Source organism: Ahaetulla prasina, chromosome 10, assembly GCF_028640845.1.
Source record: "Ahaetulla prasina isolate Xishuangbanna chromosome 10, ASM2864084v1, whole genome shotgun sequence".
Taxonomy (NCBI): domain Eukaryota; kingdom Metazoa; phylum Chordata; class Lepidosauria; order Squamata; family Colubridae; genus Ahaetulla; species Ahaetulla prasina.
The window spans coordinates 20,243,697-20,820,412 of NC_080548.1; the positions used below are offsets into that span (position 1 = coordinate 20,243,697).

A 576,716-nucleotide genomic window follows, 5' to 3' on the forward strand; every position below is an offset into this window, starting at 1 on the left:
CGTCTGACAGATGGTAGACCTGGAGATGTCCTTGGCCAGAGACCTGCTAATGGACAAATACAATGCAAACATTAGAGCACTGCAAACATCAAGATGCTCCAGGGACGGTCGGGAGACGATGTCTCGAAGCCCCTGTGAAATCAGGTTGGCAGCTTATGAAAGATGCAACTCCATTTGCACATGGGCCTCGCACACACACACACACACACACACACACACACACAAGCCAATCAATGAAGCATCCTATAGATACAGTAGGAATACTCTTTCTTTCTTCGCTTGCAAGCCAAATTTCCTTGCTTGTCTCTCTCTCTCTAGTCTAGCAGGATTCGGAAGGCAGCGTAACCCCAAAGTACACAAAAATACAGAGAGACACACACTGCATGCAGGAATGTTGTGTAAATTAGGCAATTGCCGGGTTCCAACAATAATTTAAAGTCCCAGCAGTCTCCTTGGAAGGTGTCCAGACATGCTTTAGGATTTACTCCCAGGAAATACAAGTAGGGCTGGCAAAGGAAGCTCTCGTCCATCCAAGTCCTCTCTCCCAGGTTTGCTTGTCATTCAGTCTCCTCTTCCCCATTTTTTCCCCCTGTTTTAGGTGTCCTGAAGTTGCATCTGCAATTTTATTGCAAGAGGGCATTTCTGATTTGTGTACAGGGCACAATCATAGGACAAGAAAGCAGAAAGCAGCCTACACTTCAGGTTTCCATATAAATAAATACCGGGCAGAACCTACACTTTAGGTTTCCATAAAAATAAATACCGGGCAGAACCTACACTTCAGGTTTCCAAACTCGATTGCAGAAAATATGACTTCAGTAACAGAGTGGTCAATGCCTGGAATCAGTGGTGGGATTTAAACAATTTAACAACCTGTTCTCTGCCCTAATTATTTCTTCCAACAACCAGTTCACCAAGCTGCTCAGAAAGTTAACAACCGGTTCTCCTGAAATGGTGCGAACTGGCTGAATACCACCACTGCCTGGAATGCACTACCTGACTCTGTAGTTTCTTCCCCAAACCCCCAAAACTTTAACCTAAGACTGTCTACTGTTGACCTCACCCCATTCCTAAGAGGTCTGTAAGTGGTGTGCATAACAGCACCAGCATGCCTACCGTCCCTGTCCTAATATTCCTTTTTACTTACTCTTTTCATGTATTCAAATTATGTTTATACTTGTTGTGCCTCGCCCGCCCTTCTCTCCTCAGCCGGGCCCCTCCCATCTCCTGCTATCTGAGCCAGAGACTGATAGTGAAGAAGAATGGCCTGGCATGCCTCCAGCCCCCAGCCCCCAGCCCTGGCACCATGCCCAGACAGACTGAGCAAACAAACCTCCCTACAGCGTGTGAGCACAAAGCCAGCCACGAGCTAGAATTACCGGCAGCTGAGGACGAAAAGACACAGTGGACAGATCCCCGCTTCCGGAGAATGGAGAGGCGACGTCAGCAAAAGGAAGGGAGGGGCAGGCCTGGATAAGTGCTGAGTCATGGAGCCACACCCCATGGCCTATATAAAGGATCTGCTTTCTGGCATTCCTTGAGTCAGGCAAAGTCTAATCTGGTTGCTGAAGTCACACCTTGGATTCCTGCCTGCCCTGAGAACTCTGACAGGAATTTGGCAAAGCTGCAGAGGCTTCGTGGCCACGCTTGATACAGACTTCCCAGACCCGGCCGTCAGAGGAGGAGTGGGACACGACAATACTTTTACCTGTTATGCTTGACAAATAAATAAAATAAATAAATATAAATATCAGCCAGAGCCCCAGCCTTGAGTAGAAAGAAGCTCATTTTCCCACTGATTCTCCAAAGGGTCACAGCATTGAGCACTTGCGAAACATTGTTGGCTAGATGAGAACTTGAAATGTTTGTCTCCTTTCCTGAAGTCATTGTGCATCAGGTCTGCCTTAGAGCAAAGCCAGGGGTGGGTTTTGAAAGAAGTTATAATAGTTTCCCCCCCACACACACTAATAAAGATTCAGGAGATTGTTGTATATAGACAATTGGTCAGCAAAATGCCAGTTCTCCAGTTAATAAAAAGCTATTGAATGAATGAATGAAGACAGATACTGTGGTGGGTTTCAAATTTTTTTACTACCGGTTCTGTGGGTGTGGCTTGGTGGGTGTGGCATGGCTTGGTGGGTGTGGCTTGGTGGGCGTGGCAGGGGAAGGTTACTGCAAAAATCACTATTTCCTCCCGATCAGCTGGGACTTGGGAGGCAAAGAATAAATTGGGGTGGGGCCAGTTAGAATTTTTACTACTGGTTCTCTGAACTACTCAAAAATTCCGCTACCGGTTCTCCAGAACCAGTCAGAACCTGCTGAATCCCACCTCTGATGGATTCCCATCTTGGCTGTCTAATCAACCTGGCTTAGGGAGCCAGAGAGGGAAATAAGCTATATCCTCACCAGGTGGACTTCCGAGATGCTTCACCTACATAGCAGCAATTTTGGAAACTGGAAACTTTTTTTCCCAGTCGTTTGTGAGTATTCACCTTGTGGTTTCAGGATGGATAGATAGATAGATAGATAGATAGATAGATAGATAGATAGATAGATAGATAGATAGATAGATAGATAGATAGATAGATAGATAGATAGATAGATAGATAGAATTCTTTATTGGCCAAGAATTCTGGGAGTTGAAGTCCACAAGTCTTAAAGTGACCAAGGTTGGAGACCCCTGCTCTAGAACAGGTCAGACCCTGTTGAATACCACCTCTGATTATATCTATAGTTTGGGGAAATACGGTACTGAAGCTACCCAGTCCAGCAGCAGCACTTGTAAAAGTAGTCCCAATTCAAGATCTTCCACCCAGCTCTATCTCCACCCAACTCTTGTCTCCATATAATAATAGGTTTCATTGGTCGTAATCATAACCGGTGATTCATAAATGATTCATGTATCTGGATAAGTCATGATAGCATCACATTTGAGCAGCTTTTTTACTAAGCCATAATGTGATTGCTTAGTTTCGGTTAGGCATGTTCTATAAACTTAACTGTTGTGATTAATTCAGTTAATCATAGTTTACAGCCATATGGGAACCCAGCCAGAGAATTATGCAGTGGGTTCGTCTCTCCGTGGCATTCGTGTTACTCAAAATGTGACTCTTCCCATTGATTTTTCATTGGGATCTGCTGCTACATTGACCCAAACTCATAAGGACAGAACAACTCATAGGTTGTTTTGTACAATGCTCTAAATCAGACTTCAATATGGCTGGCTAATTGGTTCAGGGCGTTTTAGGAAGGTCACCGTATGTGAGCCAGACTATCACACAAGTTGCTATATGATTGCTGGGGGCATAATACAGTACAGTACATGAAATGAATACAGAAATACAATTTAAACACAGTTTAGTGGCTTTGGGAGTTCTGTCAACCAAGTCTTGGCCAATAATTTTCCCAAACAGATGGAGATGGCAGGGTTTTTTTTTAAGCTTTTAAACCATCAATAAGACAAGTTTCTCAGTGAAAGGGAGTTCCAACCCTACCATTTATATTCCTTTTCTTTCTCCCAAGGGGCTCAGTATAGTCCTCCTGAAATATTATAACAATAACAATCCTGTGAAATAGATTGGGCTGAGAGAGACAAGAGGAATGGAGGAGAGAGAGGGAGGGAGGGAGGGAGGGGGAGAGAGAGGAAGGAGGAGGGAGGAGGGGAAGAGGGAGGGAGGGAGAGGAGAGGGAGGGAGAGAGAGGAGGAGGAGAGAGGGAGAGTGGGAGAGAGAGAGGGAGGGAGAGAGAGGGAGGGAGGGAAGGAGAGAGGGAGGGAGAGAGAGAGCTGGTGGGAGAGGGAGAGGGAGAGAGAGAAAGAATATTTACCAGCCAGTGGGGGCTAGTGTATCTCAGTTGCAAAAAATATGACTTGACCACAAATATGTCAGTCAAGAGTTCAGAGTTTTCTGATCAATAAGCTTCACAACCTAGTGGAGATTTGAATCTGGACCTTCCAGACAATCTAGTTCTAGCACTCACCAGAGCCAGAACCAGAACTCTTCCCCAGGGAAATTCAAGGAAATTGAAACAAGACCAGTTCACAAGGCAGCAGTCAGAAAATCAGAATGTCAGCGGAAACCCTTAAGTTCTAAATTTGAAATAGTTCAGTTGCTGCAATTTTTTGTAGCCTCATTCCCCCCCTTAATAAATCATAAAGATCTGCCTAGGTGATCTTACGGTGGTAGAATCTGCTTAATTCTGTTCTGATGGAATCCACGACCCCCACCCCCAAATGCGCATTCTCTATCTTGTTGCCATTGACTACTTATGTCCAGTAGTTGTTACACAGGGTGGGGTGGAATATAGGAGTCTGGCTTTTAAGCCTCTGTCTTCCATCTCCTGTGGCTCCCCCAGTCATTGCTCATCCAACTTTGATAAGAGTTTGGCTGCACATTGTCCTGACAATTGTGGCAACGCCGTGTTGAGTTAATGGAAAGAGGGCCTTGGTGGGTTCCCTCTAGATCTCTAGATCTCGAAAAGGGGTTATGGAATTTCCTGGCTCCTTTTAATTACTTCCTACTCACAGTCAAGTGGCAGGCGCTCATTTGCATATGTTTACTCCGTGCCGACTTGCAGAACAGGCAAAAAAATAAAATCTCTCTTGCAGGCATGGTAACCCAAATGGCCAGTTTCCCATCTCCAATATGAGCATTCTCTCTGGCCTATTTGGGGAGTGGGGATGGGTGGGAAAACCAGGATAATGAACCAGGTAGCCACTGCCAACCCTGTCCCAGGGATCCTGAAAATAATCCAGACAATGGATTATTTGGATTATATGCCACAGCCAAATGGCCCTCATTTTGGGAAGCGTGGCATCTAGAACTTCAGGCTCACCAACAGAACGGCTTCAGGATGCCTGGAAACAGGGTGGCCACATCTGTGGGATCATGGTCCTATTCCCGCTTTTTAATTTCTTTAAAAATAAAAATAGAAAAAAAAAGAAGAAAAAAGAGACAGGGTGGCGCAGTGGTTGGAGTGCAGCACTGGAGGCTGCTTCTGCTGACTGCTGGCTGCCTGCAATTTGGCAGTTCGAATCTCACCAGATTCAAGATTGACTCAGCCTTCCATCCTTCGGAGGTCAGTTAAATGAGGACCCAGATTGTTGGGGGCAACAGGCTGGCTCTGTAAACCGCTTAAGAGAGTGCTGTAAAGCCCTGTGAAGTGGTATATAAGTGTAAGTGCTATTGCTATTGCACTCCCTCCCTCCCTCCCTTCCTTCTCTCCCTCCCTCCCAGTGGTTAGAATGCAGTATTGCAGGCTAACTCTGCTTATTGCCAGCAGTTCGATCCTGACCAACTCAAGGTTGACTTATCCTTCCATCCTTCCAAGGTGGGTCAAATGGAGGACCCAGATTGTTGGGGGCAATAGCATAAGAGCACCATCATGCCTACCGTTCCTGGCCTATTGTTTCCTGTCGTTATATCCAATTAATATAGTTATTACATACCCATACATATATATATGTCTTTGGTTATTTGGGTTTTCTCCCAGAAATTGGAAGTGTCTTGGACGTTTCTGATCATTCATCATCTTCAGGCTTCAACCCGTGCTTCTGGGAGCAATGTGTGATTGCAGCTGTTTCTTCCTTTTTAACTGCTAGTGGGGGTTTGAACTGATTGGGTGGGAGCTGAAGAAACAGCTGCAATCACACATTGCTCCCAGAAGCACGAAGCTGAAGCCTGAAGATGACGAATGAGACTTCGTCGAAACGTCGCCGAGACACTTCCAATTTTACGCGGGAGAAAACCCGAATAACCAAAGACCTATGTTATGTATTCATGGTTGTACCTTTAAATATTTGAGCGGGAAATCAGCACGTTGCTGATTGGACGAAGCCTCCAGCAGAACTGTATAAAAGGAGAGGTTTTTCCCCCCAGCCTGTTGCTGGGTTCACCCTATATTAAAGAGCTGTTGTCACTACCCTGGTCTCCAGCCTCGTTACTTCCCGAACTTAACATTGGCGACGAGGATGGGATTTCGAGGCTAAAGGAGAACCAGAACCGAGCTGAAGCACGCTAGTTCCGAACCCAGCAAACTCAGGGCAGAAACGCGGAAATGGCAAACACGCCACCCGCACCGTACAACCCGGGCAAGGAGAAATGGGGAACATATATGACCCGTTTCGAAAGCTTTCTAGAAGCCAACGAACTACAGGATCCTGATAACCGCAAGCGGGCTTACTTCCTAAGCCATTGCGGGCCGGAGGTAATCGAGATTTGGAAGCCCTGGCAGAGCCAACGCCGATACATTCGGTATCGTGGCCGACTCTGCAGACTTTGCTGAAGAACCATTTCGCACCGCGCCGTCCAAATACGTGCAGCGGTTTGAATTGGAGAACGAGACAGATGGAGGCGAGTCCGCCGGTGACTACATGGCGCTAAGAAGAGCGCCAAGGACTGCGGATACCGAGACTTAGGCGAGTGCTACTCGAGCAACTCATCCGAGGTCAAGGACATCCGCCTCGGCGGCGACTGCTAGCCAGGAGCAACCTGACACTAGCCACCGCTCTGGGCGAGGCCAGAGCACGAAATGTCTACTAAGCAGCAGAGACTCTGCAAAGCCTCTTCAATCCAAGGCGAGCGCAAGGCCAACGCCAGTACACCAGGAGGAGATTCAGTCCGAATCCGAAGGTGAGGCGAGGATGAGGAAGGGGTCTGCCGGACCGAGAAACGCGACACGGAGGACCGTGGCGAGTGCGGAAGCTGCGGAGGGCAGCATCAGCGCCACGCTGCAGGTTTAAAGACGCAACATGCCGGCGGTGTGGGAAGAAAGGACACTTAGCTCAGGTTTGCAGGCGGCCCAACCTTCCGCCGAAAATTCAAATCGGCCAATCAAAGCGGAACCGGAAAGGCGGCCCGCGATTGGTTCAAACAAGAAAGGCGCAAGTCTAACCAAACGACTGTCATTATAGGCGCGCCTCAACCAAAGTGGAAAGAAGATTTTCACAAAGCCCAAGATCGAGGGAGTGCGGTGCAGGCTTGAAGTGGACACGGGATCAGCGATCACCATCATGTCCTGGGACACCCTGGTGAAGTCGCTGCCGTCCGTCGCGCCATCTGCAAGCACAGCGGCTACAGTGCCACGACTACCAGGGAATCGCATCCCTGTTCGAGGACCACCTCCGTCCGAGTCGAGCACGGCCTCACAAAAAGACCCTGCCCATCACGATCGTCGAAGGAACTCTGCCCAGTCTGTTGGGACTAGACTGGTTTCGTGCCCTGGGCATGGGAGTGACTGGCATCTACAGAAGTGACTGCAATTTGAAAGACATTCTCTTTAACGAGTTCAAGATGTCTTCAAGGACTGCCTGGGCAAGTACAAGGGGACCCCTATTTCCTTCAACTTAGACCCCAGGTAGCCCCCATTAGGCTTAAGGCGAGGAGAGTCCTTTTGCCCTAAAACCAAAATTGATAAGGAGCTGGACAAGCTCATAATCAGGGATTTTGGTGCCAGTCGATCACGCAAAGTGGGAGACGCCAATCGTCACCCCCAATAAACCGGACGGGTCAATTAGAATTTGCGCTGACTACAAGGCGACGCTTAACAAAGCCTTACAGAAAAGCGCACGGTTCCCGTGGTGCAACACTTATTGCACTCTTGGGGCAAGGGCAAGTCTTTGCAAAGTTAGACTTGGCCCAAGCCTACCAACAACTGCCAGACGCCCGCACAGCCAAGCCCAAACGATTGTAACGCACAGGGGGCATTCAAGTGCACCCGATTGCAATTTGGGGTTAGTGTGGCACCAGGGCTGTTCCAAAACCTGATGGAACGACTACTGCAGGGCTCCCAGGGTAGTTCCTACTGATGATGTCCTAATTTCAGGGAAAACATGGAGGAATTGGGGAGCGGTTAAGAAAGGTCTTGAGCATTTTCCGGACAGCCGGATTAAAAGTCAAGACAAACAATGCCAGATAGGGGTCGAATCGGTCGATTTCTTGGGCTACCGGATAGACAAGAAAGGAATTCACCCTACTGAGAGCAAGGTTAAGGCAATTAGGAAGGCTCCAGCGCCCAAAAACAAAGCAGAGCTGCAGGCATTCCTGGGATTGGTTAATTTTACGGTCTTTTAAAGAACAAAGCAACCGCTATGGAACCGCTGCATAGGCTCTTAGGAAAAATACTGTTTGGTCTTGGGAGGCAAAGAATAAATTGGGGTGGGGCCAGTTAGAATTTTTACTACTGGTTCTCTGAACTACTCAAAAATTCCGCTACCGGTTCTCCAGAACCGGTCAGAACCTGCTGAATCCCACCTCTGATGGATTCCCATCTTGGCTGTCTAATCAACCTGGCTTAGGGAGCCAGAGAGGGAAATAAGCTATATCCTCACCAGGTGGACTTCTGAGATGCTTCACCTACATAGCAGCAATTTTGGAAACTGGAAACTTTTTTTTCCAGTCGTTTGTGAGTATTCACCTTGTGGTTTCAGGATAGATAGATAGATAGATAGATAGATAGATAGATAGATAGATAGATAGATAGATAGATAGATAGATAGAATTCTTTATTGGCCAAGAATTCTGGGAGTTGAAGTCCACAAGTCTTAAAGTGACCAAGGTTGGAGACCCCTGCTCTAGAACAGGTCAGACCCTGTTGAATACCACCTCTGATTATATCTATTGTTTGGGGAAATATGGTACTGAAGCTACCCAGTCCAGCAGCAGCACTTGTAAAAGTAGTCCCAATTCAAGATCTTCCACCCAGCTCTATCTCCACCCAACTCTTGTCTCCATATAATAATAGGTTTCATTGGTCGTAATCATAACCGGTGATTCATAAATGATTCATGTATCTGGATAAGTCATGATAGCATCACATTTGAGCAGCTTTTTTTACTAAGCCATAATGTGATTGCTTAGTTTCGGTTAGGCATGTTCTATAAACTTAACTGTTGTGATTAATTCAGTTAATCATAGTTTACAGCCATATGGGAACCCAGCCAGAGAATTATGCAGTGGGTTCGTCTCTCCGTGGCATTCGTGTTACTCAAAATGTGACTCTTCCCATTGATTTTTCATTGGGATCTGCGGCTACATTGACCCAAACTCATAAGGACAGAGAACAACTCATAGGTTGTTTTGTACAATGCTCTAAATCAGACTTCAATATGGCTGGCTAATTGGTTCAGGGCGTTTTAGGAAGGTCACCGTATGTGAGCCAGACTATCACACAAGTTGCTGTATGATTGCTGGGGGCATAATACAGTACAGTACATGAAATGAATACAGAAATACAATTTAAACACAGTTTAGTGGCTTTGGGAGTTCTGTCAACCAAGTCTTGGCCAATAATTTTCCCAAACAGATGGAGATGGCAGGGTTTTTTTTAAGCTTTTAAACCATCAATAAGACAAGTTTCTCAGTGAAAGGGAGTTCCAACCCTACCATTTATATTCCTTTTCTTTCTCCCAAGGGGCTCAGTATAGTCCTCCTGAAATATTATAACAATAACAATCCTGTGAAATAGATTGGGCTGAGAGAGACAAGAGAAATGGAGGAGAGAGAGGGAGAGAGGGAGGGAGGGGGAGAGAGAGGGAGGGGGAGACGGGGGGAGAGAGAGTGGGAGGGAGAGAGAGAGGGAGGGAGGGAGAGAGAGAGAGGGGGAGAGGGAGATGGGAGGGAGAGAGAGGGAGGGAGAGAGAGGGAGGGAAGGAGAGAGCGGGTGGGAGAGGGAGAGGGAGAGAGAGAAAGAATATTTACCAGCCAGTGAGGGCTAGTGTATCTCAGTTGCAAAAAATATGACTTGACCACAAATATGTCAGTCAAGAGTTCAGAGTTTTCTGATCACTAAGCTTCACAACCTAGTGGAGATTTGAATCTGGACCTTCCAGACAATCTAGTTCTAGCACTCACCAGAGCCAGAACCAGAACTCTTCCCCAGGGAAATTCAAGGAAATTGAAACAAGACCAGTTCACAAGGCAGCAGTCAGAAAATCAGAATGTCAGCGGAAACCCTTAAGTTCTAAATTTGAAATAGTTCAGTTGCTGCAATTTTTTGTAGCCTCATTCCCCCCCTTAATAAATCATAAAGATCTGCCTAGGTCAGTGGTTCCCAACCTTTTCTTGTTTGAGGCACAACCTTTTCTTGTTTGAGGCACCCTTGGAAAGCCTTTCAAAAGTTCCCGGCACCCTTATAAGGAAATAGATATTTAAAATCTCCGTAGCTCAAAAGTTCCCGGCACCCTCAAAAGATCTCACGGCACCCCTTAGTGCCGCGGCACACTGGTTGGGAACCACTGGCCTAGGTAATCTTACGGTGGTAGAATCTGCTTAATTCTGTTCTGATGGAATCCACGACCCCCACCCCCAAATGGGCATTCTCTATCTTGTTGCCATTGACTACTTATGTCCAGTAGTTGTTACACAGGGTGGGGTGAAATATAGGAGTCTGGCTTTTAAGCCTCTGTCTTCCATCTCCTGTGGCTCCCCCAGTCATTGCTCATCCAACTTTGATAAGAGTTTGGCTGCACATTGTCCTGACAATTGTGGCAACGCCGTGTTGAGTTAATGGAAAGAGGGCCTTGGTGGGTTCCCTCTAGATCTCTAGATCTCGAAAAGGGGTTATGGAATTTCCTGGCTCCTTTTAATTACTTCCTACTCACAGTCAAGTGGCAGGCGCTCATTTGCATATGTTTACTCCGTGCCGACTTGCAGAACAGGCAAAAAAATAAAATCTCTCTCTTGCAGCCATGGTAACCCAAATGGCCAGTTTCCCATCTCCAATATGAGCATTCTCTCTGGCCTATTTGGGGAGTGGGGATGGGTGGGAAAACCAGGATAATGAACCAGGTAGCCACTGCCAACCCTGTCCCAGGGATCCTGAAAATAATCCAGACAATGGATTATTTGGATTATATGCCACAGCCAAATGGCCCTCATTTTGGGAAGCGTGGCATCTAGAACTTCAGGCTCACCAACAGAACGGCTTCAGGATGCCTGGAAACAGGGTGGCCACATCTGTGGGATCATGGTCCTATTCCCGCTTTTTAATTTCTTTAAAAATAAAAATAGAAAAAAAAGAAGAAAAAAGAGACAGGGTGGCGCAGTGGTTGGAGTGCAGCACTGCAGGCTGCTTCTGCTGACTGCCTGCAATTTGGCAGTTCGAATCTCACCAGATTCAAGGTTGACTCAGCCTTCCATCCTTCCGAGGTCAGTTAAATGAGGACCCAGATTGTTGGGGGCAACAGGCTGGCTCTGTAAACCGCTTAAGAGAGTGCTGTAAAGCCCTGTGAAGTGGTATATAAGTCTAAGTGCTATTGCTATTGCACTCCCTCCCTCCCTCCCTTCCTTCCTTCCTTCTCTCCCTCCCTCCCAGTGGTTAGAATGCAGTATTGCAGGCTAACTCTGCTTATTTTATTTATTTTTTTGCATTTATATCCCGCCCTTCTCCGAAGACTCAGGGCGGCTTACACTATGTCAAGCAATAGTCTTCATCCATTTGTATACTATATACAAAGTCAACTTATTGCCCCCCAACAATCTGGCTCCTCATTTTACCTACCTTATAAAGGATGGAAGGCTGAGTCAACCTTGGGCCTGGTGGGACTTGAACCTGCAATATTGCAAGCAGTTGCTGTTAATAATAGGCTGCATTAGCCTGTTGCGCCACCAGGTATTGCCAGCGGTTCGATCCTGACCAACTCAAGGTTGACTTATCCTTCGATCCTTCCGAGGTGGGTCAAATGAGGACCCAGATTGTTGGGGGCAATAGCATAAGAGCACCATCATGCCTACCGTTCCTGGCCTATTGTTTCCTGTCGTTATATCCAATTAATATAGTTATTACATACTCATACATATATATATATATGTCTTTGGTTATTCGGGGTTTCTCCCGCGTAAAATTGGAAGTGTCTTGGCGATGTTTCGACAAAGTCTCATTCGTCATCTTCAGGCTTCAGCTTCGTGCTTCTGGGAGCAATGTGTGATTGCAGCTGTTTCTTCCTTTTTAACTGCTAGTGGGGGTTTGAACTGATTGGGTGGGAGCTTGGCTGTGCTCTGATTGGATGGAGGGGTTTTTGTGCTCTGATTGGCTGGGGTGTGTCCTGTTTGGGTGGGGCGTGGTTGTGCGCAGATTAATCTGAGTTGCAGGGGGATTTGAGCTGGTTAGCTGCATTGCTGTTGTTTGGCTTCATGTTTGTGGTCGTGCTACATCTTCATAGTGGATGTCTGTCTGCTGTATGTATGGATTGGAGGGGTTTGAAATGGCTAATGTTGCAGCTGCGGTCTGGCTTCTGGTCCTTGGTCGTGCTTCCTGATCAGTGTGGGTTTGGGTCTGCTTTCTGGGTGGATGTGTAGTGGTGACATCCTGTGTGGACCTCGTGAGTGTGGGTCTGGTGGGTCTCGTGTTAGGGACTCGTTTGTCAATAAGGGCGGGTTTCCAAATGGCTGGTAGGCGGGAGGTATCATCTCGTTTGTTCATGTATGTATATATAAGCATGAACATATATATATATATGCTTATATATTGTATAGTTATTTCATACTTATGCTTATATATATATATATATACTGTGTGACAAAATAAATAAATAAAAAGAAATAAAAAGAAAGAAAGAAAGGGGAGACTAATTCTCTGCCAAATTTCTTTGCCATGAAAGATCAGCATCATTTGATATTTGCGTACAATCAGAAGCTCATCCGGCTTCCTTCCCCTCCCCCCTCCCCCCTCTCCAGATGATCTTGCCAAATTTCAGTAGTTCCACACATTTCTGAAACTCAGCAGCACGGTTTCCCATTTTTCTACAGTGGGAACCGATGAAGAAGACAATTGCTTAACACTCACAAGTATATTTAAGATTATTTTTTTAATGTCCCTTTGGTTCTGGGGCCGCTTATGTTTTCCCTCTATTGCAATAAATGCCATAATAGCGACCTCTTTTTATCCTTTCGCCAAGCTGGCTGTACTAATTAATTTCAAATCTATTTTTTCCCCTTTTAATCAAGATCGTAACCGATTATCCACAATACCCAAATGTTGCATTTCAGTCAACAGAAGCAAGAAATATTTAAAAGGTAGCTGAGTTTTAATTTGAACGGGTGGTAAGCTTTAAATAGAGGGTCAGTTTTCCTGACCATCTATTTCCTTAGGGTTTGGGACCCTGTTATCCGTTTCTTGCTCATTGCTGAATGTTTAAAAAATATATATATTACTATTTCAAAATGCAAGCCCCTCCCCTAAAAGAAAACAACAAAACAGAAAATCAAATCCAAACGTATTTGACCAAAACTCATTTAATTTGCATCACTGCATCGCTCCCAAAGATTACACAAAGCTGCAATTTCTGGCATAGCATGTTTTCTTTTACAGCACATAGTAGTTTCAGATTATTTCTTCGTAATAGCAAAGTGAAATTTTTAGTCCCGGTCCTGATGTGCTTTCTCCATTCCTTCCCGTGGTGGTTGAACAACAGGCCAATGACACTAAGATTAAAAAAAAAAAAAGTATGTTAAATGCAGTTACCCGTTCAGACAGAGTAAAATTCGGCATAAGCAGGCTGGTGGAAGCCTTGGAGGCTACGAAGGCAGGATTGTCTGCTGCAAAATAGGACAATCGATCAATCGATCGATCCACATTTATTTACAGTCTGGGAACAAACAAATGGGACGAGATATGACAAGCCTGCACACAACGATGGCCCTGCACAAGACCCTCTTTTGCATCCAGGTGTCATGACCCAGCTGTAAGGCAGGGCCTCCCTAGCAACTTCACTTCACATGCTTCAGATGCTACACCTCTTGTTCTTTTGCCTGCCAGCAAAAAAGCAACTGATATTTTTGGGGGAGCATTCTCAAACTTAATTCAGCCCGTTTTATTTAGGTATCTTATAGCAAGCCTTGGTCAGCTGCCCGTCAGGAATTAAAACAACATCAAAACCATATTAGAATTAGAATGAATGAGCCGAAAGAGACTGTGGAGGTCTTCTAGTCCAGCCCCCTGCTCAAGCAGGCGAACCTACACTATTTCAGCTAAGTGACTGCCTAGCCCTAAATTCTTCTTAAAAATATCTAGTGATGGCGTGCCCATGATTTCTGGAGGCAAGCACGAGTTAATTGTCCTCACTGTTAAAAAGTTTCTCTTTAATTACAGGTTGCTTCTCTCTTTGATTAAAACTAACTATAAAAACCCAACACATTCAAAACAAAAACCTGGTAGCAAGTCAGGTTTTCCAATAGGTAGTCACCTCAAGTAATCCCAGTGCTTGGGGGGGGGGGGGAGCTAAGGCTAAGGGAGTGGCACAGAGGTGGGTTTCAGCAGGTTCTGACCAGTTCTGGAGAAATGGTAGCGGAAACTTTGAGTAGTTCGGAGAATCGGTAGTGAAAATTCTGACTGGCCCTGCCCCCATCTATTCTCTGCCTCCTGAATCCCAGCTGATCAGGAGGAAATGGGGATTTTGCAGTATCCTTCCCCTGCCACGCCCACCAAGCCACGCCCACAGAACCAGTAGTAAAAAAATTTGAATCCCACCACTGGAGTGAAGGTTTATCAAACTTCAGGGGAGAGGGTGTGCCATAAGGCAGGGGCTGCTACAGAAAAGACACGTTTCCTAGCTCCCATCAGATGGCAATATTTCAGGAAAGGGACAAGGAGTGTGCTTCACCCTATCTGTCTCCCTCCCCCTCCCCCCTCTCTCTTTCCCTCCATCCCTCCCTCTCCCTCTCTTTCCTTCCCTCCCTTCCTCTCCCTCGCTCTCTCTTTCCCTCCCTCCCTCCCTCCCTCTCCTTCTCTGTCTCTCTCCCCTCTCCCCAATATCAAATCTGGGTGTCATCAAAACACTTTACATAATTTCTAATACTGTTGAGCTGGAAAGAACAGTAAAGAGGGCTTCCACATGATTACTTCTCTTGGGAGTTGTTGTTGTTGTTGTTGTTGTTTGCCCAGTAAATGCACTTTCCCTCTATCAAGGAAGGAAGGGCATCTTGGAGGTGAGGTGAGGATGCAAAAGATTCCAGTAATCGGTTGGCACGTGCATCCCACGTGGAAGGAAAAGTTGGCTCCTTTGGCCAGTGATGGAATCTGCCATGGAGAACAGCCAGAGAAAGTGAACAACCGAAGCCTCCTTTGCAGGAGAAAACTTCCAGGAAATCAAAAAGACATGTCCATGTGCTTCAGTTGCAATGGTTTGAGGCTGTGCTTGGAAAGCCACCTCCGCTCTTCACCTGGCTTTGAAGCCATCCTGGTTGATTAACAGGACTTGGGAGGGTTGCTGTCCTCCCGTCCCCATTCCTCCCCTTCCCCCTCTGCTTTGGCATAGCTCATTAACTATGGTCCGTACTGCAGTTTCTGTAGGGTTAAGGGCAGAGGTGGGTTTCAGCAGGTTCTGACCAGTTCTGGAGAACCGGTAGCGGAAACTTTGAGCAGTTTGGAGAACCGGTAATAAAAATTCTGACTGGCCCTGCCCCCATCTATTCTCTGCCTCCCGAGTCCCAGATGATTGGGAGGAAATGGGGATTTTTGCAGTAACCTTCCCCTGGAGTGGGGTGGGAATGGAGATTTTGCAGTATCCTTCCCCTGGAGTGTGGAGGGAATGGAGATTTTGCAGTATCCTTCCCCTGGAGTGGGGAGGGAATGGAGATTTTACAGTATCCTTCCCCTGCCACGCCCACCAAGGCACGCCCACCAAGCCATGCCAGGCCCACCAAGCCACACCCACAGAACCGGTAGTAAAAAAATTTGAAACCTACCACTGGTTAAGGGGTCATCTAAACCAAGGAGGGTTGTCATAGGACTAGCAGTAGTTTCAAAGTACAGTCATTTGACTTGGGAAAGGGAAAGGGAGGGGGAGGGAAAGGGAAAGGGAAAGACATAATCATAGCTCCAGGGTATTGCTTAAAATATTTTAAAAATTATTTGGAATCTCTTTTTTAAAAAAGCAAACTTACTTGTTTTGGCAGCACAATTGGTGGTTGCTCCAGGGGCAAAAAAAAAAAAAGTAGGGCTGGTAGAGCTGTAAATAGGCCATTGGGTCATTGATTGTTCCTTCTTAGCTAGAGATGTCATCTAGGTAGAGAGCAGGGATGAAATGCTCCCAGTTCGGACCGGATCGCCTGATCCAGTAGCGATGGTGGCGGGTGGTTGGGAGAAACAGTAGCAAAAATCCCTGCCGGCCCCCACCCCAGCTGAGCCGCGCAATCATCAGAGGCTTTTTTTTTTAATTTTTAAAAGCACTTTTTCTTCCGCAGAAAAAAATGCTTTTAAAAGTAAAAAAAAAAGCCTCTGATGATCGCCTGGCTCAGCTGGGATCATCAGAGGAGCCTTTTAAAAGCATTTTTCCTACAACCTCTTTGGCTGAAGAGGCAATCAGGCAATTTAGCTGGGATCGTCAGAACTCTTTAAAAGCTTTTTTTTCCCCCTCTGGCGATCCCAGCTGAGTTGCCTGATCATCAGAAGCCTTTAAAAGCGTGTTTCCTACAACCTCTTCGGCCAAAGAAGTTGTAGAAAAAATGCTTTTAAAAGTAAAAAAAAAAAAGTTGGCCATGCCCACCTAATCACATTAACCCCCCAAGCCATGCCCACAGAACCGGTAGTAACAAATTTTACATTTCGCCACTGGTAGAGAAGCTAAGTCAGAGTTCAAAGAGTCACTCTTTAATTAAGAAGAATGCAGCTGGAGTGGGAGGGTTATCCAGCAAAGGGATGTCCAATGGAGTTAAAGAGCAGAAGACGCCAGACCAACAGGGAAAATGCCTCACCACGTATGCAGTGTGGACCAGGAGAATTCACTACCGTAAAATGGGGTGATAGCAGTGGTGGAATTCAAATTTTTTTTACTACCGGTTCCGTGGGCGTGGCTTGGTGGGCGTGGCAGGGGAGGGATACTGCAAAATCCCCATTCCCACCCCACTCCTGGGGGAAGGGTATTGCAAAATCTCCATTCCCACCCCACTCCAGGGGAAGGATACTGCAAAATCCCCATTCCAACCCCACTCCTGGGGGAACTATATATTTCAAAATCTCCATTCCCACCTCACTCTGGGGCCAGCCAGAGGTGGTATTTGCCAGTTCTCCGAAACTGCTTAAAATTTCTGCTATCGGTTCTCCAGGAACCTGTCAGAACCTGCTGGATTTCACCCCTGGGTGATAGCCATTGACAGAGATCACTTTGAAATCATCTTCTCACCATAGGTAAAGGTAAAGGTTCCCCTCGCACATATATGCTAGTCGTTCCCAACTCTACGGGGCGGTGCTTATCTCTGTTTCAAAGCCGAAGAGCCAGCGCTGTCCAAAGATATCTCTGTGATCATGTGGCTGGCATGACTAAACGCCAAAGGCGCACGGAACACTGTTACCTTCCCACCAAAGGTGGTCCCTATTTTTCTACCTGCATTTTTTAGGTGTTTTCGAACTGCTAGGTTGGCAGAAGCTGGGACAAGTCACGGGAGTTCATCTCGTTACACGGCACTAGGGATTTAAACTGCTGAGCTGCCGACCTTTTGATCGACAAGCTCAGCATCTTAGCCACTGAGTCCCCCATCTCTCCATAGATGGTACCTCATATGGCCACTAATTGAGAGAGCCAGGTTTTTTTTAATCTGAAATTTTTTTATTGATTTTTAAACATAACAAAAGAAAACATCAAATCAATATCATTACAACGTGCTGCATGGGTGCTAACATATCTTCCTGTGCATTCACAAAATAAACATCCCTTTCATACATATATCTTATACTTATCTTTTCTAACATATCTTTCCATCTAACCAATTATAGAATAAGTCCCATATTTTATAGTACCGCTTTTTTTTTTATTTGCATTTATATCCCGCCCTTCTCCGAAGACTCAGGGCGGCTTACACTATGTCAAGCAATAGTCTTCATCCATTTGTATATTATATACAAAGTCAACTTATTGCCCCCAACAATCTGGGTCCTCATTTTACATACCTTATAAAGGATGGAAGGCTGAGTCAACCTTGGGCCTGGTGGGGCTTGAACCTGCAGTAATTGCAAGCAGGTGCTGTTAATAACAGACTGCCTTACCGGTCTGAGCCACAGAGGCCCCGCTTATCTTCTTGCTCTCTAATTTCAAGTGTCAACTTACTCATCTCTGCACATTCCAACATTTTTCTAATTATTTCATCTTGCGAAGGTAACTTTTCATTTTTCAGAGAGAGCCAATTTTGTCCAGTGATTACGGCACCAGGCTAGAAAGCAAGAGACCATGAGTTCAAGTACCACTTTAGCCATGAAAACCATCTAGGTGACTTTGGACCAGTCACTGTGTTGGATATGCTCACCACCTTGTGTTATTTGTAAAAATAATAATGGTGGGATATCAATCAATCAAAATTGTTCAGGTCTTTCCCTTTCTAAAGTGGCAAGTCAACAACAAGCGTATCTGCAAGTTAAGGTTTTAAAAAAATCAAGACAGTGGCAGTGACAGTGATCATGATGTCATCCAAGAGCAACACACTTACACACAAAACAAATGGCACTTTGATGAAACCATCACTGCCACCATTTGGCTGTGTTTTTTTTTTTGTCCATACTTTTAAGGTTCCTTCTGAAGCTGCCACATAACAAGAATTTCTCAACACAATAGGGAGAGTCTAGGTAGATCCCTGGGTAGATTTAATTTAGAGTGGAGCACGTCTTTAAGCAAATTATTCCTTCCAAACCACGCAGCTGTTTAAGAAAACAATTTTCTCTGTGCCAGAATTACATGTTGATGTAAATCCTTGGGGATTTCTTGGGCTGGTTTGTTTGTTTGTTTGTTTTTTTCCAGATGACAGCCAAGATAGTCTCTCTACTCCCAGGCTGCTCATATTGTTCCTCGCTTCTAAGTTTGAATAGGAGAATAAGAGAAATAGGGGGAAAAAATAGCACTGAAAAGAAAGGACAGGTTACTCCATCTTCTAAGGCAGGGGTCTCCAACCTTGGCAACTTCAAGCCTGGAGGACTTCAACTCCCAGAATTCTGGAATTCTGGAAGTTGAAGTCCTCCAGGCTTGAAGTTGCCAAGGTTGGAGACCCCTGTTCTAAGGAACTTGAGATCCCAGGAGGGCTTGATAAAAGAAATAGAGCTAAGAAATCCAACCAAGATTGCAGCGATCAGCAAAAGTGTCCGGGGTTGCATTTCTCCAGGCCTCATTCTGTTCCCCGCAATTGCCCCAGACTAGAATCGTTCATGACAAGCACAGGGTTCATGGACGTCTTGTGAAAACTGTATAGCTCACCTTGGAAACTGAAATAGAGCATTGCGCGTCTAAACATCTTTTGTTCCATCAGCACTCGTGGAAGTAGATTTTATTGGCATTCAAATCCATGGGTGCTTTGGACACAAAAATGTTTTAGCATCTAAAGGGAATCCCTAATGTATTCGTATGTTTTTGGTTTAGCCTTGGAGACAAACCTTTTCTTCTTTTTCACAACAGTATCTGGTTGGATGACAAAATCCTGAAAGCCTTGTCTGACCCTTCCTTCCTTCCTTCCTTTCTTCCTTCCTTCCTTCCTTCCCTCCTTCCTTTTATTTCCTTCCTTCCTTCCTTCCTTTCTTCCTTCCTTCCTTCCTTCCTTCCTTCCTTCCTTCCTTCCTTCCTTCCTTCCTTCTTTCCTTCCCTCCTTCCTTCCTTTCTTCCCCATTTTACACAGGATTTAAAATAAATATCTTCCTTCCTTCCTTCCTTCCTTCCTTCCTTCCTTCCTTCCTTCTCCTTCTCCTTCTCCTTCTCCTTCTTTTCCTTTCTTTCCTTCCTTCCCTCCTGATATGACATACACATTAAAAAGGGACTTTAAATACAGTACTAGAACTAATACAGTAATCATATTCAAAATAATATTCAAAATACATAATTTCTGGCTGTGGAAAAAAAAGAGGAATTTTTTTTCCCTGTGGTCCCAATTACTTTGTTTGCAAGACTGGCACTTTCTTGTTCCTAGTTTCTTTAACAAATGGCCTTTAAAATAAATCCGGAATGCAGCTGCTATGTATGGGATATGGGGTTGGACGGAGTCATTTGGGGAAGGGGGAAACTGCTAGGCTCGTATTATCAGTTCCTGCAGTATTTCTCAAGCTTGACAACTTTAAGAAGGGTGGACTAAAACTCCCAGAATTCCCCAGCCAGCAAACAACATCTTAAAGTTTACCAAGGTTGAGAAACACGGAGTTACTGTGTGTTGTACATTTTATTGCTGGTCACTTTTATGCAATATTCATTTCCTTCATAAGAAGGGCAACTCAGTGCAATATAGCATTATCTGATTACACCAACAGCAGGAGCAAAATTAGTTCTCACTCAAAGGACGTTTTCTACTTTAAAATACGGCTATCTGTCACATCCACATTGTGTTGGATTACAATTCCCATCCTCCTCACCCTGAGTGACTGCTGTGGCCCAATGCAGGCTTGGCAAGGCCCGGCATGGGACTGAGCCACGCTGAGCATCCTCCAACTCTCCTGCTTAAATGCAAATCGCTTAAGCAGAAGCTCCTTCTGCTGTTTAGCAGTTAATTACTCCAGCAGTCCCTGTCTGGGTGATTTAATTAATAAGATGCACACTGCCTGCATTTTATTGTTTGGCTGTTATGTTTTTATATTGGTTAATTACGTGGAAAGGCAGCTACCTTGCCAGGGCGCCCTAGCGAAAGGAGGAGCTGGCCTCTGAGGGTTTCGCTCGGGCAGCAAGGCTAATGAAACTGAATAAAGCTGCAGGCTGAGTTGGTCTTTCGGAGCCGACTGGGCCCTCTTTTTTGGAGTGGGTAAAAGGACTAGCATGGACAGTCCATCCAAATCATTTTTATTTTATTTATTTATTTATTTTATTTTATTTATTTATTTGTCGAGTACGTATTAGATAATATATATAAGTATAAGCATGAATTGAATACATAAAATGAATACAATTAAAGGGAACATTAGAACAGGGACGGTAGGCACGCTGGTGCTCTTATGCACGCCCCTTACAGACTCTTAGGAATGGGGTGAGGTCAACAGTAGCCAGTCTAAGGTTAAAATCTGGGGGGGTTTGGGATGAAACCACAGAGTCAGGTAGTGCATTCCAGGCATTGACTACTCTGTTGATGAAGTCATATTTTCTGCAATCAAGTTTACCTTAAATTTGTATCTGTTGTGTGCTCATGTATTGTTGTGGTTGAAGCTGAAGTAGTCATTGACAGGTAGGACATTGTAGCAGATGATTTTATGAGCTATGCTTAGGTCAGACCGAAGGCGGCGTAGTTCTAAATTTTCTAAGCTCAAAATTTGAAGTCTGGTGGCATAAGGTATTTTGTTGCGAGCGGAGGCATGGAGGACTCTTCTTGTGAAATATTTCTGGGCACATTCAATTATATCAATGTCTGATCTGCAGTGCGAATTCCAGACAGACGAGCTGTATTCGAGAACTGGTCTAGCAAATGTTTTGCACGCTCTGGTTAGCAGTGTAATATTACCAGAGAAGAAGCTACGCAAGATTAGGTTTACAACTTTTAATGAATTTTTGGCGATGTTGTTACAGTGGGTTTTGGCACTTAGATTTTCCTGAGGATAAGAAAGAGGGGGTTAGTAAACAACATCTTCCTGGTAAACAAAGATGGGGCGTTTCTTTCTTTTCCATTGCAGATCCCATTTAATCTGGCTCATTCAGGACAGGAAATTTGAGGCTTTTGGAGGCTTATTATTTTTAGCAAAAAAAAAAAGCAAGAAAGCAACATAAAAAGAAAAAAAACAGCAGAATTAAAAAAAAACAGATGGGAAGAAAGAGAAAGAACAAAAAGGGGTGTCAATCATCCTTACCAAAGGGCTGGGCAAAGAGCCACATCTTCAGAGCTCTTTGAAGTATAGGTAGGGTCCAGAGGTGAAATGTAAAATTTGTTACTACCGGTTCTGTGGGTGTGGCTTGGTGGTGGTGGGGTAATGTGACTGGGTGGGCGTGGCCAACTTTTTTTTCCTTTTAAAAGCATTTTTTCTACAAGCTCTTTGGCCTGATCGTCAGAGGCTTTTGTTTTCTTTTAAAATCATTTTTTTTTTTGCCTTTAAAAGAAAAGAAATCCTCTGACCATCAGGCAACTCAGCTGGGATTGTCAGAACCAGATTGTCGGCCGAAGAGATTGTAGAAAAAATGCTTTTAAAAGGCTCGAATGATCCCAGCTGAGCCACACGATCATCAGAGGCTTTTTTTTAACTCTTAAAAGCATTTTTTCCACCAAAGAAAAAATGCTTTTAAAAGCTAAAAAAAACAAAACTTTTTTTTGATTGCGCGGCTCAGTTGGGCATGGGCGGGGGAGGGGGCAGGGATTTTTGCTACTGGATCTCCGAACCACCCGCTGCCATTGCTACCAGATCGGGCTATCCGGTCCGAACCGGGAGCATTTCACCCCTGGTAAGGTCGTCTATGGAGATTCTCCGATTCAGATTGAAGAATCTTCTTGGATGGGAAGCGAAACGTCTTCAAAGAAAAACCAGAAAGCCCAGTTGCCTCTTGAAAATCATACATAGGGTAGCAACCTTTTGGATCTACGGGGGGATGGGGGTGAGGGAGACCTCATTCCAGAGAGTGGGTGCTGATACAGAGAAGGCACACTTCAGGGATCGAGATAGAAGGTACTCTTTGATCAAAGATTAGAAATTAAATCACAGCTGCCAGTTTTTTACTGTTGTTGGCCTTCATTCTTCTTCCCAAGAACTGGGAATCTAGGACAGTGGTAGAATTCACTTTTTTTTACTACCAGTTCTGTGGACGTGGCTTGGTGGGTGTGGCAGGGGAAGGATACTGCAAAATCCACATTCCCTCCCCACTCCTGGGGGAAGGATATTGCAAAATCCCCATTCCCTCTCCACTCCTGGAAAAAGGATACTGCAAAGTCTCCATTCCCTCCCCACTCCTGGAGAAAGGATACTGCAAAATCTCCATTCCCACCCCACTCTGGGGCCAGCCAGAGGTGGTATTTGCCGGTTCTCCAAACTACACAAAATTTCCGCTACCGGTTCTCCAGAACCTGTCAGAACCTGCTGAATACAACCCCTGATCTAGAATGTTGTAACTGATCAGCATAGCATATATGTGGATCCAGGATGTTTTTTTGTAACTGACAGATGGAAATGTTGTTAACGATTTTCTAAGCACGGTCAAAAATTTAAGCATTATTATCATTTGACTGTATTATCATATACAGCTGATTTTTTTTTTTAACTTCTGAAAGCCACATCTGCTCAGCTGCAAAAAAACAAGACAAAAACAAACAAACCTACGGGCTTGGTTTTCTCTCTTTTTAACGGAGCAAATGCTAAAACAATGCAGCTGTGGTGGATAAGACCCTGGACATGTTATCAGATCATGAGTTCTAGTTCTTCCTTAGGCAGGAAAGCGGGATGGGTGATTTTGGCCAGTCCCTCGCTCTCAGCCCAACCCACCTCAGTGGGGGGTTTTGGGGTGGGTGTGGGTAAAATGAGGTGGGAACATTATGTATGCTGCCTTGAGTTCTACAAAATAAAAGTTGGATATTAATGCAATCATAATTAAATATGCTAACATACAAAGAAGAGCAACAAAGATGATTAGGGGACTGGAGGCTAAAACTTATGAAGAACGGTTGCAGGAACTGGGTATGTCTAGTTTGATGAAAAGAAGAACTAGGGGAGACATGATAGCAGTCTTCCAATATCTCAGAGGCTGCCACAAAGAGGGAGTCATGCTATTCTCCAAAGCACCCGAGGGCAGGAAAGAAGCAATGGGTGGCAACTAATCAAGGAGAGAAGCAATTTAGAACTAAGGAGAAACTTCCTGACAGAACAATTGATCAGTGGAACAACTTGCCTGCAGAAGTTGTGAATGCTTCAACACTGGAAATTTTTAAGAAGATGTTGGATAACCATTTGTCGGAAGTGGTGTGGGGTGTCCTGCCTAAGTAAGGGGTTGGATTAGAAGACCTCCAAGGTCCCTTCCAACTCTGTTCTTCTATTCTATACTCTTTAAAATAACATTTCCAGCACTTTGGGTATGGTAATACAAAGCCTTTGGGCTTTTGCAGTTGAACTCCCGTGTGTTGTTCACTGCATTCCTCTGAAAAGAGCGGTCTTGTTAACTAATTGAGAGGCACATATTCAGCAGATGACTTGGACTATGGAAGAAACCCTGAGCTAATAATGGCACTCATTTTCTGAGCATTGTTCCTTACGGACTCAAAAGAGCATCATCCATCCTCAAAAAGAAAACTTGGGGAATCCTGAGATTTGCAAAATGCCAAAAGAGAGAAAAACCCTGAAGGGGGAAAAAAAAGTGGAAGCAATCAGTCCAAGATTAGAATATTTTTTTAAAAGTTTTTTTTTTAATTTTATAGACAAACAAACATACATCTTTCTTTGTATCATCTGAGTACAACTTTTGTGTCTTCTTCTTACTCCTCCAGTATTTATCATTTCTTAATATTATCATTTCATTAATTGTAACATTTCTCCCACATTTCTTGCTTTAATATTAATACATTTATGTATCTTCTTTCTCCTCTTCCTTCTTCACTTATTTTATATCCTTTCATTGTATCCCATACATTTTGGAGTGATGTATCCTCCTTTTTGTTCATTTTGAAAAAGAACTCTTAACTCTTTTTCTATAAATTGTTGAAATTCCTTTTCATTTAAAATTGTTTGGTTCAAAGTCCATCTAGGCTTTTTTCTTTTATCCTTTCCATGTTATTGTAATTGGGTTATGATCCGCCCAAATATTTTTTTCAATGTTTACTTCTTCTACATTGTCTATTAAGTCTATTGACATCCATATCATATCTATCCTAGACCATGACTTGTGTCTGTTTGAATAAAAGGTATATTGTTTTTCCTTCAAGTGTCTATTTCTCCATACATCTTGTATACTTAATTCCTCTATCATTATAAAGAAAGTCTTCAAAGTGTTTTTCTGGGTTTCTTATTTATTTTTGTCATTTTATAATTTAATTATAATTAAATAGATTAAAGATGGACATTATATGCTTACAAGAAGTACATATTAGAAAACACCACACAAAATTATTAGAATACTCAAAATTAGGAGTTTTATTTACCTCATTGATACAACAAAGCAAAAGAAGAGTAGCTTTATATATTAAAGAAAAATTAGAACCTAAGCCAATATTTGTGGATGAAGAAGGGAGGGTTTTGATGGTGGAAGTAAGGATGAACTTTAAACAAATACTTTTGGCAGCATTATACGCACCAAACAATAGTTGTCTCAGCCTTCCATCCTTTATTAAGGTAGGTAAAATGAGGACCCAGATTGTTGGGCGGGCAATAAGTTGACTTTGTAAATATACAAATAGAATGAGACTATTGCCTTACACACTGTTAAACCGCCCTGAGTCTTCGGAGAAGGTCGGGATATAAATGTAAATAAAAAAAATAAAATAAAATAAACAAGAATTCTCTGGGAAGTTATACAGAAAAATACTAGAACTGGAATATGAAAATATATGTATAATGGGTGACTTCAATGCTGTAACAGATGCTGATTTGGATTATAAAACAAGATTAGAATATTTAAAGCCCGTGTCAGGGATGGGAGATTGAAAATGAGAGTTGTTGGGGGGGAAAGTATAGTTAGTAGACTGGATGGCTGGAAATTTTGAGTTGAACCATTCGTGGGTGTAGTCAGTGTTTTGTTGTAGGCGCAGACTTGCTCCTTAGTGCTCCGAATGAACGGCTGGAAGCCTTCCTTTAAGTAATCACATCTCTGGGTTGCCCAAAGCCATCCAGCAGTCTGAAGAGATGAGCTTTTACTGCTCCCATTAGAATTATGCAGCGGTGGTTCTTCTCCACGCAAGAACGCTCCAAAACCGATGAGGTTTCCTGTGCTAACGTGGAACTTCATTGCTTACATGAAAAAGCTTCCAGGAAGCTGCAGTACTTTAGCCTGTCTAGGTGGCACTGTCATTTCTGATCACCGTCAAAGCAAATCCCCTGTCTCTTTCACTCATTTGTCTGGAGCGGCAAAGGACATTCCTCCCCCGCCCCACCGCTCCACCCCGGCACTGCTACTGAATGATTCACAAAGAGGCTCCTTCCCTACCTCCTTCCCTCCCTTAGAATGCTTTCTTATCGAGAAAAAAGGTAAGGGAAACGTCAGTGGGTGCCATGTAATTGAAAGGATATGATGCAATTCTTCCTTAAGAAACTAACATCTGTTCTTCGCAAGGAGCATTGACGGGGGAGCGGGTCGAAGCCCGCAGCATGTACCGGATTCAAAAAAAAAAGGCTTATCCATAATTTAAGAACCCACACAAACCCACTTCTGCTCTAGTCACAAACCCCAGGAGACCCACTCCTGCTCTTCAACAATCAATACAAACAGCAATTATCATCATCATCCATTTATCCGGCTTTTAATAGATCCAGCTTCCATACCTAGACAATGATTCTCTTCTATAACCTTCATTGGTCAAACCTCATTTTCAATGCTGCGTTTGATTCGGGACAGAGGTTTCACATAGATTTAGACAGGCTTTGAAAAAGGCAATGAGGCCACCTGAAAAATTACGCCTATAAAGTACAGAGGACTCTTGACATTTAGCACAGAGTTCCCCAACCTCTGGCTTTGCAGACCGGCGGGGGGTGGGGGGAATGGTTCAGCGTGAGTGGCTGGCAAGCCCGCGTGCAGCTCCATTTGCAATTCTGCCCTTATTTTTTAATAGGACAGATCAGTTATCGTATTTTTTGGAGTATAAGACATACTTCCCCCCCCCCCAAAAGAGGGTGTAAACGTTGGTGCATCTTATAAACCCAATAGAGCCATTTTTGGCCTCCCGAAACCCCGCCCCGTGCATCCCGTTTTCGTCAAAAGCAGCCCCATTTTTCACAAAAACAGGACGCGCAGAGGGTTTGGGAGGCCTGCAGAGTGGTCCTGGGAGCCGGGGAGGGCAAAAACTTTTTTTTTTCTTGTTTAGCTCTTTGAAATCTTGGTGCGTCTTATACTCCGGTACGTCTTATAGTCCAAAATATTTGCTATGCAGAAAACAGATGTATCTTTACAGTCTCAACAGAAGCGCAACTTGGTGTACTGAGAATATACTGTACATACACCCTGTACAGGTTTTGGGTGTGTGTTCTCTCAAGTAAGCTTTTCCTTTTCTAAATATATATATATATTTCAATACATTCTCAAAGAAATTTCCTACACTTACAGTACTGTAATGGAAAGAACAGACGCAATTTACTGAGAAAAAAAAAACAGACCACTTATGTGAACGAAGACATCCATAAACCCATATGATATGTCATTGTTATCAATTAATCATTTTCTGAATGGGTTATTTTGGGTGATACTCACTGTTGAGCAGACAAGTGATTCTGCAATTCAGTTTAGGCTATCCTTTTGAGTTAAAAAAAATCCAATAAAAACAATCTTAATTAGATCTGTATGAAATATTATACTAGCACACCACTACCCACTATAAGGATTATTTAATACAGTAACTTTGCTGTATCTAGCCCAGTCTTCTGCCCCTGGACTGTCATATATCGGCAAAAGACGTATATGTCAATAAATTCCACCTGCAATTTTTATACGGCATTTCATTTTTTTAATATAAAAACGACATACAAATCTTAGGGAAGCATGCAATATTAAATGCTACTTCCCCACTTTACCATGGTCAAAACAATTTCAAAAAAAGAGAGCGAGCATGTTTTAAAGGTAAACTTTTAAATTTTGATGTGCATCCATCAAAATTATGGAGCTGGACTGCCGTGTGTTTTAGACTTCTGTAAATGTGGTTAAAGAATTCAAGAAGAGATCTTTTAGGGGACAGAAGACAATTTAACGCTGCCTAGGAAACATGACAGTTGTAGTCTCTTCATGGACCGTTTTCCTCTTACTATTTCTTCTTTTCAAATTGGTTGGCAGCGATCGAGTTCCGCAAATCTTCCGAATTAATCCATGGTTCTCTTCTGCTCTTCCTCACTGGATCTCTCCCATATACAGTCTTTTGTCGCTAGACGCAGAAAGTACTGACGGAAAGGGAATGCAGAATTGGTTAAAGGTAAGTGAAAGGTCCCATGTGAATCATTCTGGGGACTTGTTTCATTTCATCAGCTTAAATGTTTGTGTTTTAAGGCATTTCTTTAAATATCTGTAACCTAAGCATCAAGGCAAACCTAACAGAGCAATGAACCAGCAAGGAAAAAAGGACTCCTTCAGGGTATGTTAACAAGATTATTAAAAAGGGATAATTTCACACATTGGCACTTACATTCAAGGTTGCTGGTCATGCCTAGGAAGGACTCACCTATTGGTTCTTCTGGATGAAATGCCACTTCATTTATTGAACCCGCATGGCCTGGAAGTTTGTAGAGGATTCTTCTAGAGGTTGTATCCCAAACATAAACAAACCTGTGTATGATGAACAGTGGTGAAATGTAAAATTTGTTACTACAGGTTCTTTGGGCATGGCTTGGGGGGGTAATGTGACTGGGTGGGAGTGGCCAACTTTTTTTTTTAATTTTTGAAAGCATTTTTTCTACAACCTCTTCGGCCAAAGAGGTTGTAAAAAAATGTTTTTAAAAGGCTCTGATGATCCCAGCTGAGCCGCACGATCATCAGAGGCTTTTTTTTTACTTTTAAAAGCATTTTTTCGGCCGAAGAAAAAATGCTTTTAAAAGTAAAAAAAACACACCCCTCTGATGATCGTGCGGCTCAGATGAGCATGGGGGGGGGGCAGGGATTTTTGCTATCGGTTCTCTGAACCACCCGCCGCCATTGCTACCGAATTGGGTGATCCGGCCCAAACCGGGAGCATTTCACCCCGATGATAACACACACATAAAGGCCTCCCTGCACAAGAGACCACAATTTCCTTCTAACGGACTCTCAAACAATATATAAACACAAAAGCTGTTGAACATATGTTGTTTCATCCACATTGAATACCACTAGAGAATCTTTTTTTTAAAAAAGTGCTTAGATTTGCATTTTAGTATTCATTTGTCGTGTTAGTAGAAAGTTAAAACGGTTTCTAGCATGGTTCTAATCTGCCAACCTCAGAAGCCAGCTTCAGACTGGTGAATTGCAGCTACTTAACACAACCCTGTATAATTGGAGTCAGAATCAATGAATCTGAATGCACTGCTGCACAACTGTGGCAGGTATGTGGTTTGTTATGCATTTTGGACCCTGCAGATCAAAACACAATTCTGTGTATTATAATTAAAAGGTACATACAAGACAAATGACTAGATAAAATAGAGTAAAATAAATAAGTAAAGGCGGCCAACACAACTGAGGCTAACCAAGACACTCTCTGGATCAACTTGGTTTTAAGCCTCATCATCATCATCATCATCATCATCATCATCAATAATTTATTTATTACTAAGATAAAGGGGGGGGGGCGGCTTTTAAATGTTAAAAAGTTAAACCAGCAGAATTTTTTACCTGTCTGCAGATCCAGCAGCTATTTTACTTCCATCTGGGGACCAGGAACATCGCAAAAGGTTCTAACAAACAAGAAAAGACGGTCCAATTCCAGGCATATTTCATGTTCTTTATTTTTATCCTGAAAGGAAATCTACCAGGGCTTGTGCGATATTAACAATACTTCAGGAATGGTTTTCCTCTGAAACCTTAGTCTGCAGTTCTGTACCAGATTTTATTGCCAGAACTACAAGCATCTTGTTTTCTTACTGTGAAATAGGTTGTGAAATGTCAAGATGGTTAATTTATAGACGGCGACTCAGACTGCATTGGGGGGGAAAGGGAGCGCTTTTGCAGCAGCTCTAATTGGAATTTTATCCCGCGCGTTAATTTCCAACACAGGCCTTGTTAAAGGGTTTGCAGCAATTCCGAATTTTAAAAGCCATTTATTCATCAATTAACTTTCAACTAGCAGCCATAAACAAGCAACGTTTCAGCCAACACTTCACTTACCTTCTCAAAATTATGCACATTCCCTTGGAGGATCTTCACACATCTTTCTTTGGGAGCAAAGGGCCGAACATCCCAGATGCGAACTAGGAACAAAATCAAAACCAGCATGTAGCATCCAGAGCTAATTATTTCGATATTGGCTCGTAATGCAGGTTTAATTGCCAGCCAGCTGCTAAAATGTAATTTTAATGCAATAATAACAACAATGACATCAAATAAAGTTGCAAGACGTCGAGCTATTATCATCTCAGCTCTCCCTGACAGCCGAGATTAAAGATCTCTGGGAGGACAGCTTGAAGCCAAATACTCAAAACCCAACACTAGTGCTGAATTGCACCCATTATTGTTCAAATCGAAAGAGGGTAATTTAAAATTATTTCTCACTCTGAACGAGGGAAGCGACATAACAACCCTTGTAGGATTCTCTCTTAATTGTTCTTTATCTTTTTGTTTCACCTCTTGGATTCCACCAGAAAGTTGTCGCTCAAGCCTATTTATTGTGGCCTGCCAGTGGCCAACGGAGCTGGCAGCAGAGTCGGACAGTGAGGAGGTTGGGGAGGAACATGGGCGCTGGGGAAAGATTGGACGAGGGCTCTGCGTCGGAGGCAGAGAGGGAGCTAGACAGCAGTGAGGCAGAGGAACAGCTGGAGCCCATTCCCAGTGTGCACATGCGCAGAGATGCCAGAAGACGAGAACTCAGAAAGCAGGGTCGACTTGGGAGTAAAGCCACACCTTGGAGGTGATTGGCCCCTCCCATAGGAAACAAAAGGGGAGTCAACAGGGAGGGGGCTTCTGCAGGAAACAATTCATTCGGTTGGTCGTTTCAAGAGTGGAAAGTTGTGTTTGTGACTAAGAAACTCTGTGCCAAGTTTTGCCTGTGTTTGAAAACTAGTTATCTGGCAGCTTTCCAAGCAAGATAAGGTTGGTGTTGATAACTATTCCTCTGAAAGACTGTTTGCCAAGCCTTGCTGACGATGAATGAAAGGAATTCACAGTCGTGTAAATAAAAGGGTTTTTTTGCCGGGACCAAGACTCTGTTTCATGCTTTTTAAGGAAGCCTAGGTCAGAACCTTCTCTTCTCTTCTCTCTCCCTTAGAATGCAGTATTGCAGGCTAATTCAGCTCATTGCCAGGAGTTCAATCTTGAATGGCTCAAGGTTGACTCACCCTTCCATCCTTCCGAGATGGGTAAAATGAGGACCCGGATTGTTGGGGGCGATAGGCTGACTCTGTAAACCGCTTAGAGAGGGCTGTCAAGCACTATGAATAGGCATACAAGTGTAAGTGCTATTGCTAGTCTGATTTGCTTGCCACTAATGAGCAACTGATGAGGATACCATACCTGGAGGTATGGAAAGAGAGTAAGGAGAAAGTGATTACCTGCATTGTCCATTGCATTGGAAAGCAAGTAAGAGCCCTCTGCACTTAGGCTGAGACCGGTGACAGAATCCGCATGCCCCCTCATTGTGTAAGTTAGCTTGTTCTGACGAAGGTCCCATACCTTTAAGAGATTTAACACAGGCCTGGCATTTTACATTTGAAAGACGTACCAGAAACTTAAGAAGTCATCATCATCTTCGACCCCATAATCCCTTGTGGGGTAGCGTCTGGCCAACTGAATGTTTGCAGAGTGTTTAATGGCTGGATGCCCTTCCTGTCACCAATGAGGAGTTTTGTTTAGCAGATATATTCTCAGTGTTCCCAGAGAGAGAAATATCTGCCTCTACCTAGGCTAGAACTCACAGCCTCCTGACTGTGAGGCGAGAGCTCCACCTCTAGGCCACCGGACCATTCCACTAGAAGCTAAGAAGTAATTACCATAAATAAAATGAGGCCCTAAAAGCATCACATTTAAGTTGTAGTAAAAAGACTTCTAGCCTACACCAATGTTCCAGGCACGAGGATTTCTTTCCAGCAATTGAGTCTATAGGTGGTCCTTGACCATTCATTTAGTGACCGTTCAAATTTACGATGACACTGAAAAAAGTGACTGATGACGGTTGCAGCATCCCCATGGCCCTGTGATTAAAATACAGGCAACTGAATTTGGCAACTGTCTCCTATACATGGCGGCTGCTATGCCCCAGAGTTGTATGATCCCCTTTTGTGACCTTCGGACAAGCAAAGTCAATGGGGAAGCCAGATTCATTAACCAGCCAGGTTACGAACTTAACAACCGCTGTTGATTCACTTAGCTGTGGCAAGAAAGGTGGTAAAATGGGTTAGAATTCACTTAACAGCTCTCTTCCTGAGCTATAGAAATGTTGGACAATTATGGTCGTAAGCTGAGGACTGCCTGTATTAAAAACAATGACATTTTAGGAGTAAAATCCAAAAGAGTTTTGAGACGTGTGGAAAGAGATGCCTCCCCCCCACCCACCCACAGCCCCACATTATTCATGGCCTACATATGGGGCATCTAGCCAAACCCATTTTCTATTCCTGTCCTTAGAAAAACCTGAAATATCAGCGCACGCTGCCTACTCACCCTCATGAAAGAATTTACATTTCAAATGCCAGAGGAAAATTTAGAAAACCTCCGTGCCAGCCATGCTTTTAACCCATTTTATCTGGGGCTGCCCGTTTTATTTTACAGCACTAAATGAAAGAGGAAAAAAGAATCAGTTTTAAAATAAATATGAAGCCTGACTTCCTGGACCAAGTCAACTGACCTTGATATCATTGTCGATACCGCCAGATATTATCTGATCACTGGTATCATTGAAGGTCACAGCTAATACTTGATAGGTGTTCTGAAAGGTCTGAACAGCTGCTTTCTTCCTGATGTCCCAGAGCTGAGAAGAAAAAAAATAGTGTTTTATTTTTTTATATATCTATGTATTACCCTCCCTCCCTCCTTCCCTCTCTAGCATCCATCCATCCATCTCTCTCTCTCTCTCTCTCTCTCTCTCTCTCTCTCTCTCTCTCTCTATCTCATCTATCAACAATCTATTTATCATCTATCTACCATCTATCATATTTCTCTCTCTCTCTCTCTAATCTATCTATCTATCTATCTATCTATCTATCTATCTATCTATCTATCTATCTATCTATCTATCTATCTATCTATCTATCTATCTTCTCTTAAACCTATTAATTATGAACAGAAATGTAGGGAAGACGCAATGAAAATACAGCTACTGTGTGTCACTCCCCAAGATTTACAGATTAAGCATGTATGGTTAAGAAGAGATATACATCTAGGGGGATTCCCCCCCAAAAAAACCTTTTTCATATGCATTATAAGAATGACAAACAGGGTAAAGAACCCATCTGTACATATTTTGGTGGTAAAACCACCAGCACATGCTGGCTGGGGAATTCTGGAAGTTGAAGTCCACAAGTCTTACAAGTTGCCAAAGTTGAACATCTCTGGCCTACAGAGCTTCTCCTAAAATTCCAAGTATTTCTCTAACTTGTAGGCTTGTTTTGGCATAGGTGACCAATCTATGTGTGCATCTATCAGGCGGCGGCAGGGGGAGGGGGGGAGATAGCAAATATCCCCTCAGGAGGCCCATTTTTGGATTTTTGTGTGACATTATGTCCAATTTGTTTTTTTCCCTGCCTTTTTTTGTTTTGTTCCAATACACACAAAGGGAATAAACATGTGTAAGGCAAAACATGTGTTACTGCAATACTTTTCTGTGAGAAATACTTGATTTTCTGGAAAAAATTCTGGGGTGCCAACACTTTCGGCCATGACTATATAAGCAGTATCACAATACCAAGTATTTTTAAAAAGGAGAAAAAAATGGCACCGCCTATTCGAAAGAGGCTGAAAGTCACTGACTTCTAACAGGCAACCAGAAAGACTGGCAATTAGAAAGACTAGCCTAAAGTCATCCTGTTGGCTTTTAAGCCGAAGGCAGGACTAGAACTCAGTCTCCAGGTTTCTTGCTCTGTAATTAGAACTACACCAAACCAGCCCTTCGTATAGTACAAATGCTGACCTTCACTGTCCCATCATCACTGCCTGTGCAAACCAACTGAGGTCCACGTCTTGCTGGGTAGCAGGAGTTGACAAATGAAGTGTGTCCTTTAAGTCTTTTCACTCTTTCTCCTGTCTCACTATCCCATACTGCTACTGTTTTATCCGTGGAGGCCGAGAACAGCATGCTGAGAAAAAAGGCAATGGCTATGAATCTTGTAAAGCTGGTACTTCTCAACATTTAAAAGTTATTTATCACATTAAAAATGGTCCATTAGAGAAGAGAAAGGTACTAGACAGGAACTCAAAACTCTGTGGGGGCTCACTTAATATTGCCTGTAGCATTAAAGGAAAAGGCCATAACGTTTGTTTTGCTACTATTAAAATTTTAGATAACTATGCAACAAGCAATACATGATGGGTAGGAATAAAGCCTAGCACTGAGGTGCAGTGGTCAGAGTGCAGTACTGCAGGCTACTTCTGCAATTTGGCAGTTCGAATCTCACCAGGCTCAAGGTTGATTCAGCCTTCCATCCTGCGAAGGTCGGTCAAAGGAGGACCCAGATTATTGGGGGCAATAGGCTGACTTGTAAACCACTTAGGAGGGCTATAAAGCACTGTGAAGTGGTATATAAGTCTAAGTGCTATTGCTAGCAACTGAAAACTTGGGGAATATCATCTATTATTCAGCACTCTTTTACTGTAAAAGGTAAAGGTAAAGGTAAAGGTTATACTTATGTGCTAGTTGTTCCCGACTCTAGGGGGCGGTGCTCATCTCCGTTTCAAAGCCGAAGAGCCAGCGCTGTCTGAAGATGTCTCCGTGGTCATGTAGCCAGCATGACTAAACACCAGAGGCGCATAGGACGCTGTTACCTTCCCACCAAAGGTAGTCCCTATTTTTCTACTTGCACTTTTTATGTGCTTTCGAACTGCTAGGTTGGCAGAAGCTGGAACAAGTTAAAGAGATCTCACCACGTTACGTGGCACTAGGTATTCAAACCGCTGAACTGCCGACCTTTCCATTGACAAGCTCAGTGACTTAGCCACCGAGCCACTGTAGGAGTTTCTAAGAGTGCATTTTGAGTTTTTCATGCTAAAGATGCAGCAACTTTGAGGAAATTTTGCCTCATATACTTTTGGCTGGCTTGCGAATTAAGCTGATATTTAATGCATTAATATAGTCTTGAGAGCAGAAATAAGATTTAGAGATTTTGAATTAAAACTTTGACATTTATTGCTCTATGAACAACTTTGAAGCTGGAGTTAGTCCAGCTTAAAATCCTGTATTGAAAAAATATGTACATCCTTTCCAGCCTTTGAACTGGCTGCTTATCGATCCAATGAAAACAGTGAAGAATCTGATTTGCTATGAGACTGGTTTATTTCTTGTTTAAAAACCGAGTCACTTATTTCAAAACATATAGGGTTTTTTTCTTGTAACATACATGTAAGTGCTTTTTGAGTTATACACACACACACATGCACCTGCCCACCTAGCAGTTCGAAAGCATGAAAATGTGGCTAGATAAATACCACTTTGGTGGGAAGATAACAGTGTTCTGTGCGCCTTTGACATATAGGCATGATGACTACATGACCACAGAAATTGTCTTCAGACAATGCTGGCTCCCTCAGCTAAGAAGAGGTGAGCACCGTGTCCTAGAATCAAACACGACTGGACAGGGAAACCTTTACCTTTTATATATACATACATACACATGCTTTTTTACCCATTTGAGGATTATAGTAACAAAGTAATTAAAAAAATAAATAAATTCAAGCATCCTTTTCAAAGAACACAGGAAAAGCAACAGCAAACCATTGAAACAATAAAACACAGCGTATGTGTATGATATGAAGCTAGTTTTCTGCATTCCTATTGAGGTTTTTTTGGTCAAATCACAGATCACTACTTGTTTTCAAAAGCGGAGAAATATTTTGGTAAATGTAAAAAAAAAAAAAATAAACACCAACCTGCCATCTGTGTTGTAATGTAATTCCATAACTGCGCCACTGTGGCCCTTCAAAGTGGCATAATTATCACAGTCACCATATACGTGCCATAGGACTGAAATGAGAGGGAGGATCAAGCCTAAGTATAGGGTTTTCCCTGAAAACTGGAATATATCAAACAACCATTTCAAATCAAAGGTGTCTTAATACACATAGTCTGCAATTAGGCAGGTGTCATTGCATGTAAGATTGCAAGTAGTGAAAGTGATGTTAATATTTTGACCTATATTTTCTGAAGCACAGAAAAAGTAAAATTCTGCCTACTCTAAAGGCTGAAAAAGGTAAAGCATTCTTTTGTGAATAGAATAGAATAGAATAGAATAGAATAGAATAGAATAGAATAGAATAGAATAGAATAGAATAGAATAGAATAGAATAGAATAGAATAGAATTCTTTTATTGGCCAAGTGTGATTGGAAAACACAAGGAATTTGTCTTAGGTGCAGATGCTCTCAGTGTACATAAGGAGAATAAAATACATTCATCAAGAATAAAAAGATACAACACTTAGTGATAGTCAAAGTTACTAATAAGCTATTAAATCGTACTAGGAAACAAAAACAATGTAATTGAAAGATACAAGCAACGTGGTTACAGTAATAAGTGGGAAGAGAGAGATACTAGTAAGGAAGAGAAGAATAGTAATACAGTCTTAGTAAATTATTTAACAGTGTTGTGGGAATTAGTTGTTAGCAGAGTGATGGCATTTGGGAAAAAACTGTCCTTGTGTCTTGTTGTTTTGGTGTGTAGAGCCCTATAGTGTCTTTTTGAGGGTAGAAGTTGAAACAATTTATGTCCAGGATTTGAGGGGTCTATAGATATTTTCACAGCCCACTTTTTGACGTGCAGTATACAGATCCTCAATGGAAGGAAGGTTTTTTTAAATGACAATAAAGTTCTGCTAAAAATTATTGAACAGTGCAAATCATTAAAGCAGTGGCCCCCAACCTTTTGGGCACCAGGGACTGTTCTATGGAGAGTTTTTTCTGAGGACCAGGGGTGAGGGGGATGTTTCATGTGCTGCCTGCATCCCGCTTTGCTTGTTTGGGCGGCCCAGTTTCTGGCATGCCGTGGCCTGGTGCTGGTCCACGAACCTGGTGTTGTGGATCCCTGCATTAGAGGTATGTCTCTATTTACCCTCACTCGAATGGAATGGATCTTCTGAAGATATCTTATCTGCAGCTTTAACTTAGCCTATCACGCTCAAAGAAAAATCACAGATTTTTTTGACTTACGTATCAACCTGTCAAACCCAGCTGAGGCTAAGGTGGCTCCATTAGGATGAAACTTGCAACAATAAACCTCTCCTTCATGACCAGAAAGTAACATTATGGGTGCTTGCAATGAGGAACATCTTGGTGGGCCCTAAAATAGAAAGGAAACGCAACATACTCAAGAAGATATAAATAAGCACAAAGCATTGGTAGAAAAAAAAATAAGTCAGAAAGAAAATTGATCTATATATTTTGAAAAGGCTCAGACACCTCTTACTTAATGCTAAGAAAACAGGATAAATATTGCAATCAGTGGAAAATGCAAACATACAGGTAAAATAGCAGAAACTGTAGGTCCAACTGCAGACAATGAATTAGGAAAGATTGCATTAAAAATCTCTAAATATTTATTCTATTAATACCAGCATTCGCAAAAAAAGAGATCAATAAGTTTCTTGTTATTTGTTCTGCATTTTTATGTTTGCTTATATTATCCATAGCGCTTTTAATGTGGGCATTAACATCCTAATAAATTGAACAAACAGCACATTCACTAAGCGACATTTGGGAAAATGAAGCAAATACATGTGTAAACCAGTCAACATGTTTAATAGAAAGTTTAATAATTTAATAGACAAAGAGAGGATAATCATTGTTCAGAGTCAAGCAGCATGCAAGTTTAATGGTTATGATGATGACCATGCGTTGCACATTTAGCCAGAAGTTCAGATTAGATTTAGAATTTTATCCACTATGAAGTCCTTCCTGAGACCTTGACAGGCAGATGTTGTCATAGAAGAGAATTTTTGTAGCTCAGGGTTGAAACGAGGGATCCTTGATGTTCTGTGAGCTTGGTTGTTTACTTGCAAACGTTTCATTTCCCAAGTAGTGTAACATCAGAGAGCAAAGCCCACTCCCTTCTAAAACTGATGATGTTACCTAGTTGGGTAATGAGATGTGTGCTGGAAAACAGCCAAGCTCAGAGTGTTTATGTAGATTCTCAGTCATCCAGGTCATGGCTGTCCCAAAAGTGCTTTTTTCAAGAGGCAACTGGACTATCTTTGTTTTTCCTTGAAGACGTTTTGCTTTTCATCCAAGAAGCTTCTTCAGCTCTGATTGGAGGGTGGGGAATTGAAGGATTTATATTCCTTGCAAACAGCTGGTCATTTGCATCCTTTTAGAGGGTCCTTGAAACACTTGGAGGTTTATCTGTCTTCAGGGTCACCTGAGTAGTGTAAATGGTTCCTGCAATTTTTCTCTGGAAATCCGTTCATACACCCACACCCTTCAAAGCTTAGAGAGCAACAACGACCCCATAGGCAGATATTGTTGTTTGATGGTGTTTTAAAGGGATTGTATTGTTATTGTTATTATTATTGATCATCGCACAGTGAGCCAGATGTTCAGACTAGGTTTGGCATTATTGTCTACGTATCGAGTCCTCACCAAGGACCTTGGCAGGCAAATCTGGATGTTTGACAGTGTTGTTGTTGTTATTACACTTTTATTCATTAAACATGAAACTCAAGTTAACTGAACATTTAAAAATGTATCACAAATACCATTGACTAGCGCTAATGGTTGATATGGGTTGCTGCCAGCATCTTAGGTATCAACCAAGTATCTTCTTAAGAAGTATGATGTTTATTTATTATAATTAAAAATAAAGAATAGAATAGAATAGAATAGAATAGAATAGAATAGAATTTTATTGGCCAAGTGTGATTGGACACACAAGGAATTTGTCTTGGTGCATATGCTCTCAGTGTACATAAAAGAAAAGATACGTTCATCAAGGTACAACATTTACAACACAATTGATGATCAATATATCAATATGAATCATAAGGATTGCCAGCAACAAGTTATAGTCATACAGTCATAAGTGGAAAGAGATTGGAATAAATAGATAAAGATAAAGAATAAAGAATAAAGAGATAAAGAAACCATTAGAGACCATTTCACCGAGGCAGCCTTCGGTGGCGCCATCTTGGATCAATAATAAGTTTGCACTACTATTAATCTTCTCATTGCTCCCATCACCCATCTCCTTCCACTTATGACTGTATGACTGTAACCTTGATGCTTGTAGCCTTACGATTTATATTGATATTGTTTCTTGATTGCATATTTGTACCCTATGACTATCATTAAATGTTCTTGATGAAGGTATCTTTTCTTTTATGTACACTGAGAGCATATGCACCAAGACAAATTCCTTGTGTCCAATCACACTTGGCCAATAAAAAATTATATTCTTTCTATTCTATTTTATCTCTTATTCATTAAACATGAAACTCAGTCAACTGAACATTTAAAAATGTGTCACAAATACAATTGACTGGTGCTAGTGGTTGATACAGGTTGCTGCCAGCGTCCTAGGTATCAACCAAGTATCGTCTTAAAATATATGATGTTCCAAGTAGCACAGTTTTTTGCAGTTCCGCTGGTATTATTACAGGAAGCTGCAATTTGTTGATGTATCTTATAAATTGGACATGGTACCAAGTGCCCCAATGACAATGGGTATCACTGTTACATGTTTCATCCATAGCCGCGTAGTTTCGATGGCCAGGTCGTGATATCTCATGATTTTTTCCAGTTCTTTTTCTTCGACTCTGGCATCTCCTGGTACCACGATGTCAATAAATTGTACGTTTCAGTTTTCCACAACTGTGATATCTGACATGTTGTGTTCCAAGAGACGATCCGTCTGTATTTGAAAGTTCCACAAGATCTTCACCTTCTCATTTTCTAGAACTTTTTCCACTTTGTTCCCATGACTTTTTGGATACAGGCAAGTTGTATTTTTTACATAATGACCAGTGGATTAATTCAGCAACTTGGCTGTGTCTAGCTTTGTAATCAGCTTGTGTGATTTTGCTGCATTCACATATTAAATGTGAAACAGTTTTGACCTTGTTATTGCAAAGTTGGCAGTTTGGATTGTCGGTGGATTATATTATTATTATAATGATTATTATGAATATGATTATTATTATTTATCTTTATTCATTAAACATGAACCTCAGTCAACTGAACATTCAAAAAGGCATCACAAATACCATTGACTGGTGCTAATGGTTGATACGGGTTGTTGTCAGGGTCTTAGGTATCAATCAAGTACCTTCTTAAGATATATGTTCCAAGTAGCGCATTTTTATGCAGTTCCGCTGGTGTTATTGCAGGAAGCTGTAATTTGTTGATGTATCTTATAAAATTCTTGGACATGGTACCAAGTGCCCCGATGGCAATGGGTATCAATCACTGTTACATGTTTCATCCATAGCCATGTAGTTTTGATGGCCAGGTCGCGATATTTCATGATTTTTTCCAGTTCTTCTATTACTACTACTAGAATAGAATAGAATAGAATAGAATAGAATAGAATAGAATAGAATAGAATAGAATAGAATTTATTGGCCAAGTGTGATTGGACACACAAGGAATTTGTCTTGGTGCATATGCTCTCAGTGTACATAAAAGAAAAGATACCTTCATCAAGGTACAACATTTACAACACAATTGATGGTCAATATATCAATATAAATCATAAGGATTGCCAGCAACAAGTTACAGTCATACAGTCATAAATGGATAAATACTACTACTACTACTACTACTATTATTATTATTATTCGTCATCTAAAAACATAGCAAGCGGGTAACCTAATGCAAAATAAAATTCTGAATCGGTTTAGCAGAAAGACGTGAGAATTAGGAAATGACGTTTTAATTAAACGATTCTGGGGGCCAAAGCCGCTGGTCACCTCCCCCAACATCCATTTCAAGGGAAAACTCAGCAGCTTCCCTCCCAGGAAGAGACTCACCGCCTGCAACAAGGCCCCCGGAGGCGGTTGCCCAGCTCCGGGACCCGGCCCCAAGATGAGCTCATGGCGGGGTTTCTTAGCAGCGGCTGCCGCCGCCACCAAAGCCATATCCGGCCCGGGAGCCTTCCGTTTCTGCGGGTCGATCATCGCGTTGACCCTCAACGCCGCCGTGGTGGTCCAAGAGTTGAAAGGCCACGCCCTCTTCTCCTCATTGGCGCTTTTACCCGGCCCTTCCCGACGCCGATTGGCTCAAGACGCTGGCGAAGAGGCGGGAGGACCAAGACGTAGGCGTCGAGGTCGCCACGCTTAACACGGAGGACGCCGAGTGGTCGAGACTCTCGCTCGACCCCGCGTTTATTCTGTCTCCCCATTGGCTGAAAAGTGAGGAGGGGGGGCAAAGAGAAGACTGCCTGCGCTCTGAGGGCGGCGGAGAACGAAGACGGTCGTTGGAGCGGATGACCTGGTCTGTATCCTGACGGCGGTAAGATGCCAGTCGGGCCAAGAAGGATCGGGGAAGGCAGTTTCAAGTTTTAAATTCTCTTCAGTTTGGCTCCTCCTTCTCAAGGGTGACAAGGCCTGTCACTTTCTCCTCACGGTTTTTCCTGTGAGGTAAATTAATGGTAGTTGTAGTTCAGCACTGGAGACGGCTCCCATCATCCACTGCCGGATGAGGTGGGGGGAGCAAGGTGTACACGCTGACTGGAATGTGGAGGCGGGGGGGGGGAGCTTGGATTCGCTTTACTGCGCTTTGCTGACTTAGGTTATTTGTAATGTGTCTCCTTTAACTTTGTTTCTTTTTCAGTGCAAGAGCTTTTTTTTTGTTAGCAGCCCAGGGGATAATATAGAACATAGAAAAGGAAACTTGACCAGAAGATTGTTATAAACTCCTTTTGTGGTAGTTGAAAGCGATGGATCAGCTTCCGGAACTCTATGCTGTTTTCCAAGGAGAGGTATGGTCCCTAAAGGGTTAATTTTCAGAGAGATAAGATTGAATACATCATAAAAATGTGTTTTCACAGTTAACAAGATTTTTAAGTTCAGATAGGTTAAATAGATAGTATGTATAATTTTAAAAAAAATTCAATCAACAGACGGTTTTTAAAAATATCCTTCGTATAAGTGACTAGGATGTCGCTAATCAATAGATTTAGGAACTAAGTTACTGGCTTTGGTAAAGTTTCTTGAATAACATCTTGGTGTGGAATTGTGCTATAGCAGTTGGTGGTTCGGTGCTGAATTTCTAATATCTACATTAATAATATGAATATATTCACAAGTTAGCCATGCCAGAGTGGCTAAGGTTTATTCCCAAATATACATAGAATTTTAGTTTAAGGAGACAATTTTTAAGATGGATAAGATTCAGTGAAAGAAATAGCACACCAGTAGACCCATATTTATGTAAGTATTCCCTCTGGTATTTCCAAACAGTTAAATCTCAAGAGGCTACCTGATCTTTGGCATCAAATAGACAGAACTAAGAATATTGTGTTAGCATCTGTTGTTACTGGGAGCAGGGTAAGGAGACAGTATGCTAATAAATGTTGCTTTGTTTGTGAGTGGTGGTGTATATATATATTTTTACAGGTTGCTTCTGTGACAGAATATGGAGCATTTATAAAAATCCCAGGAACCCAAAAACAAGGTTTGATTAATTATATGATGACTATTTGGTTGACATTATTTTGTTAATATAGTGTGTGGTGTTACTTTTCCACTTACAAGTGTTGAGCGTACCCATTCCCAAGTAACCTTGGTGGCTTACACCAAGCTTACATTGCTAGTCATTGACTTATGATCACTATTGAGCCCAAAATTTATGTTGCTAAGTGAGAGAATTGTTAAGTGAATTTTGCCCATTTTAAGACCTTTCTTGTCACAGTTGTTAAGTGAATTACTGCAGTTGTTAACTTAGTATCATAGCTGTTATGTGAATCTGGCTTCCACATTGATTTTGATTGTTAGAAGGTCACAAAAGGTGATCACAAGATCCTTGGGCATTGCAGCCGTCATAAATATGAACCAATTGCTAAGCATTCGAATTTTGATCATGTGACTGTGGGGATGCTACAACAGTTGTAAAACAAGTCACTTTTCAGAGCTGTTGTAACTTTGAACGGTCACTAAATGAACTGTTGTAAATTGATGATTACTTGTATTATGGGAAAATGAATAGAAAACAAAACTGAGTAGTTTCTTTGTAAAATGTGGGTTGTTTTAGAAAATTATGTTACTGATTTCTAGCAGAAAATCAAATATTTTCTCTCTTGTTATTGCTGTAGGCCTTGTTCACAAAAGCCAAATGTCAAACTGTAGAGTGGACAAACCTTCAGAGATGGTGGACGTTGGAGAAAAAGTATGGGTGAAACTTATAAGAAAAGAGGTAAATTTGTGGCTCTATTTTATGATTTCTACCAATAAAGATTTTATCTTTAACATTTACTGTACAAATACTTTTATTAAAGAAGAATGATATCACAGTCTTAACATTTACTGTGAAGTTCACAGGCAAAGCTACTGAAAAAGTATGCAATCTGAAAATCTAAATTCTCATAGAAAACATTAATTTTATTGGAATTTTAAATAAACATGGAATTGAATGAGATTGAGTTTTCTGAATGATGCGCTTACAAGACATCACAAATGAGTTCAAAAATTGATCCATTCTGTAAATTTATTGTAACCGTATGCAACTCAATCAAAGTTGTTTACATATTTCACAAAGTACCCAATCTGAAATATCCAGTCCAATTCTGCCTTAAAACATAGATACCCTGTTTCCCCCAAAATGAGACATCCCCTGATAATAAGCCCAATCAGGCTTTTGAGCACAATGCAATAAGGCCAAGCGTTTATTTCAGGGTTCAAAAAAATATAAGACAGGGTCTTATTTTCGGGAAAACATGGAAGGTTGATACTATCTGAAAGCTCATTATGAATAGCTAATGTATTTTATATTAATACATTTCAATGATTGAAGTATAATACCTTAAAGTGATTATTATAAGCTCAACATCAGTTTTTGCCTTGGGTATCTGGGAATGAAACAAAAATCAAAATGTATTGCCTTGTTTTTTCAGAAGACAGATGACAAACTGAAACTATCTCTTTCCATGAAAGTTGTTAACCAAGGAACAGGAAAGGACTTAGACCCCAATAATGTTGTCCTTGAGTAAGTGAAATCTTCATACCTCTAATATTTCTTCTCTATACCGAAGGTCTTTCTAGTATGACTTCTCATGGAGAAAGTGTAAAAATCCAACAGTTCTTTTGAGCTCAGTAGAAGAGACCACCAAGATAGGGGTCCCCAACCCCCAGGCTGTAGGACCAGTACCGATCTGTGGCATGTGTTAGGAACCGGGCCATACAGCTGGAGGTGGCCAAGTGAACCCTACTGTAAACAGCACATGCAAGGGATCTAGATGATGTGCTCCTTCCCCCTCCCCCACCTCTGATCTGTGGAAAAATTGTCTTCCACAAAACCTGGTGCCAAAAATGTTGGGGACTGATGAACCTGCCACAAAATGTGGTGTGGAGGATTTCTGTTCAGTATTTCATCCAGTCTTGTAAACCACTTCATTCCACTCTTTCTGTTGATTTTCTTATCGCCCATAGAATAGCCAGTCAACATTTTATGTTTAAGTGTGATTGTACTATGCCAAGGTGTTGGATTCTTCCCACACTTATATCCCACACTTTTTAACTATCCATCTCAGCTCTTTGTTGGCAAATGAGTTTCACTATTTCTGTTCTTTATTTATGCACAAACATGTATTTTCAAAGCAGTGAAAACCATTATGTTTGGCAGGCTTTTTGGGTAGACCTGTGTTTCTTAACCTTGGCAACTTAAAATGTGGCTGTTGAATTCTGTGGAATTCACAAGTATTGAAATCCATACTTGTGTAAACAGGTGGTCCTGGGCTGCATTTGTAATTTTTAGCGTGTTTTTATGAAATATATTTTTGTAGTATATAAACTGTCTTGAACTGTGACAGGTTGGATGATATAAAAAGGTTGCTAAAATAATTATATGATTGCATAGATTTCTGATTATGGACAATAAGTTAGAAAAAATCATAGTGACAATTCAGAAAGCTGTCTGAAAATTATGTCAATTTTATTGACATAACTTAGAATGTGTTCATTGTTCCAAGTAGAATCAGTTTTTTTCCATATTAATGATGTTTCTGTTTTTGAAAATTCTTGTGTTTTTATGCAGTCAAGAGGCACGGAAAAAATGCTCCTTTAGAGATTATACCAGTCAAAAGATCACTTTAGAAGCTGTTTTGAACACTGTGTGTAAGAAGTGTGGTTGTCCAGGTATGTGATTAATATTTTTTTTCATTTATTGTGCGTTTTCAGAGAGTTATAGAAGATAGGGGTTTGAAAAAAGTTGAGAAATGAAGAAAATATAACTTTATTTGTGGGCCTTTATTTGTGGGTATTTTTATTCCATACGGTGACAATATATGCCCTTTTCCTCAAAACTGGAGAACATAAATGTAATGGGACTTAAGCACTTAGGTATAAATAGCATCTAGAATTCTGTTTAAATCTTGAGGAAATAGAGAAGAATAATCTAAAAAGGTTGCCTTATTTTATGTATCTATATAATTCATTTGTTGTAGGTCATTTTGCCAAAGATTGCTTCATGCAGCCAGGAGGGACAAAATACACCCTTATACCAGAGGATGAACCTGTCCCTGCAGAAGATGAAAAGAAAGCTCACCACTCTATGAAGAAAAGGAAAAAGGTATATATGGACATTCTCAGTTATCCAGGTCATGATTGCCCAAAGATGCTTTTCCAAAAGGCAATTGGGCTTTCTTTGGTTTTCCTTGAAGATGTTTTGCTTCTCATCGGGGGTGCGTTCTATTTACCTTTACTACCGGTTTGCCACGGGACCATGCATGCTCGCTTCGCTCGCTCATGCACAGTTCTACACATACGCAGGAGCTTCTGCACATGCACAGAAACTTCCTGATGATGTCCGGGTCGGTGGGTGGAGCCTCCTGCCAGTTTTACTACCGGTTCTTGCGAACTGGTCTGAACCAAGGGCAGCGCACCACTGCTTCTCATCCAGGAAGCTTCTTCAATTCTGATTGAATTGTGGAGAATGGAAGGATTTATATTCCTTGCAGTCATCTGGTCTTTAGCACTCCCTCTGAAAGTTGTTGAGGCCACTTGGAGGTTTACCTGTGCCCTCAGGGTCACCTAAATAGTGCAAATGTGTGCGGAACCTTCTTGGAACTACTGAAAGGGCTTTGTTGTAAACAGGTGATGGTCTCTTTGACCCTCTTTCAAACTAGCGGTCCTCTCTGTCCAGAATGTGGACTTTGCTGTCTTCAAAAGAGTGGCCTTTGCCTTTCATTGAAAGGTACCACTTTCTTAAAGCTGCATGTCAAAGGTTACTGGAAAGAGCTCTGCTGTTAAATAGATAAGAATTGGTAGCAGTTCACAGAGCTGTGACATTAAAAGATACACAGTATCTACTGAAACTTCCCTGCACAAATTGAGCATGCTTAATTTATAATTAGATGCCAGTTTGCATGTATAGTTTAGTTTGTGTTCTAGGTAACAAATAATGGCTTCTATTTTTAGTCTGCTTTTTTTGGGTGGGCGGACCTTATTTCTGCAGAGAAGTAGCTCCATTGTAGAAGTACTCCTCAACTTACAACAGTTCATTTAGTGACTGTTCAAAGTTACGTCACTGAAAAAAGTGACTTAAGACTGTTTTTCACACTTATGAACATTGCAGCATTCCCACATGATAAAAAATTGGATGCTTGGCAACTGGTTCATATTTATGATGGTTGCCGTATCTCAGGGTCATGTGATCACCTTTTGCAACCCTCTGACAAGCAAAGTCAATGGGGAAGCCAGATTCATTTAACAACTGTGTTACTAACTTAACTGTGTTATTTCACTTAATGGTTGTTAAATGAAGTGATTCACTTAACAACTGTGACAAGAAGGATCATAAAATGGGAGAAAACTCAACAACAGACTCAGCAACAGAAATTTTGGTCTCAATTGTGGTCATAAGTCAAGGATTACCTGTATGTAGTAATATATACTCTGTCATACAAAATTCATCAGGACTTTTTTTTTTCTCCTGACCAGGATAAAAAGAAAAAAAGGAAACGTAAGAACACAGACTTGGAGGCTTCCGACAGCACCAATTCTGACAATGGGAATCAGCCAGCTCAGAAGAAGGCAAAACGCAAGGAAAAAAACAGTCCATCTCGGAAAAGGAAAAAGAAACATCATAAGAAAAAGCACAAGGAATGAGAATGAGAATCTGATTCTGGACTGCATGTGTTCTCAGTGCAAATTGTGGCTTCCATTCCCTCTGGTCATCAGTTGGAAAAAGAACAACTGAACCAGCAGGATGCGTTAGGATAAAATGGTTTTTCCTTCTTTGAAAATCACCTTAGTTTTTCAAGGATTATCATAAGGATAGCTATTCTCCTCCCATAAAGTAGAAAGGAAGGAGCAGCCTGCCACTGGGTGGTACCTTGTCCCAGTTGTTCATTCTTGTGAAATCTTAACTCCTTTCTTTCGTTTCTTCATGCTTGGATTTTAGCCAGTCTCTTTAGAGCAACTAAAGAGCCATCTTGCAGAAACTTGCATGGAGCTGGCAGTTGGCGCATTTCCTCATTTGGGAACAACTGTGTTGACTCAGCATCTGCCACTTATTGTCTGCCTACCAGCAGAAGGAACTGTGAAGGTATCCTCTCACCTGACAAGGACACATTGGTTGAAGAACAGATCATGCCACTGCATTCCTGTTATCCCATTTGTCCTGTAATACTGTAAGAGGAAGAAATCAGGTACAGGACCAGTTGTCTTAAAAACTGAGAAATGAGCTAAGTGTTCACCTTTGAACCATGAATAAAGTTTTGGTTCATGGGGTTCTTTTTATTGTAGATTTGGATTTGGAGAAGGGACAGAAATAAGAACCCTCCTAGTTGTCTCACTTTCCTATTGTGAGATGCTTTAAAAACCAGGGTGTCAGCATTTTTGTGTTGGAAGCTCACTTACATTATACTTTGTTGGTTTTGGAGGCTGCAGGAGTGCAGTCAGTGATTTGCAGTGGATGAGACTGCATTTTGGAGTTTATTTTTCCTAGACTGGCTTTAAGAGGTGAAATGAAGATTCCAGACCTCAGTGAACTTCATAGAGCTATTTTGCTCCCCTTGTCCAGAAGAGAATTGCCTGAGTGGGGCTCATATAAATGAAACTGAGCGTAATGTGCTGCTTTTACACTAACCATTATATTTAGGGCAGGGGTTCCCAACCCCCAATCCATGGACCGGCACCGGGCTATGTCATGCCAGCAACCAGGCTGCGCAAACAAGTGAATCCCCATCCATGGGATGCAAGCAGCATGCAAAACCACACTGTTGTGACCTAGGCTTCCCCAAAAAGCACGAAGCAGAATCCTGGTTCTGACAAAACCCCTTTTATTAAACAAACTGAATTCCTTTCATTCACCATTAGCAAAGTCTTTCAAGGGAGAATTTACAGTCACAGACCTTATCTGGCTTGGAGAGCTGCCAGGCCGATATCTTCAAAACTTGGCAAAGCGTCTCAGAGTCACTAACCAATTCACTCTTTTATTCCCTCGGGGAGGGGCCATTCATCGTCCACCTGTGGCCTTACTCCCAAATCGACCCATGTTCTTTAGCTGTTCCCTTTGTCTCACAACTCTGTGCATGCACACACTGGGAACAGGCTCCAGCTGTTGGTCTGCCTCACTGATGTCTGCCTCTGAAGGCAGCTGATAACTGGCATCCGGCCCTGGCCCCCTCTCTGCCTCCAACACAGAGCCCTCATCAGAGCCTTCCCCAGACTCCAGGACTGGCCCGTGTTCCTCCCCAACTTCCTCACTGTCCGAATCTGTTACCAGTTCTGCTGGCCACTGGCAGGCCACAGCACTCCCCCCCCTCCGGTCTGAGGAAAAATCTCTCCATGGAACTGGTCCCTGGTGCCCAAAAGGTTGAGGGCACTGCTTTAAGGCATTGTTATTTGGACAGGAAACTGTTGGTCAGTTCCAGGCTCTAGTCTAAATTGGGAAGTTGAAGAACAGCCTGGCAGAAGTCAGTGAAACCATAGTGACTTCTTGTTACCAAAAAAACCCCTACAGCACGTCCATGAAATGTCAAGAGCCGAATATAACTTGAAATAACTTTTCTCTCCATTATATTATTTTAGCTATTAAGAGTGCAGAGGTGCAGTCAGTGATATAACCGTTGGAGTGCCAGCTTTTCTGTATTATCCTGGCAACTTTGAAGCTTATGTCTTAGTTATATCCTGTATTTCTCTGCCTTTGGGAAATCTAAGGCAATTTACATAAGGTGTGTAACTAAATTCTCTTTGATCAGAGATTAGGTAAGTTAGCTGTCTTGCAGTTCATGCCTCTAGCATAGTACTATTTCTCAGAAATGTAACTGTCAATCACTCCAAGAACCATATTGGTAATTGCCAAAAAACACCCTTGTTTGTGCCTATATTACCTCTTCAAGGCAAACCACTGCTTGTGTATTATTGAATTTTCCTACTCTGATTGGCACAATGTACATTGATGACATAAGTGTCTGCATAGTGTAGTTTTATCAGCTCTTTGTGTTATAAGTTGCATGCTTAAAAGTTTTCAGCTTGGTTCATAAAGTTTTTAAACTGGGATCTGTAATAGAGCTGCTAAATTTTTTGAAGGCCCACTTTGCCGAATATAGGTTCGAGCAAAGTGCCTCTTGTGTAGTGCATGCCCAAGGACTAAAGATTACAAGATGCGCAAGAAATGATACGCAATAACAAAAATATACCCCTAAAAGGTCCACCAGTGAATGAAGACATAGAGTAACAAAATAGCCAAATTGTAACCCAACTAAGATGAAGACCCAAGGACTATCTGCTTTGAGCAATTGTAGGATGTAATCAGGGTTGGAGCCTGTCAGATGTCCACTTGGAAGCTGTTCCAAAGAACTGGTTCAGCTACACAGTGTCATAGAACTTTACCCCCACTCCCATTCCAAAGGGTGCGGCTAATATTTTTTCCTGAGTGTATCAAACTGCCTCCCATTCCAAAGGGTGCGGCTAATATTTTTTCCTGAGTGTATCAAACTGCCTAGACATATTCCAATGGGAGAATGCAGTCCTGCAAATAAGGGCCAAGTCTCATAGAGCTATATAAGTTAGCATTTTCAATTGCATCTGGAAGGCCAATGGCAATTAGTGCAAGACTCACATTACTGGTATAATATGATCCCACCAACAAAGACCAGTCAACACACAGGCTCCTGTAATTTGAACCAACTGAAAACTAAGTGATCCTCAAATGTAGTGTGTGTTGCGATAATCTAAGTAGGGAATGAGTCACAACAGTTAAGATAGGGTAGGACTGCAACTGGCATGCCAGCCAAAGCCACAGCCTCTTACTTTTCCAGCAAAAGCCAGGAGTACAGATGTATACCTAAGTCAGACACCTGTTCCCCCAGCAGCAGTGTGCAAAATAATTATTGACCAGATGTATTGGATGAATATGGGATGCAGTGGCTAAGAGGCTGAGCTTGTCGATGGAAAGTTGGCAGTTCAGTGGTTCGAACCCCTAGTGCCACGTAACGTGGTGAGCTCCCATTACTTGTCCCAGCTTCTGCCAACCTAGCAGTTCAAAAGCAGGTAAAAAATGGTGGGAAGGTAACAGCGTTCCATGAGCCTTTGGCATTTAGTCATGCCAGCCACATGACCACGGAGAGATCTTCGGACAGCGCTGGCTCTTCAACTTTGAAAAGGAGATAAGCACCACCCCCTAGAGTCAGGAACGAATAGCACATATGTGCAAGAGGAACCTTTACCTTTACCTACTGGATGAATAAAGGCATAAAGTAATACCCAGGACTGCTCCTCTCTCCAGTACGTGCCAGTTAATTTTTTTTATTTTGCAAAGATAAGAGGGAGCGGTTGATGAGTCAGGTAGATCTTCCCATGAATTGTCAACTGGGTATCTTCTGTTTAAGTTATCCTAACATTTGGAACAAGCCTCTTGTTTACACAGTGTAGAAACTAGCAGGAGAGTTGCATTAGCCCCCGGCAACCCAAAGTAAGCACTGATAATATTTTATTAAAAGGCATCAGTTGTTGAGCAGTAGCTACTTTGTCAAATGTAGAAATGTAACACTAACGTAATGCTTAAGAACACTTAGCTAGTGACATAAATTCAAAATACATAACTGGCATTTTTGCCTTCCTGGAGGGTACAACATTGATGTCAATAGTGCTGATATAAGCAGGGCTCAAGTACATTGCTGTTATTTTTGACTCACGTACTGATACTTCAGAAGGAAAGTATAAAATGTTTAAGTGTCCAGTGCAACTTAGATTGACACAAATCAGAAACAAACATATATTTTGTTATATAAAATTTGATGATTTGTCTCTATAAGAAACTCATTGGAAATACATGCAGATAACCAGTCACTCAGATAAAATGCTCTAGGACCATGTTTCTTAACCTTGGCAACTTTAAAGATGTGTGGACTTCAATTCCCAGAACTGAATGCTGCTTGGGAAATTCTGGGAGTTGAAGTCTGCACATCTTAAAATTTGCTGAGATTGAGCAATACCACTTTAGAAGATGGTGCTTTTTGCAAAGACAGCTATTGTTTTGGTGTGCTTCATTTAAAGTCACTGATAGGAGACTTATGTGCTCCTCCCTAAATACATACACTGGAGAATCACTAGAAACTGACTAAGCAATTGGAGCAAGAAATTTTGGTCAAAAATGATATAACCATCCCAGGAATGATGCAGTGCTTTCGAAATACTGTTGCTGACAGGAGAAAATAAAACTGGTTGGTACATATTTCCAAACTTATCTGTGTACTTTAAAAGTTGTTCACTCCACCCAGAGATTTGTGTCTGAGGGATTGCAGTATGCTCGCTGCTGCCTATATGATCCATTCTGGTTATTTGCTGTGCCTTCCTAAAACTGAATTGATAAATATTCATGTTTCTAGGGCCAATTTATATACAAACAAGCCAAATCAAGATACAGGACTATGATAGCCATTATAACAACATCTAAAACAGTCTATGCATGCTATGTAATGTTTAAAGTTACGGGCATCACATGCCACACTAGAAAAGGAATTTCATAATTCAGATCTTCAAGAGACCCCACTCTGATATCGAACAGCCTTGTATATAATGCAGGTAGTTCTCTATCTATCAGGTCACCCTGCAGCTAGCAGAGTAATGAGACAACTTGTAAATTTGCTAGCTGGGAGAATCTGTATTAATCTTGTTCCAGATCTTTAATAATACTTGTGATGGAAAAAACAATCTTGACTGATAAGCAGTGGAATATATAGTTTTGGAAAACCGTCTGAATGAGTCTAATGTAATATCAGTCTTACACATATTTTGTCTTGCAAAATGATAAGAATATGGTAGTTTTGTAGAAGGCAAGCATACCTCTGTAGAGCAGACTTTGTGGCTCAGTTGCCAATTACTAACAGGCAAGAGTGAAATCTAATGCTGACTTGTGTATTCATTTTCCTAAGAAGCGCTTCAGACAGGCAACAGCATGAACATAGCAACTGCCTCTGTCAGGTAGATAAATAGACACTAATTTTGATGAAAATGTGCGGTTTTAAATGAGGCACAGTCATAATCCTGATAAAAGCAGAACACTCAACTAGACTTTTTTTTTGGTAACAATTGTTTCACTTTATTATTGTTTTTTAAAAGATCTCTTCGATAGTAAAAATGTGTGGGCACACCCAAAACTCCATAAAGGTCAGGGTGACTGGCACTTATGAAGAGAGCTCAGGTTAGATACTGAAAGGTCTCCAAAATTTCAGTAAGTGTACAAAACACAAAGAAAGAAAAAACATCAGCAATTCGGCAGTGAAAAATAGTATTACGATAGGAAGGAGGTAGAAACTTTCTAGTTATCTTTCTGGTAGGTACGAGTGCAGATCACATCACCCATTTTCAGAGTCTGAAAGAGATGATGATACATAAGACAATTATCTTTTGTTCTGGAATGCTGAAGGACAATCTGCCTATGGGAAAGAAAGTTATCACTTTTATGGCACTAAATTATTACAGGCTTGGTTTGTCCAATTTACAAAGACATTAACCATCATTCTGCTAATCAAAAATGAGCCAGACTTGCCTTGCATATTAAATTGAATCAAAATAAACCAAATTATGATACTTTAGGTTGGGTCAGCCCTGTGGCTATATTTCTCTATGAATAAACAATTGTTCCCTACCTTTTTTTTAATAGAATAAAGACTGTCTTAGCCTAAACATGAAGAGTATTTACTCTAGTTTTTTGTCCGAGAAGTCTATATTCTCTTCCCCAAAGGAAAGAACTAAGGGTTGAGTTGATCAATTCTGTTAATCAGCAGTTGATCAATTCTATGCTCAAAAATGTTCCTCAAGGCTGAAGATATTTCTGGCAGGATTGCAAAAACATTTTCAAATCTGAAACACACTTTCTGAGTGCAAAAGTCCCAGATTCGATCACCAGGCTACTTTCAAAGGGTGCCAAGACACTTTCTAAAATGGGCCAAATAATCCACGTCTCACTCTAAACCACCTGTTTTGAATTTGAAGCATTTTGCACACTGAGTTTCTAAAATATCTGGAAATCAGATATTTCCAAGTAACTAAACCAGGGATGCTATAAACTGCATTATTTGGTTTTATGCTCCCTTTGATGGCTTATTCATTTGAAAGAAAAAATAATTCAGACTTCCCAATTAATACTAGTTAATTTTCATTGTCTAGAAGTGCTTTGGCATCACTCTATCTCAACAATTTCCAAGTGAATTTCTTCCTACAATAGAAGCCACCAATTGCCAAGGGAAAAAAATGTGTGTGTTGGTTCCCTTACCAATATCAGCTTGCCATCTTTTATTTCTCGAACGAGTGAGGTCTCCTTTCCATTCCATTTTTGTATGTGAACAAGCTTCCCTCCATCTAGTGTCACAATAGACTGTAGAAAGAAATAATCCTGCTCATTTCATAGCCAGACAGCTTGGGGATTATGAATGGAAAAAGGGATTAGGCAAGATTTTAAAAAGACAATTGAATGTACAGTTGTGACCTGCCCATTTTTTCTGCTTGTGTTTGCATTAGTCATGTATAGCAGTAGTCTTTCGAAGCAGAAGCCCAGAAACCTAGATTAGATAACTGCATGTTATGTGAAATGGTACGTAACTAGTTTTTCCTTTAAAAAACAACAACAACAGCCACAGAGCCTCCTGATTGGAATCACAATTATGTCTTTGGAAAGGACGATAAATATTTTTTTTTCTTTTACCATGGATAAATCTAAAAACCTTTCCCAACCTCTATAGCTCCCTAATCTTTCCTCCTTTCATCAATGGAAAATAGCGTAATTACCATAAAAAGGATTGCTGAAGATCCTTGAGCAATACACAAGAGAAAGGATTAGCTAAGTAAAATTTTCCATGAGTAGTTAAAGAATCCTTAGAGAAATTGAAGGATTGAGGGGAGGCATTCATGCGACAACCCCTATAACAAACCTAACTACAATCATCCTGCCAAGAAATTCCTTTTCACTCCAGCCGCTATTCCCACTCATGGCTAACTGCAGAGTACAAGGTCCTTTTGGAAGCCAGAGGACTGGAATCAGTGGTGAAATCCAATTTTTTTTTTACTACTGGTTCTGTGGGCATGGCGGGAGTGGCAGGGGAAGGATATTGCAAAATCCTCATTCCCTCCCCATTCCTGGGGGAATGATATTGCAAAATCTCCATTCCCACCCCACTCTGGGGCCAGCCAGAGGTAGTATTTGCCGGTTCTCCGAACTGTTCAAAATTTCTGCTACCGGTTCTCCAGAACCTGTCAGAACCTGCTGGATTTTCACCCCTGACTAGAATTATCCTTGATTGGATTTTATATTACGGCCACATCTCCCAGGGAACATATGCTTCTATAGTGTCACTCTAAGACCAGTGCTTCTCACACTTGACATGTGGACTTCAACTCCCAGAATTCCTCAGCTAGCTGAGGAATTTTGAGAATTGATGTCTACATGTCTTAATGATGCCAAGCTTCAGAAACTGCTCTGTTGGTTTTCTCTGGCTGGCTATTAGCCACATTCCCGGAGTTGCTCTGAAGGTCCACCAAGCACCACTTCTTATGGAAAGCCCACAAGATACTCATTCTCTCAGAACAGCTATCCAACACTTAAATTGTATTTTTAATTAATTAGCAATTGGTAATCACAATAAATAACAATGCACGTTAGCAAATCCTTGATATAGGTGTCTTTTCAGAAGAATGATACTAGCTAATGGAATTGTATGCAATTTAATTGTAAAAAGGCTACTACTCCAAAGAAATAACTGCTTTGAAACGATTTACTGACTTTCTTATCATGTTATGTTCTGTAGCCAAAGCAGACTGAAATCAGAAGCTTTATGGTTTCCTGCAGTCCTTAATTTTAAAAATTTAAATATCCTGGCAAGGCTGAACTCTAAGGAAGATTTCTTCTGTCAAGTCACAGCTATGGAGTAGTCAGGATAGGAATTTTATTATTAAATTTATTGGCCACCCATCTTACCCACAAACAGGGTAACTCTGGGCTTCTACTTTTAAGCTAGTAAAAATAATCATCACAAAGTTTTGTTCTGTCATTTACAACTACTTTAAAAAAAAAACCAGTAGCACAAGTTCCTTTTAAGGACCAGGAAGATGAAAGTCCTATGAATGGGCTTATTTTATCTAAGTTCTGATAAAGAGTTCAGTTTCATGAATAAGTATCCAAGTTAAGATTGGCTTCAGTGTTTATTTAGGAATAAACTCTCAATCGAAGGGAGTGTGGGTGTGATACTCTGGGACATTCACATAAAATACACGAAGGGCTTTAACTTCAGACTTTGTCAACAGACATTGTATCCTTTGAATGTTCTTCCAGCTACAGATCAATGGAAAGAAGCCCTATATGTAAACCTTAACAACACAATACAACGCAAACTCTCACAGCTATCCATGTAAGATTTCAAAAAGGCTGATTAGAACTCTGAACAGGCTAGAAGTTTATCTAAACTTTCGATTTTAGCACCAGCCAACCTGAGGGCCATAAGAAAATAGTGACGGATGAGATTTTACCATTGTGTTGCGGTACTTCTATTTTAAAAAAAAAGAAACTACCATAGAGAAGCATTGTTCCTCCATGAATTTGGTTTACCTCCTTCTTTTAAAAGAGAGAAGGACAAATTGACCCTGTTCAATCTTCCAACTATCATCAAAGTCATTTTGGATACGGCATTCCAGGTGTCATTTTGGATATGACATTCCATTACAGGACACATGAAATATAGTATTCAATATGACCCTGGATGATAAATGGACAAAGGATAACCAAGGAGAATCTTCACAGCTGTGCTTCGAAAGCTCATATCCAGGGAGATTTGCCCAATGACAATTTCCATCTATCAGCAAGGATCTTATTTTGCCCCAAAATTGTATTATGCATTTTAGGCACATAATGACAAAATGATAAAACAGAAATATATACCATATACTGCATAGTATTCTAATTTATTTTTGAGCTCTCTTGAGGTGCTGTGGGAGAGGGAATTAATTTAGTATATAGACCTACACTTCTTGTAGGTATGGCAATATTCCACAGGAGAAATTAAGCAATTAATCAGTTAACTTTTTTGTAATTACTACATGAACATCACTAATCGGAGCAGTAAGTGCTAATTTAGAAGGACCAAAAAACCCTTCTTTTGGTGAGTAGATCCTAAAGGGAATGGCCAGGATCACCGCTCAAACCGTAGAGATCAGATCTTTACCTTCACATTCCTGCCATCTGCTGTTGTCTCATCAAATTCTTCTCCCACTTTGAAATTGATCTCCGTGTTCTTGAAAGTGCTGTGAGTTTTGATGGTGATTGCATCACCGTTCACCTCAATAATGGTGGTAGGTTTGGTCAAATTAGCAATTTGTCTCGTGGCAAAGTTCACATCTACAAGAAAGGGGGGGTGGGGAGAAAAGAGTCCAAAACTAAAAAAACCAAGTATTTAGCAGCCTAAAAACATGGGAAACATTTTTCGGTACTGCAAATTAATCAGAGATTGCTCAATTCTACTTTAGATTAGAGTGTCCCTTCCTATTCTATAATGTTGATTTTTTTTAAAAAAAAAAGGAATCAGACTGGTCTGCCTAGCCCTAGAAGAACTTTCTGTAACTGGTTGCCTTCATGTATCACACCCAGCCATAATTTTGTTAACTATAATTTGACTAAACTATAAATAATAATTGTAGAATGTAGGAGTTGGACTCTTATATTGCACTAAGCCATAATTATTTGACTTATGTGTTAAACTCTAGGACGGTTTGTTTGGGTTTGGCTGGTAAATTTGCCATTTTAGATTATCCGGCTGTATTTAAAAAGAAACCATCTCTTAGCATGTGCAAAACAGCCAATCCTAATCTTAACTTTTCAGTAAGGGATCTATAAAGTCAAAGGCAGCTTCTTGAAACAACATTGAAAGATCCTAAAAAGTTGGGGTGGGGGGGAGACGGGACCCATTTCCCTCTCTCAAAAGCAAAAAGTCTTTGTTTACCAGAATCCAAGCAGAACTGAACTGAAGATGGAGGGTTTTATCAGACAGCAGAAAGGGGTTCACCGGAAGAATGTGAACTGCCTTTTCAACTGCCAAGCCATTTAATTTTATTTTTTGGCCTGGCACAGGACCATTTAATGGAGAGGACTTCAAAGAACTGTCTGTGTGTGCGTATAATTGCCAGATGGATGCTCTTTGAACAAGATGTGTGATCTAGAGAGCCTCTTGGATGAATGTAAAGGCTCTTTTATACTACTTAGCATTCCTCTGGTGTGAACTTGCTCTTTTGCATTTTGCTGCCTGATCTAATGGACTTTATTCAGCAGGAAACAGCTGTTCTTTCGTGCTGCTCCTTTTATTATTTATTTATTAAATTATATGCTGTCCTTTCACGCCCCTATCCAATTTATAAAGCAGCCCATCTCATGTACGTGACCCTACCCATCACAGATAAAGGCTCTCTATTCCAACCGCCATAAGAGTTTGCATTTACACACCAACCTCTCTGGGCCATGAAGTAGCAAGGGGCAAGTAGTTCAAGAGCCTGACTCGACCGGGGAGATCCAAGTTCAAATTCCCACTATCCCCCCCGCCCCCCAAGAAGGCTACTCTGACCTCCACTTGTTGTGAACACAGAAAGACCGCTTGGTGCCACTTCAAAGGAGAAGTAAGGGAACAAATGAGGCAAATTAGGGAAAGAAATTAGCTGTGAGCAGGAGGGGGACTGACATCAGGGGGAGAAACCCAGGGGTGAAATGCTCCCGGTTCAGACCGGATCATCCGATCCGGTAGCGACGGTGGTGGGTGGTTCGGAGAATCAGTAGCAAAAATCCCTGCCCCCCACCCCGGCCATGCCCAGCTGAGCTGAGCGTTCATCAGAGGGTTTTTTTTTTACTTTTAAAAGCATTTTGTTTGCCTTTAAAAGAAAAAAAAGCCTCTGATGATCGTGTGGCTCAGCTGGGATCATCAGAACCCTTAAAAGCATTTTTTCTACCACCTCTTGGGCTGAAGAGGTTGTAAAAAAAATGCTTTTAAAAGGTACTGATAATCCCAGCTGAGTTGCCTGATCGTCAGAGGCTTTTTTTTCTTTTAAAGGAAAAAAAAATGCTTTTAAAAGTAAAAAGTTGGCCATGCCCACCCAGTCACATTACCCCCCTCCCCCACCAAGCCATGCCCACGGAACCGGTAGTAACAAATTTTACATTTCATCACTGAAGAAACCATCTTTGCTGGGGTGGGGGGTTCAGTCGTTATTAAAATTGGAGTTTCCTTAGGCAGAGAATTGGAGAGCTAAACGAAGGAGTGAAGCTAAGGAGAAGGACTCTTGCTTTACAGGCCCAAAGCCCCAGAGTCATTCCCTTGCATGTCTACTTAAAATAATTCGGGAAGGGAAGGGATCCTTTGACAGAGATTAATCAACAACGAAAGTGGGGGGGGGGAACAGGGCTAAGTGACTCAAGGTGATACCCTCAAGGTCCCAACATGTCTTCTTGATGTCCTTTTTGGCCCTTCAAGCCAAAAAGAACATCCAAACGTTTTTGAGTGAGCGAGGGAACAGAAGCAGCCCAGAAACGTAATTCCGTACAGCTTGTAGCAGCTTGCCCTTCCCCTGACTTTCTCACGAGAAAAAAGTTTTAAGTTTAATCCAGCTTTCTCCTACTGGGGACTTCCAGTTCTCAAATTATACCCCGCTTAGCCAAAGATCGTAAGTTGTCTCATCCTGCTGCTCCATGCGGTCCGATTTTTTGGTACCGCTGACTTAACAATGCTAGCGTTCCACGGTTTGGGGCAGGAGTTTCCACAGCTGTACCTGGCGATCCAGAGGACTGAACCTAGAATCTTTGGCATGCTCTGCTATTGAGCAATATCCCTTCCCAAAGCTGCTCTTGAGCAATGAGATCCAACAATCTGGAGAAGGCACGAGATAGGGACGCCCAGGCTACCTCTGGAGATAAGGAAGTATGCCTATAAAGTCTACACAAATTGCTCACCAAGGAGGATGGCTGATCTCCTCTTTCAGGTTCTGGCTAATTCAGGGTCACCATATCTGGGCTCCAAATATTAAACAGTCATCAGATTCCCACCCCCCTTGCTTCTTTGACCATGTCGCTTTATTTAAGGGGATTCACATTCAAGAGAGTTGAAAATATGCCTATGTAAATATGGACTTCTGGACTTCTTTGCCGATAGCAAGGAAACACTATAAAGACAAAACTGTGGCATTTCTTTCGAAGCGCTATCAGCACAGATTCCCATCTCCACGGTTGCAAATGTAGGGAGAAGACAATGCCAATTTTTTGACTTTTCCCTGCACTGGGCAGTTGGAGAAAGTAGCACTCAACTCACTCGCTGTGTCGTCTTTGGGTTTGACACATACATTGGTGTTGGAACTGCTTGGAAATCAAAAACTAGAAAACCCCAGATTCAAGCAACCTCTCTACCATTCCCCCAGTTTAAACTACAGTTTATCAAGGTTATTATGGTTCATAAAAAAAATGAGAGCATCCGCTTCCTCGTCACTGCACCTAAGAATTCTTTTTTAAACAATTGTGCTACCTATATAATGGAATAACTGCTTAGTAAATGTTCCCTTTAAAGCTTTAGATTCATAGTGATTTGAAAAGAGTCGAAGGAATGAAAACTGCCATAAAAATCCTGAAAAATTTTTTTCTGTGCAGATGCAGATAGGTTGCAAATACCTCCCCATCATAAATCATTCTCATTGCTGCATTCATGAACTCTACTCTAACCCTGGCGATTTCTGGCACATGCCTAGGGTTCTACTCAGCAGAATTTAATGGAAAAAATCCCGTTATATTATGGCAGTAGGTTTGATTTCCTTTTTTTTTTTAAATTAAAAAAAATATGCACAATCAGCTAAAAGCTTCTCCCCTCTCCGTGTAAATGCAGAATCTTAAATGAGTTAACTGTATCAGTGGGGGGCGGGTGGGGCTAATGGAGCTACTCAAAGCAGAGTAGTAAGATTTATGTTTCAGTTACAGGTGGTCCTCAATTTAGGACAATAAGTTATAACCACTGCAATTGGCCATAAATGCAGTGAGTTGCCGAGCACCTAAAATGCAATCTCATAACCCCCAAGGAAACAAAAGTGCGTATAGTCAAGGCTATGGTTTCCCCAGTTGCAATGTATGGCTGTGAAGGTTGGACCATAAGAAAGGCTGAGCGCCAAAGAATTGAGGCCTTTGAACTCTGGTGCTGGAGAAGACTCCTGCGAGTCCCTTGGACTGCAAGGCGAACAAACAAGTCAGTCCTGGAGGAGATCAACCCTGACTGCTCTTTAGAAGGCCAGATTCTGGAGATGAAACTGAAATACTTTGGCCACCTAATGAGAAGGAAGGACTCCCTGGAGAAGAGCCCAATGCTGGGAAAGATTGAGGGCAAAAGAAGAAGGGGACATCAGAGAATGAGGTGGCTGGATGGAGTTACTGAAGCAGTAGGCATGAGTTTAAATGGACTCCAGAGGATGGTAGAGGACAGGAAGGCCTGGAAGAATGTTGTCCATGGGATCACGATGGGTCGGACACGACTTCGCAACTAACAACAAACCCCCAAGGAAGGGGTCTGGCCAGCGGTGGGTTTCCAATATTCTTACCACTGGTTCAATGCATGCACGTGTGCTTTGCGTGCCTTCCGCACTTGCGCTTTGCTCACTCACATGCCTTCTGCGCATGCGCCCGGCCTCGAAAACTTGCCTAAATAGGACGGCATAGAGCCGGGGCGGGTGGGTAGGACCATCCACAATTTCTGCTACCAGTTCACCTGAACCAATATGAACCGGTTGAATGCCACCTCTGGGATCTGGCTATCAGAACTTCAGCGATAGCCCTGGAGAAGTCGATTGTAACTTCAAATAGTCACCAAGCATTAAACGTCAAGGACCGCCGGCATAAAAAAATGGAGTGGTCAAGATTCAGTTTCCACTCCGCCATCAGCCATAGAAGTTCCCTGAGGGTGTTTTGACCAATCACTCTCCCTGCCCCGCCCATTTCCACAGGAGTTTCATCAGGGAAAATTAAAATTAAGAAACACTCGGTTTCCTCCCTGGGGCTGCTGAACAAAAGACAGGATACATATGCGATATAGAGAATCGGAGATGAACGCAAAATGTTTCCTCTGCCACCATCCTATCTTTTGTTTTGGGTAGAAACAAGGTCTGCTTAACCACAGTGGGATCACCTGGTTAATGACCCTTACTCAACGCACGAGAAAACTGGGCGATGCCGGAATTTTTAATCCTTGCTATCTGCAAAAGCAATTAAAAACCACACCCAACGAAGCGAGGCAAGAGCTGTGCAAAGCTGGCTTAAAGCCAAGCTTTTTCACAGGAGTTAAGAGGTCAGGGAAGTCTTGCGTCTGGCAGAATCAGGCCCAGAAAAGTTGGGGGGGGGAGAGTTTGTACAAAGAGCCCAGTTTGTACCAGCCAGCTGAATGAGCAAATACCCCCATGGCTCCCACACCTTCTTTCCTTACAAACACATATTGAGTGTGCATCCGTTCCCTAAAGCCCTTAAATTGCCGGAAAGCCCGCCAGGGTTCCAGGCTTACTCATGAGAAGCAGCAGCAGCAGCAGTCTTGCCCCATCAGAGCAGCTTCTGGCAGAAAAGGACACATCACATGAACAATCACCCCACCTCTACACACACACACACCCTCTCATTCAGTGAAATACACGCTTTTGCTCTCACTCAGCTCCTCTTGCAGAAATTGCTACCAGATGCCGAGTTGGGTGGGAAGGGGAGGAAAAGCCAAGGATTTCCCTAGGCACATGGCCGGCCAAAAGAGAGCTCCAATTAAATCTACCACACAGCGGTGAGTTTACACAAGGAGCAGCTCAGGTAATGCCAAGTCCTAAAATCCCACCCTGCAAACACGTCTCTTTGCTGCTATCTCCCTTGAGCAATGGAAAAATCTCAAGGTATCATTTGGCGTGGTAGCCACATGCCTCAAATGACACCAAGGACAGTCGGTCACTCATGCCTTTGTCATAGGACACGGTTTGTTCTCATTTACCGGGACTGCCTCGAAGACCACACTGGAACAAAGGGGGAGGGGAGGGGGGCAATATACAACTGACTTTGGGCCAACTGGCCAGGTTCATTACTACCACGTTACACCCCAGCCGTTGCATTGCTGCAAGTGCTACTCAAGGTGCTGGATAATGATGGGCGGCATCTACTGAAGGTCTCCCTCTCTCCCATTTTGAAAAGATGACGGAGGAACCTGCTGCTAGTGGGGGCTCTTTCTCTGGGTCACTCTGCTCCCTTCCTACCAGGTGCCTCCCCATTCTCACGGCTCCCCAGGACCCAGCTTTTGCAGCCCGTCCTTTGCGGGAGGAAAGGTTGGCTTTCTGCGTTGCCCCCAACGCCAGGAGCACACCCGTGTGTCTCGTTTGTACGAATTGCAGTCAGCCCAATTTACCGGGTCAGCAAGGATTTCCTCTACCATTGGAACCTGCCCCATCCCCGGGGCTCAAGACCACCCCCCTAAATAATGAAATAATGAGTTGGGCTTTGGGGGGGGCAGGTGGGAGACCCCATTTCCAAACCACCACCCCCCCTTTTTTTTTTTATAGGGCCACGACGGACGGAGACCGCTTCCCCGTGGAAACCTAACCACAACTACGCCACCATAAGACCCCAAAACCTCTTCTAGCCCGCCGCGGACGACCCCTGCCGCTCCACGAATTCAACCTTCCTTCTCCGAGGCGAACGCCTCTTCCACCACCACCCCTCCATGCCGCCCATCTCTGCCCGCCTTACGGTACCGAGCGCTTTCATGTAGTTGTCGAAACCGACGCTCTCTTCCAGTTTCCAGACGCCGGCAAACATCTCCGCCATGGCGAGCCTGAAATTTGCTTTTTTTCCCCTTCTCCGAAATACAACCGCAGTCGGGCCGGCAAACACGCGCTCCCTCCGTCTCTAGCACGCGCGCGCTTTCCGACGGGGCTCGCCTTTTATTTCTTCCTCCTCCTCTTCCTCCTCCCCTCCTCCACCCCTCCCACCGGCCGGCGACCTCCTCCTCCTCCTCTTCTCCAGGCGCGGCCGGTCTCTTTAAATAGAAGGATGTGGGAATCTTGCCGCATTGCTTCGCCTAGCTCCCGGGATGCGAGCGCTCTTCTTTGCCAAGCCCGGCGGCGCCTCCGCGAGGATCGTGCCTGCCCTGCCCTGCCCTTGCCAAAGCCGCAGCCGCGCCTCTCTTAATCGCGTCTTTTTTTTGGTCTTTCTTTCAAAAAGTCGCCAGCGCAATCCTGCCTGTTTCACGGCTGCAAGACAGGCTAGGATTCCGCGGGAGGGGAGGGAGGCCCGGGGACTGGCTGCAGCGGGAGGGTGGGGTTTTTTTGGGGGGGAGAGGGAAAGGGGGGATCAGGGGTGAGAAACATCAGAGTTTATGGCTATGCTGGTTTGGGCTGCTGGGAACTGGGCGGTGAAATCTGGAGACCTCCCACCCCCGGTTCCCTTCCCAGGGCGCGATATTACTGCTTCTGCCGAATCAATTGCATTGTACGAAGCGCGGCGCTCTGCGGAGGGTTAAGCTTCACAGGTATACTGGCTTTGATCTTTATCCGGGTTTACTTTGAACAGCAACGGAGGTGGGATCTGCTGGCACAATGCCCATGCCTCATGGTAACCTCCAGAGGCGCCCGCTGCAGTTTTTACGGGTTTTTTTATTCGTAACTTGGAAGCCTCTTAAGAGGTTTTGCCTAAATAAATTGGGATTTATGGTTCGGGATGTTTCCACAGGAGAGATAATATAGAAAGAAAAATAATAGGATGTAACTTTAGAGAGAGAAGGATTAAAACACGTTTGGTTAAAAATGTATTCGTATTTTAAAATTGCTGTGAAGACTTTTGGAAAACCGCCTTGTATCTTCTTTTCTATTTTTCTGGCTCATTTTTTGCTTTTTTACCTTTTTGCTTTATTTTTGTTTTTATTTTGTTTCAATAAAAATTATATTCTCCCCACAGAACAAAGTCACCTTCGATGCACTTCAGATGGCTTAATGCTTAGAATGTGAGGCTGACTCTAAACATTTAGTTGAGTGGACCGAAGAGTAGTCAGAAAAGCCAAACGGTAGCCACCATCATTGTACAATCCAAATACTACGTTTTTCTCCTCGACAGACAGCCGAGAAAGTCAGCTTACATCCCAACCAACTTCTAGATGTTTTTCTTTATAAGGAATTCTTACTTTGCCTGTTATGGAATCTTGCCTCATTTTCAGGTGGGACAGTCTGGTTTAATTGAACACTCTATTTTGAAAAACTGGAGCTAACTTTTGGACTGAAACGCTTACTGGGCTCACGAAAAGGACACTGGTTCAAAATTTCTTGCTTTCTTGCTTCTACAATGAAGAAAAAAACCTCTATTACTTGGAGCTACTCCAGCTTTATGAAAATAGCATTCGAATAGAATTCTTTATTGGCCAAGTGTAGTTGGACACACAAGGAATTTGTCTTTGGTGCATATGTTCTCAGTGTATATAAAAAGACAAGATACATTCGTCAAGAATGATAAGGTATAACACTTAATGATAGTCATAGGGTACAAATAAGCAATCAAATCATACTAGGAACCAATCAATATAAATCATAAGGATAAAGCAAAAAGATACAGTCATAAGTGGGAGGAGATGGGTGATGGGACCGATGAGAAGATTAATAGTAATGCAGACTTAGTGAATAGTTTGACAATGTTGAGGGAATTATTTGTTTAGCAGAGTAATGGCATTCGGGGGAAAAACTGTCTTTGTGTCTAGTTGTTCTGGTGTGCAATACTCTATAGCATCGTTTTGAGGGTAGGAGTTGAAACAATTTATGTCCAGGATGCGAGGGGTCTGTAAATATTTCCACAGCCCTCTTTTTGACTCGTGCAGTCAAAAAATTCAGGGCACCCTCATTGCAAAAAAAGAGACTCCATAAAACCTTGATCCTACACAGCTAAGACTTGCACTCCAAAAGCAAGAATATAGTTTTAAATGCAAACCAGCATGCTGAGTCAGATGAATATGGGCCCCAAGAACAAAAACAGCAAAAAAAAAATATTTCTGCAGCTAGTTAGTGTGGAACAGTTAAAGGCCATTGCTGGGGAAGGAATTAGAAGAGGCCACCTGACTTCTCGTGCCATCTCTGGCCTGGAGCCCATCCTGGGAAAGCAGCCCAAGGAGAGGTCAGTGGTACAAAGTGACCTTCTTGGGAAAGACATGTGTGCCCTCGAATCTCTGCCGTCACAAATAGCCCAGCGATGTTGCAGGAAACATTGAGAGAAATATATCTGGAGGACACCACCTTGAGAAAGGTTTCTGTCATGGCTGGAGTGAGTTTGCAAGTCCAGTTTTTTTTTAATTTCCTCCCCACTGGCTCCTTAACTACTACTGCTTCTTCCAGCATAGTTACTTTTTAACACACTTCAACTGAACAAGCTGATTACACAATGTTGCTTCCCCGAACATTAATTTGAGCAGCAGCTAACATGGTAATTGGAGAGGTGGGGAGGGAAGACTCAAAAGGCCTTTGGGTCACAACACTTCATTGAAAAAGCCGGTTTGTGGTTTAATGTTCCTTGATGTCTGTTTAAATGTTAAGCCTCTGTAATGGGTTAATGAGCACACACGGGGCGATATCTTACATTCCACCTCACCTATTGCTCTTTAACAAACCATATGCTGTTTCCCAGGCAGGCACATTTACTAGCAAAGAGATTGCAGCTGTTATCTCTGCAGATTCATAGCCCGGGTTTCTAGACTTAAAGTCAAGCAAAAAAAAAAAAGATAATTTTTAGAATAGAATAACAGAATTGGAAGGGACCTTGGAGGTCTTCTAGTCCCCTATACCCATGATGGTGAACCTATGGTACACGTGCCACAAGTGGCATGCAGGGCCTTCTCTGTGGCCACACCAGCAATGCCCCAGCCCAGCTCCACCATGCATGTGTGCATGCCTCCCTCTGGCCAGCAGGTCTTCGGGTCACTGCTGCGCATTCACGGCGCAGGCGGGGGATGCAAATGTGCATGCGCGGGGGTTGCAGGTTGGTGCAGGAGGCTTTCCAGGCCCAAAATGGGGTGCATGTCCCGTTTTTGGATCTGGAAAACCTCCTGCACCAAACTGGAAGCCAAAATGGGGCAGGGGGACGTGTGCACATGCGGGGGGGCACATGTGTAGGGCGCTCACATCACATTTTGTGGGTTCTGGCATGCGTGCATGCATTTGCATGTGTGCGCACTCACTTTGGGCACTTGGCACCAAAAAGGTTAACCATCACTGCCCTGTACCATTTCAGACAAATGGTAGTCCAATCTCTTTTTAAAAACTTCCAGTGTTGGAACATTTACAACTTCTGGAGGCCAGTTGTTCCACAGATTAATTGTTCTGTCAGGAAATTTCTTCTTAGTTCTAAGTTGCTTCTCTCCTTGATTAGTTTCCACCCACTGCTTCTTATCCTGCCCTCAGGTGCTTTGGAGGATAGCTTGACTCCCTCTTCTTTGTGGCAGCCCCTGAGAGATTGGAACACTGCTATCATGTCTCCCCTAGTCCTTCTTTTCATTAAACTAATGACATACCCAATTCCAGCAACTGTTCTCTATATGTTTTAACCTCCAGTCCCCTAATCATGTTCGTTGCTCTTCTCTTCACTCTTTCTAGAGTCTCCACATCTTTTTTACATCATGGCAAACAAAACAAAAATTTTGTGTGCAAGCAACCCTCAGCAATACCGCGACTCTAAAGCAACCAAAGCTGGGTCACTCAAATTCCCCTCCCCCAAAATGGGATTATAGAAGCTTTGATTACAATTGTTATCCACTGGCCACTTCAGTAACAATAGCCCAGAAAGGTTAAGGTCACTTTACCATTTGTACTTAACTAGAGTGACCAGTTTTTTCCTGCTGCATCCCTGTGCCATGGCTTTCATCTTATCCCCAGTCCAGGAATTTGATACATTTAAGTCACTCAAGGTATCAGTCTAGAAACCAGGAAATTAGGAGTTCTGGTCCCATTTTAGGCATGACAGTCAGATGGGCGACTTCGGGCCAGATGCTTTTAGCCCACTCCTCCTCACAGGGTAGGTTGTCATGGGGTGGGGGGGGGAAATAAAAAGAGGAAGGAGTATTAGGTATATTTGCTGCCTTCTGTGATTCATAAAAATAATACAGGCAGGATATAAATAAATAAGTCACCCTTAGCTATATCCGTGTCACAGTAGCTCCTCCCACAGCGTAACTACCCTTATTCCAAGGGCAGCCACAAATGTAGGTCAAACTAATTTGGCTTGGTTACCTTTTACCTGAAAGAGAACTCGGGTGATTGTCTTGACTCAAAACAGTAGCTATGGAGACAGAATAAGCAACAAGAAATGTTATGCTGGTCAAATTTTCTGCTGGTTCAAGGATAAATAGAGCACTGAAGCTCAATGGTGGGGAAAAACCAGGGGTGAAATCCAGCAGGTTCTGCAGAACCAGTAGCGGAAATTTTGAGTAGTTCGGAGAACTGGCAAATGCCACCTCTGGCTGGCCCCAGAATGGGGTGGAATGGAGATTTTGCAATATCCTTCCCCCAGGAGTGGGGACGGAATGGGGATTTTGCAGTATCCTTCCCCTGCCATGCCGACCAAGCCACACCCACGCCGACCAAGCCACACTCACGCCGACCAAGCCACGGCCACAGAACAGGTAGTAAAAAAAAATGGATTTCACCACTGGGAAAAACCCCTAAGAGATTTGCTTAAAGAGGTTGGAAGGAGAGGAAAATGTGTGCTAGACATTTTGGCTTAATTTGTTGTGCAGTTACAGTCAGCAAATGAGCTCAGACTAGGCCATATTGACCTAATGTTCACATAATTATCCTTCATTATTAATTACAGTCTTGGCTTCGTATGTAGGGAAAACCTAGATTATGCAGCATGCAAAACATAGAACATGGTTTAGTGTGTGACCTGAACCCCGTCCCTTTTATCTAACGCAGGAGTGTCAAACTCAAGGCCTGGGGGCTGGATGCAGCCCAAGGGATACTTAGATCTGGCCCGTGGGGCCACACTGGAAAAAGCAAAGGACTGGCTTATGGCTGCCACTGAGAACCATTTTCACTGGCAGAGGATTGCAGGAGGCCATCATAGCCAAAAATGAAGCTCGTTTAGCGGGCAGAACACTTGGGCCACCATAGGCACCTCCGACATGAGTGATGTTGAACTGGCCACACACACCCTGTCTCCCCTCCCCCCCCCCGCCCAAGTCAAACACAACCCTGATGCGGCCCTCAATGTAATGGAGTTTGACATCCCTGATCTAATGGAATGAAATTTTATTAAACAGGATACAAGCATACGTTAACCAGAAATTATGGGAACTGGCAGTCCCACCCATATCTGAAAATCAACAATCTTTAAGCAATGGCAAAGTCAATATGAAATACAGTATCCAAAATAGTAAAAATCTAATTTGGCTTGATTTTTTTTCAAGAAAAGCAACCAAGGTTGTGAACTTTGTCAAAGTCATCGGAAAGTATTTGAGGAGCAGCACCATCTATTGGTTAGCCTGTGTTATCATATTTCTGTCCTCAGCTATTTGGAAGGGGATAAAAAACAAACACCTTAGATCAGTGATGGAGAATCTATGACATGCGTGTCAAAGGTGACATGCCACAATATTTTGAGTGCATGTCAGCATTCACCAACAACTTGCAGCAACTGTTCCTGAAAGCACATCCTGTTCTCGTATGTTTTCTTTCATTCATCATTCATTCATTCATTCATTCTCCCCATCTCGGTCAATGACTCTTTTTTCAGAGGCGGCCCAAAAATTGGTTGTTCTTTCTTGTGGCCTCCAGAAATCGTGCCGCCTGCAGAGCCTCCCAAAATCACGAGGAAATGGGGATGTACTTTGGGGTGATTTTCTGAGGCTGCAGTTGCCTGGAAGAGCATTCTCTGAAGCCACTTTAGGAACGAAGGCCTTGTCTACCCAGAGCCCACCTCAGGTAGACTATCAACAGAAGGAGGAACTGCCTGAAGCAGGGGTCTCCAACCTTGACAACTTTAAGACTTGTGGACTTCAACTCCCAGAATTCCTCAGCCAGCTTTGCTGGCTGAGGTATTCTGGGAGTTGAAGTCCATAAGTCTTAAAGTTGCCAAGGTTGGAGACCCCTGGCCTGAAGGGAAGTAGCACATGGCAAATCCTGGGGCATCCTGGGCCATGGGGGCAATCGCCCCATTTCCCAAAGCTCACACACTTGGGAAAATGGCAAGAGGTGGCCTCTTTGAATGGCAGCTGTGGCATTAGGGCTGAAGCTGAGGGCTAACTTTTATGTCAGGCCCACTACCACTATTCAAGGTGAGCTATTTGGGGAGGGGGAGGGGAAGAAGATAGAGAATGGTTTCCCTTTTTTTCAGGGCCACTATTAATTTTATTATATTTATTTGTATCCGGCCGTTATTATTTTTACTATAACTCAAGGCAGCGAACATATCTAACACAACTTCCTCCTCCTTTTTTCTGACGACAACCTGTGAGGTGGGTTGATCTGAGAGAGAGAGAGAGAGAGAGAGAGAGAGAGAGAGAGAGAGAGAGAGAGAGATTGGCCCAGAGTTATCCATCTGGCTTTTGTGGCAAAGGCAGGACTTGAACTCACGGTCCCTCATTTCCTATTTTGGGGCCTTCACCACTGGACTAAATTGGATCAATGACGCACCTGCAGAGTCCGGTAAGGCATTTTTCAAATGTTTTTGACATGCTCAGGCCAAAAGGCTGGCCATTGCTACACTAGGTTCTGCTTTTCCAACTTGACATCCCCAGCTGGGGGTTCCCGGAGGTTTTTTTCAAAATCCAATATATCTGAACAGGGGCAGATACATATTAGATAACATATTTTAAGACATCTCCCTCTAAGTTAAATATATATCCAAAAGGAAAAAAAATTGCTGTAGAAAAACCCTCAGGAAACACTTGCTGCAGAAAATTGCTCCGATTGAGCCAAGCAACGCTTCACCCTGAATTTGCAGGAAAAGGTGACAGTAACAGAGTTGGATGGGACCTTGGAGGTCATCTAGTCCAACCCCCTGCTGACGCAGGAGACCTATACGAGGGATTCGCACTGCCGAACTGCCGACCTTTCTGATCGACAAGCTCAGTGGATTTACTTCCAACAATGAAAAGATGAGCCCTGCAAAAAAAACCACACGAGATCTTGCCTTGTACAAAAGATTCATATTGGAACTGAGACAAGAAAAGCAAAGGATGGGTCTCAATGGTAGAAATTTAATAAGTTTTGCACAAACAGATTCTCACTAGACACAGTTTTTCACTCCAGAAAAATGGGCAAATGTGCATTTTCCCTCCTCCCCAAAATGTTACATTTGTATTTTTGAATACGTTTGACTTTTTCAGGATTTTTTCCCCCCCTCGTGTTTATTTTCTATGATGAACGGAACATATTAAATATATCCTGCCTTAATGTGATAATTATAAATGCCACTTTCTTTAGAGACAACAGCTATAAAATAAATTGGGACTATACAATCTCTGTGCTTCGTTTATCTTCAACTTCCGAAAATGTTTTGCACCCGCTCATCAGTTCCATTCTTAATGATTTTTTTTTTACCTATGAATATTCACACACAAATGATCAATATGATTTGAGGTTCTTCTGGGATAATTGCTTGCTTGCTTATGGGCCATCAAGTTGGTGTCAACTTTTAGCAACCACAGTTGGGACCAGAATTTCTGGTTGCCAAGCACCCAAATTTTGATCATAGAACCATGGATGCTGTAAGAGTTGTAAGTGCAAGGATTGGTTGTAACTTTAGAGATAGATTTTCTCCTTTATGATCTGTCCCCAACTGGCTTCTTCAGATCTTTCAATAGTACACCTATAATTTTTTGGAGAAGGGGTATCTGTAATTGATTTTTTTGGGAGAGTTACTGGATATTAAAGAACATTTTTAATCCTGTTTCTACATATTGGAGAGGAAGCCATTCAGTCACTTGGGACTAGAAATTTCAATAGGTAAAGGTAAAGTTTCCCCTTGCACATATGTGCTAGTTATTCCAGACTCTAGGGGGTGGTGCTCATCTCTGTTTCAAAGCTGAAGAGCCAGCGCTGTCCGAAGATGCCTCCGTGGTCCTGTAGCCAGCATGACTCAATGCCAAAGGTGCACGGAACACTGTTACCTTCCCACCAAAGGTGGTCCCTATTTTTCTACTTGCATTTTTTACGTGCTTTCAAACTGCTATGTTGGCAGAACCCGCGATAAGTAACGGAAGGTCACTCCTTTACACTGCACTAAGGATTTGAACCGCTGAACTGCCGATCTTTTGATCGACAAGCTCAGTGTCATAGCCATTGAGTCACTGCGTCCCATTGAAGCCTCAATAAATAAATATAAAAAATAAATAGCAAGGGGTTGGATTTCATTATGTGTCTCTTTTGACTGACTGATTTTTGATTCCTAGCGACCACATGGATAGCTTTCTTCCATGTTGGTCTATCCCTAACGGGGCCTTACAGGTCTTCCGATGGTGCCTGGTTTTTAGCAAAAGCTATTTTATCCACATGTGTCCTTCCTTACTGATTTCTAAAAAACAGAAACTCAGAACAGGACCACAAAAAGCCAGATGGAAGATCTTTCTTCTCCATCTATTAACCGAAAACTTTGTTCATCAAGAAGGACCACTTGGGACTCCACTTCAAGGCAAGGGTGAAATCTAGCAGGTTCTGGAGATCCGGTAGCGGAAATTTTGAGCATTTCGGAGAACCGGTAGCAGAAATGTTGAGTAGTTTGGAGAACCAGCAAATACCACTTCTGGCTGGCCCCCAGAGTGGGTTGGGAATGAAGATTTTGCAATATCCTTCCCCTGGAGTGGGGAGGGAATGGGAATTTTGCAGTATCCTTCCCCTGCCACACCCACCAAGCCACACCTCGCCCACCAAGCCACACCCACAGAACCGGTAGTAAAAAAATGTGGATTTCGCCACTGCTTCAAGGGCACTTCATCCAAAGCGTGAAAGTCAATCTTCTACTTCTAGTGAGAATTAAGGGACCTCTAAAATGACGCTAAATGGTTTGTCCAATCGTTATGTACTGACCTGAAAATCTCATAGGTAAGGACAACCACCTTTGGTAATAAGCAGCCATATTGATTTCTTGTAGGTGAGATGCTCTTCATCTTGTTCCACAAGCCAGGACACTTTCCAAAATAGGCAGATTACTTTGGAAAGAGCTTCCCCCTTGAGAGGAATTCAACCAGGGCAGAAGAGAAGGAGCTGACCTCTCACCTGAAACGGTGCCTCTAAAAATATTTTGTAGAGAGGACCGTAGACCTGGTGGTGAAACCAACACACAAATCTCCCCCCCACAAAAAAGGGAAGGCTTTGCTTCCAAACATCACAGCGACAGATGCGTACTGTGAAAATTGTTTAAACAGACATTGTTTTAAAAAAAAAAATAACAACACCTCATGGATCTTGGAATAACATTTTGGACCCACAAATATATGGCAGATGCACCGTTAAGGATGAAGTTCAGCGGAACAGCCTTTGTAGCTGGTTCCCATGCCAAGTTCTCGGTATCTCCAGATGAGCTTCAAGAAGGCCCCTGGCTGAAGCTCTGGGAACCTGCAGCTTTCAACCAAGACAATCCTGAACTAGATGATTCCAAAGCAACTTGACGGGACTTTCTGTTCATGGTTGCTCCCTGCACCAGAGCTGTGGAAACAAACTTAACTCTGTAGCAACCCCTTCCATTCTGTCTTGCAGTTCTTCAAGTGCCCTCTGAAGAAGGAGTCCCTAAAGGTCCCACTCAGGTCTTTATAAAATGTGCGGTGGCTTATTTTTTCCATCCTCCTGTGTCTCTCCTTCATACCACAGGATGTTAAGACAAGTTTCGCCAGGTAGCCCCAGCAAACTGCAGGCAAACTTCTTTGGATGTCAGGAAGCTCCTCCTTCTTCAGTTGACCTCCAGGAGGAAGGGTTAAGAGGTATCTTTCAACTCTGGGCTTTGGGGTGCTGGTGGAGGCACCTCTGTGGCTGGTGACTGCATTTCTTGTGATCTGTCTGGGGAAAGAAAAGCAGAGAAATATAAGGAAAGTATTTGTCAGTGGTGACTATGAGACAATCGCATGAGATCCACGTATTGTGCTAAGCCGTGTCTTGTTTAATTGTGATTTATTGACCAATAAATTGTGAAGTTGTGAAGTTCTCACAAAACACTCTGTGTTCTGTCCCCCTCGCCTCAGTCCGAGCGATGGCTTAATTAGCCGGCACTATCAGCTCTGGCAGCAAACTAGGGAGCGTCTGCCAAGTGTCTCTGTTATCTTCCTTGATGCCGATGAGTCAACAAACAGTACTTCAGCTCTAGTCAAGCAGTTGATTTGCCTGTTACGAAGAGACATAGCAGCTCTCGCTGCCTTTTATATTCTGTGGGGTGTGGCTCCATGACTCAGCACTTCCTAGGCCTGCCCCACCCCTGCTTCTGTTGTTCCCGCCTCTCCTGCCTACGAAACCTAGGGTCCAGCTAGGCCTGATTGCCATCGGCTGGGTCTGGAGGCGTGGCCTGGGGGTGGGGAAGAGTCAGGGGATGGAGGCCTCGTTATCTCCTCCACCTGGCCTGCCTCTGGCTCCTGGAGCTGAGCCAGGGAAGCAGGTGCTCCTGAGGTAAGTCCTGATGGCCCTTCCCCCTCACTTTCCAAGTCACTTTCTGGCAGGGGGCCCGGCTCGGTGGGCACAGACACAACACTCTGCCATGGAGCCCTTGGCCATAAACCTCAGCTTTGAGGTCCTAAATATAGGATGGGACAGGGCAGAGGTCTGCAAACTTGGCTCTTTTAAGACTTGTGGACTTCAACTCCCAGAGTTCTGGGAGAACTCTTAGAGAAGCCAACACTGTGTGGGCAGGGGTGGGATTCAAGTAATTTAACAACCGGTTCTCTACCATAATGATTTCTTCCAACAACCATTTCACCAAACTGCTCAGAAAGTTAACAACCGGTTCTCCCGAAGTGGTGCGAACTGGCTGAATCGCACCACTGCGTGTGGGTCTCTGCATTCTGCACTAGTTGTAATTTCTGGGTGGCTAGAAGGGGGGATCCCAGGGGTAAAATGCTCCTGGTTCAGACCAGATTGGCTGATCCAGTACCAATGGCAGGTGGTGGTTCGGAGAACCGGTAGCAAAAGTCCCTGCCCCCCCACCCATGCCCCCCATCGCCAGTTCACCCGCTTGTCCACTTGCTGCTTCTTTTAAAAAAGGCTTATAAAAGGTAAAAAAAGAGGCTCTGAAGATCCCAGCTGAGCTGCCTGATCGTCAAAGCCTCTTTTTTACTTTTAAAAGCATTTTTTAATAACCTATTGACTGAATAGGTTGTAAAAAAATGCTTTTAAAAGGTTAAAAAAAAGGCTCTGACAATCCCAGCTTAGCTGCCTGATCGTCAGAGCCTCTTTTTTTTTTTACTTTTAAAAGCATTTTTTAACAACCTATTTGGCTGAAAAAAATGCTTTTAAAAGTAAAAAAAACAATCGCACACCACAGCTGATCACCTCCCTGCGCACTGTTCTACTTACCCCATGCCTCCTTTTGGTGTGCACTGTGCATGCCCGTGTGCCCACCTCACATTTGGTGCATGGTGCACACTGCGCATGCGTGCAACCAGCGCACATGCGCAGCCAGCGAACCAGTAGTAAACCAATTCAGATTTCAGCGCTGGGGCATCCCTATGTAGAGCGCATTGCAATTATCCAAACAGGAAGTGATCAAGGCATGAATGGCCATAAGCAAACCCTCCCGATCCAGGACAAAGGACACAAAGAAAGAAGGAACTACTCCATTGGCAAAGAGCTCCAACCATACAAGAAATGAGGATGTCTACCTGAGGTGATAGACATTTCTGCCAGTTTCAGGGGCAAGTCGGTGGGGCTGACGCCAGCTGGTGAACCCAGGATATCCGGCAAGGCGTTTCTTCGGCCAGTGCGCCCTGATGATGCAAAATCCAGGACGGGCTCCACCTCAGTCATACTTCCCCTGAAATGACACCAGAAACGCTAGATTGGCCAACCATCTCAACTAAGGTAGGTGGAAATTTTTCCCCTTCAAACAAGCTTCCATTCAGCCAAATCCAGGGGTGAAATCCAGCAGGTTTTGACAGGTTCTGGCGAACTGGTAGCGGAAATTTTGAGTAGTTCGGAGAGTTGGCAAATACCACCTCTGGCTGGAACCAGAGTGGGGTGGGAATGGAGGTTTTGTAATATCCTTCCCCCAGGAGTGGGGAGGGAATGGGGATTTTGCCGTATCCTTCCCCTGCCATGCCCACCAAGCCACGCCCACCAAGCCATCTCATGCCCACCAAGCCACGCCCACAGAACAGGTAGTAAAAAAATTTGATTTTCACCATTGGCCAAATCATAACACATCCAGTATGTGCCCATTAGAGTTGGTCAGCTCTTGTTAAAGGTACAGTTTCTCCTAAATTAATTTGTAGTTTGTTCAGTGTTAGCTTAGCTTGTTTTATTAAGTCAGGCGATGTTAATTTAGTTCAAAAGCCAGGACAGCATAAAGCTTTTTTTCAGGGACATTTATTGGGAAAGGAATTTGATCAGATTGAATCAACATTCTGATATCAATTGATGATTTGGTTTATTTAATCAAATGACTTACGAAGAGAGTTGATATGAACTGAATTAATTTTATGAAATGAAGCTGGCTATTTTATTTGGATTGGACCCGGCTTCGGCATCCTAGTAGTAAAACTTGATAAGCAAACTATGACTTCTTATAATGGATGCTTATTTATTTATTTATTTATTTATTAAATTTTTATACCGCCCTTCTCCCGAAGGACTCAGGGCGGTGTACAGCCAAAAGATAAAAAACACAGAAATGTACAATTAAAACGACAATTTAAAACCGAGCATATTTAGAAAAAAATGGCCACATTTAAAAGTTTAAAATTTAAAATTATAAACCATATAATAATAAAACCCCAGTTAAAATTGCCTCTCCATGTTTCTCCTTGCCCTTAGTTCTGGGCAACCCTGGATTTTAATGAAAACAAGATCTTTCTATTCTGGAACCTATCCATCCATGATCTAACTGACCTCTTTCTTTTCTTCTAAGGGCAGCAACATCCCAAATAAAACTGAAAAAGTGTTGTGGTCCACCAGCAGCCCATGGAGCTGGCAGTAGAGTCAGACAGTGAGGAGGCTGGGGAAGACCATGAGCCAGTCCTGGACTATGGGGAAGGCCCGGATGAGGGCTCTGTGTCGGAGGCAGAGATGGGGTCAGGGCCATCTGGGAGTGATGCACGGACTTCAGAGCCTCCAGAAGCAGACAGCAGAGAGGCAGAGGAACAGGAGGAACCTGCTCCTAGTGCACACATGTGCAGAGCTGCCAGAAGGCAACAGCAGCTAAAGCAAAAAGGATGACTCTGAAATAAGGCCAGGAGATGATTGGCCCCTCCCATAAGGCTTAAAAGAACAGCAATGGTTTTTGGGCTCTTTATAGGAAAGCAATGTTGCTACAATTGTTTCTAGTCGGGGTCTCTTGTTTCTGAACTTCGTGGGATTCTTGCCAAGAAAAGCCTTTACCAGGGTGCCAAAGAGGACAAAGGTTTGTGATAAGGCCGAAGGACTTTTTCTGAAGGACTTTGTTTTGGACTTAATTTGGACTTAGCTGAGAATGAAGTAATTCTCAGCGGTTCTAATAAAATACATTTCTTTAGGACTGATTGTGTCTGGTAATAACTACTTGGGCCTAGGTCACAATGAAAACACCCAGTCTTCTGAACCCACTTGATGTGGTGAAAGTAGGAGTCAATAATACTTGGAGACCCAAGAGTTTCTCAACCTTTATGTAGATCAGGTTATCCAACCTAGAAAACTTTGAGGTCTGGCTTCAATTCCTAGAATTCTTAATAATGGCCATGCTGGTTGGGTGGGGGTTGAAATCCACACATCAGAGAGTGGGCCAGGTTGGGGGAACTTGGATCTAGATGATGAAGGCATAGATAGACCCAGAAAATGATACAGAATGGGAGCTTTTTGCGATACAGGTGTATTAACTATGTCCCTTGGTGTACGCACACATCTGTGTGGATGCATGCTGGGATCCTTATTTTTTTTTTGTCACAACATTATATACAGGAACATATATTGAAAGGAAACAATAGGACAGGAACGGTAGGCACTTTTGTGCACTTATGCACGTCCCTTTTAGTCCTCTTAAGAATGGGGTGAGGTCAATGGTAGACAGTTTTTGGGTAAAGCTTTTAGGAGTTGGAGAGGAGACCACAGAGTCAGGCAGTGTATTCCAAGCATTAACAACTCTGTTACTGAAGTCATATTTTCTGCAATCAAGATTGAAGTGGTTGACATTAAGTTTAAATCTATTGTTTGCTCTTGTATTGTTGCGATTGAAGCTGAAGAAGTCTTTAACAGGAAGGACATTGCAATAGATGATTCTGTGTGTTAAACACAGGAGTCAGCGGAGTTCTAAATTCTCTAATCCCAGGATTTTCAAATCTGGTGGAATAAGGTATTTTGTTGCTATTTCCAGACTAGATAATTGGTATAATAAGGTATTTTATTTTATTTTATTTTATTTTAATTTATTTTATTTTATTCTATTCTATTCTATTGCTATTCCCAGACTAGATAATTGGGGTAGTCAGCTGAAGGGAAAACCTTGAAGGATCACTCTTGACAGCTGCTGCCACCCACCACTTCAGAGAAGATCCTGCTCAGTTGCTCGTTCCTCAGACAGTCTTACAGATGCTCGCCCCCCGACACACCCATCCCTCTTCTCTAGGCACTTTACCATCTGCTTTGGACATGCTGTTAAAGCCCTGCTAGCAGCTGTAGTCTGCAAACACATGTTCTAAGGAAAGTTGCTCTTTTCCCCTCAGTGAAGGAAGTGTACCTGTAACATCTGCACGAAAAGTGACTGTGCCAGAGGAGGGCAAAGCCAATAGATTAATGACCACTGGTGACTTTGACTTTTCTGAGATTTTTCCAATCCATGTCAAAAGTTAATATTCACTTTCCCAATATATAGTTATTTTTAAGAAATCTTTTTTTAAAAAAATCAAAACTATTTGAGATCCCGGCCAAAGTTCACATCAGCATTTTTGGTTTACCCAGGTACCTCTGAAGCAGGGGTGAAATCCAGCAGCTTCTGACAGGTTCTGGAGAACCGGTAGCGGAAATTTTGAGCAGTTCGGAGAACCAGCAAATACCACCTCTGGCTGACCACAGAGTAGGGTGGGAATGGAGATTTTGCAATATCCTTCTCCCAGGAGTGGGGAGGGAATGGGGATCCTTCCCTTGCCACGCCCACCAAGCCAAGCCATGCCCACCAAGCCACACCCACAGAACTGGTAGTAAAAAAAATTGGATTTCACCACTGCTCTGAAGTTCTCATGTTTGAACAGGGCCTGCTTCTGCTGGAGTTTCTTTCGGATCCTTGCACTTATAGAAGTTACCAGTTAAGAAAATGCTCCTGACTTCATCCAACCTTCTGAGCACTGTGGGAAATAGAAGTGAATGTTTGTAACTCGGGATTGAATACATCTTGAACGCTGTATCCAATTTTGGTCACCACACTGTAAAAAAGATGTTGAAACTCTAGAAAAAGTGCAGAGGAGAGCAACCAGGATGATTAGGGGACTGGAGACTAAAACATATGAAGAACGGTTGCAGGAACTGGGCATGTCTAATCTAGTGAAGAGAAGTCCCAGGGGAGATATGATAGCAGTCTTCCAATATCTGAGGGGCTGCCACAGAGAGGAAGGGGTCAAACTATTTTCCAAAGCACCTGAAGGTCAGACAAAGAATAATGGATGGAAACTGACCAAGGAGAGATTCAACCTAGAAATGAGGAGGAACTTTCTGACAGTGAGAACAATAAACCAATGGAACAGCTTTGCCTTTGAAGTTGTGGGAGCTTCATCACTTGAGACTTTCAAGAAAAGATTGGACTGCGATATGTCAGAAATGGTGTAGGGTCTCCTGCTTGTAGGTGGGTTGGACTAGATGATCTATAAAGTCCCTTCTGTTGTGACCTAGGCTTACTGAGTCATTACAAGACGCAATTAGTCCCAAATAAACCTATTTTATTGTAACAGCTGAAAATTGCATTCATTCTCAGCTGAGTCCCAATTAGTTGCAAAACAAGTCCTTCGGAAGAAGTCGTTTGGGATAATTACCAACCGTTATCTTCTTTGACACCCTGCCAAAGGCCTTACTTGGCAAGGCCCCACAAAGTTCAGAAACAAACAAGAGACATCAACTGGAAACAGAGTTAGCAACGTTGCTTTCCTGCAAAAAGGCCCAAGTGCCTTTGTTTCTCTTTTAAGCCTTATGGGAGGGGCCAATCATCTCCTGGCCTTACTCCAGAGTCGTCCCTTTTGCTTTAGCTGCTCTTGCCTTCTGGCAGCTCTGCGCATGCATGCACTGGGAACAGGCTCCTATTCCTCTGCCTCTCTGCTGTCCGACTCTGGGGGCTCCAGAGTCCGCACATCACTCCCAGATGGCCCTGGCACCATCTCTGCCTCTGATGCAGAGCCCTTGTCCGGGCCTTCCCCAGACTCCAGGACTGGCCCATGTTCCTCCCCAATCTCCTCACTGTCTGACTCTGCTGCCAGTTCCGCAGGCTGCTGGCGGACCACAACACTTTCCAGCTGTGTTCATCTGTTAAAGTAATGAAGGTGAGATGACGTTCTTGGTGGTCTCTGAGCTTGGGTTGTTTGCTTGCAGATGTTCCATGGCCCAAACCAGGTAACATCAGCAGCGCAAGGTGATGGTGTTACCTAGTTGGGCAATGAAATGTCTGCAGAAGGTATAATCAAGCTCAGAAGGCATCAAGTTTTCACAAGTTTCCCGATTCAGTCAGCTGCAGCCGCGGCTGACTGTTGGAGGCGAGTTATTGGCCCCAAAGGATAGGGTGCGCAACTTAGGTGTCCTCCTGGATGATCGGCTGTCGTTTGAAGATCATTTGACGGCCGTCTCCAGGGGGGCCTTCCACCAGGTTCGCCTGGTTCGGCAGTTGCGCCCCTTCCTTGATCGGGATGCCTTGTGCACAGTCACTCACGTGCTCGTTACCTCTCGCTTGGATTATTGTAATGCTCTCTACATGGGGCTCCCCTTGAAGTGCACTCGGAGGCTTCAGTTAGTCCAGAATGCAGCTGCGCAGGTGATAGAGGGAGCTCCGCGTAGCTCCCATATAACACCGCTCCTGCGCAGACTGCACTGGCTGCCTGTGGCCTTTCGAGTGCACTTTAAAGTGCTGGTTACGACCTTTAAAGCGCTCCATGGCTTAGGGCCTGGGTACTTACGGGACCGCCTGCTGTTACCACATGCCTCCCACTGACCTGTACGCTCTCACAGAGAGGGACTTCTCAGGGTGCCGTCCGCCAAGCAGTGTCGGCTGGCGGCCCCCAGGGGAAGGTCCTTCTCTGTGGGGGCTCCCACACTCTGGAACGAACTTCCCCCGGGTTTACGCCAAATACCTGACCTTCGGACATTCCGTCGCGAACTGAAGACACATCTTTTTATTCGCGCGGGGCTGTCTTAAATTGAATTTTATCAAATTTTTAAAATTCTTATTAACTAATTTTAAATGGGGTTTTTAGCTCACTGTATATTTTAATTTTCAGGCCAATTTTAAAATAAGTTTTTTAATTGCATTTTAAATTATATATTGCACTGTTTGTTTTATTTTTGCCTGTACACCGCCCTGAGTCCTTCGGGAGAAGGGCGGTATAGAAATCAAATAAATAAATAAATAAATAAATAAAATAAACTATAGGAAATATAAGATGGACTTGCTTATTCTCTTCATGAATGCAGTCTACATGTTGTTCTTCTTCCCTTAATTTTGGCCCAGGAAGTAATTGTGGCAGTAAAGAGAAATAGATACCATCACCCATTTGATTGCCAGTTGACTGGGGAAAGTGGAAAGAATAAATGACAATCAATACCTACTTCTAGGTTACATCTGGCGGAAGAATATGGTCAGGTTTTCCCCTCTCTTCCAGGCCATAGGGCAGTGATGGCTAACCTTTTTGCTGTCGCGTGCCAAAAACTGGGGTCACGCGGGGGTGGTGGTCACATGTGCAAGTAGCCACACCCATAATGTAATATGCCCTGCCCCCCAGGCATACACGTGTGACTCCCCCGTGCTCCGCCTGCTTTTGGCATGTGATGTCTTGGTGGGCCCGGTAGGGCCGCTTTTTGCCCTCCCCAGGCTCCAGAAGCTTTTTTGGGGTGGGTGGGACCGGAAGTCAGAAAATGGGCTGTTTCCGGCCTCCAGAGGGCCTCCGGGGAGGTGGGGAAGGCCATTTTCACCCTCCCCAAGTTCCTAGAAAGCCTCTGGAGCCTGGGGAGAGCAAAAAATGGGCCTTCCCCTCCCCCCCACACACGGAGGCCCTCCAGAGACCGGAAACAGCCCAGAAGGTGCAAAAATCAGCTGGCCAAAGGGCACATGCACACCTGAGCTGAGCTGAGCGCTCGCGAGCTGAGCGCTTGCACACACCTGAGCGCTCGCGTGCCCACTGATATGGCTCCGTGTGCCCACCTGTGGCACGCGTGCCATAGGTTCACCATCACGGCCATAGGATTTTCTCCCCATACTTCAGATCAGCCTTATTGGCTTTTTCTGAACTTACTCTGATTTCTCTACATCCTTTACAGTGAGTGAGCAAGACAGCTGAGACGAAGATGTATTGATGGATCTTTCACATGACGTGGTGTCGATGGAAAGAACTCACACTTTGGGTGAAGTGTTGTTGAAATGTTGACTAATCACAAGCCCTATATGCCTTCTTCACTTCAAACAGCAAGAAACACGATATATAGACCAAACATCAGGGAAGGGATTCCCAGGACATAAGTAGAGAATAAACGGCTGGCATCACATTTTATACTAAGCCATAACGTTTGCTTTTAACCTTGTTTTGCTGAAAAAAAAAGGGACTTGATTTACATGTACTACTAAAGCCTGAAAGCCTGTTTGGCGTAGCGGTTGAGACACCAAACTAGGAGACCATGAGTTCTAGTTCCACCTTAGATATGAAAGCCAGTTGGATTGACCTTGAGCCAGTTGCTTTCTCTCAGCCCTAAGAAGGAGGCAACGGCAAATTATTTCTGAAAAATCTTGCCAAGAAAACGGCATGGACTAGTCCAGACAGTCACCGGGAGTTAAAAACTCCCCCTCCCTGCCCCCACCCTCAAACTCCTAAAACAGGGGTGTCAAACTCAAGTTCATTGAGGGCCACATCAAGGTTGTGTTTGACCTCAGGGGGGGGAGGGCGGGGGGAGGCGTGGCCAGCTCCCTGTCACTCATGGAGCTGGCCAACAGGTGTCGGGGACACCTGTTGCAACCCTAGCGCTCTGCCAGCAAAAACGGGCTGCCAAGGTCCATTTTTACTGGCAGAGGTACCGTAGGCCAATCCTTTGCTGTTCCCAGAGTGGCCCTGCAGGCCAGATCTAAACCACCCATGGGCCAGATCCAGCCCCCGGGTCCTGAGTTTGACACCCCTGCCCTAAAATATAATCTATGGTCCCAAGCCACTATAGCTGGCTTAACCCAACCAGCTAAGCCAAAGATAAAAGAAAATCCAGAGTCACATAAGGCTTCGTGCAATCTGTCAACTCAATCACTCTTTTGTGGGTTTTCCTTCTTGAAAGATTACGGGCCAGGTGTTATACCAGATGCTGTAGCCACCTCATTTCTTACCTCAGCAGGGAGCTGAGCCAAGTAGCTTTTGCATTAACAAGTTCTTTCAGAGCCCTGTTCAATGTGCCAATGAAACTGTGCATCCTTTGTCAGCAAGATGAGTGAGAAATCACCTTTTTCCATACAGGAAAAAGTGTCTTCAAATTGAGCTTGACTCTTGTCGATTTTTAACAGGGACACGGTGGCTCAGTAAGACACTGAGCTCGTCGATCAAAAGGTCGGCAGTTCAGCGGTTCGAATCCCTAGTGAAGTGTAACGGGGTGAGCTCCCGTTACTTGTCCCAGCTTCTGCCAACCTAGCAGTTCGAAAGCATGTAAAAAATGCAAGTAGAAAAAAAGGGACCACCTTTGGTGGGAAGGTAGCAGTGTTCCGTGTGCCTTTGGTGTTTAGTCATGCCAGCCACATGACCACGGAGACATCTTCGGACAGTGCTGACTCTTCAGCTTTGAAATGGAGATGAGCACCGCCCCCTAGAGTCAGGAACGACTAGCACATATGTTTGAGGGGAACCTTTACCTTTACCTTACATTGTTGATTTACTTGGGTACATTGTGCTTTCTTAGCAATATTACAAAAGTGGTTTGTCACTCTCTTCTCTCAGGATATTCTCCTCCCCACCCGAACTTTCTAATCTAATCTATAATTGAGGGATTTCCTAGTGGTCTCTTCTTCAAATACTTCCCCAGACAAATATTAACCAGATCCAATCCATTTCGTTTTCTAAAAAAGCCAAAGGTACTGCTACCTTCCTGTGCTGTATAGGCCCTTTTAGCCAAAGCTGGTAGAGGAACAGACAGATCATACCCCTTTCTATGTCAGTCAGCACCCTGGTTGTGGACCTCAGTCCTGGAAGAAAATTACCTTGGAAGGTGTAATTTTAGCTCATTTTGGTTTAAGAGGGCTGCAAACATTGCTTGTGTTTTCCTACTGTGCCAGCAATCAAAATTGGATTGGGAATGCTGTTTCCATCTTTCTCTTTTGAATTTGACTTTTCTGATAAGGATAACAAAATAAAAAAAAGGGGGGGGGAGAAGAAGTGACGGAAATGCAAAAGGGCACAATGGGAAACGCGACATCATCTGGCACGCTTGTAAACTTCTGTGAACAAAGCAGGATATTTCATTTTTATTAGCTATTGTTTGAGTCTGCTGTCTGAACCAGCCCTGAACTGACTGATTTTAAAGTTGCATATTGATATAAGGTTCTGGGGTGGGGGTGGGGACAGCAAAATGCTTACAGTTCATGCAAACAGACTTTTTTAAAAAAAATCATATCCTGCCTGCATATTAAAAACTAATCTGCCAGAGATGAAACCTATTACCTACAGTATGACCCAGGCGGTACCTTCATATATTGGGATTATGTAATTCAGGTGGCAGGCTTTAATACCAAGAAGTTTAAGAGCGGAAGAACGAGCAAATCCCTTTGCAGAAGCTGAGACTTGGCTATGTCAGCACCATTCTAAGGATTGCAACTGAAGCTTCCCTCCAGATCCAGAGCAGAAAAGCTGGAAGATGAGAGGAAGAAATTGGAAGCGCTTAAATAGGGCACGAGTGGGTGGAAGATGGATTTCTGGCATCCACATTTATAGTAGGAAAGGAGCTGGCTGTCGGATCATTTGAGCCCTCTTAAGAGGCTGGTAAGGGACACAGTGGCTCAGGGGCTAGGACGTTGAGCTTGTCGATCAAAAGGTCGGCAGCTCAGCGGTTCGAATCCCTAGTGCTGCCGTGTAACGGGGTGAGCTCCCGTTACTTGTCCCAGCTTCTGCCAGCCTAGCAGTTTCGAAAGCACGTAAAAATGCAAGTAGAAAAAATAGGGACCACCTGTGGTGGGAAGGTAACAGTGTTCCGTGCGCCTTTGGCGTTGAGTCATGCCGGCCACATGATCACGGAAATGTCTTCGGACAGCGCTGGCTCTTCGGCTTTAAAACAGAGATGAGCACTGCCCCCTAGAGTCGGCAATGACTAGCACGTATGTGCAAGGGGAACCTTTACCTTTACCTTTAAGAGGCTGGTTGTTGGTAAAAAAGAACAAGAGACGGTGGTTGAGATCACACAACAGGCTAAGCCAAGAATGCACGAGCTTACTCCAAAGTGTAAATTCACCCTGCATGGTGTATGCATGTGAAACAATTGGGATTTAAAGGAGAAGTGGGTTTTTTTGGGTTTTTTTGTGGGTTGGCTGCATTACCGGGTTTTTTTTTTTTACATATTGTCACACAAAATATCCTGGACTTAATATAATCCAATTCTGCTACCTGCCTAATTTTTGGTACTGGCACAACGGTCTCTCTCTTTCTCAATATGCCCTGACCTCCCAACCTTTGGTTAACTTCAAGCACCCACATGCATAAAAGCCCATCGAAGTGAAGCCGTAGCACCTGCAGGCAGGGGGCACGTTTTCCACATCAACCCATCCAAGGTACCTGCAATGGTCAGCCAAGCATATCTCAGCCTTGCTTAAGGTGATGCTCTTAATCCATCCTCATGGTGCTAGAAAGGGTTAGCCTTTAAGGGTAAGGAGGGGTGGGGAGGGTGTTACAAGAACCCTTCTGTAACAGCAACAGATGAGCATTGCTAATCCTGGACTCCCCACCGCACCCAAACCCTCCAACCCCACCTTCTCATCCTCGAGTAGAGGTTTCAAGGCTCTGCAGCCCTTCCCTGCTTCCCGTTGGGAATTGCAACAGGCTTGCAAGGAATCTTAGCAAGAATGGTCATTAAACCTCCTGATAATGCACCCAGAGATGGAAACAGCTGGGTGGGTCAAATGCTGCGTCCGCGGAAAGTTTCATCACCTTGGGCTTACACACACCCATGCTCTTCCAGAGGAGCCTTCCCTATTCTTCCCCACTTTGCCTCATCATCTCCTTTTGTTCTTCAAACCTTAAGGAAGCTGGGATACTAACCAAGGGGCTCATCAACAGATCGGTTCCTCCGTGCATCCAGCCAACCAGATGAATAATGTCGATGGTTACCTGTAACCTACCCTGCTGCCCTAGTCCTCCCTCCCTCCCTCCCTCCCCCCCTCTTGAAAGTGCAACCCCACCTCCTTCTACTCCAGCCAAAGGAGCAAGCAAGCTGACATACTTACCAAGGGAGCTGTGGAAAAATGGAAGGGCTGATCTCCAAGGGGGACTGTCAGGCAAGGTCGGGGAGCAGAATAAAAAAATAAAAAAAACACCAACGGATCAATCATGGAATCTGCCTCGAAGCATGTTGCAACCGCTGTTCCTAATCCGTCTCCATGGTCTCCTGGAGCATCCCTCTTCCTCAATTTGCAAGCTGCTTTTGGGTATCAGCAGACTGTGAGTTGCTTGCCTGGAACGCCTGCCGGATCTACCAATTGCTTCCAAGGGGGTGCAGGAGGTAGGCTCGCCTACATTCGGCGGCTCTCCTTGGCCAGGTAAGCTGGCGTAGCCCCCCCTCTGCCTTTCTCCGTCTCTCCTAATTCAGAGGAAGAAAGCTTGAATTCCTTGTTTCCCATCAGCCTTGCATAAATCTCCCCCTTTTCTCCTCTCTCGGCTTCCTCCTGCCCCGCCTCTCAGTTGGCACAACTCTGGGAGTCTGCCTCTGCTACACATGGTTGTTTTCAGCTGCTGGGGAAGGGTTTATTTTTTTTTCCTGATAGATTCGCCTCCCTGCCGAGCAAGACTGTGTTTGGTTCGCTTCTCTCCCCAGCATTCCCACGCTCTGCTCCCCCCCCCACAATTGTCATGTCTGAGCAACAGGTTATCTATTTTTTTTTTTTTTAAATGCACATCCCTGTTCTTTTCACACAGGCGCCCCACCGCAGCAGCTGTAGGATGGCCCCATGGCCACTCCAAAATTGCTCTAGGGTGGAGCAGAAACGAATATTTCCTAAGGGAGAAAGGGAATTTCCTGGAAGGATACCAGTGGCCTTTCCAGGTTCCAAGGTTTAATCTTTGCAATCAGGTTTGGAGAACCTGTCCTTGCTTTTAGCTTTAAACAAATGAAAACACATAAACGAGAAGTGGGGGGATGAAAAGGAGCATGGATTGGCATTGAAGTTAATGGGTTTCTAAGAGAGGCAGTCTGACTGGGCTCTTAAACCAGACGCTAAATCAAAAGGACAGGTAGGCTGGCTACCAGTCTAACTTCATTCTTCAGAGTTAGAGGAATGGGTGACAATCCAATCCAAGAAAAAAGCTACCTGGATTTTTTAAAAAAAAATTACAAGGAGGTTTTGGCTGTAAAGTGAAGGAATCCCAAGCGGTATATTCAATAAAATAGCATTCCTGAGAGTTCGGTTTAAGGGAAGGGTTTGCTTCTTATACCTTCCTGGTAATATGCTAAGGCTGGGTTGTTTAGTGCATTAAATGTAGTTTTTCAAAACCACTGGTATCTTATCTAATCCACAACAGATGGATTTGCCTGCAGAAGCTGTGAATGCTCCAACACTGGAAATTTTTATGAAAATGTTGGATAACCATTTGTCTGAAATGGTGTAGGGTTTCCTGCCTGGGCAGGGGGTTGGACTAGAAGAACCCCAAGGTCCCTTCCAACTCTGTTATTATTAATGATTTACAGAACATACTTAGCCAAACCTAAAGACCGTAATAGCTCAGGCTGTTAGAGCCTGTTATTAGAACACAGTAGCCTGCAATTACTGCAGGTTCAAGCCCGGCCCAAGGTTGACTCAGCCTTCCATCCTTTATAAGGTAGGTAAAATGAGGACCCAGATTGTTGGGGGGGCAATAAGTTGACTTTGTAAAAATATACAAATAGAATGAGACCTATTGCCTTATACACTGTAAGCCGCCCTGAGTCTTCGGAGAAAGGCGGGGTATAAATGTAAACAAACAAAAAAAAAAGAACCACAATATGGCTTTCCAGATATGTTCCAACTAAGCCACCACCACAGTCAATTCATTGTGTTTAATCACAGGTATCAAAATCTTGCACCAAAAGTCTTCAAGCCAACCATGCGACAAGGATTAACAGACTTTTTCCATCCCCGCTCACTAACTGACAAATGCACTGTCTTCATCAGACTTGGATCCCAGGAAACCTTGACTTAAATCACGGATGATGTTAGCTAGTTTGGGTAATGAAACGTCTGCAAGAAAATGTGCACGCTCAGAAAGCACCAAGGTCCCCGCATGTCAACCATGAGCTGCAAATATTCTCCTTTATTAGAATCTTGACTTCAGTTGGAAAACTTAAAGTTGCAATATTTGTTTCAAAGTCTTCTAGCTTGCCCAGGGGGGTCTTCTGCATATCCTGCAAAGTGCTCCTGGCCTTTAACAGACAGTATAGACTTTTAGGCAGAGGATGCATAATCTTTGACAGACAGTGTGGTGTAGCAAAGGAGAGCCAGGGTCAAGTTCATCCTCAATCACAGAAACTCACAGGGTGACTCTAGTCCAGATGCTCTCTCTCAGCCACCTGACAGGGTTTCCATAGGGGAAAAATAGGAGGAGAAAGCATAATGTGTGCACCCTTTGATGAAATAGGTAATATCAATTAAATAAATGAATAAAACAGGACTTGCCATGACAGGCTTTTGCACGACAGGCTTTTGCTTTTGTCATTTGCACCTCTATAACTGTCTGGTTCGGTTCTGCAACCCAACAAGAAAAACACAGACTTCAGAGGATAATTAGAACTGCAGAAAAAATAATTGCTACCAACTTGCCTTCCATTGAGGACCTGTATACTGCACGAATCAAGAAGAGGGCCGTGAAAATATTTGCAGATCCCTCGCATCCTGGACATAAACTGTTTCAACTCCTACCCTCAAAACGACGCTATAGAGCACTGCACACCAGAACAACTAGACACAAGAACAGTTTTTTCCCAAAGGCCATCACTCTGCTAAACAAATAATTCCATCAACACTGTCAGACTATTTACTGAATCTGCACTACTATTAATCGTTTCATAGTTCCCATCACCAATCTCTTTCCACTTATGACTGTATGACTATAACTTGTTGCTGGCAATCCTTATGATTTATATTGATATATTGATCATCAATTGTGTTGTAAATTTTGTACCTTGATGAACGTATCTTTTCTTTTATATACACTGAGAGCATATGCACCAAGACAAATTCCTTGTGTGTCCAATCACACTTGGCCAATAAAAAAAAAAATCTATTCTAAATGAATAAAACAGGACTTGCCATGTCAGGCTTTTGGGGGAGGGGATCCTGATTTAGAAAGACAGAGGCCAACAGAGAAATTTTACTTGCACTAGACATGGGCCCTGAGACCAGAGATCTTGATGTCCAAGGCTATGGGCTAGAACCAGCAGGAAGTCCGTACAATCAAAGGGTTCCTTGCCTATGACCCACTCACCATGACTTCCTGAGCCTAAATGAAGTTAGGCAGTGTCATTTGTCAGCCAAGCAGCATTCAGCCAAGTAGCATTTCTACCTTCTTAAAGAGGGCTAAAGTATCTACATGAAAGGAACAGGCCCTGAAGGGACAATCAAACTGACCATTTGGTAAATCTAGTTATTGCTTTGATGGGACTGTCCAAGGTCCTGAAGGAAAATTTTAGAAGAAGGGCAGACGGTCTCAATATTTTCTGGACCACAGCTTCCGACAATTCTTTGCATTTTGGCCCTTCTAGCTGTGGTTGATGTATGTACCTGCATTTCTCAGTTCACACATGATGCTATATTGTCACATGGTTTGTTTGGTTTTGGCTTAGCAACTTGTGTGAACCCAGCTTTGTGATTTGTAAAGTGCGGTTTATAGATCGCAATAGTTTATTCAACAAATGAAGACTAAACTCAGCTATAGCCAAGTAATATGTGCAAATCTAATGAAGTTTCCCAGGTGTGGTCCTTTCCTGATATGGTGGTGGGGAGACTGTAATATGCAAAATTTGCAGCCAGCAGAAACATCTGGATGAATGGATAGATAGATAGATAGATAGATAGATAGATAGATAGTTAGATAGATAGATAGATAGATGATAGATAGAATTATTGGTCATGTATTATTGTATTTTGTATTATGTATAGTTGTTGGACACACAAGGAATTTGTCTTTGGTGCATTAGCTCTCAGTGTACATATAAGCAACAAGTGATAAATCATAATCATAAAAATAAAATAAAATAAAAATTCATCATAAATCATAAGATACAACACTTAGTGAGAGTCATAGGATACTAAATAAGTAATCAGCATAAATCATACTAGGATGCTAATAGATAGATAGCTTTATTGATTAGCCTATAGGCCATATCAAAGCACAAAGTTCAAACACATACCACCAATAAAATCCTATATAAACAATTTAAAATAAGAGTAGTATAAAATACAATAGTTATAGGATAAGATACAATATAATTTAATACATAAATAAATAAATATATAAAATAGATTAAAATGACATAAAATTATATTTCGGTGTCACCCTTACAAGCTACCCCAATCAGTTCCATGTATGCCAGATCTGAACCATTTTGTTTTTTGTGAGTATTGTGCGGTGTTAAATGTTGTTTTCAGATTCTGGCCTAGGATACTATATAAAACAATATAAATCGTAAGATACAAGCAACAAAGTTATAGTCATAAGAAGGTAAGGAAATAGGTAATAGGCAAGATGAGAAGAATAATAGTAATACGGCCCTTCTAGATAGTTTGACAGTGTTCTGGGAATTAGTTGTTGTGCAGAGTGATGGCATGTGGAAAAAATGTCCTTGTGTCTAGTTCTTTTAGCGTGCAATGTCTTATAGCGTTGTCTTGAGGGAAGAAATTGGAACAGTTTATGTTCAGGATGTGAGGGATCTGTAGATACCCAGATACTGCTGAAGTCTGATGTACACCATATTCAAGACACAAAAGTATTAGTGCAGTAATTGAATAATACTGAAGATTATCATACTTTTCAGCTATTGGCTTCTTAATATCCTGGCAGTCTTTAGTAAAATGTAAAAGCTACTTTTTTGTTCTTGGCCTTTCTGGGTATTTTTACGCATGGATTCACACTAGCTATAAATAGTTCTGCCAGTGAGAAAGGCTATCCTATTATTATTTCCAAAAATGTGAGCATTAAATGTTTAAACCTGTTTTAAAATCTTTTTTTTTAAACCCTAACATCAAAAGGAGCCTGATAGCATCTTTCCAGACTAATAAATTTTATTGAGAGGCATAAGCTTTGGGGAGTGTGACTTTTAATGGAATTTGTTAATCTGAAAAGAAGCTTCCAGACTCATGATTTTTTTGGCAACTATAGTCTTACACGACTTTCCTCCAGCAAATATTTTAAAAAACTCCTTGTAGGGTTTAAGAAAAAGTGACAGGTTAAAAAATGGTTTTCCTAAATCTACATTGGTGCAGATCTGTTTTTCCCATTAGCTGTGCATTCTGCAAGTAGTCTTCAACTTATCACCATAGATAGGAACGGATCCTTTGTCACTAAGCAGTGCAGTTAAGTGAGCTGTGACCAATTTTATGACTTTTTTGGGCCAGAATCATTAAGCGAATTTGGTCTTCCCCATTGAATTTGCTTGTGGGAAGTCCTTTGGGATGGTCACAAATGGAAACCACGTGACCCTGGGAAGCTGCAACCGTACATGCCAGTGGCCAAGCACCCAAATCACAATTGTGGCCTCGGGGATGCTGATGGTTGTAAGTTAGGACCAATCGTAAGTTCTTTTTTCAGATCTATTATAACTCTGAATAGAATAGAATAGAATAGAATAGAATAGAATAGAATAGAATAGAATAGAATAGAATAGAATAGAATTTATTGGCCAAGTGTGATTGGACACATAAGGAATTTGTTTTGGTGCAGATGCTCCCAGTGTACATAAAAGAAAAGGAAAAAAAATACCTTCATCAAAGATACAACATTTACAACACAAATGATGGTCATAGGTTGCAATTTAACCCTTAATGATAGCAACAAAAAGTTACAGTCATACAGTCATAAGTGGAAAGAGATTGGTGATGAAAACGATGAGAAGATTAATAATAGTAATGCAGACTTAGTAAATAGTTTGACAGTGTTGAGGGAATTATTTGTTTAGCAGAGTGATGGCCATCGGGAAAAAACTGTTCTTGTGTTTAGTTGTTCTGGTGTGCACTGCTCTGTAGTGTCGTTTTGATGGTAGGAGTTGAAACAGTTTATGTCCAGGAAGTGAGGGATCTGTAAATATTTTCACAGCCCTCTTCTTGATTAGTGCAGTATACAGATCTTCAATGGAAGGCAGGTTGGTAGCAATTATTTTTTCTGCAGTTCTAATTATCCTCTGAAGTCTGTGTCTTTCTTGTTGGGTTGCAGAACCAAACCAGACAGTTATAGAGGTGCAAATGACAGACTCAATAATCAATAATAACAATAATAATAACAGACTCAATAATCAATAATTAATTATAACTCTGAATGGTTGTTAAATGAATGACCACCGGTCGGGGACGACCTCACCTTCTCCATGACCCATCCAGACACGCCTTTTCACCCTCATTTTGAAGAAGTCAACCCCACTGCCCATTCTTCTAGTCCAGGTTGCAGTTTTGCAGGGCACAACAACGTCCTCCTTGACAACCCCAGCTCATTCCGAAGGATTTACTTAAAGCTCTCGGTTATTTTTCCATCCCTGACTGCTGTTATATTGACATCCACTTTAGATACTGTGCTGGCTCCAGGCAACTCACTAACCCCTTTCATAGGACTCTAAATATAGTCCCAGCAGCTAAGCAGAATTCACTTAGCAGCCTGGCGTATGGGTGGCTGTGTACCAGGAGCCCTGGAACAGATCTTGGGGGCAGTTTGCAAGAGAGAGAAAATAACTTGCATCTGAGGTTGATCAACCCCACCCCCCTCTGCACCAGTTCTATTCCAGGTTTATTTCTGGTGCAGCCTGATTTCAGTTTCAGCAACTTAGGTTGCTCATGAAATTCTTGCTTGCTCCCTGCCTCCCCCCTCCCCCTCCCCCCCCCAGCCTGACATTTCTTCTTCTTATAGGAATGTTGCTCTTTCCGGTTGAATCTTCAGTTGCTCATTCTGACTGCAACTGATTTTTGCATACTTCTTTGTTGGGTTTAACAGCAAACAGCTTGCAATTAAATTCACACAATATGCTAAGAATAATCCTTGCTCTTCAAATCCATACAAGGGCTTGTTTCGCGAACGGTACAAAACCCGCCTGCATTATGGCTTTGAACCATAAATGCTCTACCTTTTATGCTATACTATTATGGGGTTTGTTTGGTTTTGGCTCTGTGCTATATACAAACTGAGCCTTTTTGTTTTTGCCAACTGGGTTGAGCAATCTGTGTGCATTCGGGACTTGTCCAACAAATTATGTAGCGAACTTTTCCTTTTAGGATTAATGGATAAACGGTTAGGGGGAAAAAAAGCAACAGGAGATTAATTCAATATATGATCACAGCAGTGAGATTACTGTATGCACAGGGATGGGAAAGATTTGAGACTATCCACTCCGGAGGGATGGTTGATGAAGTTGACAGATTTTACTGAAATGAATACACCGATTTCTTTGATTAGAGAATTTATTGGTAACTGGAAGCCTTTTACGATTTTGTGTGTGTGTAAAAATAAAGAATGAACTTTTGACTTATGGTTCTGATGATTAGAAAGGATAGATTATGGAAAGAAGAGAGTCAGGATTTAACTTGAGAAAGAGAGGTCAAAACACACTTGTATTTATAACTGCTGTGACGGAAGCCACTTTATACTTTCTTTTCCTATATTCTTAATCTTTTTATTTATTTATTTTTGCACTATTTTCTTTTTTTACTTTCTATTCATTTTTCCATTAGCTTTTATCTTCTTGTTTGAAATTGTTTTAATTATACACAAGCACACAGAGACGAATGGTTTGTAAAATTCTGAAAGCAAGTGAACCCAGCCCAAGAATAGATGGGTATATAGGATCTATTTTGAGAACAATTTTCAGGTTTAAACATTCCTATTGGAATATGGAGAAAGGTGCCCCTCTCTCTTGTAGCAGGAGAGTTTGTACTTGTTCACTCCTTAGTTATTGTTTTCTTTTGGTTCTTTTAAGTCAGGGTTAACACTCTTGGGGATTGCCTGCACTGATCCCTGCAGTTTCCTTGACAAGGTTCTTTAGAAGTTGCTTCCCATTTCTGAGGGCTGAGAGAGACTGACTCAAGGTCACCCAGTTGGATTTGTATATAAAGTCGGATTAGAACTAATAGTCTCCTGGTTTCTAGTCTGCTGTCTTCACCACACCAAACTGGCTCTTTATGTAAAAACCATATATATATACACAGTATATTAAGTGGGTTTTCTATCTAAGCAACCTGGTCTACCCCAATATGGGAGGGAGCATACTGCTTCCCTTTCGCCTTTCAGCTCCAATCCAGGAGCCCTCAAGCAGTCACATTCACAACAAACCATTTTATACCAAATTAATATTTGCTGATAATTTATTTCTTTATAATGTATTCTTTTATTTCTTTATCAACAAATATAAATTTAATATATATGTGTGTGTGTGTGTAAAAATCATATACATACATACACACTGCACTGAAATACAGTGAAATACTGTATTTCATACTATATAGTGTGTATATATATATATGTGTGTGTGTGTATATATATATATGTATGTGTGTGTGTGTACAGCTGACAAAGCGAGGAGAACCTGTGGCTTAGAGGTTAATACATCTGCCTAATATGCAAGCAAGCCCAAGTTCGAATCCCAGAAGGGTATGGCTAGCTGATGAGAACTAAATAGCTTGAAATAGAGCTATACTAGTCTCCCTTTATTTCTTTGTCAGTAAATATAAATTTAACACAAAATAGCTTGTCATGAAAACGACTGCCTGTGAGGGCTCCTGGATTGGGGCTGAAAGGCGAAAGGGAAGCAGTATGCTCCCTCCCATATTGGGGTAGACCAGGTTGCTTCGATAGGAAAAAATACCCACTATATATATACCATGTGTGTGTGTGTGTGTGTGTGTACACACATACACACCACACACACATTGAAATACAGTGGTTTGGACTAGATGACCTCCGAGATCCCTTCCAACTCTGTTACTATTATATGTAGGGTTTTTCTGTATCCTGAAATGTAACATCATGTTAACATGATGTGTGAACCTGCCAGTCTGCAACAGAAGTTTGAGCACAGTCAAACCCACTTTTCCACTTCCAAAATATCATTGCAATTTCATTACTTTTATAAGACATTTATCCTATTTCTGCGGGATAAAATAGCACTTGCATCCTTCCTCATTTCGATCTGCAGTAAAACGGGACAGGAAGACATCACCCCAGGATCTGTGTCCTGTATCTGCAGGTATCCTATTCTACACCACCTGCTCACGCAAGTCTTTAAAAAGCACGACTTCAAGACCCATGGTGTTAAAGGTATATGTGTGGGGGGAAATAAATCCCGACGTGCTGGCGAAGGGCGTCAGTCCTGGTTATGGCTCTCTTAAGCCAGAGGTCTATACCAGGGGTTTGCAACCTTGGCAACTTTAAGCCAGGGGCCGGTTTAGCTCACGCTGGTAAAAGCCTGTTATTAAGAACACAGTAGCCTGCAATTACTGCAGGTTCGAGCCCGGCCCAAGGTTGACTCAGCCTTCCATCCTTTATAAGGTAGGTAAAATGAGGACCCAGATTGTTGGGGGGGCAATAAGTTGACTTTGTAAAAAAAATATACAAATAGAATGAGACTATTGCCTTATACACTGTAAGCCTCCCTGAGTCTTCGGAGAAGGGCGGGGTATAAATGTAAACAAAAAAAAAAAAGCCTGGAGGACTTCAACTCCCAGAATTCCCCAGCCAGCAAAGCTGGGGAATTCTGGGAGTTGAAGTCCTCCAGGCTTAAAGTTGCCAAGGTTGCAGACCCCTGGTCTATACCAGATCGCCTCTACCCCGCCCCTACAAGGCAGGCGACTCAACTGACGTCACGCCTCCCACGTCTCTCGGACTGACAGGTCCAGATCAAACAGGCGAACCTTTCGCTCCCCGCCTTGCCGCCACCCCCTCGTCACGTGACCCGCAACTCGCGTCATCACGCGCCCCGCCCCTGGAAACCAGGTGTGCCGGACTCCTTACCCAGCCGCCCCTCCCTCCCCGCCAGCCAGAGCCGAAGGGGGCGTGGCCAGAGAGTCTGAGGGAAAAGCAGCCGGGGGGGGGGGGAGAGGGAGGAATCCGAGCAGAGGGGAGGCGAAAGCAGCCGAAAGTTGCCGAGCGGGCTTCGGCAGGTCGCTCTTTGGGAGCCGAGCCGCGGAGTGGATCGCTTTTCGGGAACTGCCGCCGGACTGAGCTTGACTTTGCCAGGCGGGCTGGGGGCGGCGACATGGGAGCGTGCCTGGGGGTCTGCTCTTTGCTGAGCTGCGTGAGTGTCTCGTTTCCCGCGTGGGGTGGGGGTGGGTGGGAGTGGGAGTGGGTGGGGGAAGCCTGACTTTCCCGAAGCTTTTTGTTTCCCCGACTTGTCATGGTGGGGATTGGCCCGCAGGGGAGGGAAGGGGAAGGAGGAATCCGGGACCTGAGACCGACGTCATTCTCCTCACCCCCTGCCTTCCTCTCCCCTCTCCCGTTATTGAGTCACCCGCTTCTTTGGGAACCTGCTCCGATCCTCCGTTTACTCGGAAGCAGGCGAAAAGTCGAGACTCTCTGGCTTGGGTTGGTTTCCCCGTGGAAATCGCTCTTTGCCCCCACCCGCAATGTTTCGTACTCCCCCCCCCGGGCTTTTCGTTCACGCCCTACTGAGAAAAAAGGTTGCGGGCTCCTTTTAGAACTATTTACCTGTCCGTGGACGACTTCAGGAGCACGCAACTCAAGGGAAACCGCTCCAAATTCGGTTGCAGAAAATAGGACTGCGGCAACCAGAGTGGTCAATGCCTGGAATACACTACCTGAGTCTGTGGTTTCTTCCCCAAACCCCTAAAACTTTCACCTTAGATCAGGGGTCTCCAACTTTGGCAACTTTAAGCCTGGTGGACTTCAACTCCCACAAGCTGGCTGGGGGATTCTGGGAGTTGAAGTCCACCAGGCTTAAAGTTGCCAAGGTTGGAGACCCTTGCCTTAGACTGTCTACTGTTGACCTCACCCCGTTCCTAAGAGGTCTGTAAGGGGGTGTGCATAAGCGCACCAGCGTGCTTACCCTCCCTGTCCTACTGTCCCCATGTATTCGCATCCTTATCCTTATGTATTCGTAATTATGTTTATACTTATATTTGTAATCATATATATGTTTGACAAATAAAATAAACTATTCGGGCAACCCAAAGGAGGAAATTCAACAGGTGTTGCTCTTATACAAAGAGACGTTCCCCCGCCTCCCAGCCACCGCTTGTCTGTGTTCCGTGGGCGGTAAGAAAAAGTCTTGGGATCCGAGCAATACTTCCTGGTTCCTTCCTTGAGTTTCAGGTTTTAGGTTGGGGAAACTGGAAGGTTGTTCCCTCGTGGTTCAACCGGGAGTTCTCAGTCTCTCCAACGCTGGTGGACAGCTCCTTAGTTTCTTCTTTTCCTTCTTTTTATTTTTTTGGGGGGTGGGGAAAGGATGGCGAAAGGCTAGGTAGGTTCTCAGACCAGTCTCAACCAGGGTTGGCTTCATTGTAGTTTATTGAACCGAACCACAGTTGTAGGTTTATATACAGTCCTGTTCAACTCTTATCAAACATTTTAGAACTCAGGTGGTCAGATGGAAAGGAAATCCATTCCTTTAGTTGTGGTTGTGACAGAATAGAATAGAATAAAATAGAGAATAGAATAGAATAGAATAGAATAGAATTTTTTTTTATTGGCCAAGTGTGATTGGACACACAAGGAATTTGTCTTGGTGCATATGCTCTCAGTGTACATAAAAGAAAAGATACTTTCATCAAGGTACAACACAACACTTAATAATAGTCATAATCATATCATTAAATTGATAACAATTTAATATTAATATTTCACTGTTTTGGACGGCTCCTTTGAAGCCAAAGTTGCCTTGGCTGTCTCATTTTCTCAGTCCTCTTTGCTGTGGTTGAGTTTTAAATTTAATGAGCTTCAGGGAGATGTTAAGGATGGGCTACTTGCCACTACAATATTATATATTCCAAGCAAGCTGAAGATATTCAACGAACCTTTGAGAAAGTTGGTGTACAAGGAAGTGACACAGTCATCTTTTTCCTTTGGGTCAATAAGAGATGCCTAGCAGCGTTCTATTTTTATGCAATGAGTCTTTCGCAGATGTTTTGTGTTTTACTTCTTTAAAATTGGGATCCACAGACACAGGAAAGCTGCCACTTTTCACATCCTTCTGAAACACCTCCACCCCCACCAATGTATGGTACAAGAATGCCCTAATAATTGGTGTCTGAGAAATGAAGTTTATGTCAACAGTAATCTTTGCAGTGATGTTGCTGGAAGATTTTTTTTTGCAGGGTGTTGTCTGTGCCCTGGAAGCCATAACTGAGAGTGGAATTGGGAAGATGGGTGTGAGGCAACACAAGGAGGTGGCTGGTCACACTTAGGGTATGACTTCACAGAAAGTCATCTGGGAGTGAACCAAATTGCAGTCAGTGGGATGGACCTCTGAATAAATGTGCTATTGGCATTAAACTTTAAAAAGATTTAATTGGCGGATGTTCCAAAGCTTTCAGCAGAAGCCCTTTTAAAGAAAACACAGCTGTTGCCAAGAATCTGGACTATTAAAACTTAATGAGATAGAATCTCTCTGAGTGGCATTATATTTATATACATATGTGAGACTATTGGTGGTTGATTATCATTGCAGTGATAGTTTCAATTGATTATTAGGAAGATTCAAGTTTGTAGATTGTAAAATAGCATTGAGCTTGTGTCCATTTAGTTTTTAAATTTATACAGTGCACTTAAAAAAAAAATAGCAGATAGGTTTTTTTAAAAAAAATCACACTTGTTCTTCCAAATCTTTTCTCCACAACAATTTTTTTTTTAATTTGCATTTCTATCCCGCCCTTCTCCGAAGATTCAGGGCGGCTTACACTATGTTAGCAATAGTCTTCATTCTATTTGTATATTTATATACAAAGTCAATTTATTGCCCCCAACAATCTGGGTCCTCATTTTACCTACCTTATAAAGGATGGAAGGCTGAGTCAACCTTGGGCCTGGTGGGACTAGAACCTGCAGTAATTGCAGGCAGCTGCTGTTAATAACAGACTGCATTAGCAGCCTGAGCCACAATCTTGTAAGGTAGGCTCGGTTGATAGAAAGTTTCAGGAGTTGAGAGTGGAACCTTTCCTTGAATCCTCTGGGAAGCAAAGAAATTCAAACCTTTCATTCTATGGATCCAGAATGAAGCAGTAAGTCTCAATGAAGTGGGAGGGAACTATTTTATGTCCTCCTATTAAAATCAATGGAGCTTTGTGAAAAGTTCTTAGGATTTATTCATTTTTTTGGGTGCCTTTGAGACAAGGTTGACTCCTGGCAACTGCCTGGATAAAAACCCTCCAGTTTTCTTGGCCAGATTTTCAGCAGTAAAATTGCCATTGTCTCCTTCCTAGGGCTGAGAGAAAGGCTGCTAGACCAAGATGGATGTTGTGTCTGAAGCAGGACTATAATTCATGGTCTCCTGGTTTTGAGCCTGATGCCTTAACCACTACACCAAACTCGCTCAGCATATCTGTTAGCATTGCCCAATTCAGAGACAGCAATGTATTGGGTGATTTGAAAGCCTGGTGTGTTGCATAAAAATTGTGATGTGTAATGCGGTTAGTTAGGAAATGTAGGAAACTGTAAAGTTTCTATAAACGGTAACCCTGGACAGGGTTATTCCTTGAACCAATCAGGATGTTGCATGTTTCCCTGGGTTAAGAAATACACTAAATTATGAATAAGACAGTTGCATTGAAAGAGTTCGAAAAAGGAAAGGCAAGAAAAGGATATTGTTGCATGCCTATTACTATTTTCTGGACCTACCGTATGGAAACTTCAGGAAAGGAAACACATTGTTTCTAATTCTTGGAACACCAAGACAAAAACAATTTGCTGTTAAGTAGCAATGAAGTGGAATGCCACAACTTGGAGAACTTTTGAGAGCCAACTAAAGCATTTTTATCCACACTATTATTTAACAAGCTCTAGCCAATATTAAAAAAAACCTTTACAATTTGGAAAAACAAAAAATGTATACAAAAGTATGAAATAAAACATTTAGTTCATTTAAACCCAGAATCTCCAACCCCCGGTCCATGAACTAGCACTAGACCACAGCATGCCAGCAATCAGGCTGTGCAAACAAGCAAAGCCCGTCTGTGGGATACAGGCACACACAAAACCACACTCCTTCCAGTCCATGGAAAAAGCTCTCTCCATGGAACCAGTCCCTGGTGCCTACCCTGTTTTCCCGAAAATACGACCCAACTGGAAAATAAGTCCTAGCATGATCTTTTAGGATGCTTGTAATATAAGCCCTACCTCCAAAATAAGCCCCAGTTAAGATTGTTGTCCAGATCGGTGCATTTAGTACCGTATTTGTCATCCAGATCAGTGCATTTAGTACCTGAGGGTAGAACAAGACGCAATGGGTGGAAACTAATCAAGGAGAGAAGCAACTGAGAACTAAGGAGAAATTTCCTGACAGTTAGAACAATTAATAAGTGGAACAACTTGCCTGCAGAAGTTGTAAGTGCCCCAACACGGGAAGTTTTTTAGAAGAGATTGAATAACTGATTGTTTGAAGTGATGGAGGGTTTCCGCCTAAGCAGGGGGTTGGACTAGAAGACCTCCAAGGTCCCTTCCAACTCTGCTATTCTATTCTATTTCCATTCCATTCCATTCTGTTCTCTTGGGAATATGCAAGGTAGAATGAGCACAGTGAGGAAGCTTTAACTTTTAGGGACATTAACAAGATGTTTGTGTCTTGTATGCCTTTACCATTCCAGACTAAAGCCTTTGACTGCTTCTAAAGATTCTGCCCCTATCTGGAATTAGGAATAGTTGTATATGTGTTGTGGTCCGCCAGCAGCCTGCAGAGCTGGAAGCAGAGTCAGACAGTGAAGAGGTTGGGGAAGAACATGGGTCAGTCCTAGAGTCTGGGGAAGGCTCAGACGAGGGCTCTACATCCGAGGTAGAGAAAGGGCCATCTGGGAGTTATGTGCTGCCTCCAGAGTCGAATCTCAGTGAGGCAGAGGAACAGGGGGATCCTGTTCCCAGTGCGTGCATACTTAGAGCTGCCATAAGGCAAGAACAGTTAAAACAAAAGGGATGACTCGGGAGTAGGGTTTGGAGATGATTGGCCCCTCCCATAAGACTTAAAAGAGGAGCAAAGGCATGTGGGCCTTTGCAGGAAGCAACATTGTTCGTTCTGGTCTGTTTAAATTCTGAAGCTCTGTTTGATTCTAGACTCCGTCTGGCTTTGCCAATTAAGTCTTTGGCAGCGTGTCAAGGGAGATAAAGGTGGGTGATTATCCTCCTTATCCCAAAGGACTCTTTACAACTATTTAGGACTCATCTGTGAATGAACAGAATTCACAGCCATTGAAATTAAAGTGGTTTTTGGGACTACTTGTGTGTTTTACTGACTCAGGAAGCCTAGGTCAGAACAATGTATATTATTTTCATCCCATCTAAGAACATAACAGGCAACAAATCTAAATAAAAATAAGGTTTTTTTCACAGTGCTTGATTTATTTCACAGTGCTTTATTTATTTAGCTTTATTTATGTGACTTACCCTGTGGAGTTACTGTTTAACCTGACTTATCTAGGGAGCATAGCTATGTACGCATTCTCTGGCACTCCATGTACTTTTGATGCTAGTGAAACAGTTCCTGCACTGAATGTGAGCAAAAGAGCCAAGGGGGGCTTCCCAGACTGACCTTGTGACCCCCTTCATCAATTGTTGATGGGGGGGCAATAAGTTGACTTTGTAAATATACAAATAGAATGAGACTATTGCCTTATACACTGTAAGCCGCCCTGAGTCTTCGGAGAAGGGCGGGATATAAATGTAAACAAAAAAATAAATCTCACTCGTACAAGTGGCAGTGATCCTGTGATTGTTAGATACCTCTGTAGCAGTGGTAGGATTTAATATTTTTTTAGTACTGGTTCTGTGGGTGTGGCTTGGTGGGTGTGGCATGGCTTGGTGGCGTGGCGTGGCAGGGGAAGGATACTGCAAAATCTCCATTCCCTCCCGATCAGCTGGGACTCGGGAGGCAGAGAATAGATGGGGGCGGGGCCAGCCAGAGGTGGTATTTACCGGTTCTCCGAACTACTCAAAATTTCCACTACCAGTTCTCCAGAACTGGTCAGGACCTGCTGAATACCACCTCTGCTCTGTAGGCCTCAGCCTACATCCTCAAAGGTGCCATTCAAGTCTACATTGGCTCATAATGCATGAAGAAGACAATCAAATACCAAGTCATTTCTGAGCAGGTTGCCTACTGCAAGGTTTGGGGCAGAGTCCCAACAGGCGTGTGATGTTTGCATTGTCCTTCATCCAAGACTTTCCTGCTGAGCATGGATGCTGCCATTTTGGTTTCATGATGAATGTCATTTGGTGAACTCGGTGTGCAGTTACTGTATCTGCCTTCTTTTATCCTGGGACCTACCCCACGTGCTGAGTTCCAGTCATGTCTTGCTCTAGAGCAGGGGTAGTCAACCTTTTTATACCTACCGCCCACTTTTGTATCTCTGTTAGTAGTAAAATTTTCTAACCGCCCACTGGTTCCACAGTAATGCGCCATGTATCATCGTCTGTGCATGCCTCTCGTGCATCATGGATTGGGGGGGGGTGTCAGCTACCAGCTCTGCTTCTCTGTTACAGCTGGGTGGTGTGGGGGGAGATGCGTGAGCTATTCTGGGACGAGGCTCTTTTGTTTGCGGTTGCACTATAACGCCATCTAGTTTCACTTACGTAACATGAACTAAACATATGTGCGGGCGATACAAATAGTATATTTTCAAAAATTTAAATTGTCATGGGGAATTTTATGAAAACCTAATGAAAATGTTTTTAAATAATGCTATGATTTTTTTTAAAAAGTCAATTAAATTTAAAAAAAGGAAAGTGCTTCAGTATCGGACAAAACCCCTACCGCCCACCATGAAAGCTGGGCAGTAGGGACCAGGTTGACTACCACTGCTCTAGAGAGAGTTTTTATATAAAATGTAATTTCACCCATCTGATGAGCACGCAGGCGGGAGAAATGGGTAATGGGCACTCAGGAAATACATCTGGAAGTACGTAGAGAGAAAATGGCCGTTGCAGACTCTTAGCCTTGTGCAAAGCAATGTAGGTTGCTTTGGTTTTAGCATAATACACTAAGTCAGACTCACCATTGCAGTTTATGAACCACTGGCTGTTCTTAGAATCATTGTTAGCCCATTCAGTGGTTTATTCAGTAAGGCAGGAACAACCAGTTCTGCATAAGAAAAGCTCAGTTGGCTACTTTATTGCTCCTGCCTATTTTACCGGATGTTTCATAGGCAGATGGTTTGCACCTGGGTCAGGCTAGATAAGGTCCAACTGCATTCAAGCGGGGGTTGGATTTTGCCTTTTGATGCTTACGTAAAGATTCCAGACTAATACCCCGCTTGACTCCACACCTTGACTCAGCCAGTCTCTCTCCAACATAAGTTAAAAGGCAAGTAGTCATCGACTTAATGATTTAATTGTGTGTTGGAATAATGGGCTGAAGGAGAGAGGGCCTTTCTACGGGAAATAAAAAGACATTCTAGCTTGGATTCGGTTTGGGAGAGGGAAATGTCTGAGGTCAAACTTTTAAGTCTCCATCTGCTATTTCCCAAGGGAAGATAGGCCACCTGGCGACATTCTTGTAATACAGGTGACCAGCAATAAAGCAATAATACTTGCGTCTATTCATGGAATGATTTTGGTGGTTTGAGTTACTTGTGTCTGACAATCCACTTAATGACTAAAATTACGATGGTATTGGGTAAAAAATTAGCTTACAACCAATTTTTGCACTTGTTATCATCCCGGCATTCCCATGATCACATGATCATAATTCGGGCACCTGGCAAGCGGCTTGTATTTGTGACTATTGCGGAGCCCCGGGATCATTTGATAATCATTTGTGACCTTCCCAGGGGGATTCCAACAAGCAAAATCGAGCAGCGAAGCTGTTTAATATTTAATTTGTTTAATGACCACAGAGAAAAAGATGGTAAAAGTTGGATTAAATAATCACATCGCTTAGCAACAGAAGTTCTGGGCCTAGCTGTGGTCATAAGCCAAGGATTATTTGTGTGGTTTAAAGTGGTATCCAAAACAAGTCTACACACTCGTAATCTCACGAAGAGCAGATAGGATCAAGATGCATCAAGATGTTGAAGGATGAGTCACGCAAAGACCATTCCAGAAACTTGCTTAACTGGACTTTCCCCCTTGATTTTTCCCTTAGCTCCATGGGGACATTATCACCAACTGGAAAAGAGAATAGATTTTTGTTTCTAAATTATATTCTAGGCATTTTTATTTATAATAACATTTATTCCTTAACGGTAGTTTTGGGTAGTTTGTTAGTTTGTTTTTAAAAACAACAACAGATATGTGGTCATGAAAAATAAATAATTTTGAAAAGGGACTCCACAGTTACTTAGTTTTTGTTTCTAGGATAACAAATTATCCTAGAAACAAAAACTATGTAACACTGACAATTTCCATGTGGAGTCCCTTTTCAAAGTTATTTATTTTTCATGAACACATATCTGGCTTTTTAAAAAATTTTGGAACATTTAAAAAGTTTACTTTAAAACGTTTAAGAAACAAAACGAACGACCACATACAAGGGGGGTGGGGAATGAAAATGTACATAGTAAAAATGAAAAGTTCTAGTAAAGAAAATGTACGGTCGTCATAAAGTTTAAAATTCATTTTCACTGATGAAACCATGAACATATGGGGGCAATTTTATTCAATGGATAAAGATTGAATATGGGCAAGAAGCAAAATAAAATTTAAGAAATTAAGAAAGAATAAGTTGTAACAAACCATATTAAAATGTAAAAGCAGAGATGTATAGGTATCAAGAAAATGGTGGTAAACGTTGACTATGATGACACAAAATTTTGCATTCAGATGACACACTGATTGAATGATGTACCACTTGTTTAAAAATAAAAAAAAACTTTTTTTATTTCATTTTGTCACAACAGTATACACAAACATTGTCATAAATAAAACAACATATCATGAAGAATATATATATATATATATATATATATATATATATATATATATATATATATATATATATATATGTAAAAAAATATGCATCAGCTATATTAATTTGATATAATGAAGGGAACAATAGGACAGGAACGGTAGGCACTTTTGTGCTCTTATGCACGCCCCTTATAGTCCTCTTAGGAATGGGGTGAGGTCAATAGTAGACAGTTTTTGGTTGAAGATTTTGGGATTTTGAGTAGAGACTATGGAGTCAGGTAATGAGTTCCAAGCATTAACAACTCTGTTACAGAAGTCATATTTTCTGCAATCGAGTTTGAAGCGGTTGACATTAAGCTTGAATCTATTTTTTGCTCTTGTAATATTGCGATTGAAGCTGAAGTAGTCTTTTATAGGAAGGATGATTTTGTGTGTTATAAATTGTAAATTTTCTAATCCCAGGATTTCAAGCCTGGTGGCATAAGGTATTTTGTTGTTTTTGGAGGAGCGAAGAACTCTTCTAGTAAAATATTTCTGGACGCGTTCGATTGTATTTATGTCAGAGATGTGGTATCAAGAAAATGGTGGTAAACGTTGACTATGATGACACAAAATTTTGCATTCAGATGACACACTGATTGAATGATGTACCACTTGTTTAAAAATAACAACAGATATGTGGTCATGAAAAATAAATAATTTTGAAAGGACTCCACAGTTACTTAGTTTTTGTTTCTAAATTATATTCTAGGCATTTTTATTTATAATAACATTTATTCCTTAACGGTAGTTTTGGGTAGTTTGTTAGTTTGTTTTTAAAAACAACAACAGATATGTGGTCATGAAAAATAAATAATTTTGAAAAGGGACTCCACAGTTACTTAGTTTTTGTTTCTTGGATAACAAAATATCCTAGAAACAAAAACTATGTAACACTGACAATTTCCATGTGGAGACCCTTTTCAAAGTTATTTATTTTTCATGAACACATATCTGGCTTTTTAAAAAAATTTGGAACATTTAAAAAGTTTACTTTAAAACGTTTAAGAAACAAAACTATGTAACACTGACAATTTCCATGTGGAGTCCCTTTTCAAAGTTATTTATTTTTCATGAACATATGGGGCAATTTTATTCAATGGATAAAGATTGAATATGGGCAAGAAGCAAAATAAAATACTTTCTCTGAGAACCAAGGACATTCTCATACCTGGTCAGAGGAAGGAGGAGTGATGTCACCAGGCAACCAGACAGAGCCGTGATTGGACCGTGTGACTGATCATTTTGAGAAAGTGAAAAACTTTTTACTTTTAATTAGGTGAAAACCGCGGGAACCTTCAGAGTCGGTTTTCACCAGATCTGTGCCAATATGATATATCCAATAAAGCTGTTCTTTGAGGAATACACCTGCCTCGGAGTTTTGCTTGCTATGGGTCTATTACTTCGAACGCTAACAAGTAATTTTAGCAATTATAGTCATTGTTAGGGGCGCAAAGAGAAACTATCTGCTGTGAACTCCACATAGGCATCAGGAAGGGCATCTGGCCGGTAAATGCTCAATTCCATTCAGTTGCCCCAACTCCATCCTGTTAAAAGGGGTTATAGTAAAGAAAAAAATATTATTTGTCTTCTCACACGGCTGTTGCTTTTTCCTCTCGACAGGCATCATGTCTTTGTGGTTCAGCTTCTTGTCTATTGTGTGGCTGTTGTCCCTCTACCAAGAATTCGACTGTAACACGCCTCAGCTTCACCTTGTTTCTCTTCCTGGGGACATTAGTGTCCATCATAATGATAATTCCAGGAGTGGAAGAAAAGCTGCACAAAGTAAGTAACCAGCGGTGGGATTCAAATAATTTAACAACCGGTTCTCTGCCCTAATGACCAAGTCAGCCTTCTGCACCCCCTTGGGAGCAAAAATGGGCTGTGTGGGGGCCATTTTGGGCCTAGTAGACCTCCCTGCACTTACCTAGGAGCCAAAATGGGGCACATGGGAACTCCTGGAAGGGGCGGGGAGGGGAGAGGCCAGACAGCAATTTAACCAACTGGTTTGCTTGAACTGGTCCAAACTGGCTGAATCCCACCACTGTGAGTAATACACTGGTGAGGTGCTTCCCCCTTCTCCCTGGGCTTTGAAATGAGGCCAAAGGTGCGTCAGAATCTCAAGTGAGCTGATAGTACTATAAGTAATGTCAACCCTGAAGCCGACCTGACCAAAGCCATCTTGGAGCCACACTGTGTTGCCACACTGGAGCTGAGGGATAAGGGAAGGGGGATTTGAGATAGTTGAGACTTTGTAGCCAAAATAAAATACTTTCTCTGAGAACCAAGGACATTCTCATACCTGGTCAGAGGAAGGAGGAGTGATGTCACCAGGCAACCAGACAGAGCCGTGATTGGACCGTGTGACTGATCATTTTGAGAAAGTGAAAAACTTTTTACTTTTAATTAGGTGAAAACCGCGGGAACCTTCAGAGTCGGTTTTCACCAGATCTGTGCCAATATGATATATCCAATAAAGCTGTTCTTTGAGGAATACACCTGCCTCGGAGTTTTGCTTGCTATGGGTCTATTACTTCGAACGCTAACAAGTAATTTTAGCAATTATAGTCATTGTTAGGGGCGCAAAGAGAAACTATCTGCTGTGAACTCCACATAGGCATCAGGAAGGGCATCTGGCCGGTAAATGCTCAATTCCATTCAGTTGCCCCAACTCCATCCTGTTAAAAGGGGTTATAGTAAAAGAAAAAAAAAGGTTATCTTTTTCTTCATAAAAAAGAAGAAAAATAAAAGGGAGAGAAAATGAGGTTACAAAAATTTCAGCAACTGGATTGTTTTCCTTCTTTGGAATTCAGTTTAGCTCATAGATTCATAAGATGGAGGTTTTTCTCAATATCTGCTTATATGAATGGGTAAAGAGGTTCTCCTCTTAATTTGATTAACTTTAATTTTCTCTTAAATTGAGGAGTGAGTGGCTGTTTAGAATGTGAATCTCTTTCCAAACATGCCATTGTATGGTCCATACACAATGTGGGGAATTTCACCAACATTATAATGAAGACATATTTGTTCATCCGTGCAGGGCTGGCATAGGGTTTTAGTTTTTATTTGGTTTTAATTCGAGTGGGTTTTATTGATATTTTATTGATATTTTAATATGGGCCAAATTGAATCAGTTTTTTAGCTTGTATTTTATTCTGTATTTATTTTGTTTGGTGTTTTTATCTGGCTGTAAACCGCCCTGAGTCCTTCGGGAGAAGGGCGGTATAAAAATTTGATTAATAAGATAAATAAATAAAATAATGTTGTTGTTTGGAAATTATTGTATCAGTAGTTTTTTTTCCCTTTGAAATTGAAAAATAATGCTGAGAAACAGGCAGGGAAATAATCAGTAATTGTTGCATTAAAGATTCGGGCTTTTCTAAAGCTGTCTTTTTCCTTTGACTAGCTTCCTGGATTCTGCGAAGGAAGCAGTTCGCCTGTCGGCATCAAGGTTGACTGTAAGGCCTTCCTGGGACTCAAATCGGTATACCGCATGTGTTTTGCCACAGCTTCGTTCTTCTTCTTCTTTGCCTTGCTGATGCTGTGTGTCAGGAGTAGCAAGGATCCCCGAGCTTCAATACAGAATGGGTGAGGCCTTTCATTCAGCTGCTGCTATTCATGCTCGTGTTTTATCCTGTCCCAGAGCAGCAAAAACTAGATTCAGGGAATCTGGGAGTTAATGCTTCCTTTGATTCAACTTGCAGTTTCACTTGGTGTGTTTGTGCATCTGTGACTAAAGGCAAATGAAGCTGCAGAACCAAATATTGATTTTGACTGATTTAAGGCCTTTTTCCCCTTCCTTTTTTCCCCATCTCCGGCATAATTTCAAAGCTAGTTTTTTCCATAGCTTCCATCCCAGGACATTAAGCTGAACTCGATAGGATCGTCGTGTGTGTAAACACAAACATGTTTCACCTCAGGATCTAAAACATTGGTTGTTGTTTTTTAATTCCTGGCTTCTTTCTTGCATGCCCTCTTTCCCCATCGATCTGTTCCTTCCAAGCTTCTCATATATATGTATATATATTTAAAACCAAACTTTTATGAAGTATAGTTCCCTTCTAGATGTTGCCAAGATAATCTCTGGCAGAATTCCAGTCAAAACAAAAAACGAGAGATCTAAGGAATAGATGAAAACGTTGAAACTGACCTTGCCTGTACAGACAATTGGGTCAATTTTTATTGTGTATTGTCAAATTCAATTAAAAACCCTAAGCAGGGCAAAATAAACTGCCCTTGAAAAACAATAGGATCAATGGACTAATATTTATTTTAAAGCCTTCACACACACACATACACCCATTGGAATTCAGGATTGAAAGGCGCTTCTAACAGTTTATTTCTCCTTGATTTTTTTAAAGTGTTCCAATGACTTGTTGAAATCCAGTTTCTCCCCATTAGTTTCCATATTTTACATCACTGTTTGTTGACGTAAAGGCTCTGAGGTGAATCTAGAGTCCAAGGCTTGTAGGAAGGGGGTATTAAATATCTTCATGCCTTCCCTGAGACAGGACCATGCAAGCTTTATAAATAAATCCTCTCTTAAAATAAAAGTAACCTTGCTCCATCACTGACCTGGTTTAGAATACTAGTTTAGAATGCTATAGTTAGCTGGCTAGCTAACTAGTTTAGAATGCTATACTAGTTTAGAATGCTATAGTTAGTTAGCTAGCATGGCTAGCTAGCATGGCTTAGGACCGGGGTATTTGCGAGACCGGCTTCTGCCACCGATTGCCTCCCAACGACCTGTGCGCTCCCACAGAGTGGGCCTCCTCAGAGTGCCGTCGACCAAACAATGTAGGTTGGCGGCCCCCAGGGGGAGGGCCTTCTCTGTGGCGGCACCAGCCCTATGGAACGAGCTACCTCCGGAGTTACGCCAACTCCCCGACCTCCGGGCCTTCAAACGTGAACTGAAGACTTTATTATTTCACCGAGTGGGACTAGCCTAAGACATATTTTAGCAAAATTTTAATGGGTTTTAATCGGTTTCTGACCGTTTTAATGATTCGGCCAGTAAATATTTGTTTTTAATTGTTTTTAATATTGTTATTTATCATATTTATATTGTATTGATGTGTGTATTTTTAATATTGGCTGTAAACCGCCCTGAGTCCTTCGGGAGATGGTGCAGGATAGAAATGTAATTATAAATAAATAAATAAATAAAAAGTATACTAACCCATACTATAGTTCAGCTTAGTTTCTGAATTGAACCTGTTCCTTGGCAAAGTCTTTAGCCATGTTTTCTTACAGCTGATCTTAAATATAGTCAGGTATGTCATGGAATCTGAACTACAGGTTGATTTACAACCATTTGTTTAATGACCCTTTGAAGTTACAAAGGCACTGAAAAAAGTGACTTATAACCATTTTTCACACTTGTGACCGTTGCAGCATCCCCACGAGCACATACCGTATTTTTAGGAGTATAAGACGCACTGGAGTATAAGATGCACCTTAGTTTTTGGGAGGAAAATAAGAAAAAAGCTGATTGGCAGGTGGATTGGCCTCCTGGAATACCCCCAATCAGCTGTTCCCAGAGGTGAATTTTAGCAATAGGTTCCTTGGTTGTGAGCTCTGTGCCTTGCTTTTTTTTGGCTTTTTTTTCTGCCTCTGAAACTTCTGGAACTCTGTTTCAGAAAAAACTTTCTGCCTCTGAAAGCCTCTGAAACAGCTTCAGAAAAAAAGCCTCTGAAGCTCTGTTTGAGGTTTTTTTTTCCTGAAGCTCTGTTTGGAGGCTTTTTTTCTGAAGCTCTGTTTGGAGGCTTTTTTTCTGAAGCTCTGTTTGGAGGCTTTTTTTCTGAAGCTCTGTTTGGAGGCTTTTTTTCTGAAGCTCTGTTTGGGGGCTTCTTTTCTGAAGCTTCTTTTCTGATGCTTTTTTCAGCCTCTGAAGCCTCCATTTGAGAAGCTGGGTGGGGCTACATTCAGAGTATAAGACACACCCACATTTTCACCCTCTTTTTTGGGGGAAAAAGGTGCGTCTTATACTTCAAAAAATACAGTAATCAATATTCGGATCCTTGTCAACTGACCTTTTGTGATCTTCTGAGAAGCAAAGTCAATGGGGAAGCCAGATTCACTTAACAACTGTGTTTACGGACTTAACAGCTGCTGTGATTTACTTAACAACTGTGGCAAGAAAGGTCACAAATTGGGGAGAACTCCCTTAACAAATGTCTCACTCAGCAACAGAAATTTTGGGCTCAGTTGTGGTCATAAGTCAAGGACTGTCCGTAATGTAGGTTGTTGTAGGTTAGCTTCACTTGACTCAGTTCATCCCCATGGTCTGAACCTGAAGTAATGATTAACTTATCACAAAGTCATAATTAGTCCTTCAGGAAAATGATACTGTTAGAATGTCTGCAAAACAAGGATTGCTTTTGTGGTCATTTCTGGCACTTCCTGGTTTATTTCCCCCCCCCCCACAGTTTGGCAGAATGAAAGGACAGCTATAAAAATGCTGGAGAATAGATTAGTCTTTGCCCACCTAACATGCAATCGCTCCCCCCCAAAAAAATCTAATAATATTTATTTGGGGTTGGAGGGTAGATGCCGTTCATTGCTGGAACGTGAAAAATAAATAGGGAATATTAGGGAGGACAAAGGATGCTGAGAACCTGGTCAAATCACAAAGCCAGCGATAGTTTTGTGTCCTACAGGACATGATTGCTGGTGCGGGATACCTTTAACTGTAGTTGAATTACCTCTTCTACAACTCTAAAGAGAAATTTCTTGTTGCCAACTGCAGGTTTTGGTTCTTCAAGCTCCTGATGCTGATTGGAATAACCGTGGGTGCCTTCTATATTCCAGATGGAACATTCACATCTGGTAAAAGAAATCCTTTCCATGTATTAAAATGAATCTGTGATGCAAAATTTTGTTCATGTGGATGCAGCCATTGCTTTAATTAAAGGGAGTGTCTCAGGGCTGAAGAATAGAATAGAAATAGAAATAGAATAGAATAGAATAGAATAGAATAGAATAGAATAGAATAGAGGAATGAATTTAGAATAGAATAGAATAGAATAGAATAGAATAGAATAGAATAGAATAGAGGAGTGAATTTAGAATAGAATAGAATAGAATAGAATAGAATAGAACAGAACAGAGGAATGAATATAGAATAGAATAGAATAGAATAGAATAGAAGAATAGAAGAATGAATTTAGAATAGAATAAGAATAGATTAGAGAATAGAATAGAATAGAACAATACAAAATACAATACAATACACAACAAACAACACAATACACAATACACATTGCACACTATAATACACTACACAATACAATACAATACACTATATAATAAAATACACAATACAAAATACAATACAATATAGAATACAAAATACAAAACGACAAAATACAAAATAATACAAGACAAAATACAAGACAAGACAAAATACAAAATAATACAAGACAAAATACAAGACAAGACAAAATACAATATAATACAATAATAGCCAAGTGTGATTGGACACACAAGAAATTTGTCGTTGGTGCATAGGCTCTCAGAGTACATAAAAAAAAAAGTTCATCAAGAATCATAAGATACAACACTTAGTGATGGTGCTTAAGGTTAGCTTTGGATTTTAAGAAAAGGGACAAAGTTATCAGCGTTTTAATTTATTTTTATTTTGTTAAATTTATTTAATGCCTGTCTCACTGTGGGGCCACTCTAGGCAGCTTACAATAATAAAAAAGGAAGAAAAGGAAAGGAATGCAAACAGAACAGAAGTAAAATAATAGAACAATGAAATAAACAATGACAAAGGAGTCCAGAGAGAGTAATACATCAATCTGATAACAAAAAGGATGGGTGGGTGGAGAGCAGAGAGCAAGGCGGAGAAAGGTGAAGTCTGCCATCAATTTAGTAGCCACTTCCAGGGAGGTGAGCTAATGTGAGGACTAATTCTTGGATAGTCTGCCTACAAAAATATAGAACCTCTGAGGCAGATAAGGCTACTTGTTGGCCCATGTGTTGTGCAGGCCTAATGTATGCCAAATTTGGGAACAGGGAGAAATTAAGGCTGAGAAAAATCGTAATCCATTTAAGGCTGACACATTGCTTCCAAACTGTTTTTAAAGCTAACACATCCTCCAGGCCTCTGTGATATACTGTATTTAAATTTCCTCCTGGGCTTTGTTGTCTCATTCATGGATGGTAGCGTGAAAGAAAGTTGAGAGTTGACTATCTTGCGTCTCTTGTGTGTTTTCTCCCCAATGAAGTCTGGTTCTACTTTGGCGTGGTTGGTTCCTTCCTCTTTGTCCTCATTCAGCTCATCCTCTTGATTGATTTTGCTCATTCCTGGAGTCAAATTTGGCTGCGCAATGCGGATGAAGGCAACAGCAAGTCCTGGTATGCAGGTCTGTATGAAACACACCTGTTCATTTGGGATTGGAATTTGGTGCTCCAAGTATGGATGGATGGATGAAAGAATGAATCTCTTTCCCCATCAAGATGCTCCAGATCTGATGGGACTGGTGCAGAGGTGGGTTTCAGCAGGTTCTGACCAGTTCTGGAGAACCGGTAGCGGAAATTTTGAGTAGTTTGGAGAACCGGTAGTAAAAATTCTGATTGGCCCCGCCCCCATCTATTCTCTGCCTCCCGAGTCCCAGCTGATCGGGAGAAAATGGGGATTTTGCAGTAACCTTCCCCTGGATTGGGGAGAGAATGGAGATTTTGCAGTATCCTTCCCCTGCCACGCCCACCAAACCATGCCCACCAAGCCACACCCACAGAACCGGTAGTAAAAAAGTTTGAAACCCACCATTGATGTTCCTCAAATACTCAGCTAATACACATAGTCCTCGACTTGTGACCACAATTGAACCCAAAATTTCTGTTCCTAAGTGAGACGTTTGTTGAGTTCTGTCCCATTTTATGACCTTCCTTGCCACAATCGTTAAATGCATCCCTGTAGTTAAGTTAGTCAATCTAAATTAAGTGAACCTGGCTTCCCCATTAACGTTGGCTAACACAGAATAGCAGGGTCATGTTTAGGGTAAAACTAAGGTCATAGGATATTGTTGCACTTGTGTCATTTTATCCCAAGTGCCCAATAAGTGAAATATAATGTCCTTACTGTTAGCATGAAATGCTACATGTGTACTACTGTGTTTCCCTGAAAATAATCCCTGGTTTTATATTAATTTTTGTTCCAAAAGACGTGTTGGGGCTTATTTTCCAGTTAGGTCTTATTTTTGGGGAAAATACACCAAATACACCAGTCTGGCTGACAATCTTACCTCGGGCTTATTTTAAGGGTATGGCTTATATTACGAGCATCCTGAAAAAGTATGCTAGGGCTTATTTTCTGGTTGGGTTTTATTTTTGGGGAAACACAGTAGATGCAGCTAAGACTAGAACAAACTCTACATCTTTCCATATTACTAAACAATATCGTGTAAAAGCACTGATTTAATATTAATAAGCACTTAGACATATATACCACTTCACAGTGCTTTTACAGCCCTCTTTAAGCAGTTTACAGAGTCAGCCTATGGCCCCCAACAATCTGGGTCCTCATTTTACTGTCCTCGGAAGGATGGAAGGCTGAGTCAGCCTTCAGCCAGTGAGATTCGAACTGCCAAATTGCTGGCAGCCGGCAATCAGCAGAAGTAGCCCGCAGTACTGCATTCTAACCACTGCGCCACCATGGCTCATTTAATCTAATGCTATTAATCTGGCTGCTTTCCTTGTATTCAGTCACCTTATCCCTTCTACCTCATTAAATATTACAGGCAATTTTGGTAGGGCCTCCACATCCAAGGTTTGAATGGGCCACCTGGAGCTGGGGCTTTGGTTGTAAACCCCTTACTGAGCCTGAATTCAGATGTACAAACCATGATGGTGGCATTCATGCAATCCATGAAGCTAAAAGCATAAAGTAAACTATAGTAAACTAACTCAAAGCAAATAAACGACTAATATGAGGGCGTAATCTGGCAATTTTGAGCTAAGGGGTGTATCAGGCAAATCTTCAGCGTGTTGAAGCAAATACCTCATAAATTCTACATTCTTGAATCTGATGGGCCTTTCCCTCTTCCTCTTCCATAGCTCTGTTTTTCTTCACCTTTCTGTTCTACGCTGTCTCCATTGCTGCCATTGTGCTACTCTACGTCTATTACACCAAATCAGATGGCTGTACCGAAAGCAAGATCTTCATCAGCCTCAATCTCATCTTCTGCATTGTGGTCTCTGTGGTTTCTGTACTGCCCAAGGTCCAGGTAAGTACTTCAGGGGTGGGGCTTCTGGGGGTTCTCAAGGGTTCGAGAGAACCTCTAGCTAAGGTTCTGTGCAGTTCAGAGAACCCCCAAATCCCACTCCTGGCTGGCCCTGCCCACGCCGCACCCCCCCCCAGGAATCCCCACGTGGCCAGTTTTGGATGCAGGTAAGTGTAGGGCGTGCGTGGAGGTTCAGGGAGGGCGAAAAATGGGCCTACCGGAAGATCTGGAATTTTTAAAGCCTTTGGAGCCCAGGCAGAGCAAAAACGCCACCACTGTGGTGCAGGAGGCCGACTAGGCCACGCCCGCCATGGCCACGCCCACCCAGCAATGGGCAGAGAACCCCTTGCTAAAATTTTTGAAGCCCACCCCGGAAGTAATTGTGCTCAGGGTGTATTGCGAACCCATTTATTTATATCTTTCCCCATCACCTTCATCTTAGGTAGAGTGAGGGTAGACAATGTAATGTGTATTATTTATTGTCATTGTTTTATCATTAAAATAATACGGCAGATTTAGGACCTGGGAGCTCCTTCGTAGCTACCGAGGGCCTTCTAAAAACCAGTTTTGTCAGCTTAAGGAAAAGCCTGAGAATGGAATGCCATCCTTGCAACAGAGAGGAGGCTGTTCCATAGGAAAGGGCATCACAACATTGAGCTTCTTTCCATGTAGGTGGGGATCCTTCTGATTGTTATTCGCCAGCAACTAGAGCAGGGGTGTGAAACTCAAGGCCTGTGGTGCTTAGATTTGGCCTGTGGTGCTGCCCTGGAAATAGCAAAGGACCGGCCTGAGGTGCCTCTGCCAGTGAAAACGGAGCTTGGGAGGGCCGTGGGTGGCCCTTCTGAGCTCCATTTTCACTGGCAAAGGGTTGTGGGAGGCCATCGCAGCTGAAAACGGAGCTTGGGAGCCCGTTTTCTCTGGCAGAGCGCTCAGGCACCTCTGACACGAGTGATGTCAAGCTGGCCACGCCCACCCTGGCCACGCCCCCTGACCCTCCCAAAGTCAGACACAACCCTGATGCAGCTCTCAATGAAGTGTTAGCACCACTTTATAATGCCTTGGTAAGGCCACACTTGGAATATTGCATCCAGTTTTGGTTGCCACGATGTAAAAAGATGTTGAGACTCTAGAAAGAGTGCAGAGAAGAGCAACAAAGATGATTAGGGGACTGGAGGATAAAACATATGAAGAACGGTTGCAGGAACTGGGTATGTCTAGTTTAACAAAAAGAAGGACTAGGGGAGACATGATAGCTGTGTTCCAATATCTCAGGGGCTGCCACAAAGAAGAGGGAGTTGGGCTGTACTCCAAAGCACCTGAGGGTAAAACAAGAAGCAATGGGTGGAAACTGATCAAAGAAAGAAGCAACTTAGAACTAAGGAGAAATTTCCTGACAGTTAGAACAATTAATAAGTGGAACGACTTGCCTTCAGAAGTTGTGAATGCTCCAACACTGGAAATTTTTAAGAAAATGTTGGATAACCATCTGACTGAGATGGTGTAGGGTTTCCTGCCTGGGCAGGGGGTTGGACTAGAAGGCCTCCAAGGTCCCTTCCAACTCTGATGTTATGTTATGTTATGTTAATGAAACTGAGTTTGACACCCCTGAACTAGAGCAATAATATCTAGAGCAGGGGTGTCAAACTCGCGTCGTCACGTCGTCGTCACGTGACCTATCAGGACTTTGCTAAACCGGGAGGGGGCAGGGCCAGCAAGTGACGCATCTGGTCCACGAGCCGTGAGTTTGACATCCCTGATTTAGAGCAATTAGTGAATATGATCATGGTAGCATAGTGCAAAGGAACCCCCATTATTGTACCTGGTTTGCCCTGAATCTGTTTTTTTTTGCTCCTAGTAACAACCGTTTTTGCTTCTCTACAGGATGCTCAGCCTCATTCTGGCCTTCTCCAAGCCTCCATCATTACCCTCTACACCATGTATGTCACCTGGTCAGCTTTGGCCAACGTACCAGGTAAGCCGTGTTATTCTTGTTCTTTTTCGAAGGCTTTGTGCCTTTAAAAAAAAAAAAAAGGAACCTGCTTCTTAAAAAGAAATGTCCAACATTGTACACGATCAAGCCAAGAGAAATTCTGTGGGTGTGGCTTGGTGGGTGTGGCATAGCTTGGCGGGCGTGGCTTGGTGGGCCTGGCAGGGGAAGGATACTGTAAAATCCACATTTCCTCCCGATCAGCTGGGACTCGGGAGGCAGAGAATAGATGGGGGGTGGGACCAGTCGGAATTTTTACTACCGGTTCTCCGAACTACTCAAAATTTCCACTAACGGTTCTCCAGAACCTGCTGAAACCCACCTCTGCTGTGGTGGCCTGAGTGCTCTGCCAGTGAAAACTGAGCTCGGGAGGGCTGCCCGAAGCCCTCCGCAAACTCTGTTTTCACTGACAGAGGCACCACGAACCAGTCCTTCACTGTTTCCAGGGTGGCCCCGTGGGCCAGATCTAAGCACTCCAAGGGCTGGATCCAGCCCCCGGGCCTTGAGTTTGACACCCCTGCTCTAAGAGACATCCCTGGATTCTTGGACTTTTACACATCATCCATTACTTTTTTTGTCAGTTTTCTCTACCAACTCAGGCGTAGTGCCCTCTTCTGGAGAAACAAAACTTCCTCACAAAGGGTCATGATTCATGCTGGACAGAGAGAAACTTCTTCCTGGTGCTGTGGGCGGGTGAACATTTCTACCTCGCTCTCTAAGAGGACCTGACCGATCAGCAAACCTGGGAGAGTTTGAGGAGCAGGCAATGGTCTTACTTGAAATGAAATGTGCGTATCATTTCTCTTTTCTTTTCCCCCTAGAGAAACACTGCAATCCAACACTCCTGATAAGAACGGCAGGGAACAGCACAACAGCTCTGCCTGAGAATGGCCAAGCAACTCAATGGTGGGATGCCCCAAGCATTGTAGGCCTAATCATATTTGTCTTCTGCACCCTCTTCATAAGGTGAGATTCCTGACCTGCACGAATTTAAGCCTTGGTTTGCTTAAGCATTGTTGTTATAATGCGACAACATGGATTAGGTTTACAGAAAGGTGCTAATCCATCAACTGGTTTGCAAATCAGTACGTCTGCATCCTAAGCCAAAACCAAACAAATCACGTTGTGGCTCAGTGCGATATTGTTCGGGGGTCCCAACAATGCTTTGTTGAGACGTTTTCTGTACGCTGAGTATCTCCGTTTCAGCTGCAGGACTCCCTCTGCTGGTTATGAGATTCAAATTGCTCTTCATTTATAAATAAAATGCTCTTAATTGATTAGACTTAGAATAACTGTATTGTCACTTTAAATGTACACTAATCGGCGTACATTAAAATGAAATTTCATTGCGTACAGCTCTCGAAGGGCCAGCACCTCTAATATACACTATATAAACATGACAAAAATATAAATAAATAAAAATATTATGCATATACCCACATGCCCACATATATTATATGACACAGAGAAACAACACAGTCTAGTTCGGATGTATAAATTTACATGCCTAGAAATTGAATATATGCCATTAGTTTGGTGTTGATTTGGAGCCACCAATGGAGATGTTGACGTTCTCCAGGATGAACTGGCCCCAGTCTTGCACCTTCGGTTTTTCAATGTTGTTGCATCTGTATCACATGAAGTGCTTATTGATAAGGGAGCAAAATCAGACTACTGTATATACCATGTTTTCCAAAAACAAGATCCTGTCTTATATTTTTTTGAACCCTGAAATAAGCGCTTGGCCTTATTTATGGGGAGGTCTTATTATTTTGGGACATGTGGAGCAATACTGGGCTCCTCTTGCCATCTTACCTGATTTCCAGCTCTGTCTCCCTAACCCTAACCAGAGAAAATGGCGGGGACCTGCTGCGCATGTGCTTAAATATTTTCAGGGAGGACTTATTTTTGGGGTAGGGCTTATTTTCAGTGAGGGCTTATTTTCGGGAGAGGGCTTATTTTTGGGGGATGTCTGATTTTTGGAGAAACACGGTAGGATTTGTGCTCTTTCCCCATATGGTTCCTGTACTCAGGGTAGATGGTCATCCTCCCTTCTCTTGGGTGTGCCAGATATGCAGATACTACACTGACAGTCACATTGTCATATCAGGGATGTGCCAGATTCCATGACCCATCTGCTTGCCATGTGTTATTAGATACATTTAATGAGACGTAATGAAATGGGAAGTTGGCATGCTGCACATTCAAAATACAAAATAAGAGTTGGAAGGGACCTTGGAGGTCTTCTAATCTAACCCCATGCTCAAGCAGGAGACCTTATATCATTCTGGACAAATAGCTGTCCAATCTCTTCTTGAAAACCTCCAGTGTTGGAGCACCCACAACTTCTGGACGTAACCCATCCAATGGATTAATTGTTCTCACTGCCAGGAAATTTCTCCTTAGTTCTAGGTTGTTTCTCTCCTTGGTAACTTTCCATCCATTGCTTCTTGTCTTGTGCTTTGGAAGATAAGGCCAACCCTTTCCATTGCCTTTACTGACAAGAATGCCTGTGGACCTTGCATGGTCCCTGTAGGCATTCTTTGGAAATAGCAAAGGTGGGCTAAACATGTCAACCTGTCAAGGAGAAACAAAGGCAAATTAAATTTGAGGTGATTATGATATGGAATTATCAGGAGCAGGACTTGAGGATTAAAGTGATGATTAGTCTTATTTGTGGGGATAAATAATATTCACAGACCCTGAAACAGAACATCCTACAGAAGCTTGGAGTGCTCTGATTCTCCTTCATGCTACACGGAATCTCCTCCAGACCTAGCCATTCCAGGAATGGTTGTCTAAGTAAATCCTGCACACTATTAGAGGTGATTTAGTGTCCTGTTTTGGGGTTGATTATCCCTAGTACCGTAATGGTGAACCTATAGCACACATGCCACAGGTGGCACACAAGAGTCTTCTCTGCGGGCATGCCAGCCATCGCCCTAGTCCAGCTCCACCATGCATACGTGCAGGTCTCCTGCCGGCCAGCTTGTCTTCGGGTCTCTGCTGCACATGCATGGGGAGCAGGGCGTATGTGTGTGGGGTGATTGCATTGCATTTGGGGGGTTCACACGTGTGTGTGTGCCCCTCCCTATTTTGAACCTGGAAGGCCTCCTGCACCAACCTGGAAGCCAAAAATGGGCGAGGGGGGGGGTCAGGGTGCATGCACGGGGAGTGTGTGCATGCGCGGGGCATGTGCAGGGGTGCTCCATTGCATTTTGGGGTGCGAACACGCACACACATTCACGCGCATTCATGTGTGTTTTGGGCACTCAGCACCAAAAAGGTTTGCCATCACTGCCCTAATACATAACAAAAAGCTTCTGATTTGGAGGATTAACTTCCAGAAACTAGCCAATCACTTTTAGAGGGGCATGATCTAGACCAGGGGTCTCCAACCTTGGCAATTTTAAGACTTGTGGACTTCAACTCCCAGAATACCTCAGCCAGCTTTGCTCGCTGAGGAGCTCTGGGAGTTGAAGTCCACAAGTCTTAAAGTTGCCAAGGTTGGAGACCCCTGGTCTAGAAAGGAAATGGAACATCCCCAAGATCTCCAGAATGTTCTGTTCTCAATTCTGAGAGACTTTTCACATCCTTATTCATGTATGTTTGCTTTATGGTAAATAGAGGTTTGGTCACTGGTTGGATCGACTTTGGCAGCAATTTTAAAAGAACCGCCACGATCTATTTTCAAAATGTCATATATCTCTACCAGCCCCAAAGGATTTGCTTCCAAAACAGGAAGTTGGAGGTGATTTTTTTTAATTCTTCATTTACCCTATGATACCCTCTTGATAAAACTGGAATAGAATAGGAATAGAAATAGAAATGAATAGGAATAGGAATAAATAGGAATAGGAATAGGAATAGAATAGAATAGAATAGAATTTTTTATTGGCCAATTGTGATTGGACACACAAGGAATTTGTCTTTGGTGCATATGCTCTCAGTGTACGTAAAAAGAAAAGATATGTTCATCAAGAATTCTAAGGTACAACACTTAAAAAGACAAGATATATTCGTCAAGAATCATAAGGTACAACACTTAATGATAGTCATAGGGTACAAATAAGCAATCAGGAAACAATATCAATATAAATCATAAGGATACAAGCAACATAGTTACAGTCATGCAGTCATAAGTAGAAGGAGATGGGAACAATGAGAAGGTTAATAGTAATAATAACACAGACCTAGTGAATAGTTTGACAGTGTTGAGGGAATTATTTGTTTAGTATTTTGGGAAAAAACTGTTCTTGTGTTTAGTTGTTCTGGTGTGCAGTGCCCTATAGCGTCGTTTTGAGGGTAGGAGTTGAAACAGTTTATGTCCAGGATGCGAGGGGTCTGTAGATATTTTCACAGCCCTCTTTTTGACTCGTGCAGTATACAGGTCCTCAATGGAAGGCAGGTTAAACTAGATTTAAAAGATGCTTTAAAATTTTTTAAATAAGCTTTAAAAAAATGGATCCAAAGAGTTTCTCCATTGGTAAGTGAATAATGGATTGTGAGTATGGAGGATGGGCAGGAGGGAGAGTGATACTGATTGCAGATAAACCTACTAAGCCTCATTTGTTTTGATTCTAGCATCCGTTCCTCGGACCATACTCAAGTGAACAAGATGATGCTCACAGAAGAAAGCCCAGCTATGCTAGGGGGTGGAAACACTAACCTTGAAGATGGGGTACACTGGGCTTATGACAATGAAGAGGATGGAGTGACTTACAACTACACCTTTTTCCATATCTGCCTCTTCCTGGCCTCCCTCTACATCATGATGACACTTACCAATTGGTATAGGTGTGTACAACCGGCACTGCCCTTCTTCCCCTGCTCCAGTTCCATCTGTTTCAAGTCATGTTCATGTTTCATTCACTTGAGTTGTGTTTAAGGAATGGGGTGGCTACCTGAAGGCTGTTTGGAAAACGTCAACTGGCCCAGAACTTTATGCTCCTGAGATTTTAACCTTTCGAGCATTTATTAGCTAGTTTCAACCTTTGTGGACTTCTAATGTGGATTTGGATGAGGCCCCAATGGTGGGTATCCATGTTTTACTTTCCTGTATGAACGTGTCTGTTTTTAAGGTAAAGACAGGCTGATGTCCTTGAGATGGTGTTCCTTCCTTTTTCAAGTGCAAACTCTTTCAAGGCTGATATTTGGACATTTCCTATAAACAGTAGAATAACGTAGAACAGGGGTCCCCAATCTTCGCAACTTTAAGCCTGGTGGACTTCAACTCCCAGAATTGCCCAACCAACAAAGCTGGCTGGGGTATTCTGGGAGTTGAAGTCCTCCAGGCTTAAAGTTGCTGACGTAGAAGATGCAGAGTAGGTGGCATGGTGTATATCAGTGGTGGGTTGCTACCGGTTCGCACTGGATTAGGCGAACTGGTAGCAGCAGCGGTGGCGGCGGGCTCTGCCCACCTTCCCGGACGCTTCTGCACATGCGCAGAAGTGTCATGCACACGCGTGCGAACTGGTAGCAACGGGATTTGGAACCCGCCCCTGGTGTATATCCTCAGTCCTTGCCTTCCTGCATCTAGAACCTTCTAGAGGCAATTGTTTCTGGAGTCGGCCCTGACTGAAATGGTTCCTATTTACAATAAACAAATCAATAAACAGAACCCAAATTGAATGGGATTTCTTAAGCTTAGGAAGAAGGGTGTATAGAAAAGAACGGTACCAAGAAGATAGGAATAGAATAGAATAGAATAGAATAGAATAGAATAGAATAGAATAGAATAGAATAGAATAGATTTTTTTATTGGCCAAGTGTGATTGGACACATAAGGAATTTGTCTTGGTGCATATGCTCTCAGTGTACATAAAAAGACAAGATACATTCATCAAGAATTCTAAGGTACAACACTTAATGATAGTCATAGAGTACAAATAAGCAATCAGGAAACAATATCAATATAAATCATAAGGATACAAGCAACAAAGTTACAGTCATACAGTCATAAGTGGGAGAAGATGGGTGATGGGAACGATAAGAAGATTAATAGTAGTGCCAATTTAGTCAATAGTTTGACAGTGTTGAGGGAATTTTTTGTTTAGCAAAGTGATGGCCTTCGGGAAGAAACTGTTCTTGTGTCTAGTTGTTCTGGTGTGCAGTGCTCTATAGCGTCGTTTTGAGGGTAGGAGTTGAAACAGTTTATGTCCAGGATGTGAGGGGTCTGTAAATATTTTCACAGCCCTCTTTTTGACTCGCGAAAATCTGTTTGATTAAACCATAATCTGCCTTGATTGGGCTTCATGTGAGGTACAAACAACCCTCATAACATAATTGAGCGTGCTGGCTGAAGCAACCTGCTATGGCTTACTCAATCACAGGGTTTGGGGTTTTTTTCTTAAGAAAAAAAAATTCTCAGCTTCTCAGGATGCTCTATGCTTCTTCAGGTTTCTAGTGTTCCTGCTTCACCCTCTTCCCGTTGCCTAGGAAACCAGCATGATTTGTCAGCTTGGCGCAAGTCAAGCTTTGGGAAGAAGAAAAAAAAAAATGCTTTCGCCTCAGATGAACTCGACGTTGGCTGGGGGAGCAGAAGCAGGTGCTGCTTACAAGCTGGCAAGCCGTGCCTAGAATGGAGCATTTGGGGTGAGGGACCGGGGGTGGGTGGAGGTGGGTGGGAGGGGAAGAGAATGCAGAGGAGGTGAGACCGTGGTTGCAAACGGCATTGCCTCATCCCGAAGACCACTATAGATTCGTTTGCACAGAATGTTATCGCCGAGTCCTTCGGTTATTTTTAGCGCATGACTTTCTGTCACGTCCCCCAGACCTGCAGACGGTGCCAAGTCGCGCTGCAGTGGGCTGGCACTGGCCATACATTGCCTCAGCAGGATTGACACGTGGAGTGTGTGTGTGTTTGTGTGTGTGTGTGTGTGTGTGTGTAGAATGGAAGATGGTCCGGTCCGTGACACTGCTCTGACCAAAAATCCAGGCTGCCCTGCCAAATTCTTGGCTGCCGCTGCCCCTTTCCGAATGAAAACAAACCAGAGAAGGGTTTGCATGCTAAATTGGGGTTGGGTTCTTGATCTTGTTTTTCCCTTGGATAGGAGGATGTACAAGGTCAGGCTGAGTGCGTAACTGCAAGAGCCAGGCTGAAAAAAAACAAGGAAAAGGCCAGGAAAGGACCTATAATGCAGCAAATAAATTCTCTTCTTCTTCTCCCCCAGGCAGGCAGGCAGGCAGGCAGGCAGGCTGGCTTTGCTACCGCATTGATGGCACTGGGAGAATCCAGCCCTGCCCCACACATTAGTGATGTGTGTATGTGTGTCAACAAGGCCCTACAGTAGTATTGCTCGATCTTGGCAGCTTTTAAGATGTGGGGATGTCAACTCCAGAATTTCCCAGCCAGCATGAATTGTGAAATCCACACAATTTAAACCTGTCATGGTTGTGGAATAGTGCCCAACAGGTTGCCTGGAGGTCTTTCTGCTCCCCTCCCTCACCAGTGGATTGGAGTTTCTTTGGGAAGAAGGCAGGAAAAAGTCATCTGGGAGGCAGTTACTCATTTACAAAGGCTTTGGCAGGTTTCCCACCTTGCCCTAAATTGCGGGCATGTTTAACTGAAGTTTATTGAATCAGTTACACTCGACCGGGTTTACGTGCCAGACCCTGGTTTGCAAGCCACGGTGGCTGAGTTTGCAGCAGAAGCTCGATCAGAACCAAACAAACCACAGTATGGTTTAGCCCGGTGCTTCCCAAGTCTAAATAAATTACCCAAACTGGGATAAAAATGGTTTTTCTTTAGGTAACAACACACGAACCCGTTACCCATCACAACATGGATGTTTAAAGTTTACTAAAATAGACTTGAAATGTTCCCAAGACAAAAATTTGAATAATTTCATCCATTATTCATGGTAACTTGTTCAAATGACATAAAGATCATTCAGTGATAACTGTTTTTTATAATAGAGGTAGTCCTCAAGTTATGACCATTTGTTCAGTGACCATTCAAAGTTACGATGATGCTAAAGGAAGGGGCTTATAATCAGTTCTCGAGATTTATTAAAACTTTCTGATAAGTGGTTTTGGGTAATGAAGGAAAAAGTTTGGATAACACTAGTTTAATAATAAGAGAAGCACAGTGTTAGAAGGGACCTTGTAGGTCATCTAGTCCAACCCCTGCTCAAGCAGGAGACCCCATACTATTTCTGATAAGTGGATGTGTAGCTTCTTGAAAGCGTCCAGTGATGAAGCACCACAACTTTTGAAGGCAAGATGTTCCACTGATTGATTGTTCTCACTGTCAGAAAATTTCTCCTTATTTCTAGGTTGAATCTCTCCTTCAACCGTTTCCATCCATTGTTCCGTGTCTGGCCTTCGGGTGCTTTGGAAAATAGGTTATCCCCCTCCTTTTCTGTGACAGCCCCTCAAATACTGCTATCATGTCGGCCCTGATCCTTCTCTTCACTAGACAAACCATGCCAAAATCCTGCAACTGTTCTTCATATGTTTTAGCTTCCAGGTTTCACATGGTGTGCTCTATCTAGTCTAGTCTTACTGATAGGGGTTTGCAAAAATGTCCCAAGGTTTTGACAGTAGACCTTTGCCCTTAAAACTATCAGGAGATTTTGTCCACATAAACGGGTGTTCTACAGTCTGAGCAACAGTTCTGCTCTTGCACTCATTTCTCCTCTTTGTTGGACTTTCACAAGGCCTTTGAGGACACAGGCTGTGTTCCATCGGTTGGAGTTGCCTGGATGTTTGATTTGGAACCGTGAGTTTGGAGGCGTGTCGCAATTCCAGGCCTCATAGTTTCCCTTGAATGGTCTTTTCTTTCTCTTCTAACGGAGCTGGAAGCCAGCCTCGTTTGGAGTGACCTGCTCAGGGATTTTGGAATTATTTTTAGGATTAATAAATGCTGAATGTGTCGAGCATATCTGCATCTATCCTGACGGAGTGAAATGGGATGTACAGATAGTCCTGTGGGAAGAAAGTCTGATTTACTGACAATCCACACTTAGGAACCCTGAAGCTTCACAATGTTTTCATGAATTGTTAAAAAGAGCTTCACGCAGCTTCAGCAGCTCATAAAAACATTAGGTGGCTTCTGCATTTCATCAGCTTCAGGAAGGAATCCTCATTCACCCATTTTACTAATAGGCAACCCATTCATAAGCCTAGCCTAGCCTAGCCTAGCCTAGCCTAGCCTAGCCTAGCCTAGCCTAGCCTAGCCTAGCCTAGAATAGAATAGAATAGAATAGAATAGAATAGAATAGAATTTTTTATTGGCCAAATGTGATTGGACACACAAGGAATTTGTCTTGGTGCATATGCTCTCAGTGTACATAAAAGAAAAGATATGTTCATCAAGAATCATAAGGTACAAGAATCATAAGGTACAACACCTATTGATAGTCACAGGGTACAAATAAGCAATCAGGAAACAATATCAATATAAACTGTAAGCATACAAGCAACAAAGTTACAGTCATACAGTCATAAGTGGGAGGAGATGGGTGATAGGAACGATGAGAAGATTAATAGTAATACAGACTTAGTAACTAGTTTGACAGTGTTGAGGGAATTATTTGTTTAGCAGAGTAATGGGAAAAAACTGTTCTTGTGTCTAGTTGTTCTGGTGTGCAGTGCTCTGTAGTGTCTTTTTGAGAGTAGGAGTTAAAACAGTTTATGTCCAGGATGTGAGAGGTCTGTAAATATTTTCATAGCCCTCTTTTTGACTCATGCAGTATACAGGTCCTCAATGGAAGGCAGGTTGGTAGCCATTGTTTTTTCTGCAGATCCTCTGAAGTCTGTGTCTGTCTTGTTGGGTTGCAGAACCAAACCAGACAGTTATGGAGGTGCAGATGGCACACTCAACAATTCCTCTGCAGAACTGTATCAGCAGCATGAGTTCCGTTCAACTTCATGGTAAAAACAGCTAGGAGTAGAACTTGTTTTTAACCTTGGGAATGCCTGTGTTAAAATAGGGGTGTGGGGGTGAGCAGTGGGATGGAGGGAATTGTAAAATATCTCGTGGATTTGAATAGGGTTTTTTCCCCCTGTAAATTTATTTATTTTTATTTATTTATTTATTTAATTTTGTCATAACAATATATGTAGGTATCGTACAAAAAGATTATATAATATATAAACACATATATGAGTAAATATAAGGAGGTATAAGCATATATATATATATATATATATATATATATATATATATATAGGAAGAAGAAAAGAAAAACAATAGGACAGGAACGGTAGGCACGTTATGGTCCTCTTAGGAATGGGGTGAGGTCAATAGTAGAAAGTTTTTGGCTAAAGCTTTTAGGATTATGGGAAGAGACCCCAGAGTCAGGTAAAGTATTCCAAGCACTGATGATTCTGTTACAGAAGTCATATTTTCTGCAATCTAGATTAAAGCGATTGCCATTAAGTTTAAATCTATTGGTTGCTCTAGTATTATTGCAATTGAAGCTGAAGTAGTCTTTAACAGGAAGGACATTACAATAGATGATTCTGTGAGTTAAACTTAGGTCTTGTCGATTTCTCTTAGATAACATTCAAGCTGACCTAAAATGATCTCTAAAAAACAACCCAACCCAAAACGGAATTAGAGTTGGCCTTAGTTGGGTTTGAGATGCAACTCCACCCGGTTATATCTCAGGTCTGTTTTTGATGGCAGTTATGCAGTTGCTACTGTGAAGGCCTAGTTCAGTGGTAGTCAACCTGGTCCCTACCGTCCACTAGTGGGCGTTCCAGCTTTCAGGGTGGGCGATAGGAATTTTGTCCGATACTGAAGCACTTCCCTTTTTTTTTAATTTAATTGACTTTTTTAAAAAAATTCATAGCATTATTTAAAAACATTTTCATTAGATTTTCATAAAATTCCCCGTGACAATTTAAATTGCTGAAAATATACTATTTGTATCGCCCACGCATAAGTTTAGTTCATGTTGCGTACGTGAAACTAAATGGCGCTATAGTGCGACCGCAAACAAAAGAGTCTCGTCCCAGAATAGCTTGTGCATCTCCCCCCACACCACTCAGCTGTAACAGAGAAGCAGAGCTGGTAGCCGGTGCACCCCCCGCCCCCACAAACCCAATCCACAATGCGTGAGAAGCATGTGTAGATGATGATACACGGCGCATTACTGTGGAACCGGTGGGCGGTTAGAAAATTTTACTACTAACGGATACAAAAGTGGGCGGTAGGTATAAAAAGGTTGACTACCCCTGGCCTACTTTAATAAATCAGCAAATCGAAAAGAGCATCCTGCTGAATATACTTGGTAGTATAGCATTTGACGGAGATGAAATGGGATTAGAACTAGTGTGGTATTAGTCCAATGCAGTGTTTTATCAACCTTTAAGATATGTGGACTTCCAAACAGCTAAAGTTGTTAAGACCCAAAGGTGCTTTTTCAAGGGGCAACTGGACTTTCTTGGGTTTTTTTTTTTTTTCAAAGATTTCTCAACTAAGAAGCTTCTACGGAGAATCTCCATAGACATAAATCAGAGGTGAGATTCAGCTGGTTCTGTCGGCGAACCGGTAGTGGCGATTGCGGGAGGCTCGTAATGCCCTCCTATTTAGCCACATTTTCGAGCCCTTGTACATGCGAGGAAGGTTGTGCCCATGCGTGGAAGAGGCTGATATTTGCGAACCGGTAGGGAAGGTAAGTGAATCCCACCTCTGCATAAAGTCACTAAGGTTGAGGAACACTGGTCTACCGTGACTGTAAAATAGAATTTCAGTTGATTAATTTTTGGTACAATTTTTTTTATATTTTTTTATAAACATAATAATAATAATAAAATTTATTGCGAACAGGTTGTCAGGTACATCCTTAAACATATTTCAAATTTCAGCCCCCCCATTGTATTCTATACAATATATTTTCTTCTCCTTCTTAAAATTGTTATTTGCACATATCTAATAAAAAATTCTATTCCATCCCATTCTGAAATCAATGTTTAAATGAAGTCTCGTCCCCCTTTTTTTAATTCCCCAAAACATCATTAATAATACTTGTTGAATTTCACAAATCTAAACATATTTCTATATTGCTTTTAATCAGAGGTCAGACCATCTAAAATCCCTTTCTTAAAGCTGCCTTGCAATCACATAGACATTTCCATCTTTCTTAGGAGTAGTCCTGAAATCACAAAGACTATTCCTTCTTGTTATCTTCATCTGCCTCTAAATAACTCTAAAAAGTTTCCATATAATCAGTTCTCAATAAAAAATAACAAAATAATAAAATATAAAAAACCTAAAATTAAAAGGGGTAATTACTTCTTTCTCCCAATAATTTCCCTCATTATATTCATTCAGTTGATTAATTTGTTGTACTGTATTTGGAATGGTGAAATTTCCGAAGTTTCTAAACTGGTGTTTCTCAAACTTGCCCACTCGATGCTGGCAGGAGAAATTCTGGAACTAGAAGTCCTCATGTCTTCAAGTTACCAAATGAGAAACACTATTCTAAATGGTACTCCGTATAATCGTGTTAGTGAAGGCATTAGAGAATGACGTAGAAGAAGGTCTGAGCTGAACGTGAAGGTTACAGCTGATGCATGTGTTGTCTCCATTACAAGTTTCCATTTCATTTGGTAGGCCTGAGAATCTGATTAGCAATAGTGCGTCAACTCTGTGTTGCAGTTGCTCTCCAGCTGTGTACAGATGCTGAAACAAATAGGTGTACAGGCTGGAACAAATCCGTGTACAGATACTGGAACAAATAAGTTTCTGTTTTCGTTGCACCGTAGAAGAACACAACAGATAATCTGACGTGAAGAATGTGGTTTTCTCTAGCACACTTGGTTGCAGGCAGCTGAAGATGGCTTCATTCGTGCTTGGTGCATGAAACTACACCTTTGAATATGCTTTGTCTGTGCATAGAGTCCTTTTCCTTAGGAACTTTGAAAATTCTTTGGTTGGCGTACCAGTGCACGGCTGTTCAGCTTCAGGGTGAGCTTGAACGTTTAGGAATGATGGTTTCTTAGAATGGATAGATGTGTCATTTTTCGGAGACAGGAGTGGCATGGTTTTAGGAGTGGCATCAGCTTTCCTAGAGTCAGACTTTCTCCCACTTCATAGGATGACTGTGATTAAACACCAGGAGAATCATGTAGGTCACCCTGAGGAATATCTATAATTGAAAAATTTATTTTATTTATTTTTATTTATTTAATTTTGTCATAACAATATACACAAGCATAACACAAAAGATTATATAATATATAAAGATATATATGAGGAGAAACAAGGAAGTATAAGCATATATATATATATATATATATAGGAAAAGAAACAATAGGACAGGAACGGTAGGCACGTTTGTGCTCTTATGCCCCCCCCTTAGAGTCCTCTTAGGAATGGGGTGAGGTCAACAGTGGATAGATTTTGAATAAAGCTTTTGGGGTTATGAGAAGAGACCACAGAGTCAGGTAATGCATTCCAAGCACAGATAATTCTGTTACAGAAATTGTGTTTTCTGCAATCCAAACTGGAGCAGTTGACATTAAGTTTAAATCTGTTGGTAGCTGTTGTGTTATTGTAGTTGAAACTGAAGTAGTCATTGGTAGGAAGGACATTACAACGGATGATTCTATGAGCTAAACCCAGATGGTTGGATATGACGAGCAGGAATTTTTTAAACTGAATGTTTGATATTCCTCTATATTTCTTTCCTCCAGGCCTAATGAAAGCCGCCAAGAGCTGACTAGCCCCTGGACTGCTGTCTGGGTGAAGATTTCATCCAGCTGGGTTGGGCTTCTCCTATATCTCTGGACTCTGATTGCCCCACTCGCACTTCCAGACCGTGACTTCAGCTGAAAACTTTCAAAGAGTGCCAACTTCCCAAGGGAAAAAAGTTACACAGTGCCATGAGAAAAAAGCAGGCGGGATCAATACTTATGGTTTGAATGTTAGGTATGGGCTCTCAAGCTTATGAAGGCAGAAGTGACCGATCCTCCCCTTTCCTCTGTTTAACATTCAGACAAATCTACCACGTTTTGTGCCTTTGCTTCTTAAAAAAATTCTTTAAAAACCAGTTAAGCTGGCTTAAACCATTTATAGTGTGCAAGACTAGACACACATTTCTGGTGGAGGATGTGTGCACAACTTCTCCCCCCCCCCTTACGCTAATGGCCTTCCAAGTATATTGTAAAATGCCTGAGTAACTTACATGGTGCTGCTCAACTTTTTTTTTTTTAATGATATTTGGCATAGGAATAACTATGTGTTCCTTTTTAAATTGTGGTTTAAAGGAATTTTTCACCACTTTGCCTTGTTACATGAAGCCTTTTAAATAAACTCTCAGTTATTTTTTATATGGAACTTGGTGGTAATGAAATAAAAACCATTGTATTAGGTGGATGAATGTTAAGTATAGAAACAGACTGTCATCATAGTGCCTGGGTAAGCTTGGTTTAGGGCAGCCTTCTGGAAGTCTTAATTTTAAAGTAGTGTTCTGTACCAACCCAGTCAATTATAGTTTACTTAGTAAACCATGGCTATTATATCATGGTGTAGCACATTCTAGGAAACGTGTCTCATTCTGGCATTTAGAGACGCGTAAGAAATGATTGTGGGAAGACATTCCATAAATGGTAGGATTGATTGAATGCAGTAGAAAAATAACATCAATAACCTAGAATAGTTTAGGCTACGTCTCTCTTTGTGAGACCCCGGTTGTGATTGATCACAATGACAAACAAGTGTCATTTCCCAGCTAACAAATTTTATGCAAAACTTTCCAACTAACAAATTTTATTCAGAAGCATAAGCTTTCGTGAACCGAGCTCGTATCTTTGAATAAAGGGTCTACATTACAAAAGATGCTACTGGATCCTTCTGAATTTTTGCTACCATCGATTAACACTGTTCTTCTTCTACAAAGTTTGCAGTTGTGATTAAAAAGTAGCGTGGAGCTCTGCTGACGCATGTCTAGCAAAACCTTGCTTTCTTTTTTTGTAGCATCCAACAGAGGGCAACACTTTTGGGATCTTGTTTATACAGTAGAAGAAGTAGAACATTGTATTTACCCTTTTTGCTAAGATTGCTGCTGTTTTGAAATTTGTCCTGCGTTTTGTTCCCTTTTCTCATTTTACGGACAAGCAGTGGGTTTCCTCTTCTTAGGAAGAAGAATATTTTGGTAAGATACTTTGGGATGGTACATGGAGTTACATGGAGTTAAGCCATGGGTAGGCTGCTGGGGGTTTTCAGGGGTTCGGGAGAACCTCTAGCTAAGATTCTGTCCAGTTTGGAGAACCCCCAAATCCCACTCCTGGCTGGCCCCACCCACCCCTCCCCTCCCAGGAGTCTCCACACGACCCATTTTGTATGCAGGTAAGTGCAGGTTGCAGAGGCTTGAGGAGGGTGAAAAACGAGTCTACCAGAAGTTTGGGAAATCCAGAAATAGGCCTGTTTCCAGCCTCCAGAGGGCCTCCGGAGCCTGGGGAGGCCATTTTCACCCTTCTGGAGGCTTGAGGAAAGCCTCTGGAGCAGTGGTTCTCAACCTTTATAGTGCTGCGACCCCTTTAATACAATTCCCCATGATGTGGCGACCCCTTTAATACAATTCCCCACGATGTGGCGACCCCCAACCATAAAATTATTTTTGTTTTGAATTTATCACGCCTGAAGCCATATTGGCTACCGATCTGAACTGCTTGCGATTGCCTTGAGGACGGAGGCATTAACGCGGAGACTCCTCCCCTATTAAGTTTATCGCGCCTGAAGCCAGATTAGGCTAGCGATTGGGAGTGATTGCAGCTGGTTTGAAAGGGAGACATCAGAGCAAAGATTTCTCTCTTTTTTAATTCATCGCGCCTGAAGCCGAATTCGGCTAGTGATTTGAAGAGCCTGCAGCTGGCTTGTGGAGTCAACCATTGGAGCGCGATTCTTCGACTCGCAAGTATACTTCCCATATTTCCGATGGTCTTAGGCGACCCCTGGCAAATCGTCATTCGACCCCCAATGGGGTCCCGACCCACAGGTTGAGAACCGCTGCTCTAGAACCCGGGGAGGGAAAAAATACCCCACCCCACTGCTGTGGTGCAGGAGACCAACTAGGCCATGCCCATCATAGCCATACCCACCCAGCAACCAGGCAGAGAACCCCTTGCTAAAATTTTTGAAGCCCACCCCTCTGTGTAAGGTCCAAAGGAGAAAAAAAAACCCCATCTTTTTTCTTCTCAAGAAAACTTGAGGGTAGCAACATAGAAACAGGCAGTGAGAATATTTGCTAATTCACTGATAATTGCAATTGCAGCATGATAATTCATTGGAGCTTAATCCCACCATGGCTAGATTCATAGATTGTGCTAAAAAGAAAGCAAGTCACGACTCGGCAGTGCATTGCCTTGAGTCAGCCAGTGAAAGATCTCTCATGCCAGCAGCCATCATGTGGGGGGGGGGTCATAAAAGTCAAAATGATAACTCCCAATCATGAGATCAAAGGACCCATCTCTTTGCGTGTGTATGTGTGTGTATAAAAGAGGGCTTTGATAGAATGGGTGACTACCATTTTGAAAGGTTGACCTCCCTTGCAGATGTACCTGCCTTTTCATCCTTTTTAATGCTGATGATGGAAGACATATCCATCTGGTTCAGTTCCAAGCTGGGAGAAAGGCACTGGAGACAAAATGGTGGCTGGACGCTGATTGGAAAGATGGTTTAATGATGAAGCAGAACCATGTGGGTTCTTGACCACGTGGAGTTGAGAGTGGGGGGTTATTTATACCTTCTCTTGGGCTGTGTACTTGAGCTTCCTGTTCCTGTGCAAGAACATGTATTCTATTGGCTGTTGTCAGACTCCCATGGGGCCATGTACAAATCCCAGGTGTTTGTCTGAGCTACAGTTTTTTTTTTATTTATTTACATTTATATCCCGCCCTTTTCCGAAGACTCAGGGCGGCTTACAGTGTATAAGGCAATAGTCTCATTCTATTTGTATATTTACAAAGTCAACTTATTGCGCCCCCAACAATCTGGGTCCTCATTTTGCCTATCTTATAAAGGATGGAAGGCTGAGTCAACCTTGGGCCGGGCTTGAACCTGCAGTAATTGCAGGCTACTGTGTTCTAATAACAGGCTCCTAACAGCCTGAGCTACCCACGGCCCAGTTTGGTTGAAGTTTGAGGGTGATGTAATGAAAGGGGCTTGTGTTCTGAAAGGATGTTGTGTAATTCCTATTGTGGCTGAATGCCTTTGGCCTGAAGGATAATCCCATCATCCTGGAGCTGAAGGTCTTTTGTTTTGTAAATAGGCTGGCCCAATCTTTCCTAATGGTCACAAAATATCTGCTGGCGCTATTAAGAAAGTGAGGGTTGCTTTAAAAAAAAACCACATTTCTCCATTTCTCCTTTTGGGAAATATAATATACTGCCTTTTTTTTTAAAAAAAATCCTCAAAATATTTCATTCTTCTAGGAGAGGGGTGGGTGCTGACTTTCTACACTGGTTAAAGAGATATATGCCAGTGGATAACCAAGCTCGGCATACATGGAGCATGAATTCCATAAGTAATCAGTGTTTCAGTAGATTCCTTTGTTAGCTTGCTTATCCTGAATCTACTACAGGTCTTTTCTTTGAGGACCCCAAATACTGCAGATCACAGCTAGTCCTTGATTTACAACTATTCATACAACAGCACTGAAATTTTTTTGTAGCCTTCCCGTGGTCACATGATCAAAATCCAGAGGCTCGGCAACTGCCATGTATGTATTTATTTATTTATTTATTTATTTGCATTTATATCCCGCCCTTGCCCGGAGACTCAGGGCGGCTTACAGTGTATAAGGCAATAGTCTCATTCTATTTGTATATTTACAAAGTCAACTTATTGCGCCCCCAACAATCTGGGTCCTCATTTTGCCTATCTTATAAAGGATGGAAGGCTGAGTCAACCTTGGGCCGGGCTTGAACCTGCAGTAATTGCAGGCTACTGTGTTCTAATAACAGGCTCCTAACAGCCTGAGCTACCCACGGCCCAGTTTGGTTGAAGTTTGAGGGTGATGTAATGAAAGGGGCTTGTGTTCTGAAAGGATGTTGTGTAATTCCTATTGTGGCTGAATGCCTTTGGCCTGAAGGATAATCCCATCATCCTGGAGCTGAAGGTCTTTTGTTTTGTAAATAGGCTGGCCCAATCTTTCCTAATGGTCACAAAATATCTGCTGGCGCTATTAAGAAAGTGAGGGTTGCTTTAAAAAAAAACCACATTTCTCCATTTCTCCTTTTGGGAAATATAATATACTGCCTTTTTTTTTAAAAAAAATCCTCAAAATATTTCATTCTTCTAGGAGAGGGGTGGGTGCTGACTTTCTACACTGGTTAAAGAGATATATGCCAGTGGATAACCAAGCTCGGCATACATGGAGCATGAATTCCATAAATAATCAGTGTTTCAGTAGATTCCTTTGTTAGCTTGCTTATCCTGAATCTACTACAGGTCTTTTCTTTGAGGACCCCAAATACTGCAGATCACAGCTAGTCCTTGATTTACAACTATTCATACAACAGCACTGAAATTTTTTTGTAGCCTTCCCGTGGTCACATGATCAAAATCCAGAGGCTCGGCAACTGCCATGTATGTATTTATTTATTTATTTATTTATTTGCATTTATATCCCGCCCTTCCCCGGAGACTCAGGGCGGCTTACATTGTGTAAGGCAATAGTCTTCATTCTATTTGTATATTTATATACAAAGTCAACTTATTGCCCCCCCAACAATCTGGGTCCTCATTTTACCTACCTTATAAAGGATGGAAGGCTGAGTCAACCTTGGGCCTGGTGGGACTAGAACCTGCAGTAATTGCAGGCAGCTGCTGTTAATAACAGACTGCATTAGCAGCCTGAGCCACAGAGGCCCCTTATGAGGGTTGCATTGTCCCAGAGCGATGTGATGACCTTTTGTGGACCTTCTGACAAGCAAAGACCATGGGGAGGCCAGGTTCACTTAGCAGCCATGCTACCAACTTAACAACTGCAGTGATTCACTGAACAACTGTGGCAATGAAGTTCGTGAGATGGTTCAAAGCTCACTTAACAACAGCGGTGGGATTCAAATGATTTTTTTTTTTTTATTCAAAAAGTTTTACAAAATTTTTTCCCCCTTTCCCCCCCTCCTCTCCCCTCCCTTCACAACCCCCCTCCCCCCCCCCGACTTCCCGGAACGGGCACAAGGTATAGTTAAAAATAAAACAAACATATGCTAAAAAATTTTCATCCCAACTTAATTATACCCCTACAATCATCAATTCCTAACTTCCCCCAAAAACAATCAAGAATAATACATCATAATCATTCAAAAACAGTCTGATAACTCTTAGTCTGATATCTACGTTGAATATAGTCAATCCATTTTTTCCATTCCTTTAAGTATCTTTCTTGCGTATTGTCTTTCAAAAAGGCTGATATCTTCGCCATCTCAGCCAAATTGGCAACCTTCAATATCCATTCTTCTATTGTAGGTACTTTTTTTTTCTTCCAGTATTGTCCTATTAGTAATCTTGCTGCTGTTATTAGGTTGGATTCAAATGATTTAACAACCGGTTCTCTTCCCTAGTGACCGGCCGGGTGGGCGTGGCTGGGTGGGCGTGGCCAGGGTGGGCGTGACAGCGCTCAGCCTCCTGCAGCACTCTACCAGCCAAAAACAGGGCATGGGGGTTAATTAAAAAATGTGGGCTTTGCTTTGTGACATCCAGATCCAGCGAGCGAGGGGTGTGAACCAGGGGTGGTTTTTACTTACCTTTACTACCGGTTTGCATCGTGCCCGCACACATGTGCAGATCACTTTTGCTGACGTTTGGGTCAGTGGGCGGAGTCTCCCACCGGTTTTACTACCGGTTCTATAGAACCGGTCTGAACTGGGGGCAACCCACCACTGGTGTGAACTGCACAGAAAACACACTTTTGTTTGGTTACAGAGAAATATCCCCAAAGTCAAATGTACACTAAATGTAGACTGACTTTTAGCTACACACCTCCCCAGCAAACAGCAAATTTTGAAGCTCCAACTAAAGAGGATTCATTTTAGGATGGGTAACCACAATTTGCATGTTGGAGGTTCCTAAAGGAATGCTGGAAAACTCTGTATTTTGAAGCACATTTGAGGGAGGGGTGCAGAATAGCCCAACTGTCTTGCTTAGCAACAGAAATGTACTAAGTTGTGGTTATTATGTGGTTATCTGTAATTGCGGGAGTTGGTGCGTTACTATAAATCTCCTTTTAGCTGGAGCAGAAGACAGTTCACCATATCTGAAAAGGAAGAAGTTTGCAGAAGCACTGTCTGCTAACGTCTAGTGCTTTGATTATTATTCTGAACGTATTTCAGAGTTACGACCTGAGATCTACCTTTAAATTGCCCCTCTGAGAGACTGGGAGCTAAATAAATCAAACAGTTTAAGAATAAGGTAGAGAAATACGTGCTTTTTAAAAAAAAATTGGAAGCAAACATGGGGAAATTTGGGAAATAAAATAAATACGTGGTGCTCTTAAAAATGATATAGAAGGCTGAGTTAACCTCTGCTTCTCTAGCCTTTGCTGAGTTAAGGCTGTTTGACTCCTTCACAGCTATTTTGAAACAAGACTGTCAGGATTTAATTGCATTCCTATTGACTTTGCTGCAATTGCTGTGTTCACCCATCAGTCTAAGCCACAATGCGTTTGGCAATGGCTTAGAATAATGTGGGAATTAGGGCTGTTGGTCTGTGCTGCAAGAATCCCAGATGCCCACCAGAGGGCAATTTAAGAGCTGCAGAAAACCTCTGGATTTGCGCAGCCCACTTCTTGTAACCCTACGGTGAACCCATCTATTATTGCTATTATAAATGGTAGTTTATGGCTTGGCACACTGAAATAGCTAAGAGTGGTTTATGCAACAAACCGTGGCCCATCGGGCCTTAGTGTGATGTGTGGTTACAGTGTTAACTGTTCACACCTTATAGGATGGCTTATTTTTTTTTCTTGTTCATTGTTTTGTTTTGTATTTAGCTTTTAAAAATGTGTAGCTGTTCTGCAGACTCAAGCCCATCAGTATGATCCTAGTCCAGGGGTCTGCAAACTTGGCTTTTTTAAGACTTGTGGACTCTTTTAAGACTTGTGGACTCAGCAAAGCTGGCTGAGGAATTCTGGGAGTTGAAGTCCACAAGTCTTAAAAGACCCAAATTTGCAGACCCCTGGACTAGTCCATTAAACTGCTTATTTAAAAAAAAAAACCACTCAATAATAAAATCACATTTCCAGTCAAGGAACAAATAGGGCAGCTCAGATAATTAAAATCAAATTAACATTAACTCATTTATTGATTAAAATGCTTAGGAGGAAACCAATGTCATTGTCTAGCTATGTAAAGATACTGAAGAAGACACCATGGGAAAGACATTCTAGAGTTGGGAGGGGGGAAGGGGTGGCTTTAAAGAGGCTAGTTGGTTGGTCACTTGCTATCCTTTAGACTTGGATCCTCTGCTTGCTTGAGATGACTTAATTGCTTGAGATGGTTAATTGAGAACAATTAACCAGAGGAATGGCTTGCCTTCAGAAGATGGAGTAGGTGCTCCATCACCGGAGGCTTTTAAGAAGAGGCTGGACAGCCATTTGTCTGGAATAATATAGGGTACCCTGCTTGAGAAGACCTCCAAGGTCCCTTCCAACTCATCACCCACGTCATGGTTGTCCCAAAGATGCTTTTTTCAGGGGGCAACTGGACTTTCTTGTTTTCTCTTTGAAGATGTTTCGCTTCTCATCCAAGAAGCTTCTTCAGCTCTGCCTGGATGGTGGGGAATGGGAGGATTTATATTCCTTGAAGATCATTTGCATCATTCTTGGGTGTCAGGGCATTTGTTATGGCTTCCACTTTAGAGGGTGCCGGGTGAATTCCCTGAGAATCCACCAGGAATCCTAAAAATTCTACCCGGGGAACCCCAATGTGGCACTTTTCTTTCTTGAGCCTCAGCCCTGCATCCCGGAAACGGCTAAGGACAGCCCGCAGCCGTCCGACGAGTTCTGACCGGTCAATGGCCGAGATCAGAACATCGTCGAAGTAGGGGGTTTCCCAATTTGAATGGTCAATAGGCTCTAGGACCCCTTGGGCAAAAGCGGGTCCAAGGCTTGGTCGTAATAAGAACTTTATTTAACTCATAACTAACATTAATAACTAACGGTTAGACTCTGCTGAATCACCTCAGCGAGACTTCGCTTGACAGTTGCTTAAATAGCTAGCTGTCAAGCCGGAACAACCAATCAGAACTGCTGCTGGCTCCCGCTTCTTCTGCTAGCCAATCAGCGGCGGCTAGCAACAGGCGAGTGTAGCTCGGGTCGTAACGGCGAGGATTTAACAATTTTAGAGGATTGTTGAAGCACTTGGAGATTTAGCTGTGTCCTTAGGGTCCTTGAATGGTGTGGGAATAGGAGTGGATTTCCAGAGGGGGAAAAAAATTGCAGACTACAGGAACCAGGAGCACTACTCAGGTGACTTCTTGGATGAGAAGTGAAATGTCTTCAAAGAAAAAACAAAGTCTAGTGGCTCTTTAAAAAATACCTTTGGGACAAACCATGACCTGGATGACTGAGAATCTCTACAGACTTTTAGCTAAACAATTTGGGATGAGTACCCTTTGAATGGTGTGGGAGTAGGAATGGATTTCCAGAGGGGGGGGGGAAATTGCAGACTACAGGAACCATTTGTACTACTTAGGTGACCCTGAGGACACAGATAAACATCCAAGTGCTTCAAGAACCCTCTAAAAGGATACAAATGACCAGTTGTCTGCAAGGAATATAAATCCTTCCATTCCCTACTATCCTGTCAGAGCTGAAGAAGCTTCTTGGATGAGAAGTGAAATGCCTTCAGAGAAAAAAACAAAGTCCAGTTGCCTTTGGAAAAAGCACCCAACTCTGTTATTCTGTAAAAAAAAAAAAGAAGACACAATCTTGGTCTTCCCACTCAGGAAGTGAGCCCTGAGTGATGCCTTCTATCTCTCTTGCCTCTTCATGTGGAGATGCTGCTCAGAAGAATTAAAGTGCTCCCAGGTCAAGGGTCGGCAACCTTAAACACTCAAAGAGCCACAAAGGTCCTAACCGAGAGCCCCTAGTTCAATTCTGGAGCTGACTGGAAGTCCAGTTCCCCCACCATAGAGTCTCCTCCTAGTGTGTCATCCTTTTTTCCTCTGCCGACCAGAAGTCCGGTTTCCCCACCATAGAGTCTCCTCCTAGCGTGGCGTCCTTTTTCCTCTACCTGTCCTAACCGAAAGCCCTATCAATTGCGGAGCCGACAGGTGACAGGGAGCCGCAGCAGAGGGATGAAAGAGCCACATGCAGCTCCAGAGTTGGCTGATGACTTCTGGAGCACCAGAAGTTATGATGTATTTTTCCTGATTTGGCAGCTGAGTCAAAGGTACTAAGTGGATTATTGCTTCTACTGCACAAGTGGATTATTGCTTCTACTGCACAAGGAGGCAGCCTGGATGACTTCATGGGTATTAGCTGCTAACCAGATTTCCTTTCTTCCTCCTTCTCTCTCTCTTTCAAAGACAACAACAACAACAACAAAGAGGAGGAGGAGGAGGAGGAAGAGGATGAGTCATTCCTGGGTGACTTTGGGCCAGATAAGCCCAGTTTATCTTACTGGGAAGTTGTTGAGCTAAAATTAGGGAAGACCTTCATGCAGGCTGTCCTCAACTCTCAGTTAAAATAGAAATACCATGAATAAATAATAGTGCTGGTAAATTCCCAAGCACACTTGCCATGGGCACCAGCTTTTTATTTTATTTTTTAAAAAACTTATAGACACTGAATTTCTGCGAGAAAGGGTCTGCTTTTCCTTCAAATAACTCCATTCTGGCTATAAAAGTTTCCACTGGTGGACTTTGTCCATTTTTTTTAATTTTATAAATGTTGTCATATAATTTTGGGAACGCAGGTTCTGCAGAGATTATTATGGTCAAGCTTAGGAAAAATAGGAGAATTTACTTTTCAAGGTTGCAGCCATGACTCAGAGTTAGAACAGCGATACAATACTACAGTTCAAAAACCAGGTGGTTTTTTAAAGGTTTCTTTTGACTGGAGGCATCACATTTGTTAATTAATTACACCTAGATTAATTACACCTAATTCAATTGGTGGCTTAAGTATGGTCCAATCTATTATGTTTTCTTTCTTTCTCTCTCCCTCTCTCCCTCCCTCTTTTCCTTTTTCTGCTCAATCCAAAACATCCTTCATTAGCTTACCAAAGTGAACAAAAATTGGTTTTGGAATGATTTAGCAATAACAAGCCTGCTCCTTTGACAAATGCAGAGAGAACCTAAGTGGCCCAGAACAAAGGTGGAGCTGGCTACTAACCTTGTGTGCACCCTTCTTCAAACTTCTAACACATTTGCTGCATCCAATGGTTTCTCTAGTGCAGGGATGTCAAAGTCGACTTCATTGAGGGCCACATCAGGGCTGTGTTTGAACTTGGGGGGCCATGGTGGGTGTGACCAGTTCAACGTCACTCATGCTGGGGGCACAGGTGGTAGCCCGAGCGCTCTACGAACAAAAATAGGCTCTTGAGCTTCATTTTTGGCTGCGACGGCTTCCTGCAACCCTCTGCCAGTGAAAACGGAGCTCAGGAGGGCTGCACGTGACCCTCCCAAGCTCCGTTTTCACTGGCAGAGGCACTGTGAGCTGGTTCTTTGCTGTTTCCAGGGTTGCCCCTGCGGGCCAGCTCTAAGCATCCTGTGGGCCAGATCCGGGCCCCAAGCCTCGAGTTTGATACCCCTGCTCTAATGTCTTTGCTTTAGAAATTCTTGTTCTTGAAAAAAAGCTATGAATATGTTGCATGTTGTTGGGGTTGCAAGCAAGACAGTCAAACTGAGGAAGTTGGAAGCAACCAACCAAAACTCTTGTTAGATGGCACCCCAGGTTTGCCTGGAGTTGCACAGCCCTTGATGAAAATGCGTTCTGAGGCATGTATGTACTCTTTTCTCATGGGGTGCAAGACAACCGACACTCCTGGTGTTTTCATCTGTCACAAATACTTCGATTTTCATTTTGTAATTTTTTTAAATCTAATTTAGGCTTGTTGGATAGGTATCTGCTGTTTAGAGTGGCCTAAAAGCCCCGTAAATAAATATTCTTAGGAAACCCTACGGTATGTTGAAGTTAAAGCCACATATTGAGAGAATGAATAAAGGATTTGACCTCCTCACTAAAACCCAAAAGAAAACCCAAAAGAAAACACCAAAAAAAGTAAAAGAAAGTGCAAAAGGAAACCCAAAAGGAAACCGAAAAGAAAATGCAAAAGACAGCCTATTGAAACACTATTATGGGCTTCCAGAGAAGGCAATCCAGTGAATCACTCATCACAGATGTGGGTTTTATTGGCGATCTTCTTGGCCTCTCAGGACAAACCAGTCAAACGAGACAACCAGATGAACTCATTCTACTTTATGGTAAAGCTACATCGACAGAATTTTGCAACTTTGAAAATACAAATTTCACCCCCTCCCATTTCCTTTTCAGAAACTTGGGAGGGTCTCTTCTGAACCTCTTGGTCCACCCATTGTCCATCTGTGGGATAAGCTGTTCTCATATCTGACCATTTCTTTGGCAGCATCTCTTAGTCTACCAAGGTCTTTCTCATATATTACTACTATATCCTTACTCTGAACTCTGTCTGGATCCTCCCCCTCCCCCTCCCCCTCCCCCTCCCCCTCCAATTGTCTGGAAAAGTCACCGTTCTGTTCCTGAAATGGGAGCGAAATCACTGTTCTGTTTGCTTAAACCAGGGGTCTCCAACCTTGGCAACTTCACGACTTTTGGACTTGCTGGCTGAGGAATTCTGGGAGTTGAAGTCCACAAGTCGTAAAGTTGCCACGATTGGAGGAGACCTCTGTCTTAAACAAGAACATGTTTTTGAAGAGGCCCAACAGCCATTATCAAACCAGGAAGCAAAGAGGCAGAGAAGTCATTAGAGCTGCCTTCTTTTGAAGGCAAGTACGAGCATCATTTGAAACTTTTGGCATCAAGAAAGTTGGGAAATCGAAATGTGTTCCTTTGCAAATTACAGACACACTATTCATGTGGTCGCTTGGCAAGTGCAAAAGTGTGCATTTGTGTATTCCCAGGGTTGGTTGTTTTTTTTGTTTTTTTTACAAAACATGTAAATGCTTTGTAAAAGGAATGAAGGTAAGGGTTTGGGTAAATTATTATATTTAGTAACAAGCACCAGAGATTTTTTTTTTAAAGAGGTGTTTAAAGGTACTGCTGATAATGGATATTTTAAAATATAGGCTTAAATAAAATATTTTGCCACTCTTTCCTCTCAGTGCAAGGTCTTGGTTGAAAGAGAAGAAACAAACTGCTGCCAATTTTTTTTCCCCTCCTGTTTTTGGAGCTTTGGACAAATCCCATTGCTTGCATGGGCATCGGTCCAAAATGCAGACAACCACAGTAACTTTGGATTTCCAAAACGTCTCTCTCTCTCTCCATTCTCTAACTGACTTTCTCATCAAATGTGCAGGCGAGATCAATGTTACTGATTATTCTCTAATCCCCAAGGCTGATTCCTGGTTTCTCTGCCCATCATATTCTCACTTGTACATTCAGTGTGGGATTCAAATAACTTAACAACTGGTTCTCTGCCCTAATGACCGGCTGGGTGGGTGTGGCCATGGTGGGCATGGCCAGTGGGTGTGACAGGCAGCACTCAGCCTCCTGCACCCCCCTGGGACCCCCCCCCCAGGCCATGGGGTACGGGATGGACAAACACTGCCTTCCCCCACGCCCTGCTTTGGGCCTAGTAGGCTTCCCTGCAGCCTCCTCAGAGCAAAAACAGGTCACAGGAGCCCCATTTTGGGCCTAGGAGGCCTTCCTGAAGGTTCCTGGGAGCAAAAATGCCTCTCGTGGCTCAGCAGACTAAGTCTGTCTGTTATTAACACAGCTGCTTGCAATTACTGCAAGTTCAAGTCCCACCTGGCCCAAGGTTGACTCAGCCTTCCATCCTTTATAAGGTAGGTAAAATGAGGACCCAGATTGTTGGGGGCAATAAAAAAAAATGACTTTATATATAATATACAAATGGATGAAGACTATTGCTTAACACAGTGTAAGCCGCCCTGAGTCTTCGGAGAAGGGCGGGATATAAATTCAAATAAAAAAAAAAAGGGGTGCATGGGAACTCCTGGAAGGGGCGGGGAGGGGTGGGGCAAATCAGCAATTTAACTACCGGTTTGCTCGAACCGGCTTGAACCGGCTGAATCCCACCACTGATTTGAGCCCCTTCTCAGATCTGTTCCATTTCTGCGCGATGCTTTGTGCTAACTGTTGACTGAATTAGTGAATCAACTCACGACCATCTCAGTGCAGTGCAGGAGAAAGACGATTCAGAAGACGGCTTTCAAGGAGAAAGGCTGGAGCTTGGCACCTGGAAATGGGCTGGATGAGGACAAACCTAGATTGGGAGTCACAATCTTTACTAGTTTCAAGAAATGATAGGAAAAGCATTTTATCATATGTGGTGGACTTGTGCTAAAACAAAACAAAAAAAATTGGTGCAAAGATACACAGGTGGCTAGAAAAGATGATAGGGAAACATGTAGATTTTAAACTTGAGCTGTTTTTAATTAGGTATAATATCAGAAAAATTAGATAAGAAAAGCGTGTATTTAATATTACATGTTGTAACAGCAGCGAGGATTATATTTGCACAATATTGGAAAAATGGAGAAACACCGCGAGATGAAGAGATAATTACGAAGATACTAGACTGTGCAGAAATGGATAGATTGACATTGAAAATGAAGCCGAAAGAAGACATAATACTATCAAATATGGAATCTATTTTACCAGTAGTTGGAAAAAAGGGGTTGTCGTGTCCCACCCCCCACTCTGACGAACGAGTCAAGGAAGTCCGTGGCAAACTTGGCAACGAAGCCTCTGCAGCTTGCCAAGTCCCTTCAAGGTTTATCAGGGCAGGCAGGAGTCCAAGTTGTGACTTCAGCGATAGGGTCCGGTATCAGCAAACTCAATAAGACTTTGCTTGACTCAAGGTTGGAATGCCAAAAGCAGGTCCTTTATATAGGTTGTGGGGTGTGGCTCCATGACTCAGCACCTATCCAGGCCTGCCCCACCCCTCCTTCTGCTGGCGTTGCCTCTCAGATCTCCGGAAGCGAGGGTCCTCCCACTTTCAATTGTCTTCAGCTGGATCTGCTGTCACAAATCCCAGCACCTGGCTGCCTTCCTGCTCACACGCTGTACGAGTGAAGTTTATCGGGCTTGTCCGTTCACTCCTGGAATCCTCTCCGGCCATGGGGCCAGGGCCGGGGGCTGGAGGCATGACAGGCCGTTCATCTTCATTATCAGAGTCGGAGTCTGATCAAAGGCCCGGTTGGAGATGGGAGGGGCCTGGCTGAGGAGGGGAGGGAGGACGAGTCACAACAAGGGTGGAGATTAAGAATATACCATAATTACAATTGTTAAGCAAATTAAATACCCAGATAACACGATGTTTATTAAGCGCTAAGAAATGTAATTAATAAAAGTCATAGTCATGTGATCAAAATTCAGCTGCTTGGCAACTGGTCCATATATACGACAGTTGTGGTGTCCTAGGGTCATGTGATCAACTTTTGCGACCTTCTGATAAGCAAAGTCAATGGGGAAAGCCAGATTCACTTAACAACCGGGTTGCTAACTTAATAATTGCAGTGATTCACTTAACAACGGCAGCAAGAAAAGTCATAAAATGGGGCAAAACTCACTGAACTGTCTCGCAGCAGAAATTTTGGGTTCAATTGTGCTCCTAAGTCAAGGACTACCTGTATTGTAGTTTTGAATATTTAATCTAAACTTTACAATTTCTCGAACTGACTTTTATGTTGTATTTTTAGACGCTGATCGGTCATCCTCGTGAATCTTATTTCAAGGGAGGAATAAAAAGGAATGAAGTTGAAAACTACATGAACTATTCTATAAAGCAGTTATAAATCACCCAAAATTATTTGCAGGCAAGGCGTTTCCTGAAAATGGTTTGTTTGCCAATTTCAGTAAACAAATTGGGACCTTGGATTTCATGCTCCAGGCTTATTTTAGAATGTCTTCTGCCAAACAGCTGGACCTCACATCTGCCTCCACCTGAGTGAAAGGCCAGGCAGAAAGAATTTGTTTGGGGGAAATCCCATTAAAGTAAGGGGAAATTATGTCTGGGTAGGTACATATGTACCTTGCATCCTGGACATAAGCTGTTTCAACCCCTACCCTCAAAACTATGCTATAGAGCACTGCACACCAGAACAACTAGATACAAAAACAGTTTTTCCCCGAATGCTATCACTCTGCTAAACAAATAATTTCCTCAAACTAGTTATTAAGTCTGCATTACTATTAATCTTCTCATCGTTCCTATCACCCATCTCTTCCCACTTATGACTGTATGACTGTAACCTTGTTGCTGGTATCCTTAAGATTTATATTGACTGTTTCCTAGTATGATTTGATTGCTTATTTGTACCCTATGAGTATCATTAAGTGCTGCACCTTATGATTCTTGACAAACGTATTTTTTCTTTTATGTATTCTGAGAGCATCTGCACCAAAGACAGATTCCTTGTGTGTCCAATCATATTTGGCCAATAAAGAATTCTATTCTATTCTATTCTATTCTATTCTACTCTACTCTACTCTACTCTATTCTATATTTAGATACATGTACACACACGTACATTAGGGGTGCTATTCAGCAGGTTCTGACAGGTTCTGGAGAACTGGTAGCAGGAATTTTGAGTAGTTCAGAGAACTGGCAAATACCATCTCTGGCTGGCCCCAGAGTTGGGTGGGAATGAAGATTTTGCAGTATCCTTGCCCTGGAGTGGGGTGGGAATGGAGATTTTGCACTATCCTTGCCCTGGAGTGGGGTGGGAATGTAGATTTTCCAATATCCTTCCCCTGCCACAGCCACCAAGCCATGCCCACCAAGCCATACCCACAGAACTGGTTGTAAAAAAAAATTGAATTCCATCACTGACACACACATACTGTATATAACTAATTTGATGTGGGAAGTTGTGATATACCTAAGCTCTCTGTTGTTGCAGTCTCTTTGCATATTTGACAAGTAAAATATTGTTTGTCCAAGGATACATAATATATCAGGAAGAATGAGAGCATCTAATGTTTGTCCTAATTGTCTCCCCTATGCCTTTTTCTGTTGCAAACTTTTTGTTTGCTTGTTTTGATAATTGGAGAAACATTCAAAATAGGCATCCTGGCTGTTAGAGCCCAAAGGAGGACTATATTATTTTCTGTCTGTCTCTTCCATAGTAATGGGGGTCTGCACCAGTGGTGGGTTTCAATTTTTTTTACTACCGGTTCTATGGGTGTGGCTTGGTGGGCGTGGCAAGGGAAGGATACTGTAAAATCTCCATTCCCTCCCCAATACAGGGGAAGGATACTGTAAAATCTCCATTCCTTCCCCACTCCAGGGGAAGGATACTGTAAAATCTCCATTCCCTCCCCAATACAGGGGAAGGATACTGTAAAATCTCCATTCCTTCCCCACTCCAGGGGATGGATACTGTAAAATCTCCATTCCCTCCCCAATACAGGGGAAGGATACTATAAAATCTCCATTCCCTCCCCAATACAGGGGAAGGATACTGTAAAATCTCCATTCCCTCCCCACTCCAGGGGAAGGATACTGTAAAATCTCCATTCTCTCCACAATACAGGGGAAGGATACTGTAAAATCTCCATTCCCTCCGACTCCAGGGGAAGGATACTGTAAAATCTCCATTCCCTCCCCAATCCAGGGGAAGGATACTGTAAAATCTCCATTCCCTTTCCAATCCAGGAGAATGACACTGTAAAATATCCATTCCCTCCCCACTCCAGGGGAAGGATACTGTAAAATCCCCATTTCCTCCCAATCAGCTGGGACTCAGGAGGCAGAGAATAGATGGGGGCAGGGCCAGTCAGAATTTTTATTATCGGTTCTCTGAACTACTCAAAGTTTCCGCTACCGGTTCTCCAGAACTGGTCAGAACTTCCTGAAACCCACCTCTGATCTGCACTGAACATTTAAGATGTTAGACGCAGGAGATCTGTGCGTTGTTACCATTTTGTCTTCTGACAGCCAACTGATGTTAAGTACCAGTGGAGTATAACTTTTTCCCCTTGGCATTTGTTTGCAAAACTTGATACCAGTGTTGGAGTACTGGCTAGGTGTTTTGAACTGTAATTTTAATACACTTGATCTGTAATTTTTGTTATTTTAACTTTGCTTGCCAAGTCTTGGCAGTCACCCAGCCCACAACTGCCATTAAAATAAAATACTTCGAAATGTTACCCAAGTTAGAATGTTCTTTTTCTGCCATGAAACTCTTAACTCCTCAACAAATAGGTTTCAAAGTCAAACTGGCCAAAGATACAAGACAGTGTTGATCGTTGGTTTTCTTTTTTTGCAGCTGCTAGAATTTTCTTCCTGGTGTTTTTCCACAACTGCAAGGTGTAGTTTCCCATCCCCACCCCAAGTGAGTGTTGATCGATTGGTTGCAACAGGAATTGACCAACTGGCCCAAATTCACCCAACTGGCTTTCATGCCTGAGGCAGTCCTAGAACTCTAATTCTCTTGCTTTCTAGCTTGAAGTATTAAGCTACTAGGCTAGACCAAACTGGCTCTAGATTTGCAGCTGCTAGTATGATAGCTCTGATTTGATCAGAGCTTGAAATGGGTTCTCTGAATCCTTTGATCCTGACCATTTTCCAGGTTGCAGCTCTCCTAGGTGCTTTTGTGTTTGCGGTAATATTAAAATGAAACCTTTCTTTCATTTTTTTTCCAGGGTAACATTCCGCTGTAAGAGAGGCTTCAGTTTTCTCAAGCTTGCTTTCAGGATGTTTGAGAATTTCTTCCAAAATTTCTTTAGTTTTGCTTTTATTGTATTGTTATATACACAGTATATAACTGTGTATATAACGGGTGGCTCAGTGGCTTAATAGCTCAAATGCTGAACTTGTCGACTGAAAGATCGGCAGTTCCGCGGTTCGAATCCCAAATGCTGCCGTGTAACGGGGTGAGCTCCCGTGACTTGTCCCAGCTTCTGCCAACCTAGCAGTTTGAAAGCACGTAAAAATGCACGTAGAAAAAATAGGGACCACCTTTGGTGGGAAGGTAACAGCATTCCGTGCGCCTTTGGCGTTGAGTCATGCCGGCCACATGACCACGGAGACATCTTTGGACAGTGCTGGCTCTTCGGCTTTGAAACGGAGATGAGCATTGCCCCCTAGAGTTGGGAACAACTAGCACATATGTGTGAGGGGAACCTTTACCTTTACCTATATATACAGTACTGCTTTAGGATCTGAATGAGTCCTTTGGGATAGGTTTCTTCTTTTATGTCTTCCTTTGAAACGAAATTGAAAGCAGCCACAAACTACAATGAAAAATAGGAAGTGCACAATTGTCATTAAATCATATCCAGTGGTGGGATTCAGCTGGTTCGGGCCGGGCCGGGTGACCTAGTAGTTAAATTGCTGGCTGGCTCCGCCCCTTCCAGGTGTCCCCATGCGCCCCATTTTGGCTCCCAAGTAAGTGCAGGGAAGCCTTCTAGGCCCAAAACGGGGCACGGGGGGGGTGCAATGCGCTCCCCCGCGGCCCATTTTTGCTTCTAGGAGGCTTCTTGCAGGCCTACTAGGTCCAAAGCGGGGTGCAGGGGTGCAACGCGTCCCCCCCCACAGCCCGTTTTTGCTCCCAGGAGGTTGAGTGCTGTCTGTCACACCCCCTGGCCACGCCCACCATGGCCACGCCCACCCCAATCGGTCACTAGGGCAGAGAACTGGTTGTTAAATTATTTGAATCCCACCACTGGGATTGCGTCTGTGAAAATGACACTGAAATTGTCTCCTCTATTGAAAGACATTTCAAAAGGACTTTTTTTTTTTGGTCAAATTGAGTTAAGTATTGTCAGAAAAAAGTGCCGGAGAGATTTACTTACTACCTTCAATAAGGTACTAATTTGTAGCGCCGAAGATACATCAATACCTATTGACTTACAAGGGGGAAAAAAAACATTGTGCATAAGAGAAAAAGTAACCCACAAAAATGACAGCCACTCTTTTTTTCTTCTCCTATTGCTGCAGTAAATTTTATCATAGATCCTGAAGGGTACTTTGGATCACATACACTTTTTATTGATTAAACCAGAGGTTCCCAATCTTTTTCGGTTTGCGGCTCCCATAACACTTCGGATTTTTTCCGCGGCTCCCTTAATAGGTACATCCGATTTTTTTTTTAATTTTTGTCTTTTTTTCTGAATTTTTTTCTGAAAGCTGAAATCTTTTCTGTTAACTTTAAAATGTGCATATTGCCTCCTTGTAAAGAGAGATTCAACACATTCAACTTTTCAAAGATATCACATAGGTATGTGAGTTTAATCAAAAAGTCTGTTTCTACAAAGTGTTTGGCATACTCATGTTTTGCTGATGGACGCGCCGTCTCCTTTGATGGGAGCGGCCTCTGTGGAACTTTCCCAGGCGTGGGGTCCCTGCTTCGTCTCGGAGTTTGGCCTCGCGATCCCCTTGTTCCTCGGGTCTCCGCCTTGTGGAGGAGGTGGCTGTTCTCGCCCAGCCTGGCTCACCTGGGAGGAACTAACGGGTGGTTTTGCTATTTTCGCGCAGCCCTCTTTCCCGATGCCGCCGAGCGTGGTGGCCGCGCCGTGTTGGGCAGCGTGTCGGGTGGTCTGGGAGGCCAGTGGCGCCGCGGGCAGACTGGAGGAGGTGCGCTGTTGCTTCGCCAGGCGGCGGGTCTGGGCGGGCGCTGTGGTTCAGGCGGGCGGGCGGGCCGGAGCTCGCGCTTCTCCTTTGGTCCGTCGTCGGCGTCTGCCGTCTTCCTGCCTGCTGTGGCCTGCCCCGCGGGGGGTGTGGGTGCGGCTGCGCGGGGGTCCCTTGGCTTTTGGAGTTGTCCCGAGTTGCGGTGTGCGAGTCCCGGTCGCTGCGGCCGTGTCCGGCTTTGTGCGTCTGGGATCTCGCAGCACCGCGTGTGGAGCGGACGCTGCTTCTTCGCGGCTCCCTTGTGGCGGTGGCGCGGCCCCCTGGGGAGCCGCGGCTCACAGTTTGGGAATCACTGGATTAAACCAAAAAGACATTACAGTTTAGTCAGTATGTTTTGGTTTACTGAATTCTGGGAGCTGAAGTGCACACGTACAGTAGTGGCCAAAATTGTGGAAACCTTTTGGGAAAAAATGTACTTTTGAGGGTTTGATGGCTAATAACACCACTTTTTTTTTTTTTTGGAGTTTCAAGATCCTCCTATTCCACTGCTGGAATGGCCTGGAAATAGCCATTTCTGAAGCTCTGTTTGGGAGCTTCTTTTCGGGCTTTTTTTCTGAAGCTTCGTTTGGGGCTTTTTTTCTGAAGCTTCATTTCTGATGCTTTTTTCAGTCTCTGAAACCTCCGTTTGAGAAGCTGGGCGGGGCTACATTCGGAGTATAAGACGCATCCACATTTTCATCCTCTTTTTTTTGGGAGGGGGGGGAAAGGTGCGTCTTATACTCCAAAAAATACGGTATGTTAAGATTGTCATATTTATGAGAAGACAGAAACGGTGGGACTCTTGACTTGTCTTTGCCTCTTTGGGCTTTCCACCAATATCCTTCCAGATTTGTTGGGTCTCCCATCCCAGCAGCATCCAATTTGGAAGTTAAGTTTTTGGATTTCTTCCTCTTCTTCATTTATAACAGATTTTGTTTTAAGGCTGCTCCTATTTAGAGGCTGGGAGAATTAACCTCCAGTTAACTTTCTTTTTCTTCCCCTGGCTGCAGATAATTCCAGGAAGCTAGGTAAGGTGAATTATCCCATAATTAATCTTAGTACTCAGGGGATTTGGAGGGGGTAATGCCTGAGGGTCTGAGTTTGCAGGATGTACTAGGATTATCCTTGACTCAGTCATGCATCTTGTACAAATCAGGTCTCTGCTTCTAAACCGAGTGAGTAGCTATATATATAATCTAGCCGTATCTAATCTTCTTCTGCTTCATGAACCTGTCGAATCAGCTTACAAAACACTCCAACTTGGTAGTTATCATCAACCAACTACAATATCACTCTTCGCTAGCTAACACCTCCTTCCTCTTCAGGGCCCCAAATCCATGTCTTTTCTGATTTCTGACTGGGGGCTGATTCCATGACCTGCTTAAGCCAATTCCAAGGGTTTAGCATACCATTCTACCTCTCCGCTGAATTAATTGAACAAGTTGGTTCACCTCAAAGAAATAGACGTAGACGTTGCCTCAAATAGATCTGACTCTTCTTGAAACTAAACAAACTCTGCCAACTGCCCATTGCTGATCAAGAAGAAGACCCCACAAAAAGCCCCACAAAAACAAGATCACCCTTGACATAGCTTTCCCATGGTCATTTTAACCCTTCTGTCGCCGTATCCCACAGCCTTTGATTGTATATAAAAATTCTTCTTTTGATTGTATATAAAAATTCTTCTTTTGCCCTCAATCTTTCCCAGCATTAGGCTCTTCTCCACTGAGTCCTTCCTTCTCATTAGGTGGCCAAAGTATTTGAGTTTCATCTTCAGGATCTGGCCTTCTAAAGAGCAGTCAGGGTTGATCTCCTCTAGGACTGACCGGTTTGATCGCCTTGCAGTGCAAGGGACTCACAGGAGTCTTCTCCAGCACCAGAGTTCAAAGGCCTCAATTATTTAAAATAAAGCAAAAGGAGATGTTTGAAAAGGGAACAAAAAAAAAGTTGAATCCCATTTTTGTCACTCAAAATACACCTTTAAACAAAGAAGAGGCCACTAGAAAATCATAATGTGATTTTCCTATTTAGCATATTGGATGTAGTAGGCAATTATTTTGGGATATCATGGTTTGCCGTAGAGACCCTTAATTTCAGGCATGTGGCCCTCAAAAACCTTGGATACAACCCCTCAGAGTCACTTCCATAATCGTTATCGAAGTGCAAATCTTCATGTCATCCAAAGAGGACATGAACATATCCGTTGTATTCAGTTGATTACATTTAGTTTTAATTCAATATGAATTGTCAGCGGAAACTGATTTACCTTTTCCTATCATCCCTTTTTGAACCATCATCCAGTGTCTTTCCTGTCTGAAAAGAAACTTGAGCGCCTCTGGTTTAGGACTAGCCATTCCTGTGTGAACTTACCTAATTGCATGTGGTATTGTTCGGGGGTCTCCAACCTTGGGAACTTTAAGACTTGAGGACTTCAACTTGCTGAGGAATTCTGGGAGTTGAAGTCTACAAGTCTTAAAGTTGTCAAGGTTAAAGACCCCTGGTATAATTAACAAACCTAGCTCCAGCATGATACTTACCTAGGATAGTGAGTTACTGTTCAGTAAAGGAATTTCCTGGGTCAAGAGCAGGCTGCATGGTGCAGGATGTTTTTAAATACCAGTTGCTGGAGAGCAAATACTCCCAAGTAGATGATGACTTTCACATCCTGCTTTTGGGTTTTCTCTGGCCACTGTGTGAAACAGGATGCTGGAGAGGAGAAGTCTTTGGCCTGACTCAGCTGGGTTCCTCTTCTTGTGTCTTATTTCTTATTTGGATGTATGTGGAACTCACATCTGCAGCTCCCGATCCAGCCAAAAGATTGCATGAGGGTGGAATAGGAGTGAGTTTTGATTTGGAAAAAAAAGAAGAAGAAAAAAAGAGGAAATGATAAAAGAGGAAAATATATGTACTTCTACTACTTCCAGCTTTGATTTCTCTCTCGCTCCCTCTCCCCCTGCCTCACTTCTCTCTTTGCAAGTATGGCCCAGAGATAAAGCCAAATAATACGACTTTAGAAAGCAGGAATGTCAAACGCAGATGCCAAAGGCTTATTTTGCATTCTACAAGCAAAACACCCCATTCAGGGGTTTCTGCGGGAAAATCCCACAAGGCTGTTTCAAATGCAGGAAGGGAAAATGGGATTCCCACGCCAAGCCGTGTTTGGTCTTTCTTTGCTCTGTGCTGGAGTCCTGCCCTTTGGTGCGGGTGGGTGAGGGAGACAAAAGGAAAAGAACATGCACCCTCTTTGAAATACGCCAAAGGAAGGACTTGGGCCAGCTATTCTGGAGGTGTTTCCAGACTGGGGTCTCCTGGGCCTTCCAATCCAAATACGTGCAAAAGTTTTGGCATTCCCTTTCTAGTCGCTGTCTTTTCTTGGAGAAAGGGAGAAGAAGGGGAGGAAAAAAAGCAAGAAGCAGGGAGATTACAGTTGCAATACCATATTCATCCTGTGTAAGATTCTTTTGAATAAAAGAGGGGCAATGAAACCTCACATGCAGTAGTGGGATTCAGCCGGTTCAGGCGAACCAGTAATTAAATTGCTGGCTGGCCCCTCCTCTCCCCACCCCGCCCAATCCAGGAGTCCACACATGCCCTATTTCGGCACCCAGGTAAGTGCAGGGAGGCCTACTAGGCCCAAAACAGGGTGCAGAGACACGGTACAGCCCATTTTTGCTCCCAGGATGCTGCAGGGAGACCTACTAGGCCCGAAACAGAGCGCAGGAGGCCGAGTGCTGCCTGTCACACACCCCTGGCCACGCCCACCATGGCCACGCCCACCCAGCCGGTCATTAGGGCAGAGAACCGGTTGTTAAATTATTTGAATCCCACCAGTGCTCACATGGAAGCTTTGAATTATCTGTATACACCTCATCTCATCTCTCTGGGTCGAATTATGGAAAAGAGCTTCACTTCTGGGTGACTGCTACATGATCATCACAGAATTTGTGACACCCTTACATCAGGGGTGGGGCTGCTGGGGGTTCGCAGGGGTTCGGGAGAACCTCTAGCTAAGATTCTGTGCAATTCAGAGAACCCCCAAATCCCACTCCTGGCTGGCCCCGCCCACTCCTCCCCTCCCAGAATTCACGTGGCCCGTTGTGGATGCAGGTAAGTACAGGGCGCGTGCGGAGGCTCGGGGAGGGCGAAAAACAGGTCTACCAGAAGTTTGAGGCCGTTTTCACTCTCCCGGAGGCTCAAAAAAAGCCTCCGGAGTCCAGGGAAGGCAAACCACCTCTGCCATGCTGCAGGAGGCCGACTAGGCCACGCCCACCATGGCCACGCCCCCCCAGCAACCGGACAGAGAATCCCTTGCTAAAATATTTGAAGCCCACCCCTGCCTTAGATGACTAAAACTAAAATCCCCATTCACTAAACTGCAGCTTGCTATTTATCTTGCACTAATTTATAATTTAGCTCCTTTAGTTTGATCTTAGCTTTTGGCCACTAACGTGGCTATATGGGTTTTGGCTTCATGTAGGGCATGAATCTATACATCAAACCAACTTTAACGGTTTGGTTTATGGTGAAAACCCAGCCAGCTGTGTTCAATGTGAAAAGCTACAGCTTAATGCAAGATACGATCTCAAGTATTTTATCCCTTCAGCACCAGCCGTCTTTACCCCAAGTTATACTGCTGAATTGAAGAAGGCTGATGGCAACAGAAATATATTTTTATATGGAATGACTGGAAGATGAATTTTTGTTTGTGTGTTATAGATGTATATATGTGGAAAGATACATGCTTGGCCTTAGAAGACAAGCTAGAAAGACCTCCACATGGATTAGAGAACAAACAAAAATATACAATATCTTCAAGAGAAGAATATAATTGAAATAGAAATGGGCTGGTCACATAGCAAGAACTGGTGGCATTCTATGCCAAAGGCAGTCACAGAATGGATCCCACTTGATAAAAAGGGTCCATGAAAGAGACTTAAAACAAGATGGATTGCTGACATCAGCAAATTTTGTGGGCCCAATTGGCAAAAGAAAGCTCAGGACCGTTTTGGTTGGAAACATGCGGACGAGGCCTTCATCCTGCAGTGGATGGCCAAAATGTATATAAATGATATGTATATTTGTGTGTTTGTGTGCATGCTTATATGTATGTATGAATCCCAAAGGTGCTTATTCAGGAGGCAACCAAACTTTCTTGTTTTTGTTTTTTGAAGACATTTCGCATCTCATCCAAGAAGCTTCTTCAGCTTTAACAAGATAGTTGGGAATGGAAGGATTTATATTCATGGTTGTCCCAAAGATGATTCTCTATAGACTTTTAGCTATATAATTTGGGACGAATACCCTTTGAATGGGGTGGGAGTAGGAATGGATTTCCAGAGGAAAAATTGCAGACTACATGAACCAGGAGCACCACTCAGGTGACCCTGAGGACACAGATAAACCTCCAGGTGACCTTAACAACCCTCTAAAAGGATGCAAATGACCAGCTGTCTGCAAGGAATATAAATCCTTCCATTCCCCACCGACCAGTCAGAGCTGAAGAAGCTTCTTGAATGACAAGTGAAACGTCTTCAAAGAAAAACCAAAAAGTCCAGTTGCCTCCTAAAAAAGCACCTTTAGTTCAACCATGACCTGGATGACTGAGAATCTCTACAGTATGTATGTATCGTACTCTTTAAAAAAAAATAGTCTGAAGGCACACCAGAATATTGCACATTTCTTCAGAAATCAGTATGGCTCTATGAAAACCATTTTAGCCCCAAATATATTTTACCATCTTTATATTACAGGGAAGGAAGGGTAACATTTTCCCTTCATTATATCATACTATTTTTTCCCCCTAAATTCATTTGAATTTCTTTTGGTTTATAAGTTTTGAAACTTCCTACCCTTAGCAACATCCTTTCCTGATTTAAATTTAAATAATAAATTTTTAAATTTAAATAATAATAAATAAATAAATTTGATACATCTGACACACTTCTTAAAGCTGAAATGTTCTCCTTGAGACTTCCTAAGTATTGCCATAAGAAAATGAGAATGCGGTCGCTCAGATCTCCTAGTGGAAAATCTAACAAACGGTTTCTATATTCTATAATAACATTTTATTTCTAGCTTGATCCAGCTTGTGCCCTGTACTATTTAATCACAATGCCTTATTGCCTCCCTGGGTGCTAAAGTCGTTTTGCTTTTAATTTTTAGCGTTGTTTTTCTCGTAAATGATTACAGGCCTTGAACCACTTGCTTGTTATAGCTCAGTTGCAAACACGAACCCCAGAGTGTGTCAGGGGGACGAAGTTCCATGGTGAATTATTGTGGTTAAATTGCATCCTAGCGGCTTGAGATTTTGCAGGCTTCAGAGAGGAGTTTGAAAAGATCCCTACCGTTATGTTGAACAAACTTTCTTTAGTGGGTGGTACCCAGGGGAGGAAAGTGGCAACTCTTTGTTAAATTTAATCTCAGTAATTACCTACTTTTGGCAATTTTGGAAGAATCAAAAAAGAATTAGACCATTTACACCTACCCAGGTCTGCTGAGTGTTGGCACTTTTCAGACCAAGTTCCTATTAAACGGAAAGAAGCTTCAGTGTCAACTTTCTTTCTTTTTTAAATAAAGTTTTATTAATTTTCTACTATTATCAACGGATAATTAGAACTGCAGAAAAAACAATGGCTACCAACCTGCCTTCCATTGAGGATCTGTACACTGCACGAGTCAAAAAAAAGGGCTGTGAAAATATCTACAGATCCCTCGCATCCTGGACATAAACTGTTTCAACTCCTACCCTCAAAACGACACTACAGAGCACTGCACACCAGAACAACTAGACACAAGGACAGTTTTTCCCCGAATGCCATCACTCTGCTTAACAACTAATTCCTACAATACTCTCAAATAATTTACCAAGACTGTATTACTATTATTCTTCTCTTCCTTATTAGTATCTCTCTCTTCCCACTTATTACTGTAACCATGTTGCTTGTATCTTTCAATTACATTGTTTTTGTTTCCTAGTAAGATTTAATAGCTTATTAGTAACTTTAACTATCACTAAGTGTTGTATCTTTTTATTCTTCTTGAATGTATTTTATTTTCCTTATGTACACTGAGAGCATATACACCTAAGACAAATTCCTTGTGTGTCCAATTACACTTGGCCAAGAAAAAATTCTCTTCTCTTCTCTTCTCTTCTCTTCTCTTCTCTTCTCTTCTCTTCTCTTCTCTTCTCTTCTCTTCTCTTCTCTTCTCCCTTCCCTTCCCTTCCCTTCCCTTCCCTTCCCTTTAGTTAGTGCTTAATAAACATAATGTTATCTGGGTTATTATTACTATTATTATTACTATTATTATTATTATTATTATTTGCTTAACAATGCAAATTATATTAATCTTTATCCCTTTTTTCCAGCCATTGATAAAATCAATCCCATGTTTGGTAGTATTCTGTATCTTCTTTCTGTTTAATCTTCAATGTAAGTCTGTCCATTTCTGCACAGTCCAATATCTTCTTAATTATCTCCTCATCTAGTGGTATTCCTTCATTTTTCCAATGCTGCGCAAATACAATCCTCGCTGCTTGTTAGTACATGCAATATCAAATATACATTTTGTTTATCAAAGTTTTCACATACTGTACCTAATTTTAAAAATGTTTTATAGATGGCATTTACCACTTGCTAGGATAGCCAAAATATTCAAAAATATGTCTAGTAAATGTTGGAAATGTAACCAAAAACCTTGGCACATATTATCATCTATGGTGGACTTGTGCTAAAGCAAAAAACATTTGGGCAAAAATAACCATGTGGCTAGAAAAGATGTCAGGAAAACATATTGATCTTAAACCTAGAAGCTTCAGTTTCAACTTTCAGCTACCCTTTTAATATACAGGTAGTCCTTGAATTGTGACCATTCATTTAGTGACCAAAGTTACAACAGCACTGAAAAAAAATCACTTGGGTCCAGCTTTTACACTTACGACCATTGTAGCATGGTTAAAATTCAAGTGCTTGGGCAACTGGCATTTATTTATTTATTTATTTATTTATTTATTTATTTATTTATTTTATTTGCATTTATATCCCGCCCTTCTCCGAAGACTCAGGGCAGCTTACACTATGTCAAGCAATAGTCTTCATCCATTTGTATATTATATACAAAGTCAACTTATTGCCCCCAACAATCTGGGTCCTCATTTTACCTACCTTATAAAGGATGGAAGGCTGAGTCAACCTTGGGCCTCGTGGGATTTGAACCTGCAGTAATTGCAAGCAGCTGCTGTTAATAACAGACTGCATTAGTCTGTTGAGCCACCAGAGGCCCATTTATGACAATTGCACTATCCTGGAGTCACGTGACCACCATTTGTAACCTTCCCAGCCAGTTTCGCACAAGCAAAGTTAATGGGGAATCCAGATTCACTCACTGATTACTTGATTCATGCAACATCTATAATGATCAGCTTAACAGCTATGGCAAAAAAAGATCCTGTAATGGGGAAAAACTCAGTGAACAAACTGCCTTGCTTAACAACAGAAAATTTGGGCTCAAGTATGGTCACAGGTTGAAGGCTACCTGAATTGGCTGGGTTCATTCAACTGATTATGCTGAATCAGAGCATATTAATTCATGGATAGGAGTTCTGCAACCCAACAAGACAGACACAGACTTCAGAGGATAATTAGAACTGCGGAAAAAAACAATGGCTACCAACCTGCCTTCCATTGAGGACCTGTATACTGCATGAGTCAAAAAGAGGGCTTTGAAAATATTTGCAGACCCCTCACATCCTGGACATAAACTGTTTCAACTCCTACCCTCAAAATGACGCTACAGAGCACTGCACACCAGAACAACTAGACACAAGAACAGTTTCTTCCCGAATGCCATCACTCTGCTTAATAACTAATTCCCTCAACACTGTCAAACTATTTACTAAATCTGCACTACTGTTAAATCTTCTCATTGTTCCCATCACCCATCTCCTTCCACTTATGACTGCATGACTATAACTTTGTTGCTTGTATCCTTACGATTTATATTGATATTGTTTCCTGATTGCTTATTTGTATCCTATGACTATCATTAAGTGTTGTACCTTATGATTCTTGATGAATGTATCTTTTCTTTTATGTACACTGAGAGCATATGCACCAAAGATAAATTCCTTGTGTGTCCAATCACATTTGGCCAATAAAGAATTCTATTCTATTCTAAGAGCCACAGGTTCCTGGCAAAAGCATGTAAGAGACAGACCTGAAACATGTACTTTCTTTTTGGCTTGGGGCAGGGTGGGTGGATTTCAAACAGTGGATCATGTGAACAAAAGCAGTCAAGGGATCAGATGATCAGCAGCTGTTTGCAGAAAGCTCTGACTTCCTGGGAAGGCAGATTTGTTTGCAGATGTAAACACTCCCAAGCACAAACCTTGGTACTTCCAGGTAAAGGATCTCTGGCAGTTGCTTTGTCGATTGCGAAGAGAAGCTCGCAGCTGAGACCAATAAACTAAATGTGTTGACATTTATCAAGCAGCTTCTTGTAGTTGTGGAATCTGATAACGTCTAGCTGGCAAGGCAGAGAGTATTCTTTTTGACCTCTGCTCTAAATAGCTGAAACTCCTGGATAAACTGCTCACTGCCCTGGCCTTACATCAGAGGTGGGTTTCAGCAGGTTCTAACCAGTTCTGGAGAACCCATAGTGGAAATTTTGAGTAGTTCAGAGAACCGGCAAATACCACTTCTGACTGGCCCCTCCCCCATCTATTCTCTGCCTCCCGAGTCTCAGCTGAATGGGAGGAAATGGGGATTTTGCAGCAACCTTCCCCTGGAGTGGGGAGGGAATGGAGATTTTACTGTATCCTTCCCCTGCCATGCCCACCAAGCCACACCCACAGAATCAGTAGTAAAAATTTTTGAATCCCACCACGGCCTTACATGTCATCTCCCAAGTGTTTGTGCTTTGTTAATCAAGCATCCAAAAACTCAGGAAATGGGAGTGTGTGTGTGTGTGCAGGCACACAGACTTTAGGGAATGCATTTCCATGTACGATGTTGGATTGTGTCCACCCAAAATACTGGAATTGTCCAAGGACTACTTCATAGGTAACCTTTCAGAACAATAAAACTCTGATGGATTCATAGCATTTCTTCCAGAAACTATCTGGAATTAGCTACCAGCTCCTGGAATTTCTGCTCACCTGGCTAAGTTTTGTTGGAAGAAATGTTCATCTGGGTTCAATTCCAAGTGGGGAAAAAGACACTGGAAACATGGAGACTGCTTGGAAAGATGGTTTAATGGAGGACAGGTTCACGTGGTTTGAGTTCCTGAACAGAAAAGAGACAAGATACTGAGCGTACCTTGGTTTTATGCCCTCTCTGAGCTTTGAACTTCCTGGGGCACAGGAAGAGTATCCTGATTGGTTGTCAGACTCCCAGGGGGTGGGGGTCTTAGCTAGACTTGCTGGCTGATGTAATCTTCCCAGGTGCCATGTGGTGAGTTTCTATTGCTAGATGGGTCCTATTGTGTTGCAGATGATGGTCCATTGACAAAGGTGGGGAGAATGAGTTTCTGCCTCTGGCCCATTGACAAAGGTGCGGGGAGGCAGGAAACTGCAGGGAGCTGCTTTGTCCTTAAAACATGTTTCTCCATTTCTCATCCAGGGAAATATAATATTCTGCCCTTTTTAATATTTTCTAAAATATTTCATTCTTCTAGGAGAGGGGTGGGTGCTAACTTCCTACAGTTTTATCCAAATTGTTTCTAAATCTGGCTAATGTCTTAGTAGCATGTATGAATCCATCTGTATTGGCTTGAAGTCAATTAGGCATTGTTAAAAGCAACCCAAAATTCTAGCTTAGCACAAAGTGGTATAAACAAACCAGTGCAACAAGTAAAATAAAAATAGTAAATAAAAATATCTATTAGATGGAAAAAAGAGTAACACATAATGGGAATTCCATTCTTGGCACCGGCAGCATTGCAAGATTTAGACCACAAAGTCTTCTGGAAAACCAAGTTTTTTTCAAGCTTCTGGAAGGCTTTGATAGGGATGGCCAGCTCAAGCTTTGTGGTTTCTTTAATTTAAACAAGCTTCAGTGCCCCTAATTATGAAACAGCTCTGTGGAAGAGAAAGAAAATGTAGAACTAAACATGGGAAGAAACTATTGAAAAACCTAGATGCTTGTATACATCCTGACAATGCATCTTGCTTAAAGATAAAGGCAAAGGTTCCCCTCGCACATATGTGGTAGTTGTTCCCGACTCTAGGGGGCAGTGCTCATCTCAGTTTCAAAGCTGAAGAGCCAGCGCTATCCGAAGACATTTCCATGGTCATGTGGCTGGCATGGCTAAATGCCAAAGGTGCACAGAACACTGTTATCTTCCCACCAAAGGTGGTCCTTATTTTTCTACTTGCATTTTTTACGTGCTTTCGAACTGCTAGGTTGGCAGAAGCTGGGACAAGTAATGGGAGCTCACCCCATTACGCAGCACTAGGGATTCGAACCGCTAACTTATCGATCGACAAGCTCAGCGTCTTAGCCACCTAGCCACCTTGCATTTTGCTTAGAGACCATAAAACTAGCAAAACTACTGGATGTGTGCAGTCATGTAACATCCTAAACTACGTTACTGTTGGCCACGTGGGGTAAACTAGATAGGAATAACAATTAGATGAGCTATTTCTACTTTATTATAAAGCTATATTGACAGAATTTTGCAAATCTGAAAGTACAATGCTTCCCCTCCCCCATCTCCTTTACAGCCCAAAAAACTAAGGAAGTTTCTTACGAGCTTCTTGTCCTTCCCATTATGCAGCTGAAAGCTACACTGTCTCTTATCTGACCCTTCCCTTGGCAGTGTCCCATAAGCCCGTCTCCCAAGGTCTTTTCCACATACCATTCCATGCAGGGGTGGGCTTCAAAATTTTTAGCAAGGGGTTCTCTGCCTAGTTGCTGGGTGGGCGTGGCCATGGTGGGTGTTGCCTAATCAGCCTCATGCACCATGGCGGGGGGAGCATTTTTGCCCTCCCCGGACTCCAGAGGCTTTTCTCGAGCCGCCGGGAAAGCAAAATCAGCATCCCCAGGCTCCAGAGGCCCTCTGGAGGCCGGAATCAGGTCTGTTTCCGGCCTTCCCGAACTTCCAGCAGGGTCATTTTTCGCCCACCCCGAGCCTCTGCGTGCGCCCTACATTTTCCTGCATCTAAAACAGGCTGCGTGGGGACTCCTGGGGTGGGTGGGGCAGAGTGGGCGGGGCCAGTCAGGAGTGGGATTTGTGGGTTCTCCAAACTGCACAGAATCTTAGCTTGAGGTTCTCCCGAACCCCCAGCAGCCCACCCGATCACATGTCCTCCTTGATATATGCATTAAATCACAACTGGTTGGATTTACAGCATTTGGCCCTAAGTAGGCTCTGAAAACTACAATAGTTGAGTTCACATAGCAGGCTGTTCCACAAGTCCCTACCAGAGTTTTGGTTTTGTGTGTGGTGTGTATCCTGGCTGTTGCAGGCTGGAAGGTCCCTCTTCAATGGTATCTTTATCACCATTTAGGGTCTTCTGCCCCAGATTCTCTTTCTTGTTACTCTCAAGTCTGTCAAGAATCAGGCATTTGGTTTTTGTTAAAATGACTTTGGGAAATGAACCAGTGGGAAAGGCTGCTTGTGAAACCCAGGATGGACTTAGAAATGGAATGCACTACCAGACTCTGTGGTCTCTTCCCAAAATCCCCAAAGCTTTAACCTAAAACTATCTACTATTGACCTCACCCCATTCCTAAGAGGTCTGTAAGGGGCGTGCATAAGAGCACCAGTGTGCCTACCGTTCCTGTCCTAATGTTCCTTTTGATTGTATCCAATTCGTATAGTTATTTCATGCTTATGCTTATATATACTGTTCTGACAAACAAACAAACAAACAAACAAATAAAATGAGAAACCAAACCTATGGTGCAAATTAGGATTAGGTTCACCGATTGCTTCATGTCCATTTCAGGAACTTGCTCAATGCTTCACAAACCAATGTTAAAAATAGGGTAGATTTCACCAAAGACTCCAAAATTAACTCTGACCAACCCATGGAACGTGTTCATTAAACAAGATGTTTTTGTGCATGGTTTTCCCTTGGGATTTATTAGACTTCCTTCAAGTTAACTGTTTTATTTCAACTTTTTTGCCTCAACTTGGGTGAGAATTGTTTGGAAGGCTGCATTCATTGTTGCCAGTTGTGTCTCTCTTTTGCCTCTCCCTTCTTTTACCAGTCATAACATCCTCATTTCCCTCTAAGATCTCATACCTTAAGAGAGCTGACTTTCCCAGCTTCAGTTGCCTGTAAGGAAGTTAGTTAGTTAATGGGTGTTTTTAGCAAAGAACTGAAATGTTTTCCTCCAATCATGGTCCAAGGTGCAAACTGCAGGATCTTTCAAATATTCTGAGTTGTCTACTAGGCGTATTTAAAAAAAAATGTCAAACTAGCACATACAATAATGCAACTGAAAACAGGTGGAACTTTGATTGCACCATCAATCATTATTCTCCACTTCACTACCAACTGGGCTTCACACTCCTGAGACTTTTGAGATTAATACTATTAATACTCTTACCTCTGATGCTAAGCTTTGGTGTGCTCACTTACCTGTGTGGGGAGGGGATTTCTCAACACATTCAGCCCAACCCAACTCACATCATGGTTTAAGCCAGGGGTGTCCAACCTTGGCAACTTTAGGGCTGCCTGCCTGGGGAATGCTGGGAGTTGAAGTCCACAGGTCTTTACAGTTGCCAATACTGGACACCCTTGGCTTAGGTGAATGCAGAATCAGAATCAAGTTTGGAGATCTTCTAGTCCAACCCCCTGCTCAAGCAGGAGATCCTATATCATCTCAGACAAGTGACTGTCTGGTCTCTTCTTAAAAAATTCCAGTGATGAAGCACCCACAATGTCTGAAGGCAACCTGAAGGCATTGGTTAATTGTCCTCACTTTTAAGAGATTTCTCCTCAATTCCAGGTTGCTTCTCTCCTTGATTAGTTTCCATCCATTTTTTTCCTGTTCTGCCCTCTGGTGCTTTGGAAAATAAGTTGATCCCCTCTTCTTTGTGGCAACCTCCCCCCAAAATACTGGCATACTGCTATCATGCCACCCCTGGTCCTTTTCTCTAGACTAGCCAAACCCAAATACTCCAACTGTTTTTCGTACCATATGTTTTAGCCTCCAGGCCTTTAATCATCTTAGTTGCACTTCTCTGCACTTTGTCCAGAGTCTCAACATCTTTTTTGTAATGTGGTAACCAAAACTGGATGCAATATTCCAGGTGTGGTCTTCTCTAAACTAAAGCAGAGTTCCTTGTGTGTCCAATCACACTTGGCCAATAAAAAATTCTATTCTATTCTATTCTATTCTATTCTATTCTATTCTATTCTATTCTTCTTGTTGTGTTTACTGCACCCCCCTCAGGGGACATAACAATTCTAACCTAACCTAACCTAACCTAGCCTAGCCTAGCCTAACCTAAACCTAAACCTAAACCTAAACCTAAACCTAAACCTAAACGAAACGAACCCAAACCGAACCAAACCAGCTTTCACCTAAACCGGGAACAAATCCAGCTTCTCAAGTTTTGCCCCTCAGGACGGTTGTCTCTTATTCACTGGCGATTCCTGGATCAGGGCCAAAGCCCAAACATAGTCCTGCAAAGGAGGGAGGGGGTGCTACCGTTGGAAGGGTCTCGATTGCCCCCCTCCCCTCATCTTTCAAAGCCTTCCCCCTTGTTTCCCCACCGCAGCTGTGGTCACCTCTCCGCTTGGATAATCTCCTTCCTTGTTTGGACTAAGCCAGCCAACCAGCCACCAACCAACCTCACCCTGAGCGAAAGACAAGTGAAACTCCCTCTCTTCCCCCCTCCCTCCACCCAGCGTGTATGGGGACGGGGGGGGGTGTTGCCGTGTGAGAGCCAGAGGCGGAGCGGCGGTGCCAAAATTTTGCTGAGCTCAGGGCGCTCTGGGCAGCAGCCGAGCCCAGAGCTGGTGACATTTCCGGTTGCAAGCGGCCAGCCAATTGGTGATCGCAGCCGGGCTCGCCGGAGCAACGAGACGCAAAATAGGATAATCTCTATCTCTCTCTGTGTCCCCCCCCTCCCTCCCCAGCTTTCTCTCCCCTTGTAGGAGGCGGGAAGGCCAGGACAGAGCCGGAGCCGCTCCACCACCGCCCCCAGCGGCTTGGCAGCCCCAGCAAAGAGAGCGCGACGCAGCCCTTGAGCAGCTGGCCTTGGCTTGGCGTTCCAAAGGGGCGGGGCTTTCGCTCTGCAGCGCTGTGTGAGTTCAAGCCCCGCAAGGGGTGGCACTCTGCACACGCCCGGAGGCTGCTTTGTCTCGGCTTCTCCCCCAAAACGATATATTTATATTCGGACTGTGTACTGTAGCTTTAAAACGATATATATATATATATATTCGGACGGAGCCCGGTAGATTTCGCCCAACGAGCTTGATGTCGCTCCCCGGCGCCGAGGCTTGAAGGAAGGAGCGCTCCGTCAGGTCGCCCGCGCGCTCTGCACGCGCTCAGGAGCCTCTTTCTTTCTCTCTCTCTCTCTCTCTCTCTCGTCCCGGCCAAAGCTCCCGGGAGGGGCTGCGTTGAAAGGCACCGGGCGAGGGGCGGTAGCTGAAGCGGCCTCTCGATGTAGGATGTCTCCTCTTCGCCAATGGCTCGGCGGCTCCCGGCGGGGAGGACGACGCGGCTGCCCTCCTGAGGCGCCCGCCCTGGAGACGAGGCGGCGGCGGCGGCAGCGGCAGCAGAGGCAGCGGCGGCAGCGGCGGGTTTCCTCCGGCAACTTCGCTCAGGTTTCCCCGGCGGCCGAGCGCCTGGTGGGCTCGTCGTCCTCCTTGGCCGGGCTTATCCTGGAGCGCTGAGGCGGCGCTTCGCGGATCCGCGGCCGGAGAAGCCCGGCTCCAGCCCGCCTTCCCCACCCCCCCGCCGCTTTTCCGTCCCCTCTGGACCGGCCCGTGGATTTCGGAGCTTGTTGGGCAGCGCTGCGTCTCCCGTCGTCTTTGAAACAAAACGTCGGACGGCCCGGTGTTGCCAGTCGCTTCTCCGAGACTCCCTTATTATTATTATTATTTTGGATGCGGTGAGTAGCGGGCTTTTGGGTTGTAAAGGCAAGAAAAGAAGTTAAACAGTAGCGGAGTCGGATGGGACCGTGGAGGTCATTTAGTCCAACCCCCTTGCTCACGCAGGAGACCTGTACTAGGGATTCGAACTGCCGACCTTTCTGATCGACAAGCTCAGCGTCTTAGCCACTGAGCCGCTTAGTCAGGGGGAAAAAAAAGAAAAAAAGAAAGAAAAAAGAAAAAGAAAAGAAGCCCCTTCCCCAAAATGAGCTGTGTGGGGATCCGATCTCGGGGCCATCCTGGAGAAAAGGAGCGTGGGGGGGGAAAGAAGAATGGGTGGGATGTTCCCATCCCGTCGCGCGTCCCCGCGAGGGGCTCACACGAAGCCCTTCTCGCCTCGCGTGCCGGGAGGAGACGGACGGGTTCCCGCGAGGGGCTGCGGAGGTCGAGTCCGACCGCGTAAAGTCGTGTGGCACCCAACTTCGGGGTGAAAGATCTTCTCAAGGCGCTAGTTCTCAGTCAGGCGGCCGGGTGAGCTGCCGGTGACCCCGCAGGAACGTTGTATTATTATTATTATTATTATTATTTGGTCTCGTTTCTAAAGTTTGGCTTATTTTTTGAGAGGACGTGCGCTGTCGGCCAAAAAAAAAAAAGGACGCGTCGGGAAAAAAAACCACTGTAATCGCGGATGAGATCTTGTGCAAATAAACGCGGCAGGGCTTCCCTTTTGGAAATGAGAGGCTTAGGACTGTACCGAATATGCGTGTTTACTCGGAAGCAAAGTGTAAGGTTTCCTGCCTAAGCAGGGGGTTCGACTAGAAGACCTCCAAGGTCCCTTCCAACTCTGCTATTCTATTCTATTCTATGCTATGCTATGCTATGCTATGCTATGCTATGCTATGCTATGCTATGCTATGCTATGCTATTCTAATGCACTTTAGGGAGAGTAAGCAGGTAGTGGGGTGGCCGCGGCTGGTCTGAACTTCGTCTGCTTTAGAAGTTGCTCCGTCCGCCGTGAGTTACTTACTCCTTACTTAGCATCTTGAAGATCTGCAGAAACGGATCCTTCTGCCTTTCTAGTATGTTTTTTGCTTGGAAGCATGCTACGTTAACTGCAGTGGGCCGTGGGGGGTCGTGGTGGTAAATAAAGAGCTGTGCCTGGCTATGTGTTAAATTTTGGTGCACACGCTTCACAATATCGAGTTTCTAAAAGGGAGCCGGGGCGCCTGCGAGTAGCGCGAACCCGTGGTGAACCTTTCAAGCCCCGCAGGATTCCCGTGTTTGTGGCCTCCTGCCTTTCCACCGCGCGCGTGGGAATGACTCCCAGCTAACAGGTTGCCTGGTCCACCTTGCTTCCATCCAGCCTGTCATTCCGCTCCCCGCTGTTCCGGGAAAGCACATCCACCCCCCCCTCCTCTTGAGACATCCGTGTTCTGAGTTCACACGACACGCTTGCCCCGGTCGTCTTGCAAACCTTCGGATTCCGTGACAAACTCCGTTCGTTTCCCCCGTGTTTTGTTTAAATGGCTTTAAAAAAAATGTGGAACCCACCCCCTCCCTCCCGCCCCGCTGTTGCGTTTTGTGCTTCTGTATCTGGTGCCAAGCCAGAAAACGGGTTAGTGTGTATGTGTGAGAAGCGTGTTTACGGGAAGGCTTCTTGTGCTGGATAGAGTTGCAAAAGCCGCGTGGCAAGGAAAGGGTGCTGGCGGAGCGGCCAAGAGAAGGGACGGCGGATGCAAACAAAACCTAGTGCCCGCGATCCGGGAAGCGCCCAGCGCGGCCAAGAAAACGCGCCTGGGCATAGAGCGGGACTGCTGCCTTTCCCAAGGGGCGGAGCTGAGCGGTAACTCCTCCTCCCTCCTTCTCCTCCTCCTCCTCCCCCCACGGCGTCCTTCGTAGTGCCCGCTGGCTTGTGGCTCTCTTCCCAAGCCGGCTCTCCCTCCCCTTTAAAGCAGACCCCCCCCACTCCTGCCAATAAGTGTACTGTAGCTTTAAAAGGCTTCCAACCACGTTTCAAAGGCCTAAATAGCACAGAAAGCGGGTGGAAGGAGGGGGGGGGAGAAGAGAAAAAGAGTGCAAAGCCTGGCTGTTGTTATTGTTATTCGCGCCCATCATCTCTAGAATAACATCTCTAGGATAAGCAAGACAGTTGCAATTATTAGTTACTTTATATATATATATTTTTTAAAAAAATCATCATCAACAATAACAACAGCGGAGCAAGCGACCGATCCGATGATGCTGCGGCTGTTCCGGGCCGAAATTGATTCCCTGCTGTCCAGCAGCTTCAGGAAGAGGCTTTCGGTGGCTGCCTCGCCGCCTTTCGTTGCTTCCTCCCCGGGCTCGGGTGCTTTTTGATTCCGAAGAATAAACAAGCGGAAGGCTCGATCCCAGCTGTGGAGCATGCTCACAGCCTGCGAGATCTCCCATTATGAAGCAGGCTGGGCCCTTGTGGTGGTTATGCCAGTAGATGCCAGCCCCCCCTCCTCCTCCTCCTCCCCCCCCCAGAATTCCCCCCACCCCCGCATTGATTTGGGGTGGAATCGGCTCCGACGGCCACCCGGCATGACCCGTCCGCTCGCCTTCTGAGCCAGCTGACAGCAATTCTCTTCTCCGATCGTTTCCCCACCTCTCCCTCCCTCCCCCGCCTGCCCAAAACAGGTGTTGGCGGAGAGAGATCCCATCGCCCGATCCGCTGGAAGGAGCCTCACCTCCTCCAGCAGGAGGAAACCAGGCAGCCAATTCCTTCTTGCCTCCCCCCCCCCCCGCCCCCTTCCCCTGCAAAAAAGGAAAAGGAAGTGGAAAGAATGCCAGAGGAGGCTTGGCTGTTGCAAGCTACCCTGCAAAAAAGGTAAGTAAGGTGATGGAAAACCCCAGAGGTGGTTTTCCTGTTTATTCTGCCTGCCCTCCTGCTTGGGGGGCTGTGCCCTTGTCAAAGTGTTGGCACAGTTGCTGTGGTTTGTTTTCTGCTGGGGAAGGATGGGGGGGGGGGAGATTCCATTTTTGGTAGTGGAGAAGTGTGTGTGTGTGTGTGTGTGGAGGGGGTCACTTGGGAATGGGCTCCAGTCTCTGGGGGTGTCCTGCAGGAGGGGCTGTTCTGGGGTGGCCTGGAGAGAGAGAGAGAGAGAGAGAGAGAGAGAGAGAGAGAGAGAGAAGAAACAGCTATTCCCTGGAGTGGGCTGTGCAGCACAGCTGATAGGATCCAGCTTTTGCTCTCAGGGCCTGAAGTAACCTTTGCGGGTGTCAATCCATGGAGGTTAACCCTTTCATCGCCTCCTGCAGGTTTGAGCCTCTTCTGGAAGGCCTGTGTGGGGTGGAAGGGGGGAGGACGGACAGACGGACGGACAAGGTGCTCCGGGAAAGGGTGTGCAGGCCTTTTAACTCGCAGGAGGGCTAAAACCCCTTGGATACCATAGACCTCTTGCATCTGGATCTTTTCTTGCTTTTAAACTTAGCCTGGCTTCCAGATACCTTGGGAGTTGTGCCTGATGGAGTGGGGGGGGGGAAGTGGGAGAACGGGTAAAAATAACATTTGCCAACCTCTGCGATGATGCTTCTGATTCAAGGCGCCAGACACACATGGGCTTAGCCTCCTCGTCACAGGGTGGGTGCATTTAGAATTTTAATCTTCTTCCTCCCTCCCCTTAGTCAATTGATTGGAGAAGAGGCCTTTGTATATCTGGGTGGGTGGGTGAGTGGGTGGGGGGTATCCGGGTGGAGAGGAGGGGCAGTGAAACCTCTGGTCTGCTTCTTGGAGGGAGCTAAGGTTTAATTTCCACTGGATGGGAGGAGCTGAACGGAGCAGTGGCATTTCCCTCTAGTTTTGCATTCTCTCTCCCCCCCCCCTTTCTTTAAAGGCTGTGTGTGTTGCCGCAGAATATGGTTAGTTTGAAAGCATGGCATCATCTGCTCCTGATAGATGGCTCTGCACATCAGATGCCCAGCAAAGCATGCATTCTGTGCCTCAGCGAGCTTACCTGAATTATTTTTTCTTTATCAATTGCAGCTTTTCCACCTATGACAGATGACTGACATTTAAATGGCATTTAGGTTTTGGAGAACAGTACAATATTCTATCTCCTGGTTGTGAGGGTGGGGAGGAAGGTTGCGGGGTGGGTGGGTGGGTGTTAGGCAAATTCCAGCATCTTACTTTGCAGCAAAGGACCTCCAACTACTGCCTGGAAATCTTTTTGCTTAGCACCTTCATGGCTTGTCATACCTGCCTTGTCTATCTTTAGCCATCCGTGCTGAGGTTCTTCTGTTGGGGTCTGAGACGGTTGCGGTGCTCTGATTGTAGCAGACTTGACTGCAGAGGGTTGTTCTCTGTGTGGAGGGAAAAGAGGAAAAAATAAATAAATAAATAAAAGTCTTTAAGGGCTTCCTAGTATATAAATCTGGCCTGGGCCATTTTTGGGTGATAATTGGCCTCTTTTAATTGCATAATAATTATTTATGCATAACAAATACATTGCATAACAAATAGCAAGGCAGATGTAACTTTAGGGTTGAACTGCCATTTAGCGAATTAAGGAGATTCTCCTTAAATAGGAAATTCTGTGGGTCCCATCCCCACCCCCATCCACAAGGGTTTCACATTGGAAAGCTTCCTAGCGAATTGAAACACCTTATAGCAGGGGTCTCCAACCTTGGCAACTTTAAGCCTGGAGGACTTCAACTCCCAGAATTCCCTAGCCAGCAAAGCTAGTTGGGGAATTCTGGGAGTTGAAATCCTCCAGGCTTAAAATTGCCAAGATTGGCCTGCCTTATAGGACAGTGATGGCGAACCTTTTCAGCACCAAATCCCCAAAACGGAATGCATGTGCGTGCGTGCGTGTGTTTACCAGAGCAATGGAAACCCAAAGACCAGCTGGCTGGTGACCGCATGCCTGTTTTTTGGGCTAAAAAAAAGGCCTGAGAACAGCTGAAAAACTGCCTGAAACGGCCTGAAAACAGCCTAATAAAGCTCCTGAAAACAGCCAGGAAAACGGCCTGGGTTTTTTGCCTGTTTTTTGGGCTGTTTTGAGGCCGTTTTCCAGCGCTCTGGTGCCCACGAAGACCAGTTGGCAATGGCACACGTGCCCACAGAGCAGGCTCTGTGTGCCACCGGTTCGCCATCACAGTTATAGGAGGTCTTGTATTTCTTTAGATTCCAAAACATAAGCGTTTGTGTCTTCCTAACCTGGATCTTTCTTTCTTTCTTTTTTTTTTAAAAAAAGACATGTGATTGAGTTGGTCAGGTTCCAGCATTTTTTTGGTGTTTCTGGTAACAAGGAGCACTAGTAAAGTTCTTGGCACAAGAGCTAACTAAAGTTGAATGAGAAGAAAGGGGAGAAGGATTTGCAAGTATTGCTAAACTGAGCTTTGGAGAACCAGCCTTAGTGGACATGGCTGTCCTGCAGTTTCCTCTGCCTTTAGTAGTTCCAGTTATTTGAAAGATTTTAATTATATTTCAAAGTCTGGTTCCGTTGCTCACCTGCATAAACTGTACCTGTTGCCAATTCTGTTTCCTGAAACAACCTTTGGCTTGATGGAGCAAATTGTGGTTCAAGTTAAGCCCCATTTAGCTGATCAGTTTTGGATTAAGTTAAGAGCAGAGACTACTAATTCTTACAATTAGTTCAGGGAACGGAAAAATAAATGACTCAGGTTGACTCAGCCTTCCATCCTTTATAAGGTAGGTAAAATGAGGACCCAGATTGTTGGGGGCAATAAGTTGACTTTGTATATAAATATACAAATAGGATGAAGACTATTGCTAACATAGTGTAAGCCGCCCTGAGTCTTCAGAGAAGGGTGGTATATAAATGCAAATTAAAAAAAAATGGAGTTGTGTGTGCATTCTCGTTATGGCATTAGGAGTTTTGCAAGCTGTATTCAGCTGCTGGGCATTTCAAAAAATACCCTACGGTTTAATATCACTGTCATCCATTAGAATACTTAGCAAAAAGTAAAAAAGATTTAATATGTTTTTGTTGAAATGGACAACTGTTCATACAGTATAATTTTTCTCCTTGCCAAGGTGTCGAATGTTACCAGGAACATGCTGGTCCCTTGTAGTAACAGAATATGCTTTTACACAAATTATTGATGACGGATTTTATGCTGTTTACTTGAAAATGTGATATCCGGTTGGATGACAGCTCGTCTCTGGCTGAAATGTTTCAATGACCAAGATATCCAGCGATGGTTAGCAGTGTTTGTAGTTGCTGTATTGATGCCTTTAGAGATAAGAAATTGCTTGTTAACAGTTGGAAGAGAGGGATGTTCAACAGTGTGAAATTTTCACAGCCAGTCAGGGTGTCGTTGCTGATGCTCTAATGCTGCTTGGTGAATGATTTTAAGGGCAGTCATATTCATTGAATTCCAAGGCTGGGGTTTATAAACAAACCCCTTCTTTAGGGGAATATTTTAATTTTAAAATTCCCTTTATGGCAGAGTCTCTCAAACTTATAATTGCTGCTTCCCTCCTCCCTCCAAACAGGAAATGAATGTGTGTCAAACTCTTAAGGGAAAAAACAACAACATTGTCTAATTAGAGTTAGGCAACTATTAACTCCCCCCTTCTTCTTTTAAAACTTATAGGTTACTCTATGCAGCCAATAAAAACAATGATAAGAATTTTGGCTTCCTGCTTTCGATGGACAGTGTTGTCTGACAAATAACACATTGAAGGCATTTCTTATGGTAGGTTTCACACTGTTTTTGTTTCCAAACAATGTGCAATTTTCATTATGCTTTCATGATTTAGGTTTACTTCTAGAGCCAGTTTGTTTTGGTGGTTAAGGTTCCAGTCTAGAAACCAGGAGGCTGTGAGTTCTGGTGCCGCCTTAGCCCAGGAAAAATAATCAGTTCCACGTGAAGATAACTACAATTCTGAAATGTTGAATTATATGAGCCATGATTCATATGGCTGGTGAAGCCATTTAGGGCCTGGGAGGGAGAGTTAAGATCAAAGGGAAGCTCATGAGATAACAGGCAGTTCTTGACTTACAACCACCACTAAACCCAACATCTCTGTTGCTAAAGCAAGACCGTGGCTGAGTGATTTTTGTCTCCTTTTATGACCTACCTTGCCACAGTTGTTAAGTGAATCACTGCAGTTGTTAGTAACACCGTTGTTAAAGAGAACCTGGCTTCCGCATGACCCTGGGGCACTATAACCATCATAAATATGAGTTCAGTTGCTGCATTTTGATCGCATGAACATAGGGATGCCGCAACAAAGGTCATAAGTGTGAGAAATGGTCATAAGTCACTTTTTCCCCAGTGTTGTTGCAACTTCAAATGGTCACTAAATAAAGGGTTGTAAGTGGAGGACCATCTGTAATGTGGCCAGTTCTTTTGTTTCAACCCCAAATCCATCATCCTGTTGCAAGGAATGTGCTGCTGAACTAAGACCGGGAAATCCAGCTTCTGGTCTCCCTTCAGCCACTGAAGTTTTCCGGAGATCATTGGACTAATGTCTCCCTCCTGACCAAGAATCTTGGTGATCTACTGGTAAAAGTGCTAGACCAGAAGCAGAAAGATCCAGGTTCTGACCGCCCCCTCCCCCACCACAGCCACAAAAGATTGCTGGGGAACTTTGGGATCGTTCCCTCTTTCTCAATCCAGGGGCCAGTATGATGTCATACATCTGATTGTTAATCAGCTGTATTTCATGCATGGAAACTTGCATTTTGTATGGCAGATGCATCTCATAGATAAGCAGTTTGGTTTCGTGCCTGGAGTTTTGCATGGCGGAGGTAAACGTGGCAGTGTAGTTGCTTATATTTGCTAGTATTTCAGTGTGTCGTGCAACTGTTTAAAGATAGCTGGACCCTGGCAAGGAATCGCAGATGGCAGAATTAGCTCCAAGGGATTGGAGCTCCCTATTAGGCTCAGGGGCTAGGACGTTGAGCTTGCTGATCGAAAGGTCGGCAGCTCAGCGGTTTGAATCCCTAGTGCTGCTGTGTAACGGGGTGAGCTCCCGTTACTTGTCCCAGCTTCTGCCAACCTAGCAGTTTCGAAAGCACGTAAAAAATGCAAGTAGAAAAAATAGGGACCACCTTTGGTGGGAAGGTAACAGCGTTCTGTGCGCCTTTGGCGTTGAGTCATGCCGGCCACATGACCATGGAGACGTCTTCGGACAGCGCTGGCTCTTCGGCTTTGAAATGGAGATGAGCACCGCCCCCTAGAGTCGGCAACGACTAGCACGTATGTGCGAGGGGAACCTTTACCTTTACCTTTATTATCATGTAACAATCAGAAGGTTCCTATTAAGGATGATTGCTACTGTGTTTCCCTGAAAATAAGACCCTGTCTTATATTTTTTTGAACCCCGAGATAAGCGCTCGGCCTTATTTTCGGGGAGGTCTTATTATTTTGGGGCGTGTGGAGCAAGACGGGGCTCCTCCTGCCATCTTACCTGATTTCCAGCTCTGTCTCCCTAACCCTAAGCAGAGGAAATGGCGGGGACCGGCTGCACATGTGTTTAAATATTTTTGGGGAGTGGCTTATTTTAGCGCATGCGCTCAAAAGCCCAATTGGGCTTATTATCAGGTGATGTCTTATTTTCCGGGAAACATGGTAAGTAGCCGTGCACTGAATATCCACGGGCTTTATTGGGTGGCTTCACATAATGAATTAAAGCACAGATAGATAAGCAGTCCATACTTTGACAAGCCATAGTTGACTCGTATATAAACTATAATTCATGGCTGTAATTCAGGGGTGTCAAACTCACCGCTGGGTGCTTAGATCTGGCCTGTGGGGGCTGCCCTGGAAACAGTGAAGGACCGGCCCGCGGTGCCTCTGCCAGTGAAAACGGAGCTCGGCTGCAGCTCTCCCACACTCCATTTTTGCTGGCAGAGGGTTGCAGGAGGCCATTGCAGCCTAAAACAGATCTACAAGGACCAAAAGCGGCACTCCCAAGCTCCATTTTCGCTGACACAGGGTTGCAGGAGGCCGTTGCAGCCAAAAACGGAGCTCGGGAGCCCATTGTCACTGGCAGGGTGCTTGGGCTGCCATAGGCGCCCCTGACACGAGTGACGTCGAGCTGCCCACGCCCTCCCTGCCCACGCCCCCTCTGCTCCCCCAAAGTCAGACACAACCCTGATGCAGCCCTCCATGAAATCGAGTTTGACATCCCTGCTATAATTCATGCTAGGCCAGGTTGAAACAAGCCACCCTGTAGTTTAGGACAATAGGTGAAACAAGGAACGGGACCTTTAATGCTGTTCTCTGTTCACCAAGTGTTGTCAAACAACGGGAGTCTGGGCTTCAGTTGGAGGTGGATTGGGCCCCCGGCTGGGATTTCTTTTTATTGTTGTTATATTTCACAGAATTACAGCGATTTTGCTCGCTGCTCTTTGGGCCTCCATTCTGTTCCCTGAAGCATTAGGAAAATGTGAACTTGAACATGGTTGCACAATATTGCAGGCTGCACTTTTGTGTGTCTTGGAGTTCGATGGTAATAAACTTTTGGCAACGACTGGGTTGGGTCAGGAAGATTTGCTGGCCTGTTGTGTCCCAAAACACGATGAGCTTCAAGAGGAAACCTCAATTCCCAAGCATCTCGGTTCCTTGCCAGGAGAGACTGTGCGATGTTCAAATTGCTTAGGTCTGGAGAAGTTCTCATTTTTCCATGAGCTTGCCCCAAATATTTTGGATCCCCTTTTGAGTTAAAAAGCATACAGGTGTAGTCCTTGACTTACAACCACAATTGGGACCAGACTTTCTGTGGCTAAGTGAGGAGTTTGTTAAGTCATGACATTTTTTTTTTGCCGTGGTTATTGTTAAATGAGTTTGGCTTTTGTCGTTGACTTGTTGGAAGCTTACTGGGGAGGTCCTTAAATACATGGCATTTGCCAAGAACCCAAATTTTGATTATGTGAACCGTGGGAATGCTGCAATGGTTGTAAGTGGGTGTTGTGGTCCGTCAGCAGCCTATGGAGCTGGCAATGGAGTCGGACAGTGATGAGGCTGAGGTGAGGCCAGGGCCATCGGGAAGTGAGGTGCGGACTCCAGAGCCTCCAGAGACTGATAGTAGTGAGGCAGAGGAACAGGAGGAGCCTGTTCCTAATGCACGCATGAGAAGAGCTGCCAGAGGCAAGAGTAACTAAAGCAGAGAGGACAACTCGGGAGTAAGGCCAAGAGATGATTGGCCCCTCCCATAAGGCTTAAAACAGACCAGCATCGGCGTTTCAGCTTTGTAGAAAACAACGTTGTAGCTGTGTCTTCTGCTCCGTCTTCTGCTTCGTCTACATCTTTGTTTTTGTGGCTTCTGGACGTTTGCCAGGAAGAACCTTTAGCAGTTTGCCTAATTGGACTAAGGTTTGTTAGATAACTGAGGAATTTGTGTTGGGAGGCATTTGTTTTACTTTGAGTTGAACGACGCTGGGAATGAAGTAATTCCCAGCTGTTCGAATAAAGTTTGTTTTTCCACGGACTAAGTTTATTACTACTTACTTGGGCCTCGGTCACAACAGTGGGAGGACCAGTCGTAAGTCCCTTTTTTCTGTGCCGCTGTAACTTCAAATGGTTGCCGAATGACTGGTTGTAAGTTGAGGATTATCGAAAGTCACTCTTCAAGACTATTTCTTCCAGTTCAGGTTCTTCCAGTGGATCATCCCGTTTAAAGAAGTGCTGCCACGGTGGCACAGTGGTTAGAGTGCAGTACTGCAGGCTACTTCTGCTGACTGCCAGCTGCCTGTAATTTGGCATTTCAAATCTCACCAGGCTCAAGATTGTCTCAGCCTTCCATCCTTCCGAGGTCGGTAAAATGAGGACCCAAATTGTTGGGGGCAATAGGCTGACTCTGTAAACCACTTAGAGAGGGCTATAAAACAATGTAAAATGGTATATAAGTCTTAAATGTTATTGCTATTGCTGAAGCCAACATAGTTTCTTAATACTGTTGAAGAAAAGATGGATATGATAAACAGGTACATCTTGGGTTAGAGGAGGAAGTAAAAGGCAGATTTTGTCTCATTTGGGCTCAATATGTGGAAGAAAACCGTTTCTCTTAGTTTGTATTGGCATGCATTTTTATTGCCATCTGCATGTATACAAAGTTTGTATCGACATTTGTGTGTGTGCAAAGGAGACTTGGCTTTGCCATCAAGCTTTTGTGCCGTGCCTGCTATCCTACATTATCCTTGTTTTTAGAGCATGGGAATTTTGTTTTCAAGCAAAAATATTCATCTTTCCTTTTGTTTCCTTAAAAGAAAAAAAAAACCCCACACCATTTTCATTTGGTTACGTGCCGTCGAGTCATTTTTGACTTCTAGTGACCTTATAAATAGATATTCTTCATAACTAGGCCAGTTGCTCCATCATAAATATGAGAGCTGGCGTCTTTAGTGGCATGATGCCATTTTGGTGTAGTGGTTAAGATGCCGGCTTAGAAAGCAGGAGGCCGTGTGAGTTCTAGTCCCTTCTCAGACGTGAAAACTGGCTGGGTGACTTTTGGCCAGCGCCTCTGTCTCATAGGAGGAGGAAGAAGCGTTACGCGTGTTTGCCATCTCGAGTTACTAATAAAGTAATAAAGGTGAGATAAAAATGTAATCATAAATAAATAAATGATCTGCACAGGTTCCTGAAGGGGAAGAGAAAGTCACAAAATCGTCGCAGTGTGGACATACCTGGCCTTCAGGTTGGACGGTTGCCCATTTCTGTCTTTACCCAAAACTGAAAAGAGAAGGGAATTGTAGATCCAACCTAGAACTAAGGAGACATTTTCTGATGGTGAGAACAATCAGTCAGTGGAACAGCTTGCCTCCAGAAGTTGTGGGTGCTCCATAACTGGAGGTTTTGGATGAAAATACATAGTTGGATACAGGAAGTCACAGGTTTCCAGACAGAATACACATCAGAGCTGTTTCTTCTAGGAATGATGAAAACAAAATATGAAAAAACAACAATATATATTATTTTACATATGACAACAGTGGCAAGATTGGCATTTGCGCAATGTTGTAGAAGGTCAAATACACCCTCTGAAGAGTTAATAATTATAAAAATATTGGATTGCGCCGAGATGGACAAAATGACACTTGAACTAAAAGGACGGATGGATTCGGATTTTTATGTAATATGGGAGAAATGGTATAATTGGGTCAAAAATCGGAAAAAGGAAAATAACGGATAGTAGAATTAGTAAGAATTAGATAATTCTAATTAGAATTAGTAATATAATTTAGTAAAATTATATAGAGTATAGGAGAACTCTAATGGGATGCTATGTAGATGGTCATAGTCATGCACAAAAGTTGAATGAAAATTGTTTAATTGTAAAAACTCAATAAAAAAAAAATAGAAGCCCTGCAAACTCCTTTCCAACCTTGTTATTCGATATTCTATGTCAGTGATGGCAAACCTGTTCAGCACCGAGTGCCAAAAAGGTTGCATGGAAACATTATGCGCGTTTGTCAGGGCCATGCTCTGGAAAAGCTGAACTTCTGGGTTCTAGTGAGCATGCACGCCCGACTATTAGCTCGCTGGCGTGCCTGCACACACCGGTTTTTGGCACTGCCATGCACGCAAAGGAATCACGCTCTGGAGAAGCCAAACTTCTGGATTGTGGCACATATGCGCAGTTGACAATCAGCTGGCCGGCGCACATGCGCACACCGGTTTTCAGCACTGCTGTGCACATGAAGGACAGCTGATCGTTGCACGCACATGCACACCAGCAACCCGGAAGACAAACAGGCAAGGCCAAGCGTGTCGGGCGACATGGTTTCACATGCCACTTTGGGCACATGTGCCGTAGGTTCGCCATCGCAGTTCTATGTTATGCTCATTGGGTTCAAGATGAGATGATAGATCCACTGGAGAAGTCTAAATTTCTGGTAAAACTGATGCATGTCCTTCAAAGAAACAAATATATGGAGAAGCAGAACCTTATTTGACCTTCAGTTCTTGATTGCATTCCCTGATGCGAGACGTGTATTTATTTTTGTTTCCCATTTTTAAATTTCTAAGGCTCAATTGAGAATGTCAGCTTTCCAGGGTGGAGGATAAGAGGAAGTGACCACTTGAGCAATTAAGACAAACACACAAAAAAATGTGAGGAATGTTGCTTTAATTCAAGTGTGTCCCAGGAAACCCACTTCTTTAAGGAACACTGAAAAAAAAAAAAGAGCAAAATTCCCAGTGCTTTTCGTTTGCTTGGAATGCAGCTTGCTAACAAAAGCAAACATGTCATGACAGATTTGGAAGAAAGTAGTAACTGTGATTTTATTTTATTTTTTTGGCTTCGTTAGTACATCTTGATCCTTTACTGCCATGTTATGTAATGGAAGAATGACGAGAGGGAAAATATGCTGATTTCTAAGCTTGGATCTTGTTCTTGGTTGCTAAAGGTCTCAAGCAATGTTTCTGGACCTCTTTAACTTTTAAGATGTGTGGGCGAGCATGCTCAGGAATTCTGGGAGTTGGAATTAACACTTCTTCGTAGTTGTAGTAGAGGTTGAGAAACTCTGGCCTAGAGAGCCAGTTGCTATCTACAGTACTGTTACTTCAGTAACAGAGTTGGTAATGCTTGGAATTAACAACCTGACTCTGTGGTCTCTTCCCAAAATCCCCAAAGCTTCAACCAAAAACTGTCTACCATTGACCTCACCCCATTCCTAAGAGGTCTGTAAGGGGCGTGCATAAGAGCACAAGTGTGCCTACCGTTCCTGTCCTATTGTTTCCTTTCGTTATATCCAATTAATATAGTTATTACATACTCATACTTATATATATATGCTGATATATTACATGCTTATGCTTATATATACTGTGTGACTAAATAAATAAATAAAATAAAATAAATAAAGTATCCGTGCCTCAGTGTTTATATTAGTTTTTGAAAAAATAATTAAGTTTTGTCTGCTCCAAATGTTATGGATTAGCTAATTACATAGCATTGAACTCCTGATAGAAAAGAAGTGATGCTTCCTATCCCTCAAAAACTACTTTTAGGAATTAGAAGAACTTTCTAAGTTGGCTTTGGATGTTGAATGTTGATAGTGAAGGAGGAATATAACATGATTCATATGTATTACTCTATGGCACGGTTTGCTTATTTGTAGTTTATTTAACAAATGACACTTGGCTAGGTTCATATCTCATACTAAGTTAAACAACAGTAGCTGAGTTCACACAAACCTGCTGAACTGAAAGAAAACCAACCCCTTTGTAACTTAATGTGAAGTGTAAACCTAGCTCTAGTGGAACGTTGTAACTATTTTTGTGTGTTTATGATTTTAAATGTGATGATCATCTTCACTGTCCAGCCCATAGTCATTTGGATTGAAATAGAAATTGAATGATTGAATAAATGAATAAATATCAAAAATGTTTCCTATTGTTTGTACTTACCAACTGAGACACGGTCATCAAACTTTCCCAGATGTGCTAGAAAATATGTGACTAGAGCTTATTCTTCCGCTTTATCTTGAATTTGTTAGAAAAGGAAAAGATTATTATTAGACCGTTGCTCTCCCTAAAAGATAGGGATGAACAAATATTGTCACTGTCATTTCCATTCGCTCATTTCTCAGTTGGAAATGTTTCCTCTATTTGGTCAGCTACTTGCAAATTATTAGGTCAAAATTTTGTATGTATATTGTGTATGCAGTTTTACCTAATACATTTATAAACAGTTTAGCATAGGTACTGCAAGTGTGTTTTAATGCATTACAATCCGGGGTGAAATCCAAAATTTTTCCCTACTGGTTCCATGGGCGTGGCTTGATGGGCGTGGCAGGGGAAGGATATTGCAAAATCTCCATTCCCTCCCCTCCCCTCCTGAGGGAAGGATATTGCAAATCCCCATTCCCACCCAACTCTGGGGCTAGCCAGAGGTGGTATTTGCTGGTTCTCTGAACGACTCAAAATTTCTGCTACTGGTTCTCCAGAACCCGTTAGAACCTGCTGGATTTCACCCCTGATTACAATATCAGTACTCTTGGCAACTTCTGTGGTTTTTTGCTTGTAACTGCAAGACATAATCAGATAATTGTGGTTGAATTATTAGTGTTGTTTTGGTGAGATCAAGGATTACCAGACTACCTTGCTGCTGAGTAAATGCCTTTTGTGCATTGGACTGTAAGTTTGTGAGTTTGTGCGGTGTAGCAATTAAGATGTTGGACTTAGGAGTTTAACGATCCAGATTCTACTTCATCCTTCAGCCATCAAGTCATAGAAACAAAAATAGCCATTTTTTCTAGTCTAAGGGTGATGTTAGGCATCTGAGTTTGCTAGGTTAGGGGAAAACTGGGGGCTCAGAGCAGCAGAAGTAATACCTGTAATGGAATTGCATGGTATACATAAAAAAGCCACCAGGCCTTATTTCCAGCAAGACAATGCTGGCACCAATACTGGTGTTGGTGCCTAACCATCAAAAGTTGAGTAATTGTTTTTGGCTGAATTGCAGGTTACTAAATCCTTAGCTGTAAATTACCCAGGTAGTTAATTAGGTGAACAGGAGCATTTTCCTTGCAAAATTATAATCTTGATTGATGTACTGTACTGTGTAGCTCTGTTAAGGAAATCTTCTCAACGGTCTGGTCCATAGTTTTCATAAAATGATGCTAGCGTTCATGAAGATGTTGAAGAGACGGAAGATAGATAGATAGATGAATGATAGATAGATAGATAATGTTGGTGCATATGTATGCAATGTATTTGTGCTTATGTGTGTTTTATGTGCTTGCTTTTATTTGTACAACATAAAGGTTTCTTAGGTGGCCTGCAAAGACTTTTGAAGCAGGTCCCCAGGGTGCTCCCCCCCCCCAAATTGAGAACACTCTAGAACAGGGGTGTCAAACTCAAGGCCCATGGATGCTTAGATCTGACCCACGGGACCGGCCTGGAAACAGTGAAGGACCGGCCCGCAGTGCCTCTGCCAGCGAAAAGGGAATTCAAAAGGGCTGCATGCAGCCTGTCATGTACCCCTCCCCCTCTGACGACCGGGTCTAGGAAGTTCGTATCAAACGTGGCCACGAAGCCTCTGCAGCTTGTCAAATTTCTTTGAGGTTTATCAGGGCAGGCAGGAGTCCAAGTTGTGACTTCAGAGATAGAGTCCGATAGCAGCAAACTAGATGAGACTTGGCTTGACTCAAGGTTGGAATGCCACAAGCAGGTCCTTTATATAGGCTGTGGGGTGTGGCTCCATCACTCAGCATTTATCCAGGCCTGCCCCTCCCTTCCTTCTGCTGGCGTCACCTCTCAGATCTCCGGAAGCGAGGATCCTCCCACGCTGAATTCTCTTCAGCTGGATCTGCTGTCGGTAATTCCAGCACGTGGCTGGCTTCCTGCTCACATACTGTAGGAGTGAGGTTTATCGGGTTTGTTTGTTCATTCCTGGAATCCTCTCCAGGCATGGGGCCAGGGCCGGGGGCTGGAGGCATGACAGGCCGTTCATCTTCATTTTCAGACTCGGAGTCTGATAACAGGCCCGGGTGGAGATGGGAGGGGCCCGGCTGAGGAGAGGAGGGAGGACGGGGCACAACACTGCCCTCCTGAGCTCCATTTTCGCTGACAGAGGGTTGCAGGAGGCAGCCACAGCCGAAAATGAAGCTCAGGAGCTCATTTTTGCTGGCAGAGTGTTCGGGCCACCACAGGTACCCCCAACACGAGTGATGTCAAGCTGGCCATGCCCACCATGACCACATCCACCTTGGTCCCCTTAGGTCAAACCCAACCCTGATACAGCCATCAATGAAATCAAGTTTGACACCCCTGCTCTAGAGTAGGGGTCTCCAACCTTGGTCCCTTTAAGACTTGTGGACTTCAACTCCCAGAGTCCGTCAGCCAGCAAAGCTGGCTGAGGAACTCTGGGAGTTGAAGTCCACAAGTCTTAAAGGGACCAAGGTTGGAGACCCCTGCTCTAGACAACCCCACCATTTTGGACTCTTTCCCACCAGATAGGTTTTAACTCATGGGATTCTTAGCAATGCCTAGGTAAGCTGGAAAATATTGGAAACTGATTCTGGAAAAGTGTAGTGAGACTGGGGAATGCTATATTATAAATTCTTGTCATGATATGGGAACTTTTATCAATCAGTTACTGTAGTTCTAAAATAATATTGGCGGTGATAAAGATTTTCTTCATGTAACGTTTGGAAGGCTATGCTTCAGATGTTTAAACCTGCCTGTTATTTTTATCAATAATTCAAGCAGTGAATATGCCTAACACTTGTTCCTCCTCCTGTTTTCCTCACAACAACAATCCTGTGAAGTGAATTGAGTTGAGAGAGAGGGTCTGGTCTAAAGTTATTTAGCCGGCTTCTATGCTTAAGGTTATAAGGGACGTGGTGGCTAAGGGGCTAGGACATTGAGCTTGTCGATCAAACAGTCGGCAGCTCAGCAGTTCTAATCCCTAGTGCTGCTGTGTAACGGGGTGAGCTCCCGCTACTTGTCCCAGCTTCTGCCAACCTAGCAGTTTCGAAAGCACGTAAAACTGCAAGTAGAAAAAATAGGGACCACCTTTGGTGGGAAAGTAATAGCGTTCCGTGCGCCTTTGCCGTTGAGTCATGCCGGCCACATGACCACGGAGACGTCTTCGGACAGCGCTGGCTCTTCAGCTTTGAAACGGAGATGAGCACCACCCCCTAGAGTCGGCAATGACTAGCATGTATGTGCGAAGGGAACCTTTACTTTACCTTATGCTTAAGGTGGAGCTAGACCTCACTTGTATCCTAGTTTTCAACTGTGGTGCCTTCACCAGTAGACCCAACTGGCTCTACCTGGGCTTGGGTTTGTTTTTATTAGGTCTTCTGCAATGATCAGATTTACATTAATAAAATCCATTTAGGTTAATGGAAGTGAGTTGGCTTTGATCAATTGTTATTTTGGTGGTGGAACGTCTAAATGGTGATCTCTATGCCCAAGTTAATAGGAAGCAGAACAAATCCCACATATTATTATTGTGTTTTTTTTTAAAATTGCTTTGTAGCAGCTATCAATTGATCACAAACATTGAGTTTTCCTCCTTGGGCAAGGAAAATGAGAGGCTGGCCTTTCTTAACATGATAATCGGAATGTGATTCTGAAAGTTTGAAAACTAATCCTTACTAATTGAGTTTCTTTAATTACACTGTAAATGTCTAGCATTTTTAATCTGGTGCCAATTGAAAGAGCTTTGAATTGCCCGGATGGATAAGGAGATTTAAAATAAATCATGATTTCTTATTACACTTTAAACAGAAAAAGGAGAGCAACAGTTCACCTTGGTGATGCACAGAATTCCTCTTTCATCTTGGCAGTGTGAAATAGATTAGGCTAAGACTGTGATGGCGAACCTATGGCACATGTGCCCGAGGTGGCACGCAGAGCCATCTTTCTGGGCACGCAAGCTGTCACCCAACTCACTTGCAGCTGCGCATGCACCCCAGCTGGTGTTTGGGCCTCTGGTGGGCATGCGTGCAATTCAGGGGGCCCAGTTGGTCTTCGGAGCTCTCCTGTGCATGCACGTGCATTTGTGCATGTGCACGAGAGTACTTGTACGCAGCACATGCATGCACAGATGCCGGTTGTGCACATTCACTGCGTGCACAAAAACCACGCGCATGCACAGATGGTGCGATTGAGCATGCAGTGCATGGGGGGAGCCGCGTGAAACCTGCACGCATGCGCAGATGGTGCATTTACACGCAAGGGGAAGCTGCGCAAAAGGTGCGCAGATAGTGCTGTTTCACGTGCAGCGCATGGGGAGGAGCCACACGTTAGCGCAGATAGCACCCATGCACGTGAAGCTTGTGAAGCTCGCAAAGCGTGTACCTGATTGGCGCTTGGTGAGTAAAAGGTTCACCACCACTGAGTTAAGAGATAGTGATTAGCTCCGTTTCATCCAATATGTTGTGTTTGCGCCCCCCGAGCAGGGCCTCCTGCCAGAAAGTGACTTGGAAAATGAGGGGGAAGGGCCATCAGGACTTACCTCTCGAGCACCGGCTTCTCTGGCTCAGCTCCAGGAGCCAGAGGCAGGCCAGGTGGCCAGAGTCCCTTGACTCTTCCCCCCCAGGCCATGCCTCCAGACCCAGCTGATGGCAATCAGGCCTGGCTGGACCCTAGGTTTCATAGGCAGGAGAGGCGGGAACAACAGAAGCAGGGGTGGGGCAGGCCTAGGAAGTGCTGAGTCATGGAGCCACACCCCACAGGATATAAAAGCAGCAAGGGCTGCTGTGCCTCTTCGTAGCAGGCAAATCAACTGATTAACTAAGAGCTGAAGTACTGTTTGTTCCTGGGTGACTCATCGGCATCAAGGGAGATAACAGAGTCACTTGGCAGACGCTCGCTAGTTTGCTGCCAGAGCTGATAGTGCCGGCTAATTAAGCCATCGCTCGGATGGAGGCGAGGGAGGACAGAACACAATAAGCCTTGTAGACCAGTCCTTCACCTCTTTCTGCCATTGCTTTATTGCTGGGCTACGTTGGTTAGTCAAGAAAATTCGGCTGAAATGTGAAGGGAAGTCTTCTTGGTTCATCCAGTTTTAACAGACTCCGCAGTTAGAAAAGTCTCAAAGCCACACAAATATTTCGGACATTGGGCATAATTTTAGAACACATTTCTTTTTTGCAGACATTAGTGTAGATCGGATAAAGACCAGTGGTGGGTTGCCCCCGGTTCGGACCGATTCTATAGAACCGGTAGTAAAACCGGCAGGAGGCTCCGCCCACTGACCCAAACATCATCAAAACCCTTCTGCACATGCGCAGAAGCTTCTGCGCATGATGCGAACCGGTAGTAAAGGTAAGTAAAACCCACCCCTGGTAAAGACCTCCACCACAATGTTTATAATACTGTTCTCTTTTTTCAGAATCCAAGATCTAGAATTCTTCTTCCTGCTCCTCATCTTCATACATTTGTACTTAGCGATACCCTGCCGTTTAGTAATACAGCTAAGTGAAAATTAGGCAGGCTGTGAGTCATTATAGTGTGCATAGTTGAATGTGAACTGGGTTTATGCACTACTGAACCATGCTGTGCTTAGCTGGATCTTGGGTTTGTGTAATACACACACCTCTATTTTGCTTTGTAAACTTAGTTTTTGTTGTGGCTTGGTACGTATGAACCAAACCAACTGTGAATCGCTATGTTTGTTTAATGAATATGTGGGTTTGATTACATCAAGTTTGGTTGTTCTCGAGATTCCCTTGTTTGCTTTGAGGTTTTTTTCTCCTCCTAAACTTTGGAGAGATTTTTTTTTGGGGGGGGGGTAGGGGGGGATAAGATCATATTTTAGCATATTAAACCATATCCAAGCCCTGGAGCTCTTTAAGCCGCTTAAGCCAACCTTAAATCCATAGATCAGTTAAACAGCTTGTCACAAATATAAAAGCTTAGAGTTTTCTAAGCACCTTAAACAGAGCTAAAGCTTTTAGATAAGGTTTGTGTCTAAGCTGTAACATGTGTTTAATTTTTCACAACTACCAATCAACCTCCACTGGGCAAGTTGGCTAATTCTAGTGCTTGAAACCACCTTTCCCTATGAACTAGAAGAGTAATCAACCTTATAAGGAGATGGTCAGTATATATCTAGGGCAGGGGTGTCAAACTTGATTTCATTGAGGGCCGCCTTAGGGTTGTGTTTGACCTCGGGGTGGGGGGGGCTGGGGTGGACGTGGCCAGGGTGGGCAACGTCACTTGTGTCGGGGGCGCCTGTGGTGGCCTGAGCGCTCTGCCAGTGAAAGAGGGCTCCCGAGCTCAGTTTTTAGCTGCGACAGCCTACTGCAACCCTCTGCCAGAGAAAACAGAGCTTGGGAGGGCCGCATGCAACCCTCGTGAGCTACGTTTTCGCTGGCAGAGGCACTGTGGGCCACTCCTTCACTGTTTCCAGGCCCCATGGGCCAGATCTAAGCATCCCGTGGACCGGACCTGGCCCGCAGGCCTTGAGTTTGACACCCCTGATCTAGGGTATGGTGATTGGGCTATGACTAGTGTTTGTACTAAAGGTAAAGGTACCCCTCACACATATGCTAGTGGTTCCTGACTCTAGAGGGCGGTGCTCATCCCCATTTCAAAGCCGAAGACATGTCCGAAAACATCTCCATGGTCATGTGGCTGGCATGACTAAATGCCAAAGGCGCACGGAACGCTGTTACCTTCCCACCAAAGGTGGTCCCTGTTTTTCTACTTGCATTTTTTACATGCTTTTGAACTTCTAGGTTGGCAGAAGCTGGGACAAGTAACGGGAGCTCACCCGGTCATGCGGCGCTAGGGATTCGAACTGCTGAACTGCTGACCTTTCAATCAACCAGCTCAGCGTCTTAGCCACTGTGTCCCCTAAAGACAGGTTACAAATACGTAAATAAATAGGGAGAAAGAACGAACAATGTTTTTTTTAAAAAGAGGTTGATCTTAGTCACTAGAAGATCAACGCTTGCTGTTACTCGGGTCCCAAAAACTCATATCAATACCCGCTGCAGAGCAAATTCACACAGTCCAGCTCCCAGGCTATGAAATGAAACAGAATCTATGTTGCAACCGGCTCCAGGGATCTTAGCTTGCTGTCCAAATTCTCTAGATTCCAGGCCAGTTGCTGTTGGCTGGAGGCCTGGCCTGTACCTCGCTTTCAGCCAGCCTCAGAAAGAGAAAAAACACAGAGGCCAAAGACAAAAATGGAGGCTGCCCTCTCCTCTTAAGAGTCTATGAAAAACTATAGGGAAAAGCCACATTCCTGATTAGCTTGTCTGTTGCGGTATCTGGATCTCCTGAAGGGACTTTTCCTTGCATTCTGCTCCTGATGCAAAATACAGAAAGTGCCTTGTTTTGCCTATTGTGCTAAAACCTGGCCTTGGTTAGTAATAGCAATAGCACTTAGACCAGGGGTCTGCAACCTTAAAACACTCAAACAGTCATTTGGACCCATTTTGCACAGAAAAGAAAACACCAGGAGCCACAAAACCCTTCCCGTTCCTCACTTATTTCTTGAGCGACCACAAAACTAGCATATGTAGTTGAATTAAATGTTCTGTTTTCTTCTGAAACTTTTCTTTGCTTGGATTTATCCATGGTTGGGCTACCAATTTGTTGAAAAGCTCAACAAATTGCATGCTGGCAGGTGTCGCACATTGGCGGTTGTGACACATATTTTGAGTGACAGGGAGCCGCAACAGAGGGGTGAAAGAGCCACATGTGGCTCCAGAGCCACAGGCTGCTGACCCCTGACTTAGATTTATGGTATATACTGCTTCACAGTACTTTTACAGCCCTCTCTAAGTAAGTTTTACAGAATCAGCATATTGCCCCCAACAATCTGGGTCCTCATTTTACCCACCTGGGAAGGATGGAAAGCTGAGTCAACCTAGCATTTCCTATGAGTAGTGTTGGGGAATTTGGACTATCCAGTTCTGGCTAGAAGCTATCAGATCCAAGCAGAAATGTATGAAGTTTGCTTCAGCTTGTTTGCTGCTATTTTATATTTTGTCTCGTTTCATCAATGTGCTTCCTACTAGCTAAATGCTTTTCCAGGTAGAAATTTGGAGCATACATTGAATACGAAATGGGTTTATTATTAGGGAACGGAATAATTTGAATTCAAAACACAAAAGAAAGGAAGGCATTCCCGAAAAGGCTGTTCACTCTGTGAGTCCATAGCAAAGGTTTTTTTTTTTGAAAAGTCAAAGCCCATTTACACAGCTGGATGGAGGAGGCAGATGGTTGGTTGCTGTTGACTGCAGACATATGTTTTCAGTTAGGAGTCGACAAAAGCAGAGCTGAATCAAGCATGTACAGTTGCAGAAAATCATCTGTCTGCATCAAAAAAAAAAAAAGACGTTCAGACCCAGAAGAGATCAAAAATGCAGAAGGCTGCGGTTTAAAGATGCCTGCGATGGCTCACAGGTAGAGCTTTGATTGTGGCATGAATTGATCCCAAAACATTTGCTACATTAATTGGGGTGCCCCAGATTTTAAACCTAAAGTTCAAGTGTTCTTATTCTGAATATTATTTCCAGATACTTAAGCTGAAGTTGGCAAGTGAAAAAAGGATGCTGAGGGCCTTTTTCTAAGAAGACGCTTGCCTCAAAGTCTGTTCTTGGGCCGGGCCGGGGGAGGGGGAGCCTTTTAAACATGGTAGCTCACACACATTTAATTAATGAAGATACACATGGTTGGTTTTTGTCACAGTGATGTTCTTTAAGAAATGATTGGCATGGTAGCCTAGGGTTGAAGACGCTTGCCTCCCACTTGGAAGGTTGAGAGTTCAATCCTAGGCAGTTTCTCTATCAGGGTTCAGAGAGAAAATATTTGCTGCGAACTCTACATAGGCATCAGGAAGGGCATCCTGCCAGTAAATGCTTAGATCCATTTAAGTCGCCTCGACTCCACCCCAAATAAAGGGATGAAAGAATCGTTAAAATAAAAAAAAAAGTACTGTTCTTCAAGAAGTTTTAAAAATATGGCAGGGACTTGTTACTTTTCCTTTGGCCCATTTTGCATTTGAGATATTGCAAAGATTTTTGGATAGGCTTCTGTAACTAGATGGTGGTTGCAAGCAGCCATATCATTGCGGTACAGAAGTACTGTAAAAGTCTGGAAATTTCCATTCACTTTTTTTTTTCACTACCTCTGAAAAGAATCAATCAGTGGAACAGCAAGAAAAGTTGGCAATAATTTACCGACAACAGTTTTTCATTTCGTCTTAATCCTTGTGTGTAATTTCTAGCGCTTTAGTCATAAGCTTATTTATTTGGGAGCGGGTTCAGCAGAATTTACTTTCCAGTAAAGATCTTGGCAACAAAAGGACACATTAGTGTTAATACTCGCTTCCATTTCCCTTGCTGGTCTTTTGGCTGATACATATCATCACAACAGTGTGGGGAAAGGGCCATCGGTCTGCGGTGGTGCAGCATGTGGTCTGCAGGCTAACATTTTCAGATTCCTCCCCTGGTCTATTTTGAAGGGATATTCCATGTAGTGCTTTGGACTCCGGGGTAAAAAGGTGCTTCAAAGGGTACAAGGAATTTGTAGAGTGCTTGTCTACAACTCATGAAAGCAGCTACATCTTTCCCCGGGATTATTGATTCATTTAAACTGCAATTTGGATCCATCTCTTCAACTTTAGAGGGTTCTATGCAGTTTACAGATAAAATAATAATGATAATAGTGATAATAACAGCACATCGGCATTGACAAAAATCAACCTTGGTCAATTGCAAAAGGCAGCTTTACTTGGAACAGCTTACATCCAGTGATGTTACTTTTAACACATCTACATCGGCCATTCGAGGTCCTTGGGAAGGACTCAATAAGTGGATAAACATGCCAAATCCAGTCTGAACATTTGGCTGACTTTGTGACAAACCATAACGCCCATCGAACAACAGCTGTAACTTGTTTCTATCAGTTTACTGTCTGATATGTATCTGTTTTGAGGACTATATATTACCGTATTTTTCAAAGTATAAGATGCACCTTTTCCCCCCAAAAAAGAGGATGAAAATCTGGGTGGGTCTTATACTCCAAATGTAGCCCCGCCCAGCTTCTCAAACCGAGGTTTCAGAGGCTGAAGCTTCAGAAAAAAATCCTCCAAACAGAGCTTCAGAAAAAAAGCCTCCAAACAGAGCTTCAGAGGCTTTTTTTCTGAAGCTATTTCAAAAGTTTCAGAGGCAGAAAAAAAAGCAAACAGAAAAGCAAGGCACAGAGCTCACAATCAAGGAAACTGTTGCTAAAATTCATCTCTGGGAGCAGCTGATTGGGGGTATTTTGGGAGGCCAATCCACCTGCCAATCAGCTTTTTTCTTATTTTCCTCCCCAAAAACTAAGGTGCGTCTTATACTCCAAAAAATACGGTAAATGGACACACCCCAGAGTCCCTCTCTGAGGGAGCGATGTTGTCTAGAAGTGTGAATTTTTCTGAGCATCGCAGCTGCATTTAACCTGTAATGGCGTGGGCCACACTATGACCAATAGTGGGTGAAATCAGGACAAATGGGAGATCCGATCCCATTTGCAATCCATCCAAATTAAATCCAGCAAAAATACTTACTTTCCAGTTTAATAAATTTCGCCTTCTCACAGATTTAAAAAAAAAATATTTTTGTTAGCTTATTTTTGAGAGGTTTTGGCAATGTCATTTGGGGGCCGTGAGTTGTAAACATCTCTGCTTTGGAAAGCCAGGAGTTTGGGGAGTAGAAATAAACGATAGCGAAAGAATTCAGTTTCTGCTCTTGGAGTGTTGTTGCTGCTGCCGCTGCTGCTTTTTAGCGTAAATCTTGACAAACAATGTAGTATCCACCAGATATTTAGGACTGCGTGTTCCAGTCAGTCTTGCCAATGTTGGGGGCTGATGGAAATTGTGGCTAAAGAATGTAGAGGATTCCAGATGCACACAATACCGAATGCACAGATCAGTGTTTCTTAACTTTAGAAACTTTTAAGAGGTCTGAACTTCAACTCCCAGAATTTCCCAGCCAGCATGCTGGAGTAGATAATAATAATAATTCCCAACAGTGTAAAGCAGCTTGCAAATTAGAATAGCAGATTCCATTCTGAATTACACCTAAGTAATAAGCATCTTATTTAGAAACGCCATTGCTTTGATATTTATACTTCCTGCCACAGTATGGGACGATGACTCTATGCAGTTTGTTCCAGAATCTGTTTTTTTGAAACTGAGCCAGGTGGAAGGAAACGGGTGTGAAATCCAATTTTTTTTTAACTATCAGTTCTGTGGGTGTGGCTTGGTGGGCGTGGCTTGGTGGGTGTGGCAGGGGAAGGATACTGCAAAATCTTCTTTATTATTTATTTATTTATTGCATTTGTATACCGCCCTTCTCCCGAAGGACTCAGGGCGGTTAACAGCCAATTTAAAAGATACAATAAATACACATTAAAAACAGACTAAAAATTTATATAAATAATGGCCAAAATATTAAAATACTAATACAAAAAACTAAAACCCCATTTAAAATTACTTAATCAGGCTAGCCCAGCTCGATGGAATAAAAGAGTCTTCAGCTCACGGCGGAAGGTCCGAAGGTCGGGGAGTTGGCGAAGCCCCAGAGGCAGCTCGTTCCAGAGGGTAGGAGCCCCCACAGAGAAGGCCCTACCCCTGGGGGTCGCCAATCGACATTGTTTCACCGACGGCACCCCAAGGAGGCCCTCCCTCCCTCCCCCTCCAGGGGAAGGATATTGCAAAATCCCCGTTCCCACCTCACTCTGGGGCCAGCCAGAGGTGACATTTGCCGGTTCTCCAAACTACTCAAAATTTCCGTTATTGGTTCTCCAGAACCTGCCAGAACCTGCTGGATTTCAGCCCTGGAAAGAAGTCAGAATAACAGAGTTGAAAGGGACCTTGGAGGTCTTCTAGCCCAACCCCCTGCTCAATCAGGAGACCCTATATCATTTCAGACAAATGGTTGTCCAGTCTCTTTTTGAAAGCCTCCAGTGATGGAGCGCCCACAACTTCTAAAGGCAAGCTATTCCATTGGCTGATTGCTCTATTTATTTATTTATTTATTTTATTAGATTTTTATACCGTCCTTCTCCCGAAGGACTCAGGGTGGTGTACAGCCAAAATTAAAACCCACAAAATACACAATCAAAACAGAATTTAAAACGAAGCATATTACAAGAGTGGCCAAATTTAAAAAGTTTAAAACCCTAAAAAATTAATAAATAACCCCAGTTAAAATTTAATAAAACTTTTAATCCAGTACCGCTTGAATGAATAAATGCGTTTTCAGCTCACGGCGAAAAGTCCGAAGATCAGGCACTTGGCGTAAACCAGGGGGAAGTTTGTTCCAAAGCGCAGGGGCTCCAACAGAGAAGGCCCTACCCTGGGGGCCGCCAGCCGACATTGTTTGGCGGACGGCACCCTGAGAAGACCTTCTCTGTGTGAGTGTACGGGTCAGTGGGAGGCATGAGGTAACAGCAGGCGGTCCCGTAAAGTACCCGGGCCCTAAGCCATGGAGCGCTTTAAAGGTGGTAACCAGAATCTTAAAGCGCACCCGAAAGACCACAGGAAGCCAGTGCAGACTGCGTAGTAGTGGTGTTACATGGGAGCAACGAGTGGCTCCCATTACTACTCGCGCAGCTGCATTCTGGACTAGCTGCAGCCTCTGAGTGCACTTCAAGGGCAGCCCCATGTAGAGAGCATTGCAATAACCCAAACCATTAGGAATTTTCTCCTTAGTTCTAGGTGGCTTCTCTCCTTGGTTAGTTTTCATCCATTGCTTTTTGTCCTGCCTCCAGGTGCTTTGGATAATAAGTTGACCCCCCTCTTCTTTGTGGCAGCCCTTCAGATATTGGAATACTGCTTTACTGCATTCAGTCCTTATTGGGTTTGGAAGGTTCTTTGTTGACTGTTGGCAAAAGACCTTGATTTTAGTCATGAATATGAATGTTTGTTGCTGACTTCTGGATTAAGGACAATCTGAAAGAGAAAGACATTTAAATTTTGTTGTCAGGAGCAAGAAATCGGGAACCAACATAGGGTACAATGATAATACGGCTGGTCCGAATTGGTAGAACACAGAAATTGTAGGAACGCCCTATGTTTTTTGGAAGCACAAACGGTATCGTTAAGCTACAATGCAATTTGATTGGTTTTAGTTTCATATGTTGTATGAATCCAGCTTTTGTGTCTCATAAACTGCTTAATGTGTCAGTTGTGCTTTGGTCAGTAAACCCCAATTAAAACAAACTTCTAATTTGCACGGTATGTGAATCCGGAGTGATGTGCCTTGTCGTTCGCCTGTTACATCACCAGGATGAACTCACTGTGCCTTGTAACCTGCAGTGCACGGATTCTTTTCATCCCATTCTGCTGAAGCTCCAGTCCCTTTTTGTCAAGAATGCTATTCCTTGGTGCTTTGCCCAATGCTTGGAACGGCACCGAAAGAGGTGGGAGACTCTCCTTCAGCCTGTTTTGTTGTCATTGTGGCTAACCTGTTGCCAGGGCAGCAGCGGGCTGCATAAATACCAAAGGGGGTTGGTTTGGAGGTGGTGGGGGGGAGAAAAAGGAAATTTGCATTCACAAGCTGACTTTGATCTGCAGGCCATGAGCCACCAAACAGTTAGGTGAGCCATAGACTCTTGTGTCCTGGAACAGCATGACCCTTACATTCTGCAAGCGGCTTCACCGGTTGGCTAGTTTTCTGCTTTTTTGCATCCTCTGCATCAAAGCGTCCTGCTCACTGACCCGCTGCCTGCGGTGGAGCTTGGTCCCCTACGGCTAGCGGAAAAGATGTCTTGGGAACATCAGTCAGTTGCAAAAGGAAGGAGCGGAGTGACTGGCAGCAGAAGCTGTGATCAGTAAAGCTTCACAACTCGGATCCAACAGGGCAGGGTTGGTGTTGGGACTCGGCTTTCCTAAACAGCATTTGGGATTTTGAGGGGGAGAGATTTGTTTGTCCCTTGAGCCTGTTGAGTTTTCTTGGGCTTTTATGCATGCAACATTATCAGGGCTTGTCCTGGACCTTGTGAAAGATGGTTGTTGATGTTTTTAAGGCTGTTTTTGTTCCTTGCCTTGTACGAGGAGAGAATCAATAGCAATAGCACTTAGACTTATATACCGCTTCACAGTGCTTTACAGCCCTCTCTAAGTGGTTTACAGCAGGGGTTTCCAACCTTGGTTCCTTTAAGACTTGTGGACTTCAACTCCCAGAGTCCCTCAGCCAGCTGAGGAACTCTGGGAGTTGAAGTCCACAAGTCTTAAAGGGACCAAGGTTGGAGACCCGTGGTTTACAGTGTCAGTAGATTGCTCTGGGTCCTCATTTTACCGACCTGGGAAGGATGGAAGGCTGAGTCAACCTTGAGCCAGTGAGACTTGAACTGCCAATCTGCTGGCAGCCGGCAGTCAACAGTAGTAGCCTGCAGTCCTGCATTCTAACCACTGCGCCACCACAGCTTTCCCTCTTTAGCAGGGCTGTCAAACTTGCAGCCCATGGTCTGGATGCGTCACGTGCTGGCCACGCCCATGCCTGGTTTAGCAAAGAAGGGAAAAAACTCCAATACATCACACGAGTTTGACACCCCTGCTCTATGGATTATTTGGCAGGAAAGTGGCAGTCAATCTTCTGCTAAAATATATTGTTTTAAAGAAACATATTTTAGCAATAGCAATAACACTTAGACTTACCGTATATACTCGAATATAAGCCGATCCGAGTATAAGCCGAGGTCCCCAATTTTACCCCAAAAACTGGGGTAAACTGGGGACTCGAGTATAAGCCGAGGGTGGGAAATGAGGCACCTACCGGTTGGGGAAAGCCTCCCTCCCTCAGCTGAGAAGGCTGGCGGCTCCCCCGCCCCGCCCTCTCACTGCACCGGCAGGGCTTCCGTCCGGTAAAATGTGAAAAAAAGAAAAAAAAAAAAAATCGAGTATAAGCCGTATATACTCGAGGATAAGCCGAGGCAAAAAAAAAACCTAGAGTATAAGCCGTATAGACCCGAGTATAAGCCGAGGGGACGTTTTTCAGCACAAAAAACGTGCTGAAAAACTCGGCTTATACTCGAGTATATACGGTATATACCGCTTCACAGTGCTTTAAAGCCCTCTCTAAGCGGTTTACAGAGTCAGCCTTTTGCCCCCAACAAACTGGGTCCTCATTTTACCCACCTCGGAAGGCTGAGTCAACCTTGAGCCTGGTGAGATTCGAACTGCCAAATTGCAAGCAGCCAGAAAGCAGTCAGCAGTAGTAGCATGCAAGTACTGCCCTCTAACCACTGTGCCACCGTGGCTCATCATGGGGCAACCCATATTTTGGGCTTACCATGGCAATTCAAGGAAGAGAAGCTGCCTTGAGGAAAAGAAAGAGAAACTGATCCAAGCAGGGAAGAAGGTCAAGTCCTTAGCATCTCCCCTTGTGGTGCTCAGCCTCTGGATTGTGGCTCAGCTTCAGGACTCATGGATATACAGTCATGGTCAGTGGTCTGTGGTCGAGAAGAAAAAGGGTTTTGCTTCTTGGCAGCAGGACAGTGACCAGGGTGGCATGGTCAGGTCAGAAGGCTGGTGTGACCTCAAAAAGACATCTTTCCAAAGTTCCTCTGAAAAGTTATGGATACATTGGTTCTCCCAACTATACTTGACAATCTATTCTAATCTTGATTGTATGTTCTGGCCTTGCTAAACAGGATGGTCTGTAGATCTCTATGTTGGGAATGCTGGGAGTGTAGTCCCAAGATGGCCATTTGGAAGACATCAGACGGTGGTCATGTCTGCGATTTGACAGGCTGTGGTGGAGAGCTGGTGGGCAGACGTCTCTTTGACAGTCTGCAAGCTGAACAAGCTCATTCTGTGTGGATGCAAACATGAGACAGGCTTGGTTTTGCAGAATGCAGTTGCAGTACAACGTGCTATGTTAGGAACATGGATTTTTTTTCTTGCATAGGTAGCCCATTTGCTGGGGAATAGGATGAGTGTTATTTTTTATTTTTTTGGCCTTTGATGTGGTTGCAATAGAACTCTTTTTTCTTGCTCTTTATTTAGGTGTGTGTGTGTGTGGAAAAGGTGGGCAAAACATTTATACCTTGGCATCATCTTGATGGTGGCGCAGTGGTTAGAATACAGTATTTCAGGCTAGTTCTGCCAGCAGTTCGATCCTAACCGGCTCAAGATTGACTCAGCCTTCCATCCTTCCAAGATCGGTAAAATGACAACCCAGATTGTTGGGGGCAACATGCTGACTATGTAAGCCACTTAGAGAGGCCTGTAAAGCACTGTGAAGCGGTATATAAGTCTACGCGCTATTGCTATCTTAAGAATGGTCTATGCTCTGGTTAATGGGAGGAAAATCCTTTAAGTGTGCTTAATGCATTATGTCAGTCAAGTTCACACAATTCACTGAGTCATATATATAGAAGATGACCAGGCTAAGTTCAAGAGCGGAGTCAAATGCATCATCAGTCATGAATGCCTTTGTACCCACAAGAGATCTAAGTCCAGCCCACCGTAATTCCTTATCTATCACCAAATTGCTTTGACCGTTAGTAGTTCAGATTCTTGTAGAGAGCTGGAGCTTTCAATAAATCTTTATAGCCAGTTGAACTGCCTGGATCTCCTGATTTCCCTGCAGCTTGATAATAATTATGGGTTTGTGTCTTAGCATGTACTGTGAACTCAGCCAATTATGGTTTAACCAAACCATGATTTAGTATAAATACAACAAATAAAAATATTTACAGATCCCTCACATCCAGGACATAAACTGTTTCAACTCCTACCCTCAAAACGACGCTATAGAGCACTGCACACCAGAACAACTAGACACAAGAACAGTTTTTTCCCGAAGGCCATCACTCTGCTAAACAAATAATTCCCTCAACACTGTCAAACTATTTACTAAATCTGCACTACTGTTAATCTTCTCATCGTTCCCATCACCAGTCTCTTTCCACTTATGACTGTATGACTGTAACTTTGTTGCTGGCAATCCTTATGATTTATATTGATATATTGACCATCAATTGTGTTGTAAATGTTGTACCTTGATGAATGTATCTTTTCTTTTATGTACACTGAGAGCATATGCACCAAGACAAATTCCTTGTGTGTCCAATCACACTTGGCCAATAAAAATTCTATTCTATTCTAAACCATCATCTAGCCTACAGGCTGATCATTTCTTGTTTGGATGGGCGTGGCTGTTCCTTTTTTGATAGACCTGCATGAGGTTTTGGGGAAAAATAATCCTTTAAAAACCTTCTCTTCCCCCCGCCCCACACTGATCTACCATTGCTCTTCATCCTACTGAACATGTGTTTAAGACCAAGAGAGTTCTGGTGAAAAACAGACATTTACAAGACAAAATAATTCATTAATCAGTTTGTCTTAAATATTTATTTAGAGTGGAGGAGAGGGAGCAAATTTTCCTTTGGTAGATACAGCATAATAGACTTAACTCCTCTCCTGCTCCCTGTAGCCCCTGAATTTCACCCTTAGGAAAATTGTTATATCCCTTAAAAATAAACAGTCCTTTGGCCGTGTGTGTTGTTTCTCTTGGAAGAAGTTTAGGAACACGGAAAGCCACAGGATAAAAATACAATCGCCCACTGGGCAACAGCCGTTGAATTTACAAGTTTGTGAGTTCCTCTCTGCTTCGACCCAATTTGTCCCTCCTCTGGTGGGATCCAACCCACCTTGTGCTACTGTCCTATTTTTTTATTGTAGGAACCAAAAGAAGCTTCTCTTGGGTCAGTACGAAGGATTGTTCAGCCTACTCATGCTTTAAATCCTTGTTCTCTTTGATGACTTTTAGGTCAGTTAGGAAAGGGATGTCAGTTTCCATATTGATAGTTGATAGATAGAATAGAATAGAATTCTTTATTGGCCAAGTGTGATTGGAATTTGAGGGTAGGAGTTGAAACAGTTTATGTTCAGGATGTGAAGGGTCTGTAGATATTTTCCCAGCCCTCTTTTTGACTCGTGCAGTATACAAATCCTCAGTGGAAGGCAGGTTGGTTAGCCATTGTTTTTTCTGCAGTTCTAATTATCCTCTGAAGTCTTTGTCTGTCTTGTTGGGTTGCAGAACCAAACCAGACAGTTATGGAGGTGCAGATGGCAAACTCAATAATTCCTCTGTAGAACTGAATTTATTTATTTATTTATTTATTTAATCATATTTATATACCGCCCTATCTCCCAAGGGACTCAGGGCGGTTTACAGGCACTAAAAACAGATAAATAGAATATAAATACAATATAAAACATTTAAAAAACTTATTCTAAAGCCCGTCCAATTAAAAATAGAAATAAAACCCAATTTAAAACCCAAAATTTAAAATCTAGCTCAGTCCTGCACAATTAAATAAGTATGTTTTAAGCCCGCGGCGGAAGGTCCGAAGGTCCGAAAGCTGACGAAGTCCGGGGGGTAGATCGTTCCAGAGGATGGGAGCCCCCACAGAGAAGGCCCTTCCCCTGGGCGCCCCCAGACGACATTGCCTCGCTGACGGCACCCTGAGGAGACCCTCTCTGTGAGAGCGCACGGGACGGTGGGAGGTATTCGGTCGCAGTAGGCGGTCCCGTAAATAACCCGGCCCAATGCCATGGAGCGCTTTAAAGGTGGTCACCAAAACCTTGAAGCGCACCCGGAAGGCCACAGGAAGCCAGTGCAGTCTGCGCAGGATAGGTGTCATATGGGAGCCACGAGGGGCTCCATCTATCACCCGCGCAGCTGCATTCTGGACTAACTGTAGCCTCCGGATGCCCCTCAAGGGGAGCCCCATGTAGAGAGCATTGCAGTAATCCAGGCGAGACGTCACGAGTGCGTGAGTAACCGTGGATAGGGCATCCCGGTCCAGAAAGGGGCGCAACTGGCGTACCAGGCGAACCTGGTAGAACGCTCTCCTGGCAGCTCTTTGGTCAATTTGAGCTTTCACCCCGTTAGGCGGCACTAGGGATTCAAACCACTGAACTGCCAACCTTCCGATCGACAAACTTGGCACCTTCGCCACCGCGTCCCTTTCTCCTTTTTATTTATTTATTTAGATATATTAGCACTCAATTCAGTTCCTCCTTGAAGGGTTGCTGCTGTCCTGTCCTTCCGGTTAGTTGCTAGATTTTAGCAAATAAATCCAGGACATAAACTGTTTCAACTCCTATCCTCAAAACGATGCTATAGAGCACTGCACACCAGAACAACTAGACACAAGAACATTTTTTTCCCGAAGGCCATCACTCTGCTAAACAAATAATTCCCTCAACACTGTCAAACTATTTACTAAATCTGCACTACTATTAATCTTCTCATCGTTCCCATCACCAATCTCTTTCCACTTATGACTGTATGACTGTAACTTTGTTGCTGGCAATCCTTATGATTTATATTGATATATTGACCATCAATTGTGTTGTAAATGTTGTACCTTGATGAACGTATCTTTTCTTTTATGTACACTGAGAGCATCTGCACCATGACAAATTCCTTGTGTGTCCAATCACACTTGGCCAATAAAAAATTATGTTCTATTCTAATAGGCCACTATTGTCCTGTTTTCCTCCACCTCTTTCTGGCCATTCCCAGGGAAACATATTGAGTCCTCAGGGTCAGACTGCACCTTTGCTTTTCTGCCCTGTCTTTGGCACTGGAGGGGTTTCATTATCAGGAAGAGAACAAAACCGCCTTCTGGCTTGCTTAGGCAAGTTGACAAATTGCAGGACTGGCCAGGCACTGGTTGTATAGCAGCACATGCTGTCTGCTTGTCCTATTATTCCATCATGCCATCCCATCGTCCAGTACACTACAATAAAAGATTTTGTGATATGCCCACTCCACCTGAGCCCCAAAGCCCTGTCTCTCATTTCTAGGTTTGGATGACTAGAAAGCATAGCATGAAGACGGTTTTAATGTTAGCGGACACAGTTTGTGCTGCACGGTAATTCTTCAGGCTGTAGTCACGTGATGTCTGGTACACCGAGACCTTGAAGTCTGATGGAGGTTGGCACATCGTGACTCATTCATTCAAGAGTTGTGTAGTGCGAAAAAGGAGCCTGTTCAAAGCATTTTTAAAAGCTCTCCTAGGTGAATTAATCGTGTGCTGATGTAGATAGGCGTAAATGATAGGGAATGGAGGCCTGTTTGTCAGTTGCTCGGGTAATGGGAGGTCATTGGTAATCAGGTAATTGTCCTGCATGGGAGAGGGGGAGGATTTTCAATGCGATTTTCTCAAAACAAATTTCCCATATAATATATAGGGCACCCCTGACTGTGAGTGACAAGGTCTCAATGAAATACCCTCAAGGCTGGACTGCTGATATTGCAGGAGCACTCTAGATGTCCTGCAAACCTTGGAAGACCCGAGAATTTCTGCCTCAGCAGAGATAAGAGCCACTGTTTTTGTCTTTGGCCTTTATTGTTCGCTTGCCTAAGCTCTTTTGTCTTTGACAGGATTATTTGTCTAGGTTACTGTCAAGAGAATGTAGCCCTCAGTGGGGAGAAATATTGTAGGGCAACCTTCTTCAAGGCCTAGAGGGGCAAGGGAGAAAGGTTGTAGGGCAACCTTCTTCAAGGCCTAGAGGGGCAAGGGAGAAAGGTTGTAGGGCAACCTTCTTCAAGGCCTAGAGAGGCAAGGGAGAAAGGTTGTAGAGCAACCTTCTTCAAGGCCTAGAGGAGCAAGGGAGAAAGGTTGTAGGGCAACCTTCTTCAAGGCCTAGAAGGGCAAGGGAGAAAGGTTGTAGGGCAACCTTCTTCAAGGCCTAGAAGGGCAAGGGAGAAAGGTTGTAGAGTAACCTTCTTCAAGGCCTAGAGGGGCAAGGGAGAAAGGTTGTAGGGCAACCATTTTCAAGGGCTAGAGAGGCAAGCTGACAATGTGGTCTAAAGTAGGAAGAAGCCCAGTGGAACCTGCACAACATGGATGCCAGATGTTGTGCTTGCTGTTGGTCTTCAAGGAAGCCACTTTCTGGGGGGAAGATGTTACAAAGGAAGGACCTCTTCTATTTTCTAAAGAGGAGGAGGGGGGGCCTTCGGTAAGAACCAGAAGGCATCCTGTGGGTGATGGGAGGTGAGGCCATAGTCCGAATGAGTCACTAGGGGCCTCTCCTGCGTTACAAGACAGCTGGGCTTGTGGTTCTTTCTTAGGATGCTTTCAACAGTGGATCATCGGAAGCTGCCTGGAAAGGGTGCAATGCGATGAAAAACAAATACAAGGGAGTGCCTATCTGTGGCTTTCACATTTCCTCTGCCAGACAATACAAGCATTGTTTCGAGCTCTGCTCTTGTATGCACAGGCTTTCCATGAGGAGATGTTTGTCATTGCCGACAAAGGCTGGGCCACACAAGGCTTTGGTCTCTTTTACAGGAATCTTCCTCCGCTTCTCAGTTTCTATGGCTTCCTTCTTGGCAGCCAACTTATTGCACCGGGGGGGGGGGGAGGTATTACTTAGAATGACTAGGTATATTTCCTGAAAAACGCTGGAGTTCCCTGCCTTGTTGCCCTTGACATTAGCTCTGGTCTTGTGTGCCAGGGTCACTGTTGGCTTTGAATGGAATTTTTGAAGTGCTGTATCTGGCAGATTCTTTTGGAAACAAATCCCAGTGGTTGGTTCTGCCCTGGATGGCAGTCTCGGAAGAAATATCTATCTGGGGTCAGTTCCAAGTGGGGAGAAAGACACTGGAAACTTGGAGGCTGATTGGAAAGATGGTTTATTGATGAACAGGACCACATGGGTTTGAGGTCCTGGTGCAGCTGAACACATGGAGTTGAGAGAGAGGGGTATTTATACCCTATTTTGGGCTTTGAACTTGAACTTGCTGTTCCTTTGCAAGAAATATATTCTGTTGGCTGTAGTCGGACTCCCATGGGACCATGTGGGGTCATGTTTGGTGGAACTAAGTTTGGTTGAACCTTGGGCTGATGCAACGTCCTTAGGAAATTTTGCAATGCAGTGAGCCTTGCTGCTATATACTGTAGATAATCCTATAATGTCCTGGGGGTGGGGGTCATGTCTTAATCCCAACGCCCTAATCCCATTGCCCTGGAGCTGGAGGTCTTTTGTCTTGTAGATAGGTTGGCCCAGTCTTTCTTAATGTGCACCAAAATATCTGCTGGGGGCAGGGAACTAGGGCTGAGTTTCTGTCTCCCTTAAGATTTCCATTTCTCTTTTAGGGGAAATTTAATATTCTGTCTTTTTAAATATTTCTCAAAACATTTCATTCTTCTAGAAGGGCTGGGTGCTAACTTTCTACAGCAGATTAGGCTAAAACAGGACTGGAGAGATTTGAGGTCCAATGCCGTGCAGGGAATCAATCCAGCTGTTATTTTAATAAGTTTTGTGAAACAGTCCATGATGATAAATTACAGTTTGGCCTATTTGTTTTGTATTGAAGGTTAGTAAATGCAGTGGGTTTTAGCGCATGGTCTAATTATTTGGGTCTGCTTCTTAGAATAAAGCGTGCATAAGGTTGCAACCGCACTGGTTTTTTTATAGTTTGTTTATTTTAAATATTTATCACGCTGCCTTTGAGAGAGGAGCTCAAGGTGACATAAGTAGCACTCCCTTCTTCTGTTTTTCCACAAGAAAATATCTCTACTAGCTCAGGGTTGAACTGGAGTTCTTGGTGCTGTCTGAACTTGGTTGTTTACTTGTGGATCTTTCATTGCTTGACATCCTCAGGGTGAGTGAATTCGGGGTTTTCTTCCTGTTTGTGTACAGTAGCTTGCCATGCCAGTGTTGACGGGGGTGTGGTTTCCCCAGGAGGAAAGGGGCACTTAAGTAAATTGAGATGTGTAGCGTGCCCTCTTGCTGGATCTGACGGATAGATTGACGCAGTCAGGTGATCCTCCAAGGTTTCACTTATAAACTTGTATTTTTGGTCTGGAAAATAGTGTAAGAGCATCCATTTTCACGATGCTATCCTGACACGTGGCTTTTTTTTTTGCATTTATATCCCGCCCTTCTCCAAAGACTCAGGGCGGCTTACACTATGTTAGCAATAGTCTTCATCCACTTGTATATTATATACAAAGTCAACTTTTATTGCCCCCAACAATCTGGGTCCTCATTTTACCTACCTTCTAAAGGATGGAAGGCTGAGTCAACCTTGGGCCTGGTGGGACTTGAACCTGCAGTAATTGCAAGCAGCTGTGTTAATAACAGACTGTTGAGCCACCAGAGGCCCTATTAGACATGTACAAACTACTCTTTTTGTGAAGCTCACAGACTACAAACTAAATCTGGCCACCATTTAGTGGCCTAGTGCCAGTGATGGTAAACCTTTTTGGTGCTGAGTGCCCAAAGCGCATGTGCAAATGCATGCGTGCATGCCCAAACCCCATAATGCAATGGGAGCGCTCCCCGCGCATGCGCCCCTCCCCTCCCTGCATCTCCTTTTGGTCCACTGCTACTTCCGGCCAGTCGCTCCCCTGCACCCACCCGCCTGTCTGCTTTGGGGCCTTTCCTGGCGGCGGTGAGATAGGCCTGCAGGCGGCCGCAGGGGAGTGGCTGTCGGCAGCGCTTCTGGCTGGCAAGGGGATTGATATCCTGGGGCTGCATGTGGGTATCGACGGCATGGCTGGTGTGCACATGTGCTAAGAGGAGCTGCCCAGTGGGCATGCGCGCGCCAGGAAATGTACTTCCGGTTTGCATTGCACACATGCACACCGGCCAGCTAGTCTTCTGGTTACTGGTGCGCATGCGTGCGCGACAATCAGCTGGCTGGCTGATCTTCCAGTTTCTGGCACTGCCGCGCACATGAAGGCCAGCTGATCATTGTGCGCGCGCATGAACGCCAGAAACCCGGAAGGGGAATGGGTGACGCTACGCGTGCCAGGCAACATGGCTCCGTGTGCCACTTGTGGCACGTGTGCCATAGGTTCACCATCATGGGCCTAGTGTGTTCCATCCAGGATCAAGTCTGCATGGTGAATTTATGGCTAGCCATGTTTTGCAAACGTAACTAAATAAATGTACAACAACGGGGCACAAATCCAATCTGCTTTTTTTTTAATTGTACTCTTGGTGGCACCCGCAGTTCTGACAAAAGCGTTTAAATTTTTTTAACCCCGAAGGCCTTTTGAAAGTGGCACATAGTTAGAGTTTAGCCAAAAAAAAAAAAAAAAAGAAAGAAAGAAAGAAAAAAAAAATTATCTTTGGAAGAATTTGGATTTAGGATGCAGCTGTGTATTTTAACATGAAAAAAAAAATCACATTAAAAAAAACCACCCATCCTTTTAATTGCTCGCTAACTCCTTCAGCACATGTTCAGACCACTTGCTTACAAGTCATCTTGTGACCTGAACTGGAGACAAGCAAACGAGCCTGAGATAAAGAGAAAGTTTTCTGGATGTTGTGGTGTCTGCTGCTGCTATTTGCCATCTTGATTGTTGGCTTGCAAGTAGGTTGGGTCAAGGGCAGATGCTTCTGGAGAGCCAGCTTACTGTAGAGATTGGAAGACTGCTATCATATCACCCTTGAAAACGAGGCCGGGGGTGACACGGCAGCAGTGTTTCGATGTCATAAGGGGTTGCCACAAAGAAGAAATAGGTCAGCCTGTTTTCCAAAGCACCTGAAGACAAGACAAAGAAGAAGCAGTGGAGGGGTGCCAATCAAGGAGAGAAGCAACCTAGAAGCATGGAGAAATTTCCTGATAGTTGGAACAATGAAATTGGTGGAATGACTTCTCTCCAGAAGTTGTAAATGCTCCAACACTGGAGGTTTTTAAGAAGAGATTGGACAGCCATTTGTCTGAAATTGAGCCAGGAGTTTGACTAGAAGACCTCCAAGGTCCCTTCCAACTTTGTTATTCTGTCATTCTGTTCAGCAGATATTTTGACTCTTGAACTTCCCTGTGCTGTACAGGTACTTCTTATCACCGGATGCTTAGTGATTGATCAAAATTACTTATGACCCAGTTTTCAAGTTAAAACTCTCTCTCTCTCTCTCTCTCTCTCTTTCTCTCTCCTTCTCTCTCTCTCCTCTCTGTCTGTCTCCTTCTCCCTCTCTCTCCTTGCCATTTACTGCAATTTTCAATTTTCTTCACCAGTTTCTGCCATTTACTTCCAGTTTCTGGAAAAAAATGCTCTTTGGGCATAATTGATTCACTTAACGACTGCTGTAAAAAAATGGTATAAAGTCCAGTCACTTGATCACTGGCTTAATGTACACATAAACTTACGATTATAATTCTAGGCTCAATTATGGTTGATTGATACAGGTAGTTCTCGACTTACAACCACAATTGAGCCCAACGTTTCTGTTGTTAAGTGAAACATTTGCTAGGCGAATTTTGCCCCAGTTGTTAAGTGACCTTTCTTGCCTCAGTTTTTAAGTGAATCACTGCAATTGATAAGTTAATAACCCGGTTGTTAAGTGAATTTGATATCCCCGTTGATTTTATTTATCAGAAGATCGCCAAAGGTGAGAACATGACCTTGGGACACAGCAACGATCATAAATATGAACCAGTTGCCAAGCATCTGAATTTTGATCACATGATCATGGAGATGCTGGAAAGGTTGTAATTGTAAATAAACGGTCATAAGTCACTTTTTTCAGTGCTGTTGTAAACTTTGAATGATCCCTAAATGAACTGTTGTAAGTCGAGGACTATCTCCACTCAAAACAACATGGTCTGCAAATGTATGCAGGACTCACTCACTACGCAATGCAAAATATGTCTGGGAAAAGAACCCGGAAGTTCAGTTTTGGAATAATGTCAAGGTTCCAGAAAAACCTCTTCTGCATAAAAAAAACTCAGAAGCCATTGTTTTTCAGAGTTCTTTACTAGCATGAGGAAACTGGCACACGATGAGTGAAATTCCAAAACTGAACTTCCGGGTTCTTTTCCCAGTTATACAAACCCCAAGAGTCCCACCCCCCTAACTCCTTTGCTGGTCACATGGTCCCACGTTCTCCCAGTTCATTCGAATATCTTCTTGCCACTCTTCCTGCAGATGTGAACACCATCCGACCTTGACCGCTTGAAGAATGTTACCATACCCCTCAGCCCCCCTTCTTCCTCTCAGGGGAAAAATGTGGCAGCATCTGGAACCCTAAACTCTAGTATGGTTTCCAGGCCTGACAAAATACTGATTTCGTGAATTATTGTTATCCATTGTGATAAAGTTTTTTTTTTTTTCGTGATAGCATTAGTATTAATAGAAAAATGCAGTAGACCATGTTTCTTCTTAGTGATATTTCTCAGTGTCGCAACTTGGTATTCAGAGCTGTTATTTGAGGTTTTTAATTTTTTTTTTAAAGGTCTGAAAACTTTTAAACTCAGTGTGGTCATCAGTGCGTGAAAAGATTTTCTTTTCCTTCTGAAGAAACAATCCTGGAAACCTTCCTTCTCTCTGTTGAGGAGGAACAAATAGGCAAGAGTAGCGCTTTTAAAGCAATTTTTTTTTTTGCGTCAACCAAAGATACAACATTAATACTTGGAAGTTTGCAGGTGTGATATACTTAGCAATTAAAAAAAAAAGAAATATGTTGTAGGTGTTTGAGCTCCAAAAAATTGTTTATCAGCTGTTCATTAAGAGCCACATTAAAGTAACCATGACAAACATGCCTAATTTAAACAAATGAATAATGGAGATGAAAATATATAGTCTGAGTTATTTAAAATAAGTGTGGATAGATGCCCTAATTCAGGGGTGTCAAACTCAAGGCCCACGGGCCAGATGCATCCCGCGATGTGGTCAGATCCAGCCTGTGGGGCCATCCTGCTCTACGCAGCGTGAAGAGGAAAGATTGAGCCAGCGTGGCTTTAGCCCGGTCTACACAGTACAAAGAGGAAAGATCGGGCCAGCCAATGGTGGGATTCTATCGGTTTTACCCGGTTCGGGCGAACCTGTAGCTGGGGCTATGGGAGGCTCCGCCCTCCCACCCAGATGTCATCATTTTTATGCTCTGCGCATGTGCAGAAGGTCCTGCACATGTGCGGAGGTGGCACGCACGGAGGTGGTTGCTCACATTTGCGAACCGGTTGTTAAGATAAGTCAATACCACCCCGGGGGCCAGCGTGGCTTCGGCCCGGTCTACCTAGTGCAAAGAGGAAAGATTGGGCCAGCTTGGCTTCGGCCTAGTCTACCCAGTGCAAAGAGGAAGCATGCCAGCATTTTGGGGAGTAGTGTCAAGCTGGCCACACCCACCCAGTCAGCCATGCCCACCCAGTTGCCCACTACCCACCCCGGCGCCCCCAGGTTAATCACAGCCCTGATGTGGCCCTCAATGAAATTGAATTTGAATTGCCCTAATTCATCCTGGTACATTCCGACATTTGGGTCATACAGAGAGACAGAGTTTCAAACAAAAGTTCTTGGTTGGACACTAGTACCTGTTCTATTTTCAAAGATTGCTCCGAAGCGTTCTTGCCAGTCGTAATGATTTGCTGATGCTTTTATTTGTAACATGACAGCAACCCATTAATTTGCTTAATTAAAAGAAGCTAAAATAGATGCTGGAAAAGGTTTGGCCTTCTTTGCCCGTGGGTATCGCATTGATTTATTTATTTTATTTTTATTTTATTTATTTATTTATTTTGTCACAACAGTATGTATAAGCATAAGCATGAAAGTAACTATATAATATATAAGCATATATATAAGCATAAGCATGCAATAACTATATTAATTGGATATAATGAAAGAAAACAATAGGACAGGAACGGTAGGCACGCTTGTGCTCTTATGCACACCCCTTACAGACCTCTTAGGAATGGGGTGAGGTCAATAGTAGACAGTTTTTGGTTAAAGCTTTGGGGATTTTGAGAAGAGACCACAGAGTCAGGTAGTGTGTTCCAAGCATTAACAACTCTGTTACAGAAGTCATATTTTCTGCAATCAAGATTGAAGCGGTTAACATTAAGTTTAAATCTATTGTTTGCTCTTGTATTGTTGTGATTGAAGCTGAAGTAGTCTTTAACAGGAAGGACATTGCAATAGATGATTCTATGAGTTAAACACAGGTCCTGTCGAAGGGTTAGGGTTAGGGTTAGGGTTAGATACATTTGCTGATGCCCATCTCTTAGATACGGGTCCCCAACCCCAGGGCCGTGGGCGGGTACTGGGCCACAGTCTGTTAGGAATTGGACCACAAAAGCGAGTGTGGATGACATGTGAAACGATGACCCCGTAGTCTGTGGAAATACTTTTTTTTAAAACCAAATAGACTATGCAGAGATGGATAGATTAATATTACTAATAAAAGATAAGGAAGAAAAAGACTGTTTTTCAATATGAGCTATGTTTTATCAATGGTTAGACAAAAGGGGTGGAAATTAGAGGATGAAAGATTACTGATATACGTATAAGTAAATGATGTAAGAATTTTATTATGTATAAGCAAACAGTATTATTGTTATTATGATTATCATTACTAGTATTTTATTAATATCTTGTATAAGTAAATTGATCCATACAATACACTGTTTAATAAGCACTTATGTATTTTAAAGAAGAAAAAATGTATAAATTATTTTTTTAAAAAAAAGAATTTCTTTTTTTACCATGGAATTGGTCCCTGATGTCTAAAGGGTTGGGGGCCATTGCCCTAAATGATGTCTGAAGAGGCACATACTGGTTTACCCCAGAAAGGCATGTTAATACCATGTTTCCCCCAAAATAAGACCGGGTCTTATATTAATTTTTGTTCCAAAAGACGCATTATGACTTATTTTCCCATTAGGACATATTTTGGGGGAAATACAGTACTAAACGCCACCGTCTGCTGATTATCTTAACTGGGGCTTATTTTTGGGTTAGGGCTTATATTATGAGCATCCTGAAAAATCATGCCAGGCCTTATTTTCCAGTTGGATCTTATTTTCAGGGTATTTTTTATGATTCAGTAAGTTTTTATAACTAATCTGTTTGGATTAAGAAGTAAAAGAAACCTGCTACAGGTTGTAATGGTAACGATCTGCTAAAATGAATTCTTACCAAGACACAGATTCTCTCATATTTTCAGAAATCTGCAAAAGGAAAATGTCAGCAGAGAATTGCTCAGATTTGTTTTAAAAGTTTGAATATTTGCTCATCTATCTTTCTGTCTCCATCTCCCCCTTTATTTATTTTTTTAATCTTTATCTTGGCTACTTATGCGAGTTCAATGTAAAGATTTAAAGCCATTGGAGAACGTTAAGATGCAGCAAGGAGATTTTTTATTAGAATAGAATAGAATTTTTATTGGCCAAGTGTGATTGGACACACAAGGAATTTGTCTCGGTGCATATGCTCTCACTGTATATAAAAGAAAAGATACGTTCATCAAGGTACAACATTTACAACACAATTGATGGTCAATATATCAATATAAATCATAAGGATTGCCAGCAACAAAGTTACAGTCATACAGTCATAAATGGAAAGAGATTGGTGATGGGAACTATGAGAAGATTAATAGTAGTGCAGATTTGGTAAATAGTTTGACAGTGTTGAGGGGATTATTTGTTTAGCAGAGTGATGGCCTTCGGGGAAAAAACTGTTCTTGTGTCTAGTTGTTCTGTTGTGCAGTGCTCTATAGTGTCATTTTGAGGGTAGGAGTTGAAACAGTTTATGTCCTGGATGTGAGGGATCTGTAAATATTTCAAGGACAGCCGATTTTGCTTTAAAAGAAAACCATAAAACAGCATCTGGTGAACAGGGATGCTATGTGGCGGGTGAGATAGGCAGATTTAGAATGCACCCCCTTGAGAGATGTTGTACTTACATTTATTGCCAGTGATTTGGTAGCCCTATTTTTAAAATTGGAATCACTCACAAAAGTAGAAATACATAACCGGATAAAATCTGTATTACATCTAAAAGATTCCTGCTAATTTGATTCCCCACCCTTTCTTTTGCTATATGGAATGTCTCAGGAAATCTAGACTGAAATATTGGATTAAGTAGTTATTTAGTGTGTGTCTTGATCTGATTATGGAAATGCTAACTGACAGATACAAAGAGTCTGTGGAGCTCCTGAAAGATATATCTTGTATTTTGAATCTTAACATGCGGTTTATAATTGAACTCATTTTTCTTCTTGCGTGATGTTAGTTATTCTGGTTTTAGCATGACATAACGTACAAACCCAATGATGATAATTTGTAGATTATGATTTATGGATTCTTGTAATGGGTGAATAATAAAGCTACAGTACTGTGGCTTCTTCAAGAAACCCTTGAATAAAATTATTATAGTGAGTTGTGACATGTGAATTCAGCCAAGGAATCTTATATAGAATATAGAATAATAGGGTTGGAAGGCACCTTGGAAGTCTTGTGGTCCAGCTCCTTGCTCAAGCAGGAGACCCCGCACCATTCTGGGCAAATGTCTGTCCAGTCTTTTCTTGAAAACATCCAGTGATGAAGCACCCACAACTTCTGCAGGTATTGTAAATTGTTCCACTGATTAATTGTTCTCATGGTCAGGAAATTTCTCCTTAATTCTAAGTTGATCTTCCACCTATTACTTCTTGTTCTGCCCTCAGGTGCTTTATAGGATAGATCAGGGGTCTGCAAACTTGGTTCTTTTAAGACTTGTGGACTTCAACTCCCGAGGAACTCTGACAGTTGAAGTCCACAAGTCTTAAAAGAACCAAATTTGCAGACCCGTGGGATAGATGGATCCAGCAGTTGATTTCACATACTTTTACCACTGATTCGCCGCACATGTGCATGCTTGCTTCACATGCACATGCGCCTTCCACGCATATACCCAGCCTTTGCTCATGCGCGTGCCTTCTGCGGATGCTTCCGGTTTTGAAAACATGACTAAATAGGACATCTTTATGCTGGAGTGGGTGGGCAAGCCCACCCGCAGTTGTCACAGCTGGTTCACCTGAACCGGCTGAGTATCACTTCTGGATCAATCCCTTCTCTGTGATAGCCTCTCAAGTCCTGGAAGACTGCTAACATACCATCCCTAGTCCTTCTCTTCCTTAGATTGTTAGTCTTCTCTTTCTTTTGATGGGAAGGGAAAAGGTTGGAGAAGGAGGTGACTAGCTTTGATCATTATTTACTTGAAAAATATAGTTCAATGGAGCTTTCTCTTAGGAATGTCTTGGTAAATAGTGCAAGGGTTGCCTTCGTGCTTTAAACAAATTGGTGCAATATTCAGAATTTCTTGGATAATTGAGAAGCTGCAAGTGCCTTTTAGCTATGGGAAAGAAATGTAGGAAACCCACCTAGTTAAGGAAGAAATTCTTATTGCTTTCTGAGGACCAGCATTTTGGAGGTTCAACCTCAGACAAGATCATCCCGTCCCTATGGAGCTTCTCAGTCATTTAGATCATAGTTGTCCCAAAGGTGCATTTTCAAGAGGCAGCTGGACTTCCTCTGTTTTTTTTTTTTGAAGACATTTTGCTTCTCATCCAAGAAGCTTCTTCAGAGCTGGATAAGAAGTGAAACGTCTTCAAGGAAAAAACAGAAAGTCCAGTTGCCTCTTGAAAAAGCACCTTTGAGACATCCTGCTTGTTGCTTTACCTTCTTTAAAGGTTTTCTGCTGAAAGTTGCTAACAAGAAAACTGGTTACTGGTCTCTTCTGGTGCTTGGTAATGTCCATGCTGTCTGTTCTATTGCTTGTATTTTAATAACAGGATTAGGAAACCAGTCCCACTTCTGATATGGATGACGGTAACGCCTACAATCCCCTGTTGTTGGCCTGGGTGACCTGGGCTGACAAAGAGTTGAATTGGGAAGAGCAAACTACTTATCTAGGGTTTTAGAGGATTTGTACCGTAGATTCTGCTGGAGCTGCTGGGGTCATCCACATGGAGGAGTAGTGACAAGAAAAACAGAGGTTGCACAACCTGGTTTGTGCAGCAATCGTTCCGTGCACAGAATAGCTGGATTCAGGTAGTCTGTGTCTGAGTTGAAATATGGAATTTTGCTCAGTAAAAATCAATTCTTTTGTTTAGACCAGGGGTGTCAAACTCGATTTCATTGAGGGCCACATCAGGGTTGTGTTTGACTTCCGGGGGGGGGGGGGGAGAGAAAGGCTGGGTGTGTGGCCAGGATGGGCATGGCCAGCTTGACGTCACTTGTGTTAGGGGCGGCCCTCAATGAAATCGAGTTTGACAATTGTAAATTGGGCTAATTTACTAATACCTTTATTTTCCATCCATCTTGTGTTTTCACATTTTCTTATTTTATTTCTTAGTTTGTTACATGTATTTAATGTTGCCCATCTCATTGATACAACAACTCTGGGTGGCTTACAATATAATAAAAAGATAAACAGGGCTTAAAAAACAATTAAAATTAGAAAAAAATATTTTTTTAAAAACTTTTAAGCAGTTTAAAAGTTAAAAACCAAGAAGATGGGCAGACTGGGGTTATGATTCTTCTCTACCCCATCAGCCGCCACCCCCCTCAATGTAGCAAGGTCCCTGTTGGGGCTGCAGGCCAAGTGGCAGACCTCCATTTTATGTTCTTCTGGACGGTCAGGAACTTGTGGAGTTATGTGAACCTCATCTTCAATGGGAGAATATTCCAGAAGATGGGGCCACACAGCAGTCTTCTCCTGGGCAGCACCAGTTGAAACTTTGGCCAATGGGATCAGAAGCAGGCCATTGAAGTTTCTTCTCACGCCTATCGTGCAGTCATTTATTTTATTCTTGAAATATTTTAAAATTAAATTGAGAAAGAAAGGACCATGGTGGTGTTGGCAGGGGAATGAGCTCCAGTGGAGAGGTTTGGGAAGGCTGAACGAGCTGAAGTTCTTGGGCAAGCTTCAAAGCCAACCCTATGTTATAGTTACTTTGTGAGGCCCGAGTTTTGATCGCCATTTTGTCTTCTCCCATGCTGATTTCTTCTCCAGCTAATTGAGGAATGTTGGCTCTGTTTTGCAAAGTTCAGTGTGTTTTCCGTGGAAAGACGGCCTGCTTGCTCAAAAATCATGAGGACAGCGTGGAAAGGAATGTGTGATTCTTTAGGATCCCATGCAGATGTCTCCCTTCGACAAAAGCTTGAGGCAATATGGCAAAATCATGGGCTTAAACACTATTATAAGGACTCGCAATGCCATTACCTAAGCAGGCCAGATGGCCTGCTGTTGTTCTTCTCTCAGATCTCAGCATGGTGACCTGCTTTCCGATGCAGTTTTTTGCCACTCTTTCGTTTTCTGCAAGAGGAATTAACAAGAGACGGGTTAAATGCTGTTGCTGGTCTTCAAATGGTCTCCACCCCACCCACCCCCAAGCGCCTTCTAGTTATTCCTAGATGTTCAGGACTTTGTCCTTAATTGACACAGCCCTTTAAGAATGTGGAGAAGAAAGAGAATGAAATATTCATCATGTAGTCTGCCACTAATTATCACTCTGCCAATGTGCAACTAGGCACATGTAATACAGTTGTCTGTGGAAAAACACATGCACTGAGCATGTGGGAACTGTATGGCGTCCCTTTCTCTCTCAGCGGTGTTTCCACACTACAGCGGCGCGCAGCTCATATTTATGCAAGATGCAAATGCCAGAAAAGCAAGAACATTTCAGGGAAAACATGAAGTGGATTTTATGTCTTGGGATATTTCATCACGTTCGCAAATCAACTTCGGAAGTTCTTCAGCCAGTTCCATTTTGCAATCCTTCAGCATGCTCTAAGTTGTTGTTATTTTTTTTTCCTGTTCGGAGTGAGGGGGAGGGAGGAAGAGAAGGAGAGGGATTGTTTTGGGCAGTCTGTGTTACATAATTAGGAATTTGGTTGGCTCCTTGAAGGAGCAAAAGCAGAGTGATTATTAGAGACTGAAGTAATTGCTTGACCACATGCTTTTTGGATCTTAACTGCTCCGAGGGTGAGGTAACTAATCTGGATTTAGGTTGTGTTGTAAGATGTCCCCCCATCTTACAACCCATCTGTTTACTTTCATTCATGCTCTTTATTACAACTAGCCTGGGGCTCAAGAAGTTAAGTTAGAACTATTAATCAGTGGAACAATTTGCCTCTAGAAGTTGTAAGTACTCCAACTGTAGTAAAGGTAAAGGTAAAGGTTCCCCTCACACATATGTGCTAGTTGTTCCCAACTCTAGGGAACAACTCCATTCATCTCCATTTCAAAGCCGAAGAGCCAGTGCTGTCCGAAGACGTCTTTGTGGTCATGTGACTGGCATGACTCAATGCCAAAGGCACACAGAACGCTGTTACCTTCCCACCAAAGATGGTCCCTATTTTTCTACTTGCATTTTTTACGTGCTTTCGAACTGTTAGGTTGGCAGAAGCTGGGACAAGTAATGGGAGCTCACTCCATTACGCGGCACTAGGGATTCGAACTGCTGAACTGCCGACCTTTCGATCGATTGACAAGCTCAGCGTCTTAACCACTGAGCTACTGCATCCCTATAACTGTAGGGAGGAATTTTATAAAATGGGACAAAGCTCACTTAACAACTGTCTTGCTTAGCAATGGAAATTTTGGGCTAAATTGTTATTATACGTCAAGGAGTACCTGTAATAGTTAAAAATACTGCATAGAGTAGTTTTGCATTGTTCTTAACTAGGGTTGGAGTAGAAATAAAAATTGGATTCTTGAACTTGCCCTCAAAAAGTTTTGGGCTTTCTCTCGGAATGTCTGTTCAAGAATGTCCAATAACAACAGACTGTGGCAATTGAAGCCAACATTTCTGGAGAGCATCACTCGATGGTGGTCATGGGTCAGCGAAGCTAAGAGGCATCAGGTTGCCTTTTCATGGTTTTGAGTTTAATTTTCCTCTTATGCATTTTCACATCTTGAGCGATAAAAGCATTGCAAGGAAAAAGCTTTAAAACTCTTTGGAGAAATGTTTGAAATCTTTTCTGTTCCTTGCAGCAAAATAGTTCTTATGATATCTGTGGAGATTCTTAGTCATCTAGGTCATGGTTGGCCAAAGGTGCTTTTTTTTCAAGAGCCAACTGGACTTTCTAGTTTTTCTTTGAAGATGTTTCATCCAAGAAGCTTCTTCAGCTCTGACTGGATAATAGGGAATGGAAGGATTTATACTCCTTGCAGACAGCTTGGCATTTGCATTATTTTAATGGGTCCTTAAAGTCACCTGGAGGTTTATCTATGTCATCAGGGTCACCCGAGTGGTGCAAATGGGTGTAGAGCAGGGGTGAAATGCTCCCGGTTTGGACCGGATCGCCCGAACCGGTAGCGATGGCGGTGGATGGTTTGGAGAACCGGTAGCAAAAATCCCTACTCCCCATGCCCAGCTGAGCTGCGCTATCATCAGAGGTTTTTTTTTTTAACTTTTAAAAGCATTTTTTTTCCAGCTGGGATTATCAGAGCCTCTTAAAAGCATTTTTTACAACCTCTTCAGCTGAAGAGCCTCTGACGATCCCAGCTGAGTTGCCTGATCGTCAGAGGCTTTTTTTTTCTTTTAAAGACAAAAAAAAATTGCTTTTAAAAGAAAAGAAAAGCCTCTTATGATCAGGCAACTCAGCTGGGATCGCCAGAGCCTTTTAAAAGCATTTTTTTCTACAACCTCTTCAGCCAAAGAGGTTGTAGAAAAAATGCTTTTAATAAAAAGTAAAAAAAAAAAAAGTTGGCCATGCTCACCCAGTCACATTACACCCACCCCACCAAGCCACACCCACAGAACCGGTAGTAACAAATTTTACATTTCACCATTAGCGTAGAGCCTTCTTAGAACTGCTGGAAGGACTGCGTTGTAGATTGGAGATAGATGATGTTGTATCCCTCACCCCGCTCCCCCTGTTGCAAGAGGCCTGCTCAATTTTGACATAGATGGCCTCTTTAACCCCTTTTTCTTAGGATACTCAACCATTTTATTCAAAAAAAAAATCATTCAGTTCACGGCTTTCTCTCTAGGTTATTTTCATAACATTATTTCTCATTAGTTGCAGGTATAATGTAGTAGTAATTGCTCATAACTAATTTATATAGGTTTTCCTTTGCCATTTAAAAACTTGAGAGATTGCCCCCGGGGGTGAAATGTAAAATTTGTTACTACCGGTACTGTGGGCGTGGCTTGGTGGGGGGCGGGGTAAAGTGTCTGGGTGGGCGTGGCCAACTTTTAAAAAAACTTTTAAAAGCATTTTGTCTACAACCTCTTCGGCTGAACAGGTTATAGAAAAAAGCTTCTGATGATCCTAGCTGAGCCGTACAATCATCAGAGGCTTTTTTTTAAACTTTTAAAAGCATTTTTTTGGCCGAAGAAAAAATGCTTTTAAAAGTTAAACAAAAAACAAAAAACCTCTGATGATCGCGCAGCCCAGCTGGGCATGGGGGGAGGCAGGGATTTTTGCTACTGGTTCTCTGAACCACCCATCACCATCGCTACTGGATCGCGTGATCCGGTCCGAACCCCTGGTATGCCCTATGAAAAAATATTTAACTTTGAGATCACGAGAGTGATGTTTTCAGCAGTTACGTTCAGTGCATAAAGGAGGGTTTTATGCATCGGGAGGAAAAAATACTTTTGTACATTTTGTCAAAATGTCTTGGAATGTGAGGCAGAAATGACAAGTGGTTCACTCAGTTCCATTGTGAAGCAGTCTGGGAAATGATGTCATAATAAGGCACCAAAATAGATGCGTATCTATTTGCTTTTCTTACAGGATGTTTGTTATTTATTGCAGTTGAAAGTGTAGGTAGAACTGCCAATTTTCCACCTGAGCACAGTTCTTTAAAATTATTACAGCCCCACTCTCCATCATCTCTCTTTTTTTTGCGGTGTTTGTTCTGTTCCTTTCATTCTGAACTGCTTCCAGTTCAGTTTTGAAGAGTGGAAATGAATAAACAGATTCTCCCACTCTAAGAAAGGATGACGCATGGACTGAAAGGCACTGCTGAGAAATTGCAGTCAAAAGTTTTGGAGGCAAAGCAGGCAAGCCGATGATGTATGCCTTCCAGATGTTTTACATGTCAATTCCTTCTGCACCAAGCTGTAAAGATTGACTTCCAAAACATACTAGAGGGCACCAGATTTCCTTCTTCTTGTAAGTGCTCGGGGGAAAAAAAAAGAGGACAATATCTATGTTTTGCGCTTGGTGTTTAATTTGAGGATTTTCCCCGATTCACTAAAATTTGGTTCATTAAAAAGAAAAATAGCGCTCAGTGCCAAGACATCCAGGAAGTTGCATAAGATGGGTCAGAAATGTTTCCAGGACATCGTCGGTGAATCAACGTAAGTTGCAACTCCCTTTTCCATGGTTCTTTATCCACATGTATAGGTGGTCCTTGGCTTACGACCACAGCTGAGCCCAAAATTTTTGTTGTTAAATGGGACGTCTGTTAAGTTTTGCCTCATGTTTACGACTTTCCTTGTCACAGTTGTTAAGTGAATCAATGCGATTGTTAAGTGAGTAACGTGGTTGTTCAGGGAATCTGGCTTCCCCATTGATGCTGCTTGTCAGAAGGTGGCAAAAGGTCATTGTCAACCCTGAAGCTTTACCTGACTGAAGCCATTTTTGACCGCTTTGGTGTTGCCACGCTGGAGCTGAGGGGTAGTGTTGTGCCTCGCCCGCCCCCCTCTCCACAGCCGGGCCCCTCCCATCTTTTGCTATCTCAGCCAGAGACTGATAGTGAAGATGAATGGCCTGGCATGCCTCCAGCCCCCAGCCCTGGCACCATGCCCGGACAGACAGAGCAAACAAACCTCCCTCCTATAGCATGTGAGCATGATGAGCATGAAGCCAGCCACGAGCTAGAATTTCCGGCAGCTGGGCAGGAAGACGAAAAGTGGACAGATCGCCGCTTCCGGAGAATGGAGAGGTGACGTCAGCAAAAGGAAGAGAGGGGCAGGCCTGGATAAGTGCTGAGTTATGGAGCCACACCCCATGGCCTATATAAAGGATCTGCTTTTTGGCATTCCTTGAGTCAGGCAAAGTCTAATCTGGTTGCTGAAGTCACACCTTGGATTCCTGCCTGCCCTGAGAACTCTGACAGGAATTTGGCAAAGCTGCAGAGGCTTCGTGGCCACGCTTGATACAGACTTCCCAGACCCGGCCGTCAGAGGAGGAGTGGGACACGACAGGTAGGGAGGGGGGAATTGAGATAGAGAGGAACATATAGCCAAAATAACGTATTTTCTCTTGGGAACCAAGGACATGATCACACCTGGTCGGAAGACGGCGGAGTGATGTCACCCGGCTGCCAGCCTTTTCAGTGATTGGACCACATAATTGATTGTTTTGAGAAAGCGGGAAATCTTTTAATTAGGTGAAAACTTTGGGAGACCTCAGAGCTGGTTTTCATCAGATATATGCCAATATGATAATTCCAACTAAAACTATTCTTTGAGGAACCTACATGTTCCTTGGAGTCTTGCTTGCTATGGATTTATTACTTGGAACCCTGATAGTCATCACATAACCCTGGGATCAGTGGTGAAATCCAATTTTTTTTTTTACTACAGGTTCTGCGGGCGTGGCTTGGTGGGCATGGCAGGGGAAGGATACCGCAAAATCTCCATTCTCACCCCACTTGAGGGGAAGGATACTGCAAAATTCCCATTCCCTCCCCACTCCTGGGGGAAGGATATTGCAAAATCTCCATTCCCACCCAACTCTCCAGAACCTGTCAGAACCTGCTGGATTTTACCCTTGCCTGGGATACTGCAACCATCCTAAGTATGAACCAGTAGCCAAACATCCGAATTTTGATCGCATGACCATGGGGGTGCTGCAGTGGTCGTAAGTGTGAAAAATGGTCGTAGGTTTCTGTTTTCAGTGGCTTTGTAACTTCAAATGGTCACTAAAACAATGGTTGTAAGATGACTGACTACCTGTGTATTGTCATAATTTTTCAGGATTAACCATAAGTGCAGATATGCTTTTTTGAGAATTGAGAGGAGGAATTTTAAAAGAACGGTGTCTTCCTTAGAAGAAAGACACCAGAAGCCTCTTACAATGTGTTGGGTTTGCCAAGAAACCCTTTGAGTTTAAGTTGTACGCACGGATAGCAGTTGCAACAGCAGAAGCAAAATTATCCACATCTGGATTCCTCTAATGATAGGCGGAGAGAACATAAATATAACAAAAATTGTTTCTGGATGCTTGCATGGCAAAAATGGCAAAACTGCCATTTTTCATTCGGCAAGAGTATTTGTCTCACTTAAGTGAATCAGATTAATTGTACTGCAAAAGGATTCCCGAGTAAGGGGAAAAAAAAGACAATTGCCTTGCACCAGATCAATTTTGAAGGCCCTTAAAAGCAGCAACAGGAGAGAGAAAGGTAAAAATAAATAAAATAACTCTCCCCTGCTTTTATTTCCAACATAGCCTATTGCAGAGAAGAGCAACCAATATGATTAAGGGACTGGAGGCTAAAACATATAAAGAATAGTTGCTGGAACTGGATGTGTCTAGTCTGATGAAAAGAAGTACTAGGGGAGACATGATAGCATATTCCAATCTCTCAGGGGCTTCCACAAAGAAGAGGGAGTCAAGCTCTTCTCCAAAGCACCAGAGCACAGGACAAGAAGCAATGGGTGGAAACTAATCAAGGAGAGAAGCAACTTAGAACTAAGGAGAAATTTCCTGACAGTTAGAACAATTGATCAGTGGAACAACTTGCCTGCAGAAGTTGTGAATTCTCCAACACTGGAAGTTTTAAAGAAGAGATTGGATAACCATTTGTCTGAAGTGGTGTAAGGTTTGTTGCCTAAGCAGGGGGTTGGACTAGAAGACCTCCAAGGTCCCTTCCAACTCTAACAATTCTAACAATTTTAACAATTTTTCCTTTTGAATTGATTGTAGTCCAAGTGTTGTGTTGTTTAGTCAAGATTTCTAAAGCCAATTGCTGGACTGTATCTTGGAAATCTGAAGAGGAAGGAGAGTAATACATTCTTCTTCTGAAATGTGGCAATTCTCAATCATTCCAACTAGACGTGCTGAGAGCAAAATGGAAATACGCTTTTCTGTACAGCTTTTTCCGGCTCTTTAGTGTTATAGCAAGATGAGAAGTTTCTCTCCACCTGAGGACTATATTTCCTTTTGAAATATTTTGCATGGAGATTGCAGAAGTTAAGTTGGAGATGCTCTGACACCAACAAATGTGGGACAGACATTTTGAGATACTTAGTTTTTAAAATTTGGGGGGATATTTGGAAGCATTTCAACCTTTCTTAAAAAAAAACTCTACCTAATGTTAAAAAAAAAAAAAAAAGACTCCCAGAATTTTGGTTTAGCCTATTTTGGAAATCAGAAAAGTAGCCAAGCGGCTGCATGCAGCTCATGGATTGTTCACTTCTGCTATAAACTCTTCAGAAAAATAATATTGGTATCAAGTTTATGGGATTTGTCCTTTTTTTCAGTTCAGTCTGACAGGATAGAGGACTGGTTAATCGATCATTTCTTTCATCTTCATCTGTTAGAAATTCTTTTTGATGCTTGCTTGCAAAGTACTCTAATTTGGTCTCCAAGCAGAACATACAACAAAGCTTGGCCTTTTAATTTTTTGATTTCGCAATCTTGCAAATTTACCTAAGACTGAATTGGAGAATATAAAATTGTGTGTGGGATGGCAGGAGGTAGTCAAGTCTCTTAAATGATGTCTGAGAGTCCAAAATTAAATAAAAAGATTTAAAATCTTTGGTAGAGTTATAGGTGAGAGGGATGACATATATATTTAACAAATAAGCTTTGATGGTCTTTCAAAATTGCAAGCAATTTAAAAATATAATTCGGCAGGGACTACGCCATAGCGAGATAGAAGTCAATACCTGAAAAGGAAGTTTTGATACCTCTTCTACTATTGTTTAAATGTACCCTTAAGTTCTTTGGACCCAATTAGACCAACCTCTGAATTTGCAGGGAGCTCTCCAAGGTTCTGAAGAGCTGAGATTTGACCTCTGCTCTTAGAACGTGAACTGTCAGCTTTGCATTAGTTTCCTATGTTTTCTTCTCTTCCAATTGATGCTGACAGGTGAATATGCTTAGCTTCCATTATGCCGATTTGAAGGTTTCTCTGTTGAAATTTCTCTCCTAAAAAGCTTTTTAAATTTCTATGTCCCTTGACATACATTCCTCAACCCCGATATTATCTGTTTTGTGCACAGTTGTGGCCATTTTTGTTTATATAAAGATTGCTACTTGGGAAATTAAATTGGTTGCAAGCATGTATTACTTTTATGTATCACCTTGTTGGTCAAAGGTTCTTCAAGATCAATTCAAATTCAAATCTTTATTGTCAGTGAACAACATATGTACAATGAGATTGGTTGAGCTCCCTCTGGGCACCCCCCTTAACACAATAAACTCACAGTGAAGACAGAAAATGCCTAACCCAATCAATCATATTAACAAAACACCCAGTCCTATTGCACCAGTGTGAACATGTTACACATTGCGCCGGCCCTGCAGTCCATCATACTACATAGTTATGATGTTATTTCTCATTCAGGAGTGTGATAGTCCACGGATAAAAACTGTTCTTCAACCTGTTTGTGTGGCTGGCTATGCTTCTATATCTCCTTCCGGATGGTAGGAGGGTAAAGAAGTGATGACCAGGGTGAGAGTCGTACAGATACACAACTGCATATATATATATATACTTCCACCTCTCACAATACTTGACAACACAGTATCAACAGTAGAAACCTTCAAATTTCTGGGTTCTATCATATCGCAAGATCTCAAATGGACAGCTAACATCAAAAACATCATTAAAAAAGGACAACAAAGAATGTTCTTTCTGCGCCAACTCAGTAAGCTCAAACTGCCCAAGGAGCTGCTGATCCAATTCTACAGAGGAATTATTGAGTCTGTCATTTGCACCTCTATAACTGTCTGGTTCGGTTCTGCAACCCAACAAGAAAAACACAGACTTCAGAGGATAATTAGAACTGCAGAAAAAATAATTGCTACCAACTTGCCTTCCATTGAGGACCTGTATACTGCACGAATCAAGAAGAGGGCCGTGAAAATATTTGCAGATCCCTCGCATCCTGGACATAAACTGTTTCAACTCCTACCCTCAAAACGACGCTATAGAGCACTGCACACCAGAACAACTAGACACAAGAACAGTTTTTTCCCGAAGGCCATCACTCTGCTAAACAAATAATTCCCTCAACACTGTCAGACTATTTACTGAATCTGCACTACTATTAATCGTTTCATAGTTCCCATCACCAATCTCTTTCCACTTATGACTGTATGACTATAACTTGTTGCTGGCAATCCTTATGATTTATATTGATTGATATTGATATATTGACCATCAATTGTGTTGTAAATGTTGTACCTTGATGAACGTATCTTTTCTTTTATGTACACTGAGAGCATATGCACCAAGACAAATTCCTTGTGTGTCCAATCACACTTGGCCAATAAAAAAATTCTATTCTATTTGCTCTTCATCTGAATATACACCAATATAATGGGGGGAAAAACCAGAAAGTTTTAAAAATAAAACTAAACTACACCAGAGAATTGGGGGTGGGGTAGGGAGAGACAGGAGTCTAGTAGCACCTTTTCTAAGTACAAGTATTCCTTGATTTACAATAATTCATTTAATGACTGTTCAAAGTTATAGCGGCACTGAAAAAAAATGGGACAGTTTTTCACACTTACAACTGGTGCAGCATCCCCATAGTCACATGATCAAAATTCAGCCGCTTGGTACCTGGCATTTATTTATGACGGTTGCAGTGTGTCGGTGTCACGTGATCATCTTTTGTGACCCTCTGACAAGCAAAGCCAATGGGGAAGCCAGATTCACTTAACAACCGTGTTGCTAATTTAGCAACGGCAATGATTCACATAACAACTGTGTCAAGGAACATCATAAAATGGAGCAAAACTCACTTAACAATTGTCTCACTTAGCAGCTAAGGTTTTGGGCCCAATTGCGGTCATCAGTCGAGGACTACCTGTAAGTAAAATGTTATGAAAAGGCATAAGTCTGATTCGAATCACTCCATGCCTCTGATGGAAGTGAGATTCCACCCAAGAAAGTTTATGCCTTTTGACATTTGTTAGTCAGAAAAGAGGATGCTAGATTTCTGGTGTTACTTTTTTGTCACCCTCGATGAACACAGCTTTGTAGACGTTCCACAAAGTCTACCAAAGGATGAGAAACTTTGACAATGGGGACAGGAACTCCTGCCACACTAGAGGGCTCCAAATACCCTTGAAACCAGTGCAGGGTTCGGTGGCATTGCAAGATCAAGGAAGAAGGGCAGAAGAATCATCTCGCCTAAGAGGGGAGCTACAAAGCTTCTAGTGGTAGGGTTGAAGTCTGGTGAGTCATTTCCATCTTCCTTCTGAAAGTAAGGGGAAATCCCTGCAAGAAAATATGTCATGTGAAATTTTTCATCTGGAGGAAGAAAAATAGGGCACCATCAAGCCACCTTGATGTACTGTCAGAAAAGGAGATTGAAATTCGTTTCTTTCAGACCCATCCCAAGACCAATATAGAATAATCCATCCAAAGTTCAGTTCTTTATGTTTTACATCCAATAGACAGAATCTATTATAACCTTATAAGACTGCATGTTTAGAACCTGGCTATAGTTTGAGCAATTTAAGGGACGCGGTGGCTCAGGGGCTAGGACGTTGTGCTTGTCAATCGAAAGATCGACAGCTCAGCAGTTCAAATCCCTAGTGCTGCCATGTAACAGGGTGAGGTCCCGTTACTTGTCCCAGCTTCTGCCAACCTAGCAGTTTCGAAAGCATGTAAAAATGCAAGTAGAAAAAATAGGGACCACCTTTGGTGGGAAGGTAACAGCGTTCCGTGCGCCTTTGGCGTTGAGTCATGCCGGCCACATGACCACAGAGACTTCTTCGGACAGCGCTGGCTCTTCGGCTTTGAAATGGAGATGAGCACCGCCCCCTAGAGTCGGCAACGACTAGCACATATGTGCAAGGGGAACCTTTACCTTTATAGTTTGAGCAAAGTGACTATTCCTCATCTCCAGAGCTCTAAACCTTCTGGAGACCACTGTATTCTGGTTTCTTTGCAAGGAGCAATTGTACGGAATGCTTGCGGGGGGATCTCAAGCCCTTCCCTTGTCCGGAGAGGAATTACAAAAAGCCAGTCTACTTGCCAGCTCTTCATTCTGCTGCAGGTATGTGAAGTCATCTTTGGCTCACGATTTCTTCCCTGGAAGTCGGGATAAAAGTAAACTCGATGACATTTACATTGAATTATATTAAATACAATTAATGAAAAATCACTCCCTTTTGTCACTCTGCAATTTGATGGAGGTGCTGTGGTCTTTTGGGAGGTCACCGTTTTGTGGCTTTATTTTTTACTCCTCATACGTCCAGATTGTATGTAGTTTTATTTTTATTTTTGTTGTTGTCTTTTGTGCAAATGTGGTCTCCAAGCTTCCTGGCCACAGTGGGAACAGGTGGTGCTTAAGCTGAAAGGATGTTTATTTTGAAGAAATGTCTACAAGACGTCAGGTATTTACTTATGTCAAGGAATATTCAGATACAAATGCAGGAAAAAAAACCCCAGATATTTGCTACCACTCACTAGAACGATAGAACAGCTTGAGTTATTTTACCTTAATTGTTTTCCCCTGATTTGATCTCTTAATTAGAATATTGTGTTTTATCTCTCAACGAATTTGCTAATGAAACTTTTGTGTGCTTTGGTGAATATTTAAGGAAGGAAAGAAAAGGCCTTTTTAAAATCTGCCGGTATTAGAAACTCATACCACAACGGTGGAAATCTAATTAATTCATCTCTGGAAATGAGCTTCCCTTTGGCATTGCATCTCTTGTTTGTTGTTTGGTTGGTCTAGTCCAGGGGTCTGCAAACTTGACTCTTTTAAGACTTATGGACTTCAACTCCTAGAGTTGAATTCTGGGAGTTGAAGTCCACAAGTCTTAAAAGAGCCAAGTTTGCAGACCAATGGTCTAGTCTTTAGGATCACATATTCCAGGATTTGGGCTTTTATTGATTTCTGGGATCTCTCCCTTTATTCCCCAATCCTCCAAGTTTATTTAGTCCATCTATCTGGTTTAGTCTCTACTTCCTGCTCTGCTGAGCACTTAAAGCAGTTAATAAAATTGAAAACAAAAGAATAAAGTATAAAATCATGAAAGAACCCCATAACATGTCAAAGCTGACTTTCACTAGGTTGCATTCTGCTGCAGGAAAGTCCAGTCTTAAATAAGTTGCCTATGTATCATGTATGGTGTAGTGGTTAAGGTACCAAGCCAGAAACTGGGAGAGTGTGAGTTCTAGTTCTGCCTTTGGCACAAAGGCAGCTGGGTGATCCTGGGCCAGTTACTTTCTCTAAGCCCTTGGAAGGAGGCAATGGCAAACCACTTCTGGAATCTTACCAAGAAAACTGCAGCTGTCACCCAGAGTCAAAACTAATTTGAAGGCACACTCCTAACTCTATGATTTAGTACTGGGCTCCCCCTCAAATACATTTTCTGCCAGGAATAAAATGGGGTCTCCTTTCCCTTGCCATGCATTTCCATGATAGGTCAATTTTTTTGCATCGGCCTGGACAGCTCAGCTACTCTGGGAGCCAAGATTTCATAGTGCTTCTACATTGTTGTGTTTAGAGGAGATACTCAGATGGTCAGTCAGAAGGCCACATAAGGTATATTCATCTGCTTGTCTTCTAAGCCAGATGTTTGAAAGTTCAGCAGATCATCAAAAGGATAAAATTCTATCTAAATAGCTCTTAAATATATGTTGTTACAATACATAATTACCGTATTTTTCAGACTATAAGATGCACCCGATCATAAGATACACCTAGATTTTGAAGAGGAAAACAAGGAAAAAAAAATAATTTTTGGCCTCCGCGCCAGGGGTGAAATCTACTTACCTTCCTTACCAGTTCGGAAGTTCACATGCGTGCACGCATCACATGCACGCGTGCACCCTCTGTGCATACGCAAAACCTTTCTGCGCATGCGCAGAGGGTACAAAACACATTACTTCCTGGTTAAAACCAAGAAGTAATGACAGCTGGGTGGGTGGGCGGAGCCTCGCACTGCGATTGCTACCGGTTCTCTGAATCACCTGCCACGATCGCTACCGGATTGGGCGATCCAGTCCGAACTGGGAGCATTTCATCCCTGCTACAAGGTAGTCTAAATATATTCATAATTAAATTATCTAGGAAGGAACCTGAAGTTCCTTATAAATAATGTTTTATTATCCTTAAAAAGAGTTTGTATGTATAGTGTGTAAGAAGCCTGCATGCCACCAAAAATGCCATTTTTTCCCACCTCCTTCAAAAATTAACGAGGAGCCCCAAAATGTTCTGATGTCACCTGATATAATAATGGTCGGTCCTTGCCAGGTGCATCTTTGATTTTGAAGGGCAAATGATACCATGAAACATTTCTGGTGAATGATCTATACTTCCAAGTCAGGGAGATTTTGGCAACAGATAAATTTGTGGAATACATCTTTACTGGCAGTGAGTCAGTTCTTGGGAAAAGCCTAAAAAATAGCATTCGAAAATAGTTGAGAATAACTTTTGTTCTGGGGGCTGCATTAATAATTGCTGACCAAGCCATGCCTGGGCCTATGATGTCATTGATTTTGCAAATCATGGCTTTGGAATTAGGGCAGTTAATTATCTCTTGAAGTTCTCTCTATGCAATGCTTTCATTTTCTTCGACCACCTTTGTACCTAGCAAAGAGAACCTCCTATACATTTGCAAGTGGCGTTCTTTCCCTGGGTGCATTGTGTATCAAATACCGTATTTTTCAGACTGTAAGATGCACCGGTGTCTAAGAGGCATCAAGATTTCGAAGAGGTAAGCAAGGAAAAAAAAAGTTTTTGCCCTCCCTGGAGCACTCTGCAGGCCTCCCAAAGCCTCTGCTCACCCAGTTTTTGCGAAAAACGGGACACGTGGGGCGGGGCTTTGGGAAGCCAAACATGGCTGTATTCGGTGTATAAGACTCACCAACATTTCCACCGGGGAACGTGCGTCTTATACTCTGAAAAGTATGGTCCTTTTTTTAAAAAAAATAGTTTAATAGTTAAACCCGGAAGTGAAGATTTGTTCAAACTGTGCACTTGCGCAAAGCGTGCGATCACTGAACCGGTTGTTAAGCCAGGAGGATCCCACCACCGATCATGGCTACTGGTGATTCTGGTGCTGATAATTTTATTTATTTAAATTTATAAATTTAAAGCCTGCCAGATCAAAAGACTTAAAGCAGCATACAGAGTGAGAACCCTTTTACGAAAACACAACAGAAGTACAGAAATGCTAGCGTGCTGGGGAAATATGCCATCAACAGCGACCCATCAGTAATCAAGCAGGGTCACAAAATGTCCTGACCGCTGAGATTAGTTGAGACTTAAGCCAAGTTTTTAAAGCTTATCTAAAGGAGAAGCAGGACAAAAATGTTGCTTGCTCCAGTTCTCCTGTCATTGTGTTAACGGGGCTACAAAAAACATGCTCATTGTTGGTCTTAAGCTATTGCATTTTATTATTATTATTGATTGTACATGTTTAGAATAGAATAGAATAGAATTCTTTATTGGCCCAGTGTGATTGGACACACAAGGAATTTGTCTTTGGTGTATGTTTTACAAGAAGAGTTCTTCACTCCTCTGAAAACAACAAAATACCGTATCCCACCAGACTTGAAATCCTAGGCTTAGAAAACTTAGAACTCCGTCGCCTTCGAGAAGACCTGAGTATAACTCACAGAATCATCTATTGTAATGTCCTTCCTGTTAAAGACTACTTCAGCTTTAATTGCAATAATACAAAAGCAGCCAATACATTTAAACTTAATGTTAACCGCTTTAATCTAGATTGCAGAAAATATGACTTCTGTAACAGAATCATCAGTGCTTGGAACACTTTACCTGACTCTGTGGTCTCTTCCCATAATCCCAAAAGCTTTAACCAAAAACTTTCTACTATTGACCTCACCCCATTCCTAAGAGGCCCATAAGGGGCGTGCATAAGAGCACAAACGTGCCTACCGTTCCTGTCCTATTGTTTTTTTCTTTTTTCTTCTTATATATATATATATATATATATATATATATATATATATATATATATGCTTATACCTCCTCATATTTCTTCATATATATGTTTATATACTATATAATCTTTTTGTGTGATGCTTATGTATATTGTTATGACAAAATAAATAAATAAAATAAATAAATATGTGCTTTCAGTGTACATATAAGAAAAGATACATTCATCAAGAATCATAAGGTACAACACTTAATGATAGTCATAGGGAACAAATAAACAATTAAATCATATTAGAAAACAGTCAGTATAAATCATAAGGATACCAGCAACAAGGTTACAGTCATACAGTCATAAGTGGGAGGAGATGGGTGATGGGAATGATGAAAAGATTAATAGTAATGCAGACTTAGTGAATAGTTTGGCAGCGTTGAGGGTATTATTTGTTTAGCAGAGTGATGGCGTTCGGGAAAAAACTGTTCTTGTGTCTAGTTGTTCTGGTGTGCAGTGCTCTATAGTGTTGTTTTGACTGGGTAGGAGTTGAAACAGTTTATGTCCAGAATGTGAGGGGTCTGTAAATATTTTCACAGCCCTCTTTTTGACTTGTGCAGTATACAGGTCCTCAATGGAAGGCAGGTTGGTAGCCATTGCTTTTTCTGCAATTCTGCAATTTACTATTTTATTACACAAATTAACAGGAGCAAAATGATGACAGTGTAAGAGGAGGTTAAAAGAAAGCAAGAAGGAGGAGGAAGAGGAAAATAAATCTTGAAAAGTTTCTTATAAATGAAACTCAGATGATGGCTTGAAAGTCAGTTTTCTTGTCCTTTTGCTGAAAAATAATTAATTGTAGGCATATATCCCATATGAACTTTCAGCTATTGCAAATCAAGTACAGATTTTTCCTTTCTGTTCTGGCAAAATAGTTTGGAGAGGGAGAAGCATAAAATGACAAATTTCTTGCTGTCTTGCTAGGTATCAAATGCAGAGATATAACTAAACAGATCATATGCATCATTAATCCACCTCATTCAGTCTAAATTAATTAATTTAACTTAATTAATTAATGGCTAAAGGCCAAAAAACAATGCACAAAAGGAAGTAGATTACAAAAGGAGATTATTTATAAATAATATTTTTATTTATTATTTATTGATCAAATTTATATACTGCCCTATCTCCCGAAGGACTCTAACAATTCTAATATAAAAATCAAATCAAATCGAATAGAGCGCCCGATTTTTAAAATATTTCTCCCCTGGACATTAGACCACACTTAGAATACTGCATCCAGTTTTGGTCACCATATGATAAAAAAGACTTTGAGGAAAGAGTGCAGGAAAGAGCAACAAAGATGCTTAGGGGGCTGGAGGCAAAAAACTTATGAAGAATGGTTGCAGGAACTGGGTATGTCTAGTCTGGTGAAGAGAAGGACTAAGGGGGTTCCAATATTTAAGGGACTGCCATAAAGAAGATGGGATCCACCTATTTTCCAAAGCATCAAAGGCAAGACAAGAATCAATGGATGGAAATTAATTTAAGGAGAGAACCGAACCTAGAACTAAGGAGAAATTTCCAAAATTGAAAACAATTAACCAGAGGAACGGCTTGCCTTCAGAAGTTGAGGGTGCTTCATCACTGAAGGCTTTTAGGAAGAGACTGGACAGCCACTTGTCTGGAATGGTATTGTTCTGTTTCCCTCCCCCAATACTCCCAAGAAAGAGTCCGTCAAAGGCCTTTTCTTCTTCTTTATTTACATAGATAAATGTCCTGGCCACGTCTACCCACGGGCCTGCCAAGTTTCTGGAGATAACGAGGAAATTATAGATAAGGCCAGAATTACTCACGAATATATTCTTCCCTCCACTGATACAGTTTGCCCGCGCAAATTCATTGCTTTGTCCAAGACAAAAAACCAGGAAGTCCCGCCTCCTATTTATAGTCTCTGCAGATGTTACTGCATGACCATCATTCCTTGGCTTTATCCCAACGCTGTTTCTGCTGCGCGCGCCGGTCACGTCTGCGCAGTCTTGCATCACTCCAAAACTGTTCTTGGGGCGTTGCCAAATCAGAAGAAGGCTCGAGAGAATCAGGCCTTGCCGGCCCCTCCTCCTCCCTTTGAGTGGGTGCCAGGGAGGGAGAGGGCCCAAAAGAAGCAGGGCTTGCCAGGTCTTCTCCCTCACTTTCTGAAACATCCAAGTCCAGGAGTCTGGGTCCAGGAACCTGGGTCACAACAGGTATAGGGCAGGGGCAGGGGTGAAATCTAGCAGGGGTGGAAAGGTTCTGACAGATTCTGGAGAACCGGTAGCGGAAATTTTGAGTAGTTCAGAAAACCGGCAAATACCACCTTTGGTTGGCCCCAGAGTGGGGTGGGAATGGAGATTTTGCAATATCCTTCCCCCAGGAGTGGGGAGGGATGCAGATTTTGCAGTATCCTTTCCCTGCCACGGCCACCAAGCCACGGCCATCAAGCCACACCACAGCCACCAAGCCACGCCCATAGAACTGGTAGTAAAAAAAATTTGGATTTCACCACTGGGCAAGTGCGTCAAACTCAAGGCCGAGGGGCCGGAGCTGGCCTGCTGGGCACTTAGATCTGGCCTGTGGTGTTGCTTTCGAAACAGCAAAGGACCCACCAGTGGTGGCTCTGCCAGTGAAAACAGAGCTCAGGAGGGATGCAGGCAGGGGTGGGGTCCTACTGGTTGAAATACCGGTTCGCTGAGCGTGCGCGCCAGACGAATGCTGCGCATGCGTGTGCAGTTTCTGTAAAATTGAACTGCCGCGTTGCAAACAAGGAAAGGAGCAAGGAAAACAGCTGAGGAGGGCCGATTCAATCTGCCGCCCCTGATCAGCTGGGCTTCAGAAGCAGAAATAAAGCACAGTATAACCCGGGGGCGGGCGGGCGAACCAACTTTCACAGCAACAGAGAATCGGTTCACTCTTGGCAGGAAGTGGGAACTACCAGTTCACCCGAACTGGTCCAAACCAGTAGAATCCCATCACTGGCTGCAGGCATCCCTCCGGAGCTCCATTTTTGCTGGCAGAGAGTTGCAGTAGGCTGTCACAGTCAAAAACAGAGCTCGGGAGCCCGTTTTTGCTGGCAGAGCACTTGGGCCACCAGAGGTGCCCCCAACACGAGTGACATTGAGCTAGCCACGCCCGTGCCCCCCCTCCAGGTCAAACACAACCCTAATGCAGTTTGTTGTGGTCCACCAGCAGCCTGTGGAGCTGGCAACGGATTCGGACAGCGATGAGGCTGAGGAAGAACATGGGCCAGTCCTGGAGGCTGGGGAAGGCCCGGATGAGGGCTCTGCATCAGAGGCTGAGGTAGAGCCAGGACCATCAGGGAGTGATGTGCAGACTCCAGAACCTCCAGAGACTGACAGTAGTGAGGCAGAGGAACAGGAAGAGCCTGTTGTTCATGCACGCATGAGAAGAGCTGCCTGAAGGCAAGAGCAGCTCAAGAAAAGAGGACAACTTGGAAGTAGGGCCAAGAAATGATTGGCCCCTCCCATAAGGCTTAAAAAGACCAGTAACAGCATTTGGGCTCTTTGCTGGAAAACAACGTTGATAGGTTCTTCTTCTTGCATTCATTTTGTATCTGTGTCTTGTGAATGTTTGCCAAGAAAGGCCTTTGCCAGTTTGCCTAATTGGACCAAGGTTGGTGATAGGACTGAGGAATTGTGTTGGGAGGAATTTGCTTTAATTTAGTTGAATTACGCTGAGAATGAAGTCATTCTCAGCTGTTCGAATAAAGTTTGTTTGTTTTTTCACTGACTGAGTTTCTTACTACCTACTTGGGCTTGGGTCACAACACGGCCCTCAATGAAATTGAGTTTGACACCCCTGGTATAGAGTCTCCTGCTTGAGCAGTTGGACTAGAACAGGAGTCTCCAACCTTGGCAACTTGAAGACTTGTGGACTTCAACTCCAAGAGTTCCTCAGCCAGCAGAGCTGGCTGAGGAACTCTGGGAGTTGAAGTCCACAAGTCTTCAAGTTGCCAAGGTTGGAGACCCCTGGACTAGAAGACCTCTGAGGACTGTTCTAACTCTGTGATTCTGAACTCCAAGTTTAACTGAGGATTTAAACGTCGGCTGTAGCTGTGTTGCCCTTTAGGACTTTCTCCACTAGACTAAACTGTCCCCGTTTCAGAAATGCCCTCAAGACCCGATGTGAACAAGCTGAGATTTGATGAATTCATTCCTATAACAAGGCACAGTTGGCCAACAGCCCTCCCACCCCAAAACATGACCCAAGTTAGTGGGAGACAGAGGCAAAAATACCTGAACCTTCGTTTTACTATAAATAGACCTTGCCTTTTTAGACTTGGCAGTTGCTAGGTTTCTTCATTAATGTCTTTCTTGATTCCCTTCCTGTTGTCCCAGATAGCCTGCAAATCACTTTGGCCTTAGGGCACCCAGAGTTGATTCACTCCCAACTTGGCAGCAGAAGCCAGATTTCACATTTCTATAGAAATAACTATTTGCCTGTCTAGCGTGAAGCAGATGGGAAGTTTCTCAGCAAACGGTGCTGCATTAATGCTGAACATGTTCTGCTCTTCTGTGAAATTATTTTTGAACGTTCTGTAATCTCATTGTCACAATACAGTTAGAGTAGAGACTGTCCAGAGACAAAGAAAAATCTACTACCTCCTCCTCCTCCTCTTCCTCCTCCTGCTCTTCCTCCTTTTCCTTTGCTGATTGATTATTTTGTATGAAATTTTAGTTCTGCCACAGCACCCATGTTGTACCAAAATAGAGAGATACTGTAAGGCATTTGCTGACTTTTGATGACCCAATTCTGGATGGGATGGTAGTTAAATAAAATTCAAGGTCTGTTCAAAATTATGAAGTTCGGGGCACACACAGAGCAGATTTTAAAAAGTGCTGCAGATGTGCTTTTTAGTAAATAAACAAAGCAGTATATAATGGATCTGTTTGCTGGTCTTTGGACTCGGATGATTGCTACTAAGGTTGTCCCAGAAGATCTCCCATCAAGCAGGAACTTTCTCCTCTTATCCTCGCGAAGATAACACAGTTTTTGTTGTGGCATACAGTTTTATCTGTCTACCTAAATCTCTGAGCCAAATTTGTTTCACTTTGGTCTGTTGGGATTCTTTTTTTTCTTTTTGAGCATTTGAAGTTTTATTGATGTAAAATACAAAAATACAAAAGAAAATAATAGGGAAATAAGGGAGGAAAAAGGAGAAGGGGAAAAAGTGTAGGGCAAAGGGGGAAGAAGAAAGAAAAAGCGTTGACTTCCAACTCCTTTTGATGCTGTAGAATAAGATAATAGAATGAAACCTCAACTTTTTACTTTTGTGCAAGAATACGAACGAGCCGTTTCTACAAAAAACAAAATCGGCAAAACGCAAAATCAAAAGTTTCATTTTTTTCCCACCCCAAGCACAAAGTCCAAAAGTGGTTTCCAAGTAGCAACAAAGTTGCTTGTATTCTTGTCTTTAATCAGAGGGGTCAATTTGGCCATCTCTGCTAATTCCATCAACATTTTATAGCCATTCATCCATTGTAGGAATCAAAGCGTCCTTCCATTTTTGTGCATAAAGTAATCTTGCTGCCATCAACATATATAACATCAAAGTCCCAATTCCCCCCCCCCCAAATCTTTTTCTGTTAAACCCAAAAGAAAACTCTCTGGTTTTATCTTTATATTCACTTTTAAGAATCTTCTGATCGGATGAGATTCTTAAGCTTATTTCAGCTATTTTCCCCCTAAGTACACAGGCAAAAAAACTAGAGTTGGCTGGCAGTTATCCGTTGGGTAGCATTTAAGTGGCATGGTGGAGCCAGGAGGCCCCTTCAGAATTGCTCTTGGGAAAGGGGGGAAAAAAAGCTATCAAAAGCTGCAGAAAATAAGCTAGGTTAAAGAAAAAGAAAAAACATTAAAGATAAATGGGACTGTTTATAAAAACCCCAAATGATTCACGGGAAAAAAAAATACAGTTTTAATGGCTTTGTTACAGCAGAGTAATGAAATACTAAGGTTTTACACCCTGCTGTAAATGCAGAGAAGGAAAGCATCCAGGCCTGAACATAAATCCTTCAGCAAGCACACACATAACACAGACAACACACACACACCCCTCGTATAGTGCTTATAAGTCACTTCAGTTATCTCCAAGCTGGGGAAGTTGTTGAGTTAGTTCAAAGAAACCTGCTAGAAATATGCATACTGACGGGGGCGAGGGGACGGCTGTAAGTGCCCACTTGCAGACAGGAAGGGTGTAGTAAATGGAATTTACCACAGGTGCAACATTCAGAAGCCCACATATTTTGCAATAAACAGGAAACCACGTAACCAGCATCGAAAATAGAAAAAAAAAGGGGGGGGGAGGGGAGAGGGGGGAAAGAGAGATAATAACCAACAGCTACTCAGAGGCTCTGATTATTCTAGTGCCTTTCCTAGACTTTCTCATTAATTTTCGTGCCTTTTCGAGACTCCTTTGTTACTTTTGCAGTTTCTCCGTTCCATCCTTTAAAAGAAAATAAGAGGGGGGGAAATGGAAAAGAGGATTTTTGGAGAAATACTATCCAGGCATTTCTTCCTGTCACCTCGGAAAACACTGCTGGGTTCACTAAGCCAAAGCCACAAGTTATTCTGAGCTTCCTTGTCTGCTCCATTTGATCTTCTTGATTTATGGGCAGCCAAAACAGTCCCATCACTTTTCATTTTTTCCTCTGCAGCAACCATATGTTTTCCAAAGTACCTCAGATGCAAATGTACATTTCTAAGTATATCTCTGGTAGCTTTATGTCAACAGTCCAAAAACAACTGTGGGCATCAAAACATGTGAAGACAATTGTGTGTGTATGTATATATGTCTCTCTGTGTGGAGATACGCACAAATACATCCACACCCACACACCCACATGTCAGCATGAAGTAATGGCTGAGGCATTGGACTCTGGGGAGATCCAAGTTCTAATTCCCCTTTAGCTACAAAAGCTCCCTATGTTGTGGTCCGCCAGCAGCCTGTGGAGCTGGGAACCGAGTCAGACAGCAATGAGACTGAGGAAGAACATGGGCCAGTCCTGGAGGCTCGGGAAGGCCCGGATGAGGGCTCTATGTCGGAGGCAGAGGTGGGGCCAGGGCCATCGGGGAGTGATGTGCGGACTCCGGAGCCTCCAGAGGCTGACAGTAGTCAGGCAGAGGAACCGGAGGAGCCTGTTGCTAGTGCACGCATGAGAAGAGCTGCCAGAAGGCAAGAGCAGCTCAAACAAAGAGGATGACTCAGGAGTAGGACCAAGAGATGATTGGCCCCTCCCATAAGGCTTAAAAGACCAGCAATGGCTCTTGGGCTCTTTGCTGGAAAACAACGTTGATATCTTTGTCTTGCTGCATTTGTTTCTTATCAGCATCTTCTGAACCTTTTGCCAAGAAAGACCTTTGGCAGTTTGCCTAATTAGACCAAGGTTGGTGATAAGACTGAGGAATTGTGTTGGGAAGAATTTGCTTTGATTTAGTTTGGACTACGCTGAGAATCAGTTAATTCTCAGCAGTTCTAATAAAGTTTGTTTGTTTTTAAACTGACTGAGTTTCCTACTACCTACTTGGGCCTGGGTTACAACACCCTAGGACACATTGGATCAGTCCCTCTCCCTCAATCCAACAACCAGGATGGTTCAGTGGAGAAGGTGCTGAACTAGGAAGACACAAGTTCTCAATTTCCCCCAGCCATGGGTGCTTCCTAGATGACTTTAGGCCTGTCCCTCTCTCTCAGCCCATGAACCAGGGTAGTGCAGTTGTGAAGGAGTTGGACTGCCATCATAGAGATGTGTTCTAGATCATCCTTAGCCGTGGAAGCTCCTGGGGGACTGAGGACCAGTCCCTCCCTCTCAGTCAAGAGACATGGTGGAGTAGTGATGAAGATGTTGGATTGGAACAAGAGAGGCCAGGTTCAATCCCTTGGCCATGAAAGCTCACGGGGTTTCTTGCGGCCAGTATTTTGTGACCCACAAGTTGTGGATGCTCCATCATTGGAGATTTTAAGAAGAGAATGGACACCAAGTTTTCTGGTATAGGGTGTCTTGCTTGAGCAGGAGTTGGACTAGAACAGGGATCTCCAACCTTGGCAACTGTACGACTTGTGGACTTCAACTCCCAGAATTCCTCATCCAGCATGTGTTGGAGACCCCTGGACTAGAAGATCTCCAAGGTCCATCCAGCTCTATTATTCTGTTATTTTATTTTATTTATTTTATTTATTTCTTTTGTTGAGTACATATTAGATAATATATATAAGTATAAGCATGAATTGAATACATAAAATGAATACAATTAAAGGGAACATTAGGATAGGGACGGTAGGCACGCTGGTGCTCTTATGCACGTTCCTTACAGACCTCTTAGGAATGGGCTGAGGTCAACAGTAGACAGCCTTAGGTTAAAGTTTTGGGGGTTTTGGGATGAGACCACAGAGTCTGGTAGTGCATTCCAGGCATTAACAACTCTGTTACTGAAGTCATATTTTCTGCAATCGAGTTTGGAGAGGTTCACTTTAAGTTTGAATCTGTTGTGCACTCGTGTATTGTTGTGGTTGAAGCTGAAGTAGTCATTAACAGGTAGGACATTGTAGCAGATGATTTTATGAGCTATGCTTAGGTCATACCGAAGGTGGCATAGTTCTAAATTTTCTAAAATTTTCTAAATTTTCAAGTTTGGTGGCATAAGATATTTTGTTGCAAGTAGCGGAGTGGAGGTCACTTCTTGTGAAATATTTCTGGACACGCTCAATTGTATTAATGTCTGATATGCAGTGTGGGTTCCAGACAGATGAACTGTATTTGAGAATTGGTCTAGCAAACATTTATTATGCTCTGGTTAGTAGTGTAATATTACCGGAGAAGAAGCGTTACACTACTAACTTTTTATAACTATTTTATTTTATATTAAAAAATTATTTTATAACTATTTTTTTATAACTATTATCTTTCCTTGATCTCCTTACAGACTAGTGGTTCTGGGGAAAATAATGAGGAAGAAAGGAAAGAAAGAAGAAAGGAAGGAAGGAAGGAAGGAAGGAAGAGAGGAAAGGAAGGAAGGAAGGAAGGATGGTAGGAAGGAAGGAAGGATGGTAGGAAGGAAGGAAGGAATTATGATGAATCTTACAAATACATGCCTGCTGCTAGTTTATGGCTGTAATAAAGGCTTGACTTGATTGCATATTGTCCTTGTGGCAAAAGATCCAATGAGCAGCATAACCCAGGCATGTCGGCCATTATTAATATGTGTAATTTTCCTACAAATTAAAAAAAAGAGAACTTTTTATATGATCGGTCAGAATTTTAACAACTGAGTGAGAGAACTTTGCACTGAGCCAGGAGGATGAGATTTTTTTTGTATAAGAAGCCACGTGTGTCACTGAGGTCATTCTTTTTCGGCCTGACGTCAGCCGTATCCAATTCCATCTGACAGTGCCAAGAGAAAAGCCGCTTGAGAATAGACGGAAAAACTAGCCTGGGACAAGCTACTGGGAGGAGTACAATTAAGAGCATCGATGCCCATAGTGAGGGGCGAAGTGCCCTGGCATTCTTTTTGGAGGGACAGAGGGAAAATCCTCTGGGCTGTGCTGTGGGGCCCGTTTGTTTACGTGGGTCAGGTGCAGATTGCTTGGGGGCTGCTGAGGAAGTTTCTATTCTTAAGTTTTCAGACAGCAATTACATTGGGTGACCCACACACACACCCGCAATTATAGCATGTCTGCACAAACCATCAATTATAGATCTTTCTCCCTGAGTATTCTAACCCCCCTCCCCTCTCTCCCTCTGTGTGTGTGTGTGTGTATGTATGTGTGTGTGTAAGTATGGATGCACTTATATGCACACACATACAGAAGTACACATAAATACGTAATAATTATTTTTGGGTAAAGTTTTTTTTTTAATTTTTAAACATGCATCAATATCATCAATATCATTGCATGGACAGTGTGGCAGGCAAGTGCCATTCATTTTGTTACAAAACCAAATATGAATACAAGTAAAAAAATTTTGACATTAGTCAAGCTTACATCGTCTAATGCTATTATACATATTTATATCAGCACATACTCCTTCATTTTTCAATAATTCAATATTTGCTACATCCTTCTAATAGTCATAGCATTATTCTTGGGCATATCTGGTAACATCCTTTTTCAAAATCTAATCTTAATCTCTAACATTCACTTTAAATGTGTTATGCAAAAATGTGTATAACAATATTCCCCCTATTTCTAATTTCTTAATCTATTCTAATTTTCAGTACAGCCAATCTTGTGTTTTTTTTTTTAAAAAAGATCTTTTCTATCCATCATCTCTCACCCTTTTGGAAGTTCCACTTCTCTTTTTAACTTGCCTCCCATACTCCTCTCTTTACATAATTAAAATGTGTATGTGTGTGTGAGAGAGATATATATATCTGTGTGTACGTTTGCAGAGTGGGTATATATCTGTGTATATATCTGTGTAAGTCAGGGGTGTCAAACTCACGTTGTCACAGCGTAATCATGTAATACATCGCAACTTTTCCCCCTTTGCTAAACCAGGTGCGGGGTATAGCAAGCATGTGACGCATCCAGCCCATGGGCCACAAGTTTGACACCCCTGGTGTAAATTGATGTGTGTCTTTGTGTCTTTCTATGTACACAGCGTTCCGTGCGCCTTTGGCGTTGAGTCATGCCGGCCACATGACCACGGAGATGTCTTCGGACAGCGCTGGCTCTTCGGCTTTGAAACGGAGATGAGCACCGCCCCCTAGAGTCGGCAACGACTAGCACTTATGTGCGAGGGGAACCTTTACCTTTACCTTATGTACACACACAAATACGATAAACACACAAACCAGTCTTTATAGTTTTTTGTCCCTGAGTTTTCTAACTGGTGTATATGAGTGAATGAATATGAGTGTGTATGTCTATAGGTAGGTTCGTATGTGTATGCATACAATATATACATGAACACACATCAACCATTATAGATCTTTGTCACTGAGTTTTCCAAAAATGTATATGTGTATATATATATGGCTTTCTGTATCTGTATGCATGTGTGTATGTGTATCCATTTACCATATTTTTCAGAGTATAAGACACACTTTTTTTCCCCTCCTAAAAGAGGCTGAAAATTTGGGTGCATCTTATACTCCGAATGTAACCCCATGCGGTGCCCAAAATGGCTACCTGGAACAGTTGCTGTCTTCTCTTACCCCTTCCGTGCTTTGCCTGCTTTAATCACTGGAGCTCCCTCTGAGGATCAACTGTGCTTTTGAAGCTGTTTTTCAGCCCCAACGCAAGCAAAGCAATCTTCTGTGCTTTGCCTGCTTTTCTAATTGCTGCTCCCTCCAACAATCAGCTATGCTTTAAAAGCACAGCCCGAACCAGCCCCAACCTCAAAACCAGCAAGCGAACTAATGTGCTGGGACTAGCCAGATGAATACCTGGTAGGCAGAATTCTCCTCTCCCCTCTTTTCCTCCCCAAAAACTAAGGTGTGTCTTATACTCCGGTGCGTCTTATACTCCGAAAAATATGGAGTTGTATATAAGCATATATATTTTTTTGCATTTATGTGTATAAGTAAGTGCATGTATCTGTAGATATGTATGTATTCTTGGGAGCATGGGTCCTTTTGTTTGCAAAAGTACAACATTTTGCAACTTTTTATATGTCCAGGTAAGGGAGCTCTAAGGCAAGTGAGGACAATTAACCAATGGAACAGCTTGCCTCCAGAAATCATGGGCGCTCCAAACACTGGATGTTTTTAAGAAGAGTCTAGACCAGGGGTCTGCAAACTTGGCTCTTTTAAGACTTGTGGACTTCAACTCCCAGAGCAAAGCTGGCTGAGGAACTCTGGGAGTTGAAGTCCACAAGTCTTAAAAGAGCCAAGTTTGCAGACCCCTGGTCTAGATCACTGGTGTAAAACTCGATCACACCACGTGACATATCGTGATGTATTGCAACATTTTTTGCTTCACTTATCTAAAATGGTACAGGGGGCTGGACTAGAAGACCTCCAAGGTCCCTTCCAGTTAATTCTATTCCCGTGATGGCAAACCTATGACACGCGTGCCCAAAGTGGCACATGAAGCTATGTTGCCCGGCACATGCAGCCTTGCCTGTTTGTCTTTCAGGTTTCTGGCACGCATGCGCACCTGACAGTCCTCTGTCCTTCACGCGTGACAGTGCCGAAAACCAGCTGGCGCATGCGCGCCGGCCAGGTGATCCTTGGGCATGCATGTGCTCTAGAATTTGGAAGTTTGGCTTTTCCGGAGCGCGGCCCTGATGAGTGTGCGCACATCACTCAGTGCTGAAAAGGTTCACCATCACTGTTCTATTAAGTGGGTCCTTGTGTAGCTTTTGGTTCCATTGATGGGAGGTGGAGTTTCTCCCTGAATCTGGGTTCAGACAACACTAGTTTACCTTGTAACACTCCCATCTTAACCGCTACTTGCATCTATCTTTGTCTGTCCCCTGAGGAAGGGGCAAAGCAGTTTATGCAATTTTACGATCCTTGGATGTCCCTGCCTGCAGCCTGATGCTTATGTAAAAACAATCCCTAAAGGGAAAAACGGAGAAGCAGAACCAAAGTGAGCCGCCAGTTCTTAAAGCTGCATTGCTGCTCTTGTGGGAGCTTAATTGGAATGGAAACGATTGGGGCTGGGGAAGGACCAAGGGATGGAGGCTTGACGGAATGGGCTGCCCTGTTCTGTCTCATCCTCTGTGATGAAAGACAGCTGCCCATGCATTTAAAATCCTTTGTAAGTTAAGGACATAAGGCGGTGTTTCTCAACCATAGCAATTTTTAAAATGTATGGAGTTCAACTCCTAGGAAATTGAATAATTTGTGGGGGTAAAAAAAAATCCTCCATTACATCCCTATGGGGATGGCCAGCTGGACGGCAGCTTGGACGGTTGGCAATTTCTCTGTTCTAACCCCACCCCTCTGGGTCATCTGGCCCAGAACAGAGGGGAATAACTGGCTGGGGAATTCTGGGAGTTGAAGTCCATACATCTTAAAGTTGCCAATGATGAGAAACACTGGGACTGGCTGGAATAGGACATGGTAACAAGGTCAGCCAATGTATAGGCATAGCAACTAAGTCAGCCAGTGAGGGCTGTTTGGGAACTGCAACAGCTTGGAGCCTGGGTGTGGCTTAGGTTAACCAATATGTATAAATATAAGTTGTGTGCTCATATTATTGCCCTTCCTTCTTTTAACTGTGCTTCTGTGATTATGCTTCTGATTCTGAGAACTGCTCTTGGTATTGTATATATGTCTCATGTTATTTTATGTATATAAAGAAGTTACTTATTTAATGACTCCTGCTGCCTCAGTTACCTGTGTGTGCTTTCTGGATGTGATTGCTGCTGCAAACTATGACACGTTTCACTTCTCATCCAAGAAGCTTCTTCAGTTCTGGAATCCAGTTATCTTAAAAAAGCACCTTTGGGACAACCATGACCTGGATGATTGAGAATCTCCATAGATACTTAAAACAAGCAATCAGCAACATGCCCAACTGCCTCTTCTGTAGAGACGCATTGGGATTGGGGGTGGGAGGGTGGGTTGGAATATACTGTGTTTTCCCGAAAATAAGACCCTGTCTTATATTTTTTTTGAACCCTGAAATAAGCACTGAAATTGCCATGCCCTCAAAACCCTGATTGGGCTTATTATCAGGGGATGTCTTATTTTGGGGAAAACAGAGTATTTCTCTGGAGCCCAAGCCAGATTTGGCTTACTCAGTCACTCTGCATGACGTGAATAACTGGCTCTGTTTTCTCCAGTATCTACATATATTGCTGTTCTAACCCAGGGGTATCAAATTCAGTTTCATAGAGGACGGCATCAAGGCTGTGGTTGATCTCGGGGGGGTGGGGGGCTGGGCAGGCATGGCTGACTTGGTGGGCATGATCAGCTTGATGCCACTCCCCAAAATGCTGGCATGTTTCCTCTCACATTGGGTAGACCAGGACGAAGCCACGCTGGTCCGATATTTCCTCTTCGCATTGGGTAGACTGGGCCGAAACGACATGGGCTGGCCTCTTACATTTTCCAGGACAGCCCCATGGGCTGGATCCAGCCCGCAGGCCTTGAGTTCGATACCCCTGCTGTAGAGTCTTAAAAGACCAGATGTTGTGACCCAGACCCAAGTAGGTAGTAATAAACTTAGTCCGTGGAAAAACAAACTTTATTCAAACAGCTGGGAATTACTTCATTCCCAGCATCGTTCAATTCAAAGTAAAACAAATGCCTCCCAACACAAATTCCTCAGTTATCTCACAAACCTTAGTCCAATTAGGCAAACTGCCAAAGGCCCTTCCTGGCAAACATTCAGAAGCCACAAAAACAAAGACGTACACGAAGCAGAATATGGAGCAGAAGATAACGTTGTTTTCCGGCAAAGCTGAAACACCAGAGCTGGTCTGTTTTAAGCCTTATGGGAGGGGCCAATCATCTCTTGGCCCTACTCCCAAGTTGTCCTCTCTGCTTGAGCTGCTCTTGCCTTCTGGCAGCTTTCTCATGCGTGCATCAGGAACAGGCTCCTCCTGTTCCTCTGCCTCACTACTATCAGGCTCTGGAGGCTCTGGAGTCCGCACCTCACTTCCCGATGGCCCTGGCCTCACCTCAGCTTCATCACTGTCCGACTTGATTGCCAGCTCCCTAGGCTGCTGACGGACCACAAAACCAGATTGAAAAAAGGAAGAAAGCAACAGGCAAATGGAAAGGCCAAACCTTTATTATATTTTCATGATGAGCTGGTTGAAACATCATCACCGTGAGCGGTTCTGGGAAAAGAGATGGAAGATTGCTTTACTTTTGTTTGCATTGCGTGCTTCAATCACGCTCTGTGCACCAGTTAACAAATCTTACTTGCATTGCACTATTAGTGTGTAACATGAGAAGCTTGATTTGTTAGCGTGATGCCTTTTGGGTAACTTAGGTTTTGGCGTGTGATTAGCCATGCGGTTAGTTTTTAGGGTGATACAAAATGAATCAATTCATCCGTCTTAAGTAAACTTTGTGGATTTATGATACTGTTGGGATACTAGCAGATGCGCGTATGTCTGTATGTACTTTTGTAAATCCCACAGCTTGGAACGGTCTGAGTCTTGGTGGAAGAAGAGTAGGAGGGGAAAATATCGGTTAACCATTTCCATTCGGTCAGCGTTTTGCGTTGATATCACCTCCTTCAGCCGATGTTTCCCCTATGGCATGGAGGGAAAGAGAAGGATAGATACGGGGATTTTTTTCTTTTTTTGAAAATTCTTTGTAAAAGATAATACTTCAAAAATTTCCGTGGTGCAGTGGGTACTCCTTAAGGCTGATGGGCGGCATTGAGTCATCCTTTTCAAACGGAAGCAACCAAGTCCCATGGTTGCTTTTAATGAGATACAGCAAGGATCTCAAAGGCCATGATTGACAGAATGTAACAAGGTGGATACAAATCGATCATTTAAAAAATAAATTAAAAAAAATCAGATTTTTTAAAAATTTAAATCGGATTTTTAAAATTTAAATCGGATTTTTTAAATTTTTTTATCCAATTTATTTTAATAAAATGCTTTTGGAGTAAAAATCTATCTAAAGATAGTTTTCTATTTAAGATGCATTAATAATTTAGTTTATTCAGCATGAAATGTAGCTTAGTTACTTAGCATTAGGCTGTTATATTGGGACTGTCGGTGAGTCAACAGCGGGTCAGAGGAGAAGCTACTGCGGGAGAAGGAAGACAGTTGCTCTTTAAAAACTATGATTTAAATCAAGTTGATTTAAATCAAGCCTTTTTACTAGTGATTTAAACCATGATTTAAATTGCGATTTAAGTCGGCTTGATTTAAATCAAATCCACCCTGGAATGTAAGCAGTACAAAAGTTGAAGCAACTGGAAGGAACGGACCAATCAGGAAAAAAAAATACTTGAAATATTAAAACCCATTTATGTTATAATTCAAGGCAGAAACAACTCAAATCTTTTGAGTGACGCAGTTGGCATTTGATTTGGATAACCTGGTTTTTTGATTGGATGAATCAACTGACCCTGTAGACCTAATGCTAAATGTTTGGGGATTTGCCTCTATGATCCATTCCCCTTGATTAGTGATTGGGTCAGGAACCTGTGACCTTCCAGGTATTGCTTGCGTTACAACTCTCATTATCTCGATCCTTGGTCCTTCCAACCAGAGGTAATTAGATTGGTGCCCTAACAGTAGCTGAAAAATCAACGCCTTCCCCACTTCTGTGTTTCTGTTGTATATTTTCACCTTGCAGTTAGCACAAAGATCCTCCTGGGGAAGAAAACGTGGTAGGCTTGTAAGTGACATGAGAGCTAGCCACTCAGTGTTGTACAGGCCTTCCTAGAGTTTACCAGAAGAACTGACAGATCCTGTTCTAAGTTTGGTCCATGGAAAAAGCTAACATCTCTTAAATGTATATTTCCTGAAGCTATACCACCTAATGATAATCAGCTCAATAGAGAATATGTTATCTAGAACCAGGGGTGAACTTACTTACCGTCCTTACCGGTTCGGAAGTGCACGCACATGGTGAAATCATGTGCACGCAGACCCTCTGCGCATGCACAAAACCTTCTGCACATGCGCAGAGAGTAAAAAACACATTACTTCCTGGTTAAAACCAGGAAGAAAAAACAACCAGGTGGGAGGGCGGAGCCTTGCGCCACCATCGCTATCGGTTCTCCAAACCATCCACCATGATTGCTACTGGATCGGCTGATTCGGTCCGAACCGGGAGCATTTCAACCCTGCCTAGAACAGGGGGGAAATGTAAAATTTGTTACTACCGGTTCTGTGGGCGTGGCTTGGCGATGATCGCGTGGCTCAGCTGGGCATGGGATGGGCAGGGATTTTTGCTACTGGTTCTCTGAACCACCACCACGATCGCTACCGGATCGACTGATCTGGTCCGAACTGGAAGCAATTCACCCCTCTCTAGAACCCTTCTTCGTTCTGTCTTTAGGAAGAGCTCAAATGATATTTCTGGTTTTTCTTTGACGACGTTTCACTTCTCATCCAACAAGCTTCTTCAGCTCTTACTGGATGGTGGTTACTCCTTGCAGACAGCTGGTCATTTGCATTCTTTTAGCAGGTTTCTAAGATCACCTGGAGGTTTATCTGTGTCCTCAGGGTCACCTGAGTGGTGCAAATGGGTGTGCAGCCTTCTTGGAACTGTTGAAAGGACTGTGTTGTAGACTGGAGATAGATGATGTTGTATCCCTCCCCTAATGACAGCTGTCTGCAAGGAGTATAAATCCTTCCATTCCCCACCATCCAGTCAGAGCTGAAGAAGCTTCTTGGATGAGAAGTGACATGTCTTCAAAGAAAAACCAGAAAGTCTAGATGCCTCTTGAAAATAAGCACCTTTGGGACAACCATGACCCAGGTGACCGAGAATATCCAAAGACATTTAGCTGGAGTGATATTTGTTGTTGGGGGGGGGGCATGACCAAGAGGTAAATTACTTGCCTCGATCAAGAGGCCAATGTAGATATCTTAATTACATCCTCTCAACACTGTATAGATCAGAGGTCTCCAACCTTGGCAACTTTAAGACTTGTGGACTTCAACTCCCAGAAGCAAAGCTGGCTGAAGAATTCTGGGAGTTAAAGTCCACAAGTCTTAAAGTTGCCAAGGTTGGAGACCAGTGGTGGGATTCACCCAGTTTGCACCACTTCGGGAGAACCGGTTGTTAACTATCTGAGCAGTTTGGCAAACTGGTTGTTGGAAGAAATCATTAGGGCAGAGAACCGGTTGTTAAATTACTTGAATCCTACCACTGTTGGAGACCCCTGGTGTAGATGGTATAAGCAAGCTTTCGGGCCAGTAGATACTTTTGAAATTTTAAGAGTGTTTTGTCCGTGCTTACAGAAAAAAACTGATTCCTTGAGAAGTGTTCTTGGAGATTTAAGGCCCAAATGGTGCCTAGTATAGAGGAATGCAGAAATAGCTTCTGATGAAGAATGCAGGAACCGTGAATAGAGATGGGGAAGGGGGAACCCCTAGTCCTTGAAAAAGGAAAAGAATGAGAAAGAAACTCCAAATAACCCTGCCTTAATTCTGTTAGGTATTAGAAGGTATTCGGTATTCCATAAGGGGTGTGCATAAGAGCACAAAAGTGCCTACCATTCCTGTCCTATTCTTCCCTTTCATTATATCAAATTAATATAGTTGTTGCATACTTTTGCTCATATATATGTTTATATTTATTATTTATTATTTTATTTGTTTATATTTCTATACCGCCCTTCTCCCGAAGGACTCAGGGCGGTTTACAGCCATATTAAAACAATATTTACAAACACTAAAATGAGTTTAAAAAGAAATATTTAAATTTAGTCTGATTCCTAAAAACCCATTTAAAATTCCCAATTAAAACTATCAGGCCAGTCCTGCATGATGAAACAGCCATGTTTTCAGCTCGCGTCTGAAAGTCCGGAGATCAGGGAGTTGGCGAATACCAGGTGGTAATTCGTTCCAGAGGGTTGGGGCCCCCACAGAGAAGGCCCTCCCCCTGGGGGTCGCCAGCTGACATTGTCTAGCCGACGGCACCTGGAGGAGGCCCACTCTGTGGGAGCGTACTGGTTGCTGGGAGGCTGTTGGTCGCAGTAGGCGGTCCCGTAAATAGCCAGGTCCCATGCCATGAAGCGCTTTAAAGGTGGTAACCAGAACCTTGAATTGTACCGGAAGATCACAGGAAGCCAGTGCAGCCTACGCAGGAGTGGTGTTATATGGGAGCCTCGATTAGCTCCCTCTATCACCCGCGCGGCTGCATTCTGGACCAGCTGAAGCCTCCGGGTGCTCTTCAAGGGGAGCCCCATGTAGAGAGCATTACAGTAGTCCAGACAGGAGGTGACAAGGGCATGAGTGACCGTGCATAGGGCATCCCGGTCTAAGAAGGGACGCAACTGGCGAATCAGGCGGACCTGATAGAAAGCTCCTCTGGCGACGGCCGTCGTTTGATATGATGTGTTGTTTTATGTCAATGTTTTATTTTATTTTATGTCAATGTCACTGTTGCGTATACTGTTGTGACAAAATAAATAAATAAATAAAAAAGGTAACTCTCTCAGGCTTTCAAAAGTCTGTTATCCCTGCAGCAATAGAGGGTTACTCCTGTAACCCATCCAGGGTGGATTTTCTGTCTTGGCCTATCTCAAAGGACCGACACGAATGTCAAAGCCCATGTGGTGTAGCAATGAAATTCTTGAACTAAAACTCAAGGGCTTATATGTTTGCATTCGATTTGCAGGACATCTTTCCTTGCAGTTCTTACACATAGCACACATTAGAACAGGCCCACCTAAGTGATTGGCAAAGCTGACAAGAGTGTGGCAAAGCACGTTTCTCAGCCAATTCTGATTTTGGAAGAAAAAAAAATACCTGTGAATATATATATATAGCAATAGCAAAGGTTTATCGGCAATGCTTGGTCGATAGAGATCTCCACAGAGATCTGTAGAGGTTATCTTGAGAGGAAAAAATGGTGATCTTTGAGGATTGGTAATTGTCTTTCATCCAGGGGTGGGCTTTCAAATTTTTAGCAAGGGGTTCTCTGCCCGGTTGCTGGGTGGCCGTGGCCGTGGTGGGCGTGGTCTAGTCGGACTCCTGCACTACAGCAGGTGTGTGTGTGTTTTTGCCCTTCCCGGGCTCTGGAGGCTTTCTTCGAGCCTCTGGGAGGGTGAAAACAGCCTCCCCAGGCTCTGGAGGTCCTCTGGAGGCCAGAAATGGGCCCATTTCCGGCCTTCCAGAACTTCTGGTAGGCCCTTTTTTGCCCTCCCTGAGCCTCCGTGCACACCCTACACTTACCTGCATCCAAAGTGGGCCATGTGGGGACTCCTGGGAGGGGAGGGGAGGAGTGGGCGGGGCCAGCCACGAGTGGGATTTGGGGGTTCTCCAAACTGCACAGAATCTTAGCTAGAGGTTCTCCCGAACCCCTGCGAACCCTCAGCAGCCCACCCCTGCTTTCATCCCCGTCTTATTTTTGAGAGATGTTGGAAAGACAACAAGGTGGGGACATACCTCATGGGCTGCCTTGAACTTTCAGAGAGTGGGAAAGAGAGAAAGGGTCTAAAAGTAAAAAAAGAGAATATTGGCCTGATCAAGGCTTTGCTGCTGGGTCTGGCAACTCTTGTGAGAGGGGAAGGATGAAGAAAGATCACTTCTTTGGCTCTCTGCTAGCTAAGAGGAAGCAGATTTTTTTTAAAGAATCTCATCTCACTGAAATGTGGGGAAGGAAAGAACGGGGAAAAAAAAACCTTAATGAGTTGGCCCTGTGCTTGGGATTTTGTGCCCAGATTTTCACCTTCAAAAAGATTGGGACTATTGAAGGCACGAAAGGAGAAGGGGACAGCAGAGGATGAGATGGTTAGAAAGTGTCATTGAGGCAGCGAGCATGAGTTTGGATGGACTCTGGGAGACAGTGGAGTACAGGGGTCATGGGATCTGCTGTAGAGTGGTCCATGGGGTCAGGAGGAGTTGGACATAACTTAGCAACTGAACAACAACAAAGATTAGGATTTCTAGTCTCTGGATTAAGGTTAATTTTAAGGTCTTTGATTGGAAACACTTAGAGTGCCAAATTTGATTTCATTGAAGGCTGCATTTGTTGTGATCCACCAGCAGCCTGTGAAGATGGCAGCGGAGTCAGACAGTGAGAAGGCTGGGGAGGACAAAGTCAGTCCTGGAGTCAGGGGAAGGCCCGGATGAGGGCTCTATTAAGTCTGGTGTCCGATACCAGGAAGAGTCCAGTCAGGGACTGCTTTAACAACTTTATTAAGCAACGTGATAACAACAAGAGAACTCTGACTAACTAGAAAAACCCTTGACAGCTCTTATATACCGGCTGCCAGAAGGGCTGCACCAATGACAGGGCTCCAAATTTCCCGCCTTTCTTGTGGCGCGTCTCAACCAATCAGCGGACGCCTGGCTGTTGCCAGGCTAGAGACGCATCGTAACTCTGAGGACTTTACACCCTTCCCCTCCTGGACCGCGCATGCGTAATCAGCCAAGTATGTAGGCCGCCGTCGGCTCCGCCCAGATCTTCTTAGTTCAGGGGCGGTAGCTGCGGAGGAGGAGGAGGAGGAGTGGCTGAGTCTTCTGCTGGGAACGACAACTCCACCCCTAAAGGAGGCCTGGCCCGTGCGGGAACTTCGGAAACTTCAGGTACGTTTCTCGGCGAGATCGATCCGCGTCTTGAGGGTTGGAGTCCCTCCCTGGCCTGCAAGTCCGGAAGGCGGGTTCCCGAAACGGGCCGGCGTGGTCGTGGTTTCCTTCCAGGGCTGGTGGCCTGGGAGGTGTAGCTGGAGCGGCCAGCTCCGATGTTCCTGGGTAGTCCTGGTCATAGATGGGCCCCTCCGTGCTGGCTGTCCGCCGTCTGAGTTGATTTATATGGCGGCGCCACTCTCGTCCGTCGGCCAGCCGGACCCTGTAGGAATAGGGCCCGGTTATTTGTATAATGGTGCCTGGCACCCACTTGGGTGATGACCCAAAGTTCCGGATAAACACGGTGTCCCCTCCCTTGAACCCCCTAGTTGTGATTGAATTGTCTGGCCCCCGCTCTGTGTCATATTGGGGGTGTAGCCTATCCAGAGTCGTCCGCAACCGCCTCCCCATCAGTAACTCGGCTGGGCTGAGGTTGGTGACCGGGCACGGTGTCGAGTGTTGTGCCAGCAGGTACCGGCAGATCTTGTCATGCCAATTCGTGGGTCCCATGCGACCGCGCCTCCTTGGCCGATCTAACGGCCCGTTCTGCCCGGCCATTCGCCGCCGGGTGGAACGGCGCCGTTGGTGCATGGCGAATGCCATGCTTGGCCAAGAACATCTGGAAGGGTGCCGATGCGAATTGTGGCCCGTTATCGGTAACCACAAGGTCTGGTAGCCCATGGGTCACGAACAATCGTTCTAGCACCCTAATGGTGGCTTCCGCGGTGGTAGATGACATGCATGCCAACTCCACCCACTTGGAGTAGGCGTCAACTACCACCAAAATTGACTGCCCTAAATATGGTCCCGCGTAATCCAGGTGGATTCGAGACCAGGGTGAGTGGGGGGCCTCCCATTCCCTGATGGGTACAGCTGAGGGCGCTGCCCGTGATTGCTGGCAGCTCAGACACCCAGCCACACATCGTTCGATGTCCTGGTCTACCTTTGGCCACCACACATAACTACGGGCCAAAGTCTTCATTCTAACAATGCCCGGGTGGGCCTCGTGGGCGTCGTGAAACGCTCCCCTTAGCTCTTGTGGGACTACTATCCTATTCCCCACAGGAGACAGCCTTTAACGCTGACAGCTCATGTTGTCTGCGCCGGAACGGAAGGAATTCTTCTGGAACCGGGTCCCTTGGCCACCCCCTGCGCACCCAGTCCAGAACCTGAGACAGGATCCGGTCTGAGGCAGAGTGGTGCGCAATATCTGAAGAGGATATTGGGGACTGCCACTCATCAATGAGCAAGACTAGCTCTGCGGGTGCTGGGTCTACAACAGGGGTAGGTAGAGGGCACCGGCTCAGGGCATCAGCATGCCCGATCGCCTTCCCCGGCCGATAGAGTAGTTTGTAATTATAGGCGGCCAGAAACTCCACCCAGCGTGACATTCTGGGGGATAGGATTTGAGGGGACTGTTTGTCCCGGCCAGCAAACCAAGGGCGGTTTATGGTCTGTAATCAGCGAAAAAACGGCCATAAATATAGTGGTGGAATCTTTTGATTCCTGCCACGGCCGCAAAACCTCTTTGTCCAATTGACTATAATTCCGCTCGGGCGCCGAGGCGTCCTGGAATAATAGGCAATTGGCGCCTCAACTCCGCCAGGCAGAACATGGCTCAGGACCGCGCCAATGCCAAAGGGGAGCCACCACACGTCAGAGTGACCGGCAGGCGCGGATCATACTGGACAAGAACTGCCTGAGAGGTGAGGAGGCTCTTGACAGCCTCGAAGGAGGCAGCTGCCTCCTTCCCCCAACACCACGGCGTGCTAGCTGACAGCAACTTGTGCAGGGGCTCCGCAAGGGAGGCTTTATGCGGCAAGAAAACGGCATAAAAGTTTAGGAGCCCCAAAAAGGCCTGGAGCTCCGTTTTATTCGTGGGGACAGGGGCCCCACGTATAGCTTCAATCTTCGAAGGGGTAGGGTGAATCCCCCGAGAGTCCAACAGGAATCCCAGGAACTCCACCTGAGAGACTCCTATCTGACACTTCTGCCGCTTAAGCCTCAAGCCAGCGGTCCGAAACCGGGACAAGACAGCCCTCAACTTCGCGGCCAGGTCCTCAGGACCGGCAGCGGAAATGAGGACGTCGTCAAAATAAGGGACGACGCCCTCTAACCCTTGTAGCAACCTCTCCATTAAACACTGGAACAACCGGGGCTACACTGGCCGAACTGGAGTCGGTTACACTTAAACGCCCCGGTGCGTAACAATGGTCTGTGCCAGCGCCGTGGCATCATCCACGGCAACTGCTGGTAGGCCTGCGCCAAGTCAAGCTTGGCGAAGATGAAACCCTGTCCCAGGGAGTGGAGCAGATGCTGCACCACCGGAACAGGGTATGGGTTCGCCTGCAGCGCCTTGTTAATCGTGCCCTTGTAATCTGCACATATTCTAAGTGAGCCGTCCTGTTTAAGGGAGAGAACAATAGGGTCTCCCATGGGGAATAATCCACTGGCTCAATAACCCCTTGAGAGAGAAGTTTATCCAACTCCAAGTCAACCTTATGCCTCAATGCGAGGCACCCTTCTCGACTTCAAGCGGATAGGCGCAATGCTGGGATCCAGGTTAAACGAAACTGGAGAACCCGTATATCTCCCAGGTGATCACTGAAGACATCGGCGAACTCCCGGGTGATGCCTTCCCAAGAACAGGGGGTAGTGGAGTGGACCCCTAGGACATTAAGTTTGAGGGCGGCAAACCAATCCAACCCCAAAAGAGTGGGCAGGCGCCCCCTAACCACAATGAGAGGCAGATACCCCGAGAACTCCCCATGGCGAATATGGAAGTCGCGGCACCCCAAAACCGGAATAGCCCCCCCCTGATAATCTTTTAGGGTGATGGGGCATGGCCACAATTGAGATTTTGAGAAATTTGGCAAAAGTCGTTTGACGGTGGACCAGGAAATTAAGGACTTGGAGGACCCAGTGTCCACTTCCATCTTGCAAGGAGAGCCTTCCAGGTTTACTGTGAGGTAAATCTTATTACCATGAGGGGCCGCCGATGCATGGCCAATGGTAAAACAGTCTTCCCGGCGGGAGGCGGTCTTCCAAGTCATCTTCTTACGGGTTGCAGGTTCCGCTGGAGGGTCAGAAACCGGCAATGCGGCACGGCAGACGCGGGCGAGATGGCCCTTCTTCCCACACCAGTGGCAAGTGGCAGCCTTGAAACGGCAATCAGATCTGCCGTGGCTCCCTCCGCATCCCAAACAACTAGCGGGGGACGGTTTGGGCAGAGGCCACCCCTTCTTGGAAGTGGCCTTAAGACGGCGGACACCGCTGTCATCGTCAGAGGAATCCGACGGGTCCGAAGCGACATGAAGGACAGCTGAGCCTTTCCCGGAAATAGCGGGGGAAGGTTGGAATTTATGGATCTCCGTCGCAGACTTCTCAGCCATCTCAGCTGCTCGGGCTTCGTCAATCGCCGCGGCCAAAGTCACATCTGCGCGCCAGCAGCCGCCTTTGCAACCGCAGGTCGGCAACCCCGCTCACCAGCTGCTCTAGGAGGGCCTCATCTAGATCGTGGAACTCGCACTCTAAGGCGGCCGTGCGCAAAGAAGCCATATAGGTGTTAATCGATTCGCCCGGTTGCTGAATCCTTCGCCGAAACGCGTGTCTTCGGGCAATACGGGAGGGAGTGGGGGAGTAGTGGCTCCGCAGCTTGCCTAGCAGAGTGTCCCATGGCACCTCAAACACAGGAATGGGAGCGGCCAGAGCTCTGGCCGTCCCGAACATGTCTCTTCCACAAAGACTGAGGAAGTAGCCACGCTTCCTTTCAGCTGACAGCTCAGCGTAATCATTTGCCCGCAGGAAACATTCGAAACGGTCGAGGAACGCTTGCCAAGTTTCAGCGTGAGGCTCGAAAGGAGCAAAAGACGGCTGGGTTGCCATCTATGAATCAATTCGATTGGAGGCGATAACCTTGCAGGTCCGACTTGACCCTCGTCGCCAGTATTAAGTCTGGTGTCCGATACCAGGAAGAGTCCAGTCAGGGACTGCTTTAACAACTTTATTAAGCAACGTGATAACAACAAGAGAACTCTGACTAACTAGAAAAACCCTTGACAGCTCTTATATACCGGCTGCCAGAAGGGCTGCACCAATGACAGGGCTCCAAATTTCCCGCCTTTCTTGTGGCGCGTCTCAACCAATCAGCGGACGCCTGGCTGTTGCCAGGCTAGAGACGCATCGTAACTCTGAGGACTTTACAGGCTCTGCATCGGAGGCAGAGATGGGGCCAGGGCCATCTGGAAGCGATGCACGGACTCCGGAGCCTAAGAGCCGTTGCTGCTTAAAAGAGCAGCAACGGCTCTTGGGTTCTTTGTAGGAAAGCAATGTTGCTGCCAAAGAAGACAAAGACAAAGATAAGGCCGAAGGATTTTTTTGAAGGACTTTTTTTGGACTTAATTTGGACTAAGCTGAGAATGAAGTAATTCTCAGCTGTTCTAATAAAATGCGTTTGTTTAGGACTGATTGTGTCTGGTAATAACTACTTGGGCCTAGGTCACAACAGCATCAGGGCTGTATTTGACTTCGGGGGCCCGGGATGGACGTGGCCAGGTTGGGCATGGCCAGCTCAACATCACACATGTCGGGGACGCTTGTGGAGGCCCAAGCTCTGCCAATGTAAACGGGCTCCCAAGCTCCGTTTTCAGCTGCCATGGCCTCCTGTAACCCTCTGCCAGTGAAAACTGAGCTCATTTAACGGGCAGAAGCACTGTGGGCCAGTCTTTCGCTGTTTCTAGGGTGGTCCTGTGGGCCAGATCTAAGTACCCCATGGACCGGATCCAGCCTTCAGGCCTTGAGTTTGACATCCATTACTTAGAGACTAGGACTCTATCTAGGCACAACTGCCTCTGTGCAATTGTTGTGCTCATTGGGCAGGGCCATAACAAAACACCAACAAGAGAGCCTTGCTTATTATGGGTCCCCCCACCCCCCTACATAGGGCTCTGGGTCATGAACTCTTTCCCTTTCTTCCACCAAAAGTTATACACATATGAGTAGGGAAGCTGGAAGGCAGGCTGTCTACCTGACTCTTCCACAACGTAAGAGAAGGGGACCAAATTTGGGGTAGTGGAGAACAAGCTGGCAAAAATACAGGAATATTGCTGGATCAGATGGGAGGGGTGAGAAAAAAAATTCCAGAAGGAACACCCGCCCCCCCATCCCCAAAATTACATCCTATGGAAATGGGCAGCTTGGATTGTTGTCAACTTCTTCATTCTAAACCCTCCCCCCTTCCTGGTCATGTGACTCAAAACTGAGAGGAATCTGGGGAATTCTGGGTATTGAAGTCTACCCATCTTAAAAAGTGTTGCCATTTGGCATGCAATTGTCTTATTATCATCGATGCAGTTATTTGTAAATTATTATCATTGATGTGATTATTTTTAAATTATATCCTTGACATGCTTGTTTTGGAGTTCTTTTTCCTCTCTAAAGAATCTCCCCCCTCCAGTTTCTGCAATTGTATCCTGAGGTTCACAAATGAAGGCTTTTAGCCCAAGTAAAACAACTTTTCTCTTCTGGTTTTTATTTGGTATGTTTGCTTGGGACAGAGGAGTGATGTTTCTAGTTTCAAGTATCATTTTACGCTTTCCAAGTTGCCAGCTGGCAAAAAGATATTTTGGACTTTAGCAGGTTGCCAGTCCATTTTAAATGCGTGCCCATGAGCTGATTTAGAAAATGGTTTGGTACTTTTTTTTTTTACATTTATTTATTTATTTTATTTATTTATTTATTTGATTTTTATACCGCCCTTCTCCCGAAGGACTCAGGGCGGTGTACAGGCAAGATAAAACATACAATGTACAAGTTAAAATGCATTTAAAAAACTTATTTTAAATTAGCCTGAAAAAATTAAAATATACCGTGAACTAAAAACCCCATTTAAAATTAATCAAATTTACCCAATTTAAGATTAAAATTCAATTCAAGCCAGCCCCGTGCGAATAAAAAGGTGTGTCTTCAGTTCGCGATGAAATGTCCGAAGGTCAGGTATTTGGCGTAAGCTCGGGGGAAGTTCGTTCCAGAGTGTGGGAGCCCCCACAGAGAAGGCCCTTCCCCTGGGGGCCGCCAGCCGACATTGTTTGGTGGATGGCACCCTGAGAAGTCCCTCTCTGTGAGAGCGTACGGGACGGTGGGAGGCATGTGGTAACAGCAGGCGGTCCCGTAAGTACCCAGGCCCTAAGCCATGGAGCGCTTTAAAGGTCGTAACCAACACCTTAAAGTGCACTCGAAAGGCCACAGGTAGCCAGTGCAGTCTGCGCAGGAGCGGTGTTACGTGGGAGCTACGTGTAGCTCCCTCTATCACCCGCGCAGCTGCATTCTGGACTAACTGAAGCCTCCGAGTGCACTTCAAGGGGAGCCCCATGTAGAGAGCATTACAATAATCCAAGCGAGAGGTAATGAGCGCATGAGTGACCGTGCACAAGGCATCCCGATCAAGGAAGGGGCGCAACTGCCGAACCAGGCGAACCTGGTGGAAGGCCCTCCTGGAGACGGCCGTCAGATGGTCTTCAAGCGACAGCCGATCATCCAGGAGGACACCTAAGTTGCGCACCCTATCCTTTGGGGCCAGTGACTCGCCTCCAACAGTCAGCCTCCAATTTATATCCCGCCCTTCTCCGAAGACTCAGGGCGGCTTACAGTGTGTAAGGCAATAGTCTCATCCTATTTGTATATTTATATACAGTCAACTTATTGCCCCCCCAACAATCTGGGTCCTCATTTTACCTACCTTATAAAGGATGGAAGGCTGATTCAACCTTGGGCCTGGTGGGATTCGAGCCTGCAGTAATTGCAGGCTGCTGTGTTTTAATAACAGGCTATTTTACAGCCTGAGCCACCACGTCCCTACTAACCAAAGTGTTTCTGCTCCTTAAGGTGAGTCACTGATATCTGTTGCCTGGGGCCAGTTTAAGATTAGAATAACGTTGGGCTCAGGAAGCATAACTGGTTACTCTGATAGTTCCGTGTTTTGGGCCAAGAGGTCATAGTGTCCTTTTTTTTACATTTTATTCCTTCCAATTCTCATCCAGCTTGGTGAAGAAAAAGAACTTGCTTTTGAAGTTCCTTCAAAAGAGAAGAGATTTTGGTGAAATAGTTCTGAATGGGTATGACAGTCTAGTACTTTTTTTTTAGTTAGTGTGGTTCAATGATTGGATTTGCCTGATGGAGGGTAGAGACCTCTGTTTTGGGTTTTTACAACATCCCTGGATACGTACAATCCATGATGGAACTCCAGTGGGCTTTTTCCGATTGGAAAGATTGGAAAGTTTGGGAAGTCAGGAAGGCTGCAGAATGATGGAACCAGTGGTGGGTCTCAATTTTTTTTACTACCGGTTCTGAGGGCGTGGCTTGGTGGGCATGGCAGGGGATGGTTACTGCAAAATCCCCATTTCCTCCCAATCAGCTGGGACTCAGGAGGCAGAGAATAGATGGGGGGTGGGGCCAGTCAGAATTTTTTACTATCGGTTCTCCAAACTACTCAAAATTTCCACTACCGGGTCTCCAGAATTGGTCAGAACCTGCTGAAACCCACCTCTAGATGGAGCCATAACAGAATAATAGAGTTGGAAGGGACCTTGGAGCAGGGGGGAAATGCTCTCTGTTCGGACTGGATCGGCTGATCCGGTACAAATGGCGGCGGGTGGTTCAGAGAACCGGTAGCAAAAATCATTGCCCCCCCACCACATGCCCACCCAGTTGCCTGGTTGTCCACTTGCCGCTTTTTTCTGGCTCGCTCGCTTTTCCCGCCCGAATGGTAGGAATAGGTTGTAAAAAAAAATGCTTTTAAAAGGTAAAAAAAGAGGCTCTGATGCTCACAGCTGAGCCGCGTGATCGTCAGTCTTTTTTTTTACTTTTAAAAGCATTTTTTTTGCAACATATTTGGCCGAATAGGTAGTAAAAAATGCATTTAAAAAAGTAAAAAAAAAAAAAAGCTCCAATGATCGCGCGCCACAGCTGATCACCCCCCCCACGTGCGCTGTTCTACTTACTTTTGCTCCCAGGCCTCCTTGTGGTGTGCACTGTGCATGTGCGCACGCGCACCTCACATTTGGTGTGTGGTGCATATTGCGCATGCACACGTGCAGCATGTTTTTGGCACGCAGAGTAGTAAACCGGTTCAGATTTTACCACTGCCTTGGAGGTCTTCTAGTCCAATCTCCTGCTCAATCAGGAGACCCTATACCTATGATGGCAAACCTATGGAACGCATGCCAGAGGTGGCACACAGAGCCCTCTCTGTAGGCACGTGTGCTGTTGCCAGCTGCTCTTCCAAGTTCCGTCGCACGCATGCACGCCAGACAGCTGCTCTCTTCCGGGTTCTGGCGTGCTGGCCGGACTGCATGTGCACAGCGGAACCTGGAAGAGAGCAGCTGGCCCGGTGCATGCGTGCAATGGAACCTGGTAGAGCAGCTGGCCATGCACGCCAGACAGCTGCTCTCTTCCGGGTTCTGGCGTGCTGGCCGGACTGCATGTGCACAACGGAACCTGGAAGAGAGCAGCTGGCCCGGTGCATGTGTGCGATGGAACCTGGTAGAGCAGCTGGCCATGCACGCCAGACAGCTGCTCTCTTCCGGGTTCTGGCGTGCTGGCCGGACTGCATGTGCACAACAGAACCTGGAAGAGAGCAGCTGGCCCGGTGCATGCGTGCGATGGAACCTGGTAGAGCAGCTGGCCATGCACACCAGCCAGCTGCTCTCTTCCGGGTTCTGGCGTGCTGGCCGGACTGCATGTGCACAGCGGAACCTGGAAGAGAGCAGCTGGCCCGGTGCATGCGTGCGATGGAACCTGGTAGAGCAGCTGGCCATGCATGCCGAACAGCTGCTCTCTTCCAGGTTCTGGCATGCTGGCCGGACTGCATGTGCACAGCGGAACCTGGAAGAGAGCAGCTGCTCTCTTCCGGGTTCTGGCGTTCCAGTTTTGGCACTTGGTGCCAAAAAAGTTAGCCATCACTGCCCTATACCATTCCAGACAAATGGTTGTCCAATCTCTTCTTAAAAACCCAAAACTTCTGAAGACAAGCTGTTGCGCTAGTTAATTTTTCTCGCTGTCGGGAAATTTCTCCTTAGTTCTAGGTTGCTTTTCTCCTTGATTAGTTTCCATCCATAGTTTCTTGTTCTACCCTCAGGTGCTTTGGAGAATAAATTGACCCCTTCTTCTTTGTGGCAGCCCCTGAGATATTGGAATTTCTTCCATATCGCCCCTAGTTAACAATATTGGCCCTGAATTAAAAAACACACACACACTTAAGCACCCTGAGAATAAGGTAGAAATCTTTTTATTATTATTATTATTTCTGTTTCTTTTTGCTTCTCTAAACTTTTGCAAGAGACAATTCTGGGGAACACATCCTTTTTAATTATCCTCAGTGGTGTAAAGAGAGATCCATCACGGACAGATTTTTTTTAAAAAGGCAGTTGAATTGCAAGCCAAGGCAAAGAAGTATAATCAATAACATGATTCTGCACAAGTTGATTAACGGTGTGATTTGATAGCTGAGGACAAGGAACTTCTCTTGCTGTTTGGGGAAATTAACTTCTCATCCAAAAATATCTGCTGTAACCACTAGATAATTACTTGGGGTTTAAGAGCTGACTTGGCTCGTTCATTGCAGATGTACTGTATATAATTAGGAGCAGGGTAAGAAAAAACAAGTCCTGAAATACAAATATCCTTGTGGTGTGTATGTATTCATTTACTAGCACCCTCAACCTGTCTCGGGCATGTTTTACCATTACACTTCAGTTCAGCTAACATCTTCAGTAACGAAGAGTAGTGGCAAATCGAATAATGGTTTATCCACTATTGCTGGTTGGATGATTTTGGGCCAATCACCAGGCGACTCTGTGTTCTAGTCCCACCTTGGGTATGAAAACAATTTAGCCTTGTTCTCAGCCCACGTCACAGGATCGTTGTGGAGAAAATAGGAGAAGGAAAGAGTATTAGGCATGTTCACACCTTATTTTAAAAAATATTAAAGGCAGAGTATAAATAAACAAACAAAAAAACCTATATCTGGTTGTGTAACCTTAATAGCTACTGATCAGAATGAAAACTGAACAAATTGAAACAAACTGATAATAGTCTGTGCAAATGAATACTGCCTGTTCACAGGGATAAGGAAGTTGCACAATTTCTTGAATTTCTGTGTTATGCTGCACTCTAAAAATGAGGCTGAATGAAAAATGATGGCTTCTTTTGTTGGTCATAGTAATAGGTATTTTTAAGTGTTAACAACAACAACATCCTTAGTATCTCCTGTAAAGCAGAAGTCCACTTTTTTGGGTTTGTTTTTTTAAAAAAACGATTTATTTCATCTTGGCTTATGCATGGAATATGTACATAGATTTTTGAAGAGTACACTATATATTGTTGTGTCTTGTCCGCTCTCACCGCAGCCGGGGTCTGCTTATCTGCTCCCGAACACGGAGGAATGTATGCCTCCCGGCCCCAGTCCTGGCTCCATGCCCAGACAAGCTGCAGAGGAGGGGGCACCTCCCGGTCCCAGCCCTGGCTCCATGCCCAAGCAGGCTGCAGAGGAGGGAGCATCCCCCGGCCCCAGCCCTGGCTCCATGCCCAGGCAAACGGAGCAGCTAGACCCCTCCCCCTCCTCCACAGCATGTGAGCCTGAGGAAAGTTTACTTCCAACAACAGCTGATTGGAGTGACCCTCACATCAGAAGATTGGATAGACGGAGGCAACAGAAGGAAGGGAGGGGCAGGCCTTAATGAGTGCTGAGTCATGGAGCCACACCCCTTGGCCTATATAAAGGATCTGCTTTCTGGCATTCCCTGAGTCAGGCAAAGTCTAAACATATCTTGCTGAAGTCACTTTCTGGTCTCCTGCCTGCTCTGAGGACTTTGCTAGGACTTTGGGCAGAGCTGCAGAGGCAAGCCTGATTTGGATTTCCCTGACCCGGCCGTCAATGGAGGAGTGGGACACGACATATATATATATAAAACCCTCTTTTGAAGGGCTGATATAAATTGTAAAATACACTCAGCCAATTTTTTTTAAAGAAAAAAACCAATTTAAAACAATGCAGGAAGCCATTTTATTTCAGGTTCAAGGGATTGCTCTAAGCTCCAAGGGTGTCAAACTGGATTTCTTCGAGGGGCCAGGTCAGCATTGTAGTTGTCCTTTGCGGGCCAGCAGGGTGGCAATGAAATGGACGCCTCCTGCAGCACACTGCTGGCCAAAACGGATGCCCCCCCGCACATCATTTTTGACCTCTTGGGCCTCCAGCAGCACTCTGCTGGCTGAAAATGGCAGAGGTGGGGCCAGGGCCATCGGGGAGTGATATGCGGACTGCAGAGCCTCCAGAGGCTGACAGTAGTGAGGAAGAAGAACAGGAAGAGCCTGTTCCTAATGCACGCATGAGAAGAGCTGCCAGAAGGCAAGAGCAGCTCAAGCAAAGAGGACGACTCGAGAATAGGGCCAAGAGATGATTGGCCCCGCCCATAAGGCTTAAAAGACCAGCAACGGTGTTTGGGCTCTTTGCCGGAAAACAACATTGATAGCTTTGTCTTGTTGCATTTGTTTCGTATCGGTGTCTTCTGAACTTTTGCCAAGAAAGGCCTTTGGCAGTTTGCCTAATTGGACCAAGGTTGGTGATAGGACTGAAGAATTGTGTTGGGAGGAATTTGCTTTAATTTGCTTTAATTTAGTTGGACTAAACTCATTCTCAGCTGTTCTAATAAAGTTTGTTTGTTTTTACACTGACTGAGTTTCCTACTACCTACTTGGGCCTGGGTCACAACATTTCACCAGCATCACACATTTCTGTCCTTGCTTCAGCTGTTACCACTGTTATGCAGCTGGATTAAGTTTCAAAGATTGGATGGAAGTGAATTGATCAATTTAAAAGTGACAATATTGAATATTGAACTACAAAGTTCTTTGTTATTCTTGGTTCCTGTTATTTTTGGTTTCCTTCCTTGCCATGACAACCTTTAGCGTGGAGGGTCGTGATCTCTTCTAGTCTGGAACATCTTTTGATAGTAAATGTTGCGAAATGCGCAGGTTTATTCAGGAAAGCTGACATTTAATTTTTAATGAAGTTTGTACTAATAAAACCCTAACAATATAAGCTGCATGACTGTGTAACATTTCTAAATGAAATCTCTCGTTTGGCTTTTGTATGGCTTGCTAGGAACTGAAACCTAAAAATGATTGGGGGAAGGAAAGAAAGAACATTAGGTTTAATTTAAAATAAAGAGAATAACGTGCTACTTTCTGGCAGCTCTTCTCATGCGTGCACTAAGAACAGGCTCCTCCTCTGCCTCTCTGCTGTCTGCCTTTGAAGGCTCCGGAGTCCGCGCATTGCTCCCAGATGGCTCTGGCCCCATCTCTGCCTCCGACGCAGAGCCCTTGTCCGGGCCTTCCCCTGACTCCAGGACTGGCCCATTTTCCTCCCCAGCCTCCTCACTGTCCAACTCCGCTGCCAGCTCCGCAGGCTGCTGGCGGACCACAACACGCGTGCCATAGGTTCGCCATCATGGCCCTATGTCCAAAATGACATTTATCGCTATTTGGATGCAGGCTTTCATTCAGCCCCTTCCTTGCCACTGACCTCTTGTTCCACGGCCTCTGACTCTCAGGTTTGTTTCAAAGAATGTCAGTTCAGATATAACACGTTCTCCACCTTTAGGGTTTTTTTCCTCTTGCCCCCCTCCCCACCTTTTTTTCTATGACCATATCCTGCTGGGGCTTTCTATGTCTCATCTTTAGTTAAATATTTCTTAACCAAAGTTATATATAGCCCAGCACCTACTTGTGGTAAAATGCGTGGGCTACAGCCAGGCTCCTTTGGGAGCACAAATGCTTTTCTAATTTTAGCCACCTCAACTTCCTTTTCCTTTCCTCCCTTGACACGTCATTAAGTCAGACTCATTCAGCTTGTTTTGCATTTCCCCCAAATAGGCCTTTTTTTCTTTTCTTTTTGGTTTTTTGCTTTGTGAATGCAACCGGTCAAAACTTGAAAGTGGAAATTTAAATCTCTGGATCCTCATCCAGTTTCGGCTTCTGCTGTATTAGTTTGTGTCGGAAAGAGTGGTTTCTTTAAGGGTTGTGGCATCAGGTAAAACACCTGATGTTACTTCCTTTTGCAACGTATTTCATTGTGTGTTTTTGAGTCTGCTGAAGTTTGAAGTCTAGATGAAAGGAGAATAAAACGTGCTGTGAAATCAAGATTGGCCTCAATATGATATGATGGTCCTAGCATCATAGCAATAGCACTTAGACTTGTATACCACTTTAGAGTGCTTTATAGCCCTTTCTTTTTTTTTTTAATTCAAAAAGTTTTACAGAAAAAATTCCCTTTCCCCCAACTCCCTCCCTTCACTAATACCCTCCCCCCTGGCTTCCCAGAACAAGCACAAGGTATAGTTAAAAATAAGACAAACATATGCTAAGAAAATTTTCTCCCAAAACTATTATACCAATTTTCCTTCTCTAGCTCTGACTTCCTCCTAACATAACCAAAATCCTTCAAAGAAAAATTAAAAATAAAAATAAAAATTAACAATTAACAATAGTAAAATATATAAATCAATAGAACAAATTAATCCTAAAGTATTTAAAACCAACTAAAGCATAAAAATCCAATCCAATTCAAAAAATATGTCCCTTATAACTTCTATAACCATATAATTTTTCCCCCCATGTCTTTCTTACATAAGATCTTTTGAAAATATTCTATTTAAAATTTAGTGCAACACCTTATAAAATTTCAATACAGAAAATTACAATATCTATTCAACTTTAGTCCTTCCTCATCAAAATCCAGTATAGATCCAAATATCTAGTCTTTTATGATAGATATAAAACATATAATCAACCCATTTCTTCCAGATTCCTCACAAATTGTCTTTCCGGAACACTAATATTTTTGTCTATTAATATTTTAAAAAAACCTTGTTTCAAGAATAATACTTTTGTCTCTTGCCATTTTTTTTTGGTGCATTAATCTCTGTCTTTCCTTCGTTACTCCTTTTAAAAAGTCAATCACAATATTTCCTAGTAATTCCTTATGTCCAAGAATCCAAAAATTACTGCCGTATATTCCATAGCCCTTTTATAGCCCTTTTATTTTATAGCCCTTTCTAAGTGGTTTAAAGAGTCAGCATATTGTCCCCAACAGTCTGGGTCCTCATTTTTACTGATCTTGGAAGGATGGAAGGCTGAGTCAACTTTGAGCTGATGAGGTATAAAATAAAGGTATATTTATTTATTTGTTTGTTTGTTTGTCAAACATGTACAAGATGACAAGTATAGGTATGAACATAAACATAAACAAAGGAAGTAAATACAAATAAATGGGGACAGTAAGACAGGGATGGTTGGTACACTGGTGTGCTTATGCACGCCACCTTTACAGACCTCTTAAGAAGGGAGTGAGGTCCATGGTAGACAGTTTGGGGTTGAAGCTGTGTGGGTTTGAGGAAGTAACAACGGAGTCGGGTAGAGCAGGGGTCTCCAACCTTGGTCCCTTTAAGACTTGTGGACTTCAACTTCCAGAGTTCGTCAGCCAGCTTTGCTGACTGAGGGACTCTGGGAGTTGAAGTCCACAAGTCTTAAAGGGCCCAAGGTTGGAGACCCCTGGGGTAGAGCATTCCAGGCGTTGAAGTTTTCTAGCAGCTCTTCTCATGTTTTCTAGCAGCTCTTCTCTTGTATTTTGTGGACTTCAACTCCCAGAGTTCCTCAGCCAGCTTTGCTGACTGAGGGACTCTGGGAGTTGAAGTCCACAAGTCTTAAAGGGCCCAAGGTTGGAGACTCCTGGGGTAGAGCATTCCAGGAGTTGAAGCTGTATTTTCTGCAATCGAGTTTGGAGCGGTTTACCTCGAGTGTGTATTGATTGCTTGCCCGTGTATTATTGAGGTTGAAGCTGAAGAAGACTGGTGAGACGTTGTAGCAGACAACTATCCTTAAATCAGACCGCTGTTGCGATCCGCCAGCAGCCTATGGAGCTGGCAGCGGAGTCGTACAGTGAGGAGGCTGGGGAGGACAATGGGTCAGTCCTGGAGTCAGGGGAAGGCCTGGATGAGGGCTCTGCGTCAGAGGCAGAGATCAGGCCAGGGCCATCTGGGAGTGATGCGTGGACTCCGGAGCCCCCAGAGGCGGACAGCAGAGAGGCAGAGGAGGAGCCTGTTCCTAGTGCATGCATGAGAAGAGCTGCTAGAAAACAAGAGCAGCTAAAACAAAAAGGATGACTTGGGAGTAAGGTCAGAAGATGATTGGCCCCTCCCATAAGACTTAAAAGAGCAGCAACAGCTCTTGGGTTCTTTGTAGAAAAGCAATGTTGATTCCAGTGCTTCTTGTCAGCATCTCTTCAACTTTGTGGGGTTTTTGCCAAGAAAAGTTTTTGGCAGGTTGTCTGCCTGCCCGCCCGCCCGCTCATCCATCCATCCATCCATCCATCCATCCATCCATCCATCCATCCATCCATCCATCCATCCATCCATCCATCCATCCATCCATCCATCCATCCATCCATCCATCCATCCATCCATCCATCCATCCATCCATCTATCTATCTATCTATCTATCTATCTATCTATCTATCTATCTATCTATTTATCTATCTATCTACAGATCCTGTTTCTTAGTCACCTAACAGTTCCCATTAACTGACTTGTTATGGCTCTCCCAGCTCAGAAGAGCCTAATATCTCAATCCAGACAAACGCCTACCAGAATTGCAGGAGAATTAACAATTTATACCAGCCATTAGGAAGCCACAAATCATTTAAAAACAGAGAATAGAGTAAACTTTGCAGCAACTGTCTGGCTTTAAATGGAATGTCAAGCAGCAAAATCCACAGATCCTTTTTTTGTGTGATTTTTAAGAATTCATAATGCAAGTATGAAAAATTCCCAAGGCTTTGGAAAAAGATTGTAGGTATAGGGGATTACTTTTCACACGGTCAGAGGGAAAACAACTTAATATCCAATTTGGCCATTACCAAAATAAATGAAAGATGGAAACCAGGCCTCACTCCCCCCTGCCCCCCCCAAAAAAAGCAGGCCAGCCTGCTCAGACAGGAGAAAGAGGTGCTGAAATTGAACATTGAATTCACTATATATTAGGCACACTTGTAATACTCACTAGTTGCTGGAATTCTTTCGTAATAGTTTCTTAGCTTTTCTTCAGACAGCATTTATTGGAAGCGCCTGGATCCTTGTGTGGCTGTTAACTATTTCCAACCCAACCTACCTGAGTAAAAGCTCAACAGCAAGGAGGGACTTGCTTTGAAGAAGATGTTGGATAACCACTTGTCTGAAGTGGTGTAGGGTTTCCTGCCTAAGCAGGGGGTTGGACTAGAAGACCTCCAAGGTCCCTTCCATCTCTGTTATTCTATTTTATTCAAACTATAGGGATCTCTCTCCATGGAAGATATTAAAATCGAAGAGCTTATAAGCAATTGGTTGCATCTCTATTTTTATACTGAAAAGCTTGTGAGTTTCAATGTCCCCACATATAACAGAACCCGTCAAATGTTTTGGAGCGTGCATTGAAATGTATGCTGGTACATAATTTTCCGGAGAGGATCCCCAAAATGTATTCAGAGTGAGGAGAGCCTTTCACAACTCATTCAGTATCCTTGAAATAATACTCAGCTCTCCGGGAATCAGAATATTGTATCTGCAACTCATGATAGTTATTTAGTATTTAGTTGCATTGTGGAACAGTTCCCTTCCCACCACTGCAGGCCACTAGCATTAGCTGGCATGAAAGATTGAAAACAATGATACCCCCTTATTTTTAACCGTGGTCTCTTTTTGAACCCCAGGGCTCCATGGGACCCAACTAGGAAAAAGCTGGTCTAGGGCAGGAGCAGTGGTGGGATTCAGCCAGTTCGCACCACTTCGGGAGAACCGATTGTTAACTTTCTGAGCAGTTTGGTGAACTGGTTGTTGGAAGAAATCATTAAGGCAGAGAACCGGTTGTTAAATTATTTGAATCCCACTACTGGGCAGGGGTCTCCAACCTTGGCAACTTTAAGACTTGTGGACTTCAACTCCCAGAATTCTTCAGCCAGCCTAGCCAGCTGGTCTAGGGTATTGATGATAAATTAGTCCAGAAGTATAGGTAGTCCTCGACTTACAACCACAACGGAAGCAGACATTTCTGTTGCTAAGCAAGACAGTTGTCAAGGGAGTTTTGCCCCATTTTACGACCTTTCTTGCCGTAGTTGCTAAGTGAATCACTGCAGTTGTTAAGTGAATCTGGCTTCCCCATCTATACTTGTCAGAAGGTCAGAAAAGAGGATCACAAGACCGTCATAAATATGAACCAGTCGCCAAGCACCCACATTTTGATCACGTGACCATTGAGATGCTGCAATGGTCATAATTATGAAATATGGCCATAAGCCAGTGTTGCGGTCACTAAATGTATGGTTGTAAGTCGAGGACTTACCTTCATAGGTCACTTTCTAACAAATAAAGAAAAACCAAAGAAATAGTAGAAAATACCTGTAGCTCAGGTTTTAGATTTTGACAGTGGTTTGCTCCCCAAGATGCTCCCCATCAGCTGATGATGATGTTCCTGACAATACTTGGTAAACCTCCCAAGGTGTCCTTTGCTTCTACCCACTCAGTTTATTTTCTTGAATAAGTGGGCAACATTCCAAAGAAACCACTAGGCTGTATCCTTCTTATCATTTTTAATATCTAAGAAGGCTTGTGGGGCCCATGTGGAATTCAGAGACATGTTGGGAAATAAAGGTGATGCAAGAGGTTGGCAGTTTGTTTTCTAGCATGTCTATGGAGATTCTCGGTCATCCAGGTCATAGTTGCTTTTTTTTCATTACTGGTTTTTTCACAAATCAACTGGACTGTTTTTGAGGAAGAAGAGGTTGTTTCGCTTCTCATCCAAGAAACAACTTCTTCTTCTTCTTCTCCTGCTTCTTCTCCTCCTCCTCCTCCTCCTCCTCCTTCTTCTCCTTCTCCTTCTTCTTCTCCTTCTCCTTCTACTTCTCCTTCTCCTTCTCCTTCTTCTTCTTCTTCCTCTTCCTCTTCTTCACCTTCTCCGTCACCGTCTTTTCTTCCTCCTCCTCTTCTTCCTCCTCCTCTTTCTCCTCCTCCTCCTCTTTCTTCTTCTTCTTCTTCTTCTTCTTCTTCTTCTTCTTCTTCTTCTTCCTCTTCCTCTTCCTCTTCCTCTTCCTCACCTTCTTCTTCACCGTCTCTTCTTCCTCCTCTTCTTCCTTCTCCTCCTCTTTCTCCTCCTCCTCCTCCTTCTTCCTCTTCCTCTTCCTCTTCCTCTTCCTCACCTTCTCCTTCTCCATCTCTTCTTCCTCCTCCTCTTCTTCCTCCTCCTCCTCTTTCTCTTCTTTTTCCTCCTCCTCCTCCTCCTCCTCCTCAAAAAAAACAAAAACAAAAAATAAAAAACCAGTCTGGTCGCCTTTTGAAAAAAGCACCTTTGAGACTTCCAGCATGTCAATTACCTAGCATTCATTGTCTTAAATTGAAAGAATCTAAAATGAAAAATTAGATAGAACAGGTGGGAGGTGAATACGGGCATCTTGTTTCATCTGAACACCATCTTGAGTCTCATGAAAATCTTTATAAATTCCTCATTTGAGAAAATGGAATGTAATCTGTCAAAACCCCCAAATGTAAATGTTCTATATTTTGAAATGCTTAGACCAAAAGTTACTTGGTTTGAAAATTAACAAAACTTGGATAATTGCCAGCTAACAAGGATAAGACAGTCGTATTTGTCACTGAGAGTTATTTTTGGGAATCCGTATTGATGATATGTTGATCTGTAAAGCAAGATGCTGGCGAGATCAAAACTATAAAAAGAAAAAAGCCCAATAAATGAATCAAGTAGTAACGGAGCCCAATAAATGAATCAAGAGAGGAGAATATTTCTGCTCCATCAATGGCTGTAGTTGTAGAATCATTTATTGTTGAAAACTCAAGCTGATGGCAGTCAATCTTTTATATGCTCCAAAGCTAAACCATATCAGCCTAGGAATACCCTACATGAGCCTAGCAGGATATCCCAAACTTACAGGCAAACTAGAAATCAAAAAAAGATAATGGAAGGAGGCCAGAAGATGATTGGCCTCTCCCATAAGGCTTAAAAGAGCAGCAACGGCTCTTGGGTTCTTTGTAGAAAAGCAATGTTGATTTCTGTGCTTCTTGTCAGCATCTCTTGAACTTTGTGGGGGTTTTGCCTAGAAAAGCCTTTGCCAAAGACATCAAAGGTTGGTGATAAGACCAATGGACTGGTTATGAAGAATTTTGTTTTGGATGAAGCTGAGAATAAATTAATTCTCAGCTGTTTTAATAAAAAAAGTTTGTTGAGGACTGAATTGTGTTTAGTAATCACTATTTGGGCCTTGGTCACAACAGTTTCTCACTAAACTAGTCTGATGCCATTGATTTTAAAGCCTGCTAAATTGTCTCAATTGGTAGCCTGGATTATGGATCTCACTGTTCTTCTTTAAAGGCCATGACCTAATCCCAATTGATTTCAGATCAAAAGCACCGCACGTCTTTGGCCTTCTGTTCTATCAGCGATTGCAGCTCACCGCACCTAGGAAATAAATTGTGGTTCCTCTTCTAAATACGGCGTGGGGTTTCCAGCAGGCAGAGAGAGAGATGTGTTCCGCCACGGTGGATGATAAAAACTCTCCTTTAAGAAGGCTATCTCACTTTTATTGGTGGTTAAACCACAGCTTTGAAACTTGGTTGGTTGAATGTCATTACAATTTTTTCCCCCAGGTATAAAGGTGATGGTGTCGGGAAGGTCCTTGGTGCTCTCTGGGCATGGTTATTTTCTTGCTGAGGTTTCATGACCCAAACATTTGCATGCCGCTCACACAAATTAGCACGCATGCGCTTGCCTGCTGCTTGCGCAAGTGAGGATATGCACTTGCTCGCTGGCTGTTTCCATGGCCCAGTTGCAAACCCCTCTCAGCCACAGGTTGGGACTCCTGATCTAGACTGAGCATTTGGGGGAGGCAACGTGGTCATTGATTGAGACTTAAGTGAGTCAAAGTTAACTCTTTGTTGAAAATGCTCCTTGACCAATTGACAGGTGAAATTCAGTGGAGGTTAGATAATCTGTAGGTTTTGTTTATCAAGGTATAACAACAACAACAACAACAACAACAACAACAACAACAACAACAACAACAGAGCTGGAAGGGACCTTGGAGGTCTTCTAGTCCAACCCCCTGCCCAGGCAGGAAACCCTACAGCACTTCAGACAAATGGTTATCCAACATCATCTTAAATACTTCCAGTGTTGGAGCGTTCACAACTTCTGGAGGCAAGTTGTTCCACTTATTAATTGTTCTAACTGTCAGGAAATTCTTCCTTAGTTCTAAGTTGCTTCTCTCCTTGATTAATTTCCACCCATTGCTATTTGTCCTGCCCTCAGGTGCTTTGGGGAATAGCTTGACTCCCTCTTCTTTGGGGCAGCCCCTGAGATATTGGAACACTGCTGTCATTCTTTTCATTAAACTAGACATACTCAGTTCTAATAATAATAATAATAATAATAATAATAATAATAATAATAATAATAATAATAATAATAATAATAATAATAATAATAATTTAATTTGTATACCGCCCTTCTCCCGGAGGACTCAGGGCGGTGAACAGGCAGATAAAATAAAGACAATACATTCAATAAAAACAATATTTTAAAAAACTTATTCCAATAGCCTAAATTTAAAATACAATACAAAATATAAAATAAACCCCAATAAAATCCATATTTAAAACCCTATTAAGCCAGTCCTGCTCGAAAGAATAGATATGTTTTAAGCTCATGCGAAAAGTCCGGAGGTCTGGAAGTTGTCAAGTCCTGGGGAAGCTCATTCCAGAGGTAGGTGCCCCACAGAGAAGGCTCTCCTGGGGTCGCCAGCCTGCACTGTCTGGCTGACGGCACCCTGAGGAGGCCCTCTCTATGAGAGCGTACCGGTCAGTGGGAGGCATGTGGTAAAGAAGGCGGTCCCGAAGATATCCCGGTCCTATGCCATGGAGCGCTTTAAAGGTGGTAACCAACACCTTGAAGTGCACTCGGAAAACCACAGGTAGCCAGTGCAGCCTGCGCAGGATCGGTGTTATATGGGAGCCACGAGTGGCTCCCTCTATCACCCGCGCGGCTGCATTCTGAACTAACTGAAGTCTCCGGGTGCACCTCAAGGGGAGCCCCATGTAGAGAGCGTTACAGTAGTCCAGGCGAGAAGTGACGAGGGTATGAGTGACCGTGCATAAGGCATCCCGGTCTAGAAAGGGGCGCAACTGGCGGACCAGGCGAACCTGGTAAAAAGCTCTCCTGGAGACGGTCGCCAAATGATCTTCAAAGGACAACCGTCCATCCAGGAGAACCCCCAAATTGCGCACCCTCTCCATTGGGGCCAATGATTCGCCTCCAACAGTCAGCCGCGGTTGCAGCTGACTGTACCGGGATGCCGGCATCCACAGCCACTCAGTCTTGGAGGGGTTGAGCTTGAGCCTGTTTCTCCCCATCCAGACCCGTACGGCCTCCACACACCGAGACAACACTTCAACAGCTTCATTGGGGTGGTCAGGGGTGGAAATGTACAGCTGGGTGTCATCCGCGTACAGTTGATAACTCACCCCAAAACCACTGATGACCTCGCCCAGCGGCTTCATGTAGATGTTGAACAGGAGAGGCGAGAGAACCGACCCCTGTGGTACCCCACAAAGGAGGCGCCTTGAGGTCGACCTCTGCCCCCCTGCCAACACCGTCTGCGATCGGTCGGAGAGATAGGATGAGAACCACCGAAGTACGGTGCCTCCCACACCCAATCCCCCCAACCGTCGCAGCAGGATACCATGGTCGATGGTATCAAAAGCCGCTGAGAGATCAAGGAGAACCAGGGCAGAGGAATAACCTCTATCCAGGGGCCCTCCAGAGGTCATCCACCAATGCGACCAAAGCTGTCTCCGTGCTGTACCCGGGTCGGAAACCGGACTGGAACGGGTCTAGATAGACAGATTCATCTAGGTACTGGGGTAACTGGTGTGCCACCACACTCTCAACAACCTTCGCCACAAAGCGAAGGTTGGAGACTGGACGATAGTTACTCAAAACAGCTGGGTCCAGGGAAGGCTTCTTGAGGAGGGGTCTCACCACTGCCTCTTGCAACTGTTCATGTGTTTTAGCCTCCAGTCCCCTAATCATCTTTTTTGCTCTTCTCTGCACTCTTTCTAGAATCTCAGCATCTTTTCTACATCGTGGCGACCAAAACTAAATGCAATATTTCAAGTGTGGCCTTACCAAGGCATTATAAAGTGGTATAAGATACACACACAGACCCTGTCTTATTTCTGACATTAAGCTTTAATACCTATCCTTGTTTTTTTTCTGTTTCGCTCAATTGCCCTCCTCCTTACTGGTAATGTTAGTAATGCTGCATTCGTGTCAGAAGCACCAAGCACTTCCTGGTTGAAAGGATTTATAGGTGACAGCACCGTTACCATGGGGACACCTAGTTGGGGGCTCCTTTCACGTCCTTGCAGGAGCTGAGGATGGGAGCTCAATCCTGCCCCATGGCAGCTCTCAGGTCTCCAACGCGGGCTTGCTAACTTCCTACCCAGCAGTCCAGCCACTTGAGCCACTATGCTGCAATGGTGGCGATAATAAATGCCCACGGAATGATGCCTTATGAATCATTCCAAAAATTCCCCCCCCCAAAAAAAAAGAAAAAAAAAAGAGGAGAGTTCCTTGAAAAAAATAAAATTGACCCACTGCTTTCTGCTTCCCATTTTTTTTCCTTCAGAGGCAGCCTGATGAAATACTTTATTTTAGATCAGGGATCTCCGACCTTAGCAACTTTACGACTTACGGACTTCAACTCCCAGAATTCTTCAGCCAGCATGTGCTGGCTGAGGAATTCTGGGAGTTAAAAGTCCACAAGTCATAAAGTTGCCAAGGTTTGGAGACCCCTGTTTTAGATGACCATAGAGGCTGAGCGAGAGAGGGAATGTGGAACATACCTTTCCAAGTGGAGTGGGTAGGCCATCCAATTATCTTCTGCAGCTAATTTTTCCCCCCAATAGGGATATTTTTCTACTTCAACTGCCTCTTCTTCCTCCACGATATGGTCATCTTCCGTTGCAGATAATAGGAGTTGTTCTCCTGCTTACTCACCAACTCATGTATTTTTTGTTTCTTAGTCACTCAGCTAAGATGTAGGTAGAGATATGACCCGATGCCAGGAAGCAATGAGATGTTTCATTGCTCACATCAAAATACCTGATAGCAGTTCATACTGGCAGCATTCTCTATCAAGATGTGCATGTCTTGGGAGACCGTTTATTTACACAAAGCCTCTCAGGCGAACTCGTCTCCCAACTTCAAAGATTTTGCACCTGAGAAGAAGGAAGTCATTTAGCCTGCGCTGAAGGCTTGTAATCGGGACAGATGTGATCTAGATTGAAAAGTCTGCACTGCGTGCTCATTTAAGTTGACTCGCCTTTAATTCTTACATGGTAAAGATGAGACATAGACAGATATCGCGTGGTGCTCAAAGTGGATGATCGCGATTTGGATAACCCAAATTAATCATCAGGATGTGATAGTATTCTTCTAAGATGTGGTAAGCAACTTTAACCTCTGAGGAAAAGTGAGAGACAAATTCACTTATCTGACCTCATTTTAGCTTCTCGGGCTTTATTTTGGGCCAGGTCTTCATGAAGAAGATAAAATTGGTGTGTGTCAGAGATGCTGGCAAACTTTGTTGGCATTTTTTCCCCCTCCAATTATTTTTAATCAACTTGATGGAAAATAACTGCTTATGCCTTTCCCATCCTTACAGAGTAGAGAAACATCTCTCTGAAATTTTCATGAGAAGGGTTTTATAACAACTTTTATCGTGTTGTAAAGTGCTTGAAAGATATGTCTTTCATTATGCAATTATTTCACTTACAGCCTCCTTGGCTTAACATATTTGTGTTGACTCTCACGATGGTATATCACTGAAGATTTCCATTTTCATTTTAGTAGCTTAAGACTAGCCAAGGAGACTGCATATGGTCAGAGATATTTATTTATTTTATTTAGTTTGTCAAACATGTATGAGATAACAGGTATAAGTATAAACATGGACATGGACATGAGCACATGAAATGAGTACAAATAAATGGGGACAGTAGGACAAGGACAGTAGAGACGCTGGTGTGCTTATGCACGCTCCCTTTATGACCTCTTAGAAATGGTGTGAGGTCCACAGTAGAGAGTTTAAGGTTAAAGTTTTGGGGGTTTGAGGAAGTAACAATGGAGTCAGGTAGAGCATTCCAGGCATTGACCACTCTAGTTACTGAAGTCATATTTTCTGCAATCAAGTTTGGAGCGGTTTCCCTTGAGTTTGTATCTATTGTTTGCCCGTGTATTATTGCGGTTGAAGCTGAAATAGTCATTGACAGGTAAGACGTTGATATGTGTAATAGAAAATAATAACAGAATAACAGAGTTGGAAAGGACTTTGGAGGTCTTCTAAGCCAAACCTCTGCACAAACGGGAGACCCTATACCATGTCGGACAAATGGCTGTCCAATCTCTTAAAAAACTCCAGTGTTGGAGCACCCACAACTTCTGGAGGCAAGTCATTCCACAGATTGATTGTTCTCTTTGCCAGGAAATTTCTCCTTAGTTCTAGGTTGCTTCTCTCCTTGATTAGTTTCTATTCATTACTTTTTGTCTTGCCTTCAGGTGTTTTGGAGAATAGATTGACTCCCTCTTCTTTGTGGCAGCACCTCAAATATTGGAACACTTCTGTCATGTCATCTCTAGTCCTTCTTTTCATTAAAAGAAGGAGCCATGGTGGGGTAGTGATTAGGATGCAGTACTGCAGGCTAATTCTGCTGACTGCCAAGGGTTTGATTCTCACCTGCTCAAGGTTGATTCAAACTTCCATCCTTTCAAGGTTGGTAAAATGAGGACCCAGATTGTTGGGGGCAAAATGCTGACTCTGTAAACTGCTTAGAGAGGGCTGTAAAGCACTGTAAAGCGGTATATCAGTCTAATTGCTAGACATACCCAATTCCTGCAATCATTCTTCATACATTTTAGCCTCCAATCCCCTAATCCTCTTTGTTGCTCTTCTCTGTACTCTTTCTAGAGTCTCCACATCTTTTTTATATCGTGGTGACCAAAACTGGCTGCAGTATTCGAAGTGTAGTCTTACCAAGGCATTATAAAGTGGTGTTAACGCGTCACGTGATCTTGATTCTTTCCCTTTGCTAATGCAGCCAAAGATTGCATTGGCTTTTTGGGCAGCTGCAGCACACTGCAGGTTCATATTTAAGTGATTGTCCGTTAGGATTCTTAAGAACCCTCTCGCAGTTATGACTATTGAGCCAGCAATGTGCCCACTATCATCAGCAATAAGTTTTGAAACATAACCAAATGCAAACATTCCAAATTTGAAAATGCCCTAGGAAGCAAATAAGCCATTATTCTGGTTGATATGGAGTTTGGATTGAAAGTCAAATATCCTTCCCACAGTTCCATTTATAACTGGCTATATTATTTCTCAGGAAAGGGTTGTCCTCACCGAGTACATTTACACAACTAGATATTTCAATTCCATTGTTGACGTTCAAAATTATTGTTTTCTGCGAAGCTGCAATCAGTCCAAATTTCTAGCCCACTATGACTTGCGGTTTGTCAGATTACTTCGTATTTTTCTTTCCTGCCAATTTTCTTTTTGGCACTTTAATCCCTCCTTGTGTGCTGGGGTTTCAGCATAAAATTCATGAGCGCTCCAGCATCTCTTAATAGGCATGGGTTATGAGTTGGCATTGTGTTGAGAAAGCTTGGGAGCAAAAATAAAAAAGGTAGGTTGTTACACAGAAAAGAAACGGAATGGGACTTTTTGCCTTGCACTCTTAGCACTGTCTGTTTCTCCATATAGTTTCGCCTCTGCGTTATTACGCCTCGGCACTTTGGGCCACGGCCCCTCCGTCCCAGTCGCTGTGGCCCATTCGTCACAGTACAGTTCGCGTCGAACTTTTGGGTGCACAGGACAGGATTGAAGCCAGCCAATTGGTGCAAGGTCTCAGGGGCTTTGGGAGTAGAGCAGGAGCTGCAGTTCAGAGGGAGGCTCTGTCAGTTCGGAGCTTCGAACTGTCCTGTGTGCCCAAGAGCCCGATGTGAACTGTATTGTGACGAATGTGCTGCAGTGAAGGGACTGGGATGGAGGGGCCATGGCCCAAAGTGCTGGGGTGTAATAACCCGGAGGCGAAACCCTGGTAGAGAAACAGGCAGTGCCAAGAGTTTGAGGCGAAAAGTTCTAGACCCGAAAAGAAACTATGTTAATTTGCCCTGCATAATTTCGCATTTTCCTGATAGTTGAATCTAACTGTTCGTATATAAACAGTCAGAAGGAAAAAGTAAATGCTTTAGGTTTTAGAAAAAAATAATAATAACCAATGTGGGTCAAGTAAGAACAGAATTCTCTCCTATCTTGTATTTTACAAATAAACCTTCAATTTTAAAAAGGATGTTCTGATTGGAAGTCCCAAGTTCCAGTTTCCCAACTCCCTTTCAAGTTTCTGCCAGCTTTGCCACTCAATAAACTTAATTTTAAGTTAGCTGTTCAGATGTGAAATAAGTAGATGCTTGTTTTAACTATTTTTGTCGTAATATTTTGTACTTATTTAAAACTCATGGCTTTGCAGCGAGCGCTCATACTTTCCTTCTATTATCTTGTTTTGGGCTATATAATTATCAGCATTTCCCATGCTCAGTATTAGAAAAAATAATAAGTGTGTTGGTTTTGTTGATTGTTATCTTTGTCGCTGGCTGCCCTGTCATGTTTTTACAATATATACAGGAAATGGTCTGATTAATCCATTAAATTCAAGGAATCTGTCAGAATGAATATCTTTGCTATTCTGAGGAGGGAAACGCATAAAAATTGTAATGCAAGACCAAACGCGAGCCAAATAGTTACAGGACTTTCAATCTCAAAAATCCAGAATCAGTTCTGAAGAAGCTTCTCAGATGAGAAGCAAAACGTTTTCAAAGAGAAACCAGAAAGTCCAGCTGTCTCTTGAAAAAGCACCTTTGGGATAACTATGACTTGGATGACTGAGAATCTCCATAGACATGTGGAACCAATCAAAATATCTTACTTTCTTGTTGTTAGTTGCAAAGTCATTTCTGACCCATCGCGACCCCATGGACAACGTTCCTCCAGACCTTCCTGTCCTCTACCATCCTCTGAAGTCCATTTAAGCTTCAGCGACTCCATGCAGCCACCTTGTTCTCTGTCATTCTCTTCTTCTTTTGCCCTCAATTGTTCCCAGCATTAGGCTCTACTCCAGTGAGTCCTTCCTTCTCCTTAGATGGCCAAAGTATTTCAGTTTCATCTTCAGGATCTGGCCTTCTAAAGAGCAGTCAGGGTTGATCTCCTCTAGGACTGATCGGATTGATCGCCTTGCAGTCCAAGGGACTCGCAGGAGTCTTCTCCAACACCAGAGTTCAAAGGCCTCAATTCTTTGGCGCTCAGCCTTCCTTATGGTCCAACTTTCACAGCCATACATTGCAACTGGGAAAACCATGGCCTTGACTATACGCACTTTTGTTGGCAGTGTGATGTCTCTGCTTTTTAGTATACTATCTAGATTTGCCATAGCTTTCCTCCCCAGATAATACCCCTAGTAATATCTTACTCAGTTTAGTAATAAAGTCGTGCATAAAACGTTGGGGAAGATACTGTTGAACAAACAAATAAGGAAAGCTTGTACGTTTGCAGTGTAATTGAATTGGCACCTGGAGGGAGGGGAGAGAGGACTCTGCATAGAATGCATCCAAGAACATTTAAATATAGAATAATAATCTGAAAAAAACACCTCCGTTGATTAAGAACATTTTAATCACACTGCCTGATTTCATGTACTTTACCAGTCATTCACTCAGAGCTTTCAATTTTTTTATTTTATTTTTTGCTGCTGGCTGCCTGTCTAGGAGAAGACAGGAATTGAGTAGCGGAGGCAAACATAGTAAAAATTCAAAGTACAGAGTGTACTTGTTAAGTAACTGCCTCGTTTAGCAACTGTTTGCAGTTACAACGGTCATGAAAACATAATTTTGCATCAATCCTCGCATTTATAACTGCCCCAAAGCTGAAGTTAAGATCATAAGCACAGTGGTTTTAATTAGTGACTGTTTTGCTTAATGACCGAGTTATTGGTCCCACTTGTGGTTACTAAATGAGGGCCAGCTATAGACTTCAGAAGCTCCCACTTGTGACCTGGGCCCAAGTAGATAGTAGGAAACTCAGTCAGTGAAAAAACAAACAAACTTTATTCGAACAGCTGAGAATTATTTCATTCTCACAATAACAGCATGAAGTGAAGAGATTATGAGTACCCAACTTGTCTTTCCTTCTAAGATTTATACTCTAATGGATAACACTTTTTTTAAAAAAAAAACTTTTCCCATGCTAATTTAATGATTTCAATGAAATGGGGAGTCTTGATCCTAGTCATATCTCAGATAAGTAGTATTAAATTTGCTGGCTATTTAAAGTGGTAGGATTCCTGAACTTTGAGAATTTCAAGATAGAATGCCTATCTTTTAAGATTTTGCTGGCTGAGGAACTCTGGGAGTTGAAGTCCACAAGTCTTAAAAGAGCCAAGTTTGCAGACCCTGGCCTTAGACCCTGTATAGATAGGATAGAAGATACGAATTCTTTATTGGCCAAGTGTGATTGGACACACAAGGAATTTGTCTTTGGTGCATATGCTCTCAGTATACATAAAAAGACAAGATACACTCATTAAGAATCATAAAGTACAACACTTAATGATAGTCATAGGGTACAAATAAGCAATCGAATCATACTAGGAAACAATCAATATAAATCGTAAGGGTACAAGCAACAAAGGTACAGTCATGCAGTCATAAATGGGAGGAGATGGGTGATAGGAATGATGAGAAGATTAATATTAATAGTAATGCAGACTTAGTGAATATTTTGACAGTGTTGAGAGAATTATTTGTTTAGCAGAGTGATGGTGTTCAGGAAAAAACTGTTCTTGTGTCTAGTTGTTCTGGTGTGCAGTGCTATATAGCATCGTTCTGACGGTAGGAGTTGAAACAGTTTATGTCCAGGATGTGAGGGGTCTGTAGATATTTTCACAGCCCTGTTTTTGACTCATGCAGTATACAGGTCCTCAATGGAAGGCAGGTTGGTAGCCATCGTTTTTTCTGCAGTTCTAATTATCCTCTGAAGTCTGTGTCTGTCTTGTTGGGTTGCAGAACCAAACCAGGTTTATCTTCCTCAAGCACCTCATTTTTCCTGATAGGCATTCTGAGGCCTTATTAAACCTCTTTCTCTCCCACCATCAGTAGAACTCTGGTTATTTGGAGCGATAGCTGACTATGAATGATTGGCAGAGATGGGGCTGTAAAACAAAGAACTGGCTTTGTCTCCTGATGAATTAAGATAGCATGTGGGTGGCTGGTGAATAGCAGAGGCTTCCTTCAACCTCCTGTCACTGAGCTTTTTCTTGTGTTTCTCATTTTAAAAAACCTCCGCCCGACCTTAATACACAGAACAAAGAACTATTTGCAGTTTAATAGATGTAGGCAGAAATGAACATTACTTCCATATAAGTTACGGAGGAGAAAATGTTTTTTTTTTTTTACAAATATGAAACATGAGATAATGTGATGTAGAGTTGTAGCCCAATTGAGTAGAACTGCTGTTATTTCTCAAGCTGCCTTGATAAAACGTAACAAGGGAGAGTCAAAATCCTGAATGGAATTATGCAAATTAAAAAGAGCAGTGATGTATACAAAGAACAAGTGGTTCGTTCTAAGCAGTTGAAGCCACTGGAGACTGGAAACTTAGTTCTTAGTTTGTGTGTGTGTGTGTGTGTGTGTGTGTGTGTTGGTGGTTTTGTGCTACATCTGTACTTCCCATCCTTACAAGAGATTCATTCCCATCTTTACATGTTGGTGAGAAAATAAATGATTCTTACAGCCCGGATTCTGGATCCAGCTTTTTTCTATTCATGGGAAATATAGAAAATCTGATGATGATGAGTCTTCTAGTCAATGCTGACTGCTTTTAACTGCCTGAACAAGTCCCTGCAGGGGTTTTTTGGGGGGGGCAAGATTCTAGAAGTGGTTTGCCATTACCTATTTTCTAGGGCTGAGAGAGAGCGTGAGTGACCAGTGAGGTGCGAACAAGGGTGAATACAGCCTGGATGAGTTGGCAAGAACTCACCTGTGTGTTGTGTGACAGACGAATGCCAACCGGTCTTAAATCTAAGATTTACAAGACAACCATCTGCCCGGTTGTATTGTATGGCACTGAATGCTGGGCAGCAACAACAGGGACTGAAAGCTATTTCCATGCCATGGAAATGCAAATCGTCCGTTGGATATCGGGCATCTTCCTTCTTGACCACATCACAAATGACACCATTTGACAGCATTTGCTGTGGCACCAATTATAGAGAAGGTGAGAGAAGGCTGACTCTGTTGGTATGGACATGTTCAGAGAGCAGCACCTTCCATCGTTGCCAAGACTGCCTACCAATGAGAAGTCAATGGCTGGCGACCAAAACAGAGATGGCAAGACACCATCAACAAAGAGATGCAAGCCATGGGCCTGTGCCCTGGAGTCGCAACTGACCATGCAAAGTGGCATTCAGTGATCCGAAAAGCAGGCCCTGCACCTGTGGGAATACGAGGAGGAGAAGGAGAAACTCAGATTGCCTGGCTGGATAGATGGATTTGGGCCAAAGATGAGACTAGAACTCATTGTCTTTTGGTTTCTAGCCTGATATGTTAACCATTATACCAACGTGGCTCTCCTCTTGGGAATCTAACGATCATTTTAGGAAATATTTTTCAAAGTGATTGCAGATTGTAAAGATTAGACATCTTCCTTCCTGTTTCCAAGGGAGTTACATTCCCTTGGAAACTTTGATGAAGGTATTTTTTTTTCTTTTATGTACACTGAGAGCATATGTATCAAAACAAATTCCTTGTGTGTCCAATCACACTTGGCCAATAAATTCTATTCTATTCTATTCTATTCTATTCTATTCTATTCTATTCTATTCTATTCTATTCTATTCTATTCTATGTTTACTGCATCTTAAAAGGGCTGGGAAGTGGCTCAAGCTGCTAATGCAGCCTGTTATTAACACACAGCTGCCTGCAATTACAATTACTGCAGGCTCGAGTCCCACCAGGGCCAAGGTTGACTCAGCCTTCCATCCTTTATAAGGTAGGTAAAATGAGGACCCAGCTTGTTGGGGGGGCAATAAGTTGACTTTGTATATAAATATACAAATAGGATGAGACTATTGCCTTACACAATGTAAGCCGCCCTGAGTCTTCGGAGAAGGGCGGGATATAAATTCAAATTAAAAAAAAAATCTTGAGCTAAATCTAGCTTCTTGTGCTGCGGAGCATTTTTATACCATGAACCATGGTCTTTGAACATTGCAGTTACGTGTTTCTTTCACAAATCGGCTTAAATCGGCTTAAAAATGAAGTTTTGTACAAGGAAAGACTTGGGTTTAAGGGGAACTGCAGTGGACATTTTTGTGTGTTTTCATTTGTGGACAGATAAGAAATCATATGGGACAGATTGGTAATGTGGATATGGATATGATAGGAAAGACTGCAGGAGACACTGTGATCTTGTAGACCAGCGGTTCTCAACCTGTGGGTCGCGACCCCATTGGGGGTCGAATGACGATTTGCCAGGGGTCACCTAAGACCATCGGAAATATGGGAAGTATACTTGCGAGTCGAAGAATCGCGCTCCAGTGGTTGATTCCACAAGCAATCACTCCCAATCGCTAGCCTAATCTGGCTTCAGGCGCGATAAACTTAATAGGGGAGGAGTCTCCGCTTTAATGCCTCCGTCCTCAAGGCAATCACAAGCAGTTCAGATCGCTAGCCAATACGGCTTCAGGCGCAATAAATTCAAAAAAACAGTTTGCCGCTTTTTTCTCCCTTCTGCGGCTGCTGAGGCGCGCTGAGATCGCTGCAAAAATAATTTTACGGTTGGGGTCGCCACATCGTGGGGAATTGTATTAAAGGGGTCACAGCACTATAAAGGTTGAGAACCACTGTTATAGACTAAGCAGTCATCTTCTTCAGGATTGTCAGATTTTCTGGGATCTTAACTAGGTCCAGTAGGTTCATAGCCAAGTTTTGGAGGGGTAAACTCCCAATTCAGTGCTTGTGTCTCTGTCCAAGGTGCTGACACTGAATTCATGGCATGTTTCAACTCATGTCTGTTGGGTTCTGCATTTTATATGTGGTTGGGATTTGCAGGAACTTTGTAACCCAGTCTCTCTTCTCTAGCTACTGATTATTCTATGTTCTGCTTAAGTGTTTATCCAGATTCTTTTTCTAGATATGCCCATTCCTCTGGTTTTGTATAACATATTAGGATGTGGTTTAGTCCAGCAAGTATATTTAACATAGACTTAAGCGGCTAAATTCAAATAACATGCTAACTCCTATAGGTGGATAAATAAAACACAACTAATGTATTCATCTAACAAGTTGTGCTTAATGAACAGACCATGTTACAGTTAATGTGGTAGCCTAATTTGTCCAGCAAGCTAACAACTAAATTTCTACAATGAACTGAACCTCAGATCACATTTTGTTGAGCAAGTGCAAGCAGTGAGTTAATTCAGTAAATCACGATTCGCTGATGTTTCTTGTAATGTTTGTTTTGCTAATTCAGATTTAAAATTGCAAGACGACTCTCTTCTAAGCGATATGAATAGGGTTCTATTTGACTGGAAAGGCAGCAGTTCTATCCCCTTAATAACTCAAAATTAGTTGAGTAGGCCTTCTCTGAAGCTTTAATGAGAATAGTTGCATCTGTTAAATTTATTTGCATTAGGTGCATCTCTCTGCAGTATAGCCCTCTCAGTAGTGACTCTCTGGAAAATGGACTCATTTGGTAGCATCCTCTTCCGATGGATTTGCATTCAATCCTGATACTTTAATTTTTTTCCCAAACTAGTATTTTGCAGGTGGTTGGGTCTACAATTCTCAAAGAAATTGATATTGTATTCTTAATATATTTGTGGCTACTGACCAGATGTTTGTTTTCAGGCAAATGCTTGATGACCTGTAACCCAGTATTCTACTCAAGGAGAATTCCCAATATGTTTTATCATTCACCATGCTGGCAAAGTCTGCTGGAAGTTATAGTTCATCAATCACTGGAGACTCACTTATTCCTCACCCCTTTAAGTGCTTAAATATAACCCCATTATTTAAAAAGATTTGTAGCCTAAGTATTTTTAATAAATATGCTATGGTCTTCTCATGGTCTTTTTAATACGTGTCTCTGCAGATTGTTGATTGGCTTGCCAGGCTGTTTTCATTGGATCAGATCATAAAAGGAGGTAACATGTTTGGTGTACTGGTGAAGGTTCTGGCCTAGAAACCAGGATACCCTGAATTCTAATCAGAGGTGGGATTCAGAAATTTTAGCAACCGGTTCTCTGCCTGGTTGCTGGATGGGTGTGGCCTACTTGGCCTCCTTCACCACTGGGGGGCGGGGGGCAGGAGCGGGCCTTTTCACCCTCCCCAGACTCTGGAGGCTTTCTTTGAGCCTCTGAGAGGGTGAAAACAGCCTCCCCTGGGCTCCAGAGGCCAGAAATGGGCCCGTTTCTGGACTTCTGGAACTTCAGGTAGGCCCATTTTTTGCCCTCCCAGAGTCTCCATGTGGCCCCTGCACTTACCTGGTATCCAAAATGGGCTGCGTGGAGACTCCTGGGTGGGGAGGGGCGGAGGGGCAACATCAGCCAATCTTTGCAACAGCTGATTCGGCAAACCAGATTAAAATTAACCTCCGGTTCTCCTAAACTGGTCCGAACTGGCTGAATCCCACCCCTGATTCTAATCCCACCTTAGACATGAAAGCCAGCTGGGTGACTTTGGACCAATCACCAGGAGACTGTGAGTTCTAGTCCTACCTTAGGCATGGGTCATTTGGGTCCAGTCAGTTTCTCTTAGCTCAGCACACCTCACAGGGTTGCCATTGTGGGGGAAAAAGGGAGAAGGAAGGACCATTGGGTATGTTTGCCACCTTGAGATACTTATCAAAACCATAACGGCGGGATAAAAACAAATTTAAAGTGAAATAGATGTATTGGTTTAACATATTCAGCTGAGGAATAAATTTATGGTGTTAGAACTCCAATCCTAAGTACATTCAGATCTAATTCACTATAAGAAAACATCAACTACTAATAGTTTCCAACTTCTCCTAAGTGTTTCTTAACTGAAATGTTGAGTGGGGGATGTAGATGGGGGGGTAAGAGAAGGAAATGCATAGATATCTCAGTTCTGACATAATGTAAGAGCCTCTGTGACAAGTCTATTTAAAGCTCCGGTTTTAATCTAAGTCCTCTCAGAGTGACATTTATTAAATTTTAGCTGTCACTCAAAACAACTTCCCATAGAGTTGCAATTTTTTCCTCCAACACAATACCCCTTTAATAGTTCAGCCGTAGGATAATAAATAGCAATAATGGTGCTCCCGCTTTTAATTGCAGAAGGAGGGAAGAGGGGAGGCAAGGCTGAGTCGGAACCCAGAGCAAATTTGGTCTGCGTTCCTCTCAAAGACAGCTGCGACTCCACCCACGCGCCTTCTTGATTTCCTCCCTTTTCTTTCAATGAAAGTCAAACTTTTATTTCTAGGTTCTGAGGGCTCTTCCAAAAATATGGAAAAGCTCTCAAGTTAAAAATGAGGCTGGAGCTTCCACGTTTCTCCGATTCCAGGTTTATTAAAAATGAGATATTTGAGTTGACCTCCCTTTCTCAGGAATGCAACATGATGGTGTTTTTTTTTCAAAAGGCAACTGGACTTTCTTGGTTTTTCCTTGAAGAAGTTTTGCTTCTCATCCAAGAAACTTCTTTCGGTTCTGACTGAATGGTGGGGAATGGAAGGATATATTATATTTCTTGCAGTCATCTGGTCGCTGAGGCCACTTGGAGCTTTATCTGTGCCCTCAGGGTCACCTGAATAGTGCAGATGGGTGTGGAACCTTCTTGGAACTGGTGAAAGGACTGTGTTGACCTGGACAACCATGGCCTGGTTGTCTGACAACCATGACTGACAACCATGACTGAGAATCTCTATAGACATGTGGGATGGAATGGGGTCAGGTAGGTAAAGGTAAAGATTCCCCTTGCACATCTGGACTAGTCGTTCCCAACTCTAGGGAGTGGTGCTCATCTCCGTTTCAAAGCCGAAGAGCCAGAGCTGCCCGAAGACGTCTCCGTGGTCATGTGGCCGGCATGACTAAACACCAAAGGCAGACTGGAATGCTGCTCCCTTCCCACCAAAGATGGTCCCTATTTTTCTACTTGCATTTTTTACGTGCTTTCAAACTGCTAGGTTGGCAGAAGCTGGGACAAGTAACGGGAGCTCACCCCGTTACGTGGCATGAGGGATTCGAACCGCTGAACTGCCAACCTTTCGATCGACAAGCTCAGCGTCTTAGCCACTGAGCTACGACGTCCCTAAGTGGGGTCAGGTAGAGCTGAACCCAAAATAATCCTCAATTCCCTACTCAATCTAGAGATCATTTGGTTGCCGGAGCGAGGAAGAAAAGTCACCCTTTTGTTGCTCACAGTAAAGGAGCTGCACGATTCTTCTCCCTCTTCTCAGCTTTTTAGCATTTATGCGAAGGTGTTGGAAGAGGCCATCAAGATTCACACAAAGGGAGAGAGGATGTGGAGTCAGATACACTTAAGTATATAATCTCTAGTATAGATGCACTATAAATTGGAACCTGGTGCTTGGCGGCTTTAGGGATCTGGATGGAGATTAAAAAAAAAGTTGAATCCCAGCATCCTAAAATTGCTGTTTATCTGCAATATGGCAATATCCAGTGGTAATATGGATGATAGCAATTCCTCTGAAGAAGCAGATCTGTGATTTGAGGGTCTTCTTGGACTCTGTGGCTTCTGCAAAATAAGCCAGGCTAGGGGGAGACTGACCCCAGTTACGATTGTGCAACAGGAACCTTACCTTTACCTAAACATTTTATTACCTAGCTAGGTAATATCATCAGCACTAATGCGTGTGGGGTATGCTCCCTGTTTATATACCACAGCTCGTACTGCCAGTGTCAATGGGGGGATATGCTTTTCTCCTTGGTAGTTCCTTGATTAAGGAACACGATAATCAACTATTGAATTTATTTCAGCCAAAATGCATTTAAAGTGGTAACTATCTTTTGAAGTGCCAGCATCTCCCATAAGTAGCAGGAGCTAACCTCTTGCCTGTTTTCTTGTTTAGCGGTTTTCAACTTTTTGCAGCAAAACAGAGTCTTAAAAATTAGAGGGTGGTTTGAGATTCACAGGAAGACAAAAATAGACCCTTTAAAAAAGTCCTGGACCAAAATAACCCAATTTGCTGACCTTTTCCTGTTATTCATTAAGCATCACAAAACGTATGCTTGCCAGCCTGATGGATCATGAATAAGGGTACTATAACCAGTGAAAGCCATAATTTCCCCAGCTTTAAAAGAGCAGGTTCAATTATTAGCTACAAATATATTTTCTTAAGAATCCAAAATTCTATTGTTCTGCCTTCTTCATTCCAAATAAGCCTTTTATCAAAAGACTATAAGATGATGCTCTTTTGGGGTTCAGCTCGTTGCACGATGGTTGAAGTGTCATTAACATGGCTTCAACTTGCTGCGAGACAATTCAACAATTCAATTTAAGTATTTAAAATATATATTTTTTAAAAAAAATATTTTAAATCTTGTCATTCACATTTCATTTTGTCCCTCCTTTCTCTAGAAAGAGCGCAGAGAAGATCAGCTAAAGATGATTAGGGGACTAGAGGCTAAAACATATGAAGAACTGTTGCAGGAACTGGGTATGTCTAGTTTAATGAAAAGAAGGACCAGGGGAGACATGATAGCAGTGTTCCAATATCTCAGGGGCTGCCACAAAGAAGAGGGAGTCAAGCTCTTCTCCAAAGCACCTGAGGGCAGGACAAGAAGCAACAGATGGAAACTAATCAGGGAAAGAAGCAACTTAGAACTAATTGTTCTGTCAGGAAATTCCTCCTTAATCAGTGGAACAACTTGCAGGGAGAGAAGTAAGTTAGAACTAAGGAGTAATTTCCTGACAGTTAATTAATCAGTGGAACAACTTGCCTCCAGAAGTTGTGAATGTTCCAACACTGGAAGCTTTTAAGAAGATGTTGGATAATGGTTTGTCTGAAGTGGTTTAAGATTTCCTGCCTAAGCAGGGGGTTGGACTAGAAGGTCCCTTCCAATTCTGCTATTCTATTCTATTCTATTCTATTCTATTCTATTCTATTCTATTCTATTCTATTCTATTCTATTCTATTCTATTCTATTCTATTCCTATTCCTATTCCTATTCCTATTCCTATTCCTATTCCTATTCCTATTCCTATTCCTATTCCTATTCTCATTTCTTCAATATTAGTGTAACCCTTGACTTGTGGTGAGTTGGCCGTGCCAAATTGTTCCAGACGCACTGCAGTGCTTGGGTTTCGAATTGTCCACCTTCTGGTTGACAAACCTTAACCACTAGGCTGCCGCGCTTCATTGGGTTCATATCTCACGATGTCCTGGGCGGCTTTAGTTTCATAAACTTCCTCTTGGCCCAGGGGCTGTTAATCTGGAGGCTCACCTTTTTTTTTTTTAATACAAAGCCTTGAGTTGAAGTAGAGAAAAGGCAGGACACTGACGTAAGGACTACATCTTCTTCTGCATCTACAGCCTTGGGTGAATGTTTTTCATCCATCTGTCCTTGCAGTGGGATCTGCAACAGTTCTGGTTCCCCCTCTCCCCCCACCCACCCCCGCCATAGATGCTTAAGCAAATGCAGCTTTCGGACAAATCCACAGATTGACAACTTGGCTCCCAGACGTCTGAACCGGGCGGCCTTGGCCACCTGTTTCAGACAGTGGCCTTGGCTGAACTGGCCTTGCAGCCAGGAGAGCTGCCCGCACCCTCCCCAGCCTCTCTCCCCCCCCCCCACATCCTCTCCGCACCCCCTTCGAACTGTCAGACAGAAAGCTGGCCATGCTTTTTCCATCCTGCCATCTGTTTTGAGGCGGGCCTTGTAGCTTTTGTGTTACCCAGCTGAGGTAATGTTCTGTTAGCAGCCTGGATGGGGGCCGTGGTGGGGGTGTAGGTACAAGGAGGGGAGGCGTATTGAAGAAAGCAAAATAATCCTCCTTTCATGTGACGTTGACCCCCAACCCCCAACCCCGGTGTCAGTTTGGGGAGCCCTCACGTCATCGTTCTCCTTGCCGTCCATTTCCGGGGCCTCTAAAAGAGCATCGGGGCACCGTAGCCCAGGGGAGGGTTGATTTTCCCGCTGGTGCCAGCTCTCCTTGTCGGTGAAAACCTGATTTTAAATATAGAAATCCTTCGTTGCCATAACGACCATAAGAGGTTCGTTTATTTATTTATTATTTATTTTTTAAAAACCTTTCCTCTCCCTTCTCTTCTAAAGAAAGCATTCCAGTTTGAGAGGCGGCAAAGTTCTGCTGTTAATCCGATAAGCCAATCAACGGCTTTTGATTCCTTTTGCAAATGGCTCGGCATAAATAAATAAATAAATAAATAAATAAATAAATAAATAAATAAATAAATAAATAAATAAATAAATAAATATTTATTGCTGGGATTCATTATCCTCAAAGGAAGGCCGGGGAGGGGGAGGGAGGGATGAGAGGGATGAGACACATCCATGGAGAAGTTTCTAAGGCTCCATCTGGCCTTCGGATGCCTGGCGTGACCACACTTCCATGCAGCAGGGATTCTGTAGTGAATGAAATTTGTGTGTTTGTATGTGTGTGAGTACGCGCGCATGTGTGCATGTCTGCACGTGCAATTTCCTCTCTCTCTTGCTTCTATCATTCTAGAATTATCCGACTGTAAATTCATAGTGGCTGGGAGGGAGGGAGGGAGGGAGGGAGGGAGGGAGGAAGGAAGGAAGGAAGGAAGGAAGGAAGGAAGGAAGGAAGGGAAGGAAGAGAGGGCGGGAGGGAGGGAGAGAAAGAGGAAAGAAGGGGAGAAAGAAAAGACAAAAGGATGAGAAAAAGGCAGGAAGGAATGGAGGGAAAGAAAGGAAGGAGAGAAAGAACGAGAAAGAGGAAGGGGGTGTTCCTTGGAACCCTGACAAAGGAAGGAAGGAATGGTGGTAAATAAGGAAAGAGAGAAAGAAAGAAAGAAAGAAAGAAAGAAAGAAAGAAAGAGAAAGGAAGGAAGGAAGGCAAGAAAGGAAGAGAGGGAGGGAGAGGAAGGAAGGAAGGAGATAAAAGGAAGGATGAGAAAAAGGAAGGAAAGAAGGAATGGAGGGAAAGGAAGGAAGGAGAGAAAGGAAGAGGAAGGAAGGAAGGAATGGTGGGAAAGAAAATAAGGAGAGAAAGAGAAAGAAAGAGGAAAGAAGGAAGGAATTATGATTTTACCAGAAGCTGCTCAGTTTTAAATCACAACTACTTCTTTTGCTGTAGGAAAGCTACAACTTGAAAGACTGAATGTTATGGGGAATGATCATTACAACCAGCTATTCTCTGAGAATAATCTTACAAACTTGTCAATTGTCACAATTTTTGAAGTGTTTTCAGCGTGTTTTAAGCCAGGGGTCTCCAACCTTGGCAATTTTAAGCCTTGGCAAACTTCAACTTCCAGAATTCCCCAGCCAGCTGGGGAATTCTGGGAGTTGAAGTCTGCCAAGACTTAAAATTGCCAAGGTTGGAGACCTGTGTTTTAAGCTATAATTGAAAGATGGGGGAGGGAAAGCCAAGCTATCATGTATTTTTTTTTAAAAAAAAAATGGGGCTCCAGGTGTCATTGTTCAGGAAATAATATGATACGATATAGTATGTGGTATATGACATATGATATAATATAATAAAACTGAGTATATGTTTTAAAAAAAGAGAAAGGATCATAAGAATCCAGTTCGATGTAGCTTTTTGGAAAATAGTTAGATGTGATTAATAATTCTCAAAACGATTCAAACTGTCTAGACTCCTCACAGCTGGAGGTCATTGAGCCATAATGTTACACCGCCATCTTCATGCTCTGCTTCTCCACCCCCTCCCCCGCCCCGCCTGATTAAAGGTCCTGATATTGATCTTTTTAAAACCTAAAACTGGGGTTCATAAATTTGCAGTGTAGGACTGTTCTGGTGCGTAGAGTACCTTTAAAGACACTCTAAAGCAGCAGTTCTCAACCTGTGGGTCGGGACCCCATTGGGGGTCGAATGACGATTTGCCAGGGGTTGCCTAAGACCATCGGAAATATGGGAAGTATACTTGCGAGTTGAAGAATCGCGCTCCAATGGTTGACTCCACAAGCCAGCTGCAGGCTCTTCAAATCGCTAGCCGAATTCGGCTTCAGGCGTGATCAATTAAAAAAAAGAGAAATCTTTGCTCTGATGTCTCCCTCTCAAGCCAGCTGCAATCACTCCCAATCGCTAGCCTAATCTGGCTTCAGGCGCGATAAACTTAATAGGGGAGGAGTCTCCGCTTTAATGCCTCCGTCCTCAAGGCAATCGTAAGCAGTTCAGATCGCTAGCCAATACGGCTTCAGGCGCGATAAATTCAAAACAAAAATAATTTTACGGTTGGGGGTCGCCACATCGTGGGGAATTGTATTAAAGGGGTCGCAGCACTATAAAGGTTGAGAACCACTGCTCTAAAGGCACGTGGCTGTTTTAGGTAACGGAAGGTGATTAAATAGATGGGGGCAATTGTGTTAACTGCACTGAAATCACTTTGGATTTTGACTTAACTCTAATTATTTGTAATCCTCGACATACAATCATTCACCTAGTAATGCTCCGAAGTTACAATGGCACTGAAAAAAAGTGACATCACATTTTTTTTACACTTTTTTTTTTTAATTTGCATTTATATCCCGCCCTTCTCCGAAGACTCAGGGCGGCTTACACTATGTCAGGCAATAGTCTTCATCCATTTGTATACTATATACAAAGTCAACTTATTGCCCCCCAACAATCTGGGTCCTCATTTTACCAACCTTACAAAGGATGGAAGGCTGAGTCAACCTTGGGCCTGGTGGGACTTGAACCTGCAATATTGCAGGCAGTTGCTGTTAATAACAGGCTGCATTAGCCTGTTGAGCCACCAGAGGCCCTATGATCATTGCAGCAACCCCATGGCCATGTGATCGTGGTCATGTGATCATGAGCATTGGCAGCAACTCCATGGCCATGTGGCTTCCCCACAATATTCAGTGTGCTGCAGGAGTCTGGGGTGGCCAAAAATGGGCTGCGTGGGGGTTGCATCCAGCCCATTTTGGCCGGCAGAGACACCGGGGGCCGGTCCTTTGATATTTCCAGGCCGGTCCCGTGGGCTGGATTTAAGCACCCCACGGGCCTTGAGTTTGACACCCCTAGTGCAGAGCATCCAAGCTGAAAAATATTTAACAGTGTTTCTCAACCTTGGTGACTTGCAGAGGTGTAGACTTCAACTCCCAGAATTCATGCTAGCTGGGGAATTCTGGGAGTTGAAGTCCACAACTCTTCGAGTCGCCAAAGTTGAGAAACATGGATATTTAACCTGTTGGAGATCCCAGCTGCGAGTCCTTCATATTGTGTCTACTTAGATGGGATTTTTTTTTTTTTAATGTGGCTGAGAGAAAAGAGCTTGTTGGGATTTTACAACATGATGCATGTTGTGATGCTCTTGGCTCATCATTTTGGAATACTCGCCTTGCCCTAACATTTGCTGTCTCAGCCGACCCAGGTGTTGCCTTCTGGGCTCTTGTAGCTTCTGAGCCAATATAATCTCATCACTTCTAATCTCAGGCCTGTGATGCATGATGGCTTTTCAGAGTGACATCCGATCTTCCAGGGCAAATGCTGAGCATCACAGCATGAAGCTCAGCGGTTTTGATAGGAAACTCTGTGTGCTTCACGCAGCCTGGGCATCTTTTACTCGGTGGGTAAGGCCCACTGCATTTAGTCTGAACAAATAAATAAATAAATTTAGTGTAGTTTACTCCCAAGTAAGTCTGTCAACCACCTATTCTCCAAAGCAGGGGTCTCCAACCTTGGCAACTTTAAGACTTGTGGACCTCAACTCCCAGATTTCCTCAGCCAGCAAAGCTGGCTGAGTAAGTCTGGAAGTTGAGGTCCACAAGTCTTAAAGTTGCCAAGGTTGGAGACCCCTGTGTTGTGTCTCGCCCGCTTTCACCGCAGCCAGGGCCTTCTTATCTGCTTCCGAACGCTGAGGAATGTCCTATTATGCCTCCCGGCCCCAGCTCTGGCTCCATGCCAGACAGGCTGAGGAGGAAGAAGTACCTCCAGCCCCCAGCTCTGGCTCCATGCCCAGGCAAACGGAGCAACTAGACCCCTCCCCCTCCCCCACAGCATGTGAGCCAGAGGGAGGTCAATTACCAACAGCTGCAGACTGGAGTGACCCTCGCTTCAGAAGAATTGATAGGCGGCGGCGACAGAAGGAAGGGAGGGGCAGGCCTGGATAAGTGCTGAGTCATGGAGCCACACCCCATGGCCTATATAAAGGATCTGCTTTCTGGCATTCTCTGAGTCAGGCAAAGTCTACCTTATCTTGCTGAAATCACTTTATGACCTTTGTTAACTGGATCACTGTCGATGATTAGTAACACGGTTGTTAAGTGAATCTGGCTTCCCCATTGACTTTGCTTGTCAGAAGGTTGGAAAAGGGGATCACATGACCACCACCACCCGGACTGTCGTAAACAGGAGTCAGATGCCACACAAATGGCTGAATTTTGATCACATGACCATGGGAATGCTGCAATGGTTTTAAGTGTGAAAGAGGGTCATAAGTGCCGTTATAAGTTCAAACGGTCACTAAATGAACTGTTGTAAATCGAGGACTACCTGTTTTGGAAATGTATTGGAATTAGAAGATGCACCCAGCTATGATTTGCGGGGTATTTTCCTCTTATATACAACTAAGAACAGAATAGAATAGAATTTTTTATTGGCCAAGTGTGATTGGACACACAAGGAATTTGTCTTGGTGCAGATGCTCTCTCGGTGTACATAAAAGAAAAGATACCTTCATCAAGGTACAACACTTACAACACTTAATGATAGTCATAAGGTACAAATTTAATATTTAATGATACAATATTTAATGACAGTCATAGGCTACAAATGGTGAAAATGCCCTCCCCACTTAAATATAGCAAAAACCTATTATAATGTAGTTGAATCCCCAAGGTGCTTTTTCAAGAGGCAACTGGACTTTCTAGTTTTTCTTTGAAGATGTTTCACTTTTTGTCCAAGAAGCTTCTTCAGCTCTGACTCATTCTTCAGCTCATTCCCCACCATCCAGTCGGAGCTGAAGAAGCTTCTTGGACGAGAAGCGAAACGTCTTCAAAGAAAAACCAGGAAGTCCAGTTGCCTCTTGAAAAAAAAACACCTTTGGGACAACCATGACCTGGATGATGGAGAATCTCCATAGACAATGGATTTGAATGCTAAACTCTGGTTTTTAAAAATAACAATACCATTTAATGTCATTTTCGTCTGTCATTTGTTTCTGCTCTTTTATAGAAAGGTTCAGTGATGGGTTTCAAATTTTTTTACTACCGGTTCTGTGGGCGTGGCTTGGTGGGCATGGCTTGGTTGGTGTGGCAGGGGAAGGATACTGTAAAATCTTCATTCCCACCCTACTCCAGGGGAAGGTTACTGCAAAAATCCCCATTTTCTCCCGATCAGCTGGGAATTGTGGGCAGAGAATTTTTACTACCGGTTCTCCAAACTACTCAAAATTTCCGCTACCGGTTCTCCAGAACTGGTCAGAACCTGCTGAAACCCACCTCTGGAAAGGTTCCAGAAAATAAATTGACTCTGCTTCTTAAGAAAGTGTTTTACTTACAAAGGTGGACAAGCGTCACCGAAGTATCAAGGAAAAGAAGCAAGTTTTGTTTCCCCATTCAAATTATATTTCTCATTTCTCCACCAGACTCATGTTTCTGGACCAACTTCCTCTTGCTCATAACTTGGCAGAGCATTGCGGAAATCGGTGAAGAGGAAGCTGAAGGTGGATTTTCAAAGGTGAGAGGCCTCTTAATCAAATATTTTTTTTCATGAGTTGTGGCTGTCTTTAAGAGAAAGGAAAGAGTGGAAAAGTTCCCACAAAGAGTTTTTAACACCCTTTAATGAGATCCTACAAAGAAGAACTAGAAGTCAGATTAAGAAATATCAGATTGCCTTTGAATAATTAGAAAGTTATTTTATGTAATGGGGAGGGGGTTGGGAGACGAAAAGCTTTGGATGTGGTTATTTGGATTGGACTTTACCTTGTGATTGACCCGGGAAGCCGGGGTGGGGAGGAGGGGAAAAAGGGGAAAATGTTTTGTTTTGTTTTGTTTTGGGAGGAGGGGAAAAAAGGGGGAAAATGTTTTTGTTTTTTTTAAAACTCTTTCAATAAAAAAAAAAAAAAAAAAAAAAAGAGAAAGGAAAGAGTTAAAGTGCAGTGGGAAATAAATCTAGTGATTTTATTTAGACATGAGATCCTAATTTAAAGGATACATATGGAACCCTCAACACAGTTGTGGAGTGCCACAGATTCTTCATCCCTGAAATGTGTATGGTAGGGTGGACAAGGAACTGAACTTTCTTTGTTTTTCCTTGAAGACATTTTGCATCTCATCCAAGAGGCTTCTTCAGTTCTGAAGAAGAAACTTCTTGGATGAGAACTGAAGAAGCTTCTTGGATGAGAAGTGAAACATCTTCAAGGAAAAACAAAGCAACTCAAGTTGCCTTTTGAAAAAGCACATTTAGGACAACCATGACCTGGATGATTGAGAATCTCCATAGACATTTAACTGCAAAAAAGATAACATATAGAAGATCTTTGTTGTTGGGGTTTGAAGAAACATCTCAACCCCTTTTTTAGTACGTGTCAGGTAGGCAGTTGCAAAGTCTGAAATTACGTTGCAGACAACTGCTGTGTTTGTGTGCCAAAGCATTTTTCAGAGTTCATGTGTGAACTTAACCATCTGATCCAGGGGTGGGTTCTACTTATCTTTATTACCGGTGCCTCTGCTCTTCTGCGCATGCGCAGAAGCGTCTTGATGACATTTGGGTCAGTGGGCGGAGCCTCCCTCCGGTTTTACTACCAGTTCTATAGAACCAGTCCGAACCGGGGGCAACCCATTACTGATCTGATCGTTATCAACTAGGTTCACAAAGTCATCCTATCGGCTGTGTGTTTTTGGCTCAGCACACTGAAACAAACAAAATGTTAAAAAGTTATATTTATGTAATTACCAAGCACATCTAAATTATATTAAAGTAATCAAAATATCTTTCCAGTCCCCAAGGCATGTCACAACTTTTGAGCACCCCTAATGTTTGGAAATTGAAAGTTGAAAAATTTAACACGCCCTATCAGTTGGGTTAACCATCTCTGCGAACTAGACCATGATAACCTTTTCAATAAACTCTGGCTGAAGAAATACTTCTTTATGTTAGCCTAATTGGTGCTAGAGATGTTGACTCAGCTCTAGGAGCAGCAAGCAATTACAAGAACACCTGAGTTTTGTGAGGAATCTGAAGAGGGTATGTCCAGGTGCATAGAAAACATGTTTCTTGAATGTCAGTGGAGGACTGAATGTTGGTCATGGCTCTGCTTATGAGTTATGCTTGTGGCATTATCATCAATCTGGATAAATCACTTTCCTCTCAGCTTTTGTTGTAACCCAGGCCCAAGTAGGTAGTAGGAAACTCAGTCAGTGTAAAAACAAATAAACTTTATTCGAACAGCTGAGAATTACTTCATTCCCAGTGTAGTTCAACTAAATTAAAGCAAATTCCTCACAACACAAATTCCTCAGTCCTATCACAAACCTTGGTTAAATTAGGCAAACTGCCAAAGGCCTTTCTTGGCAAACATTCAGAAGTCACCGATACAAAAATAAATGCAAGAAGATGCAGCTACCAACGTTGTTTTCCGGCAAAGCTCAAATGCTGTTGCTGGTCTGTTTTAAGCCTTATGGGGGGGCCAATCATCTCTTGGCCCTACTCCCGAGTCGTCCTCTTTGGTTTAGCTGCTCTTGCCTTCTGGCTGCTCTTCTCATGCGTGCATTAGGAACAGCTTCCTCCTGTTCCTCTGCCTCACTACTATCTGTCTCCTGGAGGCTCTGGAGTCCATACCTCACTCCCCAATGACCCAGGCCCACCTCAGCCTCATCACTGCCTGACTCTGTTGCCAGCTCCACAGGCAGCTGGCAGACCACAACAGCTTTTAACAAGTGTATTGGGCACTAATTCTAGAATATTCCTTCCGGGGAAGAAATGGCAAACTGAAGATTGCTCTGCTGCGGCAGAATGAATAGTTAGTGAGTAGATTGGCTCTTCTTCATTCCTCTCTGGACAAAGGAGAGGGCTTGAGATTGCTCACAAGGGCCCCGAGCAATTTCTCTTCCTGAGGAGATTACAAGACAGCTCTGGGAGATGAGGGTTAGCCATCTTCGCTCAAACTATGGTCAGCCTTTATGGACACTGAGTTCCCATACCTTTTTTTCTAATCACTTTTGCAAATTGCTTGTTAATTCTTTTTGAGCTATTAGGAACTTTTAGATTGGTAAATTTACATATCTGGGTGATTTTCCTTCAATCTTTCAGTACAAGTTTAAGGACTTAACTTAAAAAAAAATAAACAGCAAAAAGCTGATTAGAATATTCATTCTGGAAAGTTACACATTGACTGAGAGTCCAGATGGATTTGAAATTAGAGTTTGGAATTTATTAAAATAATCCTTCTGTGGGAAAATGCATTTGCTTTAAATTCTTTAAGATGTTATGTAGGATATACCAAGGAAACTGGCTGATGACTTAATTAAAATGGGTTTGCAAATAAATCAAAAGAGTAACTTGGATAATTTTCCTATATTGGATTTACAAAAGAGACTTGTTAAAGCTTTGAAGAATTTTACAAGAAAGAACAAAGAAAAAAATGAAAAGAAATAAAATTCTAGGACATTATTTGAAGGGATTAAAGATCAAGATCATTAAAATGAAGGAATATAAACACGGGTTATTTGATCAAAGTTAAAATAGAAATGTTGTCAACTTCAGAAACCCTTAATGGGCTTTTGCTGATCAAGATTGAATGAAAAGACTTTAAGGATTTGTTTATAGATTAAGAGATCATTAGTTATATTTTAACAGAAACTGATAATTTACTAAAATTATAGTTGTTGTCATAAAAGGATAAGTCACTTCTTTATATATCATTAGCAGGTTTCATTTTCATTAGGAGGTTTTGTCTTTTTTTCTTTTCTGTACTTTCTATATTTGTTAGTATGTGCTAGTTTTTATCTTTTAAATTTTAACGTTTGACAAAAATATTATACAAAAAGACAATGAAATTATCTATTCTCATCTAAATCCTGACTATATCTTGCTGAATTAATTCAGGCAAAAAAAATAAAGAATTAGAACTTTCATTGAAGAGATCAGCCTCTGATGAATACACCATTTATTAACTCAAAATTCTTTTTTTAAAAAGTTGGGGTTGGGAGAGGAAAATGCATCCTGCCTCAAAATATGCCTGATCTCCATAGAGTTGTAATTTTGGCAGGTTCTAAGAACAAGCTCAGTAGTGTTCCTACAGCTTAGAGGAGGCTGTTTCTTATATATTTATATACTTGCGTACGTACCCACACACATTGTAGCTCCAGTGTGAAATGTATAAGCAGGTGGCACATTAAGACACACGCATCATTTCCTTTCAGGAAGGTTTCCACTGCCCTGTGTTTTCACTGGCCGGCCCTCCCCCTTTTTTGTCAGAGGGCAATTCAGCAAATGTGGCCATCTGAGGAGGGAGTTGGAATAAAATTGTAGCTTCTGGATGGCACTCCGTTCTCTTCCCTATTTGGAAAAACCATTGCCCGTGAAGGAAGTCCCTGTTGCCTTTAACTAGTTTCCCCTCAACTTTGGCAGCTTTAAGGTACCGTGGGTTTAGGTTCCCAGAAATCCCCTAATTGTCATGTCAAGTTTGAGAACTTATGCCCTAGATGTTTGGTCAGAGCAGGGGTGGAATGCTTCCGGTTTGGATCGGATTGCCCGATCTGGTAGCGATGGCGGCGGGTGGTCTCGGAGAACCGGTAGCAAAAATCCCTGCCTCCTCCACCATGCCCAGCTGAGTCACGTGATCATCAGATGATTTTTTTTTTACTTTCAAAAGCAATTTTTCTTCAGCTGAAAAAATGCTTTTAAAAGTAAAAAAAAAGACTCTAATGATCGCGCAGCTCAGCTGGGATCGCCAGAGCTTTTTAAAAGCATTTTTTCTACAACCTCTTCGGCCAAAGTAAAAAAATGCTTTTAAAAGGCTCTGGCGATCCCAGCTCAGTTGCCTGATTGTCAGAGGCTTTTGTTTTCTTTTAAAGGCCGAAAAAAATGCTTTTAAAAGAAAAGAAAAAGCCTCTGACGATCAGGCAACTCAACGGGGATCCCAGAGCCTTTTAAAAGCATTTTTTCTACAACCTCTTTGGCCGAAGAGGTTGTAGAAAAAATGCTTTTAAAAGTAAAAAAACCCCACCCAGTTACATTACCCTCCCAAGCCACGCCCACCCAGAACCAGTAGTAACAAATTTTACATTTCACCACTGGGTCAGGGTGTCAAACGCAAATAACCAGAAGTATTTGTGGAGTTCAAACCAGAGAAGAGTTTATTATTGCTACTTTTGTACAAGAATCTAATGATCAAAACTAAACTGGAGCTGGATAAAGATTAATGGAATTCTTGGGGGAGCTGGATTTAGCTCTCTTGTGGCAACACAATGATTCCAAACTGATGACATGTTTAACTCCGCCTTCTAGCTCATCCTGCTTTTGTCCTACAGAAGGATAGAGGAGGTAGTCCTCAACTTACGATCACAACTGATCCCAAAGTATCTGTTGTTAAGTGAGATGGTTGTTAAGTGAATTTTATCCCATTTTACCACCTTAAGTTACTAACATGGCTGTTCGAGTGAATCTGGCTTCCCCATTGACTTTGCTTCTCAGAATTTCGCAAAAGGTAAATCTCAATGACTCCAGAACACTACAGTCCTCATAAATATGAGTCAGTTGCCAAGCATCTGAATTTTAATCACGTGGCCGTGGGGATGCTACAGTGGTAGCGTGAAAAATGGTCATAAGTCAATTTTCAGTGCTGTCGTAACTTTGAACAGTCACTGAACGAACTGTTGTAAGTCGAGGACTATCCAGAACCAATCCCCCAGAAAAGCAAAGTATTTTCGACTTTCTTAACGGCTGTAAGATGAGGGTTAAGATGTTCTGCAGGAGGGGAACCACTGGAGACAGTGTTCCTCATTGGATCTTCTCCCATCAAACCTTTTAGAAGGGTTCTTGAGATGATTTTCCTGGGTCCTGGGTAAGGTTGGGAGATTTATTTCTCTGAAAATTGGCCTTGTAGGTAGGTAAAGGTAAAGGTTCCCCTCGCACATACATGCTAGTCGTTGCCGACTCTAGGGAGCAGTGCTCATCTCCGTTTCAAAGCCAAAGAGCCAGCGCTCTCTGAAGATGTCTCCGTAGTCATGTGGCCGGCATGACTCAACACCAAAGGTGCACAGAATGCTGTTACCTTCCCACCAAAGGTGGTCCCTATTTTTTCTACTTGCATTTTTACGTGCTTTCGAAACTGCTAGGTTGGCAGAAGCTGGGACAAATAACGGGAGCTCACCCCATTACACGGCAGCACTAGGGATTCGAACCGTCGAGCTGCCGACCTTTCGATCGACAAGCTCAACGTCCTAGCCCCTGAGCCACCGCATCCCTTTAAGGCCTTGTAGATAGCCAGGCCTTAAATCATAAAGGGATTTCAGAGTAGTAACCAGCGCATTGAATGACACCCAGAACCACATGAAGCTCCCACAGCCTGGTAGAGCAGGTTACAATGATTTCAATCAGAGATGACGAGGACATGAATAACTTGGGAGCGAGCGTCAGAAACTGAGTCTCTGTGTGGCTTTAGCTGACTCATATGCTGAGCTATGTAAGTGCATCTGTTTTCGGGAGTTTAATATTATAAGGCCTCAAATCTCTTGGTCAGGAAGAACTACTGCAGCTAATTCCAGTCCATGACACATATTTATTCGGTAGTAAATCCTTAAAATCAAAGCAAGCTGGCTTGGGATTATAACGCCAATACTAAACAGGATTGGTTTATTGAGGCGGACAGTAAGAAGTATATATTTTCTCTTTGGGGGTATTTAAAATGTCTTGCTGGCCATGTCACTGATTTTTGAAATTGACAGTGTGCTCCAGTGGTGAAATCTACTTACCTTCCTTACAAGCTCGGAAGTATACATGCTGCGCACGCATGTTCGCTTTGCTTGTGTGCATGCGTCACATGACATGCAGACCTTCTGTGCATGCACAAAACCTTCTGTGCATGCGCAGAAGGTAAAAAATACATTACTTCCTGGTTAAAACCAGGAAGTAATGACACCCGGGCGGGCAAACTACTGGCCATGATCGCTACCGGATCGTGCAATCTGGTCCGATCTGGGAGCATTTCACCCCCTGGTGTGCTCCTTATAATGTGTGTGTGTGTCAGGGGGCTAGTTGTGACTTGTTCATGGAGTGTTTTTGCCACAGTTTTTAGAGCCGACAAAGGTTCAAATTATCAGAATTTGGACACCAATCGCTGTACAAAAAGAGTCTCCGTCCATTGCATTTCTCCATGGTGCTGGGAAACTGGGAAAAGTACATGTAGAGATGGAGCTGAACCCCAAAACATCAGCTCACCCCTGAATTTAAAAAAAGTGAAATGTGCTTAAAATAATATGTAGTTAATGAGATGGCTGTGCAATTTATCTTTTTGGCTTCAGTCGCCTTTTACAACATATAAAGTAGTATTGAGTAAACCTCTTGGGATCAGAGTTCAGGTTTTGGAGGTACAAGCTGGAGTAGAATAGAATGAATGAACTGGAAGGAACCTTGGAGGTCTTCTAGTCCAGCCCCTTGCTCAAGCAGGAGAACTTATGCTATTTCAGATAAGTGACTGTCTAGACTAGGGATGTTGAATGCTGCATCAGGGTTATCTTTAACCTCAGAGGGCTGGGGTGGGTGTGGCCAGGGTGGGCGTGGTCAGCTTGACATCACTCGTGTTGGGGGGCGCGTGTGGTGGCCCGGGGCACTCTGCCAGTGAAAATGGACTACCAAGTCCATTTTCGGCTGGGACGGCTTCCTGCAACACTGCCAGCAAAAACAGAGCTCGGTAGAGATGCAGGCAGCCTTCCCGAGCTCTGTTCTCGCTGGCAGAGGCACCGCGGGCCGGTCCTTCACTGTTTCCAGGGCAGCCCCATGGGCCAGAGCTAAGCACCCTGCTGGCTGGATCCAGCCTGCGGGCCTTGAATTTGACACCCCTGGTCTAGACTCTTCTTAAAAAACATCCAGTAATGGAGCAGCCACGATTTCCGGAGGCAAGCTGTTCCACTGTTTAATTGTCCTCACTCTTAGGAAGTTTCTCTGTTAGGAAGTAGACCAGTAGTAAGCTAGATTGAGTACAATAATGGCCTGCTTCCTTCCTATAAATGATACCCCATGAGCAGGGGTGAAATGCTCCCGGTTCGGACCGGATCAGCCAATTCAGTAGCAATGGCAGTGGGTGGTTCGGAGAACTGGTAGCAAAAATCCCTGCCCCCCCACACGCCCAGTTGAGGTGCCTGATTGTCAGAGGCTTTTTTAAAAAAAACTTTTAAAAGCATTTTTTAAAAGGTAAAAAAGCTGAAGCCTGCTAGGCAAAAAATGGGGGGTGGTGGTGTAGGCAAAAAATGGGGAGGGGGGGTCATTTGAGGGAGAGAAAGAAAGAAAGAAAGAGAGAGAGAGAGAGAGGGAGGGAGAGAGGGAGGAAAAAGGAGAGGAAGGAAGGACTACAAATCTGGCACTAGACGCAGCTTCAGAGGATAATCCAGGACTGGAAGGGACCTGGAGGTCATCTAGTCCAACCCTGCTCCAGCAGGACATTGTTAGTGAGTTTCTGTCTTTTGATCCCCCAATCACATAGCCACACCCACTCAGTCACATGACCCCTCCACACCAAGCCACATCCACACCAAGCCACGCCCACAGAACTGGTAGGAAAGAAATTTAGAGTTCACCACTGCTCCTGAGCATTCTTAATAAAACCCTAAATTAGAACAGAGAAAATGGAGAGAGGAAAAAAAGAGAAATTACAAAAAAAAATGCTTGAAAGTGCAATAAAAATAGAAGAGAGAAGAAAAAACAAGAACGAAAGCATAAAGCTGTAGAAGTTGTGATACTCTTCACAGCAACTCCAAATACTGCTATTTATATAATGCATGCTGTACATAACACGGCATGCATATGCGTCTGTGGTCTTGGAGCAAAATACGTTATCCATTTCTGAACATAGCAGGGATATATAGAGGGGAAAGATGAGGTCTGTTCTGAAGATATGTATGCACATATGTCTAGAAAGAAACAAGCAGCTCTTTCAGGGACATGTCCTTATATTTAGTGCCTACACAGGCCTGATACAGTGGCTGTGCCTTTTCCAGTCGGTGGTAAAGTTCAGCATCTTTTTTTAAAGGTCCCCGGAGAGGCTGGAGGGTGGCTAAGATTTGACTCTCGTGACTTTGTAATCCCTTTCTCTACAATTAAAAAAAATATATTTTATTTTAAAAAAGAAGGGGACGCAACAGCATTTCAATTTTAAACCTGAATCACCTTGTCTTTTATTGTTGTTAGGGCGGCTGGTGGCTCAGTGGCTCAGACGCTGAGCTTGTCGACCGAAAGGTCGGCAGTTCAGCGGTTCGAATCCCTAGTGCCGCGTAATGAGGTGAGCTCCTGTGACTTGCCCCAGCTTCTGCCAACCTAGCAGTTCGAAAGCACCTAAAAAAATGCAAGTGGAGATATAGGGACCACCTTTGGTGGGAAGGTAACAGCGTTCTGTGCATCTTTGGCGTTTAGTCATGCTGGCCACATGACCATGGAGACGTCTTTGGACAGCGCTGGCTCTTCGGCTTTGAAATGGAGATGAGCACTGCCCCCTAGAGTTTTTTTTTTTTTTAATTTGAATTTATATCCCACCCTTCTCCGAAGACTCAGGGCGGCTTACAATGTGTTAAGCAATAGTCTTCATCCATTGGGAATGTTGGGAATGACTAGCACATATGTGCGAGGGCAGTGGTGGGTTTCCCCCAATTCGGACTGGTTCTTGCGAACCGGTAGTAAAGCTGGGGGGAGGCTCTGCCCACTGACCCCGACATCATCAGGAAGCGTGCTCAATCCCACTACAAACCAGTAGTAAAGGTAAGTAGAACCCACCCCTTTGCGAGGAGAACTTTTACCTTTACCTTAATGTTGTTATGAGATCGAATTATGGCCACCATAATTCATGGGTTTTCTAAAAGCTTTGTCTTTCCAAGTCAGCCTGAACACAGGTGGAAGAAATAATATCTGGTGGGTTTTTTTTGTTTTTTGTTTTTTTACATTTATATCCTGCCCTTCTCCGAAGACTCAGGGCGGCTTACAGTGTGTAAGCAATAGTCTCATTCTATTTGTATATTTACAAAGTCAACTTATTACCCCCACAACAATCTGGGTCATTTTACCTACCATTATAAAGGATGGAAGGCTGAGTTAACCTTGGGCCTGGTGGGATTAGAACCTGCAGTAATTGCAGGCAGCTGTGTTTTAATAACAGGCTTCTTACAGCCTGAGCCACACCGCGGCCCCTGGTGCATTTGTAGGCACTCTGAGTAATGTGGAGATATGTTAACAAACTACATTGATCTACAGATTTGTAGATTCCTTTTGATTTTTTTTTTTTGAGCAGCCTGTTCTTTTCATGCTGCACTTCATCAACACTTTCCTTTATTGCTTCATCCTTGTCTTATCGGAATTAGCAGGGGGATCAAGAGAGACTACAGGTAATTCTCAGCTTACAGCCATTCATTTACTGACCATCTGAGCTTACAGTGACAGTGAAAAAAGTGACTTATGACCGTTTTTCACACTTACGACCATCACAGCATTCTCCATGGTCACATGATCAAAATTTGACCATTGGAAACATTCTGTCCAAACGCAACCTCTGAGTAACTTCATTCTCCTTTCTTTGGTATCGTGGGAATTTCCACACCAATGTACTCATCTCATATTGGGTTTTATACATACATATATACCATATTTTTTGGAGTATAAGATGCTCCGGACTATAAGATGCACCTACCTTTTTTGGTGAGGAGAACAAGAAAAAGAAATCTGCCTCTGCCTCCCAGCAATTTTGCCTCATTGCAGCAAACAGCCAACAGCCTGCTTTACTTTCATTTTCGTTTTCAGCATAGCTTGATTAGCACAAGAAGAAAAAATCTGCTCCCAGCAATTTACCTCCTTGCAGCAAGCAGCAGAGGCCTGCGCAGCAATAGGCCATGGCAATCCCTGCAGCCTGAAACAGCTGAGAGTCAGCAGGCTGATCTAAAGGACAATCAACTTGTGCTAATGAGGCTGTGCTGAAAATGAAATGGGCTGTTTCTTCTTGCTGCTTGCTGCAAGGAGGTAAATTGCTGGGAGGCAGAGGCCAAAGGGTGGGGGCCTGTGGGTGGGTGGGGCTACATTCGGTGTATAAGAGGCACTCAAAGTTTCACCCCCTTTTAGGTGGGAAAAAGGTGCATCTTATACTCCAAAAAATACGGTACACACACACACACACTTTTTAAAAATGAAAACTTATACTTTAGATACAGTGGCAACATTGGACACTGCAGCAATCACAAATACGTGCCAGTTGCCAAGTTTTGATCACATGACCATGGGGATGCTACAATAGTGGTAAGTGTGAAAAACAGGTCATAAGTCACTTTTTTCAACGTGTAGGTTCAAATAGTCACTAAATGAACTGTTGAAAGTCGAGAACTACCTGTACACCCCCCCCATCAGCACTGCAGCACCCTCACTGTTCCAGGTGTTTTGAAGGGTCACGAGCAGTAGCGTCACTGGCTGCAAGGAACGTCGTTGCGTCTTGTGTCCTCATGTTGCCGTGTTGTATCACCTGAGCTGCTTTCTGTCTCTGCCTGTTTCTTCCACAGCGACTTCAGATTTAAGGACAGATTTCCTTGTCCTTAAAGCTATGACAGGAACGTGGTTCATGCTGAGGATAGTGTTAAGTGTGTGCGCGTAGGTGGGTGGGGGATACATGGTTGTTTTCTTAGGAGTAACTCGAACAGTTACTTTGTTAAGTGTTGCTGCTAATGGGGGAAAAAAAAAGTGCCACTAGAGTTAAAGAGATTACCACAAAGGTTTTATGTATCCATGGAGATGCTTGTGCATAGAAGTAGTCTCTGCATGGATATATCCCTTGGGATGCTGGAGCAGTATTATAAGGGGAGAAAGAGAGGAGGAGGGAGGGAACGAGGAAAGAAGGAAGAAAAACAGCTCTGATTTGGCAAGTCAACCCATCGCCAAGGGAATATGGGGTGAACTATCAATTTGTGAGGGTTTACAGGATGGCATTCATGCAGAAGAATATTCCTAATTGGATTATGCAACAAGAGGTAACTGGGAGAAAAGGAAAATCAGGGACATGATTTAAAAGCACCAGATGTTCAAATATGCAACTTCACGAGAACTAAAAAGTTTCTTGGACTCTGTGTTATTTGGAATAAAAAAATTGGTCCTTGTATTTCTGAAGCTATGCTTTATTCCCAGTTTCTAAGGCTGAGTCAACCTGGAGGCTGACAAAATCTGGAGGTGCCAGGTTGGAGAAGGGTGGCATACATAAACATACATACACATTCACATGCACGCCTACACACACACACACGTGGGGAAGTGATAGTAGTGACAGGAAAATAGCCTGTATCAAATGCTTTTTTTAGATCTATGGAACTTGAATGAATGGTTCCTGAATTCTGGGAATGCAAGTTGGAATATGCCGTATTCCCATAATTACAAGACCTCTTTCGTGATAAATCGAAGTTAGCATAAGATGTTTGCATACTAGGGATTTGTAATACTTTTCACAAACATCCAGCTATTGCTGTAGTACCAAAATATCAATAGTAAAAGAAGGTGTTTTAATCATTTCATTACATTACATTTTGGTTGGATGATGCCAAACAAGGCTAGAAATCACTAGGTTGGAAACAAAGCATAGAAGCTGTAATGTTTGAACTAGGTGGATTGATACTGAAATCTCCAATCACTCTTAAGGTGATACCCAAAGGTTCTTTTTCAAAAGGCAACTGGACTTTCTTTGTTTTGCTTGAAGACGTTTCGCTTCTCATCCAAAAAGCTTCTTCAGTTCTGACTGAATGGTGGAGAATTCAGTCAGAACTGAAGAAGCTTCTTGGATGAGAAGCGAAACATCTTCAAGTAAAACAAAGGAAGTCCAGTTGCCTTTTGAAAAAGCACCTTCGGGACAGTCATGACCTGGATGACTGAGAATCTCTGTAGAGGTGATAATCTCATCCATAACTATTTTACAGGATTACAGGTAGTCCTCATATTATGACCACAATTGGGACCAAAATTTCCATTGCTAAGCAAGGCAGTTGTTCAGTGAACCATGCCCATTTTTAGTCTTTTTTGCCACAATTGTTAAAGCAAATTACTCCAGTTGTTAAGTGAACAATGCAACTGTTAAATAAATCCCCCTAACCCTAACCTTCCAACCAAAGGTGGTCCCTATTTTTCTACTTGCATTTTTTACATGCTTTCGAACTGCTAGGTTGGCAGTCACGCAGCACTAGGGATTCGAACCGCTGAACTTTTCGATCAACAAGTTCAGCATCTTAGTCACCGAGCCACCACATCCCTTATAGCAACGGTACTGCCACTCATCTCATGTTAAGCATCTTGGTTGCCACAGCTCCCCATTCAGCAAAGAAGGTTGATATGGTCCATTTTGAAAATCAAGTACAAGTGGCAAATGGCCTATTTACTCAGTTTTGATTTATGGAAAAGATGGAGCCCTCAGATCCTCCATCCTGTTACAGCAGAGAAGGCCTCTCTCAACCTTGTTTAAAGTACAGGTAGTCCTCGACTTACCACAGTTTATTTAGTGACCGTTCAAAGTTATGCTGGCTCTGAAAAAAGTGACATTTTTCACACTTATAGAATAGATAGAATAGAATAGAATAGAATTTTTATTGGCCAAGTGTGATTGGACACACAAGGAATTTGTCTTGGTGCATATGCTCTCAGTGTACATAAAAGAAAAGATACGTTCATCAAGGTACAACATTTACAACACAATTGATGGACAATATATCAATATAAATCATAAGGACTGCCAGCAACAAGTTATAGTCATACAGTCATAAGTGGAAAGAGATGGGTGATGGGAACTATGAAACGATTAATAGTAGTGCAGATTCAGTAAATAGTCTGACAGTGTTGAGGGAATTATTTGTTTAGCAGAGTGATGGCCTTCGGGAAAAAACTGTTCTTGTGTCTAGTTGTTCTGGTGTGCAGTGCTCTATAGCGTCGTTTTGAGGGTAGGAGTTGAAACAGTTTATTTATTTATTTATTTATTTATTTATTTATTTCGATTTTTATACCGCCCTTCTCCCGGAGGACTCAGGGCGGTGTACAGCCAAGTAAAAATTCAATATATAAACATTAAAAAGAGGTTAAAAAGAAATATTATAATGTGGCCGAAATTTTAAAACCATTTAAAATCTTAAAACATAAATACCCCAATAAAATTTCAATCCAGTCCCGCTTGAATAAATAGGTGCGTTTTCAGCTCACGCCGAAAGGTCCGAAGATCAGGCAATTGACATAAACCGGGGGGAAGTTCATTCCAGAGCGTAGGAGCTCCAACAGAGAAGGCCCTTCCCCTGGGGGCCGCCAGCCGACATTGCTTGGCGGACGGCACCCTGAGAAGGCCCTCTCTGTGTGAGCGTACGGGTCGGTGGGAGGCACAAGGTAACAGCAGGCGGTCCCGTAAGTACCCGGGTCCTAAGCCATGGAGCGCTTTAAAGGTGGTAACCAAAATCTTGAAGCGCACCCGAAAGACCACAGGAAGCCAGTGCAGACTGCGTAGTAATGGTGTTACATGGGAGCAACGAGTTGCCCCCACTATTACCCGCGCAGCTGCATTCTGGACTAGTTGCAGCCTCCGGGTGCACTTCAAGGGCAGCCCCATGTAGAGAGCATTGCAATAGTCCAAGCGGGAAGTGACAAGGGCATGAGTGACCGTGCATAAGGCATCCCGGTCAAGGAAGGGGCGTTTAGAAAAGTTTATGTCCAGGATGCGAGGGATCTGCAAATATTTTCACGATCTGCAAATATTATGACCGTTGCAGCCTCCCCATGGTCACATGGTTTACATCTGGATGCTTGACAACCGACTCACATTTATGACGGTTGCCGTGTCATGCGATCCCCTTTTGCGACCTTCTGACAAGCAAAGCCAATGGGGGAAAAAAACCAGGTTCACTTAAAAAAACCGTGCTACTAGTTAAAGAACTGCAGTGATTCACTTAACAAATGCGGCGAGAAAAGTCGTATCACGGGGCACAGCTCACTTAAAGCAAATTTCTCAGTTAGCAGCAGAGAAACGTTGGGCTCAATTGTGTAGATTTGACGTAGCAGCAGCGACAGTCAAGAGCTGGCAAACCTTTGACACTGGCGGTCTGGGCTGCACAAGACAGGCTTAGAAACGGGAACTGTGTGTTTTCAGCTGGCAGGCGTCCCATGACTCGGTTGGGTGTGAATAGTTCCTGAGGCCTCTCCTTCCCTTTGAATTACGCTGGGTTTTGCCAGACATTCCTCGGCCCGCAAGAGATATCCCTTCTACCTCAATATCATCGCGTCAGACCATCCACTGGCTCAGCCTGACCACAGCATTGCTTTCTCAGGTTGCGTGTGTGTGCGTATGTGTGTGTGTTTTGAAGAAAAAGGAAAAAAGAAAAACTTTGGGAAGAAAAATGAATGCTGGATCCCCCTGCTCATTGCATGGTTTCAATGGAAGTCAATCAGATATATTTGTGCTCTCTTTTTCCGAGGGTGGATTTGAATTAAATCGAGTCGATTTAAATCACGATTTAAATCGCTAGTAAAAAGGCTTGATTTAAATCAGCTCGATTTAAGTCATAATTTTTAAAGAGCAACTGTCATTTCTGTCCCGCAGCGGCTCCTCCTCTGACCTGCTGTTGACTCACCGACAGTCCCAATATTGCAGAATATACAGCCTCATGCTACGTAACTAAGCTCCATTTCATGCTGAATAAACTAAATAGAATAGAATTCTTTATTGGCCAAGTGTGATTGGACACACAAAGAATTTGTCTTTGGTGCATATGCTCTCAGTGCACATAAGGAGAATAAAATGCATTCATCAAGAATAAAAAGATACAACAGTTAGTGATAGTCAAGGTTACTAATAAGCTATCAAATCGTACTAGGAAACAAATAAAAACAATATAAATTGAAAGATACAAGCAACATGGTTATAGTAATAAGTGGGAAGAGATAGATACTAGTAAGGAAGAGAAGAATAATAGTAACACAGTCTTAGTAAATTATTTGACAGTGTTGTGGGAATTAGTTGTTAAGCAGAGTGATGGCATTTGGGGGAAAACTATCCTTGTGTCTAGTTATTTTGGTGTGCAGTGCCCTATAGCGTCTTTTTGAGGGTAGAAGTTGAAATTAATGTATCTTAAATAGAAAACTGTCTTTAGATACATTTTTACTCCAAAAGCATTTTTTAAAAATGAAATTTGATAAAAATAAAAAAAAATCCGATTTCAATTTTAAAAAATCTGATTTTTTTTTATTTTTAAAAAAATCATTGATTTTTATCCACCCTGCTTTCTCCCCCCCCCCCCGGGCCAATTTGTATATCAAGCAATTCTCAGGGACGGTTAACTTTAAAAGAAAAGAAAACAAAACCCAAAGATGCAGATTTCTTTGTTTCAGTTCAAGGTGAATAGGTTGCAATGCACAAGTTCAACAGTTCATTTAGTAATGGTTCAAAGTTAACAACAGCACAAAAAAAAGTGACTTAATGACTTAATGACCCTTGTGGAATCAAAATTCAGAGGCAACTGGTTCATATTTATGACGGGCTGCAGTGCCCTGGGGTCACGTGATCACCATTTGTGACCTTCTGACAATGGGAAGCTAGATTCACTCAACAACTCTCTGTTACTAACTTAACAGCTAACAACTGAATGACTGCAGTGATTCACGTAATGGGTCAAAAGGTTGTATAATGAGGCAAAACCAGGGGTGCTATTCAGCAGGTTCTGACAGGTTCTGGAGAACCGGTAGCGGAAATTTTGAGAAGTTTGGAGAACAGGCAAATACCACCTCTGGCTGGCCCCAGAATGGGGTGGGAATGGAGATTTTGCAGTATCCTTCTCTTGCCACGCCCGCCAAGCCACGCCCACAGAACTGGTAGTAAAAAAAAAATTGAATTCCACCACTGGGCAAAACTCACTTGAGAACAGTCTCACTTAGTAACAGAAATATTGGGCTCAACTGTGGTCGTAAGTTGAGGACTCCCTGTCATGGGAAAAGGAAATTTTTTTCCTTCCTAAACAAATCAAGGAATTGGAAGCCATTCCAATGTGGTGTCGCTGAAGAAAAGCAAGAAAAGAGAGACCAAAATTGATTGACCCTTCTTTTGAAAGACGAAGGGAGCATACCCATAACTTTTTGGACTATAAGTTCCACCTAAATTTAGAAGAGGAAAACAACAAAAAGTTTTTGGCCTCCACACACCCCATTTTCGGCCCTTTTTTCGGGCTTTTTCCGGCCCATTTTCGGGGCTTTTTCCGGCCCATTTCCGGGGCTTTTTTGGCCTTGAAAATGGGCTAAAAAAACAAGCTGAACAAAGCCTTGAAAACGGTCCCAAAAAAAAGGCCCTGAAAATGGGCTGGAAAAAGGCTGGAAGATGGGGTGTGCAGAGGCCAAAAAAATGGCTGGCAGGTGGGCGGGGGTTTGGCAATATTTGGTCTATAAGACCCACAGACGTTTTCACCCCCTTTTGGGAGACATCGTATAGTCTGAAAAATATGGTATATGATTTGCAGGGCTGGCTGGATGCATAAGCCACGTCCCCCCACAAGATAAACAATTGTTCCCGGGTTTGAGGCAACTTTCTATTACTTAAGTAAACACAACCTTTCCAAGTTTGAGGCAAGCCACTTCAGTCTGGGCTGGGAAGTTAGATGGTTGACTCCTGTTGGTTTTAAACTGAATGATTTTAAACACAGCCTTTTAACCCCCACCCCGACCCCAAATTTAACATCTATTATTCCTGCTTCGGGTTTTTTTAAAAGAATATATTTATATACATTGGGCTGGAAGCTAAGACATATGAAGAACAGTTGCAGGAACTGGGTATGTCTAGTTTAATGAAAAGAAGGACTAGGGGTGACATGATAGCAGTGTTCCAATCTCTCAGGGGCTGCCACAAAGAAGAGGGAGTCAAGCCAAAGCCCCTGAAGGCAGGAATAAGAAGCAATGGCTGGAAACTAATCAAGGAGAGAAGCAACTTAGAACTAAGGAGGAATTTCCTGACAATTAGAACAATTAATCGGTGGAACAACTTACAGAAGTTGTAAATGCTCCAACACTGGAAGTTTTTAAGAAGATGTTGGGATAACCATTTGTCTGAAGTGATGTAGGGATTCCTGCCTAAGCAGAGCATTGGACTGGAAGACTTCCAAGGTTCAAACTATTCTATTCTATTCTATTCTATTCTATTCTATTCTATTCTATTCTATTCTATTCTATTCTATTCTATTCTATTCCATTCCATTCCATTCCATTCCATTCCATTCCATTCCATTCCATTCCATTCCATTCCATATTCTATTCTTTCATGTCTTCAAACATGACTATACAGGTAGTCCTTGACTTAAAACCTTTCATTTAGTGACTGTTCAAAGTTACAATGGCCTTGAAAAACATGACATGACTTTTTCACACATACATCTGTAGCAGCATCTCCATGGCCACCTGTTCAAAATTCAGATGCTTGACAACTGACTCGTATTTATAACGATTGCTGTGCCCGGAGTTATATGAATCACCTATTCTGACAAGCAAAGTCAATGGGAAAGCCAGATTCACTTTACAACCGTGTTACCAACTGAACAAACTGCAGTTTTTCAGTTAACCACTGTGGCAGGAAGGGTCCATAAAACGGGGCCAAAACTCATTTAGCAACTGTCTCACTTAGCAACAGAAATTTTGGGCTCAGCTGTAAGAGGACTACCGTACCTGTACAGGATGCCCTGTATGGTGTACAGCTGTGAAAATTGTATGGACAACCCGAAAAGCCAGTCCCTCAACCTCAGCTGTTGTTCAGGACCAGGAGGTAAAAAAACCATTTATTTTAACACCTTTCAGGATTGAATTACAAATTTGGAACTGGAGACAAGGAGCAAGGGAAGCAACAGCAAAACCAGTGGCGAGCCACGGGGAGCAAACCTTTCAGGTGGCAGACGTCCCTGGGCTCTTTTTATGCTGGTGCTTGCCTGTGTACGCGCTTCTGCATTTGATGAATGTATCTTTTCTTTTATGTACACTGAGAGCGTATGCACCAAGACAAATTCCTTGTGTATCCAATCACACTTGGCCAATAAAATTATTCTCTCCTCTCCTCTCTTTTTTCTTTTCTTTTCTTTTTTTTCTTTTCTTTTCTCTCCTCTCCTCTCCTCTCCTCTCCTTTCCTTTTCTTTCCTTTCCTCCCCCCACTTCCCTTCCCTATGCTACTCTATTCTGCATTTTTGTCTGTGGGGGATTCTTGGCCATCCAGGTCCTAGTTGTCTCAAAGGTGCTTTTTCAAAAGGCAACTGGGCTACTAATTTTTTTTTTCCCTTGAGGAAAAAGAACAAAACTTAGAAGCTTCCTCAGATGAACTGGTGAAGATCAGATGAACCAATGAATTGTTGAAGGATGATGATGATCAGATGAACTGATGAAGCTTCTGGGGTGAGAACCGAAACGTTTTGTTCTTTTTCCTCAAGGGAAAACAAAACAAAACAAAACAAGGGTCCCGGTTGCCTTTTGAAAAAAGCACCTTTGAGACAACCTTTGCATTTAACTTTGAAAGGGCCAAAGAGTCATGCCTTTCAACCACCAGTGGAGCTTTCAAGCCTTTGGAAAGCTACCGAAGAGACCAGGTTATGTTCCGCTGCTTCTTTTGCTGGAGGAAAACGTCGCGGCAGGTGAAAGGGAAATGACTTAAGCAGGTACTTAGTCAGTCAGCCTGCCTGCCAGCCTGCCTTGCGGGGGCAAGAGGCCCGTGGGCCGCGCTTTCTCAATAGGCCGAGACCGAGGCGAGCAAATGGTTCAGTCGACGTGGAAGCGGACCTGCCCCCAAGCAGCCGTCGGCAATAGACGGCAGGGCGGAGTGGTCGGCAGGGCGGAGTGGTCTGCAGCGCGGACGGAGGGACGGAGGCGACTTGAGGCGCAGCAGCCAAAGGGCGAGGAAGGCCGGGGGGGGGGAGAGATGGGATGGAGGACACGTGCCTTCGTCGTTGTCCTCCATCACCCCGCGCTCTGATTCTCAGAAAGCCCAGCCCGGTTCGGCCCTTCCCTCGGATTTGGAATGAGCGGCTCACGGGCTGGAGCAGGCCGGCGCCCCCCTCCCTCTCGCCGCGTCGCCAGGCAACCCCAGCCGCCGCATGGCTAGGCCGGGGCTGGCTTAGGTTTCCCCCGGGCGCTTCTCTCAGCTTCTCTCTGCTAGTTGCGCGGGCGAGGGCTTGGGGTCGCGTTTCCCCGAGCGCGTACAAAGCGCTTCTCCCTGCGGCCTGCCGGACTCCCCGGGGAGTTTGAGAGTCGTAAAGCGAGCAGAAAAGGGCGAAGGGTAGTCCGTGTAGGATCTGCCTTACGCGAAAGAAAGAAAAACGAGGGAGGGAGGCAGACAGACAGAAAAAGAGAGGGAAAGAAAAGAAAGAAAAAGGAAAGAAAAAAGAAAATAAGGAAGGAGGAAGGAGGAAGGAAGAAGGAAGAGAAAGAAAGACAGAAAGAAAAAGGGAGGGAGAGAAAGAAAGAAAGGAAAGAAGATAAAAAGGAAGAAAGAGAAAGAAAAAGGGAGGAAGAGAAAGAAAGAAAGAAAATAAAAAGGGAGGAAGAGAAAGAAAACAAAAAGGAAGGAAGGAGAAAGGAACGAAGGAAAATAAAAAGAAAAAGGGCATTTTGAGATTCGAATTTCTCAACTGAGGAGGAAGCACCAAGTCGGGAGTGGCGCTTTGTTATTGTCGGTCCACGTGGGCTTCTTGAGGCTAGCAAAAGGCAGGAGTGGTGTTTTTTTTACCAGCGCCTTTGCCCGCCTGTCACCCAACCCAGCCAAGACTCCTTCCCTCCCTCCGTTGAGCGGGACTTGCCCGTCAAGGAACCTGCCCGAGTGTCGGCGTCAAGCGGCCGGGCTCCTTCCCCAGCTCCCCCCCCCCCCTGGAATTCCCCTTGCCCGTCAGCTCCGCGGGCCGGTGCTGGCGCGCGTAAAGGCGCTTTTGCGCAAGGAACAAAGGCGGACTTGGAGAAGTCCCTGCTTGGCCCGGCGGCTCGTCTGCCGGCCCGGTGGAAACAATTGTGTAGCGGTGGTGGGGGAGGAGAGGGAGGGGGGAAAAAAGTGGGCGGCGCCGCCTGAGCAACTTCCCTTGACATCACTGCCCAAATAAGGAGCTTTAAAAATCTTTTTTTTTTCTTGAGTGGGTGGGTGGGGGGAGGGAGGACGCCGCCGCTCGCCAAAGCAGAGTCTCCCCGACCCCCCAATATTCTTGCTAGCTTTCGACTTCTCCCGCGGAGAAACGAGGCGCGGGGGAGCGCGTGGCCGCGGAGCCCTTGGGGCGGGTAAGGGAGCCCTCTCGGCCGCCCTCTGCGCCTGGTGCCACGTGAGTGGCGAAGGCAGCCGCGCCAGGCTATTCTCGCCCGTGACCAGCTGCGGGCTGCGGTCAGCTGGGCGAAGGACGGCGGGGCGGGGCTGGAGAGGACACCCCCCCCAGCATCCTCCTCCTCCTCCTCCTCCTCCCCAGGCGAACTTCGTCCAGTTGTAAGAGTCGGGCATGTCTTCTCCCCCTTTGGATGAGGTCACTTGGCAGCCCTGAGCGAGCGGGACTTTGGCTGGCTGCAGAAATGCTCCGTCGGGTAATTATTAAGCCGGGCTCGGTTGCTCTTGATCGGCGGCCAGCTGAAGGCCGGGAGCCAGCGCTGGAGAGCGCAGTTGGAGTCTCTCTCTCTCTCCTCTCTCTCTAGCCTGGGCGGAGTGCGAGGATGCCTCTCGCCTCCCCTCTTCCCCCCCCACCCGCCCACTAAACCGAAACCTACTCGCTGGGGAAATTAACCTCCGGAGTAAAGGGAGCGGGGAATCACTTTGAGCTTGGCGTGCCAAGCGGAGGGAAGGCTATCATCTGTTCTGGGGAGAGAGCTTCCCGGGAGATCCGGAACGAATAGGGCTCGGGCGATGGGGCTCCCGAGGTCAGGGTGGTTCCGGAGAGGTAGCGCAGGGATGATCGAGCAAGGGAAGCCCTGCTGCAGCTTCAGCCGAAAATAAGTCCCGGGGATGTTCGGCTTTGCTTTTTTTTCTGGTAAGATGGGTGATGGTTTTCCAGATGCTTTTGGGGAGAGACTCAGGAGCGCATGGACAAGGGAGGGTAGGTCAGTGACCTATTGGAACGGGCTTCCTTGTTGGTGGTGGTATTTGTTCGTTTTGTAAAGAAGGATTTGCAACTGTGCCTCCAAGGCTACCAAGTAGTTCCTGCCTTCTGTCTATCTACTGAACTAAGTAGTTTGTTTTTTTGGGGGGGATGATGGTAGCAGGGGATTATAGTGTGGGAAATAAAAGACCTTTCTGAATCTTTTGGCTGTGCCTCTGAAATTAGCTCTGGATCAGAGGGAGCAGGCGGGTGGACAATAGGATTGCAAACAGAGGATTTCCCACTAAAGTTGGGAGAAAAGTTCTAACAAAGTTGGGTCTGGAGGCTTACAGGAATCCTGTTTGCTTGAGGTTTTGAGCAGAGTTTGGCGGGCCAGAGATCTTAAGATGCTGTTCACAGGTTTGTTATGCGGGGTAATAACGAAAGGTAAAATCTGTTTCTTGTGAGCTCAGTTGGGGCGAACAGTCTCCGTCTTCGGGAATATTTTTCAATTACCACCTTATATTCTAGTCTACAGCGCTGGGATTTGCTGAGGGCCTTGGTTCTGACCCTGCTTAATTGTTCAGAACAGCCAAGGTCAGCTCTGGATTGTCACCTAACTGGGTATGTTCAGGATGGGATGGAGCTAAACGACCACCAAGATCTGCCTTTAGAATACAAGTAGCCCATCTTTAGCCACCATAACTGGGACCGGCAACTTGATCATTAAATGAAGCAGTTGCGCTTATGATCCGACTTCATGTTTCCGTGCTTTACAGACGTGTGAAGGTTGTACATGCAAGGACTGGTTGCAAAGTTAGTTTTCATCACCGTCCTAACGGTTGCTAAAGGAGACAGTTATTAAGTGAAAACTGTGTGGCAGGAGACAGTATGTTTCTTATATTACTAGAATGTAACTTCATCGAAGCGCAATCAATTGACATCACATTTCGGACAATCATTTTACCTGATGCCCCCTCAGGGCTGTATGGCACCCCCAAGCCACATTGACTGATGGCACCACCTCCCACCCATTTAAAGATCTATATTTTTACAATGATTTGGCAGGATAGGGTGTTGATGCCCTTTAAGCTTTGATACCCCTAGGCTGGCGCCTACTCAGCCACAACTTAAGCTGGCCCTCCTTGTCCTGTGTACGCACACAAAAAAAAAAGTACTGTATTGTACTGAATGTGCCATTTTTAAGAGAGATTTCTGGAGTCTGGTTCCTTTATAAGTGATTCAAGAGATAGGCGATTCAGAGCTTTGTAGTGGATATTTGGGAACCTCCAGATTCAGTGGCAGAATGCATTTGAGTGAAGGCTGAACAGTTATTAAAGTGACAGTAGTAACACTTTGGGGGAATAATCCTGTAGTTTTGCCTTCTGTAGCCTAGCGCTTTTAAACAGCTTGCATAGTAATATGCACCAAGACAAATTCCTTGTGTGTCCAATCACACTTGGCCAATATAAATTCTATTCTATTCTATTCTATTCTATTCTATTCTATTCTATTCTATCCTATCCTATCCTATCCTATCCTATCCTATCCTATCCTATCCTATCCTATGCTAAATTCATTCCTCTATTCTATTCTATTCTATTCTATTCTATTCTATTCTATTCTATTCTATTCTATTCTATTCTATTCTATTCTATTCCATTCTATTCCATTCCCTTCCATTCTTCATTCCAATAACTATTCTATCCTATCCTATCCTATCCTATCCTATCCTATCCTATCCTATCCTATCCTATCCTATCCTATCCTATCCTATCCTATCCTATCCTATCCTATCCTATCCTATCCTATCCTATCCTATCCTATCCTATCCTATCCTATCCTATCCTATCCTATCCCATCCTATCCTAAATTCATTCCTCTATTCCATTCCATTCCATTCCATTCCATTCATGAGGGTAGAACTAGTTGGGAAGCTTTGCCCACCTAACTAAATCTTAGTTAGACCAGGTGGGAAAATATACACCAAAATCTTCATTTTTTCTAATTTTCTGTAATTGGTTCAGGGTTCCCCCCCCCCCGCACCATGGTCTTCAACGAGGTTCCTTGAAAACAAGTTGTGTTTAAATCAGTTGGATTTTTCTAATGCATGCAGTCCATCTGGGCATTGGTTGGCAGAGGAAGGCTGAGAAAGTCGCAGTTGAAAGTGGCTTCTAATTAATTATGTTTTTTTAAAGGCTGTAAGTCTTGCTAAACGAGCTGTAATAATTTGAGCTACTCAGTCCTTCTTAGGGGAAATTAATACCATGAGCTTTGCTGCTGAAAATGGACTGTAAAACACTTGAGTAAGTTTCAAGCTGCGTGGTAAAAAAATACGAAAGATGCCTTTTCAAAAGACAACTGGACTGTGGTGTTTTTTCCCCCTTATAATCCTTACACACACACATTGTCCAATCAGAACTGAAGAAACTTCTTGGAAGAGAAGCAAAATGTCTTCTGCAAGAAAATACCAACGAAAGTCCAGCTGCTTTCTGAAAAAGCACCTTTGAGACAACCATGACCTGAATGGATCATGGAGAATCTCCATAGACAGACGAGGAGTTTGGTGTCAAAGCTGGTGGCGTTAAGGGTGTATTATACCTTCCACCCCATAATAGGCATTCATAAGATAAGAGCTGTGCAATACAATGCAGTATTGTAGACTAATTCTGCTGACTGGCGGCAGTTCGATTCTCACTAGGCTCAAGGTTGACTCATCCTTTCATCCTTCCGAGGTGGGTAAAATGAGGACCTTGATTGTTGGAGGCAATAGGTTGACTCTGTAAACCGCTTGGAGAGGGCTGCAAAGCACTATGGAGTAGTATATAAGTCTCAGTGCTATTGCTATTTCACGGCTCCATTCTTCTCATCCCATACAATCTTTCCTATTATTGAGGCTTAAAACTGCCCATAACTGGAATTGGTTCACCTGGAAGTGATGTCAGCTCGTGAGGTGATTTATAATGTATAGCCAGAGGCCTAGCAGGCAGTTCACAGCTGAGAGGAAACTGGGCGGGTAAACTGCTTGCAAAATTAAGATGTCCCTTGCTTGGAAACTAGGAAATGCGGAACACTGCCTGCTGGGGGTTTGTTTTTTTTTAATGCTGTCTCATGTCTCGGTCTTGTTCTTTTTTCTATTATTGGATCTCAGGATCCCCTTAAGCCACATGTAGGAAGAAATCTGTTGTTACTCACTGGACAGCCATTCCTCCCTTGTCTGCTTTGCTTGTTGCACAATTTGAAAAATGTCAGTGTCTTCTTGGATTTTTGTGGTAGATTATCTCTTTATGCAGAAAAGAGGCCTGGGAGAATTTGTCTGAGTCCCTCACTAAATTTATAGAGAGGATTTCTAGAGAAAGGAGATAGAAAAAGAAGAGAAAAAAACTCTCTTCAGTCTTAAATTTGGCAACTTTTAAGACTGATGGACATTAACTCGCAGAATTCCACAGCCAGCTATATTGAATTCTGGGAGTTGAAGTCCACCAGTCTTAAAAGTTGTCAAGTTTGGAGACCCCTGTTCCAGAGCATTGGTGAAATAGAATTGATAGTAGACTCAAGGCAGGGGAAAAAAAGGAAGCCTACAACTCCATGAAGCCTGTAATTAAAGTAGGACACAAAGGAAGAAGATAAAACGGGGATGAGTCAAATTCAGGGAGGAAGGCTTATCGGGACTGCTGCTAATGGCAGGTGTCCAAGGAAGCTGTTAGTGGATAACCTTTAGCCAAGGAGACACAGGCCTTTGGCCAGATTTCTTCTTTCTAGCTGTCAGTGCCTTGCTGTCGCATGTTTCTATCAAGACATGTACAGGAACAAGAGAAAGACAACTATGTTATGAGCAAACTGCAATAATTAAGCTTCTTAATAGCAAACCAGGCCAATTTAGTGAAGAATCCTACTGTGCTTAGCTTGCACTTCCTTAGCAGCAGGATCTGTCTCAGTGGATTAGTGTTACAGTAGGCCAATGTTTCTCAACCGTGGCAACTTTAGGATGTATGGACTTCAACTCCCAGAATTCAGCAGCCAGGAGGTTGTTGGAGGAATTCTGGGAATTTCAGACATCTTATCATCCATTGCCAAGATTGAGAAACTCTCTAGGAAAGCTATTGCCTTCCTTCTTGTGTTACAGTAGTTTTCTTGAAGGCATCTGATGGGCTTCTGGACAAATAGGAGGCTGGATAAGATGGAGCTAGCAAATATGGGAGAAAAACACCAATGCTCTCCATAATGTTTTTCTCTAGCAAAGCACCTTGAGATAAAATGTGGCTTAGCATAAAAGGGAATAATCATCAAGTAGGCAGAAGTGAATACTTGATTAGAAAACCTAGAAAGCTCCAACAATGCTAGTGTGTTACAGGACCCAGTTGGTCATCTTAACAGAGCAGAATTCCACGTGAAGCAGGGCTAGATTGTACATAAGGGACGTAGTGGCTCAATGGCTAAGACACTGAGCTTGTCGATCGAAAGGTCGACAGTTCAGCGGTTCGAATCCCTAGCGCCGCGTAACAGGGTGAGCTCCTGTGACTTGTCCCAGCTTCTGCCAACCTAGCAGTTCGAAAGCATGAAAAAAATGCAAGTAGAAAAATATGGACCACGTTTGGTGGGAAGATAACAGCGTTCCGTGTGCTTTTGACGTTTAGTCATGCCAGCCACATGACCACGGAGATGTCTTCGGACAGCGCTGGCTGTTCGGGTTTGAAACAGCGATGAGCACCGCCCCCTAGAGTCGGGAACAACTAGCACATATGCACGAGGGGAACCTTTCCCTTAGGTTGTACATCTTGCCAGGCAAGCCACGGTTTCATTAATCCTAGTTGATCACAAGTTAACTCTGCAAAGCAGACTAAGCCACAAACTATGGTTTATCAACCACAGTATGGCTGGAAATGGACAGTATACTAAACTAGATAGAAACAAGGCTTCGTATGATTGTGTGAACCCAGCCTTTGATCTTCCCAGCGGCTTAGTATTTATACCATCTTGATATGCTCAGAAACTACGTGCATAAAATGTAAAAAATCTGAACTCTCAAATTTGTCAGCTGGGGATATGTGGTGTAATTGTTCAGCAAGTTTGAAGGGCACCAGCAAGGGAAAATCCTGCTTTATAAGACTGGTGGCTGCTAACTTACATGCTACCCATTAGCCCAGAAGTTGAGTTAGCTAGCCTTTCCCTTTTGATGGGGCCAGATCTGTTACGCTCTTCTTGTTGTCTTCCTGTATTGTAGTATAGCTTTCTTAGCTCTGTCACAGTGTTTACAAACTTGCTGGGAAATTCCAAGAGTTGGGAGTCCACACATCTCAAAAGTTGCTGAGTTTGAGAAACACTAGCCTGAGGTATCTCAGGTCACCCTCTATTCTTGAATACTGCAGAGAATTAATGCTAGCATCACCTCCCACTCTACTCTTAGAGAACGGATTTAGCAAAATTCCTGATGCTTTTGTTCCACGGCTTGGGAACTGCATATTATATAAAGGCACAATTCTTATTATAACTACTCTTTTATCAAAAACGTCTGTGGTCGTATCTAAGATTTCTATGTAAATTTCCTTGTGGGTAAAGGAACAGATATCTTACAGGGGTCACTAAATTTTGTTTGATGGTCATCAAAATTCACTGCTGAAATCCTTCGGTGCAGTATGTAAGTGGATGTAGTGTGTTTTAGGAGCTATCCTTTTGATTAGATCTTTTGTTTAATTTGGAATTGCTTTTGGGGGGGGAAATTTCCTTCGAATTGGTGTTTTTGGATTCAGATATGTAAATATGTGCACTTTTCCTCTGTGATCAAAATAAGGTTTGCACACTCATCACTAAGTGTTGTATCATTAAGTGTTAAATTTGTACCCTATGACTATCATTAAGTGTTGTAAGTATTGTACCTTGATGAAGGTATATTTTCTTTTATGTACACTGAGAGCATATGCATGCACCAAGACAAATTCCTTGTCACACTTGGCCAATAAAAAAAAAAATCTAAATTCTAATTCTGTATACTGCCTCTCTCTTTCCAGTGGCATTAAGATTAATCTTTAGGGTCTGACAAAGAGTCTCTTTGTTTTTGGTAATGTCCAAATAGTATATGCACCTTTGAATATGTTCTGTTAATGTTTCCCTTATTTAATGACTTACCTATATATATATTTTAAAAAAATACAGATTAGTTTTTTTATTTCTTGAAGGGAAAGTGTTTTACCACTGCTGCGCAAATCTTTGTGGCAAAATAAGGTGCCTTTTAGGTAGATGAAAAAATTCCTGGTAGGAAACAAAAGCAGAGCCAGTGATGATACAACTAAGGATATATTAGGTCAAAGAACTGGAGGCAATATGAGCAGTAGAATTACATTTTTTTGAGAATGTGTGCATATTGAATAAAACAAATAAATAAAATATACATGGGATGCCTTTATGGTTTTTCTAAACTTAAGAAACTCAAAAATAGATTCCAAAGGGAGGAAAAAATCAAGTTGATAAAGGAACTGGTAGACATATTTTATTTATTCACTGGCTGTTTATATGCAGCCTCTTCTCTTAACAAACTCCAAAGAGGATTGCAAGATACAAACCCATCTTGTTTTCAACATAATGCTTACCCAGACAGGTGCACACAGGTATAACACTGTATACTCCTGCAAGCAGTGTTGCAAAGCAATATCTACAGGCTAATAAAACCAGGGAAATCAGTTGGAAGCCAATCGGAAAACCTGGTTACTAAGTAGACTGATGGAGCTGGGAAGAGTCTTCTCAAAAGCCTTTATGAAGGAGAACCAGGAGAAGGGAAGAAATGTTAGTGTGTTTTCGTTCACTTTCCGTGCCCGTGCATGAATTGAAACTATAGATGGATGCCAACATCTGCCTTTTTTTCTGATGCTCATGATCAGGTTTTGTAACTTGAAAAATACACAGGGCGTTTCTGATGTGATTGGTGTTGCATATATATGGAGCCATATCAAGATAATGCCACTGGCCATTACCTTGGCCATAACTTCTGGAGGTCTCGGAGGGCTACAATAGTATTGTGACCTAAGGCTCAAGTAGTTATTACCAGACACAATCAGTCCTAAACAAACATATTTTATTAGAACAGCTGAGAATTACTTCATTCTCATCTTAGTCCAAATTAATTCCAAAACAAAGTCCTTCAGAAAAAGTCCTTCGTCTTTATCACAAACCTTTGTCCTTTTTGTCACCCTGCCAAAGGCAAGAACCCCACGAAGTTCAGAAGCAAGAGATACAGACAAGAAACAATTGTAGCAATGTTGCTTTCCTACAAAGAACCCGAGTCATTGCTGCTCTTTTAAGCCTTATGGGAGGGGCCAATCATCTCCAGGCCTTACGCCCGAGTCGTACTTTTTGCTTCAACTGCTCTTGCCTTCTGGCAGCTCTTTGCATGCGTGCACTAGGAACAGGCTCCTCCTGGTCCTCTGCCTCTCTGCTGTCCGCCTCTGGAGGCTCTGGAGTCTGCGCATCACTCCCAGATGGCCCTGGCCCCATCTCTGCCTCTGACGCAGAGCTCTCATCCGGGCCTTCTCCAGAGTCCAGGACTGGCCCATTGTCCTCCCCACCCTCCTCACTGTCCGACTCCGCTGCCAGCTCTGCAGGCTGCTGGCGGACCACAACAAATAGGCACTAAAGCGGTGTTTCTCAACCTTGGCAACTTGGAAGATGGATGGATTGGATTTCATTTCCCAGAATTCTCTAGCCACCTGTGCCAGCTGGGGAATTCAAGCTGCCAAGGTTGAGAAGCACTGTACTAAACAGATTGCCCTTTGCTTTGAAAGAAACTCTATCTCCATCTTATTCTAGCTCAAAGAAAACCTGCCTTTCATTCAGTGATGGAATTCAATATTTTTTTTTACTACTGGTTCTGTGGGTGTGGGTTGGTGGGCGTGGTGTGGGTTGGTGGGCATGGCTTGGTGAGTGAGGCAGGGGAAGGATACTGCAAAATCTCCATTCCCACCCCACTCCAGGGAAAGGATACTGCAAAATACTCATTCCCTCCCCACTTTGGGGCCAGCCAGAGGTGGTATTTGCCAGTTTTTTTTTAATTTCTTTTTGTCACAACAGTATACACAAACAATTGTCATAGATAAACAACATATCTTGAAGAAAATATATATATATATATATAAGTAAAAAAAATATGCATCAACTATATTAATTTGATATAATGAAGGGAACAATAGGACAGGAACGGCAGGCACGTTTGTACTCTTATGCACGCCCCTTATAGTCCTCTTAGGAATGGGGTGAGGTCAATAGTAGACAGTTTTTGGTTGAAGATTTTGGGATTTTGAGTAGAGACTATGGAGTCAGGTAATGAGTTCCAAGCATTAACAACTCTGTTACAGAAGTCATATTTTCTGCAATCGAGTTTGAAGCGGTTGACATTTATTTATTTATTTATTTTATTTATTTATTTATTTATTCATACTTTTATACCGCCCTATCTCCCTAGGGACTCGGGGCGGTGTACAGCCATATAAAAACAACATAAATATACAAAGTAAAACATTAATCTAAAAAACTTATTAAATAGGCCAAATATTTAAAATAGACATATAAATAATAAAACCCAATTTAAAACCAAATCTAAAATTTAAACAATTAAAATTTAAAAATCTAGTCCAGTCCTGCGCAGATAAATAGATGTGTCTTGCTCGCGGCGGAAGGTCCGAAGGTCAGGAAGTTGACGAAGTCCTGGGGGAAGCTCGTTCCAGAGGGTGGGAGCCCCCACAGAAAAGGCCCTTCCCCTGGGCGTCGCCAGTCGGCACTGCCTAGCTGACGGCACCCTGAGGAGTCCCTCCCTGTGAGAGCGCACGGGCCGGTGGGAGGCATTCGGAGGCAGCAGACGGTCCCGTAAGTAACCTGGCCCTATGCCATGGAGCGCTTTAAAGATCATTACCAAAACCTTGAAGCGCACCTGGAAAACCACAGGCAGCCAGTGCAGTCTGCGCAGGAGAGGTGTTACATGGGAGCCACGAGGGGCTCCCTCTATCACCCGCGCAGCCGCATTCTGAACTACCTGGAGTCTCCGGGTGCTCCTCAAGGGGAGCCCCATGTAGAGAGCATTGCAGTAGTCCAGACGAGATGTCACGAGAGCATGAGTGACCGTGCATAAGGCATCCCGGTCTAGAAAGGGGCGCAACTGGCGAACCAGGCGAACCTGGTGAAAAGCTCTCCTGGAGACGGCCGTCAAATGATCTTCGAAAGACAGCCGTCCATCCAGGAGAACACCCAAGTTGCGTACCCTCTCCATTGGGGCCAATGACTCACCCCCAACAGTCAGCCGAGGCTGCAGCTGACTGTACCGGGATGCCGGCATCCACAGCCACTCCGTCTTGGAGGGATTAAACATTAAGCTTGAATCTATTTTTTGCTCTTGTAATATTGCGATTGAAGCTGAAGTAGTCTTTTATAGGAAGGATATTGCAATAGATGATTTTGTGTGTTAAACACAGGTCATGTCGAAGTCGACGGAGTTGTAAATTTTCTAATCCCAGGATTTCAAGTCTGTTGGTATAAGGTATTTTATTGTTTTCGGAGGAGTGAAGAACTCTTCTAGTAAAATATTTCTGGACTTGTTCTATTGTATTTATGTCAGAGATGTGGTATGGATTCCAGACGGATGAGCTGTATTCAAGAATAGGTCTGGCAAATGTTTTGTATGCTCTAGTTAGTAGTGTAGAGTTTTTAGAAAAGAAGCTGTGTAAAATTAGGTTTACAACTCTTAGGGCCTTTTTTGCTATGTAGTTGCAGTGGGCTTTGGCATTAAGGTCATTTGATATGAGAATTCCAAGATCTTTGACAGTTCTCCAAACTACTTAAAATTTCCGCTACCAGTTCTCCAGAACCTGTCAGAACCTGGTGGATTTTACCGCTACTTTCATTCTTTTTTCTGATTTTTGCATTTCTTTTTCCCTCCAACAACCAACCTGAATCTATTTGTCACAAAGGTTTTGAGATCTTTTCTTTTCCCTTTCAATGCTTGCCCTGATGTCTTCTGGGGCTCAATAAATCTTGATCCTCTTTTCTCCTTCTGCTGACACTTCCTCCTCTTGGCTGTTTCTTCCAAAGTTTCAGATAGTCGTCTTTAAACATTGATTGGGTAGAAAACTAGTTAGCCTTCCCCACCCACCCTCAAATTTAAGTTACATTGACTAACATAGTACGCACAGGAAGTTCTTATTTTTAGCTCCCAAGTTTCACTATTTTTTGCTTCTTTGCGAAATGAAGAACAGCATGCATGAATGCCACTGTATGGTCTTGATTGACGCTACATGTGGCATATTGTCACAGAAGGGAGAACCAAAGCATCAGCAGGAGGATCATGTGAAAAACCAGCTTGAATGAGTTGATTTGTCCTGAGTTGGCTGTCTTCTTTGCTCAAAGTTTCGTTTTAAACTTGGGGATAAGGGATAATTGTTGTTTGTCGTGACCCGAAAACCTGGAGGTAGGTTTTGAAAGGAAAATTTGAAACAGATAAAACAGTTTTACTTTCAAGGAAAATATTTGTGAGTGGAGAGGTATACATTAGTTGATCCTTTTCCTGCCTCCATCAGTCGTCGTCGTCATCCTCCTCCTCCTCCTCCTCCTCCTCCTCCTCCTCCTCCTCCTCCTCCTCCTCCTCCTCCTCCTCCTCCTCCTCCTCCTCCTCCTCCTCCTCCTCCTCCCGCATTCCTGCCTATATTTTGAGATAGTTAATTCACTTAAAGTTTTAATATGGCTAAATATCTTTTATCCAGCATTTCTGCTTTATTAATTAAGCTACTTTTTATCACATTTTTGAACTGTTTTTCATTATAAGACAATTACATACAGTTAATACATCTATTATTCTTAGCAATCCTCAAACCCAAGGATTGGAATCAGATATGTAAAAATAAATCAGGAAAAAATATATAATTCGCTTTCTAGTATGGACTTCGTTTTCTCCTTCTGTTGAATTATTATTAATTATTTACTAACTCAGTTTCTAAGCCTTTAATTTGCAAGACAGCCTACCTCCAGGGTTGTTGTGAAGATCAAAGGGAAAAAAAGAGACCTCTGCAGATATCTCTAAGCTTTTAAGAGTTAGATTGCAATCAAAATTGTACATTTATCTATAAATGGGCTTCAATCCTAGAATTTGATATCCCACTTTTCTAGTTAGCCTCAACTCAAGTTTGCCAATTTTCAAAATGCCCATCAGAAAATAAATAACTTTTTGCTATCCATTTGCAACACATGCTGCAATTCATGTATGGAACCTGGAAGTGAAATAATGGTCAACCATTTGAATAGTATTTTTTTTAAAAAAAAGGAGGGTAGGACTGCTACAAGCTATGAACCATTCTGGCTCTGCAGAACTATCTTACAAGATTTGGAAGTCTTGAAAAACTTAACAAATTGGGGCTTTGATTCCCATCTTTATGACCGGGAATATTTGGGAACTTCCCCTATTCAGTTGAAATGGAAGCAAGAAGACTATTCATGATCCAGGGATGCACTTAATGCTAAGGTTCACAAAGAGGTGGAAGCCATCTGACATGTAGGTAGCTAGGGCCTGGATGCCATTTTGGATTTTTCCTTTGATTTTTAGAACTGTGATAAATGCTTCTATGTAGGGTTGCTGGTACTGTTCTCATCTATTTTTGCCTCAAAATGGTCAGAAATCAGAAATTGTGGCTGGGGTAGACTGGGAAGACTGCGCACTGTAACGAGTTGATTTATGGGCAAGGTAATCTCATCTATTCCATGAGATAAGCTCATAGAACATAAATTTTATTTATTTATTTATTTTATTTATTTATTAGTTTGTCAAGCATGTACCAGATAGCAGGCATAAATATGAATGAAGGAAATGAATGCAAATCAGTGGGGACAGTAGGACATGGACGGTAGGCACGTTGGTGCGCTTATGCACTCCCCTTTTACAGAACTCTTAGGAATGGGGTGAGGTCCATGGTAATCAGTTTAAGGTTGAAACTGTGGGGGTTTGAGGATGTAACAACGGAGTCGGGTAGAGCAGGGGTCTCCAACCTTGGCAACTTTAAGACTTGTGGACTTCAACTCCCAGAATTTCTCAGCCAGCTTTGCTCTGGGAGTTGAAGTCCACAAGTCTTAAAGTTGCCAAGGTTGGAGACCCCTGGGGTAGAGCATTCCAGGCGTTGACCACTCTTGCTGAAGTCATCTTTTCTGCAATCGAGTTTGGAGCGGTTTACCTTAAGTTTGTATCAATTGTTTGCCCCGTGTATTATTGTGGTTGAAGCTGAAGAAGTTGTTGACAGGTAGGACGTTGTAGCAGTCTATTTTGTGTACTCTGCTTATGTCAGAGTTTGTTGCAGAAATCAAATCCGGAAAACACACACACGTAACTGATTCAGCAGGATTCGTTAACTTCTTGTTATGTACAATGTAACGCATGAAGTAAATACACAATACCAACAGCAGAGAACAGTTTAGAGTGCAGACTAGTTTTAGTTCCAGCAGCAGACCCAGAGCTTAATACAGAGCCACGCCCAGGCTCCTTCCAGTTTCAGTTTCCAAAACAGCGCTCATTGGCTGACCTTGTTGACTATTCCAGTCTATGAAGATACTCTGACAGCTTAGATCAGACCGCAGGCGGCGCAGTTCCAGATTGATGGTGGGTTCATCCACACCGCTATTGAACTCCTGAAGGTGGAATTGAGATCATGGGAGGGAAAGCCTGAGAATCCCACCACCAAAGAAACATCATCTTCAGGAATTCTGTTGTTTGTCGAGTCTTCTTGGCAATCATCACTCTCTGGAATTGTGACCTTGGATATTTGGATGGCCACCTCAATCCAGTTTATAGGCTGGTCCAGTCTGGAGACTCAGAGGCGCTTACAAGGAAACTAGTTTGGTGTAGACCCTTGTAAGTCAACTGTCATAGATGAAGATCAGAGACAATCACCGTATTACTAGATTAAGCCACGTGCAAGACCTTGAAGCTTTGTCTTTCATGGGTAGGCATAAGGATGATGACCAGAATTCGCTTGGAAAGTGTGAGTTGTGCTTTGGAGCATGTAGGAGTATGTTGTCCTCCTGGATATGCTTTAATTGATTAATTAGTGCAGGGGTCTGCAAACTTGGCTCTTTTAAGACTTGTGGACTTCAACTCTCAGAGTTCCCAGCCAACTCTGTTTGCAGACCCCTGGATTAGTGGAGTTTAGGAAAGGTTTACAAAAAGAGCTAGAGAAAGTGCCAGCATCCACATGGCATCTTGCACCAGCATTAGTATTTCAAATGCAATGTGCAGGTATAGGAAGAATTGAGCAAATCTTCCTGTTTTTCGTACATACCACGAAATGTGCAAAACAAGGACTTATCTTTTCTTCCCCTATTGGGGAAGTGTGCGTGCATGTGGGCGCGTTCTAGCATTGGAGGTGTGGGTATAACACATGTTCCTTATAGGGGAAATGCATTCATCTGTCTTGGAGATGAATGAGTGATGAATGCTAAAGTAGAACCTGCTACTCACTTACCCTTCCTGTATTTGCACATGTCAGGAACAATCTGTGTCTGCTATCCAAAATTCCTCATTTTTGCTTGTTAGCAAAAGAATCCTTGAGTACTACAGATCAACCCAGGTAGAAGTGAACCCATTAGTAAAAGTATCAGGCTGTTGTTTCCAGTTTGTTTTCTTTGTCAGATGCAACAACCGCACTTGACAAAGACAAACTCCTTTTGGCTTTGAGTTCCGGAGCACTGCAGAGTCCTGTTTTATGTATCGTTCCAACGATTACGTCTCATGTATTTAATCATTTATCCCTTCAGTCACGTTAAATATGAGAGTATGGTGAGGATTATCGGAAGGGCTCCAGAGGTAGTTAAGGCTTTGGAAGTGACCCCTGCTGTCAATGTTAGTATGTAGGAATGTTGTACGTCAGAAGTCCCGAAACTCTTCATCTCATGGATCCCTTTGTGAAATTTCAGATTGTTCATCAGCCCCCACAACATATGAAAATTATTTAGTCCAAGGTAGCTGGGCCTAAAATGGGTTAAAAACCCGTAAAAGTCTACAAATGAATGTTGTATCTAAAAAAAAAATCCAAAATATCAAAATGGTTGTTCTTAGGGTCAGCATCGTCACACACTGTTTCTCATTAATCAAGGATATGCAGTATACTCCACCGCTGATTATTATGCTGAGAACGCAACATGAGTGGAAACACCTAAAATAGGGAAATATTAAGGAAGGAAGAGGAGGAAGTGACACACTCTCTGAAATTTATAATCCAAGACCTGATAAAATCTACAGAAATCTTATTTAGTGTGTGTTATGTGTTTTGGGGTTGCAATTAATCTCTTATCCGTCTGTCTATCTATCTAGTTATATATATATGTGCATATTGATTGTTTCCTAGTAGGATTCGACTGCTTATTTGTACCCTATGACTATCATGAAGTGTTGTACCTTATGATTCTTGACAAATGTATCTTTTCTTTTTGACAAATGTATCTTGAGAGCCTATGCACCAAAGACAAATTCCTTGTGTGTCCAATCACACTTGGCCAATAAAGAATTCGTATCTTCTATCCTATCTATACAGGGTCTAAGGCCAGGGTCTGCAAACTTGGCTCTTTTAAGACTTGTGGACTTCAACTCCCAGAGTTCCTCAGCCAGCAAAGTCTTAAAAGAACCAAGTTTGCAGACCCCTGGTCTAAGGTAACAGAGAGGCTGCCGTTTTAAAAACAAAGTGTTTCACTAATCTGCACAGACTGGGACAGGAAGCAGTTAAGTAAGGAGAGGAAACTAAATGTTTTGCTCTGAGACTTTCATAGATAATGTTTCATGAATTCTTCTCTCATCCCTCGTCTGGGGCAGATTGACACGGAATGCCTAAAAGGCTGCAAAATGTACAACATGGGCATTATGATTACACCGCTGCCATATTTTGACTTCATAAATTGGCCTTTCTCAGGATGCCTTCCGCGTGTCTGAAAATCCCAGAAAGCGTTACTCGTAAAAGAAGGCACCATTTATTAGAGCAAGCAGCCACAAAAGGCCCTTTGATGTTTTATGTTATTTACTGCATTTCTATCCCTCTTTCCATTGTTTCAATCCATTCATTACTTCTTTAATTCATTCATTTATTTTACATGCAGCCTTTCTTTCGGGAATTTAAAGGCAGCATTGGGGAATGTCCTTTCATTTTAGTTTGCTAGCAACTCTCTCTTTGATTAAACCAAAGGTTTCCATGGTTCAGGGTAGACTTGAACTGTTTACATGTGAACCCCTGTGAAATTAACATCTGTTTTGAAAGGCTGATTACATGATGCTGGATTGGCAGGACCCCAACATCATTTCAGTGGGATTTTATTGCTGCAAAAGAACCGGGTTTGCTTGAAGGATGCATGTGCTTTGTGTTGGACAGAATTCAAAACTTTGTCCCTTGAAATCTGACGTGAATCGCTCCGTTCTGTCTCCTGATTTTGTTCTATCGGTAGAAGCAGGTCTTCAGCAGTGGCCAAGAGGAGAGTGCAGCAAAGGAGAGAGAAACCTGTTGAGGACAAGTGGGGAAAATCAGAGAGTAGTGGAAGACCGCATGTGGTGGGGATGGAAAAATCTCAACCTCAACCACCCACAGCCCAAGCTAAAACAAAAGTGTGACATCTTTAAAAGCGCCACTTCTTGCTGGCAGTCTGTGTTAATAACGTTGGGCTAGGTTTTGACTTCCTCTTTCAGAAGGAACCATAGATGGATGGTTTGTATGTAGCAAGTCTCCAGTTCAGCCTTAGGTTCCTCCAGTTTGAAAGATAAGGTGGTGGGAAAGATTTACAAACAGGTTAAGCGTGTTCACGCTTGAGTAGGGTTGGCTGATATATGTAAAGGCTGAATGGGTTTTTTTTAAAGTTGTGTCTGATTGTTTAGATTGTCTTCACCTTTTGGTCAAGTTCTTGGGTCCATTTGACCTGACATCTTGTATAGGCCTGCTGGAGAAATTGCAGGAGTAAATCGGTCATCTGCCAGATAAAGGGGCTTCATGTGTATAAAAGCTTCCCCTCGCACATATGTGCTAGTTGTTCCCTACTCTAGGGGGTGGTGCTCATCTCCGTTTCAAACCCGAAGAGCCAGCACTGTCCGAAGACGTCTCTGTGGTCATGTGGCCAGCATGACTAAACACCAAAGGAAATGGAACGCTGTTACCTTCCCACCAAAGGTGGTCCCTATTTTTCTACATGCATTTTTTTTTAACGTTCTTTCAAACTGCTAGGTTGGCAGAAGCTGGGACAAGTAACGGGAGCTCACCCTGTTATGCGGCACTAGGGATTCAAACCTCTGAACTGCTGACCTTTCAATCGACAAGTTCAGTGTTTTAGCCCCTGAGCCACCGCGTCCCTTCATGTGTATACACAGTAGTAAGTGATCATTTTCTAAGCGGTGTTTTTGCACGCTTTGCCTTGGAGCTTGCCTGGAACTAATTGCTTTTGGTTCGTAAAAGTACTTTTCTCTAAATCTATGGAGCTAAGGATTTTTCTTTCCTAGGAAATGGACAGAGGCAGCCCTGACATTATCGTAAGACTTCAAAATTTTCAATATAATGTAGTAAATCTATAGAAGTTAAGATATAATCAGTGGTGCTGGTTTTGGTCCCTTTTGCCATAAATGCGAACTCGCCAGGATTTTTCTCCTGCTGTAATGAGATAGAGCAAACGGCTATAAGATACTTGCTTATGTTACAGGAACCCAGGCTCTGTCTGCACTTGGGGCAGTTGGCTATAGAAAGAAAAAAACGACAGTGCCTGTATTTTAAGTAAATATTATACAGAGCAGGCTTTTTATAGGACCCTAAATATTTACTTCTTTCCTATTTCATGCCCATTCCTTTTTCAAGAATAGCACAGTGAACAAAGTGTCTGGAACTGGAGGCACGTTTGCTCCCCTATTGTCAAATGCGAACTTGTTGGAGTTTACTTTTGAGCCTCTTGCGAGGGTGATTTGGGAGATGGAGGGATTTTTAACCATGATGGTCAAGCAGCCCCTAAGAACTCCTCTTTCCAACCAGGTGGAGTTTGGAAAGAGGATCTGGTCCAAGGGTTTAGGTTGTGTGGGCTTCAGCCTTTGGAGAATCCGTTAGGTGCAGAAATATACGTAAATAAGTTCCCGAGCTTACAGAGCAGGGGTGTCAAAGTCAAGGCCCGAGGGCCGGAACTGGCCCACGGGGGGCTTAGATCTGGCCCGCGGGCCCACTCTGGAAATAGCAAAAGACCGGCCCCTGGTGCCTCTGCCAGTGAAAAGAGAGCTTGGGAGGGTCCTGTCAGGCGTGCCTCCTTTCAAAACTCAAGAAAGAAAAACCCCAACTCCATGATTTGTAGAGAAAGGTAACTTTTACTGAGCATGAACGGAAAACAACGAAAGTAAAGCAAGTTCTGAATAATAGGAGTGTCTTACACATACATATCCCTCATTCATCCCTCCTCCCTCCGAAGGTCAAGCAGCCAGGTCCAATCCATTTCTCCTCAGATATCACCTGGTGTTCTTCTTCCGATGGTTTCCACTTGTCTGGTATGCAGAGTCCGTTGGCATAAGCCCGCTCTTGGAATTTGAATCAATGGGTTTCCATTTCAAGATAAAACTCCTCCCCCCGCCCCTTATGGCAGCTGAAGCAGCCTTAAAGGCGCATTACTCCATTCCCAATACTTAACACTAAAGAAAACAATATAACAATTAACTAAGCAGTAAAACAATTAACTAAGTAATAAAACAATTAAAGTAGCATGTGGAGGCTGACAGGACCCATTTTCACTGGCAGAGGGCTGTAGGAGGCGGTCGTGGCTGAAAGCACAGGGCCATGCATGGCCTTCCCAAGCTCCGTTTTGCTGGCAGCGGGCTGCAGGAGGCCATCGCGGCCGAAAACAAAGCTCAGGAGGGCTGTCGTCGAAAACACAGCCTCGATGAGTGACATCGAGCTAGCCACGCCACCTCTGGCCAGTCCTCCCCCCCCCGGTCAAACACAACCCTGATGCGGCCCTCAATGAAATTGAGTTTGATACCCCTGTTATAGAGTGTGAATTTATATGTTTTTCAGTCCAAGCTGAAGAATACAAGACACAGGCTTGTTACGACAGACCGGGTTTATCCTCGCAGGCATTCTTTTCAGGCGTTTCAGGTTTCAGAGATGCTGTTGGACTCACCTCACTGATGAAGTGGATTGTTGAACTCTTGTGAAGGTCTTGGATGTTAATAAGCAGGGATAGAATAATAATCCATCAGGGCAGACATTAGTGGTGCTTACGTTTGGATTATGGCCATTGGCCAAGAAGTTTGGAGAAGCAAACCTACCCCTTCCATTTTATTCTCTGAACTACCCAATGCAATAGCAAAGGCTCTTAAGGAAGTGATTAGCTCAAGACCCACCAGCACAGCTTGTGCTTCTGGATTTGAACCAGTACCAGGGGTTTTGATCTTAAGGCTTAGCCTCTCGCTGCCTGCCCTCCCTGATTCCATCTCCGCCATAGCATTCAGGTTGGGTTCCCTTGCAGAATAACAATACGGGGCTAAAGGAAAGGGGCCGAAGATCAGTAGCTGCATTTATTTATTTATTTAGAATATTTATATTTAATCGTCAAAATTTCTCAGTTTGGTGCTTCTAGATTAGAACTGTTGCAGTCTTAGGAGCTTTTTATTGGCTAGAGACTGGCAATTGGAGCAAATGCTGGAAAGTTGTTGACTATATGAAGGGAAAGAGTTTTTGGAATCCCATTCTCTCTCTTCCCCTCCCTCCCTCCCTCCCTCTCTCTCTCTCTCTCTCTCTCTCTCTGTCTCTCTCTCTCACACACACACACACAGAACATATATAGTCTCTCTCTGTGTGTATATATATAAGATAAAGGTAAAGGTTCCCCTCGCATATATATGCTAGTCATTTCCGACTCTAGGGGGCAGTGCTCCTCTCCATTTCAAAGCCGAAGAGCCAGCGCTGTCCGAAGACATCTCTATAGTCATGTGGTTGGCATGACTCAACGCCAGAGGCCCACAGAACACTGTTACCTTCCCACCAAAGATGGTCCCTATTTTTCTACTTGCATTTTTTATGTGCTTTCTAACTGCTAGGTTGGCAGAAGCTGGGACAAGTAACAGGAGCTCACCCCATTACGCAGCACTAGGGAGTCGAACTGCTGAACTGCCAACCAGTTGATCGACAAGCTCAGCTTCTGAGCCACCATGTCCTTCATAGATAGATAGATAGATAGATAGATAGATAGATAGATAGATAGAGTATATGTTGTGTATGATCCCATTGGTGGGAAATCCCAGCGGGAAATTCCAGCGGGAAAAACATTTGAATCCTATTGGTGACCAACTGACCCAGGTGTGTATATAAGGTGAGCATCCTGCCTGCATCTCTTGCTGAAGTCTCACTCTAAATAAAAAGAGCTGTTGTCACGAATCCAGCCTCGAACTCCTTACTCGCAAACCTAACACTGGCGACGATCAGGACAAAGAAAAAGAACCCAGCCCTCCCAAGATGGCCAACTCTGCCAACAAACTGGAACCATTTGATCCAGCGGAAGAGTCATGGGAGATGTTCATGATAAGATTCAATTGCTTTCTCCATTTCAACGACAATAGCCAACTACCTGATGATAAAAAACGGTCGTTTTTCCTCACCAACTGCGGCTCGAAAGTATTCCGGATGGCGGTGAACCTATTGTCTCCAAGGCCAGTCCACCAAGTCGACTGGTCCGTCCTGCAAGAGACACTTAAAGCTTACTATGAACCGACTCCATCGAAATACTCCCAGCGTTTTGATTTCCGCATGCGTCTCCAGCTAGAGGGGGAACCTATCGCTGACTTTATCGCTTCCCTTCGGCAAGCCTCCTCCATGTGCGAGTTTGGGGCATACCTAGATGAAGCATTGCTGGATCAATTCATTTGGGGCTTAAGGGACGGCCAGCTGAGAAGGATGCTACTGGCTAGACGAAACCTCTCGTTAACCACCGCAATTGATGAGGCTACAGTATACGAGCAATCACACCGAGCAGCTCTAAAGATGCAGCAGCCAGGGGTGAGTAGGGCTCCACCAGCCTATCGAGAGGCACCGGTTCATTACGAGTCCGCCCAAGCCCACACTTCAAGCTCCAACTCCTTCAAGAGGGGAGGAAGAAGAGGCGACAACAGTTTGTCGAACAGAGCGTTCTCCCGGAAAAAGTTTTGAGTTTCCTGCTCTAGCTGTGGGGAAACCATCAGAGAAACAACTGCCGCTTCCGTGATGCAACGTGTCGCTGTGAGAAGAAAGGCCATTTGGCTCACGTCTGCAGGGCTACATCGCCGATTCAAGTTTCCGCCAGAGAAATCGCGGGAATGGCGGCCAGCTAGCCAGCAGACATCCTCAAGAGGCGAACAAAATGGCCGCCAACAGAAGGGCCAGATGCAAACCTAATCACCATTGGCAGCGCCATCACAAAACCAGAAGAAAAACGTACACCATGGTCACAGTAGATGGGAAAAGATCAAGATGGAAGTCGACACCGGATCTCCCATCACTATTGTATCCTGGCCTATAATTCAAAAGTTGTTGCCGCACATTAAGGAAAATCACCTACAAGCCCAATACCTGCGCATCCGTGATTTCCAAGGCAACAAAGTTCCCGTGAAAGGCACGCCACCGTAAACGTAGTCTATGGGCAATATAAAGAGAAGCTGCCTATCACCATCGTGCAAGGCAACCTCCCAAGCCTCATGGGTTGGGATTGGATCCGAAATTAGGATCGGGTTATTTGGAGTACTCGAGATCAACGCTGACTGCCAATATAGGAAGGATGACCTCCTTCGTGAATTCCAAGATGTGTTCACCGGAACCTTGGGCAAGTATGTGGGAACACCTATATCCTTTAACCTAGACCCAGGGGTAGCACCCATTAGACTCAAAGCAAGGAGGGTTCCTTTCGCACTTAAGCAAAAAATAGATAAGGAACTGGATAAGTTAGTTCAGCAGGAATCCTCATCCCCATTGACCATGCTAAATGGGAAACCCCCATAGTAACGCCTATCAAGGCTGATGGGTCTGTCCGCATCTGCGCAGACTATAAGGCAACGTTAAATAAGGCCCTACAAAAGAGTGCCTACCCAGTGCCGGTCGTGCAACACTTATTGCACTCGTTGGGCTCGGGGAAAATTTTCGCAAAACTTGATCTAGCCCAGGCTTACCAGCAGTTGCCTGTTGACAATGCCACAGCTGAAGCGCAAACAATAGTGACCCATAGAGGAGCATTCAAATGCACCCGTTTACAATTTGGGGTCAGTGTGGCACCAGGACTTTTCCAAAATCTGATGGAGAGACTGTTACAAGGGATTCCTGGGGTGGTGCCTTATTTCGATGATGTCCTAATTTCTGCTGACAATCAGCACCAGCTAATGATTAGACTAAGAGAAGTCTTGACGGTATTCAGAAACGCAGGACTTCAACTGAAACGAGAGAAATGCCAAATAGGGGTGCCCTCAGTTGAATTCCTGGGATACAAAATCGACCAGATGGGCATCCACCCCACCGAGTCGAAAATTAAAGCAATTAAGGAGGCACCCACCCCCAAGGATAAGACAGAACTGCAAGCCTTCCTTGGGTGTGTGTGGTTTACTGTGGTATTTGGTTGTGACAGAAAGAGACAGAATGCATGGAAGAAAAGGTTAACAGTGGTTAGTCATTGTCACAATTGAAGAATTCCGTGGGAAATATGCCTGTCTCTAAATCCCAAGTAGGTGGAGATCATGATTGGGTGGGCTCAATCTCTTTACGTCCTATTGATGGGCCCAGAGGTCCTTTTTCAAGAGGCAACTGGACTTTCTGGTCCAGAAAGTCCAGTTGCCTTTTTGAAAAAGGACCTTTGGGACAACCATGACCTACCTGGATGATTGAGAATTTCCATAGATGTCTTGTTGATGGGCTTCACAGAAGTAGCTGGTTGATCTTTGTGCGACTAGAATGGAAGTCTTGAATAGATCTTTGAACTGACTCCGTATAATTCCTCTTATATTGTTATACATTTCTCAAAAAAAAAAAAAAGGAACATCTTGGCTAAAATTGTAACTAAGAAAAATATATTTGAATATTTTGAATTGTATAAGATGAGAAAATGCCAATACTCTGTTCATGAATTGTGGTTGTGTGGAAGGGGGGAAATTGAAAAACCTATAAAAGCTTGTATAAAAAAATAAAAATAAAAATATTGTTATACATTTCTTTAATACCTCTTGAAGTGAGTTCTAAAAATTGCCATCACGTATGGTGACCAGAAGGCATTAAGACTTTAGGTGGGAGCTCATGTTATTAGATAATGCACTTTTTTTTTCAAAAGGAAAGAATGTCTAGTTTAATAAAAAGAAGGACTAGGGGAGACATGATAGCAGTGTTCCAATATCTTAGGGGTTGCCACAAAGAAGAGGGAGTTGGGCTGTTCTCCAAAGCACCTGAGGGTAGAACAAGAAGCAACGGGTGGAAACTGATCAAGGAAAGAAGCAACTTAGAACTAAGGAGAAATTTCATGACAGTTAAAACAATTAATAAGTGGAACGACTTTCCTGCAGAAGTTGTGAATGCTCCAACACTGGAAATTTTTAAGAAAATGTTGGATAACCATCTGTCTGAGATGGTGTAGGGTTTCCTGCCTGGGCAGGGGGTTGGACTTAGAAGGCCTCCAAGGTCCCTTCCAACTCTGTTGTTGTTATTATTATTAAGGAAGGAAAGAAGGCAAGAAGGAAAGAAAGATTCCATATAGAGAAAACTAATCCTTATCCCAAATATTGTATCACATATTTATCGTTGAAAAGTTTCAATTAGATGTATGCCTAGTCGTCTTCCAATTTTGGCATTCTAATTTTAGTGCTAGACAGGCATGTCATTTTAACATGGAGGCACAGCTGGTTGTGAAAATTTCTACTTTACATTCCAAAGTTGATTCATTGCAGACACCGTGTTACCATATTGATGAAGACATAATTGGTGGGTTTTAGGAAAAGACCGTTTGTGAGTGAAGTCACTTTTCTGAAAAGAGAAGGGAGAATCTCCAATGCTATTGTTTATTCAGGAGTAATCAAAGATCCATATCAGCCTTTTCCAAAAACCAACACCCTCTCAGATATGTTGGGATTGGACTGCAATACCAACGTATCTAGAGGGAATCGGATCAGAAAAGACTGACTAGTAACATTTAAGCAATTTTGCTTTTTTTTTTTTTTTTAAAAAAAAGGATATTGTTGTTAGTTGCAAAGTCATGTCCGACCCATGGACAACGTTTCTCCAGGCCTTCCTGTCCTCTACCATCCTCTGGAGTCCATTTAAGCTCACACCGACTGCTTCAGTGACTCCATCCAGCCACCTCGTTCTCTGTTGTCCCCTTCTTCTTTTGCATTCAATCTTTCCCAGCGTTAGGCTCTTCTCCAGTGAATCCTTCCTTCTCATTAGGTGGCCAAATTATTTCAGTTTCATCTTCAGGATCTGGCCCTCTAAAGATTGAGGGAGCCACACGTTGCTCCTGGGTAACACCGCTCCTGCGCAGTCTGCACTGGCTACCTGTGGTCTTTTGGGTGTGCTTCAAGGTGTTGGTTACCACCTTTAAAGCGCTCCATGGCTTAGGGCCCGGGTACTTACGGGACCGCCTGCTGTTACCTTATGCCTCCCACCGACCCGTACGCTCACACAGAGAGGGTCTTCTTAGGGTGCCGGCCGCCAAGCAATGTTGGCTGGCGGCCTCCAGGGGAAGGGCCTTCTCTGTTGGAGCACCTACCCTCTGGAACGAACTTCCCCCTGGTTTGCGTCAATTACCTGACCTTCGGACCTTTTGAATTGAAAACGTACTTGTTTATCCAAGTGGGACTGGCTTAATTTTTAAATTTTTCGAATTTTAATAATTTTAATTAGGGTATTTTATTTATGGGTCAAATTTGACGGTTTTAATTTTCGGCCATTTATAGAATAGGTTATTTTAACTGTGGTTTTAATTTGTATATTGTACTGTTTTAATCTGGCTGTACACCGCCCTGAGTCTTTTGGGAGAAGGGCGGTATAAAAATCTAAATAATAAATAAAGAGCAGTCAGGGTTGATCTCCTCTAGAACTGACCGGTTTGTTTGCCTTGCAGTCCAAGGGACTCGCAGGAGTCTTCACTTCCAGTACCAGAGTTCAAAGGCCTCAATTCTTTGGCGCTCAGCCTTCCTTATGGTCCAACTTTTTTTCCCCTGTCTTCTTAAGCTGAAAAAAGTATAACTATGATTTAATTGAATATCTATGGAGATTCTCAAACATCCAGGTTGTGGTCCCCCCCCACCCCAAAAAAAGGCAACTGAGCTTTCTTTGTTTTTATTTATTTTATTTTATTTTATTTTATTTTATTTATTTATTTATTTTGTCACAACAGTATATATAAGCATAAGCATGAAGTAACTATATAGTATATAAGCATATATATGAGTATAAGTATGAAATAACTTTATAAATTGGATATAATGAAAGGAAACAGTAGGACAGGAACGGTAGGCACATTTGTGCTCTTATGCACGCCCCTTACAGACTTCTTAGGAAAGGGGTGAGGTCAATAGTAGACAGTTTTTGGTTAAAGCTTTGGGGATTTTGAGTAGATACCAGAGTCTGGTAGTTTGTTTATTTATTTATTTATTTATTTTGTCATAACAATATATATAGGTATCATACAAAAAGATTATATAAACACATATATATACACATATATGAGTAAATATAAGGAGGTACAAGCATATATGTATATAGGAAGAAGAAAAGAAAAACAATAGGACAGGAACGGTAGGCACGTTTGTGCGCTTATGCACGCCCCTTATGGTCCTCTTAGGAATGGGGTGAGGTCAATAGTAGAGAGTTTTTGGTTAAAGCTTTTAGGATTATGGGAAGAGACCACAGAGTCAGGTAAAGTATTCCAAGCACTGATGATTCTGTTACAGAAGTCATATTTTCTGCAATCTAGATTAAAGCAGTTGACATTAAGTTTAAATCTATTGGTTGCTCTAGTATTATTGCAATTGAAGCTGAAGTAGTCTTTAACAGGAAGGACATTACAATAGATGATTCTGTGAGTTAAACTTAGGTCTTGTCGAAGGTGACAGAGTTCCAAGTTTTCTAAGCCTAGGATTTCAAGTCTAGTGGGATAAGGTATTTTGTTGTTTTCAGAGGAATGGAGAACTCTTCTTGTAAAATATTTCTGGACACATTCAATTGTATTGATGTCAGAGATGTGGTGAGGATTCCAAACAGGCGAGCTGTATTCTAGAATTGGTCTAGCAAATGTTTTATATGCTCTGGTTAGTATCAAGATTGAAGCAGTTAACATTAAGTTTAAATCTATTGTTTGCTCTTGTATTGTTGTGATTGAAGCTGAAGTAATCCTCAACAGGAAGGACTTTGCAATAGATGATTCTATGAGTTAAAGATAGGTCCTGTCGAAGGTGGCGGAGTTCTGTTTTCTAAACCCAAGATTTCAAGTCTCGTGGCATAAGGTATTTTGTTATATTCAGAGGAGTGGAGAACTCTTCTTGTAAAATATTTCTCATCCAAGACACTTCTTCAGTGAGCTTTCATATGAAAGCTGATGCCTAAAATAAAGTGTTAATTAATAGTAAAAGTCTGAAAAAGGTGCTACCAGACACCCAGGCTAACAGTTCCACCTCCTACAATGTAATTTAACTGTTAATCGATGGTTCATATAAGTACGTTCTCCACCTTTTTTTCACTCCACTGGAAAGTATTAGTAATCGTGATCTGATTAGCTTTTAGCAAGATTAGCAGTTTCCACCTTTGAGAAATTATCCCCAAATTAAGGGGCCATCCTCTCATGCTTTCAACATCTCCCCCCCCCACTTTTATTTATTTTTGCAATGAGGTTGCTCCCTCTAGTGGTTAATGGAGGAGTAGGGAAGAAAAAAAAGTCCAAAAAGATAAAACTGTTGACAGATAATGTCATGACCTTCATGGGAGCTGTTATGACCTCATTGTCTGATGCATTGCTTACTTTGGCTATAACTTCAAGCGATTCAGGCTGCGCAGAGGATGTCACACCTTCAAATACCCAAACAAACAGAACTGAATGCATTGACTTGGCTCAGATTCAGGTTATCCTGTCCGTAGGCTTAGAACTTCTCACGTTGGGAAATTATTCAAAGATACAGACCCCCGTAAGCTGCAGATGAAATTCGTGCAGTATGTTATATGGGGAAGTCCTGGGAATAGGTACAAATGCTCATTCACACTGAATTTGGGTTTGCATATCATCATAATCGTTGTTGTTAACTACTACTGCTAGGGATTCTTTTCACATTGTTCCCATCACCCATCTCCTCCCACTTAAGACTGTATGACTGTAACTTTGTCGCTTGTAGCCTTACGATTTATATTGATTGCTTCCTAGTATATGACTCAATTGCTTATTTGTACCCTATGACTATCATTAAGTGCTGTACCTTATGATTCTTGATAAATGTATTTTGTCTTTTTATGTACACTCATATGCACCAAAGACAAATTCCTTGTGTGTCCAATCACACTTGGCCAATAATGAATTCAATTCAATTCAGTTCTATTCTATTCTATTCTATTCTATTCTATTCTATTCTATTCTATTCTATTCTATTCTATTCTAAAGACTGCAAGTAAATATTGACTGGCTTTTTTTTTTTGGAGCTTATCTGTTTTTCAGTTGACCTTGGCATTTGGCTAACCTTATTTCACCTATATTAAGGAAGGTTCAGGGTTGACCAGAAAATATCTCCAGTATTTTATTGGATGGTAAAGATAGTGATGGAGTAGAAGGGTAGATAAAAATGGATGAGTCATATATTTTATATATATATATAAACCTTATATATATATAAACCTCAGAAAACATATATATATATATATATATATATATATATATATATATATATATATATATATATATATATATATATATATATATATATATATATATATATTTGTTTTCTGAGGTTTTCACGGTGTTTGTATATAGGTCTTTGGTTGTTCGGGTTTTCTCCGTGTAAAATTGGAAGTGTCTTGGCGACGTTTCGACGAAGTCTCATTCGTCATCTTCAGGCTTCAGCTTCAGGTTTGGGAGCAATGTGTGATCGCAGCTGTTTCTTCCTTTTAACTGCTGGTGGGGGTTTGAACTGATTGGGTGGGAGCTTGGCTGTGCTCTGATTGGATGGGGGTTTTTCTGTGCTCTGATTGGCTGGAGGTGTGTCCTGTGTTGGTGGGGGCTTGGTTGTGCTCAGTCTAGTCTGTGCTGCAGGGGGATTTGAGCTGGTGAGCTGCATAGCTGTTGTTTGGCTTTGTGGTCGTGCTACATCTTCATAGTGGGTGTCAGTCTGCTGCATGAATGGATTGGAGGGGTTTGAAATGGCTAATGTTGCAGCTGCGGTCTGGCTTCTGGTCCTTGGTCGTGCTTCATGATCAGTGTGGGTTTGGGTCTGCTTTCTGGGTGGATGTGCGGTGGTGACATCCTGTGTGGACCTTGTGAGTGTGGGTCTGGTGTCATTCCTCGTGTTAGGGACTCGTTTGTCAATAAGGGCGGGTTTCCAAATGGCTGGTAGGCGGGAGGTGTCATCTCGTTTGTTCATGCTGTGTGGGCGTTTTTCTATCTCAATGGCTTCTCTGATTATTCTGTTGTTAAAGTGTTCAGTTTTGGCGATAGTTCTGGTCTTTTTAAAGTCAATATCATGTCCTGTGACTTTAAAATGTTGGACCAGGGAAGAAGTTGGTTCCTCTTTTTTGAATGAGTTCTTGTGTTCTTCAATGCGTGCACTTATTCTTCTGTTGGTTTGTCCAATGTATGTGGTGGGGCAGGCGGTGCATGGGATTTCATATACTCCTTGATTTTCTAACTCAATTTTGTCTTTGGGGTTTCTTAGGATGGTGGATATTTTTTGGCTTGTGCAGAATGCTGTCTTGATGTTATGTTTGTGGAGGATCTTGCTGATTCTGTCTGTGGTGCCTTTTATATATGGGAGGAGGGCTGTGCCGTTTTCTTGTTCTCTGTCTTGGATTTTAGTGGGGGGTTCTTTTTGGATTAGCTTGGTAATCTTATTTGTTTGGAATCCATTGGATGTTAGTATGTTAGTGAGAGTGTCTAGTTCGGGTTTTAGGTGTTGTTCATCAGCTAAGCATTTTGTTCTGGAGATGAGTGTCTTGGCTACGGAGTTGATCTGTGCTGGGTGGTGGTGTGAGAGTGCGTGCAGATAGCGGTTTGTGTGTGTTTTCTTCTGGTAGATGGTGTGTCCTAGGGAGCCATTGGGTTTTCTGTACACGAAGACATCTAGGAAGGGAAGTTGGTTATTAACTTCTGTTTCCATGGTGAACTGTATTTTGGGGTGTAGGCTATTGAGGTGTGTGAGGAAGTTGTCAAGTTTTTCTTTCCGGTGTGGCCAGATTATGAAGGTGTCGTCTACATATCTGAGCCAGAGTTTGGGTTGTGATCAGATTTTTCTAGTGCTTGGGTTTCAAAGTGTTCCATGTAGAGATTGGCAATGACAGGTGAGAGGGTGATCCCATGGGTGCTCCTTCTACTTGTTTGTATTTTTGTCCATTATAGATGAAGTATGTGTTGGATAGGCAGTGGTTGGTCAGATCTAGGATGTGCTTGGGGGTTATATTTGTTTTGGATAGCTGTCAAGGCTTCTTTGATTGGCACTTGGGTGAAGAGGATATGACATCAAAGCTCACGAGTAGGTCGCTGGGCTGTAAGTTTTGTTTCTTTATGATCTCTATGAACTGGAATGAGTTTTTACGTGTGAGGTGATGGATTCTGCATAGGGCTGTAGTTGTTTGGCGAGAAATTTGGCTAGGTTTTGTAGAGGTGAGCCTATGGAGCTGACTATGGGTCTGAGTGGGGTTCCTTCTTTGTGTATCTTGGGAGGCCATAGAGCTTAGGGCATCTGGATGATTTCTCTCTGGGAATGATTCTTTGTTGGATTTCTTCGCTGATGGGGAGGCTTTTATTTTGGATCTAGTGGTTTTCTAGGTAGGTGGTGGGGTCTGTGTTTAGGGGCTTGTATGCAGGGTCTTGGAGTAGGTTGGTTAATTTGGTTTGGTAGTCAGATGTGTTCATAACCACCGTGGCGTTGCCCTTGTCTGCTGGTAGGATTATTATGCTGGTATCTTTTTTCAGGTTAAGTAGTGCTGTCTGTTCCTCTTTGGGTAAGTTGCTTTTGGGTGGCTTGCTGGTGCAGAGGATGTTGGAGATCTCGAGTCTGATTTTGTTAGCGTCATCGGGGTTGATTTTGGTCAGGCTGGTTTCAACTCCGCATATAATGTTTTCGGTGGGGATGTATTTGGGAGTGACTGCAAAGTTGAATCCTTTGGAAAGGACATCGGTTTCAGCTTTGGTGAGGATCCTATCTGAGATGTTATGCACTGTTTGTTTCATGTGTTGCTGTGAGGGTGGAGGGTTTGTTTCTGGCGTTCTTGTAGTCTTCGGAGTTTGTTGGTGTGCGTGTCTGTCTTGAGGGTGGTCTGTGTTTCGGCTCTCCAGACGGCAAGTTGTTTGGATTTGTCCCAAAGTGCAGGGTGCATCTTGTTGCTGAGTTTGAGGTGAAGTGTGAGGAGATCTTTGTTGATTTGATCTAGGAGGAATCTTTTTGTGTGAAGTTCATTTCTGATTAAGGCCAATTCTGTTCTTTTTAGGATGCGTTTGGTGGCTGCAGAGTTGGAGTGGAATTTCAATTGGAAGCATTTGGGGATTAAATTTTGATCGCGGCAGTTTCGTAGGAATGCGAGGTCACATAAAATGGAAGCTCTTTGGACTTCTAGTTTTTCATAGGTCCTGGTCAGATGGTGGATTTCCTCCCCGTAGAGGTGCAATATTTGTTTTCTGAGGTTTTCACGGGTGTTTGTATATAGGTCTTTGGTTGTTCGGGTTTTCTCCCGTGTAAGATTGGAAGTGTCTTGGCGACGTTTCGACGAAGTCTCATTCGTCATCTTCAGGCTTCAGCTTCGTGCTTCTGGGAGCAATGTGTGATCGCAGCTGTTTCTTCCTTTTAACTGCTGGTGGGGGTTTCCTTCTCTTTGGAGAAGGAAGGAAGGAAGGAAGAAACAGCTGCGATCACACATTGCTCCCAGAAGCACGAAGCTGAAGCCTGAAGATGACGAATGAGACTTCGTCGAAACATTGCCAAGACATTTCCAATTTTATGCGGGAGAAAACCCGAATAACCAAAGACCTACATACAAATACCCGCGAAAACCTCAGAAAACATATATATATATATATCAGATTTTTTAAAATTTAAATTGTATTTTTAAATTTTTTTTATCAAATTTATTTTAACAAAATGCTTTTAGAGTAAAAATCTAAAGATAGTTTTGTATTTAAGATACATTAATAATTTAGTTTATTCAGCATGAAATGGAGCTTACTTATGTAGCATGAGGCTGTATATTCTGCAATATTGGGACTGTCGGTGAGTCAACAGCGGGTCAGAGGAGAAGCCACTGCAGGAGAAAGAAGACAGTTGCTCTTTAAAAATTATGATTTAACTCAAGCCTTTTTACTAGTGATTTAAATCAAGATTTAAATCGTGATTTAAATTGACTTGATTTAAATCAAATCCACCCTGTAGAGCAGTAGAGAAAGATCTGTTACCTTTAATGATTTTCAGATGATACATCTGGGCTGATCTTCTTGGGAGTTATCCTCACCAACAAAACAAAAGGCTTTGGGATTGTGTACCCCCTTCGCTATATTTAAGGCAGACATTAAATCTGAAATTGATGCGCTGTGTTAGACCAGAAATTCTTCCTCTGGTTTTGGCTGCCATGCGCCCATAAGTGGCATAAAGATTCAGATTCATCATTGAACCACTGGGCTCTTAGATTTAAACTGCTATTTAGGCCATTCTCTGACTAATGGACCATTGGAGTTATGCAGTTAACCCTGACCTGCAGCTAATTGGTCAGACTGATGAATTATACCCTGCCAGTAGTAACTGGAGTTGCAGGGAAGATCTGGCTAATATTGGAAGTATTAATAGGGAGAATTGACACTCTGATTGACACTCATGTACACTGCACGAGTCAAAAAGAGGGCTGTGAAAATATTTACAGACCCCTCATGTCCTGGACATAAAGTGTTTCAACTCCTACCCTCAAAACGATGCTATAGAGCACTGCACACCAGAACAACTTGACACAAGAACAGTTTTTTCCCCGAACGCCATCACTCTGCTAAACAAATAATTCCCTCAACACTGTCAAACTAGTTACTAAGTCTGCACTACTATTAATCTTCTCATCGTTCCCACCATCCATCTCCTTCCACTTATGACTGTATGGCTCTAACCTTGTTGCTTGTATCCTTACGATTCATATTGATATTGTTTCCTGATTGCTTATTTGTACCCCATGACTATCATTAAGTGTTGTACCTTATGATTCTTGATGAAGGTATCTTTTCTTTTATGTACGCTGAGAGCCTATGCACCAAAGACAAATTCCTTGTATGTCCAATCACACTTGGTCAATGAAGAATTCTATTCTATTCTAAGCCTGAAAGGAGTCTAATATCCTAAATAATAGGATATAAAAAGATGTGGAGAGCGCAGAGAAGAGCCATAAAGATGATTAGGGAACAGGGGGCTAAAACATATGAAGAATGGTTGCAGGGACTGCGTATGTCTAGTTTAATGAAAAGAAGGGCTAGGAAGTGACATGATAGCAATATTCCAATATCTCAGGGGCTGCCACAAAGAAGAGGCGGTCAACCTATTCTCCAAAGTATTTGAAGGCAGGATAAGAAGCAATGGATGGAAACTAATCAAGGAGAGAAGCACCTTAGAACTAAGGAGAAATTTCCTGACAGTGAGAACAATTAATCAGTGGAACAACTTGCCTCCAGAAGTTGTAAATGCTCCAACACCGGAAGTTTTTAAGAAGAGGTTGGATAACCATTTGTCTGAAGTGTTGTAGGGTTTCCTGCCTAGGCAGGGGGCTGGACTAGAAGACCTCCAAGATCCCTTCCAACTCTGTTATCCTATTCTAATTAATCCCAGGATTTTATGCAAACTCTTGTGTTGTTTTAGGTAGTATTGAATGTATTCTGTATTCAGTAGCATCTCACATTTTCAAAACTGCAGCCTACTTTTGCTCCGTTTGATTTATTTTTTTTAAAAAAATTAAGCATAGGAACCAATACCTCCTTGTAAGTTTTAGATAAATTGGCATTAAATGGATATCACCTTGAGAGGTGATTGTCCCATTTTCATAATGCTTTAAAAATTTTTTTGCTTCTTCTGTTTTATTTTCCCTGGCTTTTAATTGATTGCTCAGCCTTCCTTAATGCAACCATACGTGAAAGGTTTGAGTGACTGAAAATGAATTTTAAATGCATTGGGTGTGTTGCTTTTATCCTCACATTTGGCATAGCTTTCTTCTGCAAATTCTATTTTCCTTGGAGGTCACAAAAGTGATATGTTTTGATATATTCAGTCTGGTTTGCACAAGATTTCTGTCTCACCTAAAAGGTTACATCTCAAAAATTGAATATCAGAAGGAGCTTCCCGCTGAACACAACTGACTTGCCAACCAAACTGAAATGCTTGTTGTACATGTGAACAGGGACCAAGAAATTGTTTTCAGATTCATTGGTACATCATAATTTTCTTTTGTGTGAATATGCTAACCCATGTGGGATTCCCAAAATGGTCTTTACCATCATCCTAGCTTAATGGGATGGGGTTTTTTTTTGGACAAGGGGACACATTTTCAAGCAAAGTCATGGATTGCATCTATCAATAGCTAAACTGTTTAGAATGTGAATGATTTTCAACTCAAAAGTGATCAGTTTTTCAAACTAAGGCATACAAAACTTTTGCCAGACCTATTCTTGAATACAGCTCATCTGCCTGGAACCCACACTGCATATTGGACATTAATACAATCAAATGAGTCCAGAGATATTTCACAAGAAGAGTCCTCCACTCCTCTGCTCGCAACAAAATACCTTATGCCCCCAGACTCGAAATTTTGGGCTTAGACAACTTAGAACTTCACCGTGTTCAGTCTGACCTAAGCATAGTACATAAAATCATCTGCTACAATGTCCTACCAGCCAATGAATACTTCAGCTTCAGCCAAAACAATACAAGAGCACACAATAGATACAAACTCAACCGATCCAAACTAAGCTGCAGAAAATACGTCTTCAATAACAGAGTGGTCAACGCCTGGAATGCACTACCTGACTCTGTGCTTTCTTCCCCAAATCCCCAAAACTTTGACCTTAGACTGTCTACTGTCCACCTCACCCCATTCCTAAGAGGTCTGAAAGGGGCATGCATAAGTGCACCAGCATGCTTACCTTCCCTGTCCTAATGTTTTCTTTTATTCATACCCTTTACATGTGTTTATAATTATGTTTACACTTGTATCTGTCATAAAATACATGCTTGACGAAAATGAATGAATGAATGAATGAATGAATGAATGAATGAATGAATGAATGAAGGAAGGAAGGAAGGAAGGAAGGAAGGAAGGAAGGAAGTTAGTTTATAGACTGCCTAGTCTTTCAGAAGGCTACAGTGAGTGTAGACTTAAAAATAATCAATGCAAGTGATCACAATCACTTAAATTAGTCTAAGCATTCAGGCCAAGTGTCTTTAACTCAAACTGATGATGATGATTTTCATCCATCGTGTTCAAAGAGGACCTTGACATCTAACAGGTTGTGGACTGCCCAGGGTGTGTCCGCAGGTGGCTGGTAAGGCCTATATGTGCACAAAATGTTCTGCCGCATGTCAGGCAGACATGTGTGAGCACCACTGTTGCAGCATTTGCAGCTCTGGCTTTGCGGAGTGCTCGCTTCCCTTGTGCTATGGTTGTTCTTCTGTCTTCAAACGTCTGGCAGCCTTGGTGGATCAGCGTGCGCCATGTCGATCGATCTTGTGCCAGGGTTTCCCAGGAGGTGGTGTCGATATCCAGGGACTTGAAGGAGGCTTTCAACGTGTCTTTGTATCGCTTCCCGTGCGATCAATTTCCTTGAGACAGCTCAATTTGATCAGTTTATAGACTGCCTGGTCTATAACAGAGTTGGACGGGACCTTAGAGGTCTTCTAGTCCAACCCCCTGCCTAGGCAGGAAACCCTACACCACTTCAGACAAATGGTTATCCAATCTCTTCTTAAAAACTTCCAGTGTTGGAGCATTTATAACTTCTGGAGGCAATTTGATCCACTGATTAATTGTTCTAACTGTCAGGAAATTTCTCCTTAGTTCTAAACTTGCTTCTCTCCTTGATTAGTTTCCACCCGTTGCTTTTTGTCCTGCCTCAGGTGCTTTGGAGAAGAACTTGACTACTTAAACTAATCTAATATCTCAACTCAAAACAAATAATTCCTATCGAGGCAATGATAATTTATTATGTTATAGTTTACACTGTGGAGTTATTCCCTGCAGGGCAGCTCAGAATTGTCCTGAGTGGCAGAGACGGCCAACCTTTTCGGCACCGAATGCTCAAACTGGAACGTGTGCGTACAAGTGCGCATGTGGGCCAAAGCAATGGAAACCCAAAGACCAGCTGGTGATGGTGCACGTGCCCACAGAGAGGGCTCTGCGTGCCACCTCTGGGTATGTGTGCCCTAGGTTTGCCATCATGGCCCTAGGGCAGGGGTCTGCAAACTTGGCTCTTTTAAGACTTGTGGACTTCAGTTCCCAGAGTTCCTCAGTCAGCAAAGCTGGCTGAGGAACTCTAGGAGTTGAAGTCCACAAGTCTTAAAAGAGCCAAGTTTGCAGACCCCTGCCCTATGAGCTTCAATGAATTCAGAAGTTGTGGGTGCTCCATACTGGGAGACTTTTAAGAAGAACCTGGACCAGTGGTGGGATTCAAATAATTTAACAACTGGTTCTCTGCCCTAATGACCAGCTGGGTAGGCGTGTCTCGGTGGTCATGTGACTGTGTGGGCGTGGCCAACTCAACGTCACTCACGGGTGCTTCGCCTTAGCTGTTACAATGTAACAAGGGTTAACCAGAGAGGCAGTTTCTGTAAGCAGGGCAATAAAGATGAGGCTAGAAACACCACCAGAATGTTTCCTTCCTGCCTTCCGTACAGGATTAGCCCTGTAAAGTGGAAAAAAACAAGAGATTTCTTCCAATAACCAGTTCTCCGAACTGCTTAGAAAGTTAACAACCGGTTCTCCCGAATAGGTGCGAACTGGCTGAATCCCACCACTGGCCTGGACATCCATTTGACTGCAAGTTACGGGCTTTCCTAGTTAAGCAGGAGTTTAGAAGACCTCCAAGGCCGTTTCTAACTCTTGTAATAATATTCTATGTTCTAAGTTCAGTATGTTTAGGGCTGCATTTTGACCATATTATAGTGCTGTGAGAAGCGTTGGAAGAAGTCCTCCTTCTGAATAGCCCTCTCAAGAGATCAATAAGTTGCATGCTCAGCAGTTTCTAGGCTTTGATGCATGCACAGAAGACACTTCAGCTGGAATTTATATACAATCCTCTTAATTTATGCCTTTTTTTTTTCCTGGCAGCTAAATGGATGTAAAATTTCCAGGCATCCAAGATTTCCAGACAGTGAGCAAAGCTAGAGTTGCCTTGTGCCTAAAGACTTTTTGTGGTTTTAGACTTTAAAAAACAACAACAAACAAACCTTTTTTTATTTTATTCCTTGCCTTCTGCTTCAAATTGACTTGCTGTTTCAAAATTGCTTTCTTTTTAATCCATTTTGCAAAGCAATCAACATTTTATAGTACCCTTTTCGGTTGTATCTTGTGTGGCTTAGCGGCATTCTTATCACCTGGACAACTTTGAAAAAAGCCCTTGGCAAAACACTTATGTATCTTTAATATATAATATAACAACAGAGTTGGAAGGGACCTTGGAGGCCTTCTAGTCCAACCCCCTGCCCAGGCAGGAAACCCTACACCATCTCAGTCAGATGGTTATCCAACATTTTCTTAAAAATTTCCAGCGTTGGAGCATCCACAACTTCTGCAGGCAAGTCGTTCCATTTATTAATTGTTCTAACTATCAGGAAATTTCTCCTTAGTTCTAAGTTGCTTCTTTCCTTGATCAGTTTCCACCCATTGCTTCTTGTTCTACCCTCAGGTGCTTTGGTGAACAGCCCGACTCCCTCTTCTTTGTGGCAGCCCCTGAGAGATTGGAACGCTGCTATCATGTCTCCCCTAGTCCTTCTTTTCGTTAAACTAGACATACCCAGTTCCTGCAACCGTTCTTCATATGTTCTAGTCTCCAGTCCCCTAATCATCTTTGTTGCTCTTCTCTGCACTCTTTCTAGAGTCTCAGCATCTTTTTTAACAAGAAAAGCGTGTGGGCAAAAGGCGAAAGATTTATACGATCTGAAGAGAAACCAGAGCGAAATGTTGGAGGTGTGATTGTGATGATGCTACATATTTTCATATTTGGTGGACTTGCAAGAAAATTAAGGTCTTTTGGATAAGAATTTGGTGGATTATTCAAAATGTACTGAAGAAGAAGATAAAGTTCCTGCCACAATTTTTCCTTTTGGGAATTATAACGGATTGTACAGGGATTGAGACTAAATTGATTCTGAATTTAATAACAGCAGCAAGACTGTTGATTGGACAATACTGGAAGAAAGAAGAGATACCTACAATAGAAGAATGGATACTGAAAGTTATTAATTTGGCTGAGATGGCTAAAATCTCAGCGTTTTTAAAAGACAATACGCAGGAAAGATATTTAATTGAATGGAAAAAATGGATTGATTATCTACAAAACAGATATCAGATTAAGAAATATCAGATTGCCTTTGAATAATTAGAAAGTTATTTTATGTAATGGGGAGGGGGTTGGGAGATGAAAAGCTTTAGATGTGGTTATTTGGATTGGAAGGGAAAATTTTATTCTATGTTTGGTTTATGTATAACAATACCTTGTGATTGACCCGGGAAGCCGGGGGAGGGGAGGGGTTTTGGGAGGGGGGAAAAAGGGGGAAAATGTTTTTGTTTTTTTAAAACTCTTTCAATAAAAAAAAAAGAAAAGCGTGTGGGCCTATATAGCTAATCTTCAGGAGCTGAACTCCCAACTTTTTAAAAGCAATGATAGATACTCACTTGTCAGCCATCGGTACCCAAATCACCTTTTGTGCCTTCTTGAGACCTCTGCAGCTGCCAATGCCAAAGTTTCTTAAATGAGCTGCTTACATTTATTTATTTATTTATTTATTTATTTATTTATTTATTTATTTATTTATTTATTCTTTCAATTAAGATGTTTCAAGATCAAATTCAGAGGGAGATGATGTCTAGTTCTTGTTTGGGATGGACACACACACACACACATCTGAAATGGTATAGGGCAGGGGTGTCCAAACTTGGCAACTTTAAGACTTGTGGACTTCAACTCCCAGAATTCCTCAGCCAGCTTTGCTGGGAGTTGAAGTCCACAAGTCTTAAAGTTGCCAAGTTTGGACACCCCTGGTATAGGGTCTCCTGCTTGAACAGGGCATTGGACTAGAAGACCTCCAAGCTCCCTTTCCAATTCCGTTATACAATTTACTCTTGAATTTGTCGGACATTTATAACTCTATAACTGTCTGGTTCGGTTCTGCAACCCGACAAGAAAGACGCAGACTTCAGAGGATAATTAGAACTGCAGAAAAAATAATTGCTACCAACCTGCCTTCCATTGAGGACCTGTATACTGCACGAATCAAGAAGAGAGCCGTGAAAATATTTGCAGATCCCTCGCATCCTGGACATAAACTGTTTCAACTCCTACCCTCAAAACGACGCTATAGAGCACTGCACACCAGAACAACTAGACACAAGAACAGTTTTTTCCCGAAGGCCATCACTCTGCTAAACAAATAATTCCATCAACACTGTCAGACTATTTACTGAATCTGCACTACTATTAATCATTTCATAGTTCCCATCACCAATCTCTTTCCACTTATGACTGTATGACTATAACTTGTTGCTGGCAATCCTTATGATTTATATTGATATATTGATCATCAATTGTGTTGTAAATGTTGTACCTTGATGAACATATCTGTTCTTTTATGTACACTGAGAGCATATGCACCAAGACAAATTCCTTGTGTGTCCAATCACACTTGGCCAATAAAATTCTATTCTATTCTATTCTATTCTATTTTTCCTGGTCTCAATGTCTCTCAGTTAAAACACTTTGTGGCTCCTATCATGGGCAATCTTACGTAGAGAAATATGTGGGAAATGTTTTTTTTTTAAAAAAAATCCAAATCTTCCTGCCAAAACTGAGTCTCAGTCATAAATTTTATGGGATGAATTTCATCATACCCAATTTCTAGCCGTCATCCTGACCCCAAGGTAAAAAAAAAAACAAAAAAACCCTGAGTCTTTATGGATTCCAAAAAGTATAATGTGAAATAAGCCAACTCTTAGCCTCAAAGCTGTGTCTTGTGTTTGTTTCTGGATAAGGTGTTTAATTTGAGCTCCAGATCTTGTTCACATTGTTAAATGCTATTTTTATTTGAAACACATTTCTCTGATGAGCATGTTGTTTTTGTTGTTTTACAGGTTGAATTAAGCCCTGGGCAAAAATCATTTTAAAAAAAGAAGCACAAACACCATTAGAGCCACTGAAGATCAATTTTGTTGTAAGTATTCCCCATTCTCTTGCCATTAGGTGGAGCAGGTGTGTGTGTTGGGATGCGTCTCTGTGTGTATGACATACACACACACACACATTGTACTTGTCTTAAAGTTGGAAATCAGGATTTTTGTTCTGTAGAGATGTTTGTTGAAATATGCTTAATCTGTTCAATGAATTTTACCGACATCCTTTCTCTTAATTTCGGTACACGTAGAACATCCTCACAGGCCCAGTGTTTCAAAAACACACACACACACACACACACACACACACACAAATAAATAAATAAATTTTGGAAAGGGTTATTTTAATGCCGAATAAGTCCATTAGAACCTGCAAAAGCAAAAGTAGCTAATTTTAGATCTTTTCTCAAAAAACTTGTTAGGGCACTAAAAAGGTGATTTTTCTGACTAATATTGACAATAGTGTCTTGGACATTGTGGTTTAGAAAAAGACGTTTAGAAGTGATCCATAAGAAATCCACTGCTCTGTTGTTAGTGGATTATTTTCACTTTGTATTTCAATTTTTTAAAAATTTATTTATTTATTTATTTATTTATTTATTTATTTATTTATTTATTTATTTATTTATTTATTTATTTTGTCACAACAGTATATATAAGCATAAGCATGAAAGTAACTATATAATATATAAGCACATATATATATATAAGCATAAGTATGTAATAACTATATTAATTGGCTATAATGAAAGGAAACAATAGGACCGGAACGGTAGGCACATTTGTGCTCTTATGCATGCCCCTTAGGAATGGGGTGAGGTCAATAGTAGACAGTTTTTGGTTAAAGCTTTGGGGATTTTGAGAAGAGACCACAGAGTCAGGTAGTGCATTCCAAGCATTAACAAATCTGTTACAGAAGTCATATTTTCTGCAATCAAGATTGGAGCGGTTCACATTAAGTTTAATGTTTGCTCTTGTATTGTTGTGATTGAAGCTGAAGTAGTCTTTAACAGGAAGGACATTGCAATAGATGATTCTATGAGTTAAACACAGGTCCTGTCGAAGGCGGCGGAGTTCTAAGTTTTCTAAACCCAAGATTTCAAGTCTGGTGGCATAAGGTATTTTGTTGTATTCAGAGGTTTTGTTGCATTCAGAGTCCCCACTCAATCTAACTGGGATAAAAAAAAACACCCCACAATGCATATTCCCTTATTTGTAAAAAACAAGAAGTCCATTTTTGCTCAATTCTCTCATCAGTTGAAGAACAAACAGCATTTCCTTAATAAGTGGGAAACCAAAACAAAGGAAAAACTGAAAAGCCAAGTTGTGCCTTTCACTCACACACACACAATTCCTCCTACCTGGGTCTATTTTTATAGTAAGGAGGTAGCAATAGTATTTACCTCTTTGCTCTTGTCAAACAAGAATTAAAAGAAAAGCAACAAAGCCTGCTGAAAAAAATCGGCAGATCTCAATACAGTGGTCCTCGATATATGACCACAATTAAGCCCAACGTTTGTGTTGCTAAGCAAGACAGTTGTTAAATGAATTTTGCCCCATTTTATGACCTTTTTTGCCCCAGGTGTTAAGTGAACCACTGCAGTTATTAAGTTAGTAACACGGTTGTTAAGCAAATCTGGCTTCCCCATTGACTTTGCTTGTCTGAAGGTCACAAAAGATGTTCCCATGATCCTGGGACACCACAACCAGAGGTGGTATTCAGCTGGTTCATACCGGTTCGGGCGAACCGGTAGCGGCAACCCTGGCGTGATGCCGTCCTAGTTAGCTACCTTTTTGAGACCGGGCGCATGCGTGGAAGGCTGGGTGCATGCGCGGAGGACATGCACATGCAAAGTGACCGTGTGTGTGCACGGTGAACCGGTGATATGAATATGTGAAACCCACCGCTGACCATAACTGTCATATTTAGTCAGTTGTCAGTTGCACCTGAATTTTGTCCCACGACCATGGGGTTGTTGCAGTAGTTGTAAAGGTGACAAATGGTCATGTACTCAGTGCTGTTTTAACTTCGAACGGTTACTAAACAAGCTATTGTAAGTCAAGAACTACCTGTATAGCGAGGAGACGCTTATGGTATAGTTGTAGTAACAAAAGACGGAGGGTAGGCCAAAGTGAACGTTCCCAATTCTATCTGAAATATGTGTGGGATTCAAACAACAGTACGTGTGTGTTGTAGGCAAGTCACACCTGTATACCTTCATGCCTGCGATTGCCAGTGTTCCTCAGAACTGTCCTTTGAAAATTTGGCACCATATTTTATAAAGGGTTGGTGATAGCACTGGTGCTTTTTTAAGAAGAGCGTACCTTTCCACTGAAAAATAAAAATAAAAATGGCAAGCTGAGATGATGGGCTTTTAGAAGCAGGGTGCTATTCTACCAGTTCTGATCAAAAGAAAGTCTGCTTTTGTCGTCCACAGCCTGAGGCCTTTCAAGTGTGGTAGACTTACAATTCAAAGCAACGTGAGAGAAATGAGGGGACTCGTAAGGCAGCGGCCTCTGACCTTTCCGGCTTTGTGGACCAGGGTGGGGTGGTGGTGGTGGGAGGATGGTTCCACGCAAGCGTGCGGCTCCATTTACGTGAGTGGCGGGCACGACATCCGCCGCTTGCACAAATGGACCTGCTGCGCTCGGCCGTCACTTCCACAGCCCAGTTTTGAACAAGCTTTGGCCTGAGGGGTTGGGGATCCCTGTCGTAAGGGACAAAAGGCCCCATAAGCTGGTCTCGGCAAACTGCCTGCGGTTTGTTAAAAGCAAGCAACCTAGCACAGGCTTTTGACATTTTTTTAAAAAAAATATATATTTATTTTGTTTCATCATAAAAAGTAAAATACAAAAACAAACGAATGAAAAAGCATACGTCAGGCACAGTGGTGAAATCCATTTTTTTTTTACTACCGGTTCTGTGGGCGTGGCTTGGTGGGCGTGGTGTGGCTTGGTGGGCATGGCAGGGGAAGGATACTGCAAAATCTCCACTCCCTCCCCACTCCTGGTGGAAGGATATTGCAAAATCTCCATTCCTACCCCACTCTGGGGCCAGCCAGAGGTGGTATTTGCCGGTTCCCCAAACTACTCAAAATTTCCGCTATTGGTTCTCCAGAATCTGTCAGAACCTGCTGGATTTCACCCCTGGTCCAGCACTAACAGCAACATAAGCTTTGTTATATAGCTTATAATAGTTATATTTGTATGCAAATGGGAGAAGAAGTTATCATTTTTTCTTTTCTTTTTTCCCAGCATCCAACCGGGTGGGGTGGGATGGATTCTGTATGTTTAATGTTAAATTTATTCGATACGTGGGTCAATTTTTTTCCTCCTTTTCTGTACACCAATCTTTTTGTTGTTGTTGTTGTTGTTGTTTTTCGTTTGGTAGAGAGAATGGGTTTACAGATTTATCCATGGAGCTTCTATCGGTGACACATCCTAGCACACCGACTGGCAGTTGCTTCGGAGAAATGATTAGAAGCCATCATTTTCAGAACAAAGAAAGTTGCCTTTAAATCAAGGTTAGATGATTTGCCTATCTGTTCTACCATTGTGCCTGCCCACTCTCTCTCTCAGCCTGAGGGCGTATTATGTCTTTCACATCATTCACATTGCTTGTCCTGAATTATACCTCTGACATTTGCATTCAATCCTTAACTGTGAGTACTGCGTACAATTATTAGTCTTTCTGTTGCTGAGGGCCAGAGGTGATGTGGCTGGGATGTCTGCACAGATGAGACAGAGATAGAAGTTTTGGTGTCTTCCCTCTGCCTTTTGGGGTGCTTCTCCACCCACCCACCCTGGGATTTGGCATTAAATTAAAGCAAGTTTTCTTCTGCTATCAGAAGGCTCCCCTATTTCATTGCTGTTAAAAGGGGAGGACATGCTCAGGAGTGGGATTCAAAAATTTTAGTAACCAGTTCTTTGCCTGGTTTCTGGATGGGTGTGGCCATGGTAATAGCCTACCCCAGGCTCCGGAAGCTCTCTGGAGGCTGGAAATTGGCCCATTTGTGGCCTTCCAGAACTTCCAGGAGGCCCATTTTTCGCCCTCCCCAGGCTCTGGAGGCTTTCCTTGAGCCTCCGAGAAGGCAAAAACAGCCTCCCCCGGGCTCTGGAGGCCAGAAATGGGCCTGTTTCCAGACTTCTGGAACTTTCAGGAGACCTAGGTTTCACCCTTCCAGACCCTCATGTGGGTGCTACATTTACCTGGCATCCAAAATGGGCCAGATGGAGACTCCTGGGAGGGGCGGAGTGGGGTGGGAGAGGTGGGTGGGGCCAGCCAGTCCTTGCAACTACCAGTTCAGCAAACCAGATGTAAAATTAGCATCCGGTTGGCCTAAACCGGTCCGAACCAACTGAATCCCATTGATTTTAGAGACTACTGCAGCATTAGCCCATAGTTATACATGTGTAACGATGTATAGTTATGCTTTGTCCACCTAATGAGAAGAGAGGACTGATTGGAACAGACCCTGATGTTGGGAAAGATTGAAGGCAAAAGGAGAAGGAGGTAGCAAAGGATGAGATGGTTAGATAGCGTCATCGAAGCAAAGGATGTGAATTTGGGCAAGCTCTGGGAGACATTGGAAGACAGGGTGGCCTGGCGTGCTATGGTCCATGGGGTTGTAAATAGTCAAGTTACAACGATTGAACAACAAACACTTGTTGTACCATTAAAGTATGTTTTATCTCCACTTCCTGAGACCATCCGTCTCTTTGCAATTGCCCCAGCTGATTGCTGCGTGTTGTCTGGAGTCTACAGATCTGATAAGACTGATGCTCGGTTTTGATGGATGGTGGGCATCACATTTTCAGTCTGCATTTGACAGAATTTTAACCAATATACAAACTTATTTAAATATTATTACTGGATTGCTATTGTTGTTTTTAGCTTACTTTAAAGAAAAAACCCACCTAGTCTATATAGGAACTATACTTAGCACAAAAGTCTGTAGAGTTTCTCAGTCATCCAGGTCATGGTTGTCCCAAAGGTGCTTTTTCAGGAGGCAACTGGACTTTCTTGTTTGTTCTTTTGAAGATGTTTCGCCTCTCATCCAAGAAGCTTTTTCAGCTCTTGACAGGATAGTGGGGAATGGAAGTATTTATATTCCTTGCAGGCAGCTGATCATTTGCATACTTCTAGAAGGTCCTTGAAGCACTTGGAAGTGTATCTGTGTCCTCAGGGTCCATTTGGGATGAACACCCTTTGAACGGTGTGGGAGTAGGAATGGATTTCCAGAGAAAAAATTGCAGACTACAGGAACCAGAAGTATTACTGCATCCAGTTTTGGTCGCCACGATGTAAAAAAGACATTGAGACTGTAGAAAGAGTGTAGAGAAGAACAACAAAAATGATTAGGGGACTGGAGGCTAGAACATATGAAGAACGGAACTGGGTATGTCTAGTTTAATGAAAAGAAGGACTAGGGAGACAAGATAGCAGTGTTCCAGTATCTCAGGGGCTGCCCCAAAGAAGAGGGAGTCAAGCTATTCCCCAAAGCACCTGAGGGTAGAACAAGAAGCAATGGGTGAAAACTAATCAAGGAGAGAAGCAACTTAGAACTAAGGAGAAATTTTCTGACAGTGAGAACAATTAATCAGTGGAACAACTTGCCTTCAGAAGTTGTGAATGCTCCAACACTGGAAATTTTTAAGATGATGTTGAATAACCATTTGTCTGAAGTAGCGTAGGGTTTCCTGCCTAAGCAGGGGATTAGACTAGAAGACCTCCAAGGTCCCTTCCAACTCGGTTATTCTATACTACTCAAGTGACCCACAGATAAACCTCCAAGTGCTTCAACAACCCTCTAAAAGGGATGCAAATGACCAGCTGCCTAAAAGGAATGTAAATCCTTCCATTCCCCACTACCGTCCAGTCAGAGCTGAAGAAGCTTCTTGGATGAAAAGCGAAACATCTTCAAAAGAAAAAACCAAGAATGTCCAGAAGGAGTGGCCGCAGAAACCTCTTGCCGCAGAAGTGGCAGGTTTAAATGCCAGCATCAGCAGAAAGTTTTGAAAATACTGCAGACCGAAACCTGAAATGGCTACTGGTGCGTCAAGAATTTGCTTTAAGAGAAGTCATCTTTCTTTGTTCCCGAAAAGCAGGACTTTCTGATTATGCCTGCAGTGGCTCTAGAAGGTTGGCATCGTAAGACTTGATGAGATATTTTCTGCGTCTTACTGTTTTTGGAGATCTTCCATGCAGTTTTCTGCCCCCTCCCCCTCCTTGTGTTCCTTTATGCAAGTCCCAAAGAACATCAGCTTCTTCCTCTGTTGGCCGAGATTTCTAATGTTAAGCAGACAAACACATTTTCTTTCCCTGATAAATGCAAGTACCAAACCTTATTAAGTCACTCAGTTTGCAGCTGCTGCAAGGAGGAGGGAAAAAAAATTGAGTTTAATTTTATTAAATCAAATGCAATATGTTGTTATGGTGACAAATTGGGGTCATCTTGGCTACACATGCTTTCTGGAGTACATCTGCTGCTGTGTTTATTGGTTTAGGGTGCTTTTATTTTAAATAATAACATCAACAAGTATCAGTAACAATGGAACTCCGGGATGTCTACTTAAACTGCAGCCAAGGAACTGGATACTTTACATGCATATCCAGGAACCCCATTTGTTGGTTTCGGTGGGATAATTCCTGATTTTGGTATACAGATCTAATTGTATGAACGCAACTACCATGCACAACTTTTAAAAAATGCAAAAAGCTGGGGGAAATCTGAGCAGTAGTTATATTCAGGGGTGGGCTGCGGGGGTGTTCGCAGGGGTTCGGGAGAACCTCTAGCTAAGATTCTGTGCAGTTTGGAGAACTCCCACTCCTGGCTGGCCCTGCCTACCCCTCCCCTCCCAGGAGTCTCCACGCAGCCTGTTTTGGGTGCAGGTAAGTGCAAGCCGCATGCAGAGGCTTGGGGAGGGTGAAAAATGGGCCTACTGGAAGTTCTGCAAGGCTGGAAACAGGCCCGTTTCTGCCCTCCAGAGGGCCTCCAGAGCCTGGGGAGGCCGTTTCGCCCTCCCAGAGGCTCAAAGAAAGCCTCCGGAGGTCAGGGAGGGCAAAACTCTCTCTCTCTCTCTCTCTCTCTCTCTCTCTCTCTCTCTCTCACACACACACACGCCGTGGTGCAGGCCACACCCACCATGGCCACGCCCACCCAGCAACTGGGCAGAGAACCCCTTGCTAAAATTTTTGAAGCCCACCCCTGGTTGTATTGCTGAAGTTCAAGGAGAAATTAATGATTGCTCGCTACCCTTCCAGAGAAGAAAATCCCTACCCATCTTGCTACTAGTTTCAGTCACCCCGAGCACTCACCCTGGCTTTCAAACACCTTAGAACAGGTGTTCTTCTACATCGGGCTGTGGTCTGTTCAGAACCTGGCTGCAAAAGAAGTGTTGGGAAGCATTTGCACGTGTGCACAGCTCTATTTGCACAAGTAGCAGGCAAGTGCACGTGTGTGCAAAGCCCCATTTGTGTGTGTGTGTGTGTGTGTGTGCCCGCCACTCATGCAAATGGAGCTGTACACGTGTGCTCATCTGGGAAGGTTGGGAGATGGCTGCCTTAGAAAAATTGTTAGAAAATCTGATTTTGAGTCTGTTTTGATTTGTGTAATTTGGATCATACCTTCAAGTTTGAAGGTGCACCTATACATCTTCATCCCCAAAGCAACAAATTACACGAATTGGATTCCCACACTGTCCTATGCCTCAAAAGTTACTTTTGTAGGAATCAAACTCCAGTTAAATGTCAGACTCCCTTGGCTTACATTTGGCTGAGATTTTGACTGTATTATTTTTAGATACTTATATGGCTAAATACAGGTATGACCATAATTACAGTTGTAAGTCATTGCGGTCACAAGTACCAGAAGTAAATTTCTAGCTCCCACCCCCCCACAGCAGTCATTAAATGAATGCCATAGTTATTAAACAAACCTATTTATCTGAATGGGCATTTTATGGCCGAACCTGGCCAAAAAACGTAATGGATGGTGGTTGAAAATGACCAGTCGTTGGAGGATTATCTTTAAAATAGAGACAGTTGATGACCCTCTTAACAAAATGAAGGTGCAATTCCTTCAGATAACATATGCAATTTAAACCCAGAGCTTCTGTCCTTGTTCCCGAAAAGCAGGACTTTCTGATTATGCCTGCAGTGGCTCTAGAAGGTTGGCATCGTAAGACTTGATGAGATATTTTCTGCGTCTTACTGTTTTTGGAGATCTTCCATGCAGTTTTCTGCCCCCTCCCCCTCCTTGTGTTCCTTTATGCAAGTCCCAAAGAACATCAGCTTCTTCCTCTGTTGGCCGAGATTTCTAATGTTAAGCAGACAAACACATTTTCTTTCCCTGATAAATGCAAGTACCAAACCTTATTAAGTCACTCAGTTTGCAGCTGCTGCAAGGAGGAGGAAAAAAAAAATTGAGTTTAATTTTATTAAATCAAATGCAATATGTTGTTATGGTGACAAATTGGGGTCATCTTGGCTACACATGCTTTCTGGAGTACATCTGCTGCTGTGTTTATTGGTTTAGGGTGCTTTTATTTTAAATAATAACATCAACAAGTATCAGTAACAATGGAACTCCGGGATGTCTACTTAAACTGCAGCCAAGGAACTGGATACTTTACATGCATATCCAGGAACCCCATTTGTTGGTTTCGGTGGGATAATTCCTGATTTTGGTATACAGATCTAATTGTATGAACGCAACTACCATGCACAACTTTTAAAAAATGCAAAAAGCTGGGGGAAATCTGAGCAGTAGTTATATTCAGGGGTGGGCTGTGTGGGTGTTCGCAGGGGTTCGGGAGAACCTCTAGCTAAGATTCTGTGCAGTTTGGAGAACTCCCACTCCTGGCTGGCCCCGCCTACCCCTCCTCTCCCAGGAGTCTCCACGCAGCCTGTTTTGGGTGCAGGTAAGTGCAAGCCGCATGCAGAGGCTCAGGGAGGGTGAAAAATGGGCCTACTGGAAGTTCTGCAAGGCTGGAAACAGGCCCGTTTCTGCCCTCCAGAGGGCCTCCAGAGCCTGGGGAGGCCGTTTCGCCCTCCCAGAGGCTCAAAGAAAGCCTCCGGAGGTCAGGGAGGGCAAAACTCACACACACACATACCCGTCGTGGTGCAGGCCACACCCACCATGGCCACGCCCACCCAGCAACTGGGCAGAGAACCCCTTGCTAAAATTTTTGAAGCCCACCCCTGGTTGTATTGCTGAAGTTCAAGGAGAAATTAATGATTGCTCGCTACCTTTCCAGAGAAGAAAATCCCTACCCATCTTGCTACTAGTTTCAGTCACCCCGAGCACTCACCCTGGCTTTCAAACACCTTAGAACAGGTGTTCTTCTACATCGGGCTGTGGTCTGTTCAGAACCTGGCTGCAAAAGAAGTGTTGGGAAGCATTTGCACGTGTGCACAGCTCTATTTGCACAAGTAGCAGGCAAGTGCGCGTGTGTGCAAAGCCCCATTTGTGTGTGTGTGTGTGTGTGTGTGCCCACCACTCATGCAAGTGGAGCTGTACACGTGTGCTCATCTGGGAAGGTTGGGAGACGGCTGCCTTAGAAAAATTGTTAGAAAATCTGATTTTGAGTCTGTTTTGATTTGTGTAATTTGGATCATACCTTCAAGTTTGAAGGTGCACCTATACATCTTCATCCCCAAAGCAACAAATTACACGAATTGGATTCCCACACTGTCCTATGCCTCAAAAGTTGGAATCAAACTCCAGTTAAATGTCAGACTCCCTTGGCTTACATTTGGCTAAGATTTTGACTGTATTATTTTTAGATACTTATATGGCTAAATACAGGTATGACCATAATTACAGTTATAAGTCATTGCGGACACAAGTACCAGAAGTAAATTTCTAGCTCCCACCCCCCCACAGCAGTCATTAAATGAATGCCATAGTCATTAAACAAACCTATTTATCTGAATGGGCATTTTATGGCCGAACCTGGCAAAAAAACGTAATGGATGGTGGTTGAAAATGACCAGTTGTTGGAGGATTATCTTTAAAATAGAGACAGTTGATGACCCTCTTAACAAAATGAAGGTGCAATTCCTTCAGATAACATATGCAATTTAAACCCAGAGCTTCTGTCCTTTTCACCCATTTGCTGAGCCTTTCTTTGCAGATTTGTGCAAGGTAGCTAGCTGTTCATTGTTGATGTTTTTGGCATTCTGCCCTGGGAACTAGCTGCCAACCTATCTCCCACAGCCAGAGTAGAGAACAAGGTCTCGTGTTCAATCCCACTCTTTAATTTCTGTTGACCTCCATATCGCTGTGGTTGAGTTTCCATGAATGTGAGGACGGTCTTCTGCACAGACTGGGAAGTGTTGTTTTTCAAGGTCCTAGATGCAGTGAGACGTCCTTGAGTCCAAGCAAAACGTAAATATACTCTATTTCTTTCAGGAGTGGAGACCTCCAACAGAATGCATGAAAGTCAGAAAGGAATGCAGTAGTGAAATGTAAAATTTGTTACTGCTGGTTCTGTGGGCATGGCTTGGTGGGGGAGGGTAATGCGACTGGGTGGGTGTGGCCAACTTATTTTTTTTTACTTTTAAAAACACTTTTTTTACAACCACTTTAGCGAATGAGATTGTAAAAAAATGCTTTTAAAAGGCTCTGTGATCCCAGCTGAGTTGCCTGATCGTCAGAGGCTTTTCTTTTCTTTTAAAAGCATTTTTTTTGCCTTTAAAAGAAAAAAAAAGCCTCTGACGATCAGGCAACTTAGCTGGGATCGTCAGAGTCTTTTAAAAGCATTTTTTACAACCTCTTCAGCCACAGAGGTTGTAGAAAAAATGCTTTTAAAAGGCTCTGATGATCCCAGCGGAGCCGCGCGATCATCAGAGAATTTTTTTTAACTTTTAAAAGCATTTTTTCAGCCAAAGAAAAAATGCTTTTAAAAGTAAAAAGAAAAACCTCTGATGATCGCGTGGTTCAGCTGAGCATGGGGGGGGGGAAGGGATTTTTGCTACTGGTTCTCCGAACCACCTGCCGCCATCGCTACCGGATCGGGTGATCCGGTCTGAACTGGGAGCATTTCACCCCTGAAGGAGGTGGCTTCTCTAGGCAGCTCTTTCCCTCCTCCAAGTCTGGTCTGTCACATGTCCAGCTGACTACCTGAAAAGGACTCAAATCTCTGCCTTTTTGACAGCTTAAAGTAGGAGAACTGGGAATGGCAGTAAATGAATGTGTCTCTCTCTTTGTTGTCGTTTCAGAAAGGTGAGTGGTAACATCTTCCAAGGCCTCTGAACATCAAAGTGGAAGAGCCGGAAGACCAAAAGAGAGAATCGCACGCACGTGCTCACAAAGACAAAGCTGTGGCCTGCCGTGTATGGTTTTTCTTTTCCCCCCCCGCTCCTCTCCCCAAGCCAAGGAAAGACACAGAAGAGGGATGGTTGCAAGATGAACCCAGGAGCCTGGAGTTTACAAAGGTTTGCCTGAGAAAAGAACAGGAGGCCCTTCCTGGGCTTGTCTTCTTGTCTTTGAAGACTTGCCACGGTCCAACGGCACTGCAATGGCTCGGTTTAAACCTTCAGCACAATTCGCAAGGAAAATATTTGGATTGCAACTTTTGGACAGTTTTTCCTGCTTTGAAGTAGTTTGTCATGCTTTACCAGTGTGAACTCTGTTGACCCGCATCCCCGCCCCCCAACCCTCTTTTCCCCTATTACTTCAGGATTTCCCCCCACCCCTGAATCAAATAGCAACTTGTGACACTTTGAAATCTTGAATCTACAGCGGCCCTTGGGCAGCTCTGCTTTCATCTCCGATGCAAGCCAAGCAGGAAACCTACAGGGGAGACCTCCCTTTGCTGTAAATGAAGCCTGGTGACACTTTCCTGAAATAGCATTTCCAAGCCGCCCCCCTCTCCTGCTCCCCCTTTCAAAGGCCATGGATCCTGAACAAAGCAAGAGGAGCACAAAAAAGGGGGACGAGGCTCCAAGGAAGAGGCTGGTGAAAGGAGAAGCTTTTCAAAGCAGCGTCTCCTCCATGACTCCCTATCCAAGCAGCTCTGCTCTGCTGCCAGGCTCTCCCCTCCATGATGTTGCACCCCAGCAACGTTTTTCCAGGGAGGAGGCGACTCAGGAGAAGACGGGACAAGCTCAACCCAAGCATTCATCCTTCGAGCATCCATCCCACATGGCCCAACTTCAACAGCACTCGTTGTCGCCAGCATACAGGCCTCCCCGAAAGCAAGAGCACATTCTTGAAGGCCCTACATGGCAGCTTGTCGATCCAGCAAGATCAGTTCCTTCTGGCTCATTTCCTTCTTCTGCGCTCCCTTCCAGTCACGGTCAGATCTTACCATCCTGCTCTTCGGTTTCTACGGAAGAGGACAAGACCCCTGTTCGAAAGGTCTACATCCCTCGTAGCTTGCAGGTTTCTTTGAAACCATCTGAAGAAGGACACAAGAAGGAAAAGAAGCCACAGAAGCCAGGCAAATACATTTGCCAGTACTGTAGCCGGCCTTGTGCCAAACCAAGCGTTCTCCAGAAACACATCCGATCCCACACAGGTGAGAGACCCTATCCATGTGTTCCCTGTGGCTTTTCCTTCAAAACCAAAAGCAACTTGTACAAGCACCGAAAATCTCACGCCCATCGCATCAAAGCTGGATTATCGTCAGGGACTGCTACAGAATTGTACCCTTCCAGCTTGGAGGTGGAGAAGATGGGTGGGGAGGAATTTGAAGAGCCTACAGAAGGAGAAAGCACAGATTCTGAAGAGGAGACCAGAAGCACCCCAGGCCATTTCTTGGAACTATCAACCAGGCGAAAGCAAACCATGTTGTACGGGGCAGGAAGCCAAGGTTCAAGCCAAGAAAGCTCTTCTTTCCCCCATTCTAGCTTGTCGCAATCCCTTGATGACAGCAGCGCTTTTGTAGAGCCATCACCAGACCTCGCCCAAAGTCATAAATCGGAAGAAACACACACTATCAAACAAAAGCTCGCCCTCCGTCTAAGCGAGCGGAAGAAAGTTATCGAGGAACAGGCTTTCCTTAGTCCCGGCAGTAAAGGAAGCACCGAATCAGGCTACTTCTCAAGATCAGAGAGTGCAGAGCAACAGATCAGTCCACCAAATACGAACGCGAAATCATATGCAGAAATCATTTTTGGCAAATGTGGAAGGATAGGCCAGCGGACTGCTATGTTGGCTGCAACCACTGCCCAAGAATTTCCCCCGGTATCGTCCGAAGAAAAGTTGAGTGCCGTTCCTTTGTCTGTGCCTCGGACGCAGGTTATTGAACATATCACCAAGCTGATCACGATCAACGAGGCGGTTGTTGATACTAGTGAAATTGATAGCGTTAAACCGAGAAGGAGTTCTTTGTCTAGACGGAGCAGTATCGAATCTCCGAAGCCTGGCTCTTACAGAGAATCGTTTCAGCTGGACATCAAACCTAGTTCCAGTAGCCAACCAGACCCATCAAAGTCATTGACATCCCACGTCGAAAAAATGAAGCCTGAACCATCCTTGTTAGCGTTCCAACAATCCCACAGTGCCACAGAGACAGTGCCTCTTCTAAGAAGCCATTCTATGCCTTCAGCTGTCTGCACTGTGAGTTCTTCTCACTCCTTTAGAGGTAGCTATTCTTTCGATGATCACGTTGCTGAGTCAGAGGTCTTAAGCCGCAGTCCGATGTCTTCCCACCCCCGGATGCTAAAACGGCAGCCAGCTATTGAGCTACCGTTGGGAATGGAGTACAGCTCAGAAGAGGTTGGCACAACAAGCAAAGAAAGCTTTTCCAGACCTCAAGAAGAACACGAGACCAAGGAGAGTGAGTTGACCAAAAAGTCAAGGAAGGGCACCAAAGCAAAAGGGTTTATGTACGAGTGCAACATCTGTGGTGCTCGGTACAAGAAAAGAGATAATTACGAAGCCCACAAGAAGTACTATTGTTCAGAACTTCAGATCTCCAAACCTCATCCTTCCAGTTCGTATACTTTGTCCGAAATGGAGAAAGGGTTGATGGAATCTGATCCAGGGCCACAAGTGATGCATTACAAGCTGGGGACCAGTTTAGAACTGACTCCACTGAGGAAGAGGCGGAAAGAAAAGAGTCTTGGTGATGATGAAGATCCACCAGCTTTTGAGTTGACTGAACCGTCCTTTTCTAGAAGTGGACCAGCCACTCAATTTACTGGTTTGAAATCCAGTGACGTGGCCTTGAACCTCACTTCCAAGTCTGGGAAGCCAGCAATGGATCCCACTCAATCTGTGCCTCTTTCCGATGTTAGTACAAGTTTTCATCCTAGGACTGCAAACCCCCTGTTTATTCCAGAAAGCAAAGAGAGAAGAACAACCTCAAAGGAGATCTCGGTCATCCAACATACAAGTTCCTTTGAGAAGTCTGATTCCATAGAACAGCAGAGTAGCTTAGAAGGAGAAGAAAAGCTACTCTTGCCTTATGCCTCCCAACCAGAGATCCAGCTTGGCCGACCAACTCACTCTCTTCAACCAAAGCTTGTGCGTCAACCTAATATTCAAGTCCCTGAGATTCTGGTCACTGAAGAACCTGATCGGCCAGAAATGGAACCAGAACCTCCACCAAAAGAGCCAGAAAAGATGGAGACGTTTCAATGGCCGCAGAGAAGCCAGTCTCTCTCCCAACTTCCTGCGGAGAAATTGCCACCCAAAAAGAAGAGGCTACGGCTAGCAGAAATGGCCCAGTCTTCTGGAGAATCCAGCTTTGAGTCCATCAGAAGCCCAAGTCAGGAAAGCAGTATCTCCCACGCTTCTAGTCACTCAGCTTCCTTTGAGCGAGAGGAAACTGTTTCTCAGTCCTCTGAATCCCATGGTAAACCTCTTGGCCTTGGCCCCCACATGTTGACAGTACCAAGTTCCCATCTCCAACACCATCACCATCATTCCCGAGAAATGAGGAGGTCTGCTTCTGAACAGACGCCCAATGTCTCACATTCCTCTCCAATGTCGGAGACTCGCAGCAAATCCTTCGACTACGGCAGCTTGTCTTCGTCTCCTTCTACGTCCCAAACTCCAACCACAACAGCTGCTCCACCGGAGAGGAGAAAGTGCTTTTTGGTCCGTCAGGCCTCTCTCTCCAGGCATCCAGAGCATGAGCCAGACTCTGCCTCCAAAGGAGCAGCTGAGACAGAGGAATCTGTGCAACCTTCAACTCAGTCTCCTGCTGCAAGCTTGCCCCCTCAACAGCTACCTTCCTCCTCCTCTTCCTCCTCTTTCTCTTCTCACAGAGGGTACCCAGATCACAAGGATCAGCCAAAAGACTGTCCTGAGTCCTCATGTACATATCCCTACACTGAAGCTCTGCAAGTGGTCCATCCGCCTGTCCCCCATTTAACCCTCCATGAAAAACAGTACATGGGCCCACAAATCTCTCTTTTACCATTCCAGCACCTTTTGCCACCTCTGGAGCATTCGGTTGAGCTTTTCTCCACTCAGACCATGGCAGACATCTTTTCCACTCAATATGCCATCCCTCACGTCCCTCATTCCTTATTTCAGAGCGCGGCACTTCCTCTCCAAGACGCTTTGCTGCATCCAGGCCAGTTACATCTTGCCCCTCCGCTGCTGTCGCACCCAGCTGATATCGTCATCAGGCAGAGCCCATCAATCTTGCCCTTGCATTACCCAGGATCCTCGCCTCTCCCTTCTGCGTTGTTTCTGCCTCTTCAGTCGCAGCTTGCTCTCCAGCTGCCAAGCGACATCAGTGCCCACTTGCCCCATCTCAAATCCAGCCTCTCTCCTGAAATCGGCAGCCGTACCTTCTCCCCGTCTATAGATTATGGCACTGAGAGCCGACTGCATATTTTAACTCGGCCAAGCAGCCCTTCTGCCTCAATCTCCATTTCTCAGTTGGTGGTACCCGCCTGTTCAGAGCCTGTGGTATCTCTGGTTGTCCCCGTTCGCATTCAGGCGAACATGCCATCCTACGGCAGTGCAATGTATACCACTCTTTCCCAAATCTTAGTCACTCAGACCCACTGTAGCGCCTCTTCAATATTACTGCCAAAATTTGAGGACTATCAGACCAAGGGTACACTGGTCTGCACGGCTGACGTTCACAGCGTCGGTCTTGATTTGGCACAAATGATCACCGAGGAGCAGAAGACCTTGCTCCACAGTCCGTACCTGCGGCTGCCGTTTTCTCTATCAGAAAGGAAAGGCTACTTTCCCCTGGGCCCCATGTCTGAAAGTGACTTGGATCTCGAAGGGATCCCGTCAAATGCCGGAGGAAGCAAGCGGATGCTTTCCCCAGCTGGGAGTTTGGAGCTCACCATGGAAACACAGCAGCAGAAACGGGTGAAGGAAGAAGAAGAAGAAGAAGAAGAGTTCTCCGAGACAGAAGAGAAGCTGGAAATAGTGATGACATCCAATGTAATAGAGGAAAGGAAGAAACGCGATCAAACCGCAGCCAAGGCAGAAACACTCCCTGATATATTGTCTGAACAGTCGGAATCCCCCAAAGGCCAGGCTGCCTTAAACCTGGTCTTGCCACAATCTGAGCCCTCGGGCTTTGAAGTCCGAAAGGAATGTGAGCAGCCAGTGGGAAAGAAGCCTGAGAGCAGCAAGCATGCTCCGGAGAAAGTGAAGGAGGAGGATTTGAAAGAACCAGCGGAAGCCTTGGTGGCAAGTCCTCCGAGCTCGGCACGTTCCTCCGAGGTTGCTCAAAGCTCCACGAAGTCTCAGGACAGTGCAGACGTTAAGAAGGTACTTCTGTTCCCCAGCCTCCACACAACTACTAATGTCAGTTGGTGCTATTTAAATTACACAAAACCAAATCACAGCCAGCAAGTTGACCACAGTTCCTCGGTGTATGCCAGCTGGTGCATTAGTCTGTATAATCCCAACCTCCCTGGTATATCTACTAAAGCTGCCCTCTCGCTCCTACGCTCCAAGCAAAAGGTGAGCAAAGAGACCTACACCATGGCTACTGCTCCACGTCCAGAGACAGGGAGGCTTGTACCCTCAAGTTCCAGGAACCCCAAAATGTCAGAGGTAAGGAAAATCATTTTTTCCTTTGTCCCTCATCTGTTTGTTTAAGGGTTGGACAACATGACTGCCAGGCTTCAAAGAACTGGCTCAGCATGTTATCCAGCTGAGTTGGGTCATGGCTCCTAGCGCTGGCTCCCAAAAGCAATGCTGGCTAGAGGTTTTGGAGGCTCCCGGCCCAACGTATTTGGAAAGCCCCAGGTTGGAGGAAAATTGCTCTTGAGCCCCAACTCCATGGCTTAAAATAAACTTGGTGTCGAAGTAGTTAAAGGTGATGCGCTTGTGCGTATTGGGTTCTCCAACAGAGCTGCTTTCTTCTGTTGTTCCCCAGTCTGGTGCCTCTGAATACGTTGGAGCTGCAACTTTCAGACGTACCAACGATTAGGAAACTTCACAGGGGTAAAATCAGCAGTTTTGAACGGTTCTGCTTTGGGGGAAGGCCATCCTGATCCATTTTGTAGCCTTATCATGTGCAGTCAGACCAAGGGATGGGCTGCTGATGCACCTCCTCGTTGGCTTTGCTGCGCAGATCAAATCGTAGAACCGATTCTTGCCATGGAAATCGCATTTAAATGCCTTGCTTCCTAAGGAGCCACCAGAGTGCGGAGACATTTGTACGCTGTCTATTCCCAACGCTACGAGTGACCAGCGTGTGGAAGCATCCTCTGTTTAAGTTGCTAGTTTTCAGCTTAGTGAGTTTTATTATTCCGCACAACAAAATTGGACAAGCTAATGTATCTCCCAGTTCAGAGAAAATATATGCAGCTGTTCCTGAAGTCAGTTCAATGCATTTATTGGGCCGTCGGTGACAATTCACCATGGCCAACTTGCTAGGGCCAACTCACCGCAGGAGACCTAACCATGGCCAACTCGCTGCAGGACAAGGGTTACACTAATATAAGAGAAATGGTGGAATGAAATCATGAAAGGGTGCAAGAAGAGGGACAAAATGAAATGCACATGACAAAAATTAAAAAATATATACTTTAAATAATTACATTAAATTTTTCAATTGTCCTGCGGCAAGTTGTCCCGCAGCGAGTTGTCTTGTTCCGTTTATTGGGAGGCAAGCTATCACACAGCGGTCTTGCAAATAGTTGGTAATAGAAGTCATAGAAGGCTCCCTAAAACTGGCGCTCCAAGCAAATGGCAACTTATACAAAATGAGAAAGCTGTACTGTTCTTGTGTAGTATGTAAAATCAATTACATGTTTTAGCAGTTAAATCAATTCAAAGCCAGACAGATCATTGATTGAAACTACCTTGAAGTGGTTGAGGGCTCCACTAAAAAGTGAAATCATGCAAAAAAAAAACAAAAACAAAAAAACCCCCAACCCAGTTATACGGGGAGTTTGGCCTTGAAATTAGTCATGTCTGATCAAACTTGGAAATTATTATAGTTTTATTCTTCAGGCAGCGGGATTCACTACATTTGTCTGGAACGTGACAATCTTTGGTTGATGAGCCTTGGAAGGCTGCTAAATTAAAATGACTGCTACAGTGGTTTCTTGTCAAAAGAAGCAGAAGTAAAAAAGTATGGTGCTTTACATTATTTTATGTGCTGTATAAGACTTAGGAAAGAGCAGATCGTTTTAATGTTATAATATTTTCACTGCACATCCCATCGCAGGAGCTTGGTGGGATATTTAAGGTCTTGAAAATGCTTTGAGGTATGATGATGGTGGAGTCTGGCTCCAAGACTGCATGTGGCTTAGCAGAGGAGTAAGCGTAACATCTTAACAGAGTTGTATGAAAATCATAGCATCTCATGTTTACCCTGGAGAAAAGCTTTAGTGTTTTGGGCTGAAAGACAACACGAAGCAGTCAGCTCCGAGATGAAAAGGAGGCTGCAGACTCAGAAACACCTGCAGGGTCAAAGAGGGTGCTTTTTGGCATAATGTTGGGGTGATTGTCAAGTCAGACTGCTTAACTTGGAAAGCAGACTTTTAAAAAAAAAATTAGATGAAAACCAGATTCATGTTTTTGGAAAGTAATTCCAGTCACATATAACCTCCTTCCTCTTCTGTCCTGTTAAAACAATTATCAAACTGACTGCAGAGATTCCTCGGCACGGGTTGCGTGTTTGTTCTTTTTTTTTTTTGCCTTCTCATTGGCTGGTTATATGATAATGGATGGAATGGAGCATCACATCAGATTTTTTTGGTAGCACAATGGGACTTTGCGCTCCCGTGTGCCTTCCTCGCCCAAACCACTTCTCATTCCTAGCAGAACGCCAAAGTCTGAGAAGAGAGACAAGTTTGCGCCTTTATTCCCAAAGAGAAATCATATCCAATTAAAAAAAAACATATCACTGGGTTCTGTCCATTCTTAAGAGTTGCAATACGCTGCTGCGGAGGATTTAGTCCCAAATCCATAGATGAGGGCTAATTAATTCTAGGAATGTTGTTCATGAGATTTCAAATTACTTTTATATGTGGTTGAGATAGAATAGAATAGAGTAGAGTAGAGTAGAGTAGAGTAGAGTAGAGTAGAGTAGAATAGAATAGAATAGAATAGAATAGAATAGAATAGAATAGAATAGAATAGAATAGAATAGAATAGAATAAGAGAATTGGAAGGGACCTTGGAGGTCTTCTAGTCCAGGGGTCTCCAACCTTGGCAACTTTAAGACTTGTGGACTTCAACTTCCAGAATTCCTCAGCCTACAAAGCTGACTGAGGAATTCTGGAAGTTGAAGTCCACAAGTCATAAAGTTGCCAAGGTTGGAGACCCCTGTTCTAGCCAACCCGCTGCTTAGGCAGGAAACCCTACACCACTTCAGACAAATGGTTATCCAATCTCTTCTTAAAAACTTCCAGTGTTGGAGGATACACAACTTCTGGAGGCAAGTTGTTCTGCTGATTCATTGTTCTAACTGTCAGAAAATTTCTTCTTAGTTCTAGGTTGCTTCTCTCTTTGATTAGTTTCCAACCATTGCTTCTTCTCAAAACGTAAATAATTGTCCTGTCTCATCTAGTAATACTAGATTTTTTTTCCTTTTTATTATTTATTTTATGATTGGTATTTCTATGCTCCAGAATGGATCATTTCAAAACCTTTAGCAGAAGATGAACATCCTGTGTCTGTTTAGAACAGGAGTAGGGAACCATGGCCCTTTTAGGACTTGTGGACTTCAACTCCCAGAATTCCTGAGCTCAGGAATTCTGGGAATTGAAGTCTGCAAGTCCTAAAAGGGTCAATGGTTCCCAACCCCTGCTTTAGAAATTGAGGAAACACAACTGACAGCAGCTCACAATGTAACCAATGGTTGGAACCCTGGGAGTACAGCTCAAAAATGTAGTTATGACACAACCTAGTCTCTATTCGTTGCACTTCAGTTTCACTGAAAGACACTAAGACGCTTAAAGTCACTGTTCTGTCCCCCACAACCACAATCAATTAGAAATGCAAACTGATTAGATGTGCCAGCAGTTTATTCTTCCCAAGTCCTCTTATCTATCAGAGCGACTGCAGTCCGAGCTGGAACAATCCCAAAGTCCAGAAGGAAATGAAACAGAATCCAGGAGCCAAAGTACAGCCAACATTTTCAACAGTCAATTGTTTGTTCGTCACAAGAACTATAGGGCAGCCCCTCCTGCTTTTATATCCTGTGGGGTGTGGCTCCATGACTCAGCACTCTCTAGGCCTGCCCCACCCTTTCTTTTGATGTTGCCGTCTCTCCTGTCTGCGATACCGGGGATCCAGCCACGACTGATTGTCAGCAGCTGTGTCTTGAGGCGTGGCCTGAGAGGGAGGAGATGCAGGAGACAGAGGCCTTGTCATCTCCTCCACCTGGCCTGCCTCTGGGAATTGGAGCGGAGCCAGAGAAAGAGGCTCCGCAGAGGGAAGCCCCTCTTCCCCCTCGCTCTCTGAGTCACTTTCTGCCAGGAGGCCAGGTTCGGGGGCGGGGGGGCGAAGACACAACAGTCACCTTAAAAAGAGAAGGTACCAAATTTGATTTCAGTGCAACCCATGCCAGAAATAGCTGCCAACTCTTTACTTCCCAGGAAGAGATTGAAGCAAGGTGTTTGTGGCCATTAGTAACCATCCCTCCTCCTCCTCCTCCTCCTCCCCGTTTTATTTTGTATTTAAAAAGAATAATAAACTACTTTGATTTTTTGGGGAGATAGGTCCATCTGCCCTCACTCCTTCCTAACGAAGGCCAGAAAGATGCAATGCAAGCCATTAAGGAAAGGGATAAAAGAGGAAAAACTGAAGATGACATTCCTGTAACCAAGCGAGGAGAACCAACCAGGATCAAGATCTTTGAAGGAGGGTGAGTATTTGTGCCGTTCTCATGTTCCATAGTATTTGATGGATGGGAAGCTTTGATTCTAAAAACAACTCTTAGGGGGAAATGCCATGGTGTCCCTTATTAGCTCCAGTTAGGCTTAGGTTGTTGTTGTTTTTTACTTTTTCCTCTCTCTTTCTCTCATCACTGTTATGGTCCTGGCCTCTAGCAATTCGTAAACCAGGTGAGTAGCTTCATGGTTCAAGAGAGCTGGATAGTAGACATGTTTTCTGAACTTTTACCCATACAGCAAATACAGTTAGTACACTAATAAAAGACATGATTGGAGCTGGATTATCTGACTTTTTTTCCCCCCCAGAAGATTTGAGTTGGGTTATTTTCCAGCATCTCAATAGGTGGGATAAGAGTTTGATGCTAGAAAGATAAGGTCACATGGGCTCACCTCAGTTTCACCTATGGCTGACTGTCCAAAATAATGTACGTACAATCTTGTGCAAATGTGTCTGTTGCTTATCTGTGTAAAATATTGTACGTGTAGCATAGATAGTCCTTGACTTACGACCACAGCGGAGCCCAAAATCTATGTTGTGCTAAGTTAAGACATTGGTTAAGAGAGTTTTGCCCGATTTTATGGCCTTCCTTGCCACGGCAGTTAAATCAATCACGGCAGTTGTTAAGTCGGTAACACCGTTGCTAAGTGAATCTGGCTTCCCCATTGACTTTGCTTTCCAGAGGGTCACAAAAGGGGATCACATGACTCCGGGACACTGCAACGGTCATAAATATGAGTTGGTTTCCAAACATCTGAATGTTGATCCTGTGAGCCATGAAAAACAGTCATAAGTCACTTTCAGTGCTGTTGTAAGCTTTGAATGGTCACTAAATGAACTGTTGTAAGTCGAAGACTACCTGTAGTCCAATATTTAGCCGTGGCCTTCTTTCCATAGATACAGACTTTTTCCTCCTCTGTGTTTAGATCTGATGCTCTAGATTGGGGTGTTTGATGTTGAAATGGAACCTACTTTAATTTTAATGTTATTTATTTATTATTTTATCTGTTGCAGCCATATAATTGGTACTGTAGAGCAGGGGTCTCCAACCTTGACAACTTTAAGACTTGTGGACTTCAACTCCCAGTCCACAAGTCTTAAAGTTGCCAAGGTTGGAGACCCCTGCTGTAGAGAGCACCTGTTGGTAGAATAGAATAGAATAGAATAGAATAGAATAGAATTTTTATTGGCCAAGTGTGATTGGACATACAAGGAATTTGTCTTGGTGCAGATACTCTCAGTGTACATAAAAGAAAAGATACGTTCATCAAGGTACAACATTTACAACACAATTGATGATCAATATAGCAATATAAATCATAAGGATTGCCAGCAACAAGTTATAGTCATACAGTCATAAGTGGAAAGAGATTGGTGATGGGAACTATGAAACGATTAATAGTAGTGCAGATTCAGTAAATAGTCTGACAGTGTTGAGGGAATTATTTGTTTAGCAGAGTGATGGCCTTCGGGAAAAAACTGTTCTTGTGTCTAGTTGTTCTGGTGTGCAGTGCTCTATAGCGTCGTTTTGAGGGTAGGAGTTGAAACAGTTTATGTCCAGGATGGGAGGGATCTGCAAATATTTTCATGGCCCTCTTCTTGATTCGTGCAGTATACAGGTCCTCAATGGAAGGCAAGTTGGTAGCAATTATTTTTTCTGCAGTTCTAATTATCTTCTGAAGTCTGTGTTTTTCTTGTTGGGTTGCAAAACCGAACCAGACAGTTATAGAGGTGCAAATGACAGACTCAATAATTCAAACGATTGGGGAAAAAAAATAACAGGGTGCCCTTGAGGAAGTCTATAAACCAAATTGATGAATATGTAAGAAAATGGTATAATTAGATTATTAAATTAGTGGGAAAAATTGCAACAGATTAAATTGAAAAGCCAGGAAGAAAACACCAAGATGTCACACGGAAGAAATGACTGATGTACTAAATGTTGGTTTGTTTATTTGTTTGTTTATTTATTTATTATTATATTTGTATACCGCCCTTCTCCCGAAGGACTCAGGGCGGTTCACAGCCAATAAAAACAACAGCAAAACATATAATACATATAAAACAGTTAAAAACAGTATAAAAAACTGTTTATAAATAAAAAACTTTATTCAAAAAAAAAGGAAGTCTATAAACCTTCTTGCCAGTTCAGCTAAATTGAAGATCTCCCTATTATTTTTCAAACTCAGAATTCTCCACCCACCCCCACTTCTCCAAAATGTTTAGAAGAGACCCATGGGTCTGAAGATTGTTCAACCTGTAGAAGACTAGCTGCGTAGTTCTGGAATTAGCGCTGCGGTAGGTGACTCGATTCAACTGAGTGCAGACAAAAGGCAGCTGGACTTTTCTTGAAGTCATTTTGCTTCTCTTCTAAGAATCTTCTTTAGTTCGTGAACTGAAGTTGCTTCTTGGATGAGAAGCAAAACATCTTCAAGAAAAAAGAAAGAAAGAAAGAAAGTCCAGTTGCCTTTTAAAAACCACCTTTGGGACTTAGATGACTGAGAATCTCCATAGACATTGTGTGCAGATGTATTTTGCGTTCGTTTGTGTGGTGTGTGTGTGTGTGTGTGTGTGTGTGTGTGTGGTGTGTATGTGTATGTGTGTACGCAAGTGCATGCCTGTTTGCCTAGAATTCAGGGGTCTGCAAACTTGGCTCTTTTAAGACTTGTAGACTTCAATTCCCAGAGTTCCTCAGCCAGCAAAGCAAAGCTGGCTGAGGAACTCTGAGAGTTGAAGTCCACAAGTCTTAAAAGAGCCAAGTTTGCAGACCCCTGGCCTAGATTTTCAGATTTCACTAATTAAGCCTTTTTGAAAAGTGTAGACCATTAATATCGACTTATAACAGGTATTTCCTACTTCTTCCCCCTCTCTCATAGGAGGAAATTGGAATACTTCTTTTATTGCAAACCTTTGACCACCAATAATGCCTAATAAATTAGAGTTTTCTGCAGGGTTAGGATACAGACTTATGATTTCCAGAAGGGGTTATCCTTTAATTATAACTGTAAGGTTGATAGCAGATGAGGGAAGAAAAAAAATACATTGGCACATAAGATTTTTTTTAATTGATTGGTTTTATTTTTGTTTAGTTCTGAATTTCTCTGACTCTATGGGTGAGGGTGTATATATGTTTGCATTTGCTTTTTGATCTTGTCCTCTCTCATAAAATCCAGAAAGCTTTATTTTCTGATTTCTTATCCAGATGTGGATAGTTTACCATTCAGAAAAGATTATTCCAGTGGCTGCATGATGTTTAACTTGCATACAAAGAGAATAGAATAGAATAGAATAGAATAGAATAGAATAGAATAGAATAGAATAGAATTTTTTATTGGCCAAGTGTGATTGGACACACAAGGAATTTGTCTTGGTGCATATGCTCTCTCAGTGTACATAAAAGATACCTTCATCAAGGTACAACACTTACAACACTTAATGATAGTCATAGGCTACAAATAAGCAATCAGGAAACAATCAATGTAAATCGTAAGGATACAAGCAACAAAGTTACAGTCATACAGTCATAAGTGGGATGAGATGGGTGATAGGAATGATGAGAAGATTAGTAGTAGTGCAGACTTAGTGAATAGTTTGACAGTGTTGAGGGAATTATTTGTTTGGCAGAGAGATGGCGTTCGGGGAAAAAACTGTTCTTGTGTCTAGTTGTTCTGGTGTGCAGGTGCTCTCCAGCATTGTTTTGAGGGTAGGAGTTGAAACAGTTTATCTCCAGAATGCAAGGGGTCTGTAAATATTTTCACAGCCCTCTTCTTGACATGTGCAGTATACAGGTCCTCACTGGAAGGCAGATTGGTTAGCCATTGTTTTTTCTGCAGTTCTAATTATCCTCTGAAGTCTGTGTCTGTCTTGTTGGGTTGCAGAAGCCACTGGAAAAGATTATTCCAGTGGCTGCATGATATTTAACTTGCATACAAAGAGATACCCCTGAACTGCTCCTGAAAAATTTAATATAGCTGCAGAAGCTTCAGACATCAATACAAGATTAGGAGCCCAAACTTATAATGATGCCAATAATGTATATCAGTAGTGATTTGCCACCAAAATTGCTCATATTTCCACTTTGGGTTTCTGATCAGGCAGAAAGCGAGGGAGATACGAAGCATTTTTTTAATTTGAAATCTTTCAAACTGAAAACATTGGTTGTAAGTTTGGAATTCTCAGAAGATAGAAGTTTTAGTCCTTATCAAAAGATTAGATCAAATGGAAGGGAGTTTTCTGTCTCTCCACTGTCTGATGGTTCTTACCAGAACCCCAATCAGTTTAACCTCTAGTGCAGGGGTCTCCAACCTGGGCAACTTTTAGTCTGGAGGACTTTTAGTCTGGAGGACTTCAACTCCCAGAATTCCCCAGCCAGCAAAGCAAAGCTGGCTGGGGAATTCTGGGAGTTGAAGTCCTCCAGACTAAAAGCTGCCCAGGTTGGAGACCCCTGCCCTAGTGGATACTGACATTCAGATCTCAGATACTGAATTAGCAACAGCTACAATAACTTCAGGAAATAGTGCAAAGCCAGTTTGGTTGATTTAGGGATGAAAGCTGCAAGGTATTCCCAATGGTAAAGAACTGGGGCTTTCCGGATCTTACTGAACTACAACTCCCAACAGTCACAGCAAGATTGCCCAATAGTGAGGAATCATGGGAATGAGAGAGTTTCACGATGTCTAGAGCAGTGTTTCTCAATCTCAGCAACTTTAAGCTCTACCTACAGACTTCAACTCCCAGAATTCACCACTCAGCCAGAATTCTGAGGGTTGATGTCTGCACATCTTAAATTTCCCAAGACTGAGAAATGTTGCTTAGAGAGACACAGTTTCCTCACTTTTGAGTTAATATTGAGTGATGTTGTTTTAATACCTCCTGCTCTTCTTTATAGAAAACTATTCCCTGTCAGTGGCTGGATTCTCATATCTTGCTAAACCAGTTGTATGTTTTTGGTTTACTATGACAATGTAGATCTAGTTATTGTGTTTGTAGTCAAGGTGATGGCTTTAGCAGCTATTGAAGCTGATCTAACAACGGTGGCTAACACAAATGCTATTGTAGCTCAATGTGTTATTCTACTTTTATATTATTCACTAGCAAGCTTTGACCTTTTCTTAGCATCTGCTTATGCAGTTTTTAAAGGAGTTCACCTTTGTCCATGAATGTTCAGTCTAAACTGTAGAGTTAAGTTTCAATATTGCCAGCGGATGAAGTTTTGTGGTCATCTAAGACCAAATATAAAATGCGATGTCTGTATGTTTCACAAGGTTTATTTCTGTTGCTTTATCAAGGACACATTGATATGATGGGCTTTTTTAAAAGTATGTAAGTATAGGCTCTGAGGGACGCGGTGGCTCAGGAGCTAGGACGTTGAGCTTGTCGATCGAAAGGTCGGCAGCTCAGCGGTTCAAATCCCTAGTGCTGCTGTGTAACGGGGTGAGCTCCCGTTACTTGTCCCAGCTTCTGCCAACTTAGCAGTTTCGAAAACACATAAAAATGCAAGTAGAAAAAATAGGGACCACCTTGGTGGGAAGGTAACAGCGGTCCGTGCGCCTTTGGCGTTGTGTCATGCCGGCCACATGACCACAGAGACGTCTTCGGACAGCGCTGGCTCTTCGGCTTTGAAACAGAGATGAGCACCGCCCCCTAGAGTCGGCAATGACTAGCACGTATGTGCGAGGGGAACCTTTACCTTTAAGTATAGGCTCAGCTAAGAAAGCAATAGATTGGGGGGGGGGTTGTATTTAAAAACTCTTCTCTTTTTTTCTTTTTACACTTGATTAGGTAGAACTTTCTGTTCCTAATAAAAATAGCCTTAAAAAAATGTGGAGCTACAAGACATATTGCTATTGGTGAAAAGTGAGCAGGTTGCCCTTGGCATAAATAAGCAGACAATATAAATCTGCAGGGCACAACACAAACAGAAATGAGTAGTGATTTATGAGCTTTTACCCAAATTGATCCTGTAGATGGCATTTTTTTTTAAAAATGTGATGTTTCAAACAGAAATTCTATGCAATTGGTTTGTTTTTAAGATTGTATTTTCTGCATAAGACGGGGTGAGATACTGCTTCATTCATTTAAATGACATGGAAAAGGGTCTCTCTTTGTATGTAATAATAAGTCAGAATTTCCAAAAGTTGTAGCTTACTATGAATATGGATTCTTCAGTTGCTCCCATATTCCACACTCATGCCTGTGTGGACTTTCACATCTAAACAAGCTGTCGAATTTCTTTCAGTTTATCCTGATTTAAGAACTAGAATCAGAACTTCTGCTACAAAAAAACCAACTGAGAATGGTATTTTTGTCCCAATTTTGCATTTTGTTTGAGAGATAAAGCAGCAATCTTGGCTTGTTATGGCAAATGGCGCATAGAGGGGATATTTTTCTTAAACCAATTCTGGCGGAAGAGTTAAATGGAAGCAAATCAGGCAGTTTATTGCTGTTGTGGTCCTCCAGCAGCCTGTGGAGATGGCAGTGGAGTCAGACAGTGATGAAGCTGAGGAAGAACATAAGTCTGTCCTAGAGGCTGGAGAAGGCCTCTAGGACTGCCTCTGCATTGGAGGCAGAGATGGGGCCAGGGCCATCTGGGAGTGATGTGTAGACTCCAGAGACTGACAGTAGTGAGGCAGAGGAACAGGAGGAGCCTGTTCCTAATGCATGCATGAGAAGAGCTGCCAGAAGGCAAGAGCAGCTGAAGCAAAGAGGACGACTCAGGAGTAGAGCCAAGAGATGACTGGCTCCTCCCATAAGGCTTAAAAGACCAGAAACGGCATTTGGGCTCTTTGTCGGAAAACAACGTTGATAGACTTGCTCCTTGTCTTGCTGCATTTATTTCTTGTCGGTGTCTTCTGCTTTTGAACTTTTGCCAAGAAAGGCCTTTGGCAGTTTGCCTGATTAGACCAAGGTTGGTGATAAGACTGAAGAATTGTATTATGAAGAATTTGTTTTGATTTAGTTTGGACTACACTGAAACAGCTGAGAAATAACGCAGTTAATTCTCAGCTGTTCTAATAAAGTTCTGTTTTTGAACTGATTGCGTTTAATACTACCTACTTGGGCCTGGGTCATAACAATTGCATCATTCTTCTTTGATGAAGTTGAGCCAAGATTCTTAGTTATGAGAAGAATATGCATACGGTAAAGAACAAGGTAATCTCATAAACCTAAATAACGTTAGAAGAATAGTGATTTTAGTGATGGTGAGGGGTAGTGTTTATCTGTTGATTCCATACATGCTTCCCCTTTTCAAATAATCTGAGCATGTATCATTCCATAATATATGAACATCAACCTCTCATATGATGGCATCATTGAGGCATTCCACCCCATCATCAAAGTCATACAATGAGAGGATCATACATAATCAACATCAGTTGCATTACAAATGGTGGAATCTCCACTGAGAAATATCCCCACCTCTCCAAAGCACCTGAAGGCAGGACAAGAAGCAATGGATGGAAACTAATCAAGGAGAGAAGCAACCTAGAACTAAGGAGAAATTTCCTGACAGTTAGAACAATTAATCAGTGGAACAACTTGCCTCCAGATGTTGTGGGTGCTGGAGGTTTTTAAGAAGAAATTAGATGACCACTTGTCTGAAATGGTATTGGGTTTCCTGCTTGAACAGAGGGTTGGGCTAGAAGACCTCCAAGGTCCCTTCCAACTTAGTTATTCTGTTAAAATGTTAGCAGCTTTTCACTGGCTTCTTACTGTAACTAGTACCGTATATACTCGAGTATAAGCCGAGTTTTTCAGCACGTTTTTTGTGCTGAAAAACGTCCCCTCGGCTTATACTCGAGTCTACGTCTTCGGGAACCCCGCACAGGAGGGGGTACCGACCGGACTCCCATGGGAGGGACGGGGAGCGGGCCCGCCGAGGTCTCGCGGGATTTGTCGCCCCCAGGCCGGCCCCTATTCCCGTGTCTGGTGGGCGGACGGCACAAACTTGGCGGGCTGTGCATTGGCGCGGGGAAGCCCTGGTGGTGCAGTGTTCCCGTTCGCCCTGGCCTCCGTCCTCCGATCTCCTGCGCTGGGAGGCGGCGGCGAGCCAGCAACCGGGCACCGCGGACTTTGGCAAGGAGGAAGGTGGGAGGAAGCGGAGCTGCCGGCTGTGGGGGTTGAGGCGTGCAAGAGGAGTGAGCGTGGAAAGGCCTTTTGTGTGTGTGTGCGTGTGTGCGCGCCTGTGTGCCCTAGGGAGGAAGCGGAGCTGCCGGCTGTGTGGGGGTTGAGGCGTGCAAGAGGAGCGCGCCTCCTCCTCTTCCTCCACGCTCGCTCCTCTTGCACGCCTCAACCCCACCATCCCCACCCTCTCCAGCGTGAAGGTCACCTCCTCCTCTTCCAGGCGGCGGCGGCGGCGGCGGCTCAGCGGAGCGCCACAGCCGGCAGCTCCGCTTCCTCCCACCGGTCCCAGTCCAGCGAGCGGTGAAAGCGACATGCCGGCGCCGCTCCGCTTTCACCGTTCGGCTGGATTGGGACCGGCTTGGTCGGCGGCGGGCGGGAGCCGCCAGCCTTCTCGGCTGAGGAGGAGGTTTCCCCTTGAAAGGGCTGCGGGTTGGAGGAGCTGCCGGGCCCCAGCTGGCCCGTCCTGTCTCTCTTGCGGCGAGTTCCTAAGAGCCGCAGGATACCCAGTTCAAAGCAACCAGCGGGCTCCTCCGTCCGTGCTCGCCCGGTCTCGACGTGGGGACGGCCGGGCTAACGCCTGGCGTTTGCCGGCTGGAAGCTTAACGCGGGGATGATGAGCCCAAGAGCGGAGCGGCTTTGAATTGCAACCTTGGCTGGAGTTTCGCTTCACCTTCCTGCATCGGTTGGCCTGAGGGCTTCAAGCGTAGCCGGGCTGCGTGGGGAAGGCTACGGGTCGACCCAACCAAACCCCTGGCTCTACACGGCTGGGCGGGCGGGAGAAAAGGGGTGGGTAGAAGGGGCTTGTAGGAAGGCTTCAGGCGCCCGAGCAGAGCTGGAGCTCCGGCCAGGCGGCTTTTCCGAATCGTTGAAGCTCCCCACATCCCTTCCCGGTGTGCCAGATGTGGAGCCCTGGCAAGGGCCGCCTGTGGATGATGGGGCTTGGAACTCTGCGGGTCTGGAAGATCCAGCTTTCACCGTTCGGGGAAACCCTCCCTCCCTCAGCCGAGAAGGCTGGCGGCTCCCCCGCCCCGCCGCGCGGACCCAAGCCGCCGCCGCCGCCTGGAAGAGGGGGGGGGTGGCCTTCACGCGCGGAGAGGGTGGGGGATGGTGGGGTTGAGGGGCGTGCAAGAGGAGCGAGTGTGGAGGAAGAGGAGGAGGCGTGCTCCTCTTGCACGCCCCTCAACCCCCCCACACAGCCGGCAGCTCCGCTTCCCTCCCTAGGGCACACAGGCGCGCACACACACGCACACACACACAAAAAGGCCTTTCCACGCTCACTCCTCTTGCACGCCCCTCAACCCCCCCACAGCCGGCAGCTCCGCTTCCCTCCCACCTTCCTCCTTGCCAAAGTCCGCGGTGCCCGAAGCCGTTCGCTGGCTCGCTCGCTCGCTCCCAGCGCAGGAGATCGGAGGACGGAGGCCAGGGCGAACGGGAACAGCCCACGCTCCGAAGAGGGAAAGGGAGCGAGTGGGTGGGTGGCTGGGACGAGACCCCCACCACAAACACACACACACACGCCCCGTGAGACGTCTTGCTTGCATGTCACACACACGCACCGCTCGCTGGGGGAAAAAAAAGGATGGATGGATGGATGGAAGTAAGGAAGGAAGGATGGATTGATGGATGGAGGCGACCGCTTTGAAGCGCAACCCTTCTCCCGCAACTAAGGGGGGGGTCAATGTTTTCCCCAATCCTAGGGTGTGGGGAAACAGTCATTCTTTCTTCCCTCCTAGTCTCTCCCGAGATCGCACTGCAGCGCCCATCATCCCCAGCCGGCAATCTGAGCTCGTGCCATGGCCGGCGTGGAGGGTGTGGTGGTGGTAAACCGGCCAGGAGAAAGCTTTCGCTCTTTTCGAGAGGTCCTCTTGGAAGGCTGCCTTGGAAAGGGAAAGTGGGGAGGGGGCAGAGATTTCTCCCTCAAAGGTCCCCTTGGAAGGCTGGGTTGGAAAGGGAAAGTGGGGAGGGGGCAGAGATTTCTTCCTCGGGTCCTTCTAGAGTCCTTGAGAAACTGATATCATACAAGGTTAATAAATTATACTCCTCCTCCTCATTGATGAGTTTTCATCCTGAAATTGATTGAAACAGTGTACCATCATATGCTGCCATAGTATAGTGTTAACAACATCTGTAAAGATGATATATGAGCATGACACTAAGTTTTTTCTATATTTCCCCCTTTATTGAAAAACTTCCATCATGCTTCTTTCTGAAAACAAAGGTCATTATAATATACCTCATTATATATTTGATTTGATGATATTTCAGTTAATAAATACCATTTAAGGTGTTAAGCTTCTTTTCTTTTTCAGCAGCAAAGAGAATTACAACTTTAAAGTACTTTATTACTTTATATTCATTTATTTTAAGTATAGATTTTAGATTTTTAAACAAATATGTTTAGAGCTTTTATATCTTTCAAGTTATTCAAATTATCCCTCAGCAGGTATATAATGGCATCCAATTCCAATATCATGTTGGGGCTTTTGAGCAAGGGAGGAGGTTTCCCCTTGAAAGGGCTGCGGGTTGGAGGAGCTGCCGGGCCCCCAGCGGGCCCGTCCTGTCTCTCTTGCGAGCGAGTTCCTAAGAGCCGCAAGGATACCCAGTTCAAAGCAACCCGCGGGGCTCCTCCGTCCCGTGCTCGCCCGGTCTCGACGTGGGGACGGCCGGGCTAACGCCTGGCGTTTTGCCGGCTGGAAGCTTAACGCGGGGATGATGAGCCCAAGAGCGGAGCGGCTTTGAATTGCAACCTTGGCTGGAGTTTCGCTTCACCTTCCTGCATCGGTTGGCCTGAGGGCTTCAAGCGTAGCCGGGCTGCGTGGGGAAGGCTACCGGGTCGACCCAACCAAACCCCTGGCTCTACGGCTGGGCGGGCGGGAGAAAAGGGGTGGGTAGAAGGGGCTTGTAGGAAGGCTTCAGGCGCCCCGAGCAGAGCTGGAGCTCCGGCCAGGCGGCTTTTCCGAATCGTTGAGCTCCCACATCCCTTCCCCGGTGTGCCAGATGTGGAGCCCCCTGGCAAGGGCCGCCTGTGGATGATGGGGCTTGGAACTCTGCGAGTCTGGAAGATCCAGCTTTCACCGTTCGGGGAAACCCTCCCTCCCTCAGCCGAGAAGGCTGGCGGCTCCCCCGCCCGGGCCCCCCCCCCCCCGCCGCCGGAGCCGCCGCCGCCGCCGCCGCCTGGAAGAGGGAGGAGGTGACCTTCACGCGCGGAGAGGGTGGGGGATGGTGGGGTTGAGGGGCGTGCAAGAGGAGCGAGCGTGGAGGAAGAGGAGGAGGCGCGCTCCTCTTGCACGCCCCTCAACCCCCCCACACAGCCGGCAGCTCCGCTTCCCTCCCTAGGGCACACAGGCGCGCACACACACGCACACACACACAAAAAGGCCTTTCCACGCTCACTCCTCTTGCACGCCCCTCAACCCCCCCACAGCCGGCAGCTCCGCTTCCCTCCCACCTTCCTCCTTGCCAAAGTCCGCGGTGCCCGAAGCCGTTCGCTGGCTCGCTCGCTCGCTCCCAGCGCAGGAGATCGGAGGACGGAGGCCAGGGCGAACGGGAACAGCCCACGCTCCGAAGAGGGAAAGGGAGCGAGTGGGTGGGTGGCTGGGACGAGACCCCCACCACAAACACACACACACACGCCCCGTGAGACGTCTTGCTTGCATGTCACACACACGCACCGCTCGCTGGGAAAAAAAAAAGGATGGATGGATGGATGGAAGTAAGGAAGGAAGGATGGATTGATGGATGGAGGCGACCGCTTTGAAGCGCAACCCTTCTCCCGCAACTAAGGGGGGGGTCAATGTTTTCCCCAATCCTAGGGTGTGGGGAAACAGTCATTCTTTCTTCCCCCCTAGTCTCTCCCGAGATCGCACTGCAGCGCCCATCATCCCCAGCCGGCAATCTGAGCTCGTGCCATGGCCGGCGTGGAGGGTGTGGTGGTGGTAAAACGGCCAGGAGAAAGCTTTCGCTCTTTTCGAGAGGTCCTCTTGGAAGGCTGCCTTGGAAAGGGAAAGTGGGGAGGGGGCAGAGATTTCTCCCTCAAAGGTCCCTCGGGAAGGCTGGGTGGGAAAGGGAAAGTGGGGAGGGGGCAGAGATTTCTTCCTCGGGTCCTTCTAGAGTCCTTGAGAAACTGATATCATACAAGGTTAATAAATTATACTCCTCCTCCTCATTGATGAGTTTTCATCCTGAAATTGATTGAAACAGTGTACCATCATATGCTGCCATAGTATAGTGTTAACAACATCTGTAAAGATGATATATGAGCATGACACTAAGTTTTTTCTATATTTCCCCCTTTATTGAAAAACTTCCATCATGCTTCTTTCTGAAAACAAAGGTCATTATAATATACCTCATTATATATTTGATTTGATGATATTTCAGTTAATAAATACCATTTAAGGTGTTAAGCTTCTTTTCTTTTTCAGCAGCAAAGTGAATTACAACTTTAAAGAACTTTATTACTTTATATTCATTTATTTTAAGTATAGATTTTAGATTTTTAAACAAATATGTTTAGAGCTTTTATATCTTTCAAGATATTCAAATTATGCCCTCAGCAGGTATATAATGGCATCCAATTCCAATATCATGTTGGGGCTTTTGAGCAAGGGAGGAGGAACGTGAGCACCGCCTTTCGCTGGCATTCCGGGATTTCCTTTGTTTAGAGCTGGGAATCCTCCTTCCCCTTTTGCACTCCCTCCTCCTCCTCTCTCTCTCTCTCTCTCTCTCTCACACACACACACACACACACACACACACAGACTTCTAAAGTCGATTGGCACAATGAAAGGCAAAGACCACAATTGTTTTAAGAAAGAAGCTTTAGCAGGGAGGGGGGATGGGAGGGTGTTTTAAGTTTTGGCAAACAGCCAGGCCAACTGTATTGGAGAAGGTCACACAACTGGCCTTAACATTTTAGCTGCTGTCTTTTTCCTCACACTTGGGTTTAATGATATTAGAGACCCTTATTGCCCTGCCAAAAAAAAAAAAAAAGCCACCCCAACGTCTATGAAAATTAACCTTCTCTGCCAAGAGACACTGTGCAGGGTATTTTCACTATTGGTGTGCATACAGGCTTAGATTTGTGCTGGGTTCTTAGTGCTTAGAGCACTGACCTTCAGAGGCACCCTGGTCCCTTGGAAGCTAAAGGAGGACTCATTTTCATGCTTGCAGTTGTATTGTCAATTTCTGTGAGACAATGTTGTTGAAGTAACTCACTCACTCATTCATTCATTCATTCATTCCTTGTGTGTCCAATCACACTTAGCCAATAAAAATTCTATTCTATTCTATTCTATTCATTCATTCATTCATTCATTTATTTTGTCAAATACATATTAAATAATTATATAAATATAAGCATGAATTGAATACATAAAAGGAATACAACTAAAGGGAACATTAGGACAGGGACGGTAGGCACGCTGGTGCTCTTATGCACGCCTTACAGACCTCTTAGGAATGGGGTGAGGTCAATACTAGATAGTCTTTGGTTAAGGCTTTGGGGATTTTGGGAAGAGACCACAGAGTCAGGTAGCACATTCCAGGCATTAACAACTCTGTTACTGAAGTCACATTTTCTGCAATCTAGATTGGAGAGGTTCACTTTTAAGTTTGAATCTATTGTGTTCTCGTGTATTGTTGTGGTTGAAGCTGAAGTAGTCATTGATAGGAAGTACATTGTAGCAGATAATTTTATGAGCTATGCTCAGGTCATACCAAAGGCGGCGTAGTTCTAAATTTTCTAAAGCTGGGAATCCTCCTTCCCCCTTTTGCACTTTTATTGTTTTTCGTTCAAATAAATATTCATGTTATTTTACTTGGCTCTATCTTTATTTTTTACATTGACCAGTAGCTGCCTCATTTCCCACCCTCGGCTTATACTCGAGTCAATAGTTTTTCCCAGTTTTTGTGGTAAAAATAGGTGCCTCGGCTTATATTCGGATCGGCTTATACTCGAGTATATACGGTAATTGCCAGCTACCTACTTAAATTATATTTTTAATTCCCAAAACATACCTAAATTGTTCTGCACTAAAAGTCATGAATTCAATCGTATTGTTTGTTTGCTTATTTGCGTAGGGAACATTTCTGAGCCTATCTGTTTTAATAGGTAGGTAAAGTTTCTTTTTTTTTATTTGCATTTATATCCCGCCCTTCTCCGAAGACTCAGGGCGGCTTACACTATGTTAGCAATAGTCTTCATCCTATTTGTATATTTATATACAAAGTCAACTTATTGCCCCCAACAATCTGGGTCCTCATTTTACCTACCTTATAAAGGATGGAAGGCTGAGTCAACCTTGGGCTGGTGGGACTAGAACCTGCAGTAATTGCAGGCAGCTGTGTTAATAACAGATTGTCTTACCAGTCTGAGCCACAGAGGCCCATAGCTTAGCTGGGAAACAAATCATAACGTTGCAAACCATTATTCACATGTCTTCACAGAATATTATATAGTTTGTCTAGATCTGGAAAGAAGCAAATTTATTGTAAACTTTCCACACGTGACAGTGAAATCAACTAAAATACTGATTACAAATAATGGCTTGACCAAGTAGCAGAAGGACATACCATTCGTCTCCAGGCAAAAGCTGGTGGTACCACAAAATAAACTATATAATAGGAAACGAAGCCAAAATATTCTGGGCTTTCGCATTCAAACAGACAAGCATCTGCCACAGAACATTCCAGATTTTAACAATTGTTGATAAGAAATGACTGGGTAGTAGGTGGATAAAAATGCCAAATCTAGACTAAATATCTGCTGGCTGTGTGACCAACTACAGTAATAATAATATTAAAAGAGTGAATTGAACTCTGAACCCAGAGTCTGCTTGAATCTCAGAAGTCTGGGAGTTGAAGATAAGGCTTAAAAAAAAAAAACCTCGAAGAAGAACCTGGTCTTAGCAAATAATAAGAAAACAAGGTCAGTGTTGCCTAACCTTGGTAGTTCCAAATAAATAAAACCCAGCTCCAGAAAGCTCAACAGTGGCTGTTTCAAAGCATCCTTTGAAGCTGCATCTAGTGCCAGGGTTTGTGGTCCTTCCTTCCTCTCCTTTTTCTCTCTCTCCCTCCCTCCTTATCTCATTCACTTTCTCTTTCCTTCCCTCTTTCTCCCTTCCCTTCCCTTCCCTTCCCTTCCCTTCCTCCCTCTTTCTTTCTTCCTTCCTTCCTTCCTTCCTTCCTTCCTTTCTTCCTTTCTTTCTTTCTCTCTCTCTCTCTCTCTCTCTCTCTCTCTCTCTCTCTTTCTTTCTTTTCTTTCTTGTCTCCCTTCTCTCTCTCTCTCTCTCTCTTCTCTCTCTCCCCACTTCCCTTTGGATGAAGCTGACTACTTACCGCCCCTCCCTCCTCCCCCATATCTCGTTCACTTCCCTTCCATTCCCTCTTTCTCCCTTCCCTTCCTCCCTCCTTCTCTGTCTTTCCTCTTTCTTTCTCCCTTCCCACCTACCTACCTACCTACCTCCCTACCTACCTACCTACCTTCTTTCTTTCTTTCTTTCTTTCTTTCTTTCTTTCTTTCTTTCTTTCTTTCTTTCTTTCTTTCTTTCTTTCTTTTTCTTTCTTTTCTTTTCTTTCTTGTCTCCCTTCTCTCTCTTTCCTACTTTCTCTCTCCCCCCCCCCTTCCCTTTGGATGAAGATAGTGTACTTACCACCCCTCCCCCGCTCTTCCCTTCCCGTTCGTTCTTTATCAGGGAGGCACGATCAGGTACAGGGGAGTTTCCACCCCATCCCGCTTCTTCTAACAAGCGTTTGGCTTTCCTAAAGCCATTTATTGGCAGCTAGCCGATTGGTTGGCGGCTAACTGTCCCAGGTGGCAAAAAGTCCAGGACGAACCCTCCTTTGGTGAATTTGCGACACTGAAGCACATGGGGACGGAGGGGTTGTGTCCCATTGCCCAGGGCGAATGGGGGGGGGGGCGTGTCAGCCGAGGAGAAAAGTCAGAGGAGAATCGCCTGAGGAGGAACGCTGGGGGAGAAAGGAGGTGCGGCCAAGGGTAGGAGATGAAAAGTCCCATTCCGGGCTGGAGACATTTAGGAGTTGAAGTCCACACATCTGCAGTTTATTGAAGTCAGGAAGCACTGCTCTAATTGTTCTGCTTCTTTGACTTCCCGCTTCTCCTTTCACAGTCAGAGTAAAATCGTGACTGCTGGGCTAACTTCTTCACCGTAGGCAGTAATGTGGAATGTTAGATTTCTTTAGGACTAGCCTTTGTAAAACATGATTTATCGCTCGGCAGGTATATGAATCTGGTTATTGTGGCTTATCTAACAAACAAGCAAGACTTATTATGATGTGCAATTCCGCACACTGTATGGGACAAGGAGGGAAGAATTGCTAACTGGGAACCGGTGTTGTTTCCTTCCTTGGCAGAGAATACATTTTACCTTTTAGTTTAGTTTAGTTTTATTGTCATTGCACATGGTACAATGAAATTAAATGCCATCTTCAGTGTACATTATAACTATAAAAATAAAAACGCAAACATACATCCTTTACATTCTATATAGTTGAAATTGTAAACCTGATATTGCACTATACTGTAGAATTCAATATAGTGACTGCCCTGGGATAGAAGCTGTTTTTTAGCCTATTTGTCCTTGTTTTTATTGCCCTGTACCGTCTGCCAGATGGTAACAGTTTTAAAAAAAAGGGGGTGGCCAGGATGAGATGGATCTTTAAGAATGTTTTGAACTTTCTTAAGGCAGCGGGAGCTATAAAGCTCTTCCGAAGAGGGGAGAGGGCAACCAGTGATCCTCTGGGCAATGACATTGACCCTCTGGAGTGCTGTCCTATCTGCCACTGTGCAGTTGGCAAACCATACACAGGTGCAGTAAGTTAAAACGCTCTCTATGGTGCAGCAGAAGGCCACTAGCAGCTTTCATTCAGTTGCTGTTTCCTGAGAAGTCTCAGGTAGTATAATCTCTGCTGGGTTCTTTTGACCAGTGCTACAGTGTGAGTGCCCCAGGTCAGGTCCTCTTTTATGATAACATCCAGAAACTTAAAACTGACCACTTGCTCCACTTGGTCTCCAATGAGAAGCAAGGGCTGGATTTTGGGGGAAGGGTTAGGGTTAGGGGAATGGTATTGGATTTCCTGCTTGAACAGACGGTTGGACTAGAAGACCTCCAAGGTCCCTTCCAACTTTGTTATTCTGTTAAAATGTTGTCAGCTTGTAATTGGCTTCTTGTATGTATTTTACCTTTTGGGGAAAAGGGCATGAGAAGGGCCGTTCGGTTTACTGTATTAGATAGTGAAAAATAAGGATATGGGGAAATTTATTTTATTTATGTATTCATTTAGAAAATTTAGAAATTAATATATTTAGGAAATTTATATTGTCACCTATTGGCACGTGGGAACTCAAGGTGGATTACACAATATAAAAGAAATAAAAATAATAAAAAAATGAAAATAATAATAACCCCCAACCTCCTAGGGTATAATCAGGATGGATGATCTACTTAAGATAGGCTGGTCTTTCTTGTCTTGATTCTTTTATTTTCTGTGTTTTATGCTAAATATACTTATTTTTGTTTCTAGACAAATACATCGTCTTGGCTAAGAAACTGAAGGCATTCCAAATTCAAAAACTTGAGCCTGAAAAACTGCACAATCCTAGATGTCACATGGGAATTTGAAATTACTGAGGATACGACTCTATCCCATTTAAATTTTTGGGAAAGATGATAAACTTAAAAAAAGAAATCTATTATATTTTAAAAATGCAAACTTTTAAAAAAATCCTATTTGAAATACACAAAGAGGGTGCGGTGTGGGTGAGAGACAGGAAACAAATGTTTAAAAACTCCACAAGAAAAAGAAAAACTTAAAAAACCTGAACTAAACTAAAAACTCATAAACAAAGAACCCATAAAACTACTTTATTTCTAATCCTAAATATTTAAAAGGCCATTAAGACTGAATACATATTTCACCTATCCAATCATCCATCCATTCCTTCTCAGGCTATTAAATAATAATACAATTTTCTTATATTTCATCATTATGATTCCATTTTAAAGAATGAATCAAACCTAAACCACATGGAATTGTATTGTCTAGCCTAGTCTTTTCTTTGGTACAAAGCTAATTCTACGGCTGAGAGCTGACAGATGTTAAATGAATTTTTAGAGTCTGGGAGACCAGCATTTTTCCACGAGTACATAATCACCATTTTTTTGCAGCTGTCCGTTCTTGATGTATCTGGTTCTTCTTAGACCAAAATGTTTCAAATTTGAGTGATATAGTTTAACAAAACATTAACATTGTTAACCCCTAATTGCTTTCCACACACCTGGCTTATATAGCAACTGTATTTAACTGGTAATAATTACAAATTAACCAAATTCCTGCTGTAATTAGAATAGAATAGAATAGAATAGAATAGAATAGAATAGAATAGAATAGAATAGAATAGAATAGAATTTTTTATTGGCCAAGTGTGATTGGACACACAAGGAATTTGTCTTGGTGTGTATGCTCTCAGTGTACATAAAAGAAAAGATATGTTCATCAAGAAGTCTAAGGTACAATACTTAATGATAGTCATAGGGTACAAATAAGCAATCAGGAAACAACCAATATCAATATAAATTGTAAGGATACAAGCAACAAAGTTACAGTCATACAGTCATAAGGGCCGGAATAGCTCAGGCTGTAAGGAGCCTGTTATTAGAACACAATAGTCTGCAATTACTGCAGGTTCAAGCCCGGCCCAAGGTTGACTCAGCCTTCCATCCTTTATAAGGTAGGTAAAATGAGGACCCAGATTGTTGGGGGGGCAATAAGTTGACTTTGTAAATATACAAATAAAATGAGACTATTGCCTTATACACTGTAAGCCGACCTGAGTCTTCAGAGAAGGGCGGGATATAAATGTAAATAAAAAAAAAATAAGTGGAAGGAGATGGGTGATGGGAACAACGAGAAGATTAATAGTAGTGCAGATTTAGTAAATAGTTTTGACAGTGTTGAGAGAATTATTTTTTTAGCAGAGTGATGGTGTTCGGGAAAAAACTGTCCTTATGTCTAGTTGTTGGTGTGCAGTGCTCTGTAGAGTCGTTTTGAGGGTAGGAGTTGAAACAATTGATGTCCAGGATGTGAGGAGTCTGTAAATATTTTCAGAGCCCTCTTTTTGACTTGTACAGTATATAGGTCCTCAGTGGAAGGCAGGTTGGAAGTTTATAAGAAGAGGCTGGATAACCATTTGTCTGAAGTGGTGTAGGGTTTCCTGCCTAAGCAGGGGGTTGGACTAGAAGACCTCCAAGGTCCCTTCCAACTCTGTTATTCTATTCTATTCTATTCTATTCTATTCTATTCTATTCTATTCTATTCTATTCTATTCTATTCTATTCTATTCTATTCTATTTATAGAGTCAGCTATAGCTAGTCAGTTAATAGATGTCCCCATAATATATTAACTTCTCCCTGGCTCAGTTAAGTATGTTGTTGGAACAGGGACAAGTTGAGATACATGGATTAAAACCACTTACACTCTAGTAAATTGTGAGCCCAAGTATTGACCTTCTATGCTTGCCCAATGAACTTGGTAGCGCTGTGGTTAGAATGCAGTACTGCAGGCTAATTTTGCCCACTGCCAGGAGTTCGATCCTCATCAGCTCAAGCTTGACTCAGCCTTCCATCCTTCTAAGGTCAGTAAAATGAAGTCCCAGGTTTTTAGGGTCAATATGCTGACTCTGTAAACCACTTAGAGAGGGGTGTAAAGTACTGTGAAGTGGTATGTAAGTCTTAAGTGCTATTGCTATGCCCTGGTTGAGTGTGGCTTCTAACGCTGTTGAGTTGAGAGGGAGTTTGTTCTCTAGATATACTCAGAAATGAGTTTCTGAGCCACTCGCTTGTTATTTGATGCAAAATACTCAAAAGTTGTCTCAGTGGGAAGAAGAGAGATGTGGCAACTGCTGGAGTTTGGCTTTTTTTCTCCCTGGGTGACGTTATGTAACATCTTGTGTCTTAGCAACAATGGTAAAATATCCGCTAATTCCCAAGCATTCCTGTTCTTGTGGGTGACAGATACTTGTCTATCTCTGCCAGATCAAAAATGTGAGGATTATGCAACCAGTCAGCTCTGTGTAACCACACTCCTTTGCGCCTGGGTCATTGGCGCTGCCGAAAAACAGCCAACACAAAGGGGTCACATCCGGATGATAAAGCTGGAGTGCAATCCAGAGCTTCATTTGTATGGTTTCTGTCTCAAATGCAGATGGTTCTCTCAAGGCAAATCCCTTCTGACAACAGCTTTTCCTTATAGGATGTAAAAAAAAAAAAGATTTGGGAGAAGACTAGCAGTCCTTTGTACTGGTGCATGTGTTTTGTGTCTGCGGCCCCCGAGCCGGGCCTGCTGCCAGAAAGTGACTTGGACAGTGAGGGGGAAGGGCCGTCAGGACTTACCTCGGAAGCACCAGCTTGCCTGGCTCAGCTCCAGGAGCCAGAAACAGGCCAGGTGGAAGAGATAACGAGGCCTCCATCCCCTGACTCTTCCCCACCCCCAGGCCACGCCTGCAGACCCAGCTGACAGCAATCAGGCTTGGTTTCATAGGCAGGAGAGGAGGGAACAACAGGAGCAAGGGTGGGGCAGGCCTAGGAAGTGCTGAGTCATGGAGCCACACCCCACAGGATATAAAAGGCAGCCAGAGCTGCTGTGTCTCTTTGTAACAGACAAATCCACTGATTAAGAGCTGAAGTTTGTTTCTAGGTGACTCACCAGTGTCGTGGAAGATAACGGAGGCTCTTGGCAGACGCTGGCTATTCTGCTGCCAGAGCTGATAGTGACGGCTAATTAAGCCATCATTCGGACGGAGGCGAGGGAGGACAACAATGCGTTTCCATAAGACACTTCGTCTATTATGCATTTTTCTCTGAGATTCTGGAAACAACCTGGCTTTCCATGCTCACCTTGGATTGTGTCGTGTCCTACTCCTCCGCTGACGGCCGGGTCAGGGAAATCCGAATCAGGCGTGCCTCTGCAGCTCTGCCAAAGTCCTAGCAAAGTCCTCAGGGCAGGCAGGAGACCAGAAAGTGACTTCAGCAACATATGTTTAGACTTTGCCTGACTCAGAGAATGCCAGAAAGCAGGTCCTTTATATAGGCCATGGGGTGTGGCTCCATGACTCAGCACTTATCCAGGCCTGCCCCTCCCTTCCTTCTGTTGCCTCCGTCTATCAAGTCTTCTGACGCGAGGGTCACTCCAGTCTGCAGCTGTTGGCAATTGACCTCCCTCAGGCTCACATGCTGTGGAGGAGGGGGAGGGGTCTAGTTGCTCCGTTTGCCTGGGCATGGAGCCAGAGCTGGGGGCTGGAGATACTTCCTCCTCTTCAGCCTGTCTGGGCATGGAGCCAGGGCTGGGGCAGGGAGGCATACTAGGACATTCCTCCGTGTTCGGAAGCAGATAAGAAGGCCCCGGCTGTGGTGAGATCGGACAAGACACAACAGATTGTTTTATCATCCCCACTGCCAGAGGTGGTCTTCAGCTGGTTCGGACCAGTTCACCTGAACTGGTAGCAGACATCACAGGTGGGCCTTCCCACCAGCTCTATGCCGTCCTATTCAGACACGTTTTTGAGGCCAGGCCAGGGGTGAAAGGTAAAATTTGTTACTACTGGTTCTATGGGTGTGGCTTGGTGGGGGGAGGGGTAATGTGACTGGGTGGGTGTGGCCAACTTTTTTTTTTTTTTACTTTTAAAAGCATTTTTTCGACAACCTCTTCAGCCGAAGAGGTTGTCGAAAAAATGCTTTTAAAAGGCTCCTCTGATGATCCCAGCTGAGTTGCCTGATCGTCAAAGGCTTTTGTTTTCTTTTAAAAGCATTTTTTTTGCCTTTAAAAAAAAAACTTCTCATGATCAGGCAAGTCAGCTGGAATTGTCAGAGCCTTATAAAAGCATTTTTTTTTTACAACCTCTTCAGCCGATGAGGTTGTAGAAAAAATGTTTTTAAAAGAATTTTTTTCCTTGAAGACGTTTTGCTTCTCATGCAAGAAGCTTCTTTGGTTCTGACTTGAAGAACCGAAGAAGCTTCTTGGATGAGAAGCGAAAGGTCTTCAAAGTTGTCTTTTGAAAAAGCACCTTTGGGACAATCATGACTGAGAATCTCTATAGTCAGGGTCACGCCGGGTTAGTACATGGATAGTACGTGCCCAGAGAATTCTGATGGCATGGTAAGCAAGACTGGAAAGTCGGAAAACTCATCCAGCTGAAAAAAATAGCAACCTACCTTCATAATCTCCAGAAATTAAACTCAACTATAAAACATCTCCTCCTTTATCTTTTATTATTCTTTTTATTCTTAATAAGTTCCCTGTCGCTATCACGTATACTGACATTAAGCAGTGCAAAGCACTCTTAGGTTAAGAATAGTTTAAGCAGAAGAATAATGCAGACAATCTTGTTTGATGGGGGAAATCCTAGCACAGGGGTCTGCAAATTTGGCTCTTTTAAGACTTGTGGACTTCAACTCCCAGAGTATCTCAGCCAGCAAAGCTGGCTGAGGATCTCTGGGAGTTGAAGTCCACAAGTCTTAAAAGAGCCAAGTTTACAGACCCCTGTCCTACCAATTCAAATTTCCCAGCATTGGACAAACAACATAGAAGGACCAGATTTTGTTTACTGCAATTAAAGCTCTAGGCAAATCAGAGGTTATCAATTGATCTATAAAACGCCATAAGGAGGACATCTATGCATTTTTGACCTAATCTATTTTGCAAGATTGTTGTGAATATATCAAGTTGGGACGAGGAACACTTTCATGTCACTTTTGGAGGATGAGGAGATGATGATGATGATGATGATGATGATGATGATGATGATGATGATGATGATGATGATGATGATGGAGGAGGAGATGATGATTTTGGAGGAGAAGAAGATGATGATTTTGGAGGAGGAGGAGATGATGGTGGTGATGATGGAGGTGGAGGAGATGATGGTGGTGGTGTTGGTAATGGAGGAGGAAGAAATGATGATGGTGATGGAGGAGGAGGAGGAGGAGGAGGAGGAGGAGGAGGTGGTGGAGGAGGAGAGATCTCTCCAACAGGCAACTTCTCATGGGCCAAATTCTTTGAAATCTGCTGCTTCTTTATGAGAAACCATTTCTTTCCATTGCTTTGCTCTCGGCTTCTGTTTTCCATCGCTCAGTAGGCAAGCTTCCAAAAGACAATTTCATAGCCCCAGTAAGATTTGGATAGAGAGCTGGCTGGACCCCCCAAAGATGTTCCCCCCTCCCCCCATAACTAACCTGGGAATCATTCTTTTCTCAATGCTCATTCAGCAACCCTGTCCTTTTGGTGTGTATTTAAGGTCTGGAAGGGATTCCTTTCCTGTTTTGTCAAGTTTCCCAGCTGTTTGTGGCTCCAATCTTGCATGTGGGTGTAATGCAGCATCTGGGAACAGACAGTTTGGCAAGATTCCCTGACCCTGGGCTTCCCAGTCTTCATGTGTATGACTTCTTTGCAATTGCCTTGGGAGAACGATAGCTTGAAACTGGCTGGAACTAAGGAAAACCCGGTGAAAAGTTGGGTTTGGGGGTTTCTATAGGCCCACTTTGTTTTAAACAGGAGAAAGCAAAGGTACAATATTTGCGAACCTCATTTCTCAAATCAGCTGCTTAAATGAGCGAGTGGCTTTGCAGGAATCCACTCTTATCCGTCAGCGTTGTCAATATTGTGGCTATTGTGTCATTCTTTTCCTTTGGATTTTTAACCTGAACCTGACAGAAAAGAGTAATATGCCTTTTTCATTGAAGTTAGCCAACCTGCCCAGCAGTCCATTTCCTTTCTTTCTTTCCTTTTTTGTTTTTTTTGAGCTAATAGCTACCCCAGAAAAATTGTCTGCATTAGCAAAAATAAATAAGTTTACTCTGTCTGACATATAGCTGTGCAGCAGGATAGCTGTGCAATGGAATGGGGGTGCAAGTGAATGTCAGCCTTTGGGTTCCCTTGATTTCCCAGGATCCGTGGGTTTTTTTTTAATGATAGTTTTACCGACTTTTACGTGAACGGTAGCCATTGTAACTATGGAATGCTTACAAGTTTCAATCTAAGTGATCCAAACTATATTCAGAAGAAAATCGGAAAGCAGTAAAATGACATAAAGAAAAAAAAAAGTGGCGGGGGGGGGGAGTGGAAGGGGAAGAAACTAAGAAGATAAATTAAAATGAAACACCAAAAGCTTGCTTACTTCGTTTTGTCAAAATGAACAAGCAGTATGTGCTTGCTCTATGGCCTTCTGCATTATTGGAATGTCTTCTGCGGCTGGCCAACCGAAGCAAGATGTGGCTTCCAACCACATCTCTTTCTTATGAAAATATATATATATATATATAAATTTTATTCTTGGCTAGAGAGTGAGGGGTGTTAGGACCCTTTCATTTCTTCTTTTTGCTTTGCTTCAAAGAGATTAACATTTTCCAGCGTTGCAATGAACAACTAGGAGATAGGATTCTAGGCAGGGGTGAAATTCACTTACCTTTCCTACCGGTTCGCAAATGTGCGTGCGCCGCGCATGCGCAAAACCTTCTGCACATGTGCAGAAGCTGAAATCGTCAAGAAAAAAAGGAATGTCATGACGTCTGGGCAGGTGGGCGGAGCCCAGAGATGGGTTTCAGCAGGTTCTGACCAGTTCTGGAGAACCGGTAGTGGAAATTTTGAGTAGTTCGGAGAACCGGTAGTAAAAATGCTGACTGGCCCCGCCCCCCATCTATTCTCTGCCTCTCGAGTCCCAGCTGATCGGGAGGGAATGGGGATTTTGCAGTATCCTTCCCCTGGATTGGGGAGGGAATGGAGATTTTATAGTATCCTTCCCCTGCCACGCCCACCAAGCCACACCCACCAAGCCATGCCACACCCACCAAGCCACACCCACAGAACTGGTAGTAAAAAAATTTGAAATCCACCACTGACGGAGCCTCCCGCAGCCAGTTTGCCCAGAGCCGGATAGAACCAGCTGAATTTCACCCCTGATTCTAGGGTTCTTGACATTTCTGTCTCTCCCTCCCTCCTTCCTTCCCTTTTGTGCAGGTATATATTATATAAAAGTTCTTGTTCAGTGAATTATTTAGTAGATGTACTGTATGTAGGCACATCAGTTCTTGAACTTCCTTGAAATGTGTTAATGTTAACTGGCTTTTACTAATATTTTTCCAACATGTTCGATATACATCCTCGGCCTTTCCTGCTGAATTATTATCTTTGTTGTCAATGAACTACGATTGAACTAAAACTGACATTTCTCTTACTTTCTTTTTCTGTAGCGCATGCTTGATGTTACTAGCCAATAGAATTGCTCAGATTCAGTTCGGCTTCCTCATTTTCCTTTTTTAGACCCTTTCCGAGTTATTTTTTTTAAATCTTTAAATGTTTTAGACCCAGATTCCCAAGTTATATTCCTTGCAAATTCAGGACACTCCCCTTCTCTTCCCCCCAAAATAACATACATGAGCCATCTGAAAGTCTCTTAGGAATGTAGGAAAAACGAAAGCAACCAATTGCTTGTCTACTTTCCCACCTCCCAAAATAATAGGTGTGAATTATGAATATCACCACAGTTCTTTCTTTCCTTTCCAGCTACATGAATGATAATGTGTTTGTTACTCTAGTGCAGAGTTCTTCAAACCTGGCAGCTTTAAGACTTGTGGACTTCAACTCCCAGAATTCTCCAGCCAGCTATGCTGAAGCTGAAGTCCTCAAGTCTTAAAGCTGCCAAGTTTGGGGACCCCTGCTCTAGTGGGAAAGAGAAGCTCCTTATTACTAGGCTAAGCCAAAAGCTAACAGTGTTTAAAAGTGGGGATATCTTCCCCGGATATGTTCCTCATGGATTTCTGGCCCCAGGGTTTCAGTTCACAGACTTTTTTCCTGTAATGTTTAGATTTCAGTAAAAGGCATTAATAAGACACATGGCTGAAGAGGATTAGAAATTTCAGGGTTTTTTTGTTTGTTTGGGAGGAGGGTGCTTGTTAATAAAACAAGGCTGAAGATCTGAGCTTAGTACGATGGCCATGGAAATCCCTTCCTTGCATGGAACTCTCCATACAGTAAAGGGGAAATTTTTGCAGCTCAGGGTTGAAAGGAGGGGTCCTTGGTGCTCCCTGAGCTTCCTTGCTTTCTTGCAGACGTTTTGTGACCCAAACTAGGTAACCTCATCAATGCTAGTGGTTGATGAGGTTACCTAGTTTGGGTAACGAAACGTCTGCAAGAAAACAAGCACGCTCAGAGAGCATCAAGGACCCATCATCTCTTCACTTTCTCAGGAAAGTGAAGTCCCTTCTTTTATTAAATGTGTTTAATCGTTTGGTTCCTCTAAGGAGTCAGGATACCACTCGTGGTTCTCTTCTTGCTAATCTATTCTTCCTAACGTGAACTGCATAGGATATGTGGGGGAACCCTCTGCCTTCCTTGTCTAATGTTGGCTTCCTTGAATTGGAAAAAAGAAGGAACTGTTCACCAAGACTGATACTCTCCATTAACGGATGTAGAAGTGCTGCGGTTATAAATGAAATATCTACATCTTTTGGTTCTGGAGGACTCCACCCGCACACCCATGGTTCTCCAATGCTCACTCGGTGCATTTTTTTAACCTGCAGCCATGAATAATGCAGTGGGATTGTGTGTTGGTTCTATGCTTATCTATTTTTTTCTTTTCAAGGAGACTTTGCTATGTTAAGGTGGGAATCTTTTGCTTCTGTTACCATGACACCCTGTTGCTCATAGGTACAAATCAAACGAAGAGTATGTGTATGTGCGAGGCCGTGGACGAGGGAAGTATGTATGTGAGGAGTGTGGAATTCGCTGCAAGAAACCCAGCATGCTGAAGAAACACATTCGCACGCACACAGACGTCAGGCCCTATGTCTGCAAGTACTGTAACTTTGCTTTTAAAACCAAAGGTAAGCACCAGTCAGCGCTGAGCTCATCTTCCTAGTGCATTGGCTTGCTGGTTGACATTCCTTCGGGGGCAGCAGCAGGCAGGGGCTTAAAGCTCATTTGGAGAAGGCCTAGAACCTTAAAAGTGGCTGAAGTTGGCTGAAGCATGACGCCAAAAGCAAAGCTGTCGTCCGCTGGGTAATCAGGTCACAAGGAAACCTTTGACTGGAGTATGCCTTTAGCACAGGTCGTCCTCGGCTTACGACCACAATGGAGCCCAAATTTTCTGTTTTGCTAAGTGAGACGTCTGTTAGGTGAGTTTTGCCCCGTTTTACGACCTTTCTTGCCACTGTTGTTAAGGGAAACACTGCAGTAGGTAAGTTAGTAAACCCGGTTGTTATTAATAAGCTGGCTTCTTCCCCATTGATTTTTTTTTTCCATTTATATCCTGCCCTTCTCCGAAGACTCAGGGCGGCTTACAGTGTATAAGGCAATAGTCTCATTCTGTTTGTATATTTACAAAGTCAACTTATTGCCCCCCAACAATCTGGGTCCTCATTTTACTTACCTTATAAAGGATGGAAGGCTGAGTCAACCTCGGGCCGGGCTTGAACCTGCAGTAATTGCAGGCTACTGTGTTCTAATAACAGGCTCCTTACAGCCTGAGCTATCCACGGCCCTGAGCTATCCATGGCCCTTTTGATTGTGAGAAGGTCTCCAAAGGTCCCGTGACCTTTTTTTTTTTTTTTAATTTATATCCCGCCCTTCTCCGAAGACTCAGGGCGGCTTACACTGTGTTAAGCAATAGTCTTCATCCATTTGTATATTATATACAAAGTCAACTTTTATTGCCCCCAAAAATCTGGGTCCTCATTTTACCTACCTTATAAAGGATGGAAGGCTGAGTCAACCTTGGGCCTGGTGGGACTTGAACTTGCAGTAATTGCAAGCAGCTGTGTTAATAACAGACAGACTTAGTCTGCTGAGCCACCAGAGGCCCATTGGGACAGGACAATGGTCATAAATAGGAACCGGTGGCCAAGCGCCTGGATTTTGACCACATGTTGCAAAGGTCGGAACTGTGAAAAACAGTCATAAGTCACATTTTTCAGTGCTGAAAAATGGTCACTAAATTAACTTTTGTAAGTTGAGAACTAACGTTTGAGGCCGGGGAGATCAGAACCAGTGGCTGCCAAGCTAGAGAAAGCTATTTTGACATACAGTAGTGGCCAAAATTGTGGAAACCTTTTGGGGAAAGTGTATTTTCTAAAACTAGCTAATATCACCACATTTTTTGGAGTACTACCATCAAATGACATATCAATGGAAAGATAATTGAATCAAGAATGTAATGCAATAACTTTTGTGAAGAATTTTTCCTATTAGAATAGCAGTTACAGTATAAAGAAGAAAAGTGAAACACGTAGAAAAAACAAGATATACAAAAATGATCACCATGTCAGTTAATAATTGGGTAACCTTTAGCATGATTTCCGGCCTTACAACGTCTTCCCATGGAATGAACCAAGTCTTTGAGTTCTGCAACTGTTATAATGTCAAACCAAGATTGAATGATTGCTTTATTAACTGGGTTTTATTGCTGGGTCACTTCTAACTAACAAGTTTCTTTAGTTGGCTCCATAGATTTTCAATTGGGTTAAGATCTGGGCTATTCCCAGGCCATTCCAGCAGTGGAATAGGATTATCTTGAAACCCCCCCCAAAAGTGGTGTTATTAGCCATCAAACCTCAAAAATACACTTTTCCCAAAAGATTTCCACAATTTTGGCCACTGCTGTAAATCACTCTTGTTCCTTCACTGAAAGCATATTTGAACAATGAACATCTATGTCATGTATTCACTAATTGAACATGCAATCAAACAGTATTTTGTTACATCCAAAGCCATGTTTCTATAGGTCCGATAAGGATTATGTGCTTGCATTCTCAAACATAACATATGCTATCCATTTTTATCCTTGACCTACTCTAATTGGCAATTTTATATCAAAGAAACATACCTGGAGTCTTTGATTTACAACCTTCCATTCGAAGTTACAACAGAACTGAGAAAAGTGACTTGCGAACATTTTTCACACCTACGACCGTTGTGGCAGCCCCATGGTCACATGATCAAAATTCAGATGCTTGGCAACTAGTTCATACTTATGACCTTTGCTGTGTCCCGGCACTGTTATGTGATCCCCTTTTGTGACCGTCTGACAAGCAAAGTCAATGGGGAAGCCAGATTCATTTAACAACCGTGTTACTAACAGTTGCAGTGATTCACTTAACAACTGTGGCAAAAAAAAAGGTGGTAAATAGAGCAAAACTCACTTAACAACTGTCTCACTTAGCCACAGAAATTTTGGGCTCAATTACTGGTCGTAAGTCAAGAACTTACCTGTATTCTCCCAAATATTGGACTGTACTTCCAATCCAAATCTATGGGTTTGTCAGCTCTTGAAAATGCTTATTCCCTGCTCTGCATCTCTTTAAGCTTTTGGATCTGTTAGCTGTATTGCTTCCCATTTTTGGTTTATTGATAGAAAAGAGATAGTTTCAATTCTTGAAATAAAGATAATTCTGAAAGCATGACTGAATTGCAGACAGAAGGTTTATAAACCAAGAGAAGATGAAATCTGAGCAAGCTGCAGTTTTTTTCTAAATTGCTGAATGTGATGGGAAGAGGGATGGCTTAAAGTAAAATATATAATTATTTTTAAGAACATAGTAGTATGAGGGATGTGGTGGCTCAGTGGCTAAAATGCTGAGCTTGTCGATCGAAAGGTCGGCAGTTCAGCGGTTCGAATCCCTAGTGCCACATAACGGGGTGAGCTCCCGTTACTTGTCCTAGTTTCTGCTAACCTAGCAGTTCGAAAGCACGTAAAAGTGCAAGTAGAAAAATAGGGATCAACTTTGGTGGGAAGGTAACAGCGTTCTGTGCACCTTTGGCATTTAGTCATGCCGGCCATGTGACCACGGAGACGTCTTCGGACAGCGCTGGCTCTTCGGCTTTGAAACGGAGATAAGCACTGCCCCCTAGAGTCAGGAACGACTAGCACATATGTGCGAGGGGAACCTTTTTCTTTTAGTATGGGTAAATTGGAAGTAAATCTGTGCAATATTCTTAAGAGCAAAATATCCCCTTTTTTCAGTGGAAATAGCTCATGAGGTTCCCCTTTGCTGCATGGATCAATTACTTTGAATCAATTACAGGCATACGGGAACTTAGCTACCAGCCATTACGTTGTTGAGAAATTTGCAGAAGGTAACAGCGTTCCGTGCGCCTTTGGCGTTGAGTCATGCCGGCCACATGACCACGGAGACGTCTTCGGACAGCGCTGGCTCTTCGGCTTTGAAACGGAGATGAGCACCGCCCCCTAGAGTCGGCAACGACTAGCACGTATGTGTGAGGGGAACCTTTACCTTTATCTTTAACATGTGATCAGATTTGAAGAAGGGGCACCTTAACTTAAACCAGTATGGATTTTTCTGCTTACATTTGAAGTGTCAATTCAAAGGTTCCGAATGCCTCTTGGGTTATTCTCATTTCTGGTTTCTAGAACCAAAAGTCGCTTTTGGGCCTTCATCAAAGTATTAGCTCTGTGTTTGAATTCACATAGTGCATTAGTTTGACAGGTGGCAGGTTGCAAAACTGGTAACTGCCTCTTCCCAAGGCTTTGAAAAAGGATATACGGTTGACATATAATGCTTGCCCAGAAGGATCATGTGAATGGGTATGGAAAAAGTATCTGGAACTCTTCTTTAATATCTTGATGTAATTGAAAAGTGTGATGGAACGATTGTGAGACAATGTAAGTTCTGGTCTAGAGTTCATCTGAATTCTGAGAGATATCATACAGTAGTGGCCAAAATTGTGGAAACCTTTTGGGAAAAGTGTATATTCTAAAACTAACTAATAGCACCACTTTTTTTGGGGAGTAGTTGATATATAATTTTATGGCACTACGATATATAATTTTACGGGCCCCTGGTGGCTCAGACTGCTAAGACAGTCTGTTATTAACACAGCTGCTTGCAATTACTGCAAGTTCAAGTCCCACCAGGCCCAAGGTTGACTCAGCCTTCCATCCTTTATAAGGTAGGTAAAATGAGGACCCAGATTGTTGGGGGCAATAAAAGTTGACTTTGTATATAATATACAAATGGATGAAGACTATTGCTTAACATAGTGTAAGCCGCCCTGAGTCTTTGGAGAAGGGCGGATATAAATGCAAATTAAAAAAAAAGTAGTGCCATAAAATTATATATCAATGGAAAGATAATTTAATCAAGAATGTAATGCAATAACTTTTATGAAGGATTTGCTATTAGAATAGCAGTTAACAGTATAAAGAAGAAAAGTGAAACACATAGAAAAAATGAGATATACAAAAATTATCACTATGTCAGTTAATACTTAATTGCGTAACCTTTAGCATGAATGATGGCCTTACAACGTCTTCCCATGGAATGAACCAAGTCTTTGAGTTCTGCAGCTGTTATAATGTGAAACCAAGATTGAATGATTGCTTCTATTAACTGGGTTTTATTGCTGGGTCACTTCTGACTAACAAATTTCTTTAGTCGGCTCCATAGATTTTCTATTGGGTTAAAGTCTGGACTATTTCCCAGGCCATTTCAGCAGTGGAATAGAATTATCTTGAAACTCTCCCCCCCAAAAAAGTGCCACCAAACCTCAAAAATACACTTTTCCCAAAAGGTTTCCATAATTTTGGCCACTACTGTATATAGAGTTGTTGTTCAGTTCAATGAAACATAGGCATGGGAGAATGTGCCTCTTTAGTTTAGAAGGTTTTTTTCCTGAAGAAAATCAGAAAGAATTGAACTTCTTTTCCAAAGTAATTAGACGTTTGGAATTTGCTTCGCCTTCCCTCCCTCCCTCCTTCCTTTCTTCCCTTCCTTCCTTCCCTCCCTCCCTCCCTCCCTCTCTCTTTACTTACCTACCTACCTTCCTACCTACGATCTCACATGCCTTGCTCTCAGTCCTCTCAGTTCCCAGCATCCATTCCTTATGAATACCTTCCACAACTCTTGGCAAGAATACAGATAGCATACAGGAGGAATAAAATATATTTTCTGATTCCATCCTTATTCTTTTTCTTCTTGTACCTCACACAATCAACACGTTTGTGTGTCCTATGTGGGGAGATAGAAGGTTATGCAGAAACTCAGCCATTTCCCCCCTCTACGACCACCTTTCTCTCTTGGGTTTTAATCTGAGACAGGGGGGAAAAAAGCAGCTCTTAAAATTTTGCAAGTTTTTCTTGGAAACTGTTCATATAAATCCCTGAATATCTATTGTGGCTCTGCCCAGAAGCCTAAACAGCGCAGAGCACAAGTGTGCAGGTAAAACAGAACATATACAGTAAAGATAATTACCGCATTTTCAGGACCTTGGACAACTTCATAAGGAAAAACTGTTGTCCTAGCAGAGAATATAGTGTCTAAAAATGCAGACAGAATCTAGTTCTTTATTTAATTCCTGGGGGATGATGGCAGCAACCTTTAAAACAATTCAAGGCAATTACTGTAGTTTCATGCTGCTTATGTAGCTGAAAAATAATAGAAGCCCCTAGGGTTATACTGTAGTAATCAGAATTTGAGGTGGAAGGGAGGACTGGATTTCCATATAAAGAGGGCATAGAGGAAAAGCTCTGATTTCTCATGATCAGATGGAGATTTGCAACTCACCTGTCCCTTGAATCTTTTCTAGGTTGAGTCTCAGTGCAAGGAACATCATAATGCTTGCATGATGAAAATATAGGTCCTCATTTCTGCATATAAGAAAAATGACTGCATAACAGAAGTCATATCAAAGCAGACGCAGAACATTGTTTCTATTCTGTTCCAACTTTGTCGATTTGTAAACCTTATTATAATATAACTTTGGAGAAAGCAATAAACTTGGGAGAAAAGATTGCGGACAATTTTTTTCTGGGATTTTATCCTGAAGCTTGAAGTAGCAAAAATTTTCCTAGTATCCATAGTATTATCTGAGAGAAGGTAAGAAATCTAAATAAGAGCGTTATGGGACTTGATATGTTCAACTTGATGCTATGATACTTTTGGAAAATGAGATAGTTGGGAAATAATTTGCAGTCTGATTTGTGTCCTTCAGAAATCTCAGATACTGGTCAAATACAATAGTGTAAACAATATTAGTCATTGAGTTACAAAGTAGAATAGCATTTATTCCTTCTATAAAGGAAATCCAGCTTCTGGAGAGGCCTGATCTTCTGACCTTTGGTCAGTTCGTTGGGAAAAGTTTTTTTCCTCTCCTTGCCAGAGTTTTCTTGCTTGTGTGCTTGCTTTTTAGAAAGAAACCAAGTTCTACTGCACAAACAAATCTGAGATAACTTTTCAGTGCACTTGTTACAATGGGTACCAGTAAGTGGGATGTAGCCTTTGAAGTGAATTTAAGCAATTTCAAATATTCACTTTAAAAGGCGGAGAAAGATTAGCTATACGATTCGTGTGTGTTTTAAGATCCAGTAAAAGGTTATTCTCTGCCATTGAATTATTTGAGCACATCTAAGCCACTTAGAATCCAATTACAGGGCTGAGGAAAAAACAACAACACTTCATTCTCCAACTGAAGGAAATGAGAATTGAAAGGCCATAATTTTGTTTGAGTTGTGTTATTCACATATAGTGAACGGGCCCTTTCCCCATTTTTTCCCCCTTTTCCCTTTTCTTTCTGCTTTGGTAGCTTGTTGCAAAGAGAATTTATTATTAAACTTGAGCTTGACCCTTGAAAGTGCCTATTATGCAGATACACAAACACAGAGATATATAAATATGTAGTAAAGAATGCCATCACAATGTTATTTTGTTTGATCTGCTGCTTTTAATGATCTTGGCATAAATTTCGCTATGCTCAAATTGGATGGCCAAATTCTGTGGCTATCCAAAAAGAATAAATGTTGTCAAACTGATTGGGGTAGTAGTGAAGGTGCTGGCTTAGAAACCAGGAGACAGTGAATTCTAGTCCTGTCTCAGCCATGAATGCTGGCTCAGGGGCTTCAGGCTACACACTCTCTCTCAGCGCAATCCACCTGACAGAGCTGTTGTGGAGAAAATAGGAAGAGGAAGGAGTAGTAGATATGTTCACCACCTTGAGCTACTTATAAAGTAATAAAGGTGGGATAAAAAAAATCCCTTAGAACTGAAAAGCCCTTTCTGGACTGATTTATCATTTAGTGAGTAGCTGGAAGAGATGGAAAAATCTGACATTTTTTCCTATCTCAAGTCATGTATGAGCAGATGTGGGGCTGTGGTCAGTTGGTATGATTTCACCTTCTCATTTCTGTCCTTATTTTTTTTCCCCTAGTTAACAAAATCCTTTATTTATAGCATTAATACCCTATGACTTAGCTGCAAATATTATAAAGAGGATTGTGGAAAGGAAGGAAGGAGGAAAGAAGGAAGGAAAGGGAAGAAAGGGAAGGAAGGAAAGAAAGAGGGAAGAAGGAAGGGAAGGAAGGAAGGAAAGAAAGAAGGAAAGAAAGAAAGAAAGAAAGAAAGAAAAGAGAAAGAAAGAAAGAAAGAAAGAAAGAAAGAAAGAAAGAAAGAAAGAAAGAAAGAAAGAAAAAGAAAGAAAGAAAGAAAGAAAGAAAGAAAGAAATGGAGACAAAATCAAACTTGGGCACTAACAAGAAAACTTTACCGATATTTAACTCACATTGGGAATAATATAATCCTTTATTAAACAACTCTTCCATTGTTTCCACTTTGGTATAATTATGATATATGTGAAGGTATCTCTTCTAGGGACTGAAGTGTAACAATTCATTAAAAACATACCTCCACAATGAATAAACCTCAATGTATCATGCTGCTTTTTTTTAATTATTAAGAATCCATTCTTCTTTAGATGGTGTAATATGCCAATTATTTTATTGCTCTTCTTGATTAGATAATTGTAACTATAGCAAAAATAACTTCTGTTCATTACCACTTTCATATTAGAAACAGGGAGAGGAATATTAAAAAGGAGTTTTATCTGATGCCATTACATTGATCCATAAGCAAAAGCTAGAATCAGTGTCCAAACTAATTAACCAATTTGCAACTCTGAACTTTTTTACTCTCATATGTCCATGTGCTGAACAGTCTGGACTAAACTGGATAAATTCTAACCTCTATATTAGGGTAATACCCTGTTTCCCTGAAAATAAGTCATCCCCTGATAATAAGCCCAATTGCACTATTGAGCACATGCGCTAAAATAAGCCACCCCCTGAAAATATTTAACCGCATGTGCAGCCGGTCCCCGCCATTTCCTCTGGTTAGGGTTAGGGAGACAGAGCTAGAAATCAGGTAAGACAGCAAGAGGAGCCCAGTCTTGCTCCACGCACCCCAAAATAAGACCTCCCCGAAAATAAGGCCAAGCACTTATTTCAGGGTTCAAAAAAAGTATAAGGCAGAGTCTTATTTTCAGGGAAACATGGTATATATTAATTTGAAGTCATGAAATAAGGGCCAAACTTTTAAATTCTCCAGAACTCCTCAATCATTTAGAGCGGGGTCCCCAAACGTGGCAGCTTTAAGACTTGTGGACTTCAACTCCCAGAATTCTCGCATAGCTGGTTGAAGTTCACAAGTCTTAAAGCTGCCAAGTTTGAAGACCTCTGATCTAGAGTTTGAAAAGTATGTGAAGACTAAGCAGCCTTGAATGGAAGTCTACTCCTAAGCGGGAATTTGGGAGTCTGATACATTATATGTATGCTAGAGTGCTTGCTGTTGGTGAGAAAGAGAACTTTTGAGGTTGTATCCTAGAACTCATTCAAACCCTTTGATTTGAAGAAATCCTATTTTTGGAAATAAGATAATCTAATTCTAATTATTTATTCTAATAGTTATTCTAATTCAGAAAGTTAGATCCTTTCTACATTAAGTAATTGGAACAATGGTTTTTTACAAGTCCACTGCTCAAAAACATGGTTTTTTTCCCTTCTAGGTAAGGTAGCTCATAGAAGAAACAATTGACCTCGTATCTGTTTGTCTCTGTAATCTTATAGTTCAAGAATACGTAGTATTTTTCAAGATAAAGGCTTCCCTGATCCTTTGAGTAAGATTATGTGAACTGTACTTCCCTAATGTGGATTGAATCAGGACAAAAAAAAATGGGTGGAATCAGATTAAACAAAAAAGTAAACATGTTTTTGTTTGATTTCAGTGCCAGTCCAATTACATCTCTTTCATAGCCCAGTCATTTGTCTTTCCCGCTATTGTACCTTTTCTGTTTTGCTGTTGTAAGAGAGAATAGGCATTTATTTCTGGTGATTTCAGTGGAGAAATTGGTTACTCAGGACTTGATTAAAGTTTGTTTCCTCTATCTGCTGTTGGATTCATAATATTATTACATTCCCAAATGTTTCTCCGGCTTGGGTATTTCAGAATTTCTCCCTTCCTTACATTCTGGAGTGCAAAAACATTCATCGAAGACTAGTAGGATTGTAAACGCTCATTGTTGCAATCTCCAAAAACCACATCATGCATTCCCTTTGAATTTTCATCCTCTGAGACTTGTAACTAATTTCCATGGTTAGGTTAACCAACAATTGCAATTTAAAGACTTAGACCGAAGGGGTTGTGGTTTTTTTTTTTAAATGATCCTTAATGCATAGAGCCATGTGGCTCTTATCAAGGTTTCCAATGATTCATTAGCTCAGCCCCTCATCATGTTCTTCTGCTGCTTTATTGCACCATTCCCCACTCTGAGCCCCCAAAGTCACCTGGAAGCTGAGCAGTGACCTGTTTTGATTTATTATCGGATAGAATCAAGATCACGTGAAGTGTTAGTGCCACTTTATAATGCCTTGGTAAGGCCACACTTGGAATACTGCATTCAGTTTTGGTTGCCGCGATGTAAAAAAAGATGCTGAGACTCTAGAAAGAGTGCAGAGAAGAGCAACAAAGATGAATAGGGGACTGGAGGCTCAAACATATGTAGAACGGTTGCAGGAACTGGGTATGTCTAGTTTAATGAAAAGAAGGACTAGGGGAGACATGATACCAGTGTTCCAATATCTCAGGGGTTGCCACAAAGAAGAGGGAGTCCGGCTGTTCTCCAAAGCACCTGAGGGTAGAACAAGAAGCAATGGGTGGAAACTGATCAAGGAAAGAAGCAACTTAGAACTAAGGAGAAATTTCCTGACAGTTAGAACAATTAGTAAGTGGAACAACTTGCCTGCAGAAGTTGTAAATGCTCCAACACTGGAAATTTTTAAGAAAATGTTGGATAACCATCTGTCTGAGATGGTGTAGGGTTTCCTAGAAGGCCTCCAAGGTCCCTTCCAACTATGTTGTTGTTGTTGTTGTTACGTAGACATTATTCCGAAAGCACGGCCTTTCCGTGTGTTTGTAGCAAATCTGTCTTGCTTTCAAATGCAAGACCTCTAGAGTGATTCTATCAAGATAAAACCTCTTTCTGTTTCATATTTGCTTGCCGTTGGGTTCAGATCACGGTTTAATGTTAAATGAGCAAACGTTGCACGCAGGCACTCTTTTTTTTGTGTGCTGGAAGAAGACTCTTGAGAGTCCCTTGAACTGTTTAGGAGACCAAATTAGTCGATCCTAAAGGAAATCAGATCTTGGTCGTTCTTTGGAAAGACTGAAGCTGAAGCTCAAATATTTTGGCCACCAAAGGAGAAGAGAGGACTCATTGGAACAGACCCTAATGTTGGGAAAAGATGGAAAGCAAAGGGAGAAGGGGACAACAGAGGATGAGATGTTAGATAGTCATTGACAGGGGTGGGCTTCAAAAGTTTTAGCAAGGGATTCTCTGCCCCGTTGCTGGGTGGGTGTAGCCATGGTGGGCGAGACCTAGTTGGCCTCCTGCACCACGGCGGGAGAGGGACATTTTGGCCCTCCCAGGGCTCTGGAGGCTTTCTGGAAGCCTCCCCCAGGTTCTGGAGGCCGGAAACAGGGCCATTTTCCAAACTTCCGGTAGGCCTGTTTTTTGCCCTCCCCGAGCCTCTGCATGCCCTGCACTTACCTGCATCCAAAATGGGCCATGTGGGGACTCCTGGGAGGGGAGGAGGGGAGTCGACTGGGCCAGCCAGGAGTGGGATTTGGGGGTTCTCTGAACTGCACAGAATCTTAGCTAGAGGTTCTCCTGAACCCCTGCGAACCCCCCAGCAGCCCTACCCCTGGTCATTGATGCAACAAACATGAATTTGGGCAAACTCCAGGAGACAGTGGAGGATGGGGAGGATTGCATGCTGTGGACTATGGAGTCGTGAAGAGTTGGAGATGACTTGGCAATTGAAAAAAAAAAGACAACAGTGCTCTTTGTTTAAAAATAAATAAATCAGATGTTGATTTAGATGATCTTGAGTAGTGATTTCCAGAAGTTGGGAGAATATAAAAATTGGCTGAGGTTTTAGTGGAACGGTAGCAGAGATCTTGAAAAACAGACTTCAGAATGCAAACTGTGTGCATTTAAAAAAATTTTTTAAAAAAAATCGTAAGGATAAAGCAAGGGTTGAAAGAACCGTCGTAAAAATTTATCCTAAATTAAAAATGAGAATTGAGTCATACCCCTAGGCGGGTTTTGGTTTCTTCTTCGTTTTACTCCACTCCCAGATCTCCTTTGACATTTCTAGCTTTGCTAGTTTCTGGAGTAGAATTTACAATTGTGTTAATGTCCTAGGTCAGTAATTTTTTTTCAGACAAAAAAGGCAACCAAAGGTAATAGTTCTAATTTTTTTTTTTAATAATAATCTGTGAGCTTTTGGATATTTGATTTGGGAATTCCATCAAGAATTGCAGCCACCTGGCACCCCTAGGCATATGATGTGGCCATCTCTGCTTTACGCATTCCGGCAATGAATATCCCGTATCCCCGGCCTCTTTTGCATGTCGCAGGGAAGAGGTTTGAGTAGGGCTTTCCCTGTTTTTTGCAAAGCATGCGCCTGCTGGCTTTTTCTGCCTTGCATGAGAACTAGCAGTTGTGAAAAGCAATTCTGTAGTCATTGGGAGAAACAGACAACAAATGAGCCACTGAGGGCAGCTGCTTGATTTCAAGAGTAGCAGCAGCCTTTTTTTCCCCCCCCACCCCTCTGGCCTTGGAATGCAAAGCCATCGCTTGCCGATAAACGCTACTACCGGTTGCTGCGTGTAGCTAGCAAACAACGGCTGACGATTTGTGCCTCTTCTGTTTTCATTTGCAGGGAATCTGACTAAACATATGAAGTCAAAAGCCCACAGCAAAAAATGTCAGGAGATGGGTGTCTTGGCGTCTTCACCGGGGGAGCTGGAACCAGAGGAAGGTAAAGATTTTTTTTTTAAAATTTCATTTTGTCACAACAGTATACACAAACATTGTCATAAAAAAACAACATATCTTGATATATATATATATATGTAAAAAAATATGCATCAGCTATATTAATTTGATATAATGAAGGGAACAGTAGGACAGGAATGGTAGGCACTTTTGTGCTCTTATGCACGCCCCTTAATTTGGGACTGAATTTTTTTTGGGGGGGGGGAGGGGACTGGAACCTTGATGCTCTCCACATGGCTGGAATGGAGTGCCCATGCAGTGCCCAGAGTCAACCATGCATGACCACGGGCTACCAGATTTGTGACAGTTGTGATGTGACTCATCTCAAGGGTCTTGGTGGTGAAATCTAAATTTCTTTCCTACCGGTTCTGTGGGTGTGGCTTGGTGGGCGTGGCTTGGTCGGGGCATCATGTGACTGGGTGGGTATGGCTATGTAACCATGTGACTAGGGGATCAAAAGACAGGGACTCATTAATAATGTCCTGCTGGGATGTTGGACTAGATGACCTCTAGGTCCCTTCCAGCCCTGGATTATCCTCTGAAGCTGCGTCTAGTGCCAGGTTTGTAGCCCTTCCTTTCTCTTCTTTTTCCTCCCTTCCTCCCTCCCTCCTCCTTCCTTCCCTCCTCCCTCCCTTCCTTCCTTCCTTCCTTCCTTCCTTCCTTCCTTCCTTCCTCTTTCTCTCTCTCTCACTCTCTCACTCTCTCTTTCTCTCTCTCTTTCAAAAATGAACCCCCACCATCCATTTTTTGCCTACACCCCCCATTTTTTGCTTAGACCCTCCATTTTTTGCCTAACAGGCTTCAGCATTTTTTACCTTTAAAAAAATGCTTTTAAAAGTAAAAAAAAAAAGCCTCTGAGATCAGGCACCTCAGCTGGGATCATCAGAGCCTTGTTTTAACCCTTTAAAAGCATTTTTTTTACAACCTCTCTGGTTTAAAAAATGTTTTTAAAAGTAAAAAAAAAAGAAGCTCTGACGATCACGTGGCTCAGCTGGGCATTGCGGGGGGGGCAGGGATTTTTGCTACTGGTTCTCTGAACCACCCGCCGCCGTCGCTACTGGACCGTCCGATCCGGTCCGAATTGGGAGCATTTCACCCCTGCTCCTCACCCCTAAACACCATTCTTGATGCTAAGTAGAGATGCAGATCTGGGGGAGGGGGACATTGGACTCCTGTTCTAAGAAGTAGGTGGGAACTTCTGCTGCGTGGCTTCTTCGATAAACAGGCCTCTTGGTAGAACACAACCTCCACCGCCATCATTATGAGAGCTGCTGTCTCCACACCACACATATCTGTCTGTCTGTCTATCTATCTATCTATCTATCTATCTATCTATCTATCTATCTATCTATCTATCTATCTATCTATCTATCTATCTATCTATGGTCTTTTAGAGTTGTCAACACTGATTTGAGACAGAGTGGGGACAAATGTGGATTTTGAGCTGCATATGGCTCCTAGCTAGATTTCAACAGTTATCTGTAAGAGATCAATTCGGGCCATTATTTCCCCAAGTTCTGTCTGTTTGGGAGAAGAACAAAGGAGGGAGGGAGGAGAGAGAGAGAAATAATCTCTCTCTCTCCTCTCCTCTCCTCTCCTTCTCCCTCTCTCTTTCTCTCCCCCTCTCTCCCCCACTCAATGTGTTTCCCTCTTTTTGCTTTGCAACAGGCAGTAACAGTGTTTGGAAGCATTGGTGCCTTGCCAGAGTTTCACCCCTGGGGATGAAAGCCCATGCAGGCAAGGGAGGGCGAGGGAGCAGGATTGTGTCAATCACAAGGGAGGTGCACTCATATGTGTCAGCCATGGGCATCTGGTCTGGCATCAAACTGCTGGAGGAGTTTTCGAGTCTGTTAACTTTACTCAGAATAACCGATGAGCTTCAAGGGAGCTTTTCCAGAATGGTCCTTTGCCTTTTAGATCAGGGGTCTCCAACCTTGGTCCCTTTAAGACTTGTGGACTTCAACTCCCAGGGTCCCTCAGCCAGCAAAGCTGGGAGTTGAAGTCCACAAGTCTTAAATAGAATAGAATAGAATTTTTTTTTTTATTGGGCAAGTGTGATTGGACACACAAGGAATTTGTCTTAGTGCATATGCTCTCAGTGTACATAAAAGAAAAGATACGTTCATCAAGGTACAACATTTACAACACAGTTGATGGTCAATATATCAATATAAATCATAAGGATTGCCAGCAACAAAGTTACAGTCGTACAGTCGTAAATGGAAAGAGTTTGGTGATGGGAACTATGAGAAGATTAATAGTAGTGCAAATTTAGTAAATAGTTTGACAGTGTTGAGGGAATTATTTGTTTAGCAGAGTGATGGCCTTCGGGAAAAAACTGTTCTTGTGTCTAGTTGTTCTGGTATGCAGTGCTGTATAGCGTCGTTTTGAGGGTAGGAGTTGAAACAGTTTATGTCCTGGATGTGAGGGATCTGTAAATATTTTCATGGCCCTCTTCTTGATTCGTGCAGTATACAGGTCCTCAATGGAAGGCAGGTTGGTAGCAATTATTTTTTCTGCAGTTCTAATTATCCTCTGAAGTCTGTGTCTTTCTTGTTGGGTTGCAGAACCGAACCAGACAGTTATAGAGGTGCAAATGACAGACTCAATAATTCCTCTGTAGAACTGAATCAGCAGCTCCTTGGGCAGTTTGAGCTTACTGAGTTGGTACAGAAAGAACATTTTTTGTTGGAGACCTCTGTTTTAAATGGATTACCTGTGGGTTGCTTTCAGGGATATTTTGAGACATTGGGTGGCCCTGGCCAAACCATTACATCAGATATATATTTGCATTTTGCATATATATAAATTCTAAGTTTTAAAAGGAGGAAAAAAAGGGCATGAAAAGCAGATCTGTCCACTCGAGGGGTTGCTGGAAATTGTGTTTCTGGCTGGTGCTGTAGAGAACTACAGGACAGTGAAGGCTGGAGCCAGGAAGGTCTGTGACAACTATGAGAACCGATAGTGGAAATTTTGAGTAGTTCGGAGAACTGGAAAATGCCACCTCTGGCTGGCCCCAGAGTGGGCTGGGAATGGAGATTTTGCAATATCCTTCCCCCAGAGTGGGGTGGGAATGGGGATTTTGCAGTATCCTTCCCCAGCCATGCCCACGAAGCCACGCCACGGCCACAGAACCGGTAGTAAAAAAAATTTGGATTTCACCACTGGTTAGACGGGTGTGTGGCCAGGTGGCGCGGCCAGGGTGGGCATGGTCACTCATCAAGGCTCTGTTTTCTCTGGCAGAGAGCTGCAGGAGGCTGTCGTGGCTGAAAACAGAACCCGGGAGGGCTGCGTGTGGCCCCTCCCAAGCTCCATTTTTTTGCTGGCAGAGCCACCATGGGCCAGTTCTTCACTCTTTCCAGAGGAACGGGCCTGTGGGCCAGATCTAAGCACCCCGCTGGCCGGATTCGCCCCCCTCTCGCCCCCCTGGCCTTGAGTTTGATACCCCTGCTTTAAAGAAATGTTGACCCATTTGCTATATTTCTTCATCAAAACTATTTAATTCCTGATCCCCTCCCTACCTCCATCCACACACCTCCCTTTTTGAAATCACTCCATTGGATTGGTCTTCCCACAACAGCTTAGTTTGCCTTCCGTGTAATGGATTATTTATTTCTGTTGGGGAGTAATGTTCCAAAGAATGACATACTCATAAATCATCCATCTGTTATGTAGATAAATAAGTAAAATGCCCCAAGAATGAAAAGGAGTGAATAACACCCTAGTAGAGAAATCTGGACATCTGAAAATTCTTGGTGGATACTGATTCAATCCTAATCCACCGTATTCTTTCATGGCCTTTGATGTTTTCCTTTTACCATTAACTCTTTCATTGGAGAACATATTTACCCCCCAAATTACTAGTTTTCCAGAGACTATTGAAAATGGAACAGTTGGTATTCCTCGCTGGAGAGTAAGCATAAAATTTAAGGGAGATTTTTGTCATGAGACTGAATTCTGAATAGAGGTTAAGATAATTCAAATAAGAATGTTAGTTTAAGATAGAGATACTTAGAAGTAGAATCTGTATATAGAGGTTAAATAGGATTGAGATACCGATATAGGAAAAGCTATTATGAATAATGTAATTTTGATGCGTTTGTCTTTTTTTGTTTTATATATATATATATTTGTGTACTGTGCTTTTTTTGGTATTGTGTATTTTAACTTTTGGAAATTCAATAAATATTATTTTAAAAAAAGAAAAAAAGAAAATGGAACGGTTTCAGATAGCTTATGGGAATTTATACAACCAATTGAATGTTCGTTGTAATACATAAATATTTTACTTCATTAGCCTCTCATCATGACCATTTTAATTGCCTTCAATGGCCTTTTGTTGTGAACTGCCAAGAGACTTCATTGTTATAGGTTACATATTGATTCAGTGAGTGAACAGACAAAATTCTGTCTCAATTTTCCATGATATTTCAGGAAGCAGGAAGCTTTGAATTGTGTATATTAAAGCTTCATTTGATCCTCCTTGAACTATCTCCAGACCAGTTTTTATTTTCTCTGCTTCCACCCAGCATGGATGGGAAAGGGAAGATGGGGAAAAGCCCATAATAATAAGTGTCCTTTATAGGTAAGGGATGCAGTGGCTCAGTGGCTAAGGCACTGAGCTTATTGATCGAAAGGTGGACAATTCAGCGGTTTGAATCCCTTGTGCTGCGTAACGGGGTGAGCTCCCGTTCCTTGTACCACCTTCTGCTGACCTAGCAGTTCAAAAGCACATAAAAAATGCAATAGACAAATAGGAACCAACTTTGGTGGGAAAGTAACAGCGTTCCGTGTGCCTTTGGCATTGAGTCATGCCAGCCACATGACCACAGAGACATCTTCAGACAGTGCTGGCTCTTCGGCTTTGAAACGGAGATGAGCACCGCCCCCTAGAGTCGGGAATGACTAGCACAGATGTGAGAGGGGAACCTTTTCCTTTATCTTTTTATGGGTAAAATCTGTATTAGTGGCAGAAGCAGTATCTTAGGCCTTAGATTGTGCTGAAAACAGTCTCAGATGGACCGGCACTTTTAATGAAATTTACATTTCTAATTTCCTTTGAAGTGTGCTTCCTCATTAATGCAGAACATTGTGGCATTCCCTCCAATTATCTCCCAGGAGTTGTTTGTCCTGATATTTCTACATATCTATCTATCTATCTATCTATCTATCTATCTATCTATCTATCTATCTATCTATCTATCTATCTATCTATCTATCTATCTATCTATCTATCTATCTATCTATCTATCATCTATCTATCATCTATCTAAGCCAAATACTACTCACTCATCATGAAATCTCCAGAACGGTAAAGCCTACAAGCTTGAAATTTGGCCTGTATATTCCTCTTGGCTTCTAGGTGCTCAGTAAGAAGGTATTTTTCAAAACAACCATCATTATTATTTCATATACAGTATTATATTCACACGCTCTGAAGCTTAGGACTTAGACGTTCTACTCCCCCCTCCACACCTGAAAGGAACTCTGTCCCAACTGTCAGTTGCCTTATATTCACACGCTCTGATGCTATGGAGTTACACATTCTACATTAAGTTTCAGGCTTTAAGTGTCAATTTACCAAGCCTGAGCACATAGTTTTGTAGCGAAGCATGGGCATCCAGCTAGTGTGTGTATATTGATATGTGTACATGTATTATGTATCCTTGTCTGATAAATTGTCCATCTTTTAGGAACCACTGAAGATCTCTTCCAAGATTCAGAAGGACAGGAGGGATCTGAGTTACTCGAACACCAGTTTTCAGACTTGGAAGAGTCTGATGACGATGATGACAATGAGGAAGAAGAGGACGAGGAGGAAGAAGAGGAAGAGGAGGAAGAGGAAAACCAAGAGGAATCACTCAGAAAGCCTTCTGAAACAAAGAACACTTCTCTTCCAGGGAACTCTTCAAGAAATTCTTTCTCTTCCCAGGAGAAAGGCACCAAGACAACCTTGTCCACAGTGGAATATGTTCCCTCTGGCAATGAAAGTACCGTTCGGTGTTCCCAGACTGCCTCCTTAGAGCCTGAAATGAAATGGTCAGCCGATAGCTGTGAAGTTGCTGTGTGCCACAGCTTGTTAAGACTTCACCGACCAGCTCTGTCCTCCAGTGCGCTCTCAACGTCAGCTGAGAAGGAATCTCTGAGAAGACCGCAGATGCTCTTAGCAATGGATTTGTCCGTCTCCAAAGATCTCACGCCTAGAAGGAAGTGTTCCCCGAACAAGGACTCTGGGCTTAGCAGCGATGGAAACAACCGGTCCTTGGCTCGAAAGCATCTGTTAACCAAAAATGAAACTTCACCAAAAAAATTGTCCTACACGGGAGAAATGCCCTCCGGTCACCAAGCTCTGAGAGAGTCATTTGTCCTCTGTAATTCATCACCAAGACTTGAGATCTCACCAAGCAGATACTTTCCTTCAAAGAGGGAGCTCTCATCTCCCTTATACCTTCCGCCAGCAAGGGGGGTTTCTCCGGTGAGATGCGTCTCTCCAAACAGGGAAATGTCATCGTCTAGATACTTATCTCTGAAGAAAATGCTGTCCCAGAGCTATTCGGAACCACCTTCACGGTATCCATCCCCAGGAAGAGAGGATAGGCCTTCTCATAGCCAAGTGGCCGTAGATGACAAAGTTCAAAACTTACGTAAAACTCCGCATGGAATATCATCTTCAGTGCCTCTACCTCACAGGTCCTTTGACAAAGATACGGAGCTGCATGAAGACCCTAAACTGGTAAGCTGTGCTCAGAGAAGGGTAAAACATCTGGTGCTCCAGATGTTTCTCCCCTGCAACGTCTGTGGTCTCGCATCATTAGCCATACGGAAGATCTCTATATGGCCCATCCCTGTTTTATCACCTTTGCTTTACAAATGGTGGGTTCAGGGACTTGGAAATGGATACTGCCTGAGTTAAGATCGAGAACCTATCATTTTCATGATGTGTTCTTTTGAGGTGTGAATTTTTTTGTTTTGCTGTGTTTTAATACAGAGCAAAGAAAGAGAGAAGGATGCAATGGACCAGAGGTGCTATTCAGCAGGTTCTGACAGGTTCCGGAGAACCGGTAGCAGAAATTTTGAGTAGTTTAGAGAACCGGCAAATACCACCTCTGACTGGCCCCAGAGTGGGCAGGGAATGGGGATTTTGCCATATCCTTCCCCCAGGAGTGGGGAGGGAATGGGGATTTTGCAGTATCCTTCCCCCAGGAGTGGGGAGGGAATGGGGATTTTGCAGTATCCTTCCCCCAGGGGTGGGGAGGGAATGGGGATTTTGCAATATCCTTCCCCCAGGAGTGGGGAGGGAATGGGGATTTTGCAGTATCCTTCCCCCAGGAGTGGGGTGGGAATGGAGATTTTGCAATATCCTTCCCCCAGGAGTGGGGAGGGAATGGGGATTTTACAGTAGCCTTCCCCTGCCATGCCCACCACGCCACACCACGCCCATCAAGCCACGCCCACAGAACCGGTAAGAAAACAAATTTGAATTCCACCACTGCAGTGGACCAGTTGCAACAGAATATGTTCTTTTAATTTGACTCCTTTGAGTAATCTTTTTTTAAAAAATAAAATAAATAAAAATTAAGAACTCCTTATTAAAGTAAGGCGGCGTTTTGCGTCCACACCCGTATGCTCCAAACTTAAAAAGAGTTGACTTTCTATATATGCCTCTTGTCATTGCAGAAGACAGAGTCCAGGAACCCAACGGCTTCACCAGGCATCATTCAACATCTCTATTTCAGACCTTTGCAGTCGCTCCACCAAGTACCCCTTCACGCTCCAGATCGAGTGGATGACCATATTTTTAGTCATCTCCCTTTGCACTCCCAGCAATTACCCAGGAGCCCTTGCCCGATGATCCCAATTGGGGGCATCCAGATGGTCCAGGCGAGACCCAGCACCCATCCCAGCTTGGGGCATGGATCAGTGATGTCCCTGGAGGCCAGCTACTTTGAACTCAGCGGTAGCACTTCCGAATTCAGCCCAATGAAAGCCAGGGGCAAAGAAACTCCAAACAGACATGAAGCTCCTCCTTTATCAGCCACCTCGCCGCTTCACAGCGGCATCCGCGTGGAAGAGAAAACAAGGACTAGCGAGCTTCGGCAAACACGTTCCAAGGAGGGATACAGGGTAAAAAAGTGTAGTCCAGGAGAGCAGGAGAGCTGTACGGCCACCCCGATGAGTTCCTGCTCAAAGGGAGAGTGTTCTCCAAAGCCTTTGGCTCATGGGGAAGGACCCTTCACCAAGAAGGGGAAAAAATACAGTGGCAGCTCGTGCACTACTTTCAAATCCACCTGCGCTTTTATTTCAAGCATCCCCACACCGTCACTGGACCGAAGCAACAGCATGGGCTGCTTGTTGGAACATTCATCAAGCCAGTCCTCTCACCAGCTCTCCACCAGGAGGAGGAACCTCTCGGGAGAGCCAGCCCCACAAGCAGGGGCCTATAGGAGAAGAAGTCCATCCTTAGAACCTGCTGCGGGCTTTGGCTTAACTCCAAACCGAGTGGAGAACAGTACAGGAAATACTTAAGCCCTTGCTGTGTCCCGTCAACCACTTTTCAGACGTCAAAGCAACAGACCTTGGCCAGCGCTGTTGTGTCGGTTTTAGAATAATTGTCGCTAAAGGAAACAAATTCTCCCTGGTGTAGAGAAATCATCCTCCCTCCCTCCCATTTTACTTTCACATTTACTTGTGCCTTTATCAACAGCCCCCCCCCACTTTTTTTGTTGTGTGGTTGCTTGACATGCACACACACGCGTACACACGCACACACACACACACACACACACACACACACACATACAAAACTGAAGCTGCGAGTGTTTTACTACTCTTGAAAAGGAGTTCATCCCCCATGCCCTTCCCATTTGCCATTATAACCACGTCTGTTCCCAACAGGCTCCGATAAATGCAGACAGGAAAGAGTCCAAAATCTTTTTTTTCCGAAGGATGCACTGAAAACTTCTAGGAAAATCGACGCCTTTTCAGAGATACATAACTGATTAGGAAAAGAAAAGAGAGGAGAAAAAAAAAAAATCCGCTCCCCCTGTACAGAAGTTATAATCCCCACTCCCCAACCCCTATTTATTACATGCTTTATTTAATATGTGGTGAAGTGCTTGTTCTTTTATAATGGTTCTTTTTTTATTTTTATTTTTATTATTCTGATTTGCATTATTCTGATTGCCTGTAAATGTGCTTTAAGGACAGCTGTGACTGTTCTGCTTCGGAGGGGAGGGAGGGAGGGAGGGGGAGAAGTGTTTACCCTTGAATTGTTGATGAAATTAGCACTTATTTTGGGGAGGTATTGATGGCAGTGAAAGTACATTCTCTCTGTCTGCCCTTAAAACGTGGGTTGGGGAGGGAGGGAGAGAGATTGGCGATCTCAGCAGGTGCCTCCCTAAATACAACCCACAAAAGCACTTTTTTTTAGAAAAAAAAAAAAAAGGGACACATAGACATATGAAGGGTTAGCCCCCTTTAAGAAAAATAAAATAAAAATAAATTGGAAGGAAATAGAAGTGTATTGAATGTAAAAACAAAAACAAAAAAAAATACGTTCCGAGAATGGTGTAGATCTGTTCTTTCTGGCAGCCATTCTTGCTTTAATGCTGACATTCCATGTCGCCGCTGCTGCTGCTGCTTAAATTCCATGTGCACACAATCCTTAAGAAGGGTGCTTTTTAAACCCGCCATGAAAGTTGGCTGGTTAAACGTTGGCTGGTAAACTTAGACGAAGAACCTTTCGTTTCGTTTTGTTTTCTCCTCCTGCTCTTGGGATCTCGGCGTTCGAAAATGTGCTCTCAAGCATGAGATACGTAACCTCAGATTTGAAAATAGCGCTCTCTTTTTTTAAAATAAAATATTGCCCCAAGTTTCTTATGCCAAAAAAAATAATTATTATTAAATAAATTCCGGATCGGACCCATTTCCGTTTTTGAAAACTAGTGCAAGAGAACAAAGAAATCTTTATAGTGTCCAACTTAGATTCCATTGGCGCTGCTTCTGCACAGTGCGCATGTGGGTGAGCAAGCTCTAAGAGACCCATGATGGGTGTTGAACCAGGACTTTAGCAATGGTGCAAGCCATTAGCAAGGATCTTTCCACCGGCCCAGGTTAAGTGCTTACGTCTGCCCCTGCTATAGTTCTGTTTCTGATTTCATGATGGGTTTGTCCCAATTAAATTGTTTCCCTCTGAAAGATGGTGTTGCTTGATGCTCTCCAAAGAGGTTGGATTTTGACCTGGGTACAGATAGTCCTCGATTTACGACCATGATTTGAGCCCAACATTTCTGTGGCTCAGTGAGATATATGCTAAAAGAGAGGTTCCCATCATTTTACGACCTTTCTTGCCACAATTGTTAAGTGAATCACTGCAGTTGTCAAGTTAGTGACATGGGCGTTAAGTGAATTTATTTTATTTATTTATTTATTTATTTGTCAAACTTCTATACCGCCCTTCTCCCGAAGGACTCAGGGCGGTGTACAGCCTCCATTTAAAACAATTAATATACATATTAAAATAACAATTAAAAAACTTATTCAATAAAAGGCCAAATTAAAACCGTCGATTGACCATAAAAATACCCAATAAAATTACCATTAAAAGTTTAAAATTTAAATTTAAAATTTAAAAATCAGGCCAGTCCCGCTTGTATAAATAAATAAGTTTTCCCATTGACTTTGCTTGTCAAAAGGTCGCAAACGGGGATCACGTGACTCCGGGACGCTGCAACGGTCGTAAGTACGAGTCCACTGCCAAAGCATCTGAATTTTGATCAGGTGACCTTGGGGATGCTGCAGCGTTCACAAGACTGAAAAACAGTCACTTTTTTCCAGTGCTATTGTAATTTCAAATGGTCACTAAGTGAACCATTGTAAATCGAGGACTAGCTGTAATCCCAAAACCAGCAGGGTCTTGCTAGATGGGAGACCATAAAAATTGAAAACGACATTTACTTGAAGTCCTCATAACGTAGGAAAAATAATTCGGACTAAACGAAGAAAGCAGGAAATTTAAGTTCTTTTAAATTTGGTTTTTTGCACAGTTTATCCTCCCAACTTTTTGAATCAATGCAAACCCCTGATGAGGTAGAAGGGCCAAATTTCATCTCTACGTGATGTAGTGGTGAATATTTAGCCAGTTTTTTTTTTTTAAGAGCAGTTTTAAGAAGTGCCCGCCCAACCGCCTAACCAACTGGTGCCAGCGTCATGCAATTCTGCCTTGTTCGTACCAATTTTAAAAGTGCAACTGTTAAAAAGTTAAGTGTTTACTCTTCTTTTTAAGGCATTTATTTGAAGAGTCTGTATGGAGTCTGTACAAATGCTTTTCAAAACGAAGCCAGCCCCCACTTCCTCCCTATCCACTAGCCTTGCAACAGATCCACAAATGTGTTTTTTTCCAGTGGACCAGTTCAGAACTCTCTTGAGATGTTCTGAATTTACTCTGCGCATGCTCTCTCATTTCCCCCCAAACAGGAAAAGAAGAAGAAGGAAAAAAAAAAAATCCCGAACGAATTCCTTTGATTAAGCTGGCTTGATAAAGCCATGGACTGTTGGGTTTTGCATAGAATACAAACACAAGATGGGTTAAGTAATCTTCTGCGGTGTATCATTTTCTGTATTGTATTAAGGAATTTATGAAAACAGGATGTTTTAAGGCCTTTTTGTTGGTTTGTTGGTTTGTTTGGCTGGTTTTGCATGTGTGGAAGTCAAGGAAACATTGACGTTGTGATATGAAAGTGACCAAACCAACCCCTGGAATTGCAAAGTTCACAGAAAAACTCCACCGGAAGTCTTCAACCTTTCTCCCCCCCCCCATCCTTTGTTTACTTCTGCTTCCGATACCTCTTTTGGGCCTGACGTCCGGCATCGAGGGTGCTGTTGTGTTTTGCACTGGAATCCAGCATCTATAGCAAGACTTTGAAGGTTGGGGGTGGGGAGGGGATCTTGTTCGGATTTCTCCTGGGACAAATCATGGAATACAAACATCTACTGGATTTAACTAGGAATAGATCGAACCCACAGAAAGCGACACTGGCTTGTATTGGCTTCAGAAGATTCCCCTCTAATCCCATCCAGCACTGAAGAATCAGTCCTCATCTCTGTGTCAATTGCTGGACAACAGTATTTTCATCTCCACTGAGGCTTTGGATTCCTGGGTCGTTCCTTCCTCCTCCCCCCCCTCCCCCCCGTTGGCTTTCCATGCAGCTCTTTATGGACCAAATGGTTTTCAGTATTGTTAAGTGTACACGAGCCATTATTGGACACACTCATGTCTCTGACCCATTCATTGCTTTAACTGTGCCTGGTTTTGTTTGGTGGGGGCTAGATCAAATGCACCACAACGCTCAGGGTTTTTCTGTTTTCCTAGCTTCCGCCCCCTCCCCCTCCTTCCCCGTTTCCACCACCTTTTCATTTAGACGCAGCGGAAGGGGGATTTCTTTTACTTTGCTATGATTTGTGGTGGAATCTAGATCCTCGGAAGTAACATTTATCATCAGGGTGTGGTTATTTTTCCTTCTGATGCTGTTCTCTCTTCCTTCGGCGCTTTGTAGATGGAAATGAATTTTTTTGTCCACCTTTAAGGAGGCTTGGTTGTTAACCACTGTATATATTGGTATGTTGCTTGCGAGGGCATTTTAGTTTGGGGAGGCGGATCCCGAGATCTCTTAATTGGGGGCCACAATGCTCCTAGCATAGACGGAATAGCAGAAGACCCAACACACTATGCAATGCATTGTAACTTCGTGATAACCTGTTCTCACATTTTGGAAGGCTCTACTTGAATTCCTCCTTTTCATTTCCTGATTGAGAACTAATGTTTGCCTAGATCCTGGGATATTTCTACCAGCAGCCTCATTTTGATCTTAGCATGGGCATAGTTTATACGTCATCCAGTTGCTTTTGGGCTTCAGCTCCCACGAGCTCTAGCTTGCATGGCCAGTAGTGGGGGACTGTTAAGGCTTGTAATCCTAAATACCTAAAAGGCCACCGAGTTGTGACCTCTTAACTTGTTTGATAAAACACGAGCCGGCTTTTTTGCATTGTAAATACAGAAGCAGATTTCGGCTTGCCTTGTTTGCTAAATGGGAGTGCTCATTTTCTTAATGTGATCCGAGGTGGCGCAGTGGTTAGAATGCAGTATTGTGGGGCTAATTCTGCCCGCTGTCAGCAGTTCGATTCTCACTGGCTCAAGGTTGACTCAGCCTTCCATCCTTCTGAGGTGGGTAAAATGAGGACCCGGATTGTCGGGGGCAAAAGGCTGACTCTAAACCGCTGTAAAGAGATGGCTGTAAAGCATTTGTGAAGCAGTATAGAAGTCTTAAGCGCTAGGGCTATTTAATCACAGGCCAACTAAAGGCGTGTGTTAAAAAGCTTTAGTTTGTGATACAGGAAAAATAAATGAGAGGCAGTTGGTTCCCATCACTTTTTTGTTTCTTTTGCCAGCCATGTAATCTTCTGGGTCTCTAGGGCATTTCTTGTTGGCCAACCGAGTGCATCGGTTGGCCAGATGGAGTTAGCTTCCCTGACAGCAAGCTACTCAACACAATAAGGGCTCAAATTGTATGGTGCTGAGCACTCTAGGCAGACCTAGCAAAGCCTTAAGAAAGTGCTTCATTGGAAGCATTTAAAATCGCCCCATTAAAAGTCAAGTACTGGGTCAATCAGGACATTGTGGTGCTACAAGGAGATTTAGGAGACCTGACTAGCTGGCCCTTATCGTCTCAGACTAGGAAAATCGAACAGAATCTCATTGCTATTTTTGATGTTCAAAGATCAAGCCAGTTTTGAGCTCAAATAGCTGCTCCGCAGTAGAGGCAGGCCATGTCAACCTGTTCTGCAATTGAAACGAATTGATACATTTGGGCATCCCCTAATTTATGCAATCGAACAGGTTCTGTGGAATAATTCTAGATTTTTCCATCCCTCCCCTCCAGCTTTTGGTTGAAAAAGAAAGACAAATTGTTTGCAAAACTTTGCAAAAAACCTTTATATTGGATTATACTGGGTTTCTTCAGTGTGCGGGGATGATATTCGTGTTTTAGCTCATGAATATTTCCATTGGTATTTTAGGGAACCTCCCCCCACTTCTATTCACCTGCAGACCAAAGAATTCTCCCTCCAAACTGCTGATGACTTGAAAGTGAATGGATAGTTTTTTGTTTTCAGAGTGATTTATTACTAGAGTTGCCATCTCTGAAAGGCAGCGTTTAAGCCCTTTGATATATTGTCTGGCCATTAAAGACCATTCTTTTGAAAGCGGTTTGGTCTCTTGAGTTAATTGATATGTGTGTCATACGATGTATTTAGTGTGGATAAAGTATGAAATACCAAACCAGGTTTTGTTGTAAGAGTGATTCATATTTAGAGGTAACGATTTGTATACAGGAAAACTATAATCCATGATAGCATGGGTCTCTCTTTCCAAGTTGCCTTTCAGGAAAATACCAAACAGTCAGAGGAATTTATTGCCTCACCTGTAAAAGTGACCAAATGATGATGGCATCCCCTCTAGAATAGAATAGAATAGAATAGAATAGAATAGAATAGAATAGAATAGAATAGAATAGAATTTTATTGGCCAAGTGTAATTGGACACACAAGGAATTTGTTTTGGTGCATCTGCTCTCAGTGTACATAAAAGAAAAGAAAAAAAAATTTCACCTAGGGTGAAATCCAGCAGGTTCTGACAGGTTCTGGAGAACCGGTAGTGGAAAAATTGAGTAGTTTGGAGAACCAGCAAATGCCACCTCTGGCTGGCCCCAGAGTGGGGTGGGAATGGAGATATTGTAGGCTCCTTCCCCTGCCACGCCACGTCCACAGAACCTGTAGTAAAAAAATTTGGATTTCACCACTGATCCCTTCCCTCTATGGATTGTCCCCATGATACAGTTGTAGAAGTCAGAATTATTGCAGTTTCTCAGTAAATGTAAATGGTAGATATTTGACGGGGCTAGACCCTGTAGAAAACCTTAGCGTACCAGCAGTGGTGACCAAAGCATGATGAAATCCACTGGATTACCATCACTCTTGCTTCTAGTAACCTGTTACTAAGGTCTTCCCATTCCCTAACTGTTTGGACTATCACCGCGTGTCTTCATACAGGTAGTCCTCAACTTACAACCACAATTAAGCCCGATTTTTCTTTTTCTAAGCAAGACAGTCGTTTAGTGAGTTTTGATTCATTTTACAACCTTTCTTGCCACAATTATTAAATGAATCACTGCGGTTGTTAAATTGCTGGCACAGTTGTTGAGAGGATCTGGCTTCCCCATTGATTTGCTTGTCAGAAGGTTGCAAAAGGTAGATCACATGACTCCAGGACACTGCAACCTTCATAAATTTGAGCCAATTGCCAAGCATCACCTGACCATGAGGATGCTGCAGTGGTCGTAAATGTGAAAGATGGTCATAACCAGTGGTAGGCTGCTGCTGGTTTGGACCGGTTCAGGTGAACCGGTTGTTCCGACAATCAGCTGGCCCTGCTTACTAGCACCCGCCCTATCCTGTCCTATATTTCCTTCCTTCTGGCTCAGCTGATTCGCGCAACAGCTAATTTCTGCGCCTTCACTGTTCTACTTACCAGGGTTGTAAGCAGCCGAGCTTCATATTACTGTACTTTGAATGCTGTGCGCAAGCGCGTTAGACACATGCACACAAAGCCTGCATGCAAAGCCCGCGCTCACAGAACCGGTTGTTAAACTGGTTGCAGCCCACCACTGGTCATAAGTCACCTTTTTCAGTGCCATTGAAACTGTGAATGGTCACTAAACGAAAGATTGTAGGCTGAGGACTATCTGTAGTTTGGCCTGGAAGGAATAAAACATAAGGAGCAGTTTCATGTGTCATGTTGAACCGTAAGATGACTTGTTTTGAGTTTTCCTTATTGTAGTTTGTAAATCATGGGTGAGCCCAGTCAGTGAATCATGGATTTGTGTATCCTATCCTTACTCTCTTCTAACGCGATCATAAGGAGGAGTTCCAAAACGTCTCTTTTTAGATTAGCCAGTGTTTGATATGGCATCCAGGCCGCCTCCTATGTTTAATCTTAACTAAAGTTTTGCTGAAACAAACCTTCACGCACCCTGGTTTCATGTTGGCTCATTTTGAGTATCTAGCCTGAGTTAAAACCAACCGTAATTCTGACAGATTTGGAGAGCACGAAAAACTGCAGCGGGCTTAAAGCAATAAATTACTTACAACTGAATTGGAGGAGAACTGGAACACTGAGCCTCACCCTGAACTGAAGTTTTATGTTCAGTTCAAACAGAGCAATTATATTTAACTCGTTCATTATTTCTTAGCAGAAAGTTCTATCTTCTAGCACCCGAGTTTCTCTATTTAAGTCACATTTAAAATAATAATAATAATAATAATAATAATCCAGAGGCACTAAATATATCGTGTTTTGAAGCTGTTACACCATTTCTGAGCTAAGTGTGAAGCATTGTGATCTAGCCCTTCTTCTATTCTGTCTATTTCAATACTTGCCCTCCTTTTAATTTTCCCCAAACTTGATTTTATGTGTATTCCTTAAGAACTTTTTTGTTTTTGGTTACGTCCTGTTATTGCACAGTATTTGTGAATTAAAAGGTAAAAATATTTTTAGAAAATACCAAATTTGGGTCCTAATGATGACATAAAATAAGTTTTCAGTCTTGAATATTATGGCACTCATGCTCACTTTAGTAAATGTAATGTAAAATATTAATAATATTGATGACATGTACGCAAAATTAATATACATGGTCTCATGTAAGATAAATATTTGCCTTTTTTTCTAAAAGGTGTATGTATCCTGTAAGTGGAATAGTCTTTAGAAAGTTTCTATATGTTCTTAAAAATGGCAATACATTCCAAAAAAGGTACTGTAAATATGTACAGACTCAGAGTACAGTGTAATTTGGTAGTTTTGCCTGTAATTTTTATTTCAGTTTCTACATTTGCATCTTGCAATGTCTGTATGGTAATAAGAGTGCAAAAAAAAAAATATGCAGGTAAAAAGCACAGAATATAATGTTTAAAAAAAGAGAGAAATTACTCAGCATTTGATGTTTGTGATCCTTAATTGTAAATGACACCTGTACTGTGAATGAAAGAAGTTTTTACACGTATATTGCCTTTACTACAGTTTGGGCTGTCTAATCGGTCTGAGCCTATTTTTTAAAAAATAGCATGTTGGAATAAATTTTAAAATCCCAACATACCACCGCCAGTTTGTCTGCCAGTCATTTGCTTACTGAAATATGGGGTACCACCACTTTGATGTCCTACATGGAACTGTTTTAACTTTATTCTGCAATCCCTTCGTCACTCTGTTTCTGAAGAATCTGAGCAACCTGCAATAGAACATAGAATTACAGGTTGGGAGGGACCTTGGAGGTCTTCTAGTCCAACCCCCTGCATCCGTTCTTCGTATGTTTCAGCTTCTAGTCACCTAATTATCTTTGTTTTTCTTCTCTGCACTCTTCTAGTCTCAATGCCTTATTTTAATAGCGTGGTGACCAAAACCAAGTGTGGTCTTAACCAAGGCATTATAAAGTGGTATTAACACTTCACATTATCTTGATTCTATCTCTCTTAACGTAGCCTAGAACTGTGGTTCTAGGTTGGATCTCTCCTTTAATGATCTTTCACCTGTTAACTTCTTGTTTTGTCCTCAGGTGCTCTGGAAAGTAGTTCGACTCCTTCTCTGTGACAGCCCCTTAAGTACTGGAAGACTGCTATCCTATCATCCCTTGCCCTTTTGTTTGTTGGAGTAGACATTCCGAGTTCCCTCAATGGTTCATCATGTCGGTTTAGCCTCCAGACCCATTATCATCTTCGCCGCTCTTCTCTGCCCTCTTTCTAGGAACTCAAGCATATTTTTTGGGGTTGTGAATGATGGCCAGAATTGGACGTAGTATTCCAATAATGTCAGAAGGTTAAAAAACAAAAATAAGTTTGATGCACCACCGTTTGGAGGGGGTGAGCAAGACCATGCCACACCAGCGTGTTCTTCAAAATATAGCTTTTTATGGCTCTTTGAAAGTGTAGCAAGGAAAAAGTGGTCTGGATGTTTAAAGTAAATCCCAAAGGAGGAGAAATCTTTAGCATGGCTGTCCATCTCTCATTGGATTGGATACCTCATCAAAAGTTAAAACGAGTTCCCTTCCTGAATTGGACATCCACAATTTGTGCATCCGTTTATGAATCCAACTGGGCATCCATTTGTGCATAGGAACTCACAATCAGGCAACTTTTGAGGAAGCTGAGGGATACAGACAATTTGATACAGAGATTTGATAGAGAGATGCTTATTCCAGAAAGTAGCCAGAGCAAATAAGGGGGCAGACATAAACAGTTACTTTGGTTTTATTTGAATTGGAATTTAAATTAAATCAGAATAGAATAGAATAGAATAGAATAGAATAGAATAGAATAACAGTTGGAAGGGACCTTGGAGGTCTTTTAGTCCAACCCCCTGCTTAGACAGGAAACCCTACACCACTTCAGACAAATGGTTATCCAACATCTTAAACACTTCTAGTGTTGGAGCATTCACAACTTCTGGAGGCAAGTTGTTCCACTAATTAATTGTTCTGTCAGGAAATTTCTCCTTAGTTCTAACTTGCTTCTCTCCTTGATTAGTTTCCACCCATTGCTTCTTGTCCTGCCCTCAGGTGCTTTGGAGAATAGCTTGACTACCTCTTTGTGGCAGCCCCTGAGATATTGGAAGACTGCTATCATGTCTCCCCTAGTCCTTCTTTTCATTAAACTAGATATACCCAGTTCCTGCAAATGTTCTTCATATGTTTTAGCCTCCAGTCCCCTATATTTGGTTAATATAACTGCTCATGCATTTAATGATTGTCCTTTCGGATCACCCTAAAGACTGCTATCCAGTGGCAGCTTTTGAACTGTATTACGGGGTGACTGGCAGATTTATGAGCTTACCTCTGAAACCACAGTCATCTCTTAAAGTTACCTATGGGGGTCAGGATTCAAAGGGGAAAAATGATTCTACATTTTTGAGGACAGTTAGGCATCAACCACCAGAAGCAGAGATGGACTCCCAGTGAGATGTTTGGTGTAAATAACTAAAGGATTTAGAGCAGGGGTCTCCAACCTTGGTCCCTTTAAGACTTGTGGACTTCAACTCCCAGAGTCCCTCAGCCAGCAAAGCTGGCTGAGGAACTCTGGGAGTTGAAGTCCACAAGTCTTAAAGGGACCAAGGTTGGAGACCCCTGATTTAGAGCAAGGAAAAGTTAAAAACAAAAGGCAATTTAATTCAACTATAATTGGAAAAAAAAAGATAAAATCACTTGGAAATCAGGTAGAAGAAAAGCAGCCCGGTTCGCCCATCCACTACGTGAGGAAAAGAATGGATTTTGTAAGTGCCTTCCAAATCTCTGGTTGAGAATCGGTACAAAAGAAAATACAGATTTGAAAAAAATGTCTCGGGCATTTGTTGCTTTCTTTTTTTCTTTTTTCTTTTTGGCAAAAAGAAACGGGTACAAAAGTTGAGAAAGTTCAAAGTGATTACAAAACATACTTTTCCAAATAGCTTTTTCAAACATAAATATGGAAAGATGCGCATCAGTTGCTGTGGTGCTGACAGTGATCAAAGTGAAAGGGAGCTGCATATCCCAACTAAGAGGTCGGCCTTCAGCTCATAAAAGAGACAAATGTTCATCTAAGTGCTCTGCCATGTTTATTTTCACACACACACACATCACACACACACACACACGCACACACACACACTATTCATTATTAAAAGGTAGAGGATCAAGAATTCATCAAATGAAGGATAGGATAGGACAGGATAGGATTTGTTATTGGCCAATGTGATTGGACACATAAGGAGTCGAGTCAAGCCGAGTAGAATAGAATAGAATAGAATAGCGACTATAGAATGGTATGGAATGGAATGGAATGGAATGGAATAGAAGAGAAGAGAAGAGAAGAGAAGAGAAGAGAAGAGAAGAGAAGAGAAGAGAAGAGAAGAGAAGAGAATAGCGACTATAGAATAGAATAGAATAGCGACTATAGAATGGTATGGAATGGAATGGAATGGAATAGAATAGAATAGAATAGAATAGAATAGAATAGAATAGAATAGAATAGAATAGAATAGAATAGAATAGAATAGAATAGAATAGAATAGAATAGAATAGAATAGAATAGGAGACTATAGAATAGAATGGAATGGAATGGAATAGAATAGAATACAATAGAATAGAATAGCGACTATAGAATAGAATAGAATAGCGACTATAGAATGGTGTGGAATGGAATGGAATAGAATAGAATAGAATAGAATAGAATAGAATAGAATAGAATAGCGACTATAGAATAGAATAGAATAGAATAGAAGACTGTAGAATAGAATAGAATAGAATAGAAGAATAGAATAGAACAGAACAGAATAGAATAGAATAGAACAGAACAGAATAGAACACTGCAGAATAGAACAGAATAGATAGAATAGAATAGACCATAGAACAGAACAGAACAGAACAGAACAGAATAGAACAGAACAGAATAGAACAGGAGACTATAGAATAGAATAGAATGGAATGGAATAGAATAGAATAGAATAGCGACTATAGAATAGAATAGAATAGAAGACTGTAGAATAGAATAGAATAGAATAGAAGACTGTAGAATAGAATAGAATAGAATAGAATAGCGACCATAGAATAGAATAGAATAGAATAGAATAGAATAGCGACTATAGAATGGAATGGAATAGAATAGAATAGAATAGAATAGAATAGAATAGAATAGAAGACTGTAGAATAGAATAGAATGGAATGGAATAGAATAGAATAGAATAGCGACTATAGAATAGAATAGAATAGAATAGACTAGACTAGACTAGAATAGAATAGAATAGAATAGAATAGAATAGAATAGAATAGAATAGAATAGGAGACTATAGAATAGAATAGAATGGAATGGAATAGAATAGAATAGAATAGCGACTATAGAATAGAATAGAATAGAAGACTGTAGAATAGAATAGAATAGAATAGAATAGAATAGAATAGAATTTGATTGCAATCCTCCCACATACAGGTCGTCCTTGACTTACGACCACAATTGAGCCCAAAATTTCTGTTGCTAAGTGGGACGTTGATAAAGTGAGTTTTGTCCCATTTTACGACTTTCTTGCCGCAGTTGTTGAGTGAACCACAGCATTTGCTCAGTTAGTAACCCGGTTGTTAAGTGAACTTGGCTTTCCCATTGACTTCGCTCGTGAGAGGGTCGCAAAAAGTGATCACATAAAATAAGAGTCAGTTGCCAAGCATCTGACCTTTGACAACGTTACCATGGGGATGCTGCAGTGGTGATAAGTGTGAAAAGCTGTCATAAGTTACCTTTTCTCCAGTGCCGTTGTAACTTTGACTGGTCACTAAATGAACTGCTGGAAGTCAAGGACTACCTGTCGGGTATCATATTAGTTCTAACTTATGCAATTTGGATTAATTCTAATATTTAGGTAAAGGTAAAGGTTCCCCTTGCACATACGTGCTAGTCGTTCCTGACTCTAGGGGGCGGTGCTCATCTCCGTTTCAAAGCCGAAGAGTCAGCGCTGTCCGAAGACGTCTCCGTGGTCATGTGGCCGGCATGACTCAACTCCAAAGGTGCACAGAATGCTGTTACCTTCCCACCAAAAGTGGTCCCTATTTTTCTACTTGCATTTTTTACGTGCTTTCGAACTGCTAGGTTGGCAGAAGCTGGGACAAGTAACGGGAGCTCACCCCATTATGCAACACTAGGGATTCGAACCGCTGAATTGCCCACCTTTCGATCGACAAACTCAGTGTCTTCGCCACTGAGCCACTGTGTCCCTCAATTCTAATATTCAGAATTACTGTATTTTGATAGTCGCCGGATTGCCCTTTTTGTCAACTGCCATCCCATTCAAGTCCCTCTGTTTTCAGCTGAACGGAGATGCACAATGCTTTCAACGGCCTCACGAGGGCGCTGTCTAGCAGCATTTCAGAGTCCGATCTGCACAGCAGGGAGACGGTAAGAATCTTTGACTGCCGAGAGGTCTATTCTAGGATCATAGAAGGTGATTGCCATTCCGACACCACCTACGGGAACGGGAATCATTAATTCGCCAGCCCTCTTTGTTCCCCAGCTATTAAGCCCCAAGAAGACCTTCGGTTAAAAAGAAAAACCTTAGAAAGACTGGGAGGTTGGATTTAATCGGAGCCAGGATCAATCACAACCTTAGCCCCTGTTTTGACGTCAGGTTTCCATTTGTGGAATTAGGTGACAGGGCAGCGCATTGAAGCATCCCACCTAGATGGCCAGCAGAACATTATTTTCATGGCATGGGGCCCAGCATCTGGCGAGACCAAGTAAGCAAAGGCGAGGTGGCCCTTATGGTTTTACGGCAGAGGTGTCAAACTCGATTTCATTGAGAGTTGTGTTTGACCTCCAGGGGCCAGGGTGGGCATGGCCAGTTCGACGTCACTTCTGTTGGGGAGCCTGTGTGGTGGCCCGAGTGCTCTGCCAGCGAAAACTGGTTCCCAAGCTTCGTTTTCAGCTGCCACGGCCTTCTGCAACCCTCTGGCAGCGAAAACGGAGCTTGGGAGGGCTGCACGTGGCCTTCACGAGCTCTGTTTTTGCTGGTAGAAGCACCGCAGGCTGGTCCTTTGCTGTTTCCAGGGCAGCCCTGCGGGCCAGATCTAAGTATCCTGCGGGCCAGTTCCAGCCCCTGGGCCTTGAGTTTGACACAGACAGTGGTGGGTTTCAAAGATTTTTACAACCGGTTCTGTGGGTGTGGCTTGGTGGGTGTGGCATGGCTGGGTGGGTGTGGCAGGGGAAGGATACTGTAAAATCTCCATTCCCACCCCACTCCAGGGGAAGGATACTGCAAAATCCCCATTTCCTCCCAAGCAGCTGGAAATTGGGAGGCAGAGAATAGATGGAGGCGGGCCCAGTCAGAATTTTTACTACCGGTTCTCCGAACTACTCAAAATTTCTGCTACCAGTTCTCCAGAACTGGTCAGAACCTGCTGAAACTCACATTTGGACACAGAGGTGAAATCCAGCAGGTTTTGTGAAGATACTATATAAGAACTAAAGGGCCGTATTATTATACAACAGTGCCCCCCCCCCCAATATTTTGGGTATCAGGGACCGATTCCGTGGAGAGAGGTTTTTCTGCGGACCGGAGAGGGCAGTTTCGCATGATGTCTGCATTCCACAGGTGGGGTTTTACTTGTTTGTGTGGCCTGGTTTCTGCCATACCGCAGCCTGGTGCCCGTCCACAGACTGAAGTTTGGGAATCCCTGTTACACAACATATATCAGGGCTCACACTGAAATTGCGATGGCAATGCAAAGAGTGTGTGGTCACTAGATTGCTGGAGGAGTGAGTATTTCCGGTCAACCTCACCACTGCAGGATAACACCAGTGGTGGGATTCAAATAATTGAACAGCCTGTTCTGTGCCCTAATCACCGGCTGGGTAGGTGTGGCCATGGTGGGAGTGGCCAGGGGGTGTAACAGACAGCACTCGGTTTCCTGCACCCCCCTGGGAGCAAAAACAGGCCTCTGGAGGCCACATCGCACCTCACCTCATATTGCAAAATCTCCCTTCCCACCCCTCTCTGAGGTCAGCCAGAGGTGGTATTTGCCGATTCTCCGAACTGCTCAAAATTTCCGCTACCAGTTCTTCAGAACCTGTCAGAACCTGCTGGATTTCACCCCTGGGTTTGATGGGCCATAATCTTTCAGTGATCTCACCTGTCAAGTTTCGGTTTAATGTTAACCTTCCAGAAAACCCCTCCTGCAGAAAAGACTCCGAAGCCAACATCTTTCAAAGTTCTTTTACTAGCATAGGTAAACTGGCACAGTTGAAGAAACTGGGGGTTCCGGTTCCTCCCTCAGTAATACAAACCCCAAAATCTCCACCCTCATGACCCCTCTGCCGGTCACATGCTCCAATCCTCAACCGTCCCATGTCGAAGCATCACTCCAGCCACTCCTTCTCCAGATGCGAACCCAGCCTGACCTTGACCGGCAGAAAAATGTTGTTATGTCTAATCATCCCTTGCACTACCACTCTCCTCCCCTCCTTTCCCACAGAGGAGAATTGTGGCAGTGCATGGAAGCCTTCGGCCTAGTATGGCTTCCAAAGCTGACATCACCACTGCCTGGAAAAAGCTCACCCTTTTTTTCAACCTGCACGTAGAGCTTAAATTCATCAGGTTTAATCCCAGCCACCAAAAGGCATCTACCTGCCGCGTATGGAAAGTATCTTTGCCATCTGTCCCATTACTTCTGCCAGCTTCTCCATCACATTGTGTGCAGGTGAGCTGCTGTTTAGCTTCTTTTTCCCCTTTTAGGGCAGAGAAAAGAGCGGCTTGGCTTGAAGTGGTTGGTTCATTCCACATGAGTTCCTCTACTCAATGACGCTGGTGAGATGGATACTCCTGAACCATTAAGGGGAGGAGGACGCCCAGGCGCGCGCATAACAGCAGAGGTGACTCACTGTTATCCAATGGGAGCCGTCCTTTCAATCTCAGCAGCAGCGCCTTAAAAGGGAATCACCCGTGCCGGTTCACAGGACAAATACGGAATAAGGAAGTCAGAAACTAAAGGGGAGATACAAACACTTCAGATGACGACAGAGCGCAGATCGTCCTTGACTTACAACCAGGACTGAGCCCAAAATTTCTGTTGCTAAGCGAGACGTTTCTTAAGTGAATGCTGTCCCATTTTGCGACCTTTCTTGCCATACAGGTTAAGTGAATCGCTGCAGTTAAATTAGTGCCACGGTTGTTAAGGGAATCTGACTTGCTTGTCAGGTGGTCACAGAAGGTGATCACATGACTCTGGGATCAGTGGGGGTATTCAGCTGGCTCAGACCGGTTTGGGAGAACCGATAGCGGCGATCGCGGGTGGGCCTGCCCCCACCCGCCCCCGTCCCGGCACTATGCCGTATTTAGCTACGCTTTTGAGGCCGGGCAAAAGGAAGGCACATGTATGAGCAAAGCGCATGCATGGAAGTCTGGGTGCGTGTACGAATGGTGCACATGCGAAGCGAGTGTGCACGAGCGTGCACACACGTGGTGAACCAGCGGTAAAAATATGTGAAACTCACCTCTGCCCGGGACACTGCAAACGTCATAGAGTCAGTTGCCAAGCATCTGAAGTTTGTTTACGTGATTATGGGGAATGCTGCAAAAGGGCGTAAATGTGAAAAAAAATGGTCCTCAGTCATTTTTTTCAGTGCCGTTGCAACTTCTAATGGTCACTAAACAACGGTTGAAAGCTGAGGACTACCTAATATTGGCAGAAGCAGGTTGCAATAGTCCACCATGCTCTCAGAGTTACTCTGTACTCTGCCACGAAGAAGAGGAGGTCAAGCTATTCTCCAAAGTACCTGAGGGTAGGACAAGAAGTAATGGATGGAAACTAATCAGGGAGAGAAGCAACCTAGAACTAAGGAGAAATTTCCTGACATTAATCAGTGGAACGACTTGCCTCCAGAAGTTGTGAATGCTCCAACACTGGAAGTTTTTAAGAAGAGATTGGACAACCATTTGTCGGAAATGGTGTAGGGTTTCCTGCCAGAGCAGAGGGTTGGACTAGAAGACCTCCAAGGTCCCTTCCAACTCTGTTATATATCTGCACTCCAGATTTAATGTTCACTCAGTCCCTAATCTTGTGGGATTCTTAATACAGATGTGGGAACCCTTCTGGAAACTAAATACCTCACTTAACAAGTGAGATATAGAGGGGCACAGCCAAAGAGCTTACTTTAAAAACAAAGAGCAAAACCTGGACTATGTCTACTTTAGGTTTTATATTGCAGACCTTGTTTGTATTCACTGTAAGCGAATTGTGTGCCATCTGTTTTCAGCCGTTCCAAAAACGGCTTCCTAGCAGGCTGCCCTTTGTAATATCTTGGCTAAACTGAACAAAAGTGCTTCTTCAGAGTTTGAAGTTCGGCGGGTGTATCTACTCCTAACATGTATAATCCCACCTTTCCTCCAATGTTCATGGAGCTCCTGTTTTATCAAACACTCTTGTAGGGTGAGCTCAGCTTTGAAATGATAGTCATTCAAGATCACCCAGAGCTAGATATATGGCCATATTCCTCGGTGCACAGCAAGGTCATAACCTCAAGTTGGAGGTACCACTGCATAGTCCTAGGCTTAAAATCCTAGGCTTAGAAAATTTGGAACTCCGTCACCTTCGACAAGACCTAAGCTTAACTCACAGAATCATCTATTGTAATGTCCTTCCTGTTAAAGACTACTTCAGCTTTAATTGCAATAATACTAGAGCAACTAATAGATTTAAACTTAATGTTAACCGCTTTAATCTAGATTGCAGAAAATATGACTTCTGTAACAGAATCATCAGTGCTTGGAATACTTTACCTGACTCTGTGGTCTCTTCCCATAATCCTAAAAGTTTTATCCAAAAACTTTCTACTATTGACCTCACCCCATTCCTAAGAGGACCATAAGGGGCGTGCATAAGCGCACAAACGTGCCTACCGTTCCTGTCCTATTGTTTTTCTTTTCTTCTTCCTATATATATGCTTATACCTCCTTATATTTACCCATATATGTGTTTATTTACTATATAATCTTTTTGTGTGATACCTACATATATTGTTGTGACAAAATAAAATAAATAAAAAAATAAAATAAATAAATAGTAAAGGCCTTTAAAAGGTAAAGGTTCCCCTCGCAACATATGTGCTAGTCATTTCCGACTCTAGGAGGCATTGCTCATCTCCGTTTCAAAGCTGAAGAGCCAGCGCTGTCCGAAGATGTCTCCATGGTCACGTGGCTGGCATGACTCAACGCCAAAGGTGCACGGAATGCTGTTATCTTTCCACTGTAAGGTGGTCCCCATTTTTCTACTTGCATTGCGAACGGCTAGATTGGCAGAAGCTGGGACAAGTAATGGGAGCTCACTCCATTATGCGGGATTTGAACTGCTGAACTGCTGACTTTTCGATCAACAAGCTCAGTTCCTTAGCCACTGAGCCACCACGTCCCGTACTATAAAAGGCCTTTTACATCTCATAAAATGGTTTGGAGTTTGATTGTGTGGTTGCAGTTATCACCCGCCCCAAGCATAATTGTTATTCTGATCTTGTGGTTAGCTCTGTGAGGAGATTTCCGTCTGAGGTAATCTGATAAGGTAGAAGGTTAAAAGAGGAGCTAGGAAGAAAATCATTTCTGTTCATTATAGTAGCCAACAGGGCTTCTGGTATGCATTTCAGCTTCTCTAATCAAACAAATGCAAATGTGACTAGGAAAATAGCTTACATTCCATTTGGTTTGCTCGCTCAAGGTCAGTTAAGCAAGAGTTATTTCTGGATTCTGGAGCCTTACTCACTCACACACCTTTGTTTCCAAAGTTGCCAGCTCATGACAATCAACCACAACCTAGCATGGAGGGGAAAAAAACCCCCAAAGATAATTCAGCAAACTGCTCTCCTTCATACTGTAGGAAATGAATAATCTTTTTTTAAAAAAAGTTTCCTCCATCCGGTAAAACTAACATACCAAAGGAAATAGCTCAGCCTTTAGATTTTGTTGCTAATTTAAGGAGAAGCATTTCCCCCCCCCCACAAAACCCATTAAAATAGTCAACATAATACACAGGTAGTCATAATATATAACATAACATCAGAGTTGGAAGGGACCTTGGAGGCCTTCTAGTCCAACCCCCTGCCCAGGCAGGAAACCCTACACCATCTCAGTCAGATGGTTATCCAACATTTTCTTAAAAATTTCCAGTGTTGGAGCATTCACAACTTCTGAAGGCAAGTTGTTCCACTTATTAATTGTTCTAACTGTCAGGAAATTTCTCCTTAGTTCTAAGTTGCTTCTTTCTTTGACCAGTTTCCACCCATTGCTTCTTGTTCTACCCTCAGGTGCTTTGGTGAAAAGCCTGACTCCCTCTTCTTTGTGGCAGCCCCTAAGATATTGGAACACAGCTATCATGTCTCCCCTAGTCCTTCTTTTTGTTAAACTAGACATACCCAGTTCCTGCAACCGTTCTTCATATGTTTTATCCTCCAGTCCCCTAATCATCCTTGTTGCTCTTCTCTGCATTCTTTCTAGAGTCTCAACATCTTTTTTACATCGTGGCGACCAAAACTGGATGCAATATTCCAAGTGTGGCCTTACCAAGGCATTATAAAGTGGCACTAACACTTCACGTGATCTTGATTCTATCCCTCTGCTTATGCAGCCCAGAACTGCGTTGGCTTTTTTAACAGCTGCTGCACACTGCTGGCATAGTCCTCGACTTATGACCACAATTGACCCCAAAATTTCTGTTGTTAAGTGAGACATTTGTTAAGTGGGTTTTGACCCATTTTATGACCTTTCTTGCCACCGTTGTTAAGTGAATCGCCACAGTTGATAAAGTTAGTAACACGGTTGTTAAGTGAATCTGGTTTCCCCATTGATTTTGCTTGTCCAAAAAAATTGCAAAAGGTGATCACGTGACCTTGGGACAAAGCAAAGGTCATAAGTATAAGTCAGTTACTAAGCATCTGGCTTTTGATCACATGATCACGGGGATACCTCCAAGGTTGTAAGTGTGAAAAATGATCACAAGTCACTTTTTTCAGTGCCGTTGTAACATTGAACGGTCATTAAATGAACTGCTGTAAGTTGAGGACTACCCCTAGGGCAGGGGTCTGCAAGCTTGGCTCTTTTAAGATTTGTGGACTTCAACTCCCAGAGTTCCTCAGCCAGCAAAGAGTTGCTTGACAGTGAGATGGGTGGCATATAAATTTAATAACAAATAAATAAATGCTGGCTGGGGAATTCTAGAAATTGAAGCCCACACGACTTAAAGGCTGAAGTCCAGATGATGTAAGTCTCTTTCCTTAAATTCCACTCCCTCTCAACGTTCTGGAATCTTTCCAAAGGAAAGCCATCCTTAAAGAGACTTCATCTGGAAGGCTTGGAATGCAGCCGTTACCAACTTTACCAGCTGAATTGCCCCAGGTGTATGGCAGCCAACATGAGAATAGAATAACAGAGTTGGAAGGGGCCTTGGAGGTCTTCTAGTCCAACCCCCTGCCCAGGCAGGAAACCCTACACCACTTCAGACAAATGGTTATCCAACATCTTCTTAAAAATTTCCAGTGTTGGAGTATTCGCAACTTCTGGAGGCAAGTTATTCCACTGATTAATTGTTCTAACTGTCAGAAAATTTCTCCTTAGTTCTAAGTTGCTTCTCTCCTTGATTAGTTTCCACCCATTGCTTCTTGTCCTGCCTTCAAATACTTTGGAGAATATAACATAATATAACATAACATAACATAACATAACATAACATAACATAACATAACATATAACATAACATATAACATAACATAACATAACATAACATAACATAACATCAGAGTTGGAAGGGACCTTGAGGCCTTCTAGTCCACACCCCTGCCCAGGCAGGAAACCCTACACCATCTCAGTCAGATGGTTATCCAACATTTTCTTAAAAATTTCCAGTGTTGGAGCATTCGCAACTTCTGAAGGCAAGTCGTTCCACTTATTAATTGTTCTAACTGTCAGGAAATTTCTCCTTAGTTCTAAGTTGCTTCTTTCTTTGACCAGTTTCCACCCATTGCTTCTTGTTCTACCCTCAGGTGCTTTGGTGAACAGCCTGACTCCCTCTTCTTTGTGGCAGCCCCTAATATATTGGAACACAGCTATCATGTCTCCCCTAGTCCTTCTTTTTGTTAAACTAGACATACCCAGTTCCTGCAACCGTTCTTCATATGTTTTATCCTCCAGTCCCCTAATCATCTTTGTTGCTCTTCTCTGCACTCTTTCTAGAGTCTCAACATCTTTTTTACATCGTGGCGACCAAAACTGGATGCAATATTCCAAGTGTGGCCTTACCAAGGCATTATAAAGTGGCACTAACTATTATAAAGTAACACTGATTAGTTTCCACCCATTGCTTCTTGTCCTGCCTTCAAATACTTTGGAGAATAGCTTGACTCCCTCTTCTTTGTGGCAGCCCCTGAGATATTGGAACTCTGCTTTCATGTCACTCCTAGTCCTTCTTTTCATTAAACTAGACATATCCAGTTCCTGCAACTGTTCTTTACAGATATATGTTGTACCCTCCAGTCCAGTGGTGAAATTCAAATACTACTGGTTCTGTGGGCGTGGCTTGGTGGGCTTGATGTGACTTGGTGGGCGTGGCTTGGTAGGTGTGGCAGGGGAAGGATACAGCAAAATCCCCATTCCCTCCCCACTCCTGGGGGAAGGATACTGCAAAATCTCATTCCCTCCCCACTCCAGGGGAAGAATACTGCAAAATCTCTATTCCCACCCCACTCCAGCCAGAGGTGGTATTTGCCAGTTCTCCAAACTACTGAAAATTTCCACTACCGGTTCTCCAGAACCTGTCCGAACCTGCTGGATTTCACCCCTGCTCCAGTCTCCTAATCATTGTTGTTGCTATTCTCTGCACTCTTTCTAGAGTCTCCACATCTTTTTTACACCATGGTGACCAAAACTGGATGCAGTATTCCAAGTGTGGCCTTACCAAGGCATTATAAAGTGGTATTAACCCTTCACGTGATCTTGGTTCTATCCCTCTGAGAAAGCCAGTTGTGAAAAGAAGAAGAGGAGGGACTGGTGGTCTAAGGCTTTTCAGGCCCAGTGATGGCGAAGTCCCTGGGCTAGGGCTCTCTGTCATTAAGGCACTGATTGAAAATAACCTTAGGACCATTGAGTCACTTCCTGAAATCCAAGTTTTCATTTTTTTAAAATTTGCATTTATATCCCGCCCTTCTCCAAAGACTCAGGGCGGCTTACACTGTGTTAAACAATAGTCTTCATCCATTTGTATATTATATACAAAGTCAACTTATTTGACACATTTGACACATTCATTTGACACATAGGCTGAAGTACAAAACCAAAACTATTGAAGCTCATAGAAAAATTCCATTTCCCGCCCTCCTGGAGTTCAAAGAGGACCCAAATGCTGTTTAGCAAACAATGACATGATAACAGCAGTAAGAAATGCTGACAGGAAAGGCCAGCATCTTTCAGCATCTGAGGTGTGGATGAAAAGTCAATAGTGTATATTCCTCAACTGATAGCTTGTTGGGTGGAGAAAGTTCCAGAAACATAACACAATCTACAAAGCCAGCGGACAAAGCAAGAATGCGAGTCCATTCACACATCTGTACCTAAACATATCCTGGTATCATACAAATGGAAGTCAAATACATTGCTGGATAGAGATATGGAATTTACCCAGGGAAGAAGTGGAAAAAATAAATAAATGTAGGGGTCTACTAGTGACCTTTAGATTCCTCCTGGTTCTTGAGTCATCTAAGTGATTATCTCCAAATTGTTTCCTCCAGAAGAAAGGTCTTCTCGGGCACTACAGAAGCTTGTGGACCAGTGTTTTCCATACTTGGCAACTTTAAGAAGTGTGGACTTCAACTCCCAGAATTTAGGCTACCTGGGGAATTCTGGGAGTTGAAGTCTACAGAAATGGTGAAATCCAATTATTTTTTTTACTGGTTCTGTGGGCGTGGCTTGGTGGGCGTGGTGTGGTTTGGTGGGCGTGGCAGGGGAAGGATACTGCAAAATCTCCATTCCCACCCCACTCCAGGGGGAAGGACATTTTATTTATTTATTTTTATTTATTTTATTTATTTATTTTGTCACACAGTTTATATAGAATAGAATAGAATAGAATAGAATAGAATAGAATAGAATAGAATAGAATAGAATAGAATAGAATAGAATTTTATTGGCCAAGTGTGATTGGACACACAAGGAATTTGTCTTGGTGCATATGCTCTCAGTGTACATAAAAGAAAAGATACGTTCATCAAGGTACAACATTTACAACACAATTGATGATCAATATATCAATATAAATCATAAGGATTGCCAGCAACAAGTTACAGTCATACAGTCTGTATAATATATATAAGCATAAGCATGAAATAATTATACAATATATAAGCATATGTATGAGTATGAGTATGTAATAACTATATTAATTGGATATAATTAATATTGCAAAATCTCCATTCCCACCCCACTCTGGGGCCAGCCAGGGGTGGTATTTGCTGGTTCTCCGAACTGCTCAAACTTTCACTAGAACCTGTCAGAACCTGATGGATTTCACCCCTGGTCTACAGGTTGTAAAGAACTATAGTTGTCCACCCCAGCTCTGAATCAAGAAGGGGGATCTGTGAATCTTCTCCAGCTAACTTTAGAAACCTTCCAGCAAATTCCCCCTAGGTACAACAGTTAGATATTATGTTTCACCTGGGTCAGCAAGCCAGATGCTCAGTTTAACAATCATCATCTATCTGTAATTTTTACCTGGCTAACCAAAGAACAAACCATCATGTACTGATGGGTATCTTTGTGTAAAAAGAGCTTGCAGATGAAATCGCGTTGGAGAGCATTCCAGTGCCCAGCCAAGAGGTGCCATAAATGGAAATAATAAAACAAGTGGGAATACTCTTCGCCAAAAGGAGGAAAGGAATTTGCTGGTCCCTTCCTTGCAGTAGCTGTTCTTAGGACTGTCATCTTTTTCCGTATTGTGCCAAATCTTCCCACCTCAATACACTTAGATCAGTACAGGTAGAGGGTGTTCTGAAGAGCTTGTCACATTTGCTGGCTAAGGATCATTATTTATTTATTTATTTGATTTTTATACCGCCCTTCTCCCGAAGGACTCATGGCAGAGGCCCAGCTGTATGTGGCCTTTTTGAACTCTCCATAGATCAGGGCAGTGGTGGGTTGCTACCGGTTCGCCCTGGATTGGGCGAACCGGTAGCATCGGCGGTAGGAGGTTCCGCCCACCTGCCTGGATGCTTCTGCGTATGTACAGAAGCGTCGTGCATGAGTGCGCAAGCACCCACGAGCGAACTGGTAGCGACGGGTTTTGAAACACGCCCCTGGATCAGGGGTTTCAAACTCGATTTCATTGAGGGTGCATCAGGGTTGTGTTTGACCTGGGGGGGGCAGGGGGGCTGTGGCCAGCTCGATGTCACTTATGTCGGGGGTACCTGTGGTGGACCGAGCGCTCTACCAGTGAAAATGGGCTCCTGAGCTCCATTTTCAGCTGTGATGGCCTCCTGCAATCCTGCTAAAATGGTGCTCGGGTGGGCCGCCTATGTCCCCTCAGCTCTGTTTTTGCTGGCAGTGGCACCTTGGGATGGTCCTTCAGTGTTTCCACGGTGGCCCTGCGGGCCAGATCTAAGCACCCCGCAGGCCAGATCTGGCCCCTGGGCCTTGAGTTTGACACCCCTGCCATAGATGCATCGGACGGATAAGATACGCAGTGTTGATTTCATTCCATCGCAAAACAGAGTGAAAACGCTTCTCCCATCTTTATAAATTTTGCATATTCAGAGCATCGTTTTCGAGGATGTCAAGTCAATGTTTATTACCATCAAATATCAGAGACCAGAGCAATTTAAAGACACTCATGGAATATCCAATGAAAAATTCTAGAATAAAATGATAAATAACAGGGGGGAAAAATCTATCACTGTCAAATACCAGAGACCAGAGCAAGTTAAAAGCATTCAAGGAATATCCAGTTAAACGTTCTAGAATAAAATAATAAATAACAGGTAAAATCTATATTGAAATCACAATTTGGCACCCAATCTGTCAGTTGCACACAGCAGGGCCTAACTATAGTATAACAAGCAATCCTTAAATTATGAGGCCCACAGTCATTAAATACTAAAATGCAAGAGACTGATAATGCAAAAGGGTTTGCTGCATTAATTGTATAAAATAGCTATGATGGATTAATCACCTGTTTCTGATGAATCCACAGTGCTGCTGCGCAGAATCTAGCTACCTGGGTTGTAATCATAGTCTGTTCGTTTTTAAGCACCCACTGGAGATTAGTGCCGGAACGGCCTAGATATCTATTGATTATTAGGAAGATAAGATGTCCCCCCGAATATCTGTATAAAAAGCACATCAAAGGAATATGTGTGTGTTTTTTAGCATATCAATAAGTCTTTAGTCTGTAGGTTGTTTCACATTTCTTAGAATGTCTTACTTCACTGGAAGTTCAACTCTATAAACCTTTGTTCCATTTTTTTATTTTATTTTATTTATTTATTTATTTGTCGCAACAATATATACAAGCATTGCATAAAGGATTATATAATATATAAACATATATATGAGGAGAAACAAGGTACTATAAACATATATATATATAGGGGAAGAAACAATAGGACAGGGACGGTAGGCACGTTTGTGCTCTTATGGACGCCCCTTAGAGTCCTCTTAGGAAAGTGGTGAGGTCAACCGTGGATAGATTTTGAGTAAAGCTTTTGGGGTTATGAGAAGAAACCACAGAGTCAGGTAATGCATTCCAAGCATATACCATTCTGTTACAGAAATTTTATTCTATAAAACTTGAACTTCTCTCTCTCTCTCTCTTTTGTTTTAAGAAAAAGTGGCCTGAATTCTGATTTTTCTCCCTGGGTATTCAGCAGGCAGCGCCGGGAAGACAACGTCTCCAGGCCATGGAATGAGAGAGAAAAGCGAGACCCAGGAGAGGAACATTTACAACACAAATGATGGTCATAGGTTGCAATTTAACTCTTAATGATAGCAACAAAAAGTTACAGTCATACAGTCATAAGTGGAAAGAGATTGGTGATGAAAAAATCAGAAGATTAATAGTAGTGCAGATTTAGTAAATAGTTTGAAATTGTTGAGGGAATTATTTGTTTAGCAGAGTGATGGCCTTCGGGAAAAAAACTGTTCTTGTGTCTAGTTCAGGGGTGTCCAAACTTTTTTGAGTGAGGGCCAAATACAGAAAAATAAGCAAAGGCCTGGGCCACGGGGGGGGGGGGGGGATGGGCGTGGCTTATTTTGGGGTGTGGCTTGGTGGTCATGTGACTGGTGGGCGTGGCTATGGGCATAGAAACTACTCAGAGGGCTAAAAAAAGTAATTTTTGACCAGTCCTCACACTTATGACCATCCTCACATTTATGCCCATTGCAGCATTTTTAACAACCATATCACTCATTTCACAACTGCTTCTCTTCACCACGGTTACAAGATAGGGTGCAAAATGTAAAGATAATTGTACGTGTGAGGACCAGTCAAAAGTGTGAGAACCTGTCAGAAATCACTTTTTTCAGCCGTCTGGGTAGTCCCTATGCACAGTTTAGGCTTAAGTATACTATATGTGTGTGAGTTATATATATGTGCATGTGTATCTCTATGTTTGTGTATGTGTGTGTTTGTGTTATGTTGATTTTTAATGTAATATTTGGATTGAAGGCGAACTCGGCCTCGGGATGCTCCGGGGACAGAACGCCGCAAAGAGCGACGGCTCAGCTGCCCCAAGGGGAAGGAGGACCCGGAGAAGAGCCCGACGCCGCCGCAGCCACGCACCTGATCGGCCTCCCAAGGAGCTACGGCCGGGTGCCCGCCAACGAGCTCAGCTCCCACAGCCAGCCCGGCCTCGCATTAGCCGGGGCCCTTTCCAGCAGCTGGTGGGCAGCGGGGCGCAGGGCGCGGCCAGGGCCTCAAAAGCAGTAGGGCCGCCTGACCTTGAGTCCGCGGCTGGCGTCCTCCGGCCCTTGAAGCAGCAGCGGGGGCGGCGGCCTCCCGTGGCCCTTCGTCTCTAGGCGGAGAGCAGGTGGCAGTCAGTGGCTCCCCGGCGGCGATCCTCAGCCTCTTCCCCCACTCCCACCCCCCGCCTGACCCACCAGCCCTGGCCCGCCCCCCGCCTGGCCCAGCCTCCGAGCAGAACTTGGCTGGAACCACCAGCGGCTCTCCGTCCGCCTCCCGCTGCCTCTTCCTCCCGGGCAGCCGAGGGGCACCGCCTCGCTTCAGTCCGCACTCCGGGGGGACGGGGGCGGGGACGGGCGGCGGCGGAGCAGCGCCTGTGCCTATCCCGCCGCTTCCCCGCCGCCGCCCAGCGGATCCCGCCACCGAAATTCATCCTCAGAGTCGCCCATTTTGGCGGCGCAGCTACGCAGGCGCCACCTTTCCGTTGCTGCGCGAGCTCCCCCTGCTGCTCGGCGGCTGAACTGCCCCAACCCTCTTTGCAACAGCCCCGCGCCGGGACGGAAGAGTCACGTACAGAAACAGGAGCCATCTACGATTTTTATTACATATTTTACCCGAGACGTTGCGCAACCTTCTATTGCACCAGGCCACCCCGCGGGCCGTAGTTTGGACACCCCTGGTCTAGTTGTTCTGGTGTGCAGTGCTCTATAGCGTCGTTTTGAGGGTAGGAGTTGAAACCGTTGATGTCCAGGATGTGAGGGATCTGTAAATATTTTCACAGCCCTCTTCTTGATTCGTGCAGTATACAGGTCCTCAATGGAAGGCAGGTTGGTAGCAAGAAGGAACAGTCTGAAGAATTCTTTGAAGAAGAAAACAAGAAACAATACCCTATTCAAATTATTGTATATAAACAGACAGCCTACTACCCCCTTGTGCAGTCAGTGGCGATATTACCTAGACTAAAAATAAAACTCTGTAGGAAGAGAAGCAAGTTCAGAGAACATCAAGAACCTTACCACGGGTGATTTATTTTCTCTACTATGCATACATGTTTGAAAAAGAATATCATTGGGAAGTCAAAATGGCCTATTTCAGAAATATACGTGTGACAATAAAACAGAGGGTTCTCTCTTTTTGGGAAATGCAACATGTGATATCCAGGACTTATAAGGGAGAATATTTGCAGCTTAGGGTTGACGTAAGGGGTCCTTGGTGCTCTCTGAGCTTGCTTGTTTTCTTGCAGATGTTTCATTACCCAAACTAGATAACATCATCAGTGCTAGTCAGCCGACAAACTGCATTCCTTACTAGCACTGATGGTTTGGGTAACGAAACGTCTGCAAGTGTTGGATGAAATATCCTGTTGTGTCTTGTCCGCTCTCACAGCAGCTGGGGCCTTCTTATCTGCTCCCGAACACGGAGGAATGTATGCCTCCCGGCCCCAGTCCTGGCTCCATGCCCAGACAAGCTGAAGAAGAGGGGGCACCTCCCGGTCCCAACCCTGGCTCCATGCCCAAGCAGGCTGCAGAGGAGGGAGCATCCCCCGGCCCCAGCCCTGGCTCCATGCCCAGGCAAATGGAGCAGCTAGACCCCTCCCCCTCCTCCACAGCATGTGAGCCTGAGGAAAGTTTATTTCCAACAGCTGCTGATTGGAGTGACCCTCGCATCAGAAGACTGGATAGGCGGAGGCAACAGAAGGAAGGGAGGGGCAGGCCTTAATGAGTGCTGAGTCATGGAGCCACACCCCATGGCCCATATAAAGGATCTGCTTTCTGGCAGTCTCTGAGTCAGGCAAAGTCGAACTTATCTTGCTGAAGTCACTTACTGGTCTCCTGCCTGCTCTGAGGACTTTGCTAGGACTTTGGGCAGAGCTGCAGAGGCAAGCCTGATTCGGATTTCCCTGACCCAGCCATCAGCGGAGTAGTGGGACACGACATATCCTTCTGGGTTCAGTTCCAAGTGGGGAAAAAGACACTGGACTCATGGAAGTTGCTTGGAAAGAAGTGTTGTGACCCAGGCTCAAGTAGTTATTACCAGACACAATCAGTCCTAAACAAACATGTTTTATTAGAACAGCTGGAGAATTACTTCATTCCCAGCTTAGTCCAAATTAAGTCCAAAACAAAGTCCTTCAGAAAAAGTCTTTCAGCCTTAACACAAACCTTTGTCTTCTTTGGCACCCTGCCAAAGGCTTTTCTTGGCAAGAACCTCTGAAGTTCAGAAGCAAGAGACAGCGAATAGAAACAGATGTAGCAACATTGCTTTCCTACAAAGAACCCAAGATCTGTTCTGCTCTTTTAAACCTTATAAGAGGGGCCAATCATCTCCTGGCCTTACTCCCGAGTCGTCCTTTTTGCTTTAGCTGCTCTTGCCTTCTGGCGGCTCTTTGCATGCGTGCACTAGGAACAGGCTCCTCCTGGTCCTCTGCCTCTCTGCTGTCCGCCTCTGGAGGCTCTGGAGTCTGCGCATCACTCCCAGATGGCCCTGGCCCCATCTCTGCCTCTGACGCAGAGCCCTCATCTGGGCCTTCCCCTGACTCCAGGACTGGCCCATTGTCCTCCCCAGCCTCCTCACTGTCAGACTCTGCTGCCAGCTCTGCAGGCTGCTGGCAGACCACAACAAGAAGGGTTACTGATGAACAGGAACACATGGCTTAAGATCCTGGGCAAAAAGGGAAGAGATGCTGAGAATCCCTGGGTTTTATACCCTCTCTGACTTTGAACTTCCTGGGGCACAGGAACAGTATCCTGATTGGTTGCTGTCAGAGGTCATAGCTAGCCTTTTAGATTGTCTCTGTGTTAAGATTGGTTGAATCTTGTTGGGTGATGCACTGAAGGGTAATTAAATAGCTCTGCCTGAAGGAGGTTGATCTTTGTTATGTAGAATGGACTGGCTCAGGCCTTAATGGCCCATTAACAAAGGTGGCGGTTCGGGGGTGTGTGTGAGTTTCTGCCTCCCTTTTGGGAAATGCAACATGTGATATCCAGGACTTATAAGGGAGAATATTTGCAGCTTAGGGTTGACGTAAGGGGTCCTTGGTGCTCTCTGAGCTTGCTTGTTTTCTTGCAGATGTTTCATTACCCAAACTAGATAACATCATCAGTGCTAGTCAGCCGACAAACTGCATTCCTTACTAGCACTGATGGTTTGGGTAACAAAACGTCTGCAAGTGTTGGATGAAATATCCTGTTGTGTCTTGTCCGCTCTCACAGCAGCCGGGGCCTTCTTATCTGCTCCCGAACACGGAGGAATGTATACCTCCCGGCCCCAGTCCTGGCTCCATGCCCAGACAAGCTGCAGAGGAGGGGGCACCTCCCGGTCCCAGCCCTGGCTCCATGCCAAAGCAGGCTGCAGAGGAGGGAGCACCCCCCGGCCCCAGCCCTGGCTCCATGCCCAGGCAAACGGAGCAGCTAGACCCCTCCCCCTCCTCCACAGCATGTGAGCCTGAGGAAAGTTTATTTCCAACAGCTGCTGATTGGAGTGACCCTCGCATCAGAAGACTGGATAGGCGGAGGCAACAGAAGGAAGGGAGGGGCAGGCCTTAATGAGTGCTGAGTCATGGAGCCACACCCCATGGCCTATATAAAGGATCTGCTTTCTGGCAGTCTCTGAGTCAGGCAAAGTCGAACTTATCTTGCTGAAGTCACTTACTGGTCTCCTGCCTGCTCTGAGGACTTTGCTAGGACTTTGGGCAGAGCTGCAGAAGCAAGCCTGATTCGGATTTCCCTGACCCGGCCGTCAGCGGAGGAGTGGGACACGACATATCCTTCTGGGTTCAGTTCCAAGTGGGGAAAAAGACACTGGACTCATGGAAGTTGCTTGGAAAGAAGTGTTGTGACCCAGGCCCAAGTAGTTATTACCAGACACAATCAGTCGTAAACAAACATGTTTTATTAGAACAGCTGAGAATTACTTCATTCCCAGCTTAGTCCAAATTAAGTCCAAAACAAAGTCCTTCAGAAAAAGTCCTTCAGCCTTAATACAAACCTTTGTCTTCTTTGGCACCCTGCCAAAGGCTTTTCTTGGCAAGAACCTCTGAAGTTCAGAAGCAAGAGACATCGAATAGAAACAGATGTAGCAACATTGCTTTCCTACAAAGAACCCAAGATCTGTTCTGCTCTTTTAAACCTTATAGGAGGGGCCAATCAGCTCCTGGCCTTACTCCCGAGTCGTCCTTTTTGCTTTAGCTGTTCTTGCCTTCTGGCAGCTCTTTGCATGCGTGCACTAGGAACAGGCTCCTCCTGGTCCTCTGCCTCTCTGCTGTCCGCCTCTGGAGGCTCTGGAGTCTGCGCATCACTCCCAGATGGCGCTGGCCCCATCTCTGCCTCTGACGCAGAGCCCTCATCTGGGCCTTCCCCTGACTCCAGGACTGGCCCATTGTCCTCCCCAGCCTCCTCACTGTCTGACTCTGCTGCCAGCTCTGCAGGCTGCTGGCAGACCACAACAAGAAGGGTTACTGATGAACAGGAACACATGGCTTAAGATCCTGGGCAAAAAGGGAAGAGATGCTGAGAATCCCTGGGTTTTATACCCTCTCTGACTTTGAACTTCCTGGGGCACAGGAACAGTATCCTGATTGGTTGCTGTCAGAGGTCATAGCTAGCCTTTTAGATTGTCTCTGTGTTAAGATTGGTTGAATCTTGTTGGGTGATGCACTGAAGGGTAATTAAATAGCTCTGCCTGAAGGAGGTTGATCTTTGTTATGTAGAATGGACTGGCTCAGGCCTTAATGGCCCATTAACAAAGGTGGCGGTTCGGGGGTGTGTGTGAGTTTCTGCCTCCCTTTTAGGGGAAATATTCTGCCCTTTTAATATTTCATAAAATATTTCATTTTCCTAGGAGAGGGGTGGGTGCTAACTTCCTACACGAGAAAACAAGCAAGCTCAGAGAGCAACAGGGGCCCCTCATGAGCCAGGACTTGCTTTCCCCAATGGAAATTTCCACTATACTTTTGGTAACACGCCTTCCCTGAGACCATCTGTGCAGTCAGCTCTGCTCCCTCATTCAGGGTCTCTAAGTATTGCCCAGTGGCTTTTAGCTATCATGTCTTGCTCAAAGAACCATCTACAGGCTAGCCAACCAAACCCCACCAACCTACTAATGGTTTCCACTAATGCAACCTTAAACACTCAACGAGCCATTTGGACCTTTTTCCCACAGAAAAGAAAACACCGGGAGCCACAAAAACCCTTCCCTTGCCTGACTATTTCCTGAGTGGCCACAAAACTAGCATATGTAGTTGAATTAAATGTTCTGTTTTCTTCTGAAACTTTTCTTTTCTAGGATTTATCCATGGTTGGCCTACCGGGGGTTGAAAAGCTCAATAAATCGCATGCCAGTGGGTGTCACACATTGGTAGTTGTCATGCATATTTTGAGTGACAGGGAACCATAGCAGAGGGGTGAAAGAGCCACATGTGGCTCCAGAGCCGTAGATTGCTGACCCCTGCACTAATGGAATGATGTCTTTCACCTAAGAACTATGATGTCATTCACCAGCCTTCCCCAACTCTTTGTTTCTTTTTGGTCCGGTATTATATTTAGTTTACTTTCTCAACCCCGCTCGTTCATATTTCAGTTATGCTGTAAGGAACAAAGAGCCTGGCTCATTTCTGCTGGCTTACTCATCCCTTGTCACGTAGAAAGCTATTACCAAACTTGGTGTAGGAGAGATGCCAACTGTAAACCATCGGCTGAGCAGTTAAGCTCCCAAATTTGCATAACAATACCCTGACAGAAAGTGCATATAGTTGCAATGTATGGCTGTGAAAGTTGGACCATAAGAAAGGCTGAGCGCCAAAGAATTGAGGCCTTTGAACTCTGGTGCTGGAGGTGAAGACTCCTGTGAGTCCCTTGGACTGCAAGGTGATCAAACCGGTCAGTCCTAAAGGAGATCAACCCCGACTGCTCTTTAGAAGGCCAGATCCTGAAGACGAAACTCAAATTCTTTGGCTACCCAATGAGAAGGAAGGACTCACTGGAGAAGAGCCTAAGAGCCTCCCTGAAGCCTGAAGCCTGCTGGGAGGAAAAACGGACTCCCTCCCCGCATTTTTTGGTTTGGCTAGCAGGCTTCAGGTAGGCTGTGAGGAAAAACAGGGTGTGGGGGGTTCGTTTTTGAGAGAGAGAGAGAGAGAGAGAGAGAGGATGGAGGGAGGCAGGGAAGGAAGGAGGAGAGGAAGGAAGGAGTACAAACCTGGCATGAGAGGCAGCTTCAGAGGATAATCCAGGGCTGGAAGGGACCTGGAGGTCATCTAATCCAACCCTGCTCCAGCAGGACATTGTTACTGAGTTTCTGTCTTTTGATCCCCCAGTCATATGGTTACATAGCCACGCCCACCCAGTCACATGACCCCCACCACCACCAAGCCACGTCCACCAAACCACGCCCACAGAACCGGTAGCAAGAAAATGTAGATTTCACCCCTGGTGTGAGGGCAGGGTGCGTGTGTGGGGGACATACGGTGGGGGGGGCATGTGCATGCACGGGGGCCGGGGCACATGCAGGGGGCACACACACATGCACGGGGGCGCAGGGCGCATGCGTGGGGGCTGCGTATGTCTTGTATCTTGGGGATACGGGCACTTTGGGCACTTGGTCTGGAAAAGCTTAGCCATCACTATCCTAGGTCTTCAAAGCTCCTCCTTTCCTTTGTATGTATAAATATAATTAATGTAGGGTCGGGTCTGCCCAGTTACCATTTTAGAACGATGGGGAGGGAGAAAAGAGGAGAGAGTAGGAGGTAGGAAAGAGGAGAAGAGGAAGGAAGAGGGGTAGAAGAGGGAGAAGGAAGGTGTAGGGTGGAGGGAGGGGAGGATGTAGATAAGAGAAGGAGACGAAGGTCTGGAAAGCAGAAGAAGGTAGAAGAGGGAAGAGTGTTAAAAAGTGGGGGTGGTGACTGGGCAAGCCCGACTAATTGTATATAACTGTACATTGGATGAGCTGTTTGATATGATTGTAAAAATAAAACTTTTTTATGGAAAAAAAAAAAGCTCCTCCTTTCCTTGACATCTAACTTTTCAAACTTTGTTTTTGATCTGATGCTTTGCGGCTTGGCAGACGTAGAAATGTAATTCTCTCCAAGAGCTGCTGATAACTCAGGAGCCCGTTTGTTTGGAGTCCGCCTATCTTCTAGAATTGTCCTGTAAAATCCAAAGAAAGTTTACATTCCAACTTAACCAAATCACATGCGCAGGGGACAAACATGCTTTTCTTTTCCCACTTTTAGACAAAATGTCTCATGGACCATTTCCAATGAAATAATGAAAATCAAAGCCTGCCATTGTTAATTCTTTTTCCCTGAGATTAAATATAAGTCCACTTTCATTGGCTTTGACTGAAATGACGACTAGAGCAATGTAATGCGTTCCCTGGGAGTAGTGGATAACATTTAGGCCAGTCAAACAGACTATAGAACAGGGGTCTCCAACCTTGGCAACTTTAAGCCTGGAGGACTTCAAGTCCCAGAATTCCCCAGCCAGCTTTGCTGGCTGGGGGATTCTGGGAGTTGAAGTCCTCCAGGCTTAAAGTTGCCAAGGTTGGAGATCCCTGCGATAGAAGGTATTGGCTTCTAAAACTCCACATAGGAGCTGCCTTAGAGTAAGTTCATCCAGCACACACCAATGTTAACTTATCGACTTAACAACTGTCGATAAAAAAAGATAAGAAAGACATTGCAGTATCTGGAGATGGTGGAAGAGGAGAAAAAGAACTGGAGAAAATCACAAAACATGAAGACTTATAAGTAGAAGTAAGTCTATGGCAAAAGAAAGCAAAGAAAATACCAATAGTAATAGACACTTTGGGTGCAATCCAGGGGTGTCATTCAGCAGGTTTTGACAGGTTCTGGAGAACCGGTAGCGGAAATATTGAGTAGTTCAGAGAACCGGCAAATACCACCTCTGGCTGGCCCCAGAGTGGGGTGGGAATGGAGATTTTGCAGTATCCTCCCCCCTGGAGTGGGGTGGGAATGGGGATTTTGTAGTATCCTTCCCCTGAAGTGGGGTGGGAATGGAGATTTTGTAGTATTCTTCTCCTGGAGCGGGGTGGGAATGGAGATTTTGCAGTATCCTTCCCCTGGAATGGGATGGGAATGGAGATTTTGCAGTATCCTTCCCCTGGAATAGGGTGGGAATGGAGATTTTGCAAAATCCTTCCCCCAGGCGTGAGGAGGGAATGGGGATTTTGCAATATCCGTCCCCTGGAGTGGGGTGGGAATGAAGATTTTGCAGTATCCTTCCCCTGCCACACCCACCAAGCCACACCCACCAATGCTTTGGCCAGAGAGGTTGTAGAAAAAATGCTTTTAAAAGTAAAAAAAAAGAAAAGTTGGCCACGCCCACCCAGTCACATTCCCCCAAGCCACGCCCACAGAACCGGTAGTAACAAATTTTACATTTCACCTCTGCCAGAAATGGCCCATTTCTGGACTTCCGGTAGGCCCATTTTTCGCCCTCCAGAGGCTCCGTGTGAGCCCTGTACTTATCTGGCATCCAAAACGGACTGCGTAGAGACTCCTGGGAGGGGAGGGGCAGCATGGGCATATGCGCACGCCTCCCGCATGCGCAGCAGAGACCCGAAAACCAGCTTGTTGGCGGGAGGCACGCATACATGATCTACGGCGAAGGCTCACTTGCTCACGGAAATGCCTCTGTGGGCCACCTGTGGCATATGTCCTATAGGTTCGCTATTACGGTCCTAGGTGATTATAGGGGGTCTTCATAAAAAGAAAAAATAGGGAAAACCTGGATCAAAAAGTGGGAGAATATCTGGAAATGCCTTTTTCTGGCCCTCAGAGAAATAAACAGAACGTCTCAAGACATATTTTTCCCTTTAAGAACAAACTGCTGCTCACAGAATGCTAGTGATGCTCCTGTCAGGCCTGGAAACCATACTAGACTTTAGGGTTCCAGACACTGCCACATTTTTCCCCTGAGGGAAACATTCTTCAAGCGGTCAAGGTTGGATGGTGTTCACATCTACAGGAAGAGTGGCGAGAAGATATTCGAATGAACTGGGAGAACGTGGGATCATGTGACCATCAAAAGGGTCAGGGGGGTGGGACTCTTGGGGTTTGTATAACTGGGAAAAGAATCCGGAAGTTCAGTTTTAGAATTTTACTCATCGTGTGCCAGTTTCCTCATGCTAGTAAAGAACTCTGAAAAACAATGGCTTCTGAGTTTTCTTTATGCAGAGGAGGTTTTTCTGGAACCTTGACAGCTGCCATCTTTTCAGCACAAAGACTTGGAGCCATTAGATAGAAGAAATTAAAATATTGGATCCTACTTTCCTGCTTCTTTGAGAATATTGAGTTTCAAGTCACAGAAATCATAAATGAAGTCAATAATCTGGAGCTCAAGTGTTGTTTTCCATCACCACTTTCCCTTTTAAAATTTGCAACTAAGCAAAATTACACCCACGTCCACCATATAATCAATTACCCAGCCTTGGGCTCTCATTATTTACTGTGATTATCAACAAAGTGACATTTTTAGAACCTTTCTTTTAGAGCCTGTTAAATTTTATATTAGGATTGGTCTTTTTATCCCATTGAGCTGATTGCAAAAAAAACTCAATCCATGACATCATAAAAGTCAAATAATTCAGGGTAAGGTGATAAAATAAAATCCTGTAAAAGTTTAAGAAAAGTGTAGCGAGCAGTACAACGGATTTCCTCCAAGTTCATAAGCGTAATCTTTCTGACTGCTTATGGGATCCATTTTTAAAATGTTCTCAAGTCGGGACTGTGATTTGCCGTAAAAACAGTTATCTATGAATCCCTTTCCATTGGGCAAGACTATAAAACAAAAGGAGTTTTCTTTGGTGGAATAAGATTATTTAAATATCTCCATCACCATTCTTTTTATGTTTTGCTCTTTCTTTCTTTCTTTCTTTCTTTCTTTCTTTCTTTCTTTCTTTCTTTCTTTCTTTCTTTCTTTCTTTTTCTTCCTTCCTTCTTCCTTCCTTTTTCTCTTTCCTTTCTCTCTCTCTCTTGTTTTCTCTTTCTCTCTTCTCTCTTTTCTCTTTCTTTCTTTTCTCTCTTTCTCTTTCTTTCTTCTTTTTCCTTCCTTCCTTCTTTCTTTCCTTCCTTCTTCCTTCCTTTCTCTTTCCTTTCTCTCTCTCTCTCTTTCTCTTTCTCTCTTCTCTCTTCTCTCTTCTCTTTCTTTCTTCTCTCTCTTTCTCTCTTCTTTTTCCTTCCTTCCTGCCTGCCTGCCTGTGTTCTTTCTTTCTTTCTTTCTTTCTTTCTTTCTTTCTTTCTTTCTTTCTTCCCTTTCTCTCTCTCTTGCTTTCTCTTTCTCTTCTTTTTCTTTCTTTCTTTTTCTTTCTTTCTTTTTCTCTCTCACTTTCTCTTTCTTTCTTCTTTTTTCTTTCTTCCCTCCCTCCCTCCCTCCCATTCTTTCTTCCATTATTAAAAAGCAATTTTAAAAATTAATAAGTTTGAGAAACACTGTTCTTGCTTCTAGAACCACTCCCCTCAAAAAAAAAAAAGGTTCAACATTATAGATATTCACATAATGAATCTAAGCAGACAGTTACAGTTATGGCTTACTGTTCTGTTTCAGAATCTGGTGCTAAACTCATTGTAACAAGCCTGCATAAAGGTAGAACAGATGTACCCCCTTATTTAATGCAATGAGCCCTGGGATCTGGGAATTGTCTATGGATCATTAAGACTGAGACCAGAATTATATCATGAAAGTGTCTCCCCAAACAGCAGAGTTTATTTATTTATTTTATTTTATTTTGTCACAACAATATATGTAGGAATCATACAAAAGATTATATAGTATATAAACATATATGAGTAAATATAAGGAGGTATAAGCATATATATAGAAAGAAGAAAAGAAAAACAATAGGACAGGAACGGTAGGCACGTTTGTGCGCTTATGCACGCCCCTTATGGTCCTCTTAGGAATGAGGTGAGGTCAATAGTAGAAAGTTTTTGGATAAAACTTTTAGGATTGTGGGAAGAGACCACAGAGTCAGGTAAAGTATTCCAAGCACTGATGATTCTATTACAGAAGTCATATTTTCTGCAATCTAGATTAAAGCGGTTGACATTAAGTTTAAATCTATTGGTTGCTCTAGTATTATTGCAATTGAAGCTGAAGTAGTCTTTAACAGGAAGGACATTACAATAGATGATTCTGTGAGTTAAGCTTAGGTCTTGTTGAAGGCGAGGGAGTTCCAAGTTTTCTAAGCCTAGGATTTTGAGTCTGGTGGGATAAGGTATTCTATTGTTTTCAGAGGAATGGAGAACTCTTCTTGTAAAATATTTCTGGACACGTTCAATTGTATTGATGTCAGAGATGTGGTGAGGGTTCCAAACAGGCGAGCTGTATATATATATGTTTTATATATGTTTTATATATGTTTTATATAATTAAAATGTTTTATATATTTTTTATATAATTGGTCTAGCAAATGTTTTTTTATGAGTATAGCCCAGCCACATAATTTTCGCTTGATGCTTGGTTATGATAATAATGCACATGGTTTGCCGCTCAGTTTCTGTGCTCGCCACCTACTGGTACATGCAGGCATTATCTTCCTTCTTGATCACATAGTTTTGCCTTGCTGTTCCCTACTGTTTGAATGCGGTCTCTGCCTACGACTCTTGAATCAGCTGAAAATAAGGGTGGCCTGAAATTTGCCATGTCTACTATGGATGCCTGTCTTGGCCATCGTTATCTATTAATGCAATCACCTGACTTCATTCCTTCCCTTTACATTTCACCACTGCCTCCTGCCTATGTTTAAACGAATTCCTTACAAGCCAACAACAGTTTAGCCATGTGTATCCCCTTAATCCAGTCAATGCAGCTAATTAAGAGCTTAATGTGCTATAGATGGTAACCATCTTTAAAGCGCTCCATGGCATAGGGCCGGGTTACTTACGGGACCGCCTACTGCTACCGAATACCTCTCACCGACCCGTGCGCTCTCACAGAGAGGGACTCCTCAGGGTGCCGTCAGCTAAGCAATGCCGTCTGGCGACACCCAGGGAAAGGGCCTTCTCTGTGGGGGCTTCCGCCCTCTGAAACGAGCTCCCCCCAGGACTTCGTCAACTCTCGGACCTCCGAACTTTCCGTCGCGAGCTTAAAACACACTTATTCATCTGCGCAGGACTGGATTAGATTTTAAATTTATACTGGTTTTAATGGGTTTTATTATTTATACTACTTTTTAATAATTCGGCTATGTAGAATAAGTTTTTTAATTGTATTTTAGTTTGTATTTATATGTACTTTTTTACTTGCCTGTGAACCGCCCTGAGTCCCTAGGGAGATAGGGCGGTATATAAATGTGATAAAATAAATAAATAAATAAATAAATAAAATAGATCAATCTCAGAAAACTTAGGCCCATTGATTTAATCCCCGGTCCGGTTCACCATTGATAAATTGCATCTACATAAGCATAGTCATTATTTGAAAAAAAACAAAACAAACAACACCGAGTCACAGACATTCAACCTAGTCTGCTTCAGGGTTTTTTTGTTTGTATATTGTAAAAAGAATGACGTTTATTTATAGATTGTTTGCAGAGCTGACAAACATACCCAGGATTATTATGTAAGTGTGGAAAAACACACACTCATACACATGCATGCATTCCAGAAAATGGGGTAATCAACTTCCATGAATACGTTAGGTCACTTATCTGCTTAAGTATAAACTGTTTCCCACCCCTTTTTCAATATTTATATCAGGAAGGTTTCTACAGCTAGCGGAAACCTGCAGTAGCTGGTCCGTTCTTCAAAGCCAACTTCCTTCTCCTTTCCATCTGCAGCTAAAGGATTTCAAAATGAAGTCATTGAGTTGTCTCGCACTCGCCCCCCCCCCGTGCCATGTAAATGATCTCTCCCAACTTCACCTACCTGTGCCCATATTGCACCTGCCTGACTCAACTTGCCCTAAAAGGTTTGCGGTATCTTGTAGTGAGGGATTACATATTGCCAACTGAATCCCTTTACAGGTTTTCAGTAACGTTCTTCTCATTTTCCCACCTCTCTTTCTGATTCTTCAGCTCCTCCCAAAAACTGATACTCAAGAACGTTTTTCCAAAGTAAGACATTTATCTGGAGGAATCTGCCCCTTGGTTAAAAAATAAATAAATGAAATTGTTTTGCCCAGATTAGCAGACCTTTGTTCTGCCACACACGTTCCATGTTTGGTCTGGATCACAACATCCTTCCAGCCAGCGTAAACCATGACAGCCTACCACATATGAAGACTGCCAGCAGGCTAGCTCTAGATATGCTGGCACCCTAGGCAAAGCCGTATTCTGGTGCCCCCTCCCCTTTGATTGGGTTCATTTTTCTGATTTTGTGGTGCCTTCTTGTTTCTTGGTTCCGTCAAGCTTTTGAGTTTTACAGATGACAGATTTTTGATCTTACAGTTTTTCAGCCCTGGACATTAAAAAAAAAATTCTCAGGCATTTTCATCCTAAAAGTAAAGGTAAAGGTTACCTTCACACGTATGTGCTAGTCGTTCCCGACTCTAGGGGGCAGTGCTAATCTCCGTTTCAAAGCCAAAAAGCCAGTGCTGTCCGAAGACATCTCTGTGGCCTTGTGGCCGGCATGACTAAATGTCAAAGGTGCACGGAACGCTGTTACCTTCCCACCATTTGTCCCTATTTTTGGTCCCTATTTTTCTACTTGCATTTTTTATATGCTTTCGAACTGCTAGGTTGGCAGAAGTTAATCCAGCCACCTCATTCTCTCTCTTCCCTTCTACTTTTACCCTCAATTGTTCCCAGTATTAGGCTCTTCTCCAGTGAGTCCTTCCTTCTCATTAGGTGGCCAAAGTATTTGAGTTTTATTTTCAGGATCTGGCCTTCTAAAGAACAGTCAGGGTTGATCTCCTCTAGAACTGAGCGGTTTGATCTCCTTGCAGTCCAAGGGACTCGCAGGAGTCTTCTCCAGCACCAGAGTTCAAAGGCTTCAATTCTTTGGCGCTCAGCCTTCCTTATGGTCCAACTTTCACAGCCATATATTGCAACTGGGAAAACCATCGCCTTGACTATACGCACTTTTGTTGGCTGGGTGATGTCTTTGCTTTTTAGTATGCTGTCTAGATTTGCCATAGCTTTCCTCCCCAGGAGCAAGCCTCTTTTAATTTCTTGGCTTCAGTCCCCCTCTGCAGTGATCCTGGAGCCCAGGAAAATAACATCTGTCACTACCTCCATTTCTTTCCCATCTATTTGCCAGGAATTGAGAAGGCCGGATGCCACGATTTTAGTTTTCTTAATATTGAGTTTCAAGCCAACTTTTGCACTCTCCTCCTTCACCCACATCAAGAGCCTCTTTAGTTCCTCTTCACTTTCTGCCATTAGAGTGGTATCAGCTGCATAATACATTGACTCAAATTAATTATCAAGAGGTTGCATTCACACAGCATATTAAAGTTGCCTAGGGTCAAACTTGCTTAGATCTTCATATCGTATTGCATTCATTCAATGAATGAAACTAAGCTAACTCTTTAACTGCAGCTTGAGTAACACCTTTAGGAACCTCAACCATAAGACGAAAGCTTCCGTTCTTCTTTAAGTTATCCTGGCATTTTCTCTTTCCCACTTTCACTCCAAGACTCTACAGTTATCTGTTTGGGGGATTATGAGAATGTTTTAAAGTAAAGGAGTGTGTGGTAATTTAAAATCATTTACCAAGAATTGGTTGTAAGAAGTAAGCTTAGTTTGGCAGAGCTCTTGGGAGTCCCCCATTATATGTAACCTGAGTCCTTTCACTGATGATGCTGGGGCTGAAACCAAGGATCTTCAAGCTCAGAGTTATGAAACTCAATTTCATTGAGGGCTGCATCAGAGTTGTGTTTGACCTGGGGTGTGGTGTGGTGTGGCCAGGATAGGTGTGGCCAGCTCGACGTCACTCATGTTGGGGGCACCTGTGGTGGCCTGAGTACTCTGCCAGTGAAAATGGAGCTCAGGAGGGATGTGCACAGCTCTCCTGAGCTCTGTTTTCATTGGCAGAGCAGTGGTGGGTTTCTACCGGTTTGCTCCGGTTCAGGAGAACCGTTAGTGGTGGCAGCGGGAGGCTCCGCCCACCCACCCGGATGTCATCATGGACGCTCTGCACATGTACAGAAGGTTCTGCGCATGTGCAGAAGCGCTGTGCGCTCCCGGCTCCAAACCGGTAGCGAAAGTAAGAGGAACCCACTACTGTGGCAGAGGGTTGCAGGAGACTGTCGCAGCCAAAAACGGAGCTCGCAAGGGCTGTGCGTGGCCCTCCCGAGCTCCGATTTTGCTGGCAGGTGCACCATGGGCCAGTCCTTCACTGTTTCCAGGGCGGCCCCGCAGGCCAGATCTAAGCGCCCCGTGGGCCTTGGTATTGAGACCCCTGTTCTAGCTGAATGAAGCATGCATTTTAACACTGACTTATGATTTTATTTGTTGATCAAATCCAAGTCAAACCACAGATAATTGTCCTTCATGATCAATGTCCGAGTAATCGACTTGGCCATTGCACAATAATGTGGCTCTTTCACCCCTCTGCTGTGACTCCCTGTCACTCAAAATATGCATCACAACTGCCAATGTGTGACACCCACTGGCATGTGATTTATTGAGCTCAGTAGGCTCAACCACGGATAACCACGAATAAATCCAAGAAAAGAAAAATTTCAGAAGAAAACAGAACATTTAATTCAACTTCATATGCTAGTTTTGTGGCCACTCAGGAAATAGTCAGGCACCCGAAGTGTTTTGTGGCTCCTGGTGTTTTCTTTTCTGTGGGGAAAAAGGTCCATATGGTTCTTTGAGTGTTTAAGGTGGCTGACTCTTGGCCTAGAGAAATCTTGCATCACTTTACATTTTTCTTAGAAGCCCTTGTGAGACATATATGCAATATGTGTGCCTAGCGCTCTCTCTCTCTCTCTCTCTCTCTCTCTTTGGTATCTTTTTGATCTCCTTAATCTAAATTGCTCATTTCATCCCCTTCCCTCAAGATCTGCCACTTACCCACTAGAGATTTACTGTTTTGTGTCCTTTCAAACCACAAGATGCCTGGCATTTTGCAGAGGTCTCCCTCTGGCTTCCCTTCCCTTCCCTGAACCACAAACCAAAGAATCTCTTATCGTGGTTATTTCTAAGGGCTTTTGTGGAATGCTGGATCCACAACCTTGACCCTGTGTGGAGGAAACAAGAAAGTGGGTGAGATCACACCCTTTGGCGGAAGGGTGTAGCGTTTTCAAATGATGCAGCAACAAAAATAACAACAGTGGGGTTTCTGATTGGCAGGCAGGCCTTCACGCACCAAAGACTTCACAGATAAAGCTGGGAAGTGCTTAAAAAGTGTGGAACAGCCAATGCGGTTTAACCAAGTAGTCACAGGGAGGACCTAAGTGAGATATGGGCAAGTGGTGAATTTGGTTTAAGCTTGCAAATATGAGCAGAATGCACACAGGAGAACATGCAAGGCTCAAACTTCATTAAGCAGCTCATTTGGCAATCCTGGTGCCGTTTATCAGTTTACCTTAACAGGCAAGTGCTAGGATGAAACAGAAAGGAGACAGGAGTACACTTATCATCTCAAGGGCTTTGAGAAGGTGCTAGCTAGGCCCTCATAGGCCCTTTATAGGTTTCAAAGGGATGAGCCTGCCCCCTGGGGACCAAACTGGGTAGGACATTAGACCCCAGGCATGAATTTCCTGCTTAAATTTCTCTTCAAAATTGTAGATACATTTTTTTCCCTTGGAACGTTTAATCCCCAAACACTAAATGCTGAGATATTCAGGGGGGACATATATTTTTTCCCTTGGAACGTTTAATCCCCAAACACTACATGCTGAGATATTCAGGGGGGACATATATGTTAGCTAGATTCCTTCCTTCCTTCCTTCCTTCCTTCCTTCCCTCCCAACAGATGCACACACTCGATAGAAGCACAGACATGGTGTATGTCAATTTGTGGATGGCTAGGAAGAAAAAAAGAAAAGAAAAGTTGTTGATTGGCTTGTGGTTCTCTGCACTCAGACAACTGTTCATTGAGTAAACTATGGTTAGAGAAATTGTTAATAGGCTATCGGAATACAAAGCACCCAAGCTGAATTCTGGTGCAGGAAGGGGGACACCTTACCAACCATCACCCACCACTCATGGGATGAGAACTTGCCTTTCTTCAGTACTAAATAGAATAGAATAGAATGACAGAGTTGGAAGGGACCTCGGAGGTCTTCTAGTCCAACCCCCTGCTTTGGCAGGAATCCCGACGCCGTTTCAGACAAATGGTTATCCAAAATCATTTTTTTTTCAAACCCAAACGCTCTCCCGAACTTGGGAGTTCTCCAAAAACGTTGGGCTGAAACTCCCACTCGGCAGGGCTGAGGATGATGGAACTGGGCTCCAAATCCAGGCAACGAGTCAGCCAGGGCAGAGGGACCGCTGATTCCCCACCCGACCATCCTACCGCCACATCCAGCCCATCCAGCCTTCGGGTCGCTTCTTGGATGAGCCCGAAGTTACCCCGGAGGGGGAGTATGAACGCCTTGAGTGCTGCAGGACTGACAGCCGCTGGGGAAGAAGGGCGCGACTTGGTCAGCCAGGCAAGAAAGGGACGGCGGCCGCGGCAGCAAAGCGACGGGAAGATTGGTTGGCTCGGTGCCCCCTTGGCTCGCCAAACCGAAGGGCGCCCCGTCCCACGCAGGGAGGCGAGGTGAGAGGCGTGCCCCACGGGCGCCTGTGACGCGCAGCCCGGCAGGCTTATAAAACACCTGCGGCGAAGACCTGGGAGCTCAGAAGCGTCTCTGGGCGGCTTTGGGGAAGGGAAAAATCGGGGGGGAGGGAAGCAAATTGTCCGCCTCTTAAAAGGAGCTAAGCTAAGCCACCATGGTAAACTCTCTGCCCTGTTTCTTTTCCTTTGCAGTCGCCCTTTGTGTCCTGCTGCCAGAAGGTGAGAGAACCCTCAGGATTTTTTTTTTTAAATTTTTATTTTTTATTAAAAGAAAAACCGCACAACTATTTTGAGGCTCTGCTTTGTGCCTGGTTTTAAATCCTGCTATTTTTTTTTTAAAAAATGCATTTTACGTTTGCGTTTGATAACAACCCCCCACCCACCTATTTAGTTCTTGTCAGCCAGATGCCAACCACCGTCTGCATCCTCCGATGCTCCCTGCAACGAGACCAAATTTTGCTTTCAGCTTCTGGGCGGCTCCAGCTTGGAGGAAGCAGCTCTGGTGAAATTTGGCTTTGCAGGGATGCAGCGGTCCTCTGGTTTTACTCCTAGCACACAAATCTCAAGGATTAAAAAAAACAAAAACAAAAAAACTTCTCTCTCTCCCTTTCCCTCTCCTGGCTTGTATTTACTAAATCTGCACTGCTATTTATCTTCTCATCGTTCCCATCACCCATCTCCTTCCACTTATGACTGTATGATTGTAACTTTGTTGCTTGTATCCTTACGATTTATATTGATATTGATTGTTTCCTGATTGCTTACTTGTACCCTATGACTATCATTAAGTGTTGTACCTTCTGATTCTTGATAAACGTATCTTTTCTTTTATGTACACTGAGAGCGTATGCACTAAGACAGATTCCTTGTGTGTCCAATCACACTTGGCCAATGAAGAATCCTATCCTATCCTATCCTATCCTATCCTATCCTATCCTATCCTATCCTATCCTATCCTATCCTATCTATCCTATCCTATCCTACCCTATTCTTTTTTTTCAGGAGGGAAAAAAAAAGACTTGGCTTTTGTTTGCAGCAAAATAATAATATTTTTTTTAAAAGGGGCTCAGTCCTATCATAGCTTGCCCATGCTTTGAGAGGATTGTGGCTGAATTTAGAAAGAAGCCAAACACATCACCATGCCCGTCTTCTAGCCATGGTCTCTCAGTTTGTGCAGGTGTTGATCTTATGTGCTAATGAATCCGCTGACAAAGGCGAGGCATTGCAAACACGAGCCAAAGTGTAACCGCTAGGTGAGATGTCCAGTATCACTTTTGGCATCTGGTTTCTTGGCTGAGCTATGAATAAAAGAACACAACTTTGTTTTTGTTGTTGTTATTGTTATAACTTTTATGATCTTGCAATCTCAGGCACCAAATTAAAGCTGTGGCTGCTATAAAGCGGTTAAGCTGGAAACCTAGGGGGCAGGCTAATCATTCTGTATACATACCAGGATGCATTCCTGGCTCTTCCAAGCCAGAGCTGTGGCTGATCTGTGTTGTGTTTTTTTTTCCTTCACCTCCGGACATATGAACAGGCCAGGCTGCAGCAGAATCCCATCTCTTGGCAAACAACAGTCGGCACCCGAGGACCAAGAGATGTTCTTGCGCCAGCATGATAGACAAGGAGTGCGTCTATTTCTGCCATCTTGATATCATCTGGATCAACGCACCACGGTAAGGGAAGCTCTTAGTGTTTTTTGAAAAAGTTTGGAGGGTCCCTGGGCTTGATCTAGCAAAAGTCCGCCTTTTCATGCAGAAAAATTCAAGTTCCAATCTCCAGCATATCTAGGTTGGTTGTAGGAAACGTACTTGTCTGAGCCGTGGTGGCACAGTGCTTAGAAATGCAGTATTGCAGGCTAATTCTGCCAACAGCCAGCAGTTTGATTCTCACTGGCTCAGGGTTAACTCAGCCTTCATATCCTTCCATGGTGGGCAAAATGAGGATCCAGATTTGCTGGGATCAATATGCTGACTCTGTCAGCTGCTTGGAGAGGGCTTTTAAAGCCCTATGAAGTGGTATATGAATTTAAGTGCTATAGCTATTCTCTGAAACCTTACAGTGGCTCACACTGCCAGTCAGTGTCACCAGTACTGGGCTAAAAGGGCCAAATTTCTGTCTGATTACATGGTAACTTTATCCTACAAAATCCATGAGAATGTCTAGACTAGCTACAAAGAAGTTCACTTGTAATCTGGGACAGGACCTCGGTGGACAAGCTGGTGGGAAAATACCCATGTTCACTGCTCGGTTTTTTTTTTTTTTTGCAAATAACACTCTGAAGCACCCTTCAACTTCTTACCCTATCTTGGTTTTGGGTGATAGTGAAAATATAAATGTTTCAAAGGGCTGATTGGTATTTGTTAAAGCAGTTAAAGCTGAATAGCCTCAGATACGTACAATTATCAAGAAGGTGTTGACCCCAACAGCTCTCAAACATTCTTTCCTGAGCGACTTAGTATCCAAGCCAAACAGACTACCCTTGCGGTGTAGGTGTGGTTCTAATTATGCCTGCTAATCTGCAGCATTGTGTAACAATCCAGTGAGGAAGGTGGATGTCATTCTCCCCGGTTTTATTTCATTTTATTCTTCTAAGAAGGGGAAAGGCTGGGAGATGAGATTGACAAGCACCGCAGAGTTACCTAAAGGCAGTTCTCCAAAATGGCAAAGTTTATAAGAGTTTCTTGGTTTCTTTTTAAACCAATGAGCTTCTTAAAAGTCCAGATTGGTCAATATGAAAAAGTAGCACCGGGCAGCAATGGATAAAGGTAGTCCTCAGTTTACAACCGTAGTTGAGCCTGGACTTACAGTCGTAAATTGTTGCAGTCATTAAGCAGGTGAGTGCTGGGATGCTGTGACATTTGTAAGTGCAAGGACTGGTTCTAAGTCATTTTTGTCAATGCTATTGTAACTTCCAATGGTTGTAAATTGAGAACTACCGGTGTAAGAAGAATCCAATTGGATCAGACTCAAGGCCTTTGAGCCAAGCATTCTGTTTCCATCCTGAGCAGTTGTTAGAGGCTGATTGAAGCCCATCAAAAAGACATGAGGGGACTTGCTGTTTCAAAGTTATGCTTTCAGGCACACCTCTGGTTTTGGAAATAACCCTCCATCCAGACATCCCCATGCATGATATACGATAGCCTTTATCCTCCAGAAATTTGCCTGGAGAACTTTAAGCCATGTGAATTGGTGGGTATCAAAAGAGGTGAGAAAGCAATATTTTGTTCACTTCATCCAGCCCAAGTTTGTTCATTAGACTGATCACAGATCACAACTACTTCAGAAAATGCCAGTAATTGAAACTGTGTGCCCTTATGCATGAAGAACAGAAATCCAACCATTGTTCCACAGCCCTGCCCTTTAGTTATGCTTGGGTCTCATTAACATTAATTGTGCTCAGTGTAATTGTTTTTTTTTATATGAATTCCAGAGTTACCCAATGCATATAACTTAATTTTGATTAGCAATGCTGTGTCCTTCTGCTCCTGTTAACCCCAGGTAGCATGGCCCTTGATTTGGGATGATGGGAACTGTAGTCCAACTGCCTTTAGAGAGTCACCCATTCCTAGTTTGAGTCCAAGCATCCAGTGCCAGGGAAATTGCATTGGGATTTCTGCCCTAATATGAGATAAGGGCTTATTTGCCAAGCCGTAAACCACAATGTGCAAATCTCTTCAGCAGAGTTTCTACATCGGACTTAATTCAAGGCCAATTGAATGGTTAGCATATCTGGAGCAAGGAAGATTGCTCTCCCTCCTAGTGACTGGAGAGACATCTAGCTATTGTTCAGTTTCCTTGACTACTGACCACCCTATATCATAAATCTCTTTCCAAACAACCATGGAGATTAACTTGATCGTTGTTTTCTTCTTTCACCATCAGACACTTGGTACCCTATGGGCTAGGAAGTCCTTCAGCACGACATAAGAGGTCCCTCCGCAGATGCACGTGCTCACATTTCAAGGATACCTCCTGTGCAACTTTCTGTCATGGCAATCCTCAGTAAGTAAGATAAGAAGCAAGAATATATCCCTAATCCTAACCCTGATGCACCAAAGACAAATTCCTTGTGTGTCCACTCACACTTGGCCAATTTCTGTCTATCATCTATCTATCTATCATCTATCTATCTATCTATTTATCTAGAATAGAATAGAATAGAATAGAATAGAATAGAATAGAATAGAATAGAATAGAATAGAATAGAATAGAATTTTATTGGCCAAGGGAAACAACACACATCATCCTAAACCCATGCAAGCAAATATAATTGTGATGCCCAGTATACACTGAACCCCCAGAAAAATCATATTATGGTTTAAGCAATGACCTGATTTGGAAAATCACTTTATCATCTATCTATCCATCCATCCATCATCTATCTATCTATCTATCTATCTATCTATCTATCTATCTATCTATCTATCTATCTATCTATCTATTATCTATCTATCTGTCTGTCTGTCTGTCTATCTATCTATCTATCTATTTATGTCTGTCTGTCTGTCTGTCTGTCTATCTATCTATCTATTTATCTATCTATCTATCTATCTATCTATCATCTATCTATCTATCTATCTATCTATCTATCTATCTATCTATCTATCTATCTATCTATCTGATATATACAAGAAAGTGCTAATGGTTCTTGGGAAATTGATAAAGGGAGTTCTACATGGGATAGAAATTTCCTTGAATCAGTCTATGATTTCCCACTTCAGCAAGTATCTCAATATATTCACCCGTTATGCCAAGCATCCCAAAGTGCTTAGAGACCTCAAACCAAACTGAATGTAGCTCAGTTGGCTCGTTTGGCAAAGGCGTAGTCATAGTCCAGTCCAGGGTTCAGAGTACACAAATTCTACACTGGGAATCAAAGTTCATAGGAGAAACCAAGGAGGCAATATTACCTCCAAGCAAAGTAAATCTAGGTATGGGACGGATATGCACCAAGAGGCTGGCATCAAAGCTATTCCAGCCTTGGAATATTGAGACCTTCTGTCCATCATCCAGGTATAGTTGGGGCTGCTGAACACTACTAGCAGGCTACTTAGAGTAGTGACTTACTCTTGAGCAGACCCAGCTTTTGTGGGGCTCCTCCAAGCAACTTAGCACCTGTCCATTTGGATTTTTATATTGTAATGGATGTATGGGACATGGTGGCTCAGTGGCTAAGATCCTGAGCTGGTCGATCAAAAGGCCGGCACTTGGCAGTTCAGTGGTCTGAATCCCTAGTGTTGCATAACGGGGTGAGCGCCCGTGACTTGTCCCAGCTTCTGCCAACCTAGCAGTTCAAAAGCACTTAAAAAATGCAAGTAGAAAAATAGGGACCCCCTTTGATAGGAAGGTAACAGCGTTCCGTGCGCCTTTGGCGTTGAGTCATGCCGGCCACATGACCACAGAGATGTCTTCGGACAGCGCTGGCTCTTCGGCTTTGAAACGGAGATGAGCACTGCCCCCTAGAGTCGGGAACGACTAGCACATATGTGCGAGGGGAGCCTTTACATTTATCTTTATTGTAATGGGTGATAGGCTGTGTGGACATGTCTCTATTTCATGGTCAGAATCTACAGGGATGGTCTCTGTTTCTGCCATGTCTCCATTGTATGGAGAAGAATGTGATGGAATCCATGTTGCTCATCAGCTCCTGATCTCCTTCTGAGAAGAAGATCATCTCAATAAACTGATAAAAGTCCACAGTGGCTGGGTTTGTACAGCATTCTCAGCCGAATCAAAATAAAGGCCATTGTAACTTTGTTCCCACACAACTGCGCCCCTAACAAAGCTGCTCTGTGGAAGTCATCATAGATACTTGGTAGAAACCAGAAAAGCATCCCCCCCCTTTTTATAAATTATTTTTATATACTTTATTCATTAAACATGAAACTCAGTCAACTGAACATTCAAAAAGGCATCACAAATACCACTGACTGATGCTAATGATTGATATGGGTTCCTGCTAGTGTCCTAGGTATCAACCAAGTACCTTCTTAAGATGTACAATGTTCCAAGTAGTGCAGTTTTTTGCAGTTCTGCTGATGTTTATTGCAGGAAGCTGCAGTTTGTTGATGTATCTTATAAAATTCTTGGACATGGTACCAATGGGTATCACTGTTACATGTTTTATCCATAGCCGTGTAGTTTTGATGACCAGGACATTTATTATTTATTTATTATTAGGTTGTTGTTGTTGTTGTTGTTGTTATTATTATTATTATTATTATTATTATTATTATTATTATTATTATATGTTGTTGTTGTTGTTATGTCACTTGCCTCCTGATGCATTCTCTGTGATGCCTGTGGATTAAATGAAAATCTCTTTTTAGCAAACACAATAGAGTGGAATAGTTCGAACCTAAGGGGGCTGTTCTTTATAATCTCTTCTTTAGGTCTCTTGATCTGGCAGACACATATTCTGTACGGTCAAACTCTCTGAGAACAATGGCTGCAACAGCCCAAAACAGTGGAGAACATGCAGTTGTCTGTTCCTACATTAAATGGTTGAACATACATACTTTTTTTTGAGAAATCCAAATTTCTATCCTGTTTTCCCCAAAATAAGACATGGCAATAAGGCCAAACGCTTATTTCAGGCTTCAAAAAAAATAAAAAATAAGACAGGGTATTATTTTCAGGGAAACACGGTAGTGTCACCTTGTTCTTTTAGAAACCCAACTAGGGTTATGTTATGAAGACAACACTTTTATTGAACTATATAGTAGATAACAATATGGTAACTGGAATGGCAGTGTAGTAAAAAAAAAAGTCCTTTTATCTTTTTACTGTTATGATCATTAAACCGGGTACTTAGAAAATCTTGCATAAGTAAATCCAAACTATAAACTTTTTAAAGAATTGGATCCTGCCTTTGTTAAACACACACAGACACACACACACACACACATAGAGACAGACACACAAACACACAGAGAAACACACAGACACACAGACACAAAGAGAGGAAGAGAAAGAGGAGAGAAAGCTTGCAGAGTAAAATCAAAGCTTTTCAAAAAGCAAATGACATTTTAAAGAAATATTAATACTTTGTCTCTTTCTCTTTATTTTGCCATTCTCAGTACTCTCTCTTATGGGGACTTACCTTGACCTTTTCTTTTTATCCCCCCCCAGAAATCCCCCCAAAATGCAGTTGCCTAAGGACACAGGAATATTGGCAAAACTTCGTCAGAGCAGAAATCCCAAGCTTGACAAGTTGAACTTTGGAAAGTTTTCAGGTAAAAAAAGTCTGCTTGTGAGTCTTTTAATATTCGTATCACGTAACGATTTTGCTGCATATTCAGTCCCATTGGGCAAATGTGAAGAGCTGCAAAATGCTTTGGACCAGAGTTTTCATAGTCATTGCTCACCCTCCTCTTGAAATTCTGGAAATGGAGAGGTTCTTTGACTAATTCTCTGTCAGAAATCCGTCTCTCACCAATCTAGAATATCTGTTTTAACAGAATAATAGAGTTGGAAGGGTCCTTGGACGTTTTCTGCTCAAGCAGGAGATCTATACCCGTGATGGCCAACCTATGGCGCGTGTGCCAGAGGTGGCACACAGCGCCCTCTCTGTGGGCACGTGCGCCTTTGCCAGCTGCCTTTCTCATTTCCGGCACATACATGTGCGCCGGCCAGCTGGTCTGTGGGTGCTGGAGCACTGGAAAACAGCCTGAAAAATGGCAAAAAAGGCTGTTTTTGGGGGTGTTTTCAGGCAGTATTTCAAGCCAAAAACAGCCTGAAAAACAACCTGAAAACAGCCCCAAAACAGCCTGAAAATGGCCTGAAAAATGGCCAGAAATGCGCAAAAAAAAAAAGACATGTGTGCACTGCTCAGTTGGTCTTCAGGTTTCCGGTACTCCGGCGCACGCACATGCACACCCATGCATGTGTGTTCAGGTTTGGGCACTCAGTGTCAAAAAGATTCACCAACACTGATCTATAGCAAACAAATGGTTGTCCAATCTTTGGGAAAGCACATCCTCTTTGATAATAAACTCATTTCCCCATTGACTTAATGAAGTCTTCCTAATACATAAATCTCTCCTAAAAGAGTAGGGAAACTACTGACAACATGCTGCAACATGCCTTAATGTGTGATGGGAACTCAGCCACTCTTGGTATATTTTCCAAATCAGGTCGTGGCTTAAGCCATAATATGATTTTCTGAGAGGGTTCAGTGCATACTGGGTATCACAATTATATTTGCTTGCATGCAGTGGTGGGATGCTGCCGGTTTAACAACCGGTTCGGTGATCGCCCGCTTTGTGCATGCACGCACACACTTTTACAAATACCAACCTTCTGTGTTACCCCCTTGGGAGTAACACAGCTGAGGTGCGGCAATCTGCTCTGCCATGCCAATCAGCTGAGAAGTAAGTAAAGCACAGGGGTGGGTGGGTGGGTCGACCTGATTGTTGGAGGGAACCGCTTCACTCCCAGCTGATCATTGGCGCTACGGGTTCGCCCAAACCAGTCCGAACCTGTAGAATCCCACCCCTGCTTGCATGGGTTTAGAATGTTGTGTGTTGTTTCCCTTGGACTGCTGAGCTCCCCAAAGTGAAATATAATCTTCAGTAAATATTCACGCGGCCTAGGTATAATGCTGACTATTTATTTGATGGTATAATTCACAGGTTCTTATGCTTTCCGGAATTGAATTTACCAGAAGGGTCTCTCCAAGATCTCAAGGTCTTCCATGGGAAAAGGGTTTCCTGAAGATAAAGGGATCAGCAGGAAACTTAAGGATGCTCCTTGTCTTAGTCAGTGGAGTTCTCCATTTCCAAAGATGCTCCTCTATTAAGGAGTCAAAAGGAGAGGACACGTAACATTGATGGAGAAGAAGGAAAAGTCTACAAAAAGCTGCGACTGGGATGAAAAAGGAACCTCACTGCAAAATGGAACACTTCCCCTGTTAATCCAAAGATGATACCGAAGAGGAGAAAAGATCTCGCCGTTTTTCTCCTGCTCCTTGATGTTGCTCCTCCTCCTGTGCTTCTTTGTTGGGTGAAGATTATCCATGGGGTTCCCAGAAAATGTCCAGGTGGATAGCTGGCAATTTATGCATCCAGAAAATTTTTTGGGGAAACGCACTATGTACAACCCTGAATGTAACAGTGCAAAGTCCTTTCCACCAACTTCCCTGGAACTTGCTTGTGCTGTTTTAGCGTTTGATTTTAGAGGTCATTTGCTTGTGGGGAAATCAAACAGCTTCCCCACAATTCTGCCCGAATTCCTCTTTATTTTTCTGTCAATGCAGGTAAATCCTCAACTTGCAACCCCAGCTGAGCCCAAGATGTATGTTGCTAAATGAGAAATGTATGAAGTGTCCCATTTATACGATTTTTCTTGCCACGTTTGGTAAGCGAATCACTGCAAGTTGTTAAACGGGTAACACGGTTTGTTAAGTGAATCTGGTTCCCCCCATTGACTTTGCTGGCCAGAAGGTTGCAAAAGGGAATCACGTGACCCCGGGACACTGCAACCGTCATAAATGTGAGTCAGCTGTCAAACATCCGAATGTAAATCACGTAACCGTGGGGATGCTTCAACGGTCGTAAGTGTGAAAAATGGTCATAAGCAGTGGTGGGATTCAAGTAATTTAACAACCGGTTCTCCGCCCTAATGATTTCTTCCAACAGCCAGTTCACCAAACTGCTCAGAAAGTTAACAACTGGTTCTCCCGAAGTGGTGTGAACTGGCTGAATCCCATCACTGGTCATAAGTCACTTTTTCCCAGTGCTGTAAGCTCAAACGGTCACTGTTATTAGTTGAGGACTACCTGTACATATCTGCGAATGAGACAGATGCAGCCTTCTTTTGGGTCCCCTTTTCTCCCAAGCCATTAAAATAAAAGGGGAAGGGGAAGTTAAGTTGTAATAGTCCTGATTTAAAATATCACAAGGAATCAAGAATAGTTTAATCAGGTTAATTGCCACAACTCCTCTTAAGAATCTGGGCATCATCCCCATACTTTTGTATTATAACAAAAGTCCATCAAAGGTTGTTCATACGCTCTGTGGAGACTTTTTTGTTTTTTTTACTTCATTCAGGAAATAAGCATTTCATCTCATTTTTATTCAAGGGAATTCCTTCCTTGTCTTAAACACAGGACACTTTAACTCTTTTCCTTATGAAATGTAGCTTCAGTTATAAACCATAACGTCCAAAGAAAACTTGGTGGGATATGCAATCTGGCCGAGAAGCTCTTATCCCAGCTTGTTTCCATTGTGGTTTAAATTTCTCTGTACAGCTCTTTAAAAACATTACTTCAAATGTTTGTCTTGTATGTGGCTGCTTAAAGCACAATGTATATTTTTTCTAAAAATCCAAGCGGGTCTATTTTACTTTTGCACTTGGGCAGATTTCGTTCAGTCTCAAAAAAAGAAAAAAAAAATCTGCTTCCTTGCACAAAAATGAGTAAAAGGCCCTCATTTTGTCCAGTCCTAGATTTATGCAACCAAAGATGTTATGGAAAAGGGAATTTTACCTGCCATCTTCCTCTTTGCGTGCACTTTCTTTATGTAGCATTCCAGTGCTTGACTAGACATGTAGATAGATGTAGATATATTTATTTTTTCCAAACTTTTTTTTTATTATAAAATACAAACTTTTATTTGAAAAAAAAAATAAAAAAATTAAATTTACTAAACCAACTTTTCTGTGTTTCTGATTCAGGGGTACGAGAGGAGATTCCATAAATGGAATTTTTTAAGAGCGGATGTTTCTTTAGCTATATTACACAAGAACCATATAAACGGAAAGGCCTTTGATATGGTTATGTTTATTTATTTATTTATTTATCACATTTATATACCGCCCTATCTCCCTAGGGACTCAGGGCGGTTCACAGGCAAGTAAAAAATACATATAAATACAAACTAAAATAACAGTTAAAAAACTTATTCTACATGGCCGAATAATTAAAAAACAATATAAATAATAAAACCCATTAAAACCAGTATAAATTTAAAATCTAATCCAGTCCTGCGCAGATAAATAAATGTGTTTTAAGCTCGCGACGGAAGGTTCGGAGGTCCGGAAGTTGACGAAGTCCTGGGGGGAGTTCGTTCCAGAGGGTGGGAGCCCCCACAGAGAAGGCCCTTCCCCTGGGTGTCGCCAGACGGCACTGCCTAGCTGACGGCACCCTGAGGAGTCCCTCTCTGTGAGAGCGCACGGGTCGGTGAGAGGTATTCGGTAGCAGCAGGCGGTCCCGTAAGTAGCCCGGCCCTATGCCATGGAGCGCTTTAAAGGTGGTTACCAAGACCTTGAAGCGCACCCGGAAGGCCACAGGTAGCCAGTGCAGTCTGCGCAGGAGAGGTGTCACATGGGAGCCACGAGGGGCTCCCTCTATCACCCGTGCAGCCGCATTCTGAACTAACTGAAGCCTCCAGATGCCCCTCAAGGGGAGCCCCATGTAGAGAGCATTGCAGTAATCCAGACGAGACATCACGAGGGTTACATGGACTATGTTGTAGGGCTGGAACAATTATGATGTTCACACATCATAATTGTTCCAGCCCTACAACGTAGTCCAGGCAAGAAGCACAATCAGGATTAGTAACTCAATCTTTATTGCAAAGAACCTTGCAAGAGTGAAAGTATTTGTCCTCTCATTTTCTTTTACTTTCCAGAAAACTAGGGAGGGTCTCTTCTGAAAAGTTTCCCACATATTCCCTCCTTCAAACTCAAATACCTTTTACACACCTGTTGTGCAGTCTGTGACTCTCCCTTCTGCTCCCAAGGCCATTTCCAGACACCATGGCAATGACATTCTGTTCAAAATAACATTGGATGATTTGTGATTGCTGAGTGTGCTATGGGAAGCCAGACTTTGACCTAGTATGTTGTCTGCATCAGGCCATTAAATTAAACCATAACATAGCTTATTTGCTTAGGCACAGCGTGTTATGTGAACACCGCAATTATATTTGCTAACCTGGGTTAGAATTTAGGGTGGCGTGCAAATCAAACTACAGAGACTCTTTAATTTCATTAACCATTTCTGATTTATTAGAATATAGAATAGATTTTTGGAGAAACTGAGCAACTTGCAATAGAGCATAGAATAATAGGTTGGGTGGGACCTTGGAGGTCTTCTAGTCCAACCCCCTGCGCAAGTAGAAGACCCTATACCATTTCAGACAAACGGCTGTCCAATCTCTTCTTGAAAACCTCCAGTGGTGGAGCGCCCACAACTTCTGAAGGCAAGCCGTTCAGCTGATTGATTGACAGTTCTCACTGTCAGGAAATTTCTCCTTAGTTCTAACAGAATGACAGTTGAAAGGGACTTTGGAGGTCTTCTAGTCCAACCCCTTGCTTAGGCAGGAAACCCTACCCAACTTCAGACAAATGGTTATCCATGGTTATATTAATGCATTTCACCCTCAATCCCCGTGGGCTCTAGGCATTTTGCAGCTATTGCAAGAGCAGTAATAATAAATGATCAATTTTAAAATGTTGATAACAAAAGTATCTCTTATCTTGGACTCAGCTTGGTCAGCTCCCTAAAGACTAACATTAACTAAGGCCTTGAATGAGGTGCCATTTTGTGTTTACAAACCCTGAGGATTATTATTTTTTTTGGTACGAACCCAGTCAGTATTTCTCAACCAGCCATTAACATAATGGGGCCAGAAGGGCAATTTCTTTGAATCACCTTTAACGTTCCCCTAATGAACTGAACTCCTTCTTCTTAATGCACAATTAAGTCTATTCCGAACAGGTTGTAAAGACTTTGGCATCGCTAATAAATTGTTGATCAGCTAATCAGGTGAGTCAATCTGAAATTAATATTTTCTTTGGTACTACCGAGCGAGGCTCATAAAAATCAGGTTGGAAAAAGGATGGGAAGAATGTGATTAGCTTCAAATTTATTTATTTATTTTTTATTTTATTTATTTATTTACTTATTTATTTATTTTGTCACAACAGTATATATAAGCATAAGCATGAAAGTAACTATATAATATATAAGCATATATATATATAAGCATAAGTAAGTAATAACTATATTGATTGGATATAATGAATATATAATGTATAATATATATAATAATATTATATAATAATATAATATAATATAATAATATAATATATAATGTATTATATGCATAATATTATATATATAATGTTATATAATATATATTATGTATTATATAATGTATTATATATATATTATATTATATTATATACAATATAATGTATTGTATGCCAAACATACAATACAGGTCAGTTACCTGCAGTCCAGCTACCTGGGCTTTCTGTGAATACAGCCTCTTGAAGAAGGATGTAACAAACAAATTAACCGCTGAACGAACACACCTTTTTGCTATAGCTATAAAGTGTATCCCAAGATATTGAGTAGGTATAAATCAGTAACATTCAAGAAAGCTTTGGAGAATTTCCTGAGTCATGTTCTTATACTTATTTAGTGATCAGGTAATATGTGTGTGTGTATGAGGTGGTATTCAGCAGGCTCTGACCAGTTCTGGAGAACCGGTAGCTGAAATTTTGAGTAGTTCAGAGAACCGGCAAATACCACCTCTGACTGGCCCCGCCCCCATCTGCCTCCTGAGTCCCAGCTGATCAGGAGGAAATGGGGATTTTACAGTAGTCTTCCCCTGCCATGCCCACCAAGCCACGCCCACCAAGTCATGCCACACCCACTAAGCCACGCCCACAGAACTGGTAATAAAAATTTTTTTGAAATCCACCACTGCCCTGTACTATGTCAGACAAATGGTTGTCCAATCTCTTCTTGAAAACTTCCAGTGTTGGAGCATCCACAACTTCTGGAGGCAAATTGTTCCACTGATTAATTGTTCTCACTGTCAGGAAATTTCTCCTTCATTCTAGGTTGCTTCTCTCCTTGATGAGTTTCCACCCGTTGCTTCTTGTCCTACCCTCAGGTGCCTTGGAGAATAGGTTGACCCCGTCTTCTTTATGGCAGCCTGCTCCAATTGGCTTGAATTGGGAGACCTAGTCATAGCTCTCTGATATTTGAACAAGGGCTAATTCTCAGCCCCATATATAAATGGTGGGAATGAATATATTGAACCCAGGACCTTCTCCGTGTACAATTTCTGTTCTAAGTCTAGATTCCAAGTAGCTTCTCAAGAACATTCTGCACTTATGGCAGCTTGCTGGCGCCTAGCCAGTCTTTTAAGGGAGAGAGCTGCACGCTGTTGCCCAATGCCCTATTCCCCCCTAAAAACACATAAGTCAATACATGACATGAATTTATGACCCACGGTATGATAAATTAAAAAATGTATTTCTGTTCTTTCTTCATTTTTTTTTTTTTTTTGCAAACTTAGCAAAATGAGTCTAGCAACAAATTAGCACAACTGAAAACACAGGACGAATAGAGGTCAGAAGTCCTTTGGGGAGGGCGTATCTCTCTTTTCCGTGTTTGGATCAGAAGCAGAGTTGCCAAACATTCTGCTGGTTTCCTGGCACGCATGCCATGCTAATGAGCAAACAGCCCATCTTGGAGGGTGTTTTTTTGCTGCCAAATTGTCTGGGAAACAAGGAAATTGTAAAAAATCATACTGTGCTTTTTGTTCAGATCTTTCAAGAGAGGGGATTAAGCAAACAGAGAGAAAGCTTCACTTTCAAGTCTCTTCGGTATGCAAGGAACATGCTTTGCTTTCAATCAATCCGAACAGAACTGGAAGAACCTGGAGGTCTTCTAGTCTTCTTGTCCCTAGAAGAACTTGGAGGTCTTCTAGTCCCATCCCAAGCACGAGACCCTATACCAGGGATCTGCAACCTTAAACACTCAAAGAGCCACTTGGATCCATTTCCCACAGAAAAGAAAACACTGGGAGCCACAAAACCCTTCCCATGCCTGACTATTTCTTAAGCAGCTACAAAACTAGCATTATGTAGTTGAATGAAACATTCTGTTTTCTTCTGAAACTTTTCCTTTCTTGGATTTATCCATGGTTGGCCTACTGGGGGTTGAAAAACTCAATAAATTGTGTGCCGGTGGGGTGTCGCACATTGGTGGTTGTGATGAATATTTTGAGTGACAGAGAGCCGCAGCAGAGGGGTGAAAGAGCCACATGCGGCTCCAGAGCCGCAAATTGCTGATCCCTGCCCTATATCGTTTCAGACAAGGCTGTCCAGGCTCTTCTTAAAATCCTCCAGTGATGAAGCACGCACAATTCTGGAGGCAAGACTGTTCCACTGGTTAATTGTTCTCCCTGTTAGGAAGTTTCTCCATAATTCCAGATTGCTTCTCTTCTTGTTTGGTTGCCACCCATTGTTTCTTGTCTTGCCTTCTGGTGCTTTGGAAAATAAGTTGATCCCCTCTTCTTTGAGGCAGCCCTTCAAATACTGGAATACTGCTTTCATGTCACCCTGCCCCGGTCCTTCTTTTCTCTCGACTAGCCATATCCAGTCCCTGCAACCATTCTTTATATGTTTTCGTCTCCAGGCCTTTAATCATCCTAGTTCAGCCGATCACTTTCAAGTGCATTTCTCCAGTTGGATACTATAGAAATGATCCCTGAAAGTTGCTCTTCTCTGCACTTTTTCCAAAGTTTCAACATCTTTTTTGTAATGTGGTGACGAAAACTGGATGCAGTATTTCAGGTGTGGCCTTACTAAGGTTTTTTAAAGTGGTACTAATACATCACATGATTTTGATTCTATGCCTCTGTGTATACAACCAAGAATTGTATTAGCTTTTTCGACTGCTGCTGCACACTGCTGGTTTCCTTGATATCCAGCAAAATTATGCGGTCTCTTTTAGACATTGAAACATCAAAGAAGCAGAGATCCCCTTGTGGCCCATTTACTGCTATATATCTATAGATCAATACAAACAGAAATAATTTTAAAAATTTACAGAATGTATACGAAAAATATAGAAATAATGCAAGATTTCTTCCCCTCGCCCAGTTATTAAAAGCTTACTTTTATAAAGAGGAAAATAGCAAGGCAAATAGCATGGTTCAGGTTGCAAAATGAAATTTCCCACGAGATAAAAATGACATCTCTTAAAATGAAGGGTTCTTAAGTCATATATTCATTTTAAAAATACTGGACCAAATTTCTATAAGTTAACTGTTACAAAAATATGTTATGTTCCTTATTGGAAAAGCTGTCTGATTCCTTCCTGTAGAACAATGGTTAACCATATTATGGGGGTAGACTTTGATCAATATCTATACTAGCTCGATATCTTTAAAAACAAATCTAATTGGAAACCATTTCTGAACTTTAACCAAATACATTGATTTATACTCGATATCTTCTCAAAAAATTGGAATTAAAACTAATTAAATTTAAGATATTGTACATCTAGATTTATAACTGTGCTGTTTAAACGTGTTGAGTGAAGATAGTCTTGTAATTTGGCTGCCAGTAACATTTAAGGATTTATTCAGGAGAAAAGTCTACATGGGAAAAGACTAATATGTCTCTAATGAGCTTGTTTTATCCTGGAGTACCTTAGTGCAGGAGTCTGCAAACTTGGCTCTTTTAAGATGTGTGGATTTCAACTCCCAGAGCTCCTCAGCCAGCAAAGCTGGCTGAGGAACTCTGGGAGTTGAAGTTCACACGTCTTAAAAGAGCCAAGTTTGCAGACCCCTGCCTCAGTGGATATCCAGAACCTGTGGCTTCACCTCTAGCAATTCTTGGCTATTCTTTAACTATGATTCTGGTCCAGGCTCAGGATTCTGGTCCTTGATGAGACTTGGGAAAATTTTCTCTTGAAACTGAAAGACTCTGGCTGGGTTATTAGGTTTCCTTTCCTTAGAATCAAAGTGCTTGAGATCTGTATGCTTTGACATTCCTTTATATTCAAGTGTGCTAAAAATAATAGATGGTTAAAAAAAAAATCTAGAGTATTCCAGTTCCACTTTCTAGTTTTAACTGATTCAAAGTGGGGAAATCCCGTTGGCTCTCTGTTGATGTTGTTTACAAAACAGGATTATTAATTTCTTATCAAACCACTCTCCTGCCCTTCTCAAGTTTAGATGGATAACACATTCTAGAAAATCCAAGGATGGGTGGAAGCACTGGTGAAATCCAATTTTATTAAAAAAAAATACCAGTTCCGTGGGTGTAGCTTGGTGGGTGTGATGTGGCTTGGTGGGCGTGGCAGGGATACTGTAAAATCTCCATTCTCACCCACTCTGTATGACTGTAACTTTGTTGCTTGTATACTTACGATTTATATTGACTGTTTCCTAATATGACTTGATTGCTTATTTGTACCCTATGACTATCATTAAATGTTGTACCTTATGATTCTTGATGAAGGTATCTTTTCTTTTATGTACTCTGAGAGCATATGCACCAATCAGACTTGGCCAATAAAAAATTCTATTCTATTCTGTTCTATTCTCTGGGGCCAGCCAGAGGTGGTATTTACTGGTTCTCCGAACTGCTCAAAATTTCCGCTACTGGAAATTCTCCAGAACCTGTCAGAACCTGCTGGATTTCACTCCTGGATGGATGGATGGATGGATGGATGGATGGATGGATGGATGGATGGATGGACAGACGGACAGACAGACAGATAGATGATAGATAGAAATTCTTGGTATAGTCTTTCATTTTAGAAAATCTATCTATCTATCTATCTATCTATCTATCTATCTATCTATCTATCTATCTATCTATCTATCTATCTATCTAATCTGTCATCTGTCTAATCTGTCATCTATCTATCTATCTATCTATCTATCTATCTATCTATCTATCTATCTATCTATCTTCTGTGTCTATATATGGTCTATATCGGGGTGCTTAAATCTAGCCCATGAAGCCAGCCTGGAAATAGCAAAGGACCAGCCCGCGGTGCTTCTGGCAGCCAAAACAGGGCATGGGGGGCTCCCCTATGCCTCGTTTTGGCTGGCAGGGTGCTGCAGGAGGCATCCGTCTTGTCTCCCCTCCCCCACCCCAGTGGCCCATGGAGGAGAACAACAATGCTGATCTGGCCCTTGAAGAAATCCAGTTTGACACCCCTTGTCTATATATTTGGTCTACACACACACCACACACAAACACACAAACAATAGATTTTGTAAAACGGAGGGCTATATATACAGCCTTCCATTTTAGAAAATGCAGGGATTAATTATATATATATATATAGAGAGAGAGAGCCTTCCATAAGACAGCCAAAGTAAATACCGCAATTATTGACATAGAATTTTAACGTTGATTGCAAACATTGAGTTTATCACAATGAAGGTGAAATAAGAGGTAAACAATCTGATTTTACACTCTAGGTATTTGACTCAATTAAATTCAAGTGAACTGATAAGAGAACAGCATAGACAGGCAATAGGCTGACCCAATCTACTTTATCAATCACTTTACTAACAATTTAATTAGAACCTCCACCACCCAATAGTGTAATGATTGCTCCTTCGCTTGGAGTACATTTTAGAAGACAAGCATTGACAAAAGTGTACAAAACCTCACAATGTTGGCGTGTGGCAAAATTTTGTGTCTGGGCCCTAGTTCTTTTTGGGTTCAATACAGAGGCCTATCTGGTTAACACCATATAACACTACATTCAGGAGTGGGCTGCTGGGGGTTCTCAGGGGTTCGGGAGAACCTCTAGCTAAGATTCTGTGCAGTTTGGAGAACCCCCAAATCCCACTCCTGGTTGGCCCCACTCCACCCCTCCCTTCCCAGGAGTCCCCACGTGGCCCGTTCTGGATGCAGATAAGTGCAGGGTGTGCGTGGAGGCTTGGGGAGGGTGAAAACAGGCCTACTGGAAGTTCAGGAAGGGCAGAAATGGGCTCATTTCCAGCCTCCAGAGGGCCTCCAGAGTCTGGGGAGGCCATTTCCCCTCCCGGAGGCTCCAGGAAACCTTCAGAGCCCGGGGAGGGCAAAAGTGCCCCTCCTGCTGAGGTGCAGGAGGCCGACTAGGCTACGCCCACCATGACCACCATGACCACACCCACCCATCAAATGGGCAGAGAAGCCCTTGCTAAAATTTTTGAAGCCCACCCTGACTACACACATATACAAACATACTAAACCTGCATATTTTCTTTCCCTAAGTCAGTGTACAGTGCATCCATAACACAAAGACATGAAAAGAGATGAAGAATTTGAAGCATGGAGATCAAGTGATCTCATGGAGAGCAGGGAATGTTAAGGCACTGAGGCAAACGGTAAATGCATAATATGCCAAAGGAAAAAAAAATCCAGGACAATGGCATGGATTTATGTGGGTGTTTGTGACTAATACACTAGGTCCTCTTCTGGAACCAGTATTGTAAAACTAAAACCAAAAACCAAAAACCAAAACCATTAAAATGAAAAAAATGAAAGTGCCTTTTCTTCATCTCGAAATAAAATATTTTTGTCCAATGATCAGAAAGGCAAATAAAAAAAACCCAGAAAGAACAGATTTCGATTGGTATTCGTGAGAACATGAAGTAAAAAAAAAAAAAGTTTGTTCACTTATCCTATAAATGAATTTCAACCATTTTAAGTTCTTAGACATTTCAACCGTGAACTCCGAATGTCTTCTTCTGTTGGTTTATCTAGTCTGTAAATCAGAGGTGGGTTTCAGCAGGTTCTGACCAGTTCTGGAGAACCGGTAGTGGAAATTTTGAGTAGTTCGGAGAACTGGTAAATACCACCTCTGACTGGCCCCGCCCACATCTATTCTCTGCCTCCAGGGTCCCAGATAATCGGGAGGAAATGGGGATTTTGCAGTAACCTTCCCCTGGAGTGGGGTGGGAATGGAGATTTTACAGTGTCCTTCCCCTGCCACGCCCACCAAGCCATGCCATGCCCCACAAGCCATGCCCAGAGAACCGGTAGTAAAAATTTTGGAAACCCACTACTGCTGTAAGTATATGAAAGATGGCAAAAACAAGATAGCTGTTAAGTGAGGATTACTACCTGTATCTTTGCCAAGAAAAATACCCAGCGGTGTCCATGATATCATTAGGAGTCAAACTTAATGCAAAGAAGTTGTGATTCTACTATATGCCGTAGATACAAAAAGAGGAAACACTTGGTTTGTGGATAGACAGTGAACCAGAAACTTTGTTTAAGGAAAGTAATTAAGAAATATAACTATTTAGGGTTGTTTATTTTTGTCTTGATCAAAACAGGTTAGATTTCAACTCTAAGACATGTTTGCAAAGAGAAAAGCCCACTAGGATGGCAAACTTTAATAATGTGAAAAGCTTTCACTTTCAATAAAAAAAACACCGAAAGAAAGAAAGAAAGAAAGAAAGAAAGAAAGAAAGAAAGAAAGAAAGAGGGGTTCTTATGTCCTTTGCAATGACAATTATTGTTTTTCTCAGTACTAAGTAGGAATTGTAAGGAGTAAATTGCAGAGAACTGGCACAAAAGGTCAGGTATTGTGAAAAAAGCATTCAGTGGCCAGTGAACCTTTTCAAAGAACAGGGACCTGTGAACCCCTGAACTTTTTGATTCATTTAAATGGGAAAGGTATAAATGGAGAATTTCCAAGTAGAATTGCATTTTTTAAAGCATATCGTATTTTTCGGAGTATAAGACACACCGGAGAATAAGATGTGCCTTAGTTTTTAGGGAGGAAAATAAGAAAAAAGCTGATTGACAGGTGGATCCCCAGAATACCCCCAGTCAGCTGTTCCCAGGGGTGAATTTTAGCAACAGGTTCCTTGGTTGTGAGCTCTGTGCCCTCCTTTTTTTGGCTTTTTTTTTTTCTGCCTCTGAAACTTCTGAAACTCCATTTCAGAAAAAACTTTTTTCTGCCTCTGAAAGCCTCCGAAACAGCTTCAGAAAAAAAGCCTCTGAAGCTCTGTTTGGGGGCTTCTTTTCTGAAGCTCTCTTTGGGAGCCTCTTTTCTGAAGCTTTGTTTCTTCTGAAGCATTTTTCAGCCTCTGAAGCCTCCGGTTGAGAAGCTGGGTGGGGCTAAATTCAGAGTATAAGACGTACCCAGATTTTCACCCTCTTTTTTGGGGGAAAAAGGTGTGTCTTATACTCCGAAAAATATGGTAAATATGAAAAACAGCCCGTAGCAAATTGAATTATGCCATATTATTCTTCTCCTTTTTTTTTTTTTTCATTCTTAGCAGCTCAGGAAAAATAAATTGCATTTCCCATGAAACCAATAGAGGGGAGGGAAACTGTACACGAATTCTTCCCTCTTCTGCATTTATTTATTTTTCATTTATTTATTTATTTATCTTGTCAAACATGTACTAGATAGCAGGTATAAGTATAAACATGGACATGAGCACATGAAAGGAGTACGAATAAATGGGAACATTAGGACAGGGACGGTAGGCACCCTGGTGCGCTTATGCGCATCCCCTTTACGGACCTTTTAGGAATGGTGTGAGGTCCATGGCAGACAGTTTTAGGTTGAAGCTGGGGAGGTTTGAGGATGTAACAACAGAGTCAGGTAATGGCATTGACCACTCTGTTGCTGAAGTTGTATTTTCTGCAATCGCATTTGGAGCAGTTTATCTTGAGTTTGTATCTATTGTTTGCCCGTGTATTATTGCCCATGTATTATTGTGTATATATTATTTACTTTACTCTCCATTACTAAACTGAGACAAAATTAACATTACTAATGTTTTGGAAGAGTAAAGAACCCAAGTTCATTGGAAAAATCTGGCTATTTCTGATTTTTGGGCCACGACCTTATTTTTTGGAATGTTCTGGATTCTAAGAAGAAAGAGACAGCCTCATCAAAGCAATGGCCCATGAGTTTTATGGCCCTATCGGATTTCTATTCTGGACTTAGCAATAATAAACATTGAAGCATTGTCTTGTTAGATTAGAGCAGTATCAAATTACATAATCACTTCCCGGACACAGGAAGAGAGCAGTCTTATGAAGCACCGTCAGGCATGGCCAAGACTGCATTCAGGTGCACCAATTTGCAACACTTTTCAAACTGCCAAGATCAATTATCTTCCACTGGCGGTCCCTGAACTGCAGATGGTAGTTATCGATGATAGCTACCAATAAAGGAGAATATTCGTAGCTCAGGGTTGAAATGAGCAGTGCTTGATGCTCTCTGATCTTGCTTGTTTTCTTGCAGATGTTCCTTACCCAAACTAGGTTTACATCATCAGCAAGCAAGCTCAGAGAGCACCAAGGACCACTCAGATGGTAGCTACTTGGAGAAGCATCTTCAAGACCTTCACTGGCTCCTCCAACTCCAGCTTGATGCTAGAAGTTCTTAGACAGGAAGAAATAAGGTGTCCCACTCCTCCGCTGACGGCCGGGTCAGGGAAATCCGAATCAGGCTTGCCTCTGCAGCTCTGCCCAAAGTCCTAGCAAAGTCCTCAGAGCAGGCAGGAGACCAGAAAGTGACTTCAGCAAGATAAGTTCGACTTTGCCTGACTCAGAGACTGCCAGAAAGCAGATCCTTTATATAGGCCATGGGGTGTGGCTCCATGACTCAGCACTCATTAAGGCCTGCCCCTCCCTTCCTTCTGTTGCCTCCGCCTATCCAGTCTTCTGATGCGAGGGTCACTCCAATCAGCAGCTGTTGGAAATAAACTTTACTCAGGCTCACATGCTGTGGAGGAGGGGGAGGGGTCTAGCTGCTCCGTTTGCCTGGGCATGGAGCCAGGGCTGGGGCCGGGGGATGCTCCCCCCTCTGCAGCCTGCTTGGGCATGGAGCCAGGGCTGGGACCGGGAGGTGCCCCCTCCTCTTCAGCTTGTCTGGGCATGGAGCCAGGACTGGGGCCGGGAGGCATACATTCCTCCGTGTTCGGGAGCAGATAAGAAGGCCCCGGCTGCTGTGAGAGCGGACAAGACACAACAAAGAGACAATGAGCTGTTCCAGAACAAGCTTTGTATTATGATCGCTTTAAACATTGCATGAATACACACACACACACACACACACACACACGCACACACACTAAATAGGTTGTGGCCAATATTACTATGCTGATACGCTTCCTTTCTCCATTATGAAAAAGATTAAACATTTAGAGGGAGAATAATGGTATTAAGGGAGAAAATAAAATCTGTTCTGCTTACATGGAGGTCTTCCTTAAGCTTTTGAAATGCTGCTGCAGGAAATTAGCACCGATCCCCCTCCTAGAAGAATGAAATATTCTAGAAATATTAAAAAGGCAGAATATTATACCACCCTGGATGAGAAAAAGAGAGAAAAAAAGCAGCCCCCCCTTTGTTAATAGCCCCTGAAAGACTGGGCCATCTTATCTGCAAGACAAAAGACTAGGCTAGCTTATCTACAAAACAAAAGACCTTCACCCTCAGGTCATAACAGGACTAGCCCTCTACCCATCTACCAACAGAAATCACCACATGGCACCTGGAGATATTGCATCACCCAGCGAGGTTCAACTGAGCTTGGGACTCAAGACAGCCTACAAAGTTACCCCTGCCTACAGACTCCCCTGGGAGTTTGACAACCAATCAAATAAGGGCAAGGCTCAAGAGTGCGTATAAATCTCATTCTCTCTCTTCCGTGTGGGGAGCTACCCAGAATGTCTTTCTCCTACTTGGAACTGAACCCAGATGGACATTTCTTCCAACACTGCTACAAAACATTATTTTAAAGACAATGGAGAAAAGACTTTCATTTACAGGCAATGCATGTAATTTATAAACTTCCAATGTTTTATAGATTGACGATATCATTATAAGTAACATGCAAGCCTTCAAATAATAACTGATAGCAATGTGCCCCATAAACAAGATTCAAAAACTCCCATCCCTAAGAATACAAATACATTTTCCTAGACATTCTGAAGACAAATAGCCCAAGTTTCAGCCCCGTTTAAGGTCTGAAGTGAGATGTAGCTGTATACACCCATTTTCCTCTCTAAAAGAGGTTCGACCTTATTCCAGAAAAAAATGGAGAAAAGTAAAGCAGACGTAACTAAATGAAGTAGCGAATAAAGACAGGCATTTAAAATTCATTAGGCAAAATATCTGAGGAGCACACAGGGAAAAAGAAATCTTTGGAAAGCAAGAACGGAGTTAAAATGCAGACAGTTGGCAGAGAACTCCAGGCACTTTCAGGCTGTAAAAGCCACCCTTACAAACGTTTAAAGGTTATTGTGCAAGTAACCACAATGAACTGTATCATAAACTTCTTTTGCTTACGTTAGATAGAAGGCTCATTATTTGTGCATTACTTGGGAATGGTTGGATCCAGATCAGGGGACGGATTTTGGCTTCTGTGTTGTGTAATTTATTGCAGTGGACTTTTGAGCAGCTCATAAATCCTGTGGGGAGAAAATGGAAGACTGGCGGAGCAATGCATGAATGAGGTAGGTGCCAGTGAGGAAACTGCAATCTGAGGAATAATAAAGAGGAGGAAAAGGGCAATTCTACTTTCCCTTGTGGCTGCTGTGGCTTGACCCCTTCACTTTTATTCTTTTCAGGTAAAACAGTGACAAATGGGCTCAAATCCTAAAGTTCTTTTCCTAACAGGGGCATATTCAACCCCCAGTGGTGTGCCCAAATAGCAATAGGAATAGCACTTAGACTTATCGTATTTCCCTGAAAATAAGATCCTGTCTTATATTTTTTTGAACCCTGAAATAAGCGCTTGGCCTTATTTTTGGGGAGGTCTTATTATTTTGTGGTGTGTGGAGCAAGGGGGGGCTCCTCTTGCCGTCTTACCTGATTTCCAGGTCGGTCTCCCTAACCCTAACCAGAGGAAATGGTGGGAACTGGCTGCACATGCATTTAAATATTTTTGGGGAGGGCTTATTTTTTTTGGGGTGTGTGTGTTATTTTAGCACATGCTCTCAAAAGCCTGATTGGGCTTATTATCGGGATTTCTTATTTTCAGGGAAACACAGTATATACCGCTTCACAGTGCTTTTGCTATCCTCTCAAAGCGGTTTATATTATGTGATCTCTAAGGCATTGCATGAATGCCTGTCAAATCAGGGAAAGAACAAGAACATTGCCCCCTAGAGTCGGGAATGACTAGCACATATGTGTGAGGGGAACCTTTACCTTTACCTTTTAAAGGTAAATTAATTAAGCAAGAACTAACTGTATTTGGTTTCCCAAGGAGTTAGCTTGACTATATTGGAATATTTGTGGAATTTTTGCAAGGGGTTCAGTTCACGATATTTGGCTTGTTGTTCCTAATAGTTCTGTTTCATTCAACTGGTGCAAAATGAAAGCTGTAAGCACCAATTTATGGCTGAAGGAAATTGCTGATGTGAGGCAATGCCACCCTGATCATTATTCATCAGTGTAATCGGATCGTGCAATTCTACTTGCAACTGCAAAGAGAAAAGATTTCCCCCATCCTTCCTCCCTTAGACAAGAAATATGCAGAAAATTTATCCTGCCTTTAATTCTCCTTCAATTTCATGAATGAGAATGTGCTTTCTCAGCTACTCTAAATGAAACAATTCTGGTGCATTTCTTAGGAGTAGAATTCTGCCTGCATTTACATTTTTATGGAGCTCAAAGGGCCAAGTATGGAAATACCCTCCCCTTCGTTACACAATCTCTAACAGGTTGCAATGCCTTTAGCTCCCTACACCCAATTTAGTCCTAAGGGAGGGACACGGGGCTTGGACAGACTGAGAAATGGGAGCAGCTAGGGTAGCTTCAGAATCATAGAGAGAGCTGTAATACAGACACACACAAATCACATTCAGTCTTCTACAACCTACAATAATTAAAACAAACAAATTCAATTGCTTGAAAGTCCCTAAGAATAACTTTAAAAGGTAAAGGTAAAGGTTCCCCTCACACATTTGTGCTAGTCATTCCCGACTCTAGGGGGCAGTGCTCATCTCCGTTTCAAAGTTGAAGAGACAGTGCTGTCTGAAGATGTCTCTGTAGTCATGTGGCCAGCATGACTAAATGCCAAATGTGCACGGAATGCTGTTATCTTCTCACCAAAGGTGGTACCTTTTTTTCTATTTGCATTTTTTTTACGTGCTTTCGAACTGCTAGGTTGGCAGAAGCTGAGACAAGTGATGGGAGCTCAACCCATTATGCAGCACTAGGGATTTGAACCGCTGAAGTGGCGACCTTTCTATTAACAAGCTCAGCGTCTTAGCCACTGAGTCACCATGTCCCTTTTAAAAAGTTTAAGATTATTTCATTGTGTGTGTGGGAGGGAAGATTTTTGACACAGCATTTTCTTAGATTTTGTTGCTCAACCTGGCAAAATTGGGGACTCAAACAGTTGTGCAGTGATCCAGATTTTTCCCCATTTTCCCATGTTTGATATTCTGTAAGGGAAGAAGAAACAACAATACGAGCTAAGAAAGAACAATGACATGTTAACTTTTGATCACAACTTTGCTAGAACGCACCATTTATGAATAGAAGAGTCATTATTAATAGCATAGGTAATCTTTCCAGACCTGATAAACAAGTGACCCATCCCTTTTGAGAAGTCCATATTAAAATCTTAGCAGTCACTTTTTCCACAAGACAATTGAGCTTGCCTTACTTTTACACACCGATTATGCCAAATCTTTTCTTGGGATTGTACAGTGATAGTGATGGGAGTCTAGAATGTAATGGTATGTAGGAATGACTGTGGGAAAGAAGGAGGACAAAGAGAGATGCATTTGGGGAATGACCAGATAAGAGAAGGCGTAGCCTGCAGCTTCATAATGGGCAGAGAAAAAGATTCGGAATCATAGAATAGAATAGAATAGAATTTTTTACTGGCCAAATGTGATTGGACACACAAGGAATTTATCTTGGTGCATTTGTCGTCCTCAGGAAACCAGGATCCAGGATAGAGTTCAAAAGTATTGCAAGTTTCTTCCACGCAACCTATATTCAAGAATCTGATCTACTAACTGTCAGTGTGAATTGGTGCCAGATAAGAGTCAATGGACTTCACGGGGGTGGGGAGGGCTGGATTTATGTCTCTTTCAGGATTCCAGACTAATGATGCATTTGACCCCACCCTCCATCTCTGCCTGGTCATCTCTTACATTCAGAAAGGAACCTTCCTAACTTCTCAGGCTATAAAACGGACAGCAGGAGGTTAATATTTTCAGACAAGATTCTGTTAATGTAGCTTTACAATAAAGCAGAATTATCTCATCTGGTGTCCTCTCTAGTCTACCTGGGAAGGCTGAGACAGACAAAGATGCAGCTGTAAAGTGTTTTTTTTATTTTTTATTTTATTGGTATGACACGCTCCCCATGTGCGTTCTAGAATCTAGATCATATTCTCTCCAAGTCTGGACTGTAGCACATATTTCTTCGGCATGTACATATAATAGCTAGAAGGCTAATGCTTGAACAGGATTGCTATTGAACTCTTATCCTTAAACTGCTGCTAAAGACAGATGCCAAGGTTCATTTTAGCATAATTTATACACATATCAAAAATCCCCAGGTACTGTCCCTTGCTTCTCCTGCTGAAACCTGGGAGAAATGCTTGCTTCTGGTCAGAGAACTCAGTTGTGATCTGGATAGACCTACTACTTTGTTCTCTCTTTTCTTTATTCCTTGGCTCAGGCCTGATGGGATAGTGGAAAAGTATGAGCAAATACAATGTTGAAGAATAAACCAGTGTTTATTACTCATGAAACAGAATCATAGAGTGATAAAGAAAACCCCAACGTCCTGAAACTGAATCCCAGGGAGATAATAACATGAATAATAACTAAAAGCCAATATGGGTTTGTCAAAAACAGATCATGCCAGACCAATCTTATTGCATTCTTTGACAAAGTGATAAAATTAGTGGACCAGAGGAATACTGTTGAAATAATTTACTTGGACTTAGTAGGAGTAAGGCATTTGATAAAGTAGACCATAACCTACTAATAGATAAAGTAGAAAAATGTGGGTTAGACAGCATCACTACCAGATGGATTCGTATCTGGCTGACCAACCGCACTCAATGTGTAGTCCTTAATGGAACTGCATCTACGTGGAGGAAAGTATGCAGTGGAGTACCCCAAGGCTCTGTTTTAGGCCCAGCACTCTTCAACATCTTCATCAATGATTTGGACGAGGGGATAGATGGGAAACTCATCAAATTTGTAGATGACACCAAGCTAGCAGGAATAGCCAACACTTCAGAAGATAGGTTTAAGATACAGAAGGATCTTGACAAACTTCAACATTGGGCGCTATCTAACAAAATGAAACTCAATGGTGAAAAAAAGTAAGGTTCTACAGTTAGGCACGAAAAATAAAATGCACAGGTACAGTATATGTGGTACCTTGCTCAATAGTAGTAACTGTGAGAAGTATCTTGGAGTCCTAGTGGACAACCATTTAGATATGAGCCAGCAGTGTGCAGCAGCTGCCAAAGAAACCAACACAGTTCTAGGCTGCATAAACAGAGGGATAGAATCAAGATCACGTGAAATGTTCATACCACTTTATAATGCCTTGGTAAGGCCACATTTGGAATAGTGCATTCAGTTTTGGTCGCTACGATGTAAAAAAGGTGTTGAGACTCTAGAAAGAGTGAAGAGAAGAGCAACCAACATAATTAGGGGACTGGAGACTAAAACATAGGATGAACAGTTGCAGGAACCGGGTATGTCTAGTTTAATGAAAAGAAGGACTAGGGGAGACATGATAGCAGTATTCCAATATTTGAGGGGCTGCCACAAAGAAGAGGGCGTCAAGCTATTCTCCAAAACACCTGAGGGCAGGACAAGGAGCAATGGGTGGAAACTCATCAAGAAGAGAAGTAACTCTGGTGCCTCTGGTGGCTCAACAGACTAATGCAGTCTGTTATTAACAGCAGCTGCTTGCAATTACTGCAGGTTCAAGTCCCACCAGGCCCAAGGTTGACTCAGCCTTCCATCCTTTATAAGGTAGGTAAAATGAGGACCCAGATTGTTGGGGGGCAATAAGTTGACTTTGTATATAATATACAAATGGATGAAGACTATTGCTTGACATAGTGTAAGCTGCCCTGAGTTTTCGGAGAAGGGCGGGATATAAATGCAAATAAAAAAAACAACAAAAGAAAAAAAAACTTAGAACTGAGGAGAAATTTCCTGACAGTTGGAACAATTAATCAGTGAACAACTTGCCTCCAGAAGCTGTGAATGCTCCAACACTGGAAGTTTTTAAGAAGATGTTGGATAACCATTTGTCTGAAGTGGTGTGTATATATATATACCGGTCACAGAAAGGATGTGTAACATTCCAGACAATATTGCAGATCCTAGTCAAGCATCGCATGTTCTGGATAGAAGAAAATGAACTTCCAATAATCTTTTCTGCTGTCCTCATTGCTCTCTGCACAGCTTTCTGTCTGAAACAGGATACCTCCTAACCACACTGTATTACAATATGACAGGATGCTTTCAATGGTGTCTCTATTGAAAGTGATAAGGACAGTGGAAGAAAGATGTGCTCTTCTCATACGACACAGAAAATGCAGACACCGCTGTGCCCATTTCACCAGTGTCTCACTATTGAGTGACCAAGTTAACCTCCTCGTAAGCTGCACACCCTGAAACTTATTACTAACCACTTCCACAATTGAATCGTTAATACAAAGAAGTGTACGGCTCTGCCTACCTTCTCTGAAATTGACAATGACCTCTTTTGTTTTTTCTACATTTAAAACCGAGCGGTTTTTATTACACCAGTTCATCGAACTATGTCTTCCTGGTAATCAACCTCATTATCATCTGAAAAAAAATATATCAGAAAATCAGAAATGTCTGCTCATGACTTTCCCCACTCTGTTAATATTTGAGATTTTCTCAATTGTTTCTGCAGAAAACTAGGGGCTCTGACTGGGTTAATGATATCCACACCATGATTTCATAGAAGTAGTTCATTGTGCATTAGTTCACCTAACCAGGTTTTAAATAGAACCTTCCACTGAGACTTAACAGTAACAGGGTTGGAAGGGACCTCGGAGGTCATCTAGTCCAATCCCCTGCTCACACAGGAGACCTGTACTAGGGATTCGAACCGTTGAACTGCCGACCTTTCTAATCGACAAGCTCAGTGTCTTAGCCAGTGAGCCACCTAGTCAGGCTTATTGCGTACAAATCTGTCTATGGTGATTTCTGGCTTTCTTGGCATTTCTATACTGGTTCGCTGAATGAACCACTTCATTTTACTGCAAATGATGTCAGAGAGGGCATCATATATTCCTCCAACTTATTTCATTTATTTGTTTCATGTTTATACCTCATTTATTAATTTTTAGCTAACTCCAGATGGCAACGTATTTAATGCTCATTATTCCTTCTGTTTTTCCCAACTACAATCCTGGGAGGTGAGTTAGGCTGAGTAGGGATGACTTGCTCAAAGTCAACCAGCCGCCTTTCATGCCAAAGGCGGGACTAGAATTCACAGTCTCCTGGTTACCTGGCCAGCACATAAACAACAAACTTGTTTTATTTGTCAGGCTTATCAAAGATACTGCGTTTGCTAATCCCAATCAACCGAATGGTGAATACCCCCCCCCCCGCAGTTGATAAGTACTAGGAATAGAGGATAATAAAATGAAACTTGACAAATTCAGGAAGTAAGCCAACCAGACCTACAATGGATATTTGGGGCATGGAGCTATGAGTCATGGAAAGATAGAGGCTATAAGATCTGATTTGTTTGGTTCATGGTGATTAAGCTGTTATTATCAAACATTGGGGCAAAGGCATTTCTTGAGAAGTAAAACACTATCGATCCCCACACTTGCGCATATACACAAAGGCAGCGCTGAAGATAAGATTCAATCAACTGGAGATTAAAACTGTATATTTTTAGGAAGACTTTATTTAATGGGCGGGAGAGGGAAGGAAGAGCTTTTCATCGGCTACATTTATAGACAAACCATTTCTTGCTGACTGTTCTTTTTTAAAAAATATTTTTTATTAAACAGATTTTTTTTAAAAAAATAAAATATTAAGACTTTCTTTTCAACAGTTTCGCGACGGTGATCAATGCTTATACATTTTCTCTCTCTTATCCTAATGTATCTTGTATATACGGCTGACTGTTGGGGGCGAGTCATTGGCCCCAATGGAGAGGGTGTGCAACTTGGGCGTCCTCCTGGATGGACGGCTGTCTTTTGAAGACCATTTGACGGCCGTCTCCAGGAGAGCTTTTTACCAGGTTCGCCTGGTTCGCCAGTTGCGCCCCTTTCTAGACCGGGATGCCCTATGCACGGTCACTCATGCTCTCGTGACATCTCGTCTGGATTACTGCAATGCTCTCTACATGGGGCTCCCCTTGATGAGCACCCGGAGACTCCAGGTAGTTCAGAATGCGGCTGCGCGGGTGATAGAGGGAGCTCCTCGTGGCTCCCACGTAACACCTCTCCTGCGCAGACTGCACTGGCTGCCTGTGGCCTTCCGGGTGTGCTTCAAGGTTTTGGTAATGATCTTCAAAGCGCTCCATGGCATAGGGCCGGGCTACTTACGGGACCGTCTGCTGCCACCGAATGCCTCTCACCGACCCGTGCACTCTCACAGAGAGGGACTCCTCAGGGTGCCGTCGGCCAGGCAGTGCCGACTGGCGACACCCAGGGGAAGGGCCTTTTCTGTGGGGGCCCCCACCCTCTGGAACGAGCTTCCCCCAGGTCTTCGTCAACTTCCTGACCTTCGAACCTTCCGCCGCGAGCTTAAGACACATCTATTTATCTGCGCAGGACTGGACTAGAATTTTAAATTTTTAAATGTTTAAATTTTAAATTTGGTTTTAAATGGGTTTTATTATTTATATCTTTATTTTAAATATTCGGCCTATGTAATAAGTTTTTTAAATTAATGTTTTACCCTGTATATATATATGTTTTTTTATATGGCTGTAAACTGCCCTGAGTCCCTAGGGAGATAGGGCGGTATAAAAGTGTGAATAATATATATATATATATATATATATATATATATATATATATATATATATATATATATATATATATATATATATATATATATATATATATATATTTCTAATATATCATTCATATATCACTATATTATATTATTCTATTCTGATTAATTTATTTACATATATACTTAGATATACATGTGTACCCAGTTTCCTTTCCACAATTTTTGTTTCTTCCTATTTGTTCTTATATTTAAATATAATAAATATAATAATATTTATCTTAAATAAATAAATAAAATAAATAAATAAATAAATAAATAAAATATTTCTACTCCTAATTTAGCCGTTATTTAATGTTTCCTTGTCCGTTTTTTCCCCTTTTCCTCCAACCATTTATACCATCTCTCCCGGATTAGATAATATTCTGTTTCCTCTTTTTCTTGTATCTCCTTCGTAAGCTTATCCATTTCTGCACATTCCAAAACTTTTCTAATTACATTGTTTTCTGATGGTTCTTGCTGACTGTTCTATTCAATACCTTTTCACTCTTTATGTCTTCATATTGGTGTGTGTTGGTGCCTTATTGCACAATTATTATTATCCGGGGAGGACGATTGTTTTTTTTATTCTAACCATCAAAATCTTGCTTTCTCTGTGAAAGAATTCATTGTGTTATTATGGTTTCCCCAGTTGTAATGAGCAGGTGGAGCATTCATGAAATATCTATTTTAGGTGATTTTAGGGTGGAGATACTTTAAAAAATATTGGATTTTGGTTAACTCAGTTTGGATGGTTAACATCGGGTCGTGACTCACAGCAAGAAAATGTCATCTTCTAGCAATGGACAAATCCAGGACAATTTTGCATATAAGCAAGTCTATTTTGACTAATTTCTACATTGTTATGTGACTTAAACTCTCATAAGTGTTAGGGGTGTGTACCAGGGGTGAAATGTTCCTGGTTCAGACCAGATCGGCCGATCCGGTAGCGATGGTGGCAGGTGGTTCGGAGAATCCCTGGCCCCCCCACCCATGCCCACCCAATCGCACGGTTGTCCGCTCGCCGGCTTGACTGTTCTTTTAAAAAATACTTTTAAAAGGTAAGAAAAGGGGCTCTGATGATCACAGCTGAGCTGCGCAATCGTCAGAGCCTTTTTTTTTACTTTTAAAAGCATTTTTTTTTACAACCTATTCGGCCAATGTTTATTGCAAGTCGTCTATTTTCACAATTGCCCTCAGCGTTCTGATTTTAAAATGCTTCATCTATTTACAAAACCCGCATTCCAAAACAGTTTTAAGTAAGCGTTTTCATTTGGAGGATTGGTTTGTTTGTTTTTTGAAGAGGATTTTAAAAACCGCAAATCAATGATGAAACAGAACAGGGTAGATGAGGAATAAACCATGCAAACTCTCTATTGGCTAAAAATAAAGCATGGAGTGAAGAATAGAAGAGGAAAATGTGGAGAGTGGAGATCCATTTGCTGGTTACAGCATATCTTATCAATGACCTCAGCAAACTGATTACGGCCAGTGAGTCATCAAGCTATTTCTAGGCTCTTGTAATGCAACAAGAATTTCAGCTATGCCCATCTCTACCCCACCAAGGTCTGATTAGCATGCTAACAAAGCTACGTGCATTGCCAAAATCCCCTCTCCCAGCGTAATTCTTGCGGCTCATCTTGCCTAACTTCCTGCTAACATTTTTTAAAAACTAATTTTAAAAAAATTGTCACTTTGTTTAAGGACAGAAATATCTTGAAAGAAGGCAGTAGGCAGCAGGGCCATCTTAATAGCATTAAGGGCCCCGGGCAAAGCAGTGTACTGGGGCCCCTAGGACAACTACTCACAAGAATAAATATGTAAATGGTCGATAAAATTAAAATTATATATTTGCATGTTAATATTAATAAAAAAAAGGTAAAATCAGTGGTGAAATTCAAATTTTTTTACTACCGGTTCTGTGGGCATGGCAGGGTAAGGATACTGCAAAATCTCCATTTCCACCCCACTCCAGGGGAAGGATATGGCAGAATCTCCATTCCCACCCCACTCTGGGGCCAGCCAGAGGTGGTATTTTCCAGCTCTCTGAGCTACTCAAACTTTCCGCTACCGGTTCTCCAGAACCTGTCAGAACCTGCTGAATTTCACCCCTGGGTAAAATGTAATAAATACGTTGTTGTATTTATATGATACAAGGTGCATTGAAGGGTTAACAAAAACAGATTAGTATGGGACCCTATATTCGTGGGGCCCACGGGCAAGTGCCCATCAGGCCCCAAGCCCTGGTAGGTAGCTATTTGCATGCAATTGCAAAGACATAACAAACCAGGAACAGGAACCAGGGTTTGTTCAAGGGAGTCATTGCTTAAAATAATAAACAAATTGAAGAATGAAGAATGAAGAAAGGGCCGCGGTGTGGCTCAGGCTGTAAGAAGCCTGTTATTAAAAAACACAGCTGCCTGCAATTACTGCAGGTTCAAGTCCCACCAGGCCCAAGGTTGACTCAGCCTTCCATCCTTTATAAGATAGGTAAAATGAGGACGCAGATTGTTGGAGGGGCAATAAGTTGACTTTGTAAATATACAAATAGAATGAGACTATTGCCTTACACACTGTAAGCCGCCCTGAGTCTTCGGAGAAGGGCGGGATATAAATGTAAATAAATAAATAAATAAATAAAAAGATTGTAGAAAGAAAATTTATAGCAATAATTGAAAGAGAAGAGTATCGCCTTGAACTGTAAGCGTTATTAGATCCAAAGACCAGCATAAAACTTTACAGTATAAGAAATTTAAAAACCATACGATGAAGAGGGGATAACTTAAAAAAACCCAGCCAGGGTCCATTCAAAACTGCCAAAGCTGGTATTTAAAAAAAAACAAAACACAAAAAAAAGTCAACAGACATTTATCCCATTTGTTACTTGAGCAGGTTTAAGAATTCCACCAGTTAGATCAACGGTGTCAAACTCAAACCGGTGGGGTGCTTAGATCTGGCCTGCGAGGCTGCCCTGGAAATAGTGAAGGACTGGCCTGGGGTGCCTCTGTCAGTGAAGATGGAGCTCATGAGGGCCAATTGCAGCTCCAAGATCTGTTTTTGCTATCAGAGGGTTGCAGGAGTCTGTTGCAGCCAAAAATGGAGCTTGGGAGCCCATTTTTCCTGGCAGAGCACTCGGGCCGCCAAAATGAGTGATGTCAAGCTGGTCACACACCCCTGTTTCCCCCCCTCCCACCCTAGATCAAACAGAACCCTGATGTGGCCCTCAACGAAATCAAGCATGCCACCCCTGCAGTAGATTGTTACTGAAAACATCTCTTCCAAATTGAATGACAATGGATAGAATGCTTTTTTGCAAAGTGTGCAGCCTTAACTCTAAGGAACCCTTAAGTTCAGAGGTGGTATTCAACCTGTTATTGTCCTGAAACCGCTGCTTACAAAGACCAGCCAGCAATTGAATTCATTTGCTAATCACTTGGGCCAACTATTTTTCCTTTCCTAGCGGTAATCTTGATCTCAGACAGTGACACATTAGCCATGTCATGCAAAGAATTCAGGGCTTTCCTGTCCAGTGAGAATGTTTGCTTCAAAGCATACTATCCCTGACCAAGGAGAATTTTGCTGGTTTTCCACTGTTGTGCTTAAGACTCACAAGTTTGCTTCTCTTCCTTTTTTTTAGGAGGTGGGGGGAGATGCTATATTTCGGGGACAGGGACGTGGTGGCTTAGTGGGTAAGACACTGAGCTTGTCAATCGAAAGCTCGGTAGTTCAGCGGTTCGAATCCCTAGTGCCGCGTAACGGGGTGAGCTCCCGTTACTTGTCCCAGCTTCTGCCAACCTAGCAGTTCGAAAGCACATAAAAAATGCAAGTAGAAAAATAGGGACCACCTTTGGTGGGAAGGTAACAGCGTTCTGTGCGCCTTTGGCATTGAGTCATGCCGGCCACATGACCACGGAGACGTCTTTGGACAGCGCTGGCTCTGAAACAGAGATGAGCACCACCCCCTAGAATCAGGAATGACTAGCACTTATGTGCGAGGGGAACCTTTACTTTACCTTTTTACTTCAGGGATGTGTGAAGGCCTTTACCCACCTTTAGGAAAGGACACCCATATCGTATGAAGTCCAGAAGATGAGAGAAATTTTAAGGAAATAGAGTTCAGAGTATTCCCCCCCTCCGCTCTTGTTTTGAGCAATGGTCTATTGCACCAGTAATATTCTGGCATAATTATTGTAATTATTCTCCTATTAGTCAGTAGAATGTAATGTAACAGTACTTTTACAATTAGGAAGCAATTCCAGGTTAGGAAAGTTCAGCTCTGGTTATGTTAAGAAAAACAGTTAATGCAACGTACACCTACATTTAAACACTTTCATTAACTATTAACCATCAGTGTTATTAATGCTTCTAATCTTTTAATGGTAGTTCATTCTTGGAACTATTAAACCTTCTCGACTTTTGTAATTGACTTAACAGTACAGGTAGTCCTCAGTTTACAACCGCAACTGAGCCCAAAATTTCCATAGCTGAGCAAGACTGTTGTTAAGGGAGTTTTGCCCCATTTTACAACCTTTCTGGCCACAGTTGTTAAGCAAATCACTGCAGCTGTTAAGCAAATCTGACGGCTTCCCCATCGACTTTGCTCATTAGAAGGTCACAAAAGGTGATCACGTGTCCCCGGGACACTGCAATCATCACAAATACATGTCAGTTGCCAAATGTTGGACTTTGAACGGTCACTAAATGAATGGTTGCAAGTCGAGGACTGCCTGTATTTAAACTGTAGAAAACCCTAAGGCAAAATAAGATAAAAACGTTACACCCACTACAGTAAAGGAAGTGTCAGGGAGAAATTTTGCATTGATTTCTTCCAGGGGTGAGCTTCAAAAATTTTAGCGAGGGGTTCTCTGCCTGGTTGCTGGGTGGGCATGGCCATGGTGGATGTGGCCTAATAGGCCTCTTGCACCACAGCGGCAGGAGTTTTTGCCCTCCCTGGGCTCCAGAGGCTTTCCTCAAGTCTCTGGGAGGGCGAAAATGGAGGCCCTCTGGAGGCCAGAAAGGGGTCCATTTCTGGAAATGGAGATGGCCCCATTTCCGGCCCCTGAAATTCCGGTAGGCCCATTTTTCATCCTCCCCGAGCCTCCGCGTGTGCCCTGCACTTACCTGCATCCAAAACGGTCCGTGTGGGGACTCCTTGGAAGGACGGGTGGGAGGGGAGGGGCCATCCAGGAGTGGGATTTGGGGGCTCTGAACTGCACAGAATCTCAGCTAGAGGTTCTCCCGAACCTCTGCGAACCCCCAACAGTCCACCCTTGATTTCTTCCCATGGTTCCATGTATTGTCATGTTGCTTTGGAAAGGGAGACAGTCCTGGGAACTGACTTCAGAGTGGGTAGGTGGGAAGCAGAAAATTGCAGGAGGGAGAAAGAAACTTCAGCCCAGACTCCCTCTTTCTTCAATGAACAAAGGACTGTCCTGAGTCCAAAGGTTTTTTTCTCTAAATGGAAGGGACAATGGATGAGAACCTTTGTATGGTGAACCACTTTTTTTAAAAAAAGTTTTTTATTTTTAAAACATACAAACATAAAAGCATCTTCCATTCAAATACAATGTGCCAGTGGGTGAGTTACAGTTCTTTTGTGCAATTTCAACAATTACATATCATTAATTTATTTACTCTTACATTTTATCATCCAACAACCACTTTTAAAGGTCACTGGAAAATCATTCACCCCTATTCTGATGATGAATGCTTTCTACCAACACACAGTCTGATCAATGAAGGGAAACCATCGAGAGGAACAACAGAGAAACCGGAGGAAAATAGAGAAACTAGATCAACTAGATCAAAAGATTAAAAGGTAAAGGTAAAGGTTCCCCTCGCACATATGTGCTAGTCGTTCTCAACTCTAGGGGGCGGTGCTCATCTCTGTTTCAAAGCCGAAGAGCCAGCGCTGTCTGAAGATGTATCTGTGGTCATGTGGCCAGCATAACACAACACCAAAGGCGCACAGAACACTGTTACCTTCCCACCAAAGGTGGCCCCTATTTTTCTACTTGCATTTTTTACATGCTTTCGAACTGCTAGGTTGGCAGAAGCTGGGACAAGTAACAGGAGTTCACCCCATTATGCGGCACTCGGGATTCGAACCGCTGAGCTGCCGACCTTTCGATCGACAAGCTCAGCGTCTTGACCATTGAGCCAAAAAGTGGTACCTAAATAATCTTTTATAAACCCAGAATGTGCTACACTGCTGAAGACACAGTTGGTTGCCCTTTACTAATATTGTAACCAAAGTTCTATAAGAAATAAATTAAATTGTACCCTGTCCAAGAAATTCTTGATTTGAGCAACAATGTGGCCTGAACAGGAACTGGGGTAGAAAGTTTGCTACCCCAGGAAGAAATCTTAGGTCATTGGAAGGCTGAGATCTTTCTCCCCACATTCTTATTTGCTTACCACAAATTCCGAAGCAGAATAGTGGTGTTTTCTAACTACATATTTGCTAAGACTAAACAAGGAAGGCTGTGTTTCCACAGTCCCCTGCTTCACACATTGATAACTGCCGGCCTTTAAAGAATTTTGCCTTTTACGGTAACTATATGTGAGTAATAAATTTTAGTGTCTTTCTTGCCTCCACCTCTAAGATACCAGAGTAATGGAATTTTGGAGGAAATTCCAACCAATTAGAATCAAAGCCAAGTTTTCCAACTCCTATTTATTGCACGATTGACTTTCCAAGAAAATACTGCATTGTGATGCCTACCTAGTGCATATGCTTCCTTCCAACTTGGTCTCTTCGGCAGTTCTTGGGAGTGAGGGGGGCAACCCAAGCAAATAATCTGTGTTTCCTCAATATATTTTGTTTCAGTCATAACTACTGATGAGCAAGCAGAAAATAAGGAGCAGGTGTTGATGGTTGTTATGGCCGGCTAGCGGCCAGCAAAGCTGGCAGCAGATTCAGACAATGAGGAGGCTGGGGAGGAACGTGGGCCAGTCCTGGAGTCTGGGGAAGGCTCGGATTATGGCTCTGAGTCGGATGCAGAGAGGTGGCCAAGGCCATCTGGTAGTTGCCTCCAGAGTCTCCAGAATCTGACATCAGCGAGGCAGAAGAACAGCGTGAGCCTGTTCCCAATGTGCGCATGTGCAGAGGAGCAATTAAAGAAACAGGGTTGACTTGGGAGTAAGGCTTGGAGATGATTGGCCCCACCCATAAAAGTTTTTTTAAAAAAAACTATTATCTTTGTGGCCTTCCTAACTTCCCAGGCTTCATCTGAATATCAAGGAACATAGTAAGGGGAACTCCCCCCCCTTTTTTTTTTACACGTTAGGAAAACTGATCACCTGAGGACTCATAAGAGCAATGGAAAGTTCTGGAACAAAAACAATACTATTAACAGATGGTAGTGTCCTTCTTCACCTCTTACAATCAATTTCAAAAACAACCTTAAGAGAAATTCAAAAGACATTCTTTAGCTCAAAGAATGAAGTGGGAAAAAGCAGGAGTTTGTTTCTCAGGGGAAGAATCAACCTCTGGCACATCCTTACCTGAAAGACAGAAAAAGGAAAACAAAGATGAGAAGTGCTCTTTGCTCTGAATCACCTCATGATTCATAGAAACTTTTTTCAGTTTTTCGAAAGCATGGTCCAGCCCCGACGGTAATATTTCACTGCTTTTTGACATATCTCGATGTAGGCAAAGGGTATTTGTTTCCTTTTTATGACCTTTCTTTCTTTGTGTGTGTGTACATGTGTGTTCAGATACACAACAACAGCAGAACAATGGTGAAAAAGGGCAACTTGACTCTTCTTGGGCTCTGAAGCGTAGGAGGCCAGACTAACAATCAGCGAGTATTTTGAGCGTTGTTTTGATGTTGTTGCTTGCTTAATATCTTTGGATTTAGTCCTGAACACGCTATGTACAGTGTTGCTATAATGGTCAAGAAATTTCTAAATAGAGGGAAGGCACACTCATGCTGTATGTAGATTGGCAAACTTATTTTAGCTCTGCAAGATAAGAATTTCATAAGCATGGCAAAGTAACCTTGAAAGAAGATTTCAAAATCTTTAAATATAAAACCCTGGGATTTGTAAACTTTAGTAAGAGTTTGGGTGTGGGTGTGTGCATGAGAGAGAAGGAAACAGGAAAAGAGAGACCTTCACCTCAAGCCACTTCATGTTAAACAGATATTGCTAGAAATAAAATGCATCCTAATACACAAATATTTTAGACTTGTTGGCTTTGTTCATAGGGAAATGATTTATACGGATGGTTGTGTTATGTAAAGGATGCGCCTAGCATAGCAAATAAATAATGTGTATGCATATTAAAAGGGACTCAGTGGCTCAGTGGCTAAGACGCTGAGCTTGTTGATCGAAAGATTGGCAGTTCAGTGGTTCGAATCCAGGGGTGAAATCCAGTAGGTTCTAACAGGTTCTGGAGAACCAGTAGTGGAAATTTTGAGTAGTTTGGAGAACCAGCAAATACCACTTCTGGCTGGCCCCAGAGTGGGGTCGGAATGGAGAGGCCTGGATGAAGGCTCTGCATCGGAGGTAGAGATGGGGCCAGGGCCATCGGGGAGTGATGTGCGGCCTCTGGAGCCTCCAGAGACTGACAATAGAGAGGCAGAGGAACAGGATGCACGCATGAGAAGAGCTGCCAGAAGGCAAGAGCAGCTCAAGCAAAGAGGACGACTTGGGAGTAGGGCCAAGAGATGATTGGCCCCTCCCATAAGGTTTAAAAGACCAGCAATGGCTCTTGGGCTCTTTGTTGGAAAACAATGTTGATAGACTTGTTTCTTGTCTTGCTGCATTTATTTCTTGTCGGCGTCTTCTGCTTCTGAACTTTTGCCAAGAAAAGCCTTTGGCAGTTTGCCTTATTAGACCAAGGTTGGTGATAAGACTGAAGAATTATAAAGAATTTGTTTTGAATTAGTTTGGACTATACTGAGAATGAGTTTAATTCACAGCTGTTCTAATAAAGTCTGTTTGTTTTTGAACTGATTGCATCTAATAATACCTACTTGGGCCTGGGTCACAACAGCATACCACTTTGTTTCAAGCTGTTCCTGTAATACAGATGAAAGCATTGCAAAGAAACGTTAGACATGAGTGAATTTGAAGCATGTAAAGCACTTGCTTGGAATACTTCAACTACTAGTTAGGCACTTTTTGAAAATGATCCCCTGCCCACACCAAAGCCTGTGAAACAAACTCTCACTCAGATGTTACAGAATGATTTGAAGCAGAGGACCAGAAAGTAATTGAAAGTAATTGAAGTAAGCTTTGAGGGACATTATATGGTAAGCTTTGTTCAATACCTTTGTGATATCTAAATGCAAAACCTGGGCAAAACTGAAACAAAACAGTAAGTGCTTATCATATAGAATATAATAACAGAATTGGAAGGGACCTTGGAGGTCTTCTAGTCCAACCCCCTGCTGCTTAGGCAGAAAACCCTACACCATTTCAGACAAATGGTTATCCAACATCTTCTTAGAAACTTTCAGTGTTTGAGCATTCACAACTTCTGCAGGCAAGTTGTTCCACCCATTAATTGTTCTAACTGTCAGGAAATTTCTCCTTAGTTCTAAGTTGCTTCTCTCCTTGATTAGTTTCCACCCATTGCTTCTTGTCCTGCCCTCAGATGCTTTGGAGAATAGCTTGACTCCCTCTTCTTTGTGGCAGCCCTTGAGATATTGGAACACTGCTATCATGTCTCCCCTGGTTTTTCTTTTCATTAAACTAGACATACCCAGTTCCTGCAACCATTCTTTATATGTTTTAGCCTCCAGTCACCTCATCATCTTTGTTGCTCTTCTCTGCACTCTTTCTAGAGTCTCCACATCCTTTTTACATCATGGTAACCAAAACTGGATGCAGTATTCCATATGTGGCCTTACCAAGGCATTATAAAGTGGTATTAATACTTCACGTGATCTTCTATCTCTCTGTTTATGCAGCTTAGAATTGTGTTGGCTTTTTTGGCAGCTGCAGCACACTGCTGGCTCATATTTAAGTGATTGTCCACTAGGATTCAGAGATCCCTCTCACAGTTATTAGTATTGAGCAAGGTACCATATATATTGTAGCTGTGCATTTTGTTTTTCTTGCCTAAATTGTAGAACCTTACTTTTTTTCCACCACTGAATTTTATATCTAAACTCAAAAACTTAAAAGAAATTCAAATGGGTCAAGAGAATTAGATGGGTGAAAATGGAGATAGGAGAAGACTATCGGAAGGTTAAGATCAGAAATGGCAATATATATGCAGAATGCCCCCTCTCTCATACATAAATGCAGGATCTCAATGTCTGCTCTCCATAATTGTTTGCTGAACGAACGCCTCAAATACCGAGCTAAAGCAGCATTAATAGTTGAGTTGTAGACCAGAAATAATGCCATTTGCGATTTTCTAATGTAAAATATTTTAATTGTTGCCAACAGATCCCTCTTTTGATAGGCAGCTGGATCTCAGCGGGTTGTTGGTGTTGGCTGTACCTACCTTTTGCTTCAAACACTTATGCATTATTAAGCAGTGCTTGAGTGATTTTTGATTTGGCAGATAATGACTGTTTTGAAGAAGAAAGGAGATGGAAACATGCTTATCAGTCAGCAGATCACAGAAAGTTTCCACAGGCTCGTAGTGCCCACATTTCTCATTTCCAGCCTGGCACGGAAACAGACTATATGTACCTTTGCAGAGGCCTTTATTAAACTCATATCCACTGTCAGCGTTCCAGAACAACCCAACTCCAATTAAAATCTCCAAAACAAGCATTTTCTCAAAGTTCCATTTATTAGAGTAGGTATAGTGGCACATCTGGGAAAACCCGAATCTGAGAGTTCCAGGTTTTCCCTCAGTAAATCAAAAACCCCAAATCCATCCCCTGCACCCATCAGCCCATCACATGGTCCAATCACCATCTGTCCCATCTTGAGACATCACTCCATCCACTCCTTTTCCAGATGCGGGACTGTCATGACCTTGACCGAAAAGAAGAATGCTATTTTGTCTAACTACATTCCCTCTACTAAATCCCCCACCTACTTTCCCACACACAAGAAGGTGGCAGCATGGAAGCTTCTGGTGCTAATATGGCTTCCAAAGCTGATACCCACCATGCTAGACCAGGGATAGACAACGTGGTACTCACAAGATACATAGGATTTCCATCAGCTCATACATTTCAATGGAAAGGATCCCCAAAATACTAGAGGGCACCAAATTGTCTATTGACGAGCCATGGTGGTACAGTAGTAAGAGTGCAGTACTGCAGGCTACTTCTGCTGACTGCCGGCTGCCTGCAATTTGGCAGATTGAATCTCACTAGGGTCAAGGTTGACTCAACCCTTCCATCCTTCCGAGGTGGGTAAAATGAGGACCCAGATTGTCAGGGGCAACAGGCTGACTCTGTAAACTGCTTAAAGAAGGCTGTAAAAGTACTGTGAAGTGGTATATAAGTCTAAGGATTATTGCTATTCCTGGACCGAGTGACCAATCTTGAGAAAATGAATTGCAGACACAGAAGTTCACTATCCTATGACTATCATTAAGTGTTGTACCTAGTGTACCTGTACACTGAGAGCATATGCACCAAGACAAATTCCTTGTCACATTTGGTCAATAAAGAATTCTATTCTATTCTATTCTATTCTATTCTATTCTATTCTATTCTATTCTATTCTATTCTATTCTATTCTATTCTATTCTATTCTATTCTATTCTATTCTAGTTTAATCATTTTAGATAACTTCATGCATAGGATTGTCATGGTGCAATTTGTAGGACCATGGACAGATCCCTCAAAAGCAAATAACTTTGGTAGAGTTTCTCCAAGCTCTAAATAGACCTACCATCTTTGTCCCAGTCCTCGTTTGAGGTGTAGATGTCTTTTAGTTTTAAAACAGAAATCAAGTGTTTCATGGCCTCACTCAGTGAGGTCCAGTCCTTTAATAACAACTAGTTCAAGGAGTAAACATTTTAGGTGGATTGTATTCTAATTCCAGGGTTTTAAAAGTCTTGAATTGAAGAATCAGCATCTCAAAATATAGGTAGATAAGATAAAGTTAATAAGACTTGAAATTCAAAAAATGGCAAGAGATCATGGATAGATATAGAATATTTTTAAACATTGTGGTTATTTTATTAAGTGTCAGAAAAAAGAAGTAGAAAGTAGAAATTGGGAAAATAATACTATTTACTGAAACACATTATACTTACTGAGCATACACTAATGTGAGAAGTTGAAAAATTACAATTTTGTACAATTTATTTTTAAATGGCATTATCATTATCAGAATTGTATGCAAAGGGTCCTTGAGTGGCGCAGACTGCTAAGACAGTCTGTTATTAACAGCAGCTGCTTGCAATTACTGCAGGTTCAAGTCCCACCAGGCCCAAGGTTGACTCAGCCTTCCATCCTTTATAAGGTAGGTAAAATGAGGACCCAGATTGTTGGGGGCAATAAGTTGACTTTGTATATAATATATAAATGGATGAAGACTATTGCTTGACATAGTGTAAGCCACCCTGAGTCTTCAGAGAAGGGCGGGATATAAATGCAATTTTTTTAAAAAAAGCATATTGACCCAGATAATACATGGTTCATCAAGCACTTATGGATGTTAAAGAAAAAAAACATAAAAAAAATTATAAAAAAAATTATAGGTAGATAAATCCTCTACTGATGCAATTCTCATCTATATCTGGAGGACAACATATTGTCCAACTGTGCTCTTGAAAATGGTTAACTGTAAAAAGCATTTTAAAAAATCCACCAGTTTGATACTTGAAGAAAAAATTTAAGAGAGTAGAGATCATCCATCAATTTGGCTTCTGGAATCAAAACTATTGAATGCTGATCCCTGGTTTAGAATAATATCTGCCTTTCAGATTTTGAGAAGAGTTGAGTAATGACCACAACATCATTGATTCTGGAAGATAAATAACAAAGGTGACCTTTTTAGCCTCAGAGATTAGGTAAACTAGATTGAGAGAAAGAATGTGATAAATGAGATTTATTAATTAGTCGAGATTTGAACCTGGACCTCTTTGAGTTTCAGGATAATCCTATTCCACTGCTGGAATGGCCTGGGAATAGACCAGACCTTAACCCAATTGAAAATCTATGGAGCTGACTAAAGAAACTTATTAGTCAGAAGCAACCCAGCAATGGAACCCAGTTAATAGAAGCAATCATTCAATCTTGGTTTCACATTATAACAGCTGCAGAACTAAAAGACTTGGTTCATTCCATGGGAAGATGTTGTAAGGCTGTAATTCATGCTAAAGGTTACCCAACTAAGTATTTTGGCCAATACTGTAGGCGGCTGAATATTTTTCCCAGCTGCTGGATTCTGCATTGATTTATTCTGCCATCATCTGCCCTCTATTGACTGAGCATTTAGAGAGTGTTTGTCTTTCGGTTAAAGATATACTTAATAGAGGTAATTGGTTCACAATAACTAGTAGGAGTCTAACATCCGTTAGTCCTGTAAGTACACTGAGATCAGTTGAGTGTGAGTTTGGGGGGAAATCCAATGGCGCCATGATATTGCTGATCTATTTTTCTTTTGCCTGGAAGTAGAGTTCTAATTTCAGAATAGGAAAATAACACTAATACCTCATTATTGCTTCTCCATTAGATTGCAAGGCCATCTCCCCCCACCCCCAAAAGTTGGAGAATCTCAACTTATGAAAGTCACAAGGGGGAGCACAACAGGATTTGGGAGAGACTGATGGTCTTCAGATGGTGTGTATTGACTGATGGTCAATACACACACACACACACACACACACACACACACAGAGAGAGAGAGAGAGAGAGAGAGAGAGAGAGATAGCGAGAGAGAGAGAGAGCAAGAGAGAGCCTGATACAGTAGTTAGGGGCACGATGGCTCAGTGGTTAAAGATGCTGAACTTGTCAGCTGAAGAGCTAACATCCTGGGTTTGAGATCCATGCAACAGGGTGAGCTCCTGTTATTTGCTCCAGCTCCTTTCGCAACCTAGCAGTATGAAAGCATGCAAGAGCAAGTAGATAAATAGGTACCATTGTTCTGTGTGCCTTTGGCATATAGTCATGCTGGTCACATGACCACAGAAGCATCTTCCAACAATGTTGGCTCCGTCAGCCAAGAAACAGTGGAGAGCAACATGCTCTAGAGTCGGACATGACTGTCAGGGAAACTTTTACCTTTTATAGTAGTGCCAGGGAAAAGTGGAGTTGTGGATACATATGCATATGTTTGAGGAAGCTAGTATTTTTAAATGAAAAATATTTGTTTAGATATTTATTTTTATTGGCCAATAAAAATGCTCTCTGTGTACATAAAAGAATATACACGTTTATCAAGAATCATAAGGTACCACACTTAATGATAGTCATAGGGTACAAATAAGCAATCAGGAAATAATCAATATCAATATAAATCGTAAGGATATAAGCAACAAAGTTACAGTCACATAGTCATAAGTGGAAGGAGATGGGTGATGGGAATGATGAGAAGATTAATAGTAGTGCAGACTTAGTAAATAGTTTGACAGTCTTGAGGGAATTATTTGTTTAGCAGAGTGATGGCATTTGGGAAAAAACTGTTCTTGTGTTTAGTTGTTCTGATGTGCAGTGCTCTATAGCATGGTTTTGAGGGTAGGAATTAAAACAGTTTATGTCCAGGGTGTGAGAGGGTCTGTAAATATTTTCACAGCCCTCTTTTTGATTCGTACAGTATACAGGTCCTCAATGGAAGGGAGGCTGGTAGCCATTGTTTTTTCTGCAGTTCTAATTATCCTTTGAAGTCTGTGTCTGTCTTGTTGGGTTGCAGAACCAAACCAGACAGTTATAGAAGTGCAGATGACAGACTCAATAATTCCTCTGTAGTACGGTCAGTACGGCAAAGTATCTGGATTTAAGGTGAATCAGCAAAAGACAAAGATGATAACTAAAAATATGAATATACAACAAAAAGAAGAGTTAGAAAGAACTACAGGTTTTGAAATCGTTAAAAAGGTTAAATATTTAGGAATATATATTACAGCTTCAAATGTCAAATTATACAAAAATAATTATGAGGTATTGTGGCAGAAGGTATGGAAAGAAATGGAGAGTTGGAAGAAGTTACAACTATCCTTGTTGGGAAGAATAGCGGCTATAAAAATGAATGTTTTGCCCAGGTTTCTATTTTTGTTTCAAATGATACCGGTGCTTAAGAATGACATCAAATTACAGGAATGGCAAAAGGGGGTTAATAACTTTGTATGGATGGGCAAAAAACCAAGAATAAAATTAAAAATAATGCAGGATATAAGGGAAAGGGGGGGTCTTAAAATGCCTAATTTAAAATTGTATTATGAAGCAGTTGTCTTATCATTAATTACTGATTGGATTAATTTAACTGAGGAAAGAGTTTTGAATATAGAAGGTTATGGTTTGTTATATGGGTGGCATGCCTATTTATTATATGATAAGAAAGTAGATAAAATATTTAAAAATAATATAATTAGAAATGCATTATTGAGGGTTTGGAGGAAATATCAATATAAATTAGATGGAAAGATTCCAATATGGGCAATCCCGAGACACATGATAGAAAATATAAATATATATCAAAAGATGGAGGTAGTTACCTATAAAGAACTTCTTTGTATGGAAAAGGGGGAATTACAATTAAAATCTAGAAAAAAGATGGGGGAAGAAGGTAAAATTATACATGGTTCCAATATGGACAATTACAAGCTAGATGGAAATTAGATCAAAAAATAGGTGTTAGGCAAATTGAGGATAATTTGTTAAAACAAATGAGAGATCAAGGCCAACAGCATATTAAGAGGTTGTATAATGTATTAGTAGAAATAGACTCAGAGACTGAATTGGTTAAGGATTGTATGATTAAGTGGGCACAAAATTTTCAGCAACCAATAATGTTGGAAACTTGGGAAAGAATTTGGGTGAGGAATGTTAAATTTACACAAGCGCAAAATATGAGAGAAAATTTTTATAAGATGTTTTATAGATGGCATTTAGACCCCAAAAATTTGTCATGTATGTATCCTAATGTACAGGCTAAATGTTGGAGATGTGATTGTGAAGATGCCACTTATTACCATATATGGTGGACTTGTAAAAAAGTTAAATGGATTATATGGATTAAAAGTTATATGGATTAAAGTATGGTGGATCATGCAGAATATTTTGAAAAAGAAGATTAAGTTTACTCCGCAGTTCTTTCTACTAGGAATAATTATGGATTGTACAGCTATAGAGACTAAATTGATTTTGAACTTAATAACAGCCGCAAGACTTTTGATTGCTCAATATTGGAAGAAAGAAGAATTACCTACAATTGAAGAATGGACACTCAAAGTATCAAATCTGGCAGAAATGGCAAAAATCTCTGCTTACTTGAAAGACTATACACAAGAAAAATATATTTTAGAATGGAAAATGTGGATTGATTATATTCAAAATAAGTATCAGATAAAAAAATATCGAATAGCATATGAGTAAATTTAGGAAATATTTTGTATTAGATATATTTCTGAAGGAGAGGGGAATTGAGAGTGTGATTAAGTGTGGAGTGACTAGAGATTATAATTTAGGAATTATTTTGGATTATGATTGTTAGTTTTGATACCCTGCAGTTTGTTCTGGGAAGTCAGGGTGGGGGATGAGGGGTAAGGGGGAGAGGAATTGGGGGGTTGAGGGTAGAGATGGAGTGATGGTTAATGTACAGGGATTATTGAAGATGTATAAATATAATTAATATAGGGTCGGGTCTGCCCAGTTACCATTTTAGAATGGTGGGGAGGGAGAAAAGAGAGAGTAGGAGGTAGGAAAGAGGAGAAGAGGAAGGAAGAGGGGTAGAAGAGGGAGAAGGAAGGTGTAGGGTGGAGGGAGGAGAGGATGTAGATAAGAGAAGGAGAGGAAGGTTTGGAAAGTAAAAGAAGGTAGAAGAGGGAAGAGTGTTAAAAAGGGGGGTGGTGACTGGGCAAGCCCGACTAATTGTATATAACTGTACATTGGATGAATTATTTGATATGATTGTAAAAATAAAACTTTAAAAAAATAAAAAAAAAATAAAAAAAAATAATTCCTCTGTAGAACTGGATCAGCAGCTCCTTGGGCAGTTTGAGCTTTCTGAGTTGGTGCAGAAAGAATATTCTTTGTTGCCGTTTTTTGATGACGTTTTTTGATGTTAGCTGTCCATTTTAGATTTTGCGATATGGTAGAACCTGGGAATTTGAAGGCCTCTACTGTTGATACTGTGTTGTCTAGTATTGTGAGTGATGGAAGTATGGAAGGGTTTCTCCTAAGGGTTACCACCACCATTTCTATGGCTTTATTGCTTGTTTTTGTGTCTAACTTCCAGACAAAAACCCAGTTTCAGGTAAAACATCTAAATATATCTTGGCACGCAGAAATAGAAAGTTAGGTATCCAAGTTAAAGTATTTCCTAAGAAAGTTCATTATACTGCTTAGGAACAACCAAGGTAAATACTAAATATCTCTCCTTCACCTCCAAATAGAGAGAAGTCGATTGTTGTTTGAGAAGATTGGATGATTATAAGATGATTAAAGAAGGAAAGTTATGTTACATGCCTTCATTTCCAACATCTGTACAATCATTATCATATTGAGCCGGAAATTCACTTTAGCTAAATTTTTATAGTGATTGGAAATTTGTGGGAATTTCCCCTTCGTCATTTGGGCGCATAAATCAGTAACCGTTATTTGTCAAAGGGTGGAGAAGAGAGTTTTTGGAAACACATTGTGAAATTGGGTGAGACTGTGCTCTGCTTTGTCCTGAAAGGAAATATGTCATTTGAGGGAACATGATATGATTTAATGTTAATATTTAATAATATTTAATATAAGAGCTGTGGTGGCGTAGTGGCTAGAGTGCAGTATTGCAGGCTACTTCTGCTGCCTGCCGGCTGCCTGCAATTTGGCAGTTTGAATCTCACCAGGCTCAAGGTTGACTCAACCTCCCATCCTTCCGCAGTGGGTTGGGGGCAATAGGCTGACTTTGTAAACCGCTTAGAAAGGGCTGTAAAGCACTGTAAAGCGGTATATAAGTCTAAGTGCTATTGCTATTTAATCACCTGTTCACAGATCTTGACTGTATGTTCTTATATAATGGGGATGGGAGTGTGACAAACCAGCCGGCGATAATAGGTATCCCAAAAATCTCTCTCTGATGCTATGAAACAGACTTCAAATTGAAGTCCACAAGTCTTAAAGCCGCCAGGTTTGAAGACCTCTGCTATAAAATATTCCATGGAGTGACTAGATAACATATGATCAGAGTGCCATCCTTTGAAATGGGAGACTAGGGTTCAAATCCCAGCTGGTGGCAATAAGCAATAGCACTTTGACTTGTACACCGCTTTATATTGCTTTTAGAGCCCTGTCTAAGTGGTTTACAGAGGCAGCCTATTGCCTCCAACAATCTGGGGCCTCATTTTACGGACCTTGGAAGCAGTGGTGGGATTCAAGTAATTTAGCAACCAGTTCTCTGTCTCAATGATTTCTTCCGACAACCAGTTTGCCAAAATGCTCAGAAGGTTAACAACCAGTTCTCCCGAAGTGGTGCAAACTGGCTGAATCCCACCACTGCTTGGAAGGATGGAAGGCTAAGTCAGCTTTGAGCCTGTCAGAATTGAACTCCTGGCTGTGGAAGGGAGTTAGCATTCAATGCTACACTCTAACCACTGTGCCACCAGAGCTCCTACCTTATTCCTAGGGGTTCTTGGGCAAAGACCCCCTATACTTAAGCTGCCTACCTATGTGAGAGTGACATGGTCATGTTGGTTGGACGCTGCTCAGATTAAGAAGGTCCACATCAGAAGTTGAGAAATCAGGACGATCCATTTGGAACACAAATGGATGAAACAAGGGAATCTGGAATTGATGCAATCCTCTACAATAGACATCAGTAGATGTATAAGATTCCAATAGTGGATATATAATCTTTCCTAAAGATTTTTTGTAAAGAATAAAAACAATATAAACAATATTCTTTTGTAAAGAATAAAAACAATAGAAAAGAGAGTAAAGAAAGTAAAAGTAATAAATAGATGAAGAAAGGTGCAAAGAAAGAAGAAAATTAACAAAGCAGCAATTTCTAATTTTCTTAGTGGTAATTACAGATACATTCATAGTTAACCCCTCTCTCTAAGGTTACAACATAATTTCCTTCTTTCCATAAACTACCATTTTCAGTTGTCAAACCACATAAATCACATTCATTTTGTTTTCTTTCAGCGAAAAGTCCATAAGAAGTTTAAAGGTAAAGGTTCCCCTGGCAAATACGTGCTAGTCATTCCTGACTCTAGGGGGCGGTGCTCATCTCTGTTTCAAAGCCGAAGAGCCAGCGCTGTCTGAAGACGTCTCTGTGGTCATATGGTCAGCATGACTAATCTCTCTCCAATCAGCACTGCAAAACTTTCTTTTCCTCCTTTGTCTCTGCCTTCCCTGTCTCAGAGATGGGTGCAAATCCCATTCCTTTTAAAACTGATTTAAGTGCGACAATATTTGATCCAAAATGTGGTCACAAGCCATAATTCTCACTTTTCTAAATTCTGTTTTTAGTGATCTTTACATGAAGTCAGATCTCCTGGGAGTAGGCCTACCTGCAAGTACAGACTTATCCTGTCCTGTGCCATTTGGCTTTCAGCAATAAAGGCATGTAAAACTTCTAATAGCTTTGGCATGATTTTAACACAAAGAAAACCTAAGGTTCTCCGAGAGAGACAGAGAAGTGACAATTAAGCAAAAGCTGTTCTCTGTTGTTTCCCAATGTGCCTGTCAATTCTTTGTAAAAGTGATCTATCAAAGGCTGGGGGAAGTACATTTGTGCAAATACAAGGAAGTACATTTGTGCAAGTAGAAACAAATGAAAAGTAGCAAAATCTTGAAGTGAATCTGTTCAGAGACTGAGGAATGCCAACTCTTCCCTGTGTGGAAAGCTGGAAAATCATGAAGAGCTCAAAGTCTAAAAAGTAACATTACATGCTGCAATTTTTTTTACTTAATCTATAATAATAATAATAATAATAGCAATAACAATAACAACAGATTTGGAAGGTTCTTTAATTTAATTTGTAGTCCATAAATTGAATTTGGGTTGTTGCAGAAGATGAGATCAAGGCAGTTGTTGAGTCTTGTATTGTTAGTTACAAGTTGTTCAAGACCTAGGTTTGTAACAGTGTTGTATAGTGTAGTATGGATTGGGTCCGTTGAACATTCATTAGTTATCCAGTTAATGAGAGGTAGATTTAGGTCACCCAGGAAGATGAGAGGATATGGGCAAGAGGTAGCCCATGTTAGCATTGAGGTTAGCATATTTGCATGGGTAATGTCATACTCAGGGGCTCTGTAGCATAGTAAGAATCGAAGAGTAGTGTTAAGGGATAGGTCGCATACAATAGTTTCAGAAAGAGAAAGTTTATGTGCTACTTGGTTATTTTTTAGATTCAGTGACTTTTTGTAAAAGATAGCCACTCCACCACTTCTTCGGTTTTCACGATCTGATCAATAGACTTGATATTCTTTGTTTGAGATAATGGAGTCAGGAAGGGATGAGTTCAGCCATGTTTCACAAACAAAAATGATATCAAATGTGCCACTGTTTAACAAGAGGATAAATTCAGGTAATTTGTTAACAATGCTTCTTGCATTTATCAATTTGCATTTGAGATCTGTAGTGATTGGTGTTGAAGAGGTCTTCTAGTCCAACCCCCTGCCCAGGCAAGAAACCCTACACCACTTTAGACAAATAGTTATGCAACTTCTTCTTAAAAATTTCCAGTGTTGGAGAATTCACAATTTCTGGAGGCAAGTTGTTCCACTCATTAATTGTTTTAACTGTCAGGAAATTTCTCCTTAGTTCTAAGTTGCTTCTCTCCTTGATTAGTTTCCACCCATTGCTTCTTGTTCTACCCTCAGGTGCTTTGGAGAAGAGCTTAACTCCCTCTTCTTTGTGGCAGCCCCTGAGATATTGGAACATTGCTATCATGTCTCCCCTGGTCCTTCTTTTCATTAAACTAGACATACCCAGTTCCTGCAACCGTTCTTCATATGTTTTAGCCTCCAGTCCCCTAATCATCTTTGTTGCTCTTCTCTGCACTCTTTCTAGAGCCTCAACATCTTTTTTACATAATAATCTAATTACATATAGAAAGTTAGCACCCATCCCTCTCCTAGAAGATTTTGAGAAATATTAAAAAGGCAGAATATTATATTTCCCTAGATGATAAAATAAGAAACACGTTTTAAAGACAGAGAGCAGCTCCCTGCCCCCAGCAGATTCTGGGTGCCTATTAAGAAAGACTGGGCCAGCCTATCTCCAAAACAAAAGACCGCCAGGTCCAGGAGGTTAAGACATGATCCTACAGGACATAATAGAATTAACCCATCTGGCAGCAGAGCTCACCACATAGCACAATCACCTGGGACATTGCATCACCCAGCAAACTTCAACCAAAACTGGGGATCAGATAACCTACAAAGTTAGCTATGACCCCCTACAGCAGCCAATAGAATACATGTTCTTGCTACCAGAAGTTTGGGCAGGCCAAAAATGGGCCCGTTTCCAGCCTCCAGAGGACCTCTGGAGCCTGGGGAGGCTGTTTTCGCCCTCCCAGAGGCTCGAGGAAAGCCTCCGGAGCCCGGGGAGGCACAGAGAGGGACTCCTCAGGGTGCCATCGGCTAGGCAGTGCCGTCTGGCGACACCCAGGGGAAGGGCCTTCTCTGTGGGGGCTCCCACCCTTTGGAACGAGCTTCCCCCAGGACTTCGTCAATTTCCGGACCTCCGAACCTTTCGCCGCGAGCTTAAAACTCATCTATTCATCTGCGCAGGACTGGACTAGATTTTAGATTTTAGATTTTAAATTTTAAATTTAAACTGGTTTTATGTACACTTTTATTTTTAATTATTTGGCTATTTGGAATAAGTTTTTTAATTGATGTTTTATTTTGTATTTATATGTATTTTTTATCTGCCTGTATTTTTTATCTGCCTGTAAACCGCCCTGAGTCCCTAGGGAGATAGGGCGGTATAAAAATATGAAAAATAAATAAATAAATAAATAAATAAATAAAAAGCCACCCTGCCACTGTGGTGCAGGAGACCCACTAGGCCACATCCACCATGGCTACACCCACCCAGCAACTGGGCAGAGAACCCCTTGCTAAAAATTTTAAAGCCCACCTCTGGTTGGAAGTAAGTGTAAGCAAGCTTTTTGCAAAATGACTAGCGCTACTTACAGCACTGACTGAGCGAGATCAAGAGAGAGAAAGATAACCAGGCATCTCCTTGGGGGACGCTGCAGAAGGAGAACCATGCTAGTCTACAGTCGCACCAAAGCTGGAGGAATCTGGTAGCATCTTTTACGACTCATAGATTTTAACAGCTAAACTCACTTCCTCGGCGGTGCAGAGTGGCTAAACCGATGAAAGATTTAATTGGGGTGAGATGGAAAAAAGAGAGGGGAAGATAGCTTGGGTATGCAGACACAGGTTACTTGTGAGATGGAATACAAGTATCTTATCGGTTAAAGGGACATGGTGGCTCAATGGCTAAGACATCGATTGAAAGGTCGGCAGTTCAGTGGTTCAAATCCCTAGAAATAAGGCTTTTAGAGCACTAGAAGGGGCCTTTCATCAGATCAGTCTATTCATAACTTCACCCCATTATTGCCTTCTCTAACAGTGGCTCTTCTTATCTAGATTGGAGGGTGTCTATGGAGATTCTCGTAGGGACGCAGTAGCCCAGTGGCTAAGACACTGAACTTGTCGATTGAAAGGTCAGCAGTTCAGCGGTTCGAGTCCTTAGTGCCGCGTAAGGGGGTGAGCTCCCATTACTTGTCCCAGCTTCTGCCAACCTAGCAGTTCGAAAGCACATAAAACATGCGAGTAGAAAAATAGGGACCACCTTTGGTGGGAAGGTAACAACCGTTGGCGCTTAGTCATGCCGGCCACATGACCACGGAGCTGTCTTTGGGCAGCGCTGGTTCTTCGGCTTTGAAACGGAAATGAGTCGATCCCCCTAGAGTCAGGAACGACTAGCACATACGTGTGAGGGAACCTTTACCTTTACCTTACCTTATCAGTTAATGGCTGCAGGTCACAAAAGTCTATGCCTTTTAATAAAAAAAAAGTGTTCTGATTTTTTTTTTTTGGCACTCCATCCCTTTCTAGTGAAATATAAATTCACATCATGGGAGGTCTATAGATAATTCAGCTTTATGCAATGCCCATCCTGGTTAGTTTGTCACATTGCAACACTGCCCTCTGTTGGGATGAAATAGTGAAATATCCTTCCATCTGACTTTATCCTCCTCTCTGTCTCTCTGTCTCCCTTTTCAGGGATCAGGATTAGAGCCAACAGAAAGAGTCATAGAAGTACAGTTTCAGCTAAATAGGATTTAGGTGGCAGACTCAGGGCAGGAAGAAATAAGCAGAGAATTCACACCAGACTGGTTTATTTTATATGTATGGATTCCAACATGCTGTATAACTCAAACCCCTGTCTTAGCCTGTTGTTGTATGAATAGGATGCCAAGTGGGACATTAGTTTGGGCCTGAAATGTTTTTTTGAAACTTGTTATATGATGGCCCCAAAGCGGGAGTCTGATGGCATTTTTTTCAGTCCAGCAGATTGTAATAAAAGGTTAAAAAAATGTAATGAGTGTATGAATGAAATGTAATCACTATGGAGATTCTTCATGGTGGCACAGTGGTTAGAATGCAGTACTGCAGGCTACTTCTGCTGACTGCCGGCTGCCTGCAGTTTGGCAGTTTGAATCTCACCAAGCTCAAGGTTGACTCAACCTCCCATCCTTCCGCGGTGGGTAGGATGAGGATCCAAATTGTTGGGGGCAATAAGCTGACTCTGTAAACCTCTTAGAGAGGGCTGTAAAGCACTGTAAAGCAGTATATAAGTCTAAGTGCTATTGCTATTCTCAGTCATCCAGGTCATGGTTGCCACAAAGCTGTGCTGGAGGTGTATAGTTCATGATGATGAACCGAAGAAGATTCTTGGATGAGAAGCGAAATGTCTTCAAGGAAAAACAAAGAAAGTCCAGTTGCCTCTTGAAAAAGCACCTGTAATGACCAGGTTGTGAGAACATCCAAACACCAATCCATATAGTCATATACATATGATGCTTATTTTATATCATTATCCTTCCCTAATTTGATAGGCATTCATCCAAACAACAATAGTTATAAACCTAGAGACTGCATCTGTATAGCATGTAAGCTTAGTTAAAATTAACCATCGTGGGTTAGCATAGTGTATGAAGCCTGATGATTTGGTGATTTTATGATTGGAGGTATTGTGCAAATCTTGGAAAAGGTTTAATCCAATAGTCAGTGTTTCGTGCAATTGCACAAGAATTGAAAGGGACTAAATAGGGTCATCAAATCCAAACCTCTGCAATTAAGTCATTCAGAGACTGATGTCTACCAGCCTATTTGGAACATACCTACCAGAGGTGGTATTCAGCAGGTTCTGACCAGTTCTGGGGAACCAGTAGTGGAAATTTTGAGTAGTTTGGAGAACCGGTAAAACCACCTCTGGCTGGCCCCGCCCCCATCTATTCTCTGCCTCCCGAGTCCTAGCTGATCGGGAGGAAATGGGGATTTTGCAGTAACCTTCCCCTGGAGTGTGGAGGGAATGGAGATTTTACAGTATCCTTCCTCTGCCATGCCCACCAAACCACGCCCACCAAGCCATGCCACACCCACGAAGCCACGTCCACAGAACCGGCAGTAAAATATTTTGAATCCCACCACTGATACCTGCTGAAAGGAAAGCCATTTATTATGCTTGACGATTTCTTCCATTGCCAAATTGCCCTTATTGTGAGGGCTTTTCTCAAAACTCAACTATAACCTTTCTTTCTGTCACTTAAGTCTATTACTTTCCAAGCCTGCCTCTAAGATAATATAGAACAGACCTTGGCTTTCTTCTACACGACTTTCCTTCAATTATTTCAGATGTGAGGTCTTATCCTTCCCTTAACTATCTTTTCTCAAGTAAATACTGTAAGGCACATTATCCCCAATCTCTCTGCTTTATAATTAAGCTATAGTCCAATTAATTCACATCAGATCTGTGGTCAAACTTCCTTTGCAATGGACCTTAATAGAACTCCATGATATTCCAAGGCTAAGCACATAAGACTAAATTCATCTCTACAGGTAGTGTGATGTTGGTAGAGCTAATTGGAGCCCATGGCAGTGCTATGAAGCCAAGAGACATCTGCATGGGCCCTTTTTGCCCTCTTGCACATCAACTCTTTGTAGCAAGGACTAATGATGCTAGGTGGAGAGGAGTGGTGAGGAGACTCTGCATTAATGTTGTAGCATCACAGAAGGAGAAAAGATTCTTTATTATGATATATTTTTAAAGCTTGTCTCACCACATCATGGTGTGTCGCCCACATGAATGATAGAAAATACCTGTGAAGTCATCACTCATTTGGCAGGAGAGTATAGCATTCTGAGTCAGGGTTGGTGAATACCTTCTATTTGGCTTTTTTCAACATATACTTTAGAGCCAGAGTAAAGAGCCCAGCTGTCTATTACATAGCAATTGCTAGCAATGTTCCTATGCAGACATAAGCCTCATCTTTTGTAGACCTGATCCTTTGAAAGTGAGAGCATCATCCACATGCTATGGAAGCAGGGGTGAAATGCTTCCGGTTCGGACCGGATCACCCAATCCGGTAATGATGGTGGCAGGTGGTTCAGAGAACCGGTAGCAAAAATCCCTGCCCACCCACCCCGCCTATGCCCAGCTGAGCCACATGATCCTCAGAGGTTTTTTCCCCCACTTTTAAAAGTATTTTTTCTTCGGCTGAAAAAATGCTTTTAAAAGTAAAAAAAAAAAAGCCTTTGATGATCGCGCGGCTCAGCTGGGATCATCAGAACCCTTTAAAAGCATTTTTTCTACAACCTCTCCGGCTGAAGAGGTTGTAAAAAAATGCTTTTAAAAGGTTCTGATGATCAGGCAACTCAGCTGGCATCGTCAGAACCTTTTAAAAGCATTTTTTAACAACCTTTTTAGCCAGAGAGGTTGTAAACTTCTTCAGCTGAAGTGGTTGTAGAAAAAAATGCTTTTAAAAGTAAAAAAAAAAAGTTAGCCACGTCCACCCAGTCACATTATCCCCCAAGCCATGCCCACAGAACTGGTAGTAACAAATTTTACATTTGACCACTGCATGGAAGGGATATTGACCAGAGTTGTTGAAAGTCAAGCAACATACCGGTTTAAATAGCAATTACAATAGCACTTAGACACGTGATGACAAACCTACAGCATGCGTGCCAGAGGTGGCACGCAGCGCCCTCTCTGATGGCGCATGAGCCATCGCTCCAGTTCAACTCTGCTATGCATGCGTGCATGCCTCCCACCGGCCAGCTGGTCTTCAGGTCTCTGCCATGCATGCACAGGTGGCAGGGCGCATGCGGGGGGCTGCGTGCACATGCATGGGGATGGGGCACGTGTAGGGGGACCGCATTTGCATCCCCTGGGATGGTGGTGGTGCATGTGCAGGGGCTGAGCATGCATTGTATTTTGAGGTTTTGCGTGTGCACATGTTTTGGGCACTCAGTCCAGAAAGGTTTAGCCATCATTGACTTAGACTTATATACCTCTTTACAGCGCTTTACAGCCCCCTCTAAGCGGTTTTAAGAATCAGCCTATTGCCCCCAACAATTTGGGTCCTCATTTGACCCACTTCAGAAGGCTGGAAGGCTGAGTCAACCTTGAGATGGTGAGACTCGAACTGCCAATCTGTTGGCAGCCGGTGCTCAGCAGAAGTAGCCTGCAGGACTGCATTCTAACCACTGCATCACCAAGGGTCTTAAACAAATAATAGTATATTAAATACATTCCAGTGTTCCTTCTGGCTTTATTCATTTTTTTTAAAGGTGCTTCTGCCCCATTTATTAAGAAAGCTAGGAATTTGCAAAGGTTCTTCTTACAAAGTCCAACAGTGGGACTCACGCACCAGCAACCCATCAGGAATTAGCAATAGCAATAGCACTTAGACTTACATACAGGGGTGAAATGCTCCCAGGTTGGACCGGATCGCACGATCTGGTTGTAATCATGGCTGATAGTTTGGCGATCTGGTAATGATGGTGGAGCAAAGCTCCATCCACCCACCTGGAGCGTCATTACTTCCTCGTTTTAACCTGGAAGTAATGTGTTTTTACCTTCACGTCTGCGCACACATGTGATGCGCGGGCGCACGTGAGCAAAGCGAGAACGTGTGCGTGGCGTGTGCACTTCCGAATCAGTAAGAAAGGTAAGTAGATTTCACCCTTATATACTATGCTTATATACCATCCCCTAGTGCTTTACAGCACTCTCTGGGCACTAATAAAGGTGAATATTTGTAGCTTAGGGTTGACCTGCGGGTTCATGTCAGCACTCCTTACTAAAACTGATGATGTTACCATCTGCAAGGAAACAAGTAAGCTTAGAGAGCACCAAGGAGACCTCCCTTCCTGGGGGAGGGGGTGTTTACAATGTCAGCATATTGCCCCCCAACAATCTGGGTCCTCATTTTACCAACCTTGGAAGGATGGAAGGCTGAAAGAACTTGTAAGAATCGAACACTAGGCTGTGGGCAGAGTTTGCCTCCAATACTGCATTCTAATCACTGCGCCATCAAGGCTCCTCATTTTAATCTTTTATTTGTATTTATATTTGCACTTTATTTGCACTAAGAAAAGGGTTGAATTTAATGGCTAAATGATCCCATCCAAAGTTCCATGCACTGTTTTCATGATTACCTTATTACTGGATGCTTCCAAATACTAAAAATACTGTATCCTATGCCAATTTCTAGCTTTGTACATAGACCATGTATATTTGTTACTCTGGGCTACATTTTAATGGCTTGCCCAGAAATGAATTGGGTGCATCTGTTATAGATTGGAAGCAATTATCAACCAGCACAGCCACTTTTGCTTGTGGTCATCAACTGGTTATCTATGAATACAAAAAAAAAAACCCTAAAGGAAACAAGCATTTTTCTTTTTCCTCCCTGTGCTTTGTTCCTCAGCCCAATTCCAAACTTCTAAATAACCACTTTATTATCTCATCACATAGGCACTTGGTAATAGTGTCCACATTGTTTGGAAAGTGAGAAATTGTCTGGAATGTGTAAAGGTACTTAGGGGTTGGAAATGTGAACAACAAGAAGGGATATTTTATCCCATTGTGGTTAAAAAAAAAAAAAGCTAGATAAATCTGAATTCAAATTCTGCATTAACAGAGGGATAGAATCAAGATCATGTGAAGTGTTAATACCACTTTATAATGCTTTGCTAAAGCCACGCTTTGAATATTGAGTCCAGTTTTGGTCACCACGATGTAAAAAAGATGTTGAGACTCTAGAAAGAGTGCAGAGAAGAGCAACAAAGATGATTAGGCTAAATCATCCATAGAAGGAGGATAAAACATATAAAGAATGGAATTGGGTATGTCTAGTTTGATGAAAAGAAGGACTAGGGGAGATATGATAGCAGTCTTCCAATATCTCAGGGGCTGCCACAAAGAAGAGGGAGTCAAGCTCTTCTCAAAAGCATCTGAAGACAAGACAAGAAGCAATGGGTGGAAACTAATCAAGGAGAGAAGCAACCTAGAACTAAGGAGAAATTTCTTGACAGTTAGAACAATTAACCAGTGGAACAACTTGCCTCTAGAAGTTGTGAATGCTCCAACACTGGAAGTTTTTAAGAAGAGATTGAATAACCATTTGTCTGAAGTGGTGTAGGGTTTCCTACCTGAGCAGGGGGTTGGACTAGAAGACCTCCAAGGTCCCTTCCAACTCTGTTATTCTATTCTATTCTATTCTATTCTATTCTATTCTATTCTATTCTATTCTATTCTATTCTATTCTATTCTATTCTATATGCATACACCGATTCAGAGGATTTTAAAGTTTAATATACAAATGAAACCAGAGGTTTTTCTTTTGAGATCGGTGGGCAAATCATTGGAAAAACAGTCATGGAACTTTTTTGTTTTTATACATGATAACCGCAGTAAGATTATTATATGCATAAAGATGGGAGGATTCGATACCATCTACATTGGAGGAAGGGTTGGTGAATATAATGGACATTGATGAAATGACTAATTAGACTTGTTTGTTCAGAGAAAAGATAATATCTATATTTATTGTTGACTGGAAACCCCTTATGGACTTTTTACATGAAAGAGGGGAAAAATAAACTTATGACTTATGGTTTTGATGATTAGACAGGATAGAGAAGATGTTGGATAACCATTTGTCTGAAGTGGTGTAGGGTTTCCTACCTGAGCAGGGGGTTGGACTAGAAGACCTCCAAGGTCCCTTCCAACTCTGTTATTCTATTCTATTCTATTCTATTCTATTCTATTCTATTCTATTCTATTCTATTCTATTCTATTCTATTCTATTCTATATGCATACACCGATTCAGAGGATTTTAAAAATTAATATACAAATGAAACCAGGGGTTTTTCTTTTGAGATCGGTGGGCAAATTGTTGGAAAAACAGTCATGGAACTTTTTTGTTTTTATACATGATAACCGCAGTAACATTATTATATGCACAAAGACGGGAGGATTCGATACCACCCACATTGGAGGAATATAATGGACATTGATGAAATGACTAATTAGACTTGTTTGTTCAGAGAAAAGATAATATCTATATTTATTGTTGACTGAAAACCCCTTATGGACTTTTTAAATGAAAGAGGGAAAAAAAATAAACTTATGACTTATGGTTTTGATGATTAGACAGGATAGATTAGAGAAAGGGCTTGAACCCATAGAGTCCACAGATTACAATGCATTCCACTGGCATGACAGGTGTGGCAACCGAGGAATTCAGTTAGCATAAAAGCAAAGTCTAGACAGTAGAAATAAGGCTTTTAGAGCACTAGAAGGGGCCTTTCATCAGATCAGTCTATTCATAACTTCACCCCATTATTGCCTTCTCTAACAGTGGCTCTTCTTATCTAGATTGGAGGGTGTCTATGGAGATTCTCGTAGGGACGCAGTAGCCCAGTGGCTAAGACACTGAGCTTGTCGATTGAAAGGTCAGCAGTTCAGCGGTTCGAGTCCTTAGTGCCGCGTAAGGGGGTGAGCTCCTGTTACTTGTCCCAGCTTCTGCCAACCTAGCAGTTCAAAAGCATGTAAAAAATGCAAGTAGAAAAATAGGGGCCACCTTTGGTGGGAAGGTAACAGCGTTCCATGCACCTTTGGCATTGAGTCATGCCGGTCACATGACCACGGAGACCTCTTCGGACAGCACTGGCTCTTCGGCTTTGAAATGGAGATGAGCACCGCCCCCTAGAGTTGGGAACAGCTAGTACATATGTGCGAGGGGAACTTAACCTTTTATGGAGATTCTCAGACGTCCAGGTCATGGTTGTCCTAAAGGTGCTTTTTTGCTGACTTTCTGGTTTTTCTTTGAAGATGTTGAAGATGTTTCGCTTCTCGTCCAAGAAGCTTCTTCAGCGCTGACTGGATGGTGGGAAAAACATTGAAGGGTCTTTCTCATTATCTGCTATCAGCCACAGAAGATATCAGGGATAGGTTAGCTATGCATTTATTATTTAGTTGAATTTATAAGCCACATAACTCCAGAGTAATCTAGTTGTTTCAGTCTGGTTTGGCTCACTCAGGGGTGAAAAAATCAAGGCCTGTGGGATGGATCCAGCCCTCGGGGTGCTCATACATATATATATATATAGGTCTTTGGTTATTCAGGTTTTCTCCCACGTAAAATTGGAAGTGTCTTGACGTTTGTGAAGTCTCATTGTCATCTTCAGGCTTCAGCTTCGTCTTCTGGGAGCAATGTGTGATTGCAGCTGTTTCTTCCTGCAATCACATTGCTCCCAGAAGACGAAGCTGAAGCCTGAAGATGACGAATGAGACTCGTCAAACGCCGCCAAGACACTTCCAATTTATGTGGGAGAAACCCGAATAACCAAAGACCTACATACAAACACACCGAAACCTCAGAAAACATATATATATATATATATATATATATATATATATATATATATATATATATATATATATATATATATATATATATATATATATATATATATATATATATATATCCCGCTCCCTCCCTCCCTCCCTCCTTTCCTCCATATATAAATGTGTGTGTGTGTGTGTGTTTTCGTAGGTTTTCACGGGTATATGTATGCAGGTTTTGGTATGTTCGGGTCTTTCCCCGTGTAAGATTGAAAGTATTTAGGCAAGGTTTCGATGAGATCTCACTCATCATCTTCAGGCTGGAGTTTTTTGGCTTATGTATGTTTCTTATGTTCTTATGTAAGCATAAGAACATAAGAACAAAGCCAAAAAACTCCAGCCTGAAGATGATGAGTGAGATCTCATCGAAACGTTGCCTAAATACTTTCAATCTTACACGGGAAAAGACCCGAACATACCAAAACCTGCATACACACACACACACACACACACACACACACCCCTCATCATTTGTTTGCAATGTTGGATTCCTACACAAGCCATGTTGGTTCAGGGTTGCTGTATTGTGTACCGACTCCACTGAGCATATTGATCTATAGCTGTATCTGCAATTCACACCCTCAGCCACACACTATTGTCAGTTTGCCAGAACTTAGGAGTGGTTTTCCTGGTGATAAAAATGGACCCCCTCCCTTGTTCATATTGCGGTTGGTTCAGGAATGTGAAGTATTGCCAGCCTTGCCAGGTAGACCAGACAGGAAACAGATCAGATGAGCTAATTCAACTTTTTTATTGCAAGGCAGAATCTCGGGAACTCTGGAGGTACAAATCTCCCACTGGATCCTTTCTAAGTTGCTTTCTCTGCCCAATAGGCAGCTACAGGATCCCACTTCCTTTTATCTGATTGTTCCCTGCAAAGAATCTCTTCCTTTTCTCTCTCAAGGTCATTCTCCCATCCCATGATATAGGTACGTCCTGGGCTTTAATTGTTCTTTGATAAACATTTTGACTACTCCTTAGAAGGCCAGATCCTGAAGATAAAACTGAAATACTTTGGCTACTTAATGAGAAGGAAGGACTCCCTGGAGAAGAGCCTAATGCTGGGAAAGATTGAGGGCAAAAGAAGAAGGGGATGGCAGAGAATGAGGTGGCTGGATGGAGTCACTGAAGCAGTCGGCGTGAGCTTAAATGGACTCCAGAGGATGGTAGAGGACAGGAAGGCCTGGAGGAACATTGTCCATGGGGTCGCGATGGGTCGGATACGACTTTGCAACTAACAAAAAGAAGAAAAGTGAAACTGGTAGAAAAAAATGAGATATACAAAAACGATCACCATAGAAAAAAAACAAGATATACAAAAATGATCACCATGTCAGTTAATACTTAGTTGGGTAACCTTTAGCATGAATGACGGCCTTACAACGTCTTCCCACGGAGTGAACTAAGTCTTTGAGTTCTGCAGCTGTTATAATGTGAAACCAAGATTGAAGGATTGCTTCTATTAACTGGCTTTTATTGCTGGGTTGCTTCTGACTAACAAGTTTCTTTAGTCGGCTCCATAGATTTTCAATTGGGTTAAGATCTGGGCTATTCCCAGGCCATTCCAGCAGTGGAATAAGATTATCTTGAAACTTCCCCACCCACCCAAAAAAGTGGTATTAGCCATCAAACCTCAAAAATACAATCTCATAAGCTCTGCTTTACAAAGCGACAAACAGGTGATCAGCATGGAAATGAATTTCATACATACAGGAATTGATTTTTCATCGACCAAAATCCAACCCCCTTAAGTATTCTTAGAAACAGCCAGTTCCTGGACAAAGCTACCTTAACTATTCTGCCTGTTTTGCTTCTGACGGTCCCCCTGAAACTGCCTGGTGGATCTGTCAACTTCTTTTAATTCACCGAGCCTCTTTCCACCAATTATTTTTAATGGACTGCCTGAAAACTTGAACAGTAATTGTTAGTAGCTTGGCAAGCTTCTCAGCCTGAGGGGCAGCAATTCCATTGCACCAACACAAGGAGAGAGTTAAGAGGTTGCACTTGTTTGATTTCAAGCTGGAAAAAGATACGTATGCCTCATTGCCTGGTTGATCCGTGTCATGAATATCATCCATATACACTGCGAATATATGCACCAAGACAAATTCCTTGGGTATCCAATCACATTTGGCCAATAAAGAATTCTATTCTATTCTATTCTATTCTATTCTATTCTATTCTATTCTATTCTATTCTATTCTATTCTATTCTATTCTATTCTATGATTATCATTAAGTGTTGTACCTTATTCTTGATGAACATTTCTTTTCTTTTATGTACACTGAGAGCATATGGACCAAGACAAATTCCTTGGGTGTCCAATCGCACTTGGTCAATAAAGAATTCTATTCTATTCTATTCTATTCTATTCTATTCTATTCCATGATTCTGATTTTTTTTCTTTTAAGCAATGGTGTTTTTTAACAACCAGTTCTCTGCCCTAATGACTGGCTGGGTAGGTGTGGCTAGGGGGTCATGTGACTGATGGAAGTGAGCGATGTCGAGTTGGCCACGCCCACCCATGTTTTGTGGCTCCTGGTGTTTTCTTTTCTGTGGGAAATGAGTCCAAATGGTTCTTTGAGTGTTTAAGATTGCAGACCCCTGATTCAGGCAAAAGATAAGTTTTAGTTGTGACTTCATCTCTCAATTTCTCAACATTCATTCCAGCCCATTCCAGTCCTATATCTAAAACCTCTTTTATTTTTCAAGTTTGTGTAGTAGTTGATAAGCCACCTGGGAAAGCCAAAGGAAATCATCAAAACCATAAAAAAAGCAAAAGTTAGAATATTTTGGACAGGTGATGAGACACCCAGAAAAATACGGCATCCTTCACTTAATCCCCCAAGGAAATGTTGAAGGCAAGCGAGGTCCAGGCAGAAGAAGAACATCAAGGCTTCAAAATCTAAGGGACTGTTTTGGACAAAACTCAGCAGCACTTTTTCATGTGACAAAAATAGGATTGCCAACATGACTGCACATCCAATGACGCAAGAAGAAGAAGTGTAACAGTTGTTCTCGTGTTTATCTATTCTTATCATTTATGCTTCTCTGTGCATAAGCTTTTGTAATTTAGGAGATTTTTCTACATTATGTTTCATTTGTTAAAAATGAAGTTCTATCAAAGACATTGCATAGAAGACCTATTCTGCTGCATAGTTCATTTTAATCTATCCATCAGCTAGGAAAACGCAAGACGGACAACTGAATTGGCATTACAACAGGGGTGAAATGCTCCCAGTTTGGACTGGATCGCCCAATCCAGTAGCAATGGTGGTGGGTGGTTCGGAGAACCAGTAGTAAAAATCCCTGCCTCCCCCACCATGCCCAGCTGAGCCAAGCAATCATCAGAGTTGGGGTTTTTTTTATTTTTAAAAGCATTTTTTCATCAGCCGAAAAAAATGCGTTTAAAAGTAAAAAAAAAAGGCTCTGATGATCGTGTGGCTCAGCTGGGATCATCAGAGGCTTTTAAAAGCATTTTTTACAACCTCTTCAGCCAAAGAGGTTGTAGAAAAAAATGCTTTTAAAAGGCTCCTCTGGCGATCCCAGCTGAGTTGCCTGATCATCAGGGACTTTTAAAAGCATTTTTTAACAACCTCTTCAGCTGAAGAGGTTTTAGAAAAAATGCTTTTAAAAGTAAAAAAAAAAAAGTTGGCCATGCTCACCCAGTCACATTACCCCCACAGAACCGGCTGTAACAAATTTTACATTTCACCCCTGCATTACAAACATTAATTGAACAAATCTTTCCTCCTCTCTAGAGGTAAATATAAAGCAGAAAGAATGAGGAAATTCAGATTAACATATATCACAGTACAAAAGCAGGAGTAGCCAAATACATAACAACCAGAGGAATCCCAGTGGTTTACAAAGAAACATATGGCCTAAAGCAACAACGGAAAGGCAAAAAAATTAGACTAAAGTGTATTATGTTCCGTCAAAGAAGCTCAATGTTTTATTCAAAAGACTGGAATTATTTTATGTGTAACCCGTCATATTAAAGAAACCCTTTTCCCTACATACCAGGGTGACGGTCCTTTTGATTTCACTTTGGCCCCAAATGACAGGTGTTTATTCACCCAACCCTACTATTATAAATCCAGATCCTAGAATTCCCAACTGACATGGCATTCTAGGTATTTTAGGTTGGTCAATTTGACGGTTTTAATTCGGCCACTATTGAATAGGTATTTTAAATTGATTTTTAACTTTGTATACTTACTGCTTTTTATCTTGGCTGTACACCGCCCTGAGTCCTTCGGGAGAAGGGCGGTATAAAAGTTTAAATAAAAAAAAAAAAAAAAAGAAGGCTGACGTAGATGAATTTGCTTCCTGTTGGCACTCACTCTTGAATTTCGTATTTTGAAAAGTATTTGCACTGCAATACACACACACACACACACACACACACACACACACACACACACACACACACAAATGTGGATACGCTTACATGGTAAAGTAGTTCCATAAAATGATTTTGTTGATATCAACCCTCTGAGGTAATTCAGACGAGAAGCATTGACCGTGAAATACGGTACTAACCCTACCTTTAAACTTTATTATAAGGTTCCAGCAACAAAATCTGGCAAAAATACTTCTCCTTTCCCTTAATTTACTCTTTGGGAAACTAAAGAGACAGTCCCTCTGAGACAGTTTCTCCATCCTCACCCTTCCTTCAGAATAAGAGAATTGGAAAGGACCTTGGAGGACTTCTAGTCCAACCCCTGCTCAGGATGAAACCTTATACCATTTCAGACAAATAATTATTCGATCTCCTCTTAAAAGCTTCCAGTGATGGAGCACTCACAATGTCTGGGTTGTGAGTGCAACCATAACCTATTATAAACTAAGGTTAATCAATAGGGGTACAGCCCTGTTGAAACAGGATACAACCTGAATTTGAGAGGAAAAAAGACTACACACACCAGTAGGCCTTTAAGAAGCCACCCAATAAAATATCGTTAAAGAATTAATTAAAAAATTCAAATACCAACAAAAAACTCCAAACAAACTAAAGGTAAAGTAAAGGTAAAGGTTCCCCTCGCACATACGTGCTAGTTGTTGCCGACTCTAGGGGGCGGTGCTCATCTCTGTTTCAAAGCCGAAGAGCCAGCGCTGTCCGAAGAAGTCTCCATGGTCATGTGACCGGCATGACTCAATGCCAAAGGTGCACGGAACGCTGTTCCCTTCCCACCAAAGGTGGTCCCTATTTTTTCTACTTGCATTTTTATGTGCTTTCGAAACTGCTAGGTTGGCAGAAGCTGGGACAAGTAACAGGAGCTCACCCCGTTACACGGCAGCACTAGGGATTCGAACCGCCGACCTTTCGATCGACAAGCTCAACGTCCTAGCCCCTGAGCCACCGTGTCCCTTTATGAGTCTAAAGGTAGACTCATTGTAATGGGTACTATTATGCTAAAACTAATAATAAGATAACCTCTCTATCACGCACCTGTCCACTAGACTGGATAATCCACTAGCCATTAACAGACCACAACAGGCACAAACCAATCAATATCCATCTTAATACAAACTGTGACCCCAACACAGGCGCGCTAAAAAGAAAGATCAACCGCTATAAAAGGAACTCGGCACCCAGAGGCCCCAACTGTTTAACAAAAACTTAACCTTTAGCCAGACAAATATTAAAGGCAACGCCTGCCCAGTGAATAATTAAACGGCCGCGGTACCCTAACCATGCAAAGGTAGCATAATCATTTGTCTATTAATTATAGACCTGTATGAAAGGCAGAATGAGGGCCTAATTGTCTCTTATAGTAAATCAATTAAACTGATCTCCTAGTAAAAAAGCTAGAATTCCCACATAAGACCAGAAGACCCTGTGAAGCTTAAACTAAACTATTAAACCACATAATAACTACTTTCGGTTGGGGCGACCTTGGACATTGTGTCTCCTTAATTCTGGGTTGCTTCTCTCCTTCATTAGTTCCCACCCACTGCTTCTTCTTCTGCCTTCAGGCTCAGATATTGTTTATCAGACGTTGTCTAGACTGCCACTGTTCCTTCTGCCTTTCAGGGTCATTCATTATAGTTCAGTTCCATCATAGCCAGGGAAACATATCATTATAATCCAGTTTCATCATAGCCAGGGAAGCACCATATAGTTCAGGGGTGAAATGCTACCAGTTTGGTTTGGTTCGGGTGAACCGGGAGTGATAAAAACTACCGGTTCGGATGAATCGATAGTTTAAAAAAGCTACCGGTTCCTCCGAACCGGTATTTCTGACAATCAGCTGCGCCGCGCGGTTTAGCTTTGCTAGAAAGCAGGAAATCCTGCTTTCTAGCTAAGCTAAATCTTATGGCACAGCTGATCCCCCCCCTTGTTCTTCTACTTACCGAAGCCTCCTTTTTTTTTTAATTTGCATTTATATCCCGCCCTTCTCCGAAGACTCAGGGCGGCTTACACTACGTCAAGCAATAGTCTTCATCCGTTTGTATATTATATACAAAGTCAACTTATTGCCCCCAACAATCTGGGTCCTTATTTTACCTACCTTATAAAGGATGGAAGGCTGAGTCAACCTTGGGCCTGGTGGGACTTGAACCTGCAGTAATTGCAAGCAGCGGCTGTTAATAACAGATGTGCAGCGTGCATGTGTGGCCAACAAACCAGTAGCAACTGGTTCACATTTCACCAATGATATAGTTCCATTATAGTTCAGTTCCATTATAGTTCAGTTCCATCATAGCCAGGGAAACACCACTACAAACTGCCAAGTAGCAGCATCTTAGATATATTTTAAGTACCCTTAAAAACAAAAACGGTAATGGAGAGGTTGGAATGGGAGGAAAAAAACTCCTTCAGTAAAGCAACCTTATTATGGAACATTTGAAATGAAGAATACCTTGAAGGAAGACAACGCTTTAGTTTAGTTATTTAGGATTAACTGGTCTGCTTTCATTAAGCCCGCACAAGAGAGAACTCCAATTGTGTTAATGGCTTAGCAAACCCAGAACAGTAATGAAACAGCAGAGAAAGATAAGAAGATATACAAATAGGAGTTAGCACTAGATGGCTAGTGTTTTCCTCATTATGGGAACAGAGCAGTGGTAGGATTCAACCGGCTTTGGACGAACCTGTTGTTAAATTGCTGGCTGGCCCCTCCCAGCCCCTCCCTGGAGTCCCCAAGCTCCCTGTTTTGGCTCCCAGGTAAGTGCAGGGAGGCCTATTAGCTAGGGAAAAACCAGCACCTGATTTAGACGGCAAGAATTCAAGCCCTGCAAACATTCTACCAGTTATAATGGAAGATAGAGACACTGTCATGGTCAAGATCAGCCAATCTGCTAACAAGTAGATGATGTCATTTCCAACTAGACCGGGTTTGTCTCCTTCTTTGTGGCTTTCTTGATGTTGTAATTTGAACAGGCTAACAATTTACTTCCCTTGCAGTAAAGGAGAAATGCTTCTTTGAATTATCAGAGGGGGTTGCCCCATCATTACAACTAGGTCTTCAGCATAAGGGGTTACTGATAACCATCTTATAATTATCCCATAACAGGCAATATTTATTTATTTATTTATTATTTTATTTTATTTTATTTTATTTTGTTTTATTTATTTATTTATTATGTATTAATTAATTAATTAATTATTACTTATTTATGTTTATTATTTATTATTATTTATTATCTATTTATTTATTATTATTATTTATTTATTATCTATCTATCTATCTATCTATCTATCTATCTATCTATCTATCTATCTATCTATCTATCTATCTATCTATCTATCTATCTGTCAACAAGTACAAGGAAACAAGTAACCGTATAAACATAGACATGGGCACATGACAAAAATTAAAGGACATAAATAGGCAAAACATAGCCATAAACACATAGAATGATTACATATAATTGGGAACAGTAGGACAGGGATGGTAGGCATGCTGGTGCACTTATGCACCCCCACACACCTTAGGGACCTCTTAAGAAACGTGAAAGGTCCACGGTAGACAGTTCAAGGTAAAAGGTATGGGGGATTAGAGAGACTAACAACAGGATCAGGTAGAGTGTTCCAGACATTTACTACTCTATTGCAGAAGTCATATTTCCTACAATTAAGATTAGAGTGAATGACATTGAGTTTGAATCTATTAATAGCCCGTGTGTTATTACAGTTGAAATTAAAGTCTCATTTACAGGTAGAACGTTTTGATAAATAATCTTATGAACTAAGCCTAAAATGTTTATGATATAAAACAATATAAAATATCATTTTATATAAAAGATATAAAATGTTGGTGGTATTATTAACTCTTGGCGCTGGCAGAGGGCTGCAGGAGGCTGCAGCAGCTGAAAACAGAGCTTCAATGAGTGATGCATGCATAAGTGTGCATAAGAGCGTGCATAAGAGCACAAACGTGCCTACCGTTCTTGTCCTATTGTTTCCTTTCGTTATATCCAAAATATAGTTATTACATACTCATACTCATATATATGCTTATATATTGTATAGTTATTTCATGCTTATGCTTATATATACTGTGTGTCGTGTCCCACTCCTCCTCTGACGGCCGGGTCGGGGAAGTCTGTATCCAGTGTGGCCACAAAGCCTCTGCAGCTTTGCCAAAGTTCTGTCAGAGTTCTCAGGGCAGGCTGGAGTCCAAGATGTGACTTCAGCAATCCAAATTAGACTTTGCCTGACTCAAAGAATGCCAGAAAGCAGATCCTTTATATAGGCCATGGGGTGTGGCTCCATGACTCAGCACTTATCCAGGCCTGCCCCTCCCTTCCTTTTGCTGACGTCGCCTCTCCATTCTCTGGAAGCGTGGATCCATCCACCCTCCAGCTGCCAGCAATTCCAGCTCATGACTGGCTTCAGGCTCCTCATGTTCACATGCTGTGAGGGAGGGGTTTATTTGCTCGGTCTGTCCGGGCATGGTGCCAGGACTGGGGGCTGGAGGCATGCCAGGCCATTCGTCTTGCTCGGTCTGTCCGAGGTCAAACACAACCCTGATGCGGCCCTCAATGAAGTCAAGTTTGAATACCTCTGCCCTACTAGACCAAACTAACTCTCATTGTAATGCTCCTTCATGGTGTCATTCTCAGTTTTAAATTGAAGCTTCCTTCTTAATTTGTCCAGATCTTTTATTAGTATTATTTGCTCCCACGCAGGAAAAGGGGGAGGAAAAAAAACCTGTTGACTTCAAACTGAAGCCTGACAGCAGGGTCCATGGCAGTGGTAAAATCCAATTGTTTTTTACTACTGGTTCTGTGGGCGTGGCTTCCTTCCCCAAGCCACGCCCATGAAGCTGCCAACAATCGGACATGACTGAATGGTTCAAACAATTATTTTTTTCAGGAAGCCAAATTAAATGCAGAAGAAAGAGAAGTTGGGGGTGGATGGATGCTTCCTAACCTCTCCCTGACTACAATAGCACTTAGACTTACATGCCGCTTCACAGTGCTTTAGTGTGCCCTCCATCCAGCCACCTCGTTCTCTGTCGCCCCTTTCTTCTTTTGCCCTCAATCTTTCCCAGCATCCTGGGAAAGATTAGGTGGCCAAAATATTTTGAATTTCCTCTTCAGGATCTGGCCTTCTAAGGAACAGGCAGGGTTGATCTCCTCTAGTCTAGGTTGGATTGCCTTGCAATCCAAGGGCCTCACAGGAGTCTTCTCCAGCACTAGAGTTCAAAGGTCTCAATTCTATACTAAGCAGTAAATCCTACACATTCCGTTTCCCAAAGCAGAGACCTCTGAGGTCAGAATTCAAGATAGTGGCCAAGACATGCAATCGAAGCCTCACCCCTTTTAAAAGTACATCATGTACACAACATATGTGAGAAAAGGAAAGTGGCTCTGATTATATAGATGCAGTTGCCCTCTTGCCTTTTAGGTAAAGTGACCAGATTTTAGCGATGGCAAAGCAGGACACCATTGACTTGGGGGGGGGGGGGGCTGCTGAGTCTTGCCACCTGCCTGAAGGAGGAGGAGCGGCTGCTGATTCTCCGCTCTTCCAGGCAGGCTCGGCTCTCCTCTCGGCTCTTCCAGGCAGGCTCAGCTCTCCTCGGCTCTCCTGTCCGGTCTTCTCTTCCTCTCGGGTAAATCAAGCGGCGTCTCTCCTCCCTCTCGCGCCCCCTTCTCCGCCACTCCCCCTTCTCCGCCTCCTCCTCTTGCATTGCCGCCTCCCATTTTCAGAACGGGAGTGAAACAAAAAAAATAAATCAGGACTTTTTGGAATTGCCGCGGGACACGGGACAAATTATTAAAAAGCGGGACTGTCCCGCCAAAAGCGGGACGTCTGGTCACTATACTTTTAGGGAACCTCTGAAGTCAGCCTGTATAGACTTCCTTCTATCTTGGGGAGCATCAGGACTTCCAAGATCATGTCTTTTGTTTAAAACTGAGGAGGGGGGGAGAACTGGATGGCTTTTTGCTTGTTAAGAAATGGACTTCACTCACGAATGTACCAGAACTATAAAACTCAAGGTAATGTTCAACCAGGTGTCTTATTAAAAACAATGATAAAGCTTTGTTGTTCTGATTTGCTGTAAGAACTTGGAGGACTGAAGATATAAACATACATACGGAACGTGTGCTTGTATATTCCACTGTTTCGCAAGCCACGTTAGCAATAAAGGACAATGCAAACTTTCTTCACAAAAACTTTATAAAAAGCGGAACTTGTGCGATAATTATGCAAGGGATAGATGCGATATGACATCACTCTTTAAGCTGTAGAATCTCAGTTGGGAGAATTTGCTGAAAACTAATCCTTGTTTTAGAGACTTAGGAAAACAAATCCCCGTCTAAAAGCAAGTGCTGATAGGCCCAGTTTTTGTCAGTAGTATTAACTACTGAGGAAAAATAGGAGTGAGAGCAAGGATAGGAAACTGGCTCTTTCCCCTACCCAAATTCTTCAAAACCCCAATAATATGCACATTCTCATTCTTCAGAACCACTCATCATGACATTGGATATTCAGTTACATTCATCGTCTTCTTTTAATGACCCCATAATCCCTTGTGGGGTGGAGTCGGGGCAACTGAATGGAGCTGAGTGTTTTACTGACCGGATGCCTTTCCAGTCGCCAATGCGGAGTTTTGTTCAGCAGATATATTCTCAGTGTGCCCAGAGAAAGAGAAATATCTGCCTCTGCCTAGGATCGAACTCACAGCCTCCTGATTGTGAGGCAAGAGCTCTACCTCTAGGCCACCGCACCACTCCTTTTTCAATCACATTGAGCATGGCATAATACCTATATCTTTGTGATCTGAGATCTTAAAGGATCATATATATCAGGGGTCTCCAACCTTGGCAACTTTAAGACTTGTGGACTTCAACTCCCAGAGTTCCTCAGCCAGCAAAGCTGGCTAAGGAACTCTGGGAGCAAAGCTGGCTGAGGAACTCTGGGAATTGAAGTCCACAAGTCTTAAAGTTGTCAAGGTTGGAGACCCCTGATATATATCATTCCAATATATTCTGGTGACATATGTAAGATCTGGGTTTCTCTCTCCATTACTTGGAGAATGATCATGCGACTCTTTTTTCAGAGAAGGGGATCACCATTTTCTTTCATAAGCAGAAAGGAAGACCAATCAGAGAAATAAGGAAAGAGAACTCAACCAGCCAGATGTTGGCATTTTACAATCAATGATTTACACTAATTTCCTCTGGCCTCATTTTGCCTGGCATTTCTAGATTCAGCCTTGTCCATGTTGAACATTTGAAAGGAGGCACATTTCTGGAAGCTTGGGGGGTGGGGGACTGTTCTAGAAAGTAGAATGTAGTAGTAGAAGGACTACCGGTGACATGATAGCAGTCAAAAAAGCATGACAAAGAATGGTCTTTCTGTGACAACTCAGAAACCTCAAACTGTCCAAGGATCTGCTGATCCAGTTCTACAGAGGAACTATTGAGTCTGTCAGCTGTACCTCTATAACTGTCTGGTTTGGTTCTGCAACCCAACAAGGCAGACACAGACTTCAAAGGATAATTAGAACGGCAGAAAAATCAATGGCTACCAACCTGCCTATGCCCAGCTGAGCCACATGATCCTCAGAGGTTTTTCCCCACTTTTAAAAGTATTTTTCTTCGCTGAAAAATGCTTTTAAAAGTAAAAAAAAAGCCTTTGATGATCGCGCAGCTCAGCTGGGATCATCAGAACCCTTTAAAGCATTTTACAACCTCTCCGGCTGAAGAGGTTGTAAAAATGCTTTTAAAAGGTTCTGATGATCAGGCAACTCAGCTGGCATCGTCAGAACCTTTTAAAAGCATTTTTTAACAACCTTTTTAGCCAGAGAGGTTGTAAACTTCTTCAGCTGAAGTGGTTGTAGAAAAAAATGCTTTTAAAAGTAAAAAAAAAAAGTTAGCCACGTCCACCCAGTCACATTATCCCCCAAGCCATGCCCACAGAACTGGTAGTAACAAATTTTACATTTGACCACTGCATGGAAGGGATATTGACCAGAGTTGTTGAAAGTCAAGCAACATACCGGTTTAAATAGCAATTACAATAGCACTTAGACACGTGATGACAAACCTACAGCATGCGTGCCAGAGGTGGCACGCAGCGCCCTCTCTGATGGCGCATGAGCCATCGCTCCAGTTCAACTCTGCTATGCATGCGTGCATGCCTCCCACCGGCCAGCTGGTCTTCAGGTCTCTGCCATGCATGCACAGGTGGCAGGGCGCATGCGGGGGGCTGCGTGCACATGCATGGGGATGGGGCACGTGTAGGGGGACCGCATTTGCATCCCCTGGGATGGTGGTGGTGCATGTGCAGGGGCTGAGCATGCATTGTATTTTGAGGTTTTGCGTGTGCACATGTTTTGGGCACTCAGTCCAGAAAGGTTTAGCCATCACTGACTTAGACTTATATACCTCTTTACAGCGCTTTACAGCCCCCTCTAAGCGGTTTTAAGAATCAGCCTATTGCCCCCAACAATTTGGGTCCTCATTTGACCCACTTCAGAAGGCTGGAAGGCTGAGTCAACCTTGAGATGGTGAGACTCGAACTGCCAATCTGTTGGCAGCCGGTGCTCAGCAGAAGTAGCCTGCAGGACTGCATTCTAACCACTGCATCACCAAGGGTCTTAAACAAATAATAGTATATTAAATACATTCCAGTGTTCCTTCTGGCTTTATTCATTTTTTAAAGGTGCTTCTGCCCCATTGATTAAGAAAGCTAGGAATTTGCAAAGGTTCTTCTTACAAAGTCCAACAGTGGGACTCACGCACCAGCAACCCACCAGGAATTAGCAATAGCAATAGCACTTAGACTTACATACGGGGTGAAATGCTCCCAGATTGGACCGGATCGCACGATCTGGTTGTGATCATGGCTGGTAGTTTGGCGATCCGGTAATGATGGTGGAGCAAAGCTCCGTCCATCCACCTGGGGCGTCATTACGTTCTCATTTTAACCTAGAAGTAATGTGTTTTTACCTTCACATCTGTGCGCACATGTGATGCGCGGGCATACGTGAGCAAAGCGAGCACGTGTGCGTGGCGTGTGCACTTCCGAACCAGTAAGAAAGGTAAGTAGATTTCACCCTTACATACTATGCTTATATACCACCACATAGTGCTTTACAGCACTCTCTGGGCACTAATAAAGGTGAATATTTGTAGCTTAGGGTTGACCTGCGGGTTCATGTCAGCACTCCTTACTAACACCGATGATGTTACCATCTGCAAGGAAACAAGTAAGCTTAGAGAGCACCAAGGAGACCTCCCTTCCTGGGGGAGGGGGTGTTTACAATGTCAGCATATTGCCCCCCAACAATCTGGGTCCTCATTTTACCAACCTTGGAAGGATGGAAGGCTGAAAGGACTTGTAAGAATCGAATGCTAGGCTGTGGGCAGAGTTTTCCTCCAATACTGCATTCTAATCACTGCGCCATCAAGGCTCCTCATTTTAATCTTTTATTTGTATTTATATTTGCACTTTATTTGCACTAAGAAAAGGGTTGAATTTAATGGCTAAATGATCCCATCCAAAGTTCCATGCACTGTTTTCATGATTACCGTATTACAGGATGCTTCCAAATACTAAAAATACTGTATCCTATGCCAATTTCTAGCTTTGTACATAGACCATGTATATTTGTTACTCTGGGCTACATTTTAATGGCTTGCCCAGAAATGAATTGGATGCATCTGTTATAGATTGGAAATAATTATCAACCAGCACAGCCACTTTTGCTTGTGGTCATCAACTGGTTATCTATGAATACAAAAAAAAAACAAAAACCCTAAAGGAAATGTCCTTGCAACAAGCATTTTTCTTTTTCCTCCCTGTGCTTTGTTCCTCAGCGCAATTCCAAACTTCTAAATAACCACTTTATTATCTCATCACATAGGCACTTGGTAATAGTGTCCACATTGTTTGGAAAGTGAGAAATTGTCTGGAATGTGTAAAGGTACTTAGGGGTTGGAAATGTGAACAACAAGAAGGGATATTTTATCCCATTGTGGTTAAAAAAAAAAAAAGCTAGATAAATCTGAATTCAAATTCTGCATTAACAGAGGGATAGAATCAAGATCATGTGAAGTGTTAATACCACTTTATAATGCTTTGCTAAAGCCACGCTTTGAATATTGAGTCCAGTTTTGGTCACTACGATGTAAAAAAGATGTTGAGACTCTAGAAAGAGTGCAGAGAAGAGCAACAAAGATGATTAGGCTAAATCATCCATAGATGGAGGATAAAACATATAAAGAATGGAATTGGGTATGTCTAGTTTGATGAAAAGAAGGACTAGGGGAGATATGATAGCAGTCTTCCAATATCTCAGGGGCTGCCACAAAGAAGAGGGAGTCAAGCTCTTCTCAAAAGCATCTGAAGACAAGACAAGAAGCAATGGGTGGAAACTAATCAAGGAGAGAAGCAACCTAGAACTAAGGAGAAATTTCTTGACAGTTAGAACAATTAACCAGTGGAACAACTTGCCTCTAGAAGTTGTGAATGCTTCAACACTGGAAGAAGATGTTGGATAACCATTTGTCTGAAGTGGTGTAGGGTTTCCTACCTGAGCAGGGGGTTGGACTAGAAGACCTCCAAGGTCCCTTCCAACTCTGTTATTCTATTCTATTCTGTTCTGTTCTGTTCTGTTCTATTCTATTCTATATGCATACACCGATTCAGAGGATTTTAAAGTTTAATATACAAATGAAACCAGAGGTTTTTCTTTTGAGATCGGTGGGCAAATCATTGGAAAAACAGTCATGGAACTTTTTTGTTTTTATACATGATAACCGCAGTAAGATTATTATATGCACAATGTCGGGAGGATTCGATACCACCCACATTGGAGGAATATAGTGGACATTGACGAAATGACTAATTACACTTGTTTGTTCAGAGAAAAGATAATATCTATATTTATTGTTGACTGGAAACCCCTTATGGACTTTTTACATGAAAGAGGGGAAAAATAAACTTATGACTTATGGTTTTGATGATTAGACAGGATAGATTAGAGAAAGGGCTTGAACCCATAGAGTCCACAGATTACAATGCATTCCGCTGGCATGACAGGTGTGGCAACCAAGGAATTCAGTTAGCATAAAAGCAATGTCTAGACAGTAGAAATAAGGCTTTTAGAGCACTAGAAGGGGCCTTTCATCAGATCAGTCTATTCATAACTTCACCCCATTATTGCCTTCTCTAACAGTGGCTCTTCTTATCTAGATTGGAGGGTGTCTATGGAGATTCTCGTAGGGACGCAGTAGCCCAGTGGCTAAGACACTGAACTTGTCGATTGAAAGGTCAGCAGCGGTTCGAGTCCTTAGTGCCGCGTAAGGGGGTGAGCTCCCGTTACTTGTCCCAGCTTCTGCCAACCTAGCAGTTCGAAAGCATGTAAAAAATGCAAGTAAGAAAAATAGGGGCCACCTTTGGTGGGAAGGTAACAGCGTTCCATGCACCTTCGGCGTTGAGTCATGCCGGTCACATGACCACGGAGATCTCTTCGGACAGCACTGGCTCTTCGGCTTTGAAATGGAGATGAGCACCGCCCCCTAGAGTCGGGAACAGCTAGTACATATGTGCGAGGGGAACCTTAACCTTTTATGGAGATTCTTAGACATCCAGGTTGTCCCAAAGGTGCTTTTTTGCTGACTTTCTGGTTTTTCTTTGAAGATGTTGAAGATGTTTCGCTTCTCGTCCAAGAAGCTTCTTCAGCACTGACTGGATGGTGGGAAATACATTGAAGGGTCTTTCTCATTGTTTGCTATCAGCCACAGAAGATATCAGGGATAGGTTAGCTATGCATTTATTATTTAGTTGAATTTATAGGCCATATAACTCCAGAGTAATCTAGCTGTTTCAGTCTGGTTTGGCTCACTCAGGGGTGTCAAAATCAAGGCCTGTGGGATGGATCCAGCCCTCGGGGTGCTCATATATATATATATATATAGGTCTTTGGTTATTCAGGTTTTCTCCCACGTAAAATTGGAAGTGTCTTGGCGACGTTTCGATGAAGTCTCATTCGTCATCTTCAGGCTTCAGCTTCGTCTTCTGGGAGCAATGTGTGATTGCAGCTGTTTCTTCCTGCAATCACATTGCTCCCAGAAGACCTGAAGCCTGAAGATGACGAATGATTTCGTCAGTCGCCAAGACACTACCTTTATGTGGGAGAAAACAATAACCAAAGACCTACATACAAACACCCGCGAAAACCTCAGAAAACATATATATATATATATATATATATATATATATATATATATATATATATATATATATATATATATATATATATATATATATATATATATATATATATATATCCCGCTCCCTCCCTCCCTCCCTCCTTTCCTCCATATATAAATGTGTGTGTGTGTGTGTGTGTGTGTGTGTGTTTTTGAGGTTTTCACTATATGTATGCAGGTTTTGGTATGTTGGGTCTTTCCCGTGTAAGATTGAAGTATTTAGCGTTGATGAGATCTCACTCATCATCTTCAGGCTGGAGTTTTTTGGCTTATGTATGTTTCTTATGTTCTTATGTAAGCATAAGAACATAAGAACAAAGCCAAAAAACTCCAGCCTGAAGATGGTGAGGGGGGTCTCATCGAAACGTTGGCTAAATACTTTCAATCTTACACGGAAAAGACCAACATAAAAACTCATACACACACACACACACACACACACACCCCTCATCATTTGTTTGCAATGTTGGATTCCTACACAAGCCATGTTGGTTCAGGGTTGCTGCATTGTGTACTGACTCCACTGAGCATATTGATCTATAGCTGTATCTGCAATTCACACCCTCAACCACACACTATTGTCAGTTTGCCAGAACTTAGGAGTGGTTTTCCTGATGATAAAAATGGACCCCCTCCCTTGTTCATATTGTGGTTGGTTCAGGAATGTAAAGTATTGCCAGCCTTGCCAGGTAGACCAGACAGGAAACAGATCAGATGAGCTAATTCAACTTTTTTATTGCAAGGCAGAATCTCGGAAACTCTGGAGGTACAAATCTCCCACTGGATCCTTTCTAAGTTGCTTTCTCTGCCCAATAGGCAGCTACAGGATCCCACTTCCCTTTATCTGGGAGCAATGTGTGATTGCAGCTGTTTCTTCCTGCAATCACATTGCTCCCAGAAGACCTGAAGCCTGAAGATGAAACTGAAATACTTTGACTACTTAATGAGAAGGAAGGACTCCTGGAGAAGAGCCTAATGCTGGGAAAGATTGAGGGCAAAAGAAGAAAAGTGAAACTGGTAGAAAAATGAGATATACAAAACGATCACCATAGAAAAAAACAAGATATACAAAACGATCACCATAGAAAAAAACAAGATATACAAAACGATCACCATAGAAAAAAAATGAGATATACAAAAATAATTGCCATAGAAAAAAACAAGATATACAAAAATTGTCAGTTAATACTTAGTTGGGTAACCTTTAGCATGAATGACGGCCTTACAATGTCTTCCCATGGAGTGAACTAAGTCTTTTAGTTCTGCCGCTGTTCTAAAGTGAAACCAAGATTGAATGATGGCTTCTATTAACTGGGTTTTATTGCTGGGTCGCCTCTGACTAACAAGTTTCTTTAGTGGGCTCCATAGATTTCAATAGGGTTTAGAAGGTCTGGGCTATTCCCAGGCCATTCCAGCAGTGGAATAGGATTATCTTGAAACTTCCCCACCCACCCAAAAAAGTGGTATTAGCCATCAAACCTCAAAAATACAATCTCATGCGCTCTGCTTTACAAAGCGACAAACAGGTGATCAGCATGGAAATGAATTTCATACTTACAGGAATTTCTTTTTCATCGACCAAAATCCAACCCCCTTAAGTATTCTTAGAAACAGCCAGTTCCTGGACAAAGCTACCTTAACTATTCTGCCTGTTTTGCTTCTGACGGTCCCCCTGAAACTGCCTGGTGGATCTGTCAACTTCTTTTAATTCACCGAGCCTCTTTCCACCAATTATTTTTAATGGACTGCCTGAAAACTTGAACAGTAATTGTTAGTAGCTTGGCAAGCTTCTCAGCCTGAGGGGCAGCAATTCCATTGCACCAACACAAGGAGAGAGTTAAGAGGTTGCACTTGTTTGATTTCAAGCTGGAAAAAGATACGTATGCCTCATTGCCTGGTTGATCCGTGTCATGAATATCATCCATGTACACTGCGAATATATGCACCAAGACAAATTCCTTGGGTATCCAATCACATTTGGCCAATAAAGAATTCTATTCTATTCTATTCTATTCTATTCTATTCTATTCTATTCTATTCTATTCTATTCTATTCTATTCTATTCTATTCTATTCTATTCTATTCTATTCTATTCTATTCTATTCTATTCTATTCTATTCTATTCTATTCTATTCTATTCTATTCTATTCTATTCTATTCTATTCTATGATTATCATTAAGTGTTGTACCTTATGATTCTTGATGAACATTTCTTTTCTTTTATGTACACTGAGAGCATATGGACCAAGACAGAGGAATAACCTCTGTCCCGAGCCCTCAAGAGATCATCAACCAATGCGACCAAGGCTGTTTCCGTGCTGTGACCAGGCCGGAAACCGGACTGGAATGGATCAAGATAGACATTTTCATCCAGGTACTGGGGCAACTGTCGTGCAACCACACTCTCGACAACCTTTGCCACAAAGCGAAGGTTGGAGACCGGACGATAATTTGATAAACTAGCTGGGTCAAAGGAAGGCTTCTTGAGGAGGGGCCTCACCACCGCCTCTTTCAAGGCGGCAGGGAAAACACCCTCCATCAAAGAAGCGTTCACAATTTTCTGGAGCCAGCCTCGTGTCACCTCCCGGGTGGCCAAAACTAACCAGGAGGGACACGGGTCCAATAAACATGTGGTCGCATTCAATCTCCCCATTAACCTGTCCATGTCCTCAGGAGTCACAGGATCAAACTCATCCCAGATAATAACATCAAGACCTGCCTCCTCCACCCCGTCTGGATCCACCCAGTCTGTGTCCAACCCCTCCCGAATTTGAGCGATTTTATCAAACAGATATTGTCCAAATTCCTCAGCTCGACCCTTTAAGGGTTCCTCTACCGCTCCCTGATGGAGGAGCGAGCGGGTCACCCTAAACAGGGCGGCTGGGCGGTTATCTGCTGATGCAATGAGGTTGGAAAAATACTCCCGTTTTGCCAGCCTCATCGCCACTAGATAGGTCTGAATTTGAGACCTAACTAGTGTCCAGTCAGATTCGGAGCGGCTGACCCTCCAGATACTCTCTAGGCGTCTTTTCCGCGCTTCATTTCCCTCAGCCCCTCGGAGTACCAAGGGGCTAAGCGAGATCGGCACCGGGTCAGAGGCCGCAAAGGCACGACTCGGTCTAGAATCTCTTCCTTTTCTCTCTCAAGGTCATTCTCCCATCCCATGATATAGGTATGTCCTGGGCTTTAATTGTTCTTTGATAAACATTTTGACTACTCCTTAGAAGGCCAGATCCTGAAGATGAAACTGAAATACTTTGACTACTTAATGAGAAGGAAGGACTCCCTGGAGAAGAGCCTAATGCTGGGAAAGATTGAGGGCAAAAGAAGAAGGGGACGGCAGAGAATGAGGTGGCTGGATGGAGTCACTGAAGCAGTCGGCGTGAGCTTAAATGGACTCCAGAGGATGGTAGAGGACAGGAAGGCCTGGAGGAACATTGTCCATGGGGTCGCGATGGGTCGGACACGACTTTGCAACTAACAAAAAGAAGAAAAGTGAAACTGGTAGAAAAAAATGAGATATACAAAAACGATCACCATAGAAAAAAAACAAGATATACAAAAATGATCACCATGTCAGTTAATACTTAGTTGGGTAACCTTTAGCATGAATTACGGCCTTACAACATCTTCCCATGGAGTGAACTAAGTCTTTGAGTTCTGCAGCTGTTATAATGTGAAACCAAGATTGAAGGATTGCTTCTATTAACTGGCTTTTACTGCTGGGTCGCTTCTGACTAACAAGTTTCTTTAGTCGGCTCCATAGATTTTCAATTGGGTTAAGATCTGGGCTATTCCCAGGCCATTCCAGCAGTGGAATAAGATTATCTTGAAACTTCCCCACCCACCCAAAAAAGTGGTATTAGCCATCAAACCTCAAAAATACAATCTCATGCGCTCTGCTTTACAAAGCGACAAACAGGTGATCAGCATGGAAATGAATTTCATACTTACAGGAATTTCTTTTTCATCGACCAAAATCCAACCCCCTTAAGTATTCTTAGAAACAGCCAGTTCCTGGACAAAGCTACCTTAACTATTCTGCCTGTTTTGCTTCTGACGGTCCCCCTGAAACTGCCTGGTGGATCTGTCAACTTCTTTTAATTCACCGAGCCTCTTTCCACCAATTATTTTTAATGGACTGCCTGAAAACTTGAACAGTAATTGTTAGTAGCTTGGCAAGCTTCTCAGCCTGAGGGGCAGCAATTCCATTGCACCAACACAAGGAGAGAGTTAAGAGGTTGCACTTGTTTGATTTCAAGCTGGAAAAAGATACGTATGCCTCATTGCCTGGTTGATCCGTGTCATGAATATCATCCATGTACACTGCGAATATATGCACCAAGACAAATTCCTTGGGTATCCAATCACATTTGGCCAATAAAGAATTCTATTCTATTCTATTCTATTCTATTCTATTCTATTCTATTCTATTCTATTCTATTCTATTCTATTCTATTCTATTCTATGATTATCATTAAGTGTTGTACCTTATTCTTGATGAACATTTCTTTTCTTTTATGTACACTGAGAGCATATGGACCAAGACAAATTCCTTGGGTGTCCAATCGCACTTGGTCAATAAAGAATTCTATTCTATTCTATTCTATTCTATTCTATTCTATTCCATGATTCTGATTTTTTTTCTTTTAAGCAATGGTGTTTTTTAACAACCAGTTCTCTGCCCTAATGACTGGCTGGGTAGGTGTGACTAGGGGGTCATGTGACTAATGGAAGTGAGCGATGTCGAGTTGGCCACACCCACCCATGTTTTGTGGCTCCTGGTGTTTTCTTTTCTGTGGGAAATGGGTCCAAATGGTTCTTTGAGTGTTTAAGATTGCAGACCCCTGATTCAGGAAAAAGATAAGTTTTAGGTGTGACTTCATCTCTCAATTTCTCAGCATTCATTCCAGCCCATTCCAGTCCTATATCTAAAACCTCTTTTATTTTTCAAGTTTGTGTAGTAGATGATAAGCCACCTGGGAAAGCCAAGGGAAATCATCAAAACCATAAAAAAAGCAAAAGTTAGAATATTTTGGACAGGTGATGAGACACCCAGAAAAATACGGCATCCTTCACTTAATCCTCCAAGGAAATGTTGAAGGCAAGCGAGGTCCAGGCAGAAGAAGAACATCATGGCTTCAAAATCTAACGGACTGTTTTGGACAAAACTCAGCAGCACTTTTTCATGTGACAAAAATAGGATTGCCAACATGACTGCACATCCAATGACGCAAGAAGAAGAAGTGTAACAGTTGTTCTCATGTTTATCTATTCTTATCATTTATGCTTCTCTGTGCATAAGCTTTTGTAATTTAGGAGATTTTTCTACATTATGTTTCATTTGGTTAAAAACGAAGTTCTATCAAAGACATTGCATAGAAGACCTATTCTGCTGCATAGTTCATTTTAATCTATCCATCAGCTAGGAAAACGCAAGACAGACAACTGAATTGGCATTACAACAGGGGTGAAATGCTCCCAGTTTGGATCGGATCGCCCAATCCGGTAGCGATGGTGGTGGGTGGTTCGGAGAACCGGTAGTAAAAATCCCTGCCTCCCCCACCATGCCCAGCTGAGCCAAGCAATCATCAGAGTTGGGTTTTTTTTATTTTTAAAAGCATTTTTTCATCAGCTGAAAAAAATGCTTTTAAAAGTAAAAAAAAAAGCCTCTGATGATCGTGTGGCTCAGCTGGGATCATCAGAGGCTTTTAAAAGCATTTTTTACAACCTCTTCAGCCAAAGAGGTTGTAGAAAAAAATGCTTTTAAAAGGCTCCTCTGGCGATCCCAGCTGAGTTGCCTGATCATCAGGGGCTTTTAAAAGCATTTTTAACAACCTCTTCAGCCGAAGAGGTTTTAGAAAAAATGCTTTTAAAAGTAAAAAAAAAAAAGTTGGCCATGCTCACCCAGTCACATTACCCCCACAGAACCGGCTGTAACAAATTTTACATTTCACCCCTGCATTACAAACATTAATTGAACAAATCTTTCCTCCTCTCTAGAGGTAAATATAAAGCAGAAAGAATGAGGAAATTCAGATTAACGTATATCACAGTACAAAAGCAGGAGTAGCCAAATACATAACAACCAGAGGAATCCCAGTGGTTTACAAAGAAACATATGGCCTAAAGCAACAACGGAAAGGCAAAAAAATTAGACTAAAGTGTATTATGTTCCGTCAAAGAAGCTCAATGTTTTATTCAAAAGACTGGAATTATTTTATGTGTAACCCGTCATATTAAAGAAACCCTTTTCCCTACATACCAGGGTGACGGCCCTTTTGATTTCACTTTGGCCCCAAATGACAGGTGTTTATTCACCCAACCCTACTATTATAAATCCAGATCCTAGAATTCCCAACTGACATGGCATTCTAGGTATTTTAGGTTGGTCAATTTGACGGTTTTAATTCGGCCACTATTGAATAGGTATTTTAAATTGATTTTTAACTTTGTATACTTACTGCTTTTTATCTTGGCTGTACACCGCCCTGAGTCCTTCGGGAGAAGGGCGGTATAAAAGTTTAAATAAAAAAAAAAAAAAAAAGAAGGCTGACGTAGATGAATTTGCTTCCTGTTGGCACTCACTCTTGAATTTCGTATTTTGAAAAGTATTTGCACTGCAATACACACACACACACACACACACACACAAATGTGGATACGCTTACATGGTAAAGTAGTTCCATAAAATGATTTTGTTGATATCAACCCTCTGAGGTAATTCAGACGAGAAGCATTGACCGTGAAATACGGTACTAACCCTACCTTTAAACTTTATTATAAGGTTCCAGCAACAAAATCTGGCAAAAATACTTCTCCTTTCCCTTAATTTACTCTTTGGGAAACTAAAGAGACAGTCCCTCTGAGACAGTTTCTCCATCCTCACCCTTCCTTCAGAATAAGAGAATTGGAAAGGACCTTGGAGGACTTCTAGTCCAACCCCTGCTCAGGATGAAACCTTATACCATTTCAGACAAATAATTATTCGATCTCCTCTTAAAAGCTTCCAGTGATGGAGCACTCACAATGTCTGGGTTGTGAGTGCAACCATAACCTATTATAAACTAAGGTTAATCAATAGGGGTACAGCCCTGTTGAAACAGGATACAACCTGAATTTGAGAGGAAAAAAGACTACACACACCAGTAGGCCTTTAAGCAGCCACCCAATAAAATATCGTTAAAGAATTAATTAAAAAATTCAAATACCAACAAAAAACTCCAAACAAACTAAAGGTAAAGTAAAGGTAAAGGTTCCCCTCGCATATACATGCTAGTCGTTGCCGACTCTAGCGGGCGGTGCTCATCTCTGTTTCAAAGCTGAAGAGCCAGCGCTGTCCGAAGAGGTCTCCATGGTCATGTGACCGGCATGACTCAATGCCAAAGGTGCACGGAACGCTGTTCCCTTCCCACCAAAGGTGGTCCCTATTTTTTCTACTTGCATTTTTATGTGCTTTCGAAACTGCTAGGTTGGCAGAAGCTGGGACAAGTAACAGGAGCTCACCCCGTTACACGGCAGCACTAAGGATTCGAACCGCCGACCTTTCGATCGACAAGCTCAACGTCCTAGCCCCTGAGCCACCGTGTCCCTTTATGAGTCTAAAGGTAGACTCATTGTAATGGGTACTATTATGCTAAAACTAATAATAAGATAACCTCTCTATCACGCACCTGTCCACTAGACTGGATAATCCACTAGCCATTAACAGACCACAACAGGCACAAACCAATCAATATCCATCTTAATACAAACTGTGACCCCAACACAGGCGCGCTAAAAAGAAAGATCAACCACTATAAAAGGAACTCGGCACCCAGAGGCCCCAACTGTTTAACAAAAACTTAACCTTTAGCCAGACAAATATTAAAGGCAACGCCTGCCCAGTGAATAATTAAACGTCATGTCCCCTAACCATGCAAAGGTAGCATAATCATTTCTCTATTAATTATAGACCTGTATGAAAGGCAAAATGGGCCTAACTGTCTCTTATAGTAAATCAATTAAACTGATCTCCTAGTAAAAAAGCTAGAATTCCCTCATAAGACCAGAAGACCCTGTGAAGCTTAAACTAAACTATTAAACCACATAATAACTACTTTCGGTTGGGGCGACCTTGGACATTGTGTCTCCTTAATTCTGGGTTGCTTCTCTCCTTCATTAGTTCCCACCCATTGCTTCTTCTTCTTCTGCCTTCAGGCTCAGATATTGTTTATCAGACATTGTCTAGACTGCCACTGTTCCTTCTGCCTTTCAGGGTCATTCATTATAGTTCAGTTCCATCATAGCCAGGGAAACATATCATTATAAACCAGTTTCATCATAGCCAGGGAAGCACCATATAGTTCAGGGGTGAAATGCTACCAGTTTGGTTTGGTTCGGGTGAACCGGGAGTGATAAAAACTACCGGTTCGGATGAATCGATAGTTTAAAAAAGCTACCGGTTCCTCCGAACCGGTATTTCTGACAATCAGCTGCGCCGCGCGGTTTAGCTTTGCTAGAAAGCAGGAAATCCTGCTTTCTAGCTAAGCTAAATCTTATGGCACAGCTGATCCCCCCCCTTGTTCTTCTACTTACCGAAGCCTCCTTTTTTTTTTAATTTGCATTTATATCCCGCCCTTCTCCGAAGACTCAGGGCAGCTTACACTATGTCAAGCAATAGTCTTCATCCGTTTGTATATTATATACAAAGTCAACTTATTGCCCCCAACAATCTGGGTCCTTATTTTACCTACCTTATAAAGGATGGAAGGCTGAGTCAACCTTGGGCCTGGTGGGACTTGAACCTGCAGTAATTGCAAGCAGCGGCTGTTAATAACAGATGTGCAGCGTGCATGTGTGGCCAACAAACCAGTAGCAACTGGTTCACATTTCACTAATGATATAGTTCCATTATAGTTCAGTTCCATTATAGTTCAGTTCCATCATAGCCAGGGAAACACCACTACAAACTGCCAAGTAGCAGCATCTTAGATATATTTTAAGTACCCTTAAAAACAAAAATGGTAATGGAGAGGTTGGAATGGGAGGAAAAAAACTCCTTCAGTAAAGCAACCTTATTATGGAACATTTGAAATGAAGAATATCTTGAAGGAAGACAACGCTTTAGTTTAGTTATTTAGGATTAACTGGTCTGCTTTCATTAAGCCCGCACAAGAGAGAACTCCAATTGTGTTAATGGCTTAGCAAACCCAGAACAGTAATGAAACAGCAGAGAAAGATAAGAAGATATACAAATAGGAGTTAGCACTAGATGGCTAGTGTTTTCCTCATTATGGGAACAGAGCAGTGGTAGGATTCAACCGGCTTTGGACGAACCTGTTGTTAAATTGCTGGCTGGCCCCTCCCAGCCCCTCCCTGGAGTCCCCAAGCTCCCTGTTTTGGCTCCCAGGTAAGTGCAGGGAGGCCTATTAGCTAGGGAAAAACCAGCACCTGATTTAGACGGCAAGAATTCAAGCCCTGCAAACATTCTACCAGTTATAATGGAAGATAGAGACACTGTCATGGTCAAGATCAGCCAATCTGCTAACAAGTAGATGATGTCATTTCCAACTAGACCGGGTTTGTCTCCTTCTTTGTGGCTTTCTTGATGTTGTAATTTGAACAGGCTAACAATTTACTTCCCTTGCAGTAAAGGAGAAATGCTTCTTTGAATTATCAGAGGGGGTTGCCCCATCATTACAACTAGGTCTTCAGCATAAGGGGTTACTGATAACCATCTTATAATTATCCCATAACAGGCAATATTTATTTATTTATTATTTTATTTTATTTTATTTTATTTTGTTTTATTTATTTATTTATTATGTATTAATTAATTAATTAATTATTACTTATTTATGTTTATTATTTATTATTATTTATTATTATCTATTTATTTATTATTATTATTTATTTATTATCTATCTATCTATCTATCTATCTATCTATCTATCTATCTATCTATCTATCTATCTATCTATCTATCTATCTATCTATCTATCTATCTATCTGTCAACAAGTACAAGGAAACAAGTAACCGTATAAACATAGACATGGGCACATGACAAAAATTAAAGGACATAAATAGGCAAAACATAGCCATAAACACATAGAATGATTACATATAATTGGGAACAGTAGGACAGGGATGGTAGGCATGCTGGTGCACTTATGCACCCCCCCACACACCTTAGGGACCTCTTAAGAAACGTGAAAGGTCCACGGTAGACAGTTCAAGGTAAAAGGTATGGGGGATTAGAGAGACTAACAACAGGATCAGGTAGAGTGTTCCAGACATTTACTACTCTATTGCAGAAGTCATATTTCCTACAATTAAGATTAGAGTGAATGACATTGAGTTTGAATCTATTAATAGCCCGTGTGTTATTACAGTTGAAATTAAAGTCTCATTTACAGGTAGAACGTTTTGATAAATAATCTTATGAACTAAGCCTAAAATGTTTATGATATAAAACAATATAAAATATCATTTTATATAAAAGATATAAAATGTTGGTGGTATTATTAACTCTTGGCGCTGGCAGAGGGCTGCAGGAGGCTGCAGCAGCTGAAAACAGAGCTTCAATGAGTGATGCATGCATAAGTGTGCATAGGCGTGCATAAGAGCACAAACGTGCCTACCGTTCTTGTCCTATTGTTTCCTTTCATTATATCCAAAATATAGTTATTACATACTCATACTCATATATATGCTTATATATTGTATAGTTATTTCATGCTTATGCTTATATATACTGTGTGTCGTGTCCCACTCCTCCTCTGACGGCCGGGTCGGGGAAGTCTGTATCCAGTGTGGCCACAAAGCCTCTGCAGCTTTGCCAAAGTTCTGTCAGAGTTCTCAGGGCAGGCTGGAGTCCAAGATGTGACTTCAGCAATCCAAATTAGACTTTGCCTGACTCAAAGAATGCCAGAAAGCAGATCCTTTATATAGGCCATGGGGTGTGGCTCCATGACTCAGCACTTATCCAGGCCTGCCCTCCTTCCTTTTGCTGACGCCGCCTCTCCATTCTCTGGCGTGGATCCGTCCACCCTCCAGCTGCCAGCAATTCCAGCTCATGACTGGCTTCAGGCTCCTCATGTTCACATGCTGTGAGGGAGGGGTTTATTTGCTCGGTCTGTCCGGGCATGGTGCCAGGACTGGGGACTGGAGGCATGCCAGGCCATTCGTCTTGCTCGGTCTGTCCGAGGTCAAACACAACCCTGATGCGGCCCTCAATGAAGTCAAGTTTGAATACCTCTGCCCTACTAGACCAAACTAACTCTCATTGTAATGCTCCTTCATGGTGTCATTCTCAGTTTTAAATTGAAGCTTCCTTCTTAATTTGTCCAGATCTTTTATTAGTATTATTTGCTCCCATGCAGGAAAAGGGGGAGGAAAAAAAACCTGTTGACTTCAAACTGAAGCCTGACAGCAGGGTCCATGGCAGTGGTAAAATCCAATTTTTTTTACTATTGGTTCTGTGGGCGTGGCTTCCTTCCCCAAGCCACGCCCATGAAGCTGCCAACAATCGGACATGACTGAATGGTTCAAACAATTATTTTTTTCAGGAAGCCAAATTAAATGCAGAAGAAAGAGAAGTTGGGGATGGATGTATGCTTCCTAACCTCTCCCTGACTACAATAGCACTTAGAGTTACATGCCACTTCACAGTGCTTTAGTGTGCCCTCCATCCAGCCACCTCGTTCTCTGTCGCCCCTTTCTTCTTTTGCCCTCAATCTTTCCCAGCATCCTGGGAAAGATTAGGTGGCCAAAATATTTTGAATTTCCTCTTCAGGATCTGGCCTTCTAAGGAACAGGCAGGGTTGATCTCCTCTAGTCTAGGTTGGATTGCCTTGCAATCCAAGGGCCTCACAGGAGTCTTCTCCAGCACTAGAGTTCAAAGGTCTCAATTCTATACTAAGCAGTAAATCCTACACATTCCGTTTCCCAAAGCAGAGACCTCTGAGGTCAGAATTCAAGATAGTGGCCAAGACATGCAATCGAAGCCTCACCCCTTTTAAAAGTACATCATGTACACAACATATGTGAGAAAAGGAAAGTGGCTCTGATTATATAGATGCAGTTGCCCTCTTGCCTTTTAGGTAAAGTGACCAGATTTTAGCGATGGCAAAGCAGGACACCATTGACTTGGGGGGGGGGGGGTCCTGCTGAGTCTTGCCACCTGCCTGAAGGAGGAGGAGCGGCTGCTGATTCTCCGCTCTTCCAGGCAGGCTCGGCTCTCCTCTCGACTCTTCCAGGCAGGCTCGGCTCTCCTCGGCTCTCCTCTCCGCTCTTCTCTTCCTCTCAGGTGAAGTCAAGCACTGTCTCTCCTCCCTCTCACGCCCCCTTCTCTGCCTCTCCCCCTTCTCCGCCTCCTCCTCTGGCGTTGCCGCCTCCCATTTTCAGAAACAAAAAAAAATCATTTTGGAATTGCCGCGGGACGCGGGACAAATTATTAAAAAGCGGGACTGTCCCGCCAAAAGCGGGACGTCTGGTCACTATACTTTTAGGGAACCTCTGAAGTCAGCCTGTATAGACTTCCTTCTATCTTGGGGAGCATCAGGTCTTCCAAGATCATGTCTTTTGTTTAAAACTGAGGAGGGGGGGAGAACTGGATGGCTTTTTGCTTGTTAAGAAATGGACTTCACTCACGAATGTACCAGAACTATAAAACTCAAGGTAATGTTCAACCAGGTGTCTTATTAAAAACAATGATAAAGCTTTGTTGTTCTGATTTGCTGTAAGAACTTGGAGGACTGAAGATATAAACATACATACGGAACGTGTGCTTGTATATTCCACTGTTTCGCAAGCCACGTTAGCAACAAAGGACAATGCAAACTTTCTTCACAAAAACTTTATAAAAAGCGGAATTTGTGCGATAATTATGCAAGGGATAGATGCGATATGACATCACTCTAAGCTGTAGAATCTCAGTTGGGAGAATTTGCTGAAAACTAATCCTTGTTTTAGAGACTTAGGAAAACAAATCCCCGTCTAAAAGCAAGTGCTGATAGGTCCAGTTTTTGTCAGTAGTATTAACTACTGAGGAAAAATAGGAGTGAGAGCAAGGATAGGAAACTGGATCTTTCCCCTACCCAAATTCTTCAAAACCCCAATAATATGCACATTCTCATTCTTCAGAACCACTCATCATGACATTGGATTTTCAGTTACATTCATCGTCTTCTTTTAACGACCCCCATAATCCCTTGTGGGGTGGAGTCGGGGCAACTGAATGGAGCTGAGTGTTTTACTGACCGGATGCCTTTCCAGTCGCCAATGCGGAGTTTTGTTCAGCAGATATATTCTCAGTGTGCCCAGAGAAAGAGAAATATCTGCCTCTGCCTAGGATCGAACTCACAGCCTCCTGATTGTGAGGGCAAGAGCTCTACCTCTAGGCCACCGCACCACTCCTTTTTCAATTACATTGAGCATGGCATAATACCTATATCTTTGTGATCTGAGATCTTAAAGGATCATATATATCAGGGGTCTCCAACCTTGGCAACTTTAAGACTTGTGAACTTCAACTCCCAGAGTTCCTCCAAAGCTGGCTGAGGAACTCTGGGAGCAAAGCTGGCTGAGGAACTCTGGGAATTGAAGTCCACAAGTCTTAAAGTTGTCAAGGTTGAGACCCTGATATATCATTCCAATATATTCTGGTGACATATGTAAGATCTGGGTTTCTCTCTCCATTACTTGGAGAATGATCATGCGACTCTTTTTTCAGAGAAGGGGATCACCATTTTCTTTCATAAGCAGAAAGGAAGACCAATCAGAGAAATAAGGAAAGAGAACTCAACCAGCCAGATGTTGGCATTTTACAATCAATGATTTACACTAATTTCCTCTGGCCTCATTTTGCCTGGCCTTTCTAGATTCAGCCTTGTCCATGTTGAACATTTGAAAGGAGGCACATTTCTGGAAGCTTGGGGGGTGGGGGACTGTTCTAGAAAGTAGAATGTACTAGAAGGACTACAGGTGACATGATAGCAGTCAAAAAAGCATGACAAAGAATGTTCTTTCTGTGACAACTCAGAAAGCCCAAACTGTCCAAGGAGCTGCTGATCCAGTTCTACAGAGGAACTATTGAGTCTGTCAGCTGTACCTCTATAACTGTCTGGTTTGGTTCTGCAACCCAACAAGACAGACACAGACTTCAGAGGATAATTAGAACGGCAGAAAAATCAATGGCTACCAACCTGCCTTCCATTCAGAACCTGTATACTGCACGAATCAAAAAGAGGGCTGTGAAAATATTTATGTCCAGATCCTGGACATAAGCTGTTTCAACACCTACCCTCAAAACGATGCTATAGAGCACTGCACATCAGAACAACTAGACACAAGAACAGTTTTTCCCCGAATGCCATCACTCTGCTAAACAAATAATTCCCTCAACACTGTCAAACTATTTACTAAATCTGCACTACTAATCGTTCCCATCACCCATCTCCTCCCACTTAGGACTATGTGACTGTAACTTTGTTGCTTCTATCCTTACAATTTATATTGATATTGTTTCCTGATTGCTTATTTGTACCCTATGACTATCATTAAGTGTTGTACCTTATGATTCTTGATGAACGTATCTTTTCTTTTATGTACACTGAGAGCATATGCACCAAGACAAATTCCTTGTGTGTACAATCACACTTGGCCAATAAAGAATTCTATTCTATTCTATTCTATTCTATTCTATTCTATTCTATTCTATTCTATTCTATTCTATTCTATTCTATTCTATTCTATTCTTCCAATATTTGAGGGGCTGTCACAGAGAAGTGGGGTTAACCTATTCTCCAAAGCACCTGAGGGCAGGACAAGAAGTAACGGATGGAAACTTATTAAGGAGAGGAACAACCTGGACCTAAGAAAAAATTTCCTGACAGAGAGAACAATCAATCAGTTATGGGTGCTCTATCACTTTTTAAGAAGAGATTTGTCCAGAATGGTATAGGATCTCCTACCTGAATAGGTTTTGGACTAGAAGACCTCCAAGATCCCTTCTAATTCTTGTATTTCTGCATTCACCCTACTCATATATTTATGTAATACTTTTTCACTGAAACCAAAAAGAATACTTGTTTTTGTTTGAATGTTCTCCTTTTTTTATATTCATAGAGGAGAGTGGGGAAATAGTCTTGGCTTGTTGTTGCAAAACAATTTTATACCAGTAAGGAAGAAAGAAACAACAACCTGTTTAATTTATTTTATCAAAAAACCACAAATATGCTCAAACAGACGGGACGTGATCTGAGGCAGATTTGGAATCTCTAGTTGACAGTGGGAGCATTGCCAATTACCTCAAAAGGTGAGATTAGCTTTTTAAGTGGCATCTTGACCAAAGAGTTTACCATCCCCATTACCGGGACTCCTTACGCATGGTCACTCACGCCCTCGTTACTTCCTGCCTGGACTATTGCAATGTTCTCTACATGGGGCTCCCCTTGAAGAGCACCAGGAGGCTCCAGCTAGTCCAGAATGCAGCCGCACGGGTGATAGAGGGAGCACCGCATTGCTCCCATATAACACCTATCCTGCGTGGCCTGCACTGGCTGCCAGTAGCCTTCCGGGTGCAATTCAAGGTGTTGGTTACCTGTCGTGTCCCACTCCTCCGCTGACAGCTGGGTCAGGGAAATCCGAATCAGGCTTGCCTCTGCAGCTCTGCCCAAAGTCCTAGCAAAGTCCTCAGAGCAGGCAGGAGACCAGTAAGTGACTTCAGCAAGATAAGTTCGACTTTTGCCTGACTCAGAGACTGCCAGAAAGTAGATCCTTTATATAGGCCATGGGGTGTGGCTCCATGACTCAGCACTCATTAAGGCCTGCCCTTCCCTTCCTTCTGTTGCCTCCGCCTCTCCAATCTTCTGATGCGAGGATTACTCCAATCAGCTGTTGTTGGGAGTAAACCCTCCTCAGGCTCACCTACTGTGGAGGAGGGGGAGGGGTCTAGCTGCTCCGTTTGCCTGGGCATGGAGTCAGGGCTGGGGCAGGGAGATGCTCCTTCTTCTGCAGTTTGTGTGGGCATGGAGCCAGGACTTGGGCCAGGAGGCATACATTCCTCAGTGTTCGGGAGCAGGTAAGAAGGCCCCGGCTGCTCTGAGGGCGGGCAAGACACAACATTACCACCTATAAAGTGCTCCATGGCTTAGGACCGGGTTATCTACGAGACCGCCTTCTGCCACCGATAGCCTCCCAACGACCTCTGCGCTCCCACAGAGCGGGCCTCCTCAGGGTGCCGTCGACCAAACAATGTTGGTTGGCGGCCCCCAGTGGGAGGGCCTTCTCTGTGGCAGCACCGGCCCTATGGAACGAGCTGCCTCCGGGGTTACGCCAACTCCCCGACCTCCGGGCCTTCAAACGTGAACTGAAGACTCTACTATTTCATCGTGCGGGACTAGCCTAAGAAATATTTTATTGTAATTTTAAACGGGTTTTAAATCGGTCTTTGACTGTTTTAGTTGATTTGGCCATTAAATATTTGGTTTTAATTTGTTTTTAAAATTTTGTTATTTATATTTGTATTTTAATATGGCTGTAAACCGCCCTGAGTCCTTCGGGAGAAGGGCGGTATAGAAATTAAATTATAAAATAAATAAAAATAAAATGTATACTGAAATTTTTCTCAGACTGCAGATCCCCACAGATGATCTGGCAACAGAAAGGTGGGCAAACAATTGTGCTCACCATTCTGATAGGAGGGCTAACCAGTGGTTAAGGCCAGGGGCCTCAGGTAATCATATCCAAGGAGATTTGCAATCTTTATTTATTTTATATGTGGATTGAGAGCTACCAGAAGTACAGGCAGGATTTCGAAGAGACAGAGGAACTAGAGGTCAAATTGCCAACATATGCTGGATCATGGAGAAAGCTAGGGAATTCCAGAAAAACATCTACTTCTGCTTCATTGACTATGCTAAAGTCTTTGATTTTGTGGATCACAACAAATTGTGGCAAGTTCTTACAGAGATGGAAGTACCAGATCTTCGTATTTGTCTCTTGAGAAACCTATATGTGGGTCAAGAAGCAACAGTAAGAACTGGACATGGAACCACTGATTGGTTCAAAATTGGGAAAGGAGTCTGGCAAGGCTGTATACTGTCACCCTGCATATTTAACTTATATGCAGAGCACATCATGAGAAGGGCAGAGCTAGATGAATCAAAAGTTGGAATTAAGATTGCCGGGAAAAATATCAACAACCTCAGATATGCAGATGATACCACTCTGATGGCAGAAAGTGAACAGGAACTAAAGAGTCTCTTGATGTGGGTGAAGAAGGAGAGTGCAAAAGTTGGCTTGAAAGCAACATTAAGAAAACTAAGATCATGGCATCTGGCCCTCTCAATTCTTGGCAAATAGATGGGGAAGAAATGGAGGTAGTGATAGATTTTATTTTCCTGGGCTCCAAGATCACTGCAGATGGGGACTGCAGCCAAGAAATTAAAAGATGCTTGCTCCTGGGGAGGAAAGCTATGGCAAATCTAGATAACTTACTAAAAAGCAGAGACATCAACCTGCCAACAAAAGTGCATATAGTGAAGGCTATGTTTTTCCCAGTTGCAATGGATGGCTGTGAAAGTTGGACCATAAGGAAGGCTGAGCACCAAAGAATTGAGGCCTTTGAACTCTGGTGCTGGAGAAGATTCCTGCGAGTCCCTTGGACTGCAAGGCGATCAATCCGATCAGTCCTAGAGGAGATCAACCCTGACTGCTCTTTAGAAGGCCAGATCCTGAAGATGAAGCTCAAATACTTTGGCCACCTAATGAGAAGGAAGGACTCACTGGAGAAGAGCCTAACGCTGCAAAAGATTGAGAGCAAAAGAAGAAGAGGACGACAGAGAACGAGATGGCTGGATGGAGTCACTGAAGCAGTCGGCGTGAGCGTAAATGAACTCCAGAGGATGGTAGAGGACAGGAAGGCCTGGAGGAACATTTTCCATGGGATCTCAATGGGTCAGACACAACTAAAAACAACAACATTTATTTTATTTGTTTGTTGCCAGTTTCTGACTGCCTAACCGTCAGAAGCACCACTTGAGCACCTTCCTTCTGTAAGCAAGATGTCGTGTCCCACTCTCCCTCCGACGACCGGGTCTAGGAAGTCCGTATCAAGCGTGGCAATGAAGCCTCTGCAGCTTGTCAAATTCCTTCGAGGCTTCTCAGGGCAGACAGGAGTCCAAGTTGTGACTTCAGCGATAGCAGCAAACTAGATGAGATTTTGCTTGACTCAAGGTTGGAATGCCAAAAGCAGGTCCTTTATATAGGCTGTGGGGTGTGGCTCCATGACTCAGCATTTATCCAGGCCTGCCCCTCCCTTCCTTTTGCTGGCGTCGCCTCTCAGATCTCCGGAAGCGAGGATCCTCCCACTTTGAATTCTCTTTAGCTGGATCTGCTGTCAGTAATTCCAGCACGTGGCTGGCTTCCTGCTCACACGCTGTAGGAGTGAGGTTTATCAGGTTTGTTTGTTCATTCCTGGAATCCTCTCCGGGCATGGGGCCAGGGCCGGGGGCTGGAGGCACGACAGGCCGTTCATCTTCATTATCAGACTCGGAGTCTGATAACAGGCCCGGGTGTAGACGGGAGGGGCACGGCTGAGGAGAGCAGGGAGGACGAGGCACAACACAATAATAAATAACCATATCCATAAAATAAATCATGTACAGCAGGGGGTGTCAAACTCAATTTCATTGAGGACCGCATCAGGATTGTGTTTGACCTTAGAGGGCTGGATGGGCATGGCCAGCTTGACATTATTCATGCCAGGGTGCCTGTGGTGGTCCGAGCTCTCTGCCAGCAAAAATGGAGCTGGCAGAGGCATTGTGGGCCAGTCCTTCTCTGTTTCCAGGATGGCCCTGCCAGCCAGATCTAAGCATCCCATGGGCTGGATCTGGTCTGCGGATTTTTAGTTTGACACCCCTGATGTACATTATTAAAATCATAGATAAATAATCTGACTGATATGCCTCATCCAACACTCTTTACAAGTCTATCAAGAACAGCTTTCTCATCAGGGAATCCTCCAGACCTAGGGGACTACCACTTCTACCAAACATTCCTAAATGATGATCAGTTGTTTAGAGAGCAACATGTTAGGAAAGGCAGAGTTAGTGGAGAATTAATAGACATCATCTAGCCTTCATAAACAGCTCTTCAGACTGCAATCCACTCAACTGTAGTACTTATGAATTGTTTACAGTTCCGGGGGCAGTGAGAATATGGGCTCTAGAACTACTATGCCTGATACGTAAGAGACAGGCTACGGAATAGCAATCGCACTTAGCAATAGCACTTAGACTTAGATACTGTTTCACAGTGCTTTTACAGCCCCCTCTAAGTGGTTCACAGAGTCAGTATGTTGCCTCCAACAATCTGGGTCTTCATTTTATTGACTCCCAAAGGATAGAAGGATGAGTTCAGGATCGAACTCCTGGCAGTGGACAGGGTAAGCCTGCAATAGTGCATTCCAACCATTGTGCCACCATGGCTCCTGCAACCATTTTTTAGAGAAGGATATGTGTGTAGGTCAGTGGTGGGTTGCTACTGTTTTGACCTAGGCCAAAGTAGGTAGTAGAAAACTCAGCCAGTTTAAAAACAAACAAGCTTTATTCCAACAGCTGAGAATTAACTCATTCTCAGCATAGTCCAAACTAAATCGAAGGAAATTCCTCCCAACACAATTCCTCAGTCTTATCACCAACTTTGGTCTTAATTAGGCAAACTGCCAAAGGCCTTTCTTGGCAAAAATTCAAAAGCAGAAGACGCCAATAAGAAACAAATGCAGCAAGACAAAGCTATCAACGTTGTTTTCTGGCAAAGAGCCCAAATGCTGGTTGCTGGTCTTTTAAGTCTTATGGGAGGGGCCAATCATCTCTTCACCCTACTCCCAAGTCGTCCTCTTTGCTTTAGCTGCTCTTGCCTTCGGGCAGCTCTTCTCATGCGTGCATTAGGAACAGGCTCCTCCTGTTCCTCTGCCTCACTACTGTCAGCCTCTGGAGGCTCCGGAGTCCTCATATCACTCCCCGATGGCCCTGGCCCCATCTCTGCCTCTGACAGAGTCCTCATTTGGGTCTTCTGAAGCCTCCAGGACTGGCCCATGTTCTTCCTCAGCCTCATCACTGTCCAACTTCATTGCCAGTGCCGCAGGCTGCTGGCGGACCACAACAGCTACCAGTTTGCCCTAGATCAGGGAAACCAGTAGCGGTGGCCTGTGTGTGCCTGTGCCCACAAGCGAACCAGTAGCGATGATATTTGAATCCCACTACTGGTGTAGGTCCTGAGAGGATGAATAGAATGAATAGGAATGAACTGAACAGACCGAACAAATGATATTGCTTATTGAAACAGAATTTTGGAGAAGATGCAGTAGGCTTAGAACTGGCCTGGATTCTCAGCAAAGCTGGGCAAAGCTGGAGTAGAGTCAAAAGAAAAACATGCTCTCTTCAACAGAAGGAAGGAAAGACAATGGATCTTTCAAAGCCATCGTTGTGCCTGGGTAGCATCTTCAGAATAATTCCATGCTGTGGAAAGGCCAGGTTGGAAAGTCTGTTTGAACATGTCTTCTGCCTGGTTTAAAAGAGATGAAGATGGGAGAGCTATCAGTAAAATTAGAAGGTCAGTACAATCTTCCATGGATTGAACTGAAATCCAACCAGCCAGTTGCTTCCACAGTGACCTCCAGCAATGCCCTCTTTGGGGAGCCAGTTCTGTAAACAGATGCGAGGAGGAAGTTCTTGCAAGTCAAAATAAAAACGAAATGAAATTCTTTTCATTGTGATTTGCTGAATACAAGGGGCAGGAATTCCAAACTTGAAGTGCTGGCAGGAACAGGGTCAGCCAGGAAAAGGGAAAAGAAACTGCATAACATGAACATGAATGGCAATAAGGGAAAACAAGCGCTGGGGAAGACTTCAAAGGCAGCCATTATTGTTTGGGGTTCAAAGGGTTTTGCCAAGTCTCTGTTTATATTGGACCTGGGAATGAACAATGGGGGAACTTTTGCAGAGCACACAGAATTCCTTCCAATTACTTTGATAAGCAAAGGCTAGAAGGAAGCTTGTTACCTATTGCTACACAGAGAGACAGGCAGACACACACACACACACACACACACACACACACACACACACACACACACTCTATAGGAATACCTTAAAAGGTAAAGGTTCCCCTCACACATATGTGCTAGTCATTCCTGACTCTAGCGGGAGGTGCTCATCTCTGTTTCAAAGCCGAAGAGCCAGCACTGTCTGAAGACGTCTCCGTGGTCATGTGGCTGGCATGACTCAACGCCAAAGGCGCAATGAACGTTGTTACCTTCCCACCAAAGGTGGTCCCTATTTTTTCTACTTGCATTTTTTACGTGCTTTCGAACGGCTAGGTTGGCAGAAGCTGGGACAAGTGATGGGAGCTCACCCCGTTACATGGCATTAGGGATTCGAACTGCTGAACTGCCAACCTTTTGATCGACAAGCTCAGCGTTTTAGCCACTGAGCCACCGCATCCCTTAGGAATACCTTAGTTTTAGGGTAACCCTGTAATGCGAATTCAATTCTCCAGAGAATAGTCTTTTGTCTGAAAAGCTATCAGAGGCCAACTCTATTAGAAAATATCCTTTGTTTTCATTACTTCCCCCAGCCTTGTTATGCAGTTGTGTGCGTATTTACATCAAGATTGCTTTGAATGCTATGCAAAAAAACATATGCATACTTGGTAGTGCACATTCATAAACCAGGACATCATCATCATCATCATCATCATCATCATAACAGAGTTGGAAGGGACCTTAGAGGTCTTCTAGTCCAACCCCCTGGCCAGGCAAGAAACCCTACATCATTTCAGACAAATGGTTATCCAACATTTTCTTTAAAATTTCCAGTGTTGGAGCATTCACAACTTCTGGAGACAAGTTGTTCCACTGATTAATTGTTCTAACTGTCAGGAAATTTCTCCTTAGTTCTAAGTTGCTTCTCTCCCTGATTAGTTTTCACCCATTGCTTCTTGTCCTGCCTTCAGGTGCTTTGGAGAATAGCTTGACTCCCTCTTCTTTGGGGCAGCCCCTGAGATATTGGAAGACTGCTATCATGTCTCCCCTAGTCCTTTTTTTCTTTTTCTTTTTTTCTTTTTCTTTTCTAGACCTTTACACTCTTAAAACACTAGTTCTCAAGTACACTTCTTTTATAGGTGCTCATTAAGGGGATGTTCACTCAACAACATTCCATAGAGATTACCTTTATGTTATCTTTTATATGGACTATGTTCCGGATATAACATAAAAATGAAAACAAAACAAAGCAAAAAGAAAGAGACGACAGAGCACCCTTAGTGACCCTGTACAACATGGGTGATCGGGGGAAAAAAATAGAGAAAAATTGGTATTGGTGCTTTTCAAGGGGCAACTGGATTTTCTGATTTTTCTTTGAAGACATTTCACTTCTCATCCAAGAAGCTGAAGAAAAAACAAGAAAGTCCAGTTGCCTTTTGAAGAAGCACCTTTGGGACAACCATGACCTGGATGATTGAGAAACTCCACAGAAATATTGATTGGCATCAAACTTTGATCTACTCCCATGGATGGAATAACTAACGTAAGAATATAAACTTGGTGATCTGCAAAGAGCTGGTTAGAATGTCCCTTAGCATCAATAGGCTGGTATGTATTGTCAGAGAAGCATCGTATATGAATTATAGAAGCAAGGGAATTGGCATCAAAAGTTCCTGCTGTTTATTTGTCCCACTTGATGTTTAAGTTGCAAAACCTTTTGCAGCTCGACACACTTCACATGTCACGGCTCTCCATGATTTACAACCAGTCTATTCTTGCCGTGGAAATTTCTAGAAGAGCTATAGCATTGAACAAACTCAGCAGGAAGGAAGGGAGTGGAGCAGCTTTGGTTTCAGTGAGCTCCTTGCCCATGCTAGGAGTGTCCAGGGTAAGCTAGGTTACATCCTGCAAACCAAATATTTCATTTAAATACTTCTTGAGCTCTTGAACTTCGCTACTCCGATTCCAAAGTGGCCTGACTAGCGCCGGGTGGCTTGCGTAGTGTGCCTTTGTTCTAGCTGCAGATCATTATATGTTTTTACTGAGGAATGGATGCTACTGCGGACAATTGCACAGCATGGACTTCTTGTAGAACAGATCTTGTCCTCATCCCATCAGTCCCCTACTCTTATGAAGCAGCACCAACTTTATTTTTCACAGAGCTATCCCAATATCTCCAGGATCCGAAATCAAGAAGCTAGATCAGAGGTCAGCAACCTGTGGCTCTGGAGTGTGGCTGTTTCACCCCTCTGCTGCGGCTCTGGTTGGCTCCACAATTGATAGGGCTTTCAGCTAGGACAAGCAGAGGAAAAAGGAGACCATGCTAGGGGAAGACTCTATGGTGGGGGAACTAGATTTCCGGTCAGCTCCAGAATTCGGGGGCTTCTGGTTAGGACCATTGTGGCTCCCTGTGGTTTTTTTTTTCTGTGGGAAATGGGTCCAAATGACTCTGAGTGTTTAAGGTTGCTGACCCCCGAGCTAAGTCAAACTAGAGCTGAGTTCTAACAACCATTTCAGAATTGAGGGGGAGGGAAGAAATTGGATGGTTGGTTTCTCCATGTTTCTCCAGAAGAAGGAGAAATTCTTTACTAATTTGAAATTCTCTAGAAATGGTCTCCCTTAGAAGAGTTGGGGTGGTGGTGTCAATTCTTTGGGAATTAATGAAGCAAGCCAGTGAGGCTGAACATAATCCAGCCAACATTCTTGCGAGTGTCTAATCGTCAGAGTGTACAATCATCTTGGACTGATTACCTAAATCAGTCACCCAAATTAGGTTAATGAATTCGATTAGGCTGGATTTACAGACTTAAATATTACCCACCTGTTATTTTAGATGTGGAAAACAGCAAAATCCTGTTCTACATATCTTCCGCTTATGGATTTTCCATTAGCATTGAGTGGCCACTATGTACAATAGTCCTCAACTTAACAGCCATTCGTATAGTGATCATTCAAAGTTACGATGGCATTTGGGAAAAAATTACACAACCATTTTTCACACTTTCACACAATTTGGATGCTTGGCAACTGATTCATATTTGTGGGGGTTGCAGTGTACCAATGTCATGCCACCAACTACGAGCCATGGTGGTGCAGTGATTAGAGTGCAGTACTAGGGGCTACTTCTGCTGCCTGCCAGCTGCCTGCAATTTGGTAGTTCGAATCTCACCAGGCTCAAGGTTGACTCAGCCTTCCATACTTCCGAGGTGGGTAAAATGAGGACCCAGATTGTTGGGGGAGATAGGCTGACTCTGTAAACCGCTTAGAGAGGGTTGTAAAGCACTGTGAAGTGATATATAAGTCTAAGGGCTATTGCTATTGCTAATTTGTGACCTTCTGACAAGCAAAGTAAATGGGGAAGCCAGATTAATTTTACAACTGGGTTACTAATTTAACAACTGCAGTGATTCATTTAAGAACTGTGGCAAGAGAGGTTGTAAAATGGGGCAAAACTCACTTAACAACTGTCTCTCTTAGCAACAGAAATTTTGGACTCAATTATGATCATAAGACAAAGACTCCCTGTATTAGATAAGCCAACTTCTGCCAGCCTAGAAGTTCGAAAGCACGTAAAAAAAATGCAAGTAGAAAAATAGGGACCACTTTAGGTGGGAAGGTAACAGCATTCCGTGCGCCTTTGGCGTTTAGTCATGCCGGCCACATGATCATGTCTTTGGACAGCGCTGGCTCTTTGACTTTTAAACGGAGATCAGCACCGCCCCCAGGTGCGGTGCTCATCTCATCTCCTGCTCATCTCAGGAATGACTAGCACATATGTGTGAGGGGAACCTTTACCTTTACCTTATGTCTGATCCCACTTGGCTGTTTTGGAAATTTTAATTTGCCCTCAACATAGGCTTGCTAAAGTATACTTTTGTGTGCCCTTCCTTCTAGCGTATGAATTTTGGCATGCCTAAGGAAAAAAAAAACTACTTTACTCACTTTAACACAAAGCTTGCAGGTCAATGGAATGTAAATTGCTTTGCAAATCTGCATATTAGTTTTGGAATTGCAAATGAGACGACTTCACTTCAATATGCAGATCAAGCAGAATCCTTGAGCACTGGAGGGAAGGAGATCAAAAAAACCATTGTAACCATGAAACCTGTAGATGATTAGAAAGGCCACCGCATTTGTATGCAAATAGGCTACATAATTTTAGGAATCAGCTTATGGTAAAGTGACACAAGAGCAAAATGTGCACTGGAAGTACTCTGCGTGATGCTCAGAAGATCAGGCTGTTCAGTTTTCCAACAACCGCGCACTAAAAGGACAGTGGCTGAAACATTTCAAAGCTTGCTACCTCTTTGGGCCATGATGGGGATGATGTTATCCATTCAGTCAACCTATTTTCCAACGCACCAGAAGGCAAGGCAAGACACAATGGATGGAAACGAATCCAGGAGAGAAGCAACCTGGAATTAAGGAGAAACTTTAATAATAATAATAATAATAATAATAATAATAATAATAATAATAATAATAATAATAATAATAATAATAATAATAATAATAATATCATCAGAGTTGGAAGGGACCTTGGAGGTCTTCTAGTCCAACCCCCTGCCCAGGCAGGAAACCCTACACCATTTCAGACAAATGGCTATCCAGCATTTTCTTAAAAATTTCCAGTGTTGGAGCATTTACAACTTCTGCAGGCAAGTTGTTCCACTGATTGATTGTTCTGTCAGGAAATTTCTCCTTAGTTCTAGGTTGCTTCTCTTCTTGATTCGTTTCCACCCATTGCTTCTTGTTCTACCCTCAGGTGCATTGGAGAATAGTTTGACTCCCTCTTCTTTGTGGCAACCCCTGAGATATTGGAACACTGCTCTCATGTCTCCCTTAGTCTTTCTTTTCATTAAACTAGGCATACCCAGTTCCTGCAACCGTACTTCATATGTTTTAGCCTCCAGTCCCCTAATCATCTTTGTTGCTCTTCTCTGCACTCTTTCTAGAGTCTCAACATCCTTTTTACATCGTGGCGACCAAAACTGAATGCAATATTCCTTCATAGCAATTGAAACCCGTGGAACAGGATTACTTGTGGGTGCTTCATCACTGGAGGTTTTTAAGAAGAGACTGGAAAAGCCACTTAACTGGAGTGATATAGGGCAGTGATGGCGAACCTTTTTGGCACCCAGTTCCCAAACTGGAACACGCATGCATGTGCGTGCATGTGCGCCCGCTGAAGTGCCGGAAACCCGAAGACCAGCTGACAGGTACATGCATGCCTATTTTTTGGCCATTTTTGCCTGTTTTTCAGGTCATTTTCCAGGCCATTTTCATGCTGTTTTTCGGGCTGTTTTTGGCCTGAAAAAATGCCCGAAAAACAGCCTGGTTTTTAGCTATTTTTCAGACCGTTTTCAGGCTGTTTTCCACTGCTCCAGCACGCAAAAAGACCAGCTGACCAGTGAACATGTGTGTGCCGGAAACAAGAAGAGCAGCTGGCAATGGCGTGTGTGCCCACAGAGAGGGCGCTGTGTGCCACCTCTGGCACATGTGCCATAGGTTCGCCATCACGGGTATAGGGCAGTGGTGGTTTCAAATTTTTTTACTAAGGTGTGGCTTGGTGGGCTTGGTGGGCATGGTTTGGTGGGCATGGCAGGGGAAGGACACTGTAAAATCTCCATTCCCTCCCCGCTCCAGGGGAAGGATACTGTAAAATCTCCATTCCCTCCTGATCAGCTGGGACTTGGGAGGCAGAGAATAGATGGGGGCGGGGCCAGTCTGAATTTTTACTACAGGTTCTCCGAACTACTCAAAATTTCCGCAACCGGTTCTCTAGAACTGGTCAGAATCTGCTGAAACCCACCTCTGGTATAGGGTCTCCTTCTTGAGCAAGGGGTTAGATTAGATGACCTCCAAGACCCCTTCCAACTCTACTACTCTGTATTCTATATACACGAATAAACTTTGGGGAAAACAGATCCTGGCATCGCATTAGAACCAAGAGTGTAATTGCTCTGAAATTCTAGAATAATGTAGTCAGAGTTGAGAATATGTTGGACAAGTCTTCAGTCAAAGAAGTAAGACATCTTTTTAGTAAGTTACACTTTGAAGAACCTCAAGCAGTTGTGGATTGATGTTCTTCCCTACCCCTCCCATGGCCTTTTCTTTTTATATTGCCACTTACCTGCCCTGCCCTTTAAAACTGTTAATCTTTCACACACACAGCCTTACACCAGGCAACTGAGGAAGAATTTCAGCAAGCCCTTTATCTTAGTAAAGTTTGAAATGCCTTAAGATGAAGTCTGCAATTGTGGAAGAGGACAATATTTACATAAGCTAATAAAAATTGGGACTGTATAAAATTTCACAACTGCACCAGTTCCTCATTTTATATATACAGCAGAATTAAGGAACAGAAATAGCTGAAAGATCTAGGGTATTGATAACACCGAAGTAGCTCAAAGGTCAGACTTTTTCCTCATGAAAAGCTTTTTATTTGATATAAATATTACCACAGTCTTTCATCTTTCTGGACTTTTAATTCACTTATAACTAGGTCAAACTTATTTACCGTATTTTTTAGAGTATAAAAAAGAGGGTGAAAATCTGGGTGTGTCTTATACTCCGAATGTAGCCCCGCCCAGCTTCTCAAACAAAAAGTTTCAGAGGCTGAAAAAAGCATCAGAAATGAAGCTTCAGAAAAAAGCCCCCAAACAGAGCTTCAGAAAAAAAGCTTTCAAACAAAGCTTCAGAAAAGAAGCCCCCAAACAGAGCTTCAGAGGCTTTTTTTCTGAAGCTGTTTCAGAGGCTTTCAGAGGCAGAAAAAAAACATTTTTTCTGAAACAGTTTCAGAAATTTCAGAGGCAGAAAAAAAAAGCAAAAAAAAAAAGCAAAGGCACAGAGCTCACAACCAAGGAACCTGTTGCTAAAATTCACCTCTGGAAACAGCTGATTGGGGGTATTCCGGGAGGCTGATCCACTTGCCAATCAATTTTTCTTATTTTCCTCCCCAAAAACTAAGGTGCATCTTATACTCTGAAAAATACGGTAGCTTTTTGCCATTTATTTCCATTTTTTGTCATCAATTTTATTTTATTAAAATACAAACTTCAAAAAAAAAATGCAAAAACCAAACAAAAGTAGACAAAGCATTTTAGCACTAGCAACGGCACTTACTTCACAGTGCTTTACAGCCCTCTCTAAGCGATTTACGGAGTCAGCATATTGACCCCAACAATCTGGCTCCTCATTTTACCCACCTCGGAAGGGTGGAAGGCTGAGTCAACCCTGAGCCAGTCAGGATCGAACTCCTGGCAGTCGGCAGAATTAGCCTGCAATCCTGCATTCTAACCACTGCCCCACCACCAAGGGCTCTTTAAGAACATTGTGCGTAAAAAAAGAAAGACAAAAACACACACATATCTATTGTCCCCTCCCCCAGTTGAATATTGATAGATGTATTAAAGCAATTATAGATTCTTGTATTTCTGAGCTAGGGTTGTCAATTTTATTCTTGGCTGGGGAAAGGATTAACTACTGTAGTTTGATTGCCAAAATTGCCTCAGATGA

General features: G+C 43.0%; 7 protein-coding genes across 10 annotated transcripts; 4 read left to right on the forward strand and 3 right to left on the reverse strand.

The window, feature by feature from the left end:
* Positions 1-27,465: 27,465 nt before the first annotated feature.
* Positions 27,466-41,043, reverse strand: SNRNP40 (small nuclear ribonucleoprotein U5 subunit 40). Its single transcript, XM_058195300.1, has 10 exons — positions 40,830-41,043; positions 37,021-37,150; positions 35,747-35,840; positions 33,795-33,960; positions 32,514-32,636; positions 31,222-31,342; positions 29,843-29,925; positions 29,351-29,412; positions 28,206-28,309; positions 27,466-27,927 (listed from the first exon to the last, which is right to left on the reverse strand). The coding sequence occupies exons 1-10, from the start codon at positions 40,974-40,976 to the stop codon at positions 27,878-27,880; spliced, it is 1,080 nt and encodes a 359-aa protein (XP_058051283.1). The 5' UTR covers positions 40,977-41,043; the 3' UTR covers positions 27,466-27,877.
* Positions 41,044-41,164: 121 nt separating this feature from the next.
* Positions 41,165-52,393, forward strand: ZCCHC17 (zinc finger CCHC-type containing 17). 3 transcript variants are annotated; one of them, XM_058195301.1, is made up of 8 exons: positions 41,165-41,310; positions 41,632-41,779; positions 42,417-42,474; positions 43,112-43,212; positions 43,910-44,001; positions 45,049-45,149; positions 45,458-45,582; positions 46,953-52,393. In XM_058195301.1, the coding sequence occupies exons 2-8, from the start codon at positions 41,738-41,740 to the stop codon at positions 47,118-47,120; spliced, it is 687 nt and encodes a 228-aa protein (XP_058051284.1). In that variant the 5' UTR covers positions 41,165-41,310; positions 41,632-41,737; the 3' UTR covers positions 47,121-52,393. The 3 variants fall into 3 exon arrangements, with proteins under 3 accessions (XP_058051284.1, XP_058051285.1, XP_058051286.1); XM_058195302.1 differs by having other exon boundaries at positions 41,175-41,438; XM_058195303.1 differs by lacking the exons at positions 41,165-41,310; positions 42,417-42,474 and having other exon boundaries at positions 41,641-41,779.
* Positions 52,394-52,533: 140 nt separating this feature from the next.
* FABP3 (fatty acid binding protein 3) lies at positions 52,534-63,434 on the reverse strand. Its single transcript, XM_058195304.1, has 4 exons — positions 63,234-63,434; positions 56,675-56,847; positions 53,737-53,838; positions 52,534-52,833 (listed from the first exon to the last, which is right to left on the reverse strand). The coding sequence occupies exons 1-4, from the start codon at positions 63,304-63,306 to the stop codon at positions 52,780-52,782; spliced, it is 402 nt and encodes a 133-aa protein (XP_058051287.1). The 5' UTR covers positions 63,307-63,434; the 3' UTR covers positions 52,534-52,779.
* Positions 63,435-72,887: 9,453 nt separating this feature from the next.
* LOC131204256 (cAMP-dependent protein kinase inhibitor beta-like) lies at positions 72,888-86,530 on the reverse strand. The gene is made up of 3 exons (XM_058195305.1): positions 86,263-86,530; positions 75,311-75,462; positions 72,888-73,502 (listed from the first exon to the last, which is right to left on the reverse strand). The coding sequence occupies exons 2-3, from the start codon at positions 75,453-75,455 to the stop codon at positions 73,420-73,422; spliced, it is 228 nt and encodes a 75-aa protein (XP_058051288.1). The 5' UTR covers positions 75,456-75,462; positions 86,263-86,530; the 3' UTR covers positions 72,888-73,419.
* A 9,783-nt stretch (positions 86,531-96,313) lies between these two features.
* On the forward strand, positions 96,314-131,680 carry SERINC2 (serine incorporator 2). Its single transcript, XM_058195917.1, has 10 exons — positions 96,314-96,494; positions 106,925-107,086; positions 108,708-108,889; positions 112,050-112,129; positions 113,533-113,670; positions 115,364-115,533; positions 117,412-117,502; positions 118,339-118,483; positions 122,102-122,314; positions 131,165-131,680. Exons 1-10 carry the CDS (start codon positions 96,456-96,458, stop codon positions 131,301-131,303), a joined length of 1,359 nt encoding a protein of 452 aa, XP_058051900.1. The 5' UTR covers positions 96,314-96,455; the 3' UTR covers positions 131,304-131,680.
* A 34,994-nt stretch (positions 131,681-166,674) lies between these two features.
* HIVEP3 (HIVEP zinc finger 3) lies at positions 166,675-424,680 on the forward strand. Of its 2 annotated transcripts, XM_058195714.1 has the most exons (11): positions 166,675-167,320; positions 173,883-173,984; positions 294,709-294,800; positions 354,829-354,908; positions 358,259-358,391; positions 366,092-371,855; positions 375,980-376,125; positions 402,994-403,169; positions 415,349-415,447; positions 421,158-422,197; positions 423,142-424,680. In XM_058195714.1, exons 6-11 carry the CDS (start codon positions 366,768-366,770, stop codon positions 423,988-423,990), a joined length of 7,398 nt encoding a protein of 2,465 aa, XP_058051697.1. In that variant the 5' UTR covers positions 166,675-167,320; positions 173,883-173,984; positions 294,709-294,800; positions 354,829-354,908; positions 358,259-358,391; positions 366,092-366,767; the 3' UTR covers positions 423,991-424,680. The 2 variants fall into 2 exon arrangements, with proteins under 2 accessions (XP_058051697.1, XP_058051698.1); XM_058195715.1 differs by lacking the exons at positions 173,883-173,984; positions 358,259-358,391.
* A 44,123-nt stretch (positions 424,681-468,803) lies between these two features.
* On the forward strand, positions 468,804-479,208 carry EDN2 (endothelin 2). Its single transcript, XM_058196176.1, has 5 exons — positions 468,804-468,909; positions 470,228-470,366; positions 472,576-472,695; positions 475,825-475,928; positions 477,327-479,208. The coding sequence occupies exons 1-5, from the start codon at positions 468,846-468,848 to the stop codon at positions 477,347-477,349; spliced, it is 450 nt and encodes a 149-aa protein (XP_058052159.1). The 5' UTR covers positions 468,804-468,845; the 3' UTR covers positions 477,350-479,208.
* Positions 479,209-576,716: the final 97,508 nt, after the last annotated feature.

Excerpts from the sequence above, each read along its gene's own strand:
- FABP3 (XM_058195304.1), bottom strand. The coding sequence starts at position 63,306 with ATGGCGGAGATGTTTGCCGGCGTCTGGAAACTGGAAGAGAGCGTCGGT. Across the intron at positions 56,848-63,233 it reads CAACTACATGAAAGCGCTCG|ATGTGAACTTTGCCACGAGA; the intron begins GTACCGTAAGGC and ends CCTTTCTTGTAG. Across the intron at positions 53,839-56,674 it reads CAGATGGCAGGAATGTGAAG|TCTATTGTGACACTAGATGG; the intron begins GTAAAGATCTGA and ends TTCTTTCTACAG.
- HIVEP3 (XM_058195714.1), top strand. The coding sequence starts at position 366,768 with ATGGATCCTGAACAAAGCAAGAGGAGCACAAAAAAGGGGGACGAGGCT. Across the intron at positions 376,126-402,993 it reads ATCAAGATCTTTGAAGGAGG|GTACAAATCAAACGAAGAGT; the intron begins GTGAGTATTTGT and ends TGTTGCTCATAG. Across the intron at positions 403,170-415,348 it reads CTTTGCTTTTAAAACCAAAG|GGAATCTGACTAAACATATG; the intron begins GTAAGCACCAGT and ends TTTCATTTGCAG.
- LOC131204256 (XM_058195305.1), bottom strand. The coding sequence starts at position 75,455 with ATGACTGAGGTGGAGCCCGTCCTGGATTTTGCATCATCAGGGCGCACT. Across the intron at positions 73,503-75,310 it reads AGAAATGTCTATCACCTCAG|ACAGATCACAAGAAATGCAG; the intron begins GTAGACATCCTC and ends TTCTTTCCCCAG.
- EDN2 (XM_058196176.1), top strand. The coding sequence starts at position 468,846 with ATGGTAAACTCTCTGCCCTGTTTCTTTTCCTTTGCAGTCGCCCTTTGT. Across the intron at positions 470,367-472,575 it reads ATCTGGATCAACGCACCACG|ACACTTGGTACCCTATGGGC; the intron begins GTAAGGGAAGCT and ends TTTCACCATCAG. Across the intron at positions 472,696-475,824 it reads TTCTGTCATGGCAATCCTCA|AAATCCCCCCAAAATGCAGT; the intron begins GTAAGTAAGATA and ends ATCCCCCCCCAG.
- SERINC2 (XM_058195917.1), top strand. The coding sequence starts at position 96,456 with ATGGGAGCGTGCCTGGGGGTCTGCTCTTTGCTGAGCTGC. Across the intron at positions 96,495-106,924 it reads TCTGCTCTTTGCTGAGCTGC|GCATCATGTCTTTGTGGTTC; the intron begins GTGAGTGTCTCG and ends TCCTCTCGACAG. Across the intron at positions 118,484-122,101 it reads TTCTGCACCCTCTTCATAAG|CATCCGTTCCTCGGACCATA; the intron begins GTGAGATTCCTG and ends TTTTGATTCTAG.
- SNRNP40 (XM_058195300.1), bottom strand. The coding sequence starts at position 40,976 with ATGATCGACCCGCAGAAACGGAAGGCTCCCGGGCCGGATATGGCTTTG. Across the intron at positions 35,841-37,020 it reads TGGGTTTGACAGGTTGATAC|TCCTATGGCACGTATATGGT; the intron begins GTAAGTCAAAAA and ends CTCTCATTTCAG. Across the intron at positions 28,310-29,350 it reads GCTGCTGGATCTGCAGACAG|GTTTGTTTATGTTTGGGATA; the intron begins GTAAAAAATTCT and ends CATCATACACAG.
- ZCCHC17 (XM_058195301.1), top strand. The coding sequence starts at position 41,738 with ATGGATCAGCTTCCGGAACTCTATGCTGTTTTCCAAGGAGAG. Across the intron at positions 43,213-43,909 it reads TGAAACTTATAAGAAAAGAG|AAGACAGATGACAAACTGAA; the intron begins GTAAATTTGTGG and ends TTGTTTTTTCAG. Across the intron at positions 45,583-46,952 it reads CTATGAAGAAAAGGAAAAAG|GATAAAAAGAAAAAAAGGAA; the intron begins GTATATATGGAC and ends TCTCCTGACCAG.